This window comes from Hesperophylax consimilis, chromosome 3 (genome assembly GCF_061612785.1).
Source record: "Hesperophylax consimilis isolate HC1 chromosome 3, BYU_Hcon_1.0, whole genome shotgun sequence".
Classification (NCBI taxonomy): Eukaryota; Metazoa; Arthropoda; class Insecta; order Trichoptera; family Limnephilidae; genus Hesperophylax; species Hesperophylax consimilis.
This window is the reverse complement of record NC_142838.1, coordinates 35,300,629-35,731,581: the sequence shown is the minus strand read 5'-3', so window position 1 is coordinate 35,731,581 and position 430,953 is coordinate 35,300,629. Positions and strand designations below refer to the sequence as shown.

Here is a 430,953-nt window from a genome sequence, read left to right as displayed (position 1 = left end):
AAACATTAATTTGCAATGTTTTATTTGACGTTTAAAATATTCCTGTCAGATTTATAGTTAAAAGTTGACAGACTTCACATTTTGTTGATGTTGCCATGGTAACTTTAAAAAACGCGCGTTCCATAAAGTGCGATTTAAACACGCTAGAGCGTACTTTAAATGAGTAAAAAAGGGCACCAATATAAAAATTTTTTAAAATAAAATTTAAGATATTGATGAAATTTTGAACATTGACCTTCAAAACAGTGCTACTGTCTACACAAAAATTTTAAAAACCACCCCCACCCCTCTTTTCCCACTCCAAAACAGAATTTTGATGAAATTTTGCATTGATTTAGAAAAGTCTGTGTAAAGGCCAGGTAATGCCGGGGACTTCAGCTAGTGACTTATGAACTAAGACATTCTGTTCACGCAGGAAGAAATAAAAGTCTGTGTAAAGATGTATAATAATATTATTTTTAATTAAAAATATAGGGAGTCTTATGGAAATGAAGAAATAAAAATAATAAACAGTAACAAATTTTGGAAAATATTCGAGATCGCTGGCCACGCTTAATAAATTATTTTGGCTGTCATTCCATACAACGAAAGCGAATTTTCATTTTATGTAATTAAAAAGTAAAATGGCGTATTTAAAATTTTTCCGAATGCAGTCAGTTTCCTTTTATAGTAATTAAGGTAAATCAAAAGGTTTTATTGAAAAAAATCGTATTAAGCGTGGCAAGCGATCCTGAATAATTACCCAAATATCTTTTAATATATTTTCATTAACAAAAAATTGTTGGAAATGCAAATTCAGTTTGATATGTGCTCATCGTGATGGATGTTCAACAAGACATCGTTGGAGAATATAAGTCCGCACACTTCACACACTTGCGTTTCGATTTCGTGGCTGCTCAAGTGCCTTTTTAGCAGACTTCCATTTATGAACTGCTTTTTACAAATACTGCATTCAAATTTGTTTCCCACGTGAGTTAAAACATGACGGGATAAACCGTTATAGGAATTAAAACTCTTTCCACAGCTGTCACATAGATGCTGTGTGTTTTCCAATATATTGGTATGCTGCTTTATATGCGAGTATAGCTGGTTTCTGTTACCAAATACCTTAGCGCAAACTTTACATCTAAACACGCAATATGAGTCGTCTACAAAATTTGGACCACCGTGTTGCAATCTTCTATGATTCTGCAAGTTGGCTTTATTAGAGTAAACATTCCCACAATCTTCACAAACAAAATGAGCGGAATTGATATTTAGTTTGGATTTGACGTGTGATTTGGCATGGACATAGAGCTTGTCTTTGGATTGGAATATACTCCCACATTCACGGCACTTGTAAACACAACCAATCTCAGCCACAAAGTCAGAATGGCACTTCTCAATGTGTTGGTTAAGTCTATCCACTCCGAGGAACTGTTTCCCACAATGGTGGCATGTACATGCTTGCGGTGTATTGTGAACAATTCTGTGTTTTAACATCTTCTCTTTAGTTTCAAATAGGTTGCCGCAGTCCACACAGGTTCTTTGTAAGGCTTCACAACTGCCCATGTGGTTGGCGAGTCTCTCAAAATCATTAAATATAATTCTACAACACATGCAGGAATAACATTCATTATCAACATTATTTTTTTCTTTGATTGGAGTCGTTCTAGATTGTTTCGATAAGAGTTCATTAACAATATCTAAATCAGAATCCAAAACATCAATTTCCATGTGTATCTCGTAAGAATCATCCGGAGGGTTTGAAAAACTAGAACCTTTCACATTCGTTACCTTGGTGACTTTGATGCCACTGTTCACCAATTTACTGGCAACATCGTCTGAGGTTGTTGGTAGGTTTTCACTTGTTAAATATTCCAATGCGGTAAATGTATTTGAATCATAAGTCAAAAGTTCCATATCAAAAGAATTATTACTGCTGTCTAGGAATTCAGCCAGGAATTCACTTTCACAGGGGGATTTTAAGTTTTGTCGATTTGAGATTTGTTCTGCAAGGAAAGGACTTTCGGTTGCGATTTGTGCAGCTTGATTAGTCAAACAATCCAGTAACCATTTTTCGCAATGTTTTGAATTTATATAAAAAGTGTAAAAATCTTGAAGATTGTTGGCACACTTTTCACAAATAAATTTAGGTAGTAAATCATCGCAATTTACTTCGATGGAAAGACATGTGGACAGTTCTAATGGTATGTTGTTCATATTTTCCAAAATAGATAGAAGCGGTTTAGACTGTGATAAACACAGTCTACAATGTTTGTCGAAATCTTCAACACTTAGAAATGATGTATTTATAACAGGGGTGCTTTCCATATTTGTAGTAAAATTAAAACAATATTTCCACTACTAGCTACTGATTATCAAATTTAAAATGATTCGATTTTGACATTTGACAGCAAGCCAGAATTGACAGAAATGCATTCCATAGAAAAAACCACCTGCGAAGTAGCGATTAGGAATGAGCGCGTGATCGTTATAATATAAATATTTCGAAATAGTAATAGTACCTATCCGGTGGATAAGCAAAATAGTATTAGTAAAAATAATGATCTATTTTTACTTTGTTGGTGAAATTTTGTATGCAATTCTCAAGGAAAACAGAACTTGCGCATTTGATATGAGTGTGTACATGATAATGCCAGTTACAGCTTTGTATCTCAAACTATGCAACATTCATACGTGAGGGTTTGACTAGTCTGTTCGAAGGCTAGACTTGGCTGACCTTAGCTGTACGATTGTCCCTCACGTAGATATTAGTTTAGTATGATGGTCCCCGTCCGTTCAGTACTTTATTCTGTATTTATAATCAATTCTTTCTGTGACTCAAAGCCAGCGTAGGAAATCATGTAGAAAGGTACCGCATATCCAGAACATCCCTTGAACACTATATATTATGTAATAGAATGATTATTATGCAGATTAGACCAAAAACTTTAATTGCACTGGGTAATATTGCGAAGATTACAGTTTTACCAGAATATCGTTGGAAGACATTTTATGTCTTAATAATTTTATCATCAATGTGTATAATAATTATCTTACCAAATTTTAAAATTGGTAGGTACATGTACCAGTCAATTTTTTGTTTTGTTTTTGCATATATGCCAAATGCGCCAACATGCACTAATTCACCGCCATCTTTAATAATACACGCCGTGCTGTAGAAAATGCACTATAGACCTGTTTTCGGACTTCTGGCACTGGGTTTATCAAGGTTTAGTTACTAGACCTCGCTACACCAGAGGTCCGAAAACAGGTCTCTTTAATTTGTCAGTTTATTTTCTACAGCACGGCTTGTATTAATAAAGATGGAAGTGGCCTATAACAAAACGGCATTTAGATATGCTAATTTGAGAAATTTTGGACATTCAAATATAATATACTGAAATTATAAATGCTTCAAAACAAAAGCAGATCCAAGACGCTTTTTTACTCAAATATTACACCGCAGTTAATACTAAATGTCAAGGAGTTATAAAAAAATATGGATAGCAAAAAACGTATTTCATCAAATTTTACATGAAGTCTTCTACATTTCATCTTTTACCGGTTGCCAAAAAATATTCCTTTTTATCTGGGAATCACTATATCTAGAACAGTGTTCCGCAAAGTGTGCTCCGCGGCACACTGGTGTGCCGTGGCCATGTGTAAGTGTGCCGCGAGTCCCGCGTCACTTCTCACAAAGTGCTCTGTAAATCGGTTTTTACTTTTCTGTGCGGCGCGGCGGCCGGAGGTGGCGTGGGTGGGACTCGATCGCTGCGAAGTGGTCGTGTGCTACGCCGCTACGCTACATTATCACGTGTGCTACACTACATAAGTGGGGTGCTATTGCTACATTATCACGTGATTGCGCACGAACTATCGGGGTGCATGCGCGTGACAACATAACATTACGAATTACGACGGCGACGTTGCGCCCGCTTGTTTAGTAGTCATTCGTTAATGCTAGTGTTTGGTTGTGTCGCCGCGAACTTAATTGACTTTTTTAATTCATCAATTCATCAAGTCTGTTTAATGCATTGTATCAGGAAATGGGAGCAGATCATCAGTCACTTCTGTTTCATACAGAAGTAAGATGGCTTTCTCGCGGAAAAGTGCTTTCTCGGATTTACGAGCTGAAAAAGGAGACCCAGACATTTCTAGAAACCCAGGGTTCAGACTTTGCTTCTCTATTTAAAAAAGAAGAATGGGTAGCAAAACTTGCATATCTGATTAAATGATCTGAACAAAAAAATGCAAGGAAGAAATTGTAACATTTTAACGTCTTCGGACAAGATTGAAAGCTTTCGCGCTAAGTTGGTGCTATGGATCAGCCACGCTACCAATGGTAGTAACGAAATGTTTCCAAATGTCATGGCTGCCGATTCAGAAAAAAAAGTGCAGGCTTTGATAGTGAAACACTTGGAGCTGTTAGCAGAAAAAATGAACTCATATTTTCCTACCTGCAACCTATGGACTGGGTAAGAAATCCATTTTCGGAAAGCATTTCCCTTGGACATTTACCAATAAACGAGCAGGAAGAATTCATGGAGCTTAAAACTGATCGGACACTAAAATTAAAATTTTCTAAAACAGAGTTAGCACATTTTTGGCTCCACGTAAAAAATGAGTATCCACTGCTGTCAAAGCGAGCTATTGCAATTCTATTACCATTTGCCACGACCTATTTATGCGAATTGGGGTTTTCAACTCTCACAACGATAAAGTAAAAAAAAAGAGAACGCCTGAGGACGATCGACGAAGAGATGCGAGCAGCGTTATCAACGATTGTTCCAAATTTTGATCGTCTGTGTTCAGTTAAACAGGCTCACATTTCGCATTAAACATCTTTTCATGTTATATTGATTTTAATAATAAATATTAATATAATATTGTTTTTGGTAAATTTTGGTTCGGAGTGGCCACGCTTATTACGAATAATTTTTAGAAAAAAACTTTAGATATGCCGTAATTACTATAAAAGGAAACTTTTTGGCTTGGTGGCGGCGGAAAAAAATGCATTTTAATTATCAATTGCGTAAAATTAAAATTCACTTCTCGAACCGATTCGGTGACAGTTCGCGGTCATTCTGTCACTGTTATGTGATAAATATCAATCATAATTACACAAACCCGGCTAGACAAACCCTGCTTTGCCAAACAAACCATTCAAAACCTGGGATGTTTTTTTAAATTATGATGACATGCAGCTTTCGTAGTTTAACCTCAAAGTTCGCCGTTATTTGTAATAAGCCTGGCCAATCCTATCCAAAATTTACCTTGTTTTTTTTTTCTTTGGTGTACCGTTAAAATTTCTTGATTAGTTAGGTGTACCGTGAACATAAAAAGTTTGCGGAGCACTGATCTAGAACACAATATCTTATGAAAAAAATCTATTAGAAAGTCTCCACTGAGAAGCGTGGGGGTGATCACACATCACCAAAATTTGCATCACAGTAAAGTATCAGCTAATAGTTCTTTCCAGTGTTGAGTAAATGGCGCGAGTACAATCTTGGCGCCCCTTGTCAAAACCAGTAGACGCCTAGGCACTACGCCCTAGGCCCTACTACCTACTACCTACTGGTAGTAGGTAGGTGATCATTTTCATCAATAATATATTTATTTTTGTGTAACGCCATTTTTTATGAAAAATAATCTCACGGGCCATGTGTTAGGACTGTTAGATGTTAGGTTTTGTCAGCGCCTTGGCAATTCGGGGCTCGGAGCGGACTGCTCCTATTGGGCCCGCATGGGGCCGGCTCTGTGAGTACCTCATACAATATGAAATGCAAATAACTCACCTCACAAGATATATTTGTCCTAACTCTCTCTCTCTTTGTATTAATATGAAAAGGTTTGCATTTATATAAATATTTTTTATCAATACAATTTTTTGAGTTGGGGCGTTATTTCGTGTATGCAACATTTTTTGTTGTTTTAGAGCTGTATCCCAGAAAAATATTTAGCTGTACAAGATTGTAGCACCTTTTTGAAATTTCACCTTCAAGAAAGAGAAATAATAGTTCTTTCCAGTACAACAGACCGGAAGACACAAGTAAATAATACAATGTTGTAGTAATATTTTTATTTGATTTTTATTAACTCGTTTTTCATTTTATTTTTATTATTTGAAAACGTTTTTTAACAGTATGACAACAATGCAAGTTCTATTAATAGATATATTCCTGAGGTGCTGTGAGGAGTTTTAGTAAATACACTAAGGACGGGTTGTTTCGGAAAATTTGAACAATTCATCAAATTTCAACGTTCATTTTCGGGTTCTGTGAAAGACTTATTCAATTTCTGTTTTTATATCATTGTAGGCTAGTTGCTTGACAAAACTGAAATAAAAAACAGAACTTGAAAAAATCTTTCACAGAACTTGAAAATGAACGTTGAAATTTGATGAATTGTTCAGATTCTCCGAAACAACCCGTCCTAATTGTTACTACATACATTTCACAGTATTGCTTTAAAACAGAATGTATTGTTATGCTACAGATAACACGAATAAATAGACATTTAATTGAACGTATTGAATACAATATTTAAAGTATTTTATTATCATATATACATTCTGGCTTACCATCATGGTTCAACATGCCTTATTTCTATGTTTCGTGTATAAAACTTGTATAAACATACAAGAATATCTACATGAAGTTATAATATGGTAACCATGAATTTAGTAGTATTATGTGTATTGTTCAAGTACACAAAAATATAATTAACTTAATACTATTTGTTGTCTTCAATCTAAAGAAAATTATAATTTTTTTGTTAAAAAATAATAATTATGGTACTAAAAAATATAATTTGAGGTTCTGTAGATCCCAAAGATTGATTGGCTGATCAGGTGGAAAGAATGCCAGATAACAAAATAAAAATAGATGTTCATTACAAATTTGCTTTAAAAAACCAAAATGGTAATAAAATGAAAGAATCCTAATACATTATCATATATTTAATTTCACCTGATTACGGGATTTACAATACAACGACTTCTCATACCTATTATGAGTTTGAGCATAATGTCAAAATATAACTAAATATATAGTTTCATAGAAGTAAGTTTATATATTTTTGTAGAAATATTTGCAGATATATTTTTCTCAGAATTTTTTTCATAGAGAATTTTTTTTCATAGAAATAAATATATTTTGAAAGGCAAACATTCCAGGGTTACGAATAACCTGACAATATTTGAAAATCTTCTACTACCATCTCGGTAAGCAGAAAATGTCGCTAGTGTCGTGATGGAGGACTTAGCCAGCCGAAGAATTGAATACGCGACGCCTGGGTGGAACTCAAACGCGATGCCCACTCAGCCAATGATCGTTCAGTGCATGTATTTACGATGTTTACTGTGGGGTGTATAGGCTGCTCATTCAAAATAAACAGACACAAATAAATAAGTCAGTTACGTTGAATGAAAAAATGATGTATCTTACAAATTTGTTTTTAAAAAACGAAAATGGTAACCAAAGGAAAGAATTTCAATACATAATATTAATTTCATCTGACTACGGGCTTTACAATAAAGCTACTTCTCATACATTTAGGGAAAGGATAGACCATTGTACAAATATATTGATATAAAACAAAAACGGTGCTATACAAATGATCTAAATATAATTTAATGAAAGCAAAACTATGATTAAATATTTTTTCAAGGAAGTATATTATATATATATTTTTTAGAAGGCCGTTTAACTAAAGCAGGTGTAGATATTATTCATAGATTTTTTAAATAGAATATATAAATATTATGTTTAATATAAATACATACATTAAAAAGCTGGTGTATTTTTGATAGATTTTTTAATAGAATTTTACATATTATGTTTCGTATAAATACATTTATAGATTTTTTTCATAGAAACATATATATTATATGTCGTATAAATATATACATATTTACGCTATTTATTGTGTTTTAAGTGCTCGTTCAAAATAAACAGACACAAATAAATAAACCGGCTAACTAAAGTTACGTTTAATAAAAATATATGTTTCTTTCAAATTTGCTTTAAAAAAACGATTATGGCAATCACAGGAAAGAATCATAATACAAAATAATAATTTTACCTTACTACGGGATTTACAATACAATGACTTCTCATATTATAAGTTTGAGTATAATGGCAAAACTAAATTAAAAGTATAATGGTCATTAATATATTAAATTCATGTTGTATCACATTTTATCTAAAGTTAATTACCTATAAATGGCAATCTTTAGGTATCAATTTAATTCTATGCTGACTGACGCGAAATAATAAAGATGAATAAAAAAACGCTGAGCCAAGCTGAGTTGAGTGAAAATTCAAGGGATATTATGTTAGTGAATCTATTTAGGTAGTAAATAACGCTTTTTTGAAAATGGAAAAAAGTGCAGACCCTTGAAAATTCACGACATCAAATTTACTTTACTCAAGATTAACCCAAATAAATTTGAACAAAGAAATAAACATTTTCATATTTGGAATTAAAATAATTTTTAGGTAAAAAAATATCATATAATAGGTAGGTACTTCATCGCTTATTTGAATTCTTGACACATCAATTACAATTTTGAAAAAGATAGTTAAAATAATGTAATACAGGAAGGCACTTTATGGCTTTATGTCTGAATTTTTGACACAAATGATACTTCACTGACGATAACAAATCCGAGTTCATTGAACCGGAGTTACAATCACTCATAGACAGACAAACCCACAACCGCAATAAGTATATTTTATTATCTTTTGTACATTATAAATTCTTATGCTAGTAATGAAAAAATAAAAACATTGTTTATTCGTCAAAACTCAAACATAACACAATAATAAGAAACTGCGAACATTGTGTAATCCTACATAATTTATTAATGGCGTTTCAATAAAATTAAATGTGTGCTTCCAGACCGCTGTCAATGAAATCTTTGAGTACATGGGAAAAATTATTTGGTTGAACTCTACACCAGTTGTTGAGAGCTAGCATGGTGAAGGGAATGGAGTGCTCCATCTCTTCAATCCTCATGGCGTTGATGATTTCTGCGGCGGCTTCCTTAGGCTTGACGATGCCCAAAAGGCTTGGGAAACGGATCTTGGGTCTTTGGCAAAGACCGGTGTCCACGATGTAGGGATAGATGGTGGTGGTTTTGATCTGGAAGGAAAAGGGCAATCAATTACTATGTATTTATGACAGACTGAATATTTAAAATATCAGGATGATAATCTCCATAAGTTAAATGTTATGTATTTTTTAACTCTCTTAAGCTTTTCCTAAACATCATTCATTTTTAATTACGACATTCTAAAAATATAAGACGTGTTACATTCACACTAGTCCAATATAAAATGTAGCACCGCTTATGAAAAGGATAGCCATTTAAAGACTATGTGTGCACGAATGAAATAGCTGTATGGACGGTTCGCTAAAGCGTGTCCACTGGACCTAGTTCGATGAAAATACGCGTGTTATCACAGTTACGTATCAATTAATTCAATTAGAACATTAAAAAAATTATATTAAATGTTGGTAGGTAATTGCTATTGGCGGGGAAAAAAACACTCATCCGGGGGAGGGGGTGTCGGAATCCTTGATTAAATGGTCTATAATGAGAATTTTATAATTGCACTCTGACTAGAATAATGGTTTCCTTCTAAATTCATCATCAGATGATTCCACAAGTAGAATTTTAACAATGCATTCGCAACACAGAACTGGTTTTAACTTATGAGTGACTCTTTGTGCAAGTCCTCACAATTAATTAATTGAAATTATGAAATTAAAAAAATTATGACAAATTAACGTTAGAACACCCAAACGGTTTTCCTCCGAATGTTGGAGCAATTTTATAACTGCGATTGGAACATATATTTTTATTTTTATGTAACACTTCACAAGAGCGCCTCTGTCTGTACAGTGTAAAGGCAGGGGAGATATGGCGCCACCCTGTTGGGCAGCGTTGTAAGACGGGTTAAGGTAGGGGCTCTAGGAAGGGCTTTATTAATGCGGGTCTTGAAGAGGCCCAGATTATATGAAGGAGGAAAAACAAATGCCGGTGGCTCGTTCTAAATACGAGCCGTCTTACACAAAACGAGTCGAAGAAGCGGCCCGTTCTCATGAAGCCAACATCAACCCATCGTGTACGTCGAGTTTCACGAATATGTGATCTAAAGTTCCCACTTCTAGACCACAGAATGTACAATCTGGGGAGTCAACGACGTGAATTTTAAAAAGATGGGAAGGAACGGAACAATGTCCGATCCTCATTCGAATGAGTGAAGAAATTTATTTTATGGAAAAATGAGGGAATTGCTGAAACCACGGTTTTGATGGCATAGTCCTTTGTATTGAGGCATAGCAGGCTCCCTTAGATTGACTAGCAAACTGCCAATACTCAGCTGGTTACTATTAAAGAATCTGCTAGACGTATACAAGACGCCCATTTTCTTGGTAAACGAGATTTACTCGGGCATCTACAGAGTCCTGATACTTGAGCCGGTCTCATAAATTTATTCCAAGCATTTCAATGGAGTCTTTATTGGGGAGGGTGTTTCTATCAAATTGCACCAGACAGCCATTGATCTCCCTCTTTGCCAAAATCAGACACGCTTGGGTTTTTGAGACGTCCAAACTGACCAGGTTGGCCTACCCCAGGCAAGAACCTTCTCGAGTTGGTAGTCAACTTTTTGTCTCAAAACTGTCTCAGAGCTGTACGGACATCATAACGTAACATGATAATATTTCCTGATACATTTTCAGCAGATGAATACACGCTGCGTTCAGGATGCAAATTTTATTTTGTGCTGTATTTAGCGTTGCCGGACCGAATGGCCCAGCGAACGCGGGTTGCAGGTTCCTTACCGCTTTCAAATACTCAAGAGTTCCCTTTATGGGTGAAAGCCAGAAATCATTCCATTAACGAAAAAAAGCCAAGAGAATGACACATTATGATGGCATTGTTTTATTATAATTTTAAGAGGAGAATAGCGATGACAATAAATCAGAACACTTACCTGAAGCTTTCTAGGATCGGCCCTCAATTCCTCTCCGAGAGCTTCCATGATTCCTCGGACGGCAAACTTAGATCCGCAATAAGGCACCAGATTGGGCAGACCAACTACTCCAGCCATAGAAGACAGTGCTACAATGTGGCCTCTGTTCTTCAAAATCATGCTTGGCAGGAAAGCTTTGTTCAACTGTAAAAAAACATACATTATAAATTATTTTTCAATATCACCAGTACAGCTTATGAAACTACCGAATTGGGCATTTATTAATCTAATATTAATGATATTTAAAGAGAAAAATGAAATATCTTCCGTATCGAAACCCTTCAGACACAATAAAAGTGATAATTGATCTTGCTATAAAACTGGTATTTAATAAGATAATGTCTTACCCAGAAGTGAGCGAAAACATTGACGTCAAACATTTTCTTGATTTCTGCTTCATCATGGTCTAAGAACTTCTTGCAAGGCATAATTCCTGCATTGTTGACCAGCACTGACACCTCTCCTACTTCTTTTCTGATGCGATCAGCCAGCTCCGTGACTTTATCGTTTTTGGATACATCACACCTTAAAGAAGAAAATCAGGATGCTTGAATTAGGAGAATACAAAAATAACACACTCAAAATTTGAATAAAGAGTTGAGTTTACTAAAAAAAGGGATTCTTTAAAATAATGTTCATATTTTCTATGCTATTAAGCTCATTTTAGATTTACAGAAAGTATTTATTCAATAATATATTGTGTACACATTATTACATACATATTATCTCACACGAGAACTATACTTTTATAATGTATGCACGGAGAAAAATGAGTAATGCTAATTTATTAAAAATCTCTTCAAATTATTGGTAATCCTGTTAAAAACGGGACTGCAAGCCGCTTCCTGATGAAGTATTATTAAATTCATAATAATATCGGAACACATGTTCATCCACCTGCGTTTGTCTCAATAATATAATATAACGAAATGTAAAAATGTCATACTACGTATTAACATGAACGTGTTCAAACATCGTGATAAAATATTGGTATTTTACAAGTTTATCAGGTTACCTATCAATTCATTCGTTAATGGCCTATATTCCCGTTTTTAACAGGATTACGGATATTTTGAAGAGATTCTTAATAAATTAGCAACATTTTGTCATTAGGAAGTTTTTTATGTGTGGGAAAATAGGCTAAGCCTACAGGGCCGGTTCTCCGCAGGCCCAATTGGAGCAGTCCGATCCAGGCGCCGAATCGCCAAGGAGCCAAAGTGCTGATAATACCTTACACCTTATATGGCGCCCTTGAGGTGCCAGGCGCCGTGGCATAGGGCCGGCCCTGTATGCACCCTTAGATCACTCAAATCAAATGATTTATTAATCTATCTATATATACAATACAGGTTGTTAACAGACTAACGAACCAGTGATTCCTGACATTATTTTTAATTAAAAATATATTTGGGTCACCGGTGATAATTTTTTTTGTTTTTATTTAAATAAACAAAAAAATACTTTACATTTCGTCACTGGTCACTGGTCACTCAGCCAAGTAACCGCCCGACCTCCCACCCAACCCAAACTGAACAACAATTTTTTTTGGTTACAAAAAGTAAAAAAAAGTTTTTTTTGCTCTAAATAATCCCAGAAATCATTATACTTTGTCAGGTACCTACGTCTCTTTTAACACCCTGCATAAATAATAGTGCACGTGGGTTTGTTTTTTATACAAATATACAGTTTTATTCCGAGATTTATGAAATTTTGTACACTTGACTTTCAAAACAAATGGAAACTTTCTACAATAGAATACGAAAAACCACCCTATTTCCTTTTCCAATCCCTTAAAGCTGGATGATAGCACTTATTGATTGAATTTTGCTCACTTGATGTTCCAAATTATAGGAATATTACTGTATACATGTAATTAAAAAACCTCTTCATGAAGCTTGGGAAACTACGGGTATACGTGTTCAGAGAATACAGGGGAAGCTTGCACTTTTATTTTTAATGAATTATTTTTAACTTACACATATGCGTGGGCTTTGCCTCCATTGGCTTTGATATCCTTGACTGTCTCCAGGTTTCCCGCCTCGTTGATGTCCACACAGACTATGGTGCCCCCCAGAGCGGCAAACTGGAGACTCAGCTCTCTGCCGATTCCATGACCAGATCCCGTGATCTGGAATAATTATTACGACACACGTTTATATCTAACACTTAATGTTGAACAATTCATCAATTTAATATTCAAGTTCTGTGAAAGTCCTATTCAAGTACCTGTGTTCTGTTACCAGAGATGTGCAAAATGGGTACCCAAAACCATTTGAAATGCAAAATGGAAATGGGTCAAAACTTTTTCATTTGAAAATGCAAAATGCAAAATGGTTTTTAGAAAAGCATTTAAAATGCAAAATACCTATTTTCAAAATGCATTGAAAATGCAAAATGGTTTCTCAGGTCAAACAATTAAAATAATTATAGAATTTTTAAACAATTTTGTCATTTAACAATGGACATCAATGTAGAACATAGAATAAACTCCCTGGTAGGAGCCCTGGCAATTGAGTTATACCATTACAAAAAATACTGATTCAAATACTGAACATGGGGCCATGACGCTGTAATATTAAATATTAGATAGCAGTTTCTATGTTTTTACGTTGGCAATATTAGACCCGCCCAAATTTTTTGTGGTTTCTAATTATAGACCCATTTCACTCTTATCTAATATATCGAAAATTTTTGAAAAAATTGTTAAAAAAAGACTAACTGCATTCTTAAAAAAAAACTCGATTATAAATGAAAATCAATTCGGTTTCACAGAGGGAAAAAGTACCCAAGATGCCATTGCAAAAATTTCATCTAGTATTCAGAGTGCCCTGGACAAATCAAATAAATGTATAGGAATTTTTATTGACTTAAAGAAAGCATTTGACAGCATTTCCCATGAAAGACTTATATTAAAATTAAAAGAAAATGGCATTGACCACTTAGCTCTTAAATGGATAGAAAGCTACTTAAAAGAGAGACCTCAAATTGTAAAATTAAACCAAACCTTTAGTACACCACTAACAAGTACATTTGGCATTCCTCAAGGCACGGTCCTCGGACCATTACTATTTCTAATGTATGTAAATGACATTTTCCAACAGAAAATCAAAGGTGAATTAATCTCTTATGCTGATGATACTGTTTTATTAATAAAAGGTCAAACATGGGAACTAGTTAACAAACTTGCAAATGAATGTATTAATATCTTAAAATCGTGGTTTGATAATAACCTACTCACACTTAATGCCAAAAAAACAACATATGTATTATTTTCACTACAAAAAATACCTAAACACAAAGTAAATATCATAATCCATGATGAAAATTGTGACAATGTCAACTGTAAACTACTTAATCCTATTTGTACTGTAATCAACTCTTCTTCTGAAATTAAATATCTTGGTGTGATCATCGATGAAAATTTGAAATGGAAAAGCCATATTACGGAGTTAGTAAAGAGAATAAGGAAATGTATATATATATTTGTTAGGTTAAGAAATATTTTAAATGTGAAAATACTAAAAAATGTATATTATGCTCTTGTCCACTCCCTGCTTATTTACGGAATCATAGGTTGGGGAGGATCTTATAAAAACAACCTAAACTCAGTAAAAGTCTCGCAAAAAATTATTATAAAGGTAATACTTAAAAAAAACTCTACTTTCCCAACAAAATTGCTTTTTAAAATGTTTCCAGTACCAAATATTGATGATATATTTAAGCAAACTTCAATTATAAAAATGTGTAAAGAAAAAAATAACACAGAATATCAAGAATTTTACAAACTGATGAGAAATGGAAATCAATTTATTACGCCAATCTTTAAAACAACTCAAATGCAAAACCATTATATTTACCAAGCCATAAAAAACTACAATAATCTCCCTTCCGAATTGCGCTGTATTACGAACCAACAAGAACAAATCAATAAAATCAAACTTTTTTTCAAAAAAAACTTATATTAAAAAAATATATGGATATACTATATTTATATTTTACACATAACATTGAATCACTGAAGTAAGAATCGTGGCTCCCTTATCAGGCACAAGAGCTCCTCTTTTCTGATAAGGTATACATGAGCAATTAAGTACCTAAATATTATAATTTGCAAAAAAATGTATGTATTAATGTAACTATGATCTATATTAAAAAAAAAAAAAAAAAAAAAAAAAAAAAATAATCTGTAGTCGTGGTGTTTTTGGATGTACCATCATGTAATATGTTTATTCTATGTTCATTAAAATAAAATCTTACCAGTATAATATCGTCTTTGACTGACTTTGGTTCCTTGGGCACAAACTGCTTATAGATGAATTGAACCTGGGCCAAGGTCAATCTGAAGAACAGAACCAGGATATCCAGGATGAGTACGGCCACAGACAGAACCTTCGGACCGATCCCCTGCTCATCTTGACTGTTGAAACAAAATGGTTATTTATTAGTTTTATGATTAGTTCTTATATAATGAAGGCGAAATGATATTTGAGAGTTCCAAAAACTGGAAGTTGAGCCTCTGTGCAAAGAATATTGAATGCCATCTACAATGCATATGCGTAACTTATAGGCTAGCTGTTGGATCCACAATACCCACAGAAAAGATAAAATGGTGGAAGTGTGTTGTATGATCAAAGAAAGGTCAATTGTAAGTATAACTCTGAGTAAAATTGATAGTAAATGATTAAATGCCGAAAAAAGCAAAAAAAAAATTTTAAAATTTTTTTTTTTTTCCTTTGTGTGATGTATAGGGTTTTCCAATAAGAGGTGTTATTTTGAATAGCCCGCTATTTCGGTAGATGTTACTTGAAGCTGTCATTTTTTACATTTGACAAGTAAAAACTACGCTATTTATAAAAATGGAACGATACACGCTTTAAAATTATTAAAATTCACTATTATTAATTATTAGAATTCCATCGAAAAATTATCTTGAGTGATGAGGCCCATTTCCACCTCGGTGGCTTCATCAACAAGCAAAATTTTCGCATCTGGGGCTCGGAAAACCCAATAGTTATTGTTGAAAAGCCTCTCTATCCTCAACGTGTGACTGTTTGGTGCGGTTTATGGTCCGGCGGAGTCATTGGACCTTACTTTTACGAAAATAGGCTGGAGCAACAGTTACGGTGAATGGATTGCGCTATCGAGAGATGATTAATGATTTTTATGGCCGGAATTGGATGGTATTAATCTGGACAACGTTTATTTTCAACAAAACGGCGCTACGTGCCACACAAGCAACGAAACTATTGATCTTTTACGGGAAAAGTTTCTTTGAATATCAAAATAACACCTCTTATTGGAAAACCCTATAGATTCCCCAGTTTCCCGCTCGTACCGCAAGTTTCCGGACACCGTGTATAATATACCTATGTAACATATTTTTAAGGCTTTAAGCCATAATTTATTTCACCGGAGTTCCTTGTTATATTATCTATCTAGGTATATTTTACTAGTACCGTCTATTATCGCAATGCCAATATTTGTAGTGATTGTAATAATTGGTAATAGTCGAAGTCTCAATGATAAAATATTGAGGTTGTGTCATGCTCCCGTTCGAAGATATCGTTTGGTGTTGCCAACAGACAGACAAGTTGAAGGCAGAGGTCAAGATTTTTTAAATTATGTAACTTAGCTGACATCAGAGATGGCAGTATACTTAATATTCTTATTTATGTACAGATTAACTAATTTTTTATGCGATATTACAAGTAGTCAGGCAGGTTTTAATATTTTCATTATATTTTATGATAAGATTTAAAAAATATATATATTTATTGGAAGATCGAGATTGCCGTGTGATCAAGATAATCAATATTATAAGTATTAGGAACGGTGAACGGGTATGTCATCAAGGAAGAGAATTTAGATAAAAACCGACAAAACACATTTAAAAAACCCCACGCTTTCGCAAAACACGGTCACCAAGTTACTGGTTCCTACGAATTTTTATAAACCGATGTCTATGCTTTTGTTCAATTTATAATTTAACAATTTGTTAACAAAACCTTGAACGTAATATTCCTAGCTACGGTAATGTGATTACGCCATTAGGTGGTGTACCTACCTCAAGATGCTGCGGTGGCCTGAGACACGTGTCTTGAAGGTAATTGAACACATATTGACGTATTTGATTCCTAGGTCGTGTAATATTGATATCAGAAAAATGAACACTATTTCGTCTGAGGTCAATTTGACCTAAAAGGCAACCATTGCCCAATATTTCATTGTACTATGTGATTACGATATTTATATAATTATGATATTATAGAAAAAAAACAATAGGGAAGTGCATAATTCAGCACGAACACACAGTACGTATTTGCAGCAAAGGGATAAATCCAAGACGTTGCAATGTGTTGTAAGATAAATACGTTGGGCAGGTGTAGATAGGCACTAAAAAGTAATAAAAATAATATAACGCAAAACTTGTATCTACACAATACGCCAACATGATTTAATTATATTCAATTTTCTTCGTATTTTTCACGATAAGAATATAAATATATAATACCATTTTACACGGTGTTTGGAAACTAGTGATACAAGCAGGAACATGGTGAATCGACATCACAAAGAGCAATAATTACCACATCGTGTAAACATTTGAATTGTATTTTTGGGCCGCTTAAAATACACTTTTGTGTAGATGCAAGAAGAAAACATCGCCATAAGTGTGTTTTATTTTATTTTGGGAAGTTCAGGCACAAATATTAAAATGTTTTAGGATAATTTTTAAAGAACTTAATTTGCAATATTATACAATTAAACCACAACCGAAAATTCGTTCGTAAGTAGGAGATTTGGAAGCAGTTTTTATAGGCCTAGCACTTTATTTTTTCTGGACTTACTATTACTTATACTAATAAAAAAATGCTCCTATATTTCAAACGCCAAGAGATGTGTTATACTCGCAGGATTTAATTGAAGCTAAGTACCACATTTTCATTTGAGCATTTCTTTTATTTTTCTTTTTTTATGATAAATATTTAGGAGTTAAAAACTTTGTAGCCGGAACAAGTTTTAAAACATGTTTTATTCAGTCACCCAAGTAAGTAAGTTTATAACAGGATTTATTAATGTTTTAGTGATAATTATTGTTTACGTTCCATTTCCGATATCGTTTGCTATCACTTAAATTCGCTCTATATTTATTATTGTATAACATCATAACAATAACAAGATAATATAATTTGTAACTTGTACATTGTACACACAATATTGTATTCCCATACTTGTTTAAATTATTTATAACTAATTAAAAAACAAAAAATGAAATTTATTCTGAATTTCACTGAAAGAACTAGCAACTAGCACTGACGAAATCTTCACAGTCTTAACTTCATTTCAATTAAACAACTCTATTCTAAAACATTATTTCTTTACATTTGTAAATGCATAACACACGTATATTAGAAACACTAGATCCCAGGGTCAAAAACGTATCCAACAAATAATTACAAATACATCATTTGGGCAAAAAAGCTTCCTTTACTATGATACTAAACTCTACAACAAAATCTCACTCTCATTCAAAAGTATTATAACATTTAAATCTTTAAAAAAGCTGGATACAAAACATGGGGAGATCATAAATAGAAAATATACTGACACCAAATACAGACTGAAATTGAAACCACTTAACTGCACTAAAAAATACCATGTTATTTATAATTATTTCAGAAAGTACTACTACTACTAAGTTTTATTAATATTTAAATGAAATCCTTAGCACGGGAGATCCCAGTGAGGTTATCTTTTTTTTTATTCTTCCGACTTTATGTCCGGGTTAAATCTTCCCCACAGGAAAAACTAAACCCTTCCACACACTTTTCCACAAATGATCATCTAGTCAATCAACATTATGCAAGTGCATTATATAAGCATAATAAATACAAAACAATACAAGAACAACACGTCAACTAACCAGAGATCAAACGGGACAATAATTCACCGACTCCGGATATTTTCATATCAGAGGGCTCGGTAGAACTTCTGGTTGGACCTATAAATCATACTGATCCCTCAATATAAATATTTAAAAAATCTTTCGTAATCCTACATGTATTAAAAATAACTGATTTTTATACATAAATTCTTTGACAGATCTAATAAGCCTAAATTTTGAATGAGAGAGCTAGGTATAATGCCAGTAGCCGAAATAACACATGGTAATATTTTTATAGTCTGAGAATGCCCAATTCATTTTATCTCATTTAATATGATTATTTTATTATGATTATTATTAATAAATACATTTTATTATATTAACCTTGACTCCGCAAACAATCCACCACTAGATGGGGACAGTTTGGTTATTTGGGTTGGTTAGGTGGACAACAGTCGTAACAGGTGTGATGAGTACATCACATCGCCTAACCAACATCACCAAACCTACTGTCCCCCAAACGATTACAACTGTATTTATTGCTTGAATAACAATTCTTATTACGAGCATGCCAAATTCTTTTAATCTCATTTCCTAAATCTGTATATTTTCTTATTTTTTCAGAAACAGATTTTTTAATATAATAAAATATTTATTATTACTATTATAGCTATACCCACGACAATATTCACGTTTATTGTATACTAGCTGACGTGTACCCGGCCTTGCTCGACTTTTCTCTACTTTATATACATATAATATACATGTATTATACAGGGTGAATCGGCACGTGCCCGACAAACTTTAACCAGCTATTCCTTAGCACATTTGGAGTAAAAAATGTTATGGGCACTTTGCTGTCCGGTAGCATTTTTTTTCAATTAAAAACAAAAAAAAAAAAAATTCCACACTACATCACTGTCATTGGCATTGCGTTTCGTGTTCAACAGCTGTTATAAGCAAGTATGTCAAAAAGCGTCTTCGCTCTTTCGCACACACTAAATAATAATAGTTAAAAATGAGACGAATGGTGCCGTGCAATTTCGTTGTGATTGTAAGTGTGCGCCAATATAGGTACACACGTGCATTATTCAACGGAATTCGAATAAAATATTTGCCAGGTGGGTTTTCAAACTTTGACAAAGGATAAAACAGTGGTGAAAATATGAATAATAAATTTTTTATTAAAAAAAAACGTTACCGGACAGCAAAGTGCACATAAGATTTTTTACTCCAAATATGCTAAGGAATAGCTCAAAGATATTAGAAGAACGAGATGTGCTATGAGCAGTTCATACTGTGTGGAATTGTTTTGCCCAGTGCCGCCGGTTTTGTTCACCAATACTACTGCACACCTTCGCTTACGCTAAGGTAGCCGCACTAATACATAGAACAGATTTCTGTGCGTACACGTCCCGATACCGTTCAAAGTACCCTAATTAGGTAATACTCCGCCTACGGTCCGGCGGCCAACATAGCATATCTCGTTCTTCTAATATCTTTGGAATAGCTGGTTAAAGTTTGTCGGGTACGTACAGATACACCCTGTATATATAAACCTTCCGGAAGAAATTCTCTAAATGATATGAATACCCTCTCAAAATCCGTTCCGTAATTTAGAAGGACAAAGGGCACAAACAGACAGACGCGGATAGCGACATTGTTTTATACTATTTAGAGACTTTTTAAAATTTTAGTAAGTACCTATGCAATATTCACAGTACAGTGTGATCAGAAATATCGTATGACGATATTTAATTATGACAACCACATTGTCCACTTCGGTTTAAAACGCACTTAACAGATCACAAAACTGCGGTAAGTAAATTCTTTGATTTTATTAATACCTTGCTAGGTGAATTAATATTAAACCTGTTTTGAGGTAGGTGGCAATGACGTTTACAATTAAGGCGACATAATATAATAACGAAAGTTTGCTTGATGCATTTTAATTATTTCCGATGAACGTAGTACTAAAATCTCTAATGTTTCTAGATGAATGTAAGCTATTTACATTTAAGATTAATATATTTTATGTAAAACGGTTAAAATTTTTTATAAAACGTATTTCAACTATAAAATAAACTATAAGCACACTGTAAGCACCAGATTTTATTTTTCTAGACAATGAATTAGTAACTTCCCTAGGGTTCTGTCCAGAAACGTTTGAGATTTTAGTCATACTTTCATCAGAAATAATTAAATTAAACCTAACGAAAGAGCGAATTTCTAGGACTGCTAAGGCAAAGTCGACCGTAGGTCCGACCATTACGTTAATATTTTCACTTCATTTTGGAGATTTGTCGCATATTTTTGTGCACGGCTGCTTCACTTATGTCGTTAAGATTCTGGCTTTATTTTAGGGTATTGTCTCATCTTAAGTTTAGTCCCAGCGAGAGCTCGTACGTACGTCGTCGATGTTCATCCTCTCCCTTCTCATGTTCACTTCTTTAAATTTTTGTTAAATATAATAGAACGTTGACGTCACTTAATTAACTCCCGCTGGGACTAGTTAAGCTATTAATATATGTAAAAATTACAAGTAGAACAGAAGTAAACATAATTAACTGCATTTTCAATAAAACTAATTATGGAGGCAGGTATGGGTACAGCCACCTCGGGAATCATTTATTGGATAACCAACACCTCTGCCATCGGTCCCCCCATGTGTTCCATACGTCTGGTACCCGGGAACATGGGGTAAGGTTTGTATAAGTATTGGCGGCGGATGCGTCTGCTCACTAATGCGTAGTGGGCCGATCGGGAGGTGATTTTGCACAAAAACGGCGCTATACAAATCATCGAAATATTATTATTATTATTGACCTTTTGACCTCCCCAACAGAACTTTCGACTCATCGCCTTATACCGCTGGGAGAAGGATGGATTCACACGTTCGTTACTCCTGGATACATGCACTAACCCCAGATTCCTCCCCATCTCGTAAAGAACCTCCATATAGCATCCCCAAAGATGACCTATAGGATGCTCTATTCTGTATTGAGCTAGAATATTAAAAAAAATAAACACCCTTTATGGTTTCTTTCTAAATGCGAGTATCAATATTTATTGATTGGATTTGATTTGTTTTTCATGCAAAAAGATAAAAATAAGTCTTTTCAAAACAAGAAAAAAAGGATGATAACACTTTCCCTGTTCCCAAAACAATTTGGAATAAATTTGCCACTTGATTGTGTAGCATGTTTGGAACAATTGCCAAATGTCTTCGATGCTAAATTCCCCCCGAAGATATTCCAAAGTCGTTCACTTTACATTTGTGATTTTTGGTTGCCATAAAGCGGGGTGAACATTTCCCTCAGCAATGACATTCATAACAACTTTCTGCGTATTGTACCTGAATGATATATAATATAACATTGAATATAACCTTTATTGTAAAGGTTACATTTACAGGATTTTTCTATGTGTCAAGCATCTGGAAAATAGAAAGGAAATTGTTACATCACATTGGATTGATGTGTTAATTTCCTTCGATTTGCGGATCAGATGGATATGTGCCAATTTGATTGGATTTTGATATGTTCCGAAATTGGGTGGCTTCAAAATTAAACAAAACGGTGTAGGTAGGTATAGCCATAAAAAAGAGTTCTCTCCTTATGGACTAACCAGAGTGAGCACGTTCCAGAGTGGAAGATACTACCAGTATCGCCCTGGTGTAAGACCACCATTCAGAATTGAAACGTTGCTCCAAATGGCTTTAGCCGTGTTTAGTGACTAGATCTGAATAGCCAGGTACTTCCCCACCTTCCTCTTTCCCTTCCCCACTTACCTTCAGCCTCACAACATCCCCCAATTGGGGATGCCATAGTCTCACTGGCTCCAGACGGGAGCAGTTGGGACTCTTGTGAGGTATTCACTATAAAAAAAAATAAAAAAAAACCACTCGAAGACTAATAGATTCAAGACAATATTAATTGCATAAAAACCATTGATTATTTTGATAGGCAATTCATTAATTGAGTAACGCACAAAAGAAAACTAATCCATGTTGATAATCGTACTATACACACATATTTACTTAATTTATTCATCGTCATTATCTTGCTGTGCTGTGGTCTGAAGACGACTTTTACATTGGCTTAGAACCGAGAGAGATGTAGTAATATTCTATATATTTCTATTTTTGAAACAGACAATTCATGGTGGAATTCCTTTAATATATATTATCATGTTCTATATTTTTTTAAAGTAGGCTTGTATACCTTGAGCTCAAAGACAAATATATTGATCACTACGCCACGGAGGTCGCTAATTATTAATTACCTAACGAGGGAAATCATTATCGTTAGTTTAATGTTCATGTCATAAAACCCACCCCACTCTTTTAATTTGTAAAATGTCTGCAACCGCGTTTCTTTAAGAGTTGAGTTGATTATAAAATAATAAGCGCACGTGTTGTGCGAATTGCATGTACATAAATAAGGGCCAGCTACCTAACCAGTAATCTCTAACTAAGGAATGCATTATAATATGTATAATGTACATGCCTATCAAATGCCCATCTCTAGATTGTAGATATTTTCTCTTTGCAAGTTATTTTTCACATTGTATATATTCAGACAAAATCCGTGCGGTTGTTATAAGAAAAAGCATTCACTAGGCCAGTGTTCCGCAAAGTGTGCTCCGCGGCACACTGGTGTGCCGTGGCCATGTGTAAGTGTGCCGCGAGTCCCGCGTCACTTCTCACAAAGTGCTCTGTAAATCGGTTTTTACTTTTCTGTGCGGCGCGGCGGCCGGAGGTGGCGTGGGTGGGACTCGATCGCTGCGAAGTGGTCGTGTGCTACGCCGCTACGCTACATTATCACGTGTGCTACACTACATAAGTGGGGTGCTATTGCTACATTATCACGTGATTGCGCACGAGCTATCGGGGTGCATGCGCGTGACAACATAACATTACGAATTACGACGGCGACGTTGCGCCCGCTTGTTTAGTAGTCATTCGTTAATGCTAGTGTTTGGTTGTGTCGCCGCGAACTTAATTGACTTTTTTAATTCATCAATTCATCAAGTCTGTTTAATGCATTGTATCAGGAAATGGGAGCAGATCATCAGTCACTTCTGTTTCATACAGAAGTAAGATGGCTTTCTCGCGGAAAAGTGCTTTCTCGGATTTACGAGCTGAAAAAGGAGACCCAGACATTTCTAGAAACCCAGGGTTCAGACTTTGCTTCTCTATTTAAAAAAGAAGAATGGGTAGCAAAACTTGCATATCTGATTAAATGATCTGAACAAAAAAATGCAAGGAAGAAATTGTAACATTTTAACGTCTTCGGACAAGATTGAAAGCTTTCGCGCTAAGTTGGTGCTATGGATCAGCCACGCTACCAATGGTAGTAACGAAATGTTTCCAAATGTCATGGCTGCCGATTCAGAAAAAAAAGTGCAGGCTTTGATAGTGAAACACTTGGAGCTGTTAGCAGAAAAAATGAACTCATATTTTCCTACCTGCAACCTATGGACTGGGTAAGAAATCCATTTTCGGAAAGCATTTCCCTTGGACATTTACCAATAAACGAGCAGGAAGAATTCATGGAGCTTAAAACTGATCGGACACTAAAATTAAAATTTTCTAAAACAGAGTTAGCACATTTTTGGCTCCACGTAAAAAATGAGTATCCACTGCTGTCAAAGCGAGCTATTGCAATTCTATTACCATTTGCCACGACCTATTTATGCGAATTGGGGTTTTCAACTCTCACAACGATAAAGTAAAAAAAAGAGAACGCCTGAGGACGATCGACGAAGAGATGCGAGCAGCGTTATCAACGATTGTTCCAAATTTTGATCGTCTGTGTTCAGTTAAACAGGCTCACATTTCGCATTAAACATCTTTTCATGTTATATTGATTTTAATAATAAATATTAATATAATATTGTTTTTGGTAAATTTTGGTTCGGAGTGGCCACGCTTATTACGAATAATTTTTAGAAAAAAACTTTAGATATGCCGTAATTACTATAAAAGGAAACTTTTTGGCTTGGTGGCGGCGGAAAAAGATGCATTTTAATTATCAATTGCGTAAAATTAAAATTCACTTCTCGAACCGATTCGGTGACAGTTCGCGGTCATTCTGTCACTGTTATGTGATAAATATCAATCATAATTACACAAACCCGGCTAGACAAACCCTGCTTTGCCAAACAAACCATTCAAAACCTGGGATGTTTTTTTAAATTATGATGACATGCAGCTTTCGTAGTTTAACCTCAAAGTTCGCCGTTATTTGTAATAAGCCTGGCCAATCCTATCCAAAATTTACCTTGTTTTTTTTTTCTTTGGTGTACCGTTAAAATTTCTTGATTAGTTAGGTGTACCGTGAACATAAAAAGTTTGCGGAGCACTGCACTAGGCACCTACTTACTTATGAATTACCGTTGAAAGCTAAATTAAACACTTATACATACGTTAAAGCTTTAAGATCTATAAGGGTTAGTTACCGAATGATGGTTGTCACAAAACGTCAAAAATGTGACCAATAATAAAATTGTTTTAAATCTTAACTCTAACTATGAGTACTTCAATATCGAAAATCCCTGACAGCCTCTCCATATATGACACATATTGATCCACATATAAACCAGAGAATATGGTGTGGAGGTAATACTCAAAACAGAACAAATAACGTATTTTATCTACCGATTTAGCCAACCGATGAAATAATTTTATTTTTATAATTACACACTCTACATTAGTCCATAAATTTTATTCAACAGACTAGTGATTATTATGGTGTGGACACATTACAAATACAATTTTCCACGTTTATATGAATGTAACGTGTACGTTAGTGATGTAACGTGTACGTTAGTAATGTCGCTGACATATTTAATTTAAATTAGTCCACCACTTTTTAAATGTAAATAATGTATGAGAAATCATTATATTTTATTTCGATTTTCTATTGTTTGTTTTATACTGTTGTTAAAAATGAAATTTTGTAATTTTATGTACTTAAAAGCCCAATAGGGCGTCAATAAATAAATAAATAAATCCTACTCCTTGTTCTTATTAATTAAGAAAAAAGGTTAACCGGCAGACAAGCATCCATGTGGCAGCTTTGCTGTACTACCTTTTTAAAAAAATATATCACTGTTTTATACACCATGTATAAATAAAAAATAAAAATAAAATAAAAATACTTAACGAAGTCCTATTTTCAATTGACCGTTTTGCATTTCATTCGTCTGTAAATTCGTTTGTACGTTCCCTTTTCGGTTTCGAAAATCTGCTGCATCCTGTTTATTATTCAAGCAAGACTTAATTTGACCAGATGGCTAACTTTAACTAGGTAACTAGCTTTGACTGGATACTTGATTGATTTACGTTTTAGAAAATCTGCTAGAAAGAAAGAAAGAAAAGTAAGAAAGTCGCGCCGTGAATTCACGCCGTGAATATACGCCGCGATCCGCGCGTATACTGTGTCCATCCACACTCGCAAAGCTTCAGTCTTGTTCGCGGATTTAAACCGCAAACCCTTTGTCGCGGGCCAAAATACCGACAAAAATCGGGGAATGGCGCGAAGCGCGAATGCGAAGATTGCGAAGGCGTGAACAAGATCCACACTCGCGTTTCGCGGCCTTCGCGGCCGTTCGCGCCGCGAGTGTAGAGCGCTCTTAACTAGGTAACTAGCTTTGACTAGATACTTGATTGATTTACGTTTTCGAAAATCTGCTGCATCTGCTGTATTTTACGAGCACGCCTCAATTTGCCAAGATGGCCAACTTTGACAAGTTGGCTAATTTTGATCGAGTTTTTAGTATTGTGGTATCTACTAACCTGCCAGAAGAGATTTTGAATAAAATGATTTGGTAAATTTTTACCTACGACTGCCGTTTTTAATACGCATTTAAAAAAAAAACAAACCATTGATTCAACTGAGCACTATTGTCCATAATCATAAATACAAAAGTTGTTTTTATTTATTTTTCGGAATAACTTTATTGAGTAAAACTTCAAATTGTAATATTTAAATACTGAAGACAATATTAGTGATTTCTAAACGAAAATCTGAAACAGAAAAATCAGAAAAGGAAACGGTCACATCTGGGACTCGAACCCAGGACCCTTGTCTTTCCGGGACAGTGCTCTACCAACCTGAGCTAATGGGATAGCTAATTTTCGTTTAGAAATTACTAATATTGTCTTCAATATTTAAATATTAATTAATTTAGCACTGTCCCGCAAAGACAAGGGTCCTGGGTTCGAGTCCCAGATGTGACCGTTTCCTTTTCTGATTTTTCTGTTTCAGATTTTCGTTTAGAAATCACAAAAGTTGTTGTTTATTGTCATTAAGTTGAATCAAAGGTATTGGTTAGGCAAAATTATAGTAATAAAATTATTTTCGTTATTTGAATTTTAAAAATATTTTAAGGTTTATAAATAAATAGGTGGGTACTTAAGTACCTATTTATATGCCTTAGGATTTCAGAGGAAATTTTGGTTCTGATTTATTAAATAGAAGAAAATTAGAAATAAACTTTTTTGGCTCACTGCTGTGTTCACAGAACTAGTATTAGGTACGGTACAAACAGGTGTCAGGTATGCATAAATAGATTATGTACTTTTCTACCAATAAAAATTGCTGTGTTTTATGCAGGTCAGGTATTCCGTTGAATTGTTGAATAATAAGACTCTCGATGTTCTATCGTTCTATGACTCTCATAACAGCTAGATCTGACCACACCGGTGGTTGTAGTATTTGGGTTACGCAATGTTTTTTCTTCTCCGCCGAAAGAACCCGATTGGCATACATGTCGGGGAACCGGTTCAGATTGCGGACCAAGGTTAAACTTTGCACGTTCACTTTTGCGTTCAACTTTGTGGTTATGTTTTTGAGCCGAACAACGTTTACCCCGGGAGCGGTTTAGTTTGACTGCCATGGTAACCCATGAAGTCATAGTTTGTGCAATACTATAATTGCAAGAATCGCAATCACTTCTTTGTAGGATAGGATCTGTAAATTCATATTTAGGTAGTATGATGTCAAATTTACAGTATTCGCTAATTTGAAATTGCACTAATTTTGACTTTACATAGGTATTCTTTCAATCAATTTTATGAACAAATATTAGCGAATACTGTAAATTTTATAAAATAAAAAATTTCATAGTTCATAAAAGAATACCTATGTAAAGTCAAAGTTAGCGCAATTTTGTTTGTTGGAATCACAATTATTGATTTAGATTGATTGGTTAAAATCATGTTTATGCTAAATTATTGGAAAGAAATCACATTTACATGATTAACTATATGTTTGTTTACTATCGTATTTTTTGCGTGAACCATAATCACGTGTTAATAGAATCGGAAGTCAATTTTTGTACATAGGTTTGCAGGAATCGCAACTACAGGTTAATATAATTTATTGATAGAATCTGTCAGTTAATAAAGTGTTATAAGTCAGTGTCAGAAGTCAAAGTTAATGCAATGTTAAATTTACAATAATCACAATCACTATATATTATTATTTTATCATATGCTTTTGTTGTAACATTTAATATTTTTTCGTTGTATTATGTTTCCTTTATTGTTTTAATTTTGTAGAATTTATAATAACTGTGATACTCTACTATTAAACTTTGTAGTGTGTAAAAGCCCATTAAGGCGTGTAATAATAAATAAATAAATACATTGAATTGATATAATCTGTAAGTCCAAGTTAGTGCAATGTAAAATTTGCAGGAATCACAATCACTGATTGACATAACTGCTTGACAATAATCTGTTAAGTTCAAGTTAGTGCAATGTAAAATTTGCAGGAATCACAACCACTGATCGACATAATTGCTTGACAAGAATTTTTTTAGTGCAATGTAAAATTTGCAGGAATCACAATCACTGATTGACATAACTGCTTGACAATAATCTGTTAAGTCCAAGTTAGTGCAATGTAAAATTTGCAGGAATCACAATCACTGATTGACATAACTGCTTGACAATAATCTGTTAAGTCCAAGTTAGTGCAATGTAAAATTTGCAGGAATCACAATCACTGATTGACATAACTGCTTGACAATAATCTGTTAAGTCCAAGTTAGTGCAATGTAAAATTTGCAGGAATCACAATCACTGATTGACATAACTGCTTGACAATAATCTGTTAAGTCCAAATTAGTGCAATGTAAAATTTGCAAAATCACAATCACTGACTGGTTAAATCATATTTTCCGCTAAATTAATTGAAAGAAATCACTTATTTCACTTATCTAGGATCTAATGTATGTTTGTTTACTATCATGTTGTACCCTGTATTTGTTGTTCTATGTTCTATTTGTTATTTTTTTCTTTCGTGTTTGTATTCTTATTCGTATTTCTGTTTAAAAAATAAATTATGCGGTTACTTCTATGCATTAGCTCAAATATTATATCCTACCCTGTAATTTAATAAAAATTGCAACTAACTTTAAGACCAATCTGTTAAAACCAACAGCTTAAACATGACCAAGATAGCGCGTGATGGGTGAACGCCAAAAGATATATTTTCTTAAACAATTTACTGCAATAATTGGTATAGTTTGTGCAAGATCAGATTAATGAAAATTAAAAAATCTTGTTATCGGAAACTATTTATCATTAAATATGGATAATTCTGTAGATTTTGTGTACAAATACCGAACTGAAAATCGCAGTGTAGGTACAAATATTATAACTATTTTATAATATTATATAGGTACCTAATTCTGAAATAATTTTAATATGTTTTCGACATAAATTCAAAATTAATAATCTGACATTTGTGATGTTGTCGCCAAGTCACACTAAAGGTTTTGGGTAAATAATACTGAAGGGATAATAATACAAGCATATCATATTATCATCTACAGGAATGTGGTAATATCTTGTTTACTCTGGTGGGAGCCAAAGAGGCTTAAATAAAGCCAGAGAATCCAATGAACTTTGAGTAGGTATCTAGTGTCCATGTATAACAGGTTTATAGCGACCGAATTTCAAGCAAAGATGAACGTAAAAAAGACACAGAATGACAAATTGAATTGTATAATTGTAAGGCTTCCGGCGTTTCCCATATATGCAAGGTGTTCGGAAATTAGTAGTATTAATGGGAAAGTGGTGAATCTACATCCAACAGATAACGTTTTTTTTTTCAATTTTTTTCGGCAACTAAAGGTTAAAAAAACTTTTGGAGCCAGTTCTACGCTATGTCTGGTATTATATAGCATCTAATTCGCCAATTAACCGAGCTGTTCACACTCTAAATAATATTTGTCTAAAGTCAAACATTGAATTTTTTTCGGATTCACTCTTCAAATTCAAACGTGGCATCATGTCAATAATATAAAGTGTTCAATGCGCATACATACATATACACACACACAAACACTCACCATACATTACACACACACACACACCTATATACTACACACGTCACATGGTAATTAATTATACCACTTATCAGACATTACAAGGAAACATATCATAGGTACCCAACATGAAGTATATAATTTCCTGTATGTTGTTTTATCACTGTAAATCATGTACATGTAAAATAAAACTAAAAAAATAAAATGAAGCACCTAGTAACCTTTTTTTTCAAATTTGATGTAATTTTTTTACTTTCCCATTTTACGGTTACCATTTCAGACATTTACTTTATAAACTATTATACCTGAGTGCAAAAATAACTCGGGAAAAAAAATGAATTTATAGATACCACGAAATCGACGCTAAACGTATAATGTAGATTCACCACTTTCCCGATTGTACCACGAGTTTCCTGACACCGTGTATAATATTATGATGAGTAATATGTACTATATTCCCAGCTGGAGCATTAATTAAGAGGTTAATAACTGCAATGACTTTAATTAATGGACTTGGTCAAACGCTGAATCAACATTCTAAAGATATTTTGGACTGTATTGGTTTGAATTGAACATCATCTCGTAAAATCAAGATGTTAATCCTTTTGTTATCTGGATATTTTTGTACCAAAAATGATGAATTATTTTTTCATGAGTTCATAATTATGTTTTAACAAAAATGAAAAAAGATGTGATTCAGAGATTTGATTTAAATTTGGGGTAAGAATACCAATCACAATCTTTTTGAACAAAGGGTTAGATTTAATGTCATGAGTTAATTAAACAAAAAATTATTACTGTTCGACGAAATAAACATCAATTTACAGTACAAGATTTATTATTTTAACATTTGTGAAGATCGGTGTACAAAAAAGTTTTAAGGTTTCTCTACTTTCTATAAGAGTAATTAAAAATAACAATTTTTTGAGAATTTTCATTGAATTACAACATTCCTCTTAACGTGCTATGTTGTGCTAGAACATCTGTTATGCCGTGTGACTTCGGCTGAAGTTTTTAAGCACGCTTAAGCATTACATATTTTACTTAAGTTAGTAAAGAACGTAAGGATAAATGGCCCTCTTCTCTTTTCTAAAAATACTATTTTCCGAATTTCGGAAAGTATTCACTGATAAAAAGTGTAAATGCTATTATATGTACGTAAAATGAGAATTGGTTTAAACGATATTCATCTCATCCATCAACATCCTCATACAGCTTCAACTAGCCCCCCAATACCACAATTAATACACAAAAATACTAAATTCGATTGTGTGTCTGAATAACCCTGGTTCTATGAACTCAAATTTGCTTTTGAATGTAAGTGTCATTATCAAAATTGGAACTGATAAAGTACCCGTGTTATACAATATTTTAAACAGAAAAATATTTTAATTGTAATTTTTAAATTTAAACTGATTTGTCAAGAATTTAGACTATCCCGCGATTTTTTCACGGGTTTGCAACAAATACTGCAAAAACTTCTGTGTGATTGTATCGTGGTCAGTTCAAAAATATAATTTTACGCTTTCTTATATCGGTTTCTCAAATATGGCTCTAATTGAAAAACTGACTTCAACACTACCAAAAAATATTCTTAATTATTATTGTATATGTCCATAAAGGCCTTTACATACGTATGATATAGTTACTGTAGTGCAACAGCAGTAAATATAGTTAATAAACTGGTTTACGTGGCTTTAAAAGATTAAATAACAATGATATTGATGTTGACCATTTAACAGTGCTTAAATTGAAGATACACATGATGATGTATTGACCTTCAGTGGTGCGTGCTGTTTGTTTTCTACTGATTTCTGAGTTCATCAGCCTTAACCTTCAGATCTACTGAAGGTCACAGCAGTTCGCGTGGTAGATGGAGTAACGAATTGAAGAAGTAGTACACACTCTACAAATTGAATACCAGTGGCGGCTCGTGTCGTTTTTCTATTTCTTTTTAAGGGCCTATTTAAAATTATTAACAAACCGCTCTTTCATAGATGGCGCTAATTTAATTATTTTTGCTAGTGAGGCATTGAAATGCTAAGATGAATTTTTCTTTGCGCCCCTACATACGCATTATACATTTAAATAAATAAAAAAACTTAATTAATTCAAAAAAGGCGTACAAATCCAATACTGGATTGAATCATCGATGCAATATTGTATTTGTATGCCTTTCTTGAAAGAATTGAGATTTTAAATAGAGAAATCTATTTATTTATATTCATATAGGTACCGTCTGTACACGCGAAACAAATGATTCTTCTTAATATTTTGAAACTGATGTTTTTATTTTATGTTATCATGTATGTTTTGTTAGGTACCTACCTATTATGCATTTTTCATTTTATTAAAATATGAAGTATTTATTTCATCCAAAGATATTAGATATTATCTTATCAGGTTATTTGTTACCTGTTATGTTTTATTTTTAAAATTTATTTTCCTCTTTAATTTAATAGTTGTAAATATAGCTATGGCAGACTGGGATTGTACTATCCTCCCAGACCTGCTGAATTAAAAACTTAATAAATCTCGAAGAAAGTGTATTTTCGTAAAATAATTAAATTACCGCCATCTATGAACTAGAAGATTATGAATTAATTAAAAAAAATACATCGATATTTTGTTTATGTTCACTGTTAAGGTTTCGTTGCCCGAATTTGTTTTATTTGAAGGCCACTTTATGCATTTTTAATGGTGCAATAATACTATAGTAATTTTCAAAAAAACGATATTGTATTGCGTCTTGCAGCTATTATTTGTCAAAGAAATATATATGAAGAATGCGGTCTAGAAGAATTTATTTTTGGCGTGTTCCTCCTTACCCTACCCTACTTCCTTGACTTACTCTACACCATGAGTGCGACACTGAGTGAAAAATTAGCTTCGTCGCTTTTAATCCAAACTTGTTTTGTAATAAATTTTTTTCGCTATTCGTATATATACAGGGTTTTCCAATAAGAGGTGTTATTTTGATATTCAATCGTAAAAGATCAATGGTTTCGTTGCTTGTGTGGCACGTAGCGCCGTTTTGTTGAAAGTAAACGTTGTCCAGATCAATACCATCCAATTCCGATCATAAAAAATCATTGATCATCTCTCGATAGCGCAATCCATTCACCGTAACTGTTGCTCCAGCCTCATTTTCGTAAAAGTAAGGTCCAATGACTCCGCCGGGCCATAAACCGCCCCAAACAGTCACACGTTGAAGATAAAAAGGCTTTTCAACAATAACTCTTGGGTTTTCCGAGCCCCAGATGCGACAATTTTGCTTGTTGAAGAAGCCACCGAGGTGGAAATGGGCCTCATCACTCAAGATGATTTGCATTTGATTCACTCAAGTGAATTTTAATAATTTCAATGCGTTGTTGAAGCGTGTATCGTTCCATTTTTATTTAAGGCGTAGTTTCTACTTGTCAAATGTCAAAAAATGACAGCTTCAAAAGTAACATCTACCGAAATAGCAGGCTATTCAAAATAAAACCTCTAAGCGTACAAACAGACAGATGCGGATAGCGACATTATTTTTTACTATTTAGAGATTATCACCACGAAACGTCTTTGCTGAATATATGCTGTCCACTAAAGCCTGGTGACAATTACAATGATATTGTATTGGTACGAGTAAGTACAATATAAACACAGTTATACAAGTGCGTAAACAAAATAAAGACACAAGTGGTGTGGATGAGGTAAGGATCTCGAAATCATTCCGGATTCTTAAATATAGAAGTGGAAACTACCTAAGTATATTCATTTTCGTTATGTCAATATTTTCGTGTAGTGTAAGTCGAGTAGTCATTACTATGTCAATATCTACTAGTTTCGATCTTGAATAGTTCGCAAACAAATGTGATGAATTAGGGCCACCAAATGTTTTGGCCCCAACGGTCCTTGTGTATTTTATCATAATATATTTTATTTATTCCAGTCCCGTCTATCTTTTTATTTGTATACAATACGTATGAGAAATCATCTAAATATAGACTAAAGACTAAATGTAACGTGTAACCCGAATCTGACAGTAACTCTAGTCATGCAACGAAATTGGATATTACGTTAATATGTGTTCTCGCTCCTTCGCCGCCGCAACTCCTTTCACATCACAAAATGCAGTTCTAAATTGCACAAAACATTATGACAACATTAAATTTATTTATAATTTTAAAAAAAATCTTTTTGAAATCTTATTGATATATAAAGACTAATTCTTCATTTTTTCATTCATATGTGTAACACAAAGCGTTCCATGTTTTTTTTAAAATATTTTTTACGTGAATACTGCACAAGAGTCCCAACTGCTCCCAACCCTTTGGAGTCAATGAGACTACGCCATCCCCAATTGGGGTGTGTTGTGAGGCTGAAGGTAGTGGGGAGGGGAAGTAAATGGGGAAGAAGAAGGTGAAGTACCTGGTTATTCAGATCTGGTCACCAAACACGGAGAAAGCCATTTCAAGTAACGTTTCATTCTGAATGGTGGTCTTACACCGGGGCGATACTGAGAAACTGAAGGATACTGAGATTTCTGTCACTCTGGAACGTGCCGCAAATGTACTATATGTATACAGAAATAACACACATTAATCAAATAAAATTTACTTGCGCACGCCGGGATTTGAACCTGCCATCTCCAGCTTGCTAGTAAAGAGCCGTACTCCTCTTAAAACCACGGAGGTCGTCAAATAAGTTTGTAAGATGTGGTATAATAATATTATAAAGCCATTTCTTACAACCTTCAGGATTCAATATTACAGAAAAGCTATCACGAAAACATATTTCAAATCACAGGGTGCAATTACAAATCTTTATTGATTGAATTTTATATTTTCAGAGATTCACCAATGCATGTTGCAATTACAATTGCTCGCGTTTGTGAGAATATTGATCAACGAGCGTTCTGCCAATGTCACTACACACCATTTATCTATTTATTTTAATTTTGTTTATTATTTACCATGATTTGTATGGACTAAGTTTTATTTTATACTGTTTTCCCCACTGGGCTGGCCAATACATTTTACATTTTCCTTATTATATTTTATCCAATTAAGATTTTAATATAATCTAATACCTATTACACTAATTAGAATGTGCACTACAATTTTGTATCTACACTGTGAACTTTACAGTTTACAATGTATATCTAACACCTTATATAGATTGTTTTAATTATACTTAGGTATACCACTTAGATATTACACAGGTTGTCTCACTTCAATCAGTCTGTGTTTGGTCGCAATATTCTATCAATTTCATGTCTCCCTGTGTCCCAGATCCATTGTTTTATGAATGTTTTGAATATATTGTTGTAATGTTTTATGCCGTAGGAAATGAAATTTCTCTGTCCAAATTTTTTCGTTTTTGCTTGTTGGATATATTTTTGATTGAAGGATCTAGTGCTGTTCGTAATTTGCACTTCGCGTGTGGAAGCTTAATGCTGGTTAAATTGAACAACCCATAATTATCTTCAATATGTATCACAATCATAATGTTCAATATACTGTTTAAAGCCGTTTTTAATTCCTTCTTCGCATTCCAAACTGGCTTTGCAAATTAAAATTCCTTGTTATCGTTTTACAAGCTCGTGCGGACGAGAACTCTTTTTTTAAGTCGCCTGTGTTTCTGAGCTCTCAGTTTAAATGTATTTATTAAGTGCTCCTAAAGGTGAGCATATTTGTAAATTGTAAATTGCAATATATTTGAAGCCCTTTTCAAGAAAACTAAATTTCTAAATAAAATTCAAGAAAAAGAAAACAGTTCGTAGGTGACTACAACAATTACGCTGGCAGGAAAAACGGTTCCATGATAACTCAACACAGTGACAATTCAACCAACACACTTTTAAAAAGTGATATAAAGTCATTAGAAACGATGAAAAAAAAAAAATTAAACCTAACCTAACCTAACCTACTTAACCCAGTTAATAAAGTTTTTGTTTCATCACTTTCCATGACTTTATTTAACTTTTTAAAGATGTGATGAATTATCATTTTGATGATTTATCCGGTCACCAGGAAAAACATGCCAGAAACGACGAAACGAGAATTCATTTGGTACTAAACGATTATGATTTATATAACTTGCCTATTAATGTCCGTAATTTTATAACCTTTGGATTTAAATCGACTTCAAATTATTACGGGATTCAGGTTTAATATAGGTAAAAAATATACGACACCATAATATGTTTTTACAGATTCGCATTCATAAGCTTTAATTTATAAAAAGCCTACTAAGTAGGTAGGTACCTACCTACACATCAACAGACATAGGGAAAGTACAACACTGAAATTATCCAGACATAACTAAAAACAGCTGCAAATGCTAGAGCAACAGCGGTAGACAATATAGATGATATGAAGCTAATAATACCAAACGTTACAATAATTTATGATATACGATACGAGTATGTATTTTTTTTATTATTTATTGAGTTAGTTTATACATTTGAATATAAACTAATATAAACAAGATCATATTTCATTTTGTAATTTTACATATTTTTACAGTAAATATAACATTTATTTTTAAATACATTCATTCTTCCTTCATTCTTCAGACTTTCAGGCATTTCATCATACATTTTTAGTCCTTTGTACATTAGGCAGTTCTGTGATTTTGTTTTTTTCATATGTGGCAATCTAATCCTATTTACATTTCTGGTTTCGTAATTATGAACATCTCTATTAAAAACAATTTCATCCTTAAAATATTTTGGCATTTGGTTGTTCATGATTTTATGTACAAAAATTAACACATTATATAATAGTCTCTTTTTTATAGAAATCCAATTTAGCTGTTCTCTCATTTGATCTATGCTTGCGTATTTTCCTTTTCCTAGTATACATCTCATAGCTCTATTCTGTATAACATCTAGCTTGTTCAAGTTTCCTTCATTGGCCAAATACAACATAGTAGAGCAATAATCTAAATGTGGAGCAACTATAGTTTTATAAATCAGCTCTGTAGTGTTTCCATTTAGTTTATTTCTTAATCTTCTAAGAAAATTGACTTTTTTAGATACCTTCTTTAGCACATATTCAAAATTTGCTGCGAAAGTTAGTTTTGAATCTAGTATCACACCTAGGTACTTAATTTCATTTACTTTTTCAATTTTTTCGTCATTAATTGTCAATTTTAACTCTGTGTTATGCGTTTTGTTGCCTATTTCCATATATTTTGTTTTGTTGACATTCAGTTTTAATTTGTTTAATTTCAGCCATTTCGCTATATTTTGTAGGTCTTCATTTAATTTATTGATTGCATCTATGTACTCTTTACATGAAATATAGATTAATGTATCGTCTGCAAATAATCTAATTTTGCAATGTTTTATGGTTTTAATTATATCATTAATGTAAATAATGAATAGAATTGGACCTAATACCGACCCTTGTGGAACACCGAGGTTGTTTTCTATCGGTTCTGATTCTGAGCTTTCCACTTTTGTTACCTGTTTTCTTTCATGGAGATATTCTTTGAAAAGATTTAGAGCTACTTCAGAAAGACCTATATCTTCTAATTTTTCCAAAAGTTTTTTCCTTTCTATCGTTTCGAATGCTCTTTTAAAATCTAAGAATGCTGCAATGGTGATTTTTTTATTATCTGTTTCTTTCTTCCATGTATCAATCACAATGTTTATTGCAGCTTCACAAGAGTTATTATTACGGAATCCTGATTGTTCGTCACATAATATATGATGTTTTTCCAAATACTCAACGAGTTGTTTCTTTATTACAATTTCTAGTACCTGTTCATATTTTGGTAACATATTTATAGGTCTAAATTCTTCACATTTTCTGGTATTAACAACTTTCGGAATCGGGATCACAATAGATGTTTTCCATGTGTTTGGAAATTTTCCACTTCTTAACGATTCATTTATTATGTTCAGTAGATGAGGTCCTATCACTGGCATTGCATCCCTTAAAACTGTAAAACTTATTCCATCTGGACTCTCTTTTGATTTGGTGCTGTTTAAAATCTGTAAAAGATATGTTTCATCAATCTCTTTAAACCCAAGTTTTTCTCGGTTTAGGGTAACATTTCTCACGCGGTTGTCTTCCTTCAGTATTGGTATACTCTGATGTAATTCCGTTATGCTGTTTACAAAATATTTGTTGAAGCAGTTCTGTATGCTACCCTGTATCTGATGTGGAAATTCAATGTCATGTTTCATCCCTTTATCTTCAGTTTGCATTAATCCTTTTATGGTTTTCCACATTTTTTTAGTGTCTCCTTTTTCACAGATAATTTTATTTTTGAAGTAATCGTTCTTACAAACTTTCAGTTGTTTTGAGTATTTATTTCTTGCATTTTTGAATGCTTTCCAGTCTTGTGAGTTTCTTGAGATTTTTGCAATTTTGTACAGTCTATCTCTTTCATATTGTATTGATTGTAGTTCTATGTTATACCATTTATTTGTTCCTCTTATTTTATTTATATGGTATTACGTAAGTATATACAGATACGTTACCCCGATGTGATTATTAAAATGAACGGCTCACAGAAAACATCTGTGCTCTTGAAAATAAATGTGTGGTCTGATGGTCTCATTCCGTAAATTTTTCTTTTATTATTATTTTAGTCCTATTTGGACACAAATATTAAGATTATGTTTCACAGAATTTGAACAATTTAAATTTAATAATGTATATATTCAAGTTCTGTGAAAGTCCTATTCAAGTTCTGTTTTTATCCAAATACTGTGAAACAACCGGCCCATAAATAATAAAAGAACTGGAATAGAACTTTCAAAGAACTTTAATATTATCTTTGAAATTCAATGAACTGTTCAAAATCTGTGAAATAACCCTTCCTGAGTTATTTATTACTCCTCAAAACTAGTTGAATCTATCTATATACTAACTTTTTGTATGTAGAAGTTTGTCTCTGTCTATCCACAGTTTTATTCCGAGATTGATGAAAGTTTGCACACTTGACCTTCAAAATAAGAGGAAGGTTAAAGTCTAAAAACTCTGTTTAAAGCCAGGGCAAAGCCGGGGACTTCAGCTATCTCATAAACTATCGAACGGTAGGCTCTGGTTTACAAAATAGGAAAATCCTTGAAATTCTATGCCAACGCAAACATCATTGTCTAAAATTTATTTACAAAATATTTTTATGATCATAAAAAATGTCCTGACGTTTAAATTGAGGAAAAATCTATATTTTTGTTGAATTTCAATCCTTAAACAATATAATTATTCTTAATGGAATCCGGTTTTATTGTCATACAGTGTTCTTTGTCTGTCTATGCTAATTTAATGTGAATATTAAACATTACTATAATTGGCAATATAATGTGTTAACCCATTCATAGCAAATTGAACTATGTAATTTGAATGTTAAGAAGAAAAAAACAAGTGTCACGGCCTCTACAAGATATTAATATTACTTTTATAATGCTTTGGACACATCAATTAATATTAGAAAAAAAAACTCTGTAAGAAATATAAAAAAAACAAAATACATAAACTTCGTACCCATTCTTACTAAATTCAAGATATTGTTGACTAAATATTTACTGTAATAATATTTTCACCTCCAGCGACCGGTGGCATTTTTTTAATGTTTGAATACATTATAAAGTTACGAAAAAAATGGTTTACAAACCTTCAACATTCCATTTTTGGTGTAGCAGTGGTGTAGCGACAAATTTAGAATAAATTTGATCACACACATTCAACACGATGACAATATTAGTAATTATATTTTAAAAAAATCAACCCGTCAGGATGGGTAGTTTCACAGAATTTGAACAATTCATCAAATTTAAACTTTCATTACATTTTCGGGTTCTGTGAAAGTCCTATTAAAGACCTTTGAAATTTGAAGAATTGTTTAAATTCCCTTTGTTTAAGTGACTAACCCGTCCTAAGTTTTTTATATTATATTATTAATAAATATATTTTGGTTTGATTTTCTTTTACACTAACCCCACACGATAATAATTTCCCTCAGGGCCTATGTCATCTTTTGGAATGCTTTGTGAAAGATCTTTCTTTTAAGGAAAGGAAAGATAGGAAGTTCTGGGAAGGTAAAGTGTATGAGGGTTGGTTAGGAATCTAGGTATCAGTGTGTCCAGGAGTGACGATAAATGAATATATCACTCTCACTGCGGCGCAAGGCGATTGGTCGAGAGACCAGTTGGAGTGGTCAAAGGGTCTCTCCAAACCAGCCTCTCTCGATCTGAGAGAGGATTGAACCTTCCTCCCAAGATACTGGAGTAAACCGCAATAACAACTAAATCAAATTACAATTGGATAGGACTGAATTAAATAATGTTTCAAAATTATTTATTAATCGTTTGTCTAGAATCAATGTTACTAGGCAAGGGACAAGATGCAAGATTAAAATATATATATGGAAATACGAGATGTTCCAAAATTCAAGACAAGTTTTGGCCAAAGAAACCACATATATCTGGCAACCAAACTTTACAACATCCTTCCTCCAAGTTTGAAAAAGATAGAAAAGATAAATAAGCTTAAGGAAAAAATCAAAACATGGGTGAAAGAAATCAATGCAGACATACTAGAAAATGTATTAAAAACATCATAGAAACTAAATAACAGAAAATCAAAGAAATCTACCAGTCCGCCTCAGCACAGGACTACCTAGTGAGGAGGACTAAGATCAAACTATATTAATGAAATATTATAGATTTTATATAATGTAACTCTCATCAAACCTTATTAAATAGACACTAATAAAAAATAAAAAAATAAAAAAAATAATAATAAAAAAATAAAAAAAGATTTCCCGTTCACGGATAGACACACAAACTTCGTATCGCTGAATGCTTCATTTCTTCTACAACCAACAATTTATTGAGAGACTTGATTCTATGGTAAATAGTCCTAATACACCAAATACTGGCGTAGCGTAGCAAGCTTGTGCGGAATAGTTCAAGGTTTTTTCCGATAAGAATTCTTACAAAATATTTTTTTACATATTATCAAGAATGAATATGTTGAACAATACCAACCTTGACTAGTGTTAGTGTGTTCAGAAAAATTAACAAATATATCTGCTCTCCCTTTTTTCGTTTATGTATTAAATAAAATAGTACACCACAATAAAATCATAGGCCGCTCATCTCCCTAGGAAATTCCTGTCTCGAGATGTGCAGCTTTACAATCGTAGTAAAAAATAAAATTAAAAAATACTAGTAGATGTAAACTTAATATAATATTGAAAATATAAACCTACAAAAACGACACTACAGTTATTCAAATTAAAATTAAGGCTGGACATTCTTTTGACTACATACGTATTACAAAGTACCAGTGTTGGCTTATCAACTGTTATCATATAACCTTACTGACAATGTCAAGACGTATAGTATACAAAATCATTAAGGAAAAATAACTATAAATAAATTAGAATAAACATAATTACTATGCATTGTAGATAGTAATACAATAGTAGAATAATATATAAGACCAAAATCAAAAAATGCCTGGTTGAAACCATTTTTATTATATTGCATAATATGTGTCGGTTTGTAAGTAATGTGTTTTTAAATTTATATGATGATCAACAACAAAAAATCAAAATAAATCTAGAGTCAAAAAAAAGATAGTAATGTAACAAAATCTAAAAATTACCGGTTAAAATCTTGTTTATTAACCATATCAACATATATCTGTTTTCTAAAATTAAAGATAATTATATACATAGTTGAAACATACGGATTATAAAAAAAATCGACGTGATATTTCATGAATAACCGGTTAGATTAATCGGATATAATGATTAAAGATTCTCATGGCCAAAAGTATTATGGTTATTGATTATTGGAGGTATAAACCGTGTTTTGCTTCCTTCTCCTTAAAACAACAACACGAAAAAACAACAAATGTTAAAAATACCAAAAGCACGAACATAGAAATGGGAAGATACATTTCCTGATATATATATCGTATAATTAGTCTCGTAAACTTTTGAAACCAAATGTAGATTAGTAATTATTTTCTTCTTATTTTGAACGCCAAGTGTGCAAAATTTCATCAAAATTCTACTTTAAGAGGAAGCTACAAGCCAAAAATGTGTATATTCTTGGTATACCTTATATTGTAGGCAATAGGCATTAGTCGCTTGACAAACGGAGTCTAGAAACGTTCGATTTCAAGCACAGAACTGGTTTTTATTTATTTTGTAAATAATTTTATCAGAAAGCAAAAAAGTTAATCAAGTGAAACTGTCACAGAGAATCTTAACTATAATACATTATTTTTTTGTTGTTGTTTCCTTTACGCGTTCATACATTTCTATTGGAAAAAATATTTTTTTAGTAGTTTACATACATATATTTTATTGAGTGATTTATTTTTTATTTGTATTCTACTCAAGGGAAACCATAGGAAAACCTTCAATTTATCTAAAGCATATTTTTTGTATTCACAATGTACACCAATTCGTTATAAAGATTAATCAAAATAGTGATTTAGCATTAAGCTTCGCCTTAAGGTGCGAGAAAGGGGGTGGGGTGGTTTTTAAAAATCTCATATATAGACAGTGAACTTTCTCCTGTTTTGAACGTCAAGTTTGCGAAATGTCATAAACTCAGAATAGAAGTGTAGATTTGCTTAAAAAACCTCGTTCACACTTCTTCACTCTTCTTTTGTATAGATATAATACATAGGTACCTCCGTAGATTGCTTGTTTGTTTGTTTGCAGACCAATCATGTGCCCCGATATAAAACTGACACTGGTGTTTAGATTTCCATACAAGGGCTGCGCATTAATGATATCATAAACGCGCTGGTGAATAAAGCATATTATGAGAGTTTACCATTGTTATCATAAATAATACATACTACAATGTCTGCGGAACAATCGAGGGAATGCACGGAACCTTACGAGAGAGACCGAGAAAGTTACATATAAATAATCAATACTAGATATCGGAGAGATTCATTATTCATGAAATGGATTTTGTATGGAAGGGATCAAAGAGCTATGGTGCTCCAAGGAAACTAACAAATTTACTATTCAAGTCAACGAAAAATGATTCTTGAATACTAACCAGAAGTGCTGTTTTTGACGCAAAATAAAATTTATTATAATTTAAAATATCTAAGAAATTATATAATTGAGTTATTTTTAATGATAAGGTTTTTATGCATAACACAAAGGATAACATTTCAATTATATTTTTCTCGAATATTTTTTTTCATTATATAAAGGTGTTTCAGGCTAATAATTGTTGGTTAAAAATATTAAATTAAGGAAGCGTTGACAATTTTTTGTAATTTTATGATTTTAATCGATTTGGGAGAATCATTCACTAATAGGTATGGAATGTCGAAAATAGAAATTACAAGCGGGAGTACATAGTACAAGCTGGAAACTAGTGAATCTACAACATATTCAGAATGGATTTTGTAATACTTGTACCTTTTTGATTTGGATTTTCGTTTTCGAGTAAAGTGACTTGTTGTTTTTTCTGTTATTTAACATGTTTTAGGCATGAAAAAAATGCGAAAAAATAAACTTCACAAGAGTCCCAACGGCTCCCAACCGTCTAAAGGCAGTGATACTATAGCATCCCCAATTGGGGTATGTTGTGATGCTGAAGGTAGTTGGGAGACGAAGAAGATGGGGAAGAGAAAGGTCGGGGAGTACCTGGCTATTCAGATCTGGTCACTAAAACGGCCAAAGCCATTTCAAGCAACTTTTCAATAATGAATGGTGGTCTTACACCAGGGCAATACTGAGAGTATCATCCACTCTGGGACGTGCCGTACAAATACTATATACTATTTTAAACAAGTAATAGCGAAATTAATCAAACTACCACTAACAAATTAATCAAATAAAATTTACTTGCGCACGCCGGGATTTGAACCCGCGACCTCCAGCTTGCTACAGCCTTACCACTCGACCACGGGGGCCGTCAAGACATTTGTCGAGAGATTGAAAAGGTCATTGTTTACTAAATATTTCCGCTTTATTTTATTTTTATTTAAGCGTGCTCCCTCTAACATTCGTAACTCCCATTGAAAGTCATCTTCTACTTCTTTTTGAACGCTAACTACGGAGCCTTAAGGAATATGTATGTATAGCATAATAATGTAAAACAGTGTGGGAGCCACTGAAGCCTTTTGCAGGAATTTTTAAATTGGACTCTGCAGAAGTGGTGGGGTATGTCAATAATTATCTACTATAATAATAATATGAAGAGCAACAGCAGGTTTGAATTTTTGTACTGCGCTTCCTTTGTGTGATGTCCAACGCAGTATAAAACTGGTACGGTTAATGTCACTCGCATGCACAATGCACCATGATGCATTATGCACGTATTAATATTATGTTTCATAACCATAACAATAAAAAGTACACACTACCTTGTAGACAAGGATGTGCCAAAAGAAGGAACAAATAATAGTATGGATTATTGAATTTCGGTGTTATAAAAGTGATGATGCTACACGGAGAAAATTAAGTATTGAAAAAAAAATCTAATTATTGGTAATTATAATATAATAAAGTATCGCTTAAAATCGGGATTGTAGGCCGTTTCAAGATAAACTTTTAATAAATTCCCAATAATTCAATCTTTAAGGGCCTGCAATCCCGTTTTTAACCAGTTTACGAATAATTTTTAAGAGGTTCTTAATAAATTAGCATTATTCAATATTAGTAATTTTTCTCCGTGCTGGTAAAAGATTTCCAAAATCAGATTATTTGCCGAGCAGGTATCGATTGTTCCTGCTCAGATATGGAGAATCTTAGGTAAGGTTCCACAAGGATCCACATTTCGGGGTTCTCTAGGGGTATGTATACATTTGCGAACCGAAACGGGAACCGTACCACAAATTACGGTAAAGGAACGAATCAACTGCAAGCGGCGTTTGCGGTTGATTCGTTTCTTTCCATAAGTTGAGGTTCAGTTCGGCAGTTTGATTCGCGGATGTATACGTAGCATAAGATAGTTCCAAGTTGTGCCGTCATTGCAGGAAATAATTTACGACGGCGCCATACACCAACACAATGGCGCTGTCTATGTCTAATGTAATCATAACATATTTAGATGGCTCACCAATTTCTAAGGCAAAGTAAAACATTATCTACCGTAAATTTATTGTGAAAATAAAATAGAGTTTTGTTGGTAATTTACCAATAGCCAATTTGTGATTGATTCCTGAAAAAAATTTTGTATTGTTTTTCATTTTTTGGTATTTTGGATCAAAAGTGATGTTACGTAAACTTTTTGATATTTTTCGAAATTTTTTAAACTTATTTATTTGGGTACGTTTTCGACGTGAAGTTAGTTAAGTTTCATTTTAGATTTTGTAATGGTTGTCAACACCATAGACAAAAAAATATTTAAAAGGCATAATATTATTCTTAAATATTAGAAAAGCGTGTAAAAACGTGCGAAGATTCGAGTAAATTCAGATCTCTTGTGATCAAGCGATTTTTGAAAACATTGATTTCCAGTATACTTTGAATAGTTCTTAAATTACAGGTCGTGACGAAAAAAGAGCTCAGCGCTTGTGACCACGGAGTGAAGAACACTATTTCAAAAGCCAAAATCTGGACATATGAACTCCTGAATATGACCAAATTTTAAAATTCTTATTGAGTATTTTTATATATGAATGCCTATCCAGATTACTTAGGGAATTGATGACTGAAATGACTGAATTTTTACAAACACTTTACGTTCGCGAGTTAGGCTTTCTTGAATTCGTCTTTCGAGTCGTGGTCTGACACCCGGTAAAATGACACAATCATTATAATCAAAGAAAATATGACGTCACTCGCGTGATAGATTTCATCGCGTGTACACCTACCTGCATGCAGATTTGACATAATGGTCTGCGTCGGGCATTGTGGTGACCTTGACACAATTCGCGCGCAGTTCTGGATGGCAGCCTCTATGTCCTTGCAAATCCTTTATGTAATGTAATGTGGGCTTAGTGCACGTCGGGTCACGGGGCACTGCGTGCTGAAGGATGCACGTCACGTAATAAGAGCGATCCTTTCTTCTCTACTTATCAGACTGTAGCAGAAAATCAAGACTTCTTTATGCTCTTAGAATTTTAAGTACCACTTTTTCATAGATTAACGTCCGTGATAATATGACTATTGTTAATTTTATTAAAAATTCGTATTTTTCGGCTTTTAGTCTTTCTGAAACTAAATACAGTTTCTTGTTCACGTTGGCACTTCTATGTAGGATTTTATGTAGCCCTAACCAATGAGAGATCAAGTCAACGTCACTTTTACATCATTAAATAAATTCAACATTGTAAGACGTTAAAAACAATTAGCTCAGTTTTATGATTGTATGAAATTTTATCAATCCGAAATGCACATGATCTCTTTCTGTGCACTTGAACTCTATTCATTTACATATTTGCGTACGCGTGTTGCATATTTTAACCTTTTTTGTCATTAGTGCATAGATATCTAAGCCTGTTCCAGTCATTATTTTCTATTTTTGTCATAAAATTCTACAATATATATTTTTATGTGAATACCGCACAAGAGTCCAAACTGCTCTCAACCGTCTGTAGCCAGTAGTGAGACAATGGCATCTCCAAATTGGGGTATGTTGTGAGTGGGGAGGGGAGGAATAGGAAAGTGGGGAGTACCCGGCTATTCTGATCTGGTTACCAAACAAGGCTAAAGCCATTCCAAGCAACATTTCAATTCTGAGTGGTTGTCTTACACCAGGGCGGTACTGAGAGTATATTCCACTCTGGAACGTGCCGCAAGTTTGCTATATATTATAATAACACAAATTAGCGTTAGCTAGCGTTTATAATGTAAGGTTTTGAATTGTTAGTTCTCGAAATTACTAATTATTTTTTCAAATACATCTATTTGAATTACCATTTGTTTCAATGAATGAATGCAAATCTTGGAAGCGGAAATTAAGCCACTTCCTGACATCCGATCGAGCTTCAGCTTCATCCGATCTATTAATCTATTGTTACAATTATTTTATTAGTAAATCGGATTAACCGGTAATAAATCATTTTACATTGGGAGGGGATAAAATAAAATCACATAAATAAGTCGTCTAAACGTGGTTAATACCACAGTTTGAAAATGACTTTTGGTAGAAATGAAAAATTGTTCTGAAATCGGTTGACATACAGCAGAAAATATACGAAATAAATGTTGAAATAAACCTGATCGCCATTTGGCAATGTTGGTACAGTTGTCGACTCGAGTTCCTGGGTACCAAGGTTCAATCCTCAGTCGAACTAAAAAGTTTTATAAAACATTTAAAACAAGTTGTCTTATTATGATAAAAAATATTTCTTTTTTAATTTTTTATTTAATTACTAATTAATTACCAATTAATTTTCTAAGTAATTAATAGTTAACTTTCTACGTAATAAATGTATAAATTATTTAGCTTTTTTTGATTTTCTAGAACAAATAAAAACAAGTATCGATTCATTATCTGTTTCGGAAAAATGAATTAAATAAACGCACTGAATGCCACCACTAAGGCACTGGGATATATCCCACATAAAGTATTAGGTAAACAACCAGCTGTATCGATCCGACAGTAGGCAATTAATACTGCTATTAAATTATTTATAGAAAATAATACGCTCTGAACTTATTATGTCTTGCAAGAGCAAGCTGGAAGAATATTGTCATCTCGATCGACATTCGACCTCCTGCATAAACAGTGATAATTTTGACAGCTATCTTTTGCAAAGTACAATGTGCTATCCCTATGATAGCACATAGCGATGCTTTTAATCATCTAAGAAAATAATATAATATGTAAATACATAATGTTTGTCCCGTGTAGACTCAAAAACTACGGAACCGATTTTACTGAAAAGTTTATTCTTATTAGTGTCAGTAGGGTTTAGAGAGTGGTTGAATTATTGAAGTCGGGGACGCCCGACGAAGACTTATTATCTCTACTCTGAAATGAGGTATAGAGTCGAATTGAAGACTATATAATGTAGTATTTTTTAACAGTAACTACCTATATGATATACAGTAGTAATTGGTAGAAATGAGATGAAATAATGAGATATGGAGTCAAATAATAGTCGATATATTATAGTTTTTCAGCAGTAAAAATATGAATATCATGATATTACATGTAAAGTAAATGGTAGAAAAGACACGAATCTAATAATTATTTGTGGTAAAATGAGGCGTACGTGATGAACGCAGAAATAATTATTTGTGGTAAAATGAGGCGTACGTGATGAACGCAGAAATAATTATTTGTGGTAAAATGAGGCGTACGTGATGAACGCAGAAATAATTATTTGTGGTAAAATGAGGCGTACGTGATGAACGCAGAAATAATTATTTGTGGTAAAATGAGGCGTACGTGATGAACGCAGAAATAATTATTTGTGGTAAAATGAGGCGTACGTGATGAACGCAGAAATAATTATTTGTGGTAAAATGAAGCGTACGTGATGAACTCAGAAATAATAATTTATGGTAAAATGAGGCATACGTGATGAACGCAGAAATAATTATTTGTGGTAAAATGAAGCGCACGTGATGAACTCAGAAATAATAGAATGAAAAAAACATACACTTAGTAAGACACCACTTTATTTTTGAATTAATAACAATAGCCAACCGGGTTTCGCTTGTCCCAAGCTTCATCAGGACTAAATATCAACTGTTGATATTTAGTCCTGATGAAGCTTGGGACAAGCGAAACCCGGTTGGCTATTGTTATTAATTCAAAAATAAAGTGGTGTCTTACTAAGTGTATGTTTTTTTCATTCAATATGTCACACCCCAAAGTATTTGCTTCCTTCGAAAATATCAGAAATAATTATTTATGGTAAAATCAGGCATACGTGATGAACGCAGAAATAATTATTTGTGGTAAAATGAAGCGCACGTGATGAACGCAGAAAGAGGTGTGAAGACAATCTATGACTCGGAAGTGAATGGTTGAGTATGTCGAGGACGCCCGAGGAAGACACGGCAAGATCAAGTGAAACAAATCATTTTTATAATACAATAGTAGTATTTCCACCTTCGAAATGCACCCTGTACACAGGTACACAATAATAAACAACCTAAAAACTTTACCCAAACCATTAATAAGTCCCCGAGCAAGGCCGGGTGCACGTCAGCTAGTATAAATAAAAACGGGCATGTCTAGCGGTGTAAACAAACATAGCGCGCATTTTAATTTTAAAACACTTTTTATCAGTTAGATAATCATGAGAAGTTTTATAAAAAAATAATAATAATGCATTTTAATAGTTATTTCATTAAAATTAAAATCGATTATAATCGATCGAAATCATTATCTAACTACTGCATGTGAGCGTGTCCTTATTATATGTTTATCAAATATATAACACGTATTATAACTATTAGTAATTCGTGACGTCTTGAGGTTGCCTCAAATTATAAACTTTGAAGATGGCGCTTGCGATGAAATTTGCTTTATAAATCTAAAAAACGAATGCATGAATATTTGTAAAATATTATTGGTTTAATAATAAATAGTTTAGTTGACGAACTAGACCAACGATAGTTTTGTATTAATTGATACAAAGAAATAATATTATATCTCAGTATGTATTTCTAATACAATAAACTATAATATTATGGCATCAAATTATGTCACACGATAAAGAAAGTAATCAAAACAAAACAGTAGTTAGCGTATGTCAAAAGATATCAAAACAATGCACTTACACTCCGAAAGTTTGCGAATTCATTTTCTTCGAGGATATTTCTTCCGAACTATTTATTCCATTAGTTGTGGTTTTCATCGTGGAATTTCACTTTTCCGACGTAATAAAAACGGATAAGTTCGATTAGTTTATTTGAAGATCTGATCGGAATGATTCGGTTAGAAGTTCGATTCTTTAGGTACAGAAATGCTTGTTGTTGGATCGGCTGCCGGCAGCCAACTGACTGCCAAATGACTCAATGACTGCATGCTGATTCACTCCCAGAGTTAGTTATGTTCAGGGGCGGACTGCCCAATTCAGAAAAGCTGTTCGTATGTCCCATGAAACTTATTCTGTTTGCACATAATTTGAAATGAGATTTGTTTGTGTGTACCATGAAACTCATTTCATGAGACTTTCTGTTTGAATGCCCCATGAAATGAAATTTGTTTGTAATGTCCTTCACGAAAATTGAACAACTTCTTGGGTCTTATACTTGGACATATACTTCTAAGGAGCCTGGAAAAGCATTTTTTTGGCATCTTGTAAATAGGGTTAAGTATACCACGGTAAGCTCGTTAAATGTTTTCACTTTTTACGGGCAATTAGTAAAAATTGAAATTTTGAAAGCATTCGAAAATATTTATTGATTTCGGCAAATTGACAAACGCGAACCACAAAACGTTTGAACTTTCTTGCGCTGGTTGAAGCTAAAATAATAAAGATAGGAAAACCCAAGAAAAGTAGGTACAATATTAAGCGACCATTTTACAGTATATAAAATTTGAAAATCTAAAAATGTTATAAATTTATTTCTTTCTTTCCCAGTGAACTGTATAAAAACATAATTAAACTTGTATTTAAATATATATTGTAATAATGTCATGAGAGTAGGTACTATGTTTTGGATTCAATGATGCTTGATTCCCAACTGTTGATCCCCCGACAGATGATCCCCCGACAGTAGATCTCCCAGACAGTTGATCCATCGGACACCTTATCCCCCAAAGCGCTATTTCTGTTGTATTTCTATCCTAGTATGCAGAGAGAATATACAGCCGTATAACAAAAGTCTTTATGCTTATATATGGAGGCGTTTTGAGTGGAAATCCGCGATAAAATATTTTTTCTTACAATAATGCCGTGAATACGAGTAGTATGCGGAAAGGATACGACAAACTTACTTGAGTATAAAATAAATACGCCATACCCTATTATTATCTCTGTATACGTTACCAGAGAGAAGGTAAAACAAAAATAATCCTTTGAAGGATCAAGCGTCCAAGGGAACTACTGCCTGGGGGATCAACTATCCAGGGGATCAACAGTGGGGAGTTCCAGAATCGGGTCACCTTAGTTTCGGTACCACCTACTCAGTCGTTGGTTTTTTTTGGGCCTCTTTTGGTCGCCAGTCCGCTACTTTGTTTGGATTCCAGTAGCCTACCACAACACGATATCCAAAGGCGTGCTATAGGTAGGCACCGGTTTGCTATTGGAGGTACCGGCGTGCAACATACAACAAACCGCGGTATTACTTTCACAAATTGCGGGGCAAAATGTCGCATGAAGAAGAAATGAAGAGGAAATTACGTTCGCCCTCAGAATACGTCGTCAATAGTAAACGAGCTATCGATTTATTTTTACCACGCAATTCCGAAATTAGCGGTGAGGGTCGCGCAGGTTTACCATGCATATACTGGTTAGTTAAAACCTTAACGAGCTAATATTCGTATTGTGAAAATGAGGTGAGGAGGTCGGTGGCAGACGGGTAAAAGATTTGACACTATGGACAGAGGTCGCGGGTTCACACATCAGCGAAAAGTGAGGAAAATCATTATTTTTTATGCGTCGGATTTTTTTTTACTAAAACAAGTGAATTTGAGTTTGATGTAGGCATCGACCGTGGCCGTAAATCAGAGCTGAAATTTTTCTTGAGACTAGCAGGATGCTGTGACTTTTATTCAAAATTTCAATAGTGACAAGTTTTTTTTGTATTTTTAAATACATCAATTGAATTTCGATTTTGTTTTCTTAATTGAATCAATAAATAAATTAATGAATGATGTGGAATCTTCGAAGTGAAAATGAACTCACTTTCCGGCGTTCGATCGAACTGAAACTCGGCAGATATACATTTTGTCGATGAATTCTATCGAATAAAATGCATTCTATCAAATTTTAGCGGTAATAATGCACTCACAAGCGAGCACAAACACATTTTTCTGAAATTGGATGATATCTTATTTAATAAATAAATATTTACAACAGTTAGTATATAAAATAAACATGTACTATCCAAATAGAATTTGCAGTAGGTGTTCGGAGTTGTTGACTCCAGTCTTTGGGTAGGAAGGTTCAATCATCAGTCAAGCCATTTAAATTTTTTCACACCTAACCAAATAAAAAACAGATGTTTTATATTTAAAAAAACTCTTTTTTTTACTGGTTGATTCTTTACAGTAGATATACAGATTTTAATGGATACTGGATTTTTTTTCAAGAAAGAGAAACATTCACGGGCTTCGAATAACCTGACAATATACAACAATTCTATTACCCAAATAAGCGAAATTATGTTGTTTGTGCAATGATACAGAGAACTTTTAACTCACGACGCGACGCGACGCCTGGGTGCGAAACCAACGCATTTGTCCACTGCTCCTCGATATTTCGTACAACCTTTTTCGTGTTACATTTATTTTTTTTCATTCAAATTGAATTTTAAAAAAATCAGTTTTTTTATAAAGCTAAAATCGGATAAAAGTTCAGCCACGCTGTTTTTGAAACTTGTTCGGTTAGTGTAATGGTACGTATACATTTGCGAACTTAAACGCGAACCGAGCCACGAATTACGGGAAAAGAACGAAGCAACTGCAAGCGGCGTTTCGCGCCATTTGCGTTTTATTTTTTTAATTATTTATTTATTGCAAGATAATACATTACAAAATAATAACAAAGTTATAATGTATTATTCCCAGTGAGTTTACAAAACTCATTTCGGGAAAGACAACATTATATTAAAGACGAGACAACAAAAAGACATTAAAATAAATAAACGCAGATGTTATTATGGGGTTCCAAAGAAAGATTGTGTTAGTCATTAATAAAACTGCTGAGGAAATGGCTTTTAAGAGCTTTTGCCAATGTTTTTTTGTTCGTTGCCGGAAGTTTTAGATTACTAGGTAATGCGTTGTATTGCTTATGTGCAATGTGTAAGGAGTTAATTCTAAATTTAGTCGTGTAAGTAGATGACGGTAAGTGTATTTGATTTTGTGATCGTGTTTTATGCTGGCGTATGTCAGAATTAAAGACTGGTTTGGTGTTGGTGTGTGAGGAGTGTTGAATTATTTGTAGAATGGCAGTTGTGATGTTAATGGTTGCTTGATCCTTGCCTATAAGTTGAGGTTCAGTTCGGTAGTTCGGGTCGCGTATGTATACGTAGTTTGAATGATACAGCTTGATAGACTAATGAATATGGGTATGCTAATGAAAGAGTAGTGTTGAATCATCTTTGTTACCCTACCTGCCGAGCGTGTCTTACGAACAGACCCACAAGGATTATTGTTATCTACCTAACAAAGTAAACTTACTTGGTGCTGTTCGCCATCACCCCGAGATGAATAATCACCACGTTTAGGTTATAAAAGTATGGATTTTTTAATACATTTAATTAAATCTCGATTTTGTTTTCTTCAATGAATGAATAAATAAATTTAACGGAATCTTGGAAGTGGAAATTAACCCACTTTCCAGCATTAGATCGAGATGAAACTCGGGGTAGATAGACGTGTTAACAAACGGTTTTTCTTCACTGTGGGTAAACATCAAAGAAATCGAAATAGCTACCGGTGAACAGCTGATCGATTACCGACACAAAACAGATTCCTCCTATCGTTTTTCTGAAATTGAATTTAATGATGGCGGCTCATGACTTTTGGATATACTAGAGTGATAATAGTAAAAAAATGGCATTATTGATGTTGTTGTAGCTGAAAGCGATTTTTTATTTTTTTTCTAAAATTCGATTTTTTGTATGAAGATTTTCAGGAAATCCGTGCCGAACGGCCAAACTGAAATTTCCTGAAAATCTTCATACAAAAAATCGAACTTATGAAAACAATTTTTTTTAGCTTCAATAACATCAGTAATGTCGAATTTTTCAAACTTAGCACCCTATCGCATTGAAAAGTCACTAGCCGCCACTTATGATGGCAGTCTTGCGTAGGATCATTGCGGAATGTCGAAAGTGTTTCACTACATAATAAAAATACATGTATTAAAATAAAATTAAAAAAAAAGAACTTTATTTTTCACGAGACCAAGTCTGGGAAACTGCTCACTCTATGAGAGAATACAATTTAAGTATGTATTTTTAAAAAAAATATTAGAATCTCGTCAATTGATTCGTAATCCGGTAAAATATGGGATTGCAGGGCCTTAACGAATGAATTGATAGATTTCCTGTTAAGCTTTTAGTTAAAGAGGAGTGTATTACCACGATGTCGGAACACGAGTTCTTAAATTTTATTAAATTTACCATTTCGTCATTATAATATAATGTAGGTGCATGAACACGTGTTCATATATATTAGGATTTTACTAAAAGTTAATTAAGAAATGGCCTGATATTGAACAAACAATTGGAAGATATTTTTTAAAATATATAGGAAGTGCAATTATCAAACAAAAACCTTAAAAAATTATGTCGCGATACGTAATATGAACATGAATAACTGAATAGTAAGAATTAATGCGTACAATGTACCTACACAGACAGGACCGGCCCTATGCAGGCGCAATTGGAGCTGTCCACTCCGAGCGCCGAATTACCAAGGCGCCAAAGCGCGGATATAACAGTCCTAACACATCACCCCTACTGAGATTATTTTTCATAAAATGTACGCAAAAATAAAAATCATCCGAATATTACTGATTATAGTGATCACCTACCTACCAACTGGTTTAGACAAGGGGCGCCAAAATTTTACTCGCGCCAGGTGCCGTATGGCTGAGGGCCGGCCCTGTACACAGACTTACTTATCTAGAAAATGACATCTACCCGTGGTGGCCACATTCACATCGATTTTTTATTTAATGGTTGTGGGTCACCTGTCACCTCCCATAACTTAGTGTTGGAATCCGATACTATTATTTGCTGTTTACTACGAACCGCGACTGCGGCATTTGGCATTTTTCAGTATACACACCTGTTCTAATGGGTATTTTCCTAACACAAATTTTATTAACCCTGAAATTTCCACTTTATAACGTGATACTGCTGGAACTAAATTACCAAAACATGAAAACAAATGAACACAAAAACAAAATACGTAAACCTGTTTTCTGAAACAGAAAATACTCATGACATTCATAATATAATTTGCCCAGCTATGTTAATTTGCAGAAATTTTAGGTTGCGGCACCGATTTCATCATAAATTTTCAAGTGTGTCTATGTAATTTATAACAGATTAGACTTTTGTAAACATCGATGTACAAATGGCCAAAATAAAATTCATAAATTAAAATTAAAATAAGATTTCGATTTAGATATTAAATAAAATGGTAACATTTATATTTCTCCGCTTGCTTAAATACGCACAAGTCATTTGAATAACACTTCGTTTCAACATTATTACTATAAGGCTGGCCGCACACATACGTTTTCCGTATTCGGAATTCCGTGAGACTAGCGCAAACGTTCGTTTTTCTTCATTCGGAATGTATAAACGTCAGTACCAGTGTTGCCAACAAGGGCGATATATCGCCATTTAGGCTACTCAGAGCGAGAATCGGCGCCGAAAAAATCTAAAAGGCGACTGGTCGCCAATTAAGCTACTTCAAAAACATCAATTTTAAACATGTCCCGAAATTCTCTAGCCACCCCCCCCCCCCATGAAATTTATTTTTCTGGGGACAAATTTTATATTTTCTTGAAATTCTCTAGTTACCCTCCCCATGAATTTTTTTTTTTCTGGGGACAAATTTAATTTTTTTGAAATTCTCTAGCCCCCCCCCCACGAAATTTTTATTTTCACGTAAAAACATCAATTTTAAACATGTAAACAAGCAAACTAACAGCAAATTCGGCTACTTTACGCTACCTTATGTATGAGAAACGGCGATATTAGGTCAAGATCCGTTGGCAACACTGAATTACGAACGGAAAGTTCCGTACGTTTGCGTCGGCACAAACAAACTGTATGCAATAGCTGCGTTCCACATGACGTCATTAGGTTTTTTCCATTCGTTTTCTCCGAACGCGCCGGCTCGCATTCGGAACGTGCGTAAGGAATTTGTTCCGTTCGGAACTAAAACGAACGTGTGCGGCAGTTAATGTATTTTCTACTGATTCCGTGCATTCGGATGTCCGAATACGGAAAACGAATTCGGAAATCGAAGACGAAAAACGTATGTATGCGGCCAGCCTTAGAGAACAATTTACGGCGGGAGAGATTGTAAAAGGTGTAGGACCTACACCTACACTGTAGGTATTTAGCAGTAAACGCAGTACGAAAATATTATGAAATGTTGAAGCTAATACTACAAAACAAATTTGGTAGAAGATGGCTCCAAAGTAAAAAAGATTTTCAAATCTAAATATAAGAAGCTTGAATTGAATGCGACGAACGCACGAATTTAAAAGAAACGAATGCTGTGATGTACCCACATCTGCTGTTTGAACGCGCGTAACGCTTATCGCTTATTTTGCTCAATTCAATATATTATTTCGCGAGTGAAAAAAGGCCTAAACTGTGAGTTTCAATATCAACACACACGTTTACGGCGCGGCACGTTGCTTTTAACAACTAAGAATAGTAAAAAATATGCACATAGAGATAGAGGTAAGCATTCATTGTATAAACAACATCTCTGCCTTAGGCCACCTCAAGTGGTTCGCTCCGTTTATTGACTTAGCAGGGGTACCCGGTTTCATGGGGTGAGGTTTGTCCAGGTCTAGGTGGAGGATACGCCTGCCCATTAGTCGAGTGGTGGGCCTGTTGAGGGATACTCTTTGTCCTCTTCAATCGGACTCCTCTCGAACCAACACCTTATACCGCAGTGGGGGGGGGATGGATTTATACGTCACTTCTGGACACACTGACCCCAAAATTCACACCCTTCCCTCATACCTTTTTTTCTTCACAGAACTCCTCTCCTTCCCTTAAAATTTAAAAGGAAACTTCACACAGCGTCCTCACGGAGGACGGAGGCCCCGGGAAACTTATTTTCCTCAGTGCCTTCTGTGTGGTGTCAAAAAAATCTCGAAAATAAATTTCTTACGATCTTACGATTGAAAGACAAAGACGATTTCAAAGACCCCGCATTCCGAATTTCTACCGATTTATAATATATTTCCCTTTAAAAATGTAAGTTATTTACCTCCAACATTCCTAACGCTCTAACTAAACTACCGAATCCCGTCTTATACCGTACCGCTTATCACGTTCTAATAGTGGAACACTTTAGAAGAGATATTATTACGTAACAGCACCTTTAATTGTGTTGATCTATGGTTATAGGTATGAAACAATTCACAGTTTTTCTTTAAATGCTGCTAGACATTTGTACAAAAATTTGTGCTCCATATATTTTATTAAATATTTTCACTTATGCTTATTAATTTTAATCATTTGTATTTATATATTTTTCTTTTAAACTATCTTCTTCTTCTTTCGTACAACTTTGGTTTTCCTTGTATTGATGCATTGATTGTAATAGGGACAAGCTCCCCTTTATTCCCTTCTTCATTGTAATATAAAATGGAATCTAATGGGCGCTATAATCGAGCTTCATCGAGTATCGTCAACCCGCGATAACCTTCGAGTAAATGCATAAAATGTAACGAGAATAGAATCAATGCACTAATATTCAGATATCGTTTTTCAACTTTGGCACAAAGAAGATATTGTTTTTACACGATTAGTGAATTATTGATAAGGTTATGCCGAGTAAAAATTAGATAAATAAAATATGTTCTTATATTTTTCAAATGGAATTAAGATCGACGAATACATACAGGGTGTATCGGCACTACCCCGACAAACTTTAACCAGCTATTCCTTAGCACATTTGGAGTAAAAAATGTCATGGGCACTTTGCTGTCCGGTAGCATTTTTTTTTCAATTAAAAACAAAAAAAATAAAAATTTCCACACTACATCACTGTCATTGGCATTGCCTTTCGTGTTCAACAGCTGTTATAAGCAAGTATGTCGAAAAGCGTCTTCGCTCTTTCGCACACACTAAATAATCATAGTTAAAAATGAGACGAATGGTGCCGCGCCATTTCGTTGTGATTGTAAAAGCGCGCCAATATAGGTACCTACACACGTACATTATTCAACGGAATTCGAATAAAATATTGCCAGATGGGTTTTCAAACTTTGAAAAAGGATAAAACAGTGGTGACATGTGGTGAAAATATGAATAATAATTTTTTTATTTAAAAAAAAATTACCGGACAGCAAAGTGCACATAAGCTTTTTTACTCCAAATTTGCTAAGGAATAGCTGGTTAAAGTTTGTCGGGTACGTGCCGATACACCCTGTATAATAAACATTCGAATCTTATTCCATTCGGTGCAAAGTTTAGAACCTTATCAGGTTCGTGGCAAATATTTTAACTATATTTAAAATATTATGCTTAAAAATGAACGGCTAAATATTTATTTATTTATTTATTTGGCGCACGAGTTTTTAAATCGATTACGATGTTTGCTTGAATATATAGAAAGAAATAGGTAATACAAATAAGGCGTTAATAATAAAAATAGGAATATAGCATATAAAATACTTTGTGGGTTGAAAATTTAATTTTGTTCTTTTGTGAACAAAACAGGTTCGATAAAGGAAAAAAAAATCAAACAGTTTTTTTACTACAATTTTTAAAAAGGCTTTTAAAACAACAACAAAAAAATGATTTGACTCAGTATTGAACCTTCCTGCCTAGGAATTGGACTCGATAAATTATTATTTGCCAAATACCGGTCGGGTAAGACCGATATTTATTTCGTATGTTAACTTCTGTAATGTTAACCGATTTCAGAAAAGTGCGTATATGTTCGCGTGTGTGAATTTGATGCCACCTATGTTGATAGAATGCATTATCATCATAGACTAAATAAGACTAAATACATCAATGATTATAATACACAAAGAGTCTATCTATCTAGTGTCAGCACGATCGGATATCTCGATGTCGTTTAATTTCATCTTACAAGATTCATTCATTCATTCCCGAGAACAGAAATGAAGTTCAAATGGAAGAATTAAATAATAAATACATTTCAGATTCACAAATGTGTTTAGATAATTAAACTGAGTAAAATTGGTACCTACACATGTTTTTTATGGAATATTTTTGTTTTTTTTTTTTAAAAGAGAAAGATAAACATTCCAGGGTTACGAATAACCGGAAATTAGTTGAAAATCTCCTACTACCACCACAGTAAGCTGAATATGTTGCTTGTGTTGTGATGGAGGACTTAGCCAGCCGAGGAATTGAACACACAACGCCTGGGTGGGACCCAAACGCGATGTCAACTCGGCCACCGACCGGTCAAATTATTGGTTTACCATAATCAATAAGCGATAAAAAACAACAATACCAACCAATACATTTATACTTAAATTATTAACTTCCGAAGCCCATATTGATTTCTATACTAAAATTTAAAATATTTGCATAATACAATAAGTTATAAAAAATGTTATATAGTTGAAATTTCGTTTTAGTTTTATCAGCAAAGTTTTTTATGAGATTGCTACAGATATGTAAAATTTTACAATATTTACTTCGTCTTTATACATTTCTTTCAATGAAGCCATTTTTGTTAAATTAATGTCCACCATAGCACCAATGCTCGTAATAAATAAACTGACGAAATTTGTATAGTATTTAGCGTTGTAGCGGGGACCCAAAACCCGTGAGGGTAATTCATTATGCCACGGAAGCTGAGTTCATTAGTGTTGTGCCTAATTCAACATATTTTTGTATTGTTGTATTCTCGAATGTAGATCGTCCATAATCTAGTTAGCGGATGTTAGGAACTTCATCCATGACCACAATTATACAAACCTATGCATATTATTACATATCTACTTGTTCAGGCTGGCTGCTGGCACAAGGCATAATCAAAATACTAATTTCAAAATTGGAATTGACTGTGTGAAGAATTAAGACAAGCGTAGACAGACATAAATAGTAAAAAAATAGAATTTCATAAAGCTATGTACTTAACATGATTTTAACTGTATTGGTGATTAAATCAGATTAGTCGAGTACCTACTACAAATTCTTATATTCGTTCTTCCCTTACCGTTCACCGATTACTACTGCTGTGAGATAGTCCAACTAGTTCTGCGAAGTTGAACTCTTGTATGGTGTACATCGACCAGGTGATATTCATATTTGAAAATTCAACTTTTGTAGCAGTTGAAACACGAGCATGTGGTTAAAGTAATTCTTGAAAAATTAATTAATGACACGAATCGACGTAAATATTGAACGTTTTATACTTCGCTAAAGTAATACGTTATCCGCCGTCACGGGACATTTGTATCTTAATCATTACATAATTTAATTGATTGCATTATCTTTGGTTTCGTAACCGCAAGCGAACTGCTAACCCTCCGAGTCTGGGCTCTGAGAGCGACCTGAGAACAAACAAATATAGGTACTGAGAAATATACGAGCGATACAATTATACTCAAAACAACAAAATATAATCGCAGATAGATTTTAAGTATAAATCTTGCGTTTTCCTGTATATATTTTGTCTTTATGTCGACTAAAAAGTAACATTATTTTAAATCTTAACACTGTTTCACTGATAATTTTATATCAATGTCTTTGTAAGTGTCCCAACTACATGTATATGTATTTAAAATATGAACCAATTCTTCCCCATCTACAAATTTTTGTATTTTGTGTGGAAGAATATTTTGACAAAAGCAAACCTTATTTAAACCCGTAGAATGAATAATACATCCTTACATTTATCACACCGGAGATGCAGAAGTTTTTTTAGTTTTTTTTGTAATGATTTGTGAAAAATGAAAAAAAAATTTAACGTAATAAAATACGTACATTTTTTTAGAAATAAAGCACTAAACACTTAGGACGGGTTGTGTCGGAGAATTTGAACAATTCTTCAAATTTCAAAGTTAATTTTCAGGTTCTGTGAAAGATTTTTTCAAGTTCTGTTTTTATTTCAGTTCTATCAAGCAACTACCCTATGCTGATGTAATAACAGAACTTGAATAGGACTTTCACAGAACCCGGAAATCAACATTGAAATTTGATGAAATGTTCAAATCCTCCGAAACAACCCTTCCTAAATGTTCAAACACTGACTTTAAATTCAGTTTATGGATTTGAATTACAAAAGTAGGCTTTAATTTTGGAAAATAAATTTATAGTTACTATGTAAAAAAAAAATATGTGACACCTCACAAGTGCGATTATTACATAATATTTGTTAATGAAAAAGATGTAGCTGTTTAAAACAAAACCCATTTTCTCGAATGGGATCCTTGTTTTAGCCCAGATGAAGTATGTTAATAAGAAAACAGGGTTTTTCTCCAGTTATAACCCACTTTTAACCATTTTTTAATGTGACACCTCACAAGTGCGATTATTACATAATATATGTTAATGAAAAAAATTTAGCTGTTTAAAACAAAACCCATTTTCTCGAATGGGATCCTTGTTTTAGTCCGCATGAAGTGTGTCAATAAGAAAACAGTTTTTTTTTCTCCAGTTATAACCCACTTATAACCATTTTTTAATGTGACACCTCACAAGTGCGATTATTACATAATATTTGGTAACGAAAAAGATGCAGCTGTTTAAAACAAAACCCATTTTCTCGAATGGGATCCTTGTTTTAGTCCGCATGAAGTGTGTCAATAAGAAAACAGGTTTTTTTTTCTCCAGTTATAACCCACTTATAACCATTTTTTTAATGTGACACCTCACAAGAGCGCCCCTATCGTGTACATGGGCAGGCTGGTATCTAAATTATTTCATTCTCAGAGGGTTAAAGAACACTTATTTATGTAATACATACATTTTATTGTATATAGAAATGACAATTATTTATTAGAGTGCAGGTATTAAAAAACATCATTCTTAAATCATCTACGTTGACATAAAACTTTCTCCCAAAAAATTAAATTAATCATACGTAATATTCATAAAAAAATTCTGTCTAAATTTTTCATAAAAAAACAACGAGAATTTTTTGCTAAGAAATTATGATAATAGCAAAAGGTTATATATAATATATGTAACATTTAATTCTTACCCAGAACTGCCGCCCGCGTTATTCATTATATGTGGCTAGAGTTTTTGCAGATATAAGTTTTAACACGCGATGAGTTTCCACTAATTATTTTCACAGATAACAACCGAGAACGAGTGTATTCCTGTTGCCGCGTTTGTGTAAACTGCTCCAAAGCCGTATTGTAAAAATCTGGCATCAAAAGATAACAAACACTCCCGCCGTGAACGTTTTACACACACAACTTATACATTGAACATACGCTCAGGATAAATATATAGTAAAAATAATATTGTATGTTGAGTAATTGATTTTAGTTGGATCAGACATAACAGCGGAGACGCGTTAACAATTCCGGCGTAGTCTGAATTCTCCACATATCACTTCAAATTTTCAAAATTGTAATTAAAATAATTTTCTCATTAAAATATTACATTACAGCTAGTAACAGTTTAAATTTTGAAAATGACGCTTAAATTCAAAGAAAATTTGAGTTCTAGAGTTCTTTGAACAGAGCTACTGATTATTATTTTGATATTTCAAAAAAAAATTTTTTTCGACTACGGCATCCCCAATTAGGGTTTTTTTTATCAGGCTGAAGGTATTGGCGAGGGAAAGGAGATCGGGAAGAGGAACAAAAGATCACAGGTCACTAAACACGGCTAAAGCCAATGTCATGCAACGATTTAATTCTGAAATGCGGTCTTATGTCAAAGCGATACTGAGAGTATTTTCCATTCTAGAACGTGCCGCAAAAATACTATATATTATTTTTAATTAATAAATGGTGAAAGAACACGAATTAATTACTTGCGAACGGTTCGCTAGTTGATGGCCAAGATTATAAAATCTTCGATTAAACGTTTTTCATGATTATATTGATTACGTACACCTTTGCACTCACCTTATAATATCAGTGTCAGATGATACTCGGTAAAAACTATTTAAAATCAGTATAAGATTGTAACGTTTGTTTGCAGTACTCAGTATTTCATAATAATGACAATACCACAATATTTTTGTTTATTCTCATCACCATTTAAAACACTTTCACTGTAGGTTTCTACGTCCATCCAACAAAAAAAGAATCTGACAGCGATTTTCTAAAGGTTATTTCCCGCCAATTACGCATTTGACAAAATCAACGTGTGACTATTATAATACTTATATTATTTAAAAATAGAACTTGTTCCGATGTATTACTTTACAGTAGGTACCTACCTGCATGATGATAAAGGTTAGTTTATATGCAAACCGCTGAATCTACAATGTATTACTGTACAGTAGGTACCTACCTGCACGATGATAAAAGTTAGTTTATATGCAAACCGCTGAATCTACAATGTATTACTTTGCAGTAGGTACTTACCTGCACGATGATAAAAGTTAGTTGACTTGCAAACCGCTGGATCTATTTTTTTTAAATACTTTTATTTGAATTTCGATTTTGTTTCCTTGAGTGAATGAATAAATAATGAATGAACTAATGAATGAAATGGAATCTTCGAAGCGTAAATTAAACCACTTCCCAACATCTGATTGAGCTGAAACTCGGCTGATAGACTCGTTGCGAATGACAATGCAAATGGTGGCACTCACGCACACACACGCGCACACTTGAATTTCTCTGAAAGATGATGACATTATAAAAATGTACAGCTTTTAATGCACGAAATAAATCTCAGTACCATCCAATTAGGAATTGGCTTAAATGATAGGGGGAGGAAGGTTCAATCCTCAGTCAAATCAATTTATTATTATATTTTTGAACATTAATTTTTTAAGCTAAAAATAATGAAATGGAATTTGTGATATATTCTCCTACAATTCGACATGCTCTTTGCTTTTGTGGTGAGACACCAGATATAAGCGGCACAGGGAAGACCCCCACGATGCATCTTCCCAGCTGCAATGTAAACAGATAAAATTTATTTTTGGATATATTAATTTGCCCGCCATCGTCCGTATTTAGGAGCGTTGCGTTGATGAGATATTGTCATAGCAACCGCTGGTGAGGGTTCATTGGGTAAAGAACACAAGAAATGCAATGTGGGCTTGTTTCGTGATCCGAAAGTTTGAGATGGCGATATACGGTGTCATCACCAAAAAACTAGGAAGTTACAAAAATATTCAAGAAATCCCACCTAACCGAACCAGAACTATAAAAATCTATTATCAAAACATCCGCGGACTGCGATCAAAACTCGATGACCTACAAGCAGCTCTACCTTCTCATCATCATGACATCATTATACTTACGGAAACCTGGCTAAACTCGGAAATCAAATCGACTGAACTTGGTCTTACTAACTACAAAGTATTTCGTTGCGACAGAAACGTCAGATCAAGTTCCAAGTCAAGAGGTGGAGGAGTTTTAATTGCAATAAAACAGAAGTTGTCAGCAAGAAAATTAACCACGAAACACAATAACATCGAACATATTTTTGTGCAAATAACGACTCCTCTCGAGAAAATTATATTTGGAACGGCCTATCTACCACCACTTTCTGACCCTCAGTCATATAGAAACCACTGTCAAGACATCGAAACAATTTCATCAAAATATCCTCACTCGAAAATTGTTATTCTTGGGGATTATAACTTACCAAACTTAATATGGAAAGCAAATAACTGTGGTCTCATCATAAACGAAAGTGAAAACGATCGTGCACGTGAAATTTTGGACATGGTAAACTTTCTAAACTTTCATCAACATAATTTTATATATAACAGTAACAATCGCTTATTAGACTTAGCTTTATCAAACTATCCTGAAATGTCTGTTGAACTCTCAAATGATCCACTTCTACCTATAGATAATCATCATCCTCCCCTATACATTAAATTAAATATGACATGTTATAATGAAAGGAAACCTTCACAAAGCGTCCTAAACTTTAAACGAGCCGACTTCGACTCAATTAACTCCCATTTCTCAAATACAGACTGGTCTTTTTTATCCGATGAAAGCGTTGATGAATCGTTAGATAAACTTTATTTATATTTTTCTAATACTATGAATCCTATGTACCTTTTTACACACCAAGAAGCTATACCTACCCGGTTTGGTTTTCATCAGAGCTTACAGCCTCTCTTCAGCAAAAAAAGAGTCAACACAAAAAATTCAAACAAAGTAAATCCATAAATGATTATATAATCTTTAGCGAAACTAGGAAAAAATGTAAAGATCTTTCCAAACAATGTTACAAAATGTACATAACCTCTGTCGAGGACACTGTCTTTAAATCCAAAAACCTTTGGAAATTTCTTAAAAAAATGAACAATGAAAACACAGACTACCCGCCAATAATGCATATGAATGGAATCAGTGCAAACAATACACAGGATATTGCAAACCTTTTTTCGGACTTCTTCAAAAATGTATATGATGAAGACACTCCAGATGATAAAATACCCGAATACAAATTTAATATGACCACAAACTTAACAAACTGCCAAATCACACAAAAGTGTTGCGAACAAAAATTACTTTCCTTAGACACTGACAAATCCGCTGGCCCAGACAACATTCCACCAATATTCCTCAAAACATTCTCTAATACATTATCTAAACCACTTACATTACTATTTAACCGTCTCTTGTCCCTTGGACATTTTCCAGACCGCTGGAAATCTAGCTTCATTACACCGATCTACAAAAAAGGAGACGATACTGACATAGCTAATTATCGCCCCATTTGTATACAGTCAGTACTGCCAAAGCTTTTTGAATCATTGGTCCTTGATGAAATCTATCCCAAATTAATAAAATTAATTAATCAAAAACAGCACGGTTTTATCAAAGGAAGATCCACCGCAACTAACTTAACGGTATTTCAAAACTTCATTATACAATCATTTGCAGAAAATAAACAAGTCGACTGTATATATACAGACTTTTCGAAGGCATTCGACAAAGTATCCCATAAACTACTAATCCAAAAACTATTTCTCTAGGAATAAGGGATAACATGCTAAAATGGTTTAGTAGCTATTTGTCAAATCGTAAACTGTTCGTTAAAATAAAATCTTGGATGTCGAAAGCTTTCCGGGCTACCAGTGGCCTACCGCAAGGTAGTCACCTTGGCCCGGTTTTGTTCCTCATTTTCATCAATGATATAACCAATTGCTTCAACGATGTCGAGGTATTGCTCTTTGCAGATGACGTCAAACTATACAAGAAAATAACTGATATAAATCATTGCCATATACTACAGTCAAATATTAGTAAGTTTAGAGATTGGTGCGTTCAAAATAATTTATTTTTAAATGTAGTAAAGTGCAAAACCTTGACTTTCTTCAGAAACAAAAATCCTGTTTTATTCGAATATTCCATCAATAACATAGCTTTAGAAAGAGTCACGGAAATGAGAGATCTTGGAATTATTTTGGACGAAAAACTAAGTTTCACCAATCATATCCATCAAATTGTGAACAAAGGTATGAAAACACTAGGCTTCGTATTAAGAACAACTAAAAACTTTAATTCTTTGCAAGCCATTAAACTATTATACGTATCTCTAGTAAGAAGTCTAATTGAATATAACTCAGTAGTTTGGTCTCCATCTTATACAATTCACATTAACAACATTGAGCGAATACAAAAAAAATTTCTACGTTTTATAAATTTTAAATTAAATATCCCTGTCGAAGACTTATAATACAATTTCTTATTAACTACTCTAAAAATACATACATTAGAAGATAGACGTAAAATAAACGATTTAACGTTCTTATTCAAAATACTTAACTCTAAATTCGACTGTTGTGAACTCCTGCAACTTATAAACATACATACACCCACAGTAACAACACGACAAAATACAATATTCTACAGCAGCACACATAAGCGTAACTACATTGCCCACTCTCCGATACAACGACTTCACACCATGGGAAATCATTACTTGGGTGATGTTGACATATTCAATACCAACTTGGCAAGTTTTGTGGATCATTTAAAACATTTATTTCAAAAATACTCCTAAACACATCATGTAAACCAACAAATAGCTGTAATTTTCTGTTTTTGTTTCTTGTGTTTGTATAACTTGTTACATAGCTTTTATCAAATGTAATTTTATTCTTATTTTTTATGTTTGAAAGTATTTGTCAAATTAAAATTATACTACCAACCATGTAAAAGCCCTCTGGGCGTTAAATAAATAAATAAAAAAAATACTAAAGACTACATTAATAATAATAATAATAATTGGATAATTTGTAGAGCGCCGTTTTTGTGAAAATCACGTCAAGGGCGCTGTGCAATTTATTTCCTAGGATCTACATTTGTTATTTAGACCAACTGTGCCAACACGAGGTTCGTCATCCGTTTAGGCTGCCGCCAATATAGCGCTGACATGTGTCTGCTGCCAATAAAGAGCGCTGACACAACATCCTCACATAGATAACAAACCTTGGCAGCACCGCTGTGACGTTCGACGAAGACAGAAGATGGAGACTCTGCTGCAAGAATCCTAGGTAGCGAAGGAACTGTACCAGCTGCTGCAGCGAGAGAGACTACCCCGTCCACCAATTATATGCACGTATTTCAAATTTGTGGTAACCCGAAGACTGACCTGTGATCTGCCCTGGTGGTGCATTGAAGGCATCTCTAGTGTGTATCCAGTGTGAGGGATGTACATTCTCAAAATTCAAGCAATAAAGATAGTCGTAATCGTTTGGGGGACAGAAGGTTTGATGACGTTGGTTAGGTGATGTAATGTAGTAATGTAGTAGCAGAGTACCAACACACATAACCTAACGTAAACTAACCAAACCTAACCTAACATAACCAACAAAACCTTAAAAAATAATAATATATCATCTTAACCAAAATTATACCCCGTTACACTTAACCTAATTTACCACAAATATTCCACTCAACCTCGTGACTCATCACTCCTCACACTTATTACGACTTGTCCACCTAACCAACCAAAATAACCAAACTGTCCCCATCTAGTGGTGGATTGTTTGCGGAGTCAAGGTTAATGTAACAAAATGTATTAATTAATAATAATCATAATAAGAATTGTTATTCAAGAAATAAAGACAGTAACTAACCAACCCAAATAACCAAACTGTCCCCATCTAGTGGTGGAATGTTTGCGGAGTCAAGGTTATTATAATAAACTGTATTTATTAATAATAGTCGTAATAAGAATTGTTATTCAAGCAATAAATACAGTTGTAATCGTTTGGGGGACAGTAGGTTTGGTGATGTTGGTTAGGTGATGTGATGTGATGTACTCATCACACCTGTTACGACTGTTGTCCACCTAACCAACCCAAATTACCAAACTGTCCCCATCTAGTGGTGGACTGTTTGCGGAGTCAAGGTTAATATAATAAAATGTATTAATTAATAATAATCATTTTATTTTACAAACAATAATTATTCGCCTGAAACACTCATCCAAATTGAAAAATCTCCTGATAAAAGATACATGACGCCAACGGGACTCGAACCCGTGTCCCTTCGATTTTCGGTCGACAGCTCTGACCACTGAGCTATGGCGGCTTATCTCTTACCCGCGAAATTATTCAATATATACTAGTGTTTCATTGAACAATTACTGCTTGTTACATTTTTCACCTGAAAACACCCAACTTTATTTTATATGAGAAAGGCATTGTAAATGCATTTAAGAAGAATTACATTACATTCGAAGGGACACGGGTTCGAGTCCCGTTGGCGTCATGTATCTTTTATCAGGAGATTTTTCAATGTGGATGGGTGTTTCAGGCGAATTATTATTGCTTGTAAAATAATTGTTACCCTTTGTGCTATGCATAAAAAATCTTGTCTTAAAAACATTAGTTTACCAAAAAAAAAAATAATAATCATTTTATTTTATTTTATCATTACATTTTTTTTTCAAGCAATAAAGACAGTCGTAATCGTTTGGGGGACAGTAGGTTTGGCGATGTTGGTTAGGTGATGTAATGCAGTATTGTAGTAGTAGAAAACCAACATACATAACCTATCCTAACCTAACCAACCCAACCTTAAATTGTTATCCAGTGTGAGGGACGTACATTCTCAAAATAATATTTATTTTCAATAACGATAATGATTAGATAATATTATTTGTTGGTTTTGATTGATTAGATTGTCGACAAAAAATGATTAATTACCTTATATAATCCCAGAAAATCCAGTAACAGGACGACCTACGTCCAGCTTATGAATAGTCTCTATATTAATGGCGGCGTGCAATTAATACATAGATGTAATATTAACCTATTCATATTTTTATTATTTGAATAAATCTACATGAAATTTGAAGAAAATTCAATGTATAAATTATTCTTTAAAATAAGGCCGAATACCGTGCCGAATTTCAAACAGGCTAATATGTAAGAAAACCAAGGCTTCAACAGAAACTAAAATATTCTAAATTATTATGAGTAGTAATAATTAGCCTGAAACACAAATATCAATAAAGAAGATTTTTTTCAATTTATATTTACTAGTTTTTTAAACGCCCACATAGCTTTTACATATAATAATGCATTATCTTTATTTTTTTTAGTTACATAATTTTATGTTTTATGCTAATTGCTTATAATAATTTGTTATCCTTTGTGATTTGCATAAAAAAACATAAGTTTATCTTTAATAAAACAATTCTATTTTCGGATGTAAAATGTTTCAATTAAAAATGATGTTTTAAAGTTTTTTAATGAAGGTGGAAATTTCACTGAAATTTCAAGCAACTTAATAGTTCCAGAAGATTAAAAACATTAAAAAAATACATATTCTATTGCATTTTGAATACCAATACGTATACGCATACGAATACTTACAAATACGTATATTTCACAATACTAGTTTATTTTAAACACCTACTGAACTGAAGACTTAGGACGGGTTGTTTCGGAGAATCTGAACAATTCATCAAATTTCAACGTTCATTTTCAAGTTCTGTGAAAGATTTTTTCAAGTTATGTTTTTATTTTAGTTTTGTCAAGCAACTAGCCTACGATGATATAAAAACAGAACTTGAATAAGTCTTTCACAGAACCCGAAAATGAACGTTGAAATTTGATGAATTGTTCAAATTCTCCGAAACAACCCGTCCTTAATATTTTGCTCTACCCACTTACATAAATTATTTCTACGTTATTATTACGTTAATATCGTCTTACACGTTTCAAACCAACAAGATAATCAATAAAGATAAATAATCTTACTTCAAAATAATGACTGATTTTCTGTTCGAATACCAATTATCTCGGTACAAATTATTTTTTTTAATAATTTCTCGTGTCCATTTATTTGACAATGATAATTATGAACATTATTTACACACATGAAAGTTATTATTACAGTCTGTTATATCTGCCTTACTTTACAGATTTAAGTATTGGGAATTCTTTGTAAAAAGTAAAAGGTTCTACTTATAATTGTGTTTATTTACGTTACAAATAATAGGTCTGGATTTAGCTACACTGTTCATTTCCCGAGGGTTGGTAATTCTCTGTTTGAGAGGCTTGTTCTAGAGAGTTCTGAGAAGCTTGTTCCCTGTCACTATAACCTCACAAGCATCTGTTACACTCTAGCGACATCTGACGGACTATGGAGTAAGCTTTATGACTAGCGCCATCTATCGCTTAAATACTCAACTTATTCACATACACCACACAGTCATATTGCAATATGGAAAGAAAGTAAAAATTAAACAAATAAACTAAAACAAAAAACCTGTTATGCAGTGATCTCATAAAAATATGCTCTGCTAAAATATTTAATCAGTACAGATCTATATTTCGATAGAGGCATGTTAAAAGGTGACATTGCATACGAGTTACTAGTGGTCTGTAATCTATGTACAACAGAATTGTAGCCTGAAAGCGTAGTATGATTGTTACAATAATACAAACTATGAAAACTTGATCTAAGCAGGAACATGAAAGTGATTCAATGTTAATATATCAGAGAAAAAGATAATTAAAAATTTATATAAAAAATATAAGATCAAAAAAATTTCTTCTCTCACTTATCTTCAACAATTTCAATAAATGTAATATAAGAAATCTATTGATTCTAAAGGAATTCAAATCCTAAAATATTAATATGAATATTGTAGGTAGGTTACTACTTGTTATAAACATAACCTGCTAGCCACTTACTGGCCAGGACTGCTCAAGAAGAAATTCTTATTTTGGAATATCGACAAACGATAGCTCCAAAAAACATTCACTGTTTATTTATGCATTCATTCCTTCATTCCTGGTCAACTTATTTATACTCCTGCTTGCGAAGTTCGCATAATTTCATTCGGTGTTTGTTCATCATCATCTTTTCGCCATTCTAATAAATTATTTCGAAATTATAATCAGTTGTATTAACATTGTACAAGTACATACTATAATAAACCACTACTTCTAAACTTCGGTCCCTCGTTTCATGTTTCCACGACATTTATATAATCAAAGGTTTCCACATAACATTTTCAAAAACCCAATTTTTGTCAATTTTGGCAATGCTATTTTTAAGTCAGTAAACTGCAGAAGATACCGCGTTATTAGCAGCTAGTTATTTTGTTCTCTTTATTTCAGTCGTAATGATCGTTTTCATATCTTATGACTTAAGAGATAATGGGATAAGGAATGTTATGTTCACCAAAACCTCACAGCTTATTTGACACGAATAAATTGAATGTATTTGGCGTAGATAGCAATGTTTCCGTTTGAAATGAATCAATAAAATTTAATTGATAAGGATTTTTAGTACAATTTGTTATGTCATTATGAATGGACTATAAATAATTTCGCAACGTAATGATGTGATTCGAATAAGTGCGATTTAAAAGATTCTTGATTTTATTTGTGGGTACTAATCCGCAGGTCAAGGGTTCAATTCCTGTCGAAAATTCATTTTTAATTGTTGTTTAATAACAACACTCCAAATTACCATTGACGTAGGATTTTATTTATAAATATTTTTTCCACCCTAAGTGTTAGGTTAGGAACCTTCCTGTAGACATTAAACCGGATTTTTAAACTTACAATAACCTAAGTAAATTTTTAATTAACACTAAAGACAAAGACGATAAATTAAGCCATTTGGGCATTAACAAACTTACCTGTAATGATTGTTCCGCCTTCTACATAGGCAGAGGCGGATTTGCAGTCTTGGCCGCCCTAGGCCCCAGACCATGTAGCCGCCCCTTTCTCAGTACCCATCATATTGCCCAGGAGTATCCAAACTTTTCAGTAAGTTCCTAGGGTCAAAACCGTTTTAATTTTTACGCACACTGGCATACTGACCACTGCTGGCACTGACTGCTGTCGCCTGTCGCGAGCGGGTGCGTATTTCCAATCCCTACGCGGGTTTGTTCCTCTGGAACGATTTCGGTCGAAAAATGGACAACGAACCACTTTTATTTTTCTGCAATTGATTTCGGTCCAAAAATGGACCACATTTCCTACCATTCGTAAAACATTTATTGTAATTATTTAAAACATTTCTTGGTCAGCCGTTTATTTTAACACGGAGCTATTGCAAATTGTAATGCTTTATCTATTTTGACCATAGATGTCACAAATCCGAACTCCGTAGGCTACTTTAGAACAATGCTAAAAAGAAATAAAAATCCTTTGCCTCTTAATCCTATTCCTACGTTCCTCCACCCCCCCCCCCTTTTTCATAGATTTTAACTAAAAATATATATATTTTTATTTTTTAAAGAAAATACATTTATAATGTCACACTTTATTATTCACTATCATCAGTGGATGACGGCCGGCATAGTCCAGTGGTAACGCATTGGACTGCCATTCCGAAGGTCGCGGGTTCGAACCCGGCGTGCGCAAATAAATTTTATTTGATTAATTTGTGTTATTTCACAATTAATTAATTAAAATAATATATAGTATATTTGCGGCACGTTCCAGAGTGGAAGATACTACCAGTATCGCCCTGGTGTAAGACCACCATTCAGAATTGAAACGTTGCTCCAAATGGCTTTAGCCGTGTTTAGTGACTAGATCTGAATAGCCAGGTACTTCCCCAACTTCCTCTTTCCCTTCCCCACTTACCTTCAGCCTCATAACATCCCCCAATTGGGGATGCCATAGTCTCACTGGCTCCAGACGGGAGCAGTTGGGACTCTTGTGAGGTATTCACTATAAAAAAAAAAAATAAAAAAAAAAAAATAATAAAAAGTGGAAAGTTCATAATTGGCATAAATAACATCTTATTATTGTATTATTTTATAATCTCTGATTTATTTATTTATTATAGCTTTTGTAAGGTGATTAAGAGCGTGTTCACACAGAGCTATAATATGCGTGGGATGGCGTATTTCAGCATATCACTCGCCGTACATTCCAAATTGGAAAGTATGTTATAGCTCTGTGTGTGAACACGCTATTATGCATAACAATACCTAACGCGGTTCAGTCACTAGCGCAACTGAATCACGGTAGGGATTGGAAAAACGCGAGCGGGCGAGCGACGGAGCATGATAGGGTTGGCGAGGGCGGCTGCGGGGCGTGGGGGCGCGCTGTGTGCTGTGTGTGAACACGCTCTTGCATATCGCTATTTCGTACGTAGAATATTTAGGTACTTAGGAAGTAAGTAATTTCTTGTTATCATCTGTGACTTTTTTGTCACGATTGGCCGCCCCTAATATCTGGCCGCCCTAGGCCCGGGCCTACATAGGCCTAAGGGCAAATCCGCCTCTGTACATAGGTAAAACAGCACGTAACGTAAACATCAGATTGAAGGAACATCTACGTTGGTAGAGGCTTTTCGGAACTTGCCAATCATTTAATATCAACAGATCATAGTTTTAATAAAATAACCGGTACTTGTCTTTTACATAAAAATAGTAAAGGTATTAAATTAGACAATCTAGAATCATTAGAAATTAGGAAGTCTTTAAATACTAATATGTCTGACCATTTATTAAATAATCAACTCAACCTTTGTAAACAAAAAAACACACTTTATAGCCCATATTTAATCTGTTTCCCACAATCCATTCCACTCCATAATATTATTTATATGTTACATTGTGTTTCTTATGCCCTTAAAATTTATTGTTATGTTAATTCATGTAAAATTATTATTTTCTGTAATTTGTTATTATGGAAACTATAGCGTTTTTTCACTATCACACCCATGTATTGTTTTCTCCCTCTCACATATCAATTAGCAAATTGGTCTTCTCTTTCATGTATTTTGTCTCTGTCTAGTATATACTCTTATATTATATTATGTTATATTCTGTCTCCCTCTTTCCTCCTATATATAAGCCCATTCTCTGTCTTAGTTTTTTAATTAACATCCTGATGAAGCTTGACTGAAGCGAAACCGGTAGATGGGTGAAAATTAACTAAACAAAGTTTTTTACCAAAGTTTGGTATATTATTATTATGGTCGATGCTAGAGAAAGCGCATACAAAGAGCCACAGGTGCACAAATTCAATACACATCACAATGTATATTGTGATGTGTATTGAATTATATGTATATGTATATTTGGGGATAACTGTAGATGCGCATATGAAATGGGATACACACGTTAGCAACATATGCAAACGCCTACGAGCTATTGCGGGGCGAATTTACAAAATTAAATATTTTATGCCTATAAGTACGTTAAAAATAATCTATTTGTCACTAGCGGAATCTACAATCAGATACGGAATAACCTCATGGGGAAACTCCTGCAAGACAAATATAGGTTACATCCAATCAATTCAAAACTCCATGACTAAGCTTTTGGTAAACAAACGTATTTATGCACAAAGAAGAGATATAAAATTATTATATGAGTCAGTTAACGTATTATCTGTTCGAGGAATATTATGGTTAAAAATTATATGTCAAAACATAACGTCAGATTCAATATACAAAGAAAAAGTAGATCATGCATATGACACAAGATTCAATAGAAATGAAGGTATGTCCATTCCGAAAATTATAAATAAATACGGACAACGGACTTTCTCTTATCTTGTGCCTACCATATTTAATAAGATTCCAATAGACATAAAAATTCAATCAAATTGCACCCCCGAATTAAAAAATAAAATTAAAAAATGGTTAATAGATCAAGCTTTTTTATACTGATATTGTTTATAATCTTATGCATATATATAAATATACATATGAATATGAGTAATTTGCCTGTGTTACAACTGACTGTCTTTGTATTTTATTATTTTGTATTGTAGTAAGTTAAAAGTTTATTTTTATTGTTTCTTTTTTATGTATGGCTCTGTTTTTGTGATTATTTAAGTTCTTATTTAAATTCTTCTGTATATATTTTAAATATTGTGATTTCTCGCTTTTTGTATGCTTTGATAATATATTATGTTAAACTGACCTGCTGACAAACTGCTTGAGCAGTTTAGCGGGTATAATTAATAAAAAAAAATAAAAAAAAATAAAAAAAACATAAAAATATAAAAAAAATATAAAAAAAGATTTACTGAAGGAGAAGATCTAAAAACTCCAATAATCTTAAATTAATATGGTTAATAAATGAACAATCCACTTTTCTTTGAATAATTAAATGCACCTGCCTAAAAATGTATCTATTTGAGTTAGTTAAATTTACCTATTTCTATCATTAATAAATATATCTTAAAAACACTAGATGTACTTGAAAATGTATATGATGTATTAAATATTGATTTGATAGAACCTAGAGACAAGCTGTCATGTGACAGGTTTGTTGGATTATCTATTGTAGTATAATATAATACTAATGTTTATACAGTTAAGAAAAATAAAGAGGTACAAGCTGATGTCCAAAAGTTCTACTTTTACTCGCTGATAACCGACCCATGTACTAATTACCAGGAAGATGTTCAGGAGTATAAATAGAAGTAGGATTTAAAACGCTTCCACCAAAATAACTTGTTGAATAATGTTACTCGAGAAAAAATTCCTCAGCCAACCCTCTGTCACACCTTTTACATATTATTATTATTTAACATTGCATTGCAGTGTCTCTAGAAACGTTTGACAGTCGGCTGGAGTGGGAAGAATCTGTCCGAAGGCCTCAAGAAGTAGGGGCTCTTTGGCGATGGCGCTCTTGTAGTCCTCCAGGGACACCTTCCCATCCTGGTCTATGTCCAGCTTGCGAAGTGCCAGCTCTGCTAGCTCCCTGGCACCTTCGTCTGGATCTTCATCTCCTGGTTGCTTCACTAGGCTGTTTCTGCGAAAATATTCTACAGTTTATTTATTGAGAGCTTTTAGATTACTAAAGGAATATCCTCAGTGTAACAGAATACTGCTTCCACATGAGATTTTCTTCTTCTGCCTCATATCTTGTGTTCCTAATTCTAAGAGATTTAACTAAAGCAGTTTTCAACGATTTCCAGTGTTGGCGATATCTATATCTATAACATAACAAATTAAAGCTGATGCTAACACGGAAACTAGTAATATGAAAGGTACCGCGAGAGGTGACTCAGAGGTTAGATACTTGGTTACATAAAATACAATAATGATACACTGAATGTCGACTAGGAAGAAGCTACACGAGTTGTAGGGGTTAGATAACAGGTAACTTGAAATGAAACCGCCAGACGTGAACATTAGAGGTATTAGAAAAAACTCATTGTGAAAAACGAAATTTAAAAGTTTTGAAAAGCCGAGAGATTTTTAAAACCATTTCGGACACTTGATCCTCAAAGATTTATTTTTGTTGTTCTTTCTTTCTGGTAACGCATGCATGTACTCATAATTTCCGCAGGAATCTTGAGTGGAAATCTACTACACAAATATTTTTGCTAACAATGACGCCGTGTCCCCGAAGGATTATACAGAGAGGATATACCGTCGAATAATAAAAATTTATTTAAGTAGTAAACACGACATAAATGATCCTTTTGGGGAATCAAGTTTCCGATGGATCAACTGTCAGGGAATCAACTGTCGGGGTGTAACTGGCGGGTGATCAAGCTTCATGAAATCGCTTAGAAGAGTGGCCCGTAAGGTTAACAGATGGTAGGGGACGGCCGAATCACGGACTCTTTTGCCATTTTTTTTTAAATTTCAAACAATGTTTACAAAATCAGATTTTTGCTCAACCATTTTTGTAAAATACAATAGTTTGAAATGAATAGAAACCTATGGTAATGTCCGATAATAAATACTAACCTCAGCAGTTGAAACATCTCGTCCTTAGTGATAAAGCCGTCATTGTTAAGATCGTAGACCCTGAAGCAGAGAGAGATGCGCTCGGCGGGCGTGCCGCGCAAGAAGACGCTGAGACCGGCCAGCCAGCCCTCGAGGCGCAGCACAGCGCTGGGCGAGCCGCCGCCTCCCGCCCCGCCCGCAGCGCTCCCGCCCCCGCCCCCGCTCCCGCCCCCAGGAGACCCGCCCGCGCCGTCCCACGAAGCCCACAGCCGCTCGGATAGAGCCTCTTCGGTCACCAGGTCGAAAGTGCTGTACAGGATCTCGCGGAACATGGTTCGGTCAATGCCCTGCAAGAAAACAGAATATCGGATTTATACGCGCTCGAGGGCAAGAAAAAAACACCAGTGGGGTGATCAGGGTTCTACTTAATTTTTTTTGTATAATTATTTCATACGCCCTTTGGGCTTTTACATTAGGTACATGAAATATTTATAATTTTTTACACAAGGGTTACTAATAAATGGTTCCATGATAACTCAACATAATGACAATTTTATACACCTTTAAAAAGTCATATAAACTCAAATCAATAAAAAACTAAACTATAAATCTATTGAATCTAGTGGTTCCATGATAACTCAACATAATGACAATTTAATAAATCTTTAAAAAGTCATATAAACTCAAATCAAAAAAAAACATAAACTATAAATCTATTGAATCTAGTGTTTGTTTCATCACTTTTCACGACTTTATATCACTTTTTAAGGGTGTGTTGAATTGTCATTGTGTTGATTTGTCCGGTTACTGTAATAAACAATGGTTAAAAATGACTACTTACATTACGATGGTCCACAATTAGGTTTTTTATAGTTAGAGCATGTTGTTTTCATAACAAATATGTATATCTAATAATCTAAGTATGCAAAATGTATTTTAAATTGTGAAATAATTTACCCACTCTGTGTTGCTTACCATTTTACCAAATGTGTTTTTCGTCAACTTTAGTAGTCTTAAAAATGCGATGGAAGCCATTTCTCATTCAATAGCGATATCCAAACACAAAGCCTTAACAGGTGAATAACGCATGTCTTTGCGTGTAACGGACAAGAACATCGATAACCTAATTCGAAGACAATCAACTGCCACTAACATAACGCCCAACTACAGAATCAAAAAAGGAATATACTTAATATGTCACGTGATAAAGAAAAAAATTCAATTATTGAGCGTGGCTATACAATATTGAATATCACATTGAATAATATAGGGGGTGGTTGTTAAATTACTGACCTCAACATTGACTGGAGCAGGTTTTCCGGTGGCCGTGGTTCGCTTTACCGGTTGTGCTGATGCAATGAGCTTTCGATAAATCTGGAATAGGGCCTCCAGTTCAACTCTGGTAAAAAAAGCAAGTTGAATTATGTACAAAACAAAACAATATTTTAACACATTTAAAAGTATAGAAAATGTCAGGTTATGTAATTATACAAAGTTTTTTTTGTTTATTTTGAACTGTCCAGTTCAATTAAGAAATGATTTGTCGTGTTTGAATTGGGGAGCAGCGCCATTATAGTTTATATATCTGTGAGTTTATACTTAGGAAAAATTACATTATTTGAAGCACCTAAATATTGAACTTAAAACTTATATTTGGTAAACTGTACAAACCGAAAGATAACATCAAACTTTACTTTAATACTCTCAAATAGTTTTTTTTTTAAATAGATGTGGGTATATCATAAAAATATATTGTGTTATGAAAAAAATAAAATGTATAACCGTTTTAAGAATAAAGTTGACACTTAGCACACGTGTTAGGAATCAGCATCTTTTTAAAATGAACTACATACAGGTGAATTCGCTTGAAAGAATTTTTCATACTAGTTTCGGTAATCTGTGCTTTAAATCCTGTCTTTTGAACTGATTGTGTGAATAATTTAGACAAGCGATAATGTAGGCACCTAACTTTTATAATAATTTTAATGAAATTTATTTTAATTGACATTTTGAAGTTTCAAGAATTCAGACTATTCCGTGATTTTTCACGGGTCTGCACTAGTTTGTAACTATTTAGAATCAAAATTTTGCATGTCAGCTTATTTCGCATCCCAACGAAAAATGACACTAACTTCAAACTACATTCCACATTACTCAATTATTTCTGATTTTCTCTCAAAGCTTTTAAACTAATCTTGGTTAAATGATTTAATGAATGATTAAGTTTTTTTTAAATAATTTAACATTTGTATTTTTATAGCTTTGCACAGTATCCTTAAAGCAATAAACATTTCACACAGTTTTTCTATTACTTTTGCACACATTTTGGTAGTCATAAATGGTCACTTCGAAAGTTTTCAAAGTTCGAATAACAGTAAGAAAAATCATTTAATGCGACGCTTTTAGGTGACACTTCATCGTATAAATAATTTAGCACTGAGTATATTTAGTCCATCGTAGCAGATAAGCAGATATTTACTTAGTGAAATGCGTCTTCCGCTTTAGCCCGTCGAGCGCCTTCGGGGTGAGTTTGTTGTTCCTGCCCTGGCGACCGTCCATGCCTTGGGCGCGCGGCCGCCTGCGCTTGCCGGGGTCGGCGCGGCCGGGCTGCTCGGTGCGCCGGCGCGACCCCGACACGCGCCGCCCGCTGGCCAGGAACAGCGACACGCTTTTCATGATCATGGCGCCGCAGCCCAGCCCGGGCGTCGCGCCCCCAGCGCCCCCAGCGGCCTCTGCAACGCCGTCGTCCATCTAAACAACACACAGAAACATTCCTTTTTATCTTATAAAAAGGAAGAGACAAAATAAATTTATAAAAAAATTATAAATGAATTTTTCACAAAAAATTAATTATTAATTATTTCAAGGACCGGTTGTTTGACAGAATTTAAATAACTCATCAAAATTTCAATGTAAATATTTACATATTCAAGTTCTGTGAAGGTTCTGTTCGAGTTCTGTTACTATCCAAGTTCTGTGAAACAACCGGCCCAACATGTTTATGTTTATTATATATAAAAAGGTGTATATATATTTTTTTGGCTTTGTCTGTCTCACTAGGAAATCCTGTGTCGAGACAGGCTAGCTTACAAATATTTTATAATATTAAAATAAAGTTAATTTTTCAATAAAGCAAAAAATTTCAGGTTGGTAGGTAGTGGTAACAATAATGAGATAGAGCATTATATTTGGGTGAGGTGACTAATTATTGCACGACATTTTTCGATGATCCACTGTTTTATCAAGATTTTGTATTTGTTAATATTATTCGATTATCTTGTTTTTTCATGTAGGTTATTGTATATTTTAGACGCAATGCATTTGAAATTTCTTTGACCAAATGTTGTGTTTGTTTTAGGTGTTTGTATGAGTTCTTTGGTTTTGTGCCTCGCGTTTACAATATTTTGGGTATTTTCATAAAATGTATGCATTTTATTTTTAAAAAGATGAGTTAAGATAGTTTTTGTGTAAATTTTTCGAATGTCTAATACATGGAATTTGTAGAATAATCTGCAGTACTTGTTAATCGAATCTATGAAATCAAAACTTGAAGAGAACTTTCACAGAACTTAAAATTTTAATCTGAATTTTGATGAATCGTTCAAATTCTGTAAAATAACCGAACCGAGTCACTAACGGTGCCGGTTCCATTTTTGTATTCGTCACCTCAAAAGAGCGCTCCTGTCTGCATATAGACAAAATAACGTTATTTCCACCCGATGGGGCAGCGTTGTGAAGCGTATTAATGTAGAGGCTTGAAGAAGGGATTTATTAATGCGGTCTTGAAGAGGTCCGAATATTATGATGAAAAAAAAATGAGAAAAAAGGATGCTGGCGTTTCACTACGAGCCGACTTACTCATAAAGGAATCGAAGAAATGATCCGCTCTCATGAAAAGGACAACAACTTTGAACGGGTATTCCTATGAATTATTCTACGATAATAAAGGTCTCCCCTTTTTTGAAATGTTGTGAGACTGAAGGAAGAGGGTAGGGGATGAATATGAAGATGAGATTGTTTGGGTAGTACCAGCAATTCCTAAAGCCAATTTTAAAACTCCTGATTTGTCTCACAAACTCTTTAAATAAAAACTCCGGGATCAATAAATAATATTTATATTTTTTATTTATTACAAAATAATAAGTTACAATGTATTATTCACAGTGAGTTTACAAAACTCATTTCGGGAAAGACAGCATTATATTAAAGACAAGACAACATAGATACATTTAAATAAACAAACGCAGAAGTTATTTTGGAGTTCCAAAGAAAGAATGCGTCAGTCATTAATAAAACTGCTGAGGAAATAGCTTTTAAGAGCTTTTGCCAATGTTTTTTTGTTCGTTGCCGGGAGTTTATTTAATATGCTCTGATGGCTTCTTTAGCAGGCGGTTGGAATTATTCTGTGCCTCGACCTTGAGTTTGCAATAGTGTTTATAATAGTCTCAATCCTTGCGCTATCGACAGCTATATACTATCTATGGGTAACATCTTAATCTACTATCTGGTTCCATCTATGAGTAACCTCTTAAACTAGTCTCTGGTGTATCACAATATTCAACGATTCATCTCTGATTGCCGGTCTCCCATCTCATCTCATCCACCGCTAAAGCTACGACGATTTTTATCGAAATTATCATTACATATCCAGTCACCGGAATCCTTCTACTGCAATACTCTGTTACCAGGCATGAGACGAGTTAATATAGGCATAGTTAAGTTAGCCTCTCAAAAGCAGGAGTATAATGCAGAGCAGTTGTGTAGGTATTTACTAGTATTGTAGCCTACACAACTGCTGACCTCGTATTAATTGCAAGTGTGTTCCACTGTTGATATTCCTGACAACCATATCTGACTTGAAGCCGCTAGATAAATACCTCAATAAAGATACCTGTAAAACGGTGACCGGATAACTCATCAAAATGATAATTCATCACATCTTTAAAAAGTTATATAAAGTCATGGAAAGTGATGAAACAAAAACATTATTTACTGGGTTGAGTAGGTTAGGTTCGGTTAGGTTAGTTTCAATTTTTTTTTCATCGTTTCTAATGACTTTATATCACTTTTTAAAAGTGTGTTGAATTGTCACTGTGTTGAGTTATCACGGAACCCTGAAAAACACACACCATGAGCAAAGGAGCAAAGTTTCATTTATCGTTGCATATTTAAATTCTTATTATCACGCCTGCTTCTAAAGTTTTCTACCGAAACAGGGACAGCCATAGAGCTGCAATTAGTAGACCGGATTCGGAAGTTTTAGTTAGAACTTTGGGAGAGTTGGAGGTCAGTTGGTGTTCAGTTGGACGTAAAAAAGCGGAACCTGTTTTTTCGCTTCATATCTCATCTAAATATAATACATCAATGGACATAGCCACTTTTATAACATATCTACAGTCAACACCCTTTTAGAGGACGAATATGCTTGTCTTTAGAGGTCGAATAAGCTGGTGACCTCTCCAACACGGTGACCTTAAATTGTCCACTGCAACGAGGAAAACCCTTACCTTTAAATTAACTTCAAGGTACCCAAGCTTGGGCTTTGCTGTCCTTACAATAATGTGAATCATTAAAAATGAAAGAGTTTTAAATCGTACGAGTATATCAACATATTTATTGTATTTATGAGGTTCCTGCTTTCTACAACATAATGTTTTATTTAAATAAACGTTTAATATTATGTAATATAACTGCTAAGCTCATTCAGTGCCCGTGGAAAGGGAGTTTTCATTTTAAATGCATATATTTTTAAATGTTTGTTACCACTGCTTATGATACCTAGACATAAATGATCCAATTTTAAGACAATTCTTATTTTTAAACCGATTATTCCATTGAAATAAATTAGACAATTAAAATATTTGAAAAAAGTGGTAAGTTACTCGTACAAAGAGTTTTATTTAATTTATTATCGCAGATCCGTGAAAAGTCACGGCATATTATAATTGTAGGATTTGTAAAGCTGAAAACATTTATACGATAGGATCAGGATCACAATGCTTTTTAAAAAACAAATACATATTGCATAGATTAGAAAGACGTCGGAAATTTGGTAACCTATAACACAATGACAATTCAACATACTTTTAAAAAGTTATGTAAAGACATAAATAGGTTACGTATATTAGGTTTATAGATTAGTTTTCATCGTTTTAAATGACTTTATTTCACTTTAAAGGTGGGTTGAATTGTCATTGTTTTTGAGTTATCATGGAACCCAGAAATTTACCTTTAGATTGAACATTGTTAGTAAACTTTGAAAATTATCAAAAATTTAAACAAAAGAAATACACTTATTAAATATAGAATTATTAAAAAAATATTTATATACCGGTGGGTATACCCACTTATCGCTTGGCTTCACACGATCATCAGTTGCAATTTTGAACTTTTCTAAGCAAATTTGAGTTCATTACGCAGGAATATATTTTCATCACAGACAACCGAAATTAGCGTGTTTTTAAAATGTCACTTCAATAAGTATTATTTGCTTCGATCGATAAAAATAAGTTTGCTTTACTTCTAAACAAGCTAATTTATCAATTTTACGTAAATATAATTAAGTAAATAATTATACCTATATTATATGTACCTACTAATCTTCTTTATTTGTATGTGGTTGTTTATTTGTTTGTGCCCTATAGACTTCAAAACTACTGGACCGATTTCGCTGAGAATTTCAATAATAGAGTTCATAGAGAGTAGCTTGAATGGTAGAAGGAGTCGGGGACGCCCAAGGAAGACTTTACGCATGATCTCTTCACGGGAATGAGATACGGAGTCGATATAATTACGTGGCGAGAGCGCTCGATAATAATGAGCAAGTTGACACGTCATACCATGACTTTGCGAAAGCTTTCGATAAGGTTGATCACTTAGTGCTCTTAAGTAGGCTTGAAGAAATTGGTTTTTCCGAAAACTTAATTAAACTCTTTGCTAACTATTTAAAAGAAAGGGAACAATTCGTTTCCTATGGTGGTTTTAACTCTAACGCGTATCCTACAAACTCTGGTGTGCCGCAGGGTTCCAATTTAGGACCCTTATTGTTTCTAATTTTTATAAATAATATTCGGGGAAAAATCAAATTCGTCCGTTTTTTACTTTTTGCAGATGATATTAAACTGTTCTTAAGAATAAGATCATTAGAAGACTGTAAAAAGCTCCAGGAAGATATAAATGCAATTATTGACTGGAGTATTGACAGCAAACTCGGTTTCAACTTCCAAAAATGCTCAGTTATGTGTTTTACGAGGTCACAAAAGATCGTATATTTTAATTACAAAATGAAAGATACATCACTAAAGCATACGGTGACTTATAAGGACTTAGGAATTGTGTATGACGCTCGCTTAACATTTCACGCTCACATTGAAAAGATCTGTAAATCAGCTACAAGAATGTTAGGTTTTGTCATACACAATTCAAAGGAACTGACAAACCTTGCAGTCATTAGGCTGCTTTACTTTAGCTTAGTGCGTAGCATTCTCGAGAGTGGATCTCAGGTATGGGGGCCAGAGGACACTGTCTATGTACTAATGGTCGAGAAAATTCAAAAGAAATTTTTACGATACCTCTATATGAGAGAGTTTGGTTTTTACCCATGGCTGTTTCCAACAGCATTTATCTCGGGAATGCTGAATATCTGCAGCCTTAGTTCCAGACGGGACGTCGCATTATTGATGATGGCTTACAAGCTTCTGAATGGTTTAGTATCAATTCCAGACATTCTGTCAAAAATAGGACTTTATGTCCCGGATAATTTCACGAGAGGCCGCCAACACAGGCTTTTAATTCTTCCCAGGTCCAGAACTAACTTACCAATGGTGATGCCCCTGGGAAGACTCACTAGGTTAATTAACTCCCTTCCAGCTAACTTGGATATTTTCCATATGTCCTACAACGACTTTAAGCGCGAAATATTGTATTTGTTTTAACTGTATACTTATGTATAATTTTTTTTCCATATTTTGTTTACCGCTTTTGCATATGTTTTAACTGTATACTTATGTATAAAATTTTCTTCAATAATTTGTTTACCGCTTTTGCAATGTATTGGTTTTTGTACTGTTTTTGCAAATAAATAAAAATAAATAAGAAATAAAAAAAAATAAATAAATAAATAATGTAGATTTTCAAAAGTAGCAATGTGGTATACTTGAATAGTAGAAAAAGTTTTGGACTCCCGAGAAAGACACAAATTCTTATGTTTTGTCAAAAAATTACTACTAACCATTCATACCTACGAGCAACCCCGTGTAAACATCAGCTAGTAAATAATAAAATGAAAACAAATTTATTTTAAGTAAATATGATCCAAATATTCCACCTACTAATTTATATAAAACATTTCAGCATTACACGACTTTCACGGGAAAAAAAAAAACTTACATTACACGACTACCTTTTTATGTGAATACCGCACATCAGCCACATCTGCACTCTACCGTCTGGAGCCAGTGAGACTATGGCATCCCCAATTGGGGTATGTTGTGAGGCTGAAGGTAGTGGAGTAGGGAGATTGGGGAGAGGAAGGTGGGGGAGTATCTGGCTATTTAGATCTGGTCACCAAACACGGCTAAAGCCATTTCAAGCAACGTTTCAATTCTGAATGGTGGGATTACACCAGGGCGATACTGACAGTATCTTCCACTCTGGAACATGCCGCATGTATACTAAAATTAAATAACATTTAAAATCTTGAAGTCAGAAAATTGGAATATTGTTATTAACTTCACGAAGATTCCCCGTTATTACCTTTTGGGAATCTTCGTGTAGTAAATATTATTATTAACTACGCGAATATTGCCAGTCATTACCTTTTGTAAGCACTTCATTACAGTTTATTCACAATTTTCGGGCGGCTTATTAAATTCTATTTGTTTGTTGAAAAACAATCTTTCATGAAAATAAATTGAAAATGTTTATTCAAATTAGATCTCCAAACGAGGTATTTAACTGTCATTTGTTTACCCACAAGCTTTAGACAAAAGTAAAACCATTTTCCAACCGATTAGGTTGGTGAAATATATCACAAATAAAAGATTTGGAAAAGTTTATCGACGAAAACATTATTTCTGGAAAAAATACAGCTGGTTAGGCCGAAAATTTTCTCACGGGTATTTCGTATGTCAACTTATTTTTTTCTGTATTTGGGGTTAAGAAATGTCTTTCACGAATTTTACACAAAAAATTTAACGAAACAAATCGATATGCCCTAAAAATTGATATCAGTAATTTTATTTTGTTTAAAATTTTGCCAAACACTTTTAAAATTTTCAATTAATTTTGTACCGAGCAATATTTTTTATTTTTTTAAAAATGTGTTTCCGAAAGAGTCCCAATTGCTCCCAACCGTCTAGAGCCAATGATACTGTTGTGAGGCTAAATGTAGTGGGGGGATAAGATGAGGGAGAGGAAGGTGGGGAAAGCACTTGGCTATTCAGATCTGGTCACCCAATAAAAGAAGCCATTACAAGCAACTTTTCAATTCTGAATGGTGGTCTTAAACCAGGGTGATAATGAGTGTATCTTCCACTCTGGGACGTGCCGAAAATATACTGCATATTATTTTAAAGGTATAATTTGTGAAATAACCCAAATTAATCAAATAAAATTTACATGCGCGCACCGGGATTTGAACCCGCGAACTCTAACTTGCTAGTCGAGAGTTTTACCCGTCGACCACGGAGGCCATCCAGTATCAAGTTCGATTGATTATTATAATAGTCGTAAACAATGCATTAATATGTAGATAATTAACCCCTATCTACATTAAAGACAGGGGAACTTTGTCCCCACCCAGTTGGGCAGCGTTATGAGGCGGGTCAAGGGGCTGTAGGAAGGGATTTATTAATGCGGGTCTAGAAAGGCCCAGATTATATGAAGGAGGACAAACAGACGCCGGTAGCTTGTTGACATTCGAGCCGACTTACACAAAAACGAGTCGAAGAAACGACATAAAGCTAACATCATCTGTGTACAGTAAAAATCTTCTGTTCATGTCCGTCGAGTTAAGTGCATGCTGGTAGCTATTTATGACCGGCTCCATTAAAATACCCATAGAACAGACTCGGCATGCTCACGTTGCGTCTGTTAAAAAAGGATTAATGATTGTCAGACGGACCGTCCTCCTTTGCACAGAATCAAGTATTGCTAGGTTCCAGCCCAGAGGTGGCTCCCAAATTTAATTGCTGGGCGTACTTGAGATTTGGTTAGCAGCTGTTCACTATTGAAGAACTGCTAGTCCTATAAAACACACCCAGTTTCTTGGAAGCCATTATTACCTCTTTTAGTGACTTAATTAATAAGGGCTAAGTGAGGAAACATTCCCCCAAAAGTCTAGGGGGCAAACTTTTCGTGACTTCGTGTTAAAATAATAATCGATATGTCAATGGGTTAATTAGTTGCCAGTAGGGAATGCAATCCCGGTATACCGGGATCCCGAAATACCGAGATCCCGCAGACATTTAGCGGGACTAATCTCGGTCGAAAATTATGCGGGATCCCGCTGGACTGGCGGGATTACAGAGAATTACCTTCAATTCATTTACAATGCGCTAATGACTATTGTGCCAACCAGCGTGGAAGATGAACGGGCTTTTTTAGCCGCTGGCTACCTTGTGTCCAATATCAGAAGCCGTTTATCAGATGACACAATTAATACTTTAACTTTTTTACCAAGTTATTTCCAAAATAATGTTTAATTAAACTTATGATGCTCATTATACAAGAATATTGTTTATCGTGTGAAAGTTATTATTTAAATTTAAGTTTCAGTTCAGTTTCAGTTTCAGTGCCGGCAATCCAGGCGTTTATTTTATTTTCATTTGTGTAAATAGATTTCTTTTACCCACCTCACTAGACAATATCTGTTTCGTGGCGGGTATTTTATGTAAATTTATATCTTATCTTATTCTTTGCCAATTTATGACTTAAACTTTACCAATGTCTAACTAAAGGTATACCTATTAATAAATCATTTAAAATGTCCCAAAGAACTTGTTTCATTATAGGTATAAATTTAAAAGTCTAAAAACAAGGTTGGTAGATCGAGGTATCAGGTCTTTATTATACTATTGATTAGATATCTAAGTCCACTCTGCTGGATCCCGCAAATACCTGGATCCAGCGGGACTAAGATTATTCAGTCCCGCAAATACCTGGATTGACATTTTCTTGCGGGATTGCATTCCCTAGTTGCCAGGTACTGTGAAATTAAGTCGGTGTTAACCATTCGTAATATAAGAAAATGTAAAAGGTTAACATAAGATGTATAGGCGGACAAGTAGTAAGTTGTATGGTCGGACAAGTAATAAGATGTATGGTCGAACAAGTAATAAGATGTATGGTCCGACAAGTAATAATATGTATGGTCGGACAAGTAATAATATGTATGGTCGGACAAGTAATAAGATCTATGGTCGGCATAGACTAAACTACATCAATGATGGTCGGACAAGTAATAAGATGTATGGACGGACGAGTAATAAGATGTATGGACGGACGAGTATATGTATGGTCAGACAAGTAATTATATGTAAGGTCGGAGAAGTAATAATATGTATGGTCGGACGAGTAATAAAATGTATGGTCGGATAAGTAATAAGATGTACCTATGGTCGTACGAGTAATAAGATGTATGGTCGGACACGTAATGAACACAATGGACTGACGTGTATTCTCTATTATATATGTTGATATTTTGATTTGGGTTTAGCGAAATAATACAAATTTTTATAAGCAGTAATACTCGTAATATGAATTCTTCCCAAATAAGTTTATTACCCCGAATAATGTTGGAATTGGGATATAATTTTATTTAATTTTACATATTTTCTCATTCCCATTTAAATTATAACATATAATATTATTGTCTCTACCACTTTCGTAGGAAATTACAAATAAGTTTTTTTTATTATGCTTCTCTTAAAAAATGATGATGATTGTGAAGGTTGACTTTTTTAGTTTACAATTTTTTTTATATAAACCCACCCGATACGAAATGTTCATAGCTAATATCTAGCATGCAGCAGAGCTCGCTTTACTTTTTTATAAAGGGCTTTTAGTTATAAAAAGTAAGTAAGTGGCTGTCGCTGTAGCTAAATTACCCATTTATAAGGAATTGTGCAGAAAATGAGCGCGTGTTTATATTATGGAGATTTATTGTAGGTTCGCCTGTTGTTACCCGTGGTGAAACCATAAATCAAAGGCGGAACTCATCATTTGTCTACAAAATAACCTTACAAATTGGAAATGGGAAAAAAAACTCATTTCAACTTTTTGTATCACAAAATTGCAACAAGTTAACCCTCTCGTATCCAAATTAATAAATCTGTGATGGAAATAAAGTTCTCAAAAAGACTAAATTTCTCTTAATAAAACCAACCTTTTTTATGATTAAAATAGTTGGAATCCAGATTAATTATATATATTCATTATTGTTATATCTCTGCCCTTACTTGCAGATTTAGTGTGTTGGGAACTCTTGATAAAGTAAAAGGTTCTTTACAATAATTGCGTGTATTTACGTTACAATAAATTAGTCTGAATTTAGCTAAACTGTTCATTACCCGAGGGTTGGTAATTCTCTGTTTCTAGAAGCTTGAAGTCTGACAAGGATACCCCACAGGCAATTGCTACACTCTAGCAATATCTGTCGGACTCTGGAGTAAGCTTTCTGACTAGTGCCATCTATCGCTTGAATACCCAACTTACCATACTTCACAATTTTTGTAGTCAAAGGAGAGACTGAATAAAATAAAAGTAATATAGGTACACTTTGTGAATTGTTTTGTGAAGTAAACAGAAACAAAATGTACGTTGATAAATCATGGACTAGTGTCATAATTATTATCTTTTTACAAAAAAATACAACCCTAGGAAATTGTGTGAGTACTTTTGCGCCACCTGTAAAATTGTTAATATTTTTTTTAATTAAATTATTATGCATCGCAATGTAGTGTTTTTATGGAAATAAACTTTAGGAAAAATAACTTAAACTTCCGGGTGAAAGACTTCTAACAGAACTAATAACATTAAAAAAAAAACAACTTAGATTTGAAGACTAAGCTTATTTAGAAATAAATTCTGAGAAAGTGGTGTTTTTTAAAACAATACTGGAACCCGGAGGGTTAGGTTAACAGTTCACCTTGGGTGGAAACGCTAAACCAACCTGGTTTTACGATTCTGGTGATTTTGACGCGTTTGAAAGCATTTTTTGCACGAAGCGACATAACGTTATTTTACCTCACCTAACTTTAATAGGCAAAAAATAAACTCTTCGATAAGCCGGGACAATCCTATTTTAGATTGAAACCAATATTTTTTTTATCGACGTTGGTATTAAAATTTATTTAAAAATTCATTGATTCATAATTAAGTAGGGTCCAGTAATGTTTATATTATCTGATATAGGATTAAAGGAATAAAAGTAACTAGCAGTTAAAAACCCGTTCCGCGGGTTTTTTGCTGGGATACTCTTCGTATCGCTCACCAACTATTCGAAAGCCCACCATTCAGTATTGAAACGGCTTTGGTGACCAAAACTGAATAGCCAGGAACTTTTCCACTTTCCTCTCCCACATCTCTCTTCCCTCCCCGCTACCTTCAGTCTCTCAACAAACCCAAATTGTGGATGCCATAGTCTCACCGGCTCCAGACGGTTTACTTATAACTAACTAACTAACTAACCATCACAAAAAAAATGTTTCTACATTTTTTAAATTTTAAATTAAATATCCCTACAATACTATATTGACTTGCAGTATCATTTCTTATTAAATACACACATTGGAAGACAGGCGTAAAATACGACTTCTCAACTCTCTTAACTTATTCAAGATTCTAAACTCTAAATTCGACTGTTGCGAACTTCTGCAACTCATAAACTTACGAATACCTACAATAACAACACGACAAAATACACCATTACACTGCAACACACATAAGCGCAATTACATTGCGAACTCCCCAGTATAACGGTTTCACACTATGGGAAACCAATACTTAGGTGATGTCGATATATTTAATATTAACTTTGCGAATTTTGTGGATTACGTAAAAGACTTATTTCAACACTATTCCTAAATGAAAGTTATATTTTTTGTAAACCAGCCAAATCGCTGTATTTTTTTAATTTATATTCTTGTTATTTTTAATTTTGTTTCTTGCATATATTATTTTTTAATGTAATTTTATTTTTATTATTTCTTTCTCATGTTTCAAAACTGTCATTAAAATTACCACCTACATGTAAAAGCCCTCTGGGCGTTAAATAAATAAATGAATAAAAAAATCACGCTGTTTTGATGGAACACCAAACAACTCGATCTTGGTACATACCCCTTACCTCATTCACATTCATACATCGTATCATATATTATCTCATACATACTCTTTTATAATTCTGACTCTTGACAAGGCCCGACTAAAGTATCTGATTCACTCATGATCCTGCCATGTCTTCATCCGGCGTCCCCGACTTCTGCTACCATACTAAAATAGTTTACTTATACATTTGCTATAATTGCAAAGCTGCATATCACGACACAGGAATTCCCCAGAGCGACTGATGATTTTATTTTATTTATAAAATTTTTGGATAAATATATGAAATAAAAAATCCCGTCTAAAGTCTCATTTCAGAAGTTTTTAATGGAATTAGAGACACTGAAAAGAATGTATTAATAACTTTTAATGGGTCAAACGGAATCTACAATAAAATTACCCATTTGGTGAATTTTCGCAGCGGACGATACCATCTCTGGTAATATAATGACATAATAATATACTTAGTACAAATCGATGAGCAAAAGCAAACTTTGCTATTTCTGAGCACAAGAAACATTTGAAGAAAAAGCCAACTGACAGATTTGATTTAAAGTTAATGTCAAAATTTACATAGATTTCCATCGAACCGATACAACAGTGCTCGGGCAGCAGGAGTTGTAGCAGGTTGCAAGTAAATATGCCAGGGTATCATGCTGAACAAGTAGTTGGAATTGTGTTCTGATAACTGATAAGGCTATCGATTCAGCCCCAGCCACGGAAACAACGAGCCTAAGCACGCGGAAATTTCAATTTACGACGCATCAAGTTGCTTCGTAGGCTGCTGTTATTCCGCCACATTATGTTGATGTGTCTTCGCAAATGACAGCTAAATATTCCCGTGGCCATTGGTGTGTAGCTTACTAGGTAAGGTGGGTTAATAAATAATTAAATATAGGAGACAGATATTTTATTAGGAGGAGAATCGTGAGGTAACGTATTTTGTTCACTCAGAGAATTTATTTTAATAGCGTTGGCTCTTGTGGCCTAGTATCTTTTTAAATGTGTCAAAAACGTGTTTTAATGGAAGCTTTAAAATTTGATTGTGACATTTGTTTTTGTATTCTGTTAGTGGTGGTAAAAGTGATGTTAAAGTTTGCAAGTGAATTCGATGTGACACAAAGGATGTCATCACACCAAGACATCCAATAAAATAAGTCTCACTGATATTTCACTTTACTTATTGCTTGACGGTTTGTTGATAACGTAATTATGTCAGAGGATTGGGCCACTTGACATAACCATTACGTGGTACCATGGATTAATTTCAGTTTGCAGGATTCACATGTACGGTTGTTAAGAAAAGGCTATGTACTGAACTCTGATCTCTGATAGCATTCGAAGTGTCGACGGACATGGGTTATATTCAGATTTGATCTTATTTAATGACTGTTTAGGAATTAACCTTTAGAAGACTGCTAATATTTTGTAAATATCTCGAAGCTAAACAAAATATTGAAAATTAAATTTGAAATAATTGACAGGTATCTACAATGTCAACGTTACACTGCACACTGCAGTGCACCTAAAGGTAGTTATAATTTCACTGAACTGCTATCGTAGTTGGTCGTATCCTAAAGGTTAAAAAAATAATAAAGTTATGTCGAGCTCACGAATTGCTCCCATTATTAGGTATTTATTTATCTTGAAGAACATACCTAGTGAATGCTCTGCACAGAATTACAAAGGATTTGAGAAAGAATCTTATCTATTTACTTCTTTAGTGTTTATTTTCATTTGGTTTTAACCCCATTCTGTTCAGATTTGGAATCGGCACTTTTATTGTATTTCAGCAGAGGGTTTTCTTCGTACACAAATTTATCACCTGATATAATATTTGACACGAATATTTAAGAAGAAACAAGGAGAGCCAAGTCGAAGCAAAAAGAAGCATGGAGAAGTAAGGGGGGTTAGAAGAAGCAAGACGAAGAAAAAATAAGCGGAAAAGGGGTGGAGGAACCAAGAAGAAGCGAGAAGAGCTAAGAAGAATCAAGAAATATAAATAGAGGGCAGGATGACGCAAGAAGATGCAGGAAGAGAATAAGTGAGCCTAGAAGAGTCAAGAAGAAGCCAGAAGAAGCAAGAAAAACCAAAAAGAAGCAAGAAAATTCAATAAGAGATAACAAGAGACAAGAAGATCCAAAAAGGGACAAGAAGAAGCAAGAGAGGGGGGAAAAGGTTGCAAGAAGGTGCAGGAAGAGTGAAGAAGTTCCACGAAGAACCAAAAAAACCTAGATGAGCTATGAAGGAGCGAGATGCAAGCAAAATAAAGGCGATCCAAGAAGAGTTAAAAGAACTAAAAAGAGAAAAGAAGAGCAAAGAACATTTAAGATCAGGTCAACAAGAACCAGAAAGAGCCAAGAAGAGGAGAACAGTTATAAGAAGAGTCAAGGCGAGTCAAGAGGAGCCAAGAAGATCCAAAAGAAGCAAGAAGAAGGAAGACATAAAAAAGCAACGCTCAATCAATTCATTTATTCCTGCCCGTATCATACCATATCGTATCGTATTGAGACCGATACATTATTAGGGACTAAGATCTGAAAATTTTATTATAACCATGATCCAACGTCGCATTCAGGCTGAATAATCATTTTAAAAAAAGCCTGGAAAAAAGCATTGCTAATGGTCGCCAGAATTGTGAGGGTAAATATGACAATTTGGCAGTCTTGGTGGCCAGAAAAAGACGTCCCAACGTTAACAAGGAATACATTATTAAATAAGCTTAATTTAACAGACTATATTTGTGAAATCTTGCATTATTAAATGTGATCTTCACTTTAGGTCCGGCTTAGAAAATAAACTCCGATCTGCTGGGAAATCGGAATTTTTTCAGCTGACTCGTTTGTTCTTTACCAACGAAATCAAAATCAAACCCACGACTCTAATAAAGTGATTTGTGAAACCTACCATAATAACGCGTTTAGAATAGTAGTACATAATACGTATTTTGTGTCTCCCGTGCTATTGCAGCGCCGCATTTCAGATTAGAACATAGAAGATAATGGATTACAAACAAAAATAAATGAAAAAATAAATAAATACCGAAATAAAACAAAAATAATAAAAAAACAGTAATCCAGAAAGACATTATCTGTGATAAGAAATTAATTATTATCTGTGATAAGAAATTAATAATTATCCGCGATAAGAAATTAATGAATATAATATTTATCTGCGATAAGAAATTAATGAATACAATAATTATCTGTAATAAGAAATTAATGAATTTAATAATTATCTGCAATAAGAAATTAATGAATATAATAATCTGCGATAAGAAATTCATGAATACAATAAGCTTAGCGCAGAAATATCAGTGAACGAAGAATGGTAGCTCATTGTGTTTATTATCGTTTATCAGATGAAAGTGAGAACGAAACGTACGATTTCCAAAGTAAGGGTTTTCCATTTAAATTGTGTGCAGTTTTTGACTAGTTGAGTCGTCCACTTTACATAGTTCCTAAGCCGTTCATTACGGGGTTATATTTGGATCCAAAAAGCTTATTGTGCTTTTTGTAACATTGGTTTGCGGCAGAAAGCATCGCTTTTCGATGGAAACAGTTTTTAAATATTTCACAATATCGCGATAAACTTAACACTTTATATAATGAAATTTCAAACCATTTGCATGCTGTATTTTTAGCTTCGTATTTCACGGCTGCGATAGAATTTAGTGTGTAATTTACATTCTCCATAGAAAGGGGAAGAAAATGCGGAACAGCGATTTAAAAGCGACCAAACCAGTTATACATATGTATTATTGAAATTATCTGATCGAAATCAACGTCAACTACAAATAAAGTTAAAAATGTATATGCATAGTCGTATGCAGAAAACCTCGCGAGTAATTAGTAAGAAATTTAATGTAACCAATAATACGGAACTCCAATTTATTCGTCAACTTAGTTGGAAAACAGAGATACTTGCAAGCTAAATTAATTGGCACTAACTTAAGTTAAATCAAGTAGATGGTTGACACTTCTAGGTTCAAATCGTCCACAATTTCTTTGCTAAAAGGTTCAGTAAATATTTAATCATTAAAGACAATATTAGCAGCAGTCTCAAACGAATAATCTGAACCAGAAAAGGATTCGATCGCATCTTGGAATTGAAGTTAATATGGTCGAATTAACTCAGTGGTCAGAGCAATTCACCAGCAAGGCAGAGGTCGTGAGTTCAATTCTCAGTTCCGATCGAATCTTTTTTTTTTCTTTTTCACATTTTTCAGAGTGGTTATTACTGTCTTCAATGATTAAATATTACAATTTATGGTTTTACTAAATAAGTTATTCCTCTAAAAAATATTTGCAGAATATCGTGTGTTTTTTTATTTACGACTTAACTTATTTTTATTTAACCTACTGAACGATAGATATTTCCAATAGTCAGTTGCTGTACTGTAGGTAAGGTACAATTCTAAAATCCCCTTTCAATTGCTGTTATTTGCCTATTCGATTCGATAATGATACGAAATGGAAATAAACTGATTACCCACATCCCTTCATGTATGGAAAAGCCATTATAAGATTGTTTGAAATATTACGACATTTTACGATGGTAATTCACGTCAGAACTAGTAAAAAGAAGGTAGAAAAATATTGATTTGATATTTTCATATTGGTAGGTACAAATTCACAATAATAAATGATAAAACGTCGCGATTATGACACGTGGTAGGGTGAATAAAAATAACGTTTCCAACATTTATTAAGACGTTCACACTGTGTTAAAATTTCTTGCTCTTATTTAAGCATGTTTAGTTTAATAATAATATGTGGTTTCGCCAATACGCATTAATTTACACATTCATCTCATGCATACCGCTATGTAAATACATGCGACCACTGTACTGAGATAATATTATTGTTCCTTTGTCCTACCTTCTTCGATTCCTGAACCTTTCTGTGCATATTGTGTAGTCAGTCTGTTACAATATCCCGCATAGCTCACTAAAACCGCATCCACGCGAGCTCTTTCCTCACTTACCTTATTACCTCTTTAAATCCCGCGCTAATATCGTGCAAAAAAATATGTGTTCAGTGCCATTGCTGTGAGAAGAACTAACAGGAAGAAACGCTTGCCCTTGTTCCTAATGGTGAGTCCTTCCTTCCGTACAACATATTATTGTCTTATGTTCAGTGGTAATTACACTAACATCCAAGGACCTTAGTCAAACATTTTTTTACACTAATAAAACAACATATCATAACATCTTTTACAGACCAATATGTCTGACCGTTTTAAGGTTAAACGTAACGTACATTATAATCTACGCGTTCATCGATGGCTTTAATTTATTTATTTTACTAAACAACCTTTTTTTGCAATTTTAATATTAAAACGAATTATTTGTTTGCGCCCGTATTTTTTTACATTAACTCCACACAGGACGTCTTGAAGGAAAATAATTTCCCTCGGGGCCTAGTGGATGCTGTGTGGGATGTCTTTTTGAGGAGAGGAAGGAGTGAACGTAAGTCTTGAAGAGAGACCCATGTTGTAGGAGGGAGGAAACACATATGCCGGCAAATCATCCACAGCCGAGCAATTGAACTCAAGAATGAATGTCGTAGAAGCGACCCGTTCTCGTGTGACAAATGTCAACCGTGCACTTATGTTGGGCGCACGTTCGGCCTGTTTCCCGACTATGCACTGGTGTTGAAGGGATTAATGACGCCAGTCTCTCGCAGCATCTTCCGTTGTAATATCGGTAGAACAGGGACAGCACACCTACCTGACGCCTGTGCACTAAGGATAACAATTCGGTGTGAGGAGAGGGAAAATATCAAACGGATCGCCCGTTTCTGCTCAGAGCCAAGTGTTTTTTTCGTGAATTTTGTGGCATGAAAATGCCCGAAGCAAAGCGAAAATCTCTCCGGTCTTTCAAAATCTTTCCACTAAGGAAGTGGAAATCGTTATGATTTATTAACATTACAATTAAAAAAAAATAACTATGACTGACTAATATGTATTTTTAATTGTAAATTCTGAGCTCGACTGTAGCGAACTCTAGACTAGTAAATATAAGAGTACCTACTCGACACACTAGGCATAAAGACCTATCCCATTGTCACTGTTCACAAACAAATTATGTACCAAACTCTAGACGCCAATTCCTTGTCTACATAGTTGGGCAAATGAATATACAAATAATATCGAAATTCGATGTTTAAAATAAACCCAAACAAATCTTTCATGTCAAAATATTATTTCTGAAAATATCTCGATTATCATATTTGTACTATTATTAAATTGTAAACCAAGAAACGATTGTTTATTAGTAAACTTTGTGTACAAATTGTAACCAGAAAGCTTCATGGGCGTATAAAAGAGTAACAAAATAAAATTTAAAAAATACAATAATAATTTCATTTACAACTTGTTATTAACTTGTTATGTAATGCATTTTCACGAAAACAATTAAATTTGTTGATGGCGTGTTCGTTAGAACAAGAAATAGTGTTGTTTCAAATGATACTTTTCTCATGAAAAGTTGTAAGCTGCAATAAAGTTTTATAGCATACATTTAATAATTCTGAAAGAAATTTCAGCAGCATGTCAGTAATTTAGTTTTTTCCAATTTAAAAGTTGGCATTCCAAGCAATGTTCTAATAAAATATCGTGTTTAATAATTCTACTGTAGATTTGAAAAAATAGAAGGCCAAAACAAGTGTCATTTGTTATTTTTAATGTTAATTTCGTCGTTGTTGCATATTTGTCGCCCCTCGTAAGTATCGTAAAACAGTAGGAACATATCAACCCCAATCATCCTACACTGAATAAATATTAAACTATTGTAGTGTATGATACAAAAACCGTTCGTGTTGTGAAAAACTAATAGATGTAAATCTATAAACTATAATGCCCACAGAACTTTCAAGACCAACATCAGAACTTTCAAATGAAGCAAGATCATTCACATGGTAAAGGCCTCCTTTTCCCACTCCTATTTTCCTCGTGATAAACACAATTGTTTGATCTTATTTCCTCATTAAAAATTACAGTCCATTCGTCGAGTACCAATCGATGGGTACACAACAGCTACAGTTAAAGAACACGCTCCCTGAAAGCTTGTTACATACCTACATCTATTTGAATTTAGATTTTGTTTCCTCGATACATGTATGCAAATCTTGGAAGTGAAAATTAACCTACGATCGAGCTAAAACTCGGCAAATACACTTTTTGTCAATAACAATGAATTCTATCTTACCTTTGGTGGTAATGACGCATACACACGCGGATATATACGCATTTATCTGAAATTGCACATTGTTTATGACGGGTTGATTTTTCTGACATGAAATGCTAAAAACCCATGGTAAATATTTGCTATTTAGAATCACTTTTTACATAATCGCAATACATATAATCACCAAAAACAATGTGAGCTGATTTTGCAAAAAATCGGCGCTATACAAACCATCCAAATATTATTATTATTATTATTATTTCGCTTCAACTTAATTACTGTGAGAAAAATTATTTCAGTTATCGGAATTGTAAAATAATTCATTTAAATAGCAATTATGCCAAAAATTAATGTACGTATAATTTTTTCAACCATGTTAAATTTATGACATTAGACAATGGTGCCAACCATGTAATGAGCTGGAATGATTTGAGATTTTCACGGCCAAAAGTACTATAGTGATTTGGTTTTGGGGTATTATGCCGTGTTGCGCTCCCGCCTTCTTTAGCCAGGACAGCATCGCAGTGTCCATCATCAGGGCAGATGTGTAATGGTTTAATTGGACACTGCAATACAGTCCGAAACGTTGGCTAAAGAAGGAGGTAGCGCAACACGGCATAATATCCCAAAAACAAATCACTATAATATAATGAGCTGTTGATATTATATTCCAATTTAAACCCTTCAGGTTTCATTGAAAGAAAAGCGATGTATGATATTGAATTTTGAATTGAAAATCTTTTGCAAAAAGCTTTACCTCAGTGATAAAAATCATTCAATTCCTTTATTTCATACTCGCGGCGCTACATGATCGCCGTATCGCGTGGTATTAGGCAGGGGCAGGGCGCGGTCGGTTAAGGCCTCAATATAACCTACTTTAAGGCGATGTGATACCATCAACTATCATCATTCCAAAGTCGATATAAAACTGGAATACCACAGGCATGATCGAACAATCTAAATCAGATTTTTTTTAAATTTTTTAATTTTATTATTTTTTTAAGACAACCTTTCCGCAGCAGTACTTTCGATCCTAGATTTCAGCGTCATGAAAATTGTTCAAAATTTTTAATCTGTTTTTGGGGTAGTACTACCCACAATCCTACATTGTTATGTACTATGTTCATCTTTGAAGTTTCAAAATATCATTTTATTTGTTTTATTACTTACAAGATGCACTTCCACTGCAATGTACCTTTTTACCCTTGAAAAATGTTGGTACTTTTAATCAATTTACCCTTGATACAAAATTTAAAAAAATTTATTTGTGTTGAAATTGTTCAAATTACTTAAATATTTTTGAATTTATATCAGTCATTGCTTATAGTAATTGGAAAATAGATGCATGTATTGAATGTGGTATGTATGTACTTTCAAAATTATGCCAGTGATTAAAAACACCTCCAGTTACTGCACTTTTAATATTGAAAAGTTGAATTGGCTTTCAAGGTCGTAAGAAAACTAGAAAACCAACTTTAATTGGCATCAAAGGGAAATTTCGTTGATCCTATTATTAAATTATGCGACGAACATTTTGTTTTTAATGTTTGATTTATGGAAAGTTGCCAAATAACCATGTATAATAGCCCACTACCTAAACTGTAATGGAGCTGTTCCGTGTAGAGTCGGGTAACGTTTTTATTATTATTAGACAAAATAAAAGAATTTTATAGATTTAATGCCGCTTAGTTAAGGCCAAGTAGTACGCGTTCAAAGATGGTTTGAAAGGGATATTTATATAAAAATACGAATGTTAGAAGGAGGGTGCTTACATTAAAAAAAATAATAATTGAGCGAAAATATTTAATAAAACACGATCGAGATGAAACTCGGCAAAAAGACTCGTTGTCGATGACAATGCGTTCTATCTTACTTTTTGTGGTAATTACGAATACACACGCGGATATATACGAATTTATCTGAAAATGCACATTGTTTTTTACGGGTTGATTTTTCCGACATGAAATGTTAAAAACCCAAGGTAAATATTTGCTATTTAGAATCACTCTTTACGCATAATCACCAAAAACAATGTGAGCTGATTTTGCACAAAAACGGCGCTATACAAATCACATATATTTGAAATGTTGAAATAGAGCAACAATCTCTCGATAAATGCTTTAGTTGTATTTTAAGATACACTGTGAATTTTCTCATGCCTATAATATAATAAATAAGAGAAAAAGGTGTCCCAGGAGTTGCGAGAGTTAAGGAGTGGGTGTGTTGCAGAAACCAGGCTATCATGCGGTCTTTCACTAACTGCGCGGCTGCTCTAAACAAAAAATATAAACAGCTGAGCTATTGCAGAAACATTCAAACGTGATTGTAAGTATCTTCCATAACTATGATTTTGTTTAAATATTTAATATTATCTCCATGATGCGTTACAAAATCTTAAGGTAAAATGATAATTCCAGTAAGTACCTACTTACAAATAAATTGCACTTTTTTAATTGTGTCTAAGACATTTCTATTTGTATTATTATAAATATACCCAATCGGATCTGTGATGTCATAATTAAAATAACAAAACACCTGTTTTAATCACACAAATGATAATAGAGTTTAAATGATATATTATAACACACTTACACTTACGCTCACACTTTAGCTTAATCCAGTTTTATCTAAATAGCTAATAGCAATATGGGGAAACACAAATTATACATTTAAACGAAACCCCCACGAAAAAACTATACCAAGAAATGAACTTATTGAAAATCCGAAAATTGTACGAATGTAACATATATGCCTTTTAATCAACAGAATACAAAATGAACACATGAACACAACATTTATAAAAAATTCACAAGTATACAGACACTATACAAGACAACAATAATAAATTACTAGCAGTTAAAAACCCGCTCCGCGGGTTTTTGCTGCTAGGCCCGGGCGGGCGGCACTTCTTGCACGGCACTGATATTAACTGTTATGGTACCTAAAATAATTTGCTCATAGGAGACTTGCAGTGCTTAAATATGTGTTACAACCGTCAATGTCTATAAGTTGAATCAATATCGTTATAGTTTGTCACAACAATTAAAGATAGTTATAACAAAGATGACTGAAATAATAGATTATTACATATTGATTAATTGTACCCGTGTTTATGGATAAAAGGAGGGTAATTGTGCGATGAGATTAACAGTCGGTTTAATTAAAAGGTGTAAATTTTACTCCAACTGGTGGTAATTCTTTACCTAAAACTGTTACTGTATCTAATAAAGTTTAAAGTTAGAATATATATACACCTTCATCAGGAGAGTAAAAATCTATATATAAAGGTAGATTATTACAATATAGCGCCCCTGAGGTGATATCTCACAAAAGCGGCGCTATGCAAATTGTCCAATTAATAAATAAATATAATGTTTACATTTTATTATGTACGTATGCATTGATATACAATGGAAATAGATAAAATAATGCTATCCTATTAAACTTTATTTTATTAAAAAAACAAATAACTTTTTTAACATCACTTTATTATATACAACCAATACATGTTTCATGAACGAAGTATACACCGAAGTAAAAAATTAAATATAGATTACAATTGGAAAAAAGAAGTGGAAGGAGGGGGGAGGGGTAAGAGTAGGCTGGGTTTATAAGAATTCGGAATATACAATTCGAAGTATACACCGAAGTAAAAAATTAAATATAGATTACAATTGGAAAAAAGAAGTGGAAGGAGGGGGGAGGGGTAAGAGTAGGCTGGGTTTATAAGAATTCGGAATTACAATATGAAAGACCAGTTAAGTGGGAAAATATTTAAAAGAGAGTTTATAAAAAAAATCTTGTTAATTATATCTACTTTTATAAACATGTTCTCTTATTTCTAAAATTTCGAAATTATTTATTTGTGATGCTTTATATCCTGTGTAAATTATTTTAAGACCTGAAAAAAAATTGCATAAAACCATAAAACAATATATTCATAAGACAAATAACATTTAATAACGGTTATTCTAATAAATTGAAAGTTGAAATACTAAATAAAAAAATTGAACATATTCTCTTCAAACGGTATTTTTACCCTATTTCTTAAGATATAAATAAACAATCAGGATTAAAGCATCGCAAATAAATAATTTTTAAATTTTAGAAATTATAAAACATGTCAATATAAAATCAGATATAATTAATAAGCAAAAAAAAATATAAATAATAATGAAAAATGCCATTGCAAAGTTTAAATAAACTTCCAGAAGAAATCTTCTTATGAAACGCTTTGGTCAAGTAATTTTGCATATTTAAATATTCGCGCCAGTTATTTGGTTAGTTTTTACACCGCCAGAGGTGCGCTCTGTGTCGGCCAGCTATTGCCGGCCATATTGAATGAACGCGTGCTTTTTTCGTCAAACGTCAAACGTAATCACGTAATTGTGGATAATTTTCACTGTAATTTAATTAATCCAATGGATTATAAACTTTCTAAAACATATTTTCTTCGATATTATCCAAAAATTATATGAGGAGAAACGATATTCTTGAAGAAATATCGTATTACATGTGGCGATTCTTTTTAAGTATGAAATCGTGTCTTAATTTTTAATGTCTTATTTTTTTTTGTATCCAGTCGCCTGCAAACCGAAATGAACCTTACGGTCGCTTAAAATTGAGGGGCAGATTGGTATTTTTTGCCTGCAGACCCCCAATGCAGAATTTATCCGAATCACATAATATGAATTTGACCAATCAGAGGGCCTACATCGTCCAGACGCTGGGACAATAATACTATCAGATACACCAATACTTTTGGTAATGACTATAAAGATTTGCAAATATAAACAAGTCATTGCCCAATTTATTTCAGAAAGAAGAACATCTTATTTAATATAATTTAACTATACAAATTACGTGGCTCTGTTTATCTTACCAACTAATTTAACCAATGTATTGTAATTTTCCTGGTGTTAAATTTTTCCATCACGCATGTTGGAGTATCTAGTTTCGATTTTATTTCGTTTTTGACTTTGTTTTCGTTTTAGGAGTTGTTTTTTATATTGTCTTCTATTTACTTTTTGATTTTGTTTTATGATTCAGCTTTGATGTTCTTTGTAATAAATGAAAAAATAACATGTACCCTGCCGGGCGTGAAATTAGAAATAAAATAATCACAGTAGAGACTGAAAGTGGTAAAAGAACAATAGTCCATGAGGATATACACATTTACAAACTCTACATTGCAACCAAAAAAAAAAAAAAAAATATGCAATATATACAAAAATATACAAAAAAATATAGTATAAATTTACAAAAACCTAAATTTAAAAAAAAAAAACAAATCAAAAAAAAAAATTACAAAAAAAAATATATAAATAAATAAAATACCTACAGTCAAAAAAAAATTCAAAAAAAAATGTATTTCAGCCCTATAAGTTGCTATAGGCAGCTCACTCACCGGGTAGAATAAAACCATCCCACAGGTACTTATCACCCCCTCAGTTCACGAGACATGGAGATTGATTTCCCCGAACCTCGAAAGTTTACAATAGGATACCCCTTCCAGATAGCATTAAGGTGACACAATACCCTGATAACGGGGATTTGCCCCGACGCTCACATTAATTATTTATGATGAGCTTATTACTAAAATCTTAAATATTTTTAGAGGGATTCCCAGGGATGCAAGTTATTTATATTTAAGATTAATAAAAACAGGACCTTATCATTAAATATATTATGTAAAAAGGTATGTACATTTTATTAAATGTAAAATGTTGTAAGATAAGCGGCAAGGTACGGCTACGCGGCCCTTTTCATACAAAACTTAAATTTGGATTTGCGGCCATAATACCTAAGCAAACTGAAAAAAAAAAATTATCCAAAGGTTTAGCAAATTTCTATTACGGATATGTGCTATTTTATTTATTCGTGTTTTAAATATTGAAACATGCGCCAAGAATTTAGACAAATTTGGAATTATTTTGCGAGTTATTTGTATGTATTAAAAAAATTATCTAGCCTTATTATCTAGATCTAGACAGAGAAAATATATGATAAATAAAATAAAAAATAAAACTTTGTGAAAACGGCGTTCTTTTGAGTAGAAATTTTAATTTAATCCAACAAATTGGTTCCAACTTATATCGGTCGTTTGTGATTTAAATTTACTCCCATCAAAATATTTTCTTCAAATCATAATTATTTTTTATTTTACATTTCATCATATAAGTAGAATAAATAGAGCAAAATTATTTTTTTAAATAATCATATCAACTCGCAAACAATTGCCAAATTTGCCTCTAAAATTTTGAAAAATGTCATTCATTAATGGCCTTTATGTTATAATTTAAAACATAAATAAATAAAGGAACACGTCCGTACTGCATATTTGCAATAAATTTTATAAAATAAAATAATTTTCAGTTTTGTTGGGTGTTTTGGCCACTTTCGAATCGAATACATTTACAAAAAACATTTAAAAAAAACTGTTCATTCTTAAGATTAACATTATAATTGTAATAAACTTGAATGTGGTGTGTAGTTAGAAACGAAAATATTTATATTTCTACGACTCTTATCTTCTTCGATATGAATAAAAATGTAAATGTTCGCGTTTTTAAAATCTTAAATCTCTGAAAGTTTTCCACCGATTGCTTTGAAATTTTGTCACAACTTTGTATTCAAATAAGCGTGTGTTATTATATAGATGTCACATGTGATTGTGTTTTTTTTTAAACAGCGCCATCTGTTGGACGTAAAATAAAGCGTAACACGCGCTTTTTTTGACAAATGCTTGTGGGTTACATCTACATTAAAAATAATTAATAATTGTGTAAATAAATTATTAATTTTTTTATAAATTCAATAATATTATTATTAGATTTATAAAAACAGTTTATTGTAATGTAAGTATTTAACAATTTATTTACACAATTTATTAAAAATTTATTTATCTTTGTCAAGTTTAATTTGTAGAAATCCATTTTAATTCTTAATTTTTTTATATATTATTAAATATTTATTATTAGATTTATAAAAACAGTCTATTTTTAAACAAGTTCTGCTGTGTAATTATTATTACGCGTGACAGCTGTTTCGCCCTCTGAAGGCATTATCAAACTGTCCTCGCAGCCCTCTGAAGGCATTATCAAACTGTCCTTGATAATAATTAAGGCATTATCAAACTGTCCTCGCAGCCCTCTGAAGGCATTATCAAACTGTCCTTCATAGGGCGATAATGCCTTCTATCGCCCTATGAAGGACAGTTTGATAATGCCTTCAGAGGGCGAAACAGCTGTCACGCGTAATAATAATTACACAGCAGAACTTGTTTAAAAATAGACTGTTTTTATAAATCTAATAATAATATTATTGAAAATATAAAAATATTAAGAATTAAAATGGAGTTCTACAAATTAAACTTGATAACGATAAATAAATTCCTAATAAATTGTGTAATTAAATTGTTAAATATTTACATTAATTTTCATCTACATATTTTTTGTTTTATTCTCTTTTCGTCTTAATCGCTTCATTAAGTTCACTTCGTAGTGTTCTTTCTTATCTTTTCATTATACATTGTTACTTTTTCATAACACGGTTATTCTAATTGTTACTATGTCCATATACAATTATGTTGTTCGTTAACTGCTACTAACCTAATATACAATAACTAATCAACATGAATACACATGTATATGTTCGTTTGTTCAAAATCTTAGTCTAGTCTCCGATAGTTCTTCACCGATTGCTTTCAAATTTTGACACAATGTTGCATTTGAATAAGCGTGTGTTTTTATATAGATAGATGTTACCTGTGACTGGTAAAAACATTTTTTTTAACAGCACCATCTGTTGGACGTAAAAACAGCAGTTTCTCTGTCTGCACATACAGACTGAGTCACAATGAAAATAGGCGGAAACACAGGTTTCCCTAGTAAGGTGTGCACAAAACATTACTAGTTAACTATTTACATACAGTTACTCATTATTTTACATTAACATTTTTGATATTAGTTGCACCGCTTGCACTATCATAAATTTACATATAAACTGTATGTACGGATATAAACGGATAGCAACAAATTAATAAATCAGTCTCGGAAATCTGTAAAGATTTTATGTTCAATAAACCAACCACAATTAATAAAAAAGAAGTAAAAAATTTGACTGGTTCTTTCAGGCACATTTCCCGAAAGAAGCAGTTAGTCCTGACATCTACCGATAAACCAAATTCAACATGATAAATTGATATTCGTGACCTTGGTTATGAAGCCCAACTGTGACATACGAGTACAATGTCAAAGTCGAAGAAAATCCAACACCAGAACACAAAAGGTTCAATAAACTATTGAAATTATTTGAAATGTCGAAATATTTCATAATGACAAAATGGCGACACATCACGTGATAGATATTTGTATTACCTACAGTAATAATTTCTTATCATCAAAAATATACAAAACATAGAAAGTCAAAATTATAATATTGCAGCGTATTAACTGTATTCTTATTATTGTTGGAAAAATAATAAATTAAGGAATGTCATCTAAATGTTGTTCCCAATCAATAATTTGGGCATCAAAACGGTGTCCAGAAAAATCTTGGTTTTCGTGTTCATCAATTCGCAATAAAATATGAAATGCCATCACTCTAAGATTCGACAGTTGAATTGGTACGCGATGACTAATGTGTGGAAACAGAATCAGAGCTAGGGCCAAAGGGAGGTATTCGAAGTAGTATAGAGCATCTAGATTGCATTGGATACTCACGATTGGGTGGCGGAGGGTGGTAGCAGGTGGGGAGGAAGTTCTCCAAGTCACTCCTATGCGGTTATTGCAATAGCGGCCTTTCTGATTGTTACGGAATTAGAAGCTTAACGGCTGCCTGTCATTATGCAATCAAAATGGGGTGGATCGAACTTCTGTAACACCCTAAACAGAAAACTAACAAACCCAGGCGATTTGTTAGTCCGTCGCTATGGAGATGGAGAATTAAACCTTGGCGGTGTGATTAAAGCTTCAACTAACTAACTAACCATCACGCGTTTCACCCGCAGAGGCAGAGAGGATGGACCGCCAAATAACTCGGTCTTGGCATACATTTCTTGGTTCATTTACATTCATACATCGTCTCGTACATACCCTCCTGTTATTCTGACTCTAACAACACTCCCATCTTTTTTTTTAATTTTTTTTTATAGTGAATACCTCACAAGAGTCCCAACTGCTCCCGTCTGGAGCCAGTGAGACTATGGCATCCCCAATTGGGGGATGTTGTGAGGCTGAAGGTAAGTGGGGAAGGGAAAGAGGAAGGTAGGGAAGTACCTGGCTATTCAGATCTAGTCACTAAACACGGCTAAAGCCATTTGGAGCAACGTTTCAATTCTGAATGGTGGTCTTACACCAGGGCGATACTGGTAGTATCTTCCACTCTGGAACGTGCCGCAAATATACTATATATTATTTTAATTAATTAATTGTGAAATAACACAAATTAATCAAATAAAATTTATCTGCGCACGCCGGGTTCGAACCCGCGACCTTCGGAATGGCAGTCCAATGCGTTACCACTGGACTATGCCGGCCGTCAAGTTGAGAAATCTATTCTTGTGTTTGAGATTGGGAGTAGTGCCTCTTCGTAGTATTTACCAACTTATCAAACAAATTTGCAAAAAAGAGCCTCTGAATAACATATTTATGATTTTTTCCACACAAGAGGACCTAAGGAAAATAATTTCCCTCATTGATAATTTGTCTCTGGGGATTCTGTGTGGAGGGTCTTTTTGATGAGAGGCAGGAGTAAACATGGCTCTTTAAGAGACCCATTTTGTAGGAGGGAGGAAACACAAAGTACGGAAAATCGTTCCACAGCCGAGCTGTTGAACTCGAGAACGAGTCGTATAAGCGACCGTCCTCCTGTGACAAATGTCAACCGTGTACATATGTTGGGCGCCCTAAAGATGCCTGCCTGACGCTTGTGCTCTGAATCTATTACACGTTTCTGCACTTAGTCGAGTTTTTTCAGGTATTTTGGGGATCCAGTCCAAAGGTGCTGCCAAATTCAACAGTGGGGCGTACTTGCAATTTGTACAGGATCAGTAGTTGTGTACTATTAAATTATCTCCGGTCCCTGTATAGTAAACCCATCTTCTGTGAGGCTAACTTGACTATGGCTTCGATGGAGCCTCCGTGCCTGAGCTGGTCGCTTAATTGTCAAGATTGGTACCGATACATAATAATATTGACGAGTGTTTCCCAACCAGGGGCGAACACATGACTGTTAGTGACATTAACATTAGTAGAATGTGTTTAAATGTTGCCTAATGATTCCTGCAAAAAAGGTTTGGCTGCTTTTTAAAATTGACAAATGGAGTCTGGATTTAGCAAGGGCGACGTGAATCGAATAAGTTTGAGGACCACTGATGCGGACAGTAAAAAAATAAAACACTGCACGCCACTGGCTTAAACGTAGGTACAAAACGTTAATAGATTAATCATGTTTGATACAGAAGTTGATTAATGAACTACTTTTGAACTAGATGGTCGGGAAATTAATTGCATTAGTTCACTGAGTGGTGATGGAACAATTAAATTCTACGGCGATTAATGCCATTAGCACACGAGATTAGTTTTTGTTTGCATTTTACCTATTTCACTATTTCATAAAGCAATAGTTATAATCAGTTTTCCATCATGAAAATTCATTGGAAAGTCATAGGATATATTTGGTTAGGTAATGCCATAATAATACGATGGAATTGTCGATAATACATAATTGATGTCTACTTTAAATGCCTATTCATGTTTTATTTCAAATCAATAGTTTTTATTATCGGATGGAACGTATATGGGTTGATTTGCCATGCGTCCAGATTTAGTGCAAATTGTCAGGATCTGGCAATCTCCTCCATCAAAATCAAATTAGTTCTGAAAGTAGTCCTAAGAAAGGTATTACATTTAATTAATGTAATACATACTTACCCAATTGTTAGCACTCTGAAATAAAAAATACATCAATGCTCATTATTAGAATATGCATATTTGAGAGGTTAAAACAAAAATCAATATATCAATCAACATTATAAACAACGATCAATACCTACAGAATTTTAAAAAGAATTTATAAGTATTTAGAAATTTTATGATTCTTAAAACAGGGGTAAGAGTTGGAGTGAAAGAACAAAAAAACGCCTGGAAGAGGAAGAAGGAATCAAAATAACAAACCATTTCCAAGAAAATATTAAGTTGTTTTGGAAGGAAGCCAAAAGGTCCCGGAGTGGCCCAGAAAACGGAAGCATGAAAGTGATAAAATCGAAGGATGGAAAAATGTTGAATGAGGAAAAAATAAAAGAGAGATGGATGAAGTATGCGAGCGATGTTTGGGCACCGTACCACCAGAAGTACATTGAAATGATAGAGCAAATCCAGAAGAAATTCCTCAGGTATGTCTATATGCGGACGCATGGAACCTATCCCAGGTTCATGCACCATATTGACTTACTTGAGGAAACTAATTCTGTGAGTCTGGAAACTAGGCGGAAAGCAAGCCTAGCCATTATATCCTTCAAAATTTGGAACAATTTTATTGATAGCCCATTCCTCTTGGGATGCTATGATTTATATGTACCAGACCACTACAGCCGAAGTCGATACCATGACTTATTCAGAGTACCAAAAGGCAAAACCGACGTCCTGGCAAAGCATAGCATGACGAGGGGAATGGTGCTGTTGAACGAACTAGCAAAGAATTTGGATGTAAGTGACTGTTCTCTAAATGACCTAAAACAATTATCGAAGAGTCACTTACCCAAATGCTGATATGATGTAAAATTATACTTTATGTAAAATATGTAAAATTGTATGTAAAATTGTACTGTATGTAAAATTGTACTGTATGTAAAATTGTACTGTAACTGGAACGAATGTTCTGTTGTACAATTAAAAAAAAAAAAAAAAGTATTTCGAGGAACTCTTCGAAAGCGACCTGAATGTTACCGAAATTAGCGTGGATGAGATAAAAAGATCGATTAAATGTATGAAGAATGGTGAGGCTGTCGGTGTCGACAATATTGATGCCGAATATTTTAAAGAAGATATACCCGTATAATTCTCACATGATTGTGCAATCTTTTTAACCAATATTTAAAGACGGGTTACACGCCTTTAGATTGGAGAAGGGCTGTGAATGTGGGAATCATAGGGCTATAAGCCTGCTAAGTTCAGTTGGCAATCTGTTTAGTAGAATTTTAATTGAAATGGTAAGAAAGGAAACAACGGATAAAATATGGGATGGGCAAGGTGCTTTTATGAATGGAAGGGGGAGTATGGATCAGATATTCTCATTGCGTGTGCTCACTGAGAAGTTTCTGGCAAAAAACAAAAGTTTTCTGTGCCTTTGTAGATCTACAAAAAGCATATGACCGAGTCGACAGGAAAAAGCTGTGGAAGGTGTTTTCCAAGTATGGAGTGAATACGAATCTGACTCAGGCAATTGCGTCTCTGTATGAGGGAAGCGTTGCATGTGTTAGGGTGAACGGTGGTTTTACGGGGTGGTTTGATATCACAAAAGGTCTTAAACAAGGCTGCGTAATAAGGACAAACAACCAAACTGCAGAAACTGTTGCACTCAAAATGAAAAATATAAAATGACATTTCCAGTTAATCATAGGGCAAATGACAAAAACAACTGTAAGGTATATAAAAAAATGCTCGCAATTGCTGAACAAAATATTGAATATTAATTTTTACTTATCAAAAAAAATGCAACAATATATTTTAAATAAGAATCTTTTGTTATATTGTAGTATTTTGATAATTAATGAAGATAATCAATTTTATTTACATGCGTATGTGATATGTAAGTTTTCTTCTTTTAAGATGCTTGTTAATATTAAATTAACACATCAAAAGTTACACACTTTTCTTTACCAGATACAGAATATTAAAATACATTTTATAATCATTGTTTATAGGCCTACACTATTTAAATACGTTCTATACACCTACTCTACATATACTATTATGTCCATTGCCTTGCATCTAAATTATCTATTAATAAATACTGTATTTCAACTTTTTACTTTTATACGGAATGTTATAAGTGTAATATTTTATTATATTTTAAATAAAGAGTATAATAGTTTATATACACCGCAATACCAATATTCCCATTTAAATCTGCACTACTGTTTCAATACTTGTTTTAGCGGCGTAAAATCACGCACACTATCTTACTTACAAATCGTTACCAAATGGAGAATGAAACAAATAAATTATTGTTATCCATTAATTATCATGTTATCAATTAATTATCAATTATCAATTAGTTATCAATTAAAATACAATCAACGAAAAAAATATATTTCATGTAGAAAATGTACAGTATGTATTTACTGGTGCAAATTATTAAACCTACCTTATACTGAACAATACTATAATCTAACCATGAATGTTTTTGGAAATATTTTATTTAAATCATTATGTCTTTTAGTTTCATAGATGATGACAATGATATTAATTTTTGTAAAGTAAATAACCTGCGTGAATGGTTTCAAAAGCAAGATTCAAGGAAATGTGATACAAGTAAACTTAATTTTGTTCAACTGAACATTAGGTCAATATGTAAATATTTCGACCTATTTCATGTTTATTTTAAAGACTGTTTAAATCACGTTGACGTACTCATGCTCTAAAATCTTAGCAGGTGTTCCTCAAGGTTCCATATTAGGTCCTATTTTATATATAATTTATGTATCTTTTATTAAATTTATTTTTAAACATGTAAAACACTTTGTGTACGCGGATGATACTGCATTGGTGTTTTCTTGTAGTGATTTGCAATTATGTATTGAACTTTTACAAAAAGATTACATTGAACTTTTAAAATGGTCTCACGACTCTGGCCTAATCATAAATGCAAAAAAAACTAAATTGATACACATTAGATCACCCAATGCCAAGGTAAATACTATTATACCCGAAATTAAAACACACAATTCAGATTGCCTACATGTTGGTATCCCTGCGTTGTGTACATGTGAAAATATTGAACTGGTTAAAAAATATGTTTATTTAGGTGTTATTATTGATTGTTTTTTCAAATGGTATTTACAGATAAATAAAGTCTGTGAACGACTGAGATCTATTATTAGTAGATTATATAAATTAAAATTTTATGTTCCAATATGCACACTTCGAATAATTTATTTATCACTAGCTGAATCTATCATAAGGTATGGAATTACAGCTTGGGGATTTTCCTCTAAAACAAATATAAATCATGTTCAAGCAGTTCAAAATTCTCTTGTTAAATTATTAGCTCATAAAAGTTTATATGAACAAAGGCATAATGTTCCACACCTTTATCAAAATCTGAAAATCCTCTCGGTAAGAGCAATTATGTGGTATAAAATAATTTTTCAGCACATAAATAGCCCTATGTACATAAATAGACTGGAACACACTTACAATACTCGATTTACATTAAATGAAGGACTAATCGTACCAAAGCATGTAAACAAATATGGAAAAAGAACGCTAGACTACATGATACCAAATTGTTTAAATATGTTACCTGCAGAAATCAAAAAATGTACAAATATAAAAAGAAAATTTTTGTTGAAAAATTGGCTAGCTGAAAGAAATAGTTTGTACTAGACTCTAATACAAACTATTTCTAACTGCATACGCTTTAATTGTTTTTTGTTTTTATTTTTATTGTATTACACCTCTCATGATATGAATGTATACATTTGATATAATCTGTTTAAGTTAAAAGCACCCAATGACAAACTACTTTAAAGTAGTTTATTGGGACTTTTTGATTTTTGTATATTATTTTTGATATTTAATAAAAAAAAATAAAAAAAAAAATAAAAAAAATGTCACTGTGGTTATTCAATCTATACATGGATTATTGTATATAAGAATTGAAAGAGGTGGGATTGGAAGAGAATTTGAGTAATCTGAAAGTATTTTGCCTGTTGTGTGCTGATCATGTGGTGCTGATTGCTGACTAACAGAATGAAAGATATACAGTTTCTCTTGTCTAGGATGAAAAAAGTATGTATGAAGAATGAGTTAATGATGAATGTAAGTAAGTTTAAAGTAATGGTGTTTAAAAGAGAGAGTACGAAAACAGTGTGCAATATAGTTGTGAATGAGGAATACTTGGAACAGGTGGATGAGTTTGTGTATTTAGGAAGTAGGTATGTTTACGATAGATGGGAAGGCTGACAGAGATATTGAAAGAAGTGTAAATGCAGGTAACTCCATTAACGGAGGACTGGCAGCAGTCCACAACGGAGTGCTGGTACCTAACCTGATGTATTAAAGTGAGGCATAGAACTGGCAGAGAAAGATGAAAGTAGATTGAATGCTGTTGAGATCCCTGAGGCGTATGTGTTGTAAAACCTTGTATGATCGTGTATGGAATGTAGAGATCCGCATAGTGTGCAAGGCTGATGTAAGCCTAATGAGTAAGATTAAGAAAGGTAAGCTTAGATGGTTTGGGCATGTAGAGCGAATGAGCGAAGATAGGAGTGTAAGGAGGATATATGATGCAAATGCGAATGGTAGCCGAAGACGGGGACGCCCGAGGAATACATGGCACGATCAAGTGAATCAGATACTCGAGTCGGGCGAGACGATGTATGAATATGAGTGAGGCAAGAAGTGGGTGCCAAGACCGAATGGTTTGGCGGTCCGCCCTCTTTGACTACCCCTGCGGGATAGCGGCATGATGCTTAGTTAGTTAGTTAGTTAAAACAGGGGTGGGGACCCCTTTAGCCGTCGCGGACCAGTAGGATGTTTGTAGTATCACACATGGGCCGCGCATATATTTTAGTAGCAGGGGGGGGGGGGGTCTAAATTCCTCAATATATTATTATAACCCCATTTTGCCAAGTACCGATATTATTTTATTTTTACATTACAAATAAGAATTCTTATATTACAAAACATTGAAAATGCGTTACCAAACTTCATGTTCACAAATGAGACTACCAATAGAAATTTATAACTGCACTGAGGAACGCGAGAATAGTTTCCCTTGGGTTGCGTCTACAGATGAGTCCGCAAATCGAATTTTAAGTTCGTTCAAAACACAAGACTGGTTTAAACTTAAAAGTAATTCTGTACATGAGGCAGTGCCGGCCCTTTGCGGGCGCAATTGGAGCAGTCCTCTCCGGGCGCCGAATAGCCAAGGCGCTAACAATCCTAAGTCATCGATTTTTTTTCATATAAACGGCGCCACACAAAAAGATAAATTACCCGAATATTATTGATTAGAGTAATCACCTACATAGTTGTCTACTGGTTTTGACAAGTAGCGCCAAAATTTTATTCGCGCCAGGCGCCGTTTGGCTCAGGGCCGGCCCTGAAAAGAGGCCACGAGCTGAAATAATAATATAACGCAGTACCTACAAGCAAATGGTTTTCTTTGGAGTTTTGCAGTTAGAATGAAATAAGAATTTAAAGTCCAATCGGAACATGAGAACGGTTTCCTTCAAAATAAGTACCTACTTGTAACGTAAATCCAAGCATATTGATCGTTGATATTCAATTTTATTTCTTTAAAAAACAATTCAGTAGGTACCTAGCTAGAGAATTGCAAAAAAAAATAGTTTCTATCTACTTCAGCCCAAATAAAAAAGAAATATGCATAGGAATATTTTCAGTCCACACAATGAAAGCGAAAATCGCAAAACCCAAGGATTCATTTATTTTGAATACCTATATTTTAAATTAGCTAGATACCTATATTTTATTTTAGGTAGGTACCTATATTGCGCATATGAAAAATGTGATATGATTGCACAAATCACAACGTTACAAACGGAAAACACAGATAAAACGCAACATTTTGTGGGTAGATTTTTGATATTTTTTACCGAAAATGAAAACTGAATGTTTTGAAAATAACACATTGAGCAGCAGCTGTGCGGCATCTATTGAAATTTTCTAGAATGTTTTCTGCGTGGTAAACATCAAGGGAACTGTTACCAACATCCGAAACAATCATGTAAAACAGGAAACTTCATTGCGGGAATCGCTACTAAATTCTAGTTAACAATGCGATCTTTCAAGATCTAGTAAATAGAAAAAATATTTTTTGAAAGAAAACCTTCGTACTTTATCGATAAATTGCAGTGAAAGCATAATATTTTTATTTTAAAACTTTTCACTCTGTTGTTTGTTTCAGAAAGCTTTGACGGCGGCCATGACACATTCTGTCAAGATGGTAGAATCGGAATAATCGTCTTTTGTTGTCAGTGGCTGTCAGTTGAGTGTGGGTGTCCGTTGCCGTGAATCTTGTTAATTTGTTTGCTGTGGGAATTTTTAATTAATGCAGCATTGTTGTTATAAGTGCATGTGATAAAGCAGCAATTAGTTCTTCTGATAACCAGGTGAGCCTATGTATTTTTGTTACTTGATTACCCTGTCCATTTCAATAGCGAATACAGTGTTGAAAGAATGAGCACATTGTTAGTTTAATCTCTGTCACATTGTTTTGTTTATTTTTTAATTGTATTATAGTATCTACGATTGAAATACGAAACTTTTAATCATAAACCTTATCAGTTTGAAATGTCCATAGACGCAGGTGGTGTTTATTTATTTATTTAGATAACATGCACTCGTCAATATCCAATACATTATTCGATATGAGTATTGAAATAATGTCAATATTACACAATACACAATATAAATAACTTTTCGGTATTGTGACAAGTGTCACCTCTCGTATTTTATTAGATCGAGTAATGGTACTTCATCGATAGTTTCGACATGCACCAAAAAATTATTCAACTGATTTCCACATCACACCAGCCTCAAAATTCTAATAAAACCATTTCGAATCAAACTTCCAGGATCATTTTTAATACTAGTTTTGATAATTCATACAATATTTCAAAATAATTAACAGATATTCAATGATGTAGGCATATAAATGTTCAGCCCGCTAAATTAATATGTATTATAATCTTATATAAATACACCTACAACTATCCAGTTAGATACATGATTGATTTCCTTTCAAAATATATTTAGGAGCCAAGTGCACCCACCAATGATACCCACCATTCAAATTCATCAACACTATTGTTTGATGTGTGGATATAAACATGATTTATGAAGTTAATTCATTTTACCCCTGAATTATAACAAATTGAACCTTGATCCTTCAACGTGACCACATTTAACAAATTGTAGGCCCCCACATTCATTTTTTTAAATTGTTTTGTTCTCATAATGTAGTTTAAAAGGCATTTAACTAGTCTCTTTTGACTCTTGGGATAACATAAATTAAAGCATTTGAGTAAGTACACAGAAGTACTCCTAGCACAATCTTCATTCAACATTAATAAGATCTCTAACTATGCAATTATTTATGTTCTCTTTTATTGTACCTATGTTATTTTATGTGCTCATCCTCTGAATGGAAAACATATGTATTTATTTCATGTCGTGTCACTTATTCTTTTGTTCGGATGAACCCAAGCCTGACTTAAATCCTCTCTATTATGATTTTTTTTTGCATAATGGACTAAGTACTTGTCATCGTTAAAGTAATTTGCTACGAACCAAGGTTTTATAATATCTCGTCTTATAAATCTGTATTATCGTTGGATGATCTTTGATTGCTTGTGCACCTTAATGTCAGTAAACTATTGAAAAAACCTCACAATTTATCCGGTTGAATACATCGGTAGTTGAGATTGTAATTTTGTTTTAGTTAAAAATTACATATTGCTGTTTTATTTTACAACATTTGTCGTAAAACTTTTTTTACTATCTCTTTTTTTTAATTTTAATGAAGTTTGAAACCATGGAAGCTCCAAATGATAAGGAAAATAATTTTATTTTCATTTCCCTATTTAGAAAGAACAAGTACCACGCGGTTTCTTCTTATACATAGATAAATAATTTTTTGTAAATATCATTTTAAATTTAGAATGGTTGTCCCTGCCAACCTGATAATATATATTGGCTTTCGCTCTGAACTTCTGAACATAATCCACATTGTCTTTGAATGATGTCTAGTGACTAGATATGAACTGCCAATTATATGTTTTTTTTCTCTTTTCTTCTATGATAAGATGATGAATATCTACATCACGTAATATCAGTAATCTCCTCCACAGAGCCTCATATTTGGTAAGCAAGGACTTTTGTGTTTTATGAAATGTCATTTATTTACTTATTTTAATTTTATTTTCGGAATAACTTCATGAGTAAAACATCAAATTGTAATGGTTTCAATTCATAGATGCGATCGAATCTTTTTCTGATTTTTCTGTTTCAAATTTTCTAATATTATCTTCAATGAGTAAATATTACTTATTTTAAATCAGGTACTTGATTCAAGTCATGTTCATCATAAATTTCTTCCTATTTAGCATTTTTTGTTATTATTACTCATACCTACGTCATTTTTTTTTTTAAATTTAGCACTTTATAACTTGTTGTAAAATGTACTGTGAATGTCAAATTACAAATAAAATATATCAATTCATGTTCTGAAAGGGAGTAGGTACGTCGGTACCCTGTGAGATTTTTCCAATTCGTTGGTCCAAACTTACGTAAAAACTACGTTTAATCTATGTATGTAAGCTATTTAAGACACCATCCACCTAAATTAATTTCGAAATCATACTTTGTTTCATTGACTATAGAAATGGGACATGTTATAAACACCCTATTTTTTATCTGAGTAGTTGCATGTAACTGAATAAATAAAGTAAATTCATAAATTTGCGCGTTAAGAATATTTAAGTCTCCAATATTCTATAATACATAATAACTATGCAAAATCCTATCAAAATCATGAGAAATTTCAAAACGAAATAGGTATACAAGCTTTGGTGAAAATGCCCATCCACGAAATCATTGAAAAATGTTGAGATTTTTCCACCATCGCTGCTTATCGTTGCGATAACGTATGGTGATTGTGATCTGCTCAACCAGGTTGACTGATATTATAAAAACTACTTTATAATAATAATATACGGTTGAAGTATCTTTGCGAGAACTTATTGAGATGCTGATGTGCTCAACCAGGTTAACTGATATTATAAAAACTAAGTTATAATAATATTATACCGTTCAAGTATCTTTGCGAGAACTTATTGAGATGGTGATCTGCTCAACCTGGTTGACTGATATTATAAAAACTAAGTTATAATAATATTATACTGTTGAAGTATCTTTGTGAGAACTTATTGAGATGCTGATCTGCTCAACCAGGTTGACTGATATTATATAAACTACGTTATAATAATATTATACTGTTGAAGTATCTTTGCGAGAACTTATTGAGATGCTGATCTGCTCAACCAGGTTGACTGATATTATTAAAACAAATTTACAAATTTTCCCAATACGGAAAATGTGCGATTTTTGAATACTTAAATTTTACTTTTGGCGTTTGGCGTTTGGCGAAGTTGGCCGAGTTGTCGACCCCATTTCATTTCAAGGGTTTACTGGGAATAAGGAAAAGTAATATTTTTTACATTATTATTGAGGGCTTTCTTATTTCCTTTTTTTAAAAATTATTCTGGAAATCATGAATATGTAAGGAGCGTAATCTAAATCCGTGGCAGGAAAAATGGCACGCTCTCAGTGAATTAATTAATATGGGTGATTGTAATATTGAATCATTTTTGGAGATCGCAAATATTCTGCTAATCCGGACTTTGACATCAGATCAGATGATCTCGAATTAACACGCGGATTAGCTAAAGTTATACTTCATACATAAAAACCTTTAAAATGTTTCTGCATTAATTTATAATCCACGATGAGAATAATCCCATTGATTTTGCCGATAATGATCGACCGCTAATAATCCACGTGATGTTTAATTTAAAATCACTACAAATGATTCTCTCGAAGCTACGATATTCTCAATCATAGTGTTCCTATTACGTAGATACTATTTGACTTGGGATTTTCTCAGAATACGAACGAGAGTCGGAATAACAATAATAATTCCTTTGAAGGTTTCCTGGAATTCCAGAGGATTACCTGCCTAAAGCAAGCTCGGGTCCTATTCAACGGTGAAATCCTTCAATAATACGTCGCTCTATTGGGTCCGCCAAGGTCCCGGAGGCAGAGGTAACTAACTACCAGTGGCGTGCCGTGAAATTTTAAATTGGTGATCTTCATGAATTGAATTCTATTTTTTGAGACAACGACCTTCTGTCTCGTTCTTTGTATGCTCGTGAAGAAGAGGAAGAAAGCTTTCAATTCATAGATGACAACTTTTAAGGAAGAAAGTAGGTACCTATAAATAATAAAAAAAATTAAAACATCCTGGAAACCTTTCCAAAGAGAAGAGCACGCTTCGGATTGATTATTTCAACTGTCGCGCTTTTTCTAATAATCCGCATCTTTTAACAAGATGTTTCATCTTTTTTCTATTATGTGTTTATTGTGTAAATTTTACATAATATGCTATCTAGTTCTCGGCGTTTCCCGGGCTATACGCAGAGGTTTACGAAATCAGATGTAGACAGTAATTATTTTTCTCTTATTTTGAACGTCATTTTAATTTATATGTCAACATTCTGCGTTCAGAGGTTGGTAAAGTGGGAGGAGGTGGTTTTTGAAATCTCTCGTAAAGAGTGACGTTCCTCCTATTTTGAAGGTCAATAATGCCAAATTACATCAATCTGTTAATGAAACTATAGATATGTTTGAAGAACAAATCCAAACCGGGACACTCTTCTTTATATGTATATAATAGGTCGATGAATTTTATTTTTTTTTGTGTTTTTTTTTTAATTAATTGATCTTGTTCTCCAGTTGATACCACCATGATACAGGTATGAGCCTAATACGGTGGTCGAGAGAACTCATATAAAATGTAACGTATGAAAAAATTCAATAAAATTATTGCTCTCCAAATAATCACGGCACGCCTTTAGTAGCCGGCTGCCGTTTCTTGTATCCTTTCATCTGAGTAGGTACCTATCCGCCCTTGTGGAGATTTTTCACTACAATTATCCAATTGTTAATATTATTATACAAAATATTGCGTCGTTGCTCCTTTATTATACGTCTTTGACGACGATTGTAGCAATTTCCCAAGTCAATTTAAATGTGCGACCCTATTATAACCCACGCTTTCTCAACCCTCCCGCACCGTTGGGGGGTACTACGCATCCCCCAAAAGAGAGTTTTGTGCGATATCTATGTCATTTTTTTTACATTCCATACCTACTATGTAGTTTAGATAAACTTAGAAAAACAATTCAGTAATCGTTGTGTATTTAAAAATATATCCGGTTGCTTTTAAGATATTAAATAATATCTCAGATCCCAATTACCGTAAAAAAATTCCTCCCGCAAACAAGCCGCGAGTGCAGTCATTAAAAAAAAATTTTTTTACTAGAAAGCGCTACTGTAATGTTACTCTCAATTTTGTACTCTCACCGTTTTACTGATTTACCACTGGTCGAAGGTGGGTGATGTCCTGTTAAAACGGTAGATATATGGGGGGACCCCAGCGACCCCCTTCGAATGATACCTACGTGATTTTTACCTTCAGGTACGTAAAGCTTTGTTTAAAGTCACATTGGTAAACAACAGTACATTTGTATCTACCCCAACACACCTGTCTGGGATTTCTTACATATTAATATTCTAGCGATACCTGTATTAGTCTGTTATTCCTTGCCCTTTAGATTATAGGGGGATAGTTTGCATTACGGCCCAGCTGGTAACATTATTCCAGTTGGCCCTGCTTGCCCCTCGGGTCACGGTATGATAGATTTACCGTTATTGTTAAACAAATGCTGAGTTAATTTCACAACGGCACAACTTATTACAATTGCCCAAGTTGTAACGAAGCTTCTTACAAATAGACACCGGAACACGAATTTGATCGTGTGAAGACGAGCACTCACTCCAGTTGTTGGCGACAGTTGTTAATCTGCACAACTTCACATGGTGATTGATAGATGTCGAGATAAAACGACCCATTCTGATGTTACAAATGTCAACCATGTGCAAATGTAGGGCGCGCGTTTGATGTATTTCCCGACCGAGGTGCCGAAGGGATCAATACGCTAGTTCCTCGGAGCTCATTCCATTGTAATACCAGTAAAACACGGACAGCACTCCCACCTAACGCCTGTGCTCTGAAGATTGAGATCCGTTTGTTAACATGATGAATCTATCAAACGTACCGCCAGTTTTTTTTCCCAAAGTCAACCCTAATGTAATGAATAGTAAGTAATGTAATAAAGTGCCTAAATGTAGTAAGTAGTGTAATAAAGTAGTGGTAGTGACTGTAGACACTTGCACAGAGAACTCGAATACTTTGGCCATATTGTTAAGAAGGGATAAAATAAAGTATTTTCTCGTGTGCACTGGAAAAAAAACTATGAATGAATGAATTATGAAATTGAAGAACACTGATAATGTAACAGTCTTTATGCGACATCTCTCTTAAACGGTTTTCTCTAAAATAAATATATATATCGATGATAGTTTCAACCCAAGGACAGGGGAGGCAAAGAAAAAAAAATTGTATCGTGGGGGACAATGACTATCCCGCTTAGCTTTTCCGCCACCCGACAGACGAATCACGTTTTTATACAATAAAATAAATACATAATAATGCTGTCTGCCCACAAAGGATCCTTCAGAATCGCCAGTAATGTGATACACGTCACAAAACCGCAAGCATAATAAAATTATTCGTGAGACGTCTCAGTTTTCCAAGAATTTTTTTAGATTAATTCAGATTTATGACTTCGTTTGAGGATAGTAGGTTTATCTTGTCGGAATAAACGAATGTGTTCAATAGTGTACCGGATAACGTATATATATAGTACCCACCTATGTACATTGCAAATAGTGAAGTACTAACTCAGTTAAAATAGGAAATAATTACATGCATTGTACGGCTTCATGAACTTTTCGAAGAGATAAGGCTTCAGAAATCGAAAACACACGTTAATCATGCTTGAGTGGGTAACAAATTTAGTTTATCAGGTGTTTTCTTAAATTGTTTATTATGAATTTAATTAAATGTAATAAAGAACCTACTACCACCACGGTAAGCGGAAAATGTTGCTCGTTTGTGTGATGACTTAGCCAACCTAGGAATTGTACTCACGAAGCCTGGGTGGGATCCAAACGCGATGCCAACGCAGCCACTGGCCGGATTGGATTATTGTTATCTTACGAAGGATCTCTATTTATGAAAAAGAAGCCATTTCTTCACTCCAGTTTATTTTAAATCTTCTTTTATTCCTAGAACATGAATCCCGCTGTATATCCTTTCACAAGAGATCAATAATATTTATTATTCAACTGTCGTTTTTTGGGGCGCTATCCTCCTAGGCTTTATCATATGATAGACTAACTTACATTAACTCCGTACAGAAGGTCCTGAAGAAAATAATTTCCCTCAGGGCCTGTGTCATCTTTGAGGATGCTGCGTGGATAGATAGACGCTTTTTAATGAAGTTCCAGGAAGTAAAAAGGTCCGAGGGGTGATAGGAATCTGAGGGTCATTGCGTACGACATACGTGTGAATCTATAACTCCTATTGCACTACTATCGCCTTGCGGGGTCGAGAGTGTCCAGTCGGAGGGGTCAAAGGGTCTCCCTTAACTGGCATCTCCTAATCAGGCCTTTCAAGCAGCTGGTAGGCGGACGCAGCAACTGCCAAGACCTTGACAAACATCGTGCACACTTACTAAGTCACCAAACATAGTGAACCTTTTGAGGTTTTCTTTGGCAGAGGTGTTGGTTACCCAATAAATGGTTCTCGGGGCAGCAGTACCCATAATCGCCTCCTAAATGAATTATTGACTGAAACAATATCGAAACAAAATCGTCTTCATAATACAATGGTCTGTTTTTATCACCATCCTAATCCTAGTTTAGAATTTATATAAATTCCAACAGCATTTTTACGACTTTAGGTGTCGAGTATAACGCAAAAATGTATGCCCCAAAACTTGATAGAGCCTCTCAGTACTGTTTAATCCCAGATTAAATTACTTCCCGGGATTAGTATCCCAGCGCGACGCAATGTGCTGGTGTTATAAATACTGCCCGTAATTACAATATAATTATATTTATGATTTTTAATTTATTACCTCTATCAATGTATTTGAGTTGGAAAATCGACATACGTAAGTAAAGGTGGGAAATGGCAGATAAGCGAGATGTGTCGCTGGCTATATAGAACTTTTAAAACTCCCCATTTATTTGAACACTTCGGAAAAGCATCTGTTTTTCTAAACCGTTAACCAACCCTTAATGCCAAATACACAATTACGGCAATGCAACCTTTGAATCTGTCAAAAAATTGTGATTTTCCATTGCTTGATTCAGGCTGTTTTGATTGCTAGTTTATTTTGACACATTTGAGTGTGTTTTATGTCTTCAAATGCAAATAAAAATATCAAATTTATCAGTGTTTTCCCCTCCCCGAAAAAATGTTAGAAGGGGGCTTAACAAACTTGCACCTTAAGTTATCGAACTGTCAAACATAAGTTTTGTCAAATTTGGCGCCTCGTCTGGCGGGAATATGTGAACACAATTACGCTTCTTTTTAACACACAATATGCTTTCAGCTTTGCATACCAATTGAAACGCGCTTCCTTTAGCTTGGGTAAAGAGATGAGTTCAATAACAAAGATTTACTCCAAATTCCTGTAATGCATACTACTTTCGGTCAAAGAAATTTTAGGTACATTGCAACAAGATTTTACAGAACATAAAAAATATGATACTCAAACAAATTTCAAAAAAGGAAAATAATTTGGATCAAAAGTAAATAATAAGGCCTTTACCGGTGCCCTCGCCCAAATTCGAAATACTTGATCTAAAAAAAATATTGAGCGATCATATTATAATATAAGTGTAGGTATTTAAATTAACTTTCAAAATGACTGCCTCAACACAGGCTAGCAGCTAGCCTAGTTAGGCAGGTTATCAGAAACCTCAACTTTTTCTATTTGTTAAATACTACCTATTGTTTTTATATTATTTTCTGTTGTTAATTCTATTTACTACCTAATTTATAAAAAAATGTACACTATGGACACCTAACATGTATTCTTAGTTAAAATTGCAAATTTCTCAAGATAAATTAATTTTTTTTTTTTAAATTTATATTATTAGTGTTCAATTGGTGTATTTAATGCCCAATTCGTTGAATGCTATTTATTACGCAATAAGCAAGGTCAGTAAGGTGAATAATTATTTTTATGCTTTTTTGTTTGGAATTTTTTTTTCAATGTTGTGATTCATTTAGACTAGGTTATACCTTATTATGTTCTACCATATAAAGGCATGGGCAAGAAAATAGTTTCGTGGTTCAAGAAACTGCCAACATCATCGGCTTCAATAGCCGAGAGTGGGGACGTGATGTAATCACTAATCGCCAAGTGGGTGGTGGGTGGCTAAAATCTTCTTCAAATTATCGTGAAACACGTGGGAATATATAGAAATTACATCGCGATCTATGTTTATAGCAATCTGTGCTTCTTTCGTCTATTTAAGATTAAATCAGAAAATGAGCCAGTTTGTTTTGTTCGTATGAAATGCGTGAAGTAGGTAGTTATTACTTCAATGGGAAGTTCTCGGAACGAATGGATAAATAAATCATTCAACAAAAACAGAACTTCAACCTTGCCTACTTACACACGGAGAAAAATGAGTATTGCTAATTTATTAAGAATCTCTTCAAATTATCCGGTTAAAAACGGGATTGCATGCCGTTTCCTGATAAACTTTTATTAAATTTGTAATATATCGGAACACGTTCATGCACCAGCATTTGCCTTGATAATATACTTTTGGGGATCTTGTGAGGAGGCGCGGAATTTCATTCCGCGTCTTTCAAGACGTGTCGTGAAGGTCAGAGTGTTTATTTGATGAGTTAGGTAGCCGTGATGAGATGACGTTGGACAGATGTAGTATTCTCCGGATGCAGGCGGTGATGGCTGGTCAAGCGCGGGTCTGTGAGTCGACGCCGGGCGCTAGTGACCGGACTCGTTGACTGTCAGGCACTGGCGATCTTGGCAATCAGTACTCCAGTGCTGACGGGAAGGCCGAAGGTGCGGTGGACCTTGTAGGCGGTTGAGCGGGAGCTGAGTAGACCAGTGAGGATGGTGCGTGTCCTCGTGGTGGTCATGGTGCGTGGATGAAGCGCTGGTCAGAGACGCTGGAACCAGGGCGCTGTAATCCATGTAGCGTTGGCCAGGGACGGCGATCTGGGCCAAAGCGCTATGATGATGTCCCGATGTAGTCCATGAGCAGAGCCGAGAAGAATGTCCTTCGCACAAATAAGGTGCGCGGATTATCACTCGTTGAGCACTTTGTTAACTGATGGCGGATTGATGACTGACTAGATTCTTCATGCTGTCGCTTTTAAAAGGTTAAGAAGCTTCTCGAACAATTTGGTTGCTATGTAGAATTTGCCAAACAAATAAATAAAAAATAAAAGAACATCCAAGAAGCTTGTTTGGAAAAACCGAAACTTCTAGAATTCCGTTCGAATGAAGTAGTGGCGTACCACTACATACTCTTATAATGACAAAATGTGAAAATATTTGAATTTTTACGAACACGTGTTCCGACATCGTGATAATACATTCGTATTTTCATTAAAGTTTATCAGGAACCTATCAATTCATTCGTTAAGGGACTGAAATCTCGTTGTTTTTAACCAGATTACTAATAATTTGTAGAGATTCTCAATAAATACTCATTTTTCTTCGTGAATTTGATATATTTATGCAGTCTGTCTGGAAAGAGTAAAGTTTTTTTTATCATTTTTTTGAGTACTAAATTCGTCGAAAGTCAAAATGTTATTGGACTTATCACGACAAAATCATCATACGTTCTCTCTACAATTTATTGGTAATTTGTTTATTCAAATATTTACTTTGCCAGTATCGAAAAACCCACTACAGTCGTAGATATTTATGCAGAGATGCAAGTATTCGTCACTACAACACACACTTACATACACGTTCTTAAATATAAATATACGTACCTACGCACTTCCCCTTTTTGTTATAAATTAATTAATCTCTGGAACTATACTTAATCCACCTAAAGAGGTTAGGTTACAAGTGCCTAACAAGTATATTCGTGGGATATCTCATGCACTTTTTTATGCTCCGAAAGCGAGGATTTTTGCCAGAATGCGAATCAGAACGCGCTAATCAACAAAGCGACTCAAATTTTTAACAATTATGCATTGACCATCGACATATTCAACGTCACTTACAGATAGTTCAGCAACTATCTATATGTGTACTATCTACTTCAAATTTGTAATCTTCTCCGCAATATATTGCTGGTGTAAAACCGTCCTATTTTACACGTATATAAAAAATTGTAATCTTCTCCGTAATATATTGTTGGTGTGTAACAGTTTTATGGAAAACACGAAGAAACAAATGTGTGAGGATGCTTTTATCTGTCTTTTTATTTATCAAATAAAGTCGGTATGGTTTGATTCAGAACCATGGAATATTTTTATTGTTGTTTACGTAACGTTTTCTTCCTGCAGATCAAGTTGGAATGGCAACAATAACATTTTTATAGCATTCCCTCATCGAGTAAATGAGTTTTTGTTTATTTTATGAATTTGCCAGATGCCGGTTGATTTTCATTTTTTAACATTTTTCAACGGTTTAAAAATAAGAGCGATCAAAGAAAACACGAAAAAATTTGCACCGATCATATAAAAATATAAAATAATATTTATTTTGAGTAATTTACATCTGCTACAAACTGTTTCCCCACCATCTTCTAGCAGCCATTTAAAGGCCTCTAGAGGGGAAAACTTGTAACAAAATTACTAATTAAACTTTCAATATATTATCAAACATGCTAATTTCGGCAGTCGGTGAGTGGTGCTAAATATTCCCCCGTGAAATCATCTATTCGTGAAATTATTCACGTTGAACTCAAGTTAGCTTTGAATTTTTTTTTTTATAATTGGAACCGATTGTCAGGCAACAGTTATTCAGGCAAGCGATAAAGTAGGTCCCAACAATATTTAATTTTAATAATAATTCTATATTTGAAATGTGTACTTCTGTTGTTAATTTTTTTTTGACAAATTTCGTGATTTTTCGTGAAGTTTATTACTAACGGTGTTTAATCGAAATGAAAGAAAATCTCCAAATAATTTCTAAAATACGGGGCAAATATTTTATAAATTCTTTCTGCTTCACAAATCCTAAAAAAACTAAATATCCCGTGATTTTTCACGGGTCTGTGCTAGTATATTGAATATAAAATATACATTGGAGGGGAGGGCTTAGGGGGTTCAAACCCCCCACCCCCTCGGCCTCAGAATTTCATAGGAAAAAAGAGAATAGTGTTCGTTGATCGTTGAAAATACAATAATATTATTTGCACTATATTTTTTATCAATGTGACGTAAATATTAAGTTGTGAGTCCCAAAAAACCTTCTAATAAATTTTCCATCCCCCATCTCCCTTCTGCCTTGCATCTCCCCTCTCCCTTAGGGTCTAACTCTCCCCCCATGAATCCTATAGCTACGCCACTGATATTAGTTAACTACGATAAGTTATATGTACATAAAGCGTATACCTTTACACAGGAACTTGATAATTTTTATCTACATTATATTATACTTTGCTCTTGCGATGACCCGAATACAATAAGGTAATTCGAGGTAATCTAAACAACCAACGATTTTTTCTTTGTCTTATTTCAAGGTTTTCCTTTTTAATACGCAATTGAAGTTCGTGAATAGGTTCACGTAATTCTCCTAGGATCCTGCACGGTTCACAGCTTTCAGATCTCGATCTTAGGTAATTCCACCTTAGCACGCACTTTTCAACACACTACGTACTTAGTGGTAACTTAATTAATGCTTTAACTCATCTTGGCACGAGACCTTCCCAGAGAAAAACACAACTTTATTGCGTGTTTTTATTTTATGTATTTATTTAACCTAAGATTTTGATTAACGTAATATAACATTTAAAATACAGACACATGTAATATAAAATTTTAAGTATATTATTTCATACCTTAATATACAGGGTTTTCCAATAAGAGGTGTTATTTTGATATTCAATCGTAAAAGATCAATGGTTTCGTTGCTTGTGTGGCACGTAGCGCCGTCTTGTTGAAAGTAAACGATGTCCAGATCAATACCATCCAATTCCGGCCATAAAAAAATCATTAATCTCTCGATAGCGCAATCCATTCACCGTAACTGTTGCTCCAGCCTCATTCTCGAAAAAGTAAGGTCCAATGATTCCGCCGGACCATAAACCGTACCAAACAGTCACACGTTGAGGATAGAGAGGCTTTTCAACAATAACTCTTGGGTTTTCCGAGCCCCAGATGCGACAAGTTTGCTTGTTGACGAAGCCGCCGAGGTGGAAATGGGCCTCAATACTCAAGATGATTTGCATTTGATTCACTCAAGTGAATTTTAATAATTTCAATGCGTTGTTGAAGCGTGTATCGTTCCATTTTTATTAATGGCGTAGTTTCTACTTGTCAAATATCAAAAAAATGTAACAGCTTCAAAAGTAACATCTACCGAAATAGCGGGCTATTCAAAATAACACCTCTTATTTGAAAACCCTGTATAATACATTAATAGATTTTGCACCCGCCCTCGTCTTTGTAATATAACATTTTAAGTATTTTATTTCATGACTAGGTATTTACATAATTCTATGTTTCGCTCTGTTAAAACAATTTTTGCACAAGCGAAAAGACCTTCGATCTCTCAGAACAGATTTCAAATAGAAACATTTTCCAGCTTGTTTTGGTGTCTTGTTCTCAATTCCATGTGTTTTTTCCAACGCAGAGAAAAAAAACCAAAAAAGGCAATCACATCAACGAGCACCGTGACTCACATCACTTGCTTTGCATAATCTTTGCAATCTTTAATTAATTTATACGATATGGCCTAGAACAGGTGAATAAAAGTATTTTAAAAAAAAAAAAATCACATCAAGGACATTTTACAATATATTTATAATTGCAGCTTTATTAAACTAACATCTTTCGGGCGTCTTTATATCTTCAATGCTAGTTGCTCATCGTAGGTCACATTTCGTTCAATTATGTGGGCACATCGCCTTAAATGCTAAGTTCTCAAATGTTATTTACTTCACTTGAAAAGCCACGAACCAGTTTGTGAGGCGCATCCGAAGATTTCGTCTTCCTGATGTGTGTTATGTCGGTTTGAAAGCGACTGTTCAAACATCATATGACCGTATTCCACGCTCATACCGCGAAACTTGGGATGATTCATTTTATGAAAAATTTAAAAAAAAATGTTATGAATTTCTTATTTTTGTGCGGTTTACAAATGGTGCGTGTGAACATAATCCTATAATATTATTAATTCTCCGCGCTCTGTCAGCTGTTCTAAATATTGCGTTGATATTGAACTTACAATATTTGTTTATATTTTAAACGATATTTGCACATATTTCCAAATGAATAACCGCTGCTACTAGGCATTACTACTCACAAAAGTTAAACTTATAATAATGTTTTGCTAATTTATACTGCGCCGTGAAAAATCACCTCAAGGGCGCTTATGGGAAAAGAAAAAGCAACCGCAAGCAGCATCTCGCGACGTTTGCGGTTGTTTCGTCCCTTTCCCATATTTCGCGACTCGGTTCGCGGAAATTTTGTCGTGTTTATACCTAGTACGTTAATAAGATTACTAGACAATTTTATTGTCAAATATCTTGTGACGCGACTAGGGGACAAACTTGGCAAGACGGGACGACGCTGTTGCACTGAAACGGGACGACGCTTCGTTCGGCCAGCCTCGTGACTCGTCGGCTCTTTCCGCCCGGCTGTCACAACTATATAACATGAGTATCCTCATTAAAATTGGCAATGAATCTATTCTAAATGATGATAATTTTTTAATTTATAATATGTTACTTTGTGCATATTTAAAAAAAATATAAAGATTTTTTTACTTATATTTTCACTCAGTTCATTAAAAATCAAATTCGAAGTTCCATGCTATTCGTCCCGTGATAGCTATATGTATTTTTAAAATATTTAAGTTTAGAAATTCCAACTTGCAATTTATTGGGAAACGAAGCTCAAATCGAAAAGAGGTTATACTGCAAAATCGAATCCAAATGTGAGATAGATTTTACAGTTTCCCGTCTGTACCACTAGTTTCCGGACACCATGTGTACATTTTCTGGCATGTGCATACACCGTAAGCAAACACAGAATATTTATATTTAATAAGTTCTGAATTTTCTATGAAATTCGCCTACAAGGATGGTCGTCCGTTATTTTTTATGCAACATCCATAATCATTGGCTGTATTGGCCGGCGAGTTCGCTCGTTCGTAAATAGTTTATCCGTAACTTGCTCGGTTCCTGGAATTGTTTAGGTTCTAACCGCGATAGTTAGTAAGTTGTAAGGTAACGGAACAAGAAACTATCGTGGACCCCACATTGGCTAACGCAATCCGACAGCTTAGTTAACCAGCTGGAAACCACGCCACTATGCATAGATAACCTAACATAATATAAATTAATGTATCTTTCTGTAGACCTTTGAAAGATCATTCGTAATCTGAACACGTTGGCATTTGCATGTTAATAGCGCGATGAGGATATATTAATATTCATATTTTAATGACGTGCGTACGCAAACTTCATCTTCGTATCATTGATATTAGTGATGTGCATAGTCTAAAGCCGTTGATAATGGTAATGTTTCGAATTAATCGATGGAATTCGTACGTCTTAATGATTTTTTTAGAGAGTTTCAGACTTTGATAGCGTCGTCCTTTATTTTAGACTTAACAGTGTTACCCTAAACTGAGTCAAAATAATACTAATAGCGAAATTCCCACCACAAAGCACCACACACTTTTTTACGTATTAACACACGAATAAATTAATGCTTATCCCTACCCGACAATTAAAGGTAGAAACACACTGTGTTAACGTACACGATGCACGAATTACTACGTTCCCAGGTCAACGTGCACACTGGTTCTACGCTCGCAACGTGTGGCCACGTGACAAGAGATCTCTAGTTCTTAAGTACGCGGCGCGCAGGCGATTCACAAAACGAATTTCAGTACGATTTACTTAGTTTATTACTTTATTTAGCTAACTGTCAAAACAAAGAACCATAAATATACCAAATATAACAGTAGATGCATAGATAATACCACTCGTAGATGTGAAATCAACTCGTTGGAGGCGTGACGCCACCCCGTCTATCTAAACGTCCTTTACTCGACAGCCCAGATCGGCGCAGACGTGGAAGCGTAAGCGGAAGGTTTGCGTTGCATATGACTAGTTTGTTTCTAAAGCATCTATTTCCATTAAAAGTGTCCGGCTTGTAATTAGTCCAGATATCTTAAGGCCCCGTAGTAAGCGTTCAAAGATGGTTGGACTGAAAAACTATTATATAATGTCACTTAAAACTATACATGTTTACCTATTAATGTCACATTTAGTAAAAACTTAATATAAGTATACTTAATTTTAAAAAAAGAGTGAAAATTAAATTACATTTGGCATTTCAAAAACATTTGGTTCCTTGGAACAGGCAATCTGCCTAGCTAGAAACTAAATTCGACCCAACAAAACGTAATAACACTTGTACCTACTCATTTTAAATATATGCTCTCATTATGCTATATTATTACTGTTATGTCTCCTTTAAATGTATCTAATGTAAAAAAATAAAGGGAAATATTTGAATTCGAATGTTAGAGGGAGCGCGCTAATATTAAACCGATGATAATTAAAAAATAAAAATAAATTAATTTAAACGCTTATTTTTATTGGTATATATATTTGTATTTTTTCATTGGTATATTGTTATTTTATCTGTATAAACATTGTAATTATTATAATAAAACAAATAATATTATATAAACATTGTAATTAAATAATTGTGGTTAGCTGGAAGAATGGGGTCTACCCATAAGCTACACCTTCTGTAATTTTTATTTTACAATAAATAATTTTTGATTTGAAAAAAAAAATTAAGCGAAAATGGTGAAAATATTTAATTTAACACGACTTGTTTGAAATAGAGCAAAAATCTCTTGACAAATGCTTTAGTTACATTTAAACACTGTGAATTTTTTCATGCCTATTACGTATTAAATAACAGAACAAAACGTGTTTTGAATAATTTTCGGAGCTTTGTGATTTTTTTCTATCGAGTGAATTTCATATAATTAACGTTTTGGCATAACAGATGTGTAGATATTATCTTCAAAAATAACATAATTTTTTAGGAACTTAAAAACTTTAAAGTTTTCAAAATAAATATGCTATAAATCGGTAGAAATCGGGTATACGGGGCTTAATGCGTTTGCTTACGTAGCCATAGGTAGACCCAGTGCACAGACATAGGAATTAATAGACGAGAAGATAATGGCGAGGGGTAAAATCAACTGTTGAAGAACGAAGGGAGTAAGGCTGACTGTGATTCGTCAATAAATCAATCTGACAGTAAATAGGCATCTCGCATTATAATATCACCATTTACTTCTTAAAAGTAAAACCTGCTTTTGAATGAATAGACATTTTTACATGGGAGCGCAAATTACTCGCCACGGTATGAACAAATTTGCGAAGTCCAATTTCGGCAAAAAAATTCGGTTCCATTTTCAGAGTCGAATATTTCGTTTAAGTATTTAGTTAAGACACTTTTATAAATGTTCATAATTTACTTCCCAGCAACCAACCAGCTTTGTGTTTCGCGTCCAGACGTTTCTCGATGTGATAGTATATGTTTCTAAAACTGATCTATATTATACGATGTGAATATGCTTAAAATAAAGTAAAATAATGCTTATATATGGAATGTAATACGACAATTGGGTTTATTCTCTTTTTCACATCTATTTTTACAAGTTTTCATAGTACAAGTCAACATTTTGCCGTGTTATTTCGTAAAATGAACCGATGATGCCTCGACCATAGTTCGCACAAGAATGATGACGTCACGTTTTCAAATTTCACTTGAGGCCATACGCGAGCACAGCCGGCTCCAATGGAACCGGTATGGGGAGTGGGGATAATACGCTTTTAATCACTTAGGGCAGGTCTACTAATATTCATATGTCTATGACCCAGTGTGTTTCTATCTTTAGTCGCACAGGAGCAACTTTAGTTACGGGCAACAGTTGCGTCGCAATAAAATCTGTTACGGTGTATATAAGGGAGTGGGCACACGAGGCGACGCGACATTAGAATTTATGTGGATTTTTACATAGTTGCCAACTGTTGCCGCTACTTTTTGTGTGCAAGTAGGTAATTGTTTATTGATTTGGTAAATTATCCTACTATTTAAATATTTTAGCTGTTACTAGATTCTAATTTTACTTATGCTTATTCATTCAAGCTAATTAAGTATTTAAAACATTTTTTAATGTATTTTTACTAAATTACTTTTCACACCTAATAAATGTTCTAGGCAGTGTCAAGTAGAGGTGATAGTAGAATTAAACACGATGTTATGAAGCGGTGTTAAGTCTTATTTAAAAGTAATTATTTAAAACACCTCTTCAGAACAAGTACCATTCATAGCATTAATTTTGATTAAAATTATAGAGAGCACGGTCTGGCAACAAATAGACCGCCGGGCAGTCTATTGTTTGTTTCCGTTTCCTTTCGCTGGGTACTCTGGAATTGTTACACGAGCGGGACGGCCGTGTAATGATCGCACAGTCAATGAGATTATAATTCATTTTTACCCTGGATGGGCGATCGGATTAAAAAAGTGTACATCAGTATTCCTGATGCGGGTTATTCGGTTCTTTTTTACAAAAACCAAGTCGGTGCAGGCTCTATTAAATAAACGTCCGTATAATGGATGACCGTGTGTGTGTTCGTGAAGATCACAAATAATGTTCTACTGAAGTTTATATACGCGATCCCTTGCAAATCGTTATTCCGCGGACTCCGGGAAATGAAGCATTCACCTCAAGTGGCGCGATACAAGCCGTATTTTTCTTAATAAGATACGGATAATAAAATCACAAGCCCGGACGGCACCCGCTCAAGTAATCTGCCGATCAGCTCAATGGATGGATTCGCTCCATTAATGTTACATAAACGATAGACCCGATACGCTCCAGAACCGCTTATCAGCCACCTTGTCGGAGACGCTGGACCCGTCTCCTGGACCAAAGCCCTGATGGTGCCAGCTCGATCTGTCTGGGACAGACCACCGCCGGCCGTATGGAAGCTCCCCGCTCACTTTCCGTAATTAAGTGGTTAATCAGTTTTAGATAGAATTAAGAACCAATTTTTGATCCCTGGGGGTAAGTGCCGAGTCATAATATGTAACATGTTTACTTAAATATATTCTCCATGTTTTATAATGTGCAAAAACAAAACTACTGCTTTCATTTCACTACAATCAGTAGAACCTGTAATCCTTTGTGTGCCCATGCCTTGGCGACAGTTTCATGCTCTGCCCATCCCGAACATTACTCGAGGACCGAGTATTGGCGCGCAGAAAATCTGCAAAGTTCGGGATGGCATTTAATATAAAATATGGCCGGTAACAATTGGCGCCTCAACGTGTTTTGGCTCGTGGTGATTGCATGTTGTGCTGATTTTGGTGAAATGTTTCATGATTAATTGACATAATATTGTATCACATATGTCAAGTGATTTGAATATTGTTTCATAACCTCAAATACACTCAGTATTCTTGTAACGATAATTCATAATTTGCGTTATTCTATGGTAAAATCTTGCGTAAACTTTCATCTTTCATGAAATCTATGATTTATCTATGCTTTTGTAGCTGTCAAATTTTATGTCAACACTAATTGGTAAACAAGATGATTATATGGGAGGTTATGTCAAACTGTCTAATTCATAATTATTTACGATTATTTTACGATGTCATTCACTTGTTTGATCAAGGCATATTTGCGTTTTATAATATTATTAGATTTTTACGCTAATATACATAATATTAAAAACATTTATGTCGGCGTTCTACAATACAAATTGTAAGTCCACATTACAATCGATATGCGTTTTAATTACTCGTAAGTCAACAAACACTCAATATTATTTATATACATACCTACGTCATTTTTTTTCGCCCAAATTAAATGATATCTTTGATTGACAATTACATTAGGCCGACGTTTAATAACGTTCCACAATATAATAGGGTGGTCCATTTTTCGCAATTCTCATTAGGGTGGAGCATATTTTTTTAACAATTTTTTTTTTGTTTTTTTTTCACAATTGTACAATAGAAGTTGAGCTAATATTACGTCTAATGATACTACAGCCGTCAATGAAGAGTTTCTTTTGTTTTATAAACAAAAAAAATTAAATATTTATTTTTCTCTTCTTTTACTTCTTTCTTTCTATCTGAACATCAAAGAACGTAATCATGTCTTCACCAATACCAATACCAAATATCAATGGGGCTTCGAAGGAGGTTCTCATTAAAGAACTTAAAGACAGGAATATTGATCCATCGTCGACTTCTCATGAGTTACGTTTACAGGCGCGCGCTTATAATAAAGAGATTAAAATACCTGCTATAAGTGAAGTGAATTCTGAATCATCGGATTCTGAATTAGACGACACAACCATTAAGAAAGCCCACATAATTAAACAAACGAAGATTATTTATAGGGACTCACACTCAAATAACGTAGACGGTTGGAAACTGAAATATGACGGAAAAAGTAGTGTAAGGGAATTCTTACTATTAATTGAGGAGAAATGTAGGACAAAAAATTTTAACCAGGATCATCTTGTACGCGTTTTTCCTGATCTTTTAGAAGGTTTAGCACTCCTGTGGTTCAGGTCTATTTACACTCAGGATTTGAAATGGGACGATCTTTCAAAACTTTTGATAAGACAATTTGAAGCAAACGACCTTCAAACAGATCTTAAGGTAAAACTATTTAACATGACACAACCTAAAGGTATGTCAGTGCTAGAATTCACTCTCAGAATGAAATCATTAAACAATATGCTTGAAGCTAAACTACCGGAATTAGAACTTTTGCGGTTGGCAAAAAAAGCTTTATTGCCTATGTATACAAATTTACTAGTCTCAAGAGATATATCGACATTCGAGCAATTGACTACTCATGCAGGCAACTTGGAATCTTATGCATCACTGTCGGATGATTTCGTATCTTTCAACGTTTCTCAACCAAAAGTAGACTTACCTGTCACTAATAAACCGGAGAAATTTGATAGTACTGCTAGACAAACACCTAATTTTAATAATAATAATATGCATAGACACCAAGGTTATAACCAAAATCAGTACAGAAAACCAAATAACAACAATTATTCCAACAACTATACTAAAGTTAGTCTTGGAAACAGAGATAATAATTATAAATACAATAAACCGTCTTCTTCTACTTCTAACACATATACAAAAACTGCACACGAAAATTCTAGAACGTTTTACAATAAACCATTCTGTTCATATTGTAAACTATCGGGACACGTTATAGAAGATTGCAGGAAGAAAAATTCAAGGTCTAACAATCCTAAAGTGGGAGCTATCAATGACAAAGCTCATAAAAAGTCAAAAAACTAGGTCGGAGTCTCTCTTGCTACAAGCCGTCCTTGGCGCAGAGGAAAAGCGAGTGGGAGAGTTGGCTCCGAATAGTTGATAAATTTCTTTCATCCCCATCAACCGGAACAGTGGGCCCGCTGCCACGGGAGATGGCTATTGAAAATGATAACCGTCCTTATACTTATGTACATATTATAAATAATTTCTACAGTGGAATGCTAGACAGCGGCGCTTCATTGTCATGTCTAGGAGGCAATAGTTATAAAATTTTTAAGGAATTAGGTATTAAGTTAGTTAAAGTTAAGTTTAGTGTTTATACAGCGGACGGTTCAAACCAACCAGTCTTAGGGACAATGTCATTGCCGGTCACGTATAAATCATCCACAAAGGAAATTCTTTTCTACGTCATCCCGACATTGTCGCCTTCAATTATTCTAGGAGTTAACTTTTGGAAGGAGTTCCACATCGCACCGGAACTGTTTTCGAAAGCTACTCTTCCTGTTTCGGAAGGAAATATTAGTGGGTTGCGGGCTATTCGGCCAGCCTCATCCCTAACTATTGAAGAGAACAGGGAACTCTCTAAAATAGTTAAAAAATTCGAGTCAATTTCTTTTGAAAAAAAGGGGTTAGGTCTAACACACTTAGTTAAACACAAAATAATTACAACAGGACCACCCATCAAACAGCGGTATTACCCTCTTTCACCCGCACGGCAGAAACAATTAGAAACAGAAGTTGATGAAATGCTAAAATTAGGGGTTATTCAACCTTCTCGTTCACCATGGTCCAGTCCAGTAATAATTGTAACAAAAAAAGACGGAACAGCTAGATTCTGCCTTGATTCTCGAAAAATTAATAACGTCACGGTACGTGATAGTTACCCTCTTCCCTATATTGCGCGTATCCTAGATAAACTGGGCGGTGCCAGATATGTTTCCTCGATTGACCTCTCCAAGGCATTTTGGCAAATAGCCTTGGACAAAAAATCATGTGAAAAGACAGCATTTGTTGTTCCTGGGCGGGGCCTCTTTGAGTTCACTCGCATGCCGTTTGGTTTGAAAAATGCTCCTAGCGAATTACAAAGACTAGCGGATGCATTGTTTGGACCTGATTTCGATGATAATGTTTTTTGCTATTTAGATGACCTTATATTAGTATCGGAAGACTTGAAATCACATTTAAACTTGTTAAATCGGGTGTACGAACGTCTACGAGACGCGGGTCTCACCATTAACTTAAAAAAGTCAGAATTTTGTAAAGCCGAGCTTAAATACTTGGGCTATATGGTGGATTCCCAGGGACTTCGCACTGATCCAAGTAAGATAGATAGTATTAAAGATTTTCCTATACCGAAAAATGCTAAACAAATTCGGGCATTTGTTGGCCTGTGCGGTTACTTTAGACGGTTTATCAAGGGATTTTCAAGCATTGCAGCTCCTTTAACAAGTATTACTGGTTCAAATAAGGGAATTAGTAATTTTAAATGGTCACCGGAAGCTGAATCCGCATTTATTGCACTAAAGCAAGCACTTACTTCTGCCCCAGTCTTAAGTTGTCCAGATTTTTCGAAACCCTTCGCTATACACTGTGACGCAAGCTCCGTAGGCATTGGGGGGGTATTAATTCAAACTATAGATGGACAGGAGCACCCTATTGCTTATTTTTCGAGATGCTTAAACGTTCACGAACGTAATTATGGAATAACTGAGCGCGAACTTTTAGCCGTACTAGACTCCGTTACACACTTTAGACCATACATTGAAGGAACTCATTTTACAGTTGTAACCGACCACTCAAGCCTAAAATGGTTAGGTTCTCTGTCCAACCCCAGCGGTCGTCTCGCGCGTTGGAGTTCACGCCTATCCCAATTCTCGTTTGACGTAATCCATCGTAAAGGTACTCAACACATAGTCCCAGATGTCCTTTCGCGAATGGATCTTGCCGAAATCTCCATTATAGATTCAGGAAATATTCAAGATGAGTGGTATCAAAATATTTGGAAGGGTTGTCAAGAATTTCCCCAACGTTTTCAGAACTTCCAAATTCGGGAAAACGAACTATTTCGTCACACGAAAACTCGTTTAGCACTGTGTGAAGACACTGCGTGGAAAAAAGTAATTCCTCAAGAAAAAAGATTAGACATTTTAAGTAGTGTTCACGAGTCTATTCGATCTTGTCACCCCGGCGTTTTTAAAACTTATAAAAAAGCACAATTACGGTATTTTTGGCCAAATATGTACAGAGACATTAAACAATTTGTAAATCGCTGTACGGTCTGTAAGGCCCACAAAATCAGTACGGCCTCACCTAACGGTATTTCATCACATCCAAAAAAAGTTACACGTCCAATGCAAATGTTATCGTTGGATTTGGTAGGTCCATTACCGAGAAGTTACTCTGGTTTTACCGTTATTTTATCCTGTGTCGATGTTTTTTCAAAGTTTACCTGGCTGTTCCCGTTGCGCAAAGGTACCGCGCGAAGCATTGTGAAGAGTTTAGAAGAAAGTATCTTTCTTGTACATGGCGTACCGCGCACCATTGTTTGTGATAACGGCCGTCAGTTTGTATCCAAAGAATTTAAGGACTTATTAAATAATTATAATATACCTCCTCCGTTTTATAACTCTTATTATACCCCTCAAAATAATGTGGTAGAGAGATATAACCAAACTTTGGGCACCGCATTATCGATATTAGTTGAATCAGACCACCGTAATTGGTCAAAATTTTTACCACAAATACAATCAGCTATGAACAATTCCGTAAATTGCGCTACGGGTTTTACACCTTATTTTCTAATGCATGGTCGGGAGCAAATATTAGACGGTGATTTGCATCGTAACCCTATAGCTGATACGGAATCTAATTCACAAAATTGTACTAGTCAGAGAATCTACGCACAAAAATTAGAAGAACTGTCATCAGTTTATGAGCAAGTCTCAGATGCTTTACTAAAAGCTTATCAAAAAGGAGCAAACCATTATAACCTGCGGAGAAAACATGTTAGTTTTCAAGTCGGAGACAGGGTTTGGCGTAGAAATTTCGTCCAATCAAACGCTTTAAATTACTTTGCACAGAAACTAGCTCCACGCTTTGTGCAAAATATAGTCGTGAAGAAAAAATCAGACTTAATCTATACATTAGCAGACCTCAAAGGTAAGGAAACTGGTAACTTTCACGTGAAAGACATCGTCAAGTCAGAAAATATACCGGATTAATATGTTTCTGATAGTGCTTTGGTGGGTCTGGCCACCCTACCAAGTACTCTCAATTAATTAATATTTCAAATATTTTTCAATGCACGGGAGCACAAAGCGGCTTGATCACCCGAGTTGGAGCGACCCAGCATTATGACAGTCCTTAGTCCTGTCCTAGTTAATTTTCTTTTAGAAAATATAGAAATTTCGTAAAATGGTTAGTATAATCGGTAAATAATAGAAAGAAACATAATAAATTTAGTATAACACTCTAGTATCCTACTCGAGTTTGTTACACGACAATGATGTTGTTCAGATAAGCTTATAAGACAATAATTAAAAAAAAAAAAAAAAAAAACGACGTGAAATATGGCTTTGACTAAACAAGTGAAAGTTAGGTAGCATGGGATATATAAACTGCCCAAATCTTGGAATGCACGGTGATACTTTCCCACTATCCCCGTATATTCTAGGTTTCTTAATATATACTTATGTGCATATTGTATACGTTCGCCCGTTACTTAGAAAGTGAAGATGTACCGGTCCAGTACATCTTTGTTTTCTAAGCAGTTTTAAAAATTTTATTATTAAGAATTGAATTTTACCAAATATATTTTTGTTTACTTTATTATAATTATCTTGTCATGTTTGGAAATGGTATACTTATGTTAGTACTCTTGATATTTTGTTTAATAATTTCATAGTAATTAATGATACAATTATAAGAGCTGGTTCAGCATATGTCTTTTCCTTAAATTCCTTCTATAACTTTAGTTATATTTAGTAAAAGTAAGTTTTATCTATAAATTAGTACAATAATACAATTTTCTACCAATTGCACCATTTACAACAATGGATGTATACAATTTTCGACCAATGGCTCCATTTACAACAATGGATGTATACAATTTTCGACCAATGACTCCATTTACAACAATGGATGTATACTACTACTAATTGCACCACATCTATAAGATTGGTTGTTGACAGTTCCACTCGATTAAACCACCTTACACACCTGCGTGTGTGTAAAGGTTAAAAGTTTTTTCTACTATTACGAAATAATGCTTTCCAAGGATGATTATTTTGTGTTATTGTATAAATTCTCTTCGAAAGACTTACCCAATAACCAGGTCAGGTAGAGTAGATAGAATTTCTTCGAAGTGTGTTTTATCTCCAACGGAGAAGTAGACTCAGTGAAAAGTGAGGGTTGGTTTACCTCCCTAAAAAAAAAGTGTTGCCTGAGTGGCTTATCGCCCTATTAAAGGGCCAGTGAAGCTTTAACGCTTAAGTTGTTTAGATGTGTTGAGAAGAACAATAATATTTTTTTATATACCTACAGGTTTACCTACAATTTTGTTTAAGAATATTTTCCGTCACAGATGTAACGCTAACGGCAGTCTTCGACAATCGTCAATTTATCATCACCCGGTATTCCGATACTGTGGGTGCTTGCAGACTCCGTTCACGTAATATCTTCTAAAATTTGTAATTAAGTTACATTAATCTTAAGTTATCTTTAAGTTCTAGAATGGATGAATCGCAGGCTCAACCATCCGGCTGCACGCTCGATGGGTGCGATTGAAGCTGCGGCACACCCATTCATCATAAGTTTTGCTATCCAAATCGTAGATTTTGTCTTATTCCTTACTTATCTTACAAATTATGATGCTCATGTATAATTGTTGATTGTTTTTTTAGAAACCCAGAGGATCTTTTCAAGCTTAGTTATTGCAGTTGTAGTTTTTTTTAGAGTTGTATTAATGTTTGGGGACAAACATTTGTGTGGCGCGGGGGGTAATGTTATGAAGCGGTGTTAAGTCTTATTTAAAAGTAATTATTTAAAACACCTCTTCAGAACAAGTACCATTCATAGCATTAATTTTGATTAAAATTATAGAGAGCACGGTCTGGCAACAAATAGACCGCCGGGCAGTCTATTGTTTGTTTCCGTTTCCTTTCGCTGGGTACTCTGGAATTGTTACACGAGCGGGACGGCCGTGTAATGATCGCACAGTCAATGAGATTATAATTCATTTTTACCCTGGATGGGCGATCGGATTAAAAAAGTGTACATCAGTATTCCTGATGCGGGTTATTCGGTTCTTTTTTACAAAAACCAAGTCGGTGCAGGCTCTATTAAATAAACGTCCGTATAATGGATGACCGTGTGTGTGTTCGTGAAGATCACAAATAATGTTCTACTGAAGTTTATATACGCGATCCCTTGCAAATCGTTATTCCGCGGACTCCGGGAAATGAAGCATTCACCTCAAGTGGCGCGATACAAGCCGTATTTTTCTTAATAAGATACGGATAATAAAATCACAAGCCCGGACGGCACCCGCTCAAGTAATCTGCCGATCAGCTCAATGGATGGATTCGCTCCATTAATGTTACATAAACGATAGACCCGATACGCTCCAGAACCGCTTATCAGCCACCTTGTCGGAGACGCTGGACCCGTCTCCTGGACCAAAGCCCTGATGGTGCCAGCTCGATCTGTCTGGGACAGACCACCGCCGGCCGTATGGAAGCTCCCCGCTCACTTTCCGTAATTAAGTGGTTAATCAGTTTTAGATAGAATTAAGAACCAATTTTTGATCCCTGGGGGTAAGTGCCGAGTCATAATATGTAACATGTTTACTTAAATATATTCTCCATGTTTTATAATGTGCAAAAACAAAACTACTGCTTTCATTTCACTACAATCAGTAGAACCTGTAATCCTTTGTGTGCCCATGCCTTGGCGACAGTTTCATGCTCTGCCCATCCCGAACATTACTCGAGGACCGAGTATTGGCGCGCAGAAAATCTGCAAAGTTCGGGATGGCATTTAATATAAAATATGGCCGGTAACAACGATTATTAAAATAATCTAAAATGGATATACATACAGGTAGGTACTGAACTCGAAGAAGGCGATATTTGCATACAATCAATCAGCTCCAGAGTGTCACTCTCAGATAATTTTCATTTTATCATATATTATGTATTCTAGTAATTTGTGCGAAACTTGTACATTAACGCGTCACAACTTCTTCAGTGCCAAACATAATCTGGGCTAAAGTTTAAACTTTGTGGATATCTCAACGGTACAATAAACTTCTACTTTATAACGTTTTAACATTTTGTTATTCTTTATTTATTAGTCATTCTCATAAAGGATGGGAAAAAGTTTTCTACAAAGTTTTTGTAAATTGTTAACTGATTTGAGGAAACAATTTACATGTTATTAGTAATTTCTACCAGCTTTCTACCAGCACTGATACGATCTTCAATACTATCAATGTTATGGACATAAAACAGCTGTATGCAAGATCCATCTTGGTCAACTTACACCAGAACAATAAATCACTATACAAACCAACACAAACTACTCACAATACCCGAGCCAAAAACAAAGAACTTCTTCAAACTCCTTTTGCTAAAACCTCATTCGGACAAAGACATTTTAAAAACATAGCTTGCAAACTATACAATACACTACCAACTACGATCAGACAATTAGAAACAATGACAAAATTTAAACACGAAATAAAGAAATGGATTGCAATCACAGGGCGTCCCACTATTGCAAGCATATGTAAACCAAATTGCACATAGACAACAAGTACTATTTACACACGACCAAATTCAAACTTAATTAAAATGATCTATTTATATTTTCCCACATACTAATAATGAACACAATCTTAACAGGATTAACCCAATCGTTCTTTTGATTGTATTGAAATTATTTTGTATTATTTTTATATTTTGTATTTACCCTTATTGATATTCACTTAACTATATGTATATATATCGATGTACTCTATGTCTGTCTCGACACAGGTTTACCCTAGTGAGACAGGCATCGAAAAACCACCTATAAAAATCAATAATTAAAAAAAAAAAAAAAAAAAAAAAAAAAAAATTAAACCGGATTATAAGTTGAAGCAATAGTTGCAAATTAGGTTGATATTGTTATTATTTACCTGACTAACGCAATCATAGTAGTCGTACAGTAGATAGGTATCGTCAGTTGATCAAAATCTTGAAGGTGTATTGAGATCCTAAGAGACGTGTGTTCCTTATGCATTATATGTAGGTAAATGGCAGCTAAATGAGGGACAAATTATTTTCAGGAATTATTCCAAACCCAACTTCACAACAAATTGCAAAACATTACCAAACCAATTTGATGATTGACTTTAATCTGAATATTTAAAAAAATCTTTGTTGTTATTTTTGACAGAGAGACATAGTTTTTGGGGTGTAAATTGTGAAATATATATTTTTTTAAATTTCGTATTTATATCAAATATTAATTTGTTCTTTAAGTATTTAATTCAATGAAGTGATACTAATTCATGAGTTAGTTTTAGGTATATTTGGTTGCTAAAGTAAATATAATAATTGCCTTATAATATTACAAAGTTTGAATTTAGACGGACTTCTTTTTTACTTTTCGATGAAACTTTGCCTAAGTTATGTTAACTGAAACGTAATCACTTAAATAAATTCACGCCCTAGTAAAATATTATGTCAAACAATGATGTTTATTTGTTTATACTATCTTTTTTTTGTTCAGTGATTATGTAAAGATATGATTAATACATTACGTTGATTCCGACTTTCATTTTTATAAAAGAGAACACACAATAATCATAGTGTAACCTGTTCTGTTTGTTTTTAAATACACTTAGTAATTCACAATACCGTGACTCATTCCGTATCTGTCACGCCTTTGCACTTAGCTAGATCATGTGAATTGGTTTTTGATTATGCCTTTGTTTCATCACGACACTCCCTCTAGATAAATCATGAGTGGACATATCTACTGAAATCTGTCAAATGGCAGAAGTTTCCCTTCTGCTTCAGCCTTCTACTGTCTATTGGACAATTCAGAGCTAGACCCTTGCTGCAACAAAACTGTTACTTGCCGGAAGAAATATCGTGTTTTGCTCTATAACATAATATCAAGTCACGATAGTCTTGGTCTTAGAATTAAAAGCCCTATGTTTTCCTTTCCTACTCTGTAACCGATGCAGTGACTAGATTAGATTAATCCGACTGAGTGTTGCCCTGTCACACTATTTCTCTTCAGTGCGAATGGCCCTTTATGCCCTATGTGCTGGAGGAAACTTTAACAGTCCGTCGAGTATCGATTTAATCGGAAATGGTATCCGGGAAATTGCGGAAAAAGACACAGTCGTCCATTAAGACCGTAGAGAAATTTGCGGTCTGCTTTTGAAAGACAGGAGGTTTCGTTATTCGGAACACAAACAACCCAATTTTCTCAGGAAGCTCTGTACGATTTGTACGGAGCGAAATCAAGCAGTCAATTGTTTTGCACGGTAACGAATCGCTCCGGAAGTGACATTACCATCAAATAAACAATTGGACCTCCGCGCTCCGTCGCCATTTTGCCGGCGGAGAGGAAACAAAATGAAGCGTTTGATTAAAAGCTGTCGGTTAACAAAGACTCGCTGGAACAATGTGTTCAAATTGTGTTGATGGAAGGAATGAACATAATTAATGGCTAAATTTCCCAGGGACCACCCACTCACCAACATAAAGTACAGCAGACATACCTGTCACAAACCTCGGCCGGCCATTTTTAAATAACACTTTTAGGGCTTTCTTTGGGGACAAAATGCCGTCTTCAGTACGAGTATCTGATAGATATTATCACAAGCCCATGAAAGCTCTCGAACTTTAATTCATTGGTTCCATTACTCATGGATCTTGATATTGGCACGGATTACGCTTGCGTTGGTTTCGATACATAAAAAAAATTACCATCAGAATTTTTTCAACGCGTTGGAGTATTTTAATGAAAGATGAGATAATTGTGGCAATACAAGTAAATAAAAATGCCTAAAAATCAAAATTGAAAAAATCCCATCTCGGTTGAGTGTTAATTAACTAAACTTCCATGATTACACGTGCTGAATGACAAATACTCTTTTTCCTCTATCCGCAGGTACCTCACTGAAATAATTATTTAATGGTTAAACTAAATACCCGACGTTATGTGTTACGTTTTTAAAGTAGGATAGTTAACCTTGAAGTCATTTTACATAATACGTTGTTGGAAATTATTCAACGGGGGTTCGAAACGAAAAATGAATATTTCGAGTAGGCTGGTACATTGTTTAGTGACCGGATCTGAATAGGTTTCTCCAGCTACCGTTGATATTGAATGAGCCATAGTCCCACTGGCTCCGGGTAATAAGACTAATGTGTGATTCTCATATACAAATGTTAAGAATAGTCTCGACATGCTATTCAATCTATTAGATATGTTAAATATTTTGTAAAGAAAAGTTTTATTTTCGTATTCATTTCGTATTATTTTCACGTTTCAACGTACTACGTGGTAAGCTTATGCTCAATGCTCTCGTTTCGTTTCGTTTTCGAGATGTTTGAAAATAAGGGCGGTTTTCAATTAATTCTCATGTCTTTTAAACGTTTTTAGGAACAGTTAAATAACTAAATAAGTAACGGAAAAGCGAGTGGAAATAATTAAACGGTATACATTAAAGAGTTAAATTGCTGGCTCTTAATTAAATCCTTCGACCTTTGTTGTCCACGAAGGTGACCCCAACCGCGCAAAGCCTTCGCAGTGAATACTAGGATCTCCAGGCAAGGGTCTAAAGACCCCTGAGGAAATGAATAATTATTGAATTAATGCCGTTGTATGGTTAAACATTTCGTATTGTCTAGACCGCATTGCCGTAATGCTCGTCTTACCACAGCAAGAACGGCGAGGTAGGTCATATCTAGTGACTTATCGTAGCAAATCTATTATAAATTGACATTTCCGATATAAAACAATGATGAAAATTTGCCTATTTTCGTCCATTATGCCATTATCTGATACTTTCAAGGAGAGCCCGTGAATTGCTTTTTATTGTATTCTATTTTGAAAACTTTGTTGAAAATAAGTGTTTTATGGAAGAGTCTGCAATTATGACCATTATTCCCCTGGGCTTGTCTTCCGTAAATATAAAATTAACGCGGAATTTATTCAGGCAATTCGGTTTAAGGCGATGCACTACGTCGTGTAATATTTAAAATCGAGCCGCTATCAATAACACACCTTCCGTAGATGGCGATAAGGCTTAAATTCCCGCTTAACACCATCCACCTGTTTTGATTTATGCAAGAAAAAAACATGGCCAAAAAGTGTCTTATATTTTATTTTGTGGATGTTGAGGCATAAATATTTAAATGTTTTTCGATTATTTTATAAATAACTTAATTTGCCACATTATACCATAAGACCATAACCAAAAATGGGTTCGTAAGTAGGAGATTTTGAACTTCAAAGCAGTTTTCATAGGCCTTATACATTATTTTTTCTGGGCTTATAAAAAGACTTATCTAAAAAATGCCCGATTATTTCAAAGGCCATGATGTATTCTACTTGCAGTACTTAAACTTGTTGTGAATTTTACACTACTGATAAGAAACCATTAATGCATCTAAAATGGTAAAATTTAAAAAATGTTTATTAGTAAGGCCCTAAGTATTTAAATGGCCCATACAGTGTAATGAAGTAACCGCTGGCGCTGCCTCTGAAGCTTACTTCGGTAGAACAATTTCTTTTTCAATTCTCTCGCAGTTTTCCCGGAGCGGGCTCGTGGCTGTTTTGTCGTGTACTTGTAATGGAGTAGAAAGAAACAAACAATATTATTTTCTTAAACAAAATATGTCTGGGAGTGACAAATCTGTCACCATTACCCTTTTAACGATACTTGGTTGTTTCACAGCCGTTACTAATTACTAATTCTAGCCTCCTACGATTTTCTTGCCTGAGCCACTTTTGTTAGTTTTTATAATGTTTATAAATCATAATAACAACCAAGCCGAAAATACTTGTGTTTTATAAAGGCGGGTCTCCTGTGACAAAATTACCACAGACACTGAAACAAAGGTTTGTGCAGGGGCAGGGCCACAATGTTTTTGTTTTTTTTTTTTGGTCGCTAGAGACCAGGCTTTAAAAAGCAAATATACATATTTTTTTATACTCAAATGAAGCTGTTCACATAAATATTTTCCACCTGTAAATCGGTCTTAATATGTTTTGCACAGAAAAAATCATGATGTAATATGTTTGTTCCTTGACCGGAATTGAACCAGCAATATAAATATGTACATAAAACCATGTTTAAAAATATTGTAAACACAGCTATAACTGACGATGCTAAAACTATCTTTTCCGCTCTGAAACGCAAATATTTACGTTTTAAAAAATATATTATTACCCATACCAAATTAATATATTTTTATTATTTGTCTTCGTCTGTTTTGACCCGTGACCTTTGGCCCAGAGCCAAGGATCTCACCTCTGTGATATGATAATTAATTATTGTTTATTTTTGGTTATTACAAATATTAGTTTATTCGCTTATTACCAGTAACGGCGGGGACCTTGAAAAATTGTCATCTTTAGGAATAAGATAAAAAAGTTTTTCAATTTGTTCTTAAATTATTTTCATATCCATCAATGTCCCCGAATTTCCATCGAAACTTCAGACCTCAAAAGTTAATTTGTAGTTCCTTTTCAAATAAATAATTTTCAAAACACACGTGACCCAGACTTAAGAATCGAGGCCGATAAATTTAGAAAATGTATATAATATTTTTTTCACGTCCAGACCGAGTGAGAAATATTTTTTTTTTGGCAAACGATTATTTATTCTAAAATACTCGTAGTTTTCATACCCGGCTTCGTCCGTGTATTGTTCATATCTATGTTTATTATCCTTCAACTCTTGGACATAGAAGGTTTTTTATTATAATTTTTTGAATGCTTTGTAATAATCACAAACCTGACACACTACCGTTCTTGGGATCGATCGGCTGTCGTAAATTTCATATATAAGTTTTGTTAGATGTTTTATATCCAAATATCCAAATTTACAACTCATGTTTCTAATTAAAATTTCTTTTTCGTTTCAGGTAAGATCGCAAACCAATCTAATCTACTCAGATGAATAAGGATACTGTCACTCGACTGGGGAATAAGGTAATCCGTGATAATTATAATTAATATTTTTGTAATGAATTGCAAAACTAAAAGGGCTTAAAGCAAATCCTGGTGAAAATTTTATGTAAACCATAGGTCAATGATCCTTTGTCCATTTTTCCTATTTTACAGGAGGCCACAAAATAGTTCTCAAAATTGGTTTACCTATAAATAAATTTGCTGAAGTGATTTGCTAAGTGTTTTCCAAGGCGAAGACGCTTATGGAGGAGTGCCGTTTACTCCTACACGGAGAAAACTTTATTAAGATGCTCTTGATTTATTAATATGCTCTTAAAATGAATTGATAGGTTTCCTAATAAACTTTTAGTAAGATACTTTTTTAATATTTTTTTTATAGTGAATACTTCACAAGAGTCCCAACTGCTCCCGTCTGGAGCCAGTGAGACTATGGCATCCCCAATTGGGGGATGTTGTGAGGCTGAAGGTAAGTGGGGAAGGGAAAGAGGAAGGTGGGGAAGTACCTGGCTATTCAGATCTAGTCACTAAACACGGCTAAAGCCATTTGGAGCAACGTTTCAATTCTGAATGGTGGTCTTACACCAGGGCGATACTGGTAGTATCTTCCACTCTGGAACGTGCCGCAAATATACTATATATTATTTTAATTAATTAATTGTGAAATAACACAAATTAATCAAATAAAATTTATTTGCGCACGCCGGTTCGAACCCGCGACCTTCGGAATGGCAGTCCAATGCGTTACCACTGGACTATGCCGGCCGTCTTGTCCAGTCATCCGTCATCGTGATTATACGAATGTATAATCACGATGTCGGAACACGTGTTCATAAAAATCCGAATATTTCCGCATTTCGTCATTGTATATTATTAAGGCAAACGCAGGTGCATGAACACGTGGTGCGATATGTTAAGATTATACTAAAAGCTTATTAGGAAACTGCATCCTGTTTTTGACTGGATTTTAATAAATCGGCAATACTGTAGATAGATAAATACATAGATAGTGAACATTCGAACGAAATGGCTTATTTAACTAATTTTCGGTATTTTGGACCTAGGACCATTGACCTCTCGGGTACAGAAGATGTGAAACAACCAATATTTTATTTTATATATTTCTTTATTCCAGAATACGGGGAGGTTAGTGTAATATTATTATTGTGTTTTAAATTTTGTGGATATTTCAATTTCAAGATGGAAATGTCGTTGCGATATGAACATAGTTGCGTTATCCTAAACATTCAAGACAGAGAAATCTGTGAAAAATTCATGACGACACAGCTCACTGTTCGTGAGTTTAAGCTGACACAAACAAGCGGATTGCCTACTGTCAGTAAATTTAACTTTATGATTCACGTTTTGGAGGCTCGACAACCTGTTATGAATCACGGCTTCGAGTTGACTCACTCCTTTAGCCGTGGCCGTCGTTCAGTTCGCGTTTAATTCAACGTTTTTTTTATTGCGATTCTAGTAATGATCATTGCGGAGTCTCCGTGATTCATGAAAATTGGAAAATTTCAACCGAAAATTTAACGTTAAGCAACGCGTGTTTAATCGTATTCCAATGTTACCGGTGATGTCAGTCCAGTGAGCCCAGTCATCCGGTTGAAACGGAGCTTAAGGTGAAGCTTAATGCCAAATCACTATTTTGATTAATCTTTATAACGAATTGGTGAACATTATAAATACCAAAAAATATGCTTTAGATAAATTGAAGGTTTTTCTATCGTTTCGCTTGAGTAGAATACAAATAAAAAAATAAATTACTCAACAAAAAATATAAATTAAAACTACTAAAAAATATATGTTTTCAATAGAAATGTATGAACGCATAAAGGAAACGACTTTTAAAAAATACAGTTTTATAGCTAAGATTATCCGTGACAGTTTCACTTGATTAGCTTTTTTGCTTTCTTATAAAATTATTTACAAAATAAGTAAAAACCAGTTTTTTGTTTGAAATCAAACGTTTCTAGACTCCGTTTGTCAATTTTAATGCCTATTACCTACGATATAAGGTATACTAAGAATATACACATTTGGCGTGTAGCTTCCTCTTAAGAACCCGTAGTAAGCATTCAAAGGTCGTTTGAAAGGGAGATATGTATATACGAATGTTAGAGGGAGCGCGCTAATATTCAAAAAACGATAATAATTGAGCGAAAATTGTGAAATATTTAATAAAATACGACTCGTTTGAAATGGAGCAAAAATCTCTGGACAAATGCTTTAGTCGCATTTTAAGATACACTGTGAATTTGTATGCCTATAACAAATTAATAATTTTCGGAGCTTACTTTGCGATTTTTTCTATCCAGGGAATTTCATATAATTCACGTTTCGGCATAACAAATGAATAAATATTATCTTCAAAAATAATCAATTTCTTTTGGAACTTAAAAACTTAATGAGTTAACGCAAAATTTGTTATAAATGGGTAGAAATTGGGAATGCGGGGGCTTAAGGGTCAGCTGAACTTAGGCGACATTTTGTTGCGAACCAGCCTTTATGTTAGGTAGGTTTTTAGATTCTCACGGCCAAAAGAATTTTTGTTGTTTGTTTTTGGGGTGTTATGCCGTGTTGCGCTAACTCCTTCTTTAGCCGACGTTTCGGACAGCGTTGCAGTGTCCATCATCAGGGCAGATCCGGTAGATCCGAAGATGTGTAATTTTTTTTAAAAATTAAAAAAAAAAAAAAAAAAAAATTACACATCTTCGGATCTACCGGATCTGCCCCGATGATGGACACTGCAACGCTGTCCGAAACGTCGGCTAAAGAAGGAGTTAGCGCAACACGGCATAACACCCCAAAAACAAACAACAAAAAAAAACAGCCTTTATGTTGTGTTAAACTTAAATTACTATTTGAGTGACCCGATTTCATTTGGTTTGGTTTAGTTACTATTTCTGTCTCAGTTGAATACACACGTTATATTATTAGCGTTTGTATTTCCAACGTCAATGCTTTTAGGTCGATATTACGGGTATTCTATAATAAACACTCGCTTAACATATATTTCGTAGTTAATTGCTACTGTTATGTTTGAGATAAGTACGTTTATTGAATATGTTTTATAAAATTCTAAGCCTCGATAGTAATGTGTTTTTTTTTTTAATCACCATATGGGCTGAACATTTATTTTTTTTATATATTTTTACGGACGGACCAATTCCGATTAACGCACTACATATTATGCTATGTATACATGGTTCCATGATAAATCAACACATCGACAATTCAACACACATTTAAAAATTAATATAAAGTCATTAGAAATGATGAAAAAAAAAATTAAACCCAACCTAACCTAACCTACTTAACCCAGTTAATAAAGTTTTTGTTTCATCACTTTTCATGGCTTTATATAACTTTTTAAGGATGTGATTAATTCTCATTTTGATGATTTATCCGGTCACCATATACATACGCGAGCCGAACTGCCGGACTGAACTTAAACTTATGGAAAAGGATCGAAGCAACCGCAAATGGCGTGAAACGCCGCTTACAATTGCTTCGTTCCTTTCCCGTAATTCGCGTTTCGGTTCGCAAATATATACGTACCATAACACGAATTTAATCCAACAGAAATTTTTACAATAAATGATGCTATGACAAAAATAGGGCACAAAAACAATACAGATAATGTCAAGACATGATATGATCAAGGTTTTGATGGACTTCAGCCATATCAATACAAAATATTACTTGCGTAATGACTGATAAAAATCATTTAGGCTTATACCAAAAAATGCAAGGTCCTGACTTGAGTTCGAAATTCTGGCCATTCTGTACATTGGTGAATGGTATCCATAATGTGTGGAGTGTAGATTGATGAAAAGAAAATCATTATTTCTGAGTCTACGGGAAGGGATATTGAAAGTGATAAGTTGCAACAAAGTAGGTGAGTCAATCATACAGTTAATAATTTTTTAAATGCAGATTAGATCATAGAAACATGATGGATCTATCTATGCCTGCGGAAAGGCCGAATTTGTGCCAAATAGGCTTTACACAATTTTATAGAAGAATAAACTAGCAGATATATTTATTTTTTTGTAATTTATCAAAGATAGTCAATATTCCCGGGTTACGAATAACCTTAAAATATTTGAAAATCTTCTACTACCACCACAGTAAGCGGAATATGCTGCTTGTGTTGTGATGGAGGACTTAGTCAGCCGGGGAATTGAATGTATGAAGCCTGGGTGGGACCCAAACGCGATGCCAACTCAGCCACTGACCGGCCTAATATGATAATGTACTATTAACTAATTATAATAGTATACACCGTGTACAAATGGGAAGTAGGTCTCATTTATAGTAATAACCTTTGGCTTTACGCTAAAATGGCCAATCTGAAATGCTATGTTTGTTTTACCTACATTTCAATGGGAGTTACTCCGAAGAACTAGCGACATTGGGTCATTCATTTATAAGCAGAAATATTATTAAAATCAATATAATATATTCTCGTATATACTAGTGAATCTCCCGTCTTTCTCGGACGTGCCCGACTTCTTCTATAGATTTAAACATATCTAAACACCCCTGGTACTAATAATAACAAACTTTGAAATTTTCTGAGATATCGGTCTACTACTTTTCGTGTTTTGCGAGCACAAACCAGTTAGAATTTAATTCAACCATTTTGAATGCATTTTATAATATAAGAAGTTGTCCTGCCACAGACGAACGGCTTCTACGTAGGGAAGTTAAAATTTGTGGTTCTATGTATTTTTGGATTAGAAATCTGAAAAATAAAGAAAATCGTTAAAAAAAAACTTTTTTTTTTTGTTCCAAAACTATCCTATGTTTCAAGCTGGAACCAACCATACACATTGACAAAATTTTATTTAACTCAGTGATGATGAATGTGATTACACGTGATTTTTAAATACATATTAAGATATAATCAATATAATGTCAATCTGCAATACCTAAACTCAATAGCGACAGAAAATCACAGCTTCAACGAAAGTGTTCTTACTCGATTTCAGAACGCGACGCCGTCTCGCTCTATTTGTCGGGGATTAACAAACTTTCATCTTGGTGCAGCAAATCAACTGCAGACTGTAGACAGTACAGACAATAGGATGCAGACTGCAATTATAGTGGTCCCAGAGAGAGGTCGTAAGTGACGTTATCGTTCTTATACAGATTTTCCAATAAGAGGTGTTATTTTGATATTCAAAGAAACTTTTCCCGTAAAAGATCAATGGTTTCGTTGCTTGTGTGGCACGTAGCGCCATCTTGTTGAAAGTAAACGTTGTCCAGATCAATACCATCCAATTCCGGCCATAAAAAATCATTAATCATCTCTCGATAGCGCAATCCATTCACCGTAACTGTTGCTCCAGCCTCATTTGTTAAAAGTAAACGTTGTCCAGACCAATACCATCCAATTCCGGCCATAAAAAATCATTAATCATCTCTCGATAGCCTCATTTTCGAAAAAGTAAGGTCCAATGACTACCGGACCATAAACCGCACTAAACAGTCACACATTGAGGATAGAGAGGCTTTTCAACAATAACTCTTGGGTTTTCCGAGCACCAGATGCGACAAATTTGCTTGCTGACTACCTTTGCTTGTTTGCCACCTAGGTGGAAATGGGCCTCATCACTCAAGATGATTTGCATTTGATTCACTCAAGTGAATTTTAATAATTTCAATGCGTTGTTGAAGCGTGTATCGTTCCATTTTTTATTAATGGCGTAGTTTCTACTTGTCAAATGTCAAAAAATGACAGCTTCAAAAGTAACATCTACCGAAATAGCGGGCTATTCAAAATAACACCTCTTATTGGAAAACCCTGTATCTTCTGTCTTTTTCGTTTTCATACAAGGTGTGTGAGAAGGAATAGGACGATCGTCGATGGGGTACGTAAAAGCTCTCTCTGGGATTACTTTAGCGCCGATTGAACCAGCTTCGGTCATCAATCACAGCATAACACAGCTAATGACGAGATGCTGGAGACATGCATCTGGGCCACGAGAAACCGAGTCTCAACGTTTTTGCAACTCAGCATCCAAACAGAGTTGCAATGAATCGTTTATCAATATTATGAAAGCATTGTTGAAATTAATTTCGTTAAATTTTTTTCTTCATTTTAGTAATACCAACAATATACTCATTGACGCTTAAAATAATAATTGTAAGTACCTACCTACAAAATTAGATAATACTATAGATTGTCCTGCCGCTGCGAGCATCATTTTCTGTTAAGAGGAAGCTACAAGCCGTGTATATTATTGGTATACTTTATATTGCAGGTAATAGGCATTAAAATCGCTTGACAAACGGAGTCTAGAAACGTTCAATTTCAAGCACTAAACCGGTTTTTATTTATTTTGTAAATAATTTTATAAGAAAGCAAAAAAGTTAATCAAGTGAAACTGTCACAGGTAATCTTAGCTATAATACTGTTTTAAAGTCGTTTCCTTTACGCGTTCATACATTTCTATTGAAAAAATATTTTTTTAGTAGTTCAATTTTATATTTTTTATTGAGTAATTTAATTTTTTATTTGTATTCTACCTAAGCAAAACGATAGGAAAACCTTCAATTTATCTACAACATGTTTTTGGTATTCATAATGTACACCAATTCGTTATAAAGATTAATCAAAATAGTGATTTAGCTTTAAGCTTCGCCTTAACATGCATCGCTTATTTGAAAGAGAAAGAGGTTACCAATTTTTTTAAATTTATACTGTAATAATAAATAAAGGAAAAGTCTCATATTTAATTCGAAGTATATATACATGAAACATTATACATTTAATTTAATTTCCCGAAATGAGTTTTTTTTAAATTCGCTTGGAATAATATATTATAATTATTATTGTTAAAAAATATATGTATAAATATAAATTTTCAAACGGATTGATCAATGGGAATAACGAAGGTAATACCGAGTCAAATACTCTCAAATATTGAATCAAAAGGAGAAAGTGCATCATGGCTCAATACTTCAAAGGTCAAACGCCATAATTCTAATGAAATATTACATATTTTGGGTGTAACGGGAGCTGTCAGGTCTGGATATTGATTGTTAGGTTTGATGGACCTTGCAAAAGGTTTCTTTTAGTACTTGGTATGGGTTCTCTTTTAGATTTTTATATTTTATATGACACAACAAGAACATCGACTTGCCCTTTTTATTTTTCTCAAACTGTAAACAAAAATCTCAACCGAAAATTTCCATATTTTTCCAATACAAAAAATACCGTTTCGAAACGACGACACTAGGTAAAGTTCGCTGTGCTCTTTCGTTCAGACGTGACTTAAATTGGAAAACACGTGAAATTGAATAAAAAAATCTTAGCTAACAAACAGCTTACTTCAGGATATTTTCTTTACTTCCCTACCGCAATCAGAAACAATTATTTTTATGCTTCTCTTCGTAGCCGTGTGATTAAATAATGTTGTCATATTTCGTGTTCAAAGCAATTATTATTGTCCCTGAGTTAAAGGATTAAACTAAAGGTCTGCTCCAGACCTAGTGTAATATTATTTAACGTCATTAATTAATTAGTAACTGTCGCGTCAGCAAAGGTTAAGTTTGCCCGTGTAACGGGTTAAGCGTTCTAGACAGGCGCTAGGAATTATATTTAATATTTCATGAATACCATCTTCTCGCTTATGTGCTCCTGGTAGGACTCCTTTCATTATTTCGTTTTTTTTTCAAAATGTTTTTAGAGATTGAATTTTCGTAAATAAGAAAGCGAAATTATAAAATATCTTCATCACTAATATAATCTTGAAGAAAATAATATGAAGTATTTTAATTTTATTCACTAAGCATTTATTTTTCGTCCATTAAAAAAAAATTAGCAAATATTGGTAATCGTGCTAGAATGATGTGTCGATTTATCATGTTTTATAAGAAATTTAATTTCGTCATTTCAACTTGACCTTAACATAGTATAATTAGTAGGTGAAGGATTTTATACATTTCCGGGTTAATAAAATGCTTTACATTCACTTTTTAGTAGAACTTCATCCAACAATTACAAGTAACAATGATGCAACAATTTTGTGTATAAAAAACAAATAAATACTGACAAACTAAACGTGGGAACTTGAATGTGTCCACTGAATCTTCATTAGATCCGGGAGTACGGTGATAAAATGTGCATCACACTTGTGCATTGCAGAGATGTTATATATTATGTAGTGCACAGAGAAAAATGCTGTTGCTAATTCATTAAGAATCTCTCAAAATTATTGGTAATTCCGATTAAAGCGGGATTGTAGACCTTACGAATTAATTAGAAATCTGAATATTTTTGCACTAAAACGATAAATTTTTCTATCATAATATTCTTGAATATATTTTAATTTTATGTATTTGTTACAAAATAGTACAAGATATCAAAATTAAAACAGTATGCTAAATATTTTATTTTTCCTAATTATACTATGTACTACTCCATAAGTTGAGCTCCAGGGCTCGTGTTTATGGGAGGAGTAAGTATATACAAAAAGAAACTAATGCTCATAAGGTGATGTGTGAACAGTATTCAAAGTCGTATTTAAAAACTACATACGTAATTCAACATACAAATTAACACAATTCAATCTTTAAATTAGCTAATTAATAACACAATTCAATGTTCAAATTAACTACAAACATAATTCAATGTACACAATTTTAGAGAATTAATATTATAACAATAGCCAAAGTTTTTTTAAATGCTAGATAGTATTGATTGTATGCGTATATTCAATATCCAATTTCAGGGAGTTATGTTTGGTTAATAAGGCCTGTTAATTTATCGTGAGGGCAAAATCTATTTCTCTCCGTATTCATACTGATCCTTAGGTCCTTAGCAAGTACATGAATAATCACAGATTTGATTGATTTATCTCTTGGCGTGAGGTCAGCGTACGGAGATTGATTGTAAAACAATTTCCTCTGTGATTTACCTTGGTAGGTGGGTATGCGCAGTGACGGCGGCAGTAAACTGTAAATTCTAGTTTAACTGCTTCTAATGGCGATCATTTTCATCACACCAATAATTACGCCAGTTTATTTCTGCAGTTAAGCCCCGATTAAATCGCAGCACAAGCTGGCCGGATTCTAAAAACGTTACAGGATGAAGTTGGAATTAGCTTCAAAGACTAATTTCATCTTTGATCAACGGTTGATATTTAAAATTGTTTACGTTTACGGAAGCAAATGTAGATTTTGATTATCTTGTCTTTACTAATCGAAAATCCTCGATAAAATGTTAACTTTGTGTATATGCAAAGTGTAAACATCTAACTGACAACTGATTGACTGTTTGTAGCTAAACAGGGTCTAGCGTTCGGTGTGGAGGGTCAAGCGCCAACAACCCGAAAGTTTCTTTCCCAGTAGGTACTTTTTTGATTTTTTTTTAAATTTAATATTTGTATGTTTTTTACAATAAATATACATATTATACAGTGTTATAAAGGTAAATAATAATAGCTTTTCCTCACCATCAAGAGACGAGGCTCTTGTGTTTGGTGAGTGAATCCTAGCTCAATTATAAAGAATCATCTAAGTAAGTAAATAATATATTTGAAAAACCAAAGGGATAAGTAAGAAATAGGCAAGATTTATCAATAATACAGTTTCAAGATTTGAAGGAAATAATAATAAGAGTAAGATATGGACTTTTATAGTAGTTTTAGGTAATATTTTAATTTTATTTTAAATTCCTGAATATCTTCAATATTTTTTAGATATAATGGAAGGATGTTAAAATATGTTATACCTAGATAGAGATAGGTATTTTGTGTGTGCTTTGTATTAAGTTTTGGGATTTTGATAGTTTTTTGATATCTTGCTGATGAATTGTAAGTTATTTAACTGTATTTCTTTATAAATTTGTAGAATTAAATATTTTTTTATACACGGTGTCCGGAAACTCGTAGTACAAGTGGGAAACTGGAGAATCTACACCACATGGGGAACCCAAATAAACATAAAGTTTTTTGATTTGAGCATTTTCACAAAAAAAAAAAAAAAACCAAAAAAAAATATTTTTCAGCTATTTTAGGGTTAAAGTTTTTTTCTGGTGTTTAGGGTTGAACAACAGATGTTTTAACCCTACAGAGCAGAAATATTTTATGATTACACCGGATTAAATGAAGGGTGATTTCAAAATAATGCTTCAAATCCGAGTTTCTTCATTTGTTTTACTTTCAAATAGTTTTAATTAGTTGGGTACTTTGATCTTCAGTAATAATTTATAAGAATTTGATTAAAAAAATAAGAAAAAAAAAAAAATCAACTTCTAACTCGATTTACTCGATAACGAAAGCTCAAATCAAAAAATATATATACTACAAAATCGATTCCAAATGTGATGTAGATTCACCAGTTTACCGCTTGTACTACGAGTTTCCGGACACCCTGTATATATTGTCTATTGTGGGTACATTGAATATTGAAAAGAGAATCTCAGTAGAAAATTTGGATGGTTTTTTACTTTAATTATCAATCTTTGAACTATTTTAAGTGGATTTAATATATTGTTATAAGTTCCTCCCCAGCCAATAATACCATATTGTAATTATTATTACTTACCTAATATAATTTATTTGTCAAAAATGCCTAAGTTCATTCCACACTACTGATACTTTAAAATCCTGAGAATGAATATGGTAATATAGTATACTTTTTGAACTCAGTTCTGCAATAAATTTTCATTAGGTACCTGCCTGTTTTCGGCATACCAACGACAAGGCTTTTAGAGCGCAATACCATGACAATTGACCGACATATTTTGACACTAATAATTCTATATTAATAATGTAATTGGATAATTTTTTTAATGCTGTTATTTTTTTAAATCACGTCAATGGCGCTCATTGTAAATACGCGGTCAATGGTCGCGGTAACGCACCCTTAATGTAGAAACTTTGCTTTTTTTACATCAACTCCACACAATTTAAAATGAAATTTCCTCGGGGCCTACGTCATACCTGCGGATAGTGTGTGGAGAACTTTTTAAGGAGATAAAGGAGTATACATGAGTCTCGAAGAGACCGGTGTTGTAGGAGGGAGGGAACACAGGCCGGCAAATCGTTCTACAGTCGAGTTCTTGAACTGAGTCGTATAAACGACGGTAAGAGAGACAATCGCCAATCGTGTACAAATATTGTGCGCGCTTTTGGCATGTTTTCTGATAAACTTTTAGTTAAGTCTTAATATATCGAAACACGTGTAATATGTAATGACGAAATGCGAACATATAATCATTTTTATGAACACGTGTTTCGATTTCGTTATAATATGTTAGTATTTTACGAAAAGTTTATCAGGAAACCTATTATTTCATTCGTTAAAGGCTTGAAATCTTGCATTTTTAACCGGATCACCAATAATTTGAAGAAATTCCCAATAAATTAGCAATACCAATTTTACTAATTTTGACGAGAAATAAGTATAGTATAATACATTTTCGATATTGCTAGGTAGACTTAGTATTTGAAACCATTTACAATATAATTATCATTGATCGGCTATTTTCTACATATCCAATCAAATTACTCCTACCTAAGCGCAACTATAGACTAATATTCCAGACAATCTTAATTATCTACCCTTTGTTGTTTCAAACTTTCCTTACTAATTCAATATTAATGAAGTTGATTTTCTCATATCTGAAAAGTTTTGCCTTTCAGAGTATTTCAGAGGCTGTTTCTAAAGGGCCTATATCTAACTCCGTGTAGGTATATAGCCTCTAGGCCTTCCAGCTCAACACCCTTCAGAACTTGTTATAATCCTTGGCGAGGCTTAAATTTGCATAAAGAGCCGCTTCTCGGATCTCGAACGGTTTAATAAGCGCTCCGAGTAGTGATGTAATCATTGTAATTTCAGATTTCATTTTTGAATAATCGAATGATTTTCAGAAAATTTTTTGGGCGACTTCTATTTAAACAAAAAAAAAACTATAAAACGACGACGGAGATAATTTTATCCATAATTAACAATGAAGCCGATGCGATGGTGTTTTCTAAATTCTGTTATTTTTAGACATTCACATTATGTACAATCATAGAATAAAGAAGAAAACTAGAAGTGTCTTCCATGCAGATAAAAGAAAACAAATGTTCCATTTAGCCCAATAGCCCAGCGCTCTGTCTTACTTAGGCTAGTCTGACATCGTAGATCTCCTTCCAATTAAAAAAATTGTATTAAAAGTTTATCCTCCATTGTGTAAATATTTGGATCACGAAATATGCCCATAAGGCATTTCTTTTGTTTTTCCATATTATATGGTACTATTACTAACGAACATCTCGATCGTATCGTATGTGATCGATTTATTCGAAACTTTTTTCTCCGTTCACAGCCATCTATGACTTTTTATGCTTGACAGCTCGTCATAATTTAATTTTAAATTAATAAATTAATTTGAAACGTACCGACAATTGGAGTTTTACGGGGATCGGCAAATACTTCGTCGTTTTTTATTGTCAATCAATTGATATAGAGTGTGAATAATCCAACCATTAACATAAATTTGAATTTAGTTTACCAAATGAATACCTCGATTATACATCTACATCACTGGTTCCTAATCTTTAGTCAAAAGTTTGAATAAGGTTTGAATACTGCCAGCAGTACTTAGCAAAAACTCCTTAATTCGTACGAGCGACTTAGTAACCGTAATAATTAAAAATCGGATATGTTTATCCGAGACACTATATATGTTACAAACCAATTTCATTAGAAACTTTGTTTCCATATAAAAATTTAAATGCCAAAAATATGGAAAAATATAGTTGTAAGATGATATTATTAATTCTCAATTTGAAATATGAGATCGACAAATATGACGTTTAATAAATAGGTCCCAATGGTCAAATTGGTTAATACACCTATCCCGGCAAGACAAGAGATCCTAGGCTCGATTCGTAGTAGTGAACGTTATCTTTTTTTTTCTTTTCTTTGTCTTGTTCTGTTTCATGTTTCTTCGGGGCTTCGTGTAGGATACAGTAGACACTAACTTTTCTTAGGGTACTCGTTGAATAATGCATTAGGCTGGACCTCCGAGAGTGTCTCAAAAGTGGATTGCATTTCTTATTCTGACTTATTGTTTAGAGCGACTCTCAACCGCCGTGTTTCGCCAAACTATTTATTCTGCCTGCAATTTCAAAAGTGTTCGGAATGGTGGACGTCATTATATAATATGTAGAAAATGTGTCGGAATGGTGGACGTCATTATATAATATGTAGAAAATGTGTCGGAATGGTGGACGTCATTATATAATATGTAGAAAATGTGTCGGAATGGTGGACGTCATTATATAATATGTAGAAAAAGATTGTGAAACTTTGGTTTTGACATAACTTTAATCTAGCGGAATTAAATGCTTATTTTTCATTTCAAAGCGGACAGAACCTTTTTCTTATCTTCAATTTATTCCGTAAAGGTAAAACGATGAAATAAAAGCATCCACTTACCTTTGTATTCCAGAACCATCCCAAGTCCCTAGGGTTGCCTCAATTCATCTCCCATTCCTCCGTATCTCAAACCAGTTGGTAAAATTTATTTTGTGTAGTGCTTTCTTTGCGGAAGACATTGTCAGTTGCGCGTCATGATTTTTCTTTTAATTTAGACGAAAGAAATCCACAGGTCTCGGAAATATATATTATAATTTTTTTGCAGTTTATTTCGAAATTTAAAAAAAATGACTAAAAAACAAGAGGAAAATATTAAATTATACAAAATGAACGAAAACACGCTCTTCGTGTTCAGTAGAACCAGGACCTAATACAACATAATATAAAAATTGCCCTCTTAATAAGAGGTAATTATTAACCGAACCATAAAAAAATACTTCAAATTAGGAATTAATAGGAAAATAACCACTAATAGGTTTTACCTCTACTAAGTACGGGTTGTTTCACAGAATTTAAACAATTAATCAAATTTTCTAAGTAAATTTTCAAGTTTTGTGAATGTTCTATTCAAGTTCTGTTAGTAAGGGTTGTTTCGGAGAATTTGAACAATTCTTCAAATTTCAAAGTTAATTTTCAAGTTCTGTGAAAGATTTTTTCAAGTTATGTTGTTATTTCAGTTCTGTCAAGCAACTGGTGTATAATTATATAATGACAGAACTTGAATAGGACTTTCACAGAACCCGAAAATGAACGTTTTAATTGATGAATCGATGAATTGTTCAAATTCTCCGAAACAACCCGTCCTTATTGTTTCAGTTTTGTGAAACAACTGACCAATAATGATAAAATAACAGAACTTGAATAAAACCTTCACAGAACTTGAAAATCAGCTTTGAAATTTGATGAATTGTTCAAATTCTGTGAAACAACCCATCCCAAGTACGGGTTGTTACAGAATTTTAAAAATTCATTAAATTTCAAAGCTGATTTTCAAGTTCTGTTATTATTTCAGTTTTGTGAAACAACCTGCCCACTATGATATAATAACAGAACATTAAAATTAACTTTGAAATTCGAAGAATTATTGGTGTATTTTTCTAGTTTTCATTCATTATACGTCCAATGTCAACTGATTTTTCACCATTTCAAGCAATACTATTATAGATTACGAAACGACTACTGCAACAAGATAAACTAAATACTGTGGAAAAACAATATTTATGCTTTGCCAACAAGCCAGTTTTATAACTTATAATTAAGTTTTTAATTATCGGCTACGGTTTTTAGTTTGGGAACGGAACGTAAAGTCTAATAAAAATCCCTTTCATTAGACCTAAAAAAAAAAACTTTTTTCCGCATTGTAAATTTTATGTTTAAAAAAAAATGCTATCTCTGTGCCTTCTGAATATATTCTTATAAGCATTTATGAAGTTCATTTAAAAGTATTCTTAAGTAATAACTTATTAAGTCGATATGTTTTTTTAAATACATTTATTTGAATTACACCTTTGTTTTCGGCAATGAATAAATACAAATTCGAAGCGGAAATGAACACAATTACCGGCCTCCGATCGAGCTGAAGCTCGATCAGAAGCTCTGAAGCTGTAAATAGACTCGTTGGTGATGACAATGCATTCTATTCAGAGATGTGCAAAATGGGTACCCAAAACCATTTGAAATGCAAAATGGAAATGGGTCAAAACTTTTCCATTTGAAAATGCAAAATGCAAAATGGTTTTTAGAAAAGCATTTCAAATGCAAAATACCTATTTTCAAAATGCATTGAAAATGCAAAATGGTTTCTCAGGTCAAACAATTAAAGTAATTATAGAATTTTTAAACAATTTTGTCATTTAATAATGGACATCAATGTAGAACAAACATATTACATGATGGTAAATCCAAAAACACCACGACTACAGATTATGAAACCACAAAAAATTTGCGCGGGACTAATGTTGCCAACGTAAAAACATAGAAACTGCTATCTAACATTTAATATTACAGCGTCATGGCCCCATGTTCAGTATTTGAATCAGTATTTTTTGTAATGGTATCACTCAATTGCCAGGGCTCCTACCAGGGAGCAACTTGACAAATGTAAATTATCTCTCATAGCGAGGTTGAGGACCGACTGATATTTGGGGCTTATGAAAAAAAGATGAGTGGAGATAGTAGGAAGAATGTTGCAAAAAAGCATATGCAAAATGCAAAATGGTTTTTAGAAAAGCATTTAAAATGCAAAATGGAAAATACCCATTTTGCATTTCCATTTGAAATGGATTTATTTGAAATAAAGCACATCTCTGATTCTATTAACCTTTAGTGGCATTCACGCATTAATGTATTTCTCTGAAATTATTCAAAAAATACTAAATAAATCTCGGTACCATCCAATTAAGATTTGGCTTAAGTGATATTATAAGGACATATACACATATATCTGAAATAAATGTCGGTCATACACGATCGGCATCTGGCAAGGTCGGTAGCACGGTTGACTTCGGTCCCTGCCAATCCATTTTTTTATGTTTCAAAATAGATTTTTATAGTAAGAAAACATTGTTTTTTACAGGTTGATTTCCATTCTGATTTCAGACGGTAAAATGCTTAGTTCTAGCGCCAGTTAAATTAGGCGTTAGATAAAATCAAGCGCGTTTCACCATACCTCCGGCTGAGTTAAATTCACAAAACCAATTAACTAGCGTAACTACAAACGGACTCGAGTAATATTTCACATATAGTTCCATTGTTGCTTGGTGAGGACACGGTTGAATAACTACTCTATTAACACGCAACCTTTTGTTTTCTATGTAATATCTATTATAATATTATGCATTTTATCCCATTAAAGGTCTACAGATCGTTGACAAAACGATTTCGTAAGAGATTACTTAGTAAACATGAATGCTTCGATTGCTGTTCTTTTTATGTTAATTTTTTGTATTATTTATTTTTATTTTATTTTATATTATAGGAACAAACAGTACATGATTTACAGAAATGACACACTATACAGGAATAAGATAATTCATGTTGGGTACCTATGATATGTTTCCATGTAATGTCTGCTAAGTGGTATGTTTATTCCTTAATAACCAGGTGACGTGTGTAGTATATAGGTGTGTGTGTAATGTATGTGCGGGCGTTTGTTTGTGTGTGTGTGTGTCACTGTATGTATGCGAATTGAACAGTTCAAATTATTGACATGATGCCACGTTTGAATTTGGGCAGTGAATCCGAAAAAAATGTCAATGCCACACGATAACCTCACTGTTCAAAAGAGTAAAACCGTGGCACCCTCGATTTGAAAATGACGATGGGGACGGTTTTAGGAAGAACCCGGGTATTTAGGTAAGAACTATTTGACAAAGCTAATTTTTTTCGATTCTGCTTCAACAGAAAGCTAAATCGTCAGCTAAATTTAAATTTTAACTGTCATTTATAGTAACGAGGAAGTTAAATAGGACCAAGCGCTGTTTTAAGTATAATTTTGCTATAGTAATAGTTATTAGTGTGGCCAGTCTAAAAAGCAGAATATTCCGCAAAATTATATGGAAAAATAAGCCGTATATTTTTTTGGTGCTGCCACACCGACGATTTGATATCTGATCTATGGTGACAGACAACAACTGTACTATCAAAATACCCAACAGTTTTTACTTTCGTATCTCACAAAAGTTCTAGGATCTATGAAATATCCTCAAATATGGCTAAATATAGCTGAATATATATTTCCTTTTTCTTCGGCACCTAAAAGGTTAAAACACTATAGTTTTAAGGTCTACGCTTCGATGCATTTTAAAATGGCTGATATTAACGCTCTGGCTACCGATTTTTTTTTAAATTTGACAATATCGGACTCGATTTACTCGAAAACGAAAGCTCAAATCAAAAAGTTATTCCACATAAAGACTCCAAATGTATTATGTAATGTAGATTCACCAGTTTTCTGCTTGTTCAAATAAAGTTTATTTTAAATGTTGAAATTTCTCGTATCGGGTATAGAGCCAATGATCTTACCGCTCTGCAATGGAGGTCTTTTCTAGTAATGCATATAGTCGAAAGTAGAAACAATCTATTGATGTTCATGGCGATGAGTTATCGCTAAAATAATAATTTGACACTATAGATACCACTCACAACTAAAACATCTCTCGCTCAAAGACACTTCTAATTCTTAGGTCCAAAACTATACAACTTCATGCCTGATGCTTGGAAAAAGGAAAACAGCTATTCTTCATAAATTGACCACTAATTGGTTTCATCAATTAGGTAGAAAGGAGAGTGAACTTTTACTACACAAAAAATGAAATCAAACACAAACAAAAAACAACAACAAAAACTCGACAAAAAAAAAACCATGTAAAAGATACCTTTATGTTCTAATCTTTATCGTTATGTGTATATATGTACCTACCTAGTACTTTTAAATTAGAATGCTACCCATGCAGCAGTTAATCTTATGTTTAATTGGATATTTTATTTTATTCTATTTCTTCTCTTTGTTATTCATATTTATAAAAAATATGTTAGTAGGCTAAGGCACCAGTTAAGAGCGGGAGCACACAGAGAGCGGTCAGAGTTCTGCGTTCTATTGATCGTTGACCGCTCAAGAGTTCCAAAGCACACAAGCGGCGTTCAAATTCTCGCGTTCTAGTTTCGTTTGGGACTTTGCATATGCAACATGTCACTAGAAAGTTCATCATCCGATGAAGAATTATTGCTCTTGTGGAGCTTAGCAGCTTCTAAAACGAAAAGGAAGCATTGGGTGCACCCAATCAGCACAACGCGAGAAGAACAAGGCGAATTTACTAATAATAAAATTTAAATTTACTAGTAGCAATTTCAAACCAAGTTTCGGCTTTTTTGTCGTGGTTTTTATAATTTACATCACTTAAATCGTATAATAAACTCCTTTCCCAAACCAATTCAATTAACTTTTCCGTGTTTGTAACCTCAGACATCGCGGCGTTCTGGCGTTCTCTGCCTCGGCGGGAAAAGAACTCTTAGAACGCGACGTTCCGTTTTGACCGCCGCGGTCTGACTGCCCGCTGTGTGCGTTGTTGTTATAGTATCAGTACATTCTAATAAACTCGGAACTCCTGACCGCTCTCTGTGTGCTCCCGCTCTAATAGTACATATACCTATTATTTTAATACTTACTTATCAAACAACTTATCAAAATGTAATACTCATCCTAATTTGACTGTCCTGAAACGGGAATCCTCCTAGTTGGGCAGTCAAAACATTTCTTATATAATGTAGGTATATAAATGTATAATCTTTTACTAAATAAAAAAAAAATAAAGATTTGATACCTACCGCTGGGCACATCGCCTTGTGTTATCTAAAATTCCAATATTATAACCGATACATTCATAGACATATGAAATATGTCTATGGATACATTAGATATTGGCTACAGGGTTGAACGACTGACTTGTGACGTCACGCGGCACGTTGCGTCCCGCGTTTTTCCACCTACACTGTTTTCTTGTTTTCGAAGTTTTAAAAAATTACCTTTTTTAATACATTACGTTTTCAGCAATATTCACATATATGAGAGAACCTCATAACTCACGCGTCTCGCTAACATACCTAATGCCCTTATGTTCCTTGTGACAAACTTTTAACTTTGTTTGTCTCTGGAGTTAGAGCCTGGAATAAACCATTTCCGCTTGTTTTACTTGTATATCGTGATCAGTGTCGTGCACAAAATTTTTAAATAATGTTAAGCAGTCTGAAAACCGGCGAATTAATTGATATTAAAAAAGCTACCGACATACTCAGTAAGTTTTCGCTAAGAACGGCCAAGCTTCCAACGGCTTTAGCAGATGTTTGATCGGGTTTACATTCATACATGACTCAAAGACCTAACCTCACCATAAACATGAAATGGTTACTCACTTTTTTTTTCTTGGTCTGAATCTATACTTCCTCGTACACCTTTTTTTAAATTTAGCGGTTTTGTCACTGCGACCGGCGCGAACTGAGAACAGCCTGAACAGCGAAGATGAAAGGCGGCCAATTCCGTCCGATTCTAGCGAAGATTATTGTGCTTTTTATTGTCGGTCAGAAAAAACTCCACAAGGACACCAGATTATAGTGTAAATCGAACATGACGACATCTGGCAATATTTCCAGAAGGTGCTCGCCAAATTCATATGCAGATATTGGTTTGGGTCCGAGATACAACAACACAAAACCTCTGCTCAAAAAGGATTATAAATAATTTTATAAAATGTTAGTAAGTTGTAATAATTGATAGAGGTACCAACATACGGTACTGAGCAACATTTGTGATTTGTACCGAAAGCCACGGCCTTTATAGATACTAAAAAAATGAGTCTTCCCTTGAATGCGCATAGCGTTCGTTATTTTGCATACTAAGTTCCTGCTTTTGACACGTAGTAGGGCGGTCGGAGGGGCGCGTGCTGTGCTGCGATTTGTAGCTGGAACTTCGCGCGTATTTTTGAAAGTGTAGATTGATTTCTTGGAATAATTTAAATATTATCGATATTTTATGTGAGAAATGTAGGGTAGGCATTTGTCTATATGTAATGCACGCCTCTGGTCGTGATCAACCCACAACAACCAGCGTTAACTCCAAATCAATATAAAATTTAGGTTTACTAACTGGCCTGGTGCTAAAAGTATTCTACTTTGAGGGCACTTTACCGTAGTATCCTAATTGTTTTGTTTGTCCCCGGACGATCGATAATTCATACGGCCTTGCCCTTGTTTCGTTCGTGTCAACAGCATGGCTCCCCTTAAACACTCTGCCTAGCACCCAGCACCCAGTAACTAGCACTACTAGCAGTCCTAGCACACTCAACATAATTTGTTCGAGCAATGCAATTAGCTTGGCTGTGGTGTGACGTAGATGCAACGCTCCACCTTCCTGTGATTAGATCATAAATACAAGGTATGCTATATACAAGTTAACGTGTTTATTATATAACCGGTGTCGGATATACGCTTAACCCTAGAAAGATAATCATATTTTGTAGTACTCATGCGTAAAATTGACGCATGTGTTTTAAACAGCTGCAAGTCGAGGTTTATTAATTTATTTCAATAAATTTTATCTGATTATTTATTTACACGTATATAAGAATAATAATATTAAAGATAGTTTACATATACTCACTCCATTATTTATTAAAAAAAAAAAAAACAAAAATTAAACTTCTTCTATAAATCAACCAAATTCTTTAACACTTACTCTTTCATACGAAAACTTATTTTTTACTACAATAATCAGCATTTTTTAGTACAAAAGCAACAATTATCATATCTTATATATATTAGGAACATATAGTTATATAAAAATCAGTTACAAACATCTTTGGCACATATCATCAAAGTCAGGTAAAAGATAATCATGCGTAATTTTGACTCACGCGTTCGTTATATTTCAAAATCAGTGACACTTACCTTATCGACACATACATCACACGGCAGCTCTCAGCGACGAATGAGATGTCCTAAACGCACAGCTATAGATTCGCGCTATTTAGAAAGATAGAGCAATATTTCGCAAACGCATGCGTAAATTTTACGCAGACTATCATTCTAGGGTTAAGCTAGGCTTTACATTCGCAAAGGATTTAGGTATGGCACTGTAATAATTATGGCCATTACAGCTCTATCCGACTCTCTTGCGTCGAGTCCCTATCATTTGTCGTTACCGTTACATTACGGCGTAATGAATTAAACGCGACTGAAATGTGACAAACATTATTTATTGAACTTATTTGTCAGGCCGAGTATTATTATTTTCGAGTAATGGCGGGTGAGTAATAAAATGGCACGGATAAGACGAAACAGATTATGAGAAAATAGGATAGAGACAATATTACAAACACTTACAAACGTGAAATTGTAGTCGTTATTTAAGAATATTTTTATGGAACGATTTCTCAGCTGGTTGAAAACGATTTATTGTGTATACCAAACCACCCTCGACGCAGAAAACTCCAGGGGCTCAATTTAAATCTTCATACTGTATTAATTCTCGACTAGCAAGCCGAAGGTCGCGGGTTCAAGTCCCGGCGTGCGCAAGTGAATTTTATTTGATTACTTTGTATTATTTCACAATTTATTCATTTAAAATAATATATAGTACCTATAGTTGCGCCACGTTCCAGAGTGGAAGATACTCTCAGTATAGCCCTGGTGTAAGATCACCATTCAGAATTGAAACGTTGCTTGAAATAGCTTTAGCCGTTTTGGTGACCAGATCTGAATAGCTAGGTACTCCCCACCTTACCCTATACTATCTCCTTCCCCTCCCTACTACCTTCAGCCTCAAAACATACCCCAATAGGGGATGCCATTGTGTCATTGACTCCCGACGGTTGGGAGCAGTTGAGACTCTTGTGCGGTTTCACATTAAAATAAAGTTTACTAAGCACGTTGTAAGGAATCAAGTGCTTTAAAATTAAATTTTGCTACGGTTTTTAGCGCACCCATTATGTGACTTTCTGCGCAGTTCTACGGTTTATGTCGATTCCTTACACCCTTCCGACCAACCCTTGCCGACTCATGGGACGACGGGCTAATATGCGACAAATGGAGGTAAAGATTTTTTTTTCATAACATTAATTTCTCACCATTGAACGGTTTTCTGACATAAGACAAAATCTTTTATGTTTCGTGACGTGAACGAAGTATCAATTAAACTGTATGTTATTAATTATCTCCACGCCACTGGAAACACGAAGTTGAAGGCTGTTATTATATTATTATTCATAATTATCTTTTGTTATATCCAAGTTTATTTTATCACGTCACTTATCCTTTTGAATTTGCGGCATTTTATATTAAAAAAAAAAACAAAGCGATCTTGCTCGTAAATCGCCAATTATCCGTCGATTATCTCACGTCATTTTCACATCCATTCATGAAAGGTGATTAGAGAATCGGTTGTAAGTTTATAAGCTTTAACTTTTTGGCATTGTCATAACATTATCGTAATAATTTGCGTGAGAGTTGCAAAAACTTTAAATTATTCTGCAGGCATTTCACATTCGCACATGCCTCGTTCCGTTATTTATGGACGCTTGGTGCAATAGTTCACTTGCATGCGACCTCTGTGAAACTTACAGTCTTACTGCTGTATGGGAAAAACAGTTTTCCGAAGGATTTTCACTGCGCAATAAAATAATAATAATACTTTGTTCTTGGGATATTATGTGACCTGGAAGCTTTTCTTGCTAACAATGGATACATCGTTACTAAATATATTCATTTCATTTACACCTTTCACGGTTACTTGTTGTTTAATTGTTATTTTATTCTGACATTATTCTTACATTCAGTTAGAAGTAGGTTTCCCAGATAAAGTAAGTAGAACACATATTAGATATGTGTCTCTGTCTTAGTACGTATGTCTACTTATTATTATCTCCCAGTGGCCATTATCTCTGCATTCCATTTGTAAATACGAATAAAGGCCTAGATTTAAGAGAAAATAACCAGAAATACGGTTTCTGTGATATCAGTAAATCACAAGGGCCAGGCCAATAATTGGCCAGAACATTTAATTATCTAAATATATTCTAAAAACAGTACAAACGTTCACTGCCATGGATGCATACCGGTCGCATGATATGAAGCCATATAAATATACACAAAATAAAAATTAATAATGTCGGGAAGCATCTCCTATCCTTATCCTATATTCCTCTTCCTCTCCTCTTACCTACTAATTAGTTTGAAGACATAATAAATCTCCACCTCTAAGCAAAATTACCATAAGAAACTTTTTTGGCCTAACTTTAATTAATTTCATATGTATCATAATTAGGGGTACGTAAATTTCGCAAATAAAAAATCGTGATTTCGCATTTAAAAAAACTCAAAATAGAAAATTTCGCATTTATTTCGCAAAAAAAAATACAGTGTTAAAAACTCAATTGAAGGCTAGCATTGTTGTAATTTCTACATTTTCATCTTTCATTGTTTGCCTGCGATCAGTAACGACAATGTTGTAGATACTAAAGTACCTCTCGGCATCAACACTATTGACAGGGCAATTGAGACATGCAAATCCAGGTAGCAAGATTTTGATGTAACTAAAACTTGCATTACATCCACAGGAGCTTCTTGGCCGACCAATCGAAGTAATTGTCTGTGAAAATGAGAGTACCCGTCAATTAGTTCTTCTTGTGGTACACTTTAGAATTTTTGCGAAGCTTTCCACTATGGAATTTGAATTGACAGAAGAAGAGGGCACATTTGCTGCTTCCGATGGATAAAATAATCTGCCAATGTGCTTGTAGCACTCATTTGTTGGATTCGGCCCCCCATGTGTACCAACAATTTATCCAAGCTCTTTTGAGCTGCTGTCTTCAACATCATGCTGTGATCGATAGAATTTTCGGTTGATAAAATAGCCGTCTCTGTCTGTTTTGAACAGAGTTGTAATAATTGTTAGCGCGTCTGATCAACATTTGAAAGCACGTAACGTATAAAAAGGTGCGAAAGTATTTAATTTTCAAATTTCGCTTTTATCGCAAATAAAATGCAGATTTCGCTTTTATCGCATCTATTTCGTAAAAACGAAATTTACGCACCCCTAATCATAATATAAGCTGTTTGTTTCTTACAAATAAATATAAATAAATACATTATTAAAGGGATCCCGCCACGTTCTGGGACAGATGGGTCCCTATATAACAGTTTTTTTCTTGGTTCTTAATTTATTTATTTTTTTATATGTGATTACTGCATAAGAGTCCCATCTGCTCTCAACCGTTTGGAGCCAGTGAGACTATGTCATCACCAATTCGGGTAATTTTCGGGGCTGAAGGTAGTGTGTAGGGTAAGGGGATGAGGAAGAGGAAGTTCGGAAAGGCTATTCAGATCTGGTCACCAAACACGGCTAAAGCTATTTCAAGAAACGTTTTAATACTGAATGATGGTTTTACACCAGGGCGATACTGGGAGTACCTTCCACTTAATAACGATAATATTTGCCTGATCTGAGCCGAATGAAAGGGCGCTGCCTTTGTTGCGCGCTCTACACTCGCGGCGCGAACGGCCGCGAAGGCCGCGAAACACGAGTGTGGATCTTGTTCACGCCTTCGCAATCTTCGCATTCGCGCTTCGCGCCATTCCCCGATTTTTGTCGGTTTTTTGGCCCGCGACAAAGGGTTTGCGGCGAACAAGACTAAAGTTTTGCGAGTGTGGATGGACACAGTTCACGCGCGGATCGCGGCGTATATTCACGGCGTGAATTCACGGCGCGACTTCGCGCGCGAGTGTAGAGCCAGCTTGTTATGTAAAACAAATTCTTATCAATATACAGGGTGTATCGGCACGTACCCGACAAACTTTAACCAGCTATTCCTTAGCATATTTGGAGTAAAAAATCTTATGTGCACTTTGCTGTCCGGTAACGTTTTTTTTTTAATAAAAAAAATATTATTCATATTTTCACCACATGTCACCACTGTTTTATCCTTTGTCAAAGTTTGAAAACCCATCTGGCAATATTTTATTCGAATTCCGTTGAATAATGTACGTGTGTACCTATATTGGCGCGCTTTTACAATCACAACAAAATGGCACGGCACCATTCGTCTCATTTTTAACTATTATTATTTAGTGTGTGCGAAAGAGCGAAGACGCTTTTCGACATACTTGCTTATAACAGCTGTTGAACACGAAAAGCAATGCCAATGACAGTGATGGAGTGTGGAAATTTTTAATTTTTTTGTTTTTAATTGAAAAAAAAATGCTACCGGACAGCAAAGTGCCCATAACATTTTTTACTCCAAATGTGCTAAGGAATAGCTGGTTAAATTTTGTCGGGTTAGTGCCGATACACCCTGTATATGTTTGCTTTTCGATGGGAAATGAATCTACGACCTTCCTAAATCAAACATAAATTCGTAGGTTACCACTATGCTCCGTAAGGTAACCGGACAACTCAGATCAGTGAGTGACAATTCAATACACGTTTGAAAAGTCATGAAAAAACAACTAGATTAGATTAAATATGTAACGTTAGGTTAGGTTTATTGACTGGTTTTTTTCATGTTTTTTTAATGACTTTATATCGCTTTTCAAATGTGTGATGATTTGCCACTGTCCTGAGTTATCATGTAACCGCTACAGAGGCATATTACTTTCGCCCTTTCGTTGTACATATTTACATTTAGACGTTCGTAGCATTAGCTCTAAAAGAATTTCGGAAAAATATTTCGCTGACACGGATCCAATATCTCTAGTACAAAAAACCTTTTTGTTTTCTTGTTATGTCGTCACGTTTGTTCAGCACATCACTTTGTCTTTCACTTTGATCACGTTTGCCATTTGACACCGGTAAGACTTCAAAGGGAATTCAATTTGCATCGATCCTTTTCGGAATATTCCACGTTCTGATTTGGACACGGTTATTTGACAAAGGCAGTAACGAGCTTTGAAGTCTTCTGCCGAAAAACGTGATTTTTATTTACATGTTGAAACATTATACAGCTCCACGCTCAATTTGCTTTCAACTTATTATATTTTCAACCTCTACTCAGACTATCTGACGAATTAAAATTATAATATTTTATAACCTAAGAAGTCGACCTATAAAACCTGTCATAAAATACGATATTTACTAAATCAATTTCAAACTATCATCCCATTGACCAAATTAATTATGTTAATTTAATGAAATTGAAACCATGAGCGATTTGGTACTTTTATAAAAAAAATAGTTAATGGCTTAATGGATGCACCTGACTAAGCTAAGCTAATAACGTTTCGAGACTTCCTGAGTTGTTCTTTGTTTATTCATCTAAAACTAACTATTTCATTAATTCTATACTAAAATTTTAATCAGAAGTTTCTAACATTTTGTTTCGCTAACATTATTGTATTATATAATCAGTTACTTACTTTTTTGTGTAAATGTTTGCCTCATACCTTACGTTTTCTCTTATTGTTGATTACTGTTTACTTCAGGCAGGTATCAATACCTTTTTTTCTCTTTTTTGTATTTGTTCTACTTACATTTATTACGTTGATTAATTTTGGAGAATAGGAACAACAATAAAATCAAGTAAAGAAAAAATCCGCAACTGGAATGAGGAAGTTGAAGCATTTTTAACCAAATAATATGTAAATAATAGGCATATTTCACTCTGTTAATCAAGAGAATACAATCTTTTACTTGAATATTTTCAATTTTAATTATATAAATGATCTTTCGTCAAAATACCGATGTACGTGTAGATTTATTTAATTTTCGTGTTAATAACATTAATTTAAAGAAATAAATGTTGTTTCACATGCATTTTATTTGTAGTGTTTGTCAATAATGTCCACATCCATGTCAAATACCAAATTCATTGATTGATTGTGGTATGTCGGAAATACGAACAGCCGTGTCAAATATTAGAAAATACCAGATTCACATAGATTTAGGTATGTCAGAAATACGAACAGCCGTGTCAAATATTAGAAAATACCAGATTCACATAGATTTAGGTATGTCGGAAATACGAACAGCCGTGTCAAATATTAGAAAATACCAGATTCACATAGATTTAAGTATGTCGAAAATACGAACAGCCGTGTCAAATATTAGAAAATACCAGATTCACATAGATTTAGGTATGTCGGAAATACGAATAGCCGTGTCAAATATTAGAAAATACCAGATTCACATAGATTTAGGTATGTCGGAAATACGAATAGCCGTGTCAAATATTAGAAAATACCATATTCCCATAGATGTTTAAGTATGTCTGAAATACGAATAGCCGTGTCAAATATTAGAAAATACCAGATTCCCATAGATGTTTAAGTATGTCTGAAATACGAATAGCCGTGTCAAATATTAGAAAATACCATATTCACATAGATGTTTAAGTATGTCGGAAATACGAACAGCCGTGTCAAATATTAGAAAATACCAGATTCACATAGATTTAGGTATGTCGGAAATATGAACAGCTATGTCAAATATTAGAAACACATTGATTTTGGTATGATAGGTGTTTTGTTAGCATTGATAATGAATGATAAATGATATAAATCCTATTTTACTGAAATAAATTTATCACAAAGCGAAGTGCTATTATTTGAAATTAAACAATGTTTCTAAAATAACAAAATTTCTTGTCATTAATACAAAACAATATTGAAAATATGTATTTGAAATTCATGAAAAAAGTCATGACTAAACGTGTCATAAACAGGGTGTAAAAACCTTACGATTGTTGGATGGCGTTAGGCTGTAGACGTACGTGTACCAACACGGTTAATAATTGATATAAAATATTCAGACAGCCGGTAGACAAAATTAGCGTGGCCTCTTGGGTGTCAGATAAGCTTCCGTTAACTGTCCTACACACAACTTTTTGAATAATGTTGTTTGTTAGGCAAAGTTACTGGCTTATTAATGAACGGAGGCAGACTAAGGAAGCTCGTAGAATATTTTAAATGTGCATTTCTTGTGTTTAAATTTCTCCGCAAGAAATCATATTTTGTGATTTTTCAAGGGTCTGCGCTTTTTTCATTTTCAAGAAAGCGTTAATCAACAACAAGCTAGATTTGCCAACGTTTTTTTAATAATGTTAAGAAATTTTATTAATGTTATCTATTCAAATTACTAAGAAGTTACATTTGAATCGTAAATCTTTTATGCAAGAACAGCAAGATTGACTTATTAATTATAATAACAATTCGAACGTGAAATAATTTTCATGTAATAAAACCTAACGCAATAGCAAATTATCGAATACCAATTTCGCAATGTAGTATGAATCTCTTTGTGGTACCGAGGCAACGTGCCTCTGAAAGAGATCTTGCAGTAAGTTTTTTTTTCATAAGTTTCTTTTGTACCAGCAGAGTTTTCAACAACTGCATCTGTACTAACTTTGTCGAACAATTTCCGAGTTTTGGTTCAACGGTCTCCTATTTGTGATCCAGGCTATTATTTGTGATTGCGTCGCTTAACTGCGGTTTTATCGTCCTTGGTTTAATTTAAAAGGATTCTGAAGACTGTCTGGAGGGAGTAGTGTGTAGAAGAGATGTTTCGAGCTTATGTACTATTGTATTTCTGTATTACTACTACGTCCTAATCCCGAGTAAAATTGGACAAGATTATTTGGATTGGAACCCCCACCTCTAATTGAAAAGGGAAGGGCGTCCTCATTAGTCTATGGGCGTCCTAGTATATTATCAGTATCGAGATAATGGTTTGGACCATAGACATATGAATATTAGTAGACCTGCCCTAAGTGATTAAAAGCGTATTATCCCCACTCCCCATACCGGTTCCATTGAGCCGGCTGGGCTCGCGTATGGCCTCAAATGAAATTTGAAAACGTGACGTCATCATTCTTGTGCGAACTATGGTCGAGGCATCATCGGTTCATTTTACGAAATAACACGGCAAAATTTTGACTTGTACTATGAAAACTGGTAAAAATAGATGTGAAAAAAGTGAATAAACCCAATTGTCGTATTACATTCCATATATAAGCATTATTTTACTTTATTTTAAGCATATTCACATCGTATAATATAGATCAGTTTTAGAAACATATTATACTATCATATCGAGAAACGTCTGGACGCGAAACACAAAGCTGGTTGGTTGCTGGGAAGTAAATTATGAACATTTATAAAAGTGTCTTAACTAAATACCTAAACGAAATATTCGACTCTGAAAATACAACCGAATTTTTTTGCCGAATTTGGACTTCGCAAATTTGTTCATAACGTGGCGAGTAATTTGCGCTCCCATGTAAAAATGTCTATTCATTCAAAGCAGATTTTACTTTTAAGAAGTAAATGGTGATATTATAATGCGAGATGCCTATTTACTGTCAGATTGATTTATTGACGAATCACAGTCAGCTTCACTCCCTTCGTTCTTCAACAGTTGATTTTACCCCTCGCCCATATCTTCTCGTCTATTAATTCCTATGTCTGTGGTTTGGACTTAATTTACTTTGTAATTACATGGAAAGATCCTTTGGTCGGGCAAAGAAATATATTTTGTTGAGTTTTTACATTGTTGGGAAGCAGTGGTAATAATTAAAATATTTTTATACAGGGTGGGGCAAAAGTAATCACCCTATCGGAAAACGCTATAACTTTTGCAAATGGCGACAAATGTCAATTCGGTTTTGACATTTGTGAAGTACTTGAATCGGTTTACTCCGCAAGAATGCGGAATAACAAGCAGTACCAAAGTTTATCATTAAAAAAATTACAGCAAAATAACATCGGGTGATTACTTTTGCCCCTCTCTGTATGAATCGAAAAAAAATGTATTTGTCTTCCTCCCGCAAATCGAACGCAGTTCAGCCGCCAATAAAAAATAATTTGTTCAAAAAAACATCGTGTTTAAATTATGTTCACGAAAAAGAGGTAGGTAGTTTGAATTTGACTCAATACTAAAATTATCAAAACATGTACCTACAGTCCGTGGACAAGGTTACGCCTTATTTTTTCTCAGCTATTGAATTTTTTTCCAGATTTATCAGTTTATCATTCTAGTATTTTTATTTTTCGGTTTTCCAATCTATCGATCTCTTTGTATGTAATATGATGTTCTACTTTCTAATTTATTGGGAATTTCGTTATTTGCGACCCACTGGCAGTACTTGTTTAGCAGGCGAGGCTAAAAATAACGAAACAAAAAGGGCGTTACTGAACGCCAACAGTCGTGATTCGTAACGCTCTTCGGCAGCCCCAATGCCTCACTGCCTAACCTACTCGTAACACCGAACCTAGGAACAACTAACTGGAGAATGTGTGCATCGATCTCTTGCAAAACTGCTTCGTCATTAAGGCCACTGACTGAAGAAAATCTCGCAGAAAATTTATTTCTAGATAAAGCGTTGTAAATCTTGATGATTTATTCTAAAATAAAGAGAATCTAGTACATATAAAGGATTTTCTTCATGCTCGTTTATGGTGAATCATTTTTTCGCTACCTAATTTATTATTAACAGAGGTTTTCGAATGATCCCAGGCCCAGCACAAGGTTTTGTGTGTTATATTATTATGTGATATACCTACATATTTTCGTTACTTTTACGCAAAATAAAATTCACAGAAAAGCATTGTAAAAATGATCTACTGAAATATTTAAATTTTGTGTTTGAATACACTACTTTTTGCAATTGTAAAACGATTGTATCTTTTATATTTAAAATTTCGCTTTATTTTTTTTTTTTAATAAATATAATTAGCTTAGGTGTACCCGGCGATGCTCGACTTTTCTCTACTTTCTATAAATATAATTTGCATGTGTTATGTATATAAACTTTCCGGAAGAAATTCTCCATATGATTGTAAAAACCCTATCAAAATCCATTGCTTAGTTTAGAAGAACTAAGCGCACAAACAGAGAGACGTGGATAGCGACTATGTTTTATACTATTTAGAGATTATTGCGATGCCTGAAGAATTTTGTGTTTAAAGTTTTTGTTAAACTAATTACTTATCTAGGATTCCTTCTTAGATGATTGCAAACACGTAGTAGATCTGTATACTGTTTTTCGATCTATTTATTACCTTGGAGTTTAGATAGTATTTTTCGTTTCGAGGGGGGCAGAAATCAGGCAGCGTAGTCCCGCTGCATATATCACCAGCTTATCTGGCGGGATGAAGATCAGAGAAATGGTTACGCGATCGTTGAAATTTTTGTGCTAAACGAAGTATTTACATATTTGATTATGTATATCAATAGATATCATACGAATATTAAAATATTATTAATACCATAAATTGTGCATCGATATTGTAAATGTGGGTTTTATTGTGTATTACAAGACAGTACCTACCATATTATTGTAGCAATTCTATATCAACGTCCCAATATCACACTCCTATGCGACGGATTCAACAGCTAGGAAACAAATACTATGATGTTGTTGATATATTTAGTACATCAATTTCAATATATAAGCATACCCTATTAAAGTTTTTTTCATCAAGTAGTGGAATATTTTAATAAAGGTATTTAATTTGACTAACACAATAATTTTGTCAACTGAAACAGAAAAAATATTTTAGATTTTTTATGTTTTGTGCCTACATACTGTGTGGATCAAGTTCAGTGATATTTTTACTTTATGTAATTGTAAAAAGCATTCACTTTGTGATTAACAATAAAAAACACATAAATTTGTTTTTGACCACTATAGTTTTATTTTCACTCTACCGGTTTCGGAAGAACCCTTCCTTCGTCAGGAGAATATTAAATGTTTTAGTATCATACTTTTAGTAAAGATACGGGGGTTAAAATTCTTCACCGTAGTAATAAAGGCAAAAAATTAGATAATTTAGAAGCACTTGAAATTAGAAAATCCCTCAATAATAACTCCAGTATAATAAATAACCAAATTAATCTGTCTTATAGTCCTATTCTAGACATATTTCCAGTTAACCGCTCTGTTCTTCCTGGAATTCCCGTAATTACCCCTTCCACTTTGTCTACCCCTCCCTCAAACACTTAACATTTTTGTATATATATGTCAATATTTTGTGTAGTAGATCAGTTTTTAATATTCTCCTGACGAAGGAAGGGTTCTTCCGAAACCGGTAGAGTGAAAATAAAACTATAGTGGTCAAAAACAATATATATGTAAAAGCCTTAATAGGCGTGAAATAAATAAAATTAAAATTACGTAAAAAAGCCGTAGAGTGAATAACAATAATCCATAATTAATAAAAAAATATCATATTCAAGAATTGGCATTTGGTCGATATTTCCTGTTTTCTATCAAATCGCACCACTTTGCCAATCATATTTCCTTGTGTATGGAATTATATAACTATTTTTCATTTGATTTAAATGTCACGCTGGAGGCCACGTCTCTACGACATCCTCCAAGATGCTATCTTTAAGGATGTTCACGTTTCTACGGTGTGACAAACTTTTCTGTCGGCGTCTGTTCCTGTCAGCTTCTTGTCTTATCTTATTGTTTGTTATTTATATTTTACAGTGTTGGACAATCAATGGACAAGTGCTTTTTGGCGAAATTATTTCTCTTACGAAATTTCATAAATTGTCTTCTTATTGTCAATTCATTTCTCGTGTATTATTTCATTGCAAGACCGTATCCCTTACCTGCACAGTTATAGAATCGATGGCTTACCTGCGATGCCTTTGGATCCGTGACATTTGACGGCTCCCTCCGAAGATGACATTTGAACCGTGCAGCCACATGCCTCATTAAATCCTGTCACAAAAGGCGCACCATCCAACTCCATTGTTCGTGATTCTCCAGAAGTACTACAGACTATAGTACCCACACATTACAAGCGTTGTTGTTCATGCATTCGGTTATATTGTTCTTCCTGAAGCGCTGTTCTTTGTTTGACGAAACCAATTTATTGTTTGGCCAAGCCTCAAGAAGTTTTGATCAATATCTTATTGAGGTTGTTTTAATTAAAGTTTATCCGGTAAATATTCGAATTTTATGAACTAGTGTTTAAAATTTGTTTCAATACAAACGCAAAAGTCGTACGTAATACGGAACGGTTTCAATGTTAACTATTTTTTTTTAAGTAGAATAGGCTTTAAGAGGGAAAAAATTATGATTAACGAATTAGTTTAATTGGGAATCTTTCAGCTAAGCGTCTATATATCATATATTTCTCTTTCCATTACATTCTTATTAATTTTAAGGTAAAAGAAAAATCTTATCCCTAACCAAAATTTGCATAAGAAACTTTTTTGGCTTAACCTTGTTTAACCTCGAATACTTACAGATATATATTTTTAACACAAAAATAAATATTATATGAATACGCATTTCGATGAAAATTGACCTTCACTCCAGTTTAATGAAGTGTATTAATTTCCGTTCAATTTTTCTTACATAGTAAAATCCCTATTTTTTTTTAACCTCTGCGCATTATCAATTTTTATTATTTTTCGGATATTATTATTCGAAAGGTTTTATAAAAACTAAGCTACTGCCCACGTTTCTCTATTTTTCCAATATCTATTTTTTGCCGTTTTCCACCGCATTGACTAAAATGTTTTTCAGCTTACGTATATCAATGTAAAGACTCTTAAACGTTATATTATCGTTACAAATCGGAAAGCTCTCGATCAAAAAGAGCTTAAATTATCATAAAAATGTGCTCTCGACGTCGTTTCGGGGGAAAGGCGTCGGATTCTCCGCCTTCCCTGGGAAGATGGACATGGCGGGCGGAGGTATTGGGGTCGTTTGAAGTAAACCGGGTCAATCTTCCCCAAAACACTGTTTTCTGCCATTATTCATTTCACCTTATTTTTATCGATGATTTATTCGCGTATATCTTGGAATTGATTTCGTTAAAGCTGTGGAGAATATGAGATAATATAAACTCCTTATTATTTTTCGTATCCAATTTAGAATTTTATTATATTTTGAAAATCTATTTACTTTCTCAACATTGTGGCAGTTTTTCGATTGATGAAACTCGGTGCTTTTGAGACGAAGAAGTCGTAAAACCAAGTATGAAGAATAGCGTTGGGGATTCCTCGGAGGATTCCTTACTGGAGAAAATATGAAAATCGCTTGAAATAATATCAAGAGAATACGGCGGATGAGGAATAACTTCTCAACCAAACTCTCACTTGTGTGATGCTTGCAGTTCGTTAAGTGTTCTCCCCGTAAACGGCACTAATGATTCTAGCCACAATGAAATCAAATATTTCATAAATTTCTTGCAGGCCATATGCTATAATTCAATGCTTTGGCATTAAAATGACTTGTCGTTGTGGAAATCTATCTAGAGCACTGTTGGCTTAGAAACAATACTGCGAATCTATCCACCAAACCGTTATTATTTTAGGAATGATTGAAGGGGAAGTAAATCGTTCCTGGGTAAGTAAGCATTTCGCAAGCGTTCGTTCAAGTCGCTGTCACTTCAATTTAACTATATTATTACGTACGTTCGTTTAGCTCTCCGTTTTGCTATACCCATTTTCACTCTCGCCTCCTCTCGTCTGTGGCTGTCGGACAATGACACGTGTCACTCCGCCACGCAACTCCCGAGGAAGGTGGGCTCAACAGCTCAACAAAGAGTTTCCTACCTTTGTGAGTGTGCGAACATTTTCTTCTCCTTTCGGTCTGTTACTTTTCGTGTTCTACTTCTCGAAAATAATCTCCTGCCTCGTGTGCCACCTTTGTTTACAATCTACTCCATAGAAGAGGAAATTAATAGGAAACTACCAGGAGCACACGAATGGCAGGAGTAAAAAAAGTTAATGATAATTATCTTCTTTCTTTTCTCATTTGCCAATAGTGAAACTATAAGCTTAGACTTGTGCCTTGTGTCTTCAGTCTATTTTCGGATAATTCTCTTATCGGGCTTCCCAGATTACTCTTTGCGAAGATTTATGTAGTTGTTTTGTCGGCAATTAGGTTTTTTTGGATGTCTAAAACTATTATTTATCTCTCACTTATTTCATTTGTTCGTTTCGGCGGGGTCACCGAGAAAGTTAACTTCTTTCACCGACGCTATAAAATTTGATTTGTCTTTTGGCTTGAATAAAATCCTAGACTTATTGATTTTCATTGTATAAATTCAGTCATACGCATAGACATATGAATATTAGTAGACCTGCCCTAAGTGATTAAAAGCGTATTATTCCCCACTCCCCATACCGGTTCCATTGGAGCCGGCTGTGCTCGCGTATGGCCTCAAGTGAATTTAGAAAACGTGACGTCATCATTCTTGTGCGAACTATGGTCGAGGCATCATCGGTTCATTTTACAAAATAACACGGCAAAATGGTGACTTGTACTATGAAAACTTGTAAAAATAGATGTGAAAAAGAGAATAAACCCAATTGTCGTATTACATTCCATATATAAGCATTATTTTACTTTATTTTAAGCATATTCACATCGTATAATATGGATCAGTTGTAGAAACATAATTATACTATCACATCGAGACACGTCTGGATGTGAAACACAAAGCTGGTTGGTTGCTGGGAAGTAAATTATGAACATTTATAAAAGTGTCTTAACTAAATACATAAACGAAATATTCGACTCTGAAAATAGAAGAAATTTATTTTGCCGAATTTGGACTTCGCAAATTTGTTCATAACGTGGCGAGTAATTTGCGCTCCCATGTAAAAATGTCTATTCATTCAAAAGCAGATTTTACTTTTAAGAACTAAATGATGATATTATAAGGCGAGATGCCTATATACTATCAGATTGATTTATTGACGAATCACAGTCAGCTTTGCCCTCTTCGTTCTTCAACAGTTGATTTTACCCCTCATCCTTATTTTCTAGTCTATTAATATTCATATGTCTGTGGTCATACGGTAATCAAACGTGTCATTTCGGAAGCAAACAAGTACGAGGTCAATGTAAATATTTTATTTTCAATAAATTACTTTCCAAAGAAAGAATTTCATTTGAAGCGTTTTGTAAAATTCTGTTTTTTGCGACTTTGACAAGCTTTAAAGCCCCCTCTGGCACGATTAAACCTTAACTTCTTAATTATCTAAACTTTGAAGGAGAAAATTCAATTACCAGTAGAAGGAGGTAGGGCTTCCGGCTCAGGGGTCCCTGGGGAGCCACCCTGTCTGAGATTCCCACTACTGAACGAACGTTAAATCTTTGATTATTTTTGAAGCCTTATTATTTTCTCATAAATACCAATAAATCAGAAGCAGACCTTAGTGGGGACTTGGTAATGTATTTGTCATATTATTACTTAGCTCGTTCTCTACTTCAATCAGTGTCACAACTTTTATTTCGTTTTCGAGTTTTTTGGTCTCTTCTACGGATCGATGAATCTTATACAGGCGCCTAATGTTAAGAACGCCACCAAATTTTATTTATCAATTAATTGTAATAATTATATTTGAACGTCAGTCAATTTTTAGGTGTTCATATTATTGAATTCTCTATATCAAGTTTCAAATGTCACCAATTAAATGCTGACATGAGTTATTTTCATTGTATTTTGTTTTTATTCCAGCTAGAGATAAACCATTTTCACTTGAAGTCGAAAATACAAACCGTAGGATATTGTGTGGGAATCCGATCTGCCGGAACAAGTGGAACTATGCATTGTGGAGTAGTACTTGGCTGTACATATTATGGTGGCCAAACATAGCTAAAGCCATATCAAAAATCTTTTCGTTTTGTTTTAAAATTATTTTTGAGTTTTTACGTTTTCTATTTTTGACCTACGCGGTCGTGGAGTAAGGCTCTCGACTAGCATTCCGGAGGTCGCCGGAGTGCGTAAGTAAATTTTATTTGATTAATTTGTGTTATTTTACAATTTATTAATTTAAAATGATATATAGTATATTTGCGGCATGTTTCAGAGTGGAAGACACTCTCAGTATCGCCCTGGTGTAAGACCACCATTCAGAATTGAAATGTTACTCCAAATAGCATTAACCGTGTTTGGTGGCCAGATCTGAATAGCCAGGTTCTTTCCCCATCCTTCCCCTTTCCCATCTCCTTCCCCTTCCCAGCACCTTTAGCCTCACAATATATCCCATTGGGGATGCCATAGTCTCACTGGCTCCAGATGTTTGGGAGCAGTTGGACTCTTGTGCGGTATTCGCATAAAAGCAGACTATTTTCAAATACATCCAATTGAATTTCACTTTTGTTTTCATGATGAATGAATGAATAGTAAATCTTGGCATTAGAAATTAACCCACATCCCGACATCCGATCGATCCCCTTGAAAATAGATGAATTATAGTACAAAACTTTTTTGTTACGGTTTATTTTTTTATTTACTTATTTTTACGATTCTTAAACCCCAATATATCAATTCTTTTTGGATGGTGTTAATTTGTATGTTTTTTTTTCAATTTATGTTTTTTGATGATTACTGTGCGTTAATCATTAAAAAACTTTAAGATAACAGCATTTCTGTAATTTTAGGCCCAGAAACAGTGCTGAAATTTTATCCGTTACAGGTGATGTAGTTTTGTCGTTAGCTTTTCCCGTGACATGAATCAATATTAACGTGATGGCAACTGGCAACATGTCTCAACTGTCTCACTTCTCACCTGGGGCCAGGTGTAATCCAATTGTTCACGGAACGCGATACTTACCTCTTTATTATTCTAAGAATTGCTGAGTATTATTACTGCTAGAAGCTTGATGGACTCGGACGTTTTGTAACTGAACCTATTACTGTTTTAAAGACCCATTGTCACGTCGACCTCTACGTGTTATTCATTTTTCTGTTCAGAATTCCGGATGTTTTAGTTTCAGAATGACATTATATTTGTCATCACTTCTTATTACAAGTAGGTACTGAAACCGATATAGGTACCTTCCTATACACCTATTCGTATATGTCTTCCGTTCACTTTGACCCTTAATTGGAATGCAAGCGAATCCGTAGCGCATTTGCTATGAGCTCACCTCACTTGCCTCTATTTTATGGTATTTTTAATCTTAAAAAATTCTCCTAGCATACTAAAATTAATATTATTCGCTTGGTAAGGCTATGTCTATATAAAAACTCAATTCTATCGAGAAAGGCATGCAAATACAATATTGGATTGAATAATCGGTACAATATTGTATTTTTATGCCTTTCTCGAAAGAATTTAGTTTTTAAACGAACAAAACTATTGATTCATATTCATATTGCGTATATACGGGCGCAAACAAATGATTTTTCTTAATATTGTAAAGAAATACTTTGCAAAAGCGTATTTTAATAAAATTATTTAATCAACGCCATCTATGAACTCGTAGAATATAACAAGCGTTGCGTTTAACCTTAATTATTATCGCACTCCCTCTAACATTATTATATATAAATATTTGGAGAAACTAGGCACCTCATTTTTATTATATTAGTGACTTATGAACAACAACACAGGAGATAAAAAAGAGAGAAAATCTTGTTTTTTTCTTTTTGTTGATGTTTTTCTCTATACATATTTCTATACCTCCCGTGCAACATCAAAACGGGTGAGTGATACAGCTATTGGCCCTGCTACAGCAATGGGCCTTTTCAAATTTGAAAGCATATAATAAGACTTACGGCGTCTCTATCACATAGCATCCTTCGTAAACATGTAGTGTTATCCTTGTCTTTCACTCACAAGTTCAATATTTTACTACCATGCGGCCCTAGTGTAGTTAATGGCGTCTTCTCGAAGTGTCTGCTAATTTTGCTGTCCTTTCTTAACATTTTGTTAAGGTATTTTGTTTGTGTTATTTAGATATAATAGTCAGAGAATGTGTTTTTTTGTGATTCCTTCTGATTTTATGTGTAAATGCTTTATTGTTAGTGTCGTTGCTGTCATTTTTATTCATTTTTAGGTTAAAATTGGCGGTTTTATGAGGGTGTCTAATAACTGTCACTTCAAAACATACAATCTATAGTTATTAGCCCCCCCGGCCAATTACTATGATTTTTGGGAAAAAATGAATTTGGTTTATTTTCACAATGGACGAATAATGCGAAAAAACGGCTTCGCTGTGTAAATTTGAAGTAAATCAGACAACAAATAACAGCAATTGGCCGGGGGGCCAATTACTGGGTTAAAAACCTGCCAATTACTGTATCATTTTTTTCCTCAATTTTAGTTGTTCGCCCATCATGCCAAAAATACCAAAGTATACGGTCGAACAACTAGATAAGGCCACTGAAGAAATAAGGAGTGGAATAGCACTGCGGGCTGCTTCGAAAAAGTATGGAATACCTAGAGCTACTTTAAAATTTAGATTAAAAAATCCCACTACCAAATCCCAATTTGGACCAAAACCGATACTTTCTCAAATGGAAGAGCGAGACCTCGAATATTGGCTATGCGATCTATTTAGAAAAAGTTTTCCCCGAAAAAAGGATGACGTATTGAACAGTGTTCAATATTTTCTCAATGAGAACCCTCGTCCAAATCCCTTCATCAATAATAGACCAGGAAAAGGTTGGATGAAAGCCTTTTTAAGGCGTCATCCAAATATAGTGGCCAGAGCAAGTGAGGCAGTTTCCGGAGCTAGTTCTTGCGTATCTGAAAAAGACATAAGAAAATGGTTCTCACAGATTAAAGACTATATTTACGAAAAGGGACTTAATCTTGTTTTAAAGGACGCCTCGCGAATTTTTAATGCAGATGAGTCAGGTTTTCAGACATGTCCATCCAGTGGTCGGGTATTTGCAAACAAGGGAGACAAAAAAACATTTATGCAATCGATAAGGGAAATGCAAAAGAAAGCCTAACTGTAATGCTTACATTTTCTGCTGACGGAAAAACAAACCTCCCTATGATAATCTACCCATACAAACGGATACCTGAAAGAATTGGTATCACAGTTCCTAAAGAATGGGGCGTCGGTCGCAGTGATTCAGGCTGGATGAAGTATTTTACGATTATATTAAACATGTTTTCCACCCTTACTTAGTACTCAACAAAATTAAACTGCCAGTCATATTATTTGTTGATGGTCACAAATCTCATCTATCATATGAAGTAAGTTTACTGTGCAATCAATTACAGATAGAAATTATTGCACTATATCCTAATGCAACGCGGATTCTTCAACCAGCTGACGTCTCTGTTTTTGGACCTGTAAAGCAAATGTGGAGAAAAGCAGTTCGAGAGTGGAATGTGGAAAATCCCGACGAAATTGATTCCAAATCTAATTTTGCAAGCATATTAAAAACTGTTGTTGATAATATAAAACCAGAATATTTGGTCAATGGTTTCAGGACATGCGGATAGCATCCTTTTAATCCAGATGCCATAGATTACACTAAATTTCTTGCCAATGGATCTCCGCAAATAGAAGATAGTGGTTCAAATACGCAACTAAAAACTATGGGGTACGATATGTTTTGCAAAATTGTTGGATCAGATAATTTACATAAATTTCAAACTTTTAGGGAAGTTGTAGGCCTGGAAAATAACACAAAAGAATTTCATGTATTGTTTAAAATGTGGAATTTTTTTAACAATAATAATCTTAATGAAACTGGCACAGAAAACGAAAATAATAATATGGATTCCATTACGCTTTGTATCCAAGAATCTGTATCAAATCCTAATACAGGGGAAGATAGTGAAGAGCATCGAAATTTTGATCAAATTTCTAATGTTCCTGGTGATATAAAAGAATTAAAAGAATACCTATTCCGCCCCAATGAACCTGCAAGAAAGGGAAAGAGGGATACTGAAAAGAGTCCATATGCTGTTTCGTCAAGGCTGTACCAAGAATGTTTGGAAAATAAAGCAAGGCAAAAAAAGCTTAAAGATGACGAAAAAAATAGCAAAAGGGAAAAGAGGCAAGAACTACAAGACTCCAAGAAAAGAAAAGTACTGGAAGAGAAAGGAAAGAAAAACAGTAAGAAAATTAAAAATAATCCAATCACTCTATCTACAACAACCAATAATGAGAAGTCCGATCCAGCATCGGCTCAAACTTCAAAGTCTCATCCTGCAAATGACGGTGATTTCATTATTGATGAAAAAGAATGTCGTATGTGTAAGAGACGTATTAAAACAGATTCTTACCTAAAGTGCGAAGATTGCAAAGACTTCCATGGCACTTGTGTACCCAAAAAAACACGTTCACCATGTCCCTGATAAAGAAGACGGCGACATGTTCTTATGTCATATGTGTTTCATGGTAGCTGGTGATCAGTCCGACACAATGTCAGAAGACACAGTGTGCTCCGAAATGATGGGCACAGAAGATATTCTAAAATTACTAAACTAAATCTAGCAGCACTTAAGTTATCATTCGCCTTTTTCCCTCTTTTGTTCGTGTAGTACGGTCTTGTAACTTTTGATTTTGTATTTTTATCATTAAACTTACTTTTTATTGCAGTAAATAACATGTTTTATTATATTACATAAAAAACTAAAGAGCTACACTAAAGAAAGTAGATTATAAGTTCACTAATTCAGGGATTAAAAGCACAATCTCTTTTAACATATAGGGGGGCCAATTACTACATAAGGTCAGGGCCATTAACTGCGCCAAAGGGGCCAATAGCTGTATTCTGTCCCTTCTTTCATTTCATAAATATTATAAAAATATATGTCAATGTACAAGGAAAACTAATTATCAATACACGTTAAGAAATAAATTACCTACCTATAGGTGTAAATGATTTAAAAAAATGTTATTTATTGAGACAATAAAACGATGTTGAAGTTGAAAATTTTCTTAAACGGCCAATAGCTGTATCATTCACCCTATATCGGGATATACCAAATTGATCTGATTGACTTCATTGTCGATTTTACAAATTTAATACTTTGAGGACAATAAACACTTAACAATTTAGCCTCATTCCAATTGTCAAACCAATGAAACTATCGGACATTGAATAATTTCCAGTGTAACGCTGCTTCTAAATATGTAAATTTGGTTAATTAGTGTAGATTTACGTACGCACCCCGCAACGTTACTTCCCTCGGGCATTTCCAAAGCGCGCCGCGGCGCACAGTATCGCCGATAGCAATAAGTGACAAAAGTAAATCTATAAATTTTTATGTAGAATGGATTTTATGTATTACAAGCTGTATCTCGCCACGCGTTGCTGTGGCTCAGTCCGTCTGTGCATATAGAGAAATAATACTGTTTCTTTTTTACGTCCAACATATGACGCTGTTTTTCAAAAAAGCCTGTTTGTCCGATAGATAGCGCTTTTTTCGAGCATGTTTTTACCTGTCACAGGTGGCATCTATGGTGGTATAAGTATATAAAAATAGACGCGTATTCGAATGCAACGTTGTGTCAAAATTTCAAAGCTATCGGTGAAGAACTTTTTGAGATTTATGATTTTTTAACAAACGAACGTTCACATTTTTGTTCAAATGGATTAGTTTTTTTTAAATTAATTAATATTAAAATTATTTAATTTTAATAATTAGGTAGGTATTATGAAAATCATACCTTTGCATAATAATAATGTTCTTGTTATAAAGAAATCCACATTCAATATTTTTTGGTTAAAATTCCTTCTTTATCCAAAGGTGTAGTTTTATTTCCGCCTCTTCCATACTAGACGGACCACTGTGCGGCGGGGCGTAGGGTCCATTCCGTCACCCGTCACGCTTCCGTCGCGGAACGGTCTTAGCTCTGGCTCTGGCACAATCTGCCCGTTCCACATTAACTGCCATAATGCCCTGGCACGTGTTAAATGGGCCGTTTTATTGCAACGTTTCAGGTATTTGTTATTCCTAGGTTAACGGTGTATTTTATTGTTTATGTAAACAATGTTCGATGATTGTAATTTATCGGTTTTAGTATACCTGCTTATTGAAAGCTCGCCTTTAAAGAGTAATAAAAGTTCGCGTAAAATAAAAAAAAATACATCTATCAACTACGAAATTTCTTTTGTTGTGCCTTTCATTGTTGAAATACTCGTACTTATTTTTAAAATGCCTACAAATTTTATACATCCAGTAAAGGTGACAAAGCATATTGATCGATATTCGAAATGTGTTTGCATTCCAGGGCTTACATTTACAGGCAATATTAAAATTGGGTCATGCATTTATCGTTCAGGCAAGAGAAATTATAATGTTCTTCGATGTTTTGACAACAGTTTTTTTGTTTCATGTAAGCATTACTGCGTATCAAAATATACAATCTTTATTTATTTATTTTTTATTTGTCTATCTTTATGTCGAAATTAACTCGTAAATTACAGCATCTATATTTATATTGTCTACGTACTTTCGATTATTCGAGACCTTCAAAACATCGAATCGCTCTCTGGTAGATAGTGCTCTTTGGGTAACCAATTCGAAATAACCAACATCCAACCTTTTTACGGTGCAGTGATTTATGGATATGACCTTACCTTGGAGGGGTTTTGTTCGAAAGAACAGGTCTGCAAATAATGGAAGGCCGAGAAAGAGGTCCTTTTCGGAGGCAAATAACTCCAAGTAGGTCCATTCTTTACCTTCAGTTTCCGATTCAAAAGAAATCTCCACGAGTCACATAACTCGTTTGTTATTATTCAGGGCATATTGACTCGGCCATTTTAAGGGCCAATTAAAAAGACAGACATTTCCGTCATTTGACAAAACTTGTATAAATTATGTATCTGATTTCTATTTTAGGAAATGATCCATTTTCTTTAATCTTTTGGTTGTATTAAAGGATTACAGAGATAGTAAAATATAATAATAATCATTTATTCAGTTTGCATAGTAATAATCTTTTTATATAGTAGTTCTATTAACAGTAGACATCGTGTAACAGCTCGCAACAGTTGCAGCGCTCACGCGCTCTGGCGGAATAAAAAATTACTATCAAACACGGCTACCATCTTGACAGGATTGACCGGACACGGAACACAGACTAATTTACTTTATTTAGACGTAATAAAGAAGAGTGTCATGGCGGGGGGCGGCGTAGATTTGATTTTTATACAAATCTACAGTTGTATTCGGAGGTTGGTAAAATTTTACATACTTGACTTTCAAAATAAAAGGAAGATCACTGTCTATATCTCATTTCGAAATCGCTGTGTAAAGCCCGGGCAACGTCGGGGACTTCAGTTAGTATATTATAAAGAAGACTGTCAAGACGTGCGAAATTTCCGCGTTTGACGAAACTCTATTTTAGGGATAGATCAATTTTCATTATCCTTTTTGTTGTATTAAAGGGTTACAGAGATAGTAAAATATAATAATAATCAATTTTTCAGTTTGCATAGTAATAATCTATACGTATATATACACTAAATAGTGAATAATATCTGTGGGATTTTGCACACTTGACCTTCAAAATAAGAGGAAAGTGACAAGATACTTCGAAAAACTACCCTATCATCTTTTCCCGTAAAACAAATGGTGGTACCTCTGGATGAAATTTTGCACACTTGACGTTCAAAGTAAGAGGAAAATAATCATCTTCTACATTTGATTTCGTAAAGCCCGGGCAACGCCGGGTACTTCAGCTAGTAATAATAAAATAACGACCGAGACTTTGAAACAAATGTTTTTTTTAAATTCACTTCAAGATGCTGCAATAATATTTTATCTAAATATTTTCTTTAAAATTTATTTAACGTGATTGAACCAACTAAACCACTTCCATTTCTCCGAAGATATGATTGTTGCCAGTAAGAATAATAATGTCTAAATTCTTTCTCCGACGAATAAACAATAACACTAAAATGCAAAATCAAATTGTTCAGGAGATTTGGAAAAAACCTTGGAGATTCCTTGCGTGGTACGTCTTACTCGGTGTTTGTTTGGTCTTTGATCATACTATCCTTGTTACTTGAGTGGTGACAGACAGCATTGACCATAGATATTTATTTTGAAAATACTGGATCGAAAATTTATGTTGAGAAATTTTATATTACTGACTTACTTGATGTTATTATATTGTGACATTTTTGATTTTTTTTTTAAACTAAAAATTTACAAAATCAATGGGTATTGGATAGCTATGGTCGATTTAAGGGAATGGGCGGTTACTCGGCTGAGTGACAGTGACGACATGTGGAAAAGGAAAAAAAAAGTATTTTAAAAAAAGTAAAAAAAAATTGATAACAAATAATTATAATTAATAATAATAATTAATGAATAATAATGGATAAATAAATAAACAAATCTCTGGTGAGTTGACGTGTTGTTCTTGTATTGTTTTGTATTTATTTTGCTTATATAATGCATTTGCATAATGTTGATTGACTAGATGATCATTTGTGGAAAAGTGTGTGGAAGGGTCTTAGTTTTTCCTATGGGGAAGATTTAACCCGGACATGAAATTGGAAGTTTAAAAGATAAATAATAATTAGTCGCCTGAAATATCAATACAAATTGAAAATATCTCCCGAGTAAAAATAAATACCGCCAACGGGAATTGAACCCGTACCTTCTGATGTCCGGTTAGGTGCTCTGAACCACTGAGCTATGTAAACGTTAGTTAAAAAAAAAAATTGAAGAAAAAAAGGCACCGGAGACCAAAATTTTATTTTCATTTTTTTACTCCAAATAATGTCAGGAATCACTGGTTAAAGTAAGTCATGTAAGCCCCTTAAAACCCTGTATAATAGGTTTCATGACATGAAATAAACAAACAACGTAAACGAACATCATAAATCAGTTGTGTCAAATAATGTATGATCGATGACTAGAAAAAAATAATACTAATTTTTATTTTGTGAATAATGGCGTTGAGTTGAAAAAACTTGATATATATATTTTTAGTACAGATTTATGTTATTGCGTTTGAGCACGGATCGGCCCCGAATGCGTGATCATATGGCTGCTGGTCGGCTTTACTGAATTCGACCGTATTTTAGGTCTGAAAAATTGATTTGAGAAAAAGAAAATCACGTGTTCCTGCTAAAATTCCTAATCGCTAAGCACCAAGTCAAATTATAACAAATTAACTATTCTGGAGGCCTTGAGGGAAAATTTTCCTCAGTCACTTTCTCATCTTTGAAGATGATGCACGGAGAAAACTTACTGACATAAAATATTGATGATTTATTAAAAGTCTTCTCAAATTATTCGTATTCCTGTTAAGGCGATGCACTATGTAGTAATGCAAAATAATGTGTTTTTGGGTTGAAAATTTGGAAACCTAGAAATGTTTCAGATGCTTTAATTAAATACTGCGAGTAGAATACATCTTAGCCTTTAAAATAATCGTTTTTTTTATTTATAGATAGGTATTTTTATAAGCCCAGTAAAAAATAATGTATAAGGCCTCTGAAAACTGCTTTAAAATTCAAAATCTCCTACTTGCGAACCCATTTTCGGTTATGATTTATTGTATAATGTGGCAAATTAATTAATTAATTTATTTATAAAATGATCGGAAAGAAATTAAATATTTATGCCTGAACATCCGCAAAATAAAATAAAATCTATTTTGGCCATGTTTTTTTCTTGCATAAATCAAAACAGGCGGATGGTGTTAAGCGGGAATTTAAACCTTAAAGCCATCTGCGTAAGGGCTGTTATTGATAGCGGCTCGATTTAAAATATTACACGACCTAGTGCATCGCCTTAAAATTGGACTGCAGGCCTTTAACGAATGAATTGACTATAAACTATCAGTAAAACAGGAATGTGTTATGACAATGTCGGAACACGTATTCATAAAAATTCTAATATTTTCGCAATTTTCTGCGTGTGTGAGGGGTGTTTTTAAGGAATGCAACAGAATGAAGTTCTGGGCAGGAAAAAGGTATGAGGGGTGAGTATGAATCTGAGGGTCAGCGTGTCCAGGAGTGATGGACGTATGACGATGGTGGGCAGACTTGTCCGCCGCCAAGATCTGTACAAATTTCATCTCATGAACCCGGCCACCCCTGCTAAGTCACCAAACGTAGCGAATCACTTGGGGTGACCTGTGGCAGAGGTTTTAGTTATCTAATTAATGGTTCGCGGGGCGCGCTACCCATTTCCATTTTTCCATTTATTGATTTCTTTTTTTTTTATATTCCTATACAATTCAATTTTGAAGGTCAATTTTTAAGGTCCATCTTACTTAACAGTCAACTTCACAACACATTGAACGCTAAACTTATATTATCCGAAAAGAAAAAAAAGGCGTCATCTTTTTTTCTTAAATTAAAAAATGTTTTGATAAAACTAACTGAAAACTTTTTGTTATAAATCTAGAATTCTATATAATTTGAAAAACCGAAAAAAGTTAGCACTCGCCCCTGTTACATCCCTACTTCATTTAATATCAATCTGTCGCCTGCGCATGGCGCGAACATACTATTTTTTCAATCAATCCGAATCAATTTTAGTATTTCGCGCGGAAACTCTCTCGCCTAGTAATTAGGGGGGGCAAATTGGATTTATGTTTCGAATCTGAAGTTAAACGGCGTATAAATCATCCGCGCTTTAGTTGGCCCGCTAGGCATTTCAATTATTATTAGTTGTCCGTAGTCGGGACTAACCGCTCCGCTCGTGCTCGAATTGTTCAGCTCATGTCACCACCGCCGCTCACCCCCGCCGCAGCCGAACAGGCCTGCTATTCTGGAGTTAAACGATCAATCGTTTTCGTATGCGCCGTCTTCGAGTGAAAAACTACTAGTCGTCGCGACTAACTTTTTCGAATGTTTCAATTTTACGTATTCTTGAGCGTCGAACGGTCGAAGTTGGTAGAAGAGATGATTATATTGGCACCCCTGTGAATATTGTCTATGTTCCTGATGTTTTTGGGATTTCTATGGTGTGACTGTCAAACAGACAACAGTTATTCGTTATTCAAAACAGAAATGGCTGCGGGTCATATTACAAATTGCCAAAAACAACTCTTAATTAAGCTTGTAAGCTCCGATAAAGACTTAGTAAGTGGGAAATTTTCACCCACTTTTACATTTGCGGAATCCGCGCGGTAAAACAAAAATTGACAGCTAGACTAGATTTTGACAGCCAATTCCATAGAAACGCCAACAACCTACCACTCGCTGCCCTGTTTCTACTGGTTGCACCCAGTAGATGTTGTGTGGAATGACTTTTGACGTTTGGCGTCAAAGTATGTACCTTCGACCAATTTCGGGAATAGCAACGACGACCAACGTACGTACTTTCGACGGCGATTACGAGCGCCCTCGATTCAGGAATAGAGCCCCAGGGCACTTGCATGCATTATATTACGAAAAAATCATGTGGATGTATCTTTCTACTAAGGTTTCGAAAATGTTACTAAAAAAATGAGAAACTAATAATTTTTTTTAATAACAAAATAAACATATCCGTTTTTTCCCCACACTGTTTTTTTAAATATAGCAAAACTGAGACGTCTATTGAGTTCGACGTTTTACGTTTATGGTTTGACATCATTACTTCACTCGTGTAGCCTTGCCCGCAAACTTTGTTTTACGAAATTATAATGTAATCTTATCATTCAAAAAATTATTGAAATTGGTTTTGTAATTAACCTGATAATTTGATGGTAGATTTATTCATGATGGCTGATATGACTAACTTCGCATAGCTGTACACGATTTTTTCCCCACAGCTTCGATTCTCGGTACAACGATAAATATGTTTCCTGTAGTTGCAGAAGTATTTATGCACAAATAATTCTTAATATCTACTGTTATTTTTACGATTCTGACTCTACGGTAGTTAATGAATCCATGTTTAAACAATAAAACACAACACTGAGTCCACTCCCTGCTCAAAATATTATGACGCGGAGTTCGTATGTTTATTTGGCTTACGATTTAGCGGCTTAGGCCCCCCGCGCACTAGGCAGCCTGGCTGCGGCAGCGTAGCTGTGGCAACCGAAATATTGAGCCAGTCCACGACCAGTAGTGAGCCTTCCTTCAAACGATATGGAAGAAACTCATTTTCAAGCAAAAATCAACTAGTTTCATAACATTGGAGGGGATCGCACCATTTTCTCAACGGCATATATATAAGGAAACATATGGTTTCCTCCTTCACTGCACACGTCAAGTCAGTAATTTTTATTTTATTTTTAAGTTACATTTTTAACGACTCTAGACCCTCCAATGTCCCTGCATAGTTTCGGAACACAAAATAAGTCTGGCTGTACGACAAGTGAGCGGAGACTGAAGGCAGACATACTTTAGCTTTGTCCCGCTCCGCTACTGTGTAATCATGCGCGATCTAATGTCTGTCGCAGACAGGAATTGTTTGCCGCCTAGAGGGTAGGCTCCGAAGAGCCATCATATGTTGGATTGGCTGCCTAGTGTGCGGGGGCCCTAACAAAAAGAGTTTTTTAAACTGATTTTTTACAATTTATTTTCGCAACCATAAAAAATTATGTCCGGTCCTTCCGATTTGTAAAAAATGGTCAGATTTTGCGGAATAAAATTTTCAATAAAAATTATTAGTAAATAATTCAGAATGTCTGATCATTTTTGCCCGAATCAACTGTTCCCAAGATTCCTATTGATTTATTATTTTTATTGCAAAATATCGATGCTGCTAGAATTTTAATAACAATAACATCAAAATCACGCAAAGCATCAAAAACAAAGCAGCTTTTGTCTACAGGTTCTACCATTTTTCTTTAATATATTAAACATAAAACGGTTGTTGGTAAATTTTGTTAAATTTGATTTCAAAACAATGTCTACCTGTAATGCAATGGTCTCTTCTTCTAATTGCAGCTGCTTCATTTATCATGTTTCCACTATTCCTCCCCTGCATTATCATTTGGGTAATCATTTTGTAGATATCTCAATTTATAACACCCTTGAAAGAGTCAATTTTTTTAAATTTATAAATTCAAATCGAAAAAAAATTTAAAAATTGTAATGCAAGTGGCCTATTGCGAATCGGCGGAGTTTCATAACCCGGACGACCGAGTTCACACGGCCGTTAAATTCACAATATTATTGCAGGTTTATTATGTTATGTTATATAATTCCGGTCAAACAAAGCGATCACTATTTGTGAGAGTTTCTAATGCTTTTGCTGCCGAGTACATTTTTTCACTTGTTTCGCAAATACTAAATACCGGTGTAGTTTAGGGAGCTTATTTTTCACGGAGTATCAATTAGTCTTCATAGGATGGAATATGTAACACTTTAAAAACTTTTATTTCTTATTATCTTCGCATATTGATCAACATTTTAAACGGTTTTCGTATTCTATGCCAGCTTATTTTTTGTCGGAACTGAAAGGCTACACATTTTTTTAGTATTTCTAAGAAAATATGTACTTTATTGTGTCAGTCTCCTATCCAGATTACGCATTCATTAATCAACAAAGAAAACGTAAGACGCGTGGATTTTGTTAGGAAAAAATATCTTTCTAATAAGTTCAGAAAGTTACGTAACTCCTGCATTCCCTTTTCAAAATCATTGACAAAGAAGCGTCAGACACATAGTTGTACATTTCCGCATTGCAATATTGAATGATAACTTAATTAATTAACAGTATTGCAAAAAACTTTTCCTTGAATTGCATTTTTTAACTCTTTATTTAATTATTAGGACAAGGTTAAAACCGCTGACACAAAAAATATTCGATTAAACATTTAATTAATTTGATAAATGTGCTTAAAACCTTAAACTTAACAAAGTTAACTTCGAAGCGTGTTTTAAAGAGCCTAATATATGGTTTTAAATGTGATTATGTCGCCTACTTGTCCCGCAAGTTTGACCATTAAGAGTCCCAACCACCCCCGACTTTCCGCCCCCGTGTTCTTGGCGGGACCGTTTAGCCGTCTGATTTATGCTAATGCCCCCTGAATATTCACCACCCCTGTGAGATACACCCTTACACTTTCTCCTGTCATGAACTGTAAGTCCACCGTCGATCTAATATCCAAAATACCCATTCGAGCGTACAATGATACGTAAAGACACGATTTATTCAGCTTGTCTTTATGAACACGCTGAAAATGGGTAAAGGGTTTAAATTTCGGACGAGTAGGTATATTTCAGACGGGTAGGTATATTTCGGACGGGTGGGTGGTTACCGAAATCCTAAAAAGAGGCATATCCATAACAACAATCATCTTTGTTGAACTCAATTTCGCTGTCCGCAACCTGTTTTATGCAAAGTATTTTTCATACAATCTCATTTTCTTACTCGCCCCACTAGACAACGTCTTCTATCTTTTAGAATTTAAATAAAAATATATATTTTTAGATAGGTACTTTTTGCGAATTGTAGATATCTGTGATTTACTCGAACGAGTTTAGTTTAACTTTGCAAATATAAATCCCTCGGGGCCTCAGCGGATTGTGTGGCCGGAAGGCATTACTGCTACGAGGTTAAAAATTCCTGAAAATTCAACGTTGTTCTGTCTAGTAAAATGCTTATGGGATATACTATTTGGTGATTGGCATTATTTCGATATCCGCTTCGAAAAATAAATCAGTATCATAATTTAAATGATGGTGAACAATTCAATATTCGAATACTTCTCTGCAATTCGATCAGTCCGAAACATTATATACGATTTTATGTATGCTAAGAAGAGAGCACCTCGTTTAAGTTGTCTGTTTTTTTTTCATTTTTTTTAGACATGCAAATCAAAGTCATCGTATTTTGAAAAGACTCATTTAATTCCATTTAAAATTCATGTTTGTCTTCAAAGTTCAATGATTGTAATACGTTTTCCTAATGGCTGATTCTTATTCACCATTTTTAATTAACAGGTAATGCATAGTGCCCGCTCATTAAAGCAACATGTTGACTGCCATCGTCTACCTTTATCTAAAAAAAACCTATCCGTCAGAGCAAAACCAAACATACTAGATCGTTTCAAACAAACAAGGACCGTCCTGCTGTTTGGAGAATGTAATGTCTAGTTACATGTTCATGTTTACCCATCCGTTGTCCATAGTGCCCGTGTGGGAGTCCAGTGCCATTCTGTATTTCCAACGAACAAACACACATTATGTAAACAAGACATTCAACGCAGCAAATCAAACTGCTGTCTATATATGCTAGAAAATCTTTTATAAAAGCTTTTAAATATTCCCTCGTCGATATTATCCTGTTTACACTTTCTGCTTGATGCACTTCGCAGTTTATGTACTGACAGATCGATTTTATTATAATCTGTGTCTTTTTTCGTTGATTTTTTTTTCAAATATTGTTTACTGTGTGGATAATTTTCGCGATTATTTGAAAATACACTTTCGTCTGGCAAATTCCCTGTTCTGAGTAATGAGTTATTTAAGAGTTTTCTTTCCTATTATTTACGCGCAATACATTCAGTATAGTCTCTTAAATTGTCTATTTTATGATATCTACCACAAACTTTGCGTTCTTTCCTTTTACCCCCATCTTTCATTATTTTGTACTAAGTATTAATATCGGCGCATTTAGATTGCCTCATTGAGTTTAACAAAGCGTATATTTTACGATTCTACAGAACCTTCTGTAATTAATGGATCAAATATATTAGATAACTCTAATTTTCAATGGCTTCACAATAAGTAGGAAGAAAATAGTAGGTACGTAGAAAGTGAAAACAAAACATTGTTATACGAATTAAACACAATAACAATAAATTGATCAACAAACTTATTTTCAACAGAGAACAGTGCAATAACAAGGATAGTCATTATGTGATTGTTTTAGAATCGTGACAAAGTGCCAGCATGTATTTAACATCACAAAACTCCGTAATTGACGGTTTTCAGCAATTCACAAACAACACATTTTAATTTGAACTACAGTTTGGTATTAATACACGTATTTAATATCATTTTTTTCTCTAATTATTATTATCCAGTTCTCTGGAAATTTGAATGATAACAACAGTACATCAGTTTCAACACAAATACTTTCCATTTTTTACCACAATTGAACATCAAAGCCTCTCATATTTTACATCTCCTCGTTCAGTTATTCCAACAAATATTATCTCTTCATCATCGACAAATAAATTTCTGTTTTTGAATTGACTGAATGTGTCATTCGTTAGACAATACGTTGCACCAGCATTCTGATCATTCTGTTCAAACAATAACCCATATGAAATTATGTTGATAATGCGACACGAGATATTTGTACAACACCAGTTGCGTTGTTGTTGTTACGTTGGCTACTGTTTAAATAAATGGCATTCCATCGCCCGGACGCTAATGCGTGCGAAAACCTGCAGTAGAATTAAGAAAGTGTGTCTCCATGTATAATATCACAAATGTACGAACAAATGCACTCTTCCTATGAAAAAAAACAGGTAAAATAGATTTGCGTATGGGAGAGCGTTCAGACAAATGAGATAATTGCCTTCAGTGCCCATAAAGCCCCGTTCACAGGGAAGTTAAATGTTTAGCGTGGGAGACATCGCTTAGCCACTCATACGAACACATTCAGTTGGATTATTATTTGCGTTTTTGCAACATTTATGTTTTAATCATGAACCAGCTGAAGTCCTCGGCTTTGCCCGGGCTTTACACAGCTTTTAAAATACAGATTTAAACAGTAATTTCTTTTTATTCTGAATGTCAGAAAGTGTGTTTCATCAAGAAGCATCAAAATTCTGCTAGGTGTGGGGAAAGGGGATGTGGTAGGTTTTTAAAAAGCCCATGTAGACAGTGACCTTCCTCGTGTTTTGAAGGTCAAGTGTGCAAATTTTTAATCAATCTCGGAATTATACTGGAGATTTGTATAAAAAGTCCGTCAGCTACAGACACTCTTCTTTATATAAATTGATAGAAGAAGATTTTCAAGTAGACGAAGAGTTGGAGAGACAATATCATCAAATTATTTTTAAATAGTGTTGCAGACTCTGGGCTTTACAAAAAAACGTGTTTTAAATTTTACCCAACTGATAAACAACCATTCAACCCACGTTAATTTTTATTATCCGTTTTGTAAAATTTAAAACACGCTTATTGGTAAGGCCCAGAGTGTTTTATTTTCATTGAATTGTTTATTTTCACGCATACGTAATTCCAAATATCAACCTTTGATCAACGACAAAAATTTGTTTATTTTTTGCGATACCCCGCAGGATATGTGATGATTGTACTATCTGAGTCTTGAAGAGGCCAGGTGTAATTCAAGGAGGAATGCCGAAAGCTTCACATCTTATCTGAGCTGTTTCACAAAAGCATGAGGAAGAGAAACTCTGATTCTCATGCTGCCACCAACAATCAGTGTTCCGCTCTTGTCCATCTAGTTTCTCTGTATTGCGCTGGTTGACATGACATTTGTTGAAGCTGAAATAAACGGCATTAGCTAACTTGAACGTCAAGAGATTTTCGTGGCCGCTGGGCAAAATTACTGAAGCTTACATTACATCTTGACGCCATACTATTGCCAGATTCTATGCTGAACGAAGCTAGCGAAAATTCCATCGCTTTGAACTAGAGAATCAACAGCTGTGTTGCGACTGAATCCGTCCCCTCAGGCAAGAGAATGGAAACCGTATCTTAAAACGATTGTAATTGTATTCACGAAGAATTTAAGTTGTATTGTTGTTCTTTTTGTATGCATTGATATAATTCGTTTACGATTCCGGAGTGCATTCCTATTAGGTGGCATTAAAATCACGACGGCGAAAGTTCCATCGCGCTAAAAACTCTTGTGAATGGGACTATAAAATTGGTTTTATTCCCGCTCGCTTGCATAAAAGTAACAGTAGCATGACGTCAAACGGTAGGCAAAAAATCCTTTACAAAATTGTTCCTCGATAATTCCGGTATCCGGTGTGATATAGTACAACGCTGAAGTAAATTCAATAACAAATTGCGCCTTTTCGGTTCTATAAAAAGCGTTATAAATGTGACCTTGCTTCCCTGAACATTGTGTTGCGTAAAAATATACTGATTTTTGAGTATTTTTTTTGGTATTTGGGTCAATACACACGTCGCGTCGCGGGTAGTTGGGTGCGTCAATCCTCGGTCGTTCTGCCTGGTTCTGCTGCTCAGCTGTCACGGGCGGTGAGCAAGTAGAAGCAGAAGAAGCAAGAAGTGCCAGCGAACAACCGTTGACACTCTGGCCGCTTCGCCTTCTGGCCACGGGGGTAGACAGGCCGTGACGGACATCGCAGTTGTGCATTTGCAAATTAGTTCATAATGTGACAGGCCCATACTTCTTGCTGGATCACATCATGTGGTCGGTTATTCTGTATACACAGAAGTCAATAAGTGTACGCTTATTACTAAAGTAGATGACAGAACCAACGATTATGTCAAATTTAATTAAATAATATTGTTGAGATCTTGTAGATACATTCGAATCAGTTTTGTGGTACCTAACATCATACTTTATAATGCTTCGCTAATTTTTGTGAAATACAAATTGAGAAAATAACTTTGAACTCTTTTGCCTATAATGACCTTAAATGATATTTTATAACCATCGATCAATAAAATACCTAATCAAACGTCAAGTTAATATTTTAAAACAAATATAAAGATTGTTGGCGTGTTTCGTGATCCAAATATTTGCCTAATCGAGACTTAAATGTGTTTACGGAATTCAAATGAGACGGAGTGCTTGGCTATTGGGCTAAATAGAACATTTGTTTTCATTCATATTAGTATGCACGGGGAGAAATCGATTTTTGCCCTCAGGATAAATTAACTGACCTTCAATTTACGAATGTTCTATCGATTTGCCTTGATAATACAAAGGATTTTCGTTGTAATGCAAAAATCTTCGGATTTTCTTGAACACGTGTTCCGATATTATGATAATATATTCGTAATTTACTAAAAGTTTATCAGGTCACTTGTTAATTCATTCGTAAGGCCATGCAATCCAGTTTTTATCGGAATTATCAATAATTTGAACAGATTCTTAACTTAGCAATAGTTATTTTCTCCGTTTGGAAGGCACTACTAGTGTTATTCTTTGTTCTATGTTTTAGAAAAAATACCGGTATGAGTGGATGTTGCATACCTTTTGTGTAACGACAGAATTGTGTGGGATAACATATCAGAAATAGGGCAGGAAAGAAAAGCATTTATGATTATTGCATTTTTTCAATTTCCAGCTGACCTGACCGCATAAATCGATACCTCAACTTAAAGTTGCCGCAATTATTGCGATATTGGCAACTATTCTCTCGTGACCGTTTAAAACAATCGTTTCAGATTAACATCGCGTAAAAACATTATTATTATCATTTATCTTTCTGCTCCATGGGCCATATCGCGTAACAATGGTAACCGACCAGATATCGATAGCCATCCCGGCTATTGTTTCAGCAAGACTTATTAAAGTGATCACTTCGCAATATGTTTCCCCTGCGAGATGTTACTGAGAGGGTGTCCTATTACATTTGCTGCTTCATCTATCATCTGTACCACAAATCTATCATTTGTACAACAAGAATAGCTACACGCAGGGGGGTGTTGAATAAGAATGATAGGCAATGTACGAGTATTATTATTATTGCCTATGTAACTATAGCTTGTTGGTTTATTTCTGGTGGCCGCAGGCTCCACGGCTGACTACCAGTTATTACTGATCTGATCACGCAGAAGCTGTTACAACACGTTTGCCATGTTTATCTTTTTACTTTCCTTTGATGTCTTTTCTTTTCCATTTTTTGTATTAGTCGGCATCCGATGAAATCTGCTGCAGGTACTTTCACCTGGTTTGTTTGGTAATGATTCCTATTCAAGCCAAGTTATACAGAATGATCTGCCTGAATCTGATTACACATGCCTATTCGTGTTTGTCATTCTGGCTGCCTAAGCACCGTTCCCAAAGAAGTAACTCGCGAGATGTGTAAATAAAGTTTAGTGAAGTTGTTAATGGTTCGCCCTCGTGAAGGTATCTGCAATGCAGATACAGTAAAGAACTCCAAAACTAACGGAGAGTTAAAGAATCGCGAAAAGTCACGTAAACTTCGACCCCCAGTCGAACAAGAACAACACTGACATTTCGCAGAAAATACCGCTGTTACATTTTTTGTTGTTTGTTTTTGGGGTGTTATGCCGTGTTGCGCTAACTCCTTCTTTAGCCGACGTTTCGGACAGCGTTGCAGTGTCCATCATCAGGGCAGATCCGGCAGATCCGGTAGATCCGAAGATGTTCGGATCTACCGGATCTGCCCTGATGATGGACACTGCAACGCTGTCCGAAACGTCGGCTAAAGGAGTTAGCGCAACACGGCATAACACCCCAAAAACAAACAACAAAAATGCTTTTGGCCGTGAGAATCTAAAAACTTACCTGACTACCGCTGTTACAGTTTTAAAAAAAATATATATTCTATCAATTGCTAGCGGTCCGTGTGCAACTCCGGAATTCAGATTTTTTGTTATGATTTCGCGTATTGGTGGAGTGTTTTTTTTTATCTATATCTCTATTTATGCAAAGAATAGCGTCTGTGGTGGGCGGCTTAGGTTTGTTGTTTTTTTATACAAATCTTCTGTTTATTTCGAGATAAATTAAATTTTGCACACTTTGATGTTCAAAACCACGCCTACCCTTTTTCCCAACCCTTAAAGCAGAATGTTGATACTTTTTGATGAAATTTTGCACACTTTACAAATTAGAGAAAAATTACTGTTTACATCTAATTTCGTAAAGTTGCTGCTAGTTTTAAATAAATGTATAAACACGTCGGTGTTAGTGGAAAGAGATAAGTGCATTCATAGTCCACTGTGAAAACGTTCATTTAGTAAGCTTTATTTTGTCGTTAGAACTTTTCATCTCCCCGGGCATCTGAATGCAATGCAGTGTCTTCTATAAAAGACGTGATACAAATCATAAAACACGCAATGTAAAGACATACAGGAAATTATTTTTCGAGTGTGAGTAAGCACCGATTTCATTTAAGCAATTAAATAAACTGATTGAAATTAGTACGCTAATCAGTAGATAGTGCATAAAGCCTCCATAGTTTCGAGGCTCTTGATTGAAATGTTTTCTTTTCCTAGATTTTTTATTTAAATTATATAACTTGCTTCCGTCTTCGTTTGGAGGACTTTACGCCATACTTGAAAATAATTTTATCCGGCAAATTGGCGTTAATTCAATCAAAAAGGTCTCTGTATTGGACCAGAACCAAACTAAAACGAAATAGCCAAGAGTAATTAGTTTACTCGTTTAGTTTATTTCCATGAATAATTAGACGCCTCAGTGGCTAACTGGAAGCATTGTAAATCTTCTGTTATAACATATTTTAATTCAGTTACGGGGGAAATAATGTAATCACAAATGCCTTACTTTTGCTGTTGACGTAGGTGAATAATTGTACATTGTGCCTTCTTGTAACAGGCTGTTCGAAAATTAATGGTATTACAATGTAACATGCACGGAGAAAAATGAGTATTAGTGATTTATTAAAATCCTGTTAAAAACGGGATTGCAGGCCGTTTCCTAATAAACTTTTAGTACATTCATAATATATCGGAACACTTGTTCATGCACCTGCGTTTGTCCCGACAATATACAATGTCGAAATGCGAAAATTAAACGGTACACGGAGAAAAATGCGAACGGTTTTTTTTAATGAAAATACTGTGAAAAATTTGACTGCGGACTAATTTCCTAATGAAATAAAATGTAGTTATTTAGAATATATCTAAACACGTGTTAGCGCAGGTGGCCTTGTCCTATTAAATATAATGGACGAGATGCGAAAATATTATTATTTTTATGAACAAGTGTTCCGACATCGCGATAAAACATTCGCATTTTACTGAAAGCTTTTTAGGAAATCTATCAATTCATTATTTAAAGGCCTGCAATCCCGTTTTTAACAGAAACTATAGTTTGACCAGATTTTTAATAAATTAACAATATTTTATATCAGTAAGTTTTCTCCGTGTACGAATGCGACGTCTGTTTGAGGTTGAATCATAATTTTATGTTTTTTTATTATTTTTTTTCTTTAACGCCCAGAGGGCTTTTACATGGTTGGTAGTATAATTTTAATTTGACAGATACTTTAAAACATAAAACATAAGAATAAAATTACATTTGATAAAAGCTATGCAACAAGTCATACAAATACAAGAAACAAAAACAGAAAATTACAGCTATTTGAAGGTTTACATGATGTGTTTAGGAGTATTGTTGAAATAAATGTTTTAAATGATCCACAAAACTTGCCAAGTTGGTATTGAATATGTCATTTCATATGTTGTTGAAAATCTATTTTATTTAAAGAGTTGATAAGGAAAACCAAAATAGTTTTTCGATATCTCCAAAAGTGACGAAGTTATGAGCTTTAAAAGTGGTCAAAATTTACACAATTATGTCTCGTGACGTCACGCAGTAGAATTCATAATTCGTACGGCATTGATGCAGTACTACCTCGTATGTATATCGATGTTGAATGGGAATTGAAAGATTTCATAACAATTTATCAGTAAAGTACGAATATTTTATGAGGAAGTCGGAACACGTATTCTTAAAAAAATTATAATATTTTCGCATCCCGTGAACAAGTTTTCAGATATATTCTGAATTAAGAAATTGGCCTGCAGTGACATTTTTCACAGTATTTTGACTTAAAAAAATCGTACTCATTTTTCTCCGTGTACCGTTATAATGAGGGATTTTTTTGCCTAGAATCGATTATACGTTTGTTCTGTAGGCTTCTAAATTTGATTACGATGTCAAAACTTATCGTTTTAACATTCTTTATAATTATGGTATTTCAATCAAATTTGCTAGAATAAATTTTGTTTGCGCTATTTTTTTTTATCCATCCCAGTACTTAGTTTTCCTAGGCGTCTTACATCCTTCACGAAGGCGTGTGATTTGTTCTCCCGTTTCCGCTAGAGCTGCCATTGCCTCTGCCCACTGCGAGCTTCCGGACACCCTGTGGACGTCTTCGTGAAAATTATCGTTCTGCTAAATAGTTTAGCATAATATAATGCCTAAAACTTCCATCATGACTCGTGGGCGTAATGCAATAATAAATTAATAAATGTAATATACACTTAGATAATTTCGTATTATGATTTATTATGAATTCAGCTTATTTGTTGTATTTATTACAAAACAAGCGTTATATTAGAATAATAATGCATTATTATTTCTTATAAAATAATTTGATAGCCATTTTAATGTTTTTTTTCCTTTTCAAAATTAATTATTTTGAAAGTTTCAACGCACATTAAGATATTTCTTATTCAGATAGCGTGCCAGAGCGAGCGTTTCGATTAAATCGTTAAAATTAAAACGATGCTAAAATTATGTTTCCGCTTTGGTCGTTTTACCGTTTTAGTGTTTGGATTAATTCGTAAATTTGTCAAATAATTTTTGTTATTTGTTTTTGGGGTGTTATGCCGTGTTGATGTGTTATTTAAATAAATAAATTAAATAACACATCTGCCCTGATGATGGACACGGCAATGCTGTCCGAAAGGTTGGCTAAAGAAGGAGTTAGCGCAACACGGCATAACACCCCATAAACAAATAACAAATACTTTTGGCCGTGAAAATCTTAAATCATATTTTTCAAATAATGTTCGCATCGATGTTTTGATACCAATCCTGATGTATGGCAGTGAGCAGAAAAGAATTCGTAAATAATAATAATTTGGATGATTTTTATAGCGCTGTTTTTGTGCAAAATCACCTAAAGGGAGCTGTACAAGTATATTATACATTTCTACTATGTTATTACTAACTATATATGGAGATAATATACAGTACAATACTTACCTGGTAGGTCACTTGAGATTAACACTTAATTAATATTAACTAATTGTTTATTATCGAAATTTAGATACAGGACTTAGGACATAATTGAATTTAACTGGACTTTCTCTCAGGAATGGTATTAACTGAAAGAAATAGAAGTGTGATCCCTGAGGCGTATGTGTGTTAAAGTTAAAAACCATTTAATATGATAGGTTAACGAATGAGGATATCCAATAATAATTCAAGCATAGTGAATTTGTTAAGAAAGCATCGCTTTGATGGGTTGAAAACATTCAGCGTATCGACGGAGACAGAAGTATGATGAACAAGTGGATAAAATAAGGAGTCGGAGACGTTCCAGGAAGATCTGACACAGTAGGAGTATACATAAATCAAATGCTCGAGGCGGTTCATGTCGAGAGCCAATCAATAATACTAGAGTTTAATGTTATATGTTTCAGAGCAGACACGTGTGGCATTCTATCCTCTTTGTCTACATAAAATTCCGTTTTTTTTAGCTAGCTACTAGTATTACTACACGGTGAAAAATGAGTAATGCTGATTTATTGAAAATATCTTCAAATTATTAGTCATCCTGTTAAAAACGGTACTGTCATCCGCTTCCTGATAAAGTGTTGGTAAATTCGTAATAATGTCTGAAAACATGTTCATCCACCTGCGTTTGTCTTAGTAATTGATCACGACGAAATGCAAAAATGTTAGGACTTCTATGCACACGTGTTCGGACATCGTGACATTGGTATTTTACTTAGATTTTATCAGGATACCTATCAATTCATACGTTGATGGCTTAAAACCTCGTTTTTAACAGGTAAACTAATAACTTGATGATCTTTTTAAGAAATAAGCATTTTTTTATCAGAAAGTTTCTCCGTGTAATGTTATTATTGTATGAAAAATAGTATAACGTACGAACTTCCATTTTATTTAGAATAATGAGTAATGAATGTGTTATCAACGAAAAAATCTTTCATATCATTTATGTGTTGTTGATTAATTGGCTTCCAATGTCGAAAATATTGCCTTGGTTGATGGTTAATGTCAATGGAGCCAATGCCATTGCCATTTACAATTTACATAACGCTCTTGACTCTCTTTACCCGCCGTATAAAGCCGCGTTACAGCTTTATGTTTTTTTCCTTCGTTTGCTTTCACTTGCTGACAGTTCAAAACAGAATGGTAGACGCCTTACTATATGTTTCAGCCAAGGCATGGCGAATATGTCTACATGTATGCAGTATAAACTAGACAATCATAGAAGGTCAAGCGTAGATGATGTGCAAGAGGCGCCATTCGCTTGTCACGATTTGAACGTGTGATGCTTAATCATTTCAGACCACCTCGACACTTATGTAGACAAGAACATACTTATATTCTCTATACTATATGTTCTCTTTTAACCCTCCCGCATCAAAGGGGGAAATGCACACCCCCCAAACAAAAGTCTTGTGCGATATCTAAGTTGTGGTTTTCTATAATTTAGGTTAGAAAAATTCGTCATTAATCCATCTGAATTTTTTTTAATATCTCATTACATTTTTTTAATGATATTAAATACCTAATATTAATACAAATTTGACGAAATTGCTCTCCCTTTCTCCCACGGATCCTCCTTTTTAATTACACACCGCAAAAAAGCCGGGAGCGCGGACATAAATAAGTGCATTTTACTTGAAATGGCTACAATAATTATGTATTTAAGTTACGCTGAATTTTGCACTATCTCTTTTACCGTTTTGCATTACTCAATGATTGCCTGCTGGGCGAAGTCCTATTAAAACGGCAGGTATACGAAAATAATAACTGCTATCTGAATTTTACTGGAAAGGGCAAAACAAATATTAAGAGACACGATCGCCCCGCGATCGATGGGGGACCGTAGTTACCCCCTTTCGGATGATAACGTGAGTTTTATTTTCAGGCATGTAAAATTCAAAATCGCTAGCCAAAACTCCACCCTTCTGATAATAGTAATTATTAGTGATAATAATTCCACAATGGAGACTGTCACCAAAAAATACGGCAAACTACTAAAAAAGATACAATTTTTCTGAATATTATCTGTTTTTTAAATTTCATTTCAGTCTCCCCGTAGACATGATTACTGTGTAAACAGCCCCGACATGAGCGCAATTCAATTATGGAATTGTAACGTTGTGTTTTTTTAACCCTGTACGCTCCTTGAAATTAGATTTGGGTTTCCCTGTAGACTAGTGATACTCGTGCTCGTACCTTTTTTTATTACCTAACGAATCTATGTAAAACTCGACTAGAATCAATGGGGTATTTTCACAAACTATGAATACCGTTAAAAATGTGTGGAAATATTAAAGTTTGTTATTCTGATTATGTTTATCTCACTAAAAACTTGTAATTTTCATTCATAGTTGATATTTTCAAAAATGATCTGAAACCGCATATTCCTAAACGTTTCCAACTGGCTTCAACATTATTATGACACAGACACCGCCAAATGTCTGGTAAGATAGCTGCCATCAACGTCGCCGAATTCACGCATAAAAACTAACGTATCGTTTTGGCGGCAAATGGAAAATGACTCATTTTAAATCGTTATAGAAAATTTATTCGTCAACATAAAAATACCATCCTTATCAAATTTTTTTTCGGGCATTACAAAAATCTGAAAAGACATTATTGAACTGATTCACCGATTAAAGAGATTCGTCCATGAATCAAGTTAAGCTGTGTGTAATTTTGTGTGTTGTTGAAGTCAATATGAACCGATTAATTATGAACGATTTATGGCTGCGCGTGTGAATGTGAATTGTTAATATTGAAGTATCGATCTGTACATTTGTATATAGTGGTGTTATATTATAATTTACTCTAAAATACGCCGTAATATACATATTTTATTATTCGATACAAGTCCTGAAATTTTCACTTAACAACACCAGAAATAATAAATGATACCATCACAAACCCGTGAAAAATCACGGAATATAAGTTTTTAAATCTGGTTAGTGAATAACGCTTTCTTGAAAATGGAACAGCGTAGACCCCTGAAAAATCTAACTTTACTTGTCAAGAGTAATCATAAAAATTTTAAACGAAAAAGATACACTTTTCAAATATAGAATGAAAATAATTTTCTTGTAAAAAATATTATATTGTATGTAGGTAGGTAATTTATCGCTTGCCTGAACTTATGACACATCAGTTCTATTTTTGAAAATGACAATTGAAATAATTTTATGTTAAAATATTATATTATATGTAGGTGCTTCTTTATCCCTTGTTTGAATTCTTAAACAAACCGTTGAAATTTTAAAGCAAATACGAATTCTAGAGTTCATTGAACCACAGTTAAGCTAGACACACACAACCCAAATGAGTATTTTTAATGACATTCAAGTTTATTTTGAATAGCTTTACATGTTAATACAATTCGAAATCAATAATACTCATTTTTAGGTACATAACAGTTAGATGACACATTTCACATGGGTAAAATAATTAAAGTTACTAAAAAGAGCATTTTGCATGTGCAAATATGCAAATCAATAAGTATAATCTGGTATCTGGTGATGTGTAATGTAAATCTGTACGTGTACACATCATAATCGAGCTTCATTTCCATCCGCGTGCGGGAATCTGGTCCCACAGTGACTGCCTTGTCTGCCGTGCTGACTGCTTGGAGGTATAGATATACAGGGTGTATCGGCAAGTACCCGACAAACTTTAACCATCTATTCCTCAGCACATTTGGAGTAAAAAATGTTATGGGCGCTTTGCTGTCCAGTAACATTTTTTTCCATTAAAAACAAAAAATAAATAAAAAATCCACACTCCGTCACTGTCATTTGCATTGTGTCTCGCGTTCAACAGCTGTTATTAGCACGTGTGTCAAAAAGTGTCCTCGCTCTTTCATACACACTTAATAATAATAGTTAAAAATGAGACGAATGGTGCCGTGCCATTTCGTTGTGATTGTAAAAGCGCGCCAACGTAGGTACGTACGTACATTATTCAACGAAACTCGAACAAAATATTGCCAGATGGTTTTCAAACTTTTACAAAGGATAAAACATTGGTGACATGTGGTGAAAATATGAATAATAAATTTTTTATTTAAAAAAATGTTTCTGGACAGCAAAGTGCCCATAACATTTGTACTCCAAATGTGCTAAGGAATAGCTGGTTAAAGTTTGTCGGGTACGTGCCGATACACCCTGTATAACTCAATGGATGAATGCTGGTTGACTTTTACTTCGCTCCGAGCTTCATCAACTTCAGTGTGCAACTCGCTAATTTTTCGTTTTCTTTTCTTCTCCAGGTGGCGAAGTCGGCTGGGGCCGGCGCATGCGCGCTCCGTCATGACGCTACACTGGTGGATGCACTGGTTCTGGATCACCGCCATCACAGTTTCTGGTAGGTCCAACATCATATTACACGACTGCTAACACGGTTGAATTTGGCAGCCACCTCTCGTCTGGAGCCTCGAAATATTTGATTACCCAAGATTTTAATTGACAGATTATCCTTTCTTCGCAAACGGATTGCAAGCTTAAGAGCACACGCTTCGGATGGGGATGATGCCTTGTTCAATCTTTATTTAAATGGAAGTTCCTGCGATGAACTAGTGGCATTGATCCCAGCACTTGAGCACAGTCTTGAAACACCCCAAACGCGCGCACAAGATTTGTACACGGTTGACAAATATCACATGAGAACGAATCGTTTCTATGACGTTCTGTGTTTCCTCCCTCTAAACTGAAGGAACCTTCCCCCAGAAAGACCCTCCACACGCATCTCCAAAAATGATACAGAGATGATGTCTAGAGTTAATGTGAAAAATCTTATTATTTACCTATCATCTGATCAAAATATGTATAATTTCGTCCCCAGCCAAAAGGTTGATTTTCGACAATAGCAACAAATTTCAACAAATGATGTGCGTTGGTATCTTAAAAAGTAGATTTGCAATCCACTTTTTGTGTTAGAAAGGGTTTAAAAAGGTTTCGAGTTTTTTTTTCATAAGGGTGTGCGGTTCCTCCCCGTGACTGTACCCTATTAATGTTTTCCTGGGAATGGTTACTCCTTGCAGCTAAAAGGGATGGTGTGTTGCTTCCCATTAATTCAGGCCATTGTGATATTGTTTCGTCAACTCTGCCATATCGGAGAATCTTTAAAGCCTTAATTTTCCGGGTAACTATCTAAGGCAGCGTCGTCTTATATTGTATTATCTTCCTGCATGTAGAACTAATCTGCCAATAATCAAATACAGGGTTATAGCATTCAAGAATTGAAAAAGTATCTGAAAATGAATATAGTTTTAATTACATCTATTTGAATTTTTTTGTTCGGGAATGAATGCAAAACTTTGAAGCGCAAATCAACGCGCTTCCAGACATCCGATCGAGCTGAAACTCAAAAGATATACTGATTGTCGATGTCAGTGCAATTTAAACCAAGTGCTATCTGGTGAAATCACGTACAGACACGCGGACATATACGCATTTTTCTAAAATCGGAGGACATTGCAGCAGTTAATATACTAAATGAAATCGTCAAGGTTGTTAGCCCGGATGACTCCAGTAGAGGAAGAAAGTACAATCCTTGGTTAAACAAAGAAAGTTAAAAAAAATATGTATAATAGTAAAAAAACTTTTTTAAGGGTTGATTTTAATTCTCTTCGATTTAATGTTCATAATTTCTTGTGAGCCTTTTTTACTTTCGTTCTATTGTTATTTCTTATGCGCATTAAATACATATACCTGTATTTTTAAGAATGTAAAATCAAAAAGGTTTTCACGAATCCGCAGGACTGAATTCGAAACTCCATTTGAAAGAAGAAATAAAAGCACTTAGCCGATTTTTACTCAAATGTTCATGCATGACCTCCCGATAAAGGGATAACCGGGTTTTGAGGAAAATAGATTACGCGACAAATTTGCTCGATAGCAGATTCTGTTTGAAATATCTGACAGGTTTAGGGTCTCTCCGTAGAATCTCGGCATTAATATGAAAAAAATGAACGTTGGCATTTCTGTCATCGGATAACACCAAATATGCCATTTATCTCGCTCCTATTCCTTTTTGGATGTCGATAAAATCCTTAATACGTTTCCAAACCGCTCACTACACCTGCATATGGCAGCTCGAGGTCGCAAGTCGCCACAATGGCCACCGTCCAGCCTCCAGTCTGGCCAAATCGGACGAACTTTTAAACGCGGCCCTAACCTTGAATGTAGATTACTGCGCAAATCCACCATTGCATGTTACCTACTCCGAAAGTAGTGAATGACTTGACAATAATATTGTGACACGGATTTTTTAAAACGGTAACTTTTTCAATGCTTTTTTGTATCCACGGTAAAATACTACAGTTGAAAAATAAGATTCAATTGTTCATTTTGTAAATAACAAGTAATTAATTTGTATTTTATTGAAACGTTTTCCATGAAAATTTAAATTAACTTACTGTATTCCAGGAATTGACAATCTCCGTAAAATCTTATTTCAGCCTTATTCAAAGGTAGGCCTTTGTTTCGTTTATTGACTCACGTAATTCCCTACCTTCTTATTAGATAACAATTATAGAGATCTCGAGTTCCTTCTGTAAGCTCTCCGTTTGACACGTTTTACGTGCAGTATTTATTGTTATAAATTCAACCAGGAATCTATTTTTGGCATTCTAAAGAAGCAAGATATGTTGAGAAACATAAAATCCTTAGTTTCATAAATTCTTCTAATTTGGAATATTATAATAAATCAATGATTAATGCCCTTTTCACTTTTGGATTAAAAAAGCTCCCGGCGACTTTTACTAGTTATTATATATTTTTAACGAGGCATTTCCATAGTAAACTTGGCGTTTTTTACTTAGTTTATAAAATAAATTTTCTCTGTCGAGCCCGTCACCCAAAGCGAATTCTCGCGCTTTTTGTAATTATGTCTGACGTTAACATTTCCAGTATGGGGATATTTTCAATCAGACAGAAGGGTTGAAAACTTAAAATAATAAAATTTGGTACATGTGTCCTATGAATATAACCCGTTAATAAGAAGCCCAACAAAATTCAGGTCTAAACTAAAAACTTACCACCCACAACCTTAAATTAAATATACCTTCGTGAGAGTAGCATTACGTTATTAACTTTTTGACCGGTCAGTGGTTGAGTGGGCATAGCGTTTGGGTCTCACCCGAGCGTCGCGTGTTCGATTCCTCGGCTGGCTAAGTCCTCCATCACAACACAAGCAACATTTTCGGCTTTCTGTGGTGGTAGTAGGGGAGACCTGTACAAAACCGTATACCGGGGTAAAACCGTATTTCTCTATAAAAGCTTTATTTCTTTAAATATTCCCGCCACGACTTCCGCCCATGTTAAGCCCCCAAATCAACGCAAGTCAGCAGAAACTTGTTAAAACAAGCCTACCCGCTGGAGAGATAAAACGCTTATTAAGTTTTTCGGTGATCTGATCTAATTTTACAGTTATTGAAATAATTAATAGTGAAGTTTATATCATTTGCAGGTGAGTGACATATCACATACTATAATTATGTATATTTTAAATTTGATTAAGTAAAACATTTGGGTGATTTTCGTTAAAAGTTTAACATTTGTGAAAGAATGTGTGAATAGAAATTTCTCGGGCACAACCGTACGGGGTAAAACCGGCCAGTATACGATTTTGACCAGGAGTATTTTCGTTGAAGCATTTTTTTATGTGTTTACAGACGTTATCATCATGCCTCGTAATTACCAAAGAAAAACTACAAGTCAAGACTAGAATACGCAAAAAATTAGAGTGTCGTCCCAGGAACTATGGGTTACCTAAAAGTATCAGAAATCTACGGAGTGTCGAAATCACTCGTTGGTCACGTTCTTACCATGGAACGTCGCCTATTTGGGATAACTTACAAAGATCTTCGAAGCTTAGCATTCGAGTTGGCGGAATCCAACAAAATAGTGCATAATTTCAACAAAATTGAGAAACTGTATATGGTATACGGTTTTACCCACCCCCCGGGGCAAAACCGGAAAAATTGGAGGTTTTGTTTTTTTTTTTTAAATACATTTACGAATAAGATTTTCGTAAATTTTTCTATTGTGTTTTGTTCCTTATTAAATTTATTAATAAAAATAATTACTATCAACCTTATCTTATTTTTAATTACTGAACTACAGAGCTTCTGCCTTAGCTATACGGTTTTGGACAGGTCTCCCCTAGGAGATTTTCAAACATTGTTGGGTTATTCGTAACCCGGGAATGTTTGTCTTTCTTATAAAAAAAAAAAAAAAAAAAAATGTATATATATATATATATTTTTTTTTTTTTAAAATTTATTATTTAATAAATGTTTACGTGTTACATTTTTGACATTTTTTAACTACCATACTAGGCTAATGCCCGTGTTGTGGTAGTTATACATGAAATAATAATAAAAATAACATAAAAGAACTAAAAAATACTATTTTATAGAAACATAAGTATGCAAGTATGAATCATACATGAAATAAATATATTGCCTACAATATATCCTAATCACACGTTTCTTATTGGATTTACATTATTCGAAGCCTTACTCCTCAATATGTCTCATACCGAGGGACGAATCACATTTAGGAAGATATTTTTTACAACAACACCAAACAGGAGGCCCTGAGGAACATAACTTCCCTCAGGGAAAAAAGGAGAAGAAGTTCTAGTAAGAAAAGTTATGTGGGGTGGATGGGAATCTAGGGATTAGTGTGTCCAGGAGTGACGGACGTATGAATATATCACTCCCGCTGCGGCGCAAGGCGATGGGTCGAGAGACCAGTTCCAGAGGTCAAAGGGTCGCCCCAAACCAGCCTCTCCAGATCTGGCATGCCACGCGGCTGGTCGAGCAGCGCATCCTGAACACACCTCACCCGACGAACCCGGGCACCACTGCTAAATCACCAAACGTAGCGAGCCACTTGGGGTGACCTATGGCAGAGGTGTTGGTTATCCAATAAATGGTTCCGGGGCGGCGGTACCCAAACCCGCCTCCCAAATTGATAATTCTAATCAAATCCTTGTACTGTTGTACCGCCCAATATAAGATTTGCTTTTCCTCTCCTAAACACGCTCATTAAAGAACATAAATATATGTTATTAAAATAAATACGAGAATTGATAATAGTATTTTCAATTAAATGTTTTCCAATTAGGTATATCAAATTATTATAAGCAATAATTAGTCGCCTGAAATATCAATACAAATTGAAATTATCTCCCGAGTAAAAATAAATGCCGCCGACGGGAATAGATTTCCCGTCGGCATTTATTTTTACTAGGGAGATATTTTCAATTTGTATTGATATTTCAGGCGATTAATTATTGCTTATAATAATTTGTTATCCTTTGTGTAATGCATAAAAAACCTTATCTTATAAACATTAGTTTATCATTCAATCAATAATCCAATTATATCCTCTGCGTGCGAATTGTATCTAAACATTTCTAATAAACACTAAACAGTGTTAATCGCAAGTGACCTCCCAGGTAAGTAAGGTCCTGTATGTTATATGCCTGTACAGAATGGAAATAAATATTATTATATGTTCATTGTAAAGTCTAATGCAGCATCACCTTTATTGGTCAAATGCATTGTACATATAGTTTTGTATTAGTGATCGACGTACCAGTGGATGCAATGTTAGCCACAAGTTGATGATAGTTTGTCTAGTCTATAGTTAGTAATAAGATGGAGCATTGTATAAATATATGATAAATTTGTACATCGCCCTTGAGGTGGTTACAAACCATTCAAATATTATTATTTATTTATTTAACGCCCAGAGGGCTTTTACATATAGGTGGTACAATTTTAATGACTGTTTTGAAACATAAGAAAGAAATAATAAAAATAAAATTACATAAAAAAATAATATATGCAAGAAACAAAATTAATAATAACAATAACATAAATTAAAAAATACAGCGATTTGACTGGTTTACAAAAATATAACTTCCATTTAGGAATAGTGTTATAAAATAAGTCTTTTATGTAATCCACAAAATTCGCCAATTTAATATTAAATATATCGACATCACCTAAGTATTGGTTTCCCATAGTGTGAAACCATTGTATTGGGGAGTTCGTATATATTTTTGATAACGAACGTCGTGAACTGTATACTCGGGTCTGTAGCCAACTTCCGCCTCTGTAGTTTTTAGTAGCCACTTGCAAAATCCCGTGTTGCCAGGGTGGAAGATTTCATCGCGCTAAACAGCCCCTTGTTCTGATTGAGGCTTAATTTACCTAAAGCGAACTCGCATAGCTATTCAAGCTGTTGGCATAACGGATACGGAAGTCATTCAGGAACTCTACTGGCGCGCGCGTTCCGCGGTCTTGGTGCGAAAACACTTTGTTTATTTATAATATAGCCAATTATTCTCGGCGGGATCAATTATAATCGTTCTGTTCAATAACCTCAATGTTAAGTGTGGTTCCAGGAACCGATTGTTATTATTTTGTAATAGATATAAAACCATTACTTAATTTATTAGAATACTGCTTTAAATAAATGTTAATTAAAAAAAAACGCCAACAAGTCTCGTCCATTGCATTAAATTTGTTTTAACTTAAGGCGAAGCTTAATGCCAAATCACTATTTTGATTAATCTTTATAACGAATTGGTGTACCTACATTATTAATACCAAAAAATATGCTTTCGATAAATTGAAGGTTTTCCTATCGTTTCGCTTGAGTAGAATACAAATAAAAAAATAAATTACTCAATAAAAAATATAAACGTAAACTTCCAAAAAAAAAAATTCCTATAGAAATGTATGAACGCATAAAGGAAACAACTTTAAAAAATGCAGTATTATAGCTAAGATTATCTGTGACAGTTTCACTTGATTTAAATTTTTTGCTTTCTTATAAAATTATTTACAAAATAAATAAAAACCAGTTTTATGCTTGAAATCGAACGTTTCTAGACTCGTTTGTCAAGCGATTTTAATGCCTATTACCTATTACCTACAATATAAGGTACACCAAGAATATACACATTTTTGGCTTGTAGCTTCCTCTTAATACCAGCCAAGAGTATGGCTGCGCAGGGCCGAGGGTACATTGCAACCTTAACTGGGGATTGTTGACGAGTTGAGTATGAGACATTCGTAAATATTCAGTTATTTTTACTAAAATAATCACAGTTTTGACTCTGAGAGGTGGTCCATTATCAGGGGGACACTGAAATATTCTCGTGAAAGACTTATTAATTCGCATGTCATTTCCACGTATCAGTTTTTGTAACCGCGATTAACAAACCCGTGATTTTACTTCTTGCCACGGATTTAGCAGCAAAATACAATGTTAATGAATTGGATAGGTACTCGTACGTTTGACCATGAACAAACAAAAAATATAATATATTGTGTTCTTTCGATAAACACGTTACAGTTTTTTGTATCGTCACTATCTCCTGTCAACACATTAGCAAGTCATTATATTTGTTGTTTATTTTCACTCGACCACTAAGGCGAATTTTTTGCAAAATACCATTTCACTCGTCACTACCGGCTTTCCACCATACGCCATGATTGCCAATTCCCTGGACAGAAAAAGCTTACCACTAAATCACTATAATTGCTTTCAAAAGCGTGATGCTTTGAAGAAACACGCTTCCATCTTTTAATATATTTGAATTAAATACATAAGGTTAAAAAACATTCATACTTTGTATTGATTTTATTTTGTTCAAATTTACTGTCATTTTTTAAAATATTTTTTATGTGAATACCGCACAAGAGTCCCAACTGTTCCCAACCATTTGGAGCTGGTGAGACTATGACATTCCCAATGTTGTGAGGTTGAAGGTATTGGGGATGGGAATGAGATGGGGAAATAGTAGGTGGGGAAGTACCTGGTTATTCAGATTTGGTCACCAAACAGTTGACAGTTGGAACTCATTTGCGGTTTCACATAAAAAAATAAAAGAACATAATACTAATAAATCTAAACGAACCATGAAACGGAACAAGACTCTGAAAAATAAAGTGGTAACAGTCTCAACTGGGAATCGAACCCAGAACCTCTGTTTTACGGGGACAACGCCTCAAGTAACTCTGCCATTGGAACCTAATAACTTTACGTCGTTTATTAGTATTATTATCTACTTCAAAAATATATTACATAAAGTGGGTATAACCTTCAAACGTTATTCCAATAAAATTCGAGAATAGTCTATTCCAGAATGTATGCAGGGGTAGTGCAATGCAATGCTTTTCATATTTCAAAATAATAATAATAAATAACAACACATACCTACATATAAAAAAAAAAACAGAAAAGAAGTGAAATTATTGAATACAAAAAAATATGAAAGTTGAGTTGTGTGTGTGTGTGTGTGGTAGGGCAATCTGTGCGCAGACAGTTTGAACAATATTCAATTTCGCCTTTCGTTTAATAGGTTTGTACTCTACATTGCTGACGCTATGCAACTATCCATTTCTTCTTGCTCTCATCAATAAACTATTCTCTCGCTGCGCTGTCTTTATCTACCGACCTCAAATCAGATCGACTGGCTGACTTACATTAGCTAATTGAAATGCTTTATTTTCTTGACGAGACTGTCACTTGACAAAAAATAAATAAGTCCCACTTTGCGAACCTCCTCCAGGTTCCGGGAGTATGTCACAAGTCCACCGATCAGGACCTGCTTAATTTAAATAAGTTATACCTATTGAACTAACTACTCGTTAGAATTAAATTCATTATACTTCTTTGTAAATTGGTACGCAATTCTATGTTTATGAATAAGTGCTTTACAAAAGAGGTTTATTATTCAGATGTTGCCCCGTTGACCTATATCTATCTCGAGTGCTGCGCGGACACTGCCGTGCTTGTGTAACTTGCACTACACGAAAATACGAACAAACACAACACCATCGAAATAAAATTCACTGGATTGCGGTACAAAATGACCAGTTATCGTTATGTAACTCGCCGCGTACTGAGCCAGCTGTTTAACTGCTTCGTTCCGCTGCCGACAGTAAGTCGATATGGGCAATTAAAGGGCAGGAACACTTTCATCATTAATACTAGTAATGATTTCCCTTTCCTCAATACTCTATTTTGAAGCATGCTGTTCGATTCCTTCTAACCACCATTTTGATATTATCAATTCCATTGATATTATTTCCACTATTTAGGAAAAACTTTTACCACGTTGAAGTTCAAAAACATGACTATTTGGGTAACCCAAGTGGAAGCGACTCAGAAGTGTTAAGAACCGGAGTCAGTGGGGAATTTTTAATATTTTTAACTGTTTTAAGAAAATCTCAAGCAGGCATAAGCATCATCTCCCATCAACTTGAAAACAATACAGACGTACGTTTTAACACTTTTCCTTTTCAAAAATTTCATTTGGTCCAATTTCAAGTAATTTCTTATTAGCAAAGCTCATTTTTACAGTCCGTGTTGAGCCCAGAACTGCTGCGGTCTGGTCACCTCGCTAAGCCTCGCCTCGATGCCCATACTCATAGCAGAGTATTTTTTTTTTTTTTTTTTTTTTTTTTTTTTTTTTATTATAAATTTTTAAAGATACAGGTATATGCAGTCCCACAAAGCTGTCACACATGACGGCTTGTCTGTAGGTTCTACAAATAATATATATAAAACATTTTTAATTTTTAATACATGTATGACACAAAATTATACAATAAACAATATCACAAAATAATATATATCAAAGTACCTACCTATATACAAATTATTTAGGCAGGTACGTTGAGATGTTCAGGAATACATCAATAATAATGTTCAGAGATACATTGATTCATCGCTTATTAGCCAACGCTTAGTGTTTTTGGGGCAGGGTCTCTCATTATTCTGAGGTTTAAAATAATTATTAAATTTATTGAAAATCTCTGGTATTAAATATTTAAGCGTTCGGCTTCCATACTTATTTGTTACTCTTGGAATAATGAGGCCCTTATTTTCAGTGAATCTTGTTGTGTGATTATGCACCGGTTGCTTTTTATATTCGCTATCTCCCTCATTATCCATTATAATAATGTACCAAAGAAGACCCTTTATTGGAAGTAGGCCCTCAGAACCATACAGTAGTTTTAGATTACTTCTTTGTCTGTAGATATTCGGTGGTACAATTTTTTTTATTATAGCAATTTGTAAGTTTTGTATATATTTAATATAAATATTGCTTGAGTGCCCCCAAGTTCGTATGCCATATCTGAGTATGGATTCGACCATAGAAAAATAAATTATTTTAAGAGTACAATGAGGCAAAACAAATTTCAGTTTATAAAAATTACTTGCAAAAGATCGGAGCTGGTTACAGATTTTAGCCACTTGTTTATCCCATTTAAATTTATTGTCTACTATTAGTCCCAGATAAGTATATTCGTTAGTAAAGTCAATTGTTTCACAGTGGCAAATATTTTCAATTTTTCTATGAATACATTCAGAATTATGAGCAATTATTTTGGGTATATTCCATATTCCCAGGCTTGGTGATTTTACATACATACATTTTGTTTTTTTAACATTAATAATTAAACCAACATCATGAGCCCATTTAAGTAGCTCGTTAAAGTCACTTTGCAATTGTTGAATAGCTATGATAGGATTTTCATTGGATACTACAAGTGCAGTATCGTCAGCAAAAATGAATCTAAAGGCCTTTTTAAAGAGTTTTGACATAACAATAACATATATAATGTACAATTTTGGACCTAAAATTGATCCTTGCGGTACTCCTGATTTAATATGTCTTCCTTTACTCATATCATTTAAAATCTTTACGTTCATTTTTCTATTAGTTAAGTAGTTTTTAAAGAATGAGAGGAGTTTACCCCGGATTCCAATGTTTTCAAGAACCTTAATTAATTGTATATGGCTGAGAGTGTCAAAAGCTTTTGAGTAGTCAATAAAAAGCACCAGTACATGTTTTTTAGAATTAAGTTGAGAATTTATAAAATCAGAAAATTTTTCCAGCAATTTATCACAACTTTTTTTTTTCTGGAACCCGTACTGGCATTCATCTATAATATTCAAATTATTCAAATATTTATCTAAATTTATCGAAATATATTTTTCTAAAATTTTTTCTAGTGCCGGGAGAATAGAAATTGGCCTGTAATTGTTAATTTCGGAGTGATCTCCATTTTTGAAAATAGGTCTTACAATGCTATTTTTTAATTCATCGGGGATGAGGCTGGTATCGATTATTCTGTTGATAAAGTGAGCAATAACAGGGCTAAGTAATTTGACATGTTTTTTTAAATCAAACATACGAATTAGATCTATGCCCGGTGACTTTGAATTTTTCATACCTCCGATAATATATTCAATTTGCTTAGCATTAGCTCTAGGTAAGTACATTGAATGCGGTAGGGATTCTTGCAAGTGATTAGACGCTCGGAAATCACATTCATGTAACAACTTATTAACTCCTTCATCAAAAAAGTTAGCAAAATTTTCTGCCACTGCATCAGAAGATTGTGACTTTAGGAAATATTTAGATAAGACTTCATCGCAACCAGATTTATTTTTCCTACACAAAATTGTATTAATTTCATTCCATGTTTTTTTAATGTTCTTGAAACAGTGATTAAATTTGTTATTGTAGTATGCCTTTTTTGTGTTTAATATTTGTTTATTAAGTTTATTTCTATATTTTTTGAAAGAGATTTCATATTTTTTATTATTAGGCGTGTTTTTCCACTTTTTCCACATGGCATCTCGTATTAGAATACTTTCAGCGAGACTGTCATTCATCCAAGTTTTTTGGTTATTTCGAAATTTTTTTGTTTTTAATTTTGTAAAGGTACTTTTTTCATAAATATTTTTAAAAATCGATTTTAATTCTGCATAAATAATGTTTGGTTCAGACAATTTTAACATTGCATTCCAATCGGTGATTTCGATCAATAAATCAATCCTTTTGTCCGATAGTGCAGTGTAATACTCTTGGTGCGATTTGTCGACGGTACATTTATCATAGTAACAGAAGTTAATACTAGCTGCAGTTAGGTAGTGGTCAGCTATTATTGAATCGCATACGCATGAACTGATTTCGGTCGTCTCCTTCACTCTTACATAGATATGGTCTAAACATGAAGCCGTTACATAATTAGTCAATATCGCTTCTCTAGTCACATCATTTATACATCTGGTCATTCCAAAATGAGACATGAGGTTTTCATATTGCATAGTTATGGGTTCGTGTACATTTAATAAGTTAATATTCGTATCACCTAGAACCAATACGGATTCTTTTATATCAATATTTCCCAATATTGTCTCCAGCTCATCAAGAAATAATTTTTTTTTTGTATTAGGCGGTCTATATATTGCTAAAAGATGTAAGCGAATATGTTTGTTTACTGAAATGGTTCCGTAAACGCATTCAAAATTATTAGTCATAATATTTATTTTTTCAAATGTAAGGTGATCTTTCACGTACACAATAATACCGCCACCCGATCTTTTTGTTCGACAAAAATGGTACGAATTAAATCCCGGTAATTTATAAAGATTTATATTATTTTCATTAATAGACGTTTCGCATAGCGAAATTAAGTCGATGTTTCTCAAAGAGCTAGAAACAATTAATAGTAAAGTGTCCCAATATTTAGATAAAGATCGTATATTTAAGTTGAGGGCAGTTATTTTATTATTTCCTAACACATGTTTTTTTGTAGCCCAGTTTTCAAAAATTGACGTGCGTTCATAATCTATTTCTGCTGAATCAAAATCACAGTTCAAGTCACCCATATAGAATAATATTTTAATTGGCAGCAATAATATATAAACATGTATTGGGATTTATAAATATAAATACGATAGATACATAACAATATAGCAGTTAGTATTTCCGATATGTTCCAGGTTAGATTATAGTTTTGTACAGAACAAGGTAGGTTTACTAATTGGCAACAATAATTACATATTGAACTTTTTCTACACATACGAATACACGAAGAGTGCGCGAACATCAATATAATCATAGATTTCAGTATACTAGCGTTTAACACTGTGGCAATGGGATAATGCATTGTAACATAAATGGCAAAAATTTTCGGCAAGGATATGAAATATTTATGTCTCAATAAATTATATACATTACGATGCATAAATGAAAGTGATAATATGAAGTTAAAAAATGAAAAAATTGTGATTAGCATTGTAATTGTTTTTTAGAATTATAATACATACCTAATCATAGTCTATACGACTTTGAGCGATATGCATCATCTTTTTGTAGTAAGAACAATTAGTATTATTAGCTTTGTGATTGGTATTTAGGGTCATCTTGAATAAGGTGTTCTGATGTGCACAGTTACTACATTTTTCTTCAATGTTAAATTACCAACTTGTGATTCTGGCACATCAAACGGTTATGAGAAAACGATAATGTTTTTATATGAACTGAATGGAATTATATGACCGCGTTTCCGAAAAATAATTACAATTGTTAATTTGATCTTAAATTCTGGCCGCTGGTAATTTCATTGTTTTATCTGAATAGTATACCTGCGTTTACACATATTGCAGTGACCTGATTAAATTTCCCCGGCAATTTCAATCCAATATCTGTCCGTTTATAATTTGTGCTGATTACATTTTTGCCAATGCTAGTAGATACAAACTTACTTCTTCTTTTGACAACCTTTCGGACCGCACTACTGTGTTCATCAGGACAGATACGTAAATTGTGAATAAGTTTTTGTTGTGTGTGTGTTTATTTATATGTGATACTGTATTGCGCCCATCGGTCCTCGTAGGGCACGGTAATTTAGTACAATATTTACTTAAACGAATGTGATTTTCGTCGTGTAGTTTCGGTGTAGCCGTTAAATTATCGGATACCAAGAACTTTTAAGCTTGACCACGTCGCGCGTCGTCGCCATATCTCTTCTACATTCATAAACACATACCTCACCGCAGTCTACACATCGCAGTCCGAAACGTTAGCTAAAGAAAGAGAAAACACAAAACGGCATAATAACCCAAACATAAATGACGATATACCGATAGTCTCAAATCATACCAAAGCAAGTAAAAAATCTTTGTAAATATTTTGTTTGAATTAAGGCGAAGCTTAATGCTAAATCACTATTCTGATTAATCTTTATAACGAATTGGTGTATGTATATTATTAATACCAAAAATATGCTTTAGATAAATTGAAGGATTTCCTATCGTTTCACTTGATTAGAATACAAATAAAAAATAAATTACTCAATAAAAAATATAAATGTAAATTACTAAAAAAAAAAAATTCAATAGATATGTATGAACGCGTCAAGAAAACAACTTTTTATAAATACAGTATTATAGCTAAGATTATCTGTGACAGTTTCACTTTTTTAACTTTTTTTCTTTCTTATAAAATTATTTACAAAATAAATGAAAAACCAGTTTTATGCTTGAAATCAAACGTTTCTAGACTCCATTTGTCAAGCGATTTTAATGCCTATTACCTACGATATAAGGTATACCAAGAATATACACTTTTTGGCTTGTAGCTTCCTCTTAACACAGATTTTCTCAGTCTTATTTGAAACACTGTGTTAACACTTAATACGCCAAGCAGTCATTTTAAAGTAATATTTCCCCGATTATTGTTGTAATAATGTTCGGTTGTAATGTAAAAAACATCAATATTCGGAAATGAAAATGCTAACCTTAAGGCTTTTCTAACTGAAAAGTTTGAACGCTACCAGGCTTCCGTCCATATTGGATATTTAATATTGAAGGAAGTATTGTCCACACATTTATATTGTGCCCGCTTGCGAAAATGAACCTGCACATCTGCTCCAACGTAGATATTATATTTATTCACGTTGTGGGACAAGCAATACGCCACATCCGTGAATACGTTATAGTTCGCTATCGTACAGCTCACAAATTGTGAATAACATTAATATATTAATTAATATAATATAATGGTAATAGAGCGAAGCCACCGAAGTAGCGTAAGATAGGGACACATGGAGGCGGCTTTTGCACGCAATGGGTCACCGGCCTAGCTAGGGAAATGGATGAATGTGATTGTAATGATTATATGGCTACAGATTCTATTCCTGTTACTTAATTAATGCGAAACTATACACGATCTTTTCGAGATTCATTTTTGAGTTATTATACTGTGTTGCGCTTTCTCCTTCTTTAGCCAATGATTTGGACAGCTTTACAGTGTCTTAGAAGTGTGAGTTTACGCATGTGTTGAAAGCGTTAATCCTCTTAATGTGGTTTTCTGCATTTACTTTTAGTATATACCGGGTACCAAGAACTATTAAGTTTAACACTGTCGTCCTATTCATATTTCTGAGGTTTTTGTAGTTTTCAATTTCCGCCGTCAGTAAGTGTGCTCGATGCGTTTTGGGCCTTCCCAGCACTCAAAACTGAAGTGATGGCAGGTTTCAATTAAGTGCTCGGCAATTGCAGATTTGTCCGGATGACCGAGTTGGCTTGCTAGAAATGTTCCGTTATCTTAAAAATAAAAATTTATTAATAAAATCTATATAAATAAAAATGTAAATATTCGTCTGTTCAAAACCTTAAAGCGGGGTACAGCTTGTAAATAAATAAATAAATCATAACAAGTCCAATCTGTCCGCCCTACATACACCTTGTCATGTTTCGAGCAGCTGTATAAACTCCATCTGTCTCAAGAGGAAACTTTGATTTTGCAGGCCTCAGGAGATATTATTACAAACAATCTAGTTACACCCAAATATTAAAACAATACTGTGGATAGTTAGATTTATACTCCTATGATGTAGAAGAACATTGTATCCCTACACGGAGAAAAATTACTCATCTGAAACATTGTTAATTTATTAAAAATCTGATAAAATTAAGCGTTTTTCTGCTAAAAATGGGATTGGATGCCCATAGAACCATTGATGTAATAAATGATTCGAAAATTTCACAACAAACTATAATGCTGGCTCTACACTCGCGCGCGAAGTCGCGCCGTGAATTCACGCCGTGAATATACGCCGCGATCCGCGCGTGAACTGTGTCCATCCACACTCGCAAAGCTCAGTTTTGTTCGCCGCAAACCCTTTGTCGCGGGCCAAAAAACCGACAAAAATCGGGGAATAGCGCGAAGCGCGAATGCGAAGATTGCGAAGGCGTGAACAAGATCCACACTCGCGTTTCGCGGCCTTCGCGGCCGTTCGCGCCGCGAGTGTAGAGCGCGCTTTACGTGTTCTTCCAAATAATAATAATTTCGCATCTCGTCCATTATATTTAGTCGTACAAGGGCACCTACGTGAACACGTGTTCAGATATATTCTGTATTACTGATATTTTAACGATCATGCAGTCGCATTTTTAACAGTATCTTTATAATAAAAGCCGTACTATTTTTTCTTTGTCTACTGTGTACATCAAATAATTTGATAGTTTTATATTTTTTGCATCAATAAAATCCCAGTCAAGCTTACCTACCTTACAATGAATAATGCATTAGTAGTTAGTAATAATATTTAATGTTATAAATTAACGAAGACCTCCATGGCAGATCGGCAAACCCGTTAAGTTCTGGGCACAGAGGTTGCGGATTCATAAATTATAATCATTGATGAAGGTAATAACAACAATTCTCAATGAAAATATGAAACAGACCGACGCAGAAAATACAAAAAAGTTAACGGTCGCAACTGGGACTCGAACTCAGATCCTCTAGTCTTACTGGGAGACTGGGACTGGCACTCTACCAATTGAGCTGATACGAACTTAGTTCAAGTCCGTTTCATATTTTAACTGAAATTCTTTATTATTATCTTCGTCAGTGATTAACTTTTTCAATGAGGTTTATAAGCTTCAATAAGTTATCTATCTTCTATGTATGTAAAGAAGAGTGTCTGAAGCGGGCGGCTATGATCTGATTTGTATAAAAATCTACAGTTTTATTCCGACCGTGATTAAACTAAGCACACTTGACCTTCAGAACAAGAGGACTGTCTACATTATGTTTCGAAAAACTCTGCGTTAAGCCCGGGTAACGCCGGGACTTCCTAATAAAAGTTAACCACAAATAATTACATTTATTTTATGGTGAAGTGTTTTTCACGGTATTTTGATCAACATAAAAAAATGTGATTTTTCACCTCTATTCCTAGGCTTGTTGTAAATAATCAACGCAGTAGTATGTAATATTATATAAATGTTATCTGTCCAATTAAAATCATTACAATATTCATAATTTGCAACCCCTAAGTGACCTAATGCAACCGGTTTATAAAATGTGTGACGTCACAGCCAATCCAACGACGCGGTACCTTTTGTTATAATATTATTATTAATTTGATTAAGAATGTGGAGGAAGCCATACAAGTCCTTCGCCTTGCCGCGACCGGGACGATCTCTATCTCCTCCCCCTCCCTAAACTAGACTTTCCGTGTTTCCCTAATTGCATTACCCTCGCGGCACTACGTGGGTGTAGATCTGGTGGGCGTACCTGCCCCCTCTATTAGTACAAGTATCATCGTCAAAACGTGCCAAATTTACATTAGCTTCCGTCAACGCTCGACGAGCTGAGCCAATAAGGCTATTAGCTACTCTGACTGCACGCCATTTTTTTAAACTTACTACAGATACTATGTTCGGTGGACGTGCTTTCGAAGTGTCAGGAACTAAAGCCTGGAATAAACTGCTATATGATTTAAGGCGATGCACTACGTCGTGTAATATTTTTAATTGAGCTGCTATCAATAACAACCCTTACGTAGATGGCGATAAGGTTTAAATTCCCGTTTAACACCATCCGCCTGTTTTGATTTATGCAAGAAAAAAACACGACCAAAAAGTGCCTTTTATTTTATTTTGTGGATGTTCAAGCATAAATATTTAATTTTTTTCGACCATTTTATAAATAACTTAATTTTCTACATTATACAATAAAATGATAACCGAAAATGGGTTCGTAAGTACGAGATTTTGAACTTTAAAGCAGTTTTCATAGGCCTTTGAATTATTTTATTCTGGGCTTATAAAAAGACTTATCTAAAAAATACTCGATTATTTCAAAGACTTAATGTATTCTACTCGCAGTATTTAATTAATGCATCTGAAACATTTCTAGGCGACTAAATTTTCAAACCAAAAACACATGATTTTGCATTACTACGTATGGCATCGCCTTAATAATAAAATGTGTACTCTTCTGTTATTCGAATTCTTGACATGACATATGACCTAACTCAAGAAATACCTATTTGATTTTCTTCCTTGAGAGTTTTCTTAGTTATTTTCAGATACTGTGGACGTTGTATTCGAGTTCTGTTATGATATCAGTATGGGCCAGTTGCTTCGCAGAACTGAGATAATAACAGAACTTGAATAGAACCTGAAAATTAACTTCGAAATTAGATGAATTGTTCAAATTCTGTGAAACAATCGACCCGGTTGTTTCAGAGAATTTGAACAATTCTTCAAACTTCATAGTTAATTTTCAAGTTTTGTGGAAGATTTTTTTCAAATTCTGTTATTAATTCAGTTCTGTCAAGCAACTACCCTATAATGATATGAAAACAGAACTTGAATAGGACTTTCACAGAACCCGAAAATGAACGTTGAAATTCGATGAATTGTTCAAATTCTGTGAAACAACCCACCCTAAGGGTGTCCCTTTTGTAAATTTGTTAATAACTCTCTCACTTTCCTTGCACGTTGTTTTTCGGATTCCCTTCATCCGTATTACCCGACGTGTCGACATAATCCTCAGTTTACTTTACGAACCACCCTTTAAATATTGACAAATTTGTCACCCACAAAATTGTTTGCCCACAATTGACATTTTTTTTATTTGCCGATAAAACTCCAAAGACACGCTAAAATCTGCCAAGTCATCGCCATCTTTTGATAATAATTTTTCCCTCAATCAGGTTTTCGTGGGGCGCGCACTCTTGACAACTTAACGGCCATCGCTCAAGTTCTATGGAGAGGAAATAGGGGTGGGTTTTGGTTTGAGCGGGGAGAGATGATTTCATTACCTCGATGAACGTGGATAGACTGATCAAAACCGACCTGCATAATCCCTACAGACACTATCTCTTTTTCGTCCAGAATTTTGTTTCCATGAAATCCTATTTATATGAAAATGCCGAAAAATAATACGGTATAAGTACAATCTGGCGCCGGTCTTAGTTCATAAAATTCACGTGGGATTTTAAGTTCTACAAGTTATTGTAACAAAATTCGGTAAAATCAAGTTGTCATCTTTATTTCATTCGGTAAAACCAATGCCTTTCAACGTCTTTGAAAAATTCTTCCTAATTTAATTCCAGAAGTAAAAGTTTATTTGTGAGAACCAATTTTTTGCGGTCTGTGCAATTTTAATGCGGTATATATTTATGACAGTTGATAATATTATTTCGTAATAAATATTTTCTACTATTATCTTACGTTGTTCTCACCAATCAATTTAATTTCTTATCAGTATGGAAGAATGCTTTCGTTTACCGCTCAATATTTCCGGAAAGAAAAACGCGAGTTATTTAAGACTTCTAAGTTGTTTTATTAGAACCACCATATAATAATTATAATTATTAGTGTAGGTATCGCAAAGCGCATAGTCTGTTGGTCGAGTTTTTTATGCGGCATTACGTAAGAGATCCCACGCGGAAGAATGGAAACGGACTCTACATTGTTTAACGGTACTAAAATTATTTTATTTGGGTGTAGTCATTAAAATATGGAAACTGGCCGTTATCCGGTAATGCCATACTGCACGGGCGTAATGGCACGGCTAGGAAGATTATATCAGAAAATAAACGCGTATTTTATCGATTTCCTTCTTGTTTTTGTTACGTGGAATTTGCGAAACTCGGTTCCCAAGCATTTCGCGATTAAATTTGCTTCAAACATTTTCCGCCTAAACATCTGTAACAGATTTTAGTAACTACTTATTCTTACTGTGGGTGTTTCTTTAGATATTGGCTCAAGCGCTGTTGTCGTAATGTATTATGTCGCTATCAGCAAATAAAACTTTGAGAGCCATTTAACCCTTAGTCGTTTTAGTGCTACATGGTTCCAAAGTTTATTCGAAGTAAAAGCTTTTAAGGGGCTTCTACACGTCGTGTAGTTTATCTATGAACTTCCGTTATCTGCTGGTTGGCTCAGAACTTAACTCTCAACAAATAACTTATTCAATTATCCACTGTAAAATTGTAGGTATACACCACACACACACACACACCCTTACATACGGAGCTTAGGTTTATTATTCTTTGAATGCTCTACCTTTTGACTGGCTGCCGAAATGAGATTATTGGGAGGTACGCCAGAAGTCACACCTCAGATCGTGTTATTCGAGAAACGCTCGGCACCCCGTTAATATGGAAAAATCCGAGATTAGATTGCTCGGTCACGTGCTAAGATTGCCAGAATCATCAGAATGGACCGATAACAGCGACGCAGAAGATAAGGACGCCGATCGCCCCGAGGTGCCTTTTCGAAGAAATGGGTCCCCGACCCAACTAAGAAGAAAGGACGATGAACATAACGATAATATAAAGTTCCTCCACTAGCAGCTCGAAATTTGAATGGAAAAATATGAAACAAATAAAATGGCGTCGTGACATATTAGAAATTACTCGTATATACCTACATAATTTTTTTGCCAAATAGTTAGAGAGACTATCAGAATTACATTTTAAATGAACGCCGTTAGTAATCTACAAAGAGTTTTGTAACTCATCGGATTGCTCTAGCAAGAAATAGAAATAATAAATAAAATTAAAAGAACTTCACAAATCATTAACGATTCTGATTTAGTGATTGATTCACACCTATAATTTTTTTATGAAATAAAATAATTTTGGTTCCTACTATATCGCTTGTCTAAGATCAGTTCGAATTTTGAAAATCATAATGCAAGAATATCTCACCTTCATGATATCCGAAAATGTCTTCAATTTTAATAATAATATCCAGAATATTCCCATTCCAAGAGCGATCGCAGGTTATCACCTATTAACGCGTTGTATCGGCACATTCTCGTTACCTCGGGGATCACCGCAGCGCGAGGAGTCGCATATCGAATTCCAGGCTGTGCGGTGATAAAGCCGCCGAGTCGCTTGCTCCACATATTTGAACGTCGCTTATTTTGCGTCTAGTGCTTCAATATGGGTTATCGGCGTTCGCGTGCCATTCCGAATCGAAGCTGAATGCCCGGAGCTGCGCATTACATATTCACTTATTCACATGCGGACTGGGTGCCTTAGAATATAGTTTTAGCGAGTTTGTAAAGAATAAGGGAACGGCTTTTAATGTATTCCAGCTTGTAATGAGACCCTTTAAAACCCTTGAGACCCTTTGAAACACATTTAATGTCAGCGTATCCGGATGTCGGATACGTTTACAAAATCATTTCTCTGAATATGACTAGCTATTCTACTAAATATGGTAGAATATATATTTTGTTTTATGAAAATATAAACACATGGTAGAATATATATTATTTTTTATGAAAATATAAACACATGGTAAAATTTTTGTTGTTTGTTTTTGGGGGGTTATGCCGTGTTGCGCTAACTCCTTCTTTAGCCGACGTTTCGGACAGCGTTGCAGTGTCCATCATCAGGGCAGATCCGGTAGATCCGAAAACGCTGTCCGAAACGTTGGCTAAAGAAGGAGTTAGCTCAACACGGCATAACACCCCAAAAACAAACAACAAAAATGCTTTTGGCCGTGAAAATCTAAAAACTTACATGGTAGAATATATATTATTTTTTATGAAAATATATACACATTTTCTGGTAAGACGGTACACTTTACAAAGACATAATTTTGCAAAAAACAAGTAAGTTATGACGAAAATAGAATCAGATGGCGATGAAAATTTTGCGGCGGCATAGCAATAGTTATAGGTCTGCTTTTCAAAAAGTTTTCCAAAACTCGTTAATCAAACAGTGATGAAATTTACACAGCTTTTTCTCTTTTATATTTTTAAGTCACTCCAACTAATTTCAGCTAGCAACGTCATTGTTATCATGAAATTTATATTCAGCTATTAAATATCTATCAATGTGACAAATTAAAAATAAGACATCAAAATGTTTGTTCCATATTTTTCAAGAATAATATATTTAAACTCAGGTTCGCAGTTATACAGATTTAAAAAAATGTTATCTTTATAAATTATATTATTGCAATGAATTTTCGAACACTGCGAATTAATATGTAAAATATAATAAAAAACAATCATTGATAAAAATCTTTTTATTGTATTTTTGATCCCCTTGGAATTGCCGTTTTTAAAAAACATATTTTATTTTTTCACTAAACCATTATTTATTTCAATGTCTCATCAAACTGGACTCAACCAGGTATTATAAAAAATCTTTGTAGGTATTTGCTGTATAAAACTTTTTGCTTCGGCTAAAACGTTCTACTCAGTTTTTGGTTCATTGGCTCAGCAACCGCTCGGACCGCATGGACAATCGATATAATATTTAAAAAGTTGCGCTCGTGGCGCTAAAACTCTGTATTTTACCGGCTTAGTTTTTGTTATTAACTAAACGTGAAGTTAAACGAAATCTAAAACATTTGTCCGGATGCCTTATTGACCAGCTAAGCAATACTTGAATTAGTTGTGATTTATGATTCTCACTGCCAATTATTTGACTTTTAGGGAGTTTAGACGTTTTTCACTTTCTTCTCCTTGAGTTAACGTTTAGAATTGGCTTATCTACAATTCAAAGCCGTCGGAAATGTAGGCTTTACGGTCTAGAAGGAGAAAGACCAACACCATAGACATATGAATATTAGTAGACCTGCCCTAAGTGATTAAAAGCGTATTATCCCCACTCCCCATACCGGTTCCATTGGAGCCGGCTGGGCTCGCGTATGGCCTCAAGTGAAATTTGAAAACGTGACGTCATCATTCTTGTGCGAACTATGGTCGAGGCATCATCGGTTCATTTTACGAAATAACACGGCAAAATGTAGACTTGTGCTATGAAAACTTGTAAAAATAGATGTGAAAAAGAGAATAAACCCAATTGTCGTATTACATTCCATATATAAGCATTATTTTAATTTATTTTAAGCATATTCGCATCGTATAATATGGATCAGTTGTAGAAACATAATATACTATCACATCGAGAAACGTCTGGACGCGAAACACAAAGCTGGTTGGTTGCTGGGAAGTAAATTATGAACATTTATAAAAGTGTCTTAACTAAATACTTAAACGAAATATTCGACTCTGAAAATAGAACCGAATTTTTTTGCCGAATTTGGACTTCGCAAATTTGTTCATAACGTGGCGAGTAATTTGCGCTCCCATGTAAAAATGTCTATTCATTCAAAAGCAGATTTTACTTTTAAGAAGTAAATGGTGATATTATAATGCGAGATGCCTATTTACTGTCAGATTGATTTATTGACGAATCACAGTCAGCTTCACCCCCTTCGTTCTTCAACAGTTGATTTTACCCCTCGCCATTATCTTCTCGTCTATTAATTCCTATGTCTGTGACCAACACAGATTGTTGAACAACTTTAAATTAGAAATATTCACAAATGGACATTAAGGAGGTGATATATTACGCTATAAGTTCAAAGCGTTTCGTATAACTCCATATCGCTCGCCATACAATCCCATACAGACCTGTCACACCTAAAAATATGATGTGTTATAAGTGTGGGCGTGGCGATGATATGCGCTGTGATCTGCTAGCCAGGCGATATTTGAAAATTACTCTACTCCCTCTCCTACCTAAGGCAGGAGAAGGGGTCAGAGCAATTTACGGAGCGCCGTAATTACGCGGCTGTCATCAGTCAAATTGACGGATCTCATACAAATAAATGATATTCGGCGGCAGTTCCCCAATTGATCTGACCCCCTCTCCTGAGTAAGATTATAGAGTAGTGTGTCACCCCAACATATGCGCGTAAAATATAGCGTAATGTGTCTAAAGCCTTATTATGTTTGTATTGTTTTGTTGTACACTTGTCACATTCACGATGTCGACAATCAAGTTCTTGTTCTCCATTTTTTTTCAACGCCACTGACTCAATATTCGTTATATCAAAAATAAAAGAGTCATAGTAGAGTAAAAAGCGTAGGAAGACGAATAATTTAACCACGGTGTAATTATTTACCTATTCTTGATTGGCCATTTGCAGTTGAATAACATATGGAAATACTTAGTGGAATTAATGAAAATGGCAGGTGTATTTGCAGCGCAGAAAGCTAAAGGAAACCGTACAATTTTATGCAAATTTGCTATTAAATTTATTGCGAAGTGTTACACTAAGCTTCTACCTACGCATGAAGAAACCATTTTCAAAGACAATTTAATAATCACACTCACATATTGAAATTCTCGTGATTTCCGCGAATCCGTAAAATTCCTGAGATGGATATCTCCTACTTAGGCTTAAGTGAAATCGATGCATCTTTATAACGTACTTATTAATGATTTTTTCTCAGTAACATAACCCTACCGATATGTTACTTTAAAGTTAATAGTGTTGAATGATAGCCATGGATGTTATAGGTATTTGGCATCAACAATTAAGCCCTCACGAACACTTTGAACACCAATAAGAAACCCTGAAACTTTCCATATTTCTTTTCAAAGAACCAACATAACCTTCTACCAACCTCTGTGTAAATGTTTCGACTATATATATTGAATTATATGGAAGTATATAAATAAATGCATATGGTTTACAATAGCTTAAAATTTAAAAAAAATAATTATTGTAATTACCTGGTAGTAGGAGATTTTCAAATATTTTCAGGTTATTCGTAACCTAAGAATGTTTGTCTTTATTTAAAAAAAAATAATGAAACAAAAAAAAAAACAAAAATTATATTTTGTCACGAAAAAATTGCTTAGGTGTTTTTAAACATTGATTGTTCCATTGTAGGCGAGGAATTAGCGAATTCGCTTCATAATTTGTTTGTGAACGATGACATTGATATGGGTCCTGATGCCTAGTGTGTCGAGTAGGTACTGTTAAATGACTAAACTCAGCAGTTCATAACAGTCGAGCTCCGAATGTACAATTTAAAAAAAATAAGCTTACTTTGCTTATCCTTCTTCGATCCTCAAGTGTATGTATTTAAAAAAATGTGTAGTTTATTTTTTCTAAATTGTGTGAAAGCTGATGTGAACTTTATGTTGTGGCTACCACGGAATTATATGGCTTCCTAAAGGGACAAATAAAATGTTCATGATAGGAAATGAATTAATAGTTTTAATGGTTCTCAGCAAAAAACCTAATGTTTTCATACTATTGTTTGTAATGTGATTTATGTAGTGTTCACATCCTAGTTTTTTTTATCGAATATAACTCCTAGGTCGCTAATTTTAGTTAGTATCTCTAATTATTGTATATTGTCTATCGCATAATTGAATAGTATTGGAGATTTTGTTTCGACAGAAATGTATTGATTTAAATACGTGTCATTACGTGTTTATTAACAAGCGACCGACAAGATACCTCTCCACTCGACTCCTCATAGAGTATAAGGTCTTAAACATACGACAACTCCACCTAAAACCTTCGCTCATACATTTCCTGTTCAAATATAAAAACAAAACTCTTTTACAACACAACTACACCACCAGAACAATAACCAACGGTCACTACAAAGTACCTTCACTACATACCACGTCAGCTCAAAGACAATTTTTCTTCCTAGCTCCTAAAATCTTTAACCTTATCCCTGAAAACCTAAAAACCGTGAGTCAACCCCATTCCTTTAAAAAACAAATTACTAAATGGATCCTTACACACGGAATACATTACAACTACAATACCCATTCATTCTACACTATATCAATTTAATCACCTTTCAGACAAAACATAATATATCCTTATTCCCCAACTTAGCGGTATAGTATGTACATAAATAATTAGTGTGATCTATTATTAGTAAATAGATCTTATAATCTTCTTATAATTCTCTAACTTATTCATTCTCTTCTTGCAACCCAAACTAGCATTACATCATTTTTCTTATTTTTCTTTTTCAAATTATAGTAATGTATAGATTCTGTTCAAACTGTAAAATTCACCCGCCATAACACAGGGTCATCCCTAGCATGGAGGGTGAAATATCACAAATAACCACATGTACTCTCTAAGTCTTGTATTAATACGATAAAATAAATAAAAAATAAATTAGTCAGTATATATACATATAGATTGTTAGTTACTTACTCACCAATTATGCAATTAATCAAAATTTTATTGAAGCTCTTGGCAATAATCAATATAATGCTACATAACATTCATATTATAACGTCCAATGGTAGTCTTAAGTAATTAATAATTACTAAGCATTATAGAACCTTGGGTTTCCGTCTCTGGTTGGGTTTAATTTTCTGACGATCTTTTTGAAGATATTAAATAAGAGTTTATTCCAGAATGTATGCAGGGGTAGTGCAATACAATACATTCCATATTTTTAAATAACAAAAAAGAAATCAGGCAAATAATAAGAATAAGACAAAATAACAATACATAGACAGGCACAAAAAAAGTTAAACACAAAACTGTGCAAGCAGCCGTTTATTGGAGGGTATTTGAACATTTCCCGTCTCCTGGGGATTAATGACGAGTAAACTTGAAGATAAGAATGTGGATGTACAAGACTTATTCACATTAACAACATAAAAACTATTTAATTTGATTGCTACGTATTTACTGCATTTCCCTACTGAATGGATGAATGTAATTTTTAAAAAGTGTGTAGGCCTTTCGATTTGTATTTTATCTATGACTTTAGTTTCATTTTTCGGCAAGCGTAACACGCATTTGTGCATGCTTCGCAGTAGACGACAGTTATGAACTTGACCTTAGCGTCAATCCGACATTGAAATGATCAACTCGTGGACTGGAAGGTGTTTCGCAACATATTTTACACAACGCCATTGTACAAAAGTTACCATCAAGGGATATAGCCGGTAAATTGGATTTGCAATCAGCTGCGGACGGGCGAGCGGCGAGCCGCCCAGCAGCTCAGTTGTCTCTGGCACCGGCCGCCTCGCTTGTCTCTGGTGATTTTAAACCAACCATAGACTCGGAGTTCTGAATTCGAAATATTTTACGGTTTGAATTCGCGCTTTTTTGTTTTGTGATTTTATGGTGAATCTGTATTTGAATGCGTTCTGTTTTCCGTGGAACAGTGTATTATTACAAATTGAATAAATAATGTGTTCAAATAAACGTTTTAATTATTAACTCTCGAGCGAATTTGTATATTGCTAATGCAGACATTATAATGCAGATATTATAATTATTGTTGAATTTGTGAATGATAGTATTTATATAATATTTGCTTCGGGATCATTGCCCATCAAAAAAAATTATCAATTTTATTTATGCACAATATAATTATGTTTTTGGTTGACAAATTAGACGATCAGAAATTAACCTTTAGAATGAACACCGTTAGTAACTCTTCCAACTCCAAAATGTAAAAAAAACAATGGAGCAATTCAAGTAAGGATAAATATCTTGAAGTAAATTTTTTAAATTAATTTCCAGTAAAAGTATCCGAAATATAAATAACAACGAAGATTTTCAAATTCCCGTTAAAAAAACACACTGAATAATTTGGCATAGAACATAAAAAATAACGAACAAAATGACACAGCCCCATACACCCAAGCCTAGCTTTATTATGGTGGTATATCTTATGAATAAAATTAGGTGTAATAATTACTATATTTTCTGTAGATTAGGTAACTTTTTTTTAAATTAAAAAAAAAAAAAACAAAATCTCTGAAAAAATTTTTACCAAAGAAGCACACCTTTCAAATATAGAATTATTGTTTAACAAAAAAAACTGACTATAGGTAGGTACTCACTTTACCGGTTTTTTGAACAATCAGTTCCATTTTCAAAAATGACACTTAAATTCAAAGCCATTTAAGTTCATCAACGAGAATAATTTCAACCAGGAATAATTTACATTTCGTGCACAGACAACCGAAGTTAGCATTTTTGTTGATATTCATTTACATCGCTGTACTACTATGTGGAGTTATTTATGACCCTCGTTAGCGTAATAGGTTTTGTTCAAATTAATTGTTGTCCATAGCTTTTACCAGTTCCTCCTCATAAATAATGTCAACAGCTACGAAAGATTTTAATGATTTTATTAAAAGCCCAACCCTTGTTGTTCTTCGCTTTCAGTAAATAGTTTCAAATACAGCATTATTTTTTTTAATTTCTATGACTGCACGAAGAAAAATGAGCATTGCAGATTTATTAAAAATCTCTTCAAATTATTGGTGATCCGGTTAAAAACGGGACTGCAGACCGCTTCCTGATAAACTTTTAATAAATTCGTAATAATATCGGAACACGTGTTCATACGCCTGCGTTTGTCTTAAATATATAATGACGAAAAGCGAAAATGATTTTTATGAACACGTGATCCGACTTCGTAACAATTCATTGGTATTTTACTAATACTTTATCAGGAAACCTATCAATTCATTCGTTAAAGCACTGCAATCCCGTTTTTATACGGAGAACGAATAATTTCAAGAGGTTCTAAATAAATTAGCAATATTTTTTTTAGTTTATTTTCTCCGTTTTTTCTATGCACCAACTGATCATTAAATAATAATGTTATTGCATTTTTTAGACGTTTTTACGTATTTCTAAGTAAAAAGGTGCCATTAATTTCTCACGGTAAACTCGCCATTTAATCATCCACTTGTAATCAATAAATAATAATCTTCGCTATTTTATTCAAATTTATGAACTTTGAGCAAATATTTAATATGTAGAATTTAAGATCATAAAAATGTGTTATGCTCGTGGATGCAAGACGTGATCAATCCTCTATTATACAGGGTTTTCCAATAAGAGGTGTTATTTTGATATTTAATCGTAAAAGATCAATAGTTTCGTTGCTCGTGTGGCAGGTAGCGCCGTCTTGTTGAAAGTAAACGCTGTCCAGATCAATACCATCAAATCCTGGCCATAAAAAATCATCAATCATCTCTCGATAGCGCAATCCATTCACCGTAACTGTTTCTCTAGCCTCATTTTCGAAAAAGTAAGGTCCAATTACTCCGCCGGACCATAAACCGTACCAAACAGTCACACGTTGAGGATAGAGAGGCTTTTCAACAATAACTCTTGGGTTTTCCGAGCCCCAGATGCGACAATTTTGCTTGTTGACGAAGCCACCGAGGTGGAAATGGGCCTCATCACTCAAGATGATTTGCGTTTGATTCACTCAAGTGAATTTTAATAATTTCAATGCGTTGTTGAAGCGTGTATCGTTTTATTAATGACGTAGTTTCTACTTGTCAAATGTCAAAAAATGACAGCTTCAAAAGTAACATCTACCGAAATAGAGGGCTATTCAAAATAACACCTCTTATTGGAAAACTCTGTATAAAGATTCGCAATAATATGGGACGATTTATGAATGTGGACGAGGCTAATAGTGTTTACCAGAAAAGTTGTTTGATGGCTAGTTATTATCTGCACAACCGGAAATATCATAATTTTAAACATCTAATTCATTTCTATCTGCTACTAATTAATAATTATTGGAAACTAAATACCTGCCAAATAACGTATCTTGTCACAGTAACATATCAACTTTGGTTTGATAAAACCCTTCAGCCCACAAAATGAAAACTTTACAGGAGATCTAAAAAACGAATATTTACGGATTCGTAAAACTAATTAAAGAGAAATATATTGGGCTTTGCATTGATAAACACCAAAGATATTAGAAGAACAATATCTTTGATAAACACTTAACATTTAAACTGCATATTAAAGATAAAATCACCCCCTTAATTAGCGTATTTAGCCGGTTATCATATCTGTTACCAAATAAAATTAAAAAACGCTATATTGTAGCCTCGTATACATTCACTTTTATTACTTGATTGAAATCTAACGAAACGCGTATGAAACATACATAAACCAACTACAGGTAACACAAAACAAACTAATCCAAAACCTATTTCACTTTAAATCCAGAACATCCACAAAAAAAATATATATGGAAACAAAACTGTTAACATTAAGAAAACTATATGAATATAACACATGTCTTCTTATATATAAAATAAATAATAAACTCATACATACACATACAGAATTCATTAAAACGTCCCAAATACACACACACTTCACACGGCAACACGATAACATACATTTAAACACCATACATACTCACTATGGCAAACAATCCATTGGTTACGAGGGGGGCAACATATATAATCGCCTTCCCGACGACATCAAAAATGAAAAAAGTGTAGGCAGATTTAAAAAAAAAATTGTTCACTTTTATGCTCAATCAGCAACACGCTGAAAGAATATTGTTATATCGTGTATTTATGTGTAATGTAATTTAAAAATGTATTTATTTTAGTTATTTCTAGTTGAATTAGTGAAAATGTAATTTTATTTTATCTGGGTTAAAAAATAAATAAATCTTCTAGTTTATATGAAAATGATTATTTGTTTTTCAAAATATAGAATTCAGAAGAATTCAGAAGAACTCAACTTCGTTGAGTAATTTCATCTTCGTTTTTCTCAAAATAATGTTAAAACATGTATGCATAAATCTAGTTTTTAGTATTGAAAATACCTTAATCGGCAAAAATTACTTTATCATGTATTACTTTGAAGACTATTTCTATCTGAAATTATAAAAACGCTGAAAGGAGTGAAAAGTAACACTCCCAAGAAATGTGGTTTGAAGTGTTTTTTTTTTTACCAAAACACCGTAGATACTCGTATCATAATTTCACGTGATTGTAGTAGATTTCAGTACCCGTCGCACCGGGACAAAAGTCCTCCTGGTTAGAGGGGTATATTTGTATAGTATTGTGTTTATTGTAGATAATAACGTAATTACCTACCAGGGAGTTTGTACATAAACGCATTTTCAATCCCATTGACCATTTGATTACATTACATAGTATATTACTACATTCGCATAACCGAATTTTCTCGCTTTCCTGAAATAAAATGGTAGCAATATGTTTTCTCGGAAACAATTTTAGTTTTCCTCTTTCAGAAGTGGCATTTTCCTGAATAAATCAGCCTTGAGTCCTGAACCCTCGGTTGTTTCAGCGTTATCATTTCAGGGCGGCTGAATAAGTATTATTTCTGCTGGAACATTTCAGCTGAACTTTGGTTCATACAATAACATTTACGAATGAACAGAAACTAAGCTTGTAGGAAAGAATTTTAACCGGCTAAAATAATAATATTATTTCATTTGATCAATAGGTACCTACTTTCTTCGTTCTCAACATCTTATACCAAGACACACTAAGGACGGGTTGTTTCACAGAGTTTGAACAATTCACCAAATTTCAACGTTGATTATCGAGTTCCGTGAAAGTCCTAGTTTTTTTTATTATGTCTTTATGGGTCAGTTCCTTCACAGTTGAATTAATAACAGAGCTTGAAAATTAACTTTTAAATTTGATGAATTGTTCAAATTCTGTGAAACAAGCCGTCCTTAGTATACATTCATTTAACACGTGCTATCGTATTATGACAACTGAATGTTTTATTTTATAATATTCTTTCTGTAAACGTTTTTATGAATGCGTGACATGTGAGTGATATTATTTTTGTTCAAAAGATAATGGTCATATGTACTAGTATATTGTTAGTTAATGCTATGCACCACGTCGTGGTGCATTTGGAATCGGGCCGCTAACAATAACACTTCTTATATAGATGGCAATAAGGTTTAAATTCCCGCTTGACACCAGCCGCCTGTTAAAAAAACATCGTCAAAAAATGTGTCTTATTTTATTATGCGAATTTTAGGCACAAATATTTAAATGTTTTACGGTCATTTTCTAAATAACTTAATTGGCCACATTATACAATAAGAACGTATTAAAAAAAATCGTAAATAGGAGATTTTAAAATTTATAGCAGTTTTCATAGGCCTGTTTTTTTCTGGGCTTATAAAAAGACTTGATAAAATGTTATATTTTTTCAAATGCCAATATTTTTTGTTCTACTCGCAGTATTTAATAAAAGCGTCTAAAATATTTCCAAGTGATCAAAATTTTCCAACCAAAAACACATGATTTTGCATCTTTTCGAATTTATTTATTTATTTATTTACACATATACGGCACAACACGTGCCATTAACATAATTGACATACTTATAATAGTACAACAACATGAAGAATAACAGTATAATGTTAGTAAAATTTAAGAAAATAGGTAAAAAGTAAGGTAATAAGTAGTGTATAAAAACTATAATGTATAAAAGTAAATTGTAAAGTGAATAGTTTAAAATATAAAGTATTAAAGTACAAACCATAATTTATTAGGAAAAAGTATAAATAAAAATAAAAATTTAAAGATTGAAATAAAACAATAAAATGTACCAATAAGATACCTATCTCAAGGTACCGACAATGATTTAAATATAAAAGTAATAAATCCTGGATTATGTTAACCGATATGATAAATTTTACAAGTACTTATGATTTCAAGTGCATTAATAGTTTTAGAAGTACTGGTAGGCATATTATGTTTACATGATGTATTTACGTGGTACTAGCAAACAAATTTAGTTTAACGCATCTTTTGTATGAAGACAGATTACCGGCAGCGTGATCAATATTAGCATATTCATTGCCTAAAATATGCAAGCGATTGATGGTTGAGTTTTGTTCTGCGTTCGTCATAGTATTGTCACAGTGAAAAGGTGTTTTGAGTCGAGTCGGTCTACTAGGTACATGGTAATTTATTAATGAGACCAATTCAGGGGAGTCAAACCAGTTATTGTTTATTTTAAATAAGAAAATAAGATCATTGAGTATTCTTCTATCTTTTAACGATAAGAGTCTCATTTTTTGTAATAAAGATTCATAGTTTATGTCAACCGCAGGAATACCTAATTTGAAATTAATTGATCTGAGAAATTTGCGTTGGATTCTTTCAATGGAGTTTTCATGGCTTTTGTAGAAAGGGTTCCATATGGGGGAATTGTATTCTAAATGACTCCTAACCAGAGTTGTATATAGTATTTTAAATGTTTGGATATTTTTAAAATCTTTACAAATTCTTACAATGAAGCCCAGAATTTTCATTGCTTTACCCGTTATTATATCAATGTGATTGGTAAATAGTAGTTTAGAGTCGAAGGTTATTCCAAGGTCCCTTATTACAGGTACTGACAATAAACTGTGATTGTTAAAAGAGTAACTATATTTGATAGGGTTTTTAATTCTAAAGAAACTCATGATTTGACATTTTTTTATATTAAGTGTAAGTTTGTTAATGGTACACCATTCTACGAATTTTATAAAATTGGATTGGAGGGACAAGCAGTCGTATATATTTTTTATGATTTTATATATTTTCATGTCATCGGCAAATAATAATATGTTAACATCAGTGAATATGGAAGTGACATCGTTTATGAATAGTATAAACAATATTGGACCAAGGTGCGAACCCTGAGGCACACCACTAGTGGCTTCAAATTCGTAAGATAAGTGTTCTTTAATACAGACAGTTAGTACACGTTTTGATAAATAATTCTTAATCCAACATAATAAATTACCACTTATTCCTAATTTAGACAATTTATTTATAAGAATTTTAATGCAAACCTTATCAAAGGCTTTACTAAAATCCGTGTAAATTGAATCAACTTGTTCTCTATTAGCAAGAGCACCAGAGATAAAATGTTCATACAGTGTAAGGTTAGTTAAGGTAGATCGTCCAGAGATAAAACCATGTTGAAATGATGAGATATTAAATTTTATGCAAGAACATATTTTTTGGAGAATTAACTTTTCAAAAATTTTTGGTATTGACGATTGTATGCATATTGGTCTGTAATTTTCAACTAAAGACTTGTCTCCGCTTTTGAATATAGGAGTGAGAAAGCTATTTTTCCATATTTGTGGGAACTTGCCTGTTAAAAGTGATTGATTAAATAGTAGGTACAGAGGGTAAGAGACACTACTCCCACAGTTTTTTAGAAATACGGGGGGAATTTTATCTGGCCCTGAGCACGATTTAGGTTCCAGTAGTTTGATACATGCTGCAATTTCTTTAATCTCAATATGTATCTGAGATAGTTGTAAATTTATATCGGACTCAAAGTTTGGAATGTCTTCATCAGGGATATCTGTTTCATATACATCCTTGAAAAAATCTGCAAACAAATTGACAATATCTTTGATTTTACAGGAAGTTTTCAGTTTATAGTGCATAGTTTCAGGTATGCCAAGGTTGTTGTTATTTTGAGCTTTACAATAGTTGAAAAAATATTTTACATTGTTACCAATCGAAAATTCCACATTCTTAATGTAATTATTATAACAAATGTTTGATAATTTATTACAATCTTTTCGCAGCTTGCTGAAAATTATAAAATCAGAAAGATTTGTTGTTTCTTTGTAAATTTTATGCGCTTTTTTCTTCTCAATTACTATGTTAATGAGGTCCTTGCTAAACCAGCGAGGGAAATTTGAAGATAGTTTATAACTAATTGGGACAAAGTTTTCTATGGTTTTATATAGATGATCGTAAAAGGCTTTAATATTCTCATCGAGATTACCTCCTTCTAGTATAGACCAGTCAGTGTTATATAGATAATCGCGTATTGCAACATAATCGGCTTTATTAAAGTTAGGATATTGTGTCTGGTTTTTAATTTGGCATTTTATAGGGTTACATAATACAGTAATATCTAAAGGTGGGTGATGAGAATCAGGGGGAAGAACTGAATCGAGTGACTTTCCAACCGCAGTTGACAAGTCGGTACAAAGAACAAGATCTAGTAATCTATTATTGTCATTTTTTACATTGTTTAATTGAACTAGGTTAAGGAAATCACATAATTCAACTATTTCTTTTTCTGTGTCAGTTAAGCTAGAGTTTTGAGATAATGTAGAATTGTCGCGGGTACCCCAGTTGATTTTTGGTAAATTGTAATCACCGATGATAGTGATTTTACTATTTGGAAATTTAAACGACAGTTGATCAATATCCTCGAAATGACTTTTGTATACACTTATATCTGATGATGGCGGAATATAAACACTGCCTATGATATTTTTTTGATTTTTGCCGTTTAGTAAAATGTAAACTTGTTCCACATTAGAATTTTTGGTTTTCAGAAGTTTTGAAGGATGTATCTTGTTGACAGCTATCATGACGCCACCGCCTCTAGATTTAGCGCTGGTTTGTTGACTTCTGTCAGACCGGTAAATATGATGGTGGGGTAGACCAAGCTCAGCAGAGTTGATGGATGGTTCCAGCCAGGTTTCCGTAAGAATGAGGATGTCATGTGGCAGTGTTGGGGCATGTATTTTAAAGTCCTTAAGTTTAGTTTTCATGCCTCTGACATTTTGGTAATAGCACTTCAGTTTGTTTACATTGTGTCGTTTTTTGGAAGGGTTGTAACAATAGTTGGTTTGGAGTTTATGTACTTTATGGTAAGGTTTGGTTCACCATTCTCTTGACGGAACAATAACTGCTTTCTAAGCTCCACCAATTGATTCTCCTTAAGTTTCACCTGTTTCTTTGTATACTTGTATTAAATTCACGAGAACTGGTAGACGTGTGTTTACGTTGTTAATCATTTTCATGATCAATGAAGATTTTAGGTGGAATTATTTTGCATTATATTGCAATATTACTCTTCTGATAAACAATATTTTTATAATTACCACACGCTTCATAACATTAGGTAGGTGCATGTCAAGATAATATTTTTTATCAATATTATACGAGGTAATGATTTATTTTGCTATGATAATAAAATGGTTTTACGTCTTGCTATAATTTATAACACAATATTATTAATATTGGCTATACTGGGATGTTTTATGATAGCACATCGATGGTGCTTTAAGTTAGAAAAAGCGAAGCACTTTGGTAATTTTGTGGAATAATTACAGGGTGTTAAGGGACGTTCCTCACAAACCAGGCAGAAATCGGTACTAAATCAGATAAATTTCTTAAAAAACACAGTATATACAGGGTTTTATAGGCGTGCTTTACTTAATTTTACCAGTGATTCCTGACATTATTTAAATTTAAAAATGGTAATGAATACATTGACATAAAACATTGAAAAAAATCAGTATAGTTAAGATAGGGGTGAGGGGTTGGTCGGTTACTAGGCTTAGGACGGGTTGTTTCGGTGAATTTGAACAATTCATCAAATTTCAACGTTCATTTTCAAGTTCTGTGAAAGTTTTTTTCAAGTTCTGTTAAGCTATTAGCCTATAGTGATATAATAACAGAACTTGAATAGGACTTTCACAGAACCCGAAAATGAACGTTAAAATTTGATGAATTGTTCAAATTCTCCAAAACAACCCGTCCTTAGACATGTGGAAGAATTTAGTCTTTGAAACAAAAAACATTTAAAAAAACACAGGATTCCAAAATTCATTTTTTACATTTTTTACTGTAAATAATGTCAAGAATCACTGATTAAAGTAGTCAAGTACGTCCCTTGAGACTCTGTATAATTTTGATAGTCTAGCAGATTTTGATAAAATAACTGGAAATAACCTAACCAAGGTATGAAATAAATAACGTATCTACCTGCATAATTATACTCCAGGAAATAACCGCAATGCAAAATGAATATAAGTGCAACAGATTTTTAATTACAATTACATATTCAACGGACGTTAAACATATCTTAACTTTCTAACTATAATCTTTCTTTCTACGAGAAGGTTGAAGCATACTCGATGCAATACCAAATACCGGAAAATACTATTCCGGTCGTAATGATGCCTTCAAATTTTCAATTTCTTCCTGGTAAGTTATCGACTTCACGCATCCAGATTTGCGTGTCATAATTAATAGGTACAAGTTAACTTTTTTATTCAAGATTCTAAACTCTAAATTCGACTGTTGCGAACTTCTGCAACTCATAAACTTACGAATACCTACAATAACAACACGACAAAATACACTATTCCAATGCATCACACGTAAGCGCAATTACATTGCGAACTCCCCAATACAACGGTTTCACACTATGGGAAACCAATAAGGTGATGTCGATATATTTAATATTAACTTTGCGAATTTTGTGGATTACGTAAAAGACTTATTTAAACACTATTTCTAAATGGAAGTTATATTTTTGTAAGCCATTCAAATCGCTGTATTGTTTAATTTATGTTCTTTTATTTTTAATATTTCTTTCTCATGTTTCAAAATATTAAAATTATAAAATATTAAAATTATGTAATATTAAAATAATAAAATTGTACCACCTACACGTAAAAGCCGTTAAATTAATGAATAAATAAATGAATAAGTTGTTTTCGAGATGTACCTGAGTTACAGTGGCTGGAAACTGCAGCCGTAGTCGTCGCCACAACTTGTTCAAGATACCACACTGCAGAACAGATGTTCTAGCACAACATAGTGTGACCAGAGGAATGGCGCTATTGAATGAAATTTCTAAAAGAGCGGATGTATTAAATTACTTCTAAAGTAGCCTTAAAACTCAATTGCGCATGTCAAAATATGATATCTTTTACTATATGTGAATAAAGAATCTGTCGTACAATTTACTTTTAAATCATTTCATGAATCAACGGTTAAATTAATTCAGGTACCTGTATTACTCTCCCGACACTCTTTTCTCCGATCAATAATCTGTAAATAATTCTTCATAATGCTCTGAAAACAGATTCAATCTCAAATAGTTAAGTGTTATTTATAAATTATTTATGAAAAAGCTTTAGTAAGTGGTCTGTTCATGTTTATCTTTATCTTCGATGCAATCAATCGAGAGTCGAGATTGTCACTCTGTCACTCTTCACTTCGCCTCGGTCCGGTTCGCTTTTCACTGTCGCTGGCCGCTGGCCGCTGGCGTGCACCCGGCGCGGCGCCGCATTTCCACTTTCCCAGCAAACTGTTCCAGCGCGGCTTGTCCGCTTGTCGCTTCTCGCTTGTCTCTTCTCCACTTCTCCTTGTCACTTATCGTGTCGTTCTCTCGTGAGAATTCCCGCACTCCACGCAACTATCACATTATGATTGGCTCCGTTGGCGAATTAATCTACTTGTCTCTGCGTAATTAAAAGCCGCTCAGATTATTATTTCTAGCATGGCGGTCTTCGTACAAACTTCACTGCGCTCTTGATTGATGCGCTGCCCAAGGAGTTTATTACTATTTAATTCTTGTTTTATAACATTGCGCGCAGAGAAAGTGAAATGTTTGTGTCTGAACTCTGAAATGACAAACAACACGCATGTTCCTGTAGGCATGAATGCGAGCAATTTATTAGGGCCAGTTGTATCGCAGAATTGTAACAATTCATCAAATATCAAATTTTCATTTGTTGTGTTTTGTCTGTTTGCTGAAACTAAAACAGTAGAAAAATTATTATGGTGTCTCGTCGTATTTTTTGACAAGTAACTTCAAAGCTCCGTAGCTGGTAATGCAAATCGCGTTGCAAACAGAAAATATTCCTTAACTCTTGACAGGCCAAGATGCCAAACAAAACTTCTGTAACCAAGTGGGTCTTCCAACGACCCCATGCATTTTTCTGTCTTATGGGGTTTTAAACTATAGGAATCCCAATTATTAATTGTTATTTGTGTATTTTTGCAGGAATACGTAAAATACTTAAGTGATATGTCAAGTATTTAAGCTAATATAAGGAGGATAGTAATTTTGGGTACAACCTACTCCCCCACTTGGCTGCGGGAGAGTTAATCTAGAAATTCCATTCCATTTGTACAATCTCCAAAAAATCTATTAAATTTGCACCTGCTGCGATTAATTTTAGTCTGATTATTATATATTTTATAATATAAGGCCTCTGTCTATTGAAATTGTTTCAGTGTTTTTTTTTGTTAAAAGCATAAAAACAAGCCTCCACCCCGAAATAAGTCGCTTTGAATAGAATTATTAATTCTAATTCCAATGTAAATCATGGCCAATATTTATGGTACCTACCGTAATATGATATTTGAATTATAAGCAGATAACCGTTACATTTGAAGGCCACAAAACATGGCCAAGTATTTTTCAATAATTGTTTATTTAATTTTGATTCCGTTTAAATGACATGGTCTCCATAGGGTATCGAAAGTTTGCGACCCGAATCTAGACTTATCTCAGATGAATGCCAAACCTTGGCATATAACGTAATCGTAATCTTCTAATTGTTGTCTTAATTTGGAAACCTTTAAAATCAAAGGCTTTTAATTTATTTTGGCCATTGTGTTTTGATCGTGGTAAAATCTCACCGCGTTCAATGTAGAACTACAGCATTAGTTTTGTTATAAATTTAGTGGTATCATTGACAATAATTGAATTTTGTGCAATAATTTTATTGCTCCGAGTCAAATTAGCGAGCATTGGCCATTGTTTCGTAGCGGAACTTTTCGATCTACCAGGCTGGTGGTTATTAGTGGTGGCGGTGGTGGTCGCTCTACTCTTGACTCTCGGCTCTCTCGCCCATAGTCCGGAGTCCGGAGTCCGGATGGCGTAATACCGATTGTGCATTGTTCTTACATTGAACACACCAGGTGTTCTTAACCTTTTCGAAGTCACGGCATACTTTTGATTTTGAATAAACATTTGCCGAAATCACAAAATTCACAAACACAAACGCTAACAATAAAAATATGCATGATCATACCTTTGGGGATGACAATCTGTCAAAATTGTGATTTATTTAGAAATATTCCCGGTTGACATTCAATTTCAATTGGAGGGTTTTTAACGTATTCCAAAATTAAATACTGTTTTTGAAAGCAGATGAAAGACTCTGCTCTAGAAAAATACCGCTTTACACGAAACCAAAAAACATATTTAATTACACAAGCCTACTGTCATTTCACTTTTTCGTTTCATATAAAAATAATTAATAAAAAAAAATTACAAACTTTGACAAATCTTTCGCAAACATGCAAGCAATAGCGATCGATTACTTTTTTGAAAATATAAAATTATTTGGAAGTGTCTAGAGTAAACTTTTTAATGCGAATACAAAGCGTGGTGTTGTCTCTGTCTAACACTGCTTAAATCGTGATGCAAAAGAAGATGGAACGACTTTTATGAGTCCACAGTTTATAGTTAAAAAAAACTCTACCTGCAAAACTAAAGCATCTCTTCTATTATATCACGATTTTGCCGGCCTTTACTTCTTTGTCTATGAATTTTATGTTTTTTATCGTTTTAATTAGTTAATTTTCAGCTCATAGTTTATCTACGCTAAAGTTTTATCAAGCTTGATTTTCTAGCTATTATACTATATTTAGCTATTATACTTTATTTAGCTATTTATTATACTTTATTATTTTGGTCGCGGAACATGAGTGTTCCGTGCAGCCCTAGTGGACCACTGTAGGCTGGGTCAGTGGAGTTATGCAATTATAGAGACGCGAAACATTTACAACTAGTTAGGAAGCAGGAAGCAGGAAACTAATATTCCCAGAACACCGGTTAAGAGCCACTGCAGTCGGTTGTGGCAGCGGGGTTATGCGAATATAATGATTCGGAGCATGGTGTTTTATCTCCGCATGATGTCTTCAAATACTTGCAATAATAATTGCAGACTTCCGAGTAGCTGGTTTCGGTTTTGGTCTACGAACATGCTATTTCATAATGGAAGTGCAGCGCAAGATTTAATAAACTAAGTTATCGTTAAAGTTTTTATAAACTAAGTTATCGTTATTTTCCATGCCAGGAGTTGGTTCTGCATTCCAAGTGCCTGCATTTCAAAATGATTAATTTCATACATTTTACAGATTTTATATTTTGAGAAATATAAATAGGTAATATCTTCGTGCTCTGGTGATATCAAAAGGATCATTAAAAAAATATGTAGTGCGTAAGCTGTATCACAGCTTATGGACCGATAATCTCTTCCTTCATCATGAAGTCTGAAAGAGGCGTGTGGTACATAGAGGCATGTTGTAGGTAAGCCTCAAGGAAAGAAAAAATATATATTCAAAGATATCTTTCATGCATAAATGAATGGGTATTTCATTTCAATTTATAATTGTTCTCTTCGAGCCTAGAGAATTCTGCACCATTCCTGCAAACAGAAAACATAATTGATTGATAAGTTAATTAATTAAGACATAATTGGGCTACAAACTCCACAAAAATTGTCACGTCTAGCGAATGACTAGTGGAGCTCAAGCCTCATCCGTGGCCTTCTTAACAAGATGGGTAGACTAGAATCAGATAAACTGGAGACACTTGAGGCAGACTTGTTAATGAAATATGGCACGTTTTATGAATTGTTTTCAATAAGAAATCGACCTTTGCATTTCGCAATGCCAGGAGTGAATGTTCACGAGGAGTAAGCTTCTCTTTTCTCTATATATGTCGCATTATGACGGGTTCTTCTCTAGCACAACCATTCACATTGCAACGCTCATTCTTTATCCATGTTTCACCGCGAGATACCCCCACACAATGCTACATAAAAGGCGTGATAATTCAGAGAAACTGAACCTGTTAGATTCCAATTAGTCACTTGCTTTTTCTATATGTGTCTGCTACGAATTATTATTGGCATTCTTTTAGTGTGCGTAATGAGTTTTTAAGATTCTGAAATGTCCTGGTATCTATGAGTCAACCTTATCTTTTTTTATGTATACCTATGCAGTTACTTGGTATACATTGCAGTCCTTTTTCTTTATCTATCGATTTTAGTCAGTGACTGACAGAGAGCTTACAGAACAGTTTACAGTTTTAGTAGAAAAACATGTAGACCAATTATTCTTCTAAGAATTAATCGTGTTTTCATTGCGTTTATCTTAGTCTATGGTTTATCCTCTTCAAATCTTACTTTATTAAGACTTCTCATTTAGATGACTGAAGTCTGAACTGTTATTCTTGTATTATTTCGTTTAATACAAATCCAGCCGCATTGAGCTGTGTTGGAAGTTGTAACTGGTGTTCGACGTATTATTTATTTAGCCATATTTTTGTTTAATGTTAATATTAAAGTGATATATAATTTTATTTAATTAGTATTTAAATTATGATTTTTTTGTTCTTAAATCCGTTCACTAGTTTTGGTTACAACCGTGCTTTAATCAGGGAAGTATAAGAAACCAGTTGTCTTTAAACTAAAATACAGCGGTGCACGAAAAATGTATACTTGTACGAAACAACAAATAATTTAATAATTTATTATTTACGTTAAGTTTTACTATTCAGACTCTGTCCTAATATGCAAAGCAAACTTAGGGACCTATTTGGTATTATATATTATATTTTAAACAATTCACCAATTTTCAAAGTTATTATTCAAGTTCTGTGAAAGTCCTATTCAAGTTCTGTTATTATCCAAATACTGTTAAACAACCGGTATTACATGTAAAATAGGTTTTTATGTATTTTTTTCTCTCATCGTTTTAGCTAGGTATTACATATAATATCTAGATTAATCCATGAAAAAAAAACAACCTACCAATTTGCTATTAATTTTTACGAAATTGGAATTTAAATGTATTGCATTCCACTTCCGCCAATTTTCATAAATAGTTGTTTCTTTAAGCGACGTGTTATTCCAACAATCTATGCGATGAACGAGTCTGAATAGTAAACCTTTACCATATTTATTTTGTGATCACTCAGATATTAGCAGTGTTTTAAAATTAGTTGTCGGTGTTTTGGTGTTTGTCCGTGACATAATGACCACGTACGTCATTGTTTGTCCTGTGAATCTGTGATACAGGTAATTGTATAGCAAGTGTGGTTAGTGTGGTAAGAAGTTTGGTCAGCGTGGTGGTGTATTGAGTGTGGTCGTGACTCCGCCATGCTGGGCGGCGCCCCCCGCGGCCCCCCGCCCCCGCCCTCGCGCCCAATGCTCGGACTTGCACTGGCCTGCACTCTTATTGCAGGTAAATTCATTTGTGGTCGTGTAATAATGCAATTGATCTCGTACGACTCATTATAAATTTTACAGTCTACACACTGAATAAGATAATGCCTACTAGAAATGCCTTCCGTGTAGATTTGATTGAAAACCGATTTCTAGAATTCTTCTTTATTCGATGGCTGTTAAATGGGCATCCCACGGTGGTTTAAAAGATTAAGGCAATCACAATTTACCTCTAATCTAAGGACCGATTGCTTAACAGAATTTGATCAATTCATCAAATTTCTAAGTTAATATTCAAGTTCTGTGAAAGTTCTGTTCAAGTTTTGTTATTTCTAAGTGATGTGAAACAACCGGTCCATGATGAAATAATAACAGAACTTTCACAAAATTTAAATTTTAACCTTGATGAAATGGTCAAATTCTTTGGAAAAAATCGTCCTAATTGTCTTTTAAACCTGAACCAATATCCCCTTTCTACCGAATCTAATCGAATAATATATTATTTTCAGATTTTAATTATAAAATGTATATTTCTAAGGACGGGTTGTTTCACAGAATTTGAAGAATTCATCAAATATAGTTGTGACTTTTTATTATTTTTTTATTTATATAAATAAGTTAAAGAAAATGCGTTTTAATTTATAAAAAAGTCAGATGAATTGTTTGTTGTAATCTTAGTTTTTATTTAGGTATGATATTCATTGTTTGTTATAATCATGGTCATCCAAATTGACAAATTAGCCCATCAGGGAAAGGAGAACAAACGTGCGCAGAGCATGGAGGAAGTGTGTCCGTCTTTCTGTAATTTGTCAATAAACGAATCTGTCAGTATACAAGCAACTCGCATTGTAATGTCACCATTTAGTTCGCAAAAATAAAATCTGCTTTCCAATTACTAGTCCTTTTTACAATGGCGCGCAAATTTCTGACTGCGTAGAAAACTTAACTACCAATTTACTATCGATTTATACCTACAAACTTTGCCTAGTGAATCTATTTGTATTACTAACTATAGACTTTCTCTAGAGAGTCTCTTTATATTACCAACTACAGACTTTGTCTAGTGAGTCTCTTTGTATTACCAACTACAGACTTTGTCTAGTGAGTCTCTTTGTATTACCAACTACAGACTTTGTCTAGTGAGTCTCTTTGTATTAACAACTACAGATTTTGTCTAGTGAATCTCTTTGTATTACCAACTACAGACTTTGTCTAGTGAATCTCTTTGTATTGCCAACTACAGACTTTGTCTAGTAAGGCGGGTAAAGAAAACCGTGGGTTGCCGGCACTGAAACTGAACTTCCAAATCGGTTAAACAAAAGTTCGGATTTGTTTTCATAACTGAATATTTTGTTACACTATGTAATTAGACACTTTCACAAATGTGTTATAATTTACAGATTTTACTCATTTGTAGAGTCCCTATTTGATTAGAGTCTTGATTTGAAGGCGGTTTCTCTGCAAACGGCGGCCTAATTTTAGCGAACTTTACTTTTCTGATTATTTCAATGTGCGCTCTTCGGCGTTCAACGTACGTAACTAACCATTTTTTGTAATTTAACTAACAGTAGAGTTTCCAATAGGTTATAAAACTCTCTGGGTTTATCTTAAATTATTGCCTTTCATTAATTAGGTCGCTACTTATTCTTCTTTTGTTTGACCACAAATTGAGACAAATCGATTTATCGGAAGTTTGTAGTACCTACTTGTAAAGCTTTCGTTTGCCTTCTACTTTTACAACAAAAGTACATTCGGAACTAATTGATCCATTAAAAGTTTTATTTGCTATTAAAAGTTATGTTGTGCATAAAAAATTTAGCTTGAGTATTAACCTCATTTTAATAATAAAAGTTTTATTGCATGAGAATTCTTGTAACATCTTTTGTTTTATGTATTCTTATTATTAGATGTGTTCAACTGCAGGGAATTTAGTTACAAGGAGGCTATAATAACATACCTCATAATTATATTAATGTAAGCTTTTATTATTCTTCTGCATTTGTTATACTTTATAATTTATTTAACAAATTTTACTTCTTTAATAATGTTCCACAAAATTATTATATAGGTATATCTAATGTTTGTATGGGCGTATAATATGAATAAATATTATTGCCACATTAGTATTCCATAAGTTTCAAATGCTTTCATTTCAGTAAATACGTATTTTATTGTCATTCCTACATTTTAATCTAGGCCATGTTTCCCTGTTTCTTGTATTTGTTTGATTTAAGCATCCATTGTCAAGATAAAGAATCAAAACAACAATAATACTCCTGAAAAAAATTATGTTAATTTATGATTGGTTTTCATAACATCAGTTTAAGGCGATGCACTACGTCGTGTAATATTTTAAATTGAGCCGCTATCAATAACAACCCTTACGTAGATGGCGATAAGGTTTAAATTCCCGTCTGTTTTGATTTATGCAAGAAAAAAACGTGGCCAAAAAGTGCCTTTTATTTTATTTTGTGGATGTTCAGGCATAACTATTTTTTTTTTTTTCGATCATTTTATAAATAACTTAATTTGCCACATTATACAATAAAATCATAACCGAAAATGGGTTCGTTAGGAGATTTTGAACTTTAAAGCAGTTTTCAAAGGCCTTTACATTATTTTTTTCTGGGCTTATAAAAAGACTTAAAAAATACTCGATTATTTCAAAGGCCAAGATGTATACTACTCGCAGTATTTAATTAAAGCATCTGAAACTTTTCTAGGCGATCAAATTTTCAAACCAAAAACACATGATTTTGCATTACTACGTATGGCATCGCCTTAAATCTTTATTACTGGCTGTTTTATTGAAAATAATCTCTTGCTTCTGTTTAAAATATTAATATGTCTTGTTTATTTTATTTTCAGTGTGTGTATGCAGCCCCACATTGTCTACAGTTGAATTGGCTGACTACAAGTCGACCTCTCCCACTCCCTCCGTAACTGAGGGAAGCAATGCCTCCACAGCTGATGAGAGTGTGGGGAATGCGCCCCTCGTCATCCCCACGGCCGCCCCTGCCACCCCTCGTGGGCACCGCGGCGGGAAGGCCATCGGCCAGCCAGCCCCCAACCCGGCCACGGTCCTTCCTTACTTCAAAGTCTCCATAGCCTTCCCATTGGCTACCGGCAGCGACATCGGAGATGAAGGTCCATCTCTCCAGAAGGAGCTGGCCCTTAATCTTGACTACAAGAAACCTCCCCGGCCCACGGCAGAAGTCATCAAAACAACTTCTACAACACCTGCTCCTAAGGTCGAAGAAGCCGACGCTACAGAAGCAATCACAGACCCGGTGGAAGAAACTGAGACAGAATCTTCAGTGGTCCAGGAAAGTGCGATTTATTCAAACAATGCAAGTGTAGATCCGACCGTGCCAAACAGTGTAGTGGAATCCAATGTGACCATTGTCACCAATAATAATACAGTGAACGATAGTGTTGCTAAAATGGTGGAAGAGGAAACAGACGAACCAACGAAGACCAGTACAGCTAGTGTAGAAATCTCTACAGCCCGGGCTTTGCTCCTGGAGACTGGTGTCGGGCGGAGGGCTGCAGATTCTGATGTGAGCAAGAGTCAGGTGACTCTAGGATCTGGAGGTTTGGATGCGGGAGCAGTGTCGGGGATCTGCTTTGGAATCCTGGTAATCCTAGGTCTGGGCGGGGCCATCAGCCTAGTGCTGTACCGACGGAGATATCTCAACAAGCCGCAGACACTCAATGACAAGTGTTCCAACCCGGATTCCAGCGGGTACATTGATGATAGCACCATCAGAGTGAGTATTCCTTTTAATATTCATCCAGGATGTGTCTTTTAATCAGATTTTTCGTGCATCTTTATGGATAACAAAATAAAATAGAATAGACAGTATTTGTTTTTAATCTACTCTTTGTTTTTTCTTACTGTTTTTAAGCGTCAAAATGGAAAATTAATATTACTATACACAGTGTCTGGAAACTCATAGTACAAACAGGAAAATCGTGCATCTACATCTCATTTGGAGTCCATTTTGTGGTGTAATTTGAGCTTTCGTTTTCTAGTAAATCGAGTTCGAAGTTGGATTACGATACTGAAAATAAAGGTCATTAGGGGGTTAATATCAGCTGTTTATTGTCTTTAAGAAAGCCTCGAAGCTAAGACCCGGCTCCAAAAGTTTTTAACCTTTTAGTTGCCAAAACACGGAAAAAATATGAAAAGTTCTGATCGAAAAAAAAATTTGGGCTCTATTATGTTTTTTTTTTTTTTTATAGTGAATACCTCACAAGAGTCCCAACTGCTCCCGTCTGGAGCCAGTGAGACTATGGCATCCCCAATTGGGGGATGTTGTGAGGCTGAAGGTAAGTGGGGAAGGGAAAGAGGAAGGTGGGGAAGTACCTGGCTATTCAGATCTAGTCACTAAACACGGCTAAAGCCATTTGCAGCAACGTTTCAATTCTGAATGGTGGTCTTACACCAGGGCGATACTGGTAGTATCTTCCACTCTGGAACGTGCCGCAAATATACTATTTATTATTTTAATTAATTAATTGTGAAATAACACAAATTAATCAAATAAAATTTATTTGCGCACGCCGGGTTCGAACCCGCGACCTTCGGAATGGCAGTCCAATGCGTTACCACTGGACTATGCCGGCCGTCATGTGATGTAGTTCACCAGTTTTTGCTTGAACTACAAGTTTCTGGACACCGTGTATAAATCACCGACACAATCATCGACACCTCTAGATAAATTTTAAAATATCATCCTAAATGGTAGAAACCGAGTTGGAATATGTAATGATCAAGAGCTTTCAAGTCTGATTTCTATGGCCACCTTGTGGTCAATCTGTGAGAGTTTATTTGAATTATTTTACCATAGTGTCGTTCTGTATTTTCAGGAGAATTCCGAGGAGATGTACAGCTTGGACAATGACTCCTTCCTGAACTCCCTGGAGGCCATGACCATTCAGAACTACTGGACGGACAGCGTAAAGCACACCAAGTTATAATCACACGGCCCTCTAATCTCTCCTCACTGTGTACCAAATACTACCTGAACATATATGATTCATTAACCAACCAACCCAAGCATGTGCGGTTAATCTTAGAATTAAAAACCTTAGTTCATAACGATCTCATTTGAGAAATACAATGTGTGGTATTTCTACAAATATGTTTAAATCTCATTCCTTTTATTGGTTGATTCTCTATCTTAATTTACATCTGTTTACTAATGTACTTTTTATTTTATTTTTATCATAATACAAGCTTAAAGTTCCCGACATTGCCCGGGCTTTATGCAGAGTTTTTCAAAATTAGATGTAGGCAGTAATTTTGAGCGTCAAGTGTATGAAATTTCTGCTTTATCTCTCTGCAACCGGAAAAAAAAATCCTAATTTTGATTGGGTCACACTAGTAAAGCTCATATTTATGAACCCATAGTGCTAGGCTACTTACTAATTGGCGCACGTGCTCGCATAAGCAGATCTCGCACATTCAATTGACATGGGTTCCATTCCCAAAAACAGATTTATTTTTTCAAGTACAAACTTACATTCGTATGAAACCGGTTGTAAAGGGTTAAGAGATTGGAAAGGGGATGGGGTGGTTTTCAGAAACCTCATGTTGACAGTGACCTTCCTCTTTTGAAGGTCAAGTGTGCGAAATTTCATCATTCTCCGAATAAAACTGTAGATTCCATTAAAAACAACACCATTCTTTATTTTTGTCACAATATTGTCACGGGAAAGCAATGCTAGTATAGCAGCCAAAAAAAAAATGTTTTGTGAGTAAAACAAACTGTTACAGTTACAAAAATAGACACATTAAAGCAAACTGATCACAAAATTTAAAAAAAAATCTTTGCATCAAATTTAGTGCTGATACATTGAAGAAGGACTGTACCAAGATTGATTAACGCATCAAAATGGATCTTATAGAATGGTATGTAAAAAGTATATATCTGGTAGAGATCTTTACAACAGTATTTCTTTCCTGTGACAATATGTTATGCGAGTACACATTTTGCTAATTAATTCTAAATTTCATTATCATTGTGATGTTTCTTAAACTTTGAGGTTCTCTTTTGCCTACTTAATTTTCATATGCAAGGTGACTGGTACGGTTTTTAGTTTTAGTCATCTGTATAAATGTACCCTTCTCTTAAAATTGTACTTAAAATAGTACAAAAGTTGTGTATACCTACATGCAATATGAATTTACTATATTATAAATATGAAATGACATGTTGTATTTAAGTGTTAGTTTACGACATGTATCACATTTTGCATGCTAACAATATTCAAAATAAAAAAATATTTAAAAAATTGAAATGCTTTCTGCATTCAATCATTATTAAGTAAGGTCATATCGTTGGTTGATTTTATGTTATATTTAATATCTAATTGATATTGCACTTTTATTGAAAAAAGTTTCCTACATATTTATTATAATGTAAATTTTTTATCCTTTAATTTTTCCAAGTAAAAACATCACATTATTAATGTTTATTATTTTGTTGGCTCCATGATGCAAATGTTCCGGAGAAATTTTGAAAGCCAATCATAACAAAATAATAAGATTTATTTCAAGATGCAAAAATTGAGTAAAAAGTGTATGCGATGCATGTATAAACACATCCTTAGACTGAGATATGATTTTCAATTTTCCTATTATTTTTAATTTTATTCCAGTGTTTAAAAATGCAATTTATTGTAACCGTCCATAATAGTTTTAATTTTTGTATCATTTAATATAGTTTTATTTTTAATGTTATTTATCTATCAATAATTTTATTGTTTATTTTTTAAAACAAATATATTGTTTCCCGAAACAATTTCATTAGAGATTTGATTAAACATTTTATTTACTGACTTTTGCTTGTTTTAGAAAATGTTTTACTTTGGTAAAGTGGCGGCTCGTGACTTTTGAGTGTACTAAAGTGCTAATAATACAAAAAATGGCATTATTTACGTTGTTGTACCTGAAAACGATTTTTTTTTTTTTGTAAATTCAATCTTTTGTATGAAGATTTTCAGGAAATCCGAGCGGCACACGTCCAAACTGAAATTTCAGGAAATTCTTCATACAAAAAATCGAATTTTCAACAAAAATAATAAAATCGTTTTTAGCTACAACAACATCAATAATGCCATTTTTTGTAATGTCAGCACTCTAGTACACCTAAAATTCTCGAGCCGACACTGCTTGGTATGATAACATTACATTGTAGTGCTCATTCATCCCTTTTTTAATGGCTTTAATGCCCTTTTAAGAATGCTGCCAACAAGTACATAAAAATTTAATAAATTTGTATAATATTTTTAACAAAACAAAAAATTCATTAAATAGTTTTAAAAAAATCATGTTGCAGATAAATTCATATCCATTATTTCATGTTAAAAGTGAAACCGACCCTGTTCCCATGGACATTGTCGGCGTTTTGGCTGGGCAACATTTCAAGAACTCATTTCAGCCATAAAGGGGGGTTATTACTGGACACTCATTTAAAAAGTTTTTTTTATCAAAATATTGTACAGCGTGTTTAGGGAAGTACTTGACTTACTTTAACCAGTAATTGTTGACATTATTTGGAGTAAAAATGTTAATGAAATTTTGATATCCGGTGACATTTTTTTTTTAAATTTAAAACAAAAAAGTTAGGATCGGAGTGAGGGGTTGGTCAGTTACTAGGCTGAGTGATCAGTGACGACATGTAGAAGTATTTTTATTTAGGTTTTGGAAAAAAAAAAAAAACACAAAAAGTCTATGATATTTCATTTACTTTTTTACTCCAAATAATGTCAGGAATCACTGGTTAAAGCAAGTCAAGTATGACCCTTGACACTGTGTATAATAATATCACATATTTCAAATATATTATGTTGTCATAAGATATTATTTAACGAGGTAGCTACTTACTGTAAAATATCATAATTTAACTCAAAAAAGGTACAGATACCCTCTTAATATGCACACAATATTTCAAAAACACTCTGTATCACTTTAATTACAACAAGGAACAATTATGTCAGTCACCAGAGAAGTAAATAATGCATTTTAATAATATCATTTAGATTAAAATTTTATGAATTCTCCTTCCTTTTGTCCACTTTGCGGCCATCTTGAATGTTCATAGAATAATATTTACTATCGATGTGACATGTATTATTAGTTTAGTTTTTTAATTAAACCTAAAAAAAAAATAGCCTGAAAATCTTTTCATATGTCACAAACATGGCATGAACAAAAGATGTTAAATTATTTTTGTATTAATTCAAATAAAATAGCCGTTTAAATGCATTTTTTTTATTCTCCGGTTATTGAATTGTTCCTCCTTGTAATACTGATAACAAGTGGTTTTTTTTAAATAATTTGTGCGTAGGATGGAGAGAGTTTAAGGATGTTTACCTAAAAAAAATTCTTAAAAAGAAGAACATCATATTTTTTATCGTAAGCTAACATTAAAGTAAATCAGCTAAATGTTTTCAAAGGTTGCTTAGTGATCCTTAGTTATATTTTTGGATTATTTTTATTTCTAATAGCAGAAGTCTCTCTCTACTTACACACATATTTTTAAAGGGATGATTTTAGTATGATCAATTGTGATTTTACTCCAGTATTTGTTAAAGATCACTTTGAATCCGATTTAAATATAATATCAGAGAAGTACATATATGAATGTGCTGAATTTAATTAAAACAGAATTAGAAATGTGAATTTGACATTTGTGTCTGTATTGTAATGTAATTGACATAATAACTTTATTTTGAACCTACTTATCACATTATTCTTCCACTTATCACAAATGGTGAGTAAATAGATTGTCATGTGCCAAATTGCGCATCACTAAAAGGGTCCTTAAATAATTAACAAAAGTAGATTTCCGAAGCTAATAATTTTTTACCTTAGAACACATATATGTATGTACTAGCTGAGAATGGTAAAAAAATCAATAGATCGAGTTGTTCAATGTCGAGAAGATGGATTTTGGATAGTAGCAGATATATCACCCTAGCTTTTTCCAAACAGATTTTTAGACTAAACACTATTTTTGCTATTGCAGTCGTTTGAAAAATATATCCCTAAAATTTAGCTTCATTTAAATAAGAGATTTTATCTATTAGTGAAAATTACTCTAGCTTTCTGAAAGTGGTCTGCCGTGACTTTTCCGATTTATGCAATTTTACTTTCATATTTAGGATCAGTATTTTTATTGTATATACAAAAGTTTTCAAAAATACAGCCACCTCTAGTCTGGAGCCCCAAATTACTTGAAAAATTGAGGGATTCCGATGGAAGATGGTCTGAAGAACTACTGATCCCTTAATTGGGAATCACGCCAAACACATGCCCAACATTTGGACGTGGTCGACATTTGTTACATGAGAATTGGTAGTTTCTACGACTTGTTCTTGAGTTGAACAGCTCGGCTGTCGAATCATTTTCCGGCCTCTGTGTTTTCTCCTTCCTCTTCAAGACTCATGTTCACTCCTTCCTCTCTTCAAACAGACACTACACACAATATTGCCAAAGATGACATAGACGCTGAAGGAAATTATTTTCCTCAGGGTCTCATGTGTGGAGTAAATATTAAAAAAAAAAAATTTATGCCTAAAATCACGAAATACGATCACGGCACACCCCCGCATACCTACGATTAATCAAGTTTTCAGTGTGAAATAAAATTCATCTTGCATCTCGTTTGAAATATTTCCCCTTTGATCAAATGATCAAATATAAAAATGTATAGCACGAAGAATTTAAACAAATATCTAGATAATATACAATTTGTATGTTTTAAGGGTGTACTTTTAAACACTACAGATGTATGTAAATAAGCACTAATGTTTTTTTTTTTGCATTCACACTCAATCACTTATTTAATCATTTTAAACAGAGTAAGTAAGCATTTTTAAACTTTATGGATCTTACCAAAAGAGACGTAATGAATTCAGAATTAAATGCGTGTCGTAGAATTTATTTTATTAAAATAATTCTTTTGGAAACAAATCAGTTATAGTGTTAGAGCTAAGAGTACATATTTTTGTCGAGAGTAATACATATTTTCATTATAAATTATACATGTGATAGTACTTAGTCTGTGATTGATTGTATTAAAATATTGTTCTTTAATCTTTTTGACTAGTGCAATATTTGTTTCGTCAATTTCTGATGGATTAAAAAAGAATAATTATGTACTTTTATTTGTAAAGATTATTTTTACAAAAAAAATTTATTATGAATGTTTTTAAATATAGTTTTGTGCATTTCTTTTTACCGCAGAACCTAAAATAAATTTGTTAATATTTTGCCATATCTATTAAGTTTTGTGTTGAGTTGTATTTTTTAAATGTTTTTTTTCAGTGAGATTCGTAAAAACATTTGAATTAATTTTGTAAAACATTTAATTTTTTTTGTTGATTCATAACAAATTTAATATTACTATTACATATTATCTTGCCAGCAATATTAATTTCTTCTCAGTAATCAAATATCCGACTTGTATTAAATCCCTCTACAATTTTTTTTTTCCTAAAGCAATTGTATTCCAATGCATATAATGTATTATTATATTGTGTAAACATATCTTTTTATTTGAAGAAAATGTTATAGTCTATTTTTAGGCATAAATAAAATAAATAGTTTGAATTAACAGTATAATATGTATGTAATATAATATTATTTTTCGTAATTAATAAAGCATCACGAAATAATAATATTAAAACATTTGTTTTATTTATTGTTTTAATTTAAGTACTATTTTTACAAGGTAAGTAAACACTCAACAAAAAATGCTGGAATTTATTTACGCACCATGTTCACACTCGTACCGCGAAACTTTGGAGGTGGTTATTCATTATAATCTTTTATAAACAAAGCAATTATAATAACCAAAACATAAAAATTTACGATAAAAATTATTTAGTGTAATTGTAGCTTTACTTTTGCGAGTAATGCATGTGTTTGGATAACAAAATGGCCACCCTCATATTTCAAATCTTAAATAGAACAGCTGACCGAGTGGGAATAAATAATAATTATAAAGGTGTGTTTATACGTTTAACACCTCCTGCGTTTTAGGGTCATATATGAATGGGGGTCTATATTTTATAAAAGTGTTTTTAATTTTTTTGATGTTAGAAAGAGAAATAATAATTCTTTCCAGTTTGCCTCAAATATTTTTACTGGAATCCATTAATAAAATCCTAAAAATAGCCAAAATGAATATTTCATGTGCGGTAATTCTAACAATCGGTTGAAAATTAAAAATTATTTTTTATTATATAAACGAGATGAATGTGTACAGTTTTCTAACAAATTCCCCAAACAAAACGAACTTGTTTTCGAAATACCGAATTCTTTTAATTTTTCTATGGTTGGCAACGTTTGATATTAAAATTTTATTTTGTAGAAATAGTATATGTTTATTTTAAATGCGTACACTGGAACCATAATTTTATCAAGCGTCTAAAAGAGTTTTTTTTTTAAGGAAAATTAAGAAATAAGATGTTTACAGCGCATTTGAAATACACAGAAAACATTGCAAACTGTACAAAAGTGATGAAAGTACTGACGGTATGAGTGTAGAACACGGTATACAAGCAATACTTATCATCGAAGCTCATCTATCTCCCATTTATGTAGACACAAAAGTTTTAGTTGAGGTTTTTACTGAAGACATGATACTGAATTTATTGTTTAGACACGAGTGGTTGCACTATTGGTTGGCATAATGGGTGTCAGTGGAAAGTGTCAATTACCAGATATTGTGTGTATGTATATCTACATTACTTTCAAAATGAACATTTGCAAAAAGGATTAAACGAAAAAAGACTTGGATTGGTGTTTTTCAAACTGTGTTCATGAAACCTATTTCACCAGACTCGACCTCAACAACACCACGGCAGCGGTGAAAGACCCCAAGGGGGCGGTGGAGAACCCCAAGGGGGAAATGAAGGTCAGAGTAATTTAAAAAAATACAATTTCTTGATGAATTAAAATAAGCAGAAGGTTTAAAACATAATAAACATTTCCGAGTTACAAGTAATCTCGGAATCTTGAAAATTAACCCACTATTCTATCAATTATCCAGTTTCCTCACCACTTAGGATTCTTGCTGCAGAGTCTCCATCTTCGTGTCATCTGTTTCTGTACTTCATCACCTGTTGCTGTACTTCATTTTATTTAACTCAATTTTTAATTTATTTTTGTAATATTTATATTTTTTTGTAATACCTGCATCAATTGTAAAGCGCCCCTGAGGTGATATCTCACAAAAGCGGTGCTATACAAATTTTCCAATAAATAAATAAAAATTATAAGTGGAAAATGTGACTTGTACAATGATGTAGGACTAAACTAGTAGAGAATCGAACCAGTAACTACAACACTACAAACCGGTTGTAGTGATGTTTGAAAACATCATATATAAGTATTTTGTAATAAAAAACAAGATTTTTCAGTAATCATACATACCTAGTGCATTATTTTTCAAATATATATCTTTATTTATTTATTACATTACATTAGATAAATGTATTTAGCAAAAATACTTTAATAATAATAAAAATACTTTAATACTTTCTGACGTACTGCTCCTACACAAAATTATACATGCATCAGTTGATACACCAAACATTTCATCCCAAATTAACATCAATATTCCATCAAGAAAATCAACAAGGAGGATGAACGACATTTTCTATATTAAAGCCTACCACACAAATACAGGATATTTTTCCCCTGTACCGCGAACATTAAGAAATTATAACATTAAACATGGCTCTAATAATGTAATAGACATTTTTAATGACCAATTTAAACACTTCAAAAAAAATGTATTACCTTTAATCATATTAAGCTGATATTGTGATGAAACCCTCTATTTAATGAGAAGCAACATTGTACCTACCTAATCAGTGTCTCACCAGTACAACTGTGACAATAACAAATCGTTTATGAACATATTTGTATTTACCTTTTACCCATTCTTATTTGTTATTTACTTCAGCATATTTAGCTTATTCATTTTGTTGTTATTATGTATTTAAACATCCATGTATGTAAATTCTTGGGCACCATGCCTGTTTTATGTACTTAAATAAAAAAATAAATAAATAAATAAAAAATAAAAAATGACAAGATGATAATACATATTGCAATTACTGTATAAGTATATTAAAATAACTATGTACAAGTTTTATTATGAATTGTAGGTAGATATTAGTTCCTAGATAGGCAGATTTCCCGTTTTAAGGAAACAAATGCTGTTAAAATTGCTAAAAAATTATTTTGTAAAATTAAAGTGTTTTTTTTTTAATCCAAATTGAATAATGTAAAATGTTAAGTGACATTATTTGATAGTTTTTCAAACTCCACCCTCCCCAAGCCAATCAACCATTTAGTTATTATTGAACCGATGAAGGATATTTTGCATGTTTGAATATTTAATTCTTGGGGGATTTTATTATATAATTTCGGTCCAAGATAAGTATACGACTTTTGATACTTTGCCGTATTGCTCACGATATTGGACCACGAATTTCAATTTTAGTTTCGGTAATAAATGAATGCAAATCTTGGAAACGGAAATTAATCCACTTCCTGATATCCGATCGACCTGAAACTCGGCAGAATGCATTATCATCGTTGTCGATGAAAATGCATTCTACCAACTTTTTGTTGGAATCACATACAACACGTTTACGTTGGAAACACTCGGACATTTCTCTGAAATCAGATTACATTACAGTCGAACTTGGTTATAACGATCACGGCAATAGTGAGTTCACTGCTATCATGAGCAATTACAAAACAATATTTTAGTTCAGGTTAATCTTCATATAATTGTTGACTGTTATAACGAGGTAGATTCACTGATATGCCGAGGAAATAATTTTGTCAACACAATATCTGAATACATAAATGGGTTTCAAAATGAGGTCTGAAAATATAGTTGAGATTTATTCAAGCATTATTCTCAAAGTAAGTAGTGACAAACAAAGGGGCGGGAATTTCCTATCCCGTTAGGGATGGATTCATATTTTTATGACACTACCTATGTAAGATTGTCGGCTATTTGAACCATTGCTATCCATCGGGCACAATGTAAATTTCTTATAAAATCAACAAAGTATGTAATAGGAAATTTGAGCTTCATAAATTGGTTCCCTTTTTACGTCTTCTTTTGTTTTACAACTCATCGTCAATTTTGTTTTAAAAACCTAGTTACGAGTACCTACATCCCTGCACGGGATAAATTCATAATAGTGATCATAAATATACCACATAGTGATGCACAAGTTTTTCAGCAGAGGGGCCGCTTTGCCTATTTTTGCCCACAACCTAAAGCGGATTACTTTTTGTTGTCGTTGAGGGGGAGGGGGTTGACAGCGAAATTCAAGAGTTAAGGTTTCTGTTGAATTTTATGTTATGTAAACCGGTTCTTCAAATTTCGTTCCATTTAGGAAATGCAGCGTAAATTAACCAAAACTCTATAAAAAAATATTCTCAGCCAGGGTTTTCAAGAATTACCCCAAACATTTAGATTTTTCTCTACAGCCAAATGGGACTGCCGGATGTGCATCACAGGTTTGTGACAAGTAAATTTTTACAGCCGAAAACCAAAACAATCCCGCACACAGCATGCACAAAATAGTGATAAAAAGATAGACAATTTAGTGATATTTTTCTTGGAAGCCTTGAACCAGGTAGTTATAATGCATTGATTGTTTTGAAGAGGAAATTGGAGTAGAGCATGAAAGCGAAATCTTGAAAACAATAACAGTTATAACCTTACGCTCGTAACGGCAGCCCGTCCCACGGTACTGTCTTCGCGCTCTCGTTACTCCGCAACGTAACACTTTCATGACGGTAGAAGAGTTGTTAAGTACGCTAAAAAATGAAGTTCAAAAAATACAAACCGTTAAAGACTCGAAAACCAAAACTAATATCGAAAAAATTATCATTGATCTTGACAATGAAGTGAAATCTGAAATATTAAAAATGCAACAACAAATAATTCAACTACAAGACAAACTTATCGAAAAAAACGACCAACTGGTGGGAAACTTTGAAAAAATAATGAAAAGCGCAACAACACCATCCTATGCACAGGTATTATCAACAACCAAAGTCACTCCTCGAGAAGAAGAGAGATTCTCAATCATCATTTCGTCGACCAAAAATAATGCTAAAGCAGAAGAAATTGAAAAGATAATAAAAAAAGAAATAAATTTAAGTAACATAAAGATAGGAATAAATGGTTTGAGAAAAACAAAAGAAGAAAAAATAATAATATCATGCCCAAAAAAGGAATATGCAAATACCTTAACCGCCGAAATAAAAAAACTGAATACCGATTTGGTGGTAAACGAAATTCAAAAGAAAAGACCAAAAATAATAATAAAAGGATTAAAATCCAATCTTACTGAAGACGAAATAGTTTGCGGAAAAATTACCCAGAACGAAGGAATTGAAGATGTTTACAAGGAAAGTGAAGACAACAAAATCACACTTATAACGGAGATAAAAAACACAAGCATAAACGAAAAGCCGCGCCAATTCACTAGCTACATCATGGAAACCAGTGGCAAAATGCGAAAAAGTCTCCTTGCACTCGGTAAACTAAATATACAGTTTCAACGAGTGAAAATTGAAGATTGCGATCCATTAACTCAATGTTTTCATTGCTGTATGTTCATGCATACGGCTAAAAGATGCCTACACCGAACCAGCCCTCCAATTTGCCCACACTGTATGGGCGATCACATCCTTTCAAAATGTCCGGGAAGAGAAAAAACAGTACCAGCATGTGTAAACTGCAACAGACAAAATTCTAAATATGGAGAAAAAAACACCACGGACCACGCAGCCAACAGTATTAGGTGCAACTATAGAAACAAAATGCTGAAAATTGCGAGGGATCGCATCGATTACGACTAATGATGCATATTATTAATCACAAATCTAACGAAAACCTAAATAATATGCACAATATTTCAAAAAAATATTACGAAAAGCCCGCCCGCAAAGTGTTAACACGCAGTGATGATATACAAGCTAACACATGTAGTCAGAGGCGGATTAACTGTTGAGAGCGCCCTAGGCAAGCACCTCATCGGCGCCCCTCTAGCGACCACATATTATAAATTTTAACAAGTACCTAAAGTAGCCGAATTTGTAGTTAGGTGGGTTTTACGTGAAAATAAAAATTTCGTGGTAGGGAGGGGGGTGGCTAGAGAATTTCAAGAAAATAAAATTTGTCCCGAAAAAAAAAATTCATGGGGGGGGGGGGGGGTGGCTAGAGAATTGTTTAAAATTTATGTTTTTACGTGAAAATTATGTTTTTAACTTGACTCTGAAGTAGCCCGACCAGTCGCCTTTTAGATTTTTTCAGCGCCGCTTCTCGTTCTGAGTAGCCTAAATGGCGATATATCGCCCTCGTTGGCAACACTGCCAGCTATCTTTTTTTTACATACCAAGTTTCATCACAATCGGTTCAGTAGTTTTTTTGCATGAAGAAGTAACATATACCTATACAAACACACACATATACACTTTCGCAGTTATAATATTAATAGGGATAATTAATAAAACATAAAAAAATTAAATGATCAATTATTTATGTAAAGGAATAAGTACTCACTAATAAGTACCTACCTAGAAATGCCTAGGATCCCTTTGTGTTTAAATTACGAATTTTATTTTATGCACTTTTCAAATGTCACTTATGTGTTGTCTTGGTTACACTTAAACAGCATTTATTTATGAACAGCATTGTGTACTCGCTATGTGGCTGACTGAGTGACTAATAAAAATAATGTAATTTTTTAATATAAAAAGGGACGACAAATAAACTTTAAATGTCGTTTCTTTGTACTTCAGAGCAACGCATTGTTTTATTTGTCTTATAAAACGATATTTTTAGTGAAGAAAAATGGAAAAGTTACGATTCACATTTACAGTGTTAGCAGCATTGGGTGGAAAAACCGGTGTGAACTGCATAACTTCAATCGAGTCACCCGATTAACATTTATTTGATATTCCTGATGATTTGAAACTTGCAAGAAAACACACCGCCATAACAACTACGGACGTTTTTACTAAAATTCAGAATTCTCTAAAGAAAAAACATCAAACACGTAAAATATTTATTAACCGGTATTTCAATGGAAGATGCTCCAAGGAACTAGCATCATTGATCCCCTCGGCACCGGTGCATAGTCGGGAAACACACCAAACGCGCGCCCAACATATGTACACGGTTGACATTTGTCATGTGACAAATGTCAAACGGGTTGCTTCTACGACTCGTTATTGTGTTCAACAGCTCGGCTGTGGAACGATTTGCCGGGCTCTGTGTTTCCTCCTTCCTACAACATGGGTCTCTTCAAGACCCACGTTCACTCCTTCCTCTCCTCAAAAAGACCCTCCACACAGCATCTTCAAAAATGACAGGGGCCCTGAGGGAAATTATTTTCCTCAGAGCCTCTTGTATTGGGTTAATGTAAAAAAAATATAGGAATTACCTTAACTTTTGAGTTTTAACTTTAAGTTTTAATTTTAACTAAATTTGAGGAAAATTTACTTAGATGAAGGTGGGAATTTACAATTTGGTGAACAATACCTGGACGAAATTAAACATGATACGAGACTTTCTGAAAATAATAATAGTAAGGGTAGTGAAAATAAAAATCTAGGAAAAACAGCAGAAAGATCTTTACTCGAAAAGTTTTCAGGAAAAACATCAAGTGTTAACCAATGGATCAATGATTTATTTATTTATTGTTTGAAACACTTACAGAGTGTTGACTTATTAAATTATTACATTAATAATTACATTGCTTTCTGTGGTGGTAGTAGGAGATTTTCAAACATTGTTGGGTTATTCGTAACTCGGGAATGTTTGTCTTTCTTTTTAAAAAAAAAAAAAAAATAAAATAAATAAATAAAAAATAAAAAAAATATTATTGCGTGGGAATGTGCACAGATATTAACACTCCAATTAAAAATGTTCACAGCATGCGTAAACAAGGTTCAGTTGTTACTAGGCGAAGATGCTAGTAGTGAGAAAAAACAGAAATAATAATAATCAAAAAGAAATATAAAACATGAATATAAAACACGAATATAAAACATGAAATATAAAATATAGTGAGTGTACAGAGAAAGATGAGGAAGAAAAAAAGGAGAATAATAAAGCTAATAACTGTTATTAACAAATTATAACTGTTCTCCATGACATATTATGGTAGAAGATTGTTAATTTGTTTTTTAAAATGTGCGAGACTGTTTGCGAATATATTTATAAGGTCGCATTCAACTGTGTTGTACAGACGACACATTCGAGACAGTGGATTGAAGTATGCAATATTGTTATTAATTATTTCAATATGGAATATATTTTGACTCCTTAAATTAGGTATGTCTATTAGGAACTTTAATATGTATTTATTTTTCTTACCTTACTTGACATTTCTTTGTACATATAATGTATAATAGAAAATAGTATATAATAACATAATATAAAATAACAAATTGTATGTAATAACATAATAAGAAAACAAGAAGTGAAAACCCACTAAGGCACTGCCTGAGTGTGGGTAATATTAAAACAAAATATTATATTTCCAAGTACCCAAAGTATAAAATAGACTTAAAAAAACATAGTATAAAAAGTTAGTATTACAAAGGTAGAATAAGTGAAAAAGGGATTTTTCAGCTATTATAAAAATATGACAGACAGAAAACAGACAGATTTTGAGTTTTTTTTTTTTTTTTTAGTTATAAAAAATAAATAAACAGAAAACATATTGTACTACAGTATAGAAAGTTACAGAAAGTGAAAAAAATTTATCTTCATATATTCTCTTACTCAATGAAAAATCTGCATTTTGATTTTGATTAAATCCATTAATTGCAATGTATTCTTGTGTTTCGTTATTGATATCCCACTTGACTGGGTCATATCCCACGATAAACAGTCTATTTTGCGACTGCCTCACAACTTCTACGGCTGACGGAGTAGGCAGCATGGACAAATCGTGTTGTTTAGAACTAGTAGGAATTTCACATTGAATAGACTCGGTAGAAGACGCACTGTGAATTGCGTTAGAAAATTCCGAATCATCACTTTTTAATTTAGAAAAAAATGTCTCAATATGTTTCGTATGCTTTATAATATTTTGATTTTTTTCTTCTTTTTCCTTAGCCTTCCTTTTATAAGCTGCACCACTAGGTTTCTTCTTCAATTCACTCATTATTTGGGTAATGAACTAAAACGCAATGTACTAATTAATTCACACAAATACCGCTGCGAGTACGTAATCAATAGAAGCGCGCGTAACCGGCGACATCCAAGCTGAAAGTGATGAGTGTGACTGTCACCCCGTCATCCGTTCGGAAGTCCGGTGCCGGCCGCTTAGCCCCTGCCCCCGCTGCGCCCTTTGCCCTGCAATCTAGCAACGCCCGCGAACGAATCCACGAGCGAGCGGTCTTCTATTAAAAAATCATGCGATGGAGGCATGGAGGAATAATCAAGAAGGCGAGTATGCTTTGGAAGCTCTGCATCTCTACAGAAGTAAATAATCTTTTATATTGTGTAAGCAGGTGCATACTTACTTACAAAATTAAGTTTATATATATATATTTTTTTTAATTCTAGGGGCGCCCGCCGGCGCCCCTTTGTAACTGGCGCCCCTAGGCACGTGCCTACTTTGCCTTAGGGTTAATCCGCCACTGCATGTAGTATTATAATTAAAAATGTGAAGTGTATTCCCAGCGCCAACATTATTGTTAATTTTATTACTACCTCAAAATGAACGACTTTATAATAAACGCAATAGATAATTCATATAAAATAGACGAAAGGATTTTTGACACGGTAAATAATACAAACGATTTTATAGATATAAAACCTACAGCCAGCCTAATAATAATACACATGAACGTTAGATCTTTGGAAAAAAATTTCGAAGAATTTCTAATAACTATTAAACAATTAAATAGACTTGACTGTATAATATTATCAGAAACGCATTCATCGAGTGAAATTAATTATAATATACCGGGCTACTCGTACTATGCAACAAAATATAAAATTAACAGAAATAGCGGCGTCGCCATATTTGTATCAAATATTTACGCTGTCACAAGTGTAAATGAAATAATGGTGAGTAATGTCAATTTATTAAACTTGGAGATAAATTTTATGAATTATTCATTTAATATCATTGCTATTTATCGGACACACTCTTCTGCTATAACCACATACATAGAAGAATTAAAAAATATATTACAACATCATAGAAACAAAAAAACAATACTCATCGGAGATATTAACGTAAATATCGCTAATGACTACTCCTCTAACGATAAAGATAACTATTTAAATATGTTAGCAGAATTAAATTACATTTCATGTATAAATTCATACACCAGAAACATTATCGGACAACGACCATCTTGTATCGATCACATATTCACAAACACCAAAGATATACAAAATATATCATCTGCGGTAATTAAAACAACTGTAACGGATCATTTTGCATGTATATTTAAATATGACTACAAACATCAAAACCTCCCCTTACCAACCACAACGGCCGTTAATAATACTGATAAATACAACTATAATATTAATATAAATTCTCTCACTAAAATATTAAGTAACGAAAAAGAATGGCAAGAAATATATAAATGTAACGATGTAGAAGAATGCTGCAAAATATTTGATAAAAAACTGAGTTTTCACATAAATGCTTGTAGAAATATTACATCTAACAAAACATCTTCAAAACTAAAACCAATCAAACCATGGATAACTCACGGATTAATCATCTCAATTAGACACAAAGAAACACTCTACAAACAATATACAAAACAACCGGAAAATATAACATTACAAAAACATTTCAAAGCTTATAAAAAAAAACTTACATATCTAATAAAAAACACAAAGGATGACTACTACAAACAAAAACTTGAATTATCTGGAAATGACAGTAAAAGGATTTGGTCCATCATAAATGAAATTGTCGATAAAAAACATTTAAAAAATAAAACAATCAACAATGTAAACCATAATGATTCAAAAATCTGCTGTAAAGATAAACCTCTAGAAGCCGCAAATGTATTTAACAATTTTTTTGCTAATGTAGGAAAAAACCTCGCTAAAAAAATCCAACAAGGCCTTACCCCAAATGACCCAAATACTATAGTGAATAATGAGCATAAATTTGAATTATTTCAACCGACAACACCAGAAGAAATTGAACAAATTATTTCAGGTATGAAAGGAGGTTCTGCCCCTGGTTTTGATGGGGTCACAACACAAACACTGAAATGTATAAAATCACAAGTATCAAAACCATTAACTCATATAATCAATACAAGTTTTCAAAGCGGAGTTTTTCCATCCATGTACAAACAATCTGTAATTATACCAATATTTAAAACCGGCAATCCGGAAGAACCAACCAATTACCGCCCTATTTCTTTACTATCAAACATTGCAAAAATATTTGAAAAAATTGCCAAAAAAAGAATAATTCAGTTCATAAAGATTAATAATATAATTCACGAAAACCAGTTTGGATTCATGGAAAACAAAAGCACAAAAGACGCCATTGCTAAATTATCTAGTACCATACAAGACGCTTTAGACAAATCTTTAAAATGTGTTGGTATTTTTGTTGATCTCCAAAAAGCCTTCGACAGCATATCTCATGTCAAACTAATACAAAAATTAAAGATCGTGGGTTTTAATGACACAGCATTAAGTTGGCTAAAAAGTTATCTTCACCAAAGAACACAAGTAGTAAAAATTAATCACGCATCTAGTCTACCACTCACAAGTGATTTTGGGATACCACAAGGTACTGTTTTGGGTCCATTACTTTTTATCATGTACGTAAACGACATTTTTAAACAAAACCTCAGTGGAACAGTTATATCTTACGCAGATGATACAATCATCATAATTAAGGGTAATGACTGGAAAATTGTAAATGAAAATGCAAATAATGACATCCAAATCCTAAAAAACTGGTTCGATTCAAATCTACTTACAATTAACGCAAAAAAAACAGTTTATATACCATTCACAATAAATAAATTCAAATCTTACCCCAACATTCATATGATAATACACAACAAAAAATGTAACAAAGATGTTTGTAATAAATCATGTACCATACTAAACCAAACAACTGAAGTAAAGTACCTCGGTGTAATTGTAGACCAACATATGAAATGGAACAGACACATATGTGAACTTGTCAAGCGCATTAGAAAATGTATCTATATATTCATTAGATTAAGAAATGTTCTCAAGCTAAATAACCTGAAAAAAGTCTATTACGCACTAGTCCAATCATTACTTCAGTATGGAATCATTGGGTGGGGAGGTGCATATGAAAAAATTTTAAGCTCTGTAAAAGTGGTACAAAAACTAATTATAAAAGTAATTTTGAAAAAAAAACCAACATTCTCTTCAGCATCACTGTTCAAAATTTTCGAAGTACCAACAATTGAAGACCTCTATAAAAAAGATGCAATATTACAAATATTTAAAGAAACTGTAATAAAAAAACTTAAATTTAACTCATCCTTAAGGCATAATTTTAACATCCAAATTCCTCTATTTTCAACACAACAAATGCACAATAATTACATTTACAAAGGCATAAGATATTTTAATAGTCTTCCCGAAGAAGTGAAAAAAATACCAGATTTTATTTTATTCAAAAAGAAGGTCAAATTTATCTTTAAAAAAAATTAATATCACCTATCAAATGTTATAACTTCAATTCATGTTACAACCAAAATTAACGTCACAATCCTCTTTTAAGTTTATATTTATTGTACTGTATTATTATGTTAATTAGTGATATAAACATGAAATAATTGTCAAATAACTCCTACGCCAAGCTCAAGAGCTAGCACTCTTCATTGGAGTAGAAATTCAATAACTTATGTTTTTCACTATTACCTATGATTATCTAATTTTATATACAATGTAACAATGTTATAAGTTAAACAATAAAAAAAAAATAAAAAAAAAATTATTGATGATAAATTTGAGAAATATAAGTGTATTGTTCTAATTTATTTTATCCCTTTAATTATTGGGAGACCAAATTTGGCCCCAAACATCATACGAATTTTTGTTCCTGATATTTAAAGGGGTAATAGGTAATACCAACACGTATTTTCAAAATATACTGCACATTTGCGAATATATTGATAGTGGAGGCATTTAGGTAGGTACAGTCGACTTTTAAAAAACCGATTTGGATGTGACGATTAACGGCCATAAGGAGCAAATTTAGTAGTTTAACTTGTATATTATTGATATGATGTTATCAATATTTATATACGGAATAAATATCGGTCCTACCCGAACTTTATTTGGCGAGGTTGGTATAGTTGTTAACTACAGTTCCTGGGTAAGAAGGTTCAATCCTCAGCCCAAACAAAAAAAAGAAGTTTTAACCAGTGGAATGCGAAACTGGAGAACATGCAAGCATTCTAATATGATCCTTATTAAAATAATTTGCTATGCGATTTTGACCTTAATGTATGTAATCGAAAGATGTATGAAAATCAAAATCAGCATCGTTTTGGCTAATAAAACGTTAGGTTCCACTAATATTTTTCTGTTTTATGCTCCGGCATTCAATAGGTTAAAAGAAATTTTAAAATAATTGATGTATCATAGTACATAAAATAAAAAATAGTTTCATTTTTTTTTCTCATTCATGTACATTATTTTCCACTTTTTGTAAATTTTTTTTATATCTTGCTCTTTCTGAAAAGTTTTTAAAAACTCTAAACTAAAACTTATTTTCCTAGATTTCTGCACATTTTTTTACACAAGCCCTAAAAATAGTGTAACACAATAAATTACTACATACATTAAAAAAAAACTTTATACCAATTATTTTCATATTACGATTAATAAATGATAATTAAAAAACGAATGAAAGTGAACGGTGAGCCAGATGAGGTTAAGAACTTCTAGCATATATTTTATATTTGTTCATTTTCACAAATAAATAAATAGATCACATCTGTATTAAATTCTTGCTACAACTTTTGATTTAAAAAAAAAACAGTTAGAGTATTTTTACCTCAAATCCAAAAATTAAGATTTTTTTCCCCTTTTGGGTCTGGTTCCCCTGCTGCAATCAATTTTTATGAATTCAAACTTTTCAATTCTGAATGGCGGTTTTACACCATGGCGATACTGAGAGTATCTTCCACTCCGAAACGTGCTGCAAATATAATATTTATTATCTTAAATTAATAAGTTAAGAAATATAAAAAAAAAAAAAATTAAAATTTTCTTGGGCCCGCCGACTTTTTTTAGCATAAACACCTAGGTACCTAATTAAGAATATAATTTGTTACTGGCTAGTGACACCAACTGTCAGCGCCTGGTTTGCGAGCAATAAAATTTTTAAAAAGTCATCTGTCATTATTCCGCGAATGACGTTTAGTTCCGTCGCCCAGTTTACTGTTGTTCATGTGCGTTGTGTAAGATAATACGATACACTTTAGGTATCCGATATGTCGTTTTACTGAATCGATGACGACATCTTTCTCTAACATATGGAAAAGTTATTAAATGAGTTGACATTTTAATTATCGTAGTTGGTTTTATTAATCTTTGTTTGTGGAAATGGGGGCTTCTGGTACAACCAGGTTTCGCGTGATAGTTTTATTATTGTTGGTTCTAATCGTTTGGCAAGCTTATAAATTATATCCACGCGACCCATCGGCGGGAGAAAATGTATGTATGGTTTATTCTTTAAATAGTTCGTATTTGAGCTACCCTCGTTTCTAAATGTTAATTTTTCTTTTCAGGGCGAAATGTCTCAACAAGCTTTGCTGCCGGAAAAGATTGTAGAGGTTTCAGTGTTTTATGAAGCTCTGTGTCCCGACTCCAGACATTTTTTTGTACATCATTTGGATACAACTTTTAAGAAATTGAAAGATAATATATCCTTGAAGTTAATTCCATATGGAAAGGCAAAGGTATGGTACATTTTGTTTTAAAATTATTTGAATATTTCACACATATGTTATTACGGTCAAATGCGGTTACCGAATACCTGTGGATTTGATGGATTGTTTTGGTGGATTTTTGAATAATTTAGTAATCAAGATTCTGGAAAGATGAATGATTTTTTCATACTGTATATGTATATGAGTTGTGGAGATGCGTAGAGATGCTCTGGAAATTTCTGCTGGTTTTGACACATTCACAAAAAAGTTCTTGAAGTAAATTGAAAATGAATGTAATATTAATACTTATGTTTATTTATTAAATGGATAATGTATAAATATTTGGATATTTAGCATAAACGGTATTTTCTTTCATATTCGAGATGTTCCAAACAGTTTTACGTATTCAAGAAGTTCCAAACAGTTTTTCATATTCAAGGTGTTCCAAACAGTTTTTCATATTCAAGAAGTTCCAAACAGTTTTCACATTCAAGGTGTTCCAAACAGTTTTTCATATTCAAGGTGTTCCAAACGGTTTTCATATTCAAGGTGTTCCAAACAGTTTTTGTAACTATCTTCAGATTTGCACTAACTCCATGACTCATATATTTTTCCTCAGGCCTGTGCCATATTTGATACAAGGTCGAAATATTTCCTCTTTGCAATGTGGACATAAAAAATTACGTTTTTTGTAACTAAAATTACTGATATTTATATAAAGCGTGTTGTTTTCTCTTTCTAACATCATTTAGGTCATATTTCTCACCATGACAGTAAGGGAGGTACAACGATTTCTATGAGGCCATATGAGTTGTTCCCAAAAGTGAACAAATTAGCCGAAGGGTTAAATAATTATGAAAAGAATTTATACAATTCTTATTATTATTATTATTATAAGTTTGGCAAGACCACAAAATTATCAGTTTAATCGCCTGGGAGGCCTGGCGGAATAAAATTATATAAATAATGGTCGGTAATGACGATCGGTCGGTGGCTGAGTTGACATCGCATTTGGGTCTCACCCAGGCATAGTGTGTTCAATTCCTCAACTGACTAAGTCCTCCATCACAACACAAGCAACATTTTCAGCTTACTGTGGTGGTAGTAGTAGGAGATTTTAAAATATTGTCAGGTTATTCGTAACCTGGAAATGTTTGTCTTACTATAAAAAAAAGTTTAAACTTTTACAAACATTCATATAATGGATGCACATTGCCTATATACTGAATCAAGGTTACTCCACAATACAGTATTTCTTCTGAGAGGCATTGCCAATGGTAGATTAGTTATGCATCTGGTAGTAATGAAACACCTGCACCTACATGTGTTGTAATATTATGAAAGTTAATTGTTTCTATATTCTCTGGTTTGTTTTTGTTTGGTTTATAAAACATTCTATTTATGACCTTAAGAAATTTAATAAAAGCAATACATTATTCATTCTTTTAAAAAATAATCAAATGCAATGGAAATATTGTAGGTACCGATATAATACATAAGTATTAACTTTTAAAAATTATGTAATTTATCAGATCAAGTTCACTCTACGTATTAGTATACAGGGTCACCACTATCCTCAATATACAGGAAAACCACAGAGAATTTTTATTATGGTGGGCACAACACATTAACCAAACTCTTTTCTTTACTATGTAGTAAAAATAATTGAGGAACTAAAGAAAAAACATTTTTTTATTTTCAAACTCTCGAATATCCTTTATGGATTGATGCTTTTTTAAATCTCAGAATTGCGTGAAATAACTTACCGGCAAATTAATTTCATACATTGGCGTTCTGAAAAGCAAAACATTACAATATAAGATTTTCCCACTTAATAAGTTTTTTATCTTCAATAAATTGACGTGACGGAAGTAATATTTGAAGCAAAACCGAAGTCAGCTCGTTTTCAGATCAAGCGATTAGTTTTATAATTTTTTGTTTCTCGTTCCGTCAGATCGGAGAAATGACCAACAGACTCGTAAATTACTCAAAATGAACATTTTTATTTTTTTAACATTAGTACCACACAGGAGGCTCTGAGAAATAATTCTCCTCCGGACCTATGTCATCTTTTGGAATCCTGTGTGGTGGGTAACATTTTTATATTACTCTTATGAGTTTTATAAATGTGAGTTAATGAAAATGTTTTTAAATAACAACTACAATCTCAAATTTTAAAGAGAATCTTGCTTGTATAATGGTGTATTGTATCGTAGGACTACTTCTGGGTAAGAGGGGACTGTGTGCGGGTGTTCCAAACTATTTTTAACCCCTATAAAAGATAGTAACTATAAGTGTATAGTATAAGTGTACAGATACATTTAAAATGATTTGCCTATACCTCTTGGAATTCCAACAGCCCCATAATATTCTTATGTAATGATGGGTAATTTTCATTTAAAAAATATGCTTTTATAAAGAAAACCCCCAACACCATTTAAAAGTGCCTAAAAAATAATTGTGATGGTGATCTGACCTCTGAAAACTTGGGATTATCAGATAATTTTGAGATCTGCTATTATGTGGCAACCCTATATTGCTGATTTTCACGAATAATTGTGTTATTTTTATCTTGTGTATTTCAGACATTCTACAATCCCAATGGAATGCTGGACTTTGAATGCCAGCACGGCCCCATCGAATGCCAGGCAAATAAGATACACGCTTGCGCTATTGATCTGATAGCCGAGGAGTCCGGCCAGTTGGAGATGACCAACTGTATGATTAAAGATAACATTGTTCCTGAACTCGCCCTCACCAAGGTAAGAGAATAATCTTGAATTAAATTATTTTCATGTACCTACATAATTAAACGATTTCACAGGTATTAACCAATTTGTAAATCAACTTAAACATGGTCGTAACTATTATCAGACAATTTTTATGGCTGTGTACTGTTTTGTAAGTAAACTTATGTTGTATTTTGCCACACTGATCTGAATTGCAACAATAATTTAACACTACTTTTGATTTAGTGTTGATTACGCCGGTAACCGTATAAATCATCACAATGATAATTCATCACATCTTTAAAAAGTTATATAATGGAAGTCATGGAAAGTGATCAAACAAAAACTTTATTAACTGGGTTATGTAGTTTAGGTTAGGTTAAAAAAATATTTTTTTCATCGTTTGTAATGACTTTATATTACTTTTTAAAAATATGTTGAATTGTCACTGTGTTGAGTTATCATGGAACCGATTACGCCACACCTAGAAAATTCCTTCACTACAACCAGTATCTTCGTATCTCCCTCCATTTCATTATGACCAAGGCTGCGGCGTGGCTTCTCACCCTCCAGTCACCTAAGTTTAGGTTTCTTCTATGGCTTGCAAACTTATTGTGCAGAATCCTCTTATTACATTCTAGTTACATGCCCCATGCAGTGGAGCCGTCCCAGTTTTATAAATCTTTGTACTAACAATTATTCAAATATTTGGTACAGCTCATGATTATACCTTGTTTTCCAACAAAAATTTTTTGCTGTAAAGATTCTTCTTAGAATCTATATCACAAAAAACTACACCCTAAACATATGAACTATGTTTGTTGTTGTTGTGGACTTTTGGAAATTGTGGATTTTGAACTCCATAGCTCTATGTAAATTCCCACAGTATATGTAAATGTGTAGTACCATCCATTTAATAATTATGTATTAAGTGCATCCGTAAATTTATGATTTGTTGCTCAATTGACACATAATGCGGACTACATATTTATGTGCATAATAAATAATTATCTTGCAGTAATTAACTAGTGGGTTAATGTGAAAATTACGATTCTTTATGCCGTTATTAACTTATCAGACAAAAATACATTGGTCTATAATTATAGTTTTAATTGCTATTTATTTTTAAGTGCTAGTTCCCTCTATGATTAATGGTTAGGTTAACAATTTATACCTAAATGTTATCACAGTTGTTTGCTGTAAAAATAATGTTAGGTGTGTCGGTGCATTTTCATGTAATTATTTTCTGCAAAAAATAATTTCCCCCAATAAAACAGTGAAACTCTCTTAATCCTTCATGCTAATTTGTTCGCTTTTGGGAACAGCTCTTACAGTCTTACAGAAATCCTTGTCTCCATTCTATAAAGTCTATCATGGTTAGAAATATGATCTTAACCAGTCATTACCAAAGTGGTCTATATCTATATTTCGACCTGCAGAGGATCCATGTCGATGAAAAAAAAATTGGGGGTGCGTGAGATGTAAATGAGGATCCACGAGAGTGATGTCAGTAGTAAAGCTTTGCGCTCATACACTCGATTATTAATTCCCTAGCCACCCCCCTCTCACTGATATGAAAATATTGAAGGGAATTATTCTTTTCGAAATTCCCTAGCCATACCATCACTGGGATCTACCCAAAACACAGACAATCGACATAGAAACAGAAAACACACCTTTATATTCAAATCTAGAAGTTAACGAGAAAAGAATTAAAATGTACCATCTCTATGAAACAAAAAGTTTTGACTGCAATTTGAAAAGAAACGAATTTTTTACGAATTATTTTTATATTAAAGCAAACAAAAAGTGAGGTGACGATAATGTTTATTTTATTAAAACACAAATAACTTTGTTTACATCACTTTATTATATACAACCTCTACATGTTTCATGAACGAAGTTCACCTCATCAGGAATAAGTATACACTGAAGTCAAAAATTAAATATAGATTACAATTGGAAAGAAGAAGTGGAAGGAGGGGGGAGAGGTAAGAGTGGGCGGAGTTTATCAGAATTAAAAATTACAATATCGTTAGATGGGAAAGACCAGTTTAGTGGGAAAATATTTCAAAGAGGGTTTTACAAATTTTTTTTGCTTATTAATTAAATCTGCTTTTATATTATCATGTTTTCTAATTTCTAAATTATTTATTTGCAGTGCTTTATATTCTGTGTGCAGTATTTTAAGACCTGAATTTTTATCAAAAGTGTAATCGTTATTCAAAAGATGATTTGCAAACTCAGATTCACCATTTCCATTTAGAGCTCTGAGATGTTCTTTAGTTCTGATTTCAAAGTTTCTATTGGTTCTACCTATGTAAAAGAAATTGCAATCATTGCAATTGAGTTTATAAACTCCTGATTTTTTGTTTGATTATCGCTGTCTTTATTATTAAGAATATATTTCTTCATTTTGTCATTAGTGTAAAACGTCGGTTGAATAGTACCAGGATTGTTTTTATTACCAGGAATATTTTTATCATTCCTGGTACTATTTAACTGGCGTTTTACACTAATAACAAAATGAAGAAATATATTCTTAGTAAAAAAAATAGCAATAATCCAACAAAAAAATCGGGAGTTTATAAACTGAATTGCAATGATTGATAATTTAAGGTATATAAAAAAACACATGTATATTCAAATGCAAAGTTGTGTCAAAATTTCAAAGCAATCGGTGAAGAACTTTTGGAGATTTAAGATTTTTACCAAACGAACATTTGCATTTTTATTTATACAGAAGATTATTTAAAGTTATTAAAACGCAATATTTTCATTTTCCAGTTACTAAAATAATTGTTCCTCGTTGTAATTGAACTCATTCAAAGTGTTTTTAAAATAATCTGTGCACATTGAATGTCCACCATATGTGGATATTTACCATAATTTGTGTAAAGATTAATTTGCATTTGGTTATTACTTATTACAATTATATGTAACTACCTCTCTGATAACTTTTTAAAATACATCTATTTGAATTACTATTTTTTTTCGTGAATGAATGAATGCCAATTTTGTAAGTGGAAATTAACCCACTTCCCGACATCCGATCGAGCTGAAACTCGACAAATAAACTCGTCACACGTGGACATGTACCTTATATGTATAACATATATCTCCGAAATTCAATGACATTACAACAGTCAATATATGAAACAATCTTCGGTCCTACTCAATCGGGATTTGACTTAGTTTTTAGCGCAGTTGACTCCAGTCCATGGGGAGGATGGATCAATCCTCAGTCAAACCAAAAAAATAAGTTTTAAAAGACATTTTAAAAGTTCTCAACAGTTTGCAGCCATATTCCTGGGGTGGAAGATTCAATCCTCAAAAGAATTTAAAAATTAAATATGTACATATTTTTTTTAATTCATCTATTAATAAAAATAGATGTATTATAGTAAAATAAAATTGGTTGATTTTTGATAGTTAAAAGATTTTTTACTATTTGGATTCTTGATTCAATATGTTGGCTGTCAGCTAGTTGACATATCTGTTTGTTGTACCTACACGCTTTGTTGGTGTGATGTTAATAAATATATACCATATTTGTTTCAGTGTGGATCGTTATTGTCAGTAGACATAGGGCCAATAAGTGAATGTGCCAAAAGTGCCCACGGGTCGCAGCTTCTCAAGACGCACGGAGAATCCACCGGCATTGTCAAGCCCACCTTCATCCCCACCATCCTCCTCGATGGCTCCAAAGAAAACCAGGGTGGAATATTGAAAAATTTCATTTTAGAAGTTTGCAAACTTTTCAAAGACTTTAACACACCTGCCGGCTGTGCGTAATATTAGCTGTTAAATAAGATAAGAAGTGCGTACAGATGGCTGCGAAATATTATTAATATTCATGTTGACAAGGCTCCAAAAATAAATAGCAAAACTACACTCTGTTCACTGAGAATGTAGATTAAATATATATTATTCAAAATACTAATTTCGGTTGTGACTCTGTCTGTAACTGCACTGAACTTTTTCTTTGAATTTATGTTTCATTTTTAAAATTGGAAGTGTTTGTTTGTAGAATTTTAGACAAGAGACAAAATAATCAACCCACAATATAATATTTTTGACAGAAAATTATTTTAATTGCCATTTTCAAAATAGGAACTGATTTGTCGAGAATTCAAACTAAATGACATATAACACCGAAAACTACTGAATCCAGTCCCCGCGCATTGCTACTCATGTGATAATAGTGGTATTAGTGATAACACGCTTCAACAAGATATTATTAGGTACGCAAAGTGCTTCTATAGCTATCCCGTGATTTTTCATAGGTCTGCGCTAGTAAATTTCATAAAAGTATGGAATAAAACGTAACTTTAACTAATGTACTTTTAATTATTTTTTTCTAAATACGTATGATTTATTTTGCGTAAGTGTTTGGTGCTTACAATTTTTATTTATTAAGTCCATTAATCTCGTAATAAATATAATTTGAGTAGGATTTAACCAGTGGACTGCCGATGTAGAAAATGTGAGCATTCTAATATGATCCTTGTTTGAATAATTAGCGATGCGATTTTGACCTTAATGCTTCGAAAAATGTATGAAAAACAAAATCAACATCGTTTGGGTTAAAAAAACTTTCGGTTCCACTTTTGATTTTAATGAATGGTGCTTAAAATTATTTTCTCTTTTATGCTCTATCCTAAAATAACCAAAAATGATTAATCAAAAGTGTTGAATTAATTTAAATTAGGTTATTAAGCCAAGGCACTTCTGATTTATTATTCTTGTCGGACAAAGCATAGTTTGCATTATAAATAATAAAAGTTTGAGGCTGTTTTTGGAGCAGTGGCAATGTGTAGTTATATTATTTTCTCTTATGAATATATTAAATATGAGCTCATTTTCACAAAATTGCATGTCTTAATTGTAATTCCAATACACACATTCAGTATTCCATTGTACACATTCAAAAATTGTTCTATGCAAATAACTTGAGTGTAAGTGAATCATTAACTTCCACTCAACTGATACATGCATATTACTTGCTGCATTTATACAGGGTGTTAAAAGGACGTACTTGACTTACTTTATCCGGTGATTCCGGACATTATTTGGAGTTGGCCGGTAACATTTTTTTTCAAAATCAAAAAAAATAAATTCTTCTACCTGTTGTCAATCAGCCAAGTATCCAACTCCTCACACCCACCCTAACTATTAAATACCTGATTTTTAATGTTTTTAGTCGAAATAAATCAGAAATGTCACAGGAGCCCAATATTAAATTAATATTTTTTACTGCAAATAATGTCAAGAATCACTGGTTAAAAGTAAGTCTCTGTACGTCCCGTAACATTCCGTATGAAGATCAAATAGTAAAAACACAAAATATGTTTGAATCATTTTGTAAAAATAGATTAAAAACACATCTAACTGTAGTTTAAAAAAAAAAAAAATACTCTATTTTTTTACCTAAAACTATGAAATAATATTTGTAGCCACTTCCAAAAAAATGTACATAATTTAAAATAAACTACTACATACTGTGTGATTTTCCTTTTTTATTGAAGATGTTCAACTTTGTGTTGAACGGAGCATACTAAAAGATTTACATAGCCGTTAAATTAAAAATAGTCTTTATTACGTGCCTACTTTGCATAAAAGATGGCTGTGAATAAAAACTCCTCTGTATTTTTCACATTACCATGTTTTTATAATGTAGCAAGTTGTTTAAATTTGGTCACAAAAACCTGTCTGTGGATAATTAGTCACTAAATGTAACAAAACCTGGCAACATGGTTTAGCGTACTAATCTGCCTTACACAATAATATTTTAATAAACTTTGCTCAATAATATATTATAATTTATTAATTTTATGTGCAATATAATTTGTTTTGTGGTGACTAGAGATCATTTAACCCTTAGCACTCGAGTGCTGCCATAAAAGCGGCATGCCTGGTTTGCCGTATTGCTCAAGTGCCGCCGCTATGGCGGCAAGAAAATAAAGTCTTATTCCTCAATATTATGTTATTTTTTTTAGTTTTCAATATAATTTAATTTTATAAGTTACGGAATTTGATTGAGAAACAAGTGATAAGTCATTAAAATCTAATATATCGTTTTAGTATCAGTCTGCACATATATATATTTGTAAAAGAATTACTTGTGTATAAAGTATTCACGCACACTCTTATGCATAAGTCAACGTGTGTACCATCCCGCTTGAATCATTTTTGTAATTCTATATGCAGCATTTTACTGCCGTGAAAAGGTGGTGCATGTAGACGCGCTTCGTTAATTTCATTTGCCGTATTGATTCTGCTGTCAGTAGTCGGTTATTCTCTGTTAGCGCAAGCAAATTATTGGTCCATCAATTACATAGTAGGAGATTATCGAGAAGGCACTCGATTTGGACGACGCTCTGCTACTCTCCCTGCAGAAGACCGACTTATAAATAAATTGCACATTCTACATTCTGGAATTAAAAAGGACTGTGCAGTATGTTCCAATAGAAAAATTCAGGGTGGAAGAAAAGAAACACGATTGTATTGCGAAACCTGCAAAAGTAAACCTGGACCTTACATTGGAGATTGTTATGTAAAATATCATACAATGAAATACTTCAAATAATCAATTATTGTGTTCATTTTATATCTTACATGCCTGTTTTACTAAAAAATAATAAAACAAAAAAGTATTTTTATAAATTGTTGTATTTCATTTCAAATGATTTATTTTTCTTAAAAAATGCTTCGATTTTGCGGTATGCACATACCAAAAATCTTTCGAGTGCAAAGGGTTAAATAAGTTTATGAATGTTTCTTGTGGTTGATTCATTAAAATTATATCAATTAAACTCATCTTAATGTTTTTAATTGGTTTGTTGTTTTATGACACTGTGACAGAAATGATACATAATTTTTATATGAGTTTATTAAATTTTTCTAAAAAAACTCTTTTTTTACGTAATTCGTTGTAACATATTATTTTAACCAAATAAATTTTAGATATTGTTATGTAATGATAAAATTGTTAAATTAACACATTCTTTCATTCACTGTCAAGAACGATTTAACAGTTAATAGTTTTTTTGTTCAAAGTTATTTTGTTCCATATAACTGGAAAATCATATATGTATTATTGTAATTAGGTAAAATTTTATTGTTAATTTATAACCAAGAGGATATGAAATTTTTTGTAATCTGTTCTCAAAAATATGATATTTCATGTTTACATGTACATATTTTTAACAATTATTGTGCACAACTTAATAAAAAAATAAAACAACAATTATGAATGTTTTTAGAGTTTGTAAGCAATACAGTTAAATAATGTTTCCACAAAAATCATTAATTGTAAAATAACACATTTGCTAGAAACGTGTGGTGACTATTTAACATTTTTCCAGAATTACATAACCGTTTTCGGTTGGTATTTTTTATTCCAAATTTTTGTAAAGTCACGGCACGCCACTGATACTTACGCATTTAAACTAGGCCATACTTAAGTTTAATTTAGTTGATGTCTTGTTATGTCTAGTGTAGACATGACAAATTATTTATGGTTTTATTTTACATTGGATTTATTTATTTAGACCTTAAAATCACAAGTCCACTGATTGCCGTGTAAATAATTATACAGGCAAGAAGAATGTAACTACTGTGCAGCTTTTATTGTTTGTTTTGTTGATGTGATACCACACAACAGCCCAAATTCTCAGAGCCAGTGAGACTATGGCACCAAGAAAAGATGGTTTTTGGCTGTTCAAATTTGATCATTTACTCAGCATTATGATTCTAAAAAAGGGTGGTGATACTGAGAGTATCTTCCACTCTAGAATAAAAAGCAAATAAAATTTCATTATTTTAAAATACTCTTTAAACTTAGCCAAGTTTGAATCTGTGAACTCGGGCCCTTAGTAAAAAGTCTCACAGCTCGGCTTATCAAATGAAATAAGTTATTGTCCACTAATTTCTGAAAACTTAGGTAAATTTTAATGATGTACGAATGAACTTAAAGACTTACGCACTGTAAATTAAGTTTATATATTACATTTATCGATAATGTAGTTAGATTCCAGGAATGTTGTGAAATTTATCCACTCGAGCTATGGGGATTTCCGGGTATTCAGTTTTCGATTCGTCCATTCGATTTAATTAATATCATACCTCCAAATATTAATACACAAAAGTATGAACTGTTTACTGCGGTTTAAAGCCAATGAATCCATCTAGATTTCAACGTTATCATCCCATAGTTTTCGGTTTTTAGAAAATATCTAAAAAATTGTTAAATTTATAATTTGTTTTGATTCACAAAAATCACCTACCTAAATTTGGGTATCGCTCGAGTGGTTGAGATTGTTGTCATGTTCAAGTCATTATTGGGTATGTGTGAAAATTGGTGAATAGGTTTTTTATATTGTCATATTAATAAATCACTTTTTGGTTCGACATACATAAAATGATGACAAACTTTGTTTAAAATAACTTTATTATGATATACTATATAGTCGTTGTTTCAAGGAATAATTTTTTAGTTTAAGGAAACTGTTTTACAATGTTATCCTTTTTGTTATTTTCACCATTGTGTGTATTTTTCTTATAGCTACATAATTATGTATACTAAGGTAAACATTGAATAATAATCAATAAATTGTGTGATATTGTTCCCTGTTAGAACAGATCTCCAGCGACCTTGTTAGTTGAACAATATAATAATAACACAACCAAACAAATGTATTATAAATAAATAAAAAGTCAAAGTAGGTGGCATTGTGTATTATAATAAAGTGCTTTTTTAACACAGAATGTTTTCTTTTTATGTATTTTATTAAATTTTCAAATAGTATTTCGAGTGCTAGAAAATTGATTCATTGTGATTGATGCGTAAAACATTCCATAGCTTATTTATTTCTTATTAACATTTTATTTTTTAATAAATAAACAAATTAAAACTACTGAATCTTTTCATTTGAAAGTATGTTCAAATCAATCAATGCCAAGGAGACATAAGTTTTTCATTCCCATAACTTGTCATTCACCCTTGGCAAGCTAATGTTCGTCAAAATGACGAGCACCAAATGCAAATCTACCTGTATCTTTCGAATGCTCCTAACCGAGATTATAGCTGTGAAGTGTCAACTTAGTGGCTGCCAGACTCGTGCCCATGGCGGTTGTGTTTAGTCAATTGGTTTTTTTGTTTTTGATGTACCTACTGACGACTCGTCATTTTGTCAAATTTTTAGTTCAACAGTTTTGTTCTTCTTGCGCCGAAAAATATAAGTACATAATACGATTATATCAAAGAATTTTCTTTTTCATACTTATAGTTCTGAATGTAGTGTAGAAAGGTGAAATTTACGTCAAAAAAGTAGTGCCATTTTAGATATGTGATTTAGTACTTCTTAACACCTCAGGCTAATTTGTTCAGTTTTGCGAACTAACAGCTATTACCCGTAGGAGTCAATTGGTTCACTTTTGGGAATGGCTCATATGGTCACAAAAAAATCATTGTCAACCTTACTGTCATAGTGAGTAATATAATCCAAACAGTGTTAGAAAGAGAAAACACTACACTTTATATTCAAATCTAGAAGTAAACTACAGGAGAATTAAAATATGCACCTCTATGAAATCAAAGGTTCCGACCGCAATTTGAGAAAAATTTATGAAACTTTGTGAATTTTTTTTATATCACAAAAAGGAAAGGTGACAGTAATGTTTATAATACATTTGTCTAATAAAATGTGTGTTTTTTTCTGACAATAAAATTTGAAAGATTATTTTATTACTTTTCAAAAACAGTTTGTTTCCAGATACTTTAAGAAATATTCCATATATTTGGATTTTATTGCAAAGCGAAAAACACTTGAATTCTCCGCCTTCTGACAGCACCTTCAGGTAAAATTCAAAAGAATAGCCTCAGCAAAAATAATAGTCAATATGCCAGAGGCCTGTGGGGTTAAAACATGAATAAAGATAATACATTTATTTCATTACGTTGTTTAAATTATAACATCATTATTCAATATTTTACTTCATAAAATAAAATCTAATTAAAAAATAGGACTTCAAAAAAGTCGAAAGAGGTGACGTTAGCTATCCAGGGTTACAGGAGAAGTGGAAGCCCAAGAAGTGTTTTGAACAATGTATAAGAATGTCACGGATGAGCAGTGGCTACTTGTACTCACAAAAATGGGTAGTGCGCTAGGAATATTGCCGATGATAATGGAATGATCGGTATGTAAACTGTAAACTAAGGTGGCGCCATCACACCGAAGAGTTTAAGAGGCATTGGCGAGTGTCGTTCGTATTTCGGAGAAATTTCAATACTGTGTTCGACATCCACTCTCTCTGCGTACATAATTGATGATACCGGGTGACGTTTCTCGATGAGTGATATGGATTTCGTGCGCACCATGTGATACAAAGAACAAAAATTCAAGCCGGTTGAATTTAACTTATTACTCTTCTTTGTTTTTATTTTCGATGATATTATTATCGGTTGATAATTATTATTTTTAGATTGACTGAAATTTTGGGCGTGCGTTGCTCTGACGCTCCTTAGAGCGAGCCGCCACTGCGGATGAGTAACTTTCATCAGTGGACAGGTGTGGAGGAGCCGTACTGGTTGTATAAGGACAAGGAGAAGTTTGGCAGGATGGTAGTCAACATTCTTCAAGGAATAAGGCACAATGAAGAATAAGGAATATACGATTTATTAAATATTGTACATAATTCAGATGCTGTATTAATCAATCTAAAAGTTGCAAGGCAGCAAATCTACTGACCACGTAGAAGCCAGCCTTAACTTGTCTGCCACCGAAGAATCTACCGTTCAAATCCACAACAGCTTTGATAGCGCTCTCGATTCTTTTGAACTCCACAAATATCCTGACGCCCTCGTCAGAAGGAGCCCCCGGAATCTCAAATATAATAACTTTGATGACGTCGCCGTATTTGGTGTTGCATTCGTCTTTCACCTCAGGTTCTAGTTCTTCGTCTACATCGCCCGGCCCGACCATGTTCTGGAAATAAACAAACAAAAGCTAGTCCACATGGCCAAGGACCGGGAAAACACGGTATTTTTCTGTACCAATAAATTATCTTCTTATTTAGTTAATGAGTTCATCTCATTTTGTACAATGGTGTAGTTATTAACAAAAGACAGTTACATAATATATCTCTTGCACAATCATTTTTTGACATTTTCATTGTATTATAGAGATAATAATGTCTTATCAACAGAGTGATAAGAAAAAAAATACATCCTCTTACTGCCTGAAAATGTGAGTTACTACTAAAAAGGTTGTCACAGAAAACATATTCGTCAATTCCAGGATTTACACAGCAGTAAATCAAACACGTCTAAGGAAATAATATTACAATTATTTAAAATCTATAAAATTTAACTACATAATTTCATTTGTCTGTGATGTGGTTTAGTTATTCATACAGGAAATTATTTCTGCGTGAAAATTGGCTCAATAGACTCAAATTTGTTTAGAATTTAAGTGTCATTTTTAAAATTGGAAGTGATTGTTTGAACAATTCAGACAAGCGGTAAAGTACCTACCTACAATATAATATTTTCAACAGAGAATTCATTTAATTGTCATTTTTAAGATTGGAACTAATTTGTCGAGAATTCAGACTACCCCATGATTTTTCATAGGTCTGCACTGGCAATATCATTAACGGCTTTTCAACAAATCTACTTGCACCAAAACAATAAGAATTTTTCTAAAAAAAAGACAATAAAACAAATAATATATAAAATACCAACCCGAAGTAAAACAACTTTGCTGGGACTTTTCATTATCTCTGTGATGGTGGGTTCTTGTTTCTGCACGGGAGATGAAGTTGCTTCATTGTTTGGAGGAGAATCTAGAAACAATCAACCATTTTTATAACAATTAACCTCCAAATCATTTTTATTGGTTTCAATCGGAAAGTAGGTAATATAATATCATCTTGACCCTTAAAGGCTCACATACCCCTGCAAGCGCTGAAAACTGAGTAAATTTGAAAAATTATTACAAAGATATAAGTTGGTTCATACATCTTAATTGATTGTGAAAAAAATACAGGTTGATGAAATTTTGAACATTTGACTTCAAACGAGAGGAAGGTCACTGTCTACATTACATTTCGAAAACTCGTAAAGCCCGGGCAACGCCGGGGTCTTCAGCTCTAGTAAATATACAGGGTGTCCGGAAACTCGTAGTACAAGCGGGAAACTGGTGAATCTACATCACATTTGGAGTCGATTTTGTAGTATATTTTTTTTATTTGAGCTTTCGTTATCGAGTAAATCGAGTTTGAAGTTGATTTTTTTTTTTTTTTTTTTTAATCAAATTCTTATAAATTATTACTGAAGATCAAAGTACCCAACTAATTAAAACTATTTGAAAGTAAAACAAATGAAGAAACTCGGATTTGAAGCATTATTTTGAAATCACCCTTCATTTAACCCGGTGTAATCATAAAATATTTCTGCTCTGCAGGGTTAAAACATCTGTTATTCAACCCTAAACACCAGAAAAAACTTTAACCCTAAAATAGCCGAAAAATATTTTTTTTTGTTTTTTTTTTTTTTGATTATACTCAAATCAAAAAACTTTATGTTTTTTGGGTTCCCCATGTGGTGTAGATTCTCCAGTTTCCCGCTTGTACTACGAGTTTCCGGACACCGTGTATAAAGAGTATCTGTGGTGTCGTGGCTTTGTTTTTTATCAAAATCTACAGTTTAATTCAGAGATGAAATTTTGCACACTTCAAAACAAGATGAAGGCGACTGTTTACATGAGATAATTCAGTCGATGCCGGGGACTTCAGCTAGTAAAGGGTTTTTCAATAAGAGGTGTTATTTTGAATAGCCAGCTATTTCGGTAGATGTTACTTTTGACAAGTAGAAACTACGCCATTAATAAAAATGGAACGATACACGCTTCAATAACGCATTGAAATTATTAAAATTCACTATAAAAATGGTGAAAGAGACGGATCGTAAAACTCGAACATTTTTGGGTGGTCGTGAAGCACCTTATCGGACCGCAATACAGAAATTGGTGGAAAAATTCGAGCTGTTGGGACAACTTAGTGATGTGAAAAATAAAACCCGTGCACGTTGCTCAAGAACAGCCGGGAATATTGCTGCTGTAGCCGAAAGTGTTGAAGAAAACCCAGGTTTGTCCATTCCTCGTCGTTCTTTGGAATTAGGCATTCCACAAATGTAATTACACTTTCTTATTGGAAAACCCTGTATATAAAATATAAATTAATGCAGGGTCAAAATAGAATGTAACATGTACATAATAAAAAAAGGAATGTATGATAACCTGGTTGTGGGATAATGGCTAAGCCTGCGACTGGAGGTAACATAACGCTGCTATCCTTCTCGTGTATGATGCGGCCGCCGCGCTTTGAAGTTTTCTCCACTTGGAGGGCGATGGACATTCCTTGCTCTTTCTTGCCCAGGCCTTGTCCTTCCTACAATGCAATAAATAATGGAAATAATGCAATAAATAATCAGTCACTAAAATTCAGTAAATAATTCTTAGACTCACCTTAAAGCCATATTTAGCCATTATCTTGGCGGCAACGGAGCTGGCCCCATAGCCTCCGACATTATAGCTAGCCTTGTCGGTCCCCGCGGGGGCGCCGGGCGGAGGCGAAGGGGGCCCTGCCTCCTGCATCAGCGAGGGCGGGGGCGCGATAGCTGCCCCACCCGTCCGAACGGGGGCGGGACGTTCCTTTTCATCATCTGATGTGCGCTGGAACTAATTACAATAATAATTATCCGTGGTTAGAAAATAATAATTCTACTAATTTCTAAATCACCATGACTCTCAAAGAAAACTTGGTCAATGAACTTCACATTTTGTACAGAAAATTTCCGGGAAATTAAAATTAAGATGATTGTATTACCATTAATTTCTCGCTCGGTTCTTCTTCAACAAATCTTGACTTTCGCTTTTTGTGTTGTTGTGTGCTGTTGCGGCGTTCTCTGTCATCAAATTTTCTGTCATTGTCTCGATCTCGCTGGTCTCGTAATTCTGACAAAATTAAGCAAAAAATGTGTATTAAGACTCTAGCATTTCAATTTACCTACACTGTTGCTCTTTTTAATTTTGTGCCTACATAAAAAATCAACTCGTAAAACAAAAAGTTTTTTAATATAATACATTTATTTTCAATTTTCGACTTAGTTGCGCCATCTCTTGGGCCAGCATTATCATCGACAACGAGTCTATCTGCTGGGTTTCAGGCTCGATGTTTCGAGTTCGATGGCTGCATCTTGGATAAAATACAGACGAGATCAGATGGCATTGAAAACTCCAAACAAGGATTGCTACATCTTGGATGGAATACAGACGAGATCAGATGGCATTGAAAACTCCAAAGAAGGATGGCTACATCTTGGATGGAATACAGACGAGATCAGGTGGAATTCAAAACTCCCAAGAAGGATGGCTGCATCTTGGATAGAATACAGACGAGATCAGTAGGTCTGGTAGGACTACTAACAGGACACTGCCGTCTCAGGAGACACATGCAGATATTAGGAGTGGAAAACACCAATAGATAGCAGGAAATGTGAAGAGGATGAAGAGACTCCAATTCACCTATGGTGCCAATGTCCTGCCCTGGTGGGAACTAGGCTCAGATACCTGGGGAGATATACAGTAGAGCCAGAAGACATACCCAATGAGAACCCTGGTGAACTTTATTAAAGGGACTGGGTTGTTGTTAAAGGATTGAGGTAAAATGGGAGATAGCACAATGGACTATGGCCTAAGTGCTCACGGGAACAATGTGTAAACCATAAAAAAAAAAAAAATGGCATTGGATAGAATACAGACGAATCAGAACTCCCAAGAAGAAGGATATTTTGGATAACTTAGATTTCAGAGTTCAAATCGAAGAACATCTAATCCACAATTGTTCGCAAGTATCTGATCCAAACTCTAATTTCGAATGTGAGCCTGTACATGCACCAAAGCGTTCCAAGGCTGCTTTCCACACCCACCAGATTTTTTTTTCTATTGCCAGGAAGAAACAAGGTACTTCACATGCCAATTTTCCTGCATCCACAAACCAAAAAAATCATTTTCGTTTCCCTGGGAGTAGCTCAAACGCAGCCCGTGTCCAGTGCTCAACATATAAAGTTTTCTAATGTTTGTAGGATAAAAAAATCGTTACCAAATGTATCATGAACTTTAAATAATTATGTTATACAATAGAATAAATAATTACAAGCTTTCTTTCATTAGACATTGTTTTGCTGGCCATTTGCGGATCCGTGATAAAACGTTATATGTTTCTCAATTTTAATAAAAAGTTTTGTTAAAAGTAATAGTAATATTCTTTTTTTTATATATGCTAGACACCCAACGTCTCCTACAAGAGACATGTCGTTTTGGAAAAACAATGCATAAAATTTTTATAAAATTAAATTTGACCGCCTCCGTGGTCGAGGGGAAGGCTCTCGACTCGCAAGCCGGAGGTTATGGGTTCAAATCCCGGTATGCGCAAGTCAATTTTATTTGATTAATTTGTTTTATTTCACAATTTACTGATATATAAATTTGAGGCAAGTTCCAGAGTGGAAGATACTCTGAGTATTGCCCTGGTGTAAGACCACCATTCACAATTGAAACATTGTTTGAAATGGCTTTGGCCATGTTTGGCGACCAGATCTGAATAGCCTGGTACTTCCCCACCTTCCTCTTGCCCATCTCCTTCCCATCCCCACTACCTTTAGCCTCACAACATACCCCAATTGGGGATGCCATAGTCTCACTGGCTCCAGACGGTTGAGAGCAGTTGGGACTCTTGTGCGGTTTCACATTAAAAAAATAATTATTTCTACAATTTTTTTGAAATACAAATTTACAAAAAAAAAGTTAAATTCGAAACACTTTTTCTCTGTTTTAATTTGTACCTTTGACGAATTTCTCATAATCATTAGGCCACATGGGGTCATACTCTCCGATGATCTCCCAATCATATTCCTTGGTGGACAGGGAAACAAACTGTCCCGCTTTTTGAGATTGTGGAATTATTGGAGCGTGAATGGGGTAGATGACCTCATCGTCATCCCTCTTAGATTTTAAATCAATTACCGGTGGTAGAACCTAAAAAAATTATCAAAAGTATTTAATATCTTACATAGTCCAGGCCTTAAGTGACAAAAAATTTTTAAAAATCATTTAAAGGTTCGAATATATCCAAAATCAATGTACCCTTACGTCAAACTTAAATTAAAGTAGAGGACAGAAAAAATATAATAAATACAATTATAAATAATTAAGAAAACATTCCAATATAGCTCATAAAGTTTATTGATAGTGGACAGGCGTTGGGACAAATAAAATTGGCTAAAAAGTAATGGCAATTTATTTTTTAAACATAAAATAGGTTAGGTTATATGAAAGATGGTTATACCTCGTTGTAATTTAGGCTCAAGTGTTTTCGGTTTTTTAACAATTTCACATAATAAGTGTTTTCAGTTTTGATGTGCATATTTACAAAAAGTATATTATACCAGCTTGATAAAAATATACCTGAATAGCTTTTCTAATGGAATCTCTCTTTGGTTGTGTCGTGGTAGCCTTCTTTAGTTTCAGCTGTGACTGTAAGAGCTTAATTCCTGATGACCAGGCTGCCACTTTCTCCGTATTCTTTCCTTTCATGCCATCAAAATCATCGTATAAAGACATTTCGAGGGCTGCTTATTATCTGCAAACAAACAAAAAAATTGTATTGCGAAGATTTTTTAATAAGAAGAGAGATGCATTTAGAACTATTAGACCGCCGTAATACCTTTATTATTATCTCAAATTTCAAATCTCCATCGAAAATTAAATTATCTCCACGGTAATTTCGCACGAAAACAAACCGACAGCTAACGCCATGAATAAAGAACGTAAAACTGGCAAAACGTCACTTTCAAAACATAGACAATATTTTGACAGCACTAGCACTAAACTTATTATAATGGGACTGGGACACGGTCAAGCGGCTTGATCGCAAGCACGTAGTTTATTGTCTATGGCACTTTGTGTCAAGCATTTTGACCGTGTACCGAAGCTGGCTTGCAAGCATTGCGCAATTCTACGTGCTTGCGGCGAGGCTGATGCGAATTTATATTTTTGTGGGAATAGACAAACGACAATAGACAAATAAATATCACGTATCATAAACAATGATATAAATTGAATAAAATTGTTATAAAATAGGTACTTAGTTATTGTTTTTGTGTTCAATTTGTAGAAATCCATCTAATTTAAAAATTCTGGAAGTATTTTAGTATTTTTTAATAATTATGACAGCGGTTTTCAAGGTCATTAATAATCAAACTGTAGAATAAATAATTTTCTGAATTTTCAATGGAGAAAACATATTTTTTGTATGAATACCGCACAAGATATTCATACAAAAAATAGCTGTAGCCTGTAATACACTTTGCAAATGCTCATGGGTAAAGCGGTACCTTAACTTGTACCATTCTTGACACCAAATTCGTTTCTTTTTATTATTTTATTCAAACATAAAGCTAACGTAAAGGGACTGGGACACGGTCAAGCGGCTTGATCGCAAGCACGTAGTTTTTTTTGTCTATTGTTGTCTATTATTGTCTATGCTTAGTGGCTTGACAGCCCGCATCAAGCCTCTCCGTCAAGCATGGCCACGCCTTCCTGTGATTTCGTGGTGGTCTATGTATATGTACTTCTATGCCTTCCTGTCATTTCGTGACTCGCGGCAAAATGGAATCTGTCAAAGACAAAGCGTTCTTGGCTCTTACGTTAGCTTTATGTTTGAATAAAATAATAAAAAGAAACAAATTTGGTGTCAAGAATGGTACAAGTTAAGGTACCGCTTTACCCATGAGCATTTGCAAAGTGTATTACAGGCTACAGCTATTTTTTGTATGAATATCTTGTGCGGTATTCATACAAAAAATATGTTTTCTCCATTGAAAATTCAGAAAATTATTTATTCTACAGTTTGATTATTAATGACCTTGAAAACCGCTGTTATAATTATTAAAAAATACTTAAATACTTCCAGAATTTTTAAATTAGATGGATTTCTACAAATTGAACACAAAAACAATAACTAAGTACCTATTTTATAATGGGATGTGGACACGGTCAAGCGGCTTGATCGCAAGCACGTAGTTTATTGTCTATGGCACTTTGTGTCAAGCATTTTGACCGTGTACCGAAGCTGGCTTGCAAGCATTGCGCAATTCTACGTGCTTGCGGCGAGGCTTGATGCGAATTTATATTTTTGTGGGAATAGACAAACGACAATAGACAAATAAATATCACGTATCATAAACAATGATATAAATTGAATAAAATTGTTATAAAATAGGTACTTAGTTATTGTTTTTGTGTTCAATTTGTAGAAATCCATCTAATTTAAAAATTCTGGAAGTATTTTAGTATTTTTTAATAATTATGACAGCGGTTTTCAAGGTCATCAATAATCAAACTGTAGAATAAATAATTTTCTGAATTTTCAATGGAGAAAACATATTTTTTGTATGAATACCGCACAAGATATTCATACAAAAAATAGCTGTAGCCTGTAATACACTTTGCAAATGCTCATGGGTAAAGCGGTACCTTAACTTGTACCATTCTTGACACCAAATTCGTTTCTTTTTATTATTTTATTCAAACATAAAGCTAACGTAAGAGCCAAGAACGCTTTGTCTTTGACAGATTCCATTTTGCCGCGAGTCACGAAATGACAGGAAGGCATAGAAGTACATATACATAGACCACCACGAAATCACAGGAAGGCGTGGCCATGCTTGACGGAGAGGCTTGATGCGGGCTGTCAAGCCGCTAAGCATAGACAATAATAGACAACAATAGACAACAATAGACAAAAAAACTACGTGCTTGCGATCAAGCCGCTTGACCGTGTCCCAGTCTCTTTACAATTTTATTCAATTTATATCATTGTTTATGATACGTGATATTTATTTGTCTATTGTCGTTTGTCTATTCCCACAAAAATATAAATTCGCATCAAGCCTCGCCGCAAGCACGTAGAATTGCGCAATGCTTGCAAGCCAGCTTCGGTACACGGTCAAAATGCTTGACACAAAGTGCCATAGACAATAAACTACGTGCTTGCGATCAAGCCGCTTGACCGTGTCCCAGTCCCATGATGGGACTTGGACACGGTCAAGCGGCTTGATCGCAAGCACGTAGTTTTTTTGTCTATTGTTGTCTATTGTTGTCTATTATTGTCTATGCTTAGCGGCTTGACAGCCCGCATCAAGCCTCTCCGTCAAGCATGGCCACGCCTTCCTGTGATTTCGTGGTGGTCTATGTATATGTACTTCTATGCCTTCCTGTCATTTCGTGACTCGCGGCAAAATGGAATCTGTCAAAGACGCGTTCTTGGCTCTTACGTTAGCTTTATGTTTGAATAAAATAATAAAAAGAAACGAATTTGGTGTCAAGAATGGTACAAGTTAAGGTACCGCTTTACCCATGAGCATTTGCAAAGTGTATTACAGGCTACAGCTATTTTTTGTATGAATATCTTGTGCGGTATTCATACATAAAATATGTTTTCTCTATTGAAAATTCAGAAAATTATTTATTCTACAGTTTGATTATTAATGACCTTGAAAACCGCTGTTATAATTATTAAAAAATACTAAAATACTTCCAAAATTTTTAAATTAGATGGATTTCTACAAATTGAACACAAAAACAATAACTAAGTACCTATTTTATAACAATTTTATTCAATTTATATCATTGTTTATGATACGTGATATTTATTTGTCTATTGTCGTTTGTCTATTCCCACAAAAATATAAATTCGCATCAAGCCTCGCCGCAAGCACGTAGAATTGCGCAATGCTTGCAAGCCAGCTTCGGTACACGGTCAAAATGCTTGACACAAAGTGCCATTCCGCAATTATCCAGAAGTCACTAGTAAATTCACTTGTACCGGGAACACTCAAAAAATCAATTATAACTCCGATTCTAAAAAAACAAAATCTTGATACAGACAATACGGATAATTACAGGCCAATATCTAACCTACCATTTCTGTCAAAACTGCTTGAGAAAATCGTTGCCAAACAATTGGTGGGGTACTTGAACTCGGCCGGTCTATTTGCCAAAAATCAATCTGCTTATCGACAGTTTCATTCAACGGAAACTGTCCTTTTGCGGGTAATTTCAGATTTGATCATCGGGATGGAAGCAGGTAAGTTGGGTTTGGTATCTGTTCTTGATATGAGTGCGGCATTTGACACTGTAGATCATAGTATTTTATTAAATGTGCTTGAAACCGAATTTGGCGTTCGAGGTGATGTACTCCAATGGATGTCATCGTACCTGTCTGGACGAGTAGCTTCAGTAACTTTCAATAAATATACATCACCTGAAACTCCCATCGAATTTGGAGTTCCCCAGGGTTCTGTACTGGGTCCCATTCTCTTCATTCTATATACTAATCGTCTCGAACGACTCATTCACTCAGCTGGCTTTGAATCACAAGGCTACGCGGATGATCGTTTGATTTTCAAGTTTTGCTCCCCGGATGAAAAAGACGTCCTTAAAAACGAGGTGGTTAGTTTCATTGACACGGTTTCAAGTTGGATGTCTGTTAATAAACTCAAACTTAATCCGACAAAGACGGAATTTATTTGGATAGCTTCTCCTGGAAGACAAGCCCTCATCGACTCCAGTCCAATCCGTATTCAGAATACAAATATAATCCCTTCTACGGAAATAAAATTTCTAGGTTTCACTTTAGACAATTGTCTTTCTCTTGAATCGCAAATTTCAAAAACTGTAAGTGCTGGCTTTTTCCATCTAAGGCAGATAAAATCAATTAGGAGATGCCTTCCCTTTGATGGAGCAAAATCACTCATTAATTCGTTCGTTGTCTCACGTATGGACTATTGTAATAGTGCATATGCTGGCCTACCTAAAAAACAATTCAACAGAATCCAGTCCGTTTTCAATGCTGCGGCGAGAATGATTTTTGGTGAATCTAAGCATTGTCGTATAACCCCGCTTCTAAGGGATCGTCTTCATTGGCTTCGATGCCCTGAAAGAATAGAGTTCAAGATCTGCCTAATGATCTTTAAAGCATTGCAGGGAATGGCGCCAGCCTATATATCGGAATTATGTGTCCGACAAAACCTAAGCGATAGACAGCTTACTCTGAGGTCAGCAGATCTAGATGTTACCAATCGTTTAATCGAACTTTCTCGGTCAAATCGAGCTGTTTACTATGATCGCTCTTTTCGTGTAGCTGGCCCACTCATTTGGAATAAACTTCCCCCAGCCCTTACCAATATACAAAATTTGGCTGAATTTAAACGGGTTTTAAAAACAAAATTATTCAAAAAATCATATTTAATAATTTAAAATCATTTATATTCTCATGAATCTAAGCTTCTTTTTTAATATACTATAAAAAGCCAGGTTTTGAAGTTTTCCGGTAATTGTTTGGTTTCGGTTTCCTCCTTATTGTACTTTTATGTTTAATGTCCACCTATTATATAATATTTTAATGTTTTCCTGTTTTATATAATATTTTAATTTTAAAGTTCTTATTTTTTGTGCACTGTCACTGTCTTTTATTGTTATCCTCTACTAAAATAGCACTGTTATTGTTAAATTTTATTCTCTGCTTTTGTGTAAACCGTTTATTCTTTATTTCATATTATGTAATTAATTTTTTTTTAAAGGAACACAATAGGAAATTTTATTTTAAGTTTATTATAGTTAAGCGCACTTGTAGTGAAACAACACAAAACTGCGCTATATAAATGTTATGTTATTATTATTATTATTATAGACAATAAACTACGTGCTTGCGATCAAGCCGCTTGACCGTGTCCATGTCCCACAGCCAAGAACGCTTTGTCTTTGAAAGATTCCATTTTGCCGCGAGTCACGAAATGACAGGAAGGCATAGAAGTACATATACATAGACCACCACGAAATCACAGGAAGGCGTGGCCATGCTTGACGGAGAGGCTTGATGCGGGCTGTCAAGCCGCTAAGCATAGACAATAATAGACAACAATAGACAACAATAGACAAAAAAACTACGTGCTTGCGATCAAGCCGCTTGACCGTGTCCCAGTCCCATAAGGCCCGTTCGCATTGGTCGAGTAGTTTAGTCAAGTAGCGAGTAATTTAGTAACTGGACACGTGCGAACACCATAAATTTAGTAAAGTAGTTTAGTCAGCGATTTAGTCAAGTCAATCCATTCTGTTCTATTTTTTCGGGCGAGTAGCGTCCCTCATCATGTGTCTATGGCAGATTTATAGAGTTTATCGATGGTCTATTGTCACTGGCTGCATTAGTCAGTGATCAGTATAGCGAGTATAGCATTAGTAGTATAACTCCGAGAAAAAAGTGGGTCAGAAAAAAAAGACACGGTAATCTCTATGGGTGACTTGTGACGTATATTTTCCACAAACCAATACGAACTTCATGCATGTTTATAGGCCGCTGTCACGAACTTCATGCATGTTTATAGGCCGCTGTCATTGGCCGATTTTAGGCTAGCCAATGGGTTGGCTCCGAATGAGAATTATATTGTCTATGGTTACGCTTTTTTTATAGTTTCTATCCTAGTCGATGGTGAGTATGTGTAGTAGTGACGTATATTTTTCAGTTACTGACTTTTATCTATGGCAAACATTAGGACCCATGGGCTCAGTCAGGGGGGTATAACTCCGAGAAAAAGGTGGGTCAGAAAAAAAGACACGGTAATCTCTATGGGTGACTTGTGACGTATATTTTCCACATTCCAATACGAACTTCATGCATGTTTATAGGCCGCTGTCACGAACTTCATGCATGTTTATAGGCCGCTGTCATTGGCCGATTTTAGGCTAGCCAATGGGTTGGCTCCGAATGAGAATTATATTGTCTATGGTTACGCCTTTTTTATAGTTTCTATCCTAGTCGATGGTGAGTATGTGTAGTAGTGACGTATATTTTTCAGTTACAGACTTTTATCTATGGCAAACATTAGGACCCATGGGCTCAGTACTAAAAACCCGAAGATATTGATCTAGTGAGTGGTTCATTTATGGGCTCAGTACTAAAAACCCGAAGATGTTGATCTAGTGAGTGGTTCATTTATGCGTCAAAACACGCTAAAATGTCTTGTCGTTGGAGCGAAAACGCTACTGTCAAATTCGTGACGTTGTATTTACAACACGAATGCTTGTGGAATATAAAGTCGCCCCGATATAAGATCAAACAAATCAGGGAATCAGCATACGCTGAATTAGAAAAAGGGATGAATATTCCTGGATTTGGTGATAGGGAGATAAGAGCGAAAATTAAAAGCATCAGGTTAGTGAAGTTTTTTTTATTTATATGGTATATTACAAGTGCCTGTATTATTATAAATTTTTTTTAAAGTAGTAGCAGAGTCATTAATCATTAATAATTTCTTTTCAGATCTACCTACTCACAGGAGTTAAAAAAATAAAGGAGTCAAAACCCTCCGGTGCCGGAACTGACGCAGTATATTCACCATCAGTCAAATGGTTCAATCTATTAGATGGATCCCTCAGAAACATTAATACAATGTTAACAGAAAGTGAAAGCAACTTGGCAAGTACATTTCAATTCTATTCTATCGTTTATACATCAGTTTTTAATGTACCATTCTTGTCTGCCAAGGTACCGATCCATCGTTCACAAAGTAATCTGCATATCTTTCTCGAAGATCTGTAGACCTTCGGGATGAACGATTGGACAGACAACTTGGTAGTGGTTCCAATCCTTGAGGCTCTGGCTCCACCCTCCAATTACCAGGGATAACAGTTCCTGAATCAAAATTGTCTTTGTCTACTGTATATTCCAACTGCTTGTTCTGTAATTTTGTCTCTCTGAGCCAATTATGTAAAGCGCAACACGCCTTTACAATGCAAACAACCTTCTCAGGACTGTAGGGCATCGGTTTCTCAAACACTCTGAATCTGGCAGCTAGTATACCGAAAGCATTTTCAACTATTCTTCTGGCCCGAGACAATCGATAATTAAAATTTTTTTGCTTTGATGTTAATCGATTTCCTGGGAAAGGTTTTAAAAGGTATTCTTTCAAGGGAAATGCATTATCTCCAACTAGTACATGCCCTTCTGGCAGAATACCGTTTTCTAATGCTTGATACAAACTACAGTTTCGAAATACGCCTCCATCAGAAACCCGCCCATTACATCCAATGTCTATATAACTGAAGCAATATTTATGATCTACAACTGCCATTAAGACAATGCTGTTTGTCTCTTTATAATTGTAGTATAAACTTCCTGATTCAGGAGGTGCTTTAATGACGACATGTTTGCCGTCGATTGCTCCACAGCATCCAGGAAAGTTCCATTCTTTTCGAAATCCGTTCTCAATGATATTCCAGTCTGTGGTGGCGGGAACCTGAAAAAAGATTTATAATAATGTATACATTCGATATAAACAACATTCTACTTTATTTTCAGGAAGACATTATACACACGGATACAGATACTGAGGAAAGCAGAATTACTATGAATTCTTTTCGTGAACCCGTATCTAAACCCCCTACAAAAAAAAAGCGGCTTTCCCAACTTTCGAGTATGGTGAGTCAACTAAAGGAGATAACTGAGGTTGCCAACTCTACAGAAGAAGACGAGTTTGAGGTCTTCGGCAGACACGTCGGCTTACAACTGAAATCTTTGCCCTTGCTATTGGCACTTGAAACCCAGGAATATATTCAACTGTACATGAACAGAATTCGACGCCAACACCTTCAAAATTCAACTGAGCAAAATAGATTCACCAGGATAGTCACACCAGTATCAAATGATTCGCAAGACTCTCCATGTAGTAATACTTCGTATTATGATGATGTAATTTATTTAGATGAGCCCCCAGAAGACACATATGAAATTGAAACACATGAAAACCATGACATCGAATAACTTTAATGTAAATTTTAATATTTAAACCATGTGAAAATTAATAAATGTTTCTCAAATTATATTTATAATTTATTTAGAACCGTTTTAGATACAGCTATAATTATAGCGGGATGGCCTATTTTAGTGGCTATTTCAGTGGTAGTTCCATTGGGAATTTATGGCGAATGATATGCTGAAATAAGCCATCTACTATATTTGTAGCTGTGTGAAACAGCTCTTAATCTTACCTTGATAAATTCCTTTAATGATTCATAGATAGCTTCACAAACTTCTATAATGAATTCCGAAACAGTTGATTTTCCAAGTCGAAAGAGATGTGTGATTGTCCTTAAACTACATCCTGTAGCAAAAAAGTAGAGAACTGCCTGTAATTTGGTTTTTGCGGGAATTGCACTTCTGAAAAGGGTATCCGTGCGTTGAATTTGTGACTGCACTTTCATTAGAAGGAAATTAAAACAGCTTTCAGTCAAAGTCGCGAAGTATTCTTTCGGATCTTCATATGCCATTTCCTTCAGAAGAGAATTTGTAGCTCCTAATGCATCTCTTCTATTAATCCATTTTCGTATCCATAGTTTTTTCACTTTCGTCTCACTAATTTCTTCCTCCACCTCTTCTAAAATATCCATTACAATCAGCTTAATTAGCCTATTTACTTTGTTGCGTTGCAGCCCGTTCATCTTACAATTTGACACTTCACTCGTGAAATCTACTCGACCAATGCGAACGCTTTTTGGTCAGTCAAATGGCGAGTAGCGAGCTACTTGACTAAACTACTCGACCAATGCGAACGAGCCTATAGTCTTAATACCATCGACAATTTTTTTGCACAAAGCATGAACCCATAAACAAACCATTCATGAACTTAAAAAGTTCGCAAGTACTCCCCGATTTCTTTTTATTTTTTACTAACTAAAGCCTAAAAAAATTAATCGTTGCGAAGACTAATGACTTCACTCGTATTTCGTATTTCAATCGTGGTTTCAACAGGGGCGGATTTAACGGTAATCATTTCAGCAAATGCTGACTGGGCCCCCTTGTAGTTCCGTCTTTACCCTATGGGCACGAGCCCAGGGCCACCGGCCTGAGGGTCCCCCGGAACTCATGCCCAGTTCAGAGGAGAGTATAAATCTTCATGCTCGGGGCCGGAGCAATCGCAACCATCGTTAATTAGTTGTCAACGCTAACCATCTTTCCCGACGTAAATCGTTGTTTCTTGTAGTACCTAATTTAGTTGAAATAAAGTGTAATTTGTATTAGAATTAGGACCGGTTAATGTCAAGTCATAACTAGATCAGACCGTTAAATGCAGGTCGATCACTTCAATGTGGAGGGTCTTTTCCACAAAAAGACCCTCCACACAGCATCCCCAAAGATGACATAGGCCCTGAGGGAAATTATTTTCTTCAGGCCTCCTGTGTGGAGTAAATATAAAAAAAAAAATAGTTTTTTTTTTTTTTTTATAAATAAAGTTATTTTTTAGAGAAAGATTTAAATTACCTTGACAAAGAGTGGCGATAGTTGCTTCGATATTTACCATTTGATACTACAATAAATTGACTTAATTAACTAAATTGGGTGATGACACACTCAAATCTACTCGCCTTTCAAATTTTATTTTAACAATTTTGTGTTTGCCGCACTCTCGCAAACTGTAACAGGAGAGAGATTATTTTCTACAATTAAGTTAAATAAAATGAAAATCAGATACCCTTTGTCGGTCAAAACATTATTAGGAATATTGCATTCCAAAACATTGATTTCCTCAAACATTATTAATCCTCCTGGATAGTAGTATTAACGATTAACGAAACTCCTGGGTATTGTTTGGCATTTAAATAATACCGGAATTTCTTACTCTTCACAAATGAAGTATGTTTTCTGTCATTTATGATGCCAGAAAACGAAGAAACTTATTGTGCGGACTCCAGATGACTCGAGTAGTACTCTGAACTATCCGATTGAGTTTCTAAACAATAAACATGCACCAGGCATGCCACGATACGCTCAGCTGTCTATCAGCAATCTGAATCCAAAGAAGGGGGTGTGCGATGGCACTCAACAGATCTTGAGAGATCTTCATCGGAAGTTCATCACAGGGGCATAATTTCGCGGCGACATTGTTTTCATCCCACAATTAAATTTGGTTTCGACTGATATGTCATTGTCATTTTCATTAAAGTGACAATTTCTCACCATTCCCGCATTTGCAAGTTGTAAAGCAAATGTTTGAGCATTGACCTGCAGACTGAGGTTTTTTCACATCGCCAAAACTATGTTGCATTGCCACGATCAAGCAATATAAACCCACAGCAAGGAAAGCTACTGGGAGATGTACGTCCTTTTACCCGAAATGTGGTCTTCAATGAAGTATTTTAAATGTAAATCTAAATTAATCAGGCAAAGTAAAAAATCTGTTTTCATGCCATTCATCAATTTTTATCACAAAGTCCTAGAACAGGCAATAGAAATTCTCTTTTAGATTCTAAAAGAAATATACATCTTGCACGGTTTCAAGGTTGGATCTGTCTGATTTGGTACGAGACTCAGAGCTGGTACTCCCCTTTCTAAAAACGCTCCCCATCATTCTGCGCTGTGGTGGTACAATTGCACTATAGGATTCATAGTAAGACCTAAAAAATACAATATATCAACGCCGGAAAGGCAAAAGGACGTAAGCGACAATTTAGTAAAAAATGAGTTAATCATTCAGTTTTGATTAGAATTTTCGTCTAATAAAATCTGAATTTTTAACTTATTTTTGACTAAACTTGTCGCTTACGCCCTTTTACCTTTCCGGGGTCGATATTATTTCCACAGTTGAATCCAAAGATAGGAAGAATAAAAATGATAATGCTAATAGCCGATTTCAAGAAAAGGAAAAATGAAACAAAAATAGCCTTGCGAAACTAACATAATTTTTAATTAAAGCATTTAAATCAAAATCAAAATAAAATTTATGAATTGACTTTGCACAAATGAAGGTATGGATAGTTAGCAATACTCCCTTAAAAATAAAAATTTTTGCGCTTAAATGAATATTATGTTATCACAAATCTACTATATACATGTGTAAATATTCAAATACATGCCAGTTTTCGTATGTTTTGTAAAGCTTTGTTTTAAACTGTAAGTTAGTAGCGAAATATATTTATATATTTCTAGCTTAGTAGTATTTCAATAATATTAGTATTTAATTTATTAAAAAAAAACAGTTTATTTATAAACGAGTTCTGCTGTGCAATCAAACTGTGACAGTTTGATAATGCCTTCAGAAGGCGAAACAGCTGTCATGAATAGTAATAATTACACCACAGAACTTGTTTATAAAAACAATATTATATCCCATATCAATATGGTTAAATACAAAGTGTTTGTTTCATTTAAAAAATAATAAATTACTCTCTTTTTTATATAATTGTCTTCCCAGATGTTAAGCTCGGGTTGTTTCACAGAATTTGAACAGTTCATCTTCGAGTTGATTTTCAAGTTCTGTGAGGGTTTTATTCAAATTCTGTTATTAGTTGTTTCACAAAATTTGATGAATTGTTCAAATTCTGTGAAACAACCCTTCCTAAGAGTGTCAGAATGAGAAGATTGTACTGTAATTGAATTAGTCTGTTGTACAATAATAAAAAAAAATATATATATATACACGGTGTCCGGAAACTCGTAGTACAAGCGGGAAACTGGAGAATCTACACCACATGGGGAACCCAAAAAAACATAAAGTTTTTTGATTTGAGCATTTTCAAAAAAAAAAAAAAACCAAAAAAAAATATTTTTCGGCTATTTTAGGGTTAAAGTTTTTTCTGGTGTTTAGGGTTGAATAACAGATGTTTTAACCCTGCAGAGCAGAAATATTTTATGATTACACCGGGTTAAATGAAGGGTGATTTCAAAATAATGCTTCAAATCCGAGTTTCTTCATTTGTTTTACTTTCAAATAGTTTTAATTAGTTGGGTACTTTGATCTTCAGTAATAATTTATAAGAATTTGATTAAAAAAAAAAAATAAAAAAAATCAACTTCAAACTCGATTTACTCGATAACGAAAGCTCAAATAAAAAAAAATATATACTACAAAATCGACTCCAAATGTGATGTAGATTCACCAGTTTCCCGCTTGTACTACGAGTTTCCGGACACCCTGTATATATACATTGAATAACAATATAATTGAATATAAAAAAAGAAAAACTTTCAACAAATTAAACTTGATGACAATAAAAAATAAAATAAAGTAAAAAAATTGTAAGCTGGCTTTGAAGTGATTACTTCAGAAAAATGTCATCATAAAAATGATCGAAGTATTATTATAAGATATGTACGAGTATGGTGATTTTTGTTATTTATTTTATCTAACTACTTGATAGAAGTGTTTGAATGATTAATGAGATTTATTTATTTGCAGTTGTGTACTAAATCTAATATAACTTTTAAACCATACGTTAAAAAATAATCTAGTTAAAAAAAAATAGTATTGAGTAAACGTGGATATAAAAATTGGAAATGGATTGGTAATGTGATACATCGTAAGTTGTGTTAAAATTATTGATATGGTACAAATTTCTGTCCACAAAGAAAAAGAGATTTTCGTTCACAAATTTAAAATGTAATAATACAAAAAATGTTAAGCCATAAAAATTATTGATAAAAGTGAGTCCCAATTTAATGATGATTACAATGTAAATGTTTCTAGAAAAAATATACGACTGTTGTGTGCAAAGTTAATAAAAAGAAACTGCTACAAAAAACATCTTGTTTTAATAATAATGATAACATGGCATTTATATAGTGCAGTTTAGTGTCATTCCACTTCAAGTGCGCTTATTTTATAAATAATAATAATTAATTAATTTTTAAAGAGAAAATCATGCACGCATCACAGAACTTGTGAGCTGCAAAACCAAACCTATGTACCAAAAAGTGAAGTTAAAATACAAAAAAAAAAAAAATATATATATATATATATTTATGTAACTATACATATTAATTAATGGGATTTTTACAAAAAAAAAAAACAATATGCTATCATAAATGTGACCGGCACAAATCAGATTAACCTAAAATTAAGTATCTATGATTTTAAAATTTTAAATAAAATAAAACATAACTACATTAGATTCATCCAATATTTCTAAAACTTAACACGCATCGAGTAAATATTAAAATTATTGCTTTTAGTAGATCACTGGTCCTCAAAAACGAGAACATATTAAAAGTAATTTTTATTTGATTGAATCAACACCAGCCTTGGCCGTCAACTCTCTAGTTTTTTTGAAGTCCAGCCCTTTGTGATTATATCTGAAGTGGCTCTTCATGTTGGAGAGTTGTTCGAACCTCTTGGGGCAGAGGGGACAGCCATAGGGCTTCTCGCCAGTGTGGAGGCGCTCATGCTCCTTGAGGGACTTGCCGATAGAGAACCTCTTCTCGCAGAAGCTGCAGGCGTAGGGCTGCTCGCCCGTGTGCACCCGGATGTGGCAGGTTAACGACAGCTTGTGGGCAAACTTCTTCTGGCATAGTTGACACTCGAAACTCCGCTCGCCAGTGTGAATCTTCATGTGCTCCTAAAACAAATGACTAATATTAGTACAGAATCATATTCATCCTACAATGGATGATTTGATTTTATAAAAACCCACATTTATTCAAATGCAGAAAATGATATCAAAATGGTGAGAAGCGTAACAAACTCCACACAAGAGAAATAATTTCCCTCAGAGCCTATGTCATCTTTGGGGATGCTGTGCGGTCTTTTTAAGGGAAGGAAAAGGGTATGAGGAGTGGGTAACTGGGCAACTGAGGACAGTGGCAAGGCAACACTCTTGAAAAGTGATATAAAGTCATGAAATTTTTTTAAAAATGGAGTCAATGTGTCCAGGAGTGAGGCATAAATCCATCCTTTCCACTGCGATGGGTCTCCCTCATGCCCGCCACGCAGCGGGTTAACAGACGCATTCCCCACCAAGACATGGAAAAACCTCACCCCATGAACCCAGGCACCCCAGCTAAAACATCAAACGTAGCGAACCACTTGGGGTGATCTATGGCAGAGGTGGTGGATATCCAATGAATTTTTCCCAGGGCGGCAGTACCATAAATATGTGTTAGCATTTATGGATATTGATCGCTTCAATTAAAAATGAAAAGGTTAAGTTTCAATTAAGGCTGCAGTGTAATAATAATAATTTAGTCTAATAGAGTGGGGTTATTTATGTGCCTTCCCACTTTGAGAGAAACTATATATTTTTTTTTAATAATTTTTCCATTTTCTTGATTTAAAAAATTAAAATATTCAGTAATAATTTGCATAGAAATACTTTGTTCGAACACCACATTATTGAGCGTATAAAAATCAACCGGTTTCGGTTCAGCCAGACCTTAGGGCTGTATAAATATATGCCTAATAAAATGAATAACCGGAACAGGTTGGTTTTTATATGCTTAATAAAGCATTAAGTTTTTTTTTTATCCAAATTATAATTATGACTAACCACAAAGTGATTGCTACCTCTGAAAGTTAAAAATATAAGTAAATAAACAATAACTTACATTGAGGCCTCTTGCATTGCAAAGGACTTTATCACACAGTTTACAAGCAACCGCTTTAATCCTTTGGTGGACGAGTTGGAAGTGTTTTCTCGACAGGTAATTTGAAGAAAAGGTGCTACCGCAAACTTCACAAGGAAACCCTCTTATCCGCAGGTGTCTCTGTTCATGGACCTTCATTAATTCTCTAGTGGAAAAGGTTTTGGTACATTTGCCGCATTTGTGCATTATTCCCGAGTGCTTTTGAAGGTGTTGGCGCAAGGCTCGGGACTGCGGGAACGATTTCCCACAAACAGGGCACAGAGAACTTTCATCTTCAAACTTACTTCTTCTACTGGCCTTTCTTTTAGCATCCTTCAGGTTAGGATCTTTTCTTTTGCTTGAAAGGCCTTTACGTTTACTCAAGGACGTCTTTGACTTGACCAACCGTTTCTTTAGATTCGGATTACTTTCATCGTGTTCTGGTAAATCTTTCTCCATATCTGAAGTATTTGATTGATCATCCATAAGTAAGTCTTCATCTTCAGATTTTATAGGTTCTTCTTTTATTTTTTTCTTATCCTTCTCTTTAATCTTGGATGACTTCCTAGTCAGACATTTTTTAGATAATATATTTTTGTCCAAGTGTATTTTGGAATGCTTGGATATTTTTGTTTTAGAATTCCGAGAGCGAGCTAAATTACAGGATGAGACAACATCTTTTTTATGAATAGAACTGTCTATTGGTGCAGCAAAAATATTTGAACAATCATCTGCTTCATTTTTAACAGCGACATCAATTTGTAACATTTCAGGTTCCAGAACTCCAACTTCATACTCTATTTTATCCGAACACTTGGTAGATGACTCATTATTACACTCTTCCTTGATGGTAATATCAGAATTTTCAATTCTTTTATTATTTACCTTCCTTCTCAATACTTTGTCACTCTCTTCACACTTGTTGATGAAGTCTACAACAATATCTAATTGCTGCAGGCATAAATAACAGACTTCATCGGGTAACCCATCATCTTTATAAATCTGAAAGAATTAACGAAATGATAATTAATAAATAAAATTAAAATGAAGTAGGGAATCGATCATCAACTTTGTGTACATACCTCTAGTTTACAATATGACAACAGTTTTTCATGAGTAGTAGAGTTTTCCGAGAATATGTAAAACTCTGCTACGTTATCTAGACATAATCTACACATGCCCTTCATTTTGGAATTGTTAACACGATGATCCCTGGATGAAAATGAAAGAATTGCAAGAAAGCCGGGAAAATGTTTTCGCCCATAATAACATTGAACGACAAAGCCACAAAATTATTCCTCCATGTTTACTTTCGGCATAATAATATTATCTCCTGACAGCTGTCAATAAATTCTCGCAGAAGACAATATTATTTTGATTACAAAAACATAGAAAACCTTGAACTTGAAAGTCAGAGACAATAATTTACATACTGATACAATATATTATTTTACTCTACGGAGAGTGGTTTATTTATGATTCTACGTAATTTCTATGGCCTCTGTGCTCTATGCTATTTCCATAGTAAAATAATTTAAAGTCCGAACAACTGCCATTTGTCAAATTGTGTTCAAATTTTGTGAAAACTGTTCGGGTGTGCTTTATTTTGCAAATTTTTATAAACGAGATCGTGTTGTCAAAATGGAGAATAACAGTGAAGGTAAAGAAAACGCAACTCCCCTAAAATCGGAAGATGTTGGAAGTGTCATACTACAAAAATTGAACACGATTACGAAGAATAACTCGGCTGCCACAAAGGTAACTACTTTCAATGAATTAAATAAGTAATACCTCTCATTTCCCTGCTGTTTAATCTCTTGTCTGTCTCAGCGATGATTATATTATTTAACGTTGCGAACAGTTATAACGTGATATGTATTTTTGTGAATTTCTGAACGATATTTTGTGTCTTCTGCGATCTGTTAGACATACTTATTCATTATTTAATTTATAAGCAGTTTTTAGAAAACTTAATGGATAGCTATATTTAACCATTGCCTGTAAGTTTCTTGATTTTTTTGTACACAGATGTAGGAATATTTCGATGACCAACTGCTTTCGAAGATGTAGACGCATGTATTATATACTATAATTTTATTCTAACTTTGAAGAATATTCTCGAAGTTAATAATGCATAACTTTTTACATAATACTGTTTTCCTTATGCTATATTATGTATGTTTCCATTTAATTCTAATACTTCAAATCCATATCTTTTCAATTCTAATACTTCAAACACTAATAAAAAAAGATTTTATTTGATTAATATTTGTTTTTACAGACACCTGAAATCCAGGACTTCTGCATCGTGAAGCCAATCAGCCGGGGATCCTTCGGGAAGGTGTTCCTGGGCTACAAGAAAACCAACCCTGACCACCTGTACGCCATCAAGGTGATGAAGAAGTCGGAAATGATCCACAAGAATATGGTATCACAGGTGGTGACGGAGAGAAATGCCCTGGCTCTGTCCCGGAGCCCTTTCTGCGTTCAATTGTTTTATTCCCTACAGTCTGCTTCTTCTGTTTATCTTGTAAGTTTCATCATTACTTTAAACATTTTAATTTGTGTAACAATTCAAAAGAATGTACACTTCCGTAATGCATGCTTCATTAATGGAAGATACTGTTATTGGCTTATTCAGGATGTTGTCTTTCTTAAATTTAAATTTTACTATGTTAGTGTTTAGATAAATATACAGAAAATTTGGACACGGTGTATCAGTTAGATAGTAATGAGAAGTAAGTATTTCAGTTTCCTAAAATTGAAAATAATGCATTTTAATAGTTATTTTGTTAAAATTAAAATTAGTTGTCCGCTTGGCGGCCATTGTTATTGATGTGAAAGTTTTAAGTTTAGTTTTTTCTTCGCTTATTTTAGGTTATTTGGTTCTTAATTTGGTAATTAAAAAAATAAAAATAAACTAGCCAAAAAACCTATTTAATATTATAATGTCAAAACATGCCTTGAAGAAAAGGCGTAAAATTATCTTTTTTTTTTATTGACAAATAAAAATACTATCAAAATACATTATTTTCCATTTTCAGTAACTGAAATAGTTGTTTCTCATTATTATCTAACTGAAACAAAGTGTTTTTTAAAATAAAATCTGCCAAATAACCGTGTCATGTGTATTTTAAAATTATTGTTCAAACGAAGTTGGTCTGTGTAGTTTTTATAAGCACTAATCTTCTTCTTTCTTAAATGTTTAAACTTGTTCTGTTGACTTCTGTTGACTTCTGGCAAGCCCCCTTAACCCTTTTGCTGCCCGAAAGTAAACACAAGACAGATACTCCCACGCCAAGGATTTTTAGAATATTTTACATTGCCTCATTATTTATTATCCTCAGCACTTAGAGATTGTAAATTATTACCAAAACAAAAAAAAAACTTGTTTACGTTACACTTTTGAAAAGTCTAAACAAGATATCTTTATGAATTGATGCATTATTTGACGAATAAAAACTATCTATGAAACATCAACAAACTTCGACCCGCCGCCATTATCAAATCAGTAATCTCACCAACACATACAGACATACTATAGTAATATCAGTATTCACGTCTCCGAAGTGGGACATCTGCAACGGCTCACCATTAAATTTCTCACGATACAATTGTGATAATATTATTGTTTTAAACTTAATTATTTATTAAACTTTTATTTACAGTTTCTTATCGTATTATTTATGTTAATAGTTTTTATACGAATGGTAGACTTTAAAACAAGAATGAATGAATACACAATGCCGCATTACACTGGGAACACATATCGAGCCATTTTTCTGCGCCTTTGTTTAAGTTTTGTATTCGCACAAACATGGCAGGCTCTGTATGGCTTGGATTGTTTTGATGTTTACAACCTCTTTTGAAAGCAGACGTAATGGTGTGTCACAAAAAAAAATATTAGGAAAAACGACAAATTAACACAATAATTAGTTTCTAAACACAGATAATTAAAATAAAATGTATATTATTACTTTTTCACTCGAAAGGCGGATATAACAACTTATTTAATTTAAAAAAAAAACAAAACATGTTGATTACCACAAAACTTATTTGCACTAAAAATATGACCACTTAATAAAAACAATTTGTTAAAATAATAACGTTAGAACCACGATTCGTTGCAGATTCTAAGTATTCGCGAACCGTCGAGATAAGAAGGAACCACGTGATACACTAACACAACTACGCGCGCGCGGGGAATTCAAACACTGAGAGGGGAAATATTGTAGTCTCCAGTTTGACGAGGTCTTTCATAATATAAACAAAATCATTTGTCACATCTGTGTAGAGATGTCGCTAGATAAAGGTTCAAATTATTTTTTAAGCCTGAGTTTTGCGCCATCTATACAGAAAGTTCCGAGATATCGCAAGATGAAATTAAAATCACGTATGATTGCGCGCGGCAGCGAGGGCCCGGAATCTTGAATCAAACATAGATGCGCACGGCAGCCTCCGGGTTAATAAAGTTCACCAGGGACATCATCCTTGAAACATTTGGCAAGAATGTTGTGACGCTGAAGTGAGGGAGGGTAAAAAGAAAGAGAAGTGGAAGTGTTCAACATCAAGGTTTATTGGTAATATATGTTTTTCCAGGTAATGGAGTACATGGTAGGAGGCGATTTGAAGTCCCTGATTGGGGTGTATGGATTCCTGGAGGAGTCCATGGCTATATTCTACGCTGCGGAAGTCATCCTGGCTCTGGAATACCTTCACCTCCATAACATTGTACACCGGGACCTCAAGCCAGACAACATGCTTCTGACTATGGAAGGCCATGTCAAACTGACTGACTTTGGACTCTCCAGGATTGAAATACACAGAGGTATAATATTATTATGTTATTTGTACGTGTTTTCTTCTTCTCTTTGTCCTATTCCGGTCATCCACAGGACCCATCGTCTCGACAGGACTCGTCCAGTTGTCCCTAACCTGCGCTACTTTCACGGCCTCCATCCATAACAGACCCAGCCTCTCCTGGCACAGCCTCTCCAATTTCTTCTTCCAACTTTGCTTGGGGTGGCCAACTGTACCTCTTCCCTCTCTATTATAAGGGGAATTCGATCATCTGGCATTTTCAATATCGTCACCTAAAGCAATAGTGGGATATCTTAAAAAATGCTGTTCTGAGATAATAGGACTTTTAGGTTTGCGTGAGCTCTAGCAGCATCAAATTAACTAATCTTGCAGATTAATGATGTGGTATAAGAGAGGTAAATTATTTAACATCAACACAAAATTGTAATAATAGAAAAATAATAAATTTTTTCATACTAATTTCGATAAAGTATACGTAAATCTGGAAATATCTCACTGTTGCGTGGAGTGTTTGGTAATCATCTCAAATTATCTCAGTGTAGCATAGTAATAATATTACAAGTTTAGATGGATAAATGAATTAATAATTGTTTTTCGGAAGATTTTTTCAATGTGGACGACTGTTTCAGTCTAATAATTATTGCTTAAAATAATTAATAATTCTTAATTCTGCATGTTTTTCCATGCTGTTTATAATCATAAATATATTTTCAACAGTACACACCCACTCACTCCTATAGTTTGTCAATACGACAATAGGGAATTCTCTTCACACCAAAAAATCATTTATTATTAATTATTCATATGTAGAAACACTTCAGACACAAGAATACATAATTTTTATAATTTTCAAAAATCATTTATTAAAGTTATAATGACTTTAAAAACAGGCGCGAACGAAATATTACAATGCAGCTAAGAACGCCCGGTGATTGGTCAAGCATTCAAGGGCGAACGATGACGTCGCGGTTGACCGGCCTGAGTAGATCCTGCAAACCTATTTGCTTTAGCTGTGTTTCGCCATTAGGAAATCGTACCGTCATCTTCTCGCTTTATTTTCGTTCCCGTTTTGCTGTTAACAATCAGTCTTTATCAAGACTTCTCTTATTAGTTCCGTGTAGGTCTCTTTTTGTTATTTCATTCGTTATCATTTAGCCTAGTTTATTAGTAGAGACGATTTGTCCCGTATTATTGTCGTGCGTGCAGCGTGCTAGCTAGATTTGCGATGCCGAAGGCCGAGCAAGGATTTCAGAATGCTACGTCTGCAAATCTTCCTCGAGTGGATATGATGATGGCGTTGACCTACACGTATTACACGCAACAAAATAGCTGTGCAGTATAGATTGACTTCGTGTTGCTTCCAATAAAAAACTAGGTCTTTACACACATTCTTTGCTTCATTCACATTCATACATCGTATCTCACGTATATATGTTTTTTTTATGTAGAGTATTTTGTTCACTTGATTGTGTCATGACTTCCTCAAACGTCCCCGACTTCTTTACCATTCATATTCACGTCATATATTCGCTTTACACTCCTTTCTTTGTTCATTCGCACTACATATCTAAACTATCATATCTAAAGCATCCCTTTTTATTTGCTTTCATCATCAGCCTTGCATTCTTTACAAAAAAAATAATGGTATTTGTTGACGCTAAAATTTGTGCAAATATTCCTATCAAAATAATTACGTGACGAACCACTTTATTTTTAGTTTTAAAATTTTGAAATTTGAACCCAAGTTAATACTGCGCATATATATATGGTTATTGGTTATGTAAGAAATTTTTCGTTTTGATAGACTCTGATGCTTTCCTTCTCTTGATATCAACTGGCACATGTACAAAGTGTTTCTCTGGAGTAGATACAGTTGTATTTGTACACAACGGTACAAAACACCACCTCTTAGGAAACCGTTTATTAACATCTACATCCATTGCGAATGAATGACAGCTAACGTCATGTAAGGTAGGTTAGGTCACAACACATTTGTTTATTTACTTTTATACATACAGTGGTGCCTCACACAACGAACTTAATTCGTTCCACGAGCAAGTTCGTTATGCGAAAAGTTCGTTATGTGAAACGCGTTTTCCCATAACAATACATGTTAAAAAAAATAATTCGTTCTGTAGCATAAAATATGGTAAGATGACATAAAAAAAAGATAAATTTTTTGTTATTATTTTTATTTAGATATATCTAAAAACATAATGAAAAAAACACACATTTTTTAATTTTAAGAAATAATCGAATCTTGCACATCTTCATCCATTTTCCGCCGATGGTGCAGTGAAAAACCTGTCCAAAGTCGTTTGTTTCTCTCTTTTCTTCAACATCTGCCGGAAATAACGGACAAGAGTATCGGAGTACAGGTCGTTGATCCTGTTTGGATCCTGCTGGCCAAACTCTTTGACGAGGTCACACTGTTTTACCCCACATTCACTCCTTCTAATTATTTCCTGTTTCATTTCAAGAGAAATCACCTTCCTGCTTTTTTTAAAACCCATCATATAAAAAAAATGTTGAGTTTATCTTAAAAGGACGACTGCCGTGATACGTGTGCGATTTAATTCGTAATGAAGAACGATTGCTGCGATACGTGCGTAAGTTAAGCGTACTACGCAGTGACTAACGAGTCTAACGACTGCCTGCGCGGGAGGATGCAATTAATCGGCAGTGATCGTAGAAGATCGGGCGACTTCGTTGTGTGAAGCGAAGTTCGTTGTGTGAAGCGAAGTTCGTTGTATGAATCGTGAAATGAACGAAAAGGAAGTTCGTTGTGTGCAGCATTCGCTGTGCGAGGCGTTCGTTGTGTGAGGCACCACTGTATAATACAATATTTAACTGCAACTTGAGGTCAAAAAGTGGTAAAATAAATAGTAATAACTATGTGGATTGTAAATATACCACAAACACAACGAATAACACTTAAAAGGGAGAATAATGCGAGATGCAATTCATCAATGCGTTGATCCTCTTGGTTTAACCAGCAACAAGCAAGACAGGCGGCGATGGCGGCAAAGGTGTGACGTAGCACTTGTGACGTAGCGGTCAAGATGGCGCATGACCGTTTTCAGAGCCGAAATAGCATGCAATGTTTAAAACAACTACAAAAAATTGAAAATGCAATTAAAAAAAAAGAAAAAAAAAGAGGCACATAATAAAATAATTATCTTTATTGAAATAAATTATTTACAAAATGCACGAGAATTCCCTATTGTATGGGTATATTCCCTATATATATGTATTGTAAGGTGGAAAAAAAATGAAAAAAAAAAATATTTGTGCTTATAAATTTATTTATGAGAAGCGTATGTGACAAAAATAACAGAAAACCTTAGAATAAAATTATGTAAGTAACAAAATTAACAGAAAACCAAGAATAAAAAGTAGGTATACCTATATCAAAAATAACAGAAAACCTTTAGAATAAAAAGTATGTAAATTTTTTTACAGAAAACTTTAAGAACAAAAAAATAAAACAAATATATGTTGATTCCCTGGAAACCTACAATGAACCTTCATCGTTATTTTCTTCTTGATGGTTCATCTTTAGTGATCTGTAAAATCTTAACTTTATTCCAAATACATTTATTTTTGTCCATGTTTATTGAGAATTTTTTTTCAGTCTTCTCACATACCTTCTTCCAGTCAATGAAGTCCGTTGTTTCCATTTCTGTTAACTTATAACGAGGTTCATTCTTCTTGGAACACTTTATGATCATCGCTAACTCCGTTGGAATAAATATTAGGCCTTGTTTTAAAACCCTGACCTTTTCTCTGTCGATGCAATAATGAATGGAGTCTGCTTTGTTCTCTGAGTGCCCAACAATTAGATATTTATGGGTAATGATTTGAATATCAAGTGTTCATAGTGCATTCATGTACATGGAAAATAAAAAATTGTTTTTATTCTGTGCCACACAGTTATCAGAATAAAAGATCACTTCCCGTTTCCCTTGGCAAAGGTCTTTTAAAAATGTGTACACGCATGTAAACATTTCAATTGCGCCTCTTTCAGCTACACCCTCATGCCGCATCGTTTTGGTATTGTAAATACAGAAGTTATAACGTTTAACTTGCTCTTATAAAAAAATATATATTTTGCCATTCGGCAACAGCATAACAGCTTGAAAGTCATAAATGGCAACTACAGTATCATCAGTGGTCTTGGTAATGTTTTTATCTTTTTCTTGTCGAGATAGCTTTACATTCTGAATGTGTTCAGAATATTATTATTTTTTCTAATTTCTCATTTGCAGTACTATAGTTGTAATATACACAAAATGCGCAAAGATTCTTTTTTGGTTTAAAAAAATATATATTGAATTTGGTATTGAATATTTTCCTGTATGTAGAGTGTGTAACATAGAGATTACCAACCGAGACACACTTCTATTTGTACAAATTGTACATCTTTTGGATATTTGGAGATCCGAGCTGATCCTGCACGACACTAGTGCGATTCCACTCTAATAAAGCTGTTGATGTGATTCATAACACCATCATAGTACTCTTTTTAGGGTGAATTGCCTAATACAAAAAAAAAACTAAATCATCCTTTTGCAGGAAGCTGTCTGTTTTCTTTTTTAATGCAGTGCTTATGGTATTATTGCTTATATCTAAGGTTGCCATAAAATAATCTTACATACACGTATGTTATGTCCATCTCTCTCAAAATAATAACCACTATTAGCTAGCATTCATGGAATCATAAATATTAAAATATTTTAATCGATCAACTTCCAAAACAGATTCAGAACATTTGTATTTACAATTAGTACACAGTACAGGCTTAATTTGTTTTGCTCTGCGTACCTTTCCTGACTTTGCTACATACTCCTGACCAGTATTCACCTTCAATTTCTTTATGTTTCTCTTCCAAGATCACCCAACTTGTTGAAAATTGTAGAACTACAGTGAGACAATGAATTTATTTCAGTATTTTAAACTACCTTTTGAAAGCAACAGTGGGACAACATAAATATCTCAGTGTTGCTCTGAGTGACCGAACATTTAATACTGAGATTTTACTTGTAACACTGGTATTTTTTTTTTACAAAATATCCCAGTAATGCATCATGTAGAGCTCACAATTTTACATCAAACTGCATACTTATCTCAAAAGTGTATTTTTCGAAGATATCCCACTATTGCTTTAAGGTGACGATATGTACTTGTGCTTTCAACATAATTTATTTACTATACAGTAGGTATAGTCTTTATAATCTGAACAATTAAAAACCTAACCTGTTTGATTTAAGGCGTATTAACCAGCGACCGAGAATTCGAATTTGGTCAAAAGACGGTCTCGCAATCGGACGTTTTTTAGAACGAGACAGAAATACCATATTCATTCCACTGCCAGCCGTCCACTCCGCGCGGCGGTCGAAACCTACAGCATGGTTCCGATGAAATAACAATTATTGTGTTTGAATTTTCGGTTGTAGCTTCCTTCCTAATAAGTAGTTACATACATATTTGTAAATTATACGTCGGAAACATAAATAAATACATAAATAAATACAAATGCAGTGCGTTGACATAGTAGGTACAAAATAGGTAGGTATTTGAATAAACATTTTTTTTTTAATTTTTCAAATATTTTTATTCACTTGTTTTTTTTTAAATTTTTTTTTACATAGGTTTTACAAAAGTGATTAACGTTAAGTTTGATTGTAAAAAATCTCTCGTCTTACATATTTATCCGTTTGTAAGATAGGTATTACCAGTAAGTTTTATTTCTAATACTTAAAGTAAGTATATCAAAATAACCTCGTTTTTTTTCTTCTAAAACAAGAAGCTCAATTCACAATATGACATTATGAAACTGACAAAAAGTAACACTAAAAATACTAAATATGTTGAATTATACCAATGTAATAGGGAATTGGACAATAGAATAGAAATTATTAACAAAAACATGATTTCAATCGCACATCACGAATCAAAACCGTTATTTTGACGGGAATCATATACGCATAGACTAAAATGCGGCATTGCCTGCTCTTTTGTAGCCAGTTAAATATATTTATATGAGGAAGATTTCGAAACAGAATTGTACAGCTTAATGTGTAACTAAGAAAATTTTATTACAAATAGTTTACATGGAAATGGAATTAATCTCCTTCGAAGTACTGTGCTTGACTAGAGATATACTTATACCAACGTTGAATCCATGACTGGAAACATTTTACCACGAGTTACCCGACACCGTGTGTACAAGGTACTGTTGCATACGTGTTGCTCGCGCAACGCCGGGTAGTCAATTATGGTTTATGATTATCGCGGTAATTACAGTTGAATCGGTCACCGTAATATACCATGCATTTCCTGACACCATGTATACAAGGGTATGGTTTTGTGCGTGTAACTCGCGTAATGCCGGGAATTATTGATATTTTATAATTACCGCGATATTCACGGTTTCAGTCACAGTAATTTCACCACGAGTTTCCCGACACCGTGTACACGTGGTAATGTTGCATGCGCGTAAATCGCGCAACACCGGGTAGTAAATGCTTGTTTATAATTACCGCGGTAATTAGAGTTGAATCGGTCACAGTAATATACTACGCGTTTCCCGACACCATGTATACAAGGGTATGGTTTTGTGCGTGTAACTCGCGTAACGCCGGGAATAATTGCTAGTTTATAAATACCCCGATATTGACGGTTTCGGTCACCATAATATCCATGATTCACAATATATTGTAGGTACAAGGTGCGCCAGAGAAACTTACTTATTTGAAAAAATTCCCGACCGTTGAGTTGGGCAAGTAGAGGGGCGGGATGGGGCGCATCTGGAGGACGTCCCCAAGTTTGTTTCCCATTCTCGTCAGTTGCCATTATGCTGTAGTCTAGAGAGCAGCGGGCATGAATTTGCTGCGACAACATTTCCCCAACCGCCTCATCTCTCTCCGAGACGATCTCCCATGGCCGGCGCGCTCTCCGGTATTGACTCCATGTGATTTTTTTTATGGGGTTATTTGAAATCCCTTGTTTATGTCGATCGACCACGGACCATAGATCACCTGAAGAACAACATTCCTGATGCTATTGCCAATATTCCGATTAATATGCTGAGAAGAGTGGACGAAAACTTCAAAAAACGACTTAACCAGTGTATGCGCGATGAGGGTCGCCATTTAAAAGATGTAATTTTTAAGACAGTATGAAAAAAAACTTGGTACATTGCATTTTCAAATAAAAAAAGAATTACAACAATAACTACAGTGCTTTTGTTTTTATTGAACTTTCAAATAAGTAAGTTTCTCTGGCGCACCCTGTATTACCTATTTAAATAATAAATGTAAATTACACATACCGACGGAATTTTAGAGACAATATTTGCTTCAGAATCACAATCATTCGTCGGTAGGTGATTATTTTCCCTGAAAATTAAACAACACAAAATTATCGCTAAATGTTATAAAAAATATATGCGTATTCTGACTGATTCGTTTGAACGACCCTGTAGCATATAGAGTACGTACAATGTACAAGGATAATTAAATATGACTAACCCTTTTTTTTTCTGCAAATATTTCTCCCATGTACGTTTTTGATGACGAAATTTTTGTTTTCTTATAAAACTTTTGTCCGATAGTATTATTCTCTCCATTTTTAAACGAGGAATTTCGTTAAAATGTTATCAAGTAGGCTGGCGTGGAATAGACGTCCGCTCGCCGCCCTGTCGCAGCGGGGAATGATAAAATTTCGGCTTGCGCCGGGGTAATCAGAAACAACGAACAAACAATAAACGCGAATCGAAATTAATTACTATTTTATACTTTAAGAATATATTTCTTGGTTAAAAATTATTTTTAATGTTTCAATAATATCATAGTAAATTATTTTTGTAAAAAAATCTCAACTATACCAATTTGTAAGGTCATAAATAAATAGTCAAATTGAGGGATTTTCCTCACAAAACGCGTCCTCGGATTTATTTATTAGTAATTTTATTTGAAATAAAAACAAAATTCTTATACATACATATGATAGATAATTTATTGATTGTTTATACTGTATTATTATATGATTTGAAATATTTGTTGTATAATACAACTTCGCCTTTGAAAATGCAACAAATCTGCGCATCGTCCAACGGTAACACTTTATTATGGTATGAAAATAATATTATTTTTCAAAATTTAACATCTTACTTTAATAGATAAAATAACGATCTTTCGAAATCAATTTGTGTTTTTTTCTAGAAAAGTGTCCATACGTCTAAAACTGGCCTCAAAAATGCCAAATTTCAGGTCAAGTCTACCTATTTCGCCTTAACAAATTTTCATAATACACACTGGAATATTTTATCAACAGCTGGATTTTCGAAACATTTGGGAGTTTGACATTTGCCAGAATCTTTTAACTTAGACTCTATATAGCACATAAATCTGTATATAGGTTGTAAGCATTTATATAGATATCAATAATATTACATGTTTTATCTATGGTTTTAAATAATGTGTTTCCTTTCTTTGCAAAACCAAGCTGTACAGGACAGCAGAAGGATGTACATACATAATCATTAAGGAAATTAATATCTTTCTGTTGTCACACATTTTACATTGCCGAATCTTTTATGAAGTTTATCACTGGACACATATCATGTGTCAAATGGAATTTAACCATAGTAATTAAATTTCAGTTATTTTTCTTGGTTCATTAGTGCTCCCATGCATCCTGTTTGAAGATAAGAATAATTGCTGCTCATTAACACATAGAAACTGTTTAATTTTAGACCAATATGTAAACAACTGGTTTTCTTCAATGGTTAACGTCTTGTGTTTTCCAACCAAAACCACCCCCCCCCACGTCACCCTGTGGTTTGGATTATATAGTATTTTGTACTTCTCAATTAAACTTTCACGTTGAAAATAAATAAATCATTATGGGGCATAAGGTAAAGTTATTTAAATACACAGTAATTTCATCAAAAGCTTGAGGTGATTTTTCATAAAAACAGTACAAATTGTTGAAATATTATTTAAGTAACACTTTTCCATTTTCCAGATCTCGAAATGTCGGACCTGATGAACTGCACCCCCAACCTGAATGCTCGCACTCCCGGGCAGCTGCTGTCCCTCACCTCCCACCTATCCTTTGGGTCCGGGGGACCTCTGGGGCTCGGTGGCGCCGGGGGCTTGAAGGGCTCGCTTGGCTCCAACCTGTCTATGGGCTCCCCCATGGGAATGGATCCTAGCGAGAATCTGCTTCAGACACTTGAGGAGAGCAGTAAGTTGATCATAAATTTAAATATTTCTTGTTTTGAAATTTTTTTCAACCGGGTATAAAAATGCCCTTCTTTCGATACAAAACTTGTGATGTCAATTGATTAAACATATTCTGTTTCAGCAAAACGCGGAATCAATTCCCTTTTTAAGAACAGCATAGTGAATGAATTCATCAGTCGAGAATCCATCAACAGCTCCAGGATGTCAGGCATTATGCCCTTCCAATCAGCTGAAAACATGTCACTGGACCACACACCCAACATTCATAGCCATTTGGTAAGCTCTTCATCTATTTGTTTACTTTTAATTTTGTTCCTGTCAAAAATATTCTTTTGCCATCGCTCTAGTGAAATACCATTCAGTAATGTAACAATGTTTAGTGAACAGATCTTAATAACCAGTTCTTCCCCAATTCTTTTTTGCCTTTTCAAATTTGTATTATGGGTACCATAATCCCTTTGGCTCCAAGCGGTTTAAATTCCTGTAAGATCATCACAACAAAAAAGTATTATAACCTGCACCGCTATATTCTTTAACTGAAGACATATTTCCGTAATAAATCGAATTTTCTCAGCCGATTACTCTCAGGCCGGCCCTTCAAACTCTGATATTTGAGTAAATTGAAAAAAATACGACATCCCAGTGTAAATCGATTCAGATTCACAAAATAATAGTACAAAATAGAACGATGTATAACTGCGTAAATCAACATTTTACATTTTTGCCACCAGATTCAGAGTTATAAAATTATATGATTTATTTTTGCAAAAATCAATTTTTTTCCAGTTACAGATTTTTCTGCGCAGAATTTATCTTCGGAATACGAATTTTGTATTAAAAAATATTTTGTACTAGCTGTACCCCGCCACGCATTGCTGTGGCTCATTCTGTCTGTGCAGATAGAGAAACAATAGTGCGTGTTGCTTTTACTTCTTACTTTTTTTCAAATAAAGCATGTTTGTCCAACAGATGGCGCTGTTTTTCAAAAAAAGCACCTTTTTACTTGGCACAGGTGACATCTATATAATATATAAAAACACACATGTATTCAAATTTATTGTTGTGTCAAAATTTCAAAGCAATCTGTGAAGAACTTTCGAAGAATTAAGATTTTGAACAAATGAACATTTACATTTTTATTTATATATATATAGATAAAAAAATTACGTAATATGCATTTTATCTAATTATCTGGGTTCAATTAACGGGATTCCACTGTTCCTACCTGCTTGAAGAAAGTTTGAAAAAAGAATTGTAATTGAGTTGATAGTGACGTTTCTTTGGACAAATTGTATTATTCCCAATTTGAAAAAATGTTGGAAAAAATATATTTGGTTTATAATTAAGTGGGTAGATATTTAAGTGACTTACAAATCTTATGATTTCACAGGTAATTTTGTTTTTGATTTATTGACTCGAGATCCACTGTTCACTGAACTACTAGTTACTTTTTACTATCATGCAGAATCACCCCCAGAAGTTGTGGACTTCACCTTGTACATATGTTTGTATATATTTTATGTTACACTGCACAAAAGCACCCCTATATGTACGGTGTAAAGACAGGGGAAACGTATGAACCCAAGATTATTCTATTTTAAAATTTCCAGAATGCCAGCACGCTGAGTTCGTACCACACATGCGAGAGCTCCACCTCGAACACATCGCAAGACGTGTCCTCGCAGGTCAACAGCAGCGCGGCCCAGCCCACCGATGACACTGCCAGCTCCAGCGCCAACAACTCCTCCGCCAGCTCCTGCAAGATGTGCCTCAAGGAGAAGTCCTCCGTCTTCTCGCCCGCTTTCGCCCGCAGAAAAGCCGTCGACACTTCGCCGCTCAGCAGGATAAGACCCTTCAAAAGGCCGGATAATTATCGGTAATTCATAATCTGATGCATTCTAACTTATATTAGATTCTAGCTATTGATAACAAAACTATTTTTTATCTCATATTTTCAATTAATGTTCTTCAATCATCCCTAAGAATTGAAAAGTACGGAACTAATGATATGGAGTCCTGACATATTTTTCAGCAGCTAAATGGATATTACAAAGTTCCATATTTCGCGATGAAAATGACTTTGACGAATTTGCAAACTGAGAATAATTGTGTTGTCCTAAAAATTTCAGACAGATATAGTGTAAGTTTCATGAGGCCGGAGGTTGTCAGTGTTTTTGATGCTTCACTATGAAGAAAACTAGAATATGACATGTTCCAAGAGTCGAGTTGAGATTAGTGGAATAAAAGTTCTTTATCACCGCCATTGAACCGTATTCTATTACACGGAATGGACTGTAAACCAAATCAACAAGGATGAAAATATAAAGCACATTCAATTGGGTTTGAAAATCACGGGAAATGTGGAATGATGGAAACAGCCTACCTTGAATTCCCATGAATTCCTGCAATATGGCTATCGACGAACTGGCACTGTACACAGGGTAAAATGTCCTTCAAAACGAGATGATAATTTGCAAAACAGAGCACAAAGCATGTAAATGTGCGACTCCAATTCATGACGACATAACAAACGCAACTGCTTGCCGACACAAATACGAATGTACTGACTTGCGACAATTTACAAAGCAACAAATCATCTTCTTCTTTCCAATGTGGGTAAGGCTGTTTTAAGGAAGGGAATGGATAGTAGATATGATAGTATATGATGGGAAATGATAGTAGGTATTATCCAAAACTGTTTCAATACTAAACAGTTATATTTATTTATCTACTAGCTGTACCCCGCTACGAGCTGCTGTGGTTCAGTCTGTTCCATAAATAAACCACTCGCAGTATGTCTATATAGATCGAGAAGCAATAGCGTGTGTTGCTTTACCATCTAACAGATGGCGCTGTTGTTAAAAAAAAACATGTTTGTCCAATAGATGACGCTGTTTTAAAAAAAAAAGCATGTATTTACCTGTCGCAGGTGACATCTATATAATTTAGGTATATAAAAACATAAGCGTATTCGAATGCAACATTGTGTCAAAATTTCAAAGCAATTGGAGAACAACTTTCGGAGATTTAAGATTTTGAACAAACGAACAATTACATTTTTATTTTTTTAAGCAATAATTGTTCGCCTGAAACACTCATCCACATTGAAAAAATCTCCTGATAAAAAAAGATAAAAAATAAATTTGTGCTATGCATAAATAAAATCTTGTCTTTAAAACATTAATTTATCAAAAAAATAATAATTAATTACATTTTTATTTATATAGATAGATAGATGTACATAATATTACAAAATTACTGTTTATACACTATTTTTTTATTTTTTTACCTTTACCGTTGATACATTTAATATGTAGTGCTAAAAATCTTGTAAACTTACTGTAGGTTTCAAAGAATACGTCCAAATTGTCATCCATCATATTAATATAGCGGATTGCTCATACCAAGAGTGAATTCAGATACAGATTTTGAACAACTCGCTTGACAATACAACAAGTTGTGGCGAGTATTCCAGCAAAATTTGCGTCAGAATCTAAATATGTCATATTTACAGCTTAGTTTGGTCGTTCATTACTCATTGTGTAATTTTCTTACCTTTTATTTGTTCTGTCACGTTTATTTTGTTTTGTTGATCTCCAGCGGCATGAAGCGCAAGCGCATGCGCACCAACGACACCGGCAACCTGTCAGATGAGGAAGCGGGCGAGCGAGTGGCCTTCCTGACCCGGCCCGGTATCGGGGACCAGCACACTGGCCTTACGCAGGAGATCCTCGTCATGGAGCTGGCCGACGACTGCACGCCTAAGCGCAAGGCTATGCATCTCAGCCCCACGGCCGTTAATCCCCTCAAAGGAGTGTTGAAGAAAAGGTACATAATTTTTTTTTTTTACAAATTATTTCACAAAGACTTGCCAAGCTACCACAAAAGGAAAATCGAAATAATAATGATATTTGTATAGCGCCGTTTTTGTGAAAAATCATCGATATGGGCACTGTATAAATATATAATAAATTCCTACAATGATCTATCTTATGGCTAGCAGATTGCATCCACCGGTTCGTCGATCACTAATACAAAACTATAAGAATGCAATGCATTTTATCAATGAATGTGATACTGCCTTAGAATGTAAATATACTTGTAACGTTTGGAAATTAGCCGGGTTGTTGAGACCCTCTCGGGTTATGTGGGAGATGGCAGCTTTTACTGTTATTGGAAAAGGTTCTACTTTTGTTCTGAAATAAAAGATTCTTTTTGGAGCGATCATACAATGTATATTTAAACATGGACAAATTATACATTAATAAACACCATACCCAAAGATAGTTGACAACAACCGCGTATCCGTTTGATTAACAATTAATAACTTTATCATCTCCAACAGCAGATGGTTTTCGATTTGGGAGGGCAAAGCAAAAACCTCCAGTGTCACTTCACACTAGTCATTTCGACAAAAAAAAGTATTCATTTTGTAAACTCCAAAATAACACTTTGACACACAGCATAAACATCCTTACCAACAAGGTTGGCCCGAAAAATTAAAAGAAACAGAAATTTGGCATTTTTGAGGCCACTTTTCTAGAAAAAAACACAAATTGATTTCTAAAGATCATTATTTTATCTTGTAAAGTAAGATGTTAAATTTTGAAAAATAATATTATTTTCATATCATAATAAAGTGTTACCGTTGGACGATGCGCAGATTTGTTGCATTTTCAAAGGTGAATTTGTATTATACAACAAATATTTCAAATCATATAATAATACAGTATAAACAATCTATAAATTATCTATTAGAAGTAGTTAGAAGAATTTTGTTTTTATTTCAAATAAAATTACTAATAAATAAATCCGAGCACGCCACAGACATAGGAATTAATAGACGAGAAGATAATGGCGAGGGGTAAAATCAACTGTTGAAGAACGAAGGGCGTAAGGCTGACTGTGATTCGTCAATAAATCAATCTGACAGTAAATAGGCATCTCGCATTATAATATCACCATTTACTTCTTAAAAGTAAAATCTGCTTTTGAATGAATAGACATTTTTACATGGGAGCGCAAATTACTCGCCACATTATGAACAAATTTGCGAAGTCCAAATTCGGCAAAAAAATTCGGTTCTATTTTCAGAGTCGAATATTTCGTTTAAGTATTTAGTTAAGACACTTTTATAAATGTTCATAATTTACTTCCCAGCAACCAACCAGCTTTGTGTTTCGCGTCCAGACGTTTCTCGATGTGATAGTATATGTTTCTAAAACTGATCTATATTATACGATGTGAATATGCTTAAAATAAAGTAAAATAATGCTTATATATGGAATGTAATACGACAATTGGGTTTATTCTCTTTTTCACATCTATTTTTACAAGTTTTCATAGTACAAGTCAACATTTTGCCGTGTTATTTCGTAAAATGAACCGATGATGCCTCGACCATAGTTCGCACAAGAATGATGACGTCACGTTTTCAAATTTCACTTGAGGCCATACGCGAGCCCAGCCGGCTCCAATGGAACCGGTATGGGGAGTGGGGATAATACGCTTTTAATCACTTAGGGCAGGTCTACTAATATTCATATGTCTATGGAGCACGCGTTTTGTGACGAAAATCCCTCAATTGGACTATTTATTTATGGTCTTACAAATTGGTATAGTTCAGATTTTTTTACAAAAATAATTAACCAAGACATTATTGAAACATTAGAAATAATTTATGACCAAAAAATATATTCTTAAGGTATATAATAGTAATTGATTTCGATTCGCGTTTGTGCATTTTTATTAACTCTCACAAGACCTAATTTTGTCACTCTCCGCTGCGACGGGGCGGCAAGCGGACGTGTATTCCACGCCGGTCTAGTTAATATCATTTTAAAGAAATTCCTCGCTTAAAAATGGGGAGGAAAATATCCTTGGAACAAAAGTTTTATTAGAAAATACAAATTACGAAATCAAAAACGTACGTGGGAGATATATTTAAAAAAAAAACAAAGGTTAGTAATATTTAATTATCCGTGTACATTGTACGTACTTATATGCTACAGGGTCGTTCGAAAGAATCAGTCAGAATAAGCACATGTTTTTTATAACATTTGGCGATAATTTTGTGTTGTTTAACCTTTTGAACGCGTTAATATGCTCCGTTTTATCTATACCCGTACGCGGTACATATTTTCAAATACCTATGCATGCAATTAAATGTCAAATTATAGCATTCTGGCATGATTTATTGGACTATATAGCCAGAACAGATTATTCTCCACAATATGAAAACAAATCCTCGTGTGTCAACACTCTTAGATGTTTATAAAAACAAAAACATAAAATTTCATACAAAGACGTACCGTATCTTTTGAATGTGGTCCCGCCACTCACTCGGCGTCATAAATAAACCACTCTCGGTGTGTGTGTACTTAGGCCACTGTGTTTATAGACACAAGTGGGACACATGATCACTTATCATTCTTAGTTATGAAAAGTTGTGAATGACATACTAGTACTAACGCCATCCGTTGACAAAAATGTAAACTAAAGGACTAAAAGGCGCGAAGAGGCGCACTTGGTTATCGATCTTTTTTTATGAAATAAAATTTTATTTTTGAGAAATTCTTGTAGATGTCAGCATCGTGATAGTTCTACAAATGTCCAAGTGAGCAAGAAATACATTTATGACGAAAGAGAGCGGGAATATCGGCCGTCAAAGTTGCCGTATCAACTGTTGATACAGCCGCGTGTGAGTATAGACTTTTTGCCGTAACAACAGTTGATACGGCCGCGTGCAAAGAGTTAATTTCCAGGGAAATGAATCAACTATGGACTATCAGGAGTTTATGTCTGACATCGATGTTTCATGTATAAATGTTGAAACTTATGCCAAAGTAGGTGAAACTGTTTGTGATTGGTGGTCAAAAAGTGCAACGAACCAAATGAATTTCGATTCGTGATGTGCGATTCAAATCATAATTTCTATTTTACTGTCCAATTCACTAATACATTGGTATAATTCAACATATTTAATATTTTTGTGTTACTTTTTGTCAGTTTCATAATGTCATATTGTGAATTGAGCTTTTTGTTTTAGGAAAAAACAAGAGGTTATTTTTGACATACTAACCTATGATTTTTCAATCGAAATTTACCTCGTGAATTTAATAACATTTCGACATAAGACGACATTAGACGAGTCAGGTCGCTCCGTTAACTATGAAAACAAATACATGAAAGCGATACAATATTATGCAATCGCATAACTACATATGTAGGTAGGTACCGTAGAAAATAGTTGGAAATAAAACCTAGTTTTAATGTATAATATACTACTTCAGTTGTAAGGAATAAACCCTCTTTTCAATGTCATACATATCAAATCAAGTAATACTATAAAGATAAGTATTAGAAATTAAACTTACCGGTAATACCTTTCGGAAAAACGAATAAATAAGTAAAACAAAAGATTTTTACTCACCCTTGGAAAACTCATGTAAAATATTTAAAAAAAAAAAAATTAAACAAATATTTGAAAATTTTTTTAAATGCATATTCATATACCTACATATTTTATATCTACCATGTCAACAAACTGCATTTGTATTTATTTATGTTTACGCACTCCGACGTATAATTTACAAATATGTATGTAACTACTTATTAGGAAGAAAGCTACAACTTCAACAACAATAATTGTTATTTCATCGGAACCATGCTGTAGTTTTCGTCAGCCGCGCGAGTGTACGGCTCGCAGCGGAATGTATTCGGTATTTCTGTCTCGGTCTAAATAACGTCCGATCGCGAGACCGTCTTTTAACGAAATTTGAATTCTCGTCCTGCTGGTTAAGCCGCCTTAATTAAGTGACATAGTCGAATCTTCGTCGGTTCCCCAGCCTGCGAGAATTCCAAAAGTGAAACTTTTTTCCTGCCGGAAATGGAGCTCTGCCAAATTCACCGAAAAAATGTTGCCAGTACAAATACAAGCTTGTGAATTAATTCTTTCACTGGCCAGGTAAAGTCAGGAAAATAATTATTTTTGACAGTAGGAATTATTTTCGTAACAATTCCCCCTTCCCGCGAAAATGTTTGCCCTCAAACATGAAATCTACGCTTCCGAAATTTAAGCATAAAAATAAACTAACTAGAAGATAGCTCCAACAGGTATCTAGAAATTTTATCAGAAAGTAATATTTAGTAGCTATAAACATCATCTTAAGAACTAAATCTTTTAAATCTAGATAAACTAAGGAACAATAATAGTAGGATGGTACGAGAATAAGGAGTCCATAAGCACCCTCAGCTTGAAGGAGCTGGGTCTTGATAATACTGGCAGAAGCTCAGACCTGTTATTCTCATGATATCTTAACATGGGGAGCATCTTAAAAAATATAGAACACAAACATATTAAAAATATATATATACTTTTCCTTCAATAGGAAATTTTGCCAATAAAAGGCTTCACTTTTAGGGTAGTCAACTAGCCCTTACTTTCACTGAATTTAGGATATATATCAATAGCGAAAAAGAACTACTCTATCTAACTTGGTCAAACAGGTTAACATAAAAATAGTTTATTCAACAAAATACAGAACAAGAAGTAAACCTAGACTGAGGAATATCTTACAGAGATATTCAACTTATCAGTTTTTTTTTAAAGAACTGATGTACAACATTGTTAGATCAAGAAGTAAATGAATAATACTTATGTATTATTGAATTAGTAAGATCAAGTTTACAAAAACTGTCTACTAAAAGTGGTTAGACTAGGGTTTACATATTTAAATACCTATCTATCAAATTTTTAGATAAGGTTTTACAATTCCAAAGAAATATCTATCCATACAAGTGGTTAAAATAGGGTTTACATAATAAAAATACCCAATTAACAAAAGTGGTTAGAGTACGGTTTACATAATAGAAAAATACCTATCTTTCAAAATTAGATCAGGTTTTACAATACAGCAGATATACCTGTCTACAAAAGTGGTTATAAGAGTATCAGTGGGAACACGAAGAAAAGCAAAACAGAATCTAGAATGTTAGGCTTAGGTTAAAATGCTATAATTAATTAATTTTAACCAAACACCTAGCTATTAAAAGTGAACCAGTATGAGTAATCTTGAACAAATGTAAAAAGAATAAAATATATTTACAATTTACACTACTGAGGGAAACATTGTTGCCTATGAAAAGAGACAAAGGCAATGCCCACAAGGCATTCCTTTAAATTTAGCTTATTGAGTAAATCGAAGTCTTTTTATAAGCCCAGAAAAAAATAATGTATAAGGCCTATGAAAACTGCTTTAAAGTTCAAAATCTCCTACTTACGAACTTATTCGGTTATGATTTTATTGTATAATGTGGCAAATTAAGTTATGTATTTATAAAATGATCGAAAAAAAAAAAAAATTATGCCTGAACATACACAAAATAAAATAAAAGGCACTTTTTGGCCATGTTTTTTTCTTGCATAAATCAAAACAGGCGGATGGTGTTAAGCGGGAATGTAAACCTTATCGCCATCTACGTAAGGGTTATTATTGATAGCGGCTCAATTTAAAATATTACACGACGTAGTGCATCGCCTTAAGGTGACCGGGTATGTCATCAAAATGACAATTCAACACACCTCCAAAAAGTGATATGAAGTCATTAAAAGTGATGAAACAAAAACCAGGTTAAATAGGTTACATAGGTAACTATTAAACCTAGTTTTCGTTTCATCACTTTTTGGAGGTGTGTTGAATTTTCATTTTGATGAAATATCATGGAACCGTTGTGAGGGTGAAGGTAGTGGGGAGGGAAGGGAGATGGGGAAGAGGAAAATGGAAATTACTTTTTTTTTTAAAAGTCTGTATGAATTTAGAAAATACTCCGACCTTTGACAGACCTTTGACTGCCAGTAAACACAATGTGTTTACTGGCAGTTAATATTCAGAAGTGATGCTGCTTCAAATAGCTAGGTTCAGTGACCAAATCTTATTCCTTCTCTTGATCAAAAAATGTCTGTTACATTGTTAGGTGGCTCTCCCAAGACGATGTCCATCCCAACAACGCGGGAGTGATGTTTTCAACCCCTGTGTCGTCCACCAAGAAGTGCCCGTCCTCCGATGGAATCAAAGTGACTAAGGCCACCCGCTTCAACCTTCCCCTGAACGACACCAATCCCAACGACCTCTCTCAATTGGCTTCTCACAAAGTCCAACCGTGCACTGTAGAGTGCTTTCCTCCCAGATGCATGAATATGGTAAGACCGTCTGCTAGTTAAATCTGTCTTTACTTAAACTGTCAATATCTTAACATACTGAGGTCTTTGGAGATTTTGTCTTCGACTTATGTTGAGATCTCTCAGATTCATGATTCATTTATAAATATACCCGTTCAACATTCATTTTCAAATAGATTTGCTGTTTTTGGATGTATCTCAAAATGAAATACTGTTTTTGAAATCAGATGTGACTATTTTAGATTATAATAAAACAAATGGAAATATGCAATACAAATTTTAAAATAGAGGAATTTTTTAACAATTGTTTTGTCGCTTCATAATTTTTTTCTTGCAAACAGTATAAATACAACATTATACGAAACTAAAAAAAATTTAATTACATAAATATATTGTTATAGTTATTGTCACTTGGCTTTTTTCATTTCACATAAAAATCTGTCTATCTATATAAATAAAAATGTTAATCGTTGTTTGTTCAAAATCTTAAATCTCTGAAAAATTTTCACCGATTGCTTCGAAATTTTGATGCAACGTTGCATTCGAATAAGCGTGTGTTTTTATATACTTATATTATACAGATGTCACTTGTGGCAGGTAAAAACATGTTTCTTTTTAAAAACAACTCCATTTGTTGGACGTAAAAGCAATACGCGCTATTGTTTATTCACTGAGCCACAGTAACGCGTGGCAGGGTACAGCTAGTAATTAATAAAAACTTCACAAACTACAACTTGACAAATCTTTCCAAAGCAAATTTTTTTTGGAATGTATTTTAATTATTTGGAAGTGTCTATGGTTAACTTTTAGATGAAAATACAAAGCGTGGTGTTACCACTTTTGAACATAAATAAAAACATACATCTCACAGTAACACAAAAAGGAGATAGAAAGACTTTTATGAGTTCATATCAGCTTTTGCCATGTACACAAGAATACTCTGCTGCTGTTGGTGTTCTTTGTACAAAAGGACAGAAAGAGACAAAAAGAACCAAGGGATTAAGAGTAAAAAATAATAAAAATCTCTATATTCATCGAAATAGATTAACGGGTGTGAGTTGTACGTTTATCTGTATGTAATGTATTTTAGGAAGAGGCAGTGTCTCCAATAGAAGGAGCCAAGGGCATTGTGGCAGTACAGACGCCTTACAGAACCCCCAAGTCTGTCAGGAGAGGCCAGCAGGCTTCAGATCAGCGCATCCTCGGTACTCCGGATTACTTGGCTCCCGAGTTGCTCTTGAGGCAAGTGTGCAATGTGTAGATCTTATTAACATGCTGTTAAAAAAACATTTGAGCAGACTGTTAAAAAATGTTACAATGTGCATAGTAATCATTTCACATTATGTATAAGGTGTGCACAATAATAAAGCTAGGCTTGTATGTGTGTAGAGGGGGATGTGTTATTATGTTTGTTATTTCTTTATTTATGTGTTAAGGTGTTCAGTTTAGGTTTTTAGTGTATTTCAAATCATTATTGTTATTTATATTTCTGATACTTTTGGTACTACTCCAAGATATTTATAGTTGAATTGTCCCATTTTTTTAACATTTAGGATGGAGATAATTGATGTTTGTTTGAGTTTTCAATTATTTTTAAATGGTGCAGTTTTATTTTGAATATTATCTTTGTAAATTTGTAATGTTGCATGGTGAAGCATAATGCATTTAATTTTTAATATGGTATTTTTTTTTTGTAAGTTGCACCCCATCCTAAAATACCATATTAATCTATAAATTTTCAGACTTGACAAGCTACACAGTGCTGTTGAGGTTATTTTGCTTAAAAACGACCCTATACAAATCATCCAAATATTATTATTATTATTATAAGTAAAGTGCTCAATCTGCTACATAATCTAAATAGTTTTGTTTATTATTAAACAATTTTTCAAAGTTTTTTACGTAGGCCATGTGAATATGATATGTTATTTGTTATTACAGGAAGGGCCATGGCCCAGCTGTGGATTGGTGGGCCATGGGAGTGTGCCTCTACGAGTTTATGACGGGTGTCCCCCCCTTCAACGATGAGACCCCTCAAGCTGTCTTCAACAACATCTTACAAAGAAGTGAGTATTTATTGAACGTCACTGGAATGTTTGGATTTCATTATAGTTCGACCTTGTAGTTTTTTTTAACAGGCAATTCATTTTATTCTAAATTTAAATTATCTGGCTAGTATCCAATACTCATGTTGTGTACTCACGTCGCAAACAACTTGTCGCGCACAGTCCTTACACTTCCCTTAAAACATGAGACACACTTCTCCACTAAACATTATTGAATTCGCGAAACGTTAAAATTAAAATGTTTTCACAACTTCACTCACAACCAAACAGTTGCTGCAGTCATTTTTATAGCCTGTCATTTTCTGTTGACTGTTTTGTTCCTAGCATTGATCTAAAGCTCTCGCATTGTTACAAAATGTCTTACGCAAGTGACGCCATGTTTAAAGTCTCGATGAATCGTGACAACCTTGCCTGGCTAGTTCCGGGAGACTGGCGTGTTTACAAAATGTCTGCAATGTATGGCTGTAGTTGTCAAGATATTTGAATCTTCGAGTATCGAATACTTACGTAACCCTGTGGAAGAAGGGTCTAAGTACTATGTCAATAAATTATTTCCCAGACCTGGAGTGGCCAGAGGGTGAGGAAGCCCTGTCCCCGGAGGCTGTGTGCGCCATCGAAAACTTCCTTACCATGGACCCGAGCAAGAGGCCGGATGCTGTCATTGTGAAGCAGATGGACCTGTTTTCACACATCGACTGGGAGAACCAGCTCAGTGCCAGTCCCCCCTTTGTGCCCAACCCGGATGACATGTATGACACGGGATACTTTCAAGGTATGTACTCCGCCGCTCTTGTATTACCACTGCACTAAATATTATTTAGTAATAAATATTAATAGTACATATTTGGTGAACTTTATCAGCACCTTTAGAATGCCTTACATTGGTTTTTGTTTATCTTCACTGGGCGCGTAATACCTCCACTGTAAAATAAATAATACTTTACAGGAAAATGAAAAACACAAATTTGAAGCAGATAAATGAAGGTGAACCTCCAGATAATATTTAATTATGTTGATAAGGATTATTAATGTATTCAATAAAGGGTTGTCTCCCTCCATTTCCCTGCTTTAAATTTATCACTCTCCTCTAAAATTTAAAAATATTTCACATGGACGTATTACACGCCCAGCAATGTGTGTTTTTAATCGACTCTTAAAGTGTTTGAAGCCAGTTTCTGACTTCGGGCTAAAAGGCAGGTAATTCCAGGAATAACCCAGCGCTTTGAATGCTCTTCGTAACATTTATATGAGCGGGTTCAACCTAACCTAACCTAACATTCTGTGTATCATCGATGCAAATCCATTCCTTAGATAATGAGATGCTTATTAAAAATATATTGTTTAGAAAAATAGCTTAAAAAAATGTCTGATATTTTTAATTTGTTTTTTCTTACATCATTTTTTAATTTTCTTACAGCACGGAACATTCTCCAGCATCTCAATGTATCAAACTTTGAGTTATAAAGTCAGCGGCAGTGTTTTTTGCTTTTATCTGTGTTAGTTTTACCTTTATAAACTAGTCCCTTTGCTGGATTCCATATACCAGATGGTGCCATTGACCTAAAATCTTTAATTCTAGAGGAATATTTAACCTGCCATAAAATTTTATATGCGCTGTGATGATATAATAATATTATGTAATAGTCCTTGCTTGATACATAGTAATATTTTTATGAAGGCTTTTCTGAGAAAAGCTTGTCTTAGTTTGACCTCAATCTTAATATAGAATCTGGCTGTTTATTTATTTATTTGTTTAGTATTGTATAATGAGAAATGTTTAGTGTAATACTTGGCGGTACTTGTTGGGAATTTTTTAAAAACGTTATACAAGAGCCTCAGTTGCCCGTAGGCAGTGGAACTGAGGAATTAATCCCCAATTTTTGGGAATATGTGAGACTAGGGAAGAGGAAGTTTAGATTGTACCTATTCAGACCTGGTAACTAAACATAGCTAAAATAATTTCAAGCTGCAATTCGATTCTGAATGGCAGTCTCTCACAAGGACGATACTGAGGGAATCTTTTAATTTGGAATGAGGGCATATTTATTTAAATTCTACGACAACTCATATTATAAAAACAGTAATGTCAGCTTCTGAAAATTGAAGATTTCTGAATTGTAAAACTGATTGTTAAGTTAACTGAGGGACAAAGGAGATGAAGGAGATAGCCTCGCAGACCAATTACTTTTGTAAAACTGATTTTTTAGCTAACTGGGGGACAAAGGAGAAGGAGGGGATAGCCTCGCAGACCAATTAATTTTGTAGAACTGATTGTTAAGCTAACTGGGGGACAAAGGAAAAGAAGGGGATAACCTCGCAGACCAATTACTTTTGTAAAACTGATTGTTAAGCTAACTGGGGGACAAAGGAGAAGAAGGGGATAACCTCGCAGACCAATTACTTTTGTAAAACTGATTGTTTAGCTAACTGGGGGACAAAGGAGAAGAAGGGGATAGCCTCGCAGACCAATTACTCTTTTTACCATATGGGTGAAATTTTCTACTATCCAGTCCTATGGGCGTTTTTTAACTCTTGACTGTGTCCGCAATAGTTTATAATTTGCTACTGCATTCAAATAAAAGTTTTTTCTTAGACATACATCCACTTTTTTTAACTATGTCTCCACACGGGAGTCTTTTTAATGATTGAAAGGAGTGATCCTGGATTTTGAAGATATCCTGGTTGTAGGAGGTAGGAAACACACAGATCCATATTTATATCCTTGAATATTTCTCACCAAGTACCAACCAGCCTCTGAGTTTAGTTTTATAATAATCCTTAGATAGGAATAATTGTTAGGAAGTGTTTTATCATTATTTATAAACCTACACTATTCAGCAATATTTGTGTGGTTCGACTAGTGAGGCAGGCTTCAATAGTAAAAAAAAAACATTAATCAATATGTAGTGTTATAAAAAAAGCTTAACCCATTATTATCGCCTAACAACAAAATTTTAAGACTTTTTGTAATAAATGTTATGAAATAAATTAAAACAACATAATTTTTATATTTTTTATTTTCACTCATACAATCTCTGCTTAATTAATTATGTTTCCTTTATTCGTGGAAATACTCAATTGCTAGCTTGTTTAAGCTTTTATAGGCAACATTCCCATTAACATAAAACTAAGAGGAAAGCATTCTATTAAGGTTTGACTTGAATAGAACTTATTATGATATCGCCGGCTAAGAACATAATACACACAAAGTACGTTAAAGCTAAAACTTGATACTTTGATGAAGGCGTATTGATGAAAAGGAAATTTCACAATACGTCTTTCTTATCTTTGGCCGGCGATACGATGTGCAACTTTAAAACAAGTTTCTCACAAAATGGACAATATATATTCACACATTGCTTAAAGTTTTTGTTTATTCCTTGATGAATTTATAATGAAAACTCATACCTATTGCTAATTATATTTCTCAATGAATGCATCACATATAAAGAATAGGCAAGTAAATATATTGCAAACGTACTTTGATAATTTCAATCATCATTTTATTTCACATCCAAATGTTTCCAATTTTTGATTGGACCACCATAATAAATATTTTTAAAAAAATACAATTTTTTTTATAAGGCACACTTATGGCAAAAAGTTGTAAAGTTTCAGGTTAACAACAATCATTATTGAAATGATTTTTAGTTTCCCTTTTTTTTAAATCCACAGGCACGCAGAGTAGGTTTTGCACAAAGTTGTTCTGATTCTTTTATACATACTTATAAATATAGGTAGGTTTTCGTGAAGTTGTTCTGTCCCCATACAAAAAGATGAGAAAGGTTTACACAAAGTTGTTACGAAACCTTTTTATGTACTTATGAAGCTGGTTAGATTTATATGAAGATGTTCCCTGTAGGTCTGAAGATGGATAGGTTTACGAGGTATTCTTGGTGATCCAGGGTAAGAAGGAAGTTACCCGGGAGTAGACTCCGGGGTACTGTCCCTTGCCGCACCCTATTCCCCAGGAAACCACTCCGACCTGGTACCACGTGCCATCCTTTGCAACCGTCAACGGACCTCCGGAATCACCCTGAAAATTTTATTAATTTATTTAATTGCAATACTAGACAGAGTTAACACAGTATTTCACATTTTGAAATGTATTTTTCGTTTCTTGAACTTGGGTATGGGTGTTGTAAGTTTGAAGGGTCTTACAAAACTCAAATAAAGGTACAGGGTATTTTGCAAATATTACTGTGTATCTGCAAGTCTAATAAGACACGGTTCCTTGTAAAATACTTACACTGCAAGAGTCTTTAGTAGCCCGTCCCGCGCACAGCATGTGCTCGACAATACCTCCGGGGGCCGCCGGTCCATACTTGGATCTGCACTCTGCATTAGTCCAGATCGGAATAGACACCTCCTGCAGTACGGCTGGCTGAGCGCCACCTACAAAAAGCATAGATTTGTAATAAATCAAATAGAAATAGATTTTATCTTGTTAACCTATTCATGTAAGCGGCTGTATATAATATGTAGTAGGTACAGCACTTATCATTACACTTGTTTAATTGATCATGTAATGGCTATTAAGTTACCTTCTCGTAGACTTCCCCATCCGACGACAGTTCCCGTATTTCCAGCGAAGGTCTCGCCCCCCCTCGGAAGACAAATGGGCCGTATTGTCTTGGAGAAGGCCACAGGAGAGTCCAAGGTTAAGACGGAGACATCATTGTACTAGAAAAAAACTTTGTTTAGTTTTTCGAGCCCGATCAAAATTCCATGATCAATAATTATTGGAAAGTTTCAAACGATAATTTTGTGTAGATTGGGTTTTAGGGAATTTTCTAAAATATATAATTTTTATACTGAAGTTATTCTAGTGACTTACCAAAGTTCTCATATCGAAACCTTTGTGGCGAACCACCCTCTTAACCCTCTTTTCTATGTGACGCACTTCGTGGTTGACGTGAATGTTGTGGTCTCCCAGTCTCACTGTTACTCCGGCCACATCATGTGATGTCATGCTTCAAATTAAAAATATAATTAATACAACGTTTTTTGTGTTTATATATTTCATTAATTCATATTTAGTCATGTATTTGAAATGAACTTCTGTAGTTATCAGAGCAGGTATTAAAAAAATAATAGCTGAGTAATAAATATAAATAAATAAATAATTTTATGTCAATGAGATATGGGATATTTAATTCCAGTAGTACTGAGGGTTAAAACCATAGGCCTATGAAAATAACGAAACATTAATGAAATTTAATACATTTTCTTGATTATTATAAGATCAAAAAAAATAGGGGAAAAACATTATAAAATGCCTTCCACAATCTATTGCGGGAACCGTAATGGTATTTAAATATTCTAATGGTGCTTTTGTGAGCCACGGTGAGGAGAGGCTCAATTAAATGACCTTACTTTCTGTTATTTTCTTCATGAAATTAGGAATATTAAATGCATAGATACATTCTGTGCAAGGTTACATATTATGAGTCGCATAATTTCAAAGGCGGCGATCTGATTTTTTTGAGAAAAATGTGGTATGAATGTGGCAACATTAAGGCAATTTGGCCTACAGTTTCAATTTGAATATGCAATTTAGTTTCAAACACGGACATCTGCTATAGAGTGAGAAACAAATATGGCAATCTGTAATATCGACCAATCACGAAGCTCCATTATGATGACATATCCCAATGTACAAAAAGTAACACATTTATGTAATTTTCAAAGAGTCGAAAGATTTTTTGGGTCTGCTGAAAAATTTATCAGACATCAGATTGCCGCCTTTGAAATTATATAATTTATAGTTAATTAATTAAATAATTATACTTAATCAGGTATGGTATAATTTTGTTGTCATTTTTGCCTATTAAAATCAAAACAATGTAATATGTTGCATGAAGTAAGTAAAAACTACAAGGATCCAAAGTATTCATAAACGGACCAAACCCTAGACGAACCATGCAACTAAAACTCATCGGTAGGGCTACTAACGGGATGCTGCCACATTAGGAGTCCCATGCAGCTATTTGGAAAACACTAATAGATAGGAGGATGAAGCACCCGTGGTTCCAATGTCCCGCCACGATGGAATCAAGGCTCAGCTATCTACAAATACATAGAGGAACCAGTATCTAATGACAACCCTGAGGTCTTCATATGAATATTTAAAAGATATAAAGTGGCATTTACTGTGCAACGCAATGCGCAGCGGATAGAATGTGTTCATTGTCAATGAGAGATCCTCCACAGAACTGCCGGCCATTGCTGAAGAGAGCCACAATCCAGGGCCACTCGTTGGGTTCTGCATTGTGGCCACCAACTATCCTCTCTTGGTCCTGGAAAATACATCAATCAGTTACTATTTAGAAAAATGAAGATAAATTTACTGTAATATATTATTTAATATGATATTATGTACGTGCAATATACTTCAAGACTAGTTTAGTTTTCTACGTGCTGAATTATCAACCACCAACAACAATTTTGTTCCATTTTTACAGTGAGCACTTTAAGTGAGCAATATTTCGTTATGTTTCTCTTGTGTTAATTATCGTAAAATTACACAAAATACAAAATTTTCACAACACGTTACTCCAAACTAGAACTACCTACCCTAGTAGCATCTTTGTAGTTTTCCAGTGTTTTCCGGGTTTTCCCGCTAATAATCCATCTGCCAATATCGAATCTACTTTTGTTTAGTGTGCTTTAAAAATGGAAGGTTTATTTCAAATGTTATGTAAGAGTTCATACAAACAGGAGAAGATTTCTGCGAACAGAGCTGCGAATTATGGGAAAGGAACGAAGCAACCACAAACTTGTAAAAATCTTACAAGAAAGTACCTAGCTCCATTTCCACGCTTCAGTTGATGAAGATACTTTTCATAAGTGCCCTTGGGTACAAATAATAATTTTTTAAATGTGCCAAAATTTATTTACAACATTTGTTTACCTGGTGTCCATTCTTTCCTCCACAAGAATAAGAATGAGTTTCTGATGATCCGGGAGAAATAGTTGTATAGGACGGGGGCCCATGCGTCGGTACTGCAGGCGGCCACTATAACATATTTACATGGAGAGGGCATTCATTTATATTACAATATGTACAAGTTTTAAGATTGGTGCAATATTTCTATAAAATGTGATGGTTAGCAACTACTCTTTTTACAGTTTGAATCGGCGATAGAATGTTTTTGGGTTGCTTACAATGGGTTTCTGTGTGGCCTTGGTGGTCTGCTTGGTGCCCCAGGTAGTGAACAGTGGCTTCTTTGTTGTGGTGGAAGGCTTCGTGGGTGCTTTGGTTGGGAATTGGCCTGGAAATCCCGCATTAACAATTTAAATAAATTGTGATTTGTTTGATGGTTGGAATCACCAATGGTGTTTACAAGAGCTTTAGATTTCTGCCAAAATTTTATTTCTGAATACACGTAGTTTCTGTTTAAAACATGTGTATATATTATGCAAAATGCTTGGATCGTCAATTTCTCAATTATAATAAGTGTAATGCGGCAAAATAATTTTTTTCTAAATTATGATCGGAAACCATTAAAAAGGGTAGGTGTTTTTTGGCGTAATATCTTGACTGCGGTCGATAAACAAATTTCAACCTAATGGCGACCATCGCAATGATTGTGTGGCCAATGGCCACTTCACTTTTAATTTAAACTCTATTTATTAACGAATGTAGTCCAAGAAAAGTTGTGTTTTACATAGTTTAACATAGCTACATGAATTAGTTCTCCACCATCGGAATTCTATAATTCAATCGAAGATTTAAGATATATTTTTCGATTGTTTAATTTAAATCAGGCTGAAAAAGTATGTTCTAACCAAATCCTGGAGGGTGGGTGGGGGCCGCGTGATCCGGGGGATGCGTGGGGATGGGCGGCTGCGCCGGAGGCCACCCAGCGAAGGGTGTAAAGCGCGAGGGGGGCCCGAAGGCGACGGTCTCCACCACGTCGGGCGCGTCAATGGGGGCCGGGGCCTCGTAGGCGGGGTCCACGGCTGCCACCACTGGCGTGTAGTCGGGGTCCACCCCAGCCACCACAGGCGGAATGGCAGGGTTGAAGGAGCCGTCGCCCTCCAGAGTAACGGGGCTGACGCAGCACACGCCGAGGGTTTGGAACACATCGGGCTACAGACATAAATAGGTTAATTTAAACAGTCTTTCAATTTTAGTAAGGATAACTTATTAAAGCTTATAAACCCCACTGTAAGAAAGAAGATTAGATCAACAACTCTTAATGAAAATATAAAACAGACAAATACACAAAAAGTAAAAGGCAACGGTCGCAAAAATGACGGAATGTAATGAGGTGGCAATAGCTCAGTTGTAGAAACGCCAGTTCTGCTAACTCTCGAGGATGTGGGTTCGAGTCCCAGTTGCGACTGTTAATTTTTATTTTCTGTCTGTTTCATATTATAAATTTATCTGTTTCAATGATTAAATAATCTGTGACTTTTTTCATATGGAACTATTTGCGTAATTTATATTTATTTATAATTTTGCAAAAATACGGCGAGAAAATGGAAAATTTACCATTTGTAGATTTATTTGATACAATAGTTTTTTTAAACATTCTTTAATAATGTGGGCCTCACCGGGTGTCTTACCCGTGCCGAGGACCCCAATTTTTAAAAGAGAAATGTGAACGTAGATTAGATAGGTAATAACTAACTGGCTTACATTTCCTATTAAATCAATGTATTTCTTGACCACATAGTGAGGGAAACAAAATATAAGGCATCTGATAATTGATAATCGAGAGATTGATAGAAAAATGGAAAGGAAAGACACCATGCCCCTTGTATTCGAAACTCGGGTAAGGGATTCCCAGACGATTCCCAGTTTGCTTTGATGATAGTTAATTTCCGATATGAGAGGAGACCAGAAGGCGTATTTTGAAAGTATACAAGGCCAAGACATAGTCTAACGCTGTATGGTTTCAGGACTATAAATAAATCAATTCTTTGGAAAGTGTACACGATTTGTGCGTACTAATAACGTATACTTTCGACCCTCGATTAGTGCGCATTTATTTTGAATTAAATTCTTTAGAAAGCTTACGCTTTGATATTTTCAAACTACACTTAGTATGGAATCTGAAGTAACAAGATTTGTGTTTTTTTTTTTATTTTTTTTTTTTTTAAAGTGAATACCTCACAAGAGTCCCAACTGCTCTCGTCTGGAGCCAGTGAGACTATGGCATCCCCAATTGGGGGATGTTGTGAGGCTGAAGGTAAGTGGGGAAGGGAAAGAGGAAGGTGGGGAAGTACCTGGCTATTCAGATCTAGTCACTAAACACGGCTAAAGCCATTTGGAGCAACGTTTCAATTCTGAATGGTGGTCTTACACCAGGGCGATACTGGTAGTATCTTCCACTCTGGAACGTGCCGCAAATATACTATATATTATTTTAATAAATTAATTGTGAAATAACACAAATTAATCAAATAAAATTTATTTGCGCACGCCGGGTTCGAACCCGCGACCTTCGGAATGGCAGTCAAATGCGTTACCACTGGACTATGCCCGCCGTCAATAATAGTTTTTCATCTTTTGGATGAAATTAACTTATTACATTTTAAAATTGCATTACTTAGAGATAATCCATACAAATTGAACTTAAAAAAAATAATGCAATCAATATTTCGCGACCGTCGAAGTAGTGTGGTATATTTTAGGACTAACATCCTGATGTATATTTTTATAAAATAATGGCTTTCCATCACTGCAACATACTATTTTGATTTGAATATATAGTGTATTTGTGTTATAACCAAGTTTTAAAACTATACTTTCCAAATAAGTCTTACTATTATTATTCGTGGATGCCATTTAGTAAGTAATTTGATAATGGTGTTGAAAGGGTTGTCATACGAAAAAAAAACGAATTAAAATAATGACAAAAAAAGATCGGTAAACCAACCTGCTTTATCTGCTCGCTGTAATAGTTGCAGGTATCATATCCTCCGAACACCCAGGGGCCCCAGGACGCCAGGTCGGGCACCTTGAAGTAGGGGTAGCACTCCCTGAAGGAGGCGCACTTCCCTCTCTGTCCGGAGGCGGTGATGCAGGGCGCGTGGGGCAGGGGGAGTCTGCCCGCCGGGGCTGCGTTGGGCAACACGGCACCATTTTGGAATGGAATATCACTATTTTCAAACGGATTGCCGCCATCCTGGAATGGGTAACCGCCAGCGCGTACGGAGTTGGCGCCCAACGTGGGTCTGGCGCGGAGCGAGGGGTAGCTGCCCAGGAAGGCGTTGGGGATCGCAAATCCCTGCGCGATGAGGAACTGGCGGCCATTTCTTTCTGATTTTTCGTCCACCTCTTCTTTTGCTTGAGCATCTACAATCTCGCGGCGGTGTCGCACGCTTCCGGTTACTAGAAACAAAATCACATTTTACCAGAGTTCTAGTTATAAGTGCCTTATTAGTGACCGAATCTGGATAGTCAGGTACCTACTTCCCAACCTTCCTCCTCCAAATCTCCTTCCCCTCCCATTCTCTCCAGCTTCGCAACATACTCCATTTCGGGATTAGGATTCAGTCTTGTGAATTATTCACATCAAAATTATAAAAATAACGGATAATTGCGAATCACAGTCTGCATACGGATCAAACGTTACAATATATACATTTATGTCATATATTTCCAGGGAAATTGTTAGTAAATTGAAAATATGTCTCCACTCTAATGCAATGTTTCCTTTTTAATTTTAATTTTCTAAGGGGAAAGCGATATGCTCATTATTAGGTAATGTAACCACCAAAGATATTAGAAGAACGAGATGTGCTATGAGCAGTTCATACTGTGCGGAATTGTTTTTCCTAGTGTCGCCGGTTTTCTTCAACAATACTACTGCACACCTTCGCTTACGCTAAGGAATCCGCACTAATACATAGAACAGATTTCTGTGCGTACACGTCCCGATAGTATTCAAAGTACCCTAATTAGGTAGTACTCCGCCTACGGTCCGGCGGCCAACATAGCATATCTCGTTCTTCTAATATCTTTGGTAACCACCAACCAATTTCAATCCTTTTCTATATCAGATATGTCTCTCAAACACTACTAACTGTTTCCGTACCCATTTCCCCTCCAAAACTATGTTTCCCGCTTCTAATATACTTGGGAAAACCGACTCCTTAGCTTTTGCTTCGAACAATTTCAAACCAGTGATGTATTGATGTATAACATATTATACTAGCTGTATTCCTCGGCGCGGCCTGGGCTTTTTAGAAATTTCATATATGCAGTGACTTTACTCTTATTTTGAAGGTCAATTGTGCAAAATGTCATCATTCTCGGAATAAAATTAGATTTATATAAAATCAAATCCACGCCGCCCGCCTGTTAGCCAGCCCAACAGACACTCTCTTTTATATAATAGATAGATAGCTTTTCAAATATTTAAAACGCGTTTAGATCATATAATTTCGTTACCTAATGAAATTTTATTGAAGTAATTAATGGATTGCATTGATATATCGAAGAAGTAAGTATATAGGGTTCACCGACTGACGGACTTAAAAAAATCAACGAGCATTGCGGACATCCCAAATAGGATTCTGATTTGCTATAATTTAATTCCGAACAACGGAAATCGTTGGAGTGGGTGCGGAGAAGTGTATTGAACTTCAAATTGTTATAAGTTATAATAGACATTTCATGGGCACGTGATAATATCTTTGAATGGCAAAAATTTGGTAGGCTCTTGTAACGGTTCATTACGGTTAGAGACATTTAAAAAATAACATTTTAAGTAGGTAACTTACACAGAGGACACACCGGGGTTTGTGTCAATCTATCGATGGCCTCCGTGGTCGGCGGGTAAAGCTTTCGAGTTCAAATCCCGGCGTTCGTAAGTAATTTTTATTCGATATCTGTTATTGCACAATTTATTCATTGTAAATATTAATAATATAAATTATATTCACGCCACGTTTGAGTGGAAGATTCTCTCAGTATCGCCCAGGTGTAAGACCACCATTCAGAATTGAAAGGTTGCTTGAAATGGTTTTAACCGTGTTTGGTGTCCAGATCTGAATAGTGAGGTACTCCTCCACCTTCATATTCCCCATCTCCTTCCCCTTCCCACTACCTTCAGCTTCACAACATACCCCGATTAAGGATGCTATGGTCTCACTGGCTTCAGACGGTTGGGAGCAGTTGTGACTCTTGTGCGGTAATCACTTAAACACAATTTATCGTAACTAATTTACTATACAACGATGGAACAATTTGTGACTTGATTAATAATCGATTAGTTTAATAGTGAATTGTTCAAGAGCGGAAGCAAAGCAAGTAACACGCAGGGTTCAAAAGGTTTGATTTTAATACGTGATTTCCACGAAAAAAATAAAATCTATAAAACCTTTTATTCGTTATTGTCGTTTGCACTTTTTAATTATATGTGTAACCTTTTCAGTGAAATCTTTGTTTTAAGTATGTACGTCCAAATCCAATGGTAGAAAACATATTAGTTATGTCTGTATGTTTGAAAGGTAACAATCGGATAAGTACCAAAATTTAACATGTTGCCAACACTGAAAATGAACTCCTCTTTTCGATTTTTTGTTACCCTATCAATTTTAACAAACTAGCTTACTTGTACCCGACTTTGATAGACTTTTCTCTACGTTCTATAAATATAATATCAATATATTATACATATAAACCTTCTCAAACTCAAACTCCGTTGCATAGTTTAGAAGAACTAAGCGCACAAACAGACAGACGCGGATAGTGACTTTGTTTTACACTATTTAGAGATACCGTATTGTCACGATTACGAATTTACTAAAAGTTTATCAGGAAATGGCCTGTAATCCCGTTTTTAGTTCAGTATGATCTGAAATGTTCCGGGATGTTCCCGAACGTTCCAAGCCATTCCCGAACATTCCACAATATTCCAGAATGTTCCGGGATATTCCGAGATGTTGTGGAATACTCTCAAATGTTCTGGACTGTTCTAGAAATAGAGAAATCTAGAACGCGAAATTTCCAGCTCTTGTATCTTCAAAAGCACGCCCTTCAGGTAAAACGGGAACCTTCTTCGTGGATGGGGGATAGAGGTCCACCACACCATATAACTCCCATGATCGTACCGGGACTTATTTCTGAGTTTTTTCTGTTGACTCGTACACTTACTTTTATAATATATTGATTAATATTATCATCTCAATACCAGTTTTTAAAAATGTTGTTTTTAATGCTATGAAACATTAGTCATTTTAGTAGTTCCATGATAACTCAACACAATGACTTTATATCACTTTTAAAAAGTGATATAAAGTCATTAGAAACGATGAAAAAAAGTTTTTTAACCTAACCTAACCTACTTAACCCAGTTTTTGTTTCATCACTTTCCATGACTTTATATAACTTTTTAAAGATGTGATGATTTATCCGGTCACCCATTTTAGTAATTACTAACGAATCTAGCGATGCATTGTCTAAAAGATAATATTTTCCCTGTTAGTTATAATGTTATAATATTTATCTTTTGCTCGGTATAACTTTGTAGTGTCTGTTTTTTATCCCCTCTCGCGCTTTGGCTTATTTATGAGTTGGGGCCGCAAGTTTTAATAGACATTATTTATGAATCACTTTTGGATCTGGAACTAAAACTAAATCAATTAATAAAACAACTTCTTTTGATCGCCATATTTCTCAGAATTACTTATTTTTTGTTTTCCATTCTAATCTGGTTGTAGGTAGTTGTTCCAAGTATATTCTTGGATTTAAAAAAATTTCATTACCGTTAATTTTTTAATCAATTTCTATTACGCAGGTTCTATAGACGTTGGCTGACCTACATATTTTTTCTAACAGCTTTTTTGCTCCTATGTTCGTAGGAAAGCCCTTAAATATGGCAGCAAAAACGATGTTCGTTAAACAAATTACAAAGTTTCTCGAAAACATGTTAAGAAAAAATGTGAACGTATTTTTTCAATTAAACCTTTGTCACTGAAGAAGATAATACTAATAAATATAAACGAAACATGAACTAGAACAAGATACAAAACAATAAAAAGGTAACGGTCTCAACTGGGAATCCAACCCAGGATCTCCGTCTTACCGAGAGAACGCCTCTGACCACTCGACCATTGGGACATAATTATTTCACGTAATTTTTGTTTAACCTTTGTGTTCTATATTTTTACGTAGTATAAAGTTCTATTGAGCTAATTAAACCATCTCATCTGCTCACTTCCGTCGATATAATGTTATAATTCTTACATAAACAAACTGTTAAATAGTTACCACTGGAAAATTAGTATCATCAAACATACTTACTTCCGTTGTGGGTATCTCGGTGAGTGATTATAACTCTAATTAAATGAACTCGGATTTGTTTTGATTTTAATTGTCAATTTCAAAATTGCAACTGATATGACAAGAATTTAAACAAGGAATAAAGTACCTATCTATAATATAATATTTTTTCATTGACGAAGATAATGTCAAGAATTATCAATGAAAATATGAAACACACAAAAGACTCTGTGGTTAACTTCTAGATTTTAATATAAAGCTTAGATCGTATTTATAACCACAACAGTAACGAAGATAACAATTTCTGCGAGACCATACAAGTTGTTCCCAAAATCGGACGAATTAGCCCGAAGGGTTAAAATAATCTAAACTAACACTCTAAAAACCTATTTTGCGTATGTTTCCTTAAACCCCCGACTCAAATAGTTGTCTGCATAGGATATTTAAGTGGAAATCATGTGTTGTTCTGTTAAGGAGCCTTTTATGCAGCGAAATTCAACAAGTTTACTGCGTGTTTTTATTACCGTTGGAAATACAGAATAAGATTTAACTTTTTTTTCGTTCTCAGTCTATAATAATTTTAATTTTTTCTTTTGTTATCCTCTCCTACCGGAAGTCGGCTGTCACCAATCTTCGCCATTTAAGTGACAGCTTGCCGGAACTGTACTAGTACCAGTCACGTTGATTTTGAAGCCAATTATAATGTAGGAATAATTAGAATGTTGCCATTAGCCATTTGAGATTTACGTAAACAAATGAATAATTAATTGTAGAATAACTGCAATAGTTTTTTTACATAAAATGAAATAAGTTATTTTTATTATAATTTTGTTTTTACGATTTTTTTTCCACTTGTTTAAAATCTTTACGTGTAATTTAATAATGTAATACATATGAATTCAATTTTCATGTCATTGTGGTAATTATATAATAACTAATGTATTTGAATTTCGATCTTGTTTTCTTGAATAAATTAATGAATAATTGGACGAATGAAATGGAATGTTGAAAACGGGTTGATTTTTTTAAATACATCTATTTGAATGTCGGTTTTGTTTTTGTGAATGAATTAATGCAAATCTAGAAAGTGGAAATTAACCCGCCCTCCGATATCCGATCGAGCTGAAACTCCGCAGATAGACTCGTTGTTGATCAACTTAAGGTAGCAAATACGCATACATGCGGCTTACACGCTTTTTTCTGAAATTGGATGACTTTACAGCAATAATTAATATAAGAAATAAATGTCGGGACTATCGGGATTTGGCTCGGTTGTTAGTCCAAAGGTGGTAGGTTCAATCCTCAGTAAAAGAAAAAAAATCAGCTTTAAAAGAAGACATTTTTAAAAGTTCACATCAGTTTAGAGCCAGTCCCTTTTGAGGCAGGTTCTATCCTCATCAAACAAACAAAAAATATATATTTTTAAAAACATCTATTAATAAAAATTTTGTTGATTTGATGATAATTTTTATAATATTTTATTTAGAAAGTAATGTACATAACATTATGTGTAAAAGAATATTACAGTGTAATACAAAATGAATAATGTAATGGAGTCTGTTATTATATTATCGGTATATGTTTATTTGGATGACCGGATAAATCATCAAAATGATAATTCATCACATCTTTAAAAAGTTATATAAAGTCATGGAAAGTGGTGATCCAAAAACTTTTTTAAACTAGGTTAAGTAGGTTAGGTTAGGTTAGGTTTAATTTTTTTTTCATCGTTTTTAATGACTTTTTGTATCACTTTTTAAATGTGTGTTGAATAGTCACTGTGTTGAGTTATCATGGGAATCCGGATAAATCATCACAATGATAATTCATCACATCTTTAAAAAGTTATATAAAGTCATGGAAAGTGATGAAACAAAACTTTATTAACTGGGTTATGTAGGTTAGGTTAGGTTAAAAAAAAAAAAAAATTCTCGTTTCTAATCACTTTGTGTGTTGAATTTTCACTGTGTTGAGTTATCATGGAACCGTTTATTTGTATGTTTGAGTATTCAGTTTTACATTTTTACTGTGTTTTTTAAGATAAAATTTAAAATCTTTTAAATTGTTACTTACCTACGTGTCTGATAATAATTAGAACAAAACAAGTGTTAAAACCGAATAGAACTCTCAAGTTCAACGTAAAGAAGATGACACTGATGTTTGAATAGGTGGGCGTAACAAGGTGACAAACACAGAACACGCATTTTTAATTCAGAGCTTTTGGAGCTTACCAAAAATACACGAGCTGCCCACAGTTTAAAATGTCGTCTGCATTTCTATAAAACGAATAAAGTAAAAATGGCTGTCATTTTTCCTCCTTTCGTCGCGAAATAAAGATGTCGGCATTGAAAACAATAGCGGGCTCGCAATTAAAATTCTCCAGGTTTTTCTCGAATTCAGATTCAAGTCGCGGACAGAAACGATCAGATAAAATATACTTTCGCGGTGAATGGGGGACAGGTCGACCACATCAAAATATCTCGCTAAAGTGATGCAATTCCATTGATAAATAACATCACAGGTGAACTCTCATCTCTCTATGTTAGTTCATATATCTTCTAGAGCGTGCCTTGTTTTTTTTTCTTTTCAAAGAGTCTCGGTGACCGAAGCCAGTGGATCTATGGCACCGCGAATATGAGATAAATGGAAGATTGGGAGAAAAGGGGTAAATTAATGATAGGTTAGATCTATTACTATTTATCAAAAGGTGTACAAAAGGTGTAGGTTACAATATATAGGCCATTAAAGAAATCGATTTTTCGTGACATAATTACTTAAAAACATAATGTTGCCCTAACTACTTTCTTAAAATATAGAAATATATTAATTATTATTAACAAAGCATTGCGATGGGCTTCAATTTAAACTACAAACAACCGATTTACTTTATAACACAAATTTGTGACATGTGAATTTAAAATTGTGACCCAGAAAACTCTTCTACGATGTTTTATTTTTTATAATATTTATTTTTGTATTATATTTTACATTTCAAAGTACAATCCAGTAATGTTGGCCTCACTGGGTGGCTTACCCGTGCTGAGGCCTCCATTTTATAATACAAAAAATATACATAGTACATTTTAAGACAATATATATTGTTGGAATATAGATAAATTTAAAATAAAAATATAGATTTAAAATTAAAGTAACATAAAATTTAAATAAAATGAAATAAAGTTAAAATCGGTATATTTATTTATATATTGTGTGTTTTATATTGGTTTTGTGTGTTACGTGTAGGTTTTATTATTTTATGTTTTGAAATTTTGGTAATATTGTCTTTTTTGTTCTTTAATCCATTTTGTTATTTTTTGTCTGAATTTATTTTTGTTTACCTCAACTTTAATTTTAAAGTGTTAGACTGTTGAATGCTTTTATAGCATGGTATTTTAATAGTGTCTTTGTCCAAAACTTGTATTTACCGTCGGAGTTTTTATGTTTTCTTTGTACGCTTGTCTACTGTTATTTTGTATATATTGAAATTTGTTTTTTTGGTTTATAATGTAGTTTAGTAGTGTTTTAACCTATACTTGGCGTATATCTAGTACATCACAATATTTGGTCTGTATCAGTTAGTCTACGTTTTTTTAGTATTACCTTTAAGATCATTTTCTGTGCGAATTCTATGTAATCGATAGCCGAGTTTGTTGCTCCTCCCAAGCTACCTCATGTTAGGTTGGGTTACACTATTTTTTATAGCTGTTATTTTATTTATTTGTTTGACGCCATAGTCTCACTGGCTCCAGATGGTTGGAAGATGTTGGGACTTTTGTGCGGAACTCACATAAAAAAGAAAAATGAATAGAAAATTTGCGTCGGGGACTTCTATATCAATGTACACAGTATATCGAAGATGTATCCTGAAGTACAATCACGACACAAGTAGAACACATCCCGACCTCAACTACCAACTGCACCACACGGGAGCTAGTTTCTCGCGGAGATTGTGCATTCACAATGAACACGAAGGTGTCCAAACAAACTGTCAAATTACTTAGGCACGATGCCAGGAAAGCGGCTGTTATTTTAGAGCACGAATTCTTTGGAAACAAGGTGGCTTTTTGGTGAAACGGGTTCTCACCACTTCCCACAAGTATTGGGCCAGTGGAGAGGTCATTGCCACTAGCCATGCAAATTGAGCCTTCTTTATTACGTAGGTACCCGAAATAATAATTTATCATATGCAAATCACCTCCGCAGACAAATAGCCCGCGGCGGACGTTTTGGTTTGTCACCCGAACACCCGATCACCGTCACCCGTCACCCGTCACCCGTGCTAACACATTCGGGGAACTCTGACTGGACATTCTAGCGACGTGGTTCTTTAAAAGCCTGTACTTTCAAATTAAAGACAAGTGATACTAATGAGAATTGTCGACCGTTTCATTCAAATTTAAAATATCTTTACTGTACACAAAACTAAATATGTACATAATAATTTCCAGTACAAAGGGTTGCCCCTTTCTTATTGCTAACTAAAAGCATTACAGTAGTATATTCTACAGTACGTAAAAATTTTCTAAGTTTTAATATCGTCGGTACAAAGTTATTGCAAAGCTTTCAACAAAACTGCCCAATAGGTTTAGATAAACCGAGAAGCATTTAAAGTTCGTCCGAATTCCGTTCGTGAACTAGTTTTGGTATACTAGTTAGTTGATTACCCCTGTTAAATTATTGTTATTTATTTGTCATAAATCATTTATAAGGATGGGCAAAATAATTTAAATATCTATCTCTGAATCACTCTAATAAAATAAAAGGCACTTTTTGGCCATGTTTTTTTCTTGCATAAATCAAAACAGGCGGATGGTGTTAAGCGGGAATTTAAACCTTATCGCCATCTACGAAAGGGGTGTTATTGATAGCGGCCCGATTTAAAATATTACATGACGTAGTGCATCGCCTTAATGATCGAATGATGCATCGAATCACCCTGATAACGTCAATTTGGATGATAAGGATAAATGCCAATGAGGTCGAATAAAAATCTATAAGGACCAATTTGTTTTACAAGTAACGTGTTGTGACATTTTTATACACGAACAGATTTTTTGTACATAAAAAATCGTATATTTTCTCAATGCACTAAGCCGAAAAAATCGTACGTAAATAAAATTACAAACTTTTACCGTTAATTTTGGCGTATGCTACTGTCGAAAATTAAGACACCTTTATTATGTAGTATCCCGTGATTGATTTTAAATTATTTCAAGGTGATTGTTGTACAATTTATTTCTTTCTATTTATTGAAACATGAACCTAAGAAGCCTTGGAAAAAACATTAGTGCTATTTTGTATGAATGACATTGAAGCCCTGTCTAGGGTGAACATGGTCCTATAAAGCCATGGACAGAGCATTAGTGTGATTTCGTATGAATTACATTGAAGCCAAATCTAGCGAGACAAACTTTTGAAATGATTTGTTTTATTATAGTTTATTTTTATATTGATAATGCAATTATAAATATTTTTTGGGGTATTTGATAGGACAAGGTATATGTCTTTAAAAAATTAAGTAGTTTTGAAATTTTTCTTCCATCTTCCCCCTCACCCCGCGGCTTCAAATTGTTCTCGAATAGCTCTGTCGAGGATAGTCGCCCAAAATATCCATACAAATTTAAAATATCTCTCTAGTAAAAATAAATGGAAACCAACTTTATTTTGTAGGAAAGGCTTTGTTAGTGCTGCAGGTGAAAAAATATAATAAGCATTAATTGTTGATTGAAGTAATAGTACATTTTGATTTATTTGGCATGTTGGAAATAAGCCGACGTAGCTCAGTGGTCCAGAGCACCTGACGGGACATCAGAAGGTACGGGTTCAATTCTCGTCGGCGGCATTTATTTTTACTCGGAAGATATTTATAATTTGTAAGGATATTTCGGGCGACTAATTATTGCTTATAATAATTTGTTATCCTTTGTGCTATCCATAAAAAAACGCTGTCTTATAAACATTAGTTTATCATTAAAAAATAATCGGTCAAGGGTATTTTAGGTTCACGGTTTGAAATCACAATTTCAGTTTCCGATTCTTTAACATTTTGATTCATAAATAATTACTGTCCATTCGAAATGGATCAACGATCAACGCCAGTTTAATGACAAATAAAATACAATCACGCATGCATTGAGAAATTTAAATATAATTATATGCATGTGCACCATGTATAGCTATCGCTTCAACGATCAACGAGCGATGCGATGGGCGATTACCTGTCGGGTTGCGTTATCCCGCTCGTTAGTGTTTTCCTGAACCAAATTGGGATTGACCTGAAAGCCGATGGTTCCGCCGGATTTAATGACGTTTTGGTATTTTTTAATAAAATCGTTTTGTTCCCTTTTCAGCTCATATTGATGAAGAGCATGAGCGAAACAAAAACGGCTCAATTTGTTTTCCTGAAGCAAATTGGGATCGGCCTGAAAGGCTGATGGTTTCGCCGGATTTAATGACGTTTTGGTATTTTTTTATTAAAATTGTTTCCTTTTCAGCTCATATTGGTGACGAAACGAAAGCGCGAAACAAAAACGGTTCAATTTGCTAACCAGAAAACCCAACAAATACACATTATATTACATAACCCAACAATTACATGTTAACAAATGTACGAAAATAAAAAGAACAGAGGTATTTAATTTACGTAAGGTATTCATTAAAGGTGTAGTGACATTTGTTTAAAAGAAATGTTTTTAGTGATGATTTAAATTTAAGTATGTCGGTTATTTGTTTGATGCTACGTTGAAGGTTGTTATATACTTTAATGGCCATGTAGTGTGGTCCTTTTTGAATTATAGTTTTGTTTGCTTTTGGGATTAATAAGTTTTCTGTGAACCTTATTGCGTGTTTATGTGTTGAGTTTTTTGTGGGAACTTTTCTGGAGATGATCGAACTAACAGGCATAACTCCATTATATATATGTCCGTCACTGTCAGAAGTTTGATATTTTTAAAAATTTGTCTACATGAATCCCGGTGATCAGAGTTTGAAATTTTTCGTAGGCACCTCTTTTGGATAAATTTAATTAATTTTAATGTCTCATTAAATATATATGAAATAATGATAACTCAAAACCACATTATATTTATATACCTGTATCGGAAAGGCCCTTGCGTGATAACTTAACAATATCCACGTTTTAAAATATTCAACGGTTATTTATATTAAAAAAATATATCCCTTTATTCGATTAATATCCATGTTTTTCATTAAATTAATTTCTTATACGTAATATTGCAAATCGCATTCATCGAAGTAAAGCTTGTTAATTCACAATTTTTTGTAATCTATGTGAAATAAGTTTTTAATCCAAAGATTTGTTTTATTTACAATGGGGACCTCAGCATGGGTAAACAACCCAGTGAGGCCAAAATTACTAAATTGAAATATGAAATATTGTAAAAAAAATGTATCAACAATAAAAAATAAAAATAAATTATTTGTGCCGATATTATTTTATCTGAACCGAAACATTTGCGAAACAACCTTTTAATTGGATGAAAATACATTATTTTGTTATTTATGTTTATTTTACAAAACTTTGCTCTTTTATTTGGAAGCCTATAAAATCATCTTCTAAATCTGATATTTGTCAGTTAGCATCATCGAATACCCAATTATTATAGAATTATGACTCGGGCAGAATTCCTGCGATATATTCCATAATTCCCAGTAATGGCAACACGAGTGATGAGGACCCGTGTCGTGTCCCTCGCAATGCGCTGCGCGTGTATTTGCTTCGGCCATCGACACGTCCGCTACCGCCGCTGCATGCAAATGGCTTATTGGGTGTTACTTGGTGTCTGTTGTCTGTAGTCCTTTACCATCCTCGTTTACCTGTGATAAATGCGATGGGGTCTCCAATAGCCCGCGGCGCAAATGTAGGCTTAATAAACAAACTTTATCAATCCAGGGGATAATATCAACTACTTGATACAAAATTATTTTTAACTGCAACAATAATATCAGGACTGAGCCATTTAGATACTCGCTTCTACCTATTTACCTTGTACCGCGAAAATAGTGGATGTGCACGGAATATAGTTACAAGAAGGCTATAATAATATACATCTTAAATAATAATCAATGTAAGCGTAACTACTACTATTTTTCTGCATGGGTTAGATATAATTTCAATAGCTGATATTACCTCACGATTACTATTCCACAAAAATTTGTATTTATATCACATGTTTGTAAAAGCTCCCTTGTGCGTGTAGAAGAAATAAAAGAATTCCGGATTTTATTAAGCTATTTAGTGTCTTAAAAATGGAAGATTTTTAATTTAATGATTTTGACTTTTTTCCGAGAAAACGAATTACACAAAGGTATGCAAAGAAAATAACAAATTGAAGGATTCAAAAGATTTTTTTTTAAAATTTATGAATTAAAAAAAAACAAATTGTTCAATAATACGTAGTTTCCATTGTATAGGTTCCCCAATCCGCCACTGCCTTAGTAACTACGAATATAATAAGTCCAAGATAGGAAGGCCTTACGTAATCTGAAGCGTGTCACGTGCTACATAATAATATAATGCGAAAGGGTCGTGGACCCGATGGCGAAGCCTTTATTATATTCACGCATTTATTTCCTGTAGCCTGCCGTAATTTAATACTATTAAATTTATTACTCATTATAAATCCGTTATCCGTGTGCAGACTCATAAATAATATCAGCTCTTGTAGATCTAAGGAAGTCATTGATAGGTTAATTTGCATTAGAGGAAAATGTTATAATATTAGTGTTTATAAGGATTTTCAAGCAGCAATTTAAAGAAATAATTATAAGCAATAATTAGTCGCCTGAAATATCAATACAAATTGAAAATATCTCCCGAGAAAAAATAAATGCCGCCAACGGGAATTGAACCCGTGCCTTCTGATGAAAGGCAAAATGTCGGCTTATTTCCAACCCGCCAAATGATTCAATATGTACTAGTACCTCAATCAAAAATTCTGCTTATTATATTTTTTCCACCTGTAAACAACCAACTTTATTTTTGTAGGAAAAGCTTTGTTAGTGCTAAATTTCTCACTAGATGGCGTCGAGACATATAATATCTTTATTGGTGAAATATTTTGACTTGTCAAATATTATTATTTTATAATTATTAACTAATTATTTGTTATCCTTTATGCTATGCATAAAACCTTGTCTTAACATTAGTTTTATTAGTTTGCTCCTGTCGTGTTATCTGTTGAAACTCCGGGGTTTTCTTACAAATGCTTTTTTTTTAAATCTTTTGCCGGACTCCAATCCGAAGGTCGCGGGTTCAAATCCCGGCGTGCGCAATTAAGTTGTTTTTTATGAATTTGTGTTATTTCACAATTTCTTAATTTAAAATAATATAAAGTATACTTGTGGCAATTTCCAGAGTGGAAGATACTCTCAGTATCGCCCTGGTGTAGGACCACCATTCAGAAATGAAAAGTTGCTTGAGATGGCTTTAGCCGTGTTTGGTGATCAGATATGAATAGCCAGGTACTCCCCGACCTTTCTTTTTTCCCGTCTCCTTCCTATCCCATTACCTTCACCCTCAAAACATACCTTAATTGGGGATGCCATAGTCTCACTTTGGCTTCAGACGGTTGAGAGCAGTTAAGACTCTTGTGCGGTATTCACACGAAAAAATAAACAAACACTCAGAGGATTTTGGAATTTATTTTTGATAGATAACAATTAGCTCGGATTATTATTAGCAGGCGGTAAGAATTATTCTGGGCCTCGACCTTGAGGTTGCAATCACATTATATATATATATTCACAGGGTTTTCCAATAAGAGGTGTTATTTTGATATTCAATCGTAAAGATCCATGGTTTCGTTGCTTGTGTGGCACGTAGCGCCGTATTGTTGAAAGTAAACGTTGTCCAAATCAATACCATCCAATTCCGGCCATAAAAAATCTTTAATCATCTCTCGATAGCGCAATCCATTCACCGTAACTGTTGCTCCAGCCTCATTTTCGAAAAAGTAAGGTCCAATGACTCCGCCGGACCATGAACCGCACCAAACAGTCACACGTTGAGGATAGAGAGGCTTTTTAACAATAAATTTATAAGTTTTTGGGCCTCATCACTCAAGATGATTTGCATTTGATTCACTCAAGTGAATTTTAATAATTTCAATGCGTTGTTGAAGCGTGTATTGTTCCATTTTTATTAATAACGTAGTTTCTACTTGTCAAATGTCAAAAAATGACAGCTTCAAAAGTAACATCTACCGAAATAGCGGGCTATTCAAATTAACACCTCTTATTGGAAAACCCTGTATACATATACTTTTTTTTTAGACGATGAAGTAGTGAACACCCATTTTGTAGAAGGTAACACAACATCCTACAAATCTTTCCAATGTCGAGCTGTTAGCATGAGTCGTAAAACGAATCGTTTATTGTCACTGGAATATTTGCATTTTTTCTTCTCATGTATATATTTTAAGAATAGTCCTTTGAATTGCAGTACCTCAAGTATTTGGAATTTTTAGAAGGCGCAAGTTAATATGGAAGAATCTTGAGAGGATTTGAAAAGTTAACTGTTTACATTTGATCCTTAATGGCTGAAGTTACGAGTCGAGTAATTAAAGTGAAGTTTTATTTCTGAAAGATCGTCTGACTCCAGGGCGGGAAGTATGTTGTACCTTCCACGAAGATTTTACACCCACGCTTGTGCAGAAGAGTTTTAGCACATTTTCCTGTTTACATTGGGATTTATCTTCTTATTTGTATATGGTCATGCAATAAACAAACCACTTAGTTGGCACAGCGTATCAACAAACTTCAATGCGCCTAATGTGTCCAGCCCCTCTTAAAAGAAAAATGTGACTAATGAATTTGGAGCCGTGTACTAGAAAGTAGCGTTTAGAAAAATGTCTAGATAGCTTCTTAGTAAATAAGTACCGTTGGGGGCTACCAGCTCTCAGGTGTAAGATGTCAGGTCTCGACTCTCAGGTGTCAGCTCTCAGCTCCATGTCCGCGACATCTCCCGAGATCCTTCTGGGCGGCCGTGAATCACTTTACTAACGGAATATTATTTTCATTATGTATTCAGTTTGTTGAACTCTTTGCTTCATTGCTGCCCATTGTCCTCCAAATTAAGAATCGAAATACAGGGTGCTGGTCGATACTTCTGTTTGAAAATTTGAAAACCCTTAGATGGGTAGGTACCTACATACTATTCGTCCTTCTTTAAAAAAATGGCCACCTATAACTTGTTTTTTATAACTACGAGTGAAGATTTATATTTAAAGTTACTTTCACTCATAAAAAACCTCGAGGTATTTTCCATTTATCCATTCGCAGTAAATAAAATTCAATGTGGATTTATACAGACGCTTGCCATCTATTCTCACTTTAAATTTCCGTAAACAATACAATGTTGACTTGTACAGATGCTTGCCATCCATTCTCACTTTGAATTTCCGTAAACAATACAATGTGGATTTATACAGATGCTTGCCATCCATTCTCACTTTAAATTTCCGTAAACAATACATGTTGATTTGTGCAGATCCATTCTCACTTTAAATTTCCGTAGACAATACAATGTGGATTTATACACATGCTCGCCATCCATTCTTACTTTAAATTTCCGGAAACAATACAATGTTGATTTATAAAGATGCTTGCCATCCATTCTCACTTTGAATTTCCGAAAACAATACAATGTGGATTTATACAAATGCTTGCCATCCATTCTCATTTTAAATTTCCGTAACATCACAATGTAGATTTATACAGAAGCTCACCATCCATTCTCACTTTAAATTTACGTAAACAATACAATGTTGATTTATAAAGATGCTTGCCATCCATTCTCTCTTCAAATTTCCGTAAACAATACAACTGAAAGTTTCCAACGCAATACTTCGATCTTCTTAAATTTTCCTTTAAAAGGGGTTAACACAATGCTAGGACATTACCTACATATTTTTCGGTACCGATTTTACGATTTAACTAACCTATTTTAAATTAAAAACACCCCGTCTACGACTCATTAAAAATTTCACGTCCATTGTCAAGGTGAGGTGTTTCGACCAATCAGTTCACTTGTGAATTTTAAGATGTGGTCGAAAACCGCAATAATAGACCGGAATGTGTAATTATTAATCGGTACGTTGGCGCTGCCGCGGATGTAAACACATCAATTTGGTAAATATATCTGCATCACTGTTATCTTGGTCGTGAGTGATGTAATCGTACAACTAAGTACACATACCTCTTGGAATGCTATAAATTGTTTGTACCGAACAACTACCGTCAGGGGCGACGCCACGACTTGCTCTGTATTCCACACGTAAGAACGGACGTTATGGCCCAGCATAGCATGACAAGAGGTATGGTGCTGATAAATGATACCTCTAGGTCTCTTGACATTTTCAACATTGGCCTTAAAGATTTCAAAAGTCATTTTAGGCAAGAACTCTAAAATATCGGTTATTGTAAAATGTTTCATTTAAAGCTTTGTATATTTTATGTGTATTGTCATAGGATTGAATCAATCTGTAATGCACAAAAAAAACATTTTAAAATTTTAATTTACTTAATGCAAACCGATTCGTAGTGAAGACTAATCGAAATGAGTGTTTTAGAATTGAACTTAGCCTTAATAGAGCCCATTTTTTTATTATTAGATATGGGTGACCAATAATTATTCTTATTCAAATGCAATCGGTGTCGCATTGGTTCCCACTGTGGGTTTCCAAAGTTTTTTATTGACTCCAAACCGGTTGAAGAGTTATTCCTGTTGATATATGTGATTATAAAGAGATGTTTATTTATTTTGCACGTCGAAGTGGTCTGCATAAAAAAAATACAGTGACAAAAACCGCACTTTAAGTAAGGAAATGCCAAGTATGTGATTGGTTGTGTATCCGCTTCAGGGAAGTTCACTTAATATTTTGGAAACAGCATTACGATATAAATTAATATGAGGTGTCTGTATCATATTATTTTTGGAGAAATTTAAGGAGAAATATGAGTGAACTATGAGTTTGGAAGAGTCCCGTGTTGTAGAGAGAGGTTACGCAAAAGCCGACAAGTCATTTCACAGCCAAGCTGTTGAGTTCCTACCCATCAAAAAGATTACAAACCGTTCTGACGGCGATAACTGGTTCGCTGAAAGAGCTTTTCGTAGAATTATTATGGCTTTTCGTAGAGTTATTTACTAAGAATAACGTTCGTATTGAAGCACCGATTGAAGATTGTTCTTTTTTGCACGGAAGATTAATTACATAAAATTGTTCTTTATCTCTCGTGATCACGCTTTAAAAATGAAAAAGTGGAAGCATCCACTCGCCTCTAGAATTAAAAGGATTCGCTGCATCTCTTGTTATCAGGATCTCGCACATACCTTCATCTCACCTACCAATCCTTCACAAGCCCGCGGATTATATCTCCAAGAGAAGTCTCGATCGCCATTAATAAAGCAGTATTTCAAGAGACCTTTATTATCGCCGCAAATATCAAGTGGAGTAATTGCTTCAGAATATGCGAGATGAATCCCCATGGAATTAACGTTTTTTTCGTATATTTTCTTCGCGTGGAATCACGACTTTGAAATAATGCATTTGACATCAAAAGGAGAGAAACTAGTTCACTGTAACTAGTTATAAAGATTTATTATATTGTTAGATCTCATGTTGTGGTAGCTTTGTAATTTGTTATTACAAAAACTTGTTGTATAAATATCTGATAATGATGATAAGTCAACACTTGGCAGCGAACCGCTTTTAAGAGCTTTATGATGGCATGTGTTCAGATAAGTTGGTGAAGTGACTACTGGTCTAAGAAGTGTATTATTTTGTGCAATATTTTTCTCTTTTTACGATGATAATAGGAGAAATTAAGATATTGTCGGGTTATTCGTAACGTTTTTCTTAAAAAAAGTGTAAAAAATTCTAACATGATACGAACTCTGTGACAGATTGGCGAGAATTTCGGTTTACGCAAATTAAATCATTTTCAATTAATATAGATTTATTACATTGACGGATTGACAATAAATATAGATTTTGTTTCATTAACGGTAAACAATTAATATAGGTTTTATTACATTGACGAATTAACAATTAATATAGATTTTATTACATTGACGGATTAACAATTAATATAGATTTTATTACATTGACGAATTAACAATGAATATAGATTGCATTACATTGAAAGATTAACAATTAATTTAGATTTTATTACATTGACGGATTAACAATTAATATAGATTTTATTACTTTGACGAATTAACAATGAATATAGATTTTATTACATTGACGGATTAACAATAAATATAGATTTTATTACATTGACGAATTAACAATGAATGTAGAATTTATTACATTGACGAATTAATAATTAAACATATACATTTGTGCTTCGTTTCAGGAAGAAAGATTCTTTAGCTACTCTCTCACTTGCGGGACAACCTCTCCAGCTTTTCGATTCTCCAATTTCCTTTCACCTTGAAATGTGACTTGGTCCTGATGAATTCAGGCAGTGGAACTGTTGCGTGGAAATCACACTAAGAAAGGGAATAAATTAAGGCCATAGCCGATAAATTCACCCATCTTCAGAGTATAAAATAATATAAATGTATTTCCTTTAAAACATAATACGCCTTGCATATAATACATCTATATTTGCTGGTTCTCTTAATGTAACTCAACGTAGGTTTTTACAAAAATTGAATTTTGAATGCAAAAAAACAGTATAGTAATTTTTAACCCACTTGAGCCTCTTTTATGACTAACGAAAAAGTTAAAACCCGAACATTCCTCAAGACATCGCGACATCTCCCATAACATTTCAGCGGCATCTCTCTTGCGGGTCGTGACAGGAATCCCATAAGCTACCGCCACCGGTACTACAGCTTTACTACTAATATATTTATAGATATTGCTATGGCATAGTAGATTTGGAATCGTGTAAAAATGACCCCTGCTTGTCCTAATAATTATTCTTAGTTTCGCAATTCTGTAAGTGTGTCAGATATCTGTGAAAACATGATTTAAGCATCATCTATCGATATTCATTTCCAGGAAATTTTACTAACTAGGTTACCGCTTTAAAACGCTTGGATATCTTTCGAGACAATCATTTATACTCACCGTGATTATTCTAAAAACATTTTATGAGTTTTGTTATTTCCCTGCTGGAAACCTCCACCTTTATTTATTGCAAAAGGAGTTCGAGGAACGGTTTTATTGTGTTTATTAAACTTTAACAGTAGAAAAATTATGTAAAGAGTATATCAAAAAAGGTTAAGGCGATGCACTACGTCGTGTAATATTTTAAATTGAGCCGCTATCAATAACAACCCTTACGTAGATGGCGATAATTTTTAAATTCCCGCTTAACACCATCCGCCTGTTTTGATTTTATGTAAGGAAAAAACTTGGCCAAAAAAGTGCCTTTTATTTTATTTTGTGGATGTTCAGGCATAAATATTATTTTTTTTTGGATAATTTTATAAATAACTTAATTTGCCACATTATATAATAAAATTATAACCGAAAATGGGTTCGTAAGTAGGAGATTTTGAACTTTAAAGCAGTTTTCATAGGCCTTATCCATTATTTTTTTCTGGGCTTATAAAAAGACTTATCAAAAAAATACTCGATTATTTCAAAGGCCAAGATGTATTCTACTCGCAGTATTTAATTAAAGCATCTGAAACATTTCTAGGCGACCAAATTTTCAAACCAAAAACACATGATTTTGCATTACTACGCATGGCATCGCCTTAAATCATTTATGTACACAGCAGAAAGTATAACCTAAAATACATATTATTATGAATCCAAATCACCAAAATTACTGTACAGGCAGATAATATTAACAGGTTCGATTATTTATTAGACAAACCCGATCATTTGTGGATATTAAATCCTTCTATCTAGACATATCTTATAAACCAATATAGGCACACAAATGTGCACAAACAAGGTAAAAATATACACCTTAGAGTTGCGTGATGAAATACTGCAGGTTTTACTGAAAGTTGAAATATTCCGGCGTTAGAAAGAGAAATATTAATTCTTCTCAATTTGTCTCAAATGTATCCTACACTGGATGCGATGAATAAAATCCTAAATAACCAAGTGAAGAATTCCCAAACAATATCGTTTTTTAAACTTTATTTTTCAATTAATAAGCGAGATAATAACTGTAGTGACTGTGTTTGCAAAACTGAGTTTTTTTCGAAATAATACAGGACAACTAGAATTAGCTCTACATTGAACTTTGTGGCGGTACATACTAAAACTTCTTTTTTAGTCAAAGAAATTATTTATATCAGGCACCACTTATGTTTAATAAAAGTTAATTTAGATTTTTTAGACGATTGTCTACGTTCTACTCCTTTCTTAAATAATAAAATTTTATGTAAGTCCCATTTGCTAAAAACTGAATGTCACCCTATATGTCTTTATTTTAACACATACTGCACGAGCCTATATACCTCGGAGCTGTGGACCAACTTCAACAAAGCATCTCTAAAAATAATGGAAGTACAGTACAACATTTCCTACCGAATATTTTTTGGGCTGTCCTGGTACTGCAGTGCCACTGAGATGTTTGTAGAAGGGCGTGCTCCCGGATTCCGAGCACTAATGAAAAAACGGATCACCAGCTTTCGAACACGACTAGCCGCGAGCGAAAACGGTCTTGTGATGGCAGCACTGCACTTCTGGCAGGGACCTATTTACAAGCGATGGAGCCAAATCCTGATGTCATAGATAAAAATATATAATATATATATATTTTTTTAAATATTTTTTCTTTAAAAAAAAAAAACTTTAATCTCATTATGTTTTTTTGTATCATTATTATGATCTTTTGTTTTCATTTATTGTGTATGTATTATCTTACAATATTTTTTTTATATTTACTTTATATATATTCTATGTATAATATGGAGCTCGTGGGATTGCACCAGCCTCCCCGAGATCTGGAATAAAAATTAAAAAAAAAAAAAATTATCTACTTTGTTTCTTCTTTTGAATTAATGATTAGTTATGGCTCAAATATTGTTACAATATACTGTCAAATTACCCCATCTGGTAACACATCTAATACTTATTTTTTCTTTAATTTTGAAATATTTTGTGTTTGTATGTAGAATTACTTTATGTTTGTGATTACTCTTATGTTTTCTTCACTCAAATGTAAATTGTTAACCTCGATACAGGCATAGTCCTAGTGAGGTTGATTTTGTGTGAAAAAAAAAGTTTATGTATAGTTAGATGCAATAAATAAATAAATATCGCATTCTATAAAATTTGGAGTAAAAATTAATTAAAAATGTAGTAAGCATTTTTCATGTGCTTAATTTTAAATTTGTATTCTTTTGAAATATTAATGTGTATTTCAAATACATTCACGTGAAAGTAAATTTTATCTTGTTTATAAAAAAATATATATTTTTACGATAAATAAAAAAATATTATTGCTCATTTAAAATACATCAGAAGATTGCAAAGTGAGCAAACAAATTGAAAATTCTGACGGGTTAAAAATTGCAACGTTTTATATGTCTCTTCAAAAAGGTCCCATACGATAAAAGGAAAAAAAAAGTGAAAAATGTAAGTCATTTTTATTTTGATATTATTCAAATCCTCAATGATATTCTAATACTGTAAATTAGGTTGGGTTGGTCTTGTGTTCACAATGCACACAGCGAGGTATCTACAGCTTGTATTGAACAGTTGGAGGTATGGTTATCATTTTAAAAGCACATCTCGTTCTCGCCACACCTTCGGGATACAAGATTGAAGCCGCGTGGGACTGGCTCCTTATTTGTGTTATTGCTTGTTTACCATTGTTAACAACTTTACGATAATTCTACGAAGTGATAATATACTGGTGATTACAAATACAATTAATGGCTCGGTGTTCCAATGAGAGGTTCCAACAACATCAGAACCATTTTATCTCCACACAAGAAAATAATTTTCCTCAGAGCCTTTGATCTTTGGGGTGTCTTTTTGAGCAGTGAACATGTGTCATGAAGAGACCCATGTTGTAGGAGGGGGGAAACATAGAAGCTGGCAAATCGTTCCACAGACGAGCTGTTGAACTCGAGAACGACCTGTTCTCATATGACAAATAATTTTAACCGTATTCATATGTTGGGCACGCGTTTGGCGTGAAAGACTCAACATTATACTTTGTTTAAATCATTTTCAGTAGATATTCTAACTTGTCTAACTACCGACTTTGTTTCGCCTTATACACGGTGTCCGGAAACTCGTAGTACAAGCGAGAAACTGGAGAATCTACACCACATGGGGAACCCAAAAAAACATACTTTTTTTTGATTTGAGCATTTTCAAAAAAAAAAAAAAAACCAAAAAAAAATATTTTTCGGTTATTTTAGGGTTAAAGTTTTTTCTGGTGTTTAGGGTTGAATAACAGATGTTTTAACCCTGCAGAGCAGAAATATTTTATGATTACACCGGGTTAAATGAAGGGTGATTTCAAAATAATGCTTCAAATCCGATTTTCTTCATTTGTTTTACTTTCAAATAGTTTGAATTAGTTGGGTACTTTGATCTTCAGTAATAATTTATAAGAATTTGATTTAAAAAAAAAAAAAAAAAAAAAAAAAAATCAACTTCAAACTCGATTTACTCGATAACGAAAGCTCAAATAAAAAAAAATATACTACAAAATCGACTCCAAATGTGATGTAGATTCACCAGTTTCCCGCTTGTACTACGAGTTTCCGGACACCCTGTATTTAAATAGTAAAATGTGTACCTAGTTCAAAGATCTGATATCAGTGGTAAAAATAACGATGCGTTATTGTTGCGCTGAAGTAAAAATTAAAAACAGAAAAGGCTGCGCAAATTTTATAATGCCAGAAATCACCGTCGCGAGCTTTTAATATTTCAACGCACTGATTATACATATTTAGTATGTTTATGATAAAGTACATAAGTACTTATAGATAATTTTCATTGCACCAATGCTTAGATTTTAAAAACATTTAAAAAATAAAATATTTACAGCTGATAAAAGCTACACTTATGAAGGATCACAGAATTTGAACAATTTATCAAATTTCAAAGTTGATTTTCAAGTTCCCTGAAGGTTTTATTTAAGTTCTGTTATTATATCATTATAGGCTAGTTGCTTGACAAAACTAAAAAAAAAACATAACTTGAAAAAATCTTTTACCAAACTTGAAAATTAACTTTGAATTTTGAAGAATTGTTTAAATTCTCCGAAACAACCCGTTCTTAATGATGATGTGTAAATACTTAAAAAGTTGAGATACATATTCCATATTAATAAAAAAGCTTTTATTGAAAACCCCTAAAACAAAGACAAAAGATTAATTATGTGTTTGTTCAACGATTTAAGGGTGTTTCGATTTTTCAAGCTTTATTTTTGAATGTGTTATTTATCTCACAGGCTCGGGGTCAGAAATGTTGAAAACCTATGTTTTATCAGTAATCTTGAGCAATTAATAATACTCGTACATCACTTTTAAGGCGGGTTCGAGATAAAGTATATTTTTTCCTATACCCTCAGGCCGATATAAATATGAGGACATTATAATATGATAGTATTAATTTATTTCTACAAAAAATCGGATAAATAAACATCAAAACAACGTTTTCAACAATTGTCTTTTTTGGTTTGATTTAAGATTTATTTTTTTAATAATAATCTTTTAATAAAGGACATGTTTTCATTGAATTAAATAATCATCAATTTGTTGAGTCAGATTTTAACATAGCGTCGCGTTTAAAATTCACTGTGCAACAAACAAATGTTAATCATCGTAAAAAACAAAAAACAAACAACCAGAACAATAAATAATAATAATTTATTCACATCCTCGAACTTGAAATGTGTAGGTCACATAAAATATGCCAGCCTTATTTATGTTCTGAGTTGTCGCCTAGGTATCGAAATGTCACTCGGAACAGGCATAACAACATGAAAATGGTTCCGCGGAGATTATTGCTAATCTGGATTGAAAACTTGTTTTTAATAACTACGCATTTCAAAACTACAGTTAGCTGGTAACTGTTTCGTCTATATTTAATTCATACACTTTTTTGCAAAAAATAATTATATGCGTGACCATAACTAATGAAAGATAAAACCCACATCAAAATAAATTTTAAAACCAAATCAATAAAACAGGTGTTTTTATATTACAAATAGTTCCATGATAACTTAACATAGTGACAGTTAAACACACCTTTAAGAAGTGATATAAAGTCATTAATAACGATGAAAAAAAATAATTTAAACCTAACCTTACCTACTTAACCCAGTTTATAAAGTTTTTGTTTCATCACTTTCATGACTTTATATAACTTTTTAATGATGTGATGAATTATCATTTTGATGATTTATCCGGTCACCATTACAAATATTTGATCAAATAAAGCTTGTTTTCAAATTTGTATTCAACAAACTAGGGATCACCACATTCAGAACAATTTTAAGTGTAAACTGTTCCCCAAGCTGATGTTAAAGATGACATAACCGTATATATGGTCATTATTAAATAATTTCAATCTTCTATTCAGAGATTAATTTTAAATACCTTCAATAATAACAGCATCATCGGTTACTCGAACATTCGGGTCTTCCCTCTGCTCCCTGGTAAGTGAATCTCCCAGAACCGCTCCTAGAGACACTAGGAGGATCGCTCCCACTACGGCCGGAGAAAACATCATCAATATTCGGAAAAACTGTTTTCGAAACGCTCCCGTCGATTCCCGGCGCGCGCTCGCGAAAAACCAAACTCCGCGGGAAAGTCAGGCGAGTGGAGTTGGTTTGTTTGAGGTTAAGGCGGGGGTTTGGTGGGATGTCGGCAGTGCGGAGGCACCCGTCACAATGGCGGCCGATTTTACAAACCCAGGCTTTAAAATAATCCCGGCGCATCAGCATGGCGCTCCGGAGCCCGGCTCCGCCTCCGCCCACCAAACTAGTTTAGCGACGGGCGTAAAAAATACACCACGAATATAGGGGATTAATGATGACGGATGCCTTCCATTGGTCAATTTGTTACTAATCTTGTGGATCTCTTCTACTCTGGATTAGAAGATATTTCGTTCCATATCTTCCTAAATCTTCTCAACTTTACATAATATTAATCTTCAATACAAATGAATCATAGATCGATTTTTCTAAAAGAAGTAGAATAATAAAAAGATCACAAACGGTCACAAATACGAATTGTATTCTCTTATCTTACCGGGATAGGCGTCTTAAACCACTCGAACATTGGGATCTATTTATTCAGCATCATATTTGTAGATATCATATTTCAAAATCGGAATCAAAAATATCATCTTTCAAATATTTTTTCCAATAATATAATTATTGATAATCAGAAAAACATTGTTGTAAATCCTCTTTTGAATATTTTCCCACTTTTTTCTTTCTAGCAACCATGCAAGTCCCTGATTAACTCCCTCACCTTTCCACTCATCCATTAATTCTTCAGACGATTTGGGTTTGCACCTCCCCCCACCTTCTATCCCCTCTCCCAATGTTAATCAATATTTCAATTTAGTACACGACACATCCTGACGAAGAGAACATTGTTCTCGTAAAATGTAGATTTTGTATAAAAAATATTTAGAAAAAACTATTATTCTTCAAAAAAAAAAATTACCACATCTATTAACTGAAGTTTCTTAAAAAAATAACCTTATCCACTGTAACCATAACAGCGCTTAATATATTATTAATCATACCATACAATAAAATCATACTGTCTCACATTATAATAATTTATAGTGTCAGTTATCTATGATCTATTTGACATCCCAATATTAAACTTCACGTGGAAGATGTTTGGCGTAAGGAGCGGTGATAAATTTTAACCTTTAAATAAATGAGCACACAATAAATTTGTCTATGGACCACCCTTGGCTTGAGTCCATTTGAGAAATGAATGAGAATTGTTTTTGCAAATTACTTGGAGGTATTATGATAGATGTAAATAAATTAATGGTGAATTCATTTTAATAAAAAAATAACACGTTTCTTTCACTGTTACCATAATATTAAATAATATAACGTATTGTATCAAGTTCCTAAAAATTAATTGTTGAACACAAATTAAATTTTACGAGAAGTGAAACATATAAGAGGGAATGCTTTAACATTTTTAACGGTAAATTGGATTCGCAAAAGAAATATTGATATGAGAAAACGTTAAATTTAATCTGCCAACGCCTTTTTTAAACGAAACAGTAACTCAGTAACAAAAAAAATACATGAAAAGTTTCCCCATTTGTAGTTAGTATTTATTTATGAAATTTCTACCCATAGTGTTTTACGTTAACATTCAATCTATTAGCAGTTTATAAAATAACAATTAAAAATACGGATTCGGTTGTGATTTGCATCTGTCTATTAATCCGGTTTAATGAACTCAAGTGCTTGGATTTTATTTGAATTTAAGTGTCATTTTCAAAATTGGAATAGATTGTGAGGGCAATTCAGAAAAGCGATAAAGTAGGTACCAACGTTATTTTAATTAATTTATTCTTTTTTTTAAGAAATAAAAACATTCCCGGGTTACGGATAACCTGACAATATTTGAAAGTGTACCACAACAGTAAGCGGAAAATTTTGCTTGTGTTATGATGAAGGACTTAGCCAGCCGAGGAATTGAACACACAACGGCTGGGTGGGACCCAAACGCGATTTCAACTCAGCCACCGACCGGTCAAATTCTATTTTATTTAATAATTCTACATTTGAAAATTGTATTTATTTTGTTTAAATATTTTACAGATGTCGTCATTTTACAAGTTTACTGTCGGTGTTCTTATGAAAGGTAAATTTCACTCTCTCTAAAATTGACAATGGTTGTTTTTTTAAAGGCAATGATCCCGAGGCATTAATTGTTTTTCATTAGCTCCAACACAGGAGGCCCTGGGAATTTCCCTCTCCCCCCCCCCCCCCCTCAGGGCTTATGACATCTTTGGGGATGCTGTGGGGAGTGTCTTTTTATGGAAAGGAAAGATAAGAAGTTCTGGGAGCGAAAAAGGTGTGAGGAGTGGGTAGGAATCTGGAGTCAATGTGTCCAGGAGTGACGGATGTGTGAATCTATCCCTCTCACTGCGGCGATGGGTCGGGAGAGTCCAGCTGGAGAGGTCAAAAGGTCTCCTCAAGCAGTCTCTCCCGATTCGGCCCGCTACGCAGTAGGTGGGAAAACGCAACCGCCGCCACGACCTAGACAAACCTCGCTCCATGAACCCTGGCACTCCTGCTTAGTCACCAAACGTAGCGAACCACTTGAGGTGACCTATGGCAGGGGTGTTGGTTAACCAATAAATTGTTCCCGGGGCGGCGGTACTCAAACCCGCCTCCAAAATCGAAAATACTTTCAGATTCACAAATCCTACTATTATGTTTCCCGTCATTTTTCACGGGCCTGTGCTAGTTAATTAATAAAATAATAATAAAAATAGATCGTTATTATAACAGAATTGGAGATTGAGCAAGTACAAATATGATAGAAAATAATTGATTTTTGCTGGAATTTCAGTTTGAATTAACCTTTGTATGAACACATCAATTATCTTAATTTTAGTTTGAATTTACCTGTGTATGAACACATCAATTATCTTAATTTTAGTTTGAATTAACCTGTGTATGAACACATCAATTATCTTAATTTAGGTTTTTGTATGTTTCTAACTTTATATCACATTCTACAGAAAAGCTTTAGAATTCAAATAAATAAAATTAACTAATGAAGACAAATATTGGTCGTTTATTTGAATGTGAGCTACGTGAATGTAAACGGTTAGTTTTAAGAGCTTGGTGTGATTATTACGAAGCAGCTATTTGAATTTAAAATGACTCTATTTAATCCCTTCATTATAAAAAGGTTTTTGGCTTGCAACAATCTGTAACCCTTTCGTGAAAAATTAATGATAATTGAGGTAGATAATTATTTAAGGGATTAGATTGCATTTTTAGCAGCCATCGTTAAACTTTAGCGTAGCTTTCAATGATGCATAAAAGCTCGTGCTATAAAATATAGGCTTTAAATTGTCGCATATGAACGAAAAGAACTCTGGTTACTTTCATGTTTTTATAACTATTAAAACGACACCGCTATTTAAAACGATTCTACGTTGAACGAACATTATCTACGGATTTTTGATATACAAATGCTGACCTTGAACCCGATAATATTTATACATAAAAAATCAACCGCCTATTTCCAAAATACTTTTCGAACAATATTTTATACAACAAGCACATTCACAGACATGACACAAGAACGTGCAATGAAATCAGGCTACCAAAAAAGGACAAAGCCAAACAATTAATTACAATCAAATGGGATTTAAAAAGGAGTGCTTAACAAATAATATAAAAAGAGAATAACAACAAGTACAACGTAAGCCTGTTTCCTGGACCCCAGCAAGGCCTTCTATAGAGTTTCACCCCTTATTACACGCTGATCTCATGAAAAGGGGGATTCCATCAAAGGTCGTACACATTCTAGACACTTGGCACTGGCAGCAAAAAAACATTGTAAAATGGAAAAACGGACTCTCTGAACCATTCTACTTAAAAAGTGGTGTCAGACAGGGAGGATTTATATCTCGAATACTATTTAACGTAAATATGGATGATCAATGGATTTTGGCGCAGACGTTATAACAATGAGCTCTATACTCTGTTTAAGGAGATAAACGTCATAAAGTTCATAAATATGGGAAGACTTTGGTGGCTAGGTCATGTGGAAAGAATGACCGAGCATCAAGAACCAAAGTCCGTGCTGAGCTCAAGACCGATACGGAGAAGGAGCCTGGGAAGGCCAAGGTTAAGATGGAGCGACAACGTCCTCAAAGATTTGTCTGCCTTGGAGCTTCGAAACTGGAGAGAGCTGACGCGGGACCGAGATGAGTGGAGGAAGACTCGTGATGAGGCCAAGACCCACCAGGGGTTGTAGAGCCAAAAGTGATGATGATGATGATATGGATGATCTCAATCACGGACTAAATATTGCTGGGGTAGGATGCTACATCGGAGAACACTGTGCTAATAATGTAAGTTACGCAGATGACATGGTGTTAATGACGCCAATGATAAGGGGGCTACGAATACTATTAAATTTTTGTGAAGAGTTAGCACTAGAAACAACATGCTGTACAGCCAAAAAAGCAGCACTGTTGGTTATCAGATCCGGACAGGGTCATAAAAGCACCCCGCCGGCTTTCCTGGACGGCGAACTTCTAAAAGTGGTAGAGGAAACAAAGTACCTAGGCCACATCATCAATAGTAAGATGACGAACGATGATAACATCGACCGGCAAAGACGGGCGCTCAGCATAAAGTCGAATATGTTCAGCAGAAGATTCCGGCTTTGCAGCCCACGTATACAAATAATGCTATTCCTAACATTTTGTACGTCCTTTTATACGTGCGAGCACTGGGCCAACTTTAAGAAGAGCAGCATGGAAAGGTTACCCGTGCAGTACAACAACGCCTACCGCGTGATGTTTGTCCTCCCATATACTGCTGTGCTTCCAAAATGCTCACGGAAGGGAGAGTACCGGGTTTTGTAGCCCTCGTAAGAGTACGGGTAGGAGGTTTAAGAGAGAGGACAAACAACTCAAAAAATGTCCTTATCGTGGAATCCTGCCAGAGTCCAGACTCGAGCATCGCAGCATACTGGAGAAAGTTGTTGCCCCCGTCAATCTAACATGTCCATATCGTGGAATCCCACCAGAATCGAGACTCAAACATCGCAGCACACTGGAGAAAGTTGTTGGCCCCTTCAATCCAATGTTTAACATGTCCATATCGTGGAATCCCGCCAGAGTCCAGACTCAAACATTGACATGAATGATCGTAGTACACTGGAGAAAGGTGTTGGCCCCGTCAATCTAATTTTTAATGTCTTAAAAAAAGATTAAGTTACTTCCTATTGTTGTATACATTCGTTATATTATTTTAATATTCTTGTATTATTACTATATATGGTTTATGGTATGATTGGGATTGCACAAACCTCCCCACATTCCGGAATAAACTCGTCATTATTATTATAACTAATAAATAGTATAAGGCGCTACCGGAAACTTGAAGGTCTGCACCAATTGATAGAATCAAACAGGTTTGTAGGAGCCGTATGAACCAAAAGACAATGTAATAAATAGTAAAATGTAATAATGTATGCAAGTAAATAATATGAAATTAGACATTTTTAAGCTTCTAATCTTTTCTATCTCTAAAATTACATAGAATCACCCCCGAAGTTATCGCACTTTACCCCCGGACACCCTGTATATTTTCGCTATATTAAGAAATATTTTGTGAAAATAATTAAACATTGTGCCCTTGTTCACTCTTTGCATTCTACGGAATTATGGGCTGGGGAGGATCTTATAAAAAAATTGTGCCCTCGAAACCCGTACCCCCGAAATTGTCGCACTGTCCCCCCGGATACCCTGTATTTTTTCCTAGGTTAAAAAAGTGAAATTGTTTGTATTGGAAAATAAATATTCTTCTACGGAAAAATATTTTTATATGGAAAATAAACATCGTAATTTCGAAAATAGTTATTTTTCTTTTTTAATTCTACCGTACTAATGTAAAATCACATCACTAAGTTAGCGCAATTTACCCCCGGACACCTTGTATACAAATATATAATATTATTAATAAATACTATTAGTATGTGAGTGTGAAGTTGAAGTATCAAAGTTTCATAATTTTTAAAATGATGATGCAAGCTAATAGTAATTGGGTTTGGCCTGTTAATTCTAGACAGTAAAATTAAAAGCTGTGCACATTCCATAACGCCATAGCTCTCCGTTCGAGATTTTCCACTGCTTCAGAACCAAACTTTTTTCTTAATTTTTATGCCAGTTATGCGCTAAAGTCCTAACTGCTCCCAACCGCATGGGGCCAGTGTATGTTGTGAGACTGAAGGTAGAGAGGAAGGGAAGGATACGGGGAAGATGAAGGTGGAAATATACCTGGCTATTCGAATCTGATCACCAAACAGGGCTAAAGCTACTTTAAGTAACGTTTCGATTTCTGAATGACAGGGTGATATTGAAAGTATCTACCACTCTGGAACGTACCGCAAACATCATATATATATATTTTAATTTAACAAATTGTGAAATAAATTTATTGCTTATGTCGGGATTTGAATCCGCGACCTCCGGATTCGCCAATGATTGTAGCCTATCACCACGGATGCCATCAAAGTTTAAGTATTCTACTTTGGTAGTTTTTTCACATAAATCTCCGCCATTTTTATATCATAAAAGCAAAGTTTAAGAATCTCTACCTATCTGAAATTCCAAAGGAAAATTACTTAGAAGCTTAGAATCATCATTTGAATTTGATGCGTTTCATAAATCATGTTGTTTTGTAAAACAACCCGATCAATAGGCGTTTTGAAGTAGCCACGATCAGATGCTATCAGGATCTTTCCCATCCTCCTTTCCTCCCACTTGATGGGTTCTCGGAAGACTCCCAAACGAAGGTCATTTTAAATTGCCAAATATTTTGAATAGACCAATGAACCCGCCACTGACCCTTTTTATTCTTATTGTGTGTTGTTCTGGGATCATTAGAAAAAAATAATAAAACTCACTTCAATGGTGCTCCAATTAGGTATTTATTACCTGCAACAACAACAACAAGACTTGGATTGTTGGACATGTTGGCATTGTTACCCTCGTAAACCACATTCCTCTGACATTTTTTCCATCCTCAAAGATTGATCCCTCAATTTTTGGTCAGAGGCACATTGCTAGTCAATCCAAGGGAGCCTGCTATGCCTCCATAGAAAGACTATACCATCAACACTGTGGTTTCAATAGGCGTTTTGAAGTAGCCACGATCAGATGCTATTAGGATCTTTCCCATCCTCCTTTCCTCCCACTTGATGGGTTCTCGGAAGACTCCCAAACGAAGGTCATTTTAAATTGCCAAATATTTTGAATAGACCAATGAACCCGCCACTGACCCTTTTTATTCTTATTGTGTGTTGTTCTGGGATCATTAGAAAAAAATAATAAAACTCACTTCAATGGTGCTCCAATTAGGTATTTATTACCTGCAACAACAACAACAAGACTTGGATTGTTGGACATGTTGGCATTGTTACCCTCGTAAACCACATTCCTCTGACATTTTTTCCATCCTCAAAGATTGATCCCTCAATTTTTGGTCAGAGGCACATTGCTAGTCAATCCAAGGGAGCCTGCTATGCCTCCATAGAAAGACTATACCATCAACACTGTGGTTTCAACAATTCCCCCATTTACCAAAAAGAAATTTCCTCACTTATTCGAATGAGAATTGGACATTGTTCCGTTCCTTCTCACCTTTTTTAAATCCATCTAGAAGTGGGAACTTTAGATCACACTTTTTTGGCTGTCCCTCTCTAAGCAAATATCCTCTCTTCTATGAAGCCTTATCTAAAATTGCCACCCGTTTATTCAACATCTCATCTCTTCTAAGTCTGAACTCGACTCCAACCATCCATATAATTTGAAATTTGCCCATTTAAACAAAATTAATATATTTAAATTCAACTTCCCTCTCTCCATAATTTGAAATTATGGCGTAGAGCACCCTTGAAGGGTTAAAGGTAGGAACATTTAGAAAAAAACAAGATTTGGAAAGGGTCGCTTAGAATATTGGCACATGTAGAGAGGATGAATGAATAAAGGAGTGTCAGGAGAATACATGACACAAAAGTAGATGGAAGAAGTCGAGTTGCTCCAATTCAAGGCATGGCACTATCGAGAGAATCGATTACATTAGACTGAATACTAGAAGAGTATTCATGAGACAGTGTATGAACGTGATTGAAGCAAGGAGTGTGTGCCAAAGCGGAATTGAGTAACCCTCTACGTAAAAATGGAATTATGTTAACTAATTAGTAAGATGATCGTCGTGGTTGTTTACCGACAATATATTTTATTGGCGTATTTCTCTTGCATATTAAGTACCTTGGAGAGAAGTGACTTCTATGTGAGTGTTTTTCTTGGAATTTTACTAAATGTCGTCATTTCCGTAAATGCGTTTCTTTATTTTTTAATTCATATTGTGTTTTTTTAGTCATCCCACAAAGCGTTGTAACTTTGAATAGCTAAAATATGTGCTCTATTCTCGGTCGTCCGAAATAATTAATTTGTGTGTTTTCAATCACAAGTGAAATACGGTCACACAAATACATCCAGATTATTCATAACTAGGAATTTTTTACTAATTACCTACGTATCTACATTATATATATGCACAAAAAAAAATTTTGAGTCTATGAAATTTTATAACATTTATACATGGTGTGCGGAAAATGGTTGAAAAAACTCGTGAAAACTCGTCAATCTACGTCATGTTTGGAGTCTATTTTGAAAAAAAATATTTAACGTTCGCTTTGGAGTGAATCTTTTACAAGGCTCCGAAAGGTATTTTAACCCTTTGATTGCCGGAAAAAATGGAAAAAATATGTTCAAAAATTTAAAAGTAAAAGTTTTTTGGTTCTCTGTGTAATGTAAATTCCCCGATTGTCCGCTTGTTTCCAGACACCATATGTAAAATACACAAAAATACAGTACGAAATGGTTGATAAAAAAAAGCATTGAAGTGTATACCATAATAGTTTGTTGAAAACAATACGTTTGTAATTGAAAATTTTGATTTTTCAGACAGCTTTGAAAATTTCGGGATACTATTCGAACTGATCTCTTGTCCATAAGTATTTGACCTCATCGTGTATGGTGAACTTACTGCAGTCACATTTTTTCAGACTGCAAAATTTAAAATATCTGTAGTGAAAATCACGTTGATCTCGGAAACCGCGAAAATTCAAAAAAGAATCACAGCAACACGTGAAAAATTGCAATGTAGCATTAGCATTGTAGACAACTACATATTAAATTATACCCACTTACTTACATGACGTGAAATGTATCTAAGCATATTACACGTGTTTTAAGATATGATCGGATTGATTAGACTTCTGCGCGAGATGACATTAGAGATATCAGTGATATCAGCGATGAATAGACGGACGGTCTAGGTTATTATCCCATCTATATTCATCTCTAATCAGTATTCAAATATATCTGAAGCTAATTCGATTTGGATAAAAGTAAAGTGTGATCGTTAATGGGTAGTGGGTAGGACGGTCCACGCCTTCCCATCCGTCAATCTGAATGACATTCTGAGGATAAATGCTGAATGCGTTTGTTGACCTACGTAGAGCGAATTCCACACAACTGGGGTAACCTCTCGTCATTTACTTTAATAATGCGATAATGAAACAAATAATTTATTTGTTAATTATTAATAATAATTAGTAGTCATATTTTGGGAAGTTTAAAAAAATAAATTTATTATGAAAATCCCAGATAAATATTAGGAAAAAATTTATTATGACAATCCCAGATAAACACAAGGAACAAATTTAATGTGAGAATCCCAGATAAACGTTAGGAATAAATTTATTTTGAAAATCACTGATAAACATTAGGAACAAATTTATTATGACAATCCCAGATAAACATTAAATACAAATTTATTATGAGAATCCCAGATAAACATTAGGATTAAATTTATTTTGAAATTCACTGATAAACATTACGAACAAATGTGTTACGAGAATCCCAGATAAGCATTAGGAACAAATCTCATAACCTCCTGTGCGAATGTGTAGACTATTCAACATCCACTGTAGTGGCAAGATTCCGGACATATTTAGCGATTGCCCACAGAACAGTTTTTACTGAACTTCACGTGACCCAAACGTTATTTTTATTCATTCAATTGTCTTATTTATTCTTTTACCTGTCTGATGTGCATATCTTTAAATAATATAAAACAAAGCCACTATCCACATCTGTCTGTGCGCTTATTTTTTTCTAAACTATGCAACAGAGTTTGATAGGGATGATCATTTAGAGAATTTCTTCCGGAAGGTGTATATATATAATACACGGATATTATATTTGTCAAATATAGAGAAAAGTCCAACAACTCGGGGTACACGTCAGCTAGTGAATAATAAAATGAAATAAATATACACGAGGAAAAAAAATTACAAAGATCAACACATTTTTTTATTACAAATAAGTAAAACGTTGTTTAAACAAATAATATCAATGTACATTTATTTTCTTTTGGTTTCTTGTCTTGTCACAAACCTGTCAATTTGTAAAATCGTCTATTGGTCAAACAAGCCTTTGAACTCTGGGTGTTTCATCTCGTACTAAGAATTCTTTTGAGTTTCCGAATAGATTGGAGTTTTTTTACGGTTTGCTGTAAAATATTCTCCGGAGTATAATGGGTCATTCAATTGAGGTTTAGTACCTTAGACGTACGTGATTGTGGTTACCCTCCATTATTATGGAGAAGTTCACAAACGAGTGTTATGTACCCATCTAGTATTTACATGCTACCGTATATTTGCATACTTGTATAATAGTGTCGTTCGTAAACCAATGTTATCCAGTAAACACAAGTAGAAATGTACTATTAAGACGAAATAACAAATGTCCCTTTCCATTAATACGTCACGTAGAAATTGCAAAATTTAATAATACAAAATCAACTCTAGGCATACAATAAATATTTACTACTTTGGTGACCACATCGTAGATATCTTCTTAGCCTCCTGTTGGCCTCTCCTATCGGAGATTGGCTATTATCAGGGCTATCAGTGCTATCACCACCCACCAGCCCTGAACAACTTTGAAGAACTGCATATGCATTATTATATATATCATCAAAACTACTAATTGTGGTTGTGGGTCTGTCAGTGATTGTAACTTTGGTTCAATGTTACATTAACATAAGTGTCATTTTAAAAATCGGAATAGATATGTTTAGCATTCAGACATAATTTGGTAACTTACCTAAATGGATCAAGAAAAAATATTCACGAAAAATGTTGTTTCGTGAATATTTTGCGCAACAATTGTCTTTGTTATAAAATACATATTGCCTCTGAAGAATTTCACTGACTTTTTTCACGACTCAAAATATGCGGGTACAAAGCTTTACCGTTTTTCGTTCTAGTTATCTAAGGACGGGTTGTTTTACAGAATTTGAACAATTCATTAAATTTTAAAGTTGATTTTCAAGTTTTAATTTATGGATTGCACGCCACTGATCGGAATCTTTGTTGTTAAAGAAGAGGCTTAAGTTGCCTGGCCTTAAATAGAGCCCCACTTAATTCATTTATTGATTAGAGATATGAGTCACATTTTGAATTTAATGTGTTAGCTATCTTTGTTTTTGACAGTGCTACATTTTCCTGTAACGGTTATTTTTTATTTATTATTTCGATACCACAGGAATGTCCGCGAGCGAAAACGAATAATACATAACTTGTGCACGTCATTACTTACAAAAGGCGATACTCAAATCGAAGCTTCAGAATATGTGAAAAGGGTTAAACAATGATCGAAGATTTGTTAAAATATGAACATTTTTTTGGACTTTTTGATGAATTGCCCTTGTACTAGTGATGTGTTCTCTTGTGCAGAATTTTTAAGTATGATGAGTCATAATAGAGTACTTATAGGCACATAAAATAATATATATATATATGGTAATACTGTGAAGAGCCAGACATTGTGATACTTAACGACCGGTTAATAGATTTACAAGCATAAACAAATAGCATGCAAATTGATGTGATTTGCACTCATTTAAATAACAACTGTAAATGTGCGCATTCATAGGATCAATCAAAATCAATCATGTGTCATCTGGGTTATATGTTACAATGTATGAATTATTGATATTATTTCGAAACAAATAATATTACAACTGATACATTTTAAGATCTATATTAGCTGTAAAGCTGTTCACTGTTAACTGTTTTGGTAATTCCAATGTTTGAAGGTAGTTTTTAGGTAAAAAGGTTGAATTTTTTTTATGTAAAAAAATATTCTTCCAAAGAAAAATATTTTTGTATGGAAAAATAAACAAACTTTTTTCTACTAAAACTGCGTATAATCACCCCCAAGTTATCGCACTTTACCTCCAGTTACCATGTATATTTTTGCTAGGTTAAGAAATATTTTGTGAAAATAATCAAGCATTGTGCCCTTGTTCAGTCTTTACTTATATTATATCTACGGAATTATGGGTTGAGGAAGATCTTATAAAAATATTGTGCCCTTGTTTACTCTTTGCTTTTATCTAAGGAATTATGGGTTGGGGAGGATCTTATAAAAACATTGTGCCCTTGTTCACTCTTTGCTTATATCTACGGAATTATGGGTTGGAGAAGATCTTATAAAAACATTGTGCCCTTGTTCACTCTTTGCTTATATCTACGGAATTATGGGTTGGAGAAGATCTTATAAAAACATTGTGCCCTTGTTCACTCTTTGCTTATATCTACGGAATTATGGGTTGGAGAAGATCTTATAAAAACATTGTGCCCTTGTTCACTCTTTGCTTATATCTACGGAATTATGGGTTGGAGAAGATCTTATAAAAACATTGTGCCCTTGTTCACTCTTTGCTTATATCTACGGAATTATGGGTTGGAGAAGATCTTATAAAAACATTGTGCCCTTGTTTACTCTTTGCTTATATCTACGGGATTAGGGGTTGGGGAATATCTTATAAAAACATAGTGCCCTTTTTCACTAAACTGAGCTATATAAATGCCATGATATTATTATTATTATTACAGGTTTGATAATAGCATGTTAGCGTCGAACCTTAAAAAATAGCACAATCTGATTTATTTAACAAGATTAACCCTAACAAGTTTAAACTAAAGAAATTCACATTTCAAATATAGAATTAAAATAATTTTCTGTGAAAAATGCTATATACTTTATTACTTGTCTGATTTTTTGACACAATCCGTTCCAATTTTGAAAATGACACTTACAAACCCGAGTTTATTGTACCAGAGTTACAATCAGCTACAGACATACCCTAAAACTGAAACCAGGGTCTTTATATAATTACTCATTTTCTTGATACTTCCTATTTTGTTATATAAATTTTCTAATATTTTAAACAGTCCTTTTCATTCTCTTTGAATCGTTTAAAACTGAAATAGCATGCAGTTGTCCTTTATAACCTTTGTTAGCAAACTTACTTGAAAAAAAAATCTGAAAGAGCCAGCTATTGTACCTGTTATAAGTGTTATAACCTAAGCATGTATTTCTTACTTAATTGTACGGTTCTTTTCACAGACCCTTGGGCAATAGGCAATGATCATTACAGTTGAAGTCTCCCTTTTCAGCATTGATAGATGCAATACCAATTCCAATCAAAATGAATTTATGCAAAGGACATGTAACTACTATAATAATAAATTTGCAAATATAGACACTCATGCTGACATATTCACTGCTAGTCACTATCACTACAGAATTTCATTGTATCACATTCTAACTCATATTCACGACTGTTAAATTGATTGTACCTAATATTTTAATATTACTTGCGTGGCAACTTCTCCTTATCCCTCTCCTCTCCTTTCCCGTTCCAATCCAAATCTATTTAAGTATAGTTATAATCACATTTATTTTATTTTATTGCTGTTTATTGTAGGCATATTATAGGTTTATCGTTTGTTGGATTTACATTCCTATTATTATTTTTCTTATTTGCTGCTTTATTCTGTTTTTTTTCTATTTTTATTAAATATTCTAGTTTACAGGTTAGTTTTATGTTTCTGAATATCTATCTGTGAACATTAATAATTGGTCTGTTTTTTTGTTATCCTCTTATGTATATTGTATTACTAAGACTGTTTATGTTCCTCAAATAAATAAATAAAAGTCTTATTGAACCTGCATACAGCGACACCCGGAGGCAGGTTTCTGAGTCTGGTCGGTAATATTATCATTTGTTGAACCATGCCCAAAGCTTCTCTTCGACATTTCTTCATAGATGTCGCTAGTCCCAGAATCTCACACATTTATCAGTATAAATATTACCTGCAGAAAGAAACGACCGAAACCGGTATTCTGAAGCTGTTACATAAATATGAATTATGTAACAGCTATTATGTTTATTAATATGTTATTATTCTAATTTTTTTACCAACCTACTTATGTGGACATTGAGCGACACGAGCGACACCAAAAACGCTCGAAGGGGATTTTTTTTTCGTCTCTGACATTTTTGGTTTCGTGGCGACTTAGGACAGTGGCAATTAACTTTTGAAAAGTGATTAAAATCCATTAAAGTGATAAAATGGCATATAAACCTAACCTAACGTGACATATTTCTTAGGTTTTTTCATCATTAATCGTGAATTTATCACTTTTCAATAGTGTGTTGATATGTTATGAATTGCCCAGTTACAGTAATTCTGTAACACGAACTTTCTTTGCATATTTTAAGTATAACTTAACTCACTAGCTGTGCAGCAGTTGTATTTTCAAAACCTTCCAAGTTTAAGGTCTTTATTAGTTTGTTTTATGGACATTTTGTATAATTAATGGATCATGTATTATTTCAACGGCCTCCGTGGTCGAGGGGTTACGCTCTCGAATAGCAACCCGAAGGTCGCAGGTTCAAATCCCGTCGTGCGCAGGTAAATTTGATTAATTTGTTATTTCACAATTACATCATTTAAAATAATATAGAGTATAATTACGGCACGTTCCAGGGTGGAAGATACTCTCAGTATCGCCATGGTGTAAGACCATCATTCAGAATTGAAACGTTGCTTGAAATGGCTTTAGCTGTGTTTGGTGATCGGATCTGAATAGCCGGGTACTCCCCCATCTTCCTCCTCTGTATCTCTTTCCCTCCCCACTACTTTCAGCCCCGCAACATACACCGATTGGGGATGTCATAGTCTCACTGGATTCAGACGTTTGGGAGCAGTTGGGACTCTTGTGCGGTATTCATATTTAAAAAAATATCTTACTAAGGAAATAAGGGTACTCTATAAGTAAATAAAATTCGTTGTATATTTTATTCATCGTTTATTACGTAGGTACGTACCTACATATTGCAATCACAATTTCAAAATTCAATAACCTAAACAAATTCATGGTTTCGACAGGTAGTCTAATTGGCCCGGTACAAACTCTGTGTGTATGCCAATTTATCGACATTATTTACTCACAACACATTAATTTATCATATCTTTGTTCTTACTTCTGTTTCGCTTTATTATTTATTGAATACAATAATCAATAAATTTTCTAAAGATATAATACACGTAAAATAAAACATTAATTGTACAGGTTTTTCCAATAAGAGGTGTTATTTTGAATACCCCACTATTTCGGTAGATGTTACTTTTGAAGCTGTCATTTTTTGACATTTCACAAGTAGAAACTACGTCATTAATAAAAAAGGAACGATACACGCTTCAACAACGCATTAAAATTATTAAAATTCACTTGAGTGAATCAAATGCAAATCATCTTGAGTGATGAGGCTCTTTTCCACCTCGGTGGCTTCGTCAACAAGCAAAATTGTCGCATATGGGGCTCGGAAAACCCAAGAGTTATTGTTGAAAAGCCTCTTTATCTTCAACGATTAACTTTTTGGTGCGGTTTATGGTCCGGCGGAGTCATTGGACCTTACTTTTTTGAAAATGAGGCTGGAGCAACAGTTACTGTGAATGGATTGCGCTATCGAGAGATGATTAATGATTTTTTATGGCCGGAATTGGATGGTATTGATCTGGACAACGTTTACTTTCAACAAGACGGCGCTACGTGCCACACAAGCAATGAAACCATTGATCTTTTACGATTGAAAATCAAAATAACACCTCTTATTGGAAAACCCTGTATATTTGTCGCCTGCCGGTTTCACTGGCCCCTAAACTATATGTTATCAACAGTCATTAATATATGGTATTGAGTTCAAGAGAATGTTTTGTGAAACTACTTTTCTTAACTTACCTTTGATTAAACTATTTCAGAAAGCTGCTTCTTCTTACTTTATTAGGTTCTCTCAGATACTTCGCACAACGCACATGAGCCGTTCTAAACTAGCAAATGCATAATTAAGCAGTCAGAAGGGAATAATAAAGTATATGATCAAGTGATGTTAATTATAATTTCAGGCTTTCATCAATGACTTCTTGCATTACAACCGTCGTGGACCAACTGTAATAGGACATGTCACAAGTTTTAATTACAATTTACCTTTTAGTAAATCAATCACTTTAAATCTTATCTACGCGGATAATATATTGTTTCCGCATTGGTGATCGCAATAGTTTTCGATCGGAGTTATTAGGAAAATGTTTTCTTTTCAGCTCGCGTGTTGTGGGCCTATAATGGCGGACACAAGCACCGACCAGTAGCAATTCCGGATAGTTAATGGGGGAGCGGCGTTCGTTCCTCAATTGAGAATGGATCTCTTCAAAGATAATAGAATATAAGAGTATCTTTGGATCGCATTGTGTAACCCATTTGAGGTAAATGTTCAGCTTTATTCAGGATGCCTTTGTGGAGTGGGTTCGTACGTCCTAAACCCCCTGTAGACAACTCAATTTAGTTGGTTCAACCGTTGTGTATCAGCCGTTGAGTGTTACGTACAAACGAAACGATTGCTGGTTTGGGGAAAAAAAAAACAAAAAATTGTGATCGCTCTTGTGGCATAGTTAACTATTGACATGAAATGAAAAAATACAAAGTGGGCAAAAAAGTGGCACAAGGAACGAAAGAAAACAGTAAGAAGCTACTACCAGAGTACATCTTGCTTTCAGTATCCTACAAGTAAGTTAAATCCTCATATAATCGTCATAACTTCACGATCATTAGTCATACCTGTCATTTTATTTATTATTCAAACAACTACGCACGACAGTTCCCTAGACACACTGAGTAAAGTTGGTTCAACCGCTCAATGACGTTACAGAGGATTCAACTTGGTTAGCGGTTGGTGGTTGGATGCTTTGACGGTGCAACCGTTCAACTTGATGGCCACACTCCCTTTTGCATACAAAGAATAATAATATTTGAAGGATTGTATGGCGCAGTTTTTGTGCAAAATCACCTTAATTATTTTTTTGTACAGGAATAAATTTAGTATATAATAATGAAATAGAATTTTAGCAATGATAATAAATTCGAAATGCTTTTAAATAGTACAAAGCATCAACTTTAGAACTTTACGTTCAACTCAACCAGATTGATTCAATCGCTCAACCAAATTGGATGGTCTGTAGTGCCCATTATTAATGGCTCACATACGTTGTGTATCTGGACGAAGCTATTGATACTAATTTAACAAAATAAATTCAAAGGATTCTATCACGAACGCGATGGAAATAGCTCGTTGTAAGGTATTTTCGTGAAGATCCTGTTCACGTACCCAGTTCCTATCTTCTCCCATGTCAGTTCGACAATCGGCAGCAGCTCTCTGTAGATCACCCGCCAGTAGTTGTTGGAGAAGTCATAGGCGATTTTATCTGCATGGCAACAACAAAAATAAATGAAAATTTAATGTAATAAATAGCACTCAATTATCATCACCAAATCTATCCATGTTTAATGTGTAAAATATTTACGTACTTAGATCAGGGTTATTTCCGAACACATTGGGGATGTGAACTTTCATATTTCCAACTTCAGGTCTCATAAAGAACTTGACAATCTTCATGTAAGTTTTTCCCTTCCTGACTTCTGGTTTTCCGGTTAGTTTCCACGTCCAAACGACGTCAGCTGAAAATAAAATTATTTTATACACGATATCTAGTACCTAACAACAACTTATGTGCCAGCTACTTTTATGAAATACTCCGATACGAAAACAAACGCTGAACTAGTTATTGCGGAACGAATTTCTGATGATGAAAATACAAAATTTATCTATTACACATGGTCGACACAAAAAATGCTACACACCTAACAGACACTTTGCGTGTCACGTTCGTGAGAAAATGTTTTGCAAATAAAACTATTCGTTCATTGACTGAGAGAACTGAGTGATAATTACTGATAATCAATTGGCAAACATTATGAACACGATATAAAGACATCTGGATAATCAATACAATAAGATAAAAACTACCACAGGCTGCCTCAAAATAGGAAACCCTGGTCAGAAGTGAGAAAGACACAGGAAAACTGTGACATTATTCTTCTCGTAGAAATTTATTTATTTTCGGGAATTCGGGACTTCGGGAATTTAGTTAGTATAGCCAAAATCAATACAATTATGGATTTCCTCCTTGTGACCGTACCTCTAATAAGACAACATTTTTTTTATTTATTTGTAAACTTAAAATTGTTTGTGGGGAGTCTGTGGCGAGCGAAATGCTGAAATAGGCCAAGCGTCGAGAATACAGCGCGCCTATAGCGTAGTCTGTCATAGGCTTTATGGAGTTTTGTTCTTTATTTTTTATCTTTGGTAATATATTTATACAATATATAACCAGAGATGTGTTTTATTTCAAATAAATCCATTTCAAATGGAAATGCAAAATGCAAAATGGGTATTTTCCATTTTGCATTTTAAATGCTTTTCTAAAAACCATTTTGCATTTTAAATGCTTTTCTCAATGCATTTTCCATTTTAAATGCTTTTTTGCAACATTCTTCCTACTATCTCCACTCATATTTTTTTCATAAGCCCCAAATATCAGTCGGTCCTCAACCTCGCTAGGAGAGATAATTTACATTTGTCAAGTTGCTCCCTGGTAGGATCCCTGGCAATTGAGTGATACCATTACAAAAAATACTGATTCAAATAGGTACTGAACATGGGGCCATGACGCTGCCCGTTCTCACTTCCATTTTAAAAACGGAGGCGGGTCCCGTTTTAAAAACGGATGCCCTAGCGGCTGTAGTGGATGTATGGAGCTGTTCACACTTGTCCGACACGATTTTAAAACAGATCCGACATTTTTTGTCGGATGGATCACCAGCGCAGCGCGTCCGTTTTAAAATCGTGTCGGAACTCGCTCGCTCAGGGCCCGTTCCCACTTCCGTTTTCAAATCGGAGGCGGGTCCCGTTTTAAAAACGGATGGCCAATGGCCCTGTTCACACTACCGTTTTAAAAACGGACCATACTCTACGAAAAAAAATAATTGTCGATTCAACAAAAACATGTTATTTGCTCATTCTTCAGTAATGGTGCGCAATGAACGACGATGAAGCTCTTGTTGTCATGTTGTACTTATTAAAAAGAAGGAAAAAAGTGAAAAGAAAATTTTGGGTACACCCAATCATAGCCGAATGATTTTCTGTAGGAATTTTCCAAGTATTAATTAGTGAGTTGAGAAGTGATGAACTAAAGTTCTTTAATTATTTTAGAATAATAATGATTGGATTATTTATATAGCGCCATTTTCACCATGAAAAATCACCTCAAGGGCGCTTAATGGCTTAAGAGAATGTCTATCACTTCCTTTAACCATCTACTGGAATGAGTTTCAGAGAGCTTAACATATCAAAATACAAAATTGAGAAAGTGCATTTGTCCTGAAGAAAGGCTATCGATATTTTAAAGTAAGAAAACAATAAACACTCAAATATTTTTTATTATGTGTTTATTAAACTAATACGCTCTTCCGTGCATCTCATTAAAGCTTTAAAATTTAAAAAAAGTAAACTTAAAAAAATAAAAATAAAAATTTTGATGTACTTACAAAAGTTGTTTTGTTTTTATTTAGTTAAAGATAAAATATTACCATACTCTTTCTTCGACCAGTGGTATTAAATTTTCGGGATTTATTTCCTTATCCATTATTGTAGTTTTGATTTATTTACTTAACAAAATAACCAAATACAAGCACGCAGCGTGCCTGCTTCCTTGCGACAGGGAGCGGGCGGGGAGGGGTCGGGGTTTGGCGGGGACTCTGCCGGAACGACTGGACGACAAGTGTGAACAGCTCCATACAACACTATGAGCGAGCGTGTTCCGACACGATTTGAAAACGGACGCGCTGCGTAGGCGAGCCATCCGACAAAAAATGTCGGATCCGTTTTCAAATCGTGTCGGACAAGTGTGAACAGCTCCATACATCCACTACAGCCACTAGGGCATCCGTTTTTAAAACGGGACCCGCCTCCGATTTGAAAACGGAAGTGGGAACGGGCCCTGAAGTTTTGTATGGAGCTGTTCACAACTTGTCGTCTAGTCGTTCCGGCAGAGTCCCCGCCACATCCCGACCCCTCTCCGCCCGCCCCTAGTCGCAAGGAAGCAGGCACGCTGCGTGGTTGTATTTGGTTATTTTTTTAAGTAAATAAATCAAAACTACAATAATGGATAAGGAAATAAATCCCAAAAATTTAATACCACTGGTCGAAGAAAGAGTTGTTACAATATTTTATTTTAACTAAATAAAAACCAAACACTTGTACACAACGTTTTTAGATTAAAATTATCAAATTGTTTCAAAATTTATTTTTTTAATTTTTTAAAGTTTTCTTTTTTTTAAATTTTAAAGCTTAAATTAGATGCACGATGCACGGAAGAGCGTAATTAGTTCAATAAACACATAATAGAAAATATTTGAGTTGTTATTGTTTTCTTACTTTAAAATATCGATAGCCTTTCTTCAGGACAAATGCACTCTCTCAATTTTGTATTTTAAAATGTTAAGCTCTCTGAAACTCGTTCTAGTAGATGGTTAAAGGAAGTGATAGACATTTTTAAGCCACTAAGTGCCCTTGAGGTGATGTTTTCACGGTGAAAACATGTGATGGTTAAAGGAAGTGATAGACATTTTAAAATAATTAAAGAACTTTAGTTCATCACTTCTCAACTCACCAATTAACACTTGGAAAATTCCTATAGAAAATCTTTATATAACTTACTGATACGACTGTATATAACTTACTGATACTACCCCGTAGTAAGCGTTCAAAGATGGTTTGAAAGGGAGATATGTAAATACGAATGTAAGAGTGAGCGCGCTAATATTAAAAAAACATTAACAATTAAGGGGAAATGGTGAAATTTTTTAATAAAACACGACTGGTTTGAAATAAAGCAAAAATTTCTCGACAAATGCTTCAGTAGCATTTAAAGATACACTGTGAAGAATCATGCATAAAACACAGTAAATAACGGAACAAAACGTGTTTTTAATAATTTTCGGAGCTTACTTTGCGATTTTTTTCTATAGAGGGAAATGCATATAATTAACGTTTTCCAATAAGATGTGTTATTTTGATATTCAAAGAAACTTTTCCTGTAAAAGATCAATGGTTTCGTTGCTTGTGTGGCACGTAGCGCCGTCTTGTTAAAGCAAACGTTGTCCAAATCAATACCATCCAATTCCGGCCATAAAAAATCATTAATCATCTCTCGATAGCGCAATCCATTCACAGTAACTGTTGCTCCAGCCTCATTTTAGAAAAAGTAAGGTCCAATGACTCCGCCGGACCATAAACCGCACCAAACAGTCACACGTTCAGGATAGAGAGGCTTTTCAACAATAACTCTTGGGTTTTCCAAAACCCAGATGCGGCAATTTTGCTTGTTGACGAAGCCACCGAGGTGGAAATGGGCCTCATCACTCAAGATGATTTTTCGATGGAATTCTAATAATTAATAATAGTGAATTTTAATAATTTCAATGCATTGTTGAAGCGTTTATCGTTCCATTTCTATAAATGGCGTTGTTTCTACTTGTCAAATGTTAAAAAATGACAGCTTCAAAAGTAACATCTACCGAAATTAGCGGGCTATTCAAAATAACACCTCTTATTGGAAAACCATGTATATACATTATCTTCCAAAATAACATTATTTTTTTTAGGAACTTAAAGAGTTAAAGAGAAACTTGTTATAAATCGGTGGAAATTGGGAATGCGGGGGCTTTAGTCACAATTACGTACACAGTTAGGTTAAATCGAAACGAATTGTGTGTAAATTACTAAACACCACTCATTATATTCGAATATCGGCTTATACATAAATGTAGATTATGAAATTAGTGGGAATTTGATTACTTACACATAGTATTATTGAAGTATCCTTTGGCAGTGAAGACCAGAGCATTCAGTCTCCCCTCTCCTTTCAAATTACCTTCGACGAATATTTGTTTGTTGCTCATATCAATTTCCAGTTCAAATGAGTCATCTTGGATGTTTGACCTGAAGTTTCAACACATTTTATAATTCAACTAGTCGATTAGATTTCTGATGTTGTACTGTGAATTTGCGTCTCGCAATAATATCGTTATTACATACAAGGTGTCTGGAGTTAAAGTGCACAAACATCGGAAGTATAGTTTAGTATGATAGTTTAAAGTAAAAAAGATTAATAACCCTTTCTAAATTTAAACGTTTTAAGGTAGTTTTCAAGTAAAAAAAATTGAATTGTTTGTATGAAAAAAAACTCTGTATAATCTACAATAATAATTGAGACAATAAAATTATCAACATTAACTCATGAATTTGATTGAACCTATTCACAATGAATAGAATTTAATAACACAATTGCTATATATAGTTTAAGACAGATTCCAATCTAAGGATACCTGTATTTTAATTAAGTTTATAATCAGTATTAAGTTCATATTCACCTGACAGCGTGAACTTTAGCTTTGCTCAGTCCATGCGCTTTTATGTTGTTTAAAATGGCTTTCCCTCCGATCTGAAAACCAATATTGAAGAAATGTGTTAAGTTAACAAACAAAAAATATTTCAAGTTTCTCAATTTTTTATGCTCGTTAAACAAAAAACTAGAAATAAAGTACATTGATCAATTTCAATTAACTCTATCATCTGCGCTATAAATCTTCGTGAAGGAAATACTGGACTAAAGAGGTTTTTAATTGTAGCGTTCTTGTTTCTGCATTGCCGAGTGCATTCCAGGGTCATAAATAAGTACATTTCAGAATGTAAGGCAATGTCCTTACAAATGCGCCGACCCAACTACATTTATAAAGATCGGTGTGATTTATCTTTTTTTTCTGTACTTAACAATGATATTAAATCAAAATTTAACACCATAATTTAATTTACAGATTCCATGTCACGCGTAACATTATATATTCAAATAAAATTTTGACTTCCATGGGCTCAATTCCATGGAACACAATTTTCTTGAAGACTGTGACAGACCACACTTAAATGTGCTATACTATTGTGGCTTGGCCTGTTTCAGCATATCGCTCGCCATAATTCCCATTGGGATTGTATGGCGAGCGATATGCTGAAATAGGCCAAGCCATGATGTGTATAACGTAATCTGTCAGTCCCCAGAATATTTAAAAGCACGTATATATTATTTTGTATAACTATAAAAACATTTTTAATCACTAAAAAAGGTTTTGTTTACAAATATTCGTATCACTATAAGAATGTTAGTTTATTGGTACTGCATTGCTACATTTCGTGTTTATTGGCACTTCATTGCTACATTTAGTGATTATTGGCACTACATTGCTAAATTTTGTGTTTAATGGCACTACATTGCTACATTTCGTGTTTATTGCACTACTTTGCAACAATTCGTGTTTATTGGCACTACCTTGCTACATTTCATGTTTATTTGGCACTATATTGCCTCATTTAGTGTTTATTGCTACATTTCATGTATATTGCACGACATAGCAACAATTCGTGTTTATTGGAACTACCTTGCTATATTCCATGTTTATTGGCACTATATTGCCTCATTTAGTGTTTATTGGCAATACATTGCTACATTTCGTGTATATTGCAACACATTGCTACATTTTAGTGTTGATTGGCACTACATTGCTACATTTCGTGTATGCGACATTTTTTAAATGTTCTGGGGAAATCATACTTCTTCTACAAGGTTCTACAAGATTTTAACTCTTTTGGGCTCTTTCACACCTCATACGTCAAACTTCACACCTCATCTCATTTGGAGTGGGACACCTCAAAACAGTATTTGAGTAACCCATATAAGCTCATTCTGTCATATCCAACACCATGTCTGGCAGATGAATATCAGATCCATGTTACTGACCGGTTAGCGGCTAAGTTAACAAAAGGCGTCGTGGGTGGAATTCTTCTCTCCATCATAACACAAGCAACATTTCCGCTTATTATGATGTCGTTAGGAGTTTTTGAAGTATTATTATTATGTTATTCGTAATCAAGGAATGTTTATCTTACTTTAAAATAAATATATTAATAACATTTATGTGCTCCGTCAGCCAGTGACCGGTGACCTCGAACATTATTCATTTCTCGTGTTCAGGAACGTAAGAAAATTTGTCAGTTAGTAATAGTTCCATGAAATTTAAATATAGCAGGTACGTCTGTAATTTAGTCAATATTTAGGCCAGATTGTTACTGTTGGGAAGTAAGAGCTTCATAAATGCACGCACAGATGGCAGTGCATAGAGCTTGCGTGGAAGTCCGCAAGATGGAGCCAGTGGCCAGTAGTCGCCAGGGCCAGTGGGAAGGCTCTCAGAGAAACTTACTGTTTCAGATTCCAATTAGCAAGTTTCTTGTTAGGTCGACTATCGAGTCACCATTATATTATGCGGAGTAATAATAAATCCCTTATTAATCTAAAAGAACTTATTATTCAAGAACTCCTTCCAAGACGAGTTGGAGACCTGCTTGTACGAACACAACAGTTGCAAACACTAACCCGCCTGGAACGACCTTCACAAAGCAGTGGATTGAGTATGGCTGATAAAAAATGAAATATTCGTCGACATTATCCAATACTAAATGTAGCCATGTTATTAGGTAGATTTCTATTTTTAATTTATTTAAAGAACACATCGAACGTTAATAAAACATTAGATGACACAATATTATGTAAATTCATGGACAATTTGACCCGCATAAATTAATATTAGCTTAATGGTAAATTATGCCGTTCAACATGTTACGTGTTACCTTGGGTTAATTATTCGAGTATTGCAAATATAGGTAACTTTGATAAACTGCATAAATACACAATATATTAAAATGTTTCGATTTCAATGTTTTTATAAAATCTGTGTGAAATGAAATGAACTATTTAGGTAGGTATATTATTCCCTTTCTGTGGTCAATTATTTACCAACAATAACGATTTAAAAAATATTGTTGGTAAGTTTCAGGTTTTGCAAAAAGTATTTCAACGAGCGGTCAAGGTACGTTATATAGCCTTTTTATAAAAATGTTAATAAACCAGTTCCTGATGAAGATATTTCAATTCTGTCTTGTTACGAAAATAAAAAGTTTCAATTTTCAATTAGAAAATTTAGAAAATTTATGTATTTCTATTAGAATTCGAATAAAATAACTTTGTTTTTAATTTCACTTTATTGCATGCTAGCTGACGTGTAGCCGGCGTTGTTGGGGATTATCCTTAGGAGATATACATAGACATATGAATATTAGTAGACCTGCCCTAAGTGATTAAAAGCGTATTATCCCCACTCCCCATACCGGTTCCATTGGAGCCGGCTGTGCTTGCGTGTGGCCTCAAGTGAAATTTGAAAACGTGACGTCATCATTCTTGTGCGAACTATGGTCGAGGCATCATCGGTTCATTTTACGAAATAACACGGCAAAATGTTGACTTGTACTATGAAAACTTGTAAAAATAGATGTGAAAAAGAGAATAAACCCAATTGTCGTATTACATTCCATATATAAGCATTATTTTACTTTATTTTAAGCATATTCACATCGTATAATATGAATCAGTTGTTACTATCACATCGAGAAACGTCTGGACGCGAAACACAAAGCTGGTTGGTTGCTGGGAAGTAAATTATGAACATTTATAAAAGTGTCTTAACTAAATACTTAAACGAAATATTCGACTCTGAAAAGAGAACCGAATTTTTTTGCCGAATTTGGACTTCGCAAATTTGTTCATAACGTGGCGAGTAATTTGCACTCCCATGTAAAAATGTCTATTCATTCAAAAGCAGATTTTACTTTTAAGAAGTAAATGGTGATATTATAATGCGAGATGCCTATTTACTATCAGATTGATTTATTGACGAATCACAGTCAGCTTCACCCCCTTCGTTCTTCAACAGTTGATTTTACCCCTCGCCATTATCTTCTCGTCTATTAATTCCTATGTCTGTGGAGATAGACATATACCATTATGGATTTTTCTGTAGGACTTTTCATGATAAACAAATTCATAGTACATTATTTTGACGTATCTCATAAGGTTTAGCCAGCGTTAGCAATATAAGCACCCGATTTTTTTTTACTTCTTGTTTACAAAACATCGACTTTTTCTACTTTCTATAAACACAACATGCATGTTTTATATAAATAAACTTTCCGGAATAAATTCTCTAAATGATAGTAAAACTTTATCAAAATCCATTGCGTAGCTTAGAAGAACTACGCGCACAAACAGACAGATGCGGATAGCGACTTTGTTTTATACCATTTAGAGATATATTTTCAATTTATAAAACAACCGGTCACTTTAAACTTCATCAGGGTTATATAAAAACATATTGTGTATTTATAGGTAAGATAGAAGAAGGAGAGAGAACATTTATTTTGATGGGGGTGAGGGGGAGGAGGCATTCGATAGCTACAAGCTTAAAGCCTTAGACACATTACGCTATATTAAGCGCGCATAAATTGGGCGTGGCATGTGCGTATTATACTACGCACACACACTACGACATACTACGCTATAATCTTCCTTAGGAGAGGGGGCACCAATAATTAATACACCTTTGAAAACCTTTTTATTATTGATTAGTAAAAAATGTTCTTAACTGTCGGTTTTCCAAATAAATTAGAAAAAAATAATTAAAGCATTGACGACTATAATAACATCAACTCTTTCAAGAAAATATAAAACAGACACGCAGAAAAAAAAGGTAAAGGTTGGAACTGGGACTCGAATTCAGATTCTCTCCAGTCCCGGTTTTAACCAGATTACGATTATTATGGCTATAAATTTGTTAATTTTTCGTTTTGTATATAATTTGGTTTTGTATAATTTTTTAAATTCATATTCCTTTCTCACAAAATTAAATAACTTTTTCCATATTATTCTGTCTCAGTTAAAGTCACAAGGAGGAATCCATAATTGGTTATTTTACTATATAATACGTATGTACAAACTGATTAAATGTAAACTGTCGATTTCCCGAAAATGAAAAAATAAATAAATAAATTACCAATAATTTGAAGCGATTCTAAATAAAATTCGAGCCCCAGTTGCGACTGTTACCTTTTTTATTTTCTGTGACTATCTATTTCATATATTCACTGAGAGTTAGTTGATATTATCATCGTCAATGATTAAATAATATAATGTACCTATGAGTATTTGTTGTTGCATTTTGTCTTCCACATCCCTTTAGCTAGGAAGGTAGAAAGGCTCCATGTATCAGTGAATGGATTAGGTACCTGATTCTGTTTGTATTCGATGACCATTTCCTTTTCAAGGTAGGGGTCCAGAGATCGCAGCTTGAGCGCTGGCAGTCCTTGGGCGAGGCCCTTAATGGCGGACTGGATGTTCACCTTCAGGCACTCGTCCAGCTCGGGGTCTTCCCGGTCGCATAGCTTCAGGAGTCCGGCTGGGGAAACCACAAATTACATACATAACTACATGAGTTATACAAAATAATACATTTTACATGCTACCTGAAAACCTAGTAGTAAGAGTAAAAAGCAGTTACTGTGTGGTTAAAAAAGTAGAAAAACTATTGCAAGGAATATACATATTTTATAGGATAAATACTAGTAGCACGGCTAATGCATGATGGTTTGAATATCATTAACGGATTGGTTTATTGGTTAGTAAAGGGAAACAGAATTAGAAGAACAAAATTATATGATTAGCCGGAACGTTGTAAGATGAGGTTCCGCACTTGGAACCCGGAATTCCGCAATGGTTGCTGATTATGAAAGCAAGAATTATTATTTGTATTTCCGTATTGGTGAATCAAAAACAGAATAACAGAATATACGAGTAGCTCAATCTGTAAACAAAATCATTCAAGCCCTCACCACTGTATTATTATTTCTATTTAATCCTGACAATCGTCGAGCCTTTTCCAAAGTAGCTACGTTTGTGTCCGTCAAGAAGTCAGCGGGATTTGAACATTAGCTTCACTCCATTAGGGCCTATATAATCTTTAGTGATGCTGTGCGAAGAGTCTTTTAAGAAAAATAAGGAGAGCAGGTTCTGGGAAGGAAAAGGGTGTGTCGAATGGGTTGGAATCTAGGAATCAGTGTCCAGATGTGACAGACGTATGAATCCATCATTCCCAGTGACGTGCAAGGCGATGGGTCGAGAGAATGGGCAGAAACATCCGCCACTAAAACCTGAAAAAAGCTCACCACATAATCCCGGGAAACCCTGTTAAGTCAACAAACGTAGTGAAACATTTGTGGTGACCTGTAACAGAGGTAATGGATATCCAACGAACGGTTCTCAGCCTCCCAAAATGTATCTAATTGCTACTGAATGTATTTATTTTCCAGAATACTTTGGATACAGTGGAGTAAAAATGAATAGATATTATCAGTTTAAAATATCCAGATGTTTGTTTCCATGGCAGGCTCTATATATATATCCTAATTTTGTATTGCCCATGAAGCCATGAAGCTTTGAAAATCAACCAATGAACATATATTATTTCGTGGCTCCAGTAGTGATATTAACAATAAACACTATACAAGACCACATTATAAAAGTCTATTGTTTCGACTAGACTCCATATCTAGAAGGCAATAAAGATATTTTAACCTATATCAGTTAAAAATATATATAATCCCTATCCATTATTAATAATAAATTCAATTTCAATATTTACATAAAACCTACCTTGACGGACTGAGTAATTCATAGTACTTCAAACCATTCGATTTGCCATAAACACCTACCTTCCAATATATGGTCCATAGACTTGTTACTGTCCTTCTATCTAACACTAACTTTATTGAAGAACTCTCTATAGTCAAATCTACCGCAATAAATATCGGATATGCCCATACCTTAATTGATCGAATCCTAGCAAAAAAACTACGATTCAAATCAACGAATAAATTCCTGTATATCCAACACCAGAGTTAATAAAAATCACGGTTGGCGTAGAATTTTATTCATTAACTAGCTGTACCCCGCCACTCGTTGCCGTGGCTATGCAGGTAGAGAAACAATAGCGCGTGTAGCTGTTACGTGCAACAGATGGCGCTTTTCAAAAAAAAAAGTTTTTCTTGTTACAGGTGACATCTATGTAATATAGGTATATACATTGATGTATTATACTAGATTAGCCCTGTCTAGTTAAATTCATTTTAAAAATAACGCCACGTAGCGTACGTCACAAATATGGAGATGAACTTAACAACCTAACTCTGTTTAAACTCCTTGTACAAGCGTTCAAACTCGTAAGCGAAACCACGGAGAATTTGTTGTCAGAGGTGTTGCAATATGGACATAATTCAAATTTAAATATTTGGAACTGGGTTATTTTTGTGATTGAAAAAATGAACTTGCCCAGCATAGCTGAGAAGCAAAATAGTTTACTCTTTACCAACAAAAGGTAAAACGCAATGCACAGTGCCCATTTCGCATAACGGCACAATGCGTGGGCCTTTTCATAAATGTGCACGTGAACCAAACCAAAATTGTGTTGGGGTTATTTTTAAATGAATATGCCGTGTCTAGTCTAATTTAGTCTATGGGTATATAATATTGTATTCAAATGCAACGGCGTTGTGTCAAAACATTAAACAATCGATGTAGAACTTTCGGAGATTTAAGATTTTGAACTAACGAACATTAAAATTTTTATTTATATAGATAATTTTTCATTCTCTTGTGTTTCAAAATTCCAAAATAAATTAAAGCTGCTTCCTTTATCAATAATAACCTAGACAAACTGTTGATCAATTCAAAGGATAAATAAATTAATATAAGCCATTCTGACATCTACAAACATAAATGAAATGATTGCTGGCATTTTACATACGTTTTTAGGTAAAACTGCAGGAAATGTTCAAACGAGGGTGGTTGAACAATTGAGGTGCCTAAATAGTGTAGGTTTTTCAGAATTCGCAACACACATAATAACTAAAGATCATTATTTTAATAAATCCTCGGGTATATATGTGCTGCACAGAAATGGGATAGGCTTGCATTCGAACAATCTAGAAGCTCTGGAAATAAATAAAAAAATCACTAAAAATAAATACAACCAATTTACTAAATAAACTATTAGACTTTTCAAATAACCCCATTTTAAAATATTCCCCTCCCCTCCGCCTACTTTTACACCCCTCCCCTCCACCAAAGTTCCCCCCTCTTCTATCTTACATATAAATACACTTATTATATTGTAAAATGTTTTTTATAACCCTGATGAATGCTCAGGGTGAACTGAAACCGGTTGTTTTATATATTAAAAAGGTAGGTATTCAATAAAGTGGTATTATAAACAAAGTTATTTTATAATAATTATGTTTGCTGCATGCAAAAATTTAAAAAATATGAATTAACAAATAAAAAACAGCTAACGGATAAAGATTTTCTCTATTGATATTGTTTACAAATACATTAGTATCCATTGATTGTATGCATGTAATTGTATAAATATGCCCATGCGTGAGTATAAGTATGTTGTGTGCATTTGAATGTGTGTATGCCTACGAGTATGTTGACTTCGTTATATTTATCTGTCTACGTATTTTATGTCTTTGTATTGTGGTCACTAAACATTTTATTCTTCTGTATCTATTTTCTATATTTAAGCATCTCGTTATACATGTGATTTTGTTTTATAATTAATATTATGAACATGACCTGCTGACAAACTGCTTTGGCAGTTAAGTGGATGTTTATATTGAAAAAGAAAAAATATATGCTATATTTTAAGAAACAGGGTTTTTACGTGTTGTGTGAGTTGAACCATGATGTACGTATATATAATGAACATGAACATTACGAAAATACGTAATTATTTCAGCAATTAAACAAAACATATCTACTTCCTTTACTGACCATTTCCTTGAACAACAACGTAAACTTAACGTTTTATGTTAATGTGAACGTTAACTTTTTATTCTCTGTGTCCTGTTCTGTTTCGTGGTTCGTTTATATTATCTTCTTCAATGATATATTACATTGATGGGTATAACCTTCAAATGTTAAAGAAACTTTGAAGTATATTAATTTACTTAAACATGTTTAAATAAGTTATTCCCAATTTTGTCGGAAAATTTCTCCTTCACCTTTTTTTAAAATTTATTTTTTGTTAAAATGTTTGAACGAAGAGAGTGAAACAATAAATAAGCATATTTATCATAAAATGTTGAGGATATTTAAAAAAAAAAAGAATATTTCTTTTCATTGTATATTTGTAAGGCCGTCGTCCCACGGGTCGATAAGGAATCGACATAAACTGAGTGCTGCATAGATGCAGGAAATGTTCTGAAATGTCACTGCACACGGAAGATGTCAAATAATAATTTTGTAGCTTATAGCCCAGTTAGTTCCTCACGAACACGATACGATCTACGATGTTTCCAATATAAATCTGATGTTCATAATATGCAAAGTCACAAGTTAGGTAGGTAGGTACTCTGCATTGCAGCAATGCCATAGAATGAACGATGCAACATGAAAAGGAAAGTGGCAATCTCTCCATAACCAGACTGCTCAATAAAATGCATGTATGGAGTAATAACATCTGTGAATTATACACATAACATTTTCTTCTGGTACGGATTTAACCATTCCATTACTTACTCCGATATTATGTACTTTAAAAATTCAAAATATTTATTTCACTCTTACTAATAAAAAAATACTTCCCAACCGTTAAACGGTGTTTTAGATACACATTGAATAGTGACTGTATAATTTCTGCTTCGAATTATTACTAATAAAAAAATATTTAGCTGTGCTGCAAAAATGCGTTTTGTCAGACTAAGCGTGAATTTCCAGGCAAAATGTCACATATTTTTAACGTTTTCACATACAAGGTCGTTAATCAAACGAATAAAAATTTCACCACTCATATTAGTAAGACTTTTAAAGTATTTATTTTTACAGTAAATTAGTGAGTGGGAAATATTACATCCATCAAGTAATCAAAACAAAATTCACCGATGAATACGGCTATCAGTGCTAAAAGCAACACATAACACAAAGATTTATTTCCCTTTTCGGGAATTTATTTGTAAGAATTATTAATATTTTGTCAACGCACGACTCAGGACCCTATTACCTAGACTGTTCTAGACCTATTAGTCCAAGCGATGACCGTAAAAATCCCATCCCATAGGCCACATGAACCAAATTAGTACTGGGCTTTAACCCCAAATAAGATTAGTTAAAAAAACGCATTCATCTAGATTTCGGCCCGGGAGGAGTCCTGGAAAGCGACGACTTCCGGTGTCATTTTTGGGATGAAAATATCCGACGTGCCACATTACCAAAACTAACGGCAAAAGTTGATTGCAAATTTGAAAAAAAAAATCGTTCGGCCAACTTTTGTGTGGGGAGAAGTACCTAACAAATGACATTGTAGGTATCCTCCAGATGCGGCAAAATATCTCATCGGCCACACGAAGGAAATCGATGGCGGAATTTAGATAAAAACTCTGTGTTTACGAATATGTCGTTCGGCCGAAATTCGGCCGAGGAGAACCTTGTGGTCTACGCGATTATTCGAGCGAAAAATACCTTTCTTCTAGCGACATTTTTAAATTACCCGCGTAGACCACAAGGTTCTCCTTAATATAATTTTGGCCGAACGATATATTCGTAAACAGGGAATTTTTATCCGAATTCTGATATCGGTTTCATTCTTGTGGCCGATGAGATATTTTGCTGCCTCTGGAGGTTACCTATAATGTCATTTTTAGGTACTTTTCCTGCGCAGCGGCCCGAGTGGCTCTAATTATTGTTATGTATGCTCATTCTGAGGTGGTATAAAAATAATTTATGCCCTGTTATAAATGATTGTAGTATTTATTTATTTGATGTATCGCTCATGTAATTCAAAAGAAACGTAACTGCATGCACCATTTAGCGTTTCGAGAGAACGGTGTGTAAGACTATTTAACGAATCAAACAACCCTCCACACAGCATCCCCAAAGATGACATAGGCCCTGAGGGAAATTATTTTCTTCAGGGCCTCCTGTGTGGAGTTAATATTAAAATAAAAAAAAAACGCAATATATAGATGTTTTTTTCTGTAATCAATATAAAATAGTTGTTTTAATGAAAATTTTATTAAAAATACGTGTTACATTAAAATAAATGAAATTTGTAATAATGGCATAGAAACATATCTAACAATAACAGTAAAGGTAGATAAATAGGAGATGTGGTCTTTTTAGACAACAATGTTGGTGAATTCGCGGATATTTCTGCATTTTTATATCAAAATCGCGATTATAGAACATGTGGTTCTTTTAACTTACATGAACGAAATACTAACTGGTAGAGAAAGGATGAAAGTAGACTGAATACTGTAGAAATGAGATCCCTGAGTATGTGTGGTAAAACCATGTAGAATCGTGTGAGAAATGTGGAGATCCACAAAGAGTGTAAGGCTGATGCAAGCGTAATAAGTAAGATAGAGAAAGGGACGCTTAGATGGTTTGGGCATGTAGAGCGAATAAGCGAAGAAAGGAGTGTAAGGAGAATATACGATACAAATGCGAATGGTAGCAGAAGTCGGGGACTCACGAGGAAGACATGGAACGACCAATTGAATCAGATACTTGAGTCGGGCCATGTCAAAAGTCAGAATAATAGAAAACAATGTATGAGACGACGTATGAATGTGAATGAGGCAAGGAGTGTGTGCCAAGACCGAGTTGTTTGGCGGTCGGTCCTCTCTGCCTAAACGGCGTGATGGTTAGTTCGTTACGAGTGGTTAGTTATATTATTGAGTAGCTGTATTTATGAATATTGAGGTAGGCATACTCTCCTGCAAGACTTTCTGACCTTGTTAAGGTTCTGAAGTGCATAGCTTAATCTGTAATCATTTAATATAATGAGATTCTCAATGCACTTATAAAATAACTCATGATTATTAATTTATAAGGAATTCATGTCAAGGCACAGTAATGTTTAATCCAAGTTTACTCATGTTAACATCGAAGAGAACTTGTCAATACTGAAGCTTTTTTCATAGGTAATAACAATAATTATTAAATTATAATCACGGCCGATGTGTGATGATGGTCACTGTAATGCTGTCCGAAACGTTAGCTAAAGAAGGAGGTAGCGCAACACGGCATAATACCCCAAAAATAAATCACTATAATACTTATGACCGAGACAATCTCAAATCATATCTATAATTAAGTACGTTTATTTTCGGCTTAACGCCCCAAGAATATTATATATTTATTTTGACGGTTGATGCATAACATTATAACGATAAAATTTGTTATAAGAATGATTGGTCGTAAAATGAACGCATATAAATAGCGTGTTTATGTCCAAACGAGAATAACAATAATATTGAATTAAGTTTTACATAAATAATACGTCATTTTTACATAATGCATACAAATTAATATTCTTATTATAATACATGAAATTAGCGCTTTCCTCAATATTCGTTTAAAAAATTCAATTATGACCATATAATTTTTTTTTTTTTTTTTGTAATTATTTTTTTATTTTTAATAGTTGTTTACATGGTACATAATTCATTTTACATCTTGGGTTTTTTTACTACTCTTCCATTGAAAGCATTTGCTTGTGTATGGAAGGGGAGTGTACATAATATTATCAACAATTATACATCTGGCTCACACAATTGAATAATTTCAAAAAACTGGCCGCAAAAGTGAATCAATTTAATTACTTTTCCAAATACCTATATATAGAAGGATCACGAAATGATAAACTTTTATAGTTGTTTTATTTTAGATTTTACAACAGCATAAAAAATTCTTTCGAAAACAATTCTTTTGCACCCCATTCAACAATTTTATTTACTTATTGTCATTGTCATATTACCTTGTCATTTAAGGGCGTAATTTTTAGGTATAAATTGAGCAGCATAGGTAACTTAGAGTGAACAATATTATCGCTAAAAACATGTATTCATATAGATCAACAAACGCTGATTCTTAATATACAAGTGTTACTACGTGTAATTATACGTAGAATTCATCAATTGTCATTTGAAAACGATTAAAACCTCAAGAGTCTTAAACGCCCTGTGATTGGCCGTGCACGTTGCGCTGCGTAGACTCGCACCTCACCACTGCGGTATACAAATTATTTCAAAATAATTAATATTTTTCGGAAACCTTGTAAAATATTTAAATTGGGTTTTGTTGATTTCATACCAACCCAAGTGGGAGTATTAACGGACAAACCGAGGTATTTCGATCGTTTTGGCGGGCTTTTAAAAATGCAAGCTTTGAAAATTATTTTATCCATAAGATCGACATTTGTAAAAAAAATATATATACTGTGATAAGATAATAAGTTATAAGGTATACATTGACTGGAATTCCTTATTATTACAAAGCTATGTGAATTTAAAGGTGCGTGTTCTTTAATTTGTATTGTTCTGTGCGTTACAAATGAAAAATTATACACAAATTACTTACGTATTTCAAGTGACTGTAAAGCTGTAAAACTGAATACAAAAACCACAATGCAAAATATTCTGCGCATTTTCGATGAAACTTAGTAACACTTCTACAAAGGAAAATATGTGGTATTGGGACGCTGCAATTGAGGCCTTTAGATTCTGCGGAATATTGCTAAGACTTGGGCAACATTTACCAATAACACAACTTGCGGAGAATGGAGGCACTGGTTATACTAATCTGCAAAGCGACTCGGAGTTCAGTGAAGGTGCCTTATTAAATTTAGTGGTGGGAAAACAGACTGACAGATTGTTGCATATTATTATAAAGGAGGAGGGGTCCCACGTGGGTTATTAAACTGAACACCAGTGAATAGATAATTTGTAGAAGTCAGATCTATAACGTTTCGGAAGAAAACCGATGCGAACTTACATAAACCTTTCAGGCGAACAATTAGGCAGGTGAAATTGATTGTCTGCAAAGTTGGATCAATTTGCACCGAATAAGGGAAATTTGATCTTGATTCGGGAATTTTATCGGTTTTTCTTCTCAGTGCTCGGCTCTTATATCTCTCAGAATAGCGTCTAGACAAAGTTTATTTAAATCATCGATTTTAACATTTCATTTTTATTTACTAGTAGTATTGTGAACAGATGGTAGACATCGCGTAATGTTAATTATTCCGAATTGACAGCTCTAAACGTTTACGCGAACTTTAGAGGAGTAAAAAAGCACTATCCAACACGACTACCATCTTGACAGAATTGACCGGAAACAATCAAAATAGACGAAATAAAAAGCACTGGAGTTTTTTTAATTTTTTTTTTTAAATATATTTCTTTTATATAAAAACATAAATATGTTAAATTTAAAAAAAACTAATTACAATAAAAATGTTTTCTTTTTAACGTAACTACCCAATTCTATAGAGAAAAACGTTTCTCGTGTTTGATTTGGGGAGTAGTGTCATTACAATATATTATATTGGGTAAAGAAAAGAAAGAAAGTTTTTATTTACAAAGTAAGAAATAAACAAAATGTATAAAGCATGATAAAAAAATTATAGATAATGAAAATAGACTACAATAGATGTTACTAAATTAGATACGTAGTAGGTAAATGTAAATAAATATAAGAATATATTTATTTACATTGAACATTAAATTAAGAATAAAAATAAAATAAAATTAATATTATTACATTTCGATTAAAAAGTAGGTAGTAGGTGGTATAAGTACATGGTGTTATTTTATTCATTTGGAGTAAACAGAGCTGATAGTATTGCAAGCGGAGGCACATAATAAATTGCGACAATAATCTGTTGGTGGCTCGAATGCTGATATAATATTAGAGGATATGGTAAAAGAAGAAAAATATATTTTTTTAGTTAATTAATTTTATGAAATAGTTAATTATATACTGAGTATGTACCATTAAAATTTGAATTTGATAAATTACTACTAATATGTACCTGTAATCAGTAGATATGTAAAAACTCAAATTAAAACTTATAATTATTATTTGGTTGGTTAAGAAGTTGTTTTATTTGTAATTTAAAAGCTTTATTTTTTTTTCAGATTTGATTTTATATGGGAGTGCATTAAAAAATTTTATACCTTGTTAAGAATAATGGTGTTCAGAAGCGCTCATTTTAAATTTAGGGATTTCTAAATTGCCACGTGATCTTGATCGGTTACTTATTTTTGGAAATGTTAGGGTAGGATTGAAATGATCTTTATGAGTTTGTAACAATGAGTTCTTTTTGAATATATTATTTAGACTGAGAACCCTAAAAGAGTTAAATAACTGTGTTGTTGGAAATATAGATAGTTTACGTAGGATGACTTTTAGAATCAACCTCTGTGCCTTTTCTACGGGTAAGAGGTTAGTTTTGAAAGTCACCCCCACCCAATTATACCATATTGGAGAATAGATTGGGTAAGAGAGAAATAAATAGTTTTAATCATATTATATGATAGGATGTTTCTCAATCTAATGAGAACCCATGTTGTCGCTTATATCATAATTCCTTGTGGAAGCTCTGTTTCGATACAATCCTTATTTACTTACTGCGCATATACTTATTTACTTCTAAAATAACTTTTGGTTATTTATTATTATGTTACTTATTATTATTATTATCTACTTAATTATCGTATTAATATTTACTTTAATTATTGTCTAGCTAAATTATTTACTTACTTACTTTTTATTATAATATTATCTACTTACCTATCGGTTATTATTTACCTTTTTTTATTTAGTTATTTTTATTTTTTCTTAAAATCTATTATTCATACTATCCATGTTGTAATTGTTAGTATGGTTACCCTATGCTTGTGTCTGATAAGCCAGCACAGGTACCTTGTACTTTAGTTAACAGAAGAATATTATTGTTGCCAACTTACTTAATAATGCTTCTTTTGTTGACTTTTTTGTTTTGTTTTTATTTTTTTCATACATTTGTTACTAAAATTTTGTTTTTTTTTTGTCTACCGGTCTCGAAACGTCCGTGTCATAAACTTTTCTTTTTTGGTTTAAATTTAATTTAATGTTGTTATTATTTTAAATTTACATATATGTATTTTTTTATATTATTGTAAAGCTGCACATCTTGATACAGGAATGCCCTAGTGAGATGTGCAGAGTATGCTTTTTATGTAAAAACTGTTTTTTGAATGAAATAAATAAATAAATAAATGAATAAGTAAATATGTTTTCTTGCTCTGGTTGCCGTATTTTGGACTTGTTCGTTCCATTTTAAGTGTCTATCTACTATGATACCCAGATACTTTATACTATTTTTGCATGTTATTTGTAAACAATTTACATTGCTGCATTCTTTTTTTATTTTCACACTGTGATGAATGGATTTTAATGGAAATATTGTTTTCGAAATTTTTTCCTGCAAAGAGAATGGGATGAAATATGTTTTCTCGGTATTTAGTGAGAGACAATTTAGGTCGAACCATGTTTTGAGTATGTTTATATTGATATTGGCTATCCTCGTTGTTTCCTCCCATGATTTTCCGTTTGTGATAACTACAGTGTCGTCTGCGTAAGATATGATATCTCCAACAATGGGAAGAGTGAACATTTGATTTACATATATAATAAAAAGGATTGGACCGATGACAGGTCCTTGCGGTATGCCAAAAGATGAGGTTTTGGGTTCACTAAGGGTATTATTGATTTTGACATATTGAAATCTCTCTTTAAGGTAACTTTGGAACCATGATAGCACTATTCCGTCCAATCCAATTTGTTTTAGTTTCTCAGTGAGTTTTGAGTGTGATATGCTATCGAATGCTTTGCGGAGATCAATGAAGATTCCAAGACACTTTTCTTCATTATCTAATTTTTGCATTATTGTTGATGTAAATTTAGCAATCACATCCTGTGTGCTGAGATTGTCCTTAAATCCAAACTGGTTTGGGCTCATTATCTTCTTATCTTTTAAGTAGTTGTTCAGTTGTTTTTTAACAAATTTTCATAGATTTTTGCTATATTTGATGTAAGTGGTATCGGACGATAGTAAGAAGTGTTTTTTTCGTCACCAGATTTAAAAACAGGGGTTACAATAGTCTTCTTATAGTTGTTCGGGAATATGCCCTTCTTCAGACTTACATTTATTATTTTTTTTCATGTTCTCCATGAAACGGTTATTTATTTATTTATTTATTCATTCATTTAAATTTACACACAGTACAATATGTTATATACAAGATATAATGAAAATATATTTTGTGATTATTGATTATTGTACCTTATCAGGTCGAAATTATTGGTTCCTAACTAGGCAAATTGCCCGTTCCAAGAAACCAAAAAATATGTGAAAGTAAGTGTGTGATTTGTCTATGTCTATAATATATCTCATTAATGTTTTAATTTGTGATGTTTAATCGTTACAATCTTATGATAGAGTCGAACTTGAGCTGTTGTGTATGTTTCGAATGTGTATGAGCAATAATTAGAATAATGGGAGATATATATAGTGTGTGATTAGTCTATTTATTACGTGACGTTTTTTAACATTTTTTCACATTCTCCTCTGCCCAGTCCAATCAACCATTTAGTTATTATTGGGCCTATGTATGAAATATTACAAGTTTTTATGTTTAATTCAGGGGGGATTTTGTTGTACAATTTAGGTCCCAAGTATGTGTGTGTCTTTTGGTACTTTGCCGTATTGCTCGTTGGGATCATAAGGTCATTTCTGGTGTGGCTTCTTGTGATGTGTTTATGGTCAATTTTATTAAAATTGTCTAGATTTTTATGTACATGGATAATAATCTTTTTTATATAGTTTTGACGAACATCAAGTACATTAAATTGTTTAAAGAGCTCATCGCTAGAGAACCTATATGGTTTGCGCATTATGACTTTAATTATTGATTTCTGGGCCTTCATAAGCGTTATACACCAATATATCATGGAGAAGATTACAAATTAAAAGGTTTACACAGGCAGTTTTACTATTTTGTCACATGCGTTATAAGATAGTTACTGAATTGTCTGTAGGTGACATTGAAAATGTCGATGGCTAATGCAGAATCGTTAAGCAGTTGAGTCGCTCTGTTTATTGGCGCGTTCTGATAGGCAGAAGTCCTCGCTTTCGGAGCATATAAGAGTGCATGGGATCTCCCTCGAGTATAATTGTTAGGGACATAAAAGTTAACCTCTTTCAACATAGGCGGATTATGTATTGTACCAGAGATTAACTTAAAATGGTGTTTGCCTAAAAGTATTTTATTTTATTATTATATGAGCAATTGGTTTGCTGATTATCTCACGTACAGTTTTTAATGTTTTTACAGTTATGTTGTCGTAGCCAGGGCCAGTTAAAACAAGACTTCGCTATGCCAAGTTTAACAGTCAATTCGGCTGTGCTAATATGGATTAACAATTTTGTGAATCTTTAACTAAATAGGTCTCTATTTTACCTGTTAAAGAACAAACTTCATGTGAACATAGTATCAATAGTTAAAACCCCTCAGTTACTTTTACAAATCGGTAAGTAATTAGATATTTTGTAAAATATTTATCCTCCCGCATCGCTGTGGAAGAAGCCATACTGGAGCGGGGTCTGCGATGGTAGGTACTTCTAGTCCTGAGATAAGATTGCTTGTACTGTAAAAATCTCCCTCAGCAAAGTAAAGCAAATTTTTAACACTTAGCTGGTATACGTATTTTCAACTACGTACACGGAATGCATGTGTCTAATTGGAATCGAATTCAATAAAATAGTGTAAACATTGTATTTTGTAAGTTTTCTTATTTGTATTCGATTTATTGAGATTAAAATTATCCAATAATAAGGTTACTTACACAATACAACATGAGTTTACAAGAAGACACACTTTTATCGATACGCACTCAAAACCTTATTATTTTTTCACTAAAATCTTTTAAACTCAATAACTTCTTACATCTCGAAAAATAAAATTACTTATTTTTTCCCATTAAATAGTGTAGAGAAAAAATAACAATCATCCTTTTTCGTAATTTTTTATACTGGATATAAGAAAATATTCTTTGAATATGAGCCCAAACTTTAAAAAAATACAAGTTACAAACGATTTTAGCAAGTTGCAAGCATACTGCAGCGAACTTAACTTAATCAATTTAATCAAGTTTCAATTCTGAGATTGTCAATGTACCTTCAGGTGTCCCTCAAGGATCTCACCTGGGACCGTTGCTTTTTACTATATTTATCAATGACATTGTAAAATGCTTTAAGCATGCTAAAGTCTTACTTTTTGCTGATGACATGAAAATATTTATTTCTATTAACTCTATTACTGAATGTTATAAACTGCAACAAGATCTTAATAGGCTTAATGATTATTGTACTGTCAACTATCTCCACATGAATACTGCCAAATGTTATGTAATAACCTTTACAAAAAATAAAAATAAAATTGAATATAATTACCATATTACAAACAGTCAACCACTCAAAAAAGTCAATCAAATTCGAGACCTCGGTGTACTGATTGACGACAAACTTTCATTCAAGGCACATGTGGATAAGATTGTCAAGAAATCATTGAGCATGTTAGGATTTTTATTCCGTATTGGAAAGGAATTCAACAATATCCATACACTCAAAATTTTGTATTACTCCTACGTCCGTAGTCATCTTGAGTACGCTTCTGCCATATGGAATCCTTTTTATAACATTCACACAAAACGCATTGAAGCTGTTCAAAGAAAATTTGTACATCACTTGAACTTCAGGAGACATTTACGTTATTACGATATGGAAAGCTCTATCAAGCACTACGGACTTAAAACATTAAAAAGCAGGAGAGACACTGCGGACATGATTTACTTACACAAAGTCTTGAGTGGTCATATTGACTGTCCAGCCCTTTTGTCATCAATCAATATTAGAGTTCCAAGTAAGAAAACTAGAGACAAATCATTGTTTCATATCGAAATTGCTTCAACGAGTCTCAGGCAAAATTCTTTCTTACCAAGAACTTGCAATCATTATAATAAAACTTATTTTAATGCTGATATCCTGTCGTGTACTTTAGGAGCTTTTAAAAAAATGTTAACAGAGTATTGTAATAATTAGCCCTTTTCTAAATTTAATACATTACATTCATCATTTATTCATTATCACTCTTACATATTATTTGTATTTAATATCAAATGTATGTATGTATGTATGCAACTATGTATATGTATGTGTGTACGTATGTTTTTATTTGTGTATATGCATGTGTATGTATATATATGTATGCACGTGTTTATACGTGTATATATATATATATATATATATATATATACAGGGTGTATCGGCACTAACCCGACAAACTTTAACCAGCTATTCCTTAGCACATTTGGAGTAAAAAATGTTATGGGCACTTTGCTGTCCGGTAGCATTTTTTTTTCAATTAAAAACAAAAAAATTTAAAATTTCCACACTACATCACTGTCATTGGCATTGCGTTTCGTGTTAAACAGCTGTTATAAGCAAGTGTGTCAAAAAGCGTCTTCGCTCTTTCGCACACACTAAATAATAATAGTTAAAAATGAGACGAATGGTGCCGTGCTATTTCGTTGTGACTGTAAACGTGCGCCAATATAGGTACACACGTGCATTATTCAACGGAATTCGAATAAAATATTTGCCAGATGGGTTTTCAAACTTTATCAAAGGATAAAACAGTGGTGACATGTGGTGAAAATATGAGTAATAAATTTTTTATTAAAAAAAAACGTTACCGGACAGCAAAGTGCACATAAGATTTTTTACTCCAAATATGCTAAGGAATAGCTGGTTAAAGTTTGTCGGGTACGTGCCGATACACCCTGTATATATATATATATATATATATATATACATTTTCTCTTATTATTTCCTTGTTTTTAACATTTCTTTGTTTTTAACCTTTCTTTGTTTTCTTTGTTTGTTTATTGCTTTTTAACCTTCTTTATCTTTATTGCATGATGTGAACATTGGTTATTGGGTTGTAACCTAATTCTTTTACTTATTTTTTCTCTCTCTCTATGCATGTTATGTTATAAACCTGTTAATGTTCCTAATAAAATAAAATAAAAAAATAAAATAAAATTAATATTTCGCATTTTGTGCAGATAATGTTAGTTTTCTTTTTTTTTGAGGGAAAAAGGTACACTTAAGAATTTTAAGATATACATGGGACAAATCTGACCCGACAGGGGACGTAACTCTGAAAATAACAGTTTACACTGGACGCGTGTACATCAACATTACAGTGTTCTGTAGCATTACGTAAAACTGAGGAATACTGGGCACGGCGATTCTGAATTTTGAACGACTCAAAAATAAACCACCCCTGAACGACTGTTGAATTACAGTCGATCATTGGTCTGCCATTGTCCATTTTGTGAACTAGATTTGTATTAAAAAAGTGTTTTAGAAAAAAATACAGGATATTGGGGATACACTTGTTAACAATTTATCCACATAATCGCCATTCCGCTCAATGCATGTGGTGAGCCGTGGCCCTAGCTTCTATATGCCCTCCTCGAAGAACTCTCCTGCCTGCTCCTTCCTCCACTTTACACCCATTCTACATTTATGCAACGGGTGGGCGTTTTAAAACAGCTATTTTATATTCAGTTTTTCTTAGAATTTGGGTAATTAGGGGTATTGGTCTAATTTACCAATGTTGTGTATCTAAATTATAAATATAATGTAAGGACTGTTGACTCAACTATTAATCTTACTTTAACATTGTCCTTGCATTTCCTATCCTATTTACCTACAAGTACATATCATTATCTGTCAGTGCTGTTATTAATATCAACTCAGGGTAGAAGGCCTGTGCAGTGAACATATTCGGTTCCCTCAGTGGATGTTATGGAAGCTTGTGCGTGAAATCATATCTCCTGTGAGTGAAATCATACCGCCATCATCTTTGAAGAACATCAAAGGGGTAAGTCGGATTCCTTCCTTACTCCATGTTCACCATCTCCAACCATAGTTGTGTCAACTTCAAAGTTCTCAATTAATATTTTACAGTCCACCCTTGATTTGCCTATTGCGATCACAAGGACATTAACACATTTTTTACTGCTACACTAAATCACGCCTAGTCCTAGACTTCCGCCCTCTTCGTCTGCATGTTATTTAATCCTTCTAGGTGTGTGTGGCATAATTATTTACGTGCTACATTTATACATACCCACACAAACAATAATTTTTTGGTATAATGTACTTATTCAAATAGATACCTATTAAAACTGTGCAGACCGTAGATTCTGTGTGTCGGACAGGGTATTTGTTGGGTTGGATCATTGAATAACATTCTTAAAAACGATGCCCTTGCCCGATACCTACTACTGGGAGAACAAGCCTTTGAAAATACGACTATTAGTTGAAATTAATTTTGGATTTAAAAAAATTGCATTATTTAAAACTCGAAATCATGTGACAGACCACGCCATAAGCGCACTATATTTGTGTGGCTTGGTCTATTTCAGCATAAAATCGCCATACATTCCCATCGGTAGTGTATGGCGAGCGATACGCTTAAATAGGCCAGGCCATGATGCGTATAGCGTGATGTGTCGCCTACTTTATTCAAAAATAAATTTTGTCCATCAGATATACTTTTATTTAAAAAAATGAAGTTTCTATGCCTATATAATATCTTGTGTGAAAATAACGTCAACAGTTTCCCAAAAAAAAAACACAGACCAACCAATTTTCTTCCTGCTTCCAACAAAAGCAGTGTTGCAAATGTGACATTGGTAGTTTTTGACACACATATAAATACTGAATGTGAAAGGTGTTACTACTCATTTTGGGATTACATTACTTGCTTCAGGCCCCCAGGCTGTCGAGCAGTTGCGGATCATAACTGGTTTTATGAAATAATGCATAATGCTATCATAAAAACGTCATTATATATATTACTGCAACCGAAAATCTATGAATATTATTTAAGAACTAAAAGTGGCGCAGTGTTTTAAATATCTGTTAGAAATATTAATAAAAAATAGTCTACTTACAACAATTTTAACTTTTTTGTGAATTCAAGCCACATTAAACCTAATATTTTTCACGTTACTTTATTTTAATTAACAGTGTCACGAACGCTGCCTCCGAGAAACAGGGTCGCATCTCGGAGTATTTAGACCTTTCCCCAGCACTCGGGAGTAGACCTTCTATTTACCTAGATACTCGTGGGACGAAAATTGGACCATTCGAAAACTCAGGGAACCAAGGGGAGTGGACTCCTCCATCGTAGGGCCTTCAGGAAACCAAGGGGGAGTGGATTCTTCCCTCGTGGAACCTTCAGGGAACTAAGGAGGAGTGGACTGCTACATCGTGAGGCCTTTAGGGAACCAAGGAGTAGTGGAGAGGAGAGACGAAAGCCTCTTCCCTCGTGGAACCTTCAAGGAACCAAGGAGGAGTGGAGAGGAGCGACGAGAACCTCTTCCCTGGTTGGGCCTTCAGGGAACCGAGGGGAGTTGAGTCTTCCGCCATGGGGCCTACAGGGAACCAAGGAGGAGTGGAGAGGAGAGACAAACCCTCTTCCATCGTGGGGCCTTTGGGGGACCAAAGAGGAGTGGAGAGGAGTGATGAGGCTCTCTTCCCTTGCGGAGCCTTCAGGGAACCACAATCCCCCATTGGAGAAGAGAGATGAGACCCGGGAAGAACACATTGTGGAACCATATCCAATGACAGCCCTGGTTATCTTTATAAAATGGACCGGGTGAGTATTAAACGAATTAGGTAAAAAGGGAGATAGCACAATGGTCTTTTGCGAAGTGTTAGTAATATAGAGGATTCTTGTATCATTTCCAGGCACGAAAAAACTTTAATTTTTCTTTAGTTATATTAATTGAAGCCTACGAATACCATGTTGGGAATTTGAATTTGGTTACTTTCTTTGGAATTAGATCATCTACCAGGGCATCAATCATACCATAAAATTGATGTAGCGCAGTATCCACGTCCTGTGGATTAACGACAGAGGACCAATCACTATTTCTGAGAGCATCATTAACTACTTCATTGTTAACTTTATTGAACATTTTGACTATCTGGGGTTTTTGGGATGGTAGCGGGGAGAGGAATATGTATGTATATATTTTTTAAAGTATATTTTATTTAGTTATAAAATTTTACATCTTATATTTAATATATTCATTTCTAAGACTACTATAATATTATTTACTACTTACATACTAAAATTTGGACTGCACAACATTGAGACATAATCCACGAAAAACTTTTAGCTTCCTTAACAATTACCGGTAGTTCATTGAACATTTTAAAACCTTTATAGTAAATTTTTTTTTTAGTTCAACTATTATAGATTTATGATGTGCATCTTCAATTACTAGTGGCGAGTCAGCCGCCGAGACGATGACTGTAGTATTACAAAGCACGAGATCTAAAATTCGTCCGTGAGTAGGTATTATAAATTTCGTTATACTGTGTTAAATTCAAACTGTTCAAACTACGACTAATGAAGTAATGAAAATGATAGATGAACTCAAGACATCGAATGCTTGTGGGTCAGATAAAGTGTCAACAAATTTGCTAAAAGTGTTGAAACCACTTATAGCTAGTACTATTGCATTTATCTGTAATCTTAGTTTCAAATCAGGCATATTCCGAACCACTTAAAAGAATCAATTGTCATACTGATTCACAAAAATGGAGACAAATCGGATATACAAAATTATCGGCCTATATCTCTACTAAATTCAATCTCAAAAATTATTGAGAAAATCGTCAAAAATCGTCTTAGTCTCTACCTAGAAAATCATAAGATCCTATCTAAGAACCAATTTGGCTTTCGACCTGGTTTAGGAACAGAATATGCTATTGCTAAGCTGACTGATATTATTTCCAATAATATTGTCCATCGCTCTCTTCCTTGATCTGGCAAAAGATTTTGATACCATCTCGCATAAAATTCTTCTGAAAAAACTACAGGCCATCGGCATTCAGGGACAGCTATTCAAATGGATGGATAGTTACTTAGCGAACCGATACCAAAAAGTTAAAATTAATGACACAGTTAGCGATCCCGCCCTTATAGAATTTGGTGTACCGCAAGGGAGTACCCTAGGACCACTTCTGTTCAGTATTTATATAAATGATTTATGTAACAGTAATCTCTCCAATCACATCATAACATTTGCGGATGATACTGTCTTAATATTTGAAGGAAGAAACTGGAATGCTGTACACAACAAAGCAGAATACGGTATTAACCAGCTTAAATATTGGTTAGATTATAATCTTTTGACTCTCAATTCAGAAAAAACAAAATTTATACGATTTAGTGCGACAGAAGCGGGCCAACCCAAAGAATTATACAATATTTTCATACATAAATGCATCGAATCAACTATCTGTAATTGCTATAAATTAGAATGCGTGAACAGTATAAAATATCTCGGTATTGTTACAAACATCTTAGATGGGACGGACATATAGACCTTGTGACTACTAAGGTTAGAAAGCTGACGCATATCTTTATGCCAATTAGAAATATCCTATGTCTAAAAGATTTAAGACTCATTTACAACGCTATGTGTGGGTCACTATTAGACTATGCATCATTAGGCTGGGGTGGATGCGCAAAAATGGTTTTAGACCACTTAGCAAAGGCCCAAAAATCCTTACTAAGGGTAATCATGAAAAAACCTTTTAGGTACCACAGCGATTCACTATTTGAAGAGTTACGAGTTCTAGATGTCAGACAATTATACAAGAGGAAAATAATTTTGAACACTCATAAAAAACGTCATCTCTACCCATCTATCGACCACTCTCACGACACCCGACACTCACGGAGGAATCCAATCGTACCACCCACAACCAAAACTTCACTCGCTCAAAGACATTTTTCATTCCTAGGCCCAAAACTTTACAACTTAATACCTGATGCTTGGAAAAAGGAAAGCATAGGTGCTCTTCGTAAATCGATCACTGTCTGGCTTCACCAATTAGGGAGAAAAGAGTGTGAACTCACACTTTTCCAAAAATAAAACAAACAAAATATCAAACACATTAAGAAAACAAGAAAATAAACAAAACTAAACAAACCAAACAACAAGTTAACATCAGTTAACTTTATAACTTTTTGCTTTTAATCTTTTATAATAATATTTTTCTTTTTAATGTATCATTATTTTTACTACCATTATCGCCCTGGTGTAAGACCACCATTCAGAATTGAAACGTTGCTCCAAATGGCTTTAGCCGTGTTTAGTAACTAGATCTGAATAGCCAGGTACTTCCCCACCTTCCTCTTTCCCTTCTCCACTTACCTTCAGCCTCACAACATCCCCCAATCGGGGATGCCATAGTCTCACTGGCTCCAGACGGGAGCAGTTGGGACTCTTGTGAGGTATTCACTATAAAAAAAAAAATAAAAAATAAAAGTTATATACAGGGTGTCCGGAAACTCGTAGTACAAGCGGGAAACTGGTGAATCTACATCACATTTGGAGTCGATTTTGTAGTATATTTTTTTTTTATTTGAGCTTTCGTTATCGAGTAAATCGAGTTTGAAGTTGATTTTTTTTTTTTTTTTTTAATCAAATTCTTATAAATTATTACTGAAGATCAAAGTACCCAACTAATTAAAACTATTTGAAAGTAAAACAAATGAAGAAACTCGGATTTGAAGCATTATTTTGAAATCACCCTTCATTTAACCCGGTGTAATCATAAAATATTTCTGCTCTGCAGGGTTAAAACATCTGTTGTTCAACCCTAAACACCAGAAAAAACTTTAACCCTAAAATAGCCGAAAAATATTTTTTTTTGGTTTTTTTTTTTTTTTTGTGAAAATGCTCAAAAAAAAAACTTTATGTTTTTTTGGGTTCCCCATGTGGTGTAGATTCTCCAGTTTCCCGCTTGTACTACGAGTTTCCGGACACCGTGTATATATTTATTTTTTTTAGTTATGTATATATTATATTACTTTTCTTTTTTTTCCTTTTTTGTTTTTGTTCTTACAAAATATGTATGCGTGCATGAATACTAACTCAATTTTGACTGTCCTAAAACGGGAATTCCTCCTAGTTGGGCAGTCAAAGTATTTTTTATCTACATGTGTCATTGTATCATCACCTGTACTAAATAAATAAAATAAATAAATAAATAAATAAAAAAATAAATTGGAGAATAAAGAGGTCGATACTATGTGGCTGATACGTAGAGTTCCAGCTCACATTTGGCATACCTATTGTAATCGCCTATTACTAGAAAAATGTCATTTGGAAATTCAGTAGTTAAGTCAGATATGGCAGTTGTATGACTACTGATAATAGAGAAACGCTGTGCATTTAGGACTAACTCCTGGTAAGTAAGAGCAACAAATATGAATATTTGAAACGCGATGTTTTGAATGTCTTAGTAATAGTGAGATCCATATATCCTCGGCTTTTGATGTCCATGATTTTTGAGATCGAACTTTACAGTCTTTTTTTATACCTATAGCAACGCCACCCCCTTTAGTTTCGCCCATTCGATTAGTATCTCTGTCATTTCTATATACGTTATACTGGCAATCAAACAGCTCATCATCGCATATGCTGTCAACTAACCACGTCTCACTAATTAATATTATGTCGAATTCGTTGATTAAGACGTTTTGATAGAATTCTTTCATCTTGGATCGGAGGCCACGTGCATTTTGATAAAAAATTATGGTTATGCATCATATATGAGAGAAACTAGTTTCCAATTTCGATTCCAAGTAAATAGAATAATATATTAAAAAATACATATTATTATTTTACTCAGCAGCCAAAAGTCCACTGGGGTAAGAATGGTTTTTATTTTGCGCAGATGTGAGTGTATTATGTTGTAGTATATTGAGTAAGTTGAGTAGTGTGTGTATAGAATTAGAGTTGAGAACAAAAGTGGAATAACTTGAAAGCAAAAATTAAATAAAATCAAATTTAAATTAAGTTTAGAAGAAATCATTGAGTTAAATTGTTCAATAGGGTTTGACTAGAGACGAGGATAGCAGGAGAGGTAACATTCTTTCTTATATACATTTTTGAGTTTCGTACCCATAAAAAATCATATTTGTTTATATTTTTTAATTCTTTAGCTGATCTTAGTATCAATTTGTTTTTTCTGGTAAGGTGATTGTTTATAAAAATTTTACCTCTACAGTCGACCCCCTTCTTCTTTTTAATGGCCGCAAGCAGTTAGTCCTTCTTCCTTTTGTAGATTTTATTTTTTAAAAGAATTCGCACCTAGATGCTACTATCAGTATTACACTGGTGTAAGAACACCATTCAGATTTGAAACGTTGCTTGAAATAGGTTTAGCCGTGTTTGGTTACCAGATCTGAATAGCCAGGTACTCCCCCACCTTCCTCTTTCCCATCTCCTTTCCCTACCCACTCCTTCAGCCTCACAACACACCTCAGCAGGGGATGCCATAGTCTCAATATGTCATAGTACTCTAATGCGGAATTCACATAAATTTCTTTTTTTAAATAAAACCTCTTACAGGGAACGCTTGCTCGCCCGTTTGCTGATTTATAAAATAATCGATTTTCACCCACATGGTTTTATGTGCTCCTTACCTAGTTCTTTTTGGTATTTCACAAGGAGGTTAAGTTTTCACCTGCATTATTTTCTGCTTTCCTGGTTTATTTTTTGTTCAAACAGCTTAGTGGCCATAATCAAAACAAATTTAATACAATAAAATGATCCTTAATATTTTCCTCCATTTTTATTGCACAAACCCGTCAAAAATCAAGGGAGTAAAAAATAAATAAATATATTTTTAACCCTTCAAGCCTCGGGAGGACATTACTAGCCACACACATGGCCAACATCTTAAACCAGAATGTAACAAACAAATTACAGACAGATGAAATGCCAAATGGTCGAGATAAAACAGGAAGTCCCCAAACTCAGTGAACGAAATAAAGGTAAATCATATCCGAAATAAAAGCCATTGAACATCTTGGTGAAATTTTCGCCTTCCATTCTAAGGCATCCCTTTCTTGTATCCTAAGTACATATATTATTATTCTGACCTAGGTACCTATTTTAAACATTAATACATTTTCACTCCACTCGAAAATCTGCTGGTTGAATCCAGTGATCTGTTGCACTTCAGACTAATATGCTGTGAGCTAAAATGTATGCAAATGGGAAGATAACAATAAAAATAATAAATCAATGAATGATTTCATAATAGTATATTTATTTGAGATACAAGAGATGCAGCATGATTAATACATTTGAAACTTAATTAAAAATGAGATATTTGTATAAATTAGTATACTATGTAATTTTCATCATAAACCACTGGACAGAACTTTTTGATGATTAATGGGTAAAAAAAAATCTTGACTAGTCAATAATACTTAAATAACCGAACATAATAACAATAGGCTGCCATTCTTTGAGGATTTAAACCTAAAACGACCAAAACATAGACATCTAAAGTGATAGACTTACCCTAATTTGAAATCTGGGTATCATTTCGACGAGCTGGAGGAAAATCACGTGACCATATTTTTGGCACCATGAGGGTTTGAGAATTCTTTGAATAAACTAAGGACGAGTTGTTTAGTAGAATTTGAACAATTCATCAAATTTCAATGTACATTTACGGGTTCTGTGAAAGTCCTATTCAAGTACTGTTATTGTATCATTATAAGCTAGTTGCTTGACAAAACTGAAATAAAAACAGAACTCGAAAAATCTTTCACACAATTGGAAAATGAACGTTGAAATATGATGAATTGTTCAAATTCTCCGAAACAACCCGTACTAAGACATCAGTCGAATGATGATCGCCGAATAGCGCACATTAAAATAACCAGACCCAAAGCATAAAAGTAAAGTTCTCCAAAGCAAGGAAACGGTATGTAGCACAGTCCATTGTGGGACCATTTAGCGCAGGATCTGAGTGTTTATTAAAACGGTTGAAAAACTGAACTGCATTCAAATAAAAAAATATTCACCCGATTTAGGATTTGTACTTAAGTTTTTACATAGCCAGAAATTTGCGCATCATTGTAAAAAAGACTAGTAATTAATTACAGATTTTATTTTCGTAGACTAAATGATGATATTACAATTCGAGTTACGTGTATACTGTCAGACTTATTTTTTGACGAATTACAGAAAGGGAGACGTCACACGCCCTCCCCGCTCCACAAACTAGGTTTGTTCCCCTTTCCCTGTTTGGCTATTCTATCAATTTGGATGTCTATGGACCAACATAAAATTTAAAAAAGGATTGTCAGTTGTATAAGAAAACCGATCGTACAAATAATGAGTTTTTTTGGTCGCAAATAATTGGAATATAAATTGAATCATCATCTCAATAATACAAACACAAATCGAGGTTTAAATAATATAATATTTCACCATACGAAATACCCACAACCTACCCTACTCTATTTACCTCAAGATAACAATTTTATAACCATTCCTTCCAAAATTGAATTTATATTCAACAATCTTAATTAACTCAAAACTGCATAAAATACAAAATGTGTTGGATATTTTTACCATAAATTCTGATTCAACACTTTGTTCGCTTATTTTTGATAAGCTTGTGTATATTAATAATATGTATGTAGCATAGGTATATCTATTTGCTTGCTTATTGAGAAAAAACACTAATTTAATTACATATCTTTAGAAGGATTGTGTGAATGATATTGTCATTCTTAGTTTCATAGGCCGGCACATGGAGGACGTGGTTTGGGATTCACAGCTATCATTACAATGAGTATATTTTATTACTACCTAAACACACATCTATTAGATTATGATTCGATAGTCATTAGATTGGTAAAGATCATTTAATTTTAATTTAAGATACACTTTTACATAACACAATAAAATTTAATAAATAAATCAGAAAAAAGAAAAAAAAAATAGAAGGGATTAATTAAAAATAATAATTGGAATGTTTAATCTCATCAATACTTGTAAATAAATCAATAAAAAATAAATAAGCATTTCTTGTTTTCTACAAGTAAAATAAAAATAGCCTCAGTTTTGTAAATTCAATATGAATTTTAGAAGGAAAGGACTTTCTTGTCTAGGAAAATAATGAATAAGATTCAAGTAGCAAATTTAAATAAAAAAGCAAGCATCTATCACTCTCTTGTCTCAAAAACAGGGTAAGAAAATACTACATAACAATTTATTAGCATTGTTATCAAAACATCGGATATAAACTACGTAGGTACATCATAAACTGTTATTATAATAGAGAAACATTCTATATGTAAGCCTCGTGCTTAATGTGTAGTATTTGGAATCAATTAATAGGTTGACATAACTATACTGATTGTGATATTCACGAAAGCAGAATTTACGGGATAAAATAATTAACTTTGCTTTCCGTTTGATTACAAAAATATACTATGCATATTGGTAGTTTCCTCTGATACGAATCTCCTTCACTCGTACCTATTGGTGATGCACCCAACACCTGGCATCTTAAGGCAAAATAAAAACTTCATTGATTGTTAAACACGGTGACTAAAAT

At 33.9% G+C, this 430,953-nt stretch overlaps 9 protein-coding genes, 1 long non-coding RNA gene, 1 other non-coding gene and 1 pseudogene across 12 annotated transcripts; 5 read left to right on the top strand and 7 right to left on the bottom strand.

Moving 5' to 3' along the window:
- Positions 1-6,055: 6,055 nt before the first annotated feature.
- On the bottom strand, positions 6,056-62,355 carry LOC149425357 (estradiol 17-beta-dehydrogenase 11-like). 2 transcript variants are annotated; one of them, XM_089651093.1, is made up of 6 exons: positions 62,219-62,355; positions 15,285-15,444; positions 13,004-13,155; positions 11,375-11,552; positions 10,989-11,171; positions 6,056-9,129 (listed from the first exon to the last, which is right to left on the bottom strand). In XM_089651093.1, exons 1-6 carry the CDS (start codon positions 62,242-62,244, stop codon positions 8,869-8,871), a joined length of 960 nt encoding a protein of 319 aa, XP_089507219.1. In that variant the 5' UTR covers positions 62,245-62,355; the 3' UTR covers positions 6,056-8,868. The 2 variants fall into 2 exon arrangements, with proteins under 2 accessions (XP_089507219.1, XP_089507218.1); XM_089651092.1 differs by lacking the exon at positions 62,219-62,355 and adding an exon at positions 49,933-50,136.
- A 6,289-nt stretch (positions 62,356-68,644) lies between these two features.
- TRNAF-GAA (transfer RNA phenylalanine (anticodon GAA)) lies at positions 68,645-68,717 on the bottom strand. Its single transcript has one exon. It is a non-coding gene; the product is annotated as a tRNA-Phe (tRNA).
- Positions 68,718-75,750: 7,033 nt separating this feature from the next.
- On the bottom strand, positions 75,751-107,872 carry LOC149425355 (calaxin-like). The gene is made up of 5 exons (XM_089650772.1): positions 107,807-107,872; positions 79,783-80,054; positions 78,597-78,702; positions 77,325-77,650; positions 75,751-76,377 (listed from the first exon to the last, which is right to left on the bottom strand). Exons 1-5 carry the CDS (start codon positions 107,870-107,872, stop codon positions 76,146-76,148), a joined length of 1,002 nt encoding a protein of 333 aa, XP_089506898.1. The 3' UTR covers positions 75,751-76,145.
- Positions 107,873-116,037: 8,165 nt separating this feature from the next.
- On the top strand, positions 116,038-265,348 carry LOC149425353 (uncharacterized). The gene is made up of 4 exons (XM_089650567.1): positions 116,038-116,176; positions 214,218-214,312; positions 259,604-260,505; positions 261,608-265,348. The coding sequence occupies exons 2-4, from the start codon at positions 214,258-214,260 to the stop codon at positions 261,716-261,718; spliced, it is 1,068 nt and encodes a 355-aa protein (XP_089506693.1). The 5' UTR covers positions 116,038-116,176; positions 214,218-214,257; the 3' UTR covers positions 261,719-265,348.
- On the top strand, positions 188,511-191,939 carry LOC149425354 (uncharacterized; annotated as a pseudogene).
- Positions 265,349-281,215: 15,867 nt separating the features above from the next.
- LOC149425352 (GILT-like protein 1) lies at positions 281,216-293,328 on the top strand. Its single transcript, XM_089651091.1, has 4 exons — positions 281,216-281,508; positions 281,583-281,753; positions 284,309-284,485; positions 288,014-293,328. The coding sequence occupies exons 1-4, from the start codon at positions 281,398-281,400 to the stop codon at positions 288,245-288,247; spliced, it is 693 nt and encodes a 230-aa protein (XP_089507217.1). The 5' UTR covers positions 281,216-281,397; the 3' UTR covers positions 288,248-293,328.
- Positions 293,329-295,110: 1,782 nt separating this feature from the next.
- On the bottom strand, positions 295,111-301,392 carry Spf45 (splicing factor 45). The gene is made up of 8 exons (XM_089651090.1): positions 301,241-301,392; positions 300,982-301,156; positions 300,360-300,552; positions 298,343-298,470; positions 297,982-298,194; positions 297,754-297,904; positions 296,199-296,299; positions 295,111-295,440 (listed from the first exon to the last, which is right to left on the bottom strand). Exons 2-8 carry the CDS (start codon positions 301,135-301,137, stop codon positions 295,168-295,170), a joined length of 1,215 nt encoding a protein of 404 aa, XP_089507216.1. The 5' UTR covers positions 301,138-301,156; positions 301,241-301,392; the 3' UTR covers positions 295,111-295,167.
- Positions 301,393-307,633: 6,241 nt separating this feature from the next.
- On the top strand, positions 307,634-309,453 carry LOC149425350 (uncharacterized). Its single transcript, XR_016305677.1, has 2 exons — positions 307,634-307,786; positions 307,895-309,453. It is a non-coding gene; the product is annotated as an uncharacterized LOC149425350 (long non-coding RNA).
- A 4,925-nt stretch (positions 309,454-314,378) lies between these two features.
- LOC149425349 (uncharacterized) lies at positions 314,379-317,326 on the bottom strand. Its single transcript, XM_089651088.1, has 3 exons — positions 317,047-317,326; positions 315,947-316,966; positions 314,379-314,961 (listed from the first exon to the last, which is right to left on the bottom strand). The coding sequence occupies exons 1-3, from the start codon at positions 317,149-317,151 to the stop codon at positions 314,623-314,625; spliced, it is 1,464 nt and encodes a 487-aa protein (XP_089507214.1). The 5' UTR covers positions 317,152-317,326; the 3' UTR covers positions 314,379-314,622.
- A 183-nt stretch (positions 317,327-317,509) lies between these two features.
- Positions 317,510-344,135, top strand: gwl (serine/threonine-protein kinase greatwall). The gene is made up of 12 exons (XM_089651087.1): positions 317,510-317,722; positions 318,246-318,494; positions 320,564-320,792; positions 329,816-330,037; positions 330,158-330,312; positions 331,647-331,912; positions 333,637-333,864; positions 340,012-340,237; positions 341,307-341,458; positions 342,158-342,282; positions 342,842-343,054; positions 343,700-344,135. Exons 1-12 carry the CDS (start codon positions 317,606-317,608, stop codon positions 343,744-343,746), a joined length of 2,229 nt encoding a protein of 742 aa, XP_089507213.1. The 5' UTR covers positions 317,510-317,605; the 3' UTR covers positions 343,747-344,135.
- A 1,153-nt stretch (positions 344,136-345,288) lies between these two features.
- Positions 345,289-377,394, bottom strand: l(2)k05911 (CLIP and Tryp_SPc domain-containing lethal (2) k05911). Its single transcript, XM_089651086.1, has 10 exons — positions 377,085-377,394; positions 352,173-352,627; positions 350,074-350,377; positions 349,450-349,556; positions 349,196-349,300; positions 348,436-348,581; positions 347,120-347,255; positions 346,827-346,965; positions 346,532-346,677; positions 345,289-346,318 (listed from the first exon to the last, which is right to left on the bottom strand). Exons 1-10 carry the CDS (start codon positions 377,215-377,217, stop codon positions 346,163-346,165), a joined length of 1,827 nt encoding a protein of 608 aa, XP_089507212.1. The 5' UTR covers positions 377,218-377,394; the 3' UTR covers positions 345,289-346,162.
- A 17,296-nt stretch (positions 377,395-394,690) lies between these two features.
- Positions 394,691-413,151, bottom strand: LOC149425346 (protein takeout-like). The gene is made up of 6 exons (XM_089651085.1): positions 412,962-413,151; positions 404,774-404,943; positions 399,982-400,052; positions 399,411-399,550; positions 395,017-395,166; positions 394,691-394,913 (listed from the first exon to the last, which is right to left on the bottom strand). Exons 1-6 carry the CDS (start codon positions 413,026-413,028, stop codon positions 394,756-394,758), a joined length of 756 nt encoding a protein of 251 aa, XP_089507211.1. The 5' UTR covers positions 413,029-413,151; the 3' UTR covers positions 394,691-394,755.
- Positions 413,152-430,953: the final 17,802 nt, after the last annotated feature.

What these genes read in the sequence shown, in the direction of transcription:
- LOC149425357 (XM_089651092.1), bottom strand. Translation starts at nt 50,009, where the DNA reads ATGAAAACCACAACTAATGGAATAAATAGTTCGGAAGAAATATCCTCG. An exon ending in TCAAAGACGATATTATACTG is followed by an intron (nt 13,156 to 15,284) that starts GTAAGATTTTAT and finishes TAATTATTCCAG; the next exon opens with ATCACGGGATCTGGTCATGG. An exon ending in ATGTTTTCGCTCACTTCTGG is followed by an intron (nt 11,172 to 11,374) that starts GTAAGACATTAT and finishes GTTTTTTTACAG; the next exon opens with TTGAACAAAGCTTTCCTGCC.
- LOC149425355 (XM_089650772.1), bottom strand. Translation starts at nt 107,872, where the DNA reads ATGTATGCCAAGACCGAGTTATTTGGCGGTCCATCCTCTCTGCCTCTG. An exon ending in TGCGGGTGAAACGCGTGATG is followed by an intron (nt 80,055 to 107,806) that starts GTTAGTTAGTTA and finishes TGTGTTGTTTAG; the next exon opens with ATGGACGACGGCGTTGCAGA. An exon ending in GAGATGTTTCAACTGCTGAG is followed by an intron (nt 76,378 to 77,324) that starts GTTAGTATTTAT and finishes ATATTTTCGCAG; the next exon opens with AAACAGCCTAGTGAAGCAAC.
- LOC149425353 (XM_089650567.1), top strand. Translation starts at nt 214,258, where the DNA reads ATGACGCTACACTGGTGGATGCACTGGTTCTGGATCACCGCCATCACA. An exon ending in CACCGCCATCACAGTTTCTG is followed by an intron (nt 214,313 to 259,603) that starts GTAGGTCCAACA and finishes TTTTATTTTCAG; the next exon opens with TGTGTGTATGCAGCCCCACA. An exon ending in TTGATGATAGCACCATCAGA is followed by an intron (nt 260,506 to 261,607) that starts GTGAGTATTCCT and finishes CTGTATTTTCAG; the next exon opens with GAGAATTCCGAGGAGATGTA.
- LOC149425352 (XM_089651091.1), top strand. Translation starts at nt 281,398, where the DNA reads ATGGGGGCTTCTGGTACAACCAGGTTTCGCGTGATAGTTTTATTATTG. An exon ending in ACCCATCGGCGGGAGAAAAT is followed by an intron (nt 281,509 to 281,582) that starts GTATGTATGGTT and finishes TTTTCTTTTCAG; the next exon opens with GGCGAAATGTCTCAACAAGC. An exon ending in CTGAACTCGCCCTCACCAAG is followed by an intron (nt 284,486 to 288,013) that starts GTAAGAGAATAA and finishes TATTTGTTTCAG; the next exon opens with TGTGGATCGTTATTGTCAGT.
- Spf45 (XM_089651090.1), bottom strand. Translation starts at nt 301,137, where the DNA reads ATGTCTTTATACGATGATTTTGATGGCATGAAAGGAAAGAATACGGAG. An exon ending in TTATGAGAAATTCGTCAAAG is followed by an intron (nt 298,471 to 300,359) that starts GTACAAATTAAA and finishes TAATTTTGTCAG; the next exon opens with AATTACGAGACCAGCGAGAT. An exon ending in AGCCATTATCCCACAACCAG is followed by an intron (nt 296,300 to 297,753) that starts GTTATCATACAT and finishes GATTGTTTCTAG; the next exon opens with ATTCTCCTCCAAACAATGAA.
- LOC149425349 (XM_089651088.1), bottom strand. Translation starts at nt 317,151, where the DNA reads ATGAAGGGCATGTGTAGATTATGTCTAGATAACGTAGCAGAGTTTTAC. An exon ending in TGTCATATTGTAAACTAGAG is followed by an intron (nt 316,967 to 317,046) that starts GTATGTACACAA and finishes TAATTCTTTCAG; the next exon opens with ATTTATAAAGATGATGGGTT. An exon ending in GCAATGCAAGAGGCCTCAAT is followed by an intron (nt 314,962 to 315,946) that starts GTAAGTTATTGT and finishes CATTTGTTTTAG; the next exon opens with GAGCACATGAAGATTCACAC.
- gwl (XM_089651087.1), top strand. Translation starts at nt 317,606, where the DNA reads ATGGAGAATAACAGTGAAGGTAAAGAAAACGCAACTCCCCTAAAATCG. An exon ending in CAGGATTGAAATACACAGAG is followed by an intron (nt 320,793 to 329,815) that starts GTATAATATTAT and finishes TCCATTTTCCAG; the next exon opens with ATCTCGAAATGTCGGACCTG. An exon ending in CAACAACATCTTACAAAGAA is followed by an intron (nt 342,283 to 342,841) that starts GTGAGTATTTAT and finishes ATTATTTCCCAG; the next exon opens with ACCTGGAGTGGCCAGAGGGT.
- LOC149425346 (XM_089651085.1), bottom strand. Translation starts at nt 413,028, where the DNA reads ATGCGCAGAATATTTTGCATTGTGGTTTTTGTATTCAGTTTTACAGCT. An exon ending in TTTACAGTCACTTGAAATAC is followed by an intron (nt 404,944 to 412,961) that starts GTAAGTAATTTG and finishes TGGTTTCCCCAG; the next exon opens with CCGGACTCCTGAAGCTATGC. An exon ending in ATACTTCAATAATACTATGT is followed by an intron (nt 395,167 to 399,410) that starts GTAAGTAATCAA and finishes TTTTATTTTCAG; the next exon opens with CTGACGTCGTTTGGACGTGG.